Raw genomic sequence first — 576716 nt, forward strand, 5'->3', positions numbered from 1 at the left:
ACTTTTAATTCCCTCATCTAAATCATTAATATATATTGTAAACAGCTGCGGTTCCAGCACTAAACCCTGCGGTACCCCACTGGTCACCGCCTGCCATTCCGAAAGGGACCCATTAATCGCTACTCTTTGTTTTCTGTCAGCCAGCCAATTTTCAATCCATGTCAGTACTCTGCCCCCAATACCATGTGCCCTAATTTTGGCCACTAATCTCCTATGTGGGACTTTATCAAAGGCTTTCTGAAAGTCCAGGTACACCACATCCACTGGCTCTCCCTTGTCCATTTTCATAGTTACATCTTCAAAAAATTCTAGAAGATTAGTCAAGCATGATTTCCCCTTCGTAAATCCATGCTGACTCGGACCGATCCTGTTACTGCTATCCAGATGTGTCATAATTTTATCTTTTATAATTTACTCCAGCATCTTTCCCACCACCGATGTCAGGCTAACTGGTCTATAATTCCCTGTTCTCACTCTTCCTCCCTTCTTGAAGAGAGGGACCACATTAGCCACCCTTCAATCCACTGGAACTGATCCTGAATCTATAGAACATTGGAAAATGATTACCAATGCATCCACGATTTCTAAAGCCACCTCTTTAAGTACCCTGGGATGCAGACCATCAGGTCCCGGGGACTTATCAGCCTTCAGACCCAACAGTCTATCCAACACCATTTCCTGCCTAATATAAGTTTCCTTCAGTTCATCCATTACCCTAAGTCCTTTGGCCAATATTATATCTGGGAGATTGTTTGTGTCTTCCCTAGTGAAGACAGATCCAAAGTACCTGTTCAACTCGTCTGCCATTTCCTTTTTCCCCATAATAAATTCACCCGTTTCTGTCTTCAAGGGCCCAATTTTGGTCTTAACTATTTTTTTCCTTTTCACATACCTAAAGAAGTTTTTACTATTCTCCTTTATATTCTTAGCTAGTTTACCTTTGTACCTCATTTTTTCTCTGTGTATTGCCTTTTTAGTTGCCTTCTGTTGCTCTTTAAAAGTTTCCCAATCCTCCGGCTTCCCACTTGTCTTTGCTATGTTATACTTCTCTTTTATTTTTATACTGTCTATTACTTCCCTTGTCAGACACGGCCTCCCCTTACTCCCCTTAGGATCTTTCTTCCTCTTTGGAAGTTTTCAGATGGACGGACTCGGTGTCAGCTGCTTCCAAGGCGTCGGCAGTTGTCGGTGCCTTGGAGGTTTATGGCAGGGAATTTCTCCCTTTTGCTGCCTGCTATCAGGGACTCGGGAGTCGATCGGTACTTGAGATTTTTTTTTACCGTGCCCATGGTCTGCTCTTTATCAAATTATGGTATTGCTTTGGTACTGCTGTAACTATATGTTATAATTATGTGGTTCTATCAGCGTTAGTCTTTGGTTTGTCCTGTTTTCTGTGATATCACTCTGGAGGAACATTGTATCATTTCTTAATGCATGTATGCATTTCTAAATGACAACAGAAGAGGACTGAGTGTTCTCATAATCTAAAAAAAACTGCCTTTCCCCATAACGTTTGATGCCTTTACTAATTAAGAACCTATCAGCCTCTGCTTTAATACACCCAATGATTTGTGGTTGAGCCCACTAGGGGCTCAGCTATTCTGGATTGGGTGTTGTGTAATGAACCTCATTTGATTAGGGAGATTAAGGTAAAGGAACCCTTAGGAGGCAGTGATCATAATATGATAGAATTCACCTTACAATTTGAGAGGGAGAAGCTAAAGTCAGATGTATCAGTTTCCCAAGCATCTTCTCCCTAGTAGTGGCAACTTCACTCACTTCTGCTCCGACACTCTCAAATTTCAAGCATGCTGCTAGTGTCTTCCACAGTGGAGTAAAGGGAATTACAGAGACATAAGACAGGAGCTAGCCAAAGTTGATTGGAAGGGGATACTAGTAGGGATGACAGCAGAGCATCAATGGCTGGAGTTTTTGGGAACAATCTGGAAGTCACAGGTTAGATACAACCCAAAGATGAAGAGTATTCTAAAGGCAGGATAAAGCAACTGTGGCTGACAAGAGAAGTCAAAGCCAGCATGAAGCCAAAGAGAGGGCATACAATAGAGCAAAAATTAGTGGGATATTGGTGGATTGGAAAGCTTCTAAAAACCAACAGAAGGCAACTAAAAATGTCATAGAACCATAGAACATTACAGCACAGAAACAGGCCTTTTGGCCCCTCTTGGCTGTACCGAATCATTTTTCTGCCTAGTCCCACTGACCTGCACACGGACCATATCCCTCCATACACCTCTCATCTATGTACCTGTCCAAGTTTTTCTTAAATGTTAAAAGTGAACCCGCATTTACCACTTCATCTGGCAGCTCATTCCACACTTCCACCACTCCCTGTGTGAAGAAGCCCCCCACCCCCAATGTTCCCTTTAAACTTTTCCCCCTTCACCCTTAACCCATGTCCTCTGTTTTTTTCTCCCCAAGCCTCAATGAAAAAAGCCTGCTTGCATTCACTCTATCTATACCCATCATAATTTTATATACCTCTATCAAATCTCCCCTCATTCTTCTACCTCCAGGGAATAAAGTCCTAACCTATTCAACCTTTTTCTGTAAATTAGTTTCTCAAGTCCCGGCAACATCCTTGTAAACCTTCTCTGCACTCTTTCAACCTTATTAATATCCTTCCTGTAATTTGGTGACAAAAACTGAACACAATACTCCAGATTCGGCCTCACCAATGCCTTATACAACCTCTCCATAACATTCCAACTCTTATACTCAATACTTTGATTTATAAAGGCCAATGTACCAAAAGTTCTCTTTACGGTCCTATCTACCTGAGATGTCACTTTTAGGGAATTTTGTATCCGTATTCCCAAATCCCTCTGTTCCACTGCACTCCTCAGTGCCCTACCATTTACCTTGTATATTCTACCTTGGTTAGTCATTCCAAAGTACAATACCTCACACTTGTCTGTATTAAACTCCATCTGCCATTTTTCAGCCTATTTTTCCAGCTGGTCCAAATCTCCCCGCAAGCTTTGAAAACCTTCCTCACTGTCCACTACACTTCCAATCTTTGTATCATCAGCAAATTTGCTGATCCAGTTTACCACATTATCATCCATATTTTTGATATAGATGACAAATAACAATGGACCCAGCACTGATACCTGTGGCACACCACTAGTCACAGGCCTCCACTCAGAGAAGCAATCCTCCACTACCATTCTCTGGTTTCTTCCATTGAGCCAATGTCTAATCCAATTTACTACCTCTCCATGTATACCTAGTGACTGAATCTTCTTAACTAACCTCCCATGCAGGACCTTGTCAAAGGCCTTACTGAAGTCCATGTAGACAACATCCACTGCCTTCCCTTCATCCACTTTCCTGGTAAACTCCTCGAAAAACTCTAACAGATTGGTTAAACATGACCTCCCACGCACAAAGCCATGTTGACTCTCCCTAATAAGTCCCTGTCTATCCAAATACTTGTAGATCCTACCTCTTAGTACTCCTTCCAATAATTTACCTACTACCGACATCAAACTTACCAGCCTATAACTTCACGGATTACTTTTAGAGCCTTTTTTAAACAACAGAACAACATGAGCTATCCTCCAATCCTCCGGCACCTCACCTGTAGATACCGACATTTTAAGTATATCTGCCAGGGCCCCTGCAATTTCAACACTAGTCTCCTTCAAGGTCCGAGGGAATACCCTGTCAGGTCCTGGGGATTTATCTACTCTGATTTGCCTCAAGATAGCAAGCACATCCTCCTCTTCAATCTGTATATGTTCCATGACCACACTACTTGTTTCCCTTATTTCTGTAGACTCCATGCCAGTTTCCTTAGTAAATACAGACTTAGTAAATACATAATGAAGGAAAAGATGGAATACGAAGGTAAACTAGCCAATAATATTAAAGGGGATACCAAATGTTTCTTCAGATATATGAAGATTTAAAGAGAGGTGAGATAGATATTGGACCACTGGAAATTGATGCTGGAGAGGTAGTAATGAGGGGCAAGGAAATGGTGGAGGAACTGAATAAGTATCTTGCATCAATCTTCACTGTGGAAGACACTGGCAATATGCTTGAAATTTGAGAGTGTCAGTGCAGAAGTGAGATACGTTGCCACTAAAGAAGGAGAAGGTGCTGGGGAAACTGAAAGGGCTGAAGTTAGATAAATCACCTGGACCAGATGGCCATAGTAATGATCTTTCAAGAATCAATAGATTCTGGCATGGTTTTGGAAGATGAAAAGTTGCAAATATTACTCCACTCTTCAAGGGAAAGAGGCAGAAGAAAAGATATTATAAGCTAGTTACTCTGACCTCAATGGTTAGGAAGATGCTGGGGTTGATTGTTAAGTGTGTAGTTTTTTTTAAAGGAAAAATCTTGCCTGACAAATCTGTTGGAATTCTTTGAAGAAATAACAAGCAGAATAGACAAAGGAGAGTCTGTGATTTTCAGCAAACCTTTGACAAGGTGCCACACATGAGGTTGCTTAACAAGTCAAGAACCCAAGGTATTACAGGAAAGATACTAGTATGGATAGAACATTGGCTGATTGCTAGGAGGCAAAGAGCGGGAAAGGGAGCCTTTTCTGGTTGACTGCCGGTGATTAGTGGTGGTGTTCCACAGGGTCTGTGTTGGGACTGCTTCTTTTTGTGTTATACCTCAATGATTTGGATGAAGGAATTGATGGGTCTGTGGCCAAGTTTGTGGACAATATGAGGATAGCTGGAGGGGCAGGTAGTGTTGAGGAAGTAGAGAGGCTGCAGATGGACTTAGACAGATTAGGAGAATGGGCAAAGAAGTGGCAGATAGAATACAGTGTCGGGAAGTGTATGGTCATGCACTTTGGTAGAAGAAATAAAAGTGTAAACTATTTTCTAAATGGAGGAAAGTTCAAAACTCTGAGGTATTTTCAGCCACAATTCAGTGATGCCCACTGCGTCATACATTTGACAAAATCTAACTGTGCTACAAGTTCATCTGCCTTATTTCACATGCTGTGTGCATTTAAATATAACAGTTTCAGTCCTGTATTCATCACCCCTTACAGTTTTGTTCCCCTTTTACATAGCAACTCATCCCGTTAACTGAAATTTTGCCTTATCATCAGCCAATCCTTGCTAGCAGTCTCACTACACACTGTCTCTGTTTGGAGACCAACTGTCCAGTCTTCAGCCCTATCACTCTGGTTCCCATCCCTCTGTTTAATTGTTTTTAACCCTCCCAAACAGCACCAGCAAATCTATCCACAAGGATATTGCTTCTCCACAGGTTCAGATGTAACTATTCCCTTTTGTACATGTCGTACCTTCCCCAGAAGAGATCCCAATGATCCAGAAATCCGAATTCTTGTCCCCATCACCAGCTTCTCAGCCATGCATTATCTGCCAAATGCTCCTATTCTTACCCTCAGTGGGGTGTGGCACAGGCAGCAAGCCAGAGATTACTACCCTGATGGTCCTGCTTTTCAGCTTTCTACTTAACTCCCTAAAATCTCTCTTCAGGACCTCCCCACCTTTCCTACTAATGTCATTGGTGCCAATACGTACCCAGACTTCTGGCTGCTCCCCCACCCCCTTTGGAATGCCATGGACCAGATTTGAGACATCCCTGACCCTAGCATCTGAGGGCAACATATAATATCTGGATGTCTCTTTAACATCCAGATAATCTTGTCTCTATTCCTCTAACTATGGAATCTCCTCTCACTACTTGAGTCCTCATCATCTTTGTCTTTCTGAGCCATAGTGCCAGAGACCTGGTTGCTGTGGCTCCCACCCAGTAGGTCATCCTCTCAACAGTATCCAAAATGATATACTTACTATTGAGGGGAATGGCCATGTGGGTAGTCTGTACTGGCTGCTCATTCTCACTGCTCTAAATGTGCCCTAACAGATGAGGAATGAAGAATAAAGATGGAGAAGAAGAAACTTACCAGATATTTACCTCACTGAAGCCCGATGAGCAAAAGCTAAAGCCTCCCCATTCAAACACTGGTCCATTCACACAATGGCCATGCTGCTTGCCCCTGCCTTATTTTTATTTGCCCCTGCTAATGAAGGCTGTTCACCGATTGGGCACAGACCAAACTTCAAAAACTGCCATGAAACACTGCCTTTTTAATCTTCAATTGCGGACTTATGTGAAGTTATCTCTTCTTCTCACGCCTTCTCCATTCTACTCTCCCCATGTACCTTGCCTTCCTATGAACAGTTTATAACGATGAAAGTAACCTTCTGAAAACATCTGGTATAACCACCCCAATCGATATACCTCTGGTGCGAATCACTGCCTCACTCAATATTCACGTGAGTGTGATCCCACAGAACTGTAACCTTACCATGGCCATCATTACCTTAAGGGAGTTCAATAATTGGACCTAAAGACTGACTTATGATTATTCTCTTTGGATACTAGATAATGTCACCTTTAGAATCTTATTGCATAGGAACTGTACCTTTCCTGACCATGTTCATCCTCTACATACACCCTGCACTCAGTCCTTCTCTCACAGTCCTGTACTGATGAGGACCCATCTACAAAAGTGTTTGAATAGGATTCTTCCTTTGTTCCAAGGCTTTTTGGAAGTCAAGAATGAGGCATAAAACTTGTTTGCTTATGATCGTTTATTAAGTGTTATAAGAACAAAGAAGGTGAAGGAAAAGAAGCATGAGGAAAGAGGATGAAAGAAGAGAAAGAACTAATGTGCTCCTGATGCGGCCTCCTCTATTTTGGTAAAACCTGACGTAAGCTGGGGGCCTGCTTTGTTGAGCACCTCTGTTCCATCCACTAAAAGTGTAAATTACCAGTGGCCAACCATTTTATTTCTATCCCCATTCTTGTTCTGACATGCCAGCCCATAGCCTCTTCTTCTGTCACAATGAGAGCACTCTGAAGGCTGATTTATACTTGTACGTTAAATGTACGCCATAGGTATGGCGTAGCCATGAACCCTACGCTGTATCTACGCTGAACCCTACGCCGTAGCCTAACGCACACCTCTCCCAAAATGTAACTACATGTCGCAGCATCGCAGACCACAACAACTGTGATTGGTTCGCTTGGTAGCATCGCATTTCCTCCTACGCTGCGATAGCTTGCCATTGGGCGACTGAAGGGCAGGGAAGGAACTCTGGCTGCAATGCTTTCCATAAAGCCTTACAGACCTCCGAAATTATGGAGGACCCTGTGCTTGACGCCAGTTTGTAGCTAGCTGCTACAACCTGTTGACTTCCACCTGAAGTTAAAAGTCGAATGGTTATTGCCAGTCTCTGAGTATACTGTGCATACACTGATGCGAAATAAATGGTTGGAGACGATGAACCAAAACGTCAAATCTACCTGCCAACATCTGAAAATATTTGAAATGCATTTCCTCGTCCATGTCTCTCAGTGGCCAGACAAGCACAGAAAATTCACCCTCCTTCAGTTTCAGTCGCCATTGTTTGAAGTTTGAGTTTCTTCGTGTTGAGTTTCAACATGAAAAAACTCAACACAGTGGCATAGAAACCCCACTGCCAACTAGCCTTTTGGCGGTGAATTGCAAAGCAACGCAGACACACCAACGCACAAGTATAAATGCTCACAACGGCGTAGCCCACCGGCGTAGGCTGTGGCATAAGCTGGTATGCACAAGTATAAATCAGCCTTTAGGGTGGAGGAGCAACACCTTATATTCCGTCTAGGTAGTTTCCAACCTGATGGCATGAATATCTATTTCTCCAGTTTCTGGTAATCTTCTCCCCCTCCCTAGTGCACATGCGCCGGTCGTGCATGCAGCCTGGTACAGCCGTTCTGATCGGATTCTTACTTTCTTCTTCTTACTTTTAACTTACGTTATTTTTTGTATTTTTTTTTGACGGTAACACGTTGAAGCGGCGCCCTCACTAACATGCTGGTAGAGAGAGTTTTATTTGGTTTTTAGCGCTGGAAATGGTTACATACCGACACGCGGGACAGAAGCAAGGTCGCATTGTCTATTCCAGGGACCAGCTGTTTGCTCTTACGCCGGCTGGTTTAGCGAGCAGAGCGGCGGACACCCCTGCTGAAATCTGGAGGAAAACACACAGAGGATGCAGAGGGGGATCACAAAGTTGAGGAAAGAGGACCGGGTCGAGACAACAGAGACTTATAGAGAAGAGGAGTTCGGTGGGTAACAAAATGGACGAGTTCACGGCGCTAGCCAGGTGTCAGAGAACATTTCGGGAGTGCAGTGTTATGTGCTTCACTGGAACGGGGCTGCACGAGGACATTCCCGATCAAAACTTCTCCATGGACGGCTTCCAGACCATTCCGGCTGACCGGAAGTGCACTGAGAGTGGTAAGCATAAAGGAGTTGGATGCTTACTGTTCTGGCTAACAACAGATTGTGCAATCCGGGTCATATTACCATTGAGGAACGTGTTTGCAGACCGGATATTGAAATTTTTACTGTTGGACTTCGGCCACATTCCACTGAGATACAACACTGGGCGGCACGGGAGGTCGTTCCTGCCAGTGGCCATCGAACGTGCAGCTCCTCCCGTGGAGGGTCAGACACCCTGAGCCAATAGGCTGGTCCTGGACTTATTTTCCATCTGGCATAGTTTGCATTTTGTTGTTTGATTGTTTGTGGTTTTTGTATTGCTATATTTACACTCTATTCTTGGTTGGTGCAGCTGTAACGAAACCCAATTTCCCTTGGGATTAATAAAGTATATCTATCTATCTATCTATCAATCTCCCCTTTCCCTCTTCTTCTATTCCCCACTCTGGCCTCTTACCTCTTCTCTTCACCTGCCTGTCACCTCACCTTGGTGTGTGCTGCTACTCCTTCTTCCTCTTCTCCCATGGTCCACTTTCCTCTCCCATCAGATCCCTTCTTTTCCAGCTCTTTACCTTTCGCACGCACCTGTCTTCTTCTTCTATTGCTCTTTATTGACAGTTGACAGGCCAACTAAAGAGGTGCATTACTGCCACCTACTGAGATATGTGGAGGATTCATGAGAGTGATCCTAACACTTAACGCCACTACTCCCAAGAAGAAATAATGCTAATAATATGGATAATAATAATAAAATAATTAACTAAATATATATATAAGCACCCAACGTTATTGACTTAAATCGTATAAAACAAACCAACAAGTTGCAAAAATGTAAGTACTTGCTTATGCTTCTCTTGTGCTTGTTGACCATACTCCAGCACACTATCGAATGTAACAATATTGCTTCCCTGGGTTTGCTTTCTCTCCCGCTTGTATAGATCTATTTCTTCAGAGCAACGACTCCACTTAGCACTAGGTATGGACTGATAACTTATCTATGCGTATTGATCTGTTGTCAATGCATGCGTATTGATCTGCTCTCTCTCTCTCTCTCTCTCTCTCTCTCTCTCTTTCTTACTCGCTGCAATGTGAATACACCAGTTAAGGTTCATCTCCTGTCTGCATGCTTTTATTTAATTGATACATAGCTGCACAGACACAACAAGTTGGTGACGAGAATGGGATTCTGAATGTCATGGAATATCACCAGCTGCAGGACGATTACAGGATGAGACAGTGAGAGGAAAGGGTTAAACAGTACAGAGAAGGGTGTCACGGATGCTTACAAAGGGACAGGTGAATAACTGCATAGTACGAGGTGAAAGATGCATAACTAGTAATGTTAAAGTGAAAATAATGTGGCAATGTCTTTAGTCAGGAAAGTTGCTGAAGTTGATAGTGCTAATGAAGATTGAAAGTAGTATACCAAGAGGGTTGAACTGTATTGTGAGACAAACTATGTGGATGAGGAAAAGAAAGTCTCCACGCTTCTAAGCATAATGGGTACTAGAACGTACAGTCCCTTACACAACTTAGTAACTCCTGAAAAGCCAGCAAGTAAATTTGATGAAATTAGTACAATTTTACAAAATCACTTGAGTTCTAAACCGCTGGTAATAGCTGAGATATTTAGATTTTCCAAATGGAACAGTCAAAGGATGAAAGTATTTCTTTTAGAGCAATGACCACCGCCCACCAGCCCTACTCATGGTCTGATAACTTACCCATGTGCATTGATCTGTTGTCTATGCATGCGTATTGATCTGCCCTCTCTCTCTCTCTTTCTTACTGCAATGTGAATACACCAGTTAAAGCTCATCTTCCATGCGCATGCTTCTATTTAGTTGATATGTAGTTGCACAGACACAACATGATTCATGTGCCCTCTGTTCCAATAACATGCGTGAGACTGTCTCTCGAAATTGACACTGTCTAAATTCACCTGAAATATGTTTACCGAGACTAAAGAATGTGGAATTTAAAGCAATATGGCCAAGTCTAAGCCAAGTAATTATAACTTCCTCCCTTTTGGGCCCTCCTATCTTCCAAAGTGAAGTAACCTTTTTCTGAATTCCATATAAATATCTTTCCTTCAATTGTATGTTCCACAGTCATCGCCAGATTAAGAGAACATAGTCCTTAATTAAAACCTTTGCCTCCCACTTACTTTGCAGAATATCAATATCTATAGCACTGACCTTTGTAGATTGTTTAGTCAACCCCTACATGAGCTGGGTCTACAAAAAACAGGCATGCACTCATAAATACTGCAGTAGTAATAATGTTTGTCTAACTTCTAGCAAAACATCTGGGTGACCAGTGGACACACCCACCTTAAGACTACACAATACAGAGAAGGAATCAGAACAGACAACTCAGTTAGGCTGTACGTCCTTATTCCAATGCAATGCAAGAACAATTGCCACCATTTCAATAAAACTCAAAGTAAGTTTTATTATGGAAGTACATATTTGTCACCATATACAACCCCGAGTTTCATTTTCCTGTGGACATACTCAGCAAATCTATAGAAAGGTAACTGTAACAGGATCAATGAAAGATCAGCCTAGTGCAGAAGACAACAAGCTGCAAATGCAAATATAAATAAGTAACGAGAACATGAGATAATGAGATAAAAAGTCCTTAATGTGAGATCATGGTTGTAGGAACATCTCAATGATGGGGCAAGTGAGTGTAGTTATCCCTTTTATTCAAGAGCCTGATGTTTGAGGGGTAGTAGCTGTTCTTGAACCTGGTGGTGTGAGTCCTGAGGCTCTTGTACCTGCTGCCTGATGGCAGCCATGAAAAGAGAGCATGATCTGGGCGGTGAGGCTCCCTGGTGATTCATGCCACTTTACTATGACATGTGCTTAATGGTTGGGAGGGCTTTACCCATGATATACTGGGCCTAATCCACTACGTTTTATAGGATTTTCTGCTCAAAGGCGTTGGTGTTTGCATACCAGGCCAGCCATGATGCAGCCAGTCAATACACTCTTCACTACACATCTGTAGAAGTTGGTCAAAGTTTTAAATGTCATGCTGACTGCAAAAAAAGTAGAGGCACTGTCATGCTTTCTTCACAATTGAACTTGTGTGCTAGATCCAGGACATAGTAACATCCAGGGATTTAAAGTTGCTAACCCCGTCTACCTCTGATCCTCTGATCGAGACTGGCTCCTGGACCTTTGGTTTCTCTCTCCTGAAGTTGACAATCAGTTCCTTGGTCTTGCTGACTTTGAGTGAGAGGTTGTTATGACACCACTCAGCTAAATTTTCAATCTCTCTCCTGTATGCTGATTTATCACCACCTTTGAATCGGCCCACAGCAGACTTGAATATGTCATTGGAACTATGCTTAGCCACACAGTCATAGCTCTTATTGAGTAGAGCAGGGAGCTGAGCACACAACCCTGTGGTGCACCTGTGCTGATGGAAATTGTGGAGAAGATGTTGTTGCCAATCCAAACTGACTGGGGTCTACAAGTGATGAAGTCCAGAACCCAGATGCACAAAGAGGTATCGAGGATAAGAACTTGGAACTTATTAATTAATTTTGAGCGGATGATGGTGTTGAATACTGAGCTGTAGTCGATAAAGAGCATCCTGATGTATGCATCTTTGCTGTCCAGATGTTCCAGGATTGAGTGAAGAGCCAATGAGATGGCACCTGCTTGGACCTGTTGCTCCAGGAGGCAAGTTGGAGCAAATTCAAGTCACCTTTCAGTCAGCAGCTGATATGTTTCATTACCAGCCTCTCAAAACACTTGATCGCTGTGGATGTGAGTGGAACTGGGTGATAGTCTTTGCAGCAGGTCATCATGCTCTTCTTGGGCACTGGTATAATTGAAGCCTGCTTGAAGTAGGTGGGTACCACATACTGCTGAGCAAGAAGTTAAAGATCTCAGTGAACTGTAGTATAAACTGAAAGTTTATCAGATAACATATTTCTAATTGACTCTGCTGCACCGGTGTTATGAGACACTGGATCCATAGAGCCATTTATAAACCTGGAACCATTCCATAATATCAATGATGTTATGGAATGTTATGTTGATATATAATGTCACCACTACCTCTTTAAACAAAGGAAGTAATCAGGGAGGAGTAAACACCCATCTTCTAGCATATCCTCCTTCTACTCTCCTTATATTTTTATTCTGACATCTTCCCCTTCCTTGCCAGTTCTGAAGGGTCTCGGCCCCAAACTTCGACTCTACATTCTACAGAGTATGCTCTGTCTACAAATAGCAAGGCAATGCAACTATGTTGATCATTATCCCCGTTAGCTTACTCTCCATTATCACAAAAGTGATAAAATGTGTTATTTATCGTACGAGTAAATGGCATTTAACTTCTAATAACGTAATCATTCTAAGATCTCCCAAGACAATTTGCTACCTGCTCTCAATTTGATTTGAGTTTGTACATAAACAAAAGCTGGTTTCCAGGATTAAAATTGGAGGGAGATCTACAATGAGTAGGTTTTGTGCTGTGGCTAATTATCATAGAATCCTTAATGACTATCATCCAGTCACACTCACATCTACAGTGATGAACTGCTTTGAGAGGTTGGTCATGGCTAGAATCACACCTGTCTCAGGAAGGACCTGGACCCATTGCAATCTGATTTATCGCCAAAGTAGGTCGACAGCAGATGCAATCTCAATGGCTCTCCATTCAGCCTTGGATCACCTGGACAATGCAGGATACTATCTATCGAATACAGCTCAGCATTTAACAGCATCATTTCTACAGTCCTGAATGAAAAGCTACAGAACCAGGACTCTGTACCTCCCTCTGCAGCTGGATCCTCGATGTCCTAACCGGAAGACCAGAATCTGTGTGGATTGGAAATAACATTTCCTCCGTGCTGACAATCAGTACTGGTGCACCACAGTGATGTGTGCTTAGTCCACTGCTCTACTCTCTCTACGCCAATGACTGTGTGGCTAGGCACAGCTCAAATGCCATCTACAAATTCACTGATAATACAACCATTGTTGGCAGAATTTTGGATGTTGACAAAGGGGCGTACAGGAGCGAGATGTACCAGTTAGTTGAATGGTGTCGCAGCAACAGCCTTGTACTCAACATCAGCAAGACCAAAGAGCTGATTGTGGATTTCAGAAAAGGGTAAGATGAGGGAACACAAATCAAATCCTCATAGAGGGATCAGAAGTGGAGAGAATGTACAATTACAAGTTCCTGGGTGTCAGTATCTCTGAGGAGCTAACCTGGATGCAACATATTGATGCTGCAATAAAGAAAGCAAGACAGCAGCTATATTACAAGTTTAATGAGATTTGGTTTGTCAACTAAAACATCTAAAAACATTTGCAATTGTACTGTGGAGAGCACTCTGACGGTTTCATCACCATCTGCCTTGGGGTGGGGGGGGGGCGCGGCTACTGCACAAAATTGAAGTAAGTTGCAGAAACTTGTAAAATTAGTCAGGTCCATCATGGGTGCTAGCCTCTGTAGTATCCAAGACATCTTCAAGGAGCGGTGCCTTAGGAAGGTGGCGCCCATCATTAAGGATCCCCACCACCCAGGACATACCCTTTACTCATTGTTACCATCAGGAAGGAGGTACAGAAGCCTGGAGGTACACACTCAGTGATTCAGGAACAGCTTCTTCCCTTCTGCCATCCAATTTCTAAATGGATATTGAACCCATGAACACTACCTTACTACTTTTTATTTCTGTTTTTGTTTGTACCTCTTATTTTAACTTAACTATTTAATAGACGTGTATATACTCAATGTAATTCAATTTTTTCTCTCAGTTTATTTATTATGTATTTCATCGTACTACGGCCATAAATTTAACAAATTTCATGACACATGCTGGTGATATTAAACCTGATTCTGATTCTAACCCAGGCAAAGGAGATGTAGGGCAATCTGGATATGGGCTGAAATGAAGTAAGGAACCATTGGAGGCTTTTTTGGGTGTAATTATACAGATAGAGTGAAAATTGGGTGTAGACTCAACCATAGGAAGCCTTGTTCAAGTTTGGAGATAGATGGTTGGACGTATGGGGGAAATGATTGGCATCAGAGTCTGGAGTAGGTAGAGTGGGTGTTAGGGGAGCTTTGGAGGCTTTAGTGGGAGAGAATATTAGGACCTCCTTTGGAGGATTTGTGCTTTGAAGGTCAATTGCGCAGGGCAATCAGAATACTGGGGAATCAATGTAATAGAGTGTTTGTGGTGTTGGACAGGTGGACGAGGATCTAGGCTCATGCTGGTCCAAGGATAAAATCAAGGGAAGAAGCTATGTTGTATTGTAATGGTCTCCTGAAGAATGAAGTGGACTATGGTTAGCTTAGGTTTTGATAAAGATTTTAAGTACTTGAATTTGGGGTTTATTTCAGAAAGACCATGGTTAGATTACATTTCATCCTTATATAGAGGAGGCTGAGGGGAGATTTAATTGAAATGTGTTATGAGCTGCCTAGTTAAAGTAAGTGGGATGACTGCACATGTATTCCCTTACTAGAGGAGTCAAAAATCAGAGGGAATTGATTTTTAATGGATTGTCTAGAAAACAATGATAATTTTCATATCTATAGATTGTTTGGGAAATTGGAAACAAAAACACTAACCAAATTCAAAGTATACTTGGTTGTCTTCTAAAAGAGTTGTAAATTGCCAGAATACAGGTGATTCTGGAGGATGAGATTAGACTTAGTAGCTTCAACTTAACTGGTATAAGACCATATGATATCGGAGCAGAATCGGGCTATTTGGCCCATCAAGGCTGCTCCACCATTTGCCTTCCTCACCACAGACACAACCTTCAAATTAACTTTTAGGGAATCCTGCACAAGGACTCCCAAGTCCCTTTGCATCTCAGTTTTTTGTATTTTCTGTCCATTTAGAAAATAGTCATCCCTTTCATTTCTTCTACCAAAGTGCATTGCCATACACTTCCCATCACTGTATTCCATCTGCCACTTCTTTGCCTATTTTCCTAATCTGTCTCAGTCGTGTAGCCTCTATACTTCCTCAAAACTACCTGCCCCTCCACCTATGTTCATATCATCTGCAAACTTTGCAACAAAGCCATCAATTCCATCATCCAAATCATTGACCTATAACAAAAAGAATTGGTCCCAACACAGACCCATGTAGAACACCGCTAGTCACTGCAGCCTACCAGAAGAAGCTCCCTTTTTTCCCCACTCTTTGCCTCCTGCCAATCAGCCACTGCTTTATCCATGCTAATTCTTTCCTGTAATACCATGGGCTCGCAGTTTGTTAAGCAGCCTCATGTGTGGCATCTAGTCAAAGGCCTTATGAACATCCAAGTACACAAGATCAACCAATTCTCCTTTGTCTATCCTGCTTGTTATTTTTTCTAATAATTTTAACTGATTTGTCAGGCAAGATTTTCGTTTGAGGAAACCATGCTGACTACAGTCTATTTTATCATGCGCCTCCAAGTACCCTGAGACCTTATCCCTAATAATCGACTTCAACATCTTCCCAACCCTTGAAGTCAGACCAACTGGCCTATAGTTTCCTTTCTTTTGCCTCTCTCCTTTCTTGAAGAATGGAGTGACATTTGCAATTTTCCAGTCTTCCAGAACCATTCCACAATTTAGTTGTTCTTGAAAGATCATTACTAATGCCTCCACAATCTTTTCAGACACTCTTTCGGAACCCTGGGTAACTTCACACACTTCATGACCTCTGACATCTGGAACTTCAACCATACCACTAGTGTCTTCCACAGTGAACGTTGATGCAAATACTTATTTAGTTCGTCCGCCATAGAGACACAGTAGACTGATAGGTCACCTTTGGTGTTGTGTATCTTTTATGATTCTAAAATGCATTTCTCAGATGCACTTCTTAAAGGCCAATTATGAAGTTGACTTTACTGTTGCATTTATTGGAAAGCTCTTTTAAGACTTTAATTGAGCTGAACACTTCAGAGGGTTCCAGGACAGAGTTATGTGATGATGTCACCAATTTGGTGAAGGATCTTTGTCCTGAGCTCTTTCCCATTAACTCTTTCCTGTTCTACAGATGATGACTGACCTACTGAACATTTTCAGCATTCTCCCATTTTATTGCAGAATTCCAGCATTTTCGGCTTTTGATTTTCTATCTTTGATTATGATTAATCCACTTGGACCTGGAAGGAAAAAAAAAATGATTTCCAGAATTGGTAGTAACTACTGATGAATCGTGTGCTTATGACAGGAGGATTGTCCTTGCTTTTAATATTATAATTCACTGCACTAACAGCATTAGCCGTTAGTAGCTAAAATTTAAGCATATGTATAGTCACAGTGAGCTAGTAAGATCTCCTGAATAGAAATTCTGTATTAAGATCATGTGAACAAAGATTTTTTAAAAATCCAGAAAATAAATAAGGAATCAATGAATGAAAGCATTTTAAAATGAAATGAACAGAAACATTTTAAAACAAGATTTTATGAAATTGATTGAGTTGCAAAATACTTATTGGAAATGACAATACTACAATTATAGGTAACTACTTCTTCCATTCTGGCTTTACAAATTTTGTCTGTTTTCACAACAGCAATAGCTCCATCAAGTTTTCATGACATAGCAGCTGTCAGTATGAGGGCTGTCATTTCGAGGCTTGTTGCCTCCTTCATGACTGCTTGTGTGGCAGGTATGATTATCAAAATGCTATTATCCATAACCTGCTGTAGGAGAGGTAAGATTGACAACTGGTATTGTTTCTACTTACCTTCTCCAGATAATCTTAACAATATTTGTGGCTCGTGTTGCTGAAAGTATGAGCTGATAGTCTTGCAGTGAAGGAATTCAGCTGAGAGCTACTGCCAGTCTTCTTCATCAATCAGATAACAATTGGTGGATTGTGCAAGGACTGAGAAGAAAGTATAAATTAAAATGGTGAATTCAAAGCTCAGCCTGATGAAGAAAAAGAAATAAAGTGACTAACAGAAGATTTGAGCAAAGCAAGGACAAAAAAAATAAGAAAAAAAAATCAACAATTAAATATTGTAGAGACCAGTTCACAGATATACAGTTGTTCATTTTCAGATGCAAGAAAACAAAGTTCAGTTGTAGTGTTGAACCAAGGAAGGAGGATCCCTTCCTGTGCTATGATGGGGTGGCACAGCAATTTTAATATGCTCTCCTCACTCAAAGTGATGATTGCATTCATGCATAATTTGTCTGGTTATTACTTTAATAGCAAATTACAGACCATTCAAATACATATCTATTATAATTAGTTTAGTTTTATACTATTTTAAAATGATTACCACAAATTCAACTTGTCTGCAATTACTCTTTGGGTTGAGTGATATCAATTGATTCTGTAAGCTTTTTGTCCTTACATTTGCCTGTATTTATTTATTTTGAAGTACTGCACAGTAACAAGCCATTCCAGCCCAATGAGCCTACATCACCCAGTTATAAACATGACTAATTGACCTACCAACCCATATGTCTTTGGAATGTCGGACAAAGCAGGAAAGTAAAGGACTACGTTAACACATAAAAGAAGAAGAATGTTTAAATCATAATCTTTTTCTTAGAAAGATAAATTATGTATAGACTTGGCAGAATTTAATCTTTAAGAATAATTTCATTTGATAATATTAATTATTCTTAAGTATCTATGTTGAATTTTAGCTATTTGAATTTTAAGGATTATGAAAAATTAGTGGGCTTGGGGGACAAATAATTTATTAGTGATAGTACTAATAAAAGCTTTAATATAACCAGTAAATTTGCAAAGTAACATAAATCTTACCTGCTTAATCATTGACTTCTTTTAGACATACCGATACCCTACTCATTAATGCTGCTGTTTTCCAGTGACAATTCCTGATGTTGTAAACACAAAATATTCTGCAGATGCTGGGGTCAAAGCAACACGCACAAAACGCTGGAGGAACTCAGCAGGCCGGGCAGCATCTATGGAAACGAACAGTCAACGTTTTGGGCCAAGTCCTGACGAAGGGTCTCGGCCTGAAACGTTGACTGTTCATTTCCATGGATGTTGCCTGACCCGCTGAGTTCCTGATGTCATTCCTATCCCCTTTCTGATTGTAGAATCTATGCTCTTTCTCATAGATTTTTACATGCTACCAGCCAGAAGTATAGAATTGGATACTTCCAACAGGTCTGAGGCCACCTAAACCCATAGAGTCGAGTACAGCTCAATCTGTCTGTCTGTGAGGATGTCACTGAGCTGTTCTCCTGAAACTATGGATTGGCAATGTAAATCTACCTGGGACCAGGCTAGCCATCTGATCTTGATCAGTTAGTTTGCTGGCATACTCCACCTTCAGGGTTCCTGAATGGTTCTTTAACCATTTCCATCAAGAGGTGGACAAGCCCTTAAAGTCCAAAGCTGGTTAAAGTCGAAGCTGAGTTTATTGTCATATACAGAGGTACATATATGCATATACAGTTGCAAAAACTTGCTTAGAGCAGCATCACAGTTATATAGTATTAGAGACTTTGCATTCACAAGAAAAATATAAATTAAAATAAATTACGGAAAGTATGCAGAAAATAATTCAATTAGAATAAAAGTACAAGGTCCATTGTAGTGTGAAGTGGTCAGTATGTTGGGGGGAACGTCGACTCAGACCATGAGAGGCCTGTGTCGGGCATTTTCATGCCTTACAAGGCGCAGGTTGGAAGTCTGTGTGGGGCACAATTCCTCGCACAGACACTAGAGCAATGTGTGGTTAAGTGCCTTGCACAAGGACACAAACACGCTGCCACAGCTGAGGCTCGAACTAGCGACCTTCAGATCACTAGACAAACAGCTTAACTTGGCCACATGTCCAACACATATGTCAGTATTTTGCTATATTGAAATAATGGTTAGGGCTGTGCAAGTTGGTTCAAGAATGGAATGATTAAAGGGAAGTAGCTGTTACTGAAACTTATGATGTAGGACTTCAGGCTTCTGTATCTCCTGCCCAATGGTAGCAGTGAGAAGATGACATGGCCTGGATTTACAATAGATGTTGCCTTCTTGAGGCAGTACCTGCCATGTATTGGGTTCAGTCCATTCTTCTCTGCGGCTTCTTACATTCCTGAGCATTTGAATTACCGTACCAGCCCATAATTTATCCAGTTGGGATAATTTCAACAGTCCATCTATGGAGGTTTGGTGACATCCAAGAACTGCTAGATATGTCAAATCTTCCTCGACTGCAATAGCATTGCCTTCAGAAGGTGTAGCTGACTGCAGGACATATGTTAGGGCTTCTGCATTATTGTTAATTACTCATTTATCATATTTGGATATTACAAGTGACAGCAGCATTTATTGCCCATTCCTATCACCTTTGAATAAATGATAGTGAAACACCTTCAATCACTGCAGTTTTCTGATGGAAGTGCTCCCACAGTATCGTTTGGCAGGATTTAGAACCAGTAATTTTGAAGGGACAGTGAAATACTGTATTTCTAAGTCAGGCTGGTACAGGACTTGAAGAGGAAGCTTGAGGTGATAGAGTCCAAGTGCACTTGCTGTCTTTATCTTGGTAATAGAGGTTGTGGGTTTGGAAGGTGCTATCAATGAAAATTAGGTGAAAGACTGCATTGTATATTGTAGATGCTAGATTATGTCCTGTTCCGAGTGATGGGAGGAGAATGAACACCATTTTCTAGCTCTTCCGACACTCTTCCAGAAGGTGACATACATCAGGCTGACATGATCCAGGTTCCTTCCTAATACAGGGTTTAAAAGCAAGCAATAAAAGCAAGAAAGATTGGCGTATCATTGGAATAGAATTGTAATTAGATAATCAAATTGATATCATCTTATCATAACTGGTAAGAAAATAATATATTCTAATTTGCAGATAATGAGGTGGAGGTTGAGATCAAGAGAGATTACATAACACAAGTGGTGAAATCAGCTGAAATACCAGAGTAAAGTCTACAGTGAATAACCGAAGGTATGCCTGAGTGAGATGTGAAAGAAAGGAGTCAAACATATTGAGTCTGTCAGTGAGTTATGGGAGTGATATGAAGTCCTCTATTGGTTGAGGTTGACCATAGATGTTGTGCCCTAGCTGTCTACATGTACGTAAGCCAGAGCAGTGAGATATGGAGAGCAAGCTGTTGCTCATGCAGTAGGCTTCATCTCTCATGCAACCGATGAATCCAAAGGAATGGCAGAGACCCATACAGTTTGGCACCAGCGGTGCCGCAGGAGCTGCCAGTCAGTGTTGAACTCAACATAGGACTGTCTTAGGGACTGCAGCTCTGGACTTCACCCATGGTTTCTTCCCTAAGCCTTCCCCATGCGTGGGTATAGCCGCAAGGCAGCAGAGGTGATATGAGCCTGAAATGGCTAAAATTGCCAAATTTTTGATTCCAGAAGGTACTAAGCTGGATGATGAGGTAACGTTCCTTGAGCTTATGTTGAATTTCATTGGCACAGTGTCGCAGAACAAAGATAGAGAGCAAAAGTGAGATGGAAATTAAAAGTGACAGACATACCCATCTGCTCCCTGCATTCTTTCCATCCTTTCTCTGCAACTCAAAATTCATTTAATTTCTAACTGCTCCCAATTCTGTTGGAAGGTGAACATTCAATGTGATGAGGAGGAACAGTGGCATGGCATTTGCCAAAGGTCCTTCGCAGTTCTTCCTACTCAAGTTCAGTCCTGACCTCTGGTGCTGAATTTGCACTTTCTTTCTATAATTGTGTGCTCTAGTTTTTGCCCATATTCCAAAGATATATTTGTAAGTTAATTTGCTACTGTAATTGGCAATAGCAGTCAATTTTGGAATGCTTTGCCTCACAGAGTTGTGGAGGCCAACTCATTAGAAGTACTTAGTGAGGTAGATAATTGTTTGGAAGACTCAGGCGATTGAGAGCTATGGGGAACTGGCACAGTGTGACAGAGTAGTCGTCGAGGCCTTGTGTAGATCAGTCATGTTCATATTGAATGGCAGGCCAGGCTTGAGGGTCCTATTCCTGTTCCTAATTTCTTGTGTTCTTATGTAAATTAACCCTACTGAAAATGAAAGGGAAGTTGACAGGTTTGGAAGGAGAATAAGTTGCAGGTTTTCAGAAGAACGAGAGGGGGAATTAGGCTAATGAAGGCCACATAAACTCAATGAGCTGAATGGCATTCTACCCTTTAATTCTGTTTTTCCACAGATAGGTTATATGTTCTCGTGAGTACTTCCAGCACTTCTTATTTATTTTGCAATTTTGAGTGTCGGTAGTATTTGCTTTCTCTTCCTGGTGGCACCAGTCTGTTTTCTGATGGGAGCAATATGTAACTGATTGGCATTTCTGTGGTGCTCAAGGACAGCAGTTAGTCTGGGCAGCAGTCACTAACCAGTCCTCTCTTATCATGAATATTACTCTGACTGGTTTATTAAAGCACCTATCACCTCTTTGCCTTAAGAAAAGAGGTTGGAAAATTCCTCATCTTGTTGAGATCTCTTTAAATAATAATCAACCTCAGAATATTAAGTATATTTAAATATTTCTGTGGAAGATGTCAAAAAATTTCAAAGTGTTATACCACCCAGTTTTCAATTAAATGATTACATGTGATTGTAATAACTAAACCTTTCAGTATTTCACATGCTGCCATGCAGTTTTCCAATGACTGGAGAGTCACAGTGGAAATCAATATTAGCCCTCTGAATTTCATGGCCACAATTAGACTATCCCTGCTTAATTTCCAGCCCATGGGCTGAAATTGGAAGTGGTTACCAGTATCTGATGTCAACTATACCTGTTTCAAATGTGGATTTTTTGTTGAGTGAAACCACAATCATGTTCTTGACCTGCATGATAAAGGTCAAATATCAACAATGCATTTACAGAACATGATTTCAGTGACCCTCTTCATGTGATTGCTTATGAAACGGAGAGGACCAACTGCAAACTTGCAACTTTACTGCAGGTGCCTGTAGGAAATTCATAAGCAGAAACTCATCCCTCATTGTCATATCTCTGGATATTAGTTCTAATATTTCTGCACACGAGGGTTTTTTTCTTGCTGCCCTTGATAGTAGATACTAGGGATCTATACACTTAAAATGAAGGAATTCAATTATTCTTTCAAAGTTCCATGCCCTCATGCTGTGCCCAACTTCAAACTAGCTGCAGGACGAAATCATAGCATTTGTTAGAAAAGTCTATTGACCATTTATTGTGTAGACTCAATCCTCTAAACATGATTGTAGTACTTACTATAAAGGTGCCTGAATAGGGAAAACAATGGCTTTCGCAGCAGAGTAAATTCCTCCTCATCTCTGTTTCAAAAGGACGTCCCATGTAGAGCCCAAACAAGGAAGTTTTAGAACTTAATTTTAGCTTTTATTTGTGTATTGAAAGTAATGTTCTCCTGGATGTTGTGATAAAACTTTTGACCTTTGTTCTGCAGTTCCACTTTACAACGGCATTTTATACTTTTGTTTGAAAACTAATATAAAGATACTTTTTTTTTAGGCATCCATTAGTCTCGTGAGACCATGGATTTGCGCCTTGGAAGGTTTCCAGGGCGTAGGCCTGGGCAAGGTTGTATGGAAGGCCGGCAGTTGCCCATGCTGCAAGTTTCCCCTCTCCACGCCACCGATGTTGTCCGAGGGAAGGGCACTAGGGCCGTTACAACTTGGCACCGGTGTCGTAGCAGAGCAATGTGTGGTTAAGTACCTTGCTCAAGGACACAACAAGATACTACGGATAGTTTATCGTAGATCTCTTGCAAATGAGAGTTTTCCAAATAAAAAGAAGTGGCAAAATTCAAATTTAGAAATTGCATTTTAAGGCTATTTTTTAAAAATACCTGGGTTTTTGTTTGGAATATATTCTGTACCTCAGTATTACTTTGCATTGTATTAAACCACGAGAGTGGATATTGATTGCGGTTAGCAGTGCACTAGATCTTCCCAGGAGAGCAGAGCTATCTTTAAAATTAATCTGTGGGTCTCATTAACAAATCACACGATCTACTGAAATAAATATCTGGTCGTTTGTGAACATTTAAAGTCTGTTTTAACTTCAACATGCTTAATGAGGCAAGTTGCTTTTTTAGCTTGGAGTGATTGCTGAAGAATTCTAGATGGACTAGGACTTATTGTTGTTCCCCACATTAGACACGACAAAGAATCTTGGGTCTCGGAGATAAACTATTTCTCTTTTTATAGATGTTGCCTGACCTGCTGAGTATTTCTAGCATTTTTCTTTTCTTTTCAGGCGATATGCCTCCTTAACTGGGTTGCAATGCACACAAACTTTTATGTATTATGCCTTGATTAACATTAATATTTATTAATATTATTAATTGTATTTCGTATATTTGTATATAATGCCATAAGATATAGGAGTAGAATTAGGCCATTTGGCCCAGTGAGTCCGCTCCGCCATTTCACCATGGTTGATCCAATTTTCCTCTCAGCCTTAATCTCCGGTCTTCTCTCCATATCCCTTCATGCCCTGACCAGTCAAGAATCTATCAACTAGAAATATCAACTGAAATATACATAAAGACTTGGCCTCCACAGCTGCCTGTGGCAAAGAATTCCAGTGATTCACCACTTTCTGGCTAAAGAAATTCATCCCTATCTCTGTCTAAAAGGATACTTCTTTATTCTGAAGCTGTGTCCTCTGGTCTTAGACTCTCCCACCATAGGAAACATCCTCTCCATGAAGGCCTTTCACCATTCAATAGGTTTCATTGAGGTCACCCTTCATTAACCATATAACCACATAACAATTACAACACTGAAACAGGCCATCTCGGCCCTTCTAGTCCATGCTTACTCTCACCTAGTCCCACCGACCTGCACACAGCCCATAACCCTCCATTCCTTTCCTGTCCATATAGCTATCCAATTTTACTTTAAATGACAATATCGAACCTGCCTCTACTACTTCTGCTGGAAGCTCGTTCCACACAGCTACCACTCTCTGAGTAAAGAAGTTCCCCCTCATGTTACCCCCAAATTTTTGCCCTTTAACTCTCAACTCATGTCCTCTTGTTTGAATCTCCCCCACTCTCAATGGAAAAAGCCTATCCACGTCAACTCTATCTATTCCCCTCATAATTTTAAATACCTCTATTAAGTCCCCCCTCAACCTTCTACGCTCCAAAGAATAAAGACTCAACTTGTTCAACCTTTCTCTGTAACTTAGGTGCTGAAATCCAGGTAACGTTCCAGTAAATCTTCTCTGTACTCTCTCTATTTTGTTGACATCTTTCCTATAATTCAGTGACCAGAACTATACAAAATACTCCAAATTTGGCCTTACCAATGCCTTGTACAATTCTAACAATATTTCCCAACTCCTATACTCAATGCTCTGATTTATAAAGGCCAGCATACTAAAAGCTTTCTTCACCATCCTATCCACATGAGATTCCACCTTCAGGGAACTATGCACCATTATTCCTAGATCCCTCTGCTCTACTGCATTCTTCAATGCCCTACCATTTACCATGTATGTCCTATTTTGATTAGTCCTACCAAAATGTAGCACCTCACATTTATCAGCATTAAACTCCATCTGCCATCTTTCAACCGACTCTTCTAACTGGCCTAAATCTCTCTGCAAGCTTTGAAAACCTACTTCGTTATCCACAACGCCACTTCTCTTAGTATCATCTGAATACTTACTAATCCAATTTACCACCCCATCATCCAGTTCATTAATGTATATGACAAACAACATTGGACCCAGTCAGATCCCTGAGGCACACCACTAGTCTCCGGCCTCCAATCTGACAAACAGTTATCCACCACTACTCTCTGGCGTCTCCCATCCAGCCACTGCTGAATCCATTTTACTACTTCAATATTAATACCTAACGATTGAACCTTCCTAACTAACTTTCCATGTGGAACCTTGTCAAAGGCCTTACTGAAGTCCATATAGACAACATCCACCACTTTACCCCATCAACTTTCCTAGTAACCTCTTCAAAAAATTTAACAAGATTTGTCAAACATGACCTTCCACGCACAAATCCATATTGACTGTTTCTAATCAGATTCTGTCTATTGAGATGATTATATATACCATCTCTAAGAATACATTCCATCAATTTACCTACCACTGACGTCAAACCCACAGGCCGATATTTGCTAGGTTTACTCTTAGAACCCTTTTTAAACAATGGAACAACATGAGTAATATGCCAATCCTCCGGCACCATCCCCGTTTCTAATGACATTTGAAATATTTCTGTCAGAGTCCCTGTTATTTCTACACTAATTTCCCTCAAGCTCCTAGGGAATATCCTGTCAGGACCCAGAGACTTATCCACTTTTATATTCCTTAAATGCGCCAGTACCTCCTCTTCTTTAATCATCATAGTTTCCATAAATTCCCAACCTGTTTCCCTTACCTTACACAATTCAATATCCTTCTCCTTAGTGAATACCGAAGAAAAGAAATTGTTCAAAATCTCCCCCATCTCTTATGGTTCCATACATAGCTGTCCACTCTGATTCTCTAAGGGACCAATTTTATCCCTCACTATCCTTTTGTTATTAATATAACTGTAGAAACCCTTTGGATTTATTTTCACCTTACTTGCCAAAGCAACCTCGTATCTTCTTTTAGCTTTTCTAATTTCTTTCTTAAGATCCTTTTTACATTCTTTTTATTCCTTGAGCACCTCATTTACTCCATGCTGCCTATATTTATTGTAGATATCTCTCTTTTTCCAAACCAAGTTTCCAATATCCTTTGAAAACCATTCTTTTGAATTCTAGTGAATACAGGCCCAGAGCCATTAGACACTCTTCATATGACAAGCCATTCAATCCTGGAATAATTTTTGTGACCCTCCTTTGAACCCTCTCCAGTTTCAACATATCTTTTCTAAGATAATGTGCCCAAACCTGCTCACAATACCCCAAGTGAAGCCTCACCAGTGCTTTATAAAGTTTCAACATTACATCCTTATTCTAGTCCTCTTGAAATGAATACTTACATTCCTCACCTCAGACTCAACCTGCAAAGTAACCTATAGGAAATCCTACACAAAGACTCCCAAGTCCCCCATGCATCTCTGTTTTTTTGTATTTTCTGTCCATTTAGAAAATAGTCAACACTTTCACTTCTACCAAAGTGCATGAACATACACTTTCCGTCACTGTATTCCATTTACCATTTCTTTGCCCATTTTCCTCATCTGGCTAAATCCCTCTGTAGCCTCTCTACTTCTAATATTTGTATATCTGTGCATTTGCTACTGTGACACTGTAATTTCCTCTGGGATCAATAAAGTATCTATCTATCTACTTCCTCAAAACTACATGCCACTCCACCTAACTTCATATCGGCAGCAAACTTTGCAATGAAACCATCAATTCCATCATCCAAATCATTGATATATAATGTAAAAAGAAACGCTCCCAACACAGACCCCTGTGAAACACCACTAGTCACTGGCAGCCAGCTAGAGAAGGTTCCCTTTACTCCCATTCTTTGTCACCTGGCAATCATCCACTGCTTTATCCTTGCTAGAGTCTTTACTGTAATACCATGGCCTCCTGTGTGGCACCTTGTCAAAGGCCTTCTGATAACACAACATCAACCAATTCTTCTTTGTCTATCCTGCTTGTTACTTCTTCAAAGAATTCCAAGAGATTTGTCAGGCAAGGTTTTCCCTTGAAGAAACCATGCTGACTACGGCTTATTTTATCATGCGCTTCCAAGTACCATGTGACCTCATCCTTAATAATCAACTCCAACACCTTCCCAATCAGTGATGTCAGGCTAACTGGCCTATAGTTTCCTTTCTTCTGCCTCTCTCTCCCTTGAAGCGTGGAATGACATTTGCAAATTTCCAATCTTCTGGAACCATTCCAGAATCTAGTGATTCTTGAAAGATCATTACTAATGCCTCCACGATTTCTTCAGCCACCTCTTTCGGTAGTCTGGGGTGTACACTATCTGGTCCAGGTAACAGACCTTTCAGTTTCCCAAGAACTTTCTCTTAGATAGTCATATATATTATCATACAGATACTGTATATAACAAAATATCAATATAACATTGTATTATTATTTAATAATAATAATATTTTAAAAACATAAAATAATAATTAAAGGACCATGACTTACAAATTTTATTTATTTTAACAGAAATATTATACGATCCTCCTAAAAACCTTTTGTCGGTTTGCGCTGTATTTCTGGAGAATTCTTTCAATATATCAATGCTTCCAATGAAGACGATACTTCTCAAAGAATGCTGCTTGGATCTTTTCCTCAAGTATATGCTGTAAGCGACGTATTTATCGGTTCCTTCAAGCTGAAAGTCTGAATATATATATAAAACAATTTCTAATCAACCAGTTAATTGTGTAAATTTTTTCAGTTAACAACACTGGGAGATAGTTTATGTTTTGGAGAATCAAAATGAGGGAATATCAGTAGAGATACAGGAGGCAGCAAATGCTAGAAGTCTGTAACAACACACAAAAAGCTGGAGGAACTCAGCAGGTCAGGCAGCATCTGTAGACGTGTTGATGAGGGAACATCAGTGCTGGCAGATTCAGGTGCTTTAAAAGCCCTGCTCGGCTGGGTGCATGTATTGAGGAAATCTTAAGCAACAAACTGAGATTGTAGGACTTGGTCTCAAGCATGAGTAGAATGAATTTACAAGACTTCATAATTTTGGTTTTTTTCATGAAATAAGTGGATAAATGTTTGGGGCATCCAAAGTGACAGTCATATGTGTGCATTCAAACAGTCATCAGCAACTTGCATTCTCAGAATTCTGCTTTAAATACAGTGAATGATGGTATAGCCTTGGCTCTTTATTTCCCTGTTAACACTGTGTTCAGGGTAGTGCAGATGGATGAATGAGGCAGAGAATGATCAACATACTTGTGAAAGTGGGGGGTGGTGTATAACACATCTACTGTCTGCCTACTCAGATCCTACTTCAAATCACAATCGTCAAGTGTACTCCTAACAGATATGGGTAGAATATTCTTTGCTGGGGACTCAGGGCTCCAAAAACCAGAAGATGTTGGCCAAGGGCATCTAGGGCAACATAAATTGCAGAACATGAGAACCTATGATATGGGAGAAGCAGTAAGCCATATTGCTCCTTAAACCTCCTATTTATGCTTTTTTTAAATACAAGTACTTCGCTGTGAGTATATATGTCCCTTCTCCATCGGTATCCAATGGTACCCCTGGCACTGCCAGGCATACAGCTATGTCTATCCGGTTGTGTGCTTGCCAAAAAGTATATGCCCCCAACCTCCCCTTATGTCTCAAAAGTGAGTGACCGCAGCTCGTGCCCATAACCCACGCTATTCAGCATTGTCTAGTAGCTGGCTCCTTTATGCAATAACAAATTACATCTCCCTCTCCAGTTTTCTTTTCTCTGTGATTATCACTGAAACAGATCTAACTAAAGGTGGTGAATTTAAAATTCTCACCCACTTAGCTTGACCAGTCACTTAATAGGCTTTTGTCCAAATCCTGCTGGCTTATCCAATTATTGTGGTTGTAGAGCTACTCAAAGTCTGTAGTCATAGATATGACAAGCCTTTATTTTGTCATTCTCAAACAAGCAAGAGAGATCAGGCCATATTTTTGTCACAGATGGAAGTAATGTTGGGATGTTTCTGATAATGAGAGAATCTCGAATGAAGGGCATTAGTTACAGAATAACAGAGCAGTCATTTAAAACTGACATCTTCTTGCAAGAGGGTGGTGAGTCTCTGAAGGGTTGTAAAGGCTCCAGTATCGGTCTTTAAAGAAGAGGGTGATAAACATTTGAACAATCAAGAAATTACATGATATGAGCACTGGCACAAAAGAACACATAGGTCAGGACAGATCAGCTAAGGAAGATCCTATTAAATTGTGAGACAGGCCTAAGAGGTACATTGGCCTACACCTCCTCCCAATTTTTTATATCCTGAAGTCACACTGCTTGGAGAAATGCCTATTGGTTCACCAGGTCTGCATTAACTATTTATGGCCGTTTACACTAATCCTACCCCATTTTATTTTTTTCCTCATTCCCATCAACTCTCTCCTGAGACTACCACTCAACTAAGTCAGGGGTCAGTTTATAGAGTCCAATAATCTATCAACCCAGATGTGTCTAGGATGTGTGAGAAAACTGGAGAACCCAGAAGAATGAATCAGAGGAGCAGATTGATCCTGGGTCGCTGGGTCTGTGAGGCAGGGCTGCTATATTGTAACAAGACAAATTCTGCAGATGCTGGAAATCCAAAGCAACACATACAAAATGCTGGAGGAACTCAGCAGGCCGGGCATCATATATGGAAATGAATAAACAGTTGAGGTTTCGGGCTGAGACCCTTCTTCAGTAAAGGCATTGTGTTTCAGTGGTGCAAAAAAAAACAATTACAGTATATATATGCAGAAAATACAATCAGTACACATCTTTCCACTCACAAAATTTTCCCATATAAATAGATGGTGGTTGCTTCTTCTCTTTACAACATTTTGGCTTACAAGCCATTTCATTGGAACGCTCTACCTTCGGTTGGCGGGGGAAACCTGTATTTTAATTTTCAGAGTGCTAGGCAGCTGCTCAGAGGAGCCCATGGCTGCTGATTGTTGGGACAAGGTTTGAGGAGTCAGGGTATTTATAAAGCTTTGAAATTTGCATTGCTTGGCCGTTTCTTTTTATAATCTTCAGAAGATTGAGGGGGGATCTTATTGAAACATATAAAATTCTAAAGGGATTGGACAGGCTAGATGGAAGAAGATTGTTGCCGATGTTGGGGAAGTCCAGAACAAGGGGTCACAGTTTAAGGATAAAGGGGAAGCCTTTTAGGACCAAGATGAGGAAAAACTTCTTCACACAGAGAGTGGTGAATCTGTTGAATTCTCTGCCACAGGAAACAGTTGAGGCTAGTTCATTTGCTATATTTAAGAGGGAGTTAGATATGGCCATTGTGACTAAAGAGATCGGGGGTATGGAGAGAAAGCAGGTACAGGGTTCTGAGTTGGATAATCAGCCATGATCATACTGAATGGCGGTGCAGGCTCGAAGGGCCGAATGGCCTACTCCTGAACTAAGGGGGTAAGGTATTGGTGTGGGTGGAGAATTGGTTAGCAGACAGGAAGCAAAGAGTGGGAATAAATGGGACCTTTTCAGAATGGCAGGCAGTGACTAGTGGGGTACCGCAAGGCTCAGTGCTGGGACCCCAGTTGTTTACAATATATATTAATGACTTGGATGAGGGAATTAAATGCAGCATCTCCAAGTTTGCGGATGACACGAAGCTGGGTGGCAGTGTTAGCTGTGAGGAGGATGCTAAGGGGATGCAGGGTGACTTGGATAGGTTGGGTGAGTGGGCAAATTCATGGCAGATGCAATTTAATGTGGATAAATGTGAAGTTATCCACTTTGGTGGCAAGAACAGAAAAACAGATTATTATCTGAATGGTGGCCGATTAGGAAAAGGGGAGGTGCAACGAGACCTGGGTGTCATTATACACCAGTCATTGAAAGTGGGCATGCAGGTACAGCAGGCAGTGAAAAAGGCGAATGGTATGCTGGCATTTATAGCGAGAGGATTCAAGTACAGGAGCAGGGAGGTACTACTGCAGTTGTACAAGGCCTTGGTGAGACCACACCTGGAGTATTGTGTGCAGTTTTGGTCCCCTAATCTGAGGAAAGACATCCTTGCCATAGAGGGAGTACAAAGAAGGTTCACCAGATTGATTCCTGGGATGGCAGGACTTTCATATGAAGAAAGACTGGATGAACTGGGCTTGTACTCGTTGGAATTTAGAAGATTGAGGGGGGATCTGATTGAAACGTATAAGATCCTAAAGGGATTGGACAGGCTAGATGCAGGAAGATTGTTCCCGATGTTGGGGAAGTCCAGAACGAGGGGCCACAGTTTGAGGATAGAGGAGAAGCCTTTTAGGACCGAGATTAGGAAAAACTTCTTCACACAGAGAGTGGTGAATCTGTGGAATTCTCTGCCACAGGAAACAGTTGAGGCCAGTTCATTGGCTATATTTAAGAGGGAGTTACATATGGCCCTTGTGGCTACGGGGGTCAGGGGGTATGGAGGGAAGGCTGGGGCGGGGTTCTGAGTTGGAGGATCAGCCATGATCATAATAAATGGTGGTGCAGGCTCGAAGGGCCGAATGGCCTACTCCTGCACCTATTTTCTATGTTTCTATGTTTCTATGAACCCATTTTCTATGTTTCTATGTTTCTGCTCATTCATTGTAGCTTCAATTCAAAATACAGAGAATTCCTGTTCACTGGCCCACCAGTTAATCAGGGCAGCAGCTTATTTGGGACAACTCTTAAAGAACAAAAACTAATCAAGAAAATAGCTAGGATTCCCTTCATATATTTGTGACACTATGCTGCCTAGTTGGTGCAGGAGAGTGTGGCCAAATAGTACACTGTGCTTAGAACAAACAGTTTTTAAATAGTGTCACGTACCCTGTGACAGGGATAAAGAACCAGCAGAAATAGAAACCACTTTGGAATCTCGTATTGCTATAAACTACTAATATTTATTAGTAGCTATGCAATACAGTAATATAAATGTAGATAAATCAAACAGGTTAGCAATGAATATATATATATATAAGTACGTAAATCAGTAAGTGTGGAAATATATGTATGAAAACCAAGTTTCTTTGAGTCTAGGGGTAAAAAGATACAGTCTTACGATGTTGAGTAAAGTTCAGTTCAGTTTAGTTCGTGGTATTTAGTTGAGTAGTGATGGAGATAGAGAGAGGGTGAGTTGAGTCTTCAGGTGAGCTGATGCCGTTGATCTTCTCGTCGTCCTTCGAAATCCTTTACAAGTCAAGTGACTTTAACCAGGGGGACCGGTTTTCCTGTGGTGGAGCTATCACCCTGGCAAGGGTAGACACATAGACAACTCCTCACCATTCAACCCCTTCTTCAGCGGTCGAATGGCAATTTGGATCAATTCTCCAAAACCCACTTTCTCTGCGGGCACAACAATGCTCATTCAGTGTCCAGATCATGTGTCTGAGGTCTGTATCATCTGACCTCCCATTTATTTCACCAGGCTGAGCATCACCTGTCATTCAAAGAGTCCCTCCTTCCTTTGTCTGTGAAGAAATGCACAAGCAGGCAACAAGTCCTTGAAAGTAACATCAATAATGTCCTGTCGGTCACCATAGCAACTTTCAAGCTGCTCGGTGCTGTCTCCAACTCCAAACTCAGTAGAAATCCAAAGTTACTTCCAATGCCTTAAAGTGACAGTCCAACCATTAATCTTCACCTCTCTCTCTCTTTTTAAAACAAACCATCAATGATAAATAACTCTCTCTCTCTGTCTCTCTTCAAACAGTTAATAGGGGCACTCCTGGATCCCCTCAGAATAATGTCAGTTGTGTGTGCTCGTGTTAAAAAAGCAGTGATTTTTGTCACTGATAGTTGGTGAGAAATAAGCAGTAAGACAACTCAGAACTGTTTTGCTCACTGCAGTTTCAAGCATTCAGGCTTAGAAATACCAGTAACGTCCGGGAGTGAAAATGAAATTATTTCATTACTTCAACAAGTTAGAAACTATGAAGAAATTGAAAGTATCGGCAATCATCTTGAATGTTACAATGAAAATGAAGATTTGGAGGGTGCAATAGTCGAAAATTGTATGAAGGCAGTCAATTATCTATACTAGGAGTCTGCACTGATCTTGTTCATTTGCAATCAATCGAAATAACATTGCAGTGTAATTCCTCCATTGTTATCTATTGGGTACTAGTACACAATTTAAGAGTTCTGTAGTAGTATTGATAGTGTTCTAATTTGTTCTTTACTTCATTTAAATAATTTGTTACTCAGTTAAATAGTAGTTTGTCTCTTTTATACCTTTTTCATTACTTTCACAAAGCTTCGGCTAATTAGGCACCACGGTAGTGTAGTGGTTAGTGCGATGCTGTGACAGCACAAGGTGTCGGAGTTGAGAGCTCTATTCTGGCATCCTCTGTTAGGAGTCTCTGTACGTCCTCCCCAGTGGAATGCGTGGGTTTTCCCTGGTGCTCCAGTTTCCTCCCACAGTCCAAACTCATAGCGGGTCAGTTAATTGGTCTTTGTAAATTGCCGCGTGATTAGTTTAGGGTCAAATCAGGGTCGTCGGGGATTGCTGTGGTGGCACAGCTCAAAGGGACGGATGGGCCTACTTCATGCTGTATGCCTAAATAACAATAAGAAAATTATAAATAATTGAGGCAGCTGTTTAATTGGGCCGAAATGTACAGATCCTGATGTGTCCCAATTAACCAAAGTGTGCCATATTTACTTCCAGTGCAGCAACAGCTTTCATGTTTACTCCTTAAATAGTGTGTCTATGAAGTGTTAGAGAGAGTGTAATGCAGGGCCAATTCCACCAGTGTTAGTGGTGGCAGGACTCTGAACTGTGGCTCTCTCCCACAAAGTCTTTGAGGTGATTATGACAAGATTCAGAGTAACCCTACATTTTGGAATGTGCCAACTGGCAGTGCCTCCTTATGGATTCTCCTAACACTGAAAAGCTAACACATTTCTAGAAAGACGAAAGTCTGTCCCAAGTTGATACCCTCACCGCAGCAGCTGATGTTTGCCTTGGTATGCAGCCTTGGTATCAGAGTTCTGTCTTGTACACCTGCTCATGGAGAGCCTCCACAAAGCTCATTGAACCTTTTTCCAAACTTTCTTGGCAAACAGTTGTGACGCCAAACCAAGTTATCAGACGACTGATGCTAATGAGAGAGATAAGGGAGACAATGGAGAGACGTTCAAAATGTTAATGAGAGAGGAGAGAGAGATTAACAAAAAGAGACACAATTCAGAATATTGACAGACCGGTTGCTTTGAACCTGAATTGTTTGAAGTTTGACGGATAGGCGATACTCCAGCAGGGGGATAACAAGAACAGGTTCGCTAAGGCACGACACACTACGAGATCATGAGATAACGAGACCCTGGAAGAGAGGTGTGCCCCCACAAGTTGGTGGAAGTTTGGAGGTCCGGTTCGCGGGAACCGACCACAGACTCACAGGGTGAAAAGGTACGATTGGTGGGAACCTGGTGTGTGTGTCCGCCCTTGCCTGGGTGCCGGGTTCACCGTGGAAGAACAGTCGTATCTGGAACGGAGAAGGCACAGTCGGTGACCATAGTGGGATAGAAGACATAAAAGGGTCCGCCCGAAAGCGGATAGAAGACATAAAAGGGTCCACCTGAAAGCCAACTGCGAAGAACATCAAAGGTCTGCTTGAATCAAATTTGCATTCCCCCCCCCCCCCAACGGCACAACAGCGATTACTGCAAACTGCACTAAGCTGAACTGAACTCTGCGTCACTTAGGACTGATCATTTTACCCCTAGACTGCAACAGAGCTTGGTTGATTCCTATTACCCTAGTTCTGTGTACATGTGTGTTTTATCATTGCTAACTTGTTGCATTTATATCCTTACGATTAGAGTACTGTGTTACTTATTTCTTTAATAAAACTTTAATAGTTTCTAGTAATCCAGACTCCAACTAGTGGTCCATTTCTGCTGGTTTGGCAACCCAGTTACGGGATATGTAACACAGTCTACAAGGTTTTTGCTGGGTTGTCTTAACCACACCACAGCAATCATGAATGCAGCTTAAGGTGGCAATGTAACTCTGGCTGTGTAGGAAGCATCTGATGAGGAGGCCTCTCTCATTGTCAGCCATGGGAGGTCCTGGGGCTTGTGTTTTGATTTTTAGCAATGAGATGTTCTGCTAAATGACTTTAACAATCTACTCAGGAAACTATCCCTCAGAGTCCACCTTTCCGCATAGCATCCCGGTCACTCAGTGCTGACTATTGTTTGATGGTCCTGTGTTAAAGGTGTTATCCTGCAGAAATTCATCAGTGAAGGATGTTAGTTTACTTGGTAGAACGTGAGCTGCTTAATCTCAGGGTTATGCATTGAGCTCAATGTTGAGCGCCGAATTCAATGGAATCACATTTTATACCTTTCAATGGTACATTGTCCTCCTTTATCCTGATCTCATCAGTGTCTGTGGCTTGGGATTTTGACGTGTGTCTCACGGAATGCAGCTGAGGCAGCCCTTTATCTCATCAGTTTTGACCGGGCTCACCATGTCTCCAGCCAAAGCAGAATACCTATTTGTCATATTGTATTTGCTCTGTCTTAATATTGAACAAATGTATTTATATTTGTACATGTTGTGGAACCAATCATCATGTGTAAAAATACATTGGTCATTTCCAAACCATTTGTGTCACACATGCCTTTATTTATTCAAAGATTCAAAGCACATTTATTATCAAAACATGTACAAATTATACACCTTGAGATTTATGTAGCTGCACCTTATGATTTCAAACTTAATCGCTGCTTGTAAGTATCAGCACATCAATGGAAATAGCTTGAAAGCTAGGTCTAGCTGATGTCAGTGTTTCCTACGCTAACTGTCTACCCTCAAACTATCTCTTTACTCTTCAAAGGAGACTTGACAGCTTGAAGAATGTTTCTTTTTATGGGAGAGTCTAGGACAAAAGTGAAAAGCCTCCCAAAAGGGGGCAGCCAATTAAGGGTGGGAAGGTTGCTCTATTCCAAAAGATTATGAGCTTTGTGTCAAAATTTTGAAGCATCTTCATAAAGGTTTCAGTATGCACTGGGCATGCCATATGTTATTGTAGCATCATGTCAGGATTTTTGGCTGTGTGCATGTTTAGTACTGAACAGATGTAATTCTGTGCAGGTGAAAATGTACTGGCTGAGTCCAAGATGAGGAGTCGGGGAGAGAAACCTGGTGGTCATTGACCTGATTGGAGCTTAGGCTGGTGTCACTGGATTGGAATTTAGATAATGGAAGTGGGTGGTGCAGTCCAGGTCCCATTCAGAACTTTGGAGAAATCAGTGAATTGAGGGAAAGAAGGGAATTAAGGGTGGGGGGTCAATACCCATGGTGAAGTTTATGTCTGAAGGATAAAGGATGAAGGATTGTTGCTGTTATTTTTGGTAGGGAACGAGTTGGGGATCTTATGTTATTGTTGCTGTGTTTTTTGCAAGGTGAGGGTTGAGGGTTTGATGTTACCGTCACTGTGCAAGGGAGGGGCTGGCTGTCTTTTTCTTTTTCATGCTGGAGAGGGGGACTTGATGTCTTTTCTTTCAACAACTCCCATAGTTTTTCTGTATTTCATGGCTATCTGGAGAAGATGAATATCAGTAATATTGTGCATGCATACTTTGACAATAAAATGAACTCTTGGACAGTTGAACCTTTTGAAAAATGTAGGTATAGGATTGACTTCATGGGATCCAGCCTCAGCTGTGAAATGCCCAATGATGATTGGCTTCCTACAGCGTTCCTGAAGGAATTGTTGAAGGAAATGATATAATCTTTTGTGTATCTGATGAGCACTGATCCCAGCAGATAGTGCCTGGTTGGATTTTCATAGTGACACAAGAGAACAGTTGCTCATTTGGATTCAGTCCACTGTATGTGCATTTTAATCAAATTAACAACATAATGCCATCTAATTGATCCTCTGGTATCAATAAAGTATCTATCTATCTATCTATATAATTTCTAGACCCCAATAAGCAGAAAATGTTTTCACTAACGCAAACAAAATTTGTTGAAAAGAATCAAGGAAGAGATGAGAATTTTTTTACAAAGCAAATTTTATGATTTAAAATGCAATGCCAGAGGGCTGGCAAGAGCAAGATTCCCTGGTAACTTTGAGAAAGTAAAAGGAATAAAGTGGAAATCTAAGAGTAAACTGTGTACATACATCTATTGATGCTTCTGGACACATCTTCAGTGATGTTCCTGGAATCATCGGGTGTTTCGGGTCTTTCAACATCATACAACCTCCTCCAGGTGACCCAGCCGGGGCTGATCAGACCCCAGCTTGTGTCCAGATGGCTAGCTACTTATGACTCCATGGCTCCCCTCTTTTGAGCCACAGCCATCTTGAGGCGCTCTCTGCCGCATCGGTGGTACTGCGGATGGCTCTCCTCTTCCTCTCTCCCTCAATGCCCAAATTACTGGAAGATCTGGCTAAAGTATGGGCCACGAATCCCCTACAACCAACCTCCACTGGGAGACACCTCGCTCTCTATCCAGCCTGTTGACAGTTGCTGACCAGTACTGCGTACTTGGAAAAATAATAGTAAAATCTTTTTTTCATTATTCATTATTCTTTCATCTTTTCTTATTAGCACTGTTGTCCTAAAATCCATAGACTTCGCCTCAGGAGTACAATATAATACCTCATCCCTTGCCAACTGTTGTGAAATAATGAATTTGCCTACCTTCAATTGCCAGATATCTTTTTAATACAAAAAATACTTTCTGAGAGAAAATTAAGCCACCTTTTATTTACGACCGCATTACTAATTTGATTTGATTAATTGCAGTCACCTGAATAATCTGCCTCTAGCCAACTTATTGTCTATCACCATTCACCTACAAGATAAAACTTTAGGAGAGGCATCACACCCAAAAGTTTGTTCTATGTATTGAAACGTGCATTTTATATGCCTTGTGAAAAGCAACAGTGATGTTAATAATCTTGAAAAACAGACAAACACTACATGTAGCATATTTTCCCACTTTTTTAAAAGAGATTGTGCCATCTCTTCCAGGTTGAAAATGGAATTGTGCAAAAATGTGTTTAAAATGCTTAAATGGATTTTTCATTATCATCTTCTTTTCCATGATGTTTTTGATAGAAACCCTCTTCACATGTGTAAAGGTGCTTTCTGAAGAGTTTTTGCTAAAATTATTTTAATCTGAATGGGCAACCTTTTGATCTTTCCATCACGAAGAGCAGGATTAACAATGAGCAATTTTTCAAAAATATAATAAGTTTCTGAAGGTATTTTATTGACAATATTCTCACTATTTTTAGCACTACAAACAAAAACCTCTTTTATCAAGTTCGACGCAGCTGTAACCAAAACACTTGGAAGTTCTAATACATTTTCACTTTGGTAGGTTTATGATGAAAGAACTTGAAAATTAGTTGGAACTTAGAATGCGGAAGGTGAAATTCAGGTTAAAACACATTTACAGTTTGTTTTGCCCTGCCCATTTTTCACTCTTAGTGGAAAAGAGCATCTGGTAATAACATTAGACAGGCGGCTTATTGGCTTAATGCTGCGTGGCACGACAAAATTGATATCCACAAAGTCCCTGACCTAAAGTAAGCACACATGCTGGAGGACAGCTGAGTGTGCCAAAACTGTGGTACTTTCGGTGTCATTATATTGCTCCTCATTGACTCCAGAAATTCTATTACGCATACTTCCTGAATCAGTTGTGTTTACAACTCAGAGAGAGTAACTTCAGGGTGATGTAACTCCTGTGTTCCTTCCACATGGAGAATGAAAATTGGATATCCAGGGATTTTTTTCTCTTATTTTCTTGCAAAGTGTATCTTTTAGGTGAGCACTCTTGGCATGAAGTACTGAAAATCATAGGATATATGAGATACTTTACAGAGGTAGGTATCTATTCAGCTGCTCCTCCATCCTGCAAACATCCAAGGAAAAAAGTATTCCCAGAAGACAAGGGCCAGAAAAAAAGTCTGACTGTGTGAAAATTAATCAGATCTCCAGACCCTTCTAAAATTTATTTCCTTCTCTCCCAAAGATTCCCCTTTCATGCAAATGCATAAGGCAGATTTTCCATGTCTGCCTCATTCTGAGATATTTTCCAATCATAAATGCACATTGCAGAATTATTGGTTCAGTACCCAATTTTGTTTCAAAATTTTGAGTGTTGTGTAAAGTTTCTTTATGTAGGTGAGGATTCAGAATCCTGTAGTATACACTGATGATAAGAATTTTCAACTCAATTTATTTCAATATTTGATAACACTTTGAGCAATTCTGAATATATATTTATAATATTTTGAAATTTAAAATAGTGGAGAGGATGGTTTACAGAGCTGTACTATCACCTGTGTCCTTTAGTTTTCATATTAATAACACTTTCTTAATTTATCTGTTCTCACTTATTAGTTGCAATTTAGGGGAAGCACCATATAAACTAGGGAACAATTTTCAAAGCAACAATTATACAGACCAATCAGAATAGGGAACTGTTTTCCTTAACCATTTAAAAACAAAACAAGATAAGGGAGGAAGGTATAATGTATCCAGATTTACTGATGATACTAACCTAAGTGGTTGTGAGGACTCTCAGAATGATCTAAGGATGCTTAAGACAATTATGAATAAGCAAGATCATGGCAGATGGGATATAATGTTAAAAAATGTGACATCAGTAACTAGAAGAAAGATGTAGAGAATTGGTCTTTGGTTCACTATGAGCATGGGTTTTAAGATTCATTGAAAATCTGTTTTGCATGCCATCCACACAGGTCACAGCAAAAAGAGATAGCACAAAGGGAAAAGAAGTAACAGAATGCAGAATATAATATCACAATTACAGAGGAAGTACACTACAGGTAGATGATAATAAGGTGCAAGGGGCACGATGTGATGGAATGATCTATGTGGGAGGAGTCTTTGATCATGTTGACTGTTCTTCCAAGCAGCAGGAATTGTAGACTGAGTTTATGAAGGAGTTGCTGGTTTTTGTGGTGGACTGAACTGTGTCCACACCCCTCTGCAATTTTGTGGTCTTGGGCAAAGCAATTGACATACCGGACAGGCTGTTTTCTATTGTGCATCTATTAAAATTGGTGAAGGTTATAGGAACATAACCAATTTTTTTAGCCTTTGGGACTAGTAGAGTTGCCACTATGCTTTTTTGCCCAAACTGTCTATGTGGTTGGACTAGGAGGTTTATACCTAGAAACTCGGCTATTTCCACTACCATTCATACACACAAGGGGGTGTATGCTCTCCTGTGCTCTGAAGCCAATAACCAGCTCTTTTGTTTTGCTGATATTGAGGGAAAAGCTCTCTATCTCCATCCTGCACTCTGTGTCTTTGTACACTACAGTGGTGTTATCCATACACCTGTGGATGGAGTTAGAGTAGAATTTGGCCAGACAGTCGCGAGTGTATAGAGTGGAAGGTAAGAGGAGGCAGTCTTTCTGGGAACCAGTGTAGAGGATAATTGTAGCAGAGGTGTTGTGGCCTATCTGATTGCAATCTATTGGTCAGGAAGTCAAGGATCCACTTACAGGCAAAATACTGAGTCCTGTGTCGGGGAGTTTGGAGATGAGTTTGTTTGGAATTATGGTATTAGTGTTGGAGCTGTAGTCGATACATAGGAGTCTGACACAGGTATTTTGTTATCCAGGTATTTCAGAGACCAGTGCAGGGCCAGGGAGATGGGGGTTGCCATGGACCTATGTTGGCAGTAGGCAAATTGCAGTGGGTCAAGGTTGTCTGGGAAGCTGGGACTGATGTGAGTCATTACCAACCTCACAAAGCACTTCAGGGCCAGCCAGTTTATTGCTCATGGGTACATAAGAGAATCAAGACATTTGGCACTGATTCCAGATCTTACTGAATGTTAGAATAGGTGTGAGAGATTGAATGATCTATTTCTTCTTGTTCTTATGTTCTTTTTCTCAGTTGCTATTCATGTGACCACAGCTTGAATTTCATGAACTTTTAAGTACTTGGAGAATGAGATCGATTGAGTGGTGTCGCAACAATGGCCTCACTCTTAATGTCAGCAAGTAAGGAATTGATTGTGGACTTCAGGAAAGGAAAGTCAGGATCACACACACCAGTCCTGATTGAAGGGTCAACAGTGGCATCTTCAAGTTCCTGTGAGCCAACACCTCAGAGGATCTAACTTGAGCTCAACACGTTGATATGGTCACAAAGAAGACACACCAGTGGCTTTACTTTATGAGGAGCTTGAGGAGATTTGGTATGTCACAAAAGATGTACTATAGAGAGAGTTCTGACTGACTGAATCACAGCCTGGTATGGAGCCTCCAATGCACACGATCACAAGAGGCTGCAGAGGTTTGTAGACTCAGCGATTCCATCTCAGGCACAACCATCCCCACCATCGAGCACATCTTCAAGAGGCAGTGGGTCTGGAAGGCACCATCCATCATTAAAGGCCCTCACCATCCAACACATGCCCTTTTCACGTTACTATCATTGGGGAAGAGGTACAGGAGCCTAAAGACTCAAACTCAATGTCCACCATCAGATTTCGGAATGGTCTATGGACCCAGGAACACTACATCACTATTCATCTTTTGCACTATTCACTTTGTAACATAGTATTTTTTATGTATTGCACTGTTCTGATGCTGCAAAGCAACACATTTTGCAACGTATGTTTCTGATAATATACCTGATTCTGATTCTGACCAGGTTAAAGGCTGACTTATACTTGTGCATACGGGCTACGCTGTAGGCCTGATTTATACTTTTGCGTAGCCCTACTCCGTAGTGAGCATGTGTAGTTGTGTCTGCATCGCTCTGCAATTCACCGCCAAAACGCTAGTTGGCGGTGGGGTTTCTATGCCACTGTGTTGAGTTTCTTCGCGAGAGATATGGACAAGGAAATGCATTTCAAATAGTTTCAGATGACGGCACGTAGATTTGACAATTTGGTTCATCGTCTCCAACCATTTATTTCGCATCAGTGTACAGACATGGCGGAGAAAAGCAACCGGAAATGTGTGTGAGGAAATGCGATGCTACCAAGCGGACCAATCACAGTTGTTGCGGTCTGCGTCGCAGCGACGCGTGAGTTACATTTTTGGGGAGGTGCACGTCACCCTACAGCGTAGGGTACAGTGTAGGGTACACGGTAGCTACGGCGTACATTTGACGCACAAGTATAAATCAGCCTTAACAGTGGAACACCCACTCTCCTCCCTCCCCCACTCCACATGATTCTCTTCTGTTCCTCCCATTTTTCTTCCCTTTCCCTCAAGCATATTGCAGGGTTTTGTATCTCCTCTTAACTGCGGAAATGTGTTGATTCAGTTCGTTAGCTGTGCAGAAATGTACACTCAGTGGCCACTTTATTTTAGGTGTGTCATGTACCTAATAAAGTGTCCTCTGAGTGTATATTCATGGTCTTCTGCAGCTGTACCCATCCACTTCAAGGTTCGACTGGTGACAGGGATGCTGTACTGCACACCACTGTTGTAATGCATGGCTATTTGAGTTACTGTCGCCTTTCTGTTGCTTGAACTTGTCTGGCCATTCCAGTCTCCTTTGCCCACTCATTAACAAGGTGTTTTCACTCACAGAGATGCTGCTCATTGGATTTTCTATTGTTATTTCTTGCACCATTCTCTGTCGTTCATGAAAACCGCAGGAGATCAGCAGTTTCTGAGATGCACAAAGAGATATTAATAAGGTTGAAAGAGCACAGAAAAAAAATTACAAGGATGTTGCCAGGTCTGGAGGACCTCAGTTATAAGGAAAGTTTGAATGGATTAGAACTTTATTCCTTGGAAATTAGAAGACAGAGAAGAGAGTTGATAGAGCTATACAAAATTATGAGGGTTATAGATAGGGTAAAGGGTGAAAAGTTTAAGGGAAACGTGAGGCTTCTTCGCTCAGAGGGTTGTGTGAGTGTGAAGCAACATGCTGGTACAAGTAGTGCAGGCAAGCTCAATTTCAACATTTAACAGAAGTTTGGATAGGTAGATGGGTGGTAGGGGTATTGTCCTGGTGCAGGTCGAAGGGAGTAGACAGTTTAAATTGTTTGACATGGACTAGATGGGCTGAAGGGCCTGTTTCTGTTCTATGACTCTATGATTCTGTCTGAGACCAACAATCATTCCACAATAAAGTCATTTAGATCACGTTGCTTCCCCATTCTGGTGCTTGGTCTGAACAACAACTTAACCTCTTGACCATGTCCGCTTACTTTCATGTATTAAGTTGTTGCCTCATGATTGGCTGATTAGATATTTGCATTAACAAGCAGGTGTGCAGGCATACCTAATAAACTGGCCACTGAGTGTGAGGTGAGAGGTGCAACATATGTTATAATTTACCTCCATTAAGGATGACTACAACAAAGGCGGCATTTACTAGATAGTCTGGTGACCTCACCATCCTTTCTTCTATTTGTTCCCAACAAATAGAAGAAAACCACATTCCGTTCATATGCTACTGGTCTGCGACAATAGACAGAGGACTGTACAAACTCCTGCTGCTCTGTGTTTTGTGGCACAGTACGCTATTTATCCTACGACTGGGTGAACGCAGTCTGAAACGGGTACAATGGCTAATTTCCTTCTCCCTGACTTAAAAATCAGTTGCATGAAGCAATTCCACGGTAAACCTCATTCTGAAATCCGTCATTCAGTATAGTTCACGGTGACAGTCTAAGAGGAATTCAGTTGCCTGCTAAGAATCAAACCTGTCTTTTTCATATAAAACATGGATGGCTAGTCTCAGATCCAAATAAATGGGACTGCCTGTCCAATGAAGAAAAGATTAGTACAGTTAAGTTACTATTCATTTTACTTGATTATAATAATTTTATTATTTTCAAGCATTTTAAGTTTTTTAAAAAAATATTTTAAATACTTAAATGCAATTGCTTCTAGATGTCGCTTGGCTTTCAGTATTTGGTATCAGTTAGTGTGGGAGTGCAAGTTAAAATGAAAGATTGGGTCCACAGTGATCTTTGTTGGAGGTCAATAAAATTGCCATATTTTGGGGTGACATTTCAAGATGCTTGAAGTATGGGTCTCGGTTTTTAGATCAACCACATGGTTCCCCATTTAGAATTAGTGATGGCAGCTTTTTATTTTAATTAATGACATTTAAATTCTTCATAAGCATGGTGGTATTTGCATGCATATTATTTGTCCAGGCCTCTGGATTTTATACTTTAAAAATGTAGTTAAGCACACAGTATGGAGCAATGGAGGACCCCACTCTTTAGACATGTCTCCCTGCAATCCTACTCTTTCGCCACCTGGACCCAGATCAAGATCCTCTGGTTTTCCTTTCTATGCTTTAGTGTTAGGGTATGTGGTGGAAAGATATTGGTTTATTATTGTCACATGTACTGAGGTACAGTGAAAAACTTGTCTTCCATACAATGCATTACACAGTGCATTGAGATAGAATATGGTAAAACAATAACAATGCAGAATAACGCTACGGAAACAGTGCAATGGTGGTAAACAATAAAGTGCACTATCATAATGAAGTTATTGGTGAGGCCAAGGGTCTACCTTATTGTACAAGAGGTCGGTTCAAAAGTCTGATAACACAAACTGTCCTTGAGCCTGGTGGGACATGCTTTCAGGCTTTTGTATCTCCTGTGAGAGGGTGAGGGGAGAAGAGAGAACATCTTTGGTGTGGTGGGGTCCTTGATGATGCTGGCTGTTTAACTGAGGCAACAAGAAGTATAAGAAGGGTGCACAGAGGGAAAGTTAGTTCCTGTGATGTGCTGGGCTGTGTCCACAACTCTCTGCAGTTTCCTATGGTCATGTGCAGAGTAGTTGCCACACCAAGCCATATCCGGCCAGAATACTTTCAGTCATTGGGGACATTATAATTTCTTTAGCTTCCTGAGGAAGTAGAGGTGTTGGTGAGCTTTCTTGCCCACGACATCAATATGGTTGGTCAGGACAGGCTATTAGTGTTTTCACACATAGGGACTTGAGTTCTCAACCCTTTTAACACTATTGATGTAGGCAGGAGCATGTGCACTGCCCTCCTTTCTGAAGTCAACAACCAGCTCTTTTGTTGACATTGAGGGAAAGGTTGTTGACATAAAACCATGTCACTAAGTTCTCTATTTCCTTTCTGTACTGCGCCTTGTCATTATTTGAGATATAGCCCGCTACGACAGGATCATCTGCAATTCGTAGATGGAGTTAGAGCATAATCTGTTCATACAGTCATGAGTGCGCAGAGAGTGAAGTAGGGGTTGAGGACACAGCCTTGTGGAACACCAGTGTTTAGAATAATCGTAGCAGAAATATTGCTGTTTATCCTTACTGAGTTCAGTTTGTTGGTCAAAAAGTCAAGGGCTCTGTTGCAAAGGGATGCATTATCTCCCAGCATCTAGAGTTTGATGATGAGTTTGCTTGGTATAATAGTATTGAAGGCAGAACTATTGTCAATAAACCATAGTCTGATGTAGGTGTCTTTACTGTCCAGATGCTCCAGCGGTGTGTGTAGAGCCAGGGAGATTGCATCTACCACAGTCCTCTTTCAACAGTAATCAAATTACATCAGGTTGAGGTTACCTGGAAAGCTGGAGCTGATATGTGCTATGAACAGCCTCTCAAAGAATTTCAAGATGGTAGATGATAGTCAGTGGACAGTAGTCATTAAGGTACATTATCTTGTTTTTCTTGGATGCCGGGATGATAGTGGTCTTTTTAAAGTAGGAAGGAACCACAGCCTGAATCAGAGAGTGATTAAAAATGTCTGCAAATACCTCTGCCAGCTGATCTGCACAGGATCTGACGACATGGCCAAGAATACCATCTGTACCTGATGCTTCCGTGGATTCACCTACCAGAAGATTACTCTGACATCTAGGGTTGCCAACTTTCTTACTCCCAAATAAGGGACAAAAGTAGCAGTCACATATGGGCACTTGTGTTTACCCCGAGAAAGACTACCATGACCATGAAGCCTCGCGCGGGCACCTGTGTGCGCATGCGTATACGTGCCAATTTTTTTTCTACAAATCAGTTTTGGTGATTCTGTTCAGTGAAACTACACTGTACATACATTATTTCTACTTTATATAGGCTGTGTATTTATCATATCGTTCCTGCTTTTACTATATGTTAGTGTTATTTTAGGTTTTATGTGTTACTTGGTATGACTTGGTAGGTTATTTTTTGGGTCTGGGAACACTCAAAAATTTTTCCCATATAAATTAATGGTAATTGCTTCTTCGCTTTACGCCATTTGGGCGCAAAAGGTTTCATCGGAACGCTCTGCCTTAGCGGGGGAAGTACGGAACAAGGGCGGTCCCCTATGGGACAAACCAATTTAGCCCAATATACGGGATGTCCCATCTAATATGGGACAGCTGGCAACCCTACTTACATCCACGACAATGTCTGTGGATTCAAATGAACATATGAGGCCTACACAGTTTGTGTGAAGCATGGTAACATTTTCAACATATTTCCTTGAACAAAACATTCATAAGTATCATGTGCCGTATATTTACCATGATTTTGCTTTTATTTGTAATTTGTAGGTCAAATATTGTTTAGTTTTTACCACATACATTTCTTGTTATTTTGTACAATTTTTGCCACTTTGTGTTGCTATGGAGCTGCCTTAGGTTACAAGTTCCAAAGAGAGCCTTGCTTGTTGCAAGCAATTAAAATTAGCATGGTGAACTTTAAAAAAAGACACGAAGACCACGGTCCTCCCAACCCACATAGGCATCCTGCATCACTGGCGATACATATATTGCTTATTAAAATTATTCAAAGAATTCTGACCTGCAAAAAATGGCCAGAATCTGGGTTGAGGTGTGGATTGAAAATAAATTCTGTCTGATCAAATTTACACTGCCATTACAGCCATACAGGGAATCAAATTGTAAAGACAGAATTACTGTGCTTACTGTGTGTTATGACACTCATTTAAAATACCACTGGTTCAATAGGTGAACATTGCTACCATCAGGCATCGAGTAACATTGCAACAATTTATAATATTCACATTAAAATCCAAAGACTACAGATTTATTTTAAATTTAAAGTTAATTTTTATGATGCAAAATCTCAAAACAAATGCTTGTTGTTTTGTAATGTCATAGGTATGGTGGTGCAATTCTCTCCAATGACATGGCAGTTCACTTTGTGAAAAAGCAATATGTCTATATTGCAAGATTGTTTTCATCATTGGTTTGAGCAGATAATAAAACAAGTACATTACTGGCTTGTAAAAGACCAGAAAATAAAGCTTGTTGTGACATTGATAGGATGGAAATACCATGAATTTAATAGTCCCTCATTTTCCTTAAACCAAATACTTTGGCAATAGAAATTGAGCCAGATATATTGTACTTGTCCCTGAGACAGCAGGCCCTGACTCGGCCTCTTCCCAAGAACCAGTTCTTGAGATGTAGGACTATCTAAATAAATAAATAGCAGAAAAAGTAAAATTGTTAAAAGGGGTGGAACAATAGTGTAGCCATTAGCGTAACGCTATGACAAATGCCAGTGACCTGGTTTCAATTCCCACCGTTATTTGTGAGGGGTTTGTACATTCTCCCTGTGACTGTGTGTGTTTTCTCTGGTGCTCTGGATCTCTATCACATTCCAAAGACATTCAGGTTAGTAGGATATTCGGTCTCATGTGTGTTATTGCACAGCAGGCTCGTGGACTGACTGTTACTCTAAATAAATAAATAAAATCTATAAAGTCTTTTGCAGAGACCTGTCTAAACCCTCTGAACTTCATAAGGATACCTATTCAAAATTCTTTAGTGAACTTCCAACAGGTCTACCATAAGTATCACAACCCAAACGCTGCAAATATTATCAATAGATTACTGCAGAGAAATTTACCTATACCTTTACTGGTAAACTAAAGGCTGATTGCTGGGCATTAACAACCATTTTTGTTATGGGCACATCCCAGTCAAATCCAGAGGCTTATCTGAATCAATGTACTGTCGGCCCATTACACACATTGCTTCACAAGTTCTGCCACACACTGATGAGAATATGGTGCCTCTAGGATTAGTAAGGCTAATTTTTCTCCAGTCCTGCCAAAGGACCCAAAACATCGACTGTACTTTTTTCCACAGATGCTGCCTGGCCTGCTGGGTTCCTCCAGCATTTTGTGTGTGTTCCTCCAGGATTAGTGTTGTGTTTGACGGTTGTGGTAGGGTGAGGTGGAGGCAGCAGAGTAAAAATGTGAGCAACTAAGAGCTCAGTCCAGGCCGAGAAGGGATGTTTGTCAAGGATTGGGGTTGAGGAGGAATTCTGAAGATTTGAAGCCTTAAAATGGTGCAAGATGACAGATCGAGCTCTAAGATCAGGTTTGTGGACTGCGATTGTGAGATTCTGGGTGATGAGTGTTGGCTGAACAATGGAAGCTTAAGTAAAGCAGTTAAGTTTTAAAAAAACTTTAATGGGAGTATTCTGGGCCATGTTTATAGCAATGGGCTGGGGCCTACGCTAAAAGGATGCCTTTAAATAGTGCAACATAGTGTGGTGCAGCTATGAACTTGTAGTTTTTCCAAGACTGTACCTTGGAACTATTTGATCTATTTCCTAGAACACTGTAAAGGAACCTATCAGAGGGAAACATGCGAGTCTGAGGTGGATATCCTGTTAGATGTGCAATTTGTGGTCAGGAGTGCCAGTTGAATTTCCAGATAATTTCTGCATAATTTGATTCAGAATTTAATCAATTGCATTGATGAAATGTAATTGATGAAATTCTGAATCAAATTATTGCACAACTAAGCGATCCTCGGAGGCATTGGTGCTGAAATAAACAGCACTCGCTGAATAAATATCTGTGCCTACATTTTCTTGTGCATGTGCTTCTGTCTGCATATTGAATAGGCAGCCAACTGTTAACTGTTTCGTTCCTTGTTCCAGTTAATTTTGTAATTCTGTTTGATTTTATGGAACAGGGAGAGAGGAGGAAGTATTGGTGTGAGAAATTTAGAAGTTAGAGTTCCTTCCGTCTTCTGGTAGGAGTGACCATCTCCTGGAGACTTTGCTCACAGAGTGGAACTGGCAATCCTGATACCATAGTCTAATTATAGGATCACAGGGAAGAATATTTGGAAAGAAGGAAATAAACTGCCTGGGAAGCCCAGCTCTTCCATTAATAGGCAGGACTTTATATGAATGTTTCCTCACTTTCCACTACTTCCTATGGATTTGAAAATTAATTTTCTGCCACTTTCCTCACAGAGGTAGCACCCTCACTGATGTGTTCAGTTGTGATTCCTTTGGCACTAATTAAGTAGTATTTGATTTAATAAGGATAAAAACTGTTAAAATGACACTCTCAGGTATTACTGCAAAAAACAAAACAAGCAGCTGTTGAACCTCAATGGCACAGAAAGAACCTGTAGAGGCAAAGGGATGGTCAAAGTTTCAGGTCAAGGTACTGTATCAGAAGTGAGAGTAAAGAGGGGGAATGAGCAGTGTAAAGAGGTGACAAGGAGGACATGAAGCCGATGCTGGAAGGCAATACGTGGAAACTGGTGAAGAGTTGGATGATGGACAGAAGGAGACAGGTGGGTGGAGGAGAAGGAGTCGAGTTCAGAGACAGTGGGAGAGAGAATAGAAATAGATAAGAAGAGAAGAAAAAAGGGGTAGATGGAGACAAGACAGCTGGAGGAAGGTGAGAGTGCAGGTGGAAAGAGAGAGAGAGAGACTTGAAGGTGATGTGGAGACACAGAGGCTGCAGATGCTAGAATCTGATAAGTAAGTGAGGTGATCAGTGAGACTTCAGGGGGTGGAATCTGGAGCAACAAAATGCTAGAGAAGCTCAACAGCCCAAGCAGCAAATGCGGAAGAAAATGGACAATTGACGTTTGGGTCGAGATGTTTAATCTGAAGGTGATTATTGGAACTGGATAAGGGAGGGATGCTGGACAGGGTCACGTGCAGCACCTCCTTTGATTGCAGGAGAAAGTGTGAAGGGGGGAGCTGGGGAGGGATGATTGAACCAGGAAGTCTCAGAGAGAGTGGTCTCTATGGAAAGTGGAAGGGTTGGGGAGGAGATTGGACTGGTGGTGGGATCATGTTGCAGTTGGTGGAAATGAAGGATGATAGGCTGGGTGCGGTAGCTGTTAGGATGAAAGATAAGATTCACACGCACTTCCTCCGACCTCAATTATTGTATTTGGTGGTCTCAGTGACCTCCTCTACATCAGTGAGACCAAGAGTCGATGAGATGATCTTTAGTGGGTCAGCTGGGTTATGCCTTAGTTGAATGCTACTTCACCTTGCCTTTTCAATCACAAACTTAGAGAGCATTCTGACTGTTTGCATCACAGCCTGGTATGGAGGCTCCAATGCAAGGATTGAAAAGGCTTGTAGGGAGTTGTAAGTTCAGCCAGCTCCATCAAGGGCACAACCCTCTCCACCATCAATGTCATGTTCAAAGTGAGTGCCTCAAGCAGGTGGCATCCATCACTAAAAACCATCACCATCTGAGACATACCAACTTCGAAGGTTAATTTACTATCAAAGTATGTATCCATGTACAACTCTGAGAATTGTCTTCTCCAGATAGCCATGAAAAAAAGAAAAAAACAGAGAACTTGTGCAGCGAGAAACATCAAATCCCTCCTGCACAAAAAAAAACAACATCCCAATCATCAACAGCCAAACCCCTCTCCTCTTGCAAAGCGAAATGGAAAGGAACGGGCAAGAAACACAGAATATAAAACATATCTGAAAAAGTCCACAGTCCATATATAAATGCAATAGTCCAATCCATAAACATAGAACCACAATACCATCCGACGTCACTGAAATTCATCGAAAGAGAGGGTGCCACATGAACAGAGAGAGGCCTACCCGCCTGCCACAGCGATAGGCCGCTCACAGACTCCTTCTCCAGCAGTGATCAAAAGGAAGGCAGTCGACGCTGAACTCTCGCATTCCTTCTGCATTTGCCTCGATGTCTCTATCTTCCTCAATGATCTAATCTGCAATTAGTAGACGCTTTAATTGGTGCAATGGAGTCAAACATCTACTCGCACCCCATCTCCCAAGTTTCTCTGTATCGAGGCTGTTCGGGTACACGCTCGCTTCCTGGAGTCTTCTCTGAGACAGTGAAGTGCTGGATCATTCAATCAATCATGAAACTCTGAATCACAGGCTCAAACAGATCCAGAAACACATCTAAAACGAAAAACAGATGTAAAAGAAGTAAAATAGATATTTTCATGGGCGATCTGGAAGAGGTAGACTGAGGGAGCGTTGTACTCTGGTGCCAATGTCTCATTGTTAGCATCAGGGAGGTAGTACAGTAACCTGAAAATCCACATTCAATGATTCAAAAAAAGCTCTTCCCCTCTGCATCCTGTTTCTGACCAGTTCATGAATTCACAAACAATACCTCATTATTCCTTTATTTCTGCATTATTTTATTTTGTAATTTATAGTAAATTTATCTATTTGCACTGTACTGTTGCTGCAAAACAACAAATTTCACATCATGTAACACACATAAAAGTTGCTGGTGAACACAGCAGGCCAGGCAACATCTCTAGGAAGGGGTACAGTTGACGTTTCAGGCTGAGACCCTTCGTCAGGACTAACTGAAGGAAGAGCTAGTAAGAGATTTGAAAGTGAAAGGGGGAGGGGGAGATCCGAACTGATAGGAGAAGACAGGAGGGGGAGGGATGGAGCCAGGAGCTGGACAGGTGATTGGAAAAAGGGATATGAGAGGATCATGGGACAGGAGGCCCAGGGAGAAAGAAAAGGGGGAGGGGGGGAAGCCCAGAAGATGGGCAAGGGGTATAGTGAGAGGGACAGAGGGAGAAAAAGGAGAGAGAGAAAAAGAATGTGTGTATATTTTCTCTTCCCTTATATGCTTCTACCTATCACCCACCAGATGTCGTCTCTCCACTCCACCTCACACCGACTTTCCCCACCCACCTGGCTCCTTTTGCCCATTATACTACTCCTCACTTAGTTTCTCCTTTTGCCTCATTACTCCCTCTCACCTCTTTATACTGCTTATCTCCCCTCTACGTTGTAGAGCCTGATTCAGGCTCCTGATCTGAAACATCAAGCATCCCTCTGTCTCCACAGATTCTGCCTGATGCACTGAATTCCCCCCGCAGTTTAGTTTTTAATTGCTACAGATTACAACATCTGCAATCTCTTTTATCTCCTTACATGAGATAATCTCCTTATATCTCCTAATTTCCTTATATCTCCTTATCTCCTTATCTCCTTACATCTCCTTATCTCCTTAATGGCTTAACCATTACCATAGTTAAACCCCTAGATGGCAGTCCATTTTGTTAAAATCTGATAAAGATACTGACTCTAAGCACTTAGATTCAAAGTGCAGGACGTCCTATTTTGTAAATAACCATTTTTCAATTGTTAACTAGTTGGAAAAGGTGGTTTATTTTCTCTCAATGTGTTTGGTAGCCAAGGATTCTTTAGGCACAATGCACAAACAGGTATCTAATGTGAAAAGACAACAATACTGAAATAACATAGGAGCAAATAATCTGCTGGAGTGGGTTGAGAAGCATCTGTAGGAGGGAATGAATTGTCAAAAATCTGGACCATCAGGGTTGGGAGTGGCGAGGGACCACAGCCAGTATGAAAAGGAGAGGGGATGCAATGCAACAGGGCCAGATAGGTGACTGGCAGGCAGAGGAGGGGTGAAGGATGACAGGCAGGTGGAACTGGATAAGGGAGAAGACGGGGAGTCGGGAGACAGAGGCAGGTGGGTAACAGGCAACCAATTCTCGCACACTCAACACCAATGATGTAACAGCAAATATAGAACCTTAAGGTCAGCCACTCAGCCTGGTACAGTCCCTAAAGTTACAACATTTCTAACCAAGCTTGCATCATTAGATGTTAAATACAAAGCTGGGGAGTGAGGAAATACATCAGCAAAAGCTGTACAACCTGTGTAAGGAAGAACTCAATATGAAATCCTGTTTTGCGCATGACACCACTTGGTTGTACCCTAAGACTTGCTTGCAATGTGTGTAGCTATGAAGCTGGAGCAGTGATAGACTGCAGCATGATTGCTTGTTCATTTCACATGCTGACCGAAAGTAATAGAGACGAGAAGTAGGCGATTATTTTTGGTACAGCTGCTATCACCAATTCTTGTCAGGAAGACTTGTTTTCTGGGGAATATGGGTTTACTAGATTATGGAATATGTCCCACTGTAGTTTTTTAGGTAACCCCTCCTTGGGTATTATGGATGACTTTAGTTAATTTTAGGTTGCATGGTTTAATGAAGTCCAGGGACGCTGATATGCCTGAGAGTCTGCTATTTCATCAATATGTTAAGGAAAATCATTGTGGTGTGCTAACCATTTTTACTGATGAATCAAAAGATAATTTCACTGGGAATGGTGATGTGGCTGTTTTTGGACCACAGATTACAATGGGTAATAGAAAAGACGTATCAAAAGGGCAATGTTATGATAATCATGGAAGATTTTAATACGCAGTTTGATTGGGAAAATTAGGTTTGTAATGGTTCTCAAGAGAGTGAGTTTGTTGAATGCCTACGAGATGGCTTTTTAGAGCAGTTTGTCATTGGGTGTTATGTAATGAACTGGAGGTGATTAGGGAGCTTAAGGTAAAAGAACCCTCAGGAGGCAATGATCACAATATGATTGAGTTCAACTTGAAATATGATAGAGAGAAAGTCTGACATAGCAGTATTTCAGTGGAGTAAATGAAATTACAGTGGTCTAAAAGAGGAGTTAGCCAAAGTAAATTGGAAGGAGTTGCTGGCAAGGATGACAGCAGAGCAGCAATGGCATGAGTTTCTGGGAAAAATGAGGAACGTGCAGGATAGATGGATTCCAAAAACAAAGAAATACTCAAATGGCAAAATAGTGCAACCATGGCTGACAAGGAAAGTCAAAGCTAATATAAAAGCAAAAGAGAGGGCATGCAACAAAGCAAAAATTAGCAGGGAGATAGAGGATTGTGAAGCTTTTAAAACTACAGAGAGCAATTAAAAGAATCATTAGGAGGGAAAAGTTGAAATATGAAAGCAAGCTAGCAAACAATGTCGAAGTGGATGTAAAAAATATAAGAGAGATGACAATGTATATAGGACCACTAAAAATGAGGCCGAAGAAATAATAATGGGGAACAAGGAGATGGCAGATAAACTAAATGAGTATTTTGCATCAGTCTTCTCTGTGGAAGACATGAGCAGTGTGGCAGATGTTGAAGGGTGTGAGGGAAGAGAAGTGAGTGCAGTTACTATTACAAGGGAGAAGGTGCTCAAAAAGATGAAAGACCAAAGGGTACAATAGTCACCCGGACCAGATGAATGCACTCTAGGGTTCTGAAAGAGGTAGCAGTAGATGGTGGAGGAACTAGTAATGATCTTACAGAAATCCATGGGCTCTGGCATGGTGCCAGAGGACTGGAAAATTGCAAATGTCACTCCACTCTTTAAGAAAGGAGGAAGGCAGCAGAAAGGAAATTATAGACCAGTTAGCCTGACCTCAGTGGTTAGGAAAATTTTGGGGTCAATTGTTAAGGATGAGGCTATGGAGTACTTGGTGACACAGGATAAGATAGGAAACATCAGTGTGGTTTCATCTTGCCTGACAATCTTGTTGGAATTCTTTGAGGAGATTACAATCAGTATATGTTGTATATTTGGACTTTCAGAAGGCCTTTAACAAGCTGCCACACATGAGGCTGCTTACCAAGTTAAGAGCCCATGGTATTATAGAAAAGTTACTGGCATTGTTAGATATTCAGCTGATTGGTAGGAGGCAACGGGTGGGAATAAAAGGATCCTTTTCTGGTAGGCAGCCTCAGACTAGTGGAGATCCTTAGTGGTCAGTGTTGGGACCACTCCCCTTTATGCTGAATATTAATGCCAGGTGATGGAATAGATGGCTTTGTTGCCAAGTTTGCAGATGATATGAAGATTGATGGAGGGGCAGGTTCTGTTGAGGAAACAGGTAGGCTGCAGAAAGACTTAGACAGATTAGGAGAATAGGTAAGAAAGTGGCAAATTAAATACAATGTTGGAAAATGCATTTTGGTAGTAGGAATAAATGTGCAGATTATTTTCTAAACGGGGAGTAAATCCAAAAATCTGAAATGCAAGGGGACTTGGGAGTCCTTGTGCAGAACCCTCTAAAGGTTAACTTGCAGGTTGAGTCTGTGGTGGGGAAGGCAAATGCAATGTTAGCATTCATTCCAAGAGGTTTAGAATGCAAGAGTTGGGATGTGATGTTGAGACTTTATAAGGCACTGGTGAGGCTTTACCTTGAATATTGTGAACAGTTTTGAGATCCTCATCTAAGAAAAGATGTAGTGGCATTGGAGAGGGTCAGAGGAGGTTCAGAAGGATGATCTGGGAATGAAAGGGTTATCATATGAGGAACGTTTGATGGCTCTGGCTCTGTATACATTGGAATTTAAAAGGATATGAGGGGAGATCTCATTGAAATCTCTCTAATGTTGAAAGGCCTAGATAGCGTGGTTGTGGAAGGGATGTTTCACATGGGGGGGGCAGTCTAGGACATGAGGGCACAGTCTCATGATAGAGGGTGTCCATTTAAGACAGAGATACAGAGAAATTTCTTCAGCCAGTGAGTGGTGAGTTTGTTGAACTTGTTACCACAGGCAGCTGTGAAGACCAGGTCATTAGTGTACTTAGTGTTCCCGATATTGGGGAAGTCCAGAACGAGGGGTCACAGTTTGAGGATAAAGGGGAAGACTTTTAGGACCAAGATGAGGAAAAAACTTCTTCTCACAGAGAGTGGTGAATCTGTGGAATTCTCTGCCACAGGAAACAGTTGAGGCCAGTTCACTGGCTATATTTAAGAGGGAGTTAGATATGGCCCTTGTGGCTAAAGGGATCAGGGGGTATGGAGAGAAGGCAGGTACAGGGTTCTGAGTTGGATGATCAGCCATGATCGTACTGAATGGCGGTGCAGGCTTGAAGGGCCGAATGGCCTACTCCTGCCTATTTCCTCTGTTTCTATGTTTAAGGCAGAGATTGATAGGTTCTTGATTGGACATGGCATCAAAGGTTACAGTTTGAAGGCCATGGAGTGGGCCTGAAGAGTGGGAAAAAGGATCAGCCATGATTGAATGGCAGAGCAGACTAAAATGGGCCAAGTGGCCTAATTCTGCTCCTATGTCTATGGTCTTACTAACCATTTATCAGTAGATACAGCAGAATTGGTTGTCATCATTTTGGGCTTACAGTGGGTGGAGGAAATTTGTCCTTGCAAAGTTTGAATTTGTTCGGATTATTTTTCGGTTTTGACTAGCCTTAAAAGAAGTCATTCTCGTAGTAGGTCAGATTTATTGCTGGAAACTCTTCAAACTTTATCTCATATTCAGGTATTGGTTTACATGCCCTTCTCTCATGGGTCCCTGCACATGGAGAAGGAGAAGTATTTTCCTCAGTTATGCTAGCCATTCTGAGATGAGAGTCTCCTTTTCACAATAACAATGGCCTTCAAGAATATAAAGGTAGTCCATCTGATTGTCTTAATACACTACAACAATGCAAACAGAGCAGCTAAACTCAATTCTACACTGGATGCCTTACGGAGACTACATGGTAAAAGAGCCACAGTAAGTGTAGAAAATGTGCAGGCATTTGAGGATTATTCCTCTATCAATGGAAGTTGCAAGAACTGTACAAAAAAAAACAATTTTGAGTCAAGTATATGGATACACATTATATGGATGGATTGATTGGGACTTTGATCTGAATGAAGACATGAAGCTGCTTTGTGCTCTGTGAATGGACTCCTTCAAAATTGTGTATAGGGTATTATAAGAAAGCAAAGACCAAACAAGATTTTGGGAATAGCTCCATGCACAACCCTTGGGCATGGTGAATATGAAAGTGGTGGATAGACCATTTCTGCTTAGCCTGGCATAGGCAAAGGTATAGAAGACCCTGATAACAGATGTTCAGAATGTTAGTGCAAAACCTAAATCATCAGACTAGGTGAGAAAGTGGCCCACAAGACTACTCCATTCAGATCATATTATGCAACACCTTTTAGCAACAACTGACAGCAGGGAGTTTCTCCTTGAGAAATGGCAGGAAGGAAATCATGTGGATTCATGGACCTCTACAGAATGCATGATAAAGAAGTTAATAGCTAACTTTACCACACTCAGTCTTCTGGAAAAGTTTGACTCAAGTAATGACCCTCAGTATAAATGATTTAGTTTAAACAATTTATGAAGCATACTGCAATAAATCTTTCCCCATCAGCATCAAATGGTACGGTAGAAAGCTCAGATTGCATGGTAAAAACCATTGAAGGAACATGTTGCAAAAGGTTGATTGATCAGCACAATGAAATGAAAACTTACACAGTTTCTTTTATGTTATAGAATCATTCCACAACAGGATGTAATCCTGCAGAAATACAGATATACAGAAGATTTAGGATGTTGTTGAATCTAGTTCAGTCCCATTAGGAACAAAGTTGTGGAAAAGTTGAGCATTCATATAAACCACTTGATCCTCACTCCTAATACCAGGGAGAATGCTGGCAATTGATGTCCCTGATGTGAACCCTCTAATTGTTCATGAAGAATCAAGGCACAATATCTCTGAGAAAATTCATGATGACACAACACCATTGGTATGATGCACCAACTGCATTGGGTGGAGCTAGGACTTCAAAACAAGTAATATCAATGCTACTGAAAATTAGCATCAGTACTATTGCAAAGGTCACAGTGTCCAAAAAAAGCTGACTTAGTATGAAATGTGATCCTGGCGACTTTGACTGTGGAATAATGGTTGGTGCCAGCCTGGGTGGTTTGAGTATATCAGAAACTGCTGATCCCCTGGGATTTTCATGCACGACAGTTCCTAGAGTTAACAGAGAATGGTGCGAGAAACAAATAATGTCCAGTGAGCAGCAGTCGGGTGGGCAAAAACACCTTGTAAATGAGACGTCAGAAGGAGAATAGCCGTTTTGGTTCAAGCTGACAGAAAGGCAATAATAACTCAAATTACCACGTGTTACAACAATGATGTGCAGGAGAGCATCTCTGAATGCACAAAACAATTTGATCCTTGAAGTGGATGGGCTACAGCAGCAGAAAGCCACACCGGTGGCCACTTTAGTAGATACTGTCATGTACCTCAGAAAGCGGCCACTGAGTATATGTTAATGCAATTTTACTTTCCTTTTATTTAAAAAGGGTATCCATAGCATATGCAGTATTTACTATGCAAAAGTGTATGTGACATTATGCATTGCTCTGAGGTTATCACACATTTAAGGATTGTTCATTTGACTAACGACTTTCCGTCCTCCAACCGTAACAATGTGCATAGAAACCTCCAGAGGTGTTCTGTGGATAAACTACAAATATCTTGTTTGACCTCCTTGTATGTATCAGCCTGTGAATGTTGAAGCCTAAGAAGCTACTGTGCATTACATATGTTACAGGAGCTGTCCAGAAGTTTGGTTATTTCCTGATTGACTTGATGTCCTAATGCGTAGAAAGAATCATTACCATGTCAGAGGCAGTCAGAGTCAGAACCAGGTTTGAAATCACCCACATATGTTGTGAGATTGTTAACTCTGCGGCAGCAGTACAATGCACTACATGATAATAGAGAGGAAAAATCTGTGAATTACAGTAAGTACATATATATAAAATAGTTGAATTAAATAAGTACTGCAAAATATAGAAATAAAAAAGTAGTGAGGTAGCGTTCATGGGTTCAATGTCCATTCAGTAATCAGGTGGCAGAGGGGAAGAAGCTGTTTCTGAATTGTTGAGTGTGTGCCTTCAGGCTTCTGTACCTTCTTCCTGGTGGTGGCAATGAGAAGAGGGCATGTCCTGGGTGATGAGGGTCCTTAATGAAGAATGCTGCTTTTTTGAGGCACCGCTCCTTGAAAATGTCCTGGATACTACAGAGGATAGTGCCTATGATGGAGCTGACTAATTTAACAACTCTCTGCAGCATACTTCGATCCTGTGCAGTAGTACCTCCCTCCCCACCTCGCCACCCCATTACCAGATGATGATGCAGCCAGTTAGAATGCTCTCCACAGTACATCTCTAGAAGTTTTGAGCATTTTAGTGGACAAACCAAATCTCCTCAAACTCCTAATAAAATATAGCCGCTCTCTTGACTTGTTATAGCTCCATCAAAATGTTGGGTCCAGGTTAGATCTTCAGAGATATTGACACCTAGGAACTTGAAATTGCTCACTCTCTGCACTTTTGATCCCCCTATGAGAACTGGTGTGTATTCTTCGTCTAACTGTTTCTGAAGTCCTCAATCAGTTCCTCGGTCTTACTGACATTGAGTGCAAGGTGGTTGATGCGACACCACTCAACTAGTTGGTATATCTCGCTCCTGTACACCCTCTCAACAAAGCAATCCACATAGCCAGAATTTACAGAGCAGTTGTAACACTTGTGATTTGGGAAGTGAATATGGAATTGATGTGGGAAAAGGTGTGAGGGGCTGTGGGGAAGAGAATTGGAGCACAACAATGAGAACAGCCCTCCGTGCCCATATCCACTCTTCTCCACTACAATTGGTTTCTGTGTTACAGAATATGGTTCTACAGAGAATATACCATCTCCCTCAATGACATCATCCCACATAACTAATGAAGACCTTTATAAACTTAAAATGAGCAAAAGTCAAAATAGGTTCGGGGAGACAATGAGCTAAATGAGCTTAATGAGCTTAATGAGGTCATTTTAGCTTAATGAGCTAAAATCATGCAGGTAATCGGACATCTCTAGTCTCATGGAAGCTGCCATGACAGCAGTATTGCACTTGGGAAAAATTGGCAGTGATGGAGAAAGTATAAATGAATACTGAGGCTTGGGGTCTTGTCTGGAAGCAGCAGGGGAATCAAAGCTTGGAGAAAACATAAACACAAGAAGGGTCTGAGCCCGAAATTTTGACTCTTTATTCCTCACCATAGATGCTGCCTGATGCGCTCAATTCATCCAGCATTTTGTGTATACTACTTGAGAAAACAAAACAAAACCTATTGTCACAGAGAATAATGTAACTTCCTTTCACATCCTTCATTAAAGCTGTAATCTAAATTAAAGAACTTGAAGCATAATACTAATTGAAGTCCAGATGAAGGGTCTCACCTGTCCACTTTCCTCACGGATGCTGCCTGATCCACTGAGTTCCTCCAACGGCTGTTTTTTTTTTGGCTATGGCTGGAGAATTTTAATTGGGAGGACAAAACATTTATGTTGATACCATATTCTATGGAACAATGTTTTGCAAAGAAAAAGCATTTCAGGATGTATATTGTATACATCTCTCTGATATTATATAGGACCTTTGAACCTTTGAATTAAGAATGAAAAGTGAAATAAAACTGTAAGAGGCCTAAAGGATGGGCAGAAATGACCTCTGGCTCCTAGTAAAAAAGTCAATAAATAGGGATAATGGATTTCTGGAGCTCACTGCCTGGAAGAATGAACGAGCAGGAACTGTGAAGTGAACTTAGCCTAAAAAGGTCCTCATTGACACCAAGGATGTGATGATTTTGTGACTCACTATTTACACTTCTATTTCTGTGAGTGGGAGTAGTAATAGTCTACTTTCTATCTCTACTTGAAAAGTTTTTTTTAGATCTTGTTTTAGTCATTTTCTGATGAAACAAAGCAATAGTTCTTTGTGGCTTTCTTTGTTTCATTAATCATTTGCTCTTTGTATCCTTTTCTGTCATAAGAAGTTTCAAATTAAAGCCCTAGAAACATTATGTATTTATGGACATGCCATTTGTTTCTTAAAGGCCTAGGAGGCTGCCTTCAAGTCCGATGACAGAACAGCTCTCAGAGCAGCTTGGAGAAGCCGCATCTTAGGCATCAAAAGGCCTACGCACAAAAAATCGAGGAACACCTGTCTGAAATGATCCCCGGTATATGTGGCTGGGCATCGAGGGCATTACTGACTACACAAGCAAAAACAGCTCCCTCCTTGATGCTCTAAACAACTTTTATCCACGCCTCAAGGCATGTAACACAACACCAGGCACGGAAGCTAACCCCCTCCCAGGTGAACAGCCACTGTCTGTTGCAGCAACAGACATGAGAAGGACTCTGCAGAGGCTCCATCCCCATCATGCAGCCAGGTCAGATGACATCCCAGACCAAGTACTCACGGAGTGAGCACACCAGCTCGCTGATGTCTTCATGGACATCTTCAACACTTCACTCATCCAGACTGCTGTCTTCAACTGCTTCATATCAGCCACCAACAACCCTGTACCAGAGAACTCTACACATTCACGACTAAATTACGACTGCCACTGGCACAGATGGCAATCATCTGGAAATGCTTTGAATGGCTGATAATGGTATGAGAGGTAATTGATAAGTTCATGGCCTAAGGTAGAAGGAGTCAATTTTAGAAAACCTAGCACATTTATTTTTCAACATAGTCCCCTCCTACATGTACACACTTAGTCCAGCAGTTGTGGAGCATACGGATCCCTTCTTTGTAGAAGTGGTCCACAGCAGGGGTGATTGATAAGTTTGTGGCCTAACATAGAACAGTACGGCATATTACAGGCCCTTTGGCCCACAATGTTGCGCCGACCCTCAAACCCTGCCTCTCATATAGCCCCCCACCTTAAATTCCTCCATATACCTGTCTAGTAGCCTCTTAAACTTCACTAGTGTATCTGCCTCCACCACTGACTCAGGCAGTGCATTCCACGCACCAACCACTCTTTGAATGAAAAACCTTCCTCTAATATCCCCCTTGAACTTCCCACCCCTTACCTTAAAGCCACGTCCTCTTGTATTGAGCAGTGGTGCCCTGGGAAAGAGGCACTGGCTATCCACTCTATCTATTCCTCTTATTATCTTGTACGCCTCTATCATGTCTCCTCTCATCCTCCTTCTCTCCAAAGAGCAAAGCCCTAGCTCCCTTAATCTCTGATCATAATGCATACTCTCTAAACCAGGCAGCATCCTGGTAAATCTCCTCTATACCCTTTCCAATGCTTCCACATCCTTCCTACAGTGAGGTGACCAGAACTGGACACAGTACTCCAAGTGTGGCCTAACAAGAGTTTTATAGAGCTGCATCATTACCTCGCGATTCTTAAACTCTATCGCTCGACTTATGAACGCTGACGCCCCATAAGCTTTCTTAACTACCCTATCCACCTGTGAGGCAACTTTCTGGGATCTGTGGACATGTACCCCCAGATCCCTCTGCTCCTCCACACTACCAAGTATCCTGCCATTTACTTTGTACTCTGCCTTGGAGCTTGTCCTTCCAAAGTGTACCACCTCACACTTCTCCGGGTTAAACTCCATCTGTCACTTCTTAGCCCACTTCTGCATCCTATCAATGTCTCTCTGCAATCTTCAACAATCCTCTACACTATCTACAACACCATCAACCTTTGTGTCGTCTGCAAACTTGCCAACCTACCCTTCTACCCCCACATCCAGGTCGTTAATAAAAATCACTAAAAGTAGAGGTCCCAGAACAGATCCTTGTGGGACACCACTAGTCACAATCCTCCTATCTGAATGTACTCCCTCCACCACAACACTCTGCCTTCTGCAGGCAAGCCAATTCTGAATCCACCTGGCCAAACTTGCCTGGATCCCATGCCTTCTGACTTTCTGAATAAGCCTACCATGTGGAACCTTGTCAAATGCCTTACTAAAATCCATATAGATCACATCCACTGCACTACCATCATCTATATGCCTGGTCACCTCCTCAAGGAACTCTATCAGGCTTGTTAAACACGATCTGCCCTTCACAAAGCCATGCTGACTGTCCCTGATCAGACCATGATTCTCTAAATGCCCATAGATCCTATCTCTAAGAATCTTTTCCAACAGCTTTCCCACCACAGACGTAAGGCTCACTGGTCTATAATTACCCAGACTATCCCTACTACCTTTTTTGAACAAGGAGACAACATTCACCTCCTTTCAATCCTCCAGTACCATTCCCGTGGACAACAAGGACATAAAGATCCTAGCCAGAGGCTCAGCAATCTCTTCCCTCACCTCGTGGAGCAGCCTGGGGAATATTCTGTCAGGCCCCAGGGACTTATCCATCCTAATGTATTTTGACAACTCCAACACCTCCTCTCCCTTAATATCAACATGCTTCTGATCCTTGCTTCCTAAACCTCATGTATGCTGCCTTCTTCCACCTGACTAGATTTTCCACCTCACTTGTCACCCATGGTTCCTTCACCCTACCATTCTTTATCTTCCTCACGGGGACAAATTTATCCCTAACATCCTGCAAGAGATCTCTAAACATCGACCACATGTCCGTAGTACATTTCCCTGCAAAAACATCATCCCAATTCAAACCCGCAAGCTCTAGCCTTATAGCCTCATAATTTGCCCTTCCCCAATCAAAGATTTTCCTGTCCTCTCTGATTCTATCCTTTTCCATGATAATGCTAAAGGCCAGGGAGCGGTGGTCACTGTCCCCCAGATGCTCACCCACTGAGAGATCTGTGACCTGACCCGGTTCATTACCTAGTACTAGATCTAGTATGACATTCCCCCCAGTCGGCCTGTCCACATACTGTGACAGGAATCCGTCCTGGACACACTTAACAAACTCTGCCCCATCTGAACCCTTGGAACTAATCAGGTGCCAATCAATATTAGGGAAATTACAGTCACCCATGATAACAACCCTATTATTTTTGCACCTTTCCAAAATCTGCCTCCCAATCTGCTCCTCTGTATCTCTGCTGCTACCAGGGGGCCTATAGAATACCCCCAATAGAGTAACTGCTCTCTTCTTGCTCTTGACTTCCACCCATACTGACTCAAAAGAGGATCCTGCTACATTACCCACTCTTTCTGTAGCTGTAATAGTATCCCTGACCAGTAATGCCACCCCTCCTCCCCTTTCCCCCGCTCTCTATCCCCTTTAAAGCACTGAAATCCAGGAATATTGAGAATCCATTCCTGCCCTGATGCCAGCCAAGTCTCTGTAATGGCCACTACATCATAATTCCATGTATGTATATGTATCCAAGCTCTCAGTTCATCACCTTTGTTCCTGATGCTTCTTGCATTGAGGTACACACACTTCAGCCTTTCTACCTTACTAATTTTACATCGTTTTTTCTGCTTCTCTTTCCTCAAAGCCTCTTTATATGTTAGATCTGGCTTTACTCCATGCGCTTCTTTCACTGTTCTATCGCTCTGGGTCCCATCCCCCTCACAAATTAGTTGAAACCCTCTCGAATCATGCTAGCAAACCTACCTGCAAGGATATTGCTCCCCCTCGAGTTCAGGTGCAACCCATCCAATCTGTACAGGTCCCACCTTCCCCAGATGAGATCCCAATGATCCAAAAATCTAAAACCCTGCTCCCTGCACCAACTCCTCAGCCACGCATTCAACAGCCATCTCCTCCAATTCTTACCATCACTGTCACGTAACACTGGCAGCAATCCTGAGAACACCACCCTTGAGGTCCTGTTCTTCAGCCTTCTGCCTAGTTCCCGAAACTCACACTTCAGGACCTCATCCCTCTTCCTGCCTATGTCATTGGTGCCAACAGGTATCACAACTTCTGGTTGCTTTGCCTCTCGTACCAGGATATTGTGCACTTGGTCAGAGACATCCCGGACCCTGGCACCCGGGAGGCAACAAACCATGTGGGTGTCCTTCTCACGTCCACAAAATATCCTGTCTGCTCCCCTGACTATAGAGTCTCCAATGACAACAGCTCTTCTCTTCTCCGTCCCACCCTTCTGCACCACAGGGTCAGACTCAGTGCCGGAGGCCCTGCCACCGTGGCTCACATCTGGTCGGTCGTCCCCGCCAACAGTATCCAGGACAGTAAACTTATTATTCAGGGGGGTGGCTACAGGGGTGCTCTGCACTACCCGTCTACTCACCTTCACTTTCCCCCCCTGACTGTCACCCAACGACCTGCTTCCAACAGCCTAGGTGTGACTACCTCCCTGTAGCCCTCATCTATGACTGCCTCATTCTCCCTTATGAGTCGAAGGACATCCAGCTGCTGCTCCCGATTCCTTACACGGTCTTCCAGATCGCCCAGCCATATGCACTTCTGGCAGATGTGACTCTAAGGTAGAAGGAGATGAGTTATATCGCTCTCGTTACATGCACGTGCAGTTCAACTCTTTGAGTGAAAATGCAGAAAGTTTGAAGTTAATAACTCATCTTCTTCTACCTTAGGCTACGAACTTATTAATCACCCCTGTCGTAGACCACTTTCTGGAGGTCCAAGATGCCGACTTCTACAAAGAAGGGATCTGTTGTCACATATTGGATACTCACTAACACGCTTGCTGACAGAACTGCTCTACGATAGATGCTGTATCATCTCTCATGAACCTGGCCTGGACACAACAAGAAAACAAGGACCACTTATGTCTGGATGTTGTTTCTGGATTTCAGTTTGGCATTCAACACCTGTGCTGCAGAACTTGGTGAATAAATGTTTACTCCTTGGTCTAAATAGACCACTGTGCAACAGGGTGTCGGACTTCCTGATGAAAAGACCACAGGCAGTCAGGATGCACATCAGCTCTTCCCTCCTCATCGTCCTCAACACGGGTGCCCCTCCTCACCCCCGGGCTGTGATCTGAGTAATCACATGGTCAAGTTTGCTGTTGCCATGACAGTGCTGGGGTTCATCACCAACAATAATGAGATGGCCTACAGAGTGGAGATACCAGGCAAATAACCTCTTCCTTAATGCCAACAAGACAAAGGAGATGGTTATCAAATTCAGGAGAACTCACACCATTCACACCTCTCTTTAAATCAGGCACAGAAGTGGAAACCACAAGCAGTTTCAAACTCCTGGGAATGCGCATCACACACAACCTCTCGTGGTCCTGCACGGTCAGGAAAGCTCACTAACTCCTCCACTTTCTGGTGAGACTGAAGCGATCTGGACCTTGCACATCCTTATTCAAGTCATTCTACAGATGTGCTGTGGAGAGCATCCTAATATGCTGCCTCACTGCTTGGTACGGAAACTGCACTACAGCGAACAGGAAGGCTCTACAACGGGTAATCAAAACTGCCCAACACATCACTGGCACCAGCTTACCCACCTTCAAGGACATCTCTACAGAAACGTGCCAGAAAAGGCACAGGAACATCATGAAGGATCGCTAATGTCCCTGCTCATGGACTGTTTGTCCTATTACCATCAAGGAGGAGGCTATGTAGTATTCACACCAGGACCACCAGACTGAAAAACAATTACTTTTCTCAAACAATAAGGCTGATCAACACCTCCACTCACTAACTCCTCCATTAATTTATTATTTCCCATCAGTCACCGTATGTACAGCCTAGGGTCACTTTATGGACATATCATCAATCCATGTATTTTTATCTTATGTATTTACATTTAGATCTATCTTATGCATTTATATTTATTGTGGTTATTATGTTCTTTATCTTTTGTGTTCTTTTTGTGCTGCATCAGATCTGGAGTAAAAATTATTTAGTTTTCCTTACACTTGTATAGAGGAAATGACATTAAACAATCTTGAATCTTTGAATTGTGAATCAATGAATCATTGAATCATTGTACCTTAAAAACACAATGATAACTTCAGCTTTATTATTGAATATTTCATTTCTTACAGTATGTGTTTTTTCTGTGAGCTCAGTTATATTCCATATCATAATAAAGCTTATCCTGAATATCTTCTCTTTCGGCTCTTCTCACTACCTACAAATTAAATCAGAGGTGTAGCCACGAGCACTCAGATGGGCCTTAGCTATGCCTGTATTTTCATAGGTTATGTGGTTATGTTCCAAACCTTCTCTGGCACCACTCCCCAGATACATTGATAACTGCATTGGTGCTGCTTCCTGCACCTTCGTGGAACTTATCATTTTTATAACCTTGACTTCTACCTTCCGTTCTGCTCTCAAATTCAGGTGGACCATTTCTGATACCTCCCTCCCTTTTCCAGATCCCTGTCTCCATCTCAGAAGGTAAACTATAAACTGATATTTACAGTGAACTCACTGACTCCAGTCCATAGACTACATGTCTTCCCAAAATCTCTCCTGTGAAGATGTCTCCCGTTTCTCTGCAAGAACCATTCCCTTCATTACTTCCTGCTCCATTCATCACTCTCCACCCTCTGCCTCCTGACACTTTTCCCTGCAATTGCAGGAGATGCAACACAGGTTCATATACCTCCTTACAAACCACCATCTAGGGAACTAATCAGCCATTCCAGGCCAGATAATAATTCATGTGTATCTCCTCCAAGCTTCAGTGTGCTCAATGTGGTTTCCTCTACATCAACGACTAGGTGCAGGGCTCTGCGATTAATTTGTAGAGCACTTTCACTTTGTCCACTATGACCATCCTAACCTTCCAGTTGCATGCTTTTTCAAGTCCCCTTCACATCTCCCACCGACCTCTTCATGCATGGTATTATCCACTGCCAAGACAAAGCAGAAGAACACCTCATATTCTGCCCTGATAGTCAACAGTCCACTGGTATGAACATTGAATTTTTGATTTTCAGGAAACCATCACATCCTCTGTCAACCTCTCCCCCCCACACTGCTGTTCCCTTTTGTCCCTTTTTCCATTCTCCCCCCTCTAGCCATCCAATTAGCTTTTTTTATCCCTTTCCCCTCCTGCTTCCATCCACCTGCTACCCACCGGATTCTCACTTCCTCCCTCTCCCCACCTGGTTCTACCTATCCTTTACCTCTCCACTGGTGGTTCCGATTATCACCTTCCTTACTTATCAGACTCCAGCACTGGTTGACCTTATACTCCTGCTTTTCACCCTCCAAGCTGTCTCCACCTTCACACTTCCCTTCCCTACCTGGCTCCATCTGCCCTGCATCCTTCACTTTGCAATGGTCCACTAGTCTCCTGCTGCTCGAACACTGCCTGCCTTCTCTCTCTACCAGCTGCTTTCCCCTTCCACATTCAGTCCCGATGCGGAGTTTGACCTGAAACATTGACATTTCCTTTCTCACTACAGATGCTATTCAACCCACTGAGTTCTTCAAGCAGGTTGTATATTGTTCCAGAGTCCAACATTTACACTCTCTTCAGTCTCCATAATAAAGCAGCTGTTAGCAGAATATCCAGTATGTGCTGTTAGTGAAAACTGCTGATAATTGTTTCTGCCAGATTTCATTTTTATTTTCCACCATTTTACTGTTCAGATCTTTAAATCTCATACATCTAATAAATTAACTAGAGCCACCATATTAAAATACTCTTCATTTTATTTCTGTCATTTTCCCCCAACTTTCATTTTAGTTTGGATTTACATATTATCTTCTTTTCTTCAAGTCCATTTGAAATGATCTATTGGTATTTTTTCAGTGTAATGGTAGGGTGTGGTGGGATTGGGGAGGTGGACAGCTTAATTTTCCCTGGAAAATTTTCAGTGATAAAGGTGTCTGAGATGGCTGAGGTGACACTGACAGATTAGTTTGAGTTTAATGCTAGCCTCATTGAAGGTAAAGTGGTGAAGCTTGCATAAACAATGGTCATTCAGTAAATTCAGGACCTTTCCCAATTAAAATTTGCTAACAAGTGATGAATGAGTGAGTGGTGTGTTGTTTAACCTCCTCCCAACAACATCATTCAAGGCTGATCTAATCCTTTAAGAGGATTTTGAGCACTGTGTAACAGTATGTAACTCTTTGCTTTTGACATCCTACTGAAGGTTTGATGAGCATGTTTAAGGTAGCACAATAATGCAGCTAGTAGACTTCCAGACTCACGACTCCAGTGACCTGAGTTCAACTCTGACCTACTCGATGTCCATATGGAGTTTGCAAAATAGAAATTTTCTTAGGCATGCCCTTTACACAAAAGGAACAAGTCCACTGGCAGAACACGTCTGTATGTAAACGGTGTAGAAAGTGGTACCAAGGCTTCCATGAGAACATTTTCAAACCTTGACCTCTGCCATGTTGAAGGGCAGAGTCCCAGGTACACGGGAACTTCCGCCCCTCAGATCACACACACCATCCTAATCGGAAACATAGAAACATAGAAAACCTGGAGCACAATTCAGGCCCTCCAGCCCACAAAACTGTGCCGAACAAGTACTTACTTTAGAAGTAAATACATATGCCGAACAATTTCTCATTTTTTAAAATTGCTGCTATGTCAAAATCCCAATGCTCCCTCTCTGCGAGCTTATACCAGCCAGATTACAATTTATCAAGAATACACCAAGAATTTCTCAGAGGAAATTGACATATCAGATCTGTCTGATGGTGGTTTTCTGCTTGGACTGGGAGCCCAATGTCTGTGTTTGGTTTCTTTTTGACAAAGTTGATTGGTAAGATATCATGCATGAGATTTCCTTCTCCAGAAGGAACATGTGGAGGCTATTGTATTCTTCAGAAAGATAGGCAATAAATGATGAACTTGCTTGTGATGGCTACATGCCATTAATGATTAACTACAAAATATCAGCACATCCTGAACATTATCCAATCACAAGTCCTTGCACTTTTTCAAGAGAAGATGAATTGGTCACTACATTCTGAAGTAGGTAGTCCTACTAGAGAAGGTCACTTGGCATTCAGCATGAAGTAGTAATTGGATTGGAAATGGGCTTTATGAGAGAAGCCAGAGAGTGTAGTAGATGGTTGCCTGTCTGACTAGTGGTGTGCCGCAGGAATCGGTGCTAAATTCAGTGTTGTTTCTCATCTATATCAATGATCTGGATGGTAATGTGCTAACTGGATCAGCAAATTTGCAGATGACACCAAGATTAGTGGCATAGTGGACAGCGAGGAAGGATATCAAAGCTTGTAGCAGGATTTGGACCAGCTGGGAAAACGAGCTGAGAAATGGCAGATGGAATTTAATGCAGACAAGTGTGAGGTGTTGCACTTTGGGGGGGATAAACCAGGGTAGGACTTACATGGTGAGCAGTTGAGCACAGAGGGGTGTGGTCATCATCATAGCTTGTCACACCAGACAGCCAGCCACTCCAGTGTAGTTTGGTTGATGTTGAGCAGGTCAGTGTCAGCTAAATCAGGTGAGAGTGGGCAGTTGCGCACACCCACAGGATTTGCTGGTCTTTAAACCCCACTTCACCATATTGTCTCCCATCTACAAACTCCCGCTCTCGCTCTGTTGAGAGTGCACCACTTCCATCTGTCAAGCAGTGCCCCGTCTGGCAACGTTTCTATGGGGTCTTGCACTGTATTGTTTGGTGGGGTTCTGGCTTCTGTTTGTTGCCGGAGGTCAATCCTGTATGTTTGGGGGGATGTTCCGTGCGGTAGTTCCTCCACTGTAGCAAAGCTTTTCCTCGATTTTAGGCAGTTGGAAACTGGCACATGATGGTGTAGTGGGTGCTGTGGATCCGAGTTCTGTTTACTTCTTTTCAATTTTTGTTGTAGTGTGTCTTCAGATCTCTGGGGGAGCAATGCCAGCAAAATGTTAAAGAATGAAACCACAGTCAAAGTGATAAGAAGCCTCCTAGAAAATCACAGATTTTATGTAGAAATGAATGGAATTAAAAGTAGGCGGATCCACAAAAGAACGGACTACCACAAGGATCAATCCTGGCACCTCTACTATTTAATGTTTACGCAAATGACCAACCAACCTTTCCTAACACACGCAGGTTTATCTATGCAGATGACCTATGCATAGCAACACAAGTTAACTCCTTCCAAGAAGTTGAAGTACTACTAACAGCAGTCCTCAAAGCAATGAAGCAGTATTATGAAAAATGTCCTCTGAACCCAAATCCATCAAAAACTCAAGTGTGTGCATTCCACCCGAGGAATCGAGAAGCAGCTTGGAAACTCATGATCTTCTGGTGTGGGAAGGAGCTCGAACACCATCCAACTCCAATTTACCTGGGCGTAACACTGGATAGGACACTCTCATTTGCCACCCACATCCCAAAACTTTGAGGGAAAGTTGGCTCTCGCAATTCTCTCTTGAAAAAACTAGCAGGCACGAAATGGGGAGCTAATGCTCACACACTTAGATCAACTGCCCTAGCACTCTGCTATGCACCTGCAGAATACTGTGCACCTGTGTGGGGCAGATCAACCTATGCAAAGAAAATAGACCTATTGCTTAACAAAGCCTGCCGAATAATCATGGGCACACTGCGCCCCACACCCACTAAAATCATTTACAGACTTGCAGGAGTGTGGAAGAACAGGGGGATCTGGAAATATAAATCTATAATTCCTTTGAAGTAGCATCACAGGTAGATAGGGTCATAATGACAGCTTTTGGAACATTGGCCTTCATAAATCAGAGTATTGAGTACAGGACTTGGGATGTTATGTTGAAGTTATGTAAGTGATTGGTGAGGCCTAATTTGGAGTATTGCGTGCAGTTTTGGTCATCTTCCTACAGGAAAGATATCAATAAGACTGAAAGAGGCAGAGAAAATTTACAATGATGTTGCCAGGCCTTGAGGACCAGAGTTATAGAGAAAGGTTGAACATGTTAGGACTTTATTCCCTAGAGTGTTTGGATAGAGATATACAAAATTATGAGGAGTATAGAAGGGTAAATGTAAACAGGCTTTTCCCACTGAGTTTGGATGAGACTAGAACTAGAGGTCACGGGTTAAGGGTGAAAGGTGAAATTTTTAAGGGAACTTGAGGGGGAACTTCCTTGCTCAGAGGATGGTGAGAGTGTGGAACAAGCTGCCATTAAGTGATGGATGCAGGTTCAATTTTACCACTTAAGAGGAATTCAGATAGGTACGTGGACTGGAGGTGTATGGAGGGCTATGGTTCAGGTGCAGGTTGATGGGACTAGGCAGATTAATAGGCATGGACTAGATGGGCTGAAGGGCCTGTTTCTGTTCTGCAGTGTTCTGTGACTCTCTGAGTACAAGGTAGCTTAATCTGGTTTGAGCATCATGGGATGGTTGTATATATTACATTTAATATAGAGTGTTGCTAAACAGCATTATGATAATACAATGGTTCACATAATCCTGCTCTGTCTGTATATCAACAATGAACATATATTGCTTGTGCTTATGAGAGGAACATGAGCCTTGGTGACTGGGATCAAAGTAACATTCGGTTGCTGGGCAGGCCTCGGGCAGTATTAGCTGCATATTTTTAGCCTTCTGTGTTGCAAATGAAAGATTAGCAATGCAACTGATCTGAAAAGAGTTATAACAGGATCTTATTTTGACAGTGGCGTAGAATTGGCAGCTAGTGGTAATCCATCCCTGTGAATCTGCATGTACATGAAGTCAAAAGGTTACATACACCTTAGCCAAATACAATTAAACTCAGTTTTTCGCAATTCCTGACATTTAATCCCAGAAAACATACCCTGCCTTAGGTCAGTTAGGATCACTACTTTATTTTAAGAATGTGAAGTGTCAGAATAATAGTAGAGAGAATGATTTATTTCAGCTTTTATTTCTTTCATCACTTTCCCAGTGGGTCAGAAGTTTACATGCACTTTGTTAGTGTTTGGTAGCATTGCCTTTAAATTGTTTAACTTGGGTCAAACGCTTTGGGTATTCTTCCATAAGCTTCTCACAGTAAGTTCCTGGAATTTTGTTCCATTCCTCTGGACAGAACTGGTGCAACTGAGTCATGTTTGTAGGCCTCCTTGCTCGCACATGATTTTTCAGTTCTGCCCATAAATTTTCTATTGGATTGAGGTCAGAAAATGATGTCAAGTCTGGTTCATCCTTGGGAGCAATTTCCAAATGCCTGAAGGTACCACGTTCATCTGTACAAACAATAGTACGCAAGTATAAACAACATGGGACCACGCAGCCGTCATACCGCTCAGGAAGGAGACACATTTTGTCTCCTAGAGATGAACGTACTTTGGCGCAAAAAGTCCAAATCAATCCCAGAACAACAGCAAAGGACCTTGTGAAGATGCTGGAGGAAACAGGTAGACAAGTATCTGTATCCACAGTAAAACGAGTCCTATACCGACATAACCTGAAAGGTTGCTCAGCAAGGAAGAAGCCACTGCTCCAAAACCGCCATAAAAAAGCCAGACTACAGTTTGCAAGTGCACGTGGGGACAAAGATCTTACTTTTTGGAGAAATGTCCTCTGGTCTGATGAAACAAAAATTGAACTGTTTGGCCATAATGACCATCGTTATGTTTGGAGGAAAAAGGGTGAGGCTTGCAAGCCGAAGAACACCATCCCAACCGTGAAACATGAGGGTGGCAGCATGTATGTATTGACCAAATGACACTAAGAATGCAGAAAGTTTTTGTGTATGTTGATATATATATACACACACACACACACATACACACACAACAGATTTCATTTAATTGGGACACATCAGGACCAGTACATTTTGGCCCAACTAATTGGCTGTTCAATTAGCCATAGTTTCATGGAAATAGTTAAAAAGGTATAAAAAAAGATAAACTGAGTAACAGGTTCTGTATTTAAATGAAATACAGAACAAATTAGAACACTATCAATGCTACTACAGTACTGTAAAACTGGTATTAATTCCTCATAGCTACTGACAGAGGATTTCATCCAGTGTATGCTGCTATGAATGGGGTGTCCAGGGAGGGTAGCACCTTAGGTGAAGGGGCTTTTTGTGTCCACTTTGGGGCAGCTAGCTTACTTTTGGTTCCCAGCAGACACTCAGCTGTCACTTGTGGCTCCTAGTAGCTGTTTGCATGCAACAGCAGACACATCCTGGTATATCGTTTCGACAGGTGGGCCAAACCAGGTGAGGGTAGCTGGTGGGCCTCGTACCCCAGTGAAATAAGGACATGCCTGTCCTAGCATGTGAAGAATCTCTGTCAGATTGGGTGGATGAAATCAATAGTGAGATCCAACGGCCAAAAAAACACTTCATGGAGAGTGAAGGGCATGATACGGCATAGAAAGAGCCATGTTTATCCACTACAACCAAGGGAGACCCCAGTCCGTGACAACGGCTAATATCACCGGACCCAGACTTCCGTGGTTGAGGGAGTGGAACTGTCCCAGTGCAATGGCTTTTTCATTTTAAAAACTCTCCCGCACAGATTTCACGGTTAATGTCCAATACAATGGACAACCAACACGCTGCTGTGTTCTTTTGATTGACTATAAATTAACAAAATTTGTGCAGGCACCTAGAACAGATAATGAACTGCCTTCACATAATGCTTTTGATGATTGCAGCCTCCAAACCTTCATCTTCATTGTAACATTCAAGATGATTGTCGATACCTTCAAATTTTTTGTAGCCCTAACTTATTGAAGTAGTGAAATTATTTCATTTTCACTCCCAATCATTTCTGGCATCTCCAACCCTGAATTCTTGAAATTGCAGTGACCAAAACAATTCTAAATTGTCTTACTGCTTATTTCTCACCAACTATAAGTGAAAAAATTCACTGCTTTTCAAACACAAACATGCACAACTGATGCAATTTAAAAACTATTTGCCTTAAGCACAGTGTAGTATCTAATGATCACACACACGTTCACGCAACTGACACTAATTGGAAACAGTTCAGCAACAGTCTGCAGCCCCAGCTAAGCAGCCTAGTGTCCCAAGTAATTGAAGGGAACCCTGGCTATTTTCTCATTTTATTCTTTAAGAGTTGTCGCAAGTAAGCAGCTTCCCCAATTAACTGATGGTCTAATTAACCAGAATCCTTTATATTATAATATATATTTTATATTATATTATAATATTATATATAATAATAATGCATTATCCAACATTAACAGAACTATAGCAATGGATACATTTTGCATTCATTGTTGTAAACTGCCCTTTTATTCAGATGCTAAACACATTTTAATTATTTATGATTATCCTATCAGAGTGTTGTGAAACAGCCTTGTATTTAAAAGATGTAGACAATAGGCAATAGGCAATAGACAATAGGTGCAGAAGTAGACCATTCGGCCCTTCGAGCCATTACAAATCACAAATGTACAAAGGTACATTTGTGATATCACAGGCTTATTAAAATTAAGTGGTTTACAGCAAGTATTTAAATACCTTGCCACCCTTTTTGTTTATAAAGACAGATACTCATAGTAGGAGAAACAAATGGGAAGTACAGATCTTAGTCTATGAGAAGTGTGGTATAGATCTATTCATATTCATCTTTGACGGAGACAACCAGGAGCCAAGGAGAGGTGATGCCATTATTTCACGACTTAATTATTCATCAGACAAGCTGAAGCTTCATGGTTTAGCTGGAATGTTTTGTGCTTTAGTTCTTAGTAAAGATATTATTGCATGTGTTATGATTTTTGGTTGCTGGATTTCATTTTAATTTATTAATATAAGTAGTGTTGATGAAGAGCGAAAATGTGATATAAAGTCAGATAAAGCTGAAAATGCCTATCATTGCGTATTAACATTTGAAAGAAGAAAAGATAAAAAAAAGTATCTCCACAGTGTGTGTTTGTTTTTATGTAATGCAACTGCTAAATAAGATCCAAAGCATTGTTTAATACATACATGTATAGTACATTTATAATTAAGCTCATGATGGCCACCATACTAGTATGTGCATTGGCATATGCACACCTACCATAATGGGAGTAGGTAGATCACGATGCCAGTAAGTTAGAAATGCTGAATTGACTACAGCATTGCCATAAAGGAGTCCAGCTAACATCTCTTGTTCTTGCGCAGCTGAATTCAGCAGCAGGAAGGAATTCAAATAGCTTAAGGACTCATCCCATTTTCTAGGTTAGTCACTGCTTGATTTTTATGGGTATTGCTTTCCAGGGAGCTTTAAATTTATTTGGCCTTCAGTATTTAATATGCAAGGTGCTGAAGGATGTTGACTCGTCTTCAGGACTCCAACACAAACAGCTTGAATGCACATACAAGTGGAATTCAGCAGGACTAAGATGATGAGGAGAGATGACACTGTTTTGGATGAGCTACCAGAGGAAGGGGGAGGATGATAGTCTCACTGCAGAGGACCACATATACTCACATTATTCAAGGATTAAGTTTTCTACTTGAGGTCCATGAAGTACTTGCAGCATTTCATTTAAGGATGATGGTGTTCGACTCCTGCTTTGAAAGTTCTGATAAAGGACCTCCAGTCTGAACTGTTAGTTCTTGTTTTTCTTCTCACAAATGCTGCCCGAGCTGATAGTGTTTGCATCATTTTCTGCTTTTCGTTTCAGATGGGGACTTGCTTTGATTAAATCAGATGATTAAAGAGACTGCTGTGTTATACCTTGAATACCAGACATTGGTTGCGTGTGTACTGGATATAGTCACAAATCAGTCATTGATTGAGACAATGGAATCTCCTTTAGTTACAGTGTACCTGCATGTAGTCAATCATCCTCAATTATATGTTTTACATATTTTCAGAATAAATAGAGAACTGTAAAGCTAGGTGTAAGTGCTCTGTTTCATGCTTCTACTGTATCACTCACTGAGGCACCATCTTCTGTTCAAGGAGAATACATCAGAGCAAATGACATAAGATTGAATAAACAGGCTACTGAGACAATATCTTAGTCTGCATGTCTAATTAAACAGGGCTGTGGAAAATAGCTAAGACATAACAATGGGGAAGTGTCAATTCTTCCAAAATCACATCTTCACTTTGCTTGCTGCTCTCTAGTAGGGAGAACAAAATGTTGTCGGCTTGCTTTTATCAAGAGCGTTAGCAGACACACTTTTTGTTAGACAGTCCTGTGGAATGTGTTGATTTTCCTTCACTCTAGACTTGTGGGTTTTAAAGTGACTGCTGTGGCAATTCTATGCAAACTCTTCCATGGAATATACAGAAAATGGTTCTTTGGCAAATGAGTTCAGTTTGTGAGTTGGTGCACTCCTTCAGTCAGGTGGTTTCTCTGTGATCCCAGAGCAAGACCTTATGCTTCTCAATGCCATCCTAAATGCAATTTTTTCACTTTGAGTGGGTCATGAGTCTGTTGTCAGAATCAACTGGACTGTTACAGTTCTTCAAAGCACTTTGAGCACATCCTTAAGTCTTTTTCTCTGTCTGCTCAGTAAACTTCTCCCACAAAAGAGCTTGAAGCAAAGTTTCTGTATTGAAAGTTCAGTGTCAAGCATGCAGATGAAGAAGCTTCCTCAATGGCGCCAACTGTGTGTAACTAGCAACTCAGGGCATGAAATGTTTAGCCTAGGAGCAGGCAGTGATGTTGACTTGCCTTCAGTGAAGTTGGAAGATTTTACACGGACAGCTTCGGTCTACTTCTTCAGTGTTTTGGGGTGTTGCTTTAGAAGCATGAAGACTATAAGACTATAAGATTTAGGAGCAGAATTAGGCCATTTGGTCCATTGGGTCTGCTCCGCCATTTCATCATGGTTGATCCATTTCCCTCTTAGTCCCAATCTCATGCCTCCTCTCCATATCCCTTCACGCCCTGATTAATCAAGTATCTATCAACCTCTTCCTTAAATATACCCAATGACTTGGACTCCACATCTACCTGTGGCAACGAATTCCACAGATTCATCACTTTCTGGCTAAAGAAATTCTCCTCATCTCTGTTCTAAATGGACATCCCTTGATTCTGAGGATGTGTCCTCAGGTCTTAGATTCCCCCACCATAAGAAACATCCTCTCCATATCCACTCTATTGAGGCCTTCCAACATTCGATAGGTTTCAATGAGATCCCCCCCCCCATTCTTTTGAGTTCCAATGAGTACGGACTCAGAGCCATCAGACACTCTTCATATGATAAGCCTTTCAATCCCAGAATCATTTTTGTGAACATGCTTTGGGCTTTCTCCAATTTCAGCACATCCTTTCTTAGATAAGGGACCCAAAACTCCAAGTGAGGCCTCACCAGAGTTTTATAAAGCCTCAGCATTATATCCTTGCTTTTATATTCTAGTCCTCTCAAAATGAATGCTAACATTGCAATTGTCTTCCTTACTACTGATTTAACTTGTAAATTAACATTTAGGGAATCCTGCACAAGGACTCCCAAGACACTTTGCACCTCAGACTTCTGAATTTTCTCTCCATTTAGAAAATAGTCCACACTTCTATTTTTTCTGCCGAAGTGCATGGCCATATGCTTCCTGACATTATTCCATCTGCCGCTTCTTTGCCCATCTCCTAATCTGTCTAAGTCCTTCTGTAGCCTCTCTGCTTCCTCAATATTACCTGCCCCTCCATCTATCTTTGTGTTGTCCACAAACTTGGCTACAAAGCCATCAATTCTGCCATTTAAATCATTGACATATAACATAAAAAGGAATTGCGTCAACAGAGACTCCTGTGGAACACCACTAGCCACTGTCAGCGAACCAGAAAAGACTCCCTTTATTCCCATTCTTTGCCTCCTGCCAATCAGCCAATGCTCTATACATGCTAGTATCTTTCCTGTAATACTATGGGCTTCTAACTTGTTAAGCAGTCTCGTGTGTGGCACCTGGTCAAAGTCCTTCAGAAAATCCAAACACAACATCCACTGATTCTCCTTTATATATCCTGCTTCTTATTTTATTCAAAGAATTTGAGTAGATTTGTCAGGAAAGATTTTCCCTTGAGAAAAACAGCTGACTTTGACCTAGTTTATCATCTCCCTCCAAATACCCTGAAACCACACCCATAACAATCAATTCCAACATCTTCCCAACCACTGAGTTCAGACTAACTGTAGCACAGTTATTCTTTTCCCTTTCTTTACTTTCTTCTGCCTTTCTGCCTTCTTGAAGAGTGGAGTGACATTTTCAATCTTCTGGTCCTCCAGAACCTTGCCAGGATCTACTTATTCTTGAAAGATTGTTACTAGTTTCTTCACAATCTCTTCAGCCACCTCTGTCAGAACGCTGGGGTATAGACCATCTGATCCGGGTGACTTATCTACCATCTGACCTTTCAATTTCCCAAGCACATTTTTCATGGTAATGACAACTTCACTCACTTCTGACTCTGACACTCCTGAACTTCTGACATACTGCTAGTGTCTTCCACAGCTATTTCTTTGTCCCCTATTACTACTTCTCCAGCATCATTTTCCAGTGGACAGATATCTACTCTAGCCTCTCTTTTACAATTTATACTGTATATCTGAAGAAATGTTTGGTATCCTCTTTAATATTATTGGCTAGCTTACCTTCAAATTCCATCTGTTCCTTCTTTATCACTTTTTTAGTTGCCTTCTGTTGGTTTTTAAAAGCTTCCCAATGCTCTAACTTCCCTCTAAATTTTGCTCTATTATATTCCCTCTCTGGCTTTTATGTTGGCATTGACTTCTTTTGTCAGCCATGATTGTGTCATCCTGCCTTTAGAATACTTCTTCTTTGGTACGTATCTATCTTGCACCTTCCACATTTCTCCCAGAAACTCCAGCCATTGATGGCTTTTAGAGTAGCTCATGGTTGAGCCCACTAGGGAATCAGCTATTTGTAGCAATGCCTAGGGAATCAGCTATTCTGGATTGGGTGTTGTGCATTGATAAGAGAGCTTAAGGTGCAGAGGTTATTATCCGGAAGGCTGGAGATTTCCCAAAATTCCCACATTTCACACTCAGAACAAAACACTGCCCCTGCATTCTCACTGCACTAACGGTGCCCTAAGGCCCCTGAGGAATGAAGGATAAGGAAGAAACTTACCAGATACTTCCCTCACCCAAGCCTGATCTTGCTGAAGCCTGATGAGGCAAAGACACTCCAATGCTGGCCCACTCACACAATGGCTGCTCTGCTTGCCCCTGCCTTATTTTTATTTACTCTTTCTAATGAATCCTGTTCACTGATTGGGTGCAGTCCAACTCCAAAAGCTGCTGCAAAGTGCTTCCTTTTTTAATCTTCAACCACAAACCTAAGTGAGATCTTCTCACACTCTTGTTCACTGATTGTGTGCCGTCCAACTCCAAAGAAGAGCAGAGGTCATTCTTGTGTAGCAAACATTTTATGTATTGTAAGACAGTAAGACACAGGAGCATCAGCCAGTTGAGTTTGCTGCACCATTCGAATATGGCTGATTTATTTCCCATCTCAAATCCATACACCTGCCTTCTCCCTGTAACCTTTGCTGCCTTTACCCTCACTTTAAATATACTCAAATGACTTGTCCTCCACAGACATCTAAGGCAATGAATTCCACAGATTCACCACCCTCTGGTCCAAGACTCCACCACTATTGGAAACATCCTCTCAACAATATTAGTGCTGCTGAATCTGAGGCCTTGATCTTCAAGCAGCACTTTTCTCAACTGACCAAAGATTGTGCTGCTGCATTGAAAATGTCTACCTTAGTCGAGGGATAACTCCTGAGATTTGTCTAAGGTGTCCATATTTTCCTGAGCATTGTCATAAACCTTTATTTCTGCAGGGAACTATTGTTCAGTGGGGCAGGTAAGTGGAGTGCACTTATCTTGTCATGGTTGAGTTTCAGATGTTCAGGGATTACATCATGCAGTGAAATCTTGAATACAACTCCGGAGGTCAAACCAAGAGATGCATAAAGCCCTTTGTTGAAAGAAGAACCATGGTATTGGTGCATTCTGAGAAAACCTCTTAAACTGATGGTACAATAAACGTAGAAAAAGAAGAGTCTCAATTGTACTTATTGTGTATATTATGCATAAAGTATGTTTTTGGGAAAGGATGTTGCAAATCGCTCTGGATCATTCCTAGAAGCAATTTCAGGGTCAAATTAGCAATGATTTGTATTTATAGAGCGTAAAGAGTGAAACTGATGAAGGGTCTTGGCCTGAAATGTTGACTGTTTATTCCTTTCCCTAGATGCTGCCTGACTGCTGAGTTCCTCCAGCATTTTGTGCGTTGCTCTGAAAATCCAGCGTCTGCAGTACCTCTTGTGTTGAAAAGTGAAACTACTTAGCCTTGTGGTGTAACAAGATTAGAGTGAAATAAGAAAGCATTTTTACACACACATCCCCCAAAAGCTGATATTGACACCAACCCTACCATTTGGAGCTCCCTTCTCCAGATATCACATTGGCTTAACCTCACAAGGCTAAACAGACATTCAGCAGCAAGAAAGACCACCCACCAGTGTTACTTACATGACTCATCAGCGCTTATAGTTTAGCTGCTGATTGATTTACAATAGCTGTTGCCAGCACCCAGCATGAGTTCTGTGCTTTCTTGAGTTCTGGAAAATTGCTAAGGTCAGCTTTATTCTAACCAGGGCAAGCTAATTGTTCATGGCAATAGAGCTTGTTTTGGGGAATGAGAAGATAATGGACAGAGCAGAACAGAGTATAGGATACAACAGGTGGAAGGATGAGGAAAGGAAAAGCTTCCAGCATTAGGCAATATCCAGAGCAACTGCCCACCCTCACCTTAGCAAAGAATGATATGTGAAAGTTCTGACTTCAGGAAGGATATCTTTGCTGCATCTGCCATTGGCTACAACCAAGGTGAAAACTAACTGTCCATTAATTTTTAGGGTCAGTGTGGTGTTTACTTTAAGCATGTCCAATCTCCCTCCTGTATGCTGATTCATCACCAACTTTGATACGGCCCACAGCAGTAGTGTCACCAGCAAACTTGAATATGGTGTTGGAGCTGTGCTTGGCCATACAGTCATAGGTGTAACGCGAGTAGAGAAGGGAATAAGCACACATCCCTGTGGTGTACCTGTGCTGATGGAGATTGTGGAGGAGATGTTTTTGCCAATGCAAACTGACTGGGATCTACAGGTCATTGTAAACTAGTGCACTAAACTAAGTTATTGGATGGCTTTTATCTCAAAAGGTTAGAATAATAAAATGAGAAAGAGAAGCTTTAGAGGTATATTTCTGAACTCAGACTCATTTACAGCATTCAGTTTCAGGAACTGGTCCTTGAGGAAAGTATATTTGTTTTGGGTCAGTCGTAGACCAGATTCAGAAAAATTATATCAAGATATTAAAGGACCACATTTGGTGAAAACATAAGAGGAATAATTCCTGCAATATTCATCTCCGTGTTTAAGGAAGGAAGTAAATACTTTGGAAGCAGCTCAGATAAGGTTTACTACTCCAACAACTAGAAAGGGTGGGTTGTTTTATGAGTTCCTGGATGTTACTATTTCAGAGGACCTGTCCCGGACCCAGCATGTAAGTGCAATTGCGAAGAAAGCACGGCAGCATCTCTACTTCCTTAGGAGTCTGCGGAGATTTGGCACAACATCAAAAACTTTGACAAACTTCTATAGATGTGCTTGTTTTTACTGGAGTTTTGAAGAGTGAGAAGGGATTTGATTGAAACATGTATGATCCTGAGGGGTCTTGACAGAACAGATGTGGACAAGATGTGCCCTCTCCTATCAGTCAAAAGATACAAAAGCCTGGAAGTATGTACTATCAGGCTCAAGGACAGCTTCTATCCTTCGGACTCTTGTACAATAAGGTGGATGCGTGATCTCACAATCTACCTCGTTATGATCTTGCACTTTTATTGTTTACCTGCACTGCCCTTTCTCTGAAGCTTTTACACACTGTTTTGCATTGTTGATGTTACACCTTGTTCCACTGCAGAACACTATGCAATGACTACATCAGTGTCAACACTATACAAGACAAGATTTTCACTGTACTTTGGTACATGTGCCAATAATAAACCAAAGCCAACACCGATACTAATACCAATACCAGTAGAAAATTTAGAATTTGTTTAGAAGTAAAAGAGTCATCCATTTAGGACAAGAATTGAGCGAATACTTTCTCTCAAAAGGCTGTGAGTGTTTGGAATTCTCTTTCTCAAAGGGCAATGGAATCAGACTCCTTGGATATTTTTAAGGCAGAGTTAAATAAATTCTTGATAAACAAAGGTTGGGAAGATTACCAGGAATGCACAATTGAGGTTATAATTAGCTCAGGCATGACTGTATTGAACAGCAGCTCGAACTTGAAGTGAAGAGTGATCTACTCCTGCTCCGATTTTGCATGTGTAATTTTAAGTTATGACTACTGATTACATAAATCTCATTTGTATTTCCTTGACTTGACATTTGGCTAAGTGGTGTCATAACAACAACCTCTCTCTCAATGTCAGCAAGACCATGGAACTGATTACATACTTCAGGAGAGGGAATCCAGAGGTACATGAGCCAGTCCTCATCAGAAGATCCGAAATGGAGAGGGTCAGCAACTTTAAGGTCCTGGATGTTACTATTTCAGAGGACCTGTCCCGGACCCAGCATGTAAGGGCAATTGCGAAGAAAGCACGGCAGCATCTCCATTTCCTTAGGCGTCTGCGGAGATCTGGCACAACATCAAAAACTTTGACAAACTTCTATAGATGTGCAGTGAAGGGAGTATTGACTGGCTGTATTATGGCCTGGTATGGAAACACCAATGCCTTTGAATGGAAAATTCAGCAAAAGGTAGTGATTTTGGCCCAGTACATCTTGGGTAAAGCTCTCCCAACCATCAAGCACATCTACATGAAACGCAGTTGCAGGAAATTGGCATCCATAATCAGAGATTATCATTATCCATGCCATGCTCTTTTCTCGCTCCCGACATCAGATAGATGGTCAAGAGCCTCAGGACTGGCACCACCAGGTTCAAGAAGAGTTACTACCCCTCAACCATCAGGCTCTTGAACTAAAGAGGACAACTACACTCACTTGCCCATCCATTGAGATGTTCCCACAGCCAATGATCTCACCTTAAGCACTCACTATCTTGTTATTTCATGTTCTCTTTATTTATATTTGCATTTGCACAGTTTGTTGTCTTCTACATGCTACTTGTTTATTCATTATCCAGTTATAGTTATAATTCTATAGATTTGCTGAGTATGCCTGCAGGAAAATAAACCTCAGGATTGTGAGTGGTGACATATATGTATTCTGATAATAAAACTTACCTTGAACTTTGAACTTGAACATATGGGTACCTAAATTCCCTTGTTTCTCTCTAATTCCTAATCTTTTATCCTTAAGAAAGTATTATGATTTGTCACTTTTGCCTTTTTCTTTACTAAAGTGGTTGACTCTGTTCTCCAACAAAATGGTATGCATTTTTTGTGTATTTTGCTTAAGATAATTCTGCTCCTAATTCAACACCACACTGTACCTTCTACTCTTATATCATCTGAAAATTTGCAAAGGCAAATCTCTATCCTTTCAACCAAGCAATTAATAGAGTGAAAATGTAAGGATTCAGGAAAGAACCCTGACTGCACCATTAGATAATTTCTGCTAATCAGAGAACACTATTCTTTATCCTTATACTCCGTCTCCTTTCCTCCGTCCAATTAATAATGTGCATCATAAGTGTCCATCGAGCTCTGATTACTTTTGTTCTTCATTTTAATCTCTTATGTGACACATTATCAGCAGCTTTTTGAAGACTAAACAGACAATGTCCATGATGAACAGGTCACCGTCCTAGCGACCTATTCAAGGATTTCAACTTGATTGGACATCCACGCTGATTCCCTTTGATGAGCTCAGAATTGCCCTACTCAGCTGTTCTAGCTCTGTAGATAGATCTCCAGTTTTTCTCCCGGCCAAAGGTAAATTGATAAATGTGTTCGTTCTCACTCTACCCCTTCCTACATAATGGAGTGATCTATGGAAGTTACAGATCTGAAGGATTAATTTCTAAATTTGGAGAGATTGATAATGTTTTGACAAATAACTTCCCCACTTGGAAATGTAGTAAATAATGATGAAAATAGTGACAGACTGTAAAAGCATGGACTGGCATAATAGATGAGGAGCTTAAATTCAATTCATAAATGTGTGGTATATATTTTGAAGAAGATTTTAGGAGAATTGCTGGGTGTAGAAATGTGTTCTTATTATAAGTGCTGAATGTGTGATATAATAGCAATCATGAGTTATGTTCATCCCCTGAACTTTGCTTCTATTAAACATAACATACAAGGGTGTCAGCCTAAGCCTGAGAGGGGCTAATTAATCTCCTTCTACATTCAATTACTTAATAATATTTTATGATAATGACAATTCATAATACTTACTGGTATTACTAGTAAAGCAAATTGTTTGGAGTGGAAAGGTAACAAAAACTCACTAGAAAAGGATGAGGAAGAAAAGTGCTAACACACGTGTATGAATACAATACTTAAACAAAGCAAGAAATACTCACCCAGAACTCTGCCTTTGAAAGTCTGTTTAAATCCACTTTAAATATAAAGATATGATGAAAGGAAACTAAAGATATAGTGAGCTTATTTGTTAAGAAGTGATAGAAAGCCCTATCATTTGGCTCTTTGGTTGCTATTCATCCTATGGGCATGAAAAACTGTAAATTCGGATAGGATGGAAAGCTACCCAGGAGGATGTACAACCTGAGTCAAGCCAACTTTATGGGGATACTGTTCATTTGTAATTCTCAAAACCACAAAATCAAGAGTCCTTCCTGGAAGAGTTATAATTCTAAAAATGAAAAAAGGAGTCAGATCATTTATATTCTGTTCAAATCGCCTACAGTTTTTGCTATCATACAGTTCAAACTCATTTGGTAGTAATTGTTTTGGATAAATATGAAATCAGGAAAGAAGCTACACAAATAGCTTTTCCTGTTTTAATTGGAAATCCTACAAGTTTAGACCCTTACAAGACAAAAGTGAATGATTGCCCTCTCAAAAGCAATTGCCTTCTCTTATTCCTTCTAAGGTAAAAACAAAGATTGGGAAAATCAGATTGGTGCTGGATCCCAAGAGAAGGAATTTGTAGAATGCTGGGTTCTGGAAGAAGATTGTGCCAGTGAACAATGCGACCAAGGGCGACATCCCCAGATGGTTCACAAAACGATTTCTTTCATGTTTTTCTTTTTCTTTCAAATATGGTTCCCACCACACAAGGCATGCCCTCTTCTCACTGTTACCGTCAGGAAGGAGGTACAGCTGTCTGAAGGAACTTACTCAGCGATTCAGGAACAGCTTCTTCCCCTCTGCCATCCAATTTCTAAATGGATATTGAGCCCAGAAACACTATCTCAATACTTTATTTCAGTTTTTACACTACTTATTTTAATTTAACTATTTAATATTACTGTAATTTTTTTTTCTATATTTATTATGTGTTGCATTGTACTACTGCCACAATGTTAACAAATTTCACACATATGCTGGTGATATTAAACCTGATTCTGCTACAGTTGGAGCCTGTGATCTACATTTTGGTGGTATGTATTCAGGCCAACTGAGTGATCCAGCACTTTGCTGTCTCCGACTGAATTCGGTGAGGTATCGAGTGAAGTGTGGGGCCCGGAGACAGGGCACGAGCCCATGATTTCTTGCCAATCTCACTGATTAAAGCATTGAGGAAGATTGAAACCAATGAGAATGAGAGCAGAAGGCAGGCAGGTGCTTAGTGCCATCTGCCTTTGGGTGACTGGTCTCTCTCTCCTTCGCAGATTTAGATCTGGACAGACTGGACCTGCAGATATCGAAGACACAGTGCTGGGTTAGGTTGCCCAGTTTCCAACATGATAATTCCACTCCGTGGGAGTGAGGCAGTGAGAGAAGGCGGTGCAGGGGTGTACCTTCTCATCCTTGGCCGAGCGCTGAGAGAGAACAAACAGTTACTACACCAATGTCGGACGCATCGACCTCCACAATGAACTGCCGGTCGGTGTCGGGTTGAAGCAGGATGGGGGCAGAGGTGAAAAGTTCCTTCAGGTCAGGGAATGCTTTTTCAGCAGCAGGGGACCAGGAGAATCTGACAGCCGATGAGATAAGAGCAGTGAGTGGTGCAGCCAGTGTACTGTAATTTCTGATGAAGCGGCGATAGAAGTTAGCGAAGTCCAAAAAGCGTTGTAACTCTCGACAAGTCAAAGGTTGGGGCCATTTGACCACTGCCTTGACCTTCTGTTGGTCCATCTGAATGGAACCACCTGAAATTACACTCCCCAGGAATGAGACTGCTTTGTGATGAAACTCACATCTCTCAGCCTTCACAAAGAGCCGGTTCTCCAGAAGGCGCTGGAGAACTCTGCGGACGTGACCTGTGTGTTCAGCAAGGGACTTAGAAAAAGAAAAATCAAAATGTTTTCGAGATAAACTAAAACAAAATTGGTTCACCATGTCCGAGTACGTCATTTACCAGGGCTTGGAAGATGGCGGGGGCATTGATGAGACTGAATGGTATGACCAGATACTCGTAATGGTCTGAGGTGGTGTTGAAGGCCGTCTTCCACTCGTCCCCTTCACGGATGCAGACAAAATGGTAGCCGTTATGGAGATCAAGCTTGGTGAAAACTGAGGCTCCTTGTAGGAGTTCAAATGCCGAGGTCATGAGCAGAAGAGGGTAACGGTTCTTAACAGTGACTTCATTCAGTCCCCGGTAATCAATGCATGGATGCAAGGAGCTGTCCTTCATTTTCAACAAAGAAAAAAACAGCACCAGCATGGGAGGAAGACGGCCAGATGATGCCTGCAGCCAGAGACTCTTGAATGTACTTATTCATGGATTCTGTTTCAGGTACAGATAGGGAATACAGGCAGCCCCTTGGGGGGAGATGTGCCAGGCAAGAGGTCAATGACGCAATCATATGGACAATGAGGCAGTAGGGAAGTGGCCCGGGACTTGTTGAACACAGCCTTGAGGTCCATGTATTCAGGAGGGATAGCACTAAGGTCCAGAAATTCCTCGGGGGGAATCTGAGCCTGGCGGAGGCAGTGGGAGTGACAGTATGGGCTCCAGCCTATAACCTTGCAACTGAGCCAGTCAATGTGGGGGTTGTGTATAACTAACCGGGGATGGCCCGGGATAATGGGAGCTTGAGGAGAGTCAGTAACATAAAGGGTTACCTGTTCGTGATGGTTGCCAGATAAACTGAGACTCACTGGGACCGTGACATGGGTGATATTAGCCAGCCTCTGACCATTCAAGGCATTGGCCATCAATGGTGACTGGAGAGCAGACGTGAGTAATCTCCACTGGGCAGCCAAGCTGGAATCAATAAAACACCTCTCTGCACCAGAATCGACCAAGACGGAGACTGCTTGGCGTTGAATGTCCTACTCCAGAGAAACAGGTATGGAAGTAAGTGGTGTCGAGGAGGGCAGGACAGGGATCACGCTCACCAGTACTCCTCATCTTACTGGTGAGCGCTGGCTTTTACTGGGCAGGTGGAGATGAAATGGCCTGGTTGGCCACAGTACAGACAGGAATGGGTGCTGATTCTCCTTTGTCTTTCAGTCATCATCAGGCGGGTACAGTCAACATGCATAGCCTCAGGCTCTGGAACAAGAATTGTAGATGGAGGCAAACAGCAGCGCAATATAGACTGCCAAGGAGCTTGGAACTCACCCAGTGCCCCCAGGACCCTCTGGAACCCCTCCCTCCGCAGTGCTGCTGAAGGTGAACATCAATCCGGATGGCCAAATCCACCAGGGCTTCAAGGGTGGCAGGAAGGTCCTGGGTGACCAGCTCATCTTTGACGTCTTCAGAGAGGCCATTCAGGAAGGTGCCATACTGGGCCTCTGAGTTCCAGCCACTGGAGGTGGCTATGGTCTGGAACTCTATGGCGTAATCCGACACAGATCTGTGCCCCTGGTGCTTGTGCAGCATTTCACGGGCAGCCTCTCTCCCATGTTTGGAGCAATCAAACACTTTTCTCACCTCCTCCCAAAATAACTGAAAACTACTGCAGAAAGGCAGCCTGCCTCCCACACGGCTGTTTCCCATTCTCTCGCCCAACCAGACAGTCAGGTGATAGACAACAGACAATAGGTGCAGGAGTAGGCCATTTGGCCCTTCGAGCCAGCACCACCATTCACTGTGATCATGGCTGATCATCCACTATCAGTATCCAGTTCCTGCCCTATCCCCATAACCTTTGATTCCACTATCTTTAAGAGCTCTATCCATGACGTAGACTACCTTGGCTAGTCAGAGATGCTGTTGGTTGTTCTGGGAAAGCTGGAGTGACTGAGTCTGGGCCACAAGATCAGCTACATTGACAGAAAGCATCTCCACTGCCCTGAACACAGAGTCCAGCTGGTTCTGATGTCTCCCCAGCATCACTCCTTGTTGTCCCAGGGTAGCTCTCAGACAACCGGGGTCTGCTGGGTCCATTCTGGCCAGATTGTACTGTCAGGACACTGGAGCAGGGATCCAATCGCAGACCCAGTACAGTACACACAGTGATATTAATGGAGTAACAAATCCCAAAGTGCAAACAAAGTCAGCGTCAAAGTTCAGGCAGAGAACAAAGCATCCAGAGAAATCCAAAAACCAGAATCAGGAAACAGGCAGAGTTGATATTCAGACATACGGAGTACAGATACAAATGCTGGAAAGACTCAGGAAAATTTACTGGCACAATCTGGCAACAAACAGGTGAAAACACAGGATTGAAATACACTGAGCAAAAAAACAGAGAGGCAGATGATAGGTGGAGCACAATGAGACACAGGTGGCAGCAATACAGGTAATAATGAGAAACAGGTGAGAGACGGAGTACTCAGTAATACAGGGGCCGGAGTAGAGTAGGAGCGGGGATAGGAGCACATGACAATACAAAACCACAGACTGACAGCTAGGGGGAAAACACACAAAAAGACAGAGTTCAACTGGAGGTGCTGACAGAAGGCAAAGAAGCAAACGACATGAAATTGTAGGTCAGTTTGCCTGACTTCAGTTGTTGGGAAGAAGTTTGAGTCTATTTGCAAGGATGAGGTTTTGGGTGTTTGGAGGCAGGTGGTAAAATAGGCTGTAATCAGCATGATTTCCTTAATGGGAAATCTTGCCTGAAAAATATATTGAAATTCTTTGAGGAAATAACAGGCAGGATTGACAAAGGAGCATCGATGGATGTTGTTTACTGGATTTTCATAAGGCCTTTGACAAGGTGTCACACATTAAGCTGCCAAACAAAAACCCATAATATTAGAGGAAAGATATTAATATGGATTGAAGATTGACTGACTGGCAAGAGGCAAAGAGTAGGAATGAAGGGGGCTTTTTCTGATGGATTTCTAGTGACTAGTGGCATTCCACAGGGGTCGGTGTTGGGACTGCTTCTCTTCATGACATATGTCAATAATCTGGACCATGGAATTGATGGCTTTGTGGCCAAATTGGCAGATGATAAAAAGATAGGTGGAGGGGTAGGTGGTGCTGAGGAAGCAGGGAGTCTGCAGAAGGGCTTAGACTGGTTAGGAGAATGGGCAAAGAAGTAGCAAATGGAATGCAGTGTGGCGAAGTGTATAGTCATGCACTTTGGTAGAAGGAATAATGGTGTAGATTATTTTCGAAATCGGGAACAAATTCTGAAATGAGAGCTGCAAAGGGACTTGAGAGTCCTTGTGCAGGAGTCCCTAAAGGTTAACTTGCAGGTTGAGTTGGTATAAGAAAGACAAATGCAATGTTATCATTCAGTTTGAGAAGCCTAGAATATAAAAGCAAAGACTTAATGCTGAGGCGTCTTAAGAAATATGGTGAGGATGTGGTGAGCAGTTTTGAGTCCCTTATCTAAGAAAGGATGTGCTAGCTATTGGAGAGGGTCCAGAGAAGGTTCAGGAGAATGATTCTGGAATTAGAGGATTAATGTATGAGGGGTGTTTGATGAGCCTAGGCATGTACAATTGGAGTTTAGGAGAATGAAGGGGGATTTCTATCAAAAATTGAGGTCTAGATAGAATGGATGTGGAGAGGATGTTTCCTATGATGGAGGAGTATAGCACCAGAAGTCACAGCCTCAGAATGCAAGGACATGCCTTTAGAACAGCGATATTAAGAAATCTCTTTCGCCTGGGGTTGGTGAATCTGTGGAATTCCTTGCCATGGACAGCTGTGAATGCCAAGTTATTGGGTATGTTTAAAGTGGAGGTTCATATGTTCTTGATTAGTAGGGGTGTCAAGGGTTACGGGAAGAAGGTAAGCAAATGTGGCTGAGGGGTATAATAAATCAGCTATGATAAGATGGGGGAACAGACTCGATGGGCCAAATGGCCTAATTTTGCTCATTTGTCTTATGGTCTTTTGGAAGATTTGATCTTGTCCTTCTGTCTAGAGATACAGGATGGGAGTCATCCTGCTTCACCAAAAATTATCAGAAATGAAAATGCTGCAGGTATTCAGATAGTGCTTTAAAAAGATCCTTATTTGTAAATATTATCAAATTGTACATTGTATGATTTTACTGTTGTCTGCACCTTTATTAGAAATAAGTATTATGTTTCAGACTGACTCATAAAAAGAATACTAAAAAGTTCCAGTTAGCTTACTGGAAGCAATTTGAATATTACTGCATCATGGCGAGAAACTGCAATGCCAACATTAATTTAGATGAATCATAATTTTATTGGGATGTCCTTGTTTTAAGCCTTTGCATCTTTTTAATTTGGTAAGTGTTCTCTTACCTCAGCTATAAGTCAGATTTTTGGCTGTGTTCCATTCTCTCCATTCCCATGAACAGAATGAGCTTGAAGTTCAAAACTGTAAGACTGAATATGACAAGCTGTAGATGTGGTAGTGAAATTACTACAGCCTTTTACACTAACATTGCTATTAGTCAGTGAATACTTTCCCTCTCTGGGATTTATTTGCTCGATCTTAACTTGATCAAAACAAATAGACAAATTATTAAAGTAGTGAAACGCACATTCATACCATACAAAGCATAGTTCTGGTGTTTATTTCTAATGGATGGAACTGACAACCAGAAAGGCTATGTTAAACTTGAATATAATCTCAGTTAAATCTGAAAAGGATTAATCTTTGGCAGTAACTGTTGTGTTAGTTTGTAAAGACATCCAAAATTATTAATTAGCATTGTTTTTTTCAGTACTGTGAACAGTTCTGGTCTCCATATTAGACAAAAAAACATAACTTTATTGGAGAAGGTGAAAATGAAACTGTTTACCAGAGCTATACAAGATCAGGAAAGGCTAGCTTTAAGATAAGTAGAGAAGTTAGCTCCACTTCTTGCTTGAGTGTGATTAGTACTGCTATTAAATTTCGCCACTGTCATGTTGTGATTTGAAACTCTGCCTCTGGATCCATTAACCACCACTATATAATGTCTTCATATTATGGTAGTCATTAGGGACTTTTTATTTAGGAGTTTGTCTTAAATTTGGTATATGATACCTGTGAGTAACTTCATCACAGAATCCTGACAGTACATGACAACTTTAAGTGGAACAATGAAGTCAGTCCCAAACCCTTGCTCCTCCCCCGGAGCCCCGCAAATTGCTTTCCCACAAATGCCTGTCTAATTCCCATCTGAAAGCCCTGATTTTGCTGTGATTCACTTGCAGGTGATGAGTTCCAGATCTTAATAACTTTCTGACAGTGAAGCATGGCATCACTAAGAGCCTCAGCACCATCTGACTTGTCAAGGACAAAATTACCTGACGGTTAGAGATGCCACAGATATTGTGGTGGGACTGGAGTTGTCCTTCTGTGCTCACCAGTAAGGGTCTGCAGAATCATGGAAATGTCAAGTCTGTACACACTAAGAAGCCAGAAAGGATTGTTTGTGGAAGAGGATTTAGGAGCACTTGACTCTTTTTATGAGAAGAGCATGAAAGTGCAAAAAGAGGAGGAGGAAAAGAGGAAAATAAAGATCTGCATCCATTATTAGAAAAAGCAGCAGCCATTATTGTCAGGATACAAAGATTGTAGCCACTTTGGAAAGATTTTTTTCAGTACAAAACATACAAATTAAAGTTCTACAGTTGACTCCAATTATTGGAACAACTTCCTTTCCTTTGCTTTGTTTGTTTAACCATTCAGACATTCATTACATATCCACTTCATGGCTCCTTTGCCAAACTTGCCACAGAACAAGTAAAAGAATGAGTTGGTTTTTTAGGCAGTAATGGGAAAAGAAGCTCTAATGAATAAAATTTTATAAACACATGATATTCTGCATGTGCTGGAAATCCAGAGTAACACACATAAATAATACTGGAGGAACTCAGCAGAACAGGCAGCATCAATGGGGAGGAATAGAGTTATCATTTCAGGCTGACATCCTTCATCAATGAATCTTTAGGTGGTATAGCAATTACTTGGGGCCATAATGTTATTTTAATGAAGAGTGACACCAATAAATTCTTTGGATGTGTTGCTTCATGTAAATTAGATTAGACTCCCCCACCATAGGAAGCATCGTCTCCACATCCACTCTATCAAAGCCTTTCAACATTCGATAGGTTTCAATGAGGTCAACGCTCCTTCTTCTGAATTCCAGTGAGCAGAAGCCCAGAACTATCGAATGCTCTTCATATATGACAAGCCTTTGAGTCCCAGAATGATTATCATCAACCTCCTTTGAACCCTGTCCAACATCAGCACGTCCTTTCTTAGATAAGGGGCCCAAAACTGCTCACAATACCCTGTGTACTTTCCTTTGTACACTCTGCTAAAAAAAACATACATTTTCATGTAGTTCTGAGGCCAGTGCTTGAACAGGGTCTTGGGGCCATGGAATAAAGTGCCTCAGGAGTGGACGGTGGATTATAGATTAGAACAAAGAAGGTCAGGACAACGGTTGACTGCTGGTTATTGGTAGGAATGGAGTCTATGATATCTGGTGGTTGTGGCTGAGTTGACTTGTCAATGAAGTGCTAATCATTACCTTGATGAAGTGAGTAGAGGGTTCAGATAATCAGCAAGATCTGATAGTTGAGGCAGCAATAAGTTACTGGGGAATTGTACAGGTTTAGACAATGACTGTATTAGGAATTGACTGAAACGATTGATGCTGAACATGTCAGATGACCTGAAACTAAACGGGGGAACAGACTGTTTCTCCCAATCTCCCTCTCCATTATCTCTGCCTTGCCCCCTTCCCTGCCCTTCTCCTTTATAATATCTTTCCCCTCTCTCCCTCCCTCACCCTCTCCTTCCTCTCCATTTCCTTTTTCCTCTTCCTTTTCTTCTCTCTCGTTCTAACCTCCCCCCTCTCTCTCTCTCCCCCCGCATTGAGTCCACAGCTCTGCCCGGGTTTGAATCTATAGCTGACCATGTGGTTAGTCACATCCTTATCATTCCTCTGGAACCAACCATACTGGCCTTGGACCTACCACCTGGCCCCCAGCTCTCCTTGGACGCGCTATTCCTCTCCCCTTGCAATATTTCATCCAAAACAATAATATTCCTGTTGTGTAAACTTAGCAGTGAATGCAACCAAGCTGTCACAGCATCACTATTGGTGGGGGCGGGGTGGGGGGAGAGGTGAAAGAAATCGAGGGCATTCATGAAGCAAGAATTAGAAGAATTTAGAGGTATGGGATGAGGTTACAGAAGAAATCTTTATGTTGCTGCTCTGTCTTGCAATAGTGTCAGGTAAACTGCTTAAAATGTCAGATACATGACAGATAAAAAAAAAGTTGACAAGAATTATATTGGCATAAATACAGAGTAGACTCTAAATGGGACTTAGAGAATGTAAAGAATTGTTGCACCATGAAATGTATAGCCCCACTGTTACATTCACTTGGCTTACTTTAACATCAATATCAAAACAGATGTTATCTGCATTTTCTTGGTCATTGAAGGTTGTTAATCTAATAAAACGTCGTGTTTTTTTACACTCCAAGTTTTTGAAAAGATGGGAAGATTGCATAGCAGCTTTTGTTTCATAAATGAGTGGGATAGCAGATATGGGGTAGCATTCTAAGAGAGACTGTGAAATGAAGGAAGGAATTTGTGTTTATAACTGACAATAGCTCACACTTAAACAGTTTCTCAACCAATACTTTCAAGATCTGATTTGGATATATGGTCAATGTATTCAGTGAGTTCAATTAAATTAACCTTTCTTTGTAAGGAAAGAGCTGCTAAGCCTTCAGTATACAAACAAGGTACAGAGTATTGCCCAAACTTTCTCTTTGGTGTTGGTGTATTATCCAATGCAATGCAGTTTTTATTCCTGATAGTATTGTTCACGGAGGATATTGGAATGTCAGTTCTGGAAGTTAAAGCTGTGATAATGGAGCATTTGTCATCACAGTGCAAACGATGTAAGATGAAGAGATAGAAAATGGTAAAGAAGGGACATAAAAATATAGAATTTTTGCAGATGCTTTAATTCTTAAACAAAACTAGTAATAGTCTGTCAGCATATGGACCATCCATGGAGATTGGACAGGACCACTTCGATTATAAACTTTTCTCCAAAATTGTGAAACATCTGCAAACTGAAATTACTCATCTGTTCTTCCACTGATTCTTATGATTGTTTCCAGTTTTTACAGTGTTTTTCATTAAAGTTGCTAGAAGATGATAGTGGGTAAACAAGACCTTAGGCTTTAGGTTCTGGAGAATGCCAGCCATTTGGCTAGCCCATTATTGTAAATGAGGTTGTAAATAGTTAAGCCATGTTTTGAATTGCCTAGAGTGTGAAATGTTTAAACATTTTTCTCTTCTGGCAACCACCAGAAGAACACATCTGGAAATTGCTTCATGGTGAATGTACACATGTAAACACAGCTTAACCTCATCTTGGCAAATTTTCTGAAATGAACAATGAATCTGGTCTTTCTTGCAGCTAATTGCAGTTCATGTTATTCAGTAGTTCAATTGGTAGCACCTTGCTCAGAAGCCTTTCAGCTTAAAGCACATTACAAAACAAAGAGGCCATGAGAGGGATGCCAAGACACTTAAGAAGATATGGATAGACATAATGAATGGGAAAGAATATGAGGGTAATAATTAAATGTGGAAGTACTTGAGGTTATCACTTTGAGGTGGAGTTATTTTTAAGTGCTAAGATATTGAACGAAGGACCTGGCTGTCCTTGTACATGAGTCACTGAAAGTTAATGAGCAAACACAGCATGCAGCTAGAAAGAAATGGTTTGCTAAAATGTTTTGGCTCAGAATTTGAAGATAAGAATAGAGTCTTGAATATAAAAATATAAGACCCATTTATATAGGGTTTTGATGAGATTGTGTCTGGAATATTATGTACAGGTCTGGTCATCCTAACCAAAGAAGAATTTACTTGCAATAGAGAGTGTGCAGCAAAGATTCACCAGTTAATTCCAGGACTGTAGATATTAAACAGGCCTACACTCTTCTGATATTAAAAGAACAAGAGGTGATCTCACTCAAATCAACAAAATTCTTCAGGGGCTTAAGAGGGTGACTGAGGATTCGTGTAGAACCATGGATCCCTGTAAGATAATGCAGATAGGGGTACGTCCATTCGGAACAGAAACGGTAAGACATTTCTAAACATAGGGGTTGTGAAACTCTACAATTCAATTCCTTTGAGGGCAATGGAGGCTCTGATGCTGAGTATTTTTAAGATGTACGGCTATAGAGTTTTAGATGTGAAGAGAAAATTATAATTACAGCAGGAAAGTGTTGTTGAGTAAAAGATAAATTATAATCTTATTGGTTGGTGGGCCATGAATAAGGGGCTGAAATCCTCTATTTGCTTCTATTTTTCATATACTTGTGTTTTGATAAGAACTACACTGCCATTTCAATGCATTGCTGAGACTTTTGGATGAGACATTCAAATGAACGCAGAGTCTAGAGAGGGTGCACACAGACAGATGTGACTTCCCATATCTGTCTGTAAATATTGAATGTATTAGGCAGAAATATGAAATTATTGCAGTTCAATGGCTTACCGGATTTGGCTCAGGATCTCTGCTACATGGAGCTGCTGTATTTTCTTTGCATGAATCTTTCTGAATTCTTCACTGACTCATTTGAGATAAATTCTGGAACCAAATATGTCTTGTTCCTCATTTCTCTTCTACAACCTGCCTGTTGGCCTCAGCACATAAACTTTATCATGTAATGTTAACTTTTTCCCTTTCACCCTACCCTCAAGTTTACCTGGTCCATTTCCGACACCTCCCTCCCCTTTCTAGATCTTTCTGTCTCTATCTCCGGAGACAGCTTATCTACTGATGTCTACTATAAGCCTTTCACCCTGCCCTCAAGTTTACCTGGTCTATTTCAGACACCTCCCTCCCCTTTCTAGATCTTTCTGTCTCTATCTCCGGAGACAGCTTATCTATTGATGTCTACTATAAGTCTACTGACTCTCACAGCTATCTGGACTATTCCTCTTCTCACCCTGTCTCTTGCAAAAATGCCTTCCCCTTCTCGCAATTCCTCCGTCTCCGCCGCATCTGCTCTCAGGGTGAGGCTTTTCATTCCGGGACGAGGGAGATGTCCTCCTTTTTTTAAAGAAAGGGGCTTCCCTTCCTCCACCATCAACTCTGCTCTCAAACACATCTCCCCCATTTCACGCACGTCTGCTCTCACTCCATCCTTCCGGCACCCCACTTGGAATAGGGTTCCCCTTGTCCTCACCTACCACCCCACCAGCCTCTGGGTCCAACATATTATTCTCCGCAACTTCCACCACCTCCAATGGGTTCCCACCACTAAGCACATCTTTCCCTCCCCCACTTTCTCTGCTTTCCGCAGGGATCGCTCCCTACGTGACTCCCTTGTCCATTTGTACCCCCTATCCCTCCCTACCGATCTCCCTCCTGGCACTTATTCTTGTAAGTGGAACAAATGCTACACATGCCCTTACACTTTCTCCCTTACTACGATTCAGGGCCCCAGACAGTTCTTCTGGGTGAGGCGACACTTCATCTGTGAGTCGGCTGGGGTGATATACTGCATCCGGTGCTCCCGATGTGGCCTTCTATATATATGGCGAGACCCGATGCAGGCTGGGAGACCGTTTCACTGAACACTTACGCTCTGTCTGCCAGCGAAAGCAGGATCTCCCAGTGGCCGCACATTTTAATTCCACGTCCCATTCCCATTCTGATATGTCTATCCACGGCCTCCTCTACTGTAAAGATGAAGCCACACTTAAGTTGCAGGAACAACCCCTTATATTCCGTCTGGGTAGCCTCCAACCTGCTGGCATGAACATTGACTTCTCAAACTTCTGCTAATGCCCCACTTCCCCCTCATACCCCACCCATTATTTATTTATATACACACATTCTTTTTTTCTCTCTCCTTTTTCTCCCTCTGTCCCTCTCACTATACCCCTTGCCCATCCTCTGGGCTTTCCCCCTCCCCATTCTTTCTCCCTAGGCCTCCTGTCCCATGATCCTCTCATATCCCTTTTGCCTATCACCTGTCCAGCTCTTGGCTCCATCCCTCCCCTTCCTGTCTTCTCCTATCATTCTGGATCTCCCCCTCCCCCTCCCACTTTCAAATCTCTTACTATCTCTTCTTTCAGTTAGTCCTGATGAAGGGTCTTGGCCCAAAACGTCGACTGTACATCTTCCTAGAGATGCTGCATTCACCAGCAACTTTGATGTGTGTTGCTTGAATTTCCAGCATCTGCAGATTTCCTCGTGTTTGCGTTTTTCCCTTTATATTGTGTCTGGTGATGATTGCTTAGTTTTTGACTGTTGCCTTCCACTTTCCTTTCTAGGTTTGGCTGAACCAGAATGAGATGCATCTTGTTCATCAGAGTTTCTGCAGGAATGTATCCTGTTGCAGTGTGGCAGTGACCCATAGCTCAGAAGAAAATCTGCAAGTCAATGTTTGATGGTGTGATCTGATCTGCCTTGCATTCTTGTTTGATTACTGCCTCATCCACAGATCTCTTAACTTTTCCATTTGAGATGATAAGGAGAGTTGAAGTGTTTTGATACCATTTTACTTTATAAACATTTTACATCAAATTGACGTCAATTGTACACCTGTATCCAATATAATCTTCTCAGGAAGGCGATGTGGATCTAAAACTCTTCTATGATGCATTTGGTGATGGTATAAGAACTTGTATGCATTTTAAATAACTGACTCCCAACCAAAGTTTTTGGTACCTTCTTCCAGAAACCAATGTGGATGTGCGGAATGTGCTATGTAGCTTGTAAGGAAAGCATATGTGAGCCTCAGTTTCATATAAATCCCTCAAATTCGTCACAATACACAATACCAGTTTATTGGTGTAACACCCTGGTGAAGGTTTTACTGCTAATGCTGTAGGGTATTTCATGTAATGGTTTTTCTGTAGAAGCAGTGTATTCTGCTGCCAGTGTTTGGGTTACCATTAAAAATAAGGAATGCTTAGGAATATGCGTGTCATTCAATCAGGGAGAAGGTTCTTGAGAACACTGGGACAGTGGCTTTTGTGATGGACACTGAGGTGGGTAGAGGTCTTTTTCAGTGGGAGATGGAGAGAGAAGGAACTCGAAAGAACCAACCATATGATTCAATCCAGCAGGAATGCATGATCCGATAGAGCCCAAGAGGGGAACACTTACTAGCGAGTGGTGAATAGGAGTTGCTGCAATTAGTACATCAGAAACAACGGCTCTTGGAAGATTTGAGCTCCACCTGTGCACATTTGACTGTTAAATTATAATGGGCCCTTTTTGTTTTTTCTCTCTTTTCTTTAATAATTCTTTTGTTAAGTTAACATTCAAAAATATACATTCTTTATAACTGTATGCAGTGTACAATCTGTTATTTCTTGCTGACGTGTTGTTGCAGGGGTCAGTAAATCACACAGCATTCACACAAACCGGGGTTTGGGTGGCAAGAATCCCAACCTCACAGTTTTGGTGGCACCAAAGTCACCCTAGATATACTGAGACTGAGAAAGGTAGTTTCTTCGTCGCGGAGTCCAGTGGCTGTTAGCGAGGGGCAAACAAGCTGTACTTCCAGAGGCATGAAGTAAAAAGGGTACAGCCTGCACACCTGCCAATATCCAATCAGTCAACCATAACACAGAAAAGCAAGCTGACATGATCAAGATGTTCATTTTTTGTTCAGACCAAACATCAGAATGGGGAAGAAATGTGATCTGAGTGACTTTGATTGTGTCATGATTGTTAAGGCCAAACGGGGTGGTTTGAGTATCTCAGAAACTGCTGATCTCCTGACATTTTCATGCACAACAGTCTCTAGAGTTTACAGAGAATGGTGTGAAAACCAAAAGAAAACAGCCAATAAGTGGCCGTTCTATTGATGAAAATGCCTTGTTAATAAGATGGATTTCAGAGGAGAATGGCCAGACTGGTTCAAGCCGACAGGAAGACGACAGTAACTCAAATAACTATGCCTTACAACAATGGTGTGCAGAGGAGTGTCTCTGAATGCACAACCCATCAAACCTTGAAGTGGCTGGGCTACAGCAGCGGACGACTATGAGCATACACTCAGTGGCCACTTTATTAGGTACAGGAGGTAACTAATTAAGTGGCTATTGAGTGCATACGTGCACATAAATTTAAATTTATTCTTCACTGCGCTATTGAAGGCCAGTGAGAGTGAAGGAGGAGGGTTTCATATTGGCTCTAGTGCCACAAACCAGAAAAGAGATCCCCACCGAAGGTAGATTCAAGTCTCTTTTAAATCCATTTTGAGTATGTAAGGTAGTCCTGGGATTGCAGTTTATTTTGATGTGTCCATCTTTCAGATGAGTTGAGACATTAGTCACCAGTTCCTGCAAAATATAGAAGACCCTTATGAATCATCTGATGAAAACAGGAAGGGCTATTTGTTTTCTAGCATAATCGATTAAGCAACTAACATTACTAACATGGATTGTCTAGTTGTCTCTTCCTTTGCTCTACACTGATTGGTTGCAGTGTTCATAGGAGCTGCAATAAATTCTTCATCAGCTGGCAGATGAGATGGGATATATAATGCTGTATACTAAATTAGAAAAGTACAAGATAATTGTTGCTTAATCTGAAAGGAGCGCTTTGGTCCCTGGATGACAGAAAGGAAGTAAGTAAAAGTGCAGATGTTCCATCCTCATCCGTGAGAATCAGTTCTATCAGAATGTTATCAGACTCTTAGATGGATCTCTTGTATGATAAGATAGACACCTGACAGCACGATTGACTTTGTTATGATATTGCACTCCATTATTCATCTGCACATCACTTTTTTCGGTAGCTTTTACGCTTTGTTCTGCATTGTTGTCATTTTACACCAATGCACTGTGTAAAGATTTAATCCGTGTGAACGGTATGCAAGACAAGCTTTTCATTGTATTTTGGTACATGTGACAATAATAAACCAAAACCAATACCAATACAGAAATTGAACAGTTCCAAGTAATTTAACCATTCTGGTCTTGTTTTTTTTATGTTTTTGTGTTCAGTTTTCTTTTATGCTCTCTTGGTATTTCAGGTTGTATTTGTCTCCTCCTATTTACAGCACTCCATACATTTACTGCCGCACCTCCTATCTCTCTTTGTCTCCATTTTTTCATTGATATATCGTTATAACAACAATCTTTCCCTCAATGTCAACAAAACAAAAGAGCTGGTTATTGATTTCAGGAACTGAGGTCATGCACATGATCCTGTTTACATCAATGGTGCCGAGGTCAAGAGGGTTGGGGCGTCAGGTACCTAGGTGTGAACATCACCATTAGGCCTGTTCTGGTTCACATTGACACCACCGCCAAAAAAAGCCCACCGATGCCTCTAATTTCTCAGCAGGCTGAAGATATTTGCACGTCCCTTTTGATCTGGATTAAAACCAGGATATAATTTCAGGTTTAACAAGGAATATAAAAAGATAAGTCAGGCTCAGAATTGGTGGACCATAGACTGAATCACCACCCCAGAAGGCTACTACATGATACCAAAATGCCAAATTTAGGCAGGGAGAAGTTTCATAAACAGTAGATTGAGTGGAGTTATGAAGATTCACCACATCCAGTCAAACACAGCACTGAGCAACCAGGCAGACAGCAGGAACAGTCAACACAAAATATTTTGGTTCAGAATCAGACTCAGATTTATCATCACTGACCTAATTGATGTGAAGTTTGTTGTCTTGTAACAGGTCATGTCCTGGATGGTGAAGGTCTGTAGTGATGGATGCTGCCTTCTCGAGGCACCACTTCTTGAAGATGTTCTCGATGCTGGGGAGGGCATTGCCCATGATGGAACTGACAGAGTCTACAAGATGAAACTGGACTGCAAAGACCAGATTTAGTTGGCTTATTGCCTTAAGCTGTGTAGAGGCTGGATGAAAAGTCACCATCAATGTCAAGTGGATGATCTTCTACTCCGTCCATGGGTATTTTCCATTTTCCAACACATAACCCAGGATATCCTGCTAAGCTTATGAAATCCTTCCATGGTATTTGATTTGTACTAAATGGGTCAGTAACCAAAGTACATAGCTGCAGTGGCAAGATCAAGAAACAATTATTTGAGGCAATAGTAAGTGCACCCAATTTATGACATAAATTGACACCTAGTTAGCAATTTGACGACATTTTAGAAAGTCCACAAAGAGGGCCAGTGTAGGAGAAAGGTTTGCACATGTTGGCAAAAGATGTTCTAAGGACTGAGATGTGTTGTTGAATCAGACAAGAGAAGTGAGACAGACATCTGCACATTTATCACCATTGGTTTTGTGATAAACCAGCACTGGGCATTTGTAGAGTAGAGATGAAGAGAAAAGACTGCTGGAAGTCCAAAATTTGAAATAAAATAGAAACAAAAAACAATTGCAAGAGAACAAAGATTGGTTAATGTTTTACACCACCATCCTTCAATCTACATGCTGATGAGAGTTAGAAACATAGAAAACCTACAGCACAATACAGGCCCTTCAGCCCACAAAGCTGTGCCAAACGTGTCCTTACCTTAGAAACTCCTTAGGGTTACCCATAGCCCTCTATTTTTCTGAGCTCCATGTACCTGTCCAGGACTCTCTTAAAAGACCGTATCGTATCTGCCTCCACTATCGTTGCTGGCAGCCCATTCCACGCACTCACCACTCTCTGCGTAAAAAAACTTACCCCTGACATCTCCTCTGTACCTACTTCCAAGCACCTTAAAACTCTGCCCTCTTGTGCTAGCCATTTCATTCCTGGGAAAAAGGTCAATGCTTCTCATCATCTTATACACCTCTATCAGGTCACCTCTCATCCTCCATCACTCCAAGGAAAAAAGGCCAATTTCACTCAACCTATTCTCATAAAGCATGCTCCACAATCCAGGCAACATCCTTGTAAATCTCCTCTGCACCCTTTCTATGGTTTCCACTTTCTTCCTATAGTGAGGCAAACAGAACTGAGCACAGCACTCCAAGCAGGGTCTGACCAGGGTCCTATATAGCTGCAACATTACCTCTCGGCTCCTAAACTCAATCCCACAATTGTTGAAGGCCAATGTAATGTATGCTTTCTTAACCATAGAGTCAACCTGCACAGCAGCTTTGAGTGTACTATGGACTCAGACCCCAAGATCCCTCTGATCCTCCATACTGCCAAGAGTCTTACAATTAATGCTATATTCTGTCAACATATTTGACCTACCAAAATGAACCACCTCACACTTATCTGGGTTGAACCTCATCTGCCACTTCTCAGCCCAGTTTTGCATCCTATCAATGTCCCACTGTAACCTCCAATAGCCCCCCCACACTATCCACAACACCTCCAACCTTTGTGTCATCAGCAAATTTACTAACCCATCCCTCCACTTCTTCATCCAGGTCATTTATAAAAATCACGAAGAGTAAGAGTCCCAGAACAGATCCCTGAGGCACACCACTGGTGACTGACCTCCGTGTAGAATTTGACCTGTCTTCAACCACACTTTGCCTTCTCTAGGCAAGCCAATTCTGGATCCACAAAGCAATGTCCCATTGTATCCCATGCCTCCTTACTTTCTCAATAAGCCTTGCGTGGTGTACCTTGTTAAATGCCTTGCTGGAATCCATATACACTACATCTACTGCTCTACCTTCATCAATGTGTTTAGTCACATCCTTAAAATATTCAATCAGGCTTATAAGGCACGCCTTGCCTTTGACAAAGCTATGCTGACTATTCCTAATCATATTATACCTCTTCAAATGTTCATAAATCCTGCCTCTCAGGATCTTCTCCATCAGCTTACAAACCACTGAAGTAAGACTCACTAGTCTATAATTTCCTGGGCTATCTCTACTCCCTTTCTTGAATAAGGGAACAACATCCTCAACCCTCCAATCCCCTGGAACTTCTCCCGTCCCCATTGATGATGCAAAGTTCATCGCCAGAGGCTCAGCAATCTCCTCCCTCCCCTCCCACAGTAGCCTGGGGTACATCTCCTCCAGTCCCGGTGACTTATCCAACTTGATGCTTTCCAAAAGTTATCAAGAGAGTCATCCTATTTCAATAGCTCTGCCATGTATTTGTAACATTTTCTGTTTTCAAGTGATACTTAATTTTTCCCTCATCCATCCCTTTATTAATAGGAAATAACCAAATCATCTGGCATGCCAAATCCTGACCAAAACAGTAGCATTGTGGTTAGCATGATGCTATTACAGCCCAGGGCATTCCGAAGTTGGGAGTTCAGTTTTGTCACTGTTCTGTAAGGAGACTCTGTACATCCCCCCCATGGAATTCATGTGCTTTCTCAGAGCTCTGGTTTCCTCCCACAGTCCAAAGTTGTACTGGGTAGGTTAATTCATCATTGTAAATTGTCCCGTGACTAGTGTAGGGTAAAATTGGAGTTGTGGGATTGCTGGGACGGTGTGGCTCCTGGAAGGGATTATGCCACACTGCATCACTAAATAAATAAATAAATAAAATTTATATAAGTGTTTTCAAAGATGAGAGAAAAATAGAACTTTTATATCAGATGCTAACAATCTCATCGATCCCTAGGTATTTTAAGCATGTGGTCTCCCTGTTAAACCAGTTCCTTAATGATAATAAACTATTTCCAGTTCTTTCCAGTTCTGTTTCCTTTCATTTTCTCTTTTCCAGTGTCTTATCAAAATCACTTCAAACATCATCAGAGGGATACAAATATCCACTGGGATACATTTGTTGACAAACGAAAGAAAGATGAAACACAGGAACATGATGTTACTGCAGTCTGGAATGCTGATGATTGACAACATTAACTTCCTGTCATCTCTTTCCTGGTGGCCTGTTTCAGAAGCTCTCATCAGCTGTTTATGTCTTTAGGGCTATCAGAAACAAGGTGAACCAGTTTAAGAAAACAACATGGCAGAAATGGATGAATTATATACGAATTAGGCATGTAACATTTTGACCTTGAAGCATTAGTTTCATTTCATCTCACTTGGCACTATTTCAATGCCAGCTAAAAGTGTGTACTGTAGAGACTGTCTTATCCACCAGTCAAATGCAAATGCTACTTGAAAGGACATTATACCCATACACGAGATTTTCTTTGTTCCATTTACATTGCATTAAATTTTGATCAGGTGCAATCAGGTTTTCCATGGGGTAACTTCATTATTTCCAGCTCAGTGACTTGATATGAATTTCTAACATGTCTCTATTACACCTATTTCCACTAACCACAATCAATGACTCATGGTTATATCAAAATAAAATCTTATTGGCCAAAAGTACATTTACTGCTATGGCACAGTTTCTCAGAGTGAAAAAAGAGACAAGAAGTTCCTAATGTGGTAAAAGTTCTGGGATATTCTTACTGGGAATATTCATTGCTAGTTGTCTCTACCGTCCAAGGAAAGTTCTCAAATCAATACTTTCCAGTGAATATCTGAACCACTACGTGTACACTTTGGACACCTATATACTTGCTTTTAACACAGAACGGGACCAATAAAAGATCAAATGACCCATAATTTCTATGGTGGCTCATAGCAAACTTATTTCTCTACTAATTACCAATATATGTTAAAGGACAAGGTTACTGCTTCAGCATTTACTATGGACAGAAGTTCCTGCCAGAAGGCTAATAATTTTGGAATTGAAAAACCTGGATAAAGACCTTTTCTGGGTTGAGAACCCAATCTTCCAGGACTGTGACATTAATTATTGACTCCATCCTGCTCCACCCCCACCCTGGTTCCTCCTATACCTTCCACTCTATTAACTCACACTGCTGTCAAACATAAAAAAAATGACATAACCCCATCTTCTCCCAGCACCAATTTCACCCTCCTCCATTAACTCACACTGCTGTCGAACATTTAAGAGAATGACATAACACATCTCCTCCCAGTTCAACCTCCACCCTCCGTCCACCCTGTCAACTCGCACTGCCGTCAAACACAAAAAAATGACATCAGTAGACCTAATGTTGTAGTTGTTCCCATTAGTTCCTCCCTCCCATTAATATCTCCCCCAACCCTTTCATAGAGATAGCAATATAATGATGTATGATCTGAACATCACAGCAAATGATTAAACTACTTAACAAGCTGTATGAAGTTCTGGGTTGTATCCTTTTTAACTTAATGCAATGATTTTTCATTAGGGTTGTAGTATACGTAGGTCAGTGTGACATAGATTCATAACAGTTGTGATCATTACTGGGTTATTTTATCTATCTGTGTAGCTTGAGAGAAACCTCAGATGACAGGTGGCACATCTGGAGGAGTCACCGACTCAGAGCACCAGAGACCGAGGTTCAAACCTGACCTCCAGCACTGTATATTATCCAGGGGTTCCTCCAGAAGCTCCAGTTTCCTTCCACATCCCAAAGACACACTGGTACATTGGTTAAAAGCCCACTGCATGCTAGAAGTTAGGGAGAGTTGATAATAAGATGTGGAGAATAAAAGGTGAAGTCTATATTGGATCATTGTAGGTTGGCTGGTTGACATGGGTGTAATAGAGTGGTGGCTGGAAATGGACCCAAATGCAAGACACAGACACTGAAGTACCAGGGTAGTTCCAAGTCTCAGTTCAGCCAGCAACCTCAGCTGGCTACAGAAACAGCTGGATCCCTACCTAGCTTGGAGTGGCTGGCAGCCACTCAGCTGGCCCAGGAAACAGCCAAATCCATACCACAAAGACTACTCCAAGTGTCAACAAGGCTCCATGAAGCAGTGGTCCTCCAACCAGGCCTAGAGATCACAAATGGTTTCACTAGCCTTCCATCAGCAGGTTGATCCAAGGGGGACTGATTAAAAAAAAACAAACCAGCCACCCACAGTCAATCCCAAGGCTACTTATATTGCAAGCCCAAAGATGGGAATCAGGTGCCTATGATTAACTCAAACAAGGGACAGCTGGAAAACCCAGAGTCCTGAGTCCATGGACCGGACCGTGAACCGGAATGCGGACTACACGGACCGGACCATCACAGTGGGTTTGGTTAGTTGTAGGGCCTATTCCCCTGATGCATGTCTCATTGAGTCTAACTTATACATAGATTTCAGAGCTCTGTTTTTCTCACAAACTTACCTTACACATTCTGTATGCAACCTAACTGGAGGCAGCGGATTACACACTACCTTGATGATGAGGATGGGAGGGCAGGGAATACAAGCTGTCCAAAGCAATAATGTCATTGACATTTACAAACAAAGGTAAACCCAAGGTGGTTGGGCGAACCTGAAGCATGTGGTTATACCCAGTAGTTCCAATGTGCAGATAGGAAAGGATTGTCGTTTGACCTGAACATGGAGAAACTAAAGGCAGTAAGTAATGATTATCAAGTGGAAATTGTGCATTATCAATTGGAAATTTGACTATATTGTGGTGTGAGTGAAAAAATGAGTGAACACATTATCTTTTATGTAGAATGGATGGAGATGCACTTTATTCCAAACAACAAGTTGAAATTAAGCAGAAAGGCAGAAGTGTGCCTCCACAATTAAGCCATTTGAGAGCGTAAGAACCCAACATTACCAGAAGACCTAGTTTTAGAGATTTATCAGACCTCCTGGCACTATGCAAGGCAAAGGAAGTTCCTTTCAGAGGCGAGAGAGAGTGTACAATCACTCTCCGCCAGCACATTAACCTGATACTGAGATTTGTCCTTTATGAAGTTTATTTATTGTCTTCAATCTGCTGAGTGTACCTGTCTGCAAATACAGCCTCTGTGCAAATGAACCAAAAATCAAAAGTGACACTAGATAATCCCCAAAAGCACCATTATTGCTGTTAGTGGAGGAGAACGACTGCCAACTTAGATTGAATTTGTTTATCTGGTATTCCACACACATACTTGGCCTACAGCTCTCAACCCAGAAAGGATAAACATTATAGTTCACTATTTTAAGATTAAGATAAGAATTAATGATCAGTAAATAAATATCAGTATTGATACGACTGCTGATGTTTTGATTACGGACAGAGTTACGCACATTAAGGAGTTCAGTGAAATGCCAATAGCAAAGAGCACAATGACCCTGATGACATATTCTGGCCAGGCAACAAAAACTCACCAAAGACTCTGGCAAATTTCTATAGCTGTACCCTGGGGAGCAATCTGACTGGCTGCGCACCATCTGGTATGGAGGGGCCATTGCACAGGGCCGGAAAAAGCTGCAGAGGGTTGTAAACCCAGCCAGTTCCATCAAGGGTACTCGCCTCCCCAGCATCCAGGGCACCTTCAAAAGGAGATGCCTCAATAAGTAGGCATCTGTCATTAAGGACCCTTTCCAGCCAGGGCATGCCCTTTTCTCACTGTTAGCATAAGCGAGGAGGTACAGAAGCCTGAAAACACACAGTCAATATTTTAGGAACAGCTTCTTCCCCTCTGTCATCAGATTTCTAAATGGACAATGAATCTGTGAACACATCCTCTCCTTTTGATCTCTTTTTGCACTACTTTTTTAAATATTTCTTAATTTTTTGATACATTGTACTGTACTGCTACCACTAATCAACAAATATCATGACATATGTAAATGACAATAGGCCTGATTCCGATTCTAAGTAATACTTGGTTCCTCATAAAGGTCAAGAGGTGAAGCTACCAATGTTAGTAGCTAACCATACTAATATTGAATTTACATATGGGAAGAGTGTCTCAATGAATTAAATGTGGATTGGAAGTCAGAGAATTTCACAATAAATTTCAAGAGCAATGTGCTGACATGATTGAAGATTTGAATGCCAGTATTAAAGATACAAATGCAATATTTGTATTAAGCTGAACAAAGGAGCTCTTACAAGTTTGGAGCAGTGCCATTAAAGCTCAAGGTTCAGGTTGAGCAGGAGATTAGCAAACTGAAACAACATGGGTATGTTAGACAAAGCCACAAAAAGTGATTGGACGAGTTCACTGTTGCGTTGCTGAAAGCATGTGAGACCTAGACAGACACGGAGAATGCAATGTACAGCAGACAGGCAGACATTAGGGACTATAAGGTAATGCTTGATCAAACCATGGGAAAAGAACAAAATCCACTACCTACAACACAAGATAGGGGCCAAGGTCTTACCAAGTTGTCCCGTGAAGCTTAAATGCACAATTAAATATAACTAAAGAAAGATGGTACTAGCAATTAATAAGGAACATTATTCATATACTAAGCAGCTTTATAGATATGATGTCATCACCCAAAGTACTTCAGGAAATATGAACAAGATGTTAAAGGGAGCCCAACACTCTCACTGTCAAAGTGATAGTATGATCACATCAGCTACAGAGGAAAGAAACGGAACACTTGGGGAGTTGTTCAGGAAGATCCATGAATATAACAATCATATCCAGAAGAGGAAATGTGGTTTTGTGCAGAAACAAGTGATTTATTTTGGGTAAGGGTGGATGCATATGGCCTATACCTCCTAAGAAGACAGGATGTTGGCTGGGGTAGAAAACCTGAGAAAATCACGTAACTTCTATCTTACTGAAGTTAAATTTAAAACTTAGAAGTTTAATCACATCAGTCTTGACTTTAAAAGATGATAAAGGGATGTAGTAAAGGTAGCAATATCAATACTATAGAAATTCTATCTGGTCCTCAATTACTCTAGGTATCTTATATAACTTTTTAAAAGTTTTTAAAATACCACCTGGTTTGACTAGTTCATGGAAATGTTATTTAGTTTAAAATTTCCCAGTCTTTTGGTTGACTAGGTGAATTATGTGGGTACTATCAGTACAATTTCTGACATTCCAGGGCGTTGTTTCTTTTTCTCTGCTAATTTATATTTTAACCTCAGGGAAATCGGTAAGATTAGGATTGTTTGGCATAGAATTAGAATGTCTGTGAGGCACCGTCTGGCTGCACTGAGAAATAATAAATTAAACTTCTCAATAAACACTTTGGATTAACCTCACCACAGACATTCTGACCTTTGTACAGACTCTCCACGCTAATTGTCATTTCTTAATACTTTCCCACACTGGGATATTTACATTACCACAGCTACTTAAAACCTTTTTTTTACATAGTGGACTAGGACAATGATAAATAAAGTACCCTCAGCATTATCATGCTTCAGAAGACAAAGCTGAAAAGAACAGAAATAATTAACAATGTGACTGTTCTGTGATGAAAACTTGGGAAAAGGAGGAGTTGAGAAATTATGATCTTGAAATCAAGCTGTAGAATATTGGAATGTGGATGCTTTCTGTAGTTCTCTGAGATTTCTCTCTTCACAGTGGTGTAATCAAAGGTGTTACATTAACAGCCAATTAGTAATCAACAGCCTAATTTGAGGCTAAGGGAATTAGCAGATTGATTGAAGGAAAATTAGTTTTTTGACAGGATTACCACAATTATGCCTTTTCCTTGGTGTACGAGTTGCTGAAACAACTCGTGTGCAGACAGTACAAAATCATTTTCTGATTCTTTTTCTACATTTAGTTATTTTTTCCTGACTAGTTTTCCCATCATTTTATGAAAGTTTTGATCTTTTAAGTGAATCAGTTGTAGGAGAGTCACATACTGATCTGGTTCTTGGCTTAATTTTTAATGAGGAAGGAAAATTAGGTGAATTGGTCTATTTTCCCTCCAGGCTACCTTTAGATTAGTGGGTACCAGGATTCAGGATGTAAGCGGGAGTGGATTTAAATATTCACTGTTTGTTTGGGTTTCCATGTGGCTGATCCTACTACGTTAGATAAGTGAATGATCGTTGTAATTAATTCACCCCTAAAAATGCAGATGTTGAATAAAATGACCGGCAGTATTGTGGGTTCCAGATAATCTAAAGTGGAACAAAACTGAGAAGTATTCGTCATTCTGATCAACAGTTACTGCTATCAATCACGGTAGCGTAGTCGTTAGCAAAACACTTTACAGTACCAACGACCTGGGTTCATTGACTGACGCTGTCTGTAAGGAGTTGTATGTTATCGCCGTGACCGTATGGGTTTCCTCTGGGTCCTCTGGTTTCCTCCCACAATCCAAAGACATACCGCCTGGTAGGTTAATTGATCATTGTAAATTGTCCTGTGATAGGCTAGCATTGAACTGATGGGTTGATGTGTGGCAGGGCTCGAAGGGCCAGAAGGATCCACTCTGTGTTCTATCTCCATAATTAGATAAATAAATAATTGTTTCCTTTTCACCATGTGGGGCTGGACCTGCTGAGTGCAGTTTTTGTTTCAGTATTAGGTGTTGCTTTGTGTTTCTAACATTTTGATAATTTCAGGGGTTTAACAGCCTGAAGATTTAAATCTTACAAGAAATCACAACTGTGTATAACATGTTTCAGAACGCTATTTGGGCTGCCATGCCATAAGAGCAAAACCAGATTCTCCAAAACATCTAGTTGGAGAACAGAACTCTGACTTTTGCAAATAGTGGAAATCTGCAATAGTGCTAAGTATGGAAAATGGTTTTTTTTGCTATTAATAAATGGGGAGATTACAAGTCAATCCGTACTAAAACACAGCGATCTGAACTGCATCCTTTCCAATGATGTATGTTGATGTCAGAAGATGTTCAGGACTGAAGCTGGCGAATCCAGAAGTTGAGGCCTGATATCGATGTGTCTGGAAGTCGGTGGCCCAATATCTGTGGGCCCATGAGTGATGACCAGGGACAACCCCCCCACCCCAAGGCTGGTGAGTCCTGGGACTGGAAGCCTTTGAGAGTCTGGAGTTCAAAGCTAAACCGTGATTGGCGAGTCCTGGGGTTGATACTGAAGGTCGAAGCTCAAGGTCAAAGACCAAAGTTAGTGAATCCAAAAGTCGAGGCTCAATGGCTGAGGCCCATGGTTGGGTGGGGTTGGAAACCAAAGGCCCGATGTCTGGAAGTTTGCAATGGAGGTTGGAACCCCAGAGGCAGAGTGTTTTGAGGTTGGAGATCTGTCTATGTATATGTGAGTGGGTGGGTGGATACTTACTTTATTTATTTTCTATTACACTGATGGTGTTTAGGTCCACACTGAAGGTCCTCCATCTCTGGTGGTGCTCAGGGCTTCCTTCATCATGTCAGTAACTTCCTTCCGGTTTTCACTACTATCAGTTATGCAAGTCCCAGGTGGAGACTCAGGAAAACTGTCACACTCAGATGTAGAAGAATTCTTCATTGCTGCTTCCATAACAATTTTGATTTACCAGTCAGGGTCGTTAACCCTGAGCTGAACCCCTGACCCTAGAGGACCAGTGGACCACGCTTAGTCTGGCCTCTACCCTTTGACCTGTTTAGCATGGGTGACCCTACCAAGAGCCAAAGCACAAAGTCCTGACTCCAGCTAACAATGTCTCCAGGTTGTTGAAGCATGCAAGCCATGACAAGGTTGTGATCCTCTTGGAGCGGGTGGGTGGATGAGAGGGAGAAATGGGGCTTATTTTGCTGTTGTTATTTTGTTTAGTTGCTATTTGTGTACTGCTGTTTTTATTGCTTGCGTTGTCCTTCTGAGCACTGGGGGCATGCTAGATTGATGCCAGAATGTGTGATGATATTTGCAGGCTGCCCCTAGCGCATCCTTAGGTTGTGCTGGTTGTTAATTCAAACAATATATTTCACTGTATGCTTCGATGTACATGTGTTAATTAAATTAATCTGAATCTTAGAAATTCTGCCTATTTTTGTCAGTTGCTGTTGTAAGTTTTTTGAATATCACCTCCTTTAGCGAAAATGGTTTAGTCTCCATAAATAAGGAGTTAAATTTGCACGTTCTTCCTCGTTTCAGTTATTCCACATTGTAGTAGGTTATGATGTGGAAAAATAGCAGGTAACAAAAAAGCAATTGTTTAGGTAAAATCCCAAGACACGTTACAACTGAAGCTGAGCAATTAAGGTTGTAGAAGCTCAAGGGGTTAACCGTCTGCGGACAGGGTTCGAGGGGGGCATGGGAGAATGGGTAGAGATGACCAAAATAAAGGAAAATTTGTTTTCGCATAGCATCTTGCAATTTTCCAACTTAGGGACACTGTCAAACTCACACAACTAAAGCAAGTCAAACAGGACTAAATGAAGCAAAGATTCTGGAGAAGATGACACAATCCAGGATTTTGGAGTGGAAGTGAAGTTGGGAGATGTGGCAGGAACTTGAAGGAGAAATGCATCTTCTTTTGAGAAGCAAGGTGTTGGCTATAGATTAAAAGGAGAAGATGCAGTGCTTCTGAAGAAGGAAACCATCAGCTGACATTGGGTCTTTGTCCTTACTTAAGTAATATATTTACTTTCTACCTGTAAAGGTGGAATTATTGTGATCACTTTAACAGACATTTTTCACCAAGCTCCTGTCTAGGCTTTCATCTATCTCCGTTCCCTGCTAAAGGTACATTGCAAGTCAAAATAATCCCTTTCTTCCATGGTGCACTGTCCTCTCCTATTGAATTCCTACTTCTTCAGCCCATTACCTCTTCTATCTATCACTTCTCAGCTTCTTATTTCATCTTCCCTCTCCCACCCACCTTCCCCCCCTCACCTGGTTTCATCTATCACCTTCCAGCTTGCAGTCCTTCCCTCCCCCTCAACCACCCCCCCCCCCACCAACTTTCTTATTCTGGCTTCCTCCCTATTCCTTTCCAGTCCTGATAAAGTGTCTCGGTCGGAGACATCAGCTATTTATTCCCCTCCGCAGATGCTGCCTGACCTGCTGTTCTTTCAGCATGTTATGCGTAATGCTCTGCGTTTCCAGTATCTGCATTTGTGTTTAAGTCAGAGTCAACATCTGCCATTGACAAAATGGGCTGTAGCAAAACAATAACTCTTGCTAATTTTCTTCTCCAGTGAAAAATGCAATATTAAATCACTTCATCAGAAGTAAACTTCAAGAGATGTTCTAATATCTATTTAATTTCACGTCAAATTTGAGTTTGACATTCACTTTGGTGAAGCACATTGGGATATTTCACAGCAGTAAAAATATTACAGATTATACATACTAGTGTTTACACTCCATACAAACGTTTGGAGGTGTATAATGTACTGCATTCACCACACTTCAAATGTCACACTTGATACATTTGCAAATTTATCACATATGCAGCTAACTGGCTCAAATTTGAAATTCTCAAATTTCAAATAGCAAAAATCTCAGTGGAACAGACGGAAATGAATCAGCCAAAAGAAGGCAGGGGAGGAAGTGCAAGGCAGTGCAAGCACATGAAAGCTATTAGTTTATAAACAGGATATTGCTAATAATACAACTAGAGTGCAAAAGGGAGAAGCAATGAATTTGGTAACAATATTTATTAAAATATTTAAATCTGAAACTATATTTTCTTGATAAGACCATAAGACATAGGAGCAGAATTAGGCCATTCGGCGCATCAAGTCTGCTCTGCGAAGTCATATGTATATTTGCAAATAAACAATAAAGTTCTCAAGTCTTGTTTTTCTCCTGTTGAAGGACCCTGAATATTCCTGGAGAAAATAAATGAAAGTTTAAAAAATTTAATCCACAAATACCATTGCCTTGTTTGTGATGAAAAAATACTATTGAAATTTAATTTGTTGGTTTCTGATAAAAAATGTAATAGAAGTTTTAACTTCGAGAATGTTAAATAAACAAAAACTTAGAACATATCTGTATGATTGTCTTGTCACTATGTAAAAATTCTCTAAAAATGCTTCTTTTGGACCTGCCTCTCTGTGGCGCAGTTGGATCATCAGATCTTTTGTCTTCTGACATCCATCAGACTGTCAAATAGATGAACACACTCAGCAAGGAAACAGGCTACAACTTGCAGAAAGCAGCACAATGCAGAATTGCATAAAACCCTTGCAGACAAATTTTTCTGACTTCAGTCAAACTCTGTCTTCTCTCTGAATTTATCAGTTACCTCCACAGTCCTCCACAGAGAACACATAAAACAGTGCCATGTTTTGATGGCTGACGATAACAGCATGTGGCAATGCTGTCTGTACTACATAGCTCCCTTACAATCTTGGCTAAATTTTGTTCCCTTGGTGATGTTGGAAGTCTGTAAAACAGTACCAGTATAGAACAAGAAGCCATTAATACCAAGGACTAGTGGTCTTATAGTAAGAATGACTTGGACTTTCTGCAGAGTTTCTTTTATTCCAATGCACTAATTTTAGCAGAAGTTCAGATCAATGGCTACATAGGATTTCCCACAATGTTATATTGGTGCAACAAGAAACCCCTGAGGAAATTCATCCCCTGAGATGTATCTTGGAATAAAGACCTCAACACATGTGATCTTATAAGCATTGTCTGAGGTGACTCTGATAGGAAAAATGAAGTGTTGGCTGTTTTCACTAATGAGGTTCTTGCATAATTTCTCTTTTTTAAGCTGCCCCTTGGGCTTGAGTTTGATATACGTCCATTGCTGTTGTGCGTGTTGTGAGATGGTTCAATGTGGGAACTGCAGTCTCTTCCACAGATAAGTCTGGATGTGGATAATGGGGTGGGTGCAGGGGGCTAGTCCTCTTCTTCTGCTGTTTGCACAGGGCTTCTGTGTGTCGCTATCATACTCTGTTTTGATCTGACATGGGGTCAGAAGTTCCAAGGATTCTTCAGGGAAGCTTGGAGCACATCCTTGAATCAATTCCACTGCCCACATGGTAAAAAAGAGAGAGCTCAAAACAGAATGTTTCAGAAGTCTGGTATCAGGGATTCAAATAACAGGACCTTCCCTAAGTAGTCGACTGATTTTCACAAAGGCATAACAGGAGGATGAAAAGCACAGTGATGTTGGTTTCCCTCTCTTTCCAGCAAATTTGGAGGATTTCGCAAAGGCAGCAGTGGATATATTTTTCCAGTGCTTTGAATTTCCAGCTTTAGGTCTCAGAAGCATACAGAAGGCAAGAGATGACTGCTGAGTTTGCCAATCTAAATAATTATTAGGTTGGTAATATATACTTCAAAGATCTGGACTTCCTACCTAATAAGTACTTCGGAAGGCTTTCAAAGGTGACGACAACTAGAGGAGTGAAACTTACCTGCTGTGTGAAGAGGACAGAAGGAACGCTGCCAAAATTGATCAAAGAATTGTAAATAATAATGAAGTTATTATTAATATATTTTGAGCTTTTTTAAATGAATCGGAATCATGGTAAACATGGTGCTTATTACTGTAACAGTGGATTTACTTATTTCATTAGTAGAACTGATATTCAGTAAAACTCTGATAATCCATCATCTAAATGTTCAGAAATTCCAACGGTTTAGTATTTGGCTCAGTGGGTGATGCTTCTTTTGCTGCCTTTAAATTCACCTTGGCCCCGATCCCACACTCTGTTTAAGCATCCTACTTTCTGAGATCCCTTTGAATCTATCGGATCACTTTTTCTTAAATATACTGGGATCTGTTTAAACAGACCGAGACCCCATTTCTCACCTTCTCTTTAAGCACCTGGAACTGGAGATCATTTTCTACACTCCCTTTAAACTTAATTTGTTCTCTGGAAATGCTCATGGTCCTATTGTGAATTAAAAGATTGCCAGCATGCTAGATTACCAGAGTTGTAACGCTATTTAAGATTTCCCTCCTTGATTTATAGGACAAAGGTGTAATGGTTCTGCAACACCACCTGTCAACTCCTCCTGTCCTTACAAAACACTGGGACCCACCAATTGCTATAATAGGAAGAGCAGTAGCTGCTCCAATCACATATTTTAATTACTTGTGATAAACTTTCCCACCTCCCTAGATTACCCAGGTGTCTCCCCGGGATGCAAATTGAATTTCCTGGGCAGTGCTGCAAGCCAACCAAATTTTAAAAGAATGATAGGTAATCTCATTAAATCTTACAGGTTTGGAGAGGGATTAACGGGTTACTGATTCTTTCTGCACTTCCAGTGAAAGGTAGGATATACAGATTCAGATATGGGAGTTCATAGAACTATTTGTGGATATTGATTTGTACCTGGTTGAGTACCTATTAATTGTTTTCCCCCTTCTGAAGTTATTTTCCTTGTTGTTTTGTAATTCTCAAACATTCACAGTATGGACAATGTTCCAAATTTAGTCAAATGCATTTCATCAATACTGGTTATGAAGGCAGAGTCAATCACTGTCTGCTTTCCAATCCGAGTGATGGCCATTTTTATCTTAATCTGTGTTATCTATCGGTCAACCAACATGCAATTCATGTTGCCACATTTCCTGTTATGGCTTGATTCAAGTCTTCACCACCAAACACCCTGTGTTCTTCCTTTCTATATCCAGGGGCCAGGTAAACACTCTGACGTGATCCTTGGCCTACGTGTTTCACTATAAAGTTGACACTACAGTATCAGCCAATTTGCAAATAACTTCCATAAATACAATGTGTGCATTTAACAAAATTTACGCTCAATTGTTTACCAAATGAATCCACAGATTAAATAATATTATTATGAATAAAAGTATAAAACCATGCAGTGCTATTCTGTAAAAAAAAACTTACCCCTGACATCTCCTCTGCACCTTAAAACTGTGCCCTCTCATGTTAGACATTTCGGCCCTGGGAAAAAGCCTCTGGGAAAGAGCTTAATTTGTAGGAATAAGGAATATTTGACACTTAAACAAAGATCATATTCAGCATCTAGAGTTATGTACTAGTGCCTTGGAAAGAGATACCTTTGTAATTAATGTTCTTCATTGTTTTGGTTAACTCAGGAGAGAGAAAAAAATCAAGAAATGTCTTGTTTCTTTGACAATGCATTTGATCCCTTGCTTTTCTTGATGGCTGGTGATAAGGACTATTTTTGACTGTGCAAAACTTCACCCTAAGGGGATAAAGACATTAACAGATGGCCATGATAGGCAGGAATATCATCTTGTAACCAAAGCAGATGGTAAATAATTAACTAGACAAGAAAGGACCGATTGTAATGTGAGGTGTAAGGTTTCTAAATAAACATACAAGGAGCCTTGATCAGTCATAAGCCTTGAAGGTAAGAGCTTATTTTGTCATTATTTTAGACTGGGCAATAATTGCAATATTACCTTGTGCAAACATTACTGTGAGTGTTCCTTTGGTTTGATGCAAGTTGTGGCATTTGGTGTAGTAAATCTAATTTGTGTAAGGGCGCAAGGGGTGGGGGTATTTCTTCACAATATCCATAATGTGATAATAAAACATTAATCACCTGTCTCTTGAAATAAGCACCATATAAACTTACTCCATATCAAGCATACAATGAAACTTTTATTGCACTTCCAGCACATTCCCCTGATTTTACCACAAGGTATTTGGCACAATGTCAGAGAAGGCTTTCTTGGGTTACGCAGAGGTTGAGTTTGCCCCAAAACCTGTTTTGGAAGCAGCCTAAGACCTGTAACATACAGCAAACTGTGAGTAAATACTGAGATTAATTTGGAATCATCACCACCATAGAAGCTTCTGAATTAGGGGCAGGAACAAGCCTCTTGAGTCTGCTCTACCATATAATAAGAGCCTATTGTGACTTCAAATCGGTATTCCCATCTATCATGATCATCTATCTATTGTGTGGCACGTGGCCAAGTGGTTAAGGCATCGGTCTAGTGATCTGAAGGTCGCTAGTTCAAGCCTCAGCTGAGGCAGCGTGTTGTGTCCTTGAGCAAGGCACTTAACTACACATTGCTCTGCGATGACACCGGTGCCAAGCTGTATGGGTCCTAATGCCCTTCCCTTGGACAACATCGGTGGCGTGGAGAGGGGAGACTTACAGCATGGGCAATTGCTGGTCTTCCATACAACCTTGCCCAGGCCTCAGTCAACATCGAAAATCGATGGACAGCCAAAGAAGAAGATTCCCATCTATCCATGGTAAATTTTCACCTACCTGCTTTTCAAAAATCTATTTCCATCTATTGCCTACCGGGGAAGAGAGTTCCAAAGATTCACAACCTCCTGTCTCCTATTTTTAAGAAAGAACTCCGAGCTCCACAGGGAGTCAATGTCAACTGTGTCAGAATCTCAAATGTTTTAAACAAATCCCCTCATATTTTCTAAACACCAGTGGAGACAAACCTGCCCAATCTTTCTTAATAAGAAAATTTGCCCAAACTAGGTCCTGGCTCAGTAATCCTTCCCAAAACCCTTTTTCATGCACTGACATTCTACCCGAAATAAAGAATCCAGAAGTGAAGGAACTATTTCTTGTGTCACTCATTGGATTTGGTTGGAGCATCCCTCATGTGGGGTAACTGGTAGTTCACACAAATGCTGAAACATTGGTATGAAACTTGAGGTGTGTGATGATATCCTGAGTCAAATGTATACTGGGGTGCCAATCCTTATTGATATGAATTCATAGATGGAGCGTGTGATGTAGATGGTATGTTATTCAAGGGTCGTGATGGTGAGATATGGCTATTGTAAGTGCTTTCTCTGACTGTACATGCATGTGGGACCATCAGCAGTACAACCATATCCTTGGGACGGACTCCAGCCACTTCAACCAGCTGCTCTAATTTGTGCCCTTACACAAATTAGATTTGCTACACGAAATGCCACAGTTAGCATCAAATTCAAAGCAGCACACAAAGTGACTTTTGCACAAGGTAATATTATGATTATTAACCAATCTAAAAAAAAGACAAAATAACTGTCACTAACTGGAAGTTCCCCTGATCTGCTGTGAATATAGAATGCCATTCCTCTCTACCTCCTCTATCAAAGCTCCCCACATGGTCTTAAGTTAACTATAAAGCCCAATTTTCTGTTCTGTGAATTTGGAGACAGTGATCACAACTCCTTGATATTTCTATAGCCTTTGAGACAGATAAGAGCAGATGGCATGGGAAAGTATTTGACTAGGGGAGGGAGAATTATGATGCTGTTAGGCAGGAACATCTGAGCATAAGTGGTGACCGGATGCACCCAGGGTAAGGACACAACAGAAATGTGGAGGTTGTTTAGGAAGCACTTGCATGGCATTCTAGATAGTTTTGTCCCACTGAGGAAGGGAAAGAATGGTACGGTGAAAGAACCGTTGACAAGAGATGTGGAACATCTAGTCGAGAGGAAGAGAGAAGCATACTTGAGGTTTAGGAAACAAGGATCAGTCAGGGCTCTAGAGAGTTAGAAGGAAGCCAACAAGGAGCTGAAGAGTGGATGTAGGAGAGCCTGATAGATAGACAGATTGTTTATTAATCCCAAAGGAAATTGCAGAGTCTCAGTAGCATTACAAGTGCACAGATATAAAAATTAGAAGTGAAGTAGAAAGAATAAAAAAATAAATTGCCTCAAATAGTGTAACTTTCCCTGCTATCGGTTGACTCATTATAGAGCCTAATGGCCGAGGGTAAGAATGACCTCTTATAGCACTCTTTGTGGCAGTGCAACTGTATTAGACTATTACTAAAAGTGCTCCTACGTTCATCCAAGGTGGCATGCGGAGGGTGAGAAACATTATCCAGAATTGCCAGGGATTTTTCATAGGGTCCTTTGTTCTGCCACATCTTCCAGTGTGTCCAGTTTGACTCCTATAACAGAGCTAGAAGGAGGCATGAGAAAATCTTGGTGAGTAGGATTAATGAAAACCACAAGGCATATGAAAGGAAAAGGAGGATGGCTAGAGTGAGGGCAGGACCGATTGATCTAGAATAGCAGAGGAAACAGGTCTTGAGACAGAAGAGGTCGGGGAAGTCCTCAATGAACACTTTGCTTCAGTATTCACCACTGTGCAGGACCTTGGTGTTAGTGAGGACAAAGTAAAACAGGCTGATATGCTCAGAACATGTTTACATTAAGAAAGAGAATGTGCTGGAGCTTCTGAAAAAAATTAGAGTAAATAAGTATCTGGACAGGAGGTACCTCAGTTTACTACAGGAAGCAAGGAAAGAGGTTTCTGCACCTTTGGCAATCATCTTTGCATCCTCACTGGCCACAGGAATAGCACCTGATGATTGGAAGGTGGTAAATGTTATTTCTTTGTATAAGAAGGGGAGTAGGGATAACTCTGGGAATTATAGACCTGCGAATCTTACTTCAGTGGTGAGCAAGTTATTGGAGAAGATTCTTAGGGTGGGACTTATGTGCATTTGGAAAAATGTAGTCTGATTAGGGATAGCCAGTATGGCTTTGTGAAGGATAAGTCATGCCTCAGGAGCCTGATTAAATTATTAGAGTATGTTACAAAGCGCAGTGATGAAGTAGAGAAGGGGATGTGGTGTATTTGGATTTTAGTAAGATGTTTGATAAGATTCCCCATGCTAGGCTCATTCAGAAGCTTGAGCGAGCTAGGACTTTTCTCTTTGGAGTGGATGAGGATGAGAGGTGACTAGATAGATGTGTACAAGATGATATAAGGCATAGATTCAGTAGGAGTAGACATCTCACACAACCTCTCACGGTCCCTGAACACATTCTACACAATCAGGAAAGCTCACCAATGCCTCTAACTTCTGAGGAGGCTGACATCATTCTACAGATGCACAGTGGAGAGAATCCTAACATACTGCATCGCTGCATGGTATGGAAACGGCACTAGAGCGAACAGGAAGGCTCTACAATGGGTAGTCAAAACTGCCCAACACATCACTGGCACCAGCCTATCTGACATCAAGAACATAGTTACACAAAGGTTCCAGAGAAGGGCCAGTAACATTATGAAGGATCCCACCCACCCAGCTCGTAGACTGTTTGTCCGACTCCCATCAGGGAAGAGGCTACGTAACATCTACGCCAGAACCACCAGACTCAAAAACAGTTACTTTCCCGAAGCAGTAAGGCTGATCAACACCTCTATCCACTAACACCGCCCCCCCACTACCTTATCATTGCCTGACGTCACTTTATGGCGATACAGTTAGTCAATGTATATAATCTATCTTAAGTATTTATATTTATTGTTTATTTTGTTATTATGCTCTTTATCATATTGTGTGTTTGTGTTGCATCCGATCCGGAGAGATGATTTTCCGCTTCTCCTTTACACTTGTGTACTGGAAGTGATATTAAACAATCCTGATAGCCAGAGACTTTTTCCCAGGCAGAAATGGCTCATATAAAGTGCCATACTTTGAAGGTGATTAGTGGAAAGTATGGGGGTATATCAGAGATATGATCTTTACACAGAGAGTGGTTGGTGCATGGAACACCCGTCCAGGGATGGTGATGAGTCAGATAAAACAAGGGCATTTCAAAAATTCTTAGATAAGCACCTAGATGATAGAAAAATAGATGGCTAATTTGGAGGAAAGTGTTAGATTGATCTCAGAGTAGGTTAAAAGATCAGCACAACATCATGGGCCAAAGGGCCTGTATGGTGCTGTAATGTTCTATGTTCTAATGAAAGATTTAGACAGTTCCATAATGGTTTCTAAAATCTGCTGCAGCCATAATACAAATTGTCTTTGAAGGGTGTAGGCTGTGTTTAGTACAGTGTTTGAAATGGTCAAAGGGATCCCGCTAACTTTGCTTTGCAAACTCTGTACCCACATGCAAGCGTGTACTCTTGACATCTTTGACATCCCTTTGCTTTGCCACTGTGTCAAAAATATGGACTACTTCAGAAGTACAGTACTGACCTCTTTTTAAACCACAATGCTACATTGCGAGTTTGATTTGATGCTTTTGCCATCTGTGTATATCTGAAAGAAAAGAATTTCAACCAATGAAATAACTATTTTTTACAATGAACAAAGAAGATTCTGAGTTCTGGCCAATTCCATACAGTGGATTAAAGTCAGTTATTGACATTACTCATTTTGCAGACTTGGACGAAGCAAATATGTTAATTGGTGTTTACTGCCACTAAGTTGAACTTTTAAATAGTTGTCACTTAACTTCAACTTCAGAGGACTGGAATTAGCTGAATTTGTTAGTATGATATGGGTCTTTCATGAATAGATCTTACGCTTTTATGTAATACAAGCCAATGGACAATTTATATGTGGTAGAGCAATGAAGGGGGTTAGCCAGTTTGCTGTCATGAAAGGAAGACAGGGTTATTCTTGTATTCCAGTAAGATCTTGAAATTGCAAGTAGTTTTGGCAGATGAGAGGAAATCCTGGTAGTACTATATGAGGTTAAAATTTGTTAATTCTATGTGAGGTTTGAGGATCCATTAGTCAGTGTTCTGTGGTCACTGGTCAGTTGTAAGCATTTGGGATGCACAGAGGTCGATGGTAGTCCATCAGGAGTGGTGGCTGGTGGGGGTCTGACCAAATGTACATAGTATGGGTGGTGGATCCTCAATCACAGTGTGAGGCAGTGGGATTTGGTGCAGTAATGGGGGCAGTGAGGAGGCCCAAAGCAGAATTGTAACCAATGTAGGTTGGGTCCCTGGAACTGAGGTGGGACACATTCAGGAAGACCCATTACTATTGCACATTGGCAGAACTAAGTGCAATGTGAAACCCATCTTTAATTGTGAGTGGCTAATGACAGAAGAACTTTGGGACAAAATGATCAGATTTCTCCCGGCGACGTTGTAACTGAACTTTGTGCTGGGAATGACATCATCACGTGTGAGTCCAATGGAGAAAATAAGCAATCTGCATGATTTGAAACAAGAAATATCCATTTAACTTTGTGGAGAAACATTGACAGAAACCAAAGTAAACATGTTTCACTCTAGGAAGCTGACTTTCACACAGGTGGCATTAAAAATCTACGAAATAGAGAAAAATTATGAATAATAAGCTGACATCAACCCCAGGTACAAGTTTCAGAAATAAGAAAGGCATTACAAGTTGGAGAGATTTCTAAATTGGAAGAGTCATCCAACAAACTAGTCAACCAACAGCCAAGCAGAGTCATCTATACAGAACCGTACATAAAGTCAACGTCCTGGACTCTTCAATTACTATTCTGCAGAGTGCTATTGTGAGATGAGGACACAGCAATGTGCAGCTGAAAGGAAGCAGCTTGTGAAGTTCTCAATACTGACTCCAGTCATTGCAATGTCAAGGAAAAGCAATGGATAAGGAGACCTTCCACCTGCTACATTGATCAGCTGATGAATTAATTCACCTCCATGTGGAATTCTCATTGAAAAAAAAGAAGAAAGGGCAGTAAAAAGGCAAAGAATATGCCCTGAAAGGGAGACTTCAATGTCCATCACTAAGAGTAGCTCAGTAGGACCCCCACTGACTGAGCTATCTGAGTCCTAAAGGACATGGCTGCCAATTTAGATCTCCACTGAATGATTAATGGTTCACTAAAGGGAAAATTGCCCCTGGCCAACCTCTTCACACTACCTATTATAAATGCATGAGAGGACTGGTCCATCATTAAACTAGGTAAAGCCTCCATCAAAAATTCAGGTGTGGAGATTATTCCTTATGACTGTTTAATGTTCGGTCCTACTTGTAACTCTTCCAATAATGGAGAAGTACACCCAGACCTGTAATAGGCAGTCACTGTGACTTGTTTCCTGGTTGTTAAAAGCTTTATACCCTAGAATTCCTTGTGGGTCTGTCAGAGATAGTACTTAAGTCAAGGCTTTGAACCTTATTCCTTCTCTCAAGGGACAATTTAATAAGAGAGCTGAAGATGCTTCCTTGCTGGCTTATTTTCATGTTTTCTAGTCTTCAAGTTCCCTGATTCTCATTGTCAAGATTAGCATTCTAAAACATTTCACAAAATATTAATCATTGTTACCAAGGAAATTTGCACCATATTCTTATCTGTTATCTGAAGTTCCTTCACAGTATCAGTCATATGTTCCAGATTTTCCAAATAGCTATTTGCAGAGAATAATGGATAATAAATCTTTTTGGACAAGTTTTCTGTCACTTGCACCCTGATAGTTTAAATACCATCAACTATTAAAATTGTGGCTAATTCACATTTGAACATAAGGCAGCGGTGCATAATTAGGCCATTTGGCCCATTGAGTCTGCTCCAACATTCCTTCATGACTGCTTTATTATCCCTCTCAACCCCATTCCCCTGTCTTCTTCCCATAACCATTGATGCCCTTACTAATCAAGAAACTATCAACCTCAGCTTTAAATATACCCAATGACTTGACCTTCCACAGAATTCCACAGATTTACCAACTTATATAAACAAACAAACAATCAGACAAATAAATAAGCCACTGTGACTAAAGGCAAATATTATATTTTGAGAACTGCCAGCTGGTGAGATTTTGGGGTCTTCTGTAGGATCTCCCAGATTTTCAGCATAACCGATGTTTACTTATTATTCAAATAAGATATGCCAGTTCAGGATACCTTTCCTTGAGTGAAATATCTGGAAACACCATGCAGGAAGGGTAAGAGTCAAAAATTTGATACTCTCTGGTTAAAAAATATCAGGACAGATGGGCGATGATTTGGTCAATAAATAGGCTTTTTGGAGCATCTTCAAAAGAGTTGGTGAAATAGAGAGGATGAGAGAGGGAATTCCAAATACTCTAATATTGCCAGCTGGCGAGGCATACCCACCAGTGATGAGGCAACTAGAAACAGGATTGTGTAAGAGACCAACCTTCGGAGGAGTATAAAGATATTCAGAGTCTTGCATAGCTAGAGGAAGTTATAGAGATAATGAAGAATACTATGTACAGATGTCCCAACCAACATTAAATTTTTACAATTAAACTGTTGATAAGCCTGGGGACAGACAAAAGAACATAAGTACCAGAACTCGGAGCATGTCACTTGGTCCTCAAGTTTTTTGTCTTACTCAGTTACATTATGGTTAGTGCATTATTATTATTACTCAAACTTGGCTCAATACCCAAGACCTTTCTTTTAAATCTTTAACATTTTTGCCCTCCCTCAGTTCAGAGCCACCCTTTCCCCCTCACCTCACTCTTATTAGCTTAACGGACTTGGCTGTCTGATTTGCAAAGTTGCTGGTCTCAACCAGGTATAGCTGGAGACTATTCCAATGAGTGGGTCTCTCTTTCCTAAGTGCTGATGAAAGGATTCCATGAATTGCAAACTTTTTCTCTCATATCATTCTTCAATCCTACATTTAGCAAACGGAACCTAACAAACCAATTTGCATGTGGCTTAGGATCTCAGCATTATTCTTTTTGATGTTCTGTGTTTTAAGTTGTTCCATAACATCTGAATCTTTTAGTACAACTATGTAATCAGTTCCAATTTGGACTTTGACAATTGGATTTTCCCCTAATATGCTTGCTTTCCTGCAATGACAATTACCCAGTGGTGTGAGGTTGAATAGAATGGACTAGCAAAGAATTCAATATAACGTTCAACTTAAAATTTGTAGTGGATTTCATAAATTAAACACTGGCATGCTGACTCTTAGAACATAGAATAGTACAGCACAGTACAGGCCCTTCGGCCCACAATGTTGTGCCGACCCTCAAACCCTGCCTTCCATATAAGCCCCCACCTTAATTTCCTCCATATACCTGTCTAGTAGTCTCTTAAACTTCACAACTTTGGCTGCAGTTCCGAACCTAGTATCACAGCTTCACGTTTCACATGGAGGGTGGTGACCTTTGACATTCTTCTTACTGCAGAGAGCTGTGGGTGGTTAGTTAGTGAAGATATGGGAGCAATCAAATAATAATGAATTTGGGGATTAGACGGGGGAGAGTAGTTTGCTTTAAAACCATCTATGATCTCATTAGAGAATGCACTAGATGCAAAGAGCCATAAAACCTGCTCCCATTCCTATCTCTTGTGTTCATGCTGTATGCTGCCTTCATAAGTTATATTTAATATCTATCTTTGATTCTACACATTTTCTGATATAGTCCCTATATTCAACTGTAGTCTCATGAAAGGCTAATTTTCTTCTGTAGAATTTTGAAGTGTTTTTTTTTGCAGATTTAGCATAGCCCTTCGGTTGAAAGACTCTTGTGTTTCAGCCAAGGATCACAATGCACTTAATCACCTTCTAACCATGCTCATTTCCACAGCTAGTTTTAACAGGGTTGCTATTGTGGAAAATAGATCATGTATTGTTTTGGTGCTAATTGATGTCTTGGGCTCACTTTGGTGGCATCATATCTCAACTTCATCTGTTTTTGTTCAGTGTTTATAGAATTTGGATTCTGCAATCCTAACATCAGTTTGGCCAAATCCAGATTTGAAGGTCTTAAAGCATTTCTTATTTGTATCTGTGATTCTTTCATTTGTATTTGGGGTTACATTTATTTCTTCCACCATTTGTAGTAAAATCTTCGTGCAGTATATTTCTAACATTATGTTTAATGGCTATTTTATTGTCTAAATGTGCAATTAATGTTTTACCATTAATTATTCTACATTTTTCATATTTAATTGATGCATGTTTCAAATGGGTTTATAAGTTTCCCCCTTGAACTATTGTCTCAGGAGAACGACAACAGAGGAAAGGATGGTTGAGGTGGAGATGCAGAAAGCGCAGAAAGACATGTGCTTTTGCAGACAGTTGCGAGTCGGGGTCCGTGAAGAGTTTATTTTTTTCTCTCTCTCAAGTTGCAGTTATTCTGTTATCCGGCAGATGTCAGAGCAGCTCGTGAGACAACAGGGACGGCGAAGGATTTATCAGATTGCTGCAAAGTGTGAAATCACTGCGGGAAAATTCGCTGGTAGTTGCGTGGGCAGGGTCGGGGGTGTGTGGCGGGGTGACTGGAGAAGGAAACAAACAGGTATTTGGAGACAGCAAAGGATGACACAGTTCGTGATCGTAAGATTGTCCAGCATTTACTCGTAATAGAAATCGGCGGATTTTGTGCACACAATCATACTGCATTTCCTATTTGGAAAGATCAATATTGTTAAGCTACTGTTGCAAAGGTGTAGTGCAAGGACAGGAGCTCTTTGCGAAATACATCTCTGTATTGTCCGCATCTACCTGGAGAAAGAATAGTATGTTTTGCAATAAAGCAAATCTCTCTCAGACACGATCTTTTATTAGAGACCATTTAAAAGCCAATGAGCTAAATGCGGGAATTCGATCACGTCTATGCGAAGTCATGGAGCATTTTTGACTGATGCTGTAACTCAATACTTGCGCGTAACATTAGTCGCTTTAGCAATCTGATTGCCGGGTATCTAAAATTGAATATAGCGATGCCTGTGTTAGTCTGAAGTGCTGCAGTACAAATTTTAACACGGATATAAACATTAGTACGCGGCGCATACAAACACTCGCACGAAAGACGCGCACAGACACACATAGACAGACAGTCACACACACACGTGCACGCGCGCACAGGTACACAATACTTATGTATTATAGTATACGCGCACATACACGCATCCGCGTAAATACTTTTAAGGGAAGTGCCGTTCAAATTAGGGGAAACCCAATGGAACCGCGCGTTTCTTCGACCCTCCGACAACTCATTTTTTTATTACCACCCCAGCTGGCACCTGTGGATTGATTACAACAGGGACACGGTGATCGATTATCGTGTGAGTGAATTAACATGCTGCCCCTGATTATTTAATAGATGGTGTTTTGATGGAAAGCAATGATTGACAGGCTGAGGTACAGGTAGCTAGGTGTCGTGTGCCGATGCTCCCGTTATTCCAGTATGGACTAGAGCTGGGGGGATTGGCGGCTCCTGCAGTAGTCTGGTGGGCGGGACATTTCCAGCCTCATTGCCAACAAGCTCACGTCCCGCACCTTTAACCGCTTCTCCGCGTCTTTACTTTTTCCCCTCTCTTTTATAGTTTTCATTTTTAGCCGAAAAAACACCCGCTTCATCCCCTTTCGTGCGTCAGCCTCACGTCATGCTCAGCAGCTCTCCGAATTGGACGCTAAAAACCTAATAGTTTGGTGGGAAGGTGGAGGACTTGGGGGGGGGGGGTTGATGAGAGCTTGAATTAAAGCAGCTCGCCCAGAGCCCACGGCAGCCGGAGGCAGTGAGTTGGTGGTGGCGCTGGGTGAGAGGGAGCGAGAGACCACTCCGCTGCGGCGGGAGCGATGCTCCGGACCCGGGTGACTGCATCTCTCTCCCGGAGCCGCCAGTAGTGGCTGCAGATGCACTGGCAGTGGCATTTACAGCATTTGGACCGCCCCCTCTGGGACTAGATACAAACAGTGAGACAGAGAGAGCTCTTTGACAGGGATTTACAAACTGGAGACATCGCTTCCATTTCGCTTATCTATATATGCGGTTGGCAAAGTAGGCGAGCACAGTTTATAGAAATCTGTTTACGGATTATCCCCTTCTCCCAGAGTAATAATAAAAGGAATAACCCGCTGCTATAGGGTCGGGAGAGACACGGATTTGCACCGGCTTTATTTTCCTTTTCATTTTTGTTTGGGAAAACGTTTCCGATCTGGAGTGTGGGGGAGAGGCGAGGCGAGGATGGACTCCTCGTTGACGGGATGTTGGTGTCACGGGCTGAGGGAATCGCTGCTGTGCTTTCTGGGCATCCTGCTGGGATTTGGCAGCTTGGCGCTCGGCTGTCCTTCGTCCTGCAGATGCAGCGTCAGTAGGATCACCTGCACCGAGCCGGGCATCGTGGCTTTTCCAGCCCTGGCGTCCGCAGCAGAGATGGAGAACATCACCGAAATGTGAGTACCGCAGGCGGCAGGCTGCCCCGAGACTACCAGGGCACGGCTGAGGACAATTCACCCACAGATGTGGGTTCATGCAATGTGGACCATTGGGCTGGTTTTACATCGAAAACCATGCATGTTATCACAGTCTTTGCAGTCGGAAACCTCTTTCGACCCAAATATTTCATTAGTTTCTCCGCGTCACGTCCTTAGTCTGAGATATAGCGCAGGCGGAGGGAACCTCCTCCCCTTTAGTAATGTAACCCGCAAATGAATCCACCCACTCCCCCAGTGAGGAGAATACCGTTCACATTTAGATTAAAACAAAAAAAGGGGAAGGGTGTTGAGAAACAAAATAATTTTCCTCTAAGAGTGAAATCTTTGGTTTATCCAGACTATAGGTTTCAACAACGGTAGTTGGGAATCTTTAATTTCGCTAGTTCTTTTCGACCGGCATGAGTACGATGGACCGAACGGCATGTTTACATCTCTGTTATTGTCTAATTTATACGTTCATCTGGAGGTACAGATGTTCGGATAAATACCGGAGGCTGCGAGCAGAGGTCGTCGACTCGTAATTTTAGTGTTCACTTTCTCGTTGGACTCGCATTAATACATTCAGTTAAATTTGTGAATTATCGACTGTATTTACAGCTCATTAATTTTGACCTCTAAGCCAAGAACATTTAATACCAGAACATTAAAGAGGTACAGTACTCGGCGGGCTAGTACCCCTGTGTGCCTTGCGGTATGTGTATGACCGCGGAGATCACCGGCTGGTGGGTTACTGCACTTTAAGTGGATATAGATTTTCGTATTACTTAGTACTCACTGACTCCAGATTGGACATGGTTCGTGAGTTTTCATATATCTTTCACAGCTCGCGTTAATCCTGCCGAATCCTCCCTTTAACTCGGCCAGTGAATGCTTCTAATTGCTAATCTGCAGGATTGAGATGGCAGTCTCCAAACTGCATTAATTACATATTTTAGAGATTTTCTCTTGTATCTTGTTTTACATTGTACGAAAGGGAGAGAAATCGTTTGGACAGCCGAGTTGATTTTTGGATTGCGTTCACAGCGAGTTGAACACTCGGCAGGTTGCTGAGTTTTGAACAACTTGTCTTTCGGTGGAGGGGCGGCCTTGTTTATTTATTTTCATTGTTTTTTCTTTATTCTCCTCAGCGAGGCCGCCAGTCGTTATGTTTTATATTTTTCAAAAATTATCGTCGTTCATTCTAGGTATATGTGCAACGTGTACAAAGTGTATCAACATCTACGCAAACGACCAAGCCCCCCCGTCTCCAAAACGGGAGAGCATTTTGCCTACAACAGAATTGTTAACTGCACGGGAGACAAGACTGTTGCACCACCTGCGGAAATTGGTCAAGTTAGTCTCTCGCAGAGCAATCAGGTTTATTGTTGTTACCCCACTCCTCCCCCCGCCCCCAGGACAATCGTCCCTATTCCCGCTGTCACTCCCCCCTTTCCAATGCTGTCTACCCCATCTCTTTCCTTCACACCCTCAATCCACATTTAACCCCTCTCGCATTCTATCGCTTCACCCCGTGTTACCTGTCCTAACCCCTCGCCTTTTCTCTGCCACGCTGTGCTCCCGGTTTCCCCGGTCCCCCCCCCCCGCTCTATTTTCAATCCTGACATTCTCACTTCTTGGGACCAGTAACATCACAATTAAAGCGGCTCCACAACAATGGAGAGCTAATCGGATTATTTCCTATTAAGCAAACATTAGCTCAGATGAAGCGCCTCGACCCCAAACGTCTCCATCGATACTGCCTGACTCCCTGTGCTCCTCTGGTGTTTTTCCTCGTTACGCTCTGACATTCTCGACGAGCTGCGGACTCGCGGCGATCGGCAATCGGGACAATAAACGTGCCTGTGTTAACAATTTTTTTTATCCAGTGTTGGGCGGAGTTAAGGAACTATGGTGACATTTCGGGGGCTGTTTTATCTGCAGCGCGGAAGAGCGAGGCGGATGCTGTGTTCTTATGGATGTGCTTTACCAGCGGCAGTCATCCTGACTGACCGGGAGCGTCTAGCTCTCATTCAGCGCGGAGCTAGGCGCTGCTACACTGAGCTGCCGCCTGCGAATCCCACTGCATTTCTGCATTCCAATTTGCAGCGTGGGAAGAGCCGAGCATATTGTTATTGTCTTTTCAGGCGAAATACATAACATTGATGTATTATATTTATACGTTAATGCCTCTGTGAGGTGTATAATGCCAGGTTGCAGGTGTAAATCTGAGACTATTCGTATTTGGTGACGACAGATCCCAGAAATAGAGAGAAGCCGATGGCTCCTCATAATCATACTTAGCCTAATTTTACCGACTGGACTTCAGCATTCCTAACATTACTATTCCGTTCCCGCATCTCACTGGTGTCATTGGATCTATACCACAGGGACAGAGCAGATGAACAAACCATAGGCCAATAAATACAGCGAACGGGCACGTCGAATAAAACACCTTGTTCGGAGCTGTCGGCTCGTTCAAAGTCAACCTGTGACGTTAATGAAGTAGACTCCACCCCAAGATCCTTCGCTGAAGTTATTAAACAAAGTTTGACACCCAGTCACATTGGGGACTATCAGAACATACGACCAAAATATTAGTGCTGGAATGTCATGAAGGAGGAAAGAGAGATTGGGAGATGTAGGAGGAAAGAGAGATTGGAAGACTTAAGAAGGGATTTGCCTGAAGCCTATGCTTTTGCTGGAGAAAGGCATTGATTGATAGTAATAGTGGACTAGTAAACTATAGAGGGTATGAATGGAGGTCTGCACATGAGTTCAGGGGATGGTAGCAATGTTTTGTTTAATCAGGTGAGCAAAGTGAAGTCCAGGGATACAAGTTAGAGCAGCAACTGAAGAAGCTGAATTGATAGAAGGCTGTAATTGGAAGTCAGCTAGAATGCTTTGGAACCATCTCCAGGGAGGAAGGGACTGGGCAAAGTACTCAGTTAGCAAGTTAGGAAGTATTATGCAGTTGGCTGTAGATGATAATTTAAGGATGTGTGTAACTCCAACATAGGATTGAGAACAGTTTGCTTCAGTTTATGACAATTGCCAGGGGAAGGGATGGAGTTAGTAGCTGGTTTCAGAGTTTATGGCCAAAGGCAGTGGTGAGAGTTAGTTCATCTGAAATCCCTGGGCAGCACTTTACATTCCACAAGGAGCAGATGAAATTAGAATGGAATGCATATCAAACTGTTGCCTTCACATCTTAATTTTATGGATAAGCATTTATGCAAGTACTATTAACAATGAAGGACACTTCTAGAGATTGAGATGACATTTAAAAAGGTTTGCACTTGTACTCTTAGTCTGCAAATAATATTACTGCTCAATTTGGAGTAGGAATTAGTGTCACAGTAATTCAAAATTATACATGGTTCTTCTAAATGAGTGTCAGAGACTGGGAAATCTTTGACCCATGGAGTTTATTCTCTCTATTGCCTAGTTTTACTACATGCTGAGAGTGAATCTACTTGTCCCATTTAATCTGCAGAGGGAAGGTTAGCACTAACTGATTCCCGAAGGCAATCAAAAGGATTCCAGGATATTTATCCATCCTTAAAGCCTAACTATTCAATCTTGCTTAACATCCACTAGCCAGCATTCCCTCTTCTCCTCTCTGGCAGTGCACTGATCAATGTACACAGTGGAGAATTTTATCAGTTAAATTACATGCAACTTCCGGTCCTATTCCATTTAGTTCCTCTCAGAAAGAGCAGAATTAAATTGGAAAATCCAATTTTAAGGCCTCAAATCTTCAAGATATCAATGAAAAATTGTTTAGGACTCTATGAGGTGATGACGTAAATCATGTTTAAGTGAATCAATGTCCCATATTGCTATGTGATATTGTCATGTGGAAGATGGGGGTTTTGAATGTTCCTTATTTGCAAACAATTTTTTTAATGGTGACTTGTTAATAATTTTAAATAATTAAGTTATTAAAACATTGAAAATTAAAACTAAGATTGCATGATGAGCAGCCTACTGTGGGATCCCAAAATATGTTCCATACCTAAAAAAATGGACCCATGACCAAATTAGAAACAAATTAGACCAATAAAATGTTATTTTCACAGAATTCTCAAGACTGTCCATGCACTTAGGTTTACAAATAAGCCAAATAGATTGTGCATAGCAAACTAAATAGAAATCAATACTATACTGGGTTATGATATCATGTATAAAAATAGCCCATAACTTTGAAAATAATATCATAGTGTACTTAAAGTCCTGTTATAATTAGTATTTGGGAGATGTAAATGCTGCACTGATTGATTGTGTCACATCTCAAGTAGGTGTTGAAACACTTCTGGTGGACCGAGAGTATTCTACTAAAATTACACAGTAATCAATGCTGAATGTGGTGTCCATGGTGAATGTCTCTTCGATGAAAAACAGAGTTTTCTTAGAAAAGGGCTGGCATTTAGCCAATGGCAGAAAATGGATTGGTATTATTTGAAAGCTGAATGATGAACAATAGCAATCTTAATTTCTGAACTACTGATAAAATGGCTGAATAATTTCAATATATGTTCATCCAAATGTTTAAGTGAATCAATGGCTTTATAACTGAATACATAGTAATTATTTCTCACTTTACTTTTGGTTTTCCAGACTTTATTTTTTGTCTGAAGAAAACTATCATTTGTTTTATGTGTGCAGCATTAGATCAGTGAGAATTGAAGTTAAGATCAGTACTTCTTACATGTTCCAAGCCTGTCAAATTCCAGATTTTTCTACAAATGCCCAGTTTTAACATTGGAAGCATCAAGCAATCAAATAAAAATGTAAGTTTTATGAGGATTTCCCCCAAAAAAATGCAGACCAGAATTTTGTAAAAATGCACCAATTTCTCATGATCTAATTCTATGCTTTTTGGAATTTTAGCGGATGGTTTAAGCAGACAAAAATTCCATGATGCTGCTTTATTTGTTGTTTTAGCTGTTTGTGTGCTTGGGCATCTGGTTTTAAATTATTGAAAAGGTAATGGATGATGTTTTCTGGTTTAGGTTTCCTCAAGTCTCTCTCTAGGGCACAGTGAGCTTATTTAGCCTTTCTCCAGCTCGGCTTTGCAAACTGACAGGGGATAGACTAGCAGGGATAGGACATTTTGAAGGAATGAGTGCACTGTATTGAGAGATTCAAAAATGCTCATGAAAGAATTCAGGAATGCAAAACAAAAGGACTGTATTCTTGTGAGAAATAAATCTGGAGAGATTACATTATTGTGAGAAAATGCTGGGAAAGATAATGACTGAAAAACTCCGCAAAAAGGACAAGTCAAAAATGCAGTTAACAAACCATATAATGGTTTCTAACAGCAGACATAAAAAACAGTATGGAGAATGATAGAAAGCAGAAACTGTGCAGTGCAGGGAGAGACAAAGGAAGAAAAACTAAAGAAAGGAAAAGGCCAGAGACATATTTACATTAATTGAAAGTACATTTATTTTCAAAGAAACATGATATTGAAGATTATGAAATGTAAAAGATTTAACATAAAAACTAGACCAAGCTTAAATTCTAGAGCAAGCGCTTAAGAGATTGTTTCAGAGATGGCTGTTTATTAATAGATTATTCCAATTCAATTAATTTGTCTTCGTTGACTGCTATACATTTACACCGAAGTTGCTTTAGTTGTTGTGGGATGCTCCATGTACAGATTTATGCCCAGCTGACAAGTTTAATTCTTTGCTACAGAGAAAAAGATGGGTAAAGAATAAGAAACACTATTGGAAAGAAGCTGAGTGACTAAGAACTATCTGTTTGGATAGATTCAGATGTAGTAATGAAATTAACGAATTAAGGTAACAAGTCAGAAGTGGAGTAAGACTTCAAAATAATTATTTAAGTAATCTCCATATGGAATGTGAATATCCAGGCAGGATATAATCATGAAAAAAAGCAAAAGTGAGAAAGGGAATTAATGAAGACATCTAAATATTATTACTAGTATTATAAACTAATTGTCCCTAGACTTTCCTGGACTTTCATTAGATAAATAAGAAATACATTTGTAAACAACACACACAAAATGCTGGAGGAACTCAGCAGCCTAGGAAAAGCGTGCAGTCAATGTTTTAGGCTGAGACCCTTCATCAATACTTGGGTAAAATATTGTTTGTCAATACTATGTCTTGCAGCTGCTGTATTTTAAACCTAACACAGTTAAATTATTTTCATGCAATTCTGCTAATACAGCTTAAATTAATAGCAATGACCACAAGGTGCAGAAAAGATCAAATCTACTTATATTTATTTGTCACCTAAATGGATGAGTTTCTTAAATAACCATAGTCCCTGAGTTTTGACTGATACAATTTCCTATTTCATGGCAATAAGTTATTGAAACATAAAATATTGCACTAATCTTGTTATCTTCTGATTTGAAACATGTGGAAGGAGCTCCCTCTTTAAAACATTTCATGACTAGTAAAATTACAGTGTTCCTAATTACAGGATATTTTATAATTCACTTGAGGCTATTCAAAAATTGACTACTCTAATAGATAATGTTATTAACATTGTTCTAATCTATCACTGTTACAAGTATAATAGGCAGGGACCATATTCAGCCATTTGTCACATTACAATAAATAAAAGCAAAACACACATGCAACTTATCTGACTGACTGTAGACAGGGATACACTGCTCTTCCTGTGGTGAGACCTCTTAACAAGAGTTTACAATGAAGAACTTAAGTGAGAGTGAAGGAACTAGAAAGAAATTCCTTAAATGCCACTTGGGGATGCTAATTGAATCAAATTTGTGACAGTGTGGAAGTAAAGTATCAGGTGACCTTCTGGAGGTGGAATGGAGGGGGTGGGGGAGTTGAGTGGTGTTGCTCGTTTAGGATGGAGGTTATGGTTTAGTGATGAAAATAAGGAAACAGAGTGAGGTGAGAAAACAAAAGGTTAGAAATTAACCAGAGCAGAAACATTTCATGCATGGATACAGAATTAAGTCTAATCTGATTGCTCAGAATTTCCATAGTGGAGCTCATTGCTTATGGTCTGCTGCCTCTCTGGTAGACACTAGAGCAGTTCTGACTACACAAATTTCCTTAGTAAAACCAGCTCTGAGCGGATCAGAATGTGGAGTATAATGTGGGAAAATATGAGGTCAATCACTTGGAAGGAAGAATGTAAAAGTAAATTATTATTTAAAATAGTATGAGACTACAAATGCAAAGAGATCTAGATGCCTTAGTGCATCAAATCCAAAAAGCTAGCCTGTGGACACAGCATGTAATTGAGGAGGCCAATGGTATGTTGGCCTTTACTGCAAGAGGTCTCGAATATAAAGATGTTGATGCACTTTGCAAGGCGTGGGATACTGGGAACAGTTTTGTTCTTTCTATAGTATTTAAGGGAGGATGTGTTGTTCATTGGAGGCAGTGTTGAGAAAGTTCAGTATGTTGAGTGCTGAGATGAATAGGTTAGGAAATACTTGGAGTTTAGAAGGGTGAAGCATAATATTATTGAAAGATAATAGATTCTGATGGTGATATGACAGGGTGGGTGCTGAGATTCATGCTTCGCTTTGTGGGGATACCTAGAATTCAGGGACAGAGTGTTGGAATAAGAGATGACCTATTTCAGATGAAGATGAGGAGGAATTTCATCTGTTACAGGGTTGTGTTCCTTTGGAGTCCTGATGCAGGGTCTCGGTGTGCAACGTCGACTGTTTACTCTTTTCCATAGATGCTGCCTGGCCTGCTAAGTTCCTCCAGTAGTTAGAATTTCCAGTATCTGCAGATTTTCTCATGTTTATGAGTCTTTGGAGCTATGGAGGTGGGGTTGTTAAATGTGTTCAAGGTTGAGACTGGCAGACAGTTAAAGAACAAGGGAGTCAGAGGTTAAGGGAGAGAGCAGAAAGTGGTGTTGATGTCAAGACTCGATTAACTATGATGTTATTGAATAACAGAGTAGGCTCCTGCTCTTGCTTCTTATGTTCCATGTATCAGTAGCACCCAGAGCCACCCAGAGTCATGCTGGTCTATGGCTGCATTGCTTAGAAACACCACAGAGATGTTTCCATAGTCAAGGAAATCTGTTCAAGTTGTTAAAGATTAAAATACTATTGAAGTATTTAAAAAGCTACCTTAAAAATTAAAGAACTATTGGTAAAATTAACTCAGTTAAGCCGATTACCTGGCACTCTCTTTTCTCCATTTCAGTTCTTTCTCCCCATTGAAGTGAAAGGTGTCCCTGTCTCTGCATCAGCTCTAACTTGGTATAGGCACAACAGGCATGTTTCTGACATCAGTTCTTGGTCTACGGCTGGACTAATCCAGCATCAGAATGCAAACAGAATGACAGCAACAATAATCCACAAGGAAGTTTGGAACTTCTCACTTTATGCATTGCCTACACGATAACTCTACACAAATGTGAATGCAAATGAAGGCTTTTCCAAATGAAACTGCTGGCTTTATTGTTGAAGATCCTGGCCAACAGCACTCCTTTGAATCATTAACAGAGATATGGACCTTTTAGGCTGGAAATAATTATATTTTCTTATTTCTTGTAGATAATTTCATTCTGCTAATGATTAAAGCAGCTGTATTGAACACTACACAGATAGAATTATGAAGAAGAATTTTGTTTCTGGATTTTTCTAGTTCCACACCATATTATTATTTTAATTTACATTGCATGATTTTAACGCTGCTTTAAAGTTGATATTAAATTGCTGTGCACATTTTTGCCATTTCTTTCTTTTGCTTTAAGATTCCTTCCTGCTCTTGTCTTGTAAGGTTGTGAAATCAACAGTCTAACTTAATAGCATTTTGTTATATCAAGGGAAGAAGCACCAAAATAGATAGCGAAGAGAACATTATTTAAATAATTGTTACTTACAGTATATCTTTAAGTGATATAGATAATTAGCATCTGTAACTGTGGTACTAGTTGCTGTCAAGGTGAGGCTGGACTGTACCCATAAAAGATGTAGTCATATTCTTCATCAGAAATCATTGGCACTATATATGACACAGAACTTACTGTAGCAGACAATGTGACAAACCTGATGTGTGAGTCAGGGCACAGCTCACCTCACGAATCAGTTGGCAGGTTCTGTTGCTTCTTTGTCATGATGAGATTAGCTGAACAATGTCACCGAATTCATGGAATTTGCAACATGGATGGGATCCACATAACAGGTTGTATGGGTTCAGTTAATGCAGAATCAGTACTAATGCGTAAGGAGATTAAAAGTAAGTTTATTTCCATTTTACAGACAAGATTAAAAATTAATGAGTGATTGGCTGGAGGACTTAGCTATCAAGTATGCTTTTATTAGCATACTACATATTTTATTTAAATATCTAGGAATGTGGGAACTGGGCTCATATTAAAAAAAACAGTTTATAACATGAAATCAAGATATTTTAGGGGGAGATGAGAAAAATATATCTCAACATGCTGATGGATTTCCCCAGTGTTTCCATTCTTTGAGGAAGTGATGCATATCAGTCAAAATGACATTAACACGGAGAGAATGTGAATCCAGTGGCTTGTTTGATATCATGGTTATCCTGCTTTAACTAACTTGAAAGTTGTGGCATTACTGACATCTGCCATTTGGAAGTTCCTAGGTCCTATAATTTCAGATATGTAAAATGATTGAGAACTGTGACTGCAAAATATTACTCAGAGGATAAATTTTTGGAAATATCCATATTCCAGATTACAACTGTTTTTGGGTGTAAATTATATGATTTAGTGAGTGTCAAAAATTAATTATCTGCATTACAGTCAAAACATTATGATTGAGATTTAATTATTCTGAGTAATAACTTTTAAGCAGAAGTAGTCGTGAAAATCGGAAGTATTATATTTTGATTTTGCTAATTGGCTACATAAGTTCTTGCTAGCTCTAGCAATATAATTGTTGAAACTTTTGACTTGCGAGCTGCCCCAGCACATCCCTAGGCCATGTTGGTTGTTAACAGAAATGGCACATTTCACTGTATGTTTTGATGTACGTGATAAATAAATCTGAGGCTGAATGTGCAAATTGAGTTGCAAAGTGGTTAGATTGAGGAATTTGAGCATATATCCAAAAGTTCCGATTACTTCATAAATCAAAGTAATAACATCTGAGTGAAATATTACATTCATTTGAACTGGGATTGCTGTTTAATCAGTCTCTATTTTCCCCTGTTATCTCTCTGAAGGAGTTGATTGAAGTGGGTTGAAGTTCTGCCACTCAGCAACAAGTATACACTTTATATTAATGATCTTCCTTTATGTCTGGAGAAGCAGTGCCCCTCACGTGCTTTTATTTCCTTCTCTGGTCTGTTCCAGTCCTATCCTCATTAACCTTCTTGGATTGAGCTGACCCTCCACCAGTGTCAGCTCAATCCAAGCATTTTCCACACAGCCAGTGCCAAGATACCTACCTCACTGTTTCTGTTTGGCTTGCTGGCTGATAACGGCTTCTGCTGCCTCAGTCTCTTAAATTTAGTTTTCGTTGAACCTCCCGTTGACTTTTGTGACCTTCTCAACCTATAATCTGTGTTTCTCTAATTTTATTATGTTGCATATTCCTTGCATATCCATTCGCCCCCACATCAGCCAATTCATCTCCAGCAACTGTCCACCTTTGGCAGTCATGAGCTGCCCAAGCCTTCTGTGTCTCAGAGAGTCACTGCATTGGAGTTTTTTTTCAGATTCTTCTCTGGTTCAATCTTCCCTTTACTTTGCTACAATTCCTATTATCCCTGGTTATACAGCATGTCTTTGGATGCTTTTTTACATGAAATATGCCTTAATGCAAATTGTTATTAGTTGACACTGAACTGTCCCCTTGTCAATGAATTTCTGCAGGAAGCTTCTTTAATTGGAGTGATGGAGGTGGTGTGGGTTGTGGGGAGGATGTGCGGAGTCTGCAAGTTGATATCATCCAGTTGATTTTTCATTCTCGAGTTCAGAGATGGTGAATCCACTTAAGTAGCTTTTAATTCTCTCATTGTTGAGATCTGATAACTCAACATAGATTGTGAATTAAACTAAAAGTCTCTCAGTTTATGTGGCTAAATGGCAAAGGAGGCAGTGCCTTTGGTTACCCTGAACTTAAAAGCACGAGGAGTTATTTTTGAATGCCATTTCATCTCATATCGTGCAACCTCTCAACATCACTTAAAAAAAGAAATTGAATTTGAGCATTCCTTGCATCTGAATGAATTTACCCGTAAACAGAATTGAAGATTGACTTGGAAATTTAATGGCCTGAACTCAGCTGAAATTTCACAGACTGGGGCTTGAATATTTAAAGTCAAATTATTTGGTAACTTACAGCTGCAAGTTCAAGTTTGTTACTTCAGCTTACCATCTTTTGTACGTGAATTTATGTTTTATCATAGCAGATAACTGTCAAAACTAACAACTTGTTCTCATTAACCAAGTGACCTGCTGAAATCACAGTATGCACCAATTAGAACAGAGAGCATAGAATACGCAGCACAGTACAGGCCCTTCGGCCCAGAGTGTTGTGCCGACCTTATAACCTACTATAAGATGATAGAGCGGAGGAAGCGGAAAACAGAAATAAATCTAAGATAGTGAGCAGTAAAGATGTCAGGAAAGACAGGCAGGTGATGGGGAAAATTTGTAGCCATTAGGATGAGTTGCAGTGCAATCAAAGCAAAAAGTACCAAATACTGGTCTTAAGGTGTTATACTTAAATGCACGCAGCATAAGGAATAAGGTGGATGTTCTTGTCATACAGCTACAGATTGGCAGGTATGATATTGTGGCTATCACTGAGACATGGCTAAAGGATGCATGTCTCTGGGAGCTGAACGTCCAAGGATACACGGTGTATCAGAAGGATAGGAAGGTAGGCAGACGAGGGAGGCGAGGCTTTATTGGTAAGAAATGATATCAAATTATTAGAAAGAGGTGACATAGGATCGGAAGGCGCAGAATCTTTATGGGTTGAGCTAAGAAATCGCAGAGGTAAAAGGACCCTGATGACCTCCAAACAGCTGCAGTGATGTGGACTACAAATTACAACAGGCAATAGAAAAGGCTTGTCAGAAGGGCAGTGTTATGATAATTGTGGGGGATTTTAACATGCGAGTGGATTGGGAAAATCAGGTTGGCACTGGATCTCAAGAGAGAGAATTTGTACGATGTCTGCGAGATGGCTTTTTAGAACAGCTTGTTGTTGAGCCCACTAGGGGATCAGCTGTACTGGATTGGATATTGTGTAATGAACCGGAGGTGATTAGAGAGATTGAGGTGAAGGAACCCTTAGGAGGCAGTGATCATAACATGTTTGAGTTCACTGTGAAATTTGAAAAAGAGAAGCCGAAATCTGATGTGTCAGTATTTCAGTGGAGTAAAGGAAATTATAGTGGCATGAGAGGAGAACTGGCCAAAGTTGACTGGAAAGGGACACAGGCGGGAAGGACGGCAGAGCAGCAGTGGCTGGAGTTTATGCGAGAAGTGAGGAAGGTGCAAGACAGGTATATTTCAACAAAGAAGAAATTTTCGAATGGAAAAAGGCTGCAACCGTGGCTGACAAGAGAAGTCAAAGCCAAAGTTAAAACAAAGGAGAGGGCATACAAGGAAGCAAAAATTAGTGGGAAGACAGAGGATTGGGAAGTTTTTAAAAGGTTACAAAAGGAAACTAAGAAGGTCATTAAGAGAGAAAAGATGAACTATGAAAGGAAGCTAGCAAATAATATCAAAGAGGATACTAAAAGCTTTTTCAAGTATATAAAGAGTTGTTCGTCCATCGTTGACGTTGATGAGGACCTCGACACCATTATGATGGTGTCGAGACTAGCGCGTGATTTGGATTTAAGTGAGGGAGAGTTGCGCAGCGTCAGCCTCACTCTCTCTTCCCAATTCCCAAATGGATCCAGTGGCAAGACAGAGTCTAGACGGCTGGAGATGGGACTAGGCGCAGTGGATGACCAGGACGTCTTCTGTGTCTTGTCCTGCTCTACACATTCCACCGACACTTGCAGAGACCGCCTTCGTGACCGTTGGACTTTCCATAGGTCTCGTCTGCTCAATCCACCGGAGTCTGTCTTCACATGCTGGGATAGACAACTCCCTATCTCACCGAGGGTTTGAGACCCGTCGGCTACCCTCACCTGGTTTAGTCGGCCTGTCGAAGCCGTTGCCCGGGGTGTGGCCGCTGTCTCATGCAAACAGCTATGGGGAGCCACAGGTGAGAGCTGAGGGCCAGGTGGGGACCAAAGGTGGACTAACCGCCCTGAAAAGGACGCGACATGTTCCTCCACCAGAGGTGCTACCCCTCCCTGACACCCCATACACCACATCCCTAGAGGAGTAGAATATAGGAGCAGGGATGTGATGTTGAGGCTCTATAAGGCGCTGTATAAAGAGTAAAAGACAGGTGAGAGTAGTTATAGGACCGATTGAAAATAATGCTGGAGAAATTGTAATGGGAGATAAGGAGATAGCGGAGGAACTGAACGAGTATTTTGCAACAGTCTTCACTGAGGAAGACATCAGCAGTATACCGGACACTCAAGGGTGGCAGGGAAGAGAAGTGTGCACAGTCACAATTACGACAGAGAAAGTACTCAGGATGCTGAATAGTCTAAAGGTAGATAAATCTCCTGGACCAGATGGAATGCACCCTTGTGTTCTGAAGGAAGTAGCTGTGGAGATTGCGGAGGCATTAGCGATGATCTTTCAAAAGTCGATAGATTCTGGCATGGTTCCGGAAGACTGGAAGATTGCAAATGTCACTCTGCTATTTAAGAAGGGGGCAAGGAAGCAAAAAGGAAATTATAGACCTGTTAGCTTGACATCGGTGGTTGGGAAGTTGTTGGAGTCGATTGTCAAGGATGAGGTTACGGAGTACCTGGAGGCATATAACAAGACAGGCAGAACTCAGCATGGTTTCCTTAAAGGAAAATCCTGCCTGACAAACCTATTACAATTTTTTGAGGAAATTACAGGTAGACTAGACAAGGGAGATGCAGTGGATTTTGTATATTTAGATTTTCAGAAGGCCTTTGACAAGGTGCCACACATGAGGCTGCTTAACAAGATAAGAGCCCATGGAATTATGGGAAAGTTACATACGTGGATAGATCATTGGCTGATTGGCAGGAAGCAGAGAGCGGGAATAAAGGGATCCTATTCTGGTTGGCTGCCGGTTACCAGTGGTGTTCCACAGGGGTCCGCCTTGGGGCCGCTTCTTTTTACGTTATACATCAACGATTTAGATTATGGAATAGATGGCTTTGTGGCTAAGTTTGCTGATGATATGAAGATAGGTGGAGGGGCTGGTAGTGCTGAGCAAACAGAGTCTGCAGAGAGACTTGGATAGATTGGAAGAATGGGCAAAGAAGTGGCAAATGAAATACAATGTTGGAAAGTGTATGGTTATGCACTTTGGCAGGAGAAATATACGGGCAATCTATTATTTAAATGGGGAGAAAATTCAAAGTTCTGAGATGCAACGGGACTTGGGAGTCCTCGTGCAGGATACCCTTAAGGTTAACTTCCAGGTTGAGTCAATGGTGAAGAAAGCGAATGCAATGTTGGCATTCATTTCTAGAGGAGTAGAATATAGGAGCAGGAATGTGATGTTGAGGCTCTATAAGGCGCTGGTAAGACCTCACTTGGAGTACTGTGGGCAGTTTTGGTCTCCTTATTTAAGAAGGGATGTGCTGACGTTGGAGAGGGTACAGAGAAGATTCACTAGAATGATTCCGGGAATGAGAGGGGTAACATATGAGGAACGTTTGTCTGCTCTTGGACTGTATTCCTTGGAGTTTAGAAGAATGAGGGGAGACCTCATAGAAACATTTCGAATGTTGAAAGGCATGGATAGAGTGGATGTTGCAAAGTTGTTTCCCATGATGGGGGAGTCTAGTACGGGAGGGCATGACTTAAGGATTGAAGGGCGCCCATTCAGAACAGAGATGCGAAGAAATTTTTTTAGCCAGAGGGTGGTAAATCTACGGAAATTGTTGCCATGGGCGGCAGTGGAGGCCAAGTCATTGGGTGTATTTAAGGTAGAGATTAATAGGTATCTGAGTAGCCAGGGCATCAAAGGTTATGGTGAGAAGGTGGAGGAGTGGAACTAAATGGGAGAATGGATCAGCTCATGATAAAATGGCGGCGCAGACTCGATGGGCCGGATGGCTGACTTCTGCTCCTTTGTCTTATGGGTATAAGATCAATCTAATGATATGCCTCCCACATAGCCAATCATTTTTTTAAATCATCCATGTGTGTATCTAAGAGTTTCTTAAATGTCCCTAATGTCCTCTACCACCACCCCTGGTAAGGCATTCCATGCACTCATCATTCTCTGTAAAATGCCTGTCTCTGATATGCCCTCTATATTTTCCTCGAACCAACTTAAAATTATGCCCCTCATAATAGCCATTTCTGCCCTGGGAAGAAGTCTCTGGCTATCCATTCGTTCTATATCTCTTTTCATCTTGAACATCTCTATAAAGTTACCTTTTATCCTCCTTTATTCAAAAGAAAAAGAGCCCTGGCTCACTCAACGTATCCTCATAAGACATGCTCTCTAATCCAGGAAGCATCAAGGCAAATCTCCTCTGCTCCGATTAGAAAGTGATGTATAATAGTATACTCATCAGTCATCCAGTTGTACAGAGGACTGAGGAACTGCTATGTAGATTGTTGTGTATTTAATATTTTAGTAATCTGGTATATATTAGTTGATTATGAATTCTTGTTTGCTTAAATAATTAATTATGGGTTATATGTAAAAATACATTACAGTATTTGCATATAGCATCATGCTGCCACATGATATGTATGTGCCTTGCTAAAGTAAAGACAAAGTCAGTCCTGTATTCCTGGACTCTCACATCTTCCTTTGAATTAGTTTAATGTTTTAAAGTTACATCACATAACAGAGATGTAGATGTAGATGTACAGTAGATGTACTGATAAATAAATTGGTACCTAAAACCTAATTTACACCGTGCTAACAGAGATGAAGAGCAGGTGTGAATTGACATTGATTGACGAATGAAGATACTATCATCTAAAACAGATTCATAGGGAATTAAGATGCAAATGATATTGCAACAATTGCATTGCCACCAAGTAATTTAATCATCATGAGGGCCTGATGGATCATAGCAAAGCTGTGTTAAATCCTGGAGAAGTATCAAATCACTTACACCACAAGGAGTGCATATCCACTTGGTGACAGGATTAACGCTGATTTAAATGATGTTCAGGAAGCCCTGCAGATTTGTTTTTGATGTAGACGTATGACACTAGAGTAAGTATGGCACAGCACTATAGGGAATGCAGCTGCAATGTAAATATAGCAACAAAAATTCTAAGCTACATAATATGGCAGATATTAAACTCAATCAATTAAACTCCCAAAGCTCCATATTGCATATATACAGTGGATCCCAGTTAATTGGGCCATCAGTTAATCGGGGCAGCTGCTTATTTGGACAAATCTTAAAGAACAAAAGCAAATTTAGAAAATAGTCAGGACTCCCTTCATTTATTTGGGACACTAGGCCACTTAATTTGACAAGAGACTCTTGCCAAAGTTTCTAACTAGTGTCAGTTACATGCATTTGTGTGACCATTAAACACTACATGAGCAAACAGTTTTTAAATATTCTTTGTTGTTTACATAATGCAATGTGGGTTATATATAAAAGTACGTGAATGTCATGCATCCTCGTGCCATCAAATCATATGTGTGCATCTCACTTAAAGTAAAAATGAAATTAGGACACCTATTCCCTATTCCATGTTTTTTTAAATTTTGATTAGTTTTCTGCTTTGGAGTTACAAAACATAAGATGGCAACAAGGTATTTTTAAAATGAACCTAAGACACCTAGCTACCTGGTGAAGTGCAGCAAGACATTTGAGTTTTAAAAAAACACAGTGAGATGTTTAAGTTAAAACAAAAGCAGTTCAGCACGTGTTTCTTCCGAAGGAAGAAAGAGAACAGTCAAGTTAAAAAAACTACAGCAAATGGACAAATTCATGGGTTCATAAAAGTGAGTAATAAATAATAATTATTTAAAATAAAAATGCGGAAATGCTGGCTACATCAGAAAGATGGATGCATTCAGTTGCATAAAGGATAACTGGATATTGTATACTGAGCAAATTGAGCAGTATTTTATATTAAATGGAATAGTCCATGAGAAGCAAGGGCTAGTTTTGCTGAGTGCATTGGATTTAAAGGCATGCAGTTTGCTTTGAGGTTTAACTGCTCCAGCCAAAATGAGCCTTGCTGATATCCTGAAAGTAATGTAGGAACATTTCGAAACAAAACTATTGATGATTGCATAACACTTTAGGTTTCATAAGCGGAATCAAAAGAAAGGAGAGTCCATTTCAGCATATGTGGCTGATCTGAAGGAATTGTCTGAGCATTGTCTCTACAATATTGGGATTAATTATTCACTGAGAGATTTTTAGTCTGTGGAATCTCACAAGGAAGCATTGAAAAACAGCTAACTAAAGCACAACTTACATTTAAAAGAGCAGTTGAAATAGCTATATCAATAGAAACAGCAGACCGAAATGCAATTGAATTGCAATCAGGAATGTAAGTGAGCGTGTTTAGACTACAACATCTAAACAGAAACCAGCCTGGCCAAACAAATTGTGTTCATGTTGCAGCAGAGGCACACATACACCAGACCAATGCATCTTACAGAAAATGCAACAATATAGGACACATACAAAGGGCATGTCAGGTAGACAAAATAAGTGGACTGAATAGGGAAGAGAAAAAGACAAAAAAATCAAGTTACAGTTTCAAAAAAAAATCATTAATCTGCATGCTGTTGATGAGAAATTGGTTAAGGATGAGAGTGACACAAGACTGAGTAGCCTTGAGATTTACAATGTGAACGCAAACATGTGACAAGTAGCATGGCTTACACCAGAAGTTAACAACAAATTAATTAAAATGGAATTGGAACTGGCTTGGTTGTTTCAGTCATTCCACAAAATGAGTTTGAATGGCATTTCAAAGATAGTGAACTGAAGCCTGCAGATATCCAACTAAGAGCTTATATTGGAGAAAAGATAACTCCCGTGGTAATGACATTCATAAAAGTGAAATGCAACAACTAACAAGCCACATTTTGCTTCTGTGTGGTATAAACAGGAGGGCCAGCAATATGGGTGCATGATTGGCTGAGTCATTTACAACTTGGTTGGAGATCCATCCACAACTTACATGTCACATCCCCTGTAATAGAGTCATATGAAAGCAAGTTAAGAAAAGCAGTGGATGATTCCACAGCAGTGTTCAAGGATGGCATGGAAAATCTCACATGTATCAAGGGCAAAGTAGAGTTGAATGAAAATGCTACACTCAAGTTTGACAAAGTCCGTCTGGTTCCCTATACCATCCGTGATAAAACAGCCAGTGAGCTAGATCACATGGAGGCTGAAGGAATTCTTTCGAAGGTTGAGTGGAGCACAAGAAGAATGGGTCCGTCAGGATCTATGGTGATTTTAAGTTTACCATCAACCCAGTACCGAAATTTTGTCAGTACCCTCTTCCCAGGATAGACTTTGCCAACCTTTCTGGAGGAAAACACTTCTACAAAGTGGACTTAGCTGAGGCCTATCTATCAATGAAGATGGAAGAAGAGCCCACAGTGATTCTCACCATAAACACTCATGAAGGGCTTTATCACAAAGTAGACTTATTTTTGGAGTAGCATCTGTACCTGCACTCTAGCAGAAAGCCATGGACCAAGTGTTGCAAGGCTACTCAGGCACTCAGTGTTACCTCGATGACAAGGAACATCTCCAAAATCTCAAGACAGTGTTAAAAAGATTAGAAGATTATGGCTGAGAGCACAACACAACAAATGTGATGCACAAGGATTACACAAGTGTGCTGAGAAAATTTAAGCAGTGGTGGATGTACCAAGGTCAAAGGATGCGTCAGAGTTTTGGTACTTTTTAGGATTTGTCAATTACTATAACAGGTTCCTGCCAAACCTGGCTACTGTGCCCCACCCCTTGAACTCATTACTACAGATCAGGAAGAAATGGCAATGAACAAAGCAGTGTGAGTTGGCTTTCCAAACGGTAAAGGAAATGGTGACGTCAGACACTGTAGTCATACACATAATTGTCCATATTGCCTGGTGAAACTTGCCTCTGCTTGGTGCAGTCATGTCACATGTTATGAATGGTGAAAGTGATCACCCCATAACCTTTGCATCGCATTCCCTTTCCGCTGCAGAGAAAAAATATGCACAAATTGACAGAGAGGCTTTGGGTGTAAGACGTTTCAGCTGCTACTTGTATGGGAGAGAGTTAATCTTCATTAATGATCAGCAACTACTAGTGTCCATTTGCAATCCAGAGAAGGGTGTTCCACAAACTGCAGCAGCATAAATGCAGAGATGGGCTCGGAATACAATTACACGATGGGATTCAAGAAATGCTGATGGAGCATATTGGAGAAAAGGGAAGAAAGGTGTCTAGTGCTATCAGGACCGCTTCCTGCAGGCCCAGAGTCAACTCCTACAACCACCACGGAGGGGGACCCAGAACCTGAGATTGTTTCACAGCCACAAGTCTCACCTGCCAAGCAGAGTGACCCCCACCTTGTCTGGAAAGCCGTTATCTCACAAGAGTAAGAAATCCTCCACGGTGATTAAACCTTTAGGTCTGAATGGGACAATTTAAAAAATTTACTATGCTGTGGATGTCCATAATATACAGTATATTGTGTATATACTTGAGATGCACTCTATATTGAGTTGGAGTTTGTAGGTAAGCAGGGAGGAGTGTTGTGTATTTAATATTTCAGTAATATTTGAGTGATCTTGTATATATGTTGGTTGATTAAGCATTCTTTTTACTTTAAATAGTTCATTATCATAATATGTACAAAACACATGAATGACTTATGTCTTCATGCCACCATGTCATGTGCATGTTTCGCTTAAAGAAAACACAAAACTATGACACATTCCTGACCCTGTTTTTTTTTTAATTTCGATGAGTTTTATGCTTTGGAGTTATAAAACGTAACAGAAAACATTGCATGAAGGCAGTCCATTATCTGCAAAGGTGTCTGTGCTGATTTTTTTTCATTTACAGCCAATCAAAAAAACATGTCCGAGTACCATGCATGAATTCCTGTGTTGATAACAATTAGGAATTGGTGCTTTATACTGCTGTAAATAGTATTTTTAGTGTACTAACTTGTTCTGCATTTTGTTTAAATACATAATTTGTTACTCAGTTAAGTGGTAGTTTAAACAACACACACAACATGCTGGTAGAACACAGCAGGCCAGGCAGCATCTCTAGAAAGAGGTACAGTCGACGTTTCGGGCCAAGACCCTTCGTCAGGACTAATTGAAAGAAGAGATAGTAAGAGATTTGAAAGAGGGAGGGTGAGGGGGAGATCCGAAATGATAGGAGAAGACAGGAGGGGGAGGGATGAAGCTAAGAGTGAGGAAGTTGATTGGCTAAAGGGAAACAAAGCTGGAGACACGGGAGAAAGAAAGGGGGAGGGGAGCACCAGAGGAAGATGGAGAGCAGGGAAGGAGTGATTGTGAGAAGGAAAGAGGGAGAGAAAAAAAAGGGGGGGAATAATAAATGAATAAATAAATAAAATAGGGAATGGGTTAAGAAGGGGAGGAGGGACATTAGTGGAAGTTAGGGAAATCAATGTTCTTGCCATCAGGTTGGAGGCTATCCAGACGGAATATAAGGTGTTGTTCCTCCAACCTGAGTGTGGCCTCATCTCGACAGTAGAGGAGACCATGAATTGACATATCAGAATGGGAATGGGACGTGGAATTAAAATGTGTAGCCACTGGGAGATCCTGCTTCCTCTGGTGGACAGAGCGTAGGTGTTTGGTGAAACGGTCTTCCAGTCTGCATCGGGTCTCACCAATATATAGAAGGCCGCATCGGGAGCACCGGACACAGTATATCACCCCAGCCGACTCACAGGTGAAGTGTTGCCTCACCTGGAAGGACTGTCTGGGGCCCTGAGTGGTAGTGAGGGAGGAAGTGTAAGGGCATGTGTAGCACTTGTTCTGCTTACAAGGATAAGTGCTGGGAGGGAGATCGTTGGGGAGGGTTGGCGGGGGGGGTGATGAATGGACAAGGGAGTCGCGTAGGGAGCGATCCCTGTGGAAAGCGGGGGGGGTGGGGGGAGAGGGAAAGATGTGCATGGTGGTGGGACACTGTTGGAGGTGGCAGTAGTTACGGAGAATTATATGTTGGACCCGGAGGCTGGTGGGGTGGTAGGTGAGGACAAAGGGAACCCTATTCCTAGTGAGGTGGTGGGAAGATGGGGTGAGAGCAGATGTGCATGAAATGGGAGGGATGCATTTGAGGGCAGAGTTGATGGTGGAGGAAGGGAAGCCCCTTTCTCAAAAATGGTATTTCTTTAAAATGGTAGTTTGTCTAGTTCATATGCTTTTAACTATTTCCATAAAATTTCAGCTAATTGGAGCAGCCACTTAATTGGGCCAAAATGCACTGGTCCCAATGTGTCCCAACTAACCAGCATCTGCTGTACTGTTTTTTAAGTAAAGCTTTACCTAAAGAGTTAAAATACTAGTATCAAAATGTTGTGAACAGTGATTGGGCTGCTGGAAGAACTGGGCTTAGGCAATGTCTGTCTTCCTGCTTTCTCCCAGCCACCTACCATCTGCAGTGCCAAAGGAAAGTTGAGATAAAAATCCCACTGAGACTCCACACTGCATAGCAAATGAGCCTGATGAGGTTCAAACTACATCAGAGTCAGATGACATGGCACAGGAATGCTATGTTCAACTGTTTGTGAAGTTTTCAGTCATTTGCAGGCAGATGAAAGGTGGGCTATTTAAGGGGAATTTGAGGGGGAATTTCTTCACTCAGAGGATGGTGCGGATGTTAATCAGGCTGCCTGTGGAAGTGGGAGACGTGGGCTCAAATTTAACATTTGCAAGAAGTTTGGATCAGTACATAGATATGGGGTATGGAGGGTTATAGTCCAGGTTGAGGCAGATGGGAACCAGGCAGGCACAGACTTTTTGGTCCGAAGGGCCTGTTTCTGTGCTGTAGTATCTATAGCCCCATAACTCTGGATTTCCACTGCAGCATCAAGTAATAGTTTAGTTCCTTTTGGTCATTTTGTAATGAAGTTTATCTTTCCATTTAAAAATATATTTGGAATTATGTGAACGTTAGGAAAAATATCTGATGAAAATCATCTTGAGTAGCATCTTCTGTCTAATGCCTTCTATAATATTGATCATTATATTTTAGTATTAACAACACCTAAGTAGTTAAGTTTCAATGTTGTTATAATTCATATGAATTTTTCACAAATATAGAAAGAACTCAGATTCTCATAAGTTGAAAACTGGCAAAAGAAAATCCAGCATAGCTCCCATTAAGTTATATAGCCCAAGAATAATGTATAATAACAACAATAATAATAGTTAGTATATTGTATGACATATTCAACTGATAGTTCAGTTTCCTGCCACTGTTTAAGGAGCTTGTATGTTTTCCTTGTGACCATGTGATTTTCCTCTGGGTGTTCCAGTTTCCTCCCACACTCCAAAGATGTACTGGTTAGTAGGTTAATTGGTCACTGTAAACTGTCCCATGATTAGGCTGGGGTTAAACAGGGAGATTACTGGGTGGTGTGGCTCAAAAGGCTGGAATAGTCCATTCCACACTGTATCTCAACAAATAAATAAATAAATAAATCTGCACTGAAACTTTATTTAGTATTAAGGTTCTGTCGAAGGGTTTCGGCCTGAAACGTTGACTGTATCCTTGTTTCCAGAGATGCTGCTGGGCCTGCTGAGTTCCTCCAGCATTTTGTATGTGTTCCTTGGATTTCCAGCACCTCTGCATCTTCTCTTGTCTGCATTAAACCTTTGTGTGTTAGAACTTTGTAGAGTGTATGTCGCGAATGTCTCCATGTTTCTCACCTAGTGTATTTATCCTCTGCCACTTCTTTGGCAATCCACTCAATTTGTTCAAGTGCTTTGGAATTCAATCATTCTAACTTTGTTTGTCGCATGATCAGTAAATGTAATTATAATTAAAAATAATCAATATTTTAAGATGGAAGTTTCTCCACATAAATGTACCACTCGCTTGAATTTTGAAACAAAATGAACGGTGTTAACACAACAGCGTGAAGTTCCATGCTGTATTTCACCTTAAACCAGCTTTGCACTTTTCTAAATAAGATGCAGATGTCCTAGGTTGCACATTATGCAGTGAGCAAGGTTTCCAGTCCCCGCAAGGTTCCTCAGCTCTTCTTGAGTATGTCCAGAATTTCTGGCATGTTTACCACCTGTGTTACAGTGTTTGATCAAGAGAACTCCTGAAAATTTCTGGCAGGGTCATTTTATGTGGAAGTGCGAACTTAATGTGCGTCTTTCAGCAGTGAGCACATCACAGAGCAACTTTGTTCCGCAGTTTGGAGTAGCAAGCGTGAAATTGATGTTGTTAACCTCCCATCAACTGGGATCCCCATTTTAAGTAACTTTATAATATTAAGTCATACATTTTTCAGAGAGGCACAAGCTATACTGAAATTATATCTAGAAAGTTTCCCTGAATATTGATTTATGTTATAACTCTTAATACATGGAATGCCTGCTGGTCATTTGCAAGATATTGTACACAGTCATCTCATGCTCACACATCCCATTATTTATTTATTATTTATATATTGCTGTCTGTTGTATGAAATAATGCAGGCAGCAGAGGGTGGGGTCTTTAACTTTCTGTTTCCTATTAGTGCTTCAACCTTCTGATTTTGACTTTTGTTCTACAAGACTTTTTTTTGCTACAAAAGCTTGAATTTTGCACAGCAATAATCAAAACGATTTCAACATTCAGTATCATTATGAACAGCAAAACCGATAGCAGGATCAGCTGGATTTCTGGCCTGCCGGAAGTCGGCAACTGCCCATTATGAATTTTGCTGCAATCCAGTGCTAAGCAACGAAATGGAACTTTAGGATTTTGCCCAATACAATTTCAGAATCAGGTTTATTATCACCGGCATGTGTCATGAAATTTATTAACTTAGCAGCAGCAGTTCAATGCAATACATAATATAGCAAGAATAAATAAATAAATTACTGTAGATATATATATATAGAATAGTTTAAAATAGTGCAAAAACGGAAGTAATATATATTAAATATAAAGTGACATAGTGTTAATGAGTTCAATGTCCATTTAGAAATTGTATGACAGTGGGGAAGAAGCTGTTCCTGTAGTGCTAACTCTGTGCCTTCTATCTGACCACGCTCCTTGAAGTTGTCTTGAGTACTAGGAAGGGTAGTACCCAAGATGGAGCTGACTAATTTTACAACCTTCTGTAGCTTCTTTCGGTCCTTTGCAGTCGCCCCACCCCCACCCCCGCCCCCATACAAGGCAGTGATGCAGCCTGTCAGAATGCTCCCTACGGTACCTCTATAGAAGTGTTCATTAGAATGAGGAGGTACTCTTTAGAACGTAGAAGGCTTTACTTCTGGGGAGCCTTGGGAACCGCGATCTTGCACAACACAGCCCGATGGATATGTTTAAATATTCCCGCTTCAGCAAGATACAGCTGAGTATCACAACTACAAGATATGTACTTACTAGAAATTTTTATGCCCAGTTTTAGGAAGCACCATGTGTATTCTGCTTTGACTTGAATGGAATTGCGGAGAGAGATTCAGTAATAATTTTCAATTTTGTAAGATTATTAGATGACATATTAGTTTAAAATGCTCTTTTAAATCCTGCCATTTTTAATGTATTTCCAATGACTTATTAACTAGCTTCAACATGGACCATGGAACAGTACAGCACAATGTCTTAGCGACCTTTTAACCTACTTCGAGATCAATCTAACAGTTGCCTCAATTTTTCTTTAATCCATGTGCCTATCTAAGGGTCTCTTAAATGTGTCTAATATATCTGCCTCCTGCATGCACCACCACTCTCTGTGTACAAAAAAAGATACTTCTAGCATCCCCTACAATACTTTATTCCAATCATCTTAAAATTATCCTCTCTCATGTTACCCATTTCCACCCTGGGGATAACGGTTCTAGCTGTCCACTCTATCAATGCTTCTTATCATCTTACACCACTATCGTCACCTCTCGAAAAAGTAAAACCCTAGCTCTTTCAAACTTTTCTCTTGACCCATGCTGTCCAATCCCAGCAGCATCCTGGTAAATCTCCTCTGCACCCTCTCTAATTCTTCCTATGAGTTGACCAGAACCGAACATAATACTCCAAGTGTGGTCTAAACAAGGCTTTATAGAGCTGCAACATGGCTCTTAAACTCAATCCCCCAACAAATGAAGGCCAGGACAGTATACTCCTTCTTAACCCCAAGATCCCTCTGTTCCCTCACACTGCTAAGAATCTTGTACTCTGCTTTCAAGTTTGACTTTCCAAAGTATATTACTTGACACTTTCTGGATTGAACTCCATCCTGTTAATGTCCTGTTGTAACCTACGACAACCTTCTACACTATCCACAACATCAACCTTCATGTCATCTTCAAATTTACTAACTTACCCATCCACTCCTGCATCCAAGTCATTTATAAAAATCCTGAAGAGCAGTGGTCACAGTACAGATCCTTGCAGAATACCACTGGCCATCAGCCTCCAGATAGGATGTACTCCATATACTACCACCGCTGTCTTCTGTGGGCCAGCCAATTCTGAATCCATGCAGACAATTTTCCCTGTATACCATGTCCCCTGAATTCCTGTATGGACCTACCATGGGGAACCTTGTCAGACTGAAATCCATGTATACCACATCCACTGCTCTACCTTCTTCAATTTGTTTCGTCACTTGCTCGTAGAATTCAATCAGACTCATGAGGCACGGCCGGCCCCTCACAAAGCCATGCTGACTAACCCCAATCAGCCTGTGCTCCACTAATCCACTAAACACTGTAAGTCTTGTTTCTAAGAATTCTCACTGATAGTTTGGCCACCACTGGTGTAAAACTCGCTGGTCTATAATTTCCAGGAATATTGCTATATTACCTTTCTTGAACAAAGGAACAACATTTGCCACCCTCCAATCTTCTGGTACCCATGGCCCTTGGCCAGTGAGCATGCAAGGACCATTGCCAAAGGTGAAGCAATCTCTTCTCTCACTTCCCGTAGTAACCTGGGGTATATCCCTTCTGGCCCCGGGAAGTTATCTATCTTAATGTTCTTCAAAAGTTAAAAAAGACAATTTTTTTAACATCAATGTGTTCCAGCAGATCAGACTATTGTATGCTTCTACGCTTCATGAGGGCTCTTGGCCCGAAATGTCGACCATGAGATGCTGGACCTGCTGAGTTCCTCCAGAGTGCGTGTCACTCTGTATTTCTAGCGTCTGCAGAATCTCTTGTATTTCTAATAAACACGTCAATGTTTGGGCCTCCAAACTGATGTGAAATTCATCAACATCCAGCAACAAAATTATGTGCTGAATGAGTGAAGCATTTTGACAGAGCTGCTCCTCGAGGGTTGCTATGGCATCATAAAGTGAAAGCGAGGCTTTTTAAAATATTTAACCAGAGCCTTCCACAGGTAGAGTTCTTGTTAAATGTTCTCTGAGTGTTTTATTTACACCCACCATATTTTACACAACAATAATTGTGATAAAAAGCTTATAACTGGATAAGCAAGTTGTTATGCTAGTTATAATGACAATGTGGATGTTGCATGAAATAAATGGTTTGTCTCCCATTCTGCACTTTTTTATGCTATTATTCAGCTTACAGTCAGCAGGAATAAGTTTTACTTTGGCCAGTCGTGTGAGTTAGGTGTATGATTGTGGAAATAAAATCCGGGGAAAGCTATATTAGGCAGCTGAATCAGTATCATACAATTTACACATCCATTCAAATCCAAGGATAGTTTCCCTATTGTCAGACAGCGGAGTGGATCAAGGTTCATTACAAGGTACATTTCTGGCTAAATATAACATATTTGAGATACCAACAACACTTTCCGGTGATCTGATATTGATTTAAGTTCTTGATACGTTATTCCAAATTTCACAGTCGTAAGTCAGCAAAACTTTTAGTGTTTACTGAAGTCACTTCGTAAAGGCATATAATGATTTCTCTATCCACGTTTGTGCAATTTTAAGAGGAAATCCTGAATTTGCAGTTGGTGATACACTTCTCTTCCACTAGGTGCACTGTTGCAATTTTCATCTTGGCAAATGGACATAATCATTATCTTCTAATATGTCATTCTCTACTGAATATGATAACTGTTGTTGAATGAGGTGGAGCTGAATTCTTTAAGATATTATGACAATTTTTGCTGACTAATCTTTCTGGCACTGGAACACTGACTAGCTCTGTGTGACACCATTCATGCTATTTCATTTTTAAAGTTTCCATAGATTTTGAATTATTTTATTTGTTTGTGAAATGTTAATTTGGATCATAATCTGTTATACATGCCTCATATATGATAGATACTTTATGGCTTCTTCTTAATATCAGCAATCTGCTGACTAAGTTAAATAACGTGAGTGTTTAGTATTTCCTATTTCGGTAATTCTACAATTTGATTGGATATTACAAATTCTCAATGCTTGGTGCCCAATTGCAAATCGATTAAGGACACTTTCACAGTGCATACAATGTCAATTGGGAGTGCTGTTCCTTCTTTGCTGACTTAAAATCCAGACACATCGCTGAATCTCCCATCTCTTTAATATCCATATTTTTCAGTTGAATTTTTATTGATAATGCTTCATACTTTGTCAGAATATTTCCAAATAATTTTAGATCTGTAAATTGTATGCAGTGTATGCAGAGATTAAAAGCAGAGAACTTGGTCTATGGCCAGTAAAGACATGTTTCTAATGTTGGAAACGGTATTCTGTAAATATTAACAGTCTGATAAGAAAAGTCGGTGGCTGCTATTTTAATAGAAGGAATAATCTGCTTTATTTTTGTTTTGGGGAGGGTAAAGGGGGTGAGTGTGAAAAGATAATTGAATGCTAATTCTGCCTGAGGACCAAAAGGTTTTCATTTATTTCAGTACTGGCTATTGATAAATATTTATTGCTATTACTGTTACTGATGACTCATTGCTGTTTCGTGGGGAGCTTCCAGGTGTCATCAGCTTTATAACATTAAATAGAATCTGAGCAGTGTAGGTAGTTTCTATTTTGTGTAATTTTTCCCCCTGAGGTAAATGGAGCTACAGAAATAATACTGAATTTAGTCCTGATATGTGACACAAATGGGCCTTTTCATTTTTTTTTCATTCTATTAATTTATGAACCAGCATGGACTAGCTAATGCCAAAGGTTTTGAATGGAACTGTTGGCATTTAGTTGTCTCAATAACATTAAGCCCAGGGATTCTAGCATGTGCTGATAGATGAGAAGACCCCAGATTTTCTGACACATATGGAGCACTAAATCTGTCAGTTTGCTTTGTAACATAACTCCAACTTACTCAGCTTCCCCAGTATTCATTAGATCTGATGCAGAATCCTGCAGCTCATCAGTCATAACAGGAATTATATGATTGTGGTTTGGAAAACAAAAATGAAGGCAAATTAAATTGATAAATTGGTTTATTATTGTCACATATACTAAGGTACTGTGAAAAAAGTGTCTTGCATACGCCCATACAGTTCAATTCATTAAAGTGATGCATTGAGGTAGGACAAGGCAAAATAATAACAGAATGCAGAATAAAGTGTTATGGTTAGAGAGAAAAGTGCATGCAGGTAGGGAATAAGGTGAAAGGTCACAAGGTAGATTGTGAAGTCAAAGGTCAATCTTATCACACGAGGGAGACATTCACTAGTTATTTAACACCAGGATATCTAACTGCAGTTACATTTGTTTAACAATTGTGCTTTTATTCAATATTTTTAATTTGACTTTTTTAAATTAATAATTTCCATTTTAGTGATTTTAAATTATAAATTTAAATTTTCACATATCAGAGGCATTAAGAAACTCACAAAAAAATTAGTTTTTGGAAGGCTGACCCCGAGCTTTATTGGTCATCAAATATTTATCCTGTGTCCCTAGACCCCCTAACTTTGTTTAGAGCACATTGCTATGAGCACAATAAACTTGGCCAGGGAAATTGACCCAATATTGTACATCCCAACTAATTACAATCATGCAGGATCCTTGAATGACCTTTGCTGTTGTAGGTATTGGGTCATCAAGTTCTAGTTCAATATAATTTTTCCCTCTTTCCTCCATTTACGTCAAACCATTGTTGGGAGTGGAAGTGGGGTAATATGTGCGGTGAGTGAGGAAGATCAGTTTTGCTTCCTACGGTACATACATTCAGTGGCCACTTTGTTAGGTACACCTGTACACCTCGATAATGCAAGTATCCAGCCAGCCAATCACGAGGCAGCAACTCCCTGCGTAGAAGGATGAAGACATGGTCAGGAGGTTCAGTTATTACATAGAACAAACATCAGAATGGGGAAGAAATGTGATCCAAGTGACTTTGACTGTGAATGACCGTTGATGGTGTTTCTCTGCTGATCTCCTGGGATTTTCACTCACAATAGTCTCTGGAGTTTACAGAAAACAAAAGAAAAAAAAATCTCGTGAGTGTCAGTTCTGTGGGTGAAAATGCCTAGTTAATGAGAGAGGTCAGAGGAGAATGGCCAGACTGGTTCAAGCTGACAGGAAAGTGACAGTAACTCAAATAACTACACATTACAACAGTAGTGTGCAGAAGAACATCCCTGAATACACAACACGTTGATCCTTGAAGTGGATGGGCTTTAGCAGCAGACCTGAACATGCACTCAGTGGCCACTTTATTGAATTGAATTGACTTTATTACTTACATCCTTCATATACATTACACCTCCGTTTAAATGTACAATGTGCAATTATAGTAATTTATAATAAATAATATGTCTAACAGGATAGTCACTATAACATAGAAATACAGCTGCGTCAGTATGAATTGATCAGTCTGATGGCCTGGTGGAAGAAGCTGTCCTGGAGCCTATTGGTCCTCGCTTTTCTGCTGCGGTACTGTTTCCCGGATGGTAGCAGCTGGAACAGTTTGTGGTTGGGGTGACTTGGTCCCTAATGATCCTTCGGGCCCTTTTTACACACCTGCCTTTGTAAATGTCCTGAACAGTGAGAAGTGCACATCTACAGATGCGCTGGGCTGTCTGCACCACTCTCTGCAGGGTCCTATGATTGAGAGAAGTACAGTTCCCATACCAGGCAGTGATGCAGTCAATCAGAATGGTCTCAATCATGCCCCTATAGAAAGTTCTTAGAATTTGGGGGGCCATATCAAACTTCTTCAACCATCTGAGGTGAAAGAGGCGCTGTTGTGCTTTTTTCACCACACAGCCGGTATGTACAGACCATGTGAGATCCTCGGTGATGTTTATGCCGAGGAACTTAAAGCTATTCACCTTCTCAAACCCAGATCCATTGATGTCTATAGGGGCTAGCCTGTCTCCATTCTTCCTGTAGTCCACAAACAGCTCCTTTGTTTTTGCGACGTTGAGGGAGAGGTTGTTTTCTTGACACCACTGTGTCAGGGTGATGACTTCCTCTCTGTAGGCTGCCTCATTATTATTTGAGATTAGGCCAATCAGTGTTTTAGTTACAGAAGGTACCTAATAAAGTGGCCACTGAGTGTAAATACTGCACTTAACACTAACTTGCAGGCCACTGATTCATTATTGTTCCTTCAGCCCTTCACAAGTATGTAACTCCCCGTATCCTATAAAGGGCACCTGCTTTACACAATGCTCCACAGTGCTGTCAACCTGAGCAGCAAGAATCCAGCAATGCTCTGGCTGCGTGTGAAGAGGCTTCATATCATGGCTGGTGCTAGGGTTGGCCAGAATGAGTGCTGCCGTTGCTTGTGATCGAACAGGGCCTCAGCTGGTCAGCGCAGTGAATGGTATGGACTGGGAGTACCAGCCCTCTGCGCTGATAAGCTGCCAGATCCGACAGCCTTTCTTGCCAGCTACTGATGATGCAATTCAATCCAAGCCGCTGTCTCCCCTTCTCAATGGCAAAACTGTTCTCCCAGCAAACACCGCTCAGCTTGTCACTATAGGGAATGTTCTGAACTGGGCCGAGTCATGCAGCCAAACAGGAGAGAGGAAGAGCAGCTTTCCTAATGCATCTCCATATGTATGGTGCTATAATGTGCAGATTCCACTTGTGCTCTCTGTCCTGGAAGGCATCCCAAGGGCTAAGCAAGGAGCCAGTGTTTGGCACCAGGACATGCCCAGCAATACAAGTGATTCCCAGCTGGAAGTATTCAATTAGTTTCTGCATTAAATGTATATTTAGTTGATGTTGAGCAATTTTTAAGGATACTTGCTTTCTTGTTAAAATATCACCTTGTACTATGTTTGTAAAAAGCTTTTTAACCACTGGAAATGTGTCTATGGACCAATTCACTTTAAAACTTGTTTTTTGTTCCTAAACTGTTTAGATTAACATGTCATCAAGTTAAAAAGAAGTCACGTTTCTATCAATCTGATAAGACCCTCCAGTACTTGGTGCAGTAGTTAATCCCAGGTTATTACTTGTTTATTTCTTGTTTAACAGCTACATTGCAAACCAACCAAGCCTGTCGGGCATCAACGATCACGACATGGAACCATACATCAGCCTGAGAAATCTGTGAGTATTTCAACAGTGTTAGATTATTGCATTAGAAATCTATTTATCTAGTGAGGTATTACTGTCATGAAATGTAATCTATCTACTTTATTTTTCAGAACTTTGGTTAATTGTGGACTGACATTTATTTCACGAGAAGGATTTCTAAATAATCTTCGGCTTCAGTATATGTAAGTCTTTTACATGCAGTATTCTTTTCTGCCAGCTTTCAATCTGTCTTTCCCAATGCCATATCCATGATAATATTCACTCTGCAAATGAGTAGAGTCTCACAACCACCAAATACCCCGTTTTCTTGCCTAATGGAATGTAATTCATGACCCTTCTAAATCTACTTGATGCTCAGCAGTGATTAATAAATGTCGATCAGAGAGTCTCAATCTTGGTGTAATAGCCCTGCAGGTTTTTTTTTGCAGATTATCTAAACTACTTCACTAGTATTATTATGAAAATTTTCACAAAATTATTGCAATGCAAGGATGGCTGTGCCTTCTTAATCTCATTTGCAGTTCCAGTCAGTATGTTTGAACTCTCGTGCTTTCTCCTCTATTTGGCTCAGTCATTTGAAAAAGGATTTTTCAACTTCACCATGTCAGTTTGGTAAAGGATTCCATTTCCGCGTCAGTCACTCAATAAGTATTAACTCATCACTTCCTATCAGATACTGATTCACTCTCTGCTGTTTTATCAATTTCCAGAAAATACACTTGTTAAAAATTCTCATATCTAATCCTCAGTTTAAATAGCCTGCTGATTCAATTGATTATGCCAAAGGCATAAGGGAAAATAATGGTTTTCCACCAACACTTCTTGCTCTGCATAAAGCTGGCTGTAGTTCACGATCCGTGCTTTCAAACCGGATGAAAAAAAGTCTTTTTTTCTGACGCAAGCAATAAACTACAAACTACTGGGGGAACTCAGCAGGTCGAGCAGCATCTGTGGGGTGAAAGGAACTGTCAATATTTCAGGCTACAGCTTCTATGATCTGCAGTCTCTTGTGTCTCCAGGCTTTTTCTGGTCACACATAATTCTCTAGTGAAAATCACTGTCACAGAAAGAGGCCATTCATTCCGTTTTATCAGTTGGGAAAGAACTTTCCCATAGGTTTCAGATATCGACCATTCTCTAAATGATTATTTTTCTTCCCTCTAATCCAACTACCAATTTCGTTACGTGTGCCCCTGGTCCCTGACCCCTCAGCTGAGATAAGTAGATCCTTTCCATTGACACTGCTTGTCCCTAATAATTTTACATGCTTTTCTACCTTCCAATGAGTTTGCTCCAAAGTAAAGAAAGAAATCCTGGCTTATCCAGTCTTTGTTTACATTTCTAATTTTCCAGTGCTGCAAAATCTTCCTAAGTCTGCCCCAACCTTCTATAGGACTATAACGTAGAAAAGTGGAGACCATAGAACTGAAACACACTACTCAGGTTGTGGCCCTGCTACTTTTACAGTTGCAGTATAACCTCAGAGAGAATGCTTAAAATATTCAACAGATCAGGCAGCATCTAGGCAAATTAATGTTTCAAGTGAATTTTACACAGAATATATCCAATAATCTGCCCTCATTAAAAATCCTTGTCAGCTGCTCAAAGAATTCAATTAAGTCTGTCAGACATGGTATTCCTTCAGCAAATCTATTCAGGTTGCCTCTGGTTACCCTGTGCCTTTATAAACAAAGGTTTATATTGCTCCTTAGTAGATATTATGGTTATTTATTCACCACTGAAGTTAAACCAATCGGCTTTAAATTATACAGCTTAGTCCCTTTCTGCTTTTTAAAGCAACAGTAAAGAGTTCTCAATCTTAAATTCTGTGGTATCGTTATCTAGCCAGAAAGGACTATAAAATTGTGGTTGGAGAACTAGCAATTTCTCCTCTTGCTGCTTGGGATATATTTCAACTGGTTTTGGTGTTCTATCAATTTTCCAAATGATAATCCTCTTACAACGACTTCTTTAATAATGTTTACCCCATCCAATGTTTTAGACTCATTTGTCGTACAGCATGGAGACAGGCTCTTTGGCTCGACTGGTTCATGCTGACCAAGATTCTTGTCTATGCCAGACCTATTTGCCCATATTTAGCCCATATCCCTTTAACTCTTTCCTATCCATGTACCTGTCCAAGTACCTTGTAAATGTTGTTATTTTATCTGCCTCAACCACTTCCTGTGGCAGCTGATTCCATGTAGTGACCATTCTCAGTTTCCTATTATATCTCCCCCCTCACCTTAAATGTAGGCCCTCTGGTTCTTGATTTCCAAACCCTGAGAAACAGGCTGTGTGCATTCATTCTTATTACATCATTTTATATCAAGTTATTTTTCAGAGACAGAGAGAGCTTCGACACATAGTGGTTTTCATTGCCCATAGAGATTTAATAGGTTCCAAATAATCAAAAACTATTGAGTCAGGAGCAGTTGAAATATCCCTCAAAAAGATTACTTGCTCACAAACAAAACCATATTGTGTTATTGAAGTAGTGTGTGTGAACAGACAGCAGGCACCAGAAGGCTTTTAAAGTTTTAATATCGAACTTACAATAGAGCCACAGTGTGCTTCCATTGAAATTTTTAAAATCCTGTTTTAATTACTGAAATCATCTTTGACCACCTAAACTTTAATTCAGATTATTACTGTGTGACATGAAAGGTTCAATGTGGGTCACATCTTGACAGAATTACTCTGATGCACGTGGTGGCATTTTCTTTACTGGCTTTAGTGGTTTCATAATTCGGTTTCTTGGGATTCGAAAAGTTAAAAGCAGTAATTTTGAAATACTTTTCAGGTAGTCGAAGTCAATTTCCGTAATTACCCAAAGGCATGAATTCCAATATCAGGGGAAGGGAAAGAGAGCTGAAGCCCTGTTTGCTTAGGCCCAGTGGGGTGGGGGAGTGTAAAACTTAGACTGAGAACAAAGAAGAGGCTACGCTTCTCATTCTTATGGCTAGTGAGCTCTCAGCCATACAGTCAGGGATGGTGACCCATTCGGTTACCAGCAGGTTTAATGAGTGCACTATTGAGCGAGGAACTGAGCTTGGGGAAGGATAACCCAGTCACTCACTGGGAGTTGTGCCTCATTTAATCATTAGCGTACTGTCCTCCACAAAATGAGTAAATGTGGGGTTCGGCTCATAGTATAGAGGGATAGGGAGAAAGGGAAAATTATTTCTATGTCAGCTATTATGGTAAGATTGCTCTCAACCTCAAGGGAAGATCAGAAAAAGAAATTCTAATCTCTTATCATTTTTACTAAAAATGCTTTTTTTGGGATTTCTGCACAGACAATGATAATTCGAGTACTGGCCCGTTGTGAATGTGGGTGGGCAGGGGAAGACACCAATCTAATACGTATGCATGTAGGTAACTTGGCTTCATGCATCTTAAGTTCCTGTCAGTGTAATAAATTATGTGTCACAGCAATACTCTGTGTAATATCCGCTTAAGTGGCTAATTAGATGCATTTGCTCCTCAGCTTGTGGAGACTGAGATGCCGTTCTCCTATGCAGGAAACTAACTTCTTTTTCCTGGTTTTAACTGTGCGGAAAGATGTGAGTGAGATGAATTAGGTGCAAGGAAGCTTTCATACAAAATGTGTACAGAGCCGGCAGTTTGGAATTCAGTAGCCTGGCCCTCCAATAGAAAAAAATATTTTCAAAGTATCAACGTTTAAGTCAGTATTACTGAAACTAAGCAATTCTGTGATCAGGCATTTCTGAGGAGACATCAATTCTTGCCCAGACTTTCCTGGCAGAAGTCACCCACCTATGTTTGTTGCTAAATACTTGTCAGTTTTGCGGGGATACAGAATTGCAGAGCGTTTAGAAGCCATCCAGTACCCAAGACTGGACACAAATCACATCATATGCTGTCAACTAGGAGTTAAGCAATGTATTTGATTATCCTTGACATCTAGAAACATTCAGGACAGTTAAAAAACTGAGTCAACTATGAAACAGTGAGGAGTTTTGAGGCAGAGCTCGGTTATCGAAATTCCACTGAATAGCAAGTTTGAGATCTGCAACAATCAGGATCACCTGCTGGCCACCTATTTTAATTCCCATTCCCATTCCCATTCCCATTCCCACTCCCACTCCAACATGTTGGTCCATGGCCTCTCCTACTGCCACTCCCAGGTTGGAGGAACAAACACCTCATATTCCGTCTGGGTAGCTTCCAACCTGTTGGCTTGGACATCAATTTCCCCACCTTCTGGTAATTTCTCCCCGCCCCTCCCCTTCTTTCTTCTTCCATTCCCCCTTCTGGCTCCCCTCTCACATCTTCTCTTCTCCTCATCTGCCCATTAGCTCCCTCTGTTATGTTCTGTAACTCCAGAAACTAATCGAAAGAAAAATATAGAAATTGGGATAGCTGGTCTACATAGTTTCTGTTTTCCTTTTTTTTTAGTGAGGCACTCACATATGACATGATGCTGTAATGACATATGCCATTCATGTACTTACATATAACTCAATATATAAGTTTGCTGATGACACAATTGTAGGCCATATCTCGGGTAATGATGAGTTTGAGTACAGAGAGGAAATTAAGAACCTGGTGGCATGGTGCGAAGACAATAACTTATCCCTCAACATCAGCAAGATGAAGAAATTGGTTGTTGACTTCAGAAGGAGTAGCAGACTGCACGACTCAATTTACATCAGTGGTGCGCAAGTGGAACAGGTCAAAAGCTTTAAGTTCCTCGGGGTCAATATCACAAATGACCTGACTTGGTCCAACCAAGCAGAGTCCACTGCCAAGAAGGCCCATTAGCGCCTTTACTTCCTGAGAAAACTAAAGAAATTTGGCCTGTCCCCTAAAACCCTCACTAATTTTTATAGATGCACAATAGAAAGCATTCTTCTAGGGTGCATCCAAGACCAGAAGAAGCTGCAGAAGATCGTGAACATGGCGCAGCACATCACACAAACCAATCTTCCGTTGTTGGACTCACTTCACACTGCACGCTGTCGGAGCAGTGCTGCCAGGATAATCAAGGACACGACCCACCCAGCCAACATACTTTTCGTCCCTCTTCCATCTGGGAGAAGGCTCAGGAGCTTGAAGATTCATACGGCCAGATTCGGGAACAGCTTTTTTCCACCTGTGATAAGACTGCTGAACCGGTCCTGACCCGGATCTGAGCTGTACCCTCCAAATATCCGGACCTGCATCTCTGTTTTTTTTGTACTACTTTACCTTCCATTTTTCTAATTTTTCTATTTATGATTTATAATTTAAATTTTGAATATTTACTATCGATTTGTAATCCAGGAAGCGGGAAGGGCAGAATCAAATATCGCTATGATAATTGAACGTTCTAGTATCAATTGTTTGGCGACAATAAAGTATAAAGTATATAACCCACACTGACTTATGTAAACAACAAAAAATGCTTAATCAAGCACATACTTATAATATTATTCAAATATTACTGAAATATTAAATACACTGCCTCCTCCTCCTTCCCTTTTTCCCATGGTCCAATTTCTGCTCCTGTCAGATTCCTTGTACCTTAGCCCTTTTCCTTTTCCACCTAGAATTTCCTGCTTCTCACTTCAACCCCTCCACATCCTCCTGTCTTCCTCCTCATATGGCTTCACTTACTGTATCTACCTTCGAGCTTGTACTCCTTCCTGTCTTCTTATTCTGGCTTCTTCCACTTTCTTTCTAGAACTGATGAAGGGTCTTGGCCCGAAACTTAGACTCATTTTTTTTCCTTTCCGTAGATGCTGTTTGAACTGCTGAGTTCCCCTGGCATGTTGTGCATGTTAGTTTGGGTGCAGATGTCCCAGACATTCTGACAGCTCCATTGGGGTGTTAGTGGTGGGTGGTCCCGCCATCTGTTCCATGCTGAACTTCCAGAATTTGTCTGAGTAATTTGGGCCATTATATTTAAGCAGATACATAAATGTAATGGTCCAAGTTAGTCAGACAAATTCTATCTAATCTCCCAAGCTGAGAAGAGAAGCCTCTGTGTACCCATCTCTCTGGCAAATAGGTATCACTATCTTCAGAAGCAGATAAAGGAGCTGTGACAGGTGGGTATGCAATTCATTGGGTGCAGTCTGCTCTGCCTGGTACATATGCATTGACCTTCATATTTACAGTTTATTTAACTTATAAAACTCTGCCTTTGAGGGGATTTGGGTAATCACCCTGTAAAAACAGCAAGCTAAAGTCAAGGCTCACCACTCTCTCAGGAAAGTGCCAGTAACCCCGGCAAAATATAGAAATGTCAATGTCACACGAGCACATATACTAAGAGTAGGCCTCTTGGCTCTTTAAGTCTTTCCACCATTCAGAATCAGAATCAGGTTTAACATCACCGACATATGCCGTGAAATTTGTTAACTTAGCGGCAACGTACAATGCAATACATGATAATATAGGAAAATAAATAAATATATAAGTTACAGTAAGATTACATGTGTGTATTAAATAGTTAAATTAAATTAGTGCAAAAATAGAAACAGTAAAAATGAGGTAGTATTCATGGGTTCAATGTCCATTTAGGAGTTGGATGGCATTCAATAACTGTATGGCTCAAAAGACCATAGGATATAGGAGCAGAATTAGGCCATTTCATCATGGCTGACTCAATATTCCTCTCAGCCCACATCTCTTGTCTTCCCCCCCATCCCTTCATATCTTGACCAATCAATCATCTTTCAACTTTTGTCTTAAATATACATAAAGACTAGGCTTCCTCAGCTGACTGTGGTAGGAAACATCCTCTCCACATCCACTTTATCAAGGCCTTTCACCATTCAAAAGGTTTCAATGAGGTCAGCCCTCATTCTTCTGAATTCCAGTGAATGCAGGCCCAGAGCCATCACACGCTCTTCATATGACAAGCCATTCAATCCTGGGTTCAGATTCTTGAACCTCTTTTAAACTGTCTCCAGTTTCAGCACATCCTTTCTACGATATAGTGTGACCTCCTGTGTATGGGTGAGACCCGACATAGATTGGGAGACTGCTTCGCTGAGCACCTACGTTTCATCTGCCAGAAAAAGCAAGATCTCCTAGTGGCCACCCATTTTAATTCCACTTCCCATTTCCATTCCAACATGCCAGTCCATGGCCTCCTCTGCTGTCACGATGAGGCCACTCTCAGGTTGGAGGAGCAACACCTTATATACCATCTAGGTAGCCTTCAACCTGATGGCATGAACATCCATTTCTTGAACTTCCAGTAATGCCCCCCCATCTCTCCTTCACTATTCCCCTTTCCCCTTTCCCATTTCCCATTTCTCATTTGTCTCTCACCCTATCTCCTTACCTGCCCATCACCATCTCTCCCTTTTCTTTCCTCCATAGTTTTCTGTCCTCTCCTATCAGATTCCCCCTTCTCTAGCCCTGTATCTCTTTCACCAATCAACTTTCCAACTCTCTATTTCACCCCTTACCCCCCGCTCCCAGTTTCACCTATCACCTTGTGTTTCTTCCACCTCTCTCTGGAATTTTCGCTGAAATTCAGACAAAGGAGAGATCTTATAGAAGCATATAAAATTATGAAAGGGATAAGATAGAGGCAGGAAAGTTGTTTCCATTAGTAGGTGAGACTAGAACTAGGTGATATAGCCTCAAGATTCAGGGGAAGTAGATTTAGGATGGAGATGAGGAGGAACTGCTTTTCCCAGAGGGTGGTGAATCTGTGGAATTCTCTGCCCAGTGAAGCAGTGGAGACTACCTCAGTAAACATATTTAACACAAGGTTGGATAGATTTTTGCATAGCAGGGGAATTAAGGGTTATGGGGGAAAAGCAGGTAGGTGGAAATGAGTCCGTGTCTAGATCAGCCATGATCTTATTGAATGGCAGAGCAGGCTCGATGGGCCAGATGGCCTACTCCTGCTCCAATTTCCCATGCTTCCCGCCCCCCACCTTCGTACTCTGACTCCTCATCTAATCTTCTCCAGTCCTGATGAAGGTTCTCGGCCCAAAACTCTCTTCCATAGATGCCACTTGGCCTGTTGAGTTCCTGCAGCATTTTACGTGTGTTGCTTTGATTTCCAGCACCTGCAGATTCTCTCTTGTTTGTGATTGCCCTTCTGAAACACCTTCTTGTTAGCATTAAGCAGTTGTGCCAGTGTCTGGTTAGTGCTGCTATTTGAGCTGCCGTTGTCTATTGATGTCACACTGAGAGCTTTGATTGAGTGTCAGTCTACTTGGACTTTTCTTAACCATTCATGTCCGAAAAGTGCTGGCTCTCCAGTTTTCAATACATAAGGCTCTAACTGTTGTGCTTGGCCTCCATATGTCATGTGTACTTTCAGTTTGCCTTTGGGAGGCACTTTTTGACATGTGTAAGTCTTTAGCATCATTGAGGTCTTCTCTAATGGTATCTTAGAAAGCAGTCTGTTGTAGTCAGCCTCTGGAATTATGGACAAAGTTGACCCTGTATCTAGCTTCATTTTCAGTTTTACACCAGACTCATCTATTGTGATCCAGATGATTTTGTGATCTGCTTCAGTTATACTATGCAGTTCTAGGTATGACAGTTCACCTTTGTCAGACTCTATGTTGTCTGATTCTATTTTACATTCAATAATTTTATGCATTTGTTTAGTTTTGTGTTTAAGACTTTTCACTCAGTTGTGCTTTTTGTCTGCCTTGCACATTCTCTCTATGTGACCTTATCTGTGACATCTTTCTGCAGACTCTTTCTTTAGACCAACGGTCATTTGCATCATAGGACGATTTGCCACATCGATAACATCTTTGGCTTTTTGCACCATTCAAGGACACTTTGTGTATTTCACACTTTAACCTCCTCTTCTGTAGTTCTGCTGCATCCCTTGCTGCAGTCTCTAATTATATTGCAATGGTAATGCCCATTCTAAGGTTAGTTCTCTTTCAGACAGTAGCCTCTTCTGAGTGCTTTGAGTATGCATGCCACATAGAAGCCTGTCCCTTAATGCAGGGGTCCCCAACCTTTTTTGCACCGCGGACCAGTTTAATATTGACAATATTCTTGCGGACCGGCTGACTGGGGAGGGGGTGTTCAAGTAGAGTTAAACTCACCTAAACATGTCTTTTACAGTTAGGGTTGCCAACTTTCTCACTCCCAAATAAGGGACAAAAGTAGCAGTCAAATACAGGACAGTGTTTACTCTGAGAAAGACTACCATGACCATGAAGCTTTGCATGGGCACCTGTGTGCGCATGCGTGACGTGCACATATGTGACGTGCGCATGCGCGTACGTACCGATTTTTTTTCCACAGATCAGTTTTGACAATCTTCCCGACTACGATGCACATACATTATTTCTACTTTATATAGGCTGTGTATTTATCATATCATTCCTGCTTTTACTATATGTTAGTGTTATTTTAGGTTTTATGTGTTATTTGGTAGGTTATTTTTTGGGTTTGGGAACACTCAAAAAATTTCCCATATAGATTAATGGTAATTGCTTCTTTGCTTTACGCCATTTCGGCACGAAATGTTTCATAGGAACGCTTTACCTTAGCAGGGGAAATACGGGACAAGGGCGGTCCTGTATGGGACAAACCAATTTAGCCCAATATACGGGATGTCCCGACAATACGGAACAGTTGGCAACCCTATGTTCAAGTTTAACAGTGCGTGACAGCGAATGAGGAAAGGTGCAGCTGACTCATATCATTTCCTTGCGGCCCGGTAGCACATGCTTTGCAGCCTGGTGGTTGGGGACCGCTGCTTTAATGCATCAGAAAGCCTATTTTTAAAGTCACAGTACTAGGAAAGTTTGAACAGTTCTGCAATGTACTCAGAAATGCTTTCATCTTTTGACTGGTTCCTTTTGTAAAATCTAAATCTCTCAGCTATTATCAGCAGTTTATGGCTCAAGTGATTTTGTAAAATTGTAATAATTTTGTTGAATATGTTGCTTACTGGCTCTTCAGGGGTTAGTAGGTTACACAAGACTCTACATTCTTGGGCCCATTGAAGTGTACTCTAGGAAGTCTAGGAGCTTTCTTCAGCTCCTCCACATTGTTTGCATTACAATACAGTTCAACCCTCTCGATATATGACTCCCAACTTCATTAGCGCTATCAAATTTGTCAACTTTCCCGACTGAAGCCATCACCATGTTATTTTCACTTTAAATTTAGTGTGTCTTTCATTGTTACTCATGCGTTCCTTTGTTAGTGTCCTTGACGGCATTCTTGTGCTGTTTTGTCCCATAAATGTTGGTATAAATATTGTGATACTTTCTGACATTCGGGTTCGTACTTGTTGCCAATTTGTTGTCAGTGCACAACCACATATCAATTAAATAAAAACATGCAGGCAGGTGATGGCTTTAACTGGTGTACTCATATTGGAGAGAAAGAGAGAGGACAGTGCGCATGCGTAGATAACAGTGCATGTACAGGACACAGATCAATACGTAGTGCTAAGGGGGAGCGAGTCATTTCTCTTAAAAGAAACAATCTATACATTAACAAAACCATGTTGACCATGGTCTATTTTACCATGTGCCTCCAAGTACTTTGAGACCTCCTCCTTAATAATTGACTCATCTGATAGGAGTCTCAAACGTGCATTCCCTCCTACTTAAGTTAAACTTCCACACTTCTTCAGTCTTCAGAATATTCAAAGACTTTCACATCACCTTTGAGGCAGAGAGCTCTCATGGCTCACGATCAATAGACAGAAAAGAGTTTGCTTCGTCTCTTGCTTAAATGGTTGGACCCTTATTTTTTGACTGTGATCCCAGATTCTAATTTCTCCGACACGTGAGACATCCCTCTCTACCCTATCAACACTTCTTAGGATCTTACGTACTTCAGTCAAGTGCTCTCCCATTATTCCAAGCTCAAGTTAATTCAATTTTGCCCATTTTTGCAAAATCTGAGTGTTACCAATGACTAAATTCAAGGACATTCAACTTTATATAACATCTCGCTCATAAGATTACATTGAAGACATCATTCTCATATCATGTCGAATTTCAAGACTTTATCACATACAATTTCAACTTATATTGTTAATAAAACTACTCAAATGTTCTGCTCTTCACTTCTCACAATTGAAATCATGTATTAACTTACTGGTACAATTTACTTATTAATACCTACACAAGATATATTGTGTTTAATTCCTTTTCTACAATTTCTATTAGCTTGGAAACTTAATTGGCATTATCACTGAACTTATTTTGAACTTTCTTCTGTCCATTATTTTAACAAAACTTGAAAGTTTAAAATAATTTTACATTTTGGATTTTCAGGGACAGCCTATTTAGTCCAAAATAATATCCCTGTGTGCATTCTGTACATAGGCTTCCTTGCACCTAATTCATCTCACACTATCCATCTTTCCACACTGATGAAACTAGAAAATAGTTGGCTTTCTTGCAGAGCTGATGCCTCCTCAGAAATGCCCGATCACAGAATATATTAAACAGCGGTCAAATTAATATCATAAACACATCAAGTATTGGTGTTATATACAAAGATTCAAAGTATATTTATTATCTAAGTATGTATGTAATATACAATCCTGAGAATTGTCTTCCCACAGACAGCCATGAAAGAAAGAAAATCTTGGAACCCATTCAAAGAAAAACATCAACCCCCTCCCATGTGCAAATAAAAGCCAAATTGCACAAACGGTGAAGAAGAAAAAAAAGCGAAAAGCACAGAACATAAAACACAAAATCGAAAGGGTCCAGGCATATTCAGTTGTGCTCAGTTCTCTTCATTCTAGCTCTGTTATCAGCAATAGTAATTTCTGCCTTACCGTTTCCAATGCACGTATCCATTACAGTTAACTCATATGTTTTTTTTTATTTCAGCAACCTTGCCAACAACAGATTTTCAAGTTTGTCATGGAAACCCTTTCGTTATCTGGAACTAACTCATTTGTAAGTACTGTTGCATAAATATTTAGAAAAAAGTGAGAGCTTCTAAACACCAAAACTTTATCTGGGCTCCAACACTTTGAACTGATTGTGTCATCATATTGGTGACAAGACTGATATTACATTGGAAAATTGAATTTTTGCTACTTTATCCAGTATCTTAATAAGTTTGGTGCTTCAATTCAAATAATGAATAGAAGCAATTTTTCCAAATTATGAGGTGTTTCTGTAGCATTTTAATTTTTGGCCTTTTGCATTGATGTAGGCATTGTAACTATTGTTTTATGTGTTATATTATGGTGTAGTTTTCATATTTTAATTGGAAATGTTAACATTGAAGATCTGAATTTCTCTGCTCAAGTTTCAACAAAAAAAAGGAACGATTCCTGGGTTAAGTACTCGACTATTCCTAGTTTCCCTATTACTAACCTTTTGTATTATTCCTTTACCTTGGTCCCAAAGGCAATTTCAAATCAAACAGACTAGCAATGCGATACTTCCAATGTTAATCCTTTTCATATATTCTCAAATTCCTTTCTAAGTTTGATGCAATTATTTTCTAACTATGTAATTTGTCTTGTATATTGTCAAACCAAAATATGTAGTTGCCAGTTTGAATATGCAAGAATATATATTTAAAATAGTCAGCTTTAGGAAATGAATCACCATTGGAATATCTGATATGGTTGGAAAATATTAATGGATGATGTGACATTAGCTTTATCTGGATGAGCTGTTATGTTTCTGTTTTGCTTAACTAAAATTGATTTAAATTACATTTAAACAGACTTGAAGAAGCTTTTTAATTTGATATCAAAGCACTTATTTATTATAAATTTAAATAAAAGATAATGCATTTGATTAAATTTATTTTTCAAATATTTTAGTCATTTTGTTGCTGAGATCATTTTTACATCATATTCATCTTAGCTGAAATACAACTGTAGCAAATATTTAGTTACAGATCCTATTTAGCACTTTTAAATTTTTGAAGATGTATAGGAGCAATTTAAATGAATGTGGCTAGAAATTTAACTGTTGTTGCTAGCACTATGGTTTGGCTGGTTACTTCAGGGTCATTTTTTTTTCTAATATTTATTTCTCCGAAGACCATTTTCTACCCTGTATACCATTTGGTTGATTTATAAAAGCTATACAGTTAAATACATTATTTCATTCATTCTTTAAATTCCTCCAATCTTTCTTCTTCCTTAACTCCATTCTGATTAGACTGTAGAATTTAATTACTCCATGATAAGTGTCGAGGTTTATGTGATGTGTAGCCTTTACTCATTTAGTTTAAGTACTAAGAAGAGATGTGCATCCATGTAGCCTCTGCTAGGCCAAAATAGTCGCAGTAGAGTCCATTAGTGACATTAGATTATGAATTTTTACTATGTGATTTTCTAATCAAAAAGTAGCTTCCATAGTTTTAGTCTTGCTGATTCTATCTGATATGACAAAGGTCTTTGATAATAAACGGAATCATTTGATGTTCCAGCAGAAGCGTTTGTGCTAAACTGTGAAAGATCCCAAGACTGAGTGCAGCTGGACATCCATTGTGGGTTTTACATTGGCTGTTGGCTCGTTCAAACCCTTTATAATGCCTGCCCATAATCTAATAAAAATATTTGATTTTTCTCTATATGGAATTTAAAAGCTAATCAATTGAACATCTTTACACTCAATCCATTTTTCAAATACACCAAATATTACATGTAATGAAATAGACACCAAGATGAATCAGCATTTGTTTTTAATAAAATGATGTGAATATGCTGGCGACCCAACCTTAAGGGATTTAAGTAGTAATAAAGGGTTGCAGGGTCACTGTAAGGTCAAATTGAAGAGTAGAGCTACTACCTTCATGTTGAATTTTTTATTTGTAACTTTCAGGGCCAACTTTTGACCTTAATGTTTGATGAAAATCAAGTTTGGGCTTTAAAAAATGTTGCAATTATCCTAAAGACAGTCACACTTCCTATATGTCAGAGCAAGATCTGATGGAGCAAGATCTGATGATATCCCTGGGGGCTGTCTAATTTTAATCTGAGGTCCATGGAAATAGTATTCCTGCATCATTAAGAAACCTTGAGTTTCCTTGCATTGGGATCTCCATTGCCTGACTATACTGGTTTCTCAGCTCCCTCGTCAATCACTTGTGTAACAGGATATGGCAGACGTGTCCTGTGAGCCAGCATTCCACACTGATCCAAGAACAAACAATTACCACTAGGATTCCGAATAGGATTGATTGGGCTGGTCTCAGTGGAAATTAAAGTTAAGTCTTAAAAGTGGATTGTAAGATTTTATATTTTTATTTTTTTTATGTATTTATGTATTTGATAGCTTTCTTTTTGTCTCCTGAGGGCATGTGGGGGAACTGGTCAATAGCCAAATGAGCAAGAACAAAGGCTGAACACAGCATAATTCATCTTTATTTTTCTCTAAGCCTCCTCCAAATTCATATTCTTCAATTTATATTCCCACTTCTACTTTTTCCAAAGAAAACAACCCAACCTGGACAGCCTTATGTAGCAATAATAATTCTCCAAACCTCCTGGTAACATTCATCAAAATCTCCTCTTTGCCCTCTGGCAATATGGAATTATGCTTGTAGTGTGGTTGTCAAAGCTTTACATTATACCCTGACTGACTTAACAAATGTTCTGTACAGTTCCAGCACAACCACCTTGCTTTTGTATTTCCTGCCTCAGCCACTAAAGATGAATTTTCTAGTTTAACTCCCCAAATCCATTGTCTCAGATTTTACAAAATCAAATTTAACTCACTATTTTTGTGTCCAATTAACCAGTCCATTGATACCTTTCTCCATCCCAGAAGTTACTTTCTCATTGTTAATTTTGCTATCTTCAACAAATTTCTCAACTATTCTAGTCATTATCTTTGTCCAAAACACTTATATATACCAAGGCACCTATTGATGAGCAACCCTAATGCATATGAAAAAGGTTATGCCTACAAGTCATTGAATTTTGACAGGATAAACCATTATCCTCAGTAGTAAATAGGATAATTTAATTGATAGACAGACTAGACTGGAGTTATAACAAAGATATTTCTCTCGGTGGTGGATGCATGGAACTCACTGCCTGAAAGCAAAATCCCTAACATATCTAAAAGTGCCTGGATGATTACTTGAAGAGCCCCAACCCAGAAGGTTATGAACCAAGAAATTAGAAGTGGGATTCAAGTCAATTTTTATCTGAGTTGGATATGATTTACTGCATGGCCTCATTTATGGCATAAATTTCTATGATACCGATGTAGAATAACTGGGGCTAGGCTAAAGACATTATTACTTCTTACACTGGTGAGTGATCCTGAAGTTGGTGTCAATTTTTTTTCCTCCTTTAGGATCTTAACTGACAACCCATTCCTGTGCTCCTGTGGGATTGCGTGGATCCAGATATGGCAGCAGAAGAACCTGGCCACACTAGATGGTCAAAATCTGACGTGTCGGGAGGAGAACGATTTGAGGATAACACTGTCACAAATGAAGATCCCAGACTGCGGTACTGGCAATTTCTCAGTAACCCTTCTAACCATTTTACATTGGTTTTCCCTTTACATGTATAACATCTGATAAGAGCTGAAAAAGAAAGGAAGAAAATAGAACAAAGTAGATCCAAGGAATGGGAAGGTTAATAAAACAAAGCTGCTAAAAGAGTTTTATGTATAGACTATAAATCTGACATATCTTGGGAATCATTAGAGATTTTGGCATCTCCTAAAGATTCTGTTGCCTTGTTAATTATTTGTAATGGCCTCTAGTACTACAGCATTATTGATTGATAACTAGTAATTATGTTTTATATCACTTCTTTAAGTGCCACATCAAAGACTTACATTTGTTTACTCTCAGTACTCAAATGCTATGAGATGGAGAATTCTTTATTCTTGAGTTCAGGACCATGTGTTCTCAGAAACAGATCATCTTAGTGATGGTTCCTCACTAAAATGTCACAGACTCCCCACACCCTCCAACCCCAACACATCCAATAACTAGTTTAAACTAGAGTTGCAGGGGGATGGGAAACAAAGTTAGAACAGTTAGTGGAAAGGTTCTGGAGACAGATGTTAAGACCTCAGACAAAGTCAGGAATCAAAAGGTCGAGCATGCAACTAATGTTCTGAGCTGCGTAAAAGTCAGTGAAGAAGTATTGCAGGAAAGGCAGATGAGCTCAATTTATAGATCAACACATGGAATTATGATAGTGTAGCTATTACTGAGACTTGGTTGCAGGAGGGGTAGGACTGGCAGCTCAGTATTGCAGGGTCGTAAAGAAAGCTTTTGGCACATTGGCCTTCATAAATCAAAGAATTGAGCACAGAAGAGGGGATGTTATGTTGAAATTGTATAAGCCTCATTTGGAGTATTGTGTGTAGTTTTGGTCAGCTACCTACATGAAAGATGTAAATAAGGTTGAGACAGTGTAGAGAAAATTCACAAAGGGTATTGCTGGGACTAGAGCACCTGAGTTATAAGGAAAGATTCAATAGTTTAGGACTTTATTCCTTGGAATTTAGGAGATTTGATAGAAGTATACATAATTATGAGGAATATAGACAGGGTAAATGCAAGCAGGCTTTTTCCACTGAGGTTGGGTGGGCTATAACTAGAAGTCATGGGTTAAGGGTTAAAGGTGAAAAGTTTTAGGGGGACATGAGGGGAAATTCCTTCACTCAGAGGGTTGTGAGAGTGTGGAACAAGCCACCAGCGCAAGTGGTGAATGCGAGCTCCATTACAACGCTTAAGAGAAGTTTGGATAGGTTCATGGATGGCAGGGTATGGAGGGCTATGGTGTGGGTGCTGGTCGATCATTCTAGGCAGATTAAATGGTTTAGCATGGATTGGGTGGGCCAAAAGGCCTCCTTCTGACTGTACTTTTCTCTGACTCTATGCGTCTGTAACTGTACACTCCGACAGCTTCACCAGCATTTGTTTGGCCAGTGTTTAGGTCTGGAAACTGTGCAGCATTCCTTCATACGGGTCAAAAGGCAAATATATAAACCTGGACAGGAAAGAAGTGGTTTTGGTGACACCCATTGCTTTACCCGCTCTGCTCCCCCAGCACCTGCTGCCCTTCTGATGGGAGCATTTAAAATCAGAACTTTGCTTACTGAGACCCTGAACCTGACAGTAGGTCAATGTAAAGTCACCCATTAGCTACAAATGTTTGCTGCCTTTCGTGATTTGAACTTAATCAAAGTGTGGCTAGTAAATAAACGTAGAGGTTTCTAGTAGTTTGGGAGTTTAAAAATGGTGTGCCTAGTGATGGATGCCAGATGCTCTGGAATGAATTATTTACAGTAAGATCAATTGCACATTAAAAATGGACCAGTGGACTTGTATTTAGTTTAGAGTGCAGAGAATGTAAGTCCTGGCTTCTTGCCTGCTGTCCTTTAAACAGGTATCACAGCACAGAGCTAACACGCATTTGATGCTCACGCATTTCTCTACAGACAATTGCAGGGACAGAAATAAACCACTTACCACACCTTTGTTTTATCATGGTCAACAGGAACAATAACTCTATTTGCACAGCCGATCCCTGAAAAATTAACTCAATGAAAACATGCATGAAACTAGATGACATGCATTTGTAGTAAATCCCAGAGTGTTATGGGTTATTTTAATTAATTCCTTTTCTCAAGGAATTATTACTCATTGTATTCCATATTCAATGAAATGCATCTCTGCTACTGGATCTATATGTACATATAGCTATGTATCTGGATCTATGCCACACTAGGAACTGAAAATAATCACTATAAGATAAACTAAACTGTTACTGATCCACTCATTTTATCCAGATTCTTTTAATTTCATTATTAGCATGTATTTGAAGGCAAAAAGCAGTCAATGGTTTGCCATATTATCTCAATACCTCCTGAAGTAGCCACGTAATAATGCTTGCTGTCTTGGCATGAAGGGGTATATATCGATGGCTCTGCAATGCAGCACTCTCCATTGCCCTCATGTTTATGAAGCTCCCTGACACAATACAGAATAACGGCAATCAGAATACCAACTGTGTTATCACCTCTGATGCCCCGCCCTAGAATAATCTGCAACAGGCCCTAATTTCTTATCGTGTGGAAAATGTTTTTGAGGAAGAAATAGATTTTAAGGAGCATCAGAAAGGATGAGAGGGAGATACAGACTCCCCAGTGGAGACTGTAAGATCACTGGATATTATCCTTGTGTTGAAGTCAGAAAGCCCAGTGGTAGTGGTTAACACATTTTCCGAAACCGCGTAGAACATCAGCAGAAGTAATTGGCTATTTTTCTGCCACTTCCAGGAAGAAATCGCGTGCTCTAAGAACTGATTTGATTTATTCATGAAAGGTTCAACATGAACAAATCAGAAACAGAATTCAGGCTAACCTTCACCAGCTAAAATGAAGTTAAATTGTTGTAAAAAGTTACTTCTGTCTGCCATCCATATCATGATTGTGAGATGCCTTGTTGAGATCTTGTTGACCAACAATGGGGTAGAAATCTTGCAGTTTGATATAGGTAGCAAAGGACGCTTCCTTTCAATGTTGTTAAACTTCAGTTTAAGTGATCAGCAGGAATGTTGGAGCCATGAAAAATTCACATTCTCTTTGTAAGCATTTTTCCGTTTAGATTTAATTATTTTCTTCCCATTCACTAAAAATATAAAATAAAAATAAATTTTACAGAAGAAAATATTCCTGATATAGCCAGCAGGACATTTTAACAAACACCCACTGTTTATCAGTTATAAAAAATTGCTGTATAAAAATGATAAAATTAGGCTATTGAGAATTGAGCACTGAATATGTTTAAGGCAGTCTCTTGGGTTTGACATTGACTTGTTTCACTTTGATTTTATGAGTTCTGTGGTGACTGATGAAGCCAGTGCAGGAACTTCAGACTTTTACATATATGGGCAGGAGGAACCTGAGTGGGCACATGGGTGGATAGCTTGTGAGGTGATTTGCTCCATCAGCTGTTTACATAGGGCTTCTGAGCCCCCCTGATGCAAGGACACAATATTAGCCCAAATTTTCCCTTAGCACTTTGATCACTCATAAGCTGGAGGTTCCTGAGAATCAATGGGGATGCTGCAATATTTCTAGGAGGCATTAAGCAATCCTTAAATTGCCTGGTTATCTCTTCATGACCGAGTTCGGGATAGTGTATCTGTTTCGACACTGATGTTCATTTGCTTGTGCTTCCCGTGAATTTGGAAGTTTCTATGGGGATAAGCTCAGTGATAAATATCAAACACTTTGAAGTACTGCAGTAGGTAATCTCAGTCTCAAAAGAGTATAGAAGGTTAAGTCCCACTGTTGCCCAGTAGACCATGAGTTTTATGCCGAGTCCAAGGTCTTGATCCTCAGGGTTCTTATCCTCAGCCAGCTTAAGGCTGTGAAGGCACACTGACGGCAGTGAAGAACTTTATCACTGGTGTATACCTTTGCTGAGGGTGTCTCCTGAAATTAGGAAAGTGTTTGCATTTTCCAGGGTCTTAATTGAGCCTTTATGATCAGAGGGCAGTATTGTACAGCAGAGGTACAATGGTAATGGATTTTGTCTTGTGTAATTCCCCCTCTTTGTATGTTGATGTTGGCTCAAGCTCAGGAGCAAATGTCATCTGCATACTGAGGTTAACTACTGAGGCTCTGGAGTGTAGTCATTATAGATAAAGCTGAATTTAACTCCTCTTCCTTAGGAAGTGTGTTAGAGGTAGGGTGCAACATTGCAGTGAGAAAAATTAAGTTGCGTTAATGATGCAGCTTTGTTCAATACTCATTTTGAGTGAGATTGCCTTTGTTGTAGACCTGCTGGCTAGCATCAAGTCTTGCTTGCCATCAAACATCAAAAAGTAAGTCATACGCACAGGAGATTTTACAGATGCTGGAAATATTGAACAACACACACAAAATGCAGGAGGAACTCAGCACGTCAGGCAGCATCTACGGAGGGAATAAACAGTCATGGTTTTGGCCGAGACTCTTCATCAGGACTGGTAAATGTAAGACGTACAACTCTGAGCAGCCAAATTTGCAGGGAATCCATAGCACCTTCCAGTTGAAGATGCTGACGGATTTAGTGAAGTCAAAAGATTATGGAAACAAAAGAGAGACTGCAAATGCTGGAAATCTGGAGCAATATACAAAATGTTCAGCAGGTCAGGCAGCATCGATGGAAGGAAGTGAGCGCTCAACATTTTGGGTCGAGGTTCTTCACCAGGACAAAAAGAGAGGGGGGATAGCCAGTATAAAAAGTCGGGAGGAAGGAGTGGAGGAATACCTGGTGGGTGATGGGTGGATCCTGGTGAAAGAGAGGAGATAGGCAGGTGAGGGAGGGAGAGTGAAAATGATGTGAGAAGCTGGGAGGTGAGAGGTGGCGGTTTCAAAGGCCTGAAGAAGATTGAATAAAATAGGAAATGAAGTGGACTGTAGAACAGAGGGAAGAAGGTAAACAAGACAACCAAAAAGGAGGATTGTGTGGTGATGGACAGAATGAGAGGGAAATAGAAAGATGATGGGGCTGGTGAGAAAAGGGAAAAAGCACGGGGATTGGGGGAGGGAAACAGAAGGAAGTGGTTGCTGGAAGTGAGAGAAATCATTGTTCAGGCTGTCAGGCTGGAGATGCTGTTCCTCTAAACTGTGTCTGGCCTCAACTTGGCAGTAGAAGAATTGTGAGTCTATTTTTTATAAATTGGGCTGTAGCCTTTTTGACTACTTGTTGCTCAGCAGCAGCAGCAAGTAGCTCACTGTGGGATGGCATCAAGGGCAGAGCTGTAGCCGAACAGATCTTCAGAAGTTGCTTCCAGCGAGCATGATCTGCCGGTCTGGCTGGTGATTTCACCTGCACTCTTGGCTGTCAGTGGGTGGAGCCTTCGAGTGTCTGTGTCGTAAATAACATTGACACCACTGTAGAAACCATGCATATTGTGACTGTCATTGAGTTGCAGTGTCCATGTTAATTCCAAGCACGTCTGTAGATCTCTTCTTGATGAAATGTATTAGAAGCACATGTGCTTTCCATAGTAGAAGACAAGTCACTATTTTCTAAATAAAAATTTGGCTTATCATCACCTGCTTGAGGATGGGTTTGTGTCAATGGTATAGAAATTTTCTCAGGTCAGAAAATTATCAGCACAGTGCGCATAATTCCCTATTGTACATTTCTGCTAGCTGCATTCATTTCCATGCCTACAAACATAAGAATTAGGAGTATAAGCAGGCCACCGTACCTCTCCATTCTGTTTCACCATTCAATGCAGTTATGGCTGATCTAGTTGTAACTTCAACAATGGACTTCAGTCTTCCTGTGGTAATATTCCACTCCCCTGCTTATTAAATATCTAGAATATTACCCATTGAACTAAGTTCAAAATTACTGAACATCTCTGAATTCACAAGAGGTGCTGCTGATGACATGCATTCAACCTGGACATGCATCAATATGTGGAACTTTGAATTCAACAGCCACAAGGGCAGAGGCTTGTGGTACCTGAAATTATTTCCGATTTGTCCATCTATTGTCAAACCAAATCCAGTTCCCTCAAATTGCTTAATGATAAATGAATAACGAATCAGACTAACCCCCACTAGTACTTACTTTGGTTTCATTCTCTCTCAGTTCTTGATTGACACAGATGATTTTTCTGCAAGTAACGTTGCTAAACATGAGGCTGATTTAAGGAGCCCTCTGTTGTAATTCCAGTTTGGAGATATTTAATTAAATTGTGTACCAGAGATGACAAAATAATAGTATGAATTCAGTATATGGTTCCTATATTGGTTGTTTATCATTATACTATTATTTAAGAGACTTTAGTTAGGAAGATGATTGTTACCTAATTCCATTCTTGACAAAAAAAATGTACAGTGCCATAAATCTGGAAAAAAAATGCCTTTTTTTTGCTTTTCAGAGAGCTGAAAATTGGGGAAAAAGCTGGTTAATGCACAGAATTTCATTATAACGTTATATTTAATTACAGTAATTATGATAGATGTAAAAAGCATCAGCACTTTTCCAGGCAATATCTAGAATAAATTTATCTTTTATTGAAAAAGGCCTAAATGTCTTTTTATGATTGTTACTTTGCACCTAACAACCATATGGCAGCAGTGTGCAATTTTGAAAAGTGCATTTTCATTTAATGCTATCCTATTAATGGGAAAATAAGTAGATTCACTGACCTTAAAAGAACATTAATGTAAGGCAGGGTAACTCTTGCAGTCTCCATTCATCATTGTGAAGGAAATAACTAACCAAATGATTAAAAGTAAAGTTCACATGCAATAGTACATGAATAAAGCATGGAAGAAGGTGAATAAAGCAAATAGCAGTTTTTCTACATCAACCTGGTATTATCAAGACAAAGGCACAGAATGGCTTGGTCAATCTACAAAATCCTCCTCACTAAAATCTGCTAACTTGTGTCAGAATTGGGAGAGCTTCCCCAAAGATTGGTAGAGTGAACATTCACCTCCTGTTCCTCTCATGGTCTTTGGACCTAAGATGTGGCTATGGGATTTAACAAGGGCCAAGTCTTTTTGTGGGATACAGGGATTAGTCCTTGTTTCAGCCCCACTCAGGTCCTCTTCTTTAAATGTGTTTCCAGTACATCGTGACTATATTGGCACTCATACAAAAAATGAGACTTCATCGCTCTTTCTGCAAGTTCCACCTTGCTCTTTTACTCCTATGTTTCATTCATTACTATATGATATCACTATAATTTCTTTGCTTGAATTGAGCATTTCAGTTATGAGGAGAGATTGGAGAAGCTAGTCTATTCTCCCTGAAGCAGAGCAGGTTTCGAGGGACATGACTGAGATGCATCGAATTATAAGGGGTATAGATAGTGTAGAATGCAGGAAACTTTTCCCCATTGATAAAACTAGAGGTTAATTAAAGGGAGAAGAGATTTAGAGGCGATATGAAGAAGTCCTTCTTCATCTAGACAGTGGTAAATACTAGAATGCACAGCCTGTGGGAGTGGTTGAAACTGGATCATTGACAGCATTTAAGAAATGTCTAGATGAGCACTTGAATAGTTTAGGCATATAAGGCTATAGGTAGCAAATGGGATTTTTATGGAAGGGTTGCCTACTTATATATCTATTCTCATGCTGTATGATTCTCTGACACAGTTTTACAGCCTACATTGTAAGGGATAGGTTGGTGATCAATATCTATTTCAAGGCCACTGAGGTCCACAGCTATCCTGATTCCTGTAAGGACTCTATTCCATTTTCAGTGTTCGCAAGCTGTGAGACAACTGCCTCAGTTTTGACCCAAGTTCCCAGATGTTAGTGAGTTCTTCAGAAAGACCTGGTTTTATGTTGAAGGCCACTCACTGCGTAGGGCGAGGCTGACACCGTGCTAAATCTCAGGTAGATTTAGAACAGATTTTAAAAACATAAACACAAGGAAATCTGCAGATGCTGGAATTTCAAGCAACACACACAAAAGTTGCTGGTGAACGCAGCAGGCCAGGCAGCATCTCCAGGAAGAGGTACAGTCGACGTTTCGGGCCGAGACCCTCCGTCAGGACTAACTGAAAGAAGAGCTAGTAAGAGATTTGAAAGTGGGAGGGGGAGGGGGAGATCCAAAATGATAGGAGAAGACAGGAGGGGGAGGGATGGAGCCAAGAGCTGGACAGGTGATTGGCAAAAGGGATATGAGAGGATCATGGGATGGGAGGCCTAGGGAGAAAGAAAGTGGGGGGAAGCCCAGAGGATGGGCAAGGGGTTTAGTGAGAGGGACAGAGGGAGAAAAAGGACAGAGAGAGGAAAAGAAAAAAGAAGAAAAATATACACATTCTTTTTCTCTCTCACCCTTTTCTCCCTCTGTCCCTCTCACTATACTCCTTGCCCATCCTCTGGGTTTTTCCCCCCTCCCCCTTTTCTTTCTCCCGAGGCCTCCTGTCTCATGATCCTCCCATATCCCTTTTGCCAATCACCTGTCCAGCTCTTGGCTCCATCCCTCCCCCTCCTGTCTTCTCCTATCATTTGGATCTCCCGCTCCCCCTCCCACTTTCAAATCTCTTACTAGCTCTTCCTTCAGTTAGTCCTGACGAAGGGTCTCGGCCCGAAACGTCGACTGTACCTCTTCCTAGAGATGCTGCTTGGCCTGCTGCGTTCACCAGCAACTTTGATGTGTGTTCAGAACAGATTCACCACTGGGAATCTTTGAAGGGCTGCGAGCCACCAGCCGTGCCCAGGTTATAGTGCACCAAGTCCTGTCACGTTCTGACCCAGGATCTCGCTCAATTTACCACTGCTGGTTCAGTGTGGAGTGTGGATGATCACGGCAACAGCAACACCAGAGGCACCGAATAACTAAGTGACATCCTGGCAAATCTACAATTCCGGACCACATAGCCACTAAGTAACAGAAGGAACATGCTTTAGACTGCTAAGTGATACCACAATCAACAGATTGTATTATAGATCCACTTTCTGGTCAGGAACTGTGGTGTACAATTAATTAAGACGAAGGGGAGGACCTTTTTGAACAATCTACTCAACATCTGTACTTAAGGAAAGACTGATTGCGTTTGTGCAACATACACAAAATGCTGGAGGAACTCAGCAGGCTAGGCAGCATCTATGGAAAAAAGTACAGTTAACGTTTCTGCCAAAGTGTTTTGGCCCAAAACTTCGACTGTGCTTTTTTCCCATAGATGCTGCCTGGCCTGCTGAGTTCCTCCAGCATTGTGTGTGTGCTGCTTGGATTTCCAGCACCTGCAGATTTTCTCTTGTTTGTGATTTGATTGTAATTGTCCCATTTTTATTGGACAAGAACATCCAATGTTGTAATTTCTTGTCAGAAGTGTCAAGTGGATGATGTTCGCCTTCTTGCGAGGCTTCCCCTTAAGGAAAATAAGTTTTTGCACAATTGTTTCACCCCAAGTACTGTCAAGGAGCAGATGAGGTGATTAGATACTGCATTGGTAATGGGGTCGCTCAACATTCCAAATGAAGGTTGAAATTATTAGTCGGGGAAGATGCTCTCCAGTACAGCCACATCTCTAGACAAATTATTGCAACATTGATGTTGGTCTTACACAGTACAAAATGATCAGGTACATTATTTTCAGAAGAAATGAAATCAATCAGCTGACCATTCATTGCTTCATTATCAGCAAAGTGATTGACACTCTCCATCACCTCCCTACTGGATTGCCCACTGACAGACTGCCCACTGATGGTTAGTTAGAGTCCACAAAGACCACTCAGCTTCCAAACTCTTTATAGGTTCTGTTGAAAATTAATTGCCGTGGAGAAGTAGGAGACATTATCTTTCCAGAGCATACCTGATGAAGCGTGTTATCAAGGAGCTTGAGTAAAATTAAGATGAATGAGAACTGAGGAGAGAACTCACAAGTAGCTTGATGCTACACCTTGCACAGTGGAAGATGGTGTGGTCCTGGACATCAATCATCTCACTATGGATTTACTCTGTGTCCTAATGCAATCATCTTCAGCTAAGTCAGAAGTAAGGATGTTCACTGATTACACAATGTTCATTCCATTCCCATTTCTTCAGAAAATGAAGCAATTCCTTCTTGCATGCAGCAAGACTTGGACCACATTCAGGGATGGACTGATGTGGCAAATACATTGTACCAGCCAATGAGAGTCATCACTGCCATTTCACCTAATATTCTCTTAATTCTTACTTTCCATTGCTGAGTCATCAACAACCTAGAGTGGTCTCCATTGTCTGGAAACACTGCTGGACCAACCACATTAATATTGTGACTATAAGCTCAGAGGCTGGTAATTCTGTGGCGTGTGACTCATCATTCTTGTTCTTGAGATATAATTTTATGTTAAGTCATAAGATCACAGTTTGAGGCTCCTTGATTATCTTCCAGTTTTTCATAATCTGGTAGTTCACTCCCCATAAACCTGTCTTTCTACGCAGTAAATTGTCAATGGGGGAAGGTACTTTTGACTTCAGTTTCCTGTAGTTGCTCAAATCCAAGTTCACAGTGAAATTTCTGCCCTGTTTTCAATAAGCTGCTATAAGTGCTCACATATTTCATACATTGTCTCTCCTCCCCCACACTCCCCCTCCCCATTTGGTTCTGGTTTCATCTGCCATTCACCCCTCTCCTACTTGTTCCCATTAGCCTCCCTTATCAGATATTGGTTGTCTTTGTGTTCCTGTTTATTACCCAGTCAACTAGTTCCATCTTCACCCTTCCCTCCCCCACCTGACTTCACCTGCGTCTTTTGTTTTTTCTTCATCTGCTTCCCGCCTCCATCTCCTAATTCACCCTCTCCCCTACCTGGTTTTATCTGCCTCTTGATCCTTCCTCAATTCAACAATCACCTCTGGCAACTGTGTTGTCACTCCCCACTCTCCTCTTTACTCTGGCTATCTCCCAGTCCCAGTGCAGCATTTCCAGTTCTTTTTCCATCACAGACGCTGCTTGACCTGCTGAGTTCCTCCAGCAGATTGTTTGTTGGTTTAGGTTCCAGCGTCTGCAGTGTCACCATTTTATGCATCTTTGCCCTGATCAACTCACTGATTTCTAGCGTCTTCCTACTATAACGCTGTATCCATGTATTTGTTTGGTAGCACAGTACAGTAGAAGCTGGTGGCATCAGTTAGATTTGCAGACTGCAGTTTCTGAGGAACTAACCGTCTCACTCACACCCATCTTATGCTTGATTCCCCCACAGCATGAAAGCATGGGAACTGGGTTTGTTGTGGTTGCAGGCTATCTGTCTACACTGTATATCATACGTTAGGGTGAAAATTGTTGGTTGATTGATTGATTGATTAATGACTGCATTGATTTGCCTTATCTTTGAGCAGCCAGTAATTTATTTATACTTTATCAGCGTCTCTGGCCGCTGGTTGATGCTACTTTTTTGTAGAGCTTCAGTTATCTCATGAAATAGCCAATCAGATGACTGGTCTAACCCCTTTTACTGGTGCCACGTGAATGTTATATTTTTAATCTCATTATTTCTGAGGATTTAATGTGGATTCCAGGCAGGTCCTGTGGGGCCTTTTCCCTTTAGTCACAGGCACAGCCAGTGAGTGGTGACACCATTACAATGCTGAAAATGGCTGACACAGGTTCAATGTATTATCACTGAAACTGGTCCGTGTCCTAAAATAATCTTTATTCTGCATTAATTAAAACAAACTGTTATTTTTTTTTCAAAGTAAAATCTGTTCAGTAGCAAATATCGTAAAAACAAATTGCTCAAGTACTTTTTTCAGACAACCTGCAAATACAGGTGTCCCCCACATTAGGCAGATTATGTTCCCAGAAATCAGGCCTTAACCTCTATTTTCCAATATGCAAAACCATGTCACTTGTGTGTGTGTCCCATGAAATGTGAATTGAAAAAAAAATGTTGAGTTATTTTATTCATATAAATTCTGTGACAGCAAATTTTATTCAGCATCTCAAACCTTTGGGTAGTGATTTGTCAATTCTGTGGGGAGACATTCCCATAACCTAAATGGCCATAATGCAGGGGTCACCTGTACCAGATGTCATCTTTATTCATCAGAAATAATGCAGCAAGGAATTGGATAAATATTTAATGTAGAAGGATTAGCAGGGGAGTGGAACTAATCTCTTTCAAAGAGGCTGAATAGTCTTCTGTGCTTTGTTCTAGGATTCTAATCAAAACTATTATGTAGATGCTACAGTTTTATTTAAATTCTGCTGAGTTTTGCTCCATTTTTGCTTCACAGAGATGCCTAAAGCTGCTGTGAATGTTACTAATGTAACTGTGAATGAAGGTGGTGAATTTGCAGTTAAATGCAGTGCCACGGGAAGGCCGTCTCCCACGGTGGACTGGCAAAAACATTCCCTCTACTCGTCTTTCCAGGTATGTACCCGACGTTGTCGGCGATGTAGTATGTGTCGCATGACTCAGCGTTTTAAACTTTGGCCCAAAATTACTGCACGTTCATTGCAGAACTGCCTCCAAAACTGTAACTCTATGACTATAAACTGTGTGGAGGTCAAGACTATTGTGCAGGTGTTAATGAATGTGAGGTCCTGAGCCCCCAGTGGCTGCCAGTGCTGTACCAAAGCCTAACAGTGGTGCATAGACTTCCACAGTTGCTCAGCGTTTACGCTGGAAAATCTACCTGCTGAACTCACATAAGGTTAGTCTGAGCCCAGGATGTGTGACTCCATTCATTTTAATAGAGAGGAACAAGTACATCTGAAAGGGGGTAAGTTATATTTTTAAAAATTAATTCAGTTAATTTTGGTTTAATTGTTTTAAATCTTCTATTCTTTTAACTCTTAAATCATATTTTTTAAACGAGTAACCGTATGTTTAGTTTTAAATGTCTCAGTTTGATCATAGTGCCTCTGATCAAACCAAGGCCTATTTTCTCGAGGAAATTCTCACTGGGAAATCAGGTTCAGAGGGCAGGAAGTGACGAACATGGGCAGCAAGTCATATCAAGGATATTCTGGGTCTGAATTTCATTTGAGATTTTCCATTGACATATTGATATCCCGCATCTCTCCTACAGGTGGAGCCACTTGCTGGGGTCTAGTCCCCAGGCGTGGGCTTGGAGTGCTACTCAGCTAACTTCCCTTAAAGCCAGTAAAATGTTGATGTTGTGCTGTTTCCTTCTTCATTGGAAGGTGTTAGCAGTCGGAACGTTGCTCACCAGGTGGAAAGCTACTTGTTAATATGTTAATCATAATTTGGAGAGTAACATTTTGTCAATTTCTTCAGCCTACAGAAGCTTCCAGACCGTTAGTAACATTAAAGCTGAATAACATTTCTCGTGGTGACAATGGACAGCAGCTTATGTGCATAGCTGAGAATATAGTGGGAGAATCGAAGGCTGTTGTCAATCTGACTGTTTTCTGTAAGTATAGACCACTCCTATCTTATCCTATCCTAAACTCATTTAACTTTTTATGCAGAATCACATGCTATGAAGTAATTAAAATTTGATACTTTGCAATTTAAAAATCTGGATTTAAGTTTCAAGATGAAATCTAGACCAATTATTTTTGAGTCACCAGTGACTGCGGACGCTGGGATCTGGAGCAACAAACAAGATATTCGAGGAACTTGGTGGGTCTGCTCCAGTTCAAGGTTCTCGACCCAAAATGTTGACTGTCCATTTCCTCCACAAATGCTGCTTTGACCTGCTGAGTACCCCCAGCATCTTCATTCTTGTGGCAATTACTCAAGTAATTTCTATACGGAGAAATTTTATACAGTGTTTATCAACCATTGGGATATATTACATTACTAATGATACAAGGCAAAGATGATTTTTCTGTCTCAAGTGACTGAAATAGTAAATATCTTCTTCACAGCTACAGAAGTACTCAGAATAAAATCTGAAGTCTTTATGTTACATGTGTCCTTATAATGATCACATGTGATCAACATAACACACACAAAATGCTGGGCCCGAAATGTTGACTGTTTACTCTTTTCCATAGATGAGGCCTGGCCTACTTGAGTCCTCCAGCATTTTGTGTGTGTTGCTCGGATTTTCTCATCTTTGATCACGTGATGTTCTTTGCTGATCGAAGGAGATTGGGATACAGTGAAATCCAAAGCAAAGATGATGGCATGAAATATTTAATCTTGCTCAGGCCTGAAGCTCCTTGAGTAGAGTTTGTTGCTGCCAGCTTTGTCATTCTTCAAGACATTCTTATGTTACACTCTGAACTACATGTGTTTAGATCATGTATTCATTTTAAGGAATAGTTTTGCCAAACAATTCTCAGATGAAGGTGGGTAAAAGCATGATATGGGTCATGAAGGGAGAGGTTAGGAGGCATGGTGAAATGTTGATAAGGATTTGAAAGGGATTTTGAAGGTTGATTGAAGATGGGTGATGCAAATATTTAGTGAGCAATTGCCAAATAGCAAGGTAAAAGAGCAGTGGTGAAATGTAGTGACAAGGGCCCCTCACAGTATATTTTTCATTCTCACTTGTGAAGTGAAGTTATAATGTAACCTTCAACACATTCTGTGTATCACCAAGTTTAATTAATATCATTCTTTCTTTTTTTTTTAACTTATAGTTCCTCCCAAGGTAATATTATTGGGCGAGGCCATCCCAGATCATCGTTGGTGTATTCCTTTCAGTATAACTGGCAATCCTCCACCCCGAATTCAGTGGTACCACAACAATTATCCCCTGAATGAGACCGCTTTTATACTCACTCAGATTCACGAGGACAATATTAGTGAGCAACATGGTTGCCTGCAGCTTGATAATCCAACCCATCTGAACAATGGGAACTACACTCTCTATGTGTTCAATGATTTGGGAGAGGACAAAGGCACAATCTATGCTCATTTCATGCACCATCCTCCTGGTTCAGGTGGGTATTCTGGAATTGTTTGTTGTTGTTGCTGTCTATCTGTGAAGATTCAGTTGTGCAAAGTGTTGTTAACTAGATATTATATCTTCTGAAAACCAAGTAATATCATAGAAAGTCAATAGTAGTGATAGGAAGGAGGGCCCCACATCAGAACAAAATCCGTGTCTTAAATACTAATAACCAAGCAACTGGTTGAGAAACTTTATGCATCATGCAAAAGTGATGGGTTTTACTCAGTCTCAGAAAATATGAAGGCATATAAGAATGTATAAATAATGCCAAGTTAACTTGGTGAGTCTGGTGTGTTAAATTATAAAGGTAATGAGGTAAAATATGATAGGATCAGCAGTTTCTTTCTTTTTTGGTTGAAGTTTGTCATGGAATTTTAATGACTACAGCCTGGATTAGAGAGCATGTCCTATGAGGAAAGGTTGAGCAAACTGGGGCTTTTCTCTCTGGAGCAAAGAAAGTCAAGAGGTGATTTGATAGGGGTCTGTTTATAAGATGATAAGAGGCATAGATAGAGTGGACAGCCAGTGTCTTTTCCCCAGAGTGGCAATGACTAATACAAAAGGGAGTAATTTTAAGGTGATTGGAGGAAAATATAGGGCAGGTTTTTATACAGACTGGTAAGTGTGTGGATAGCGCTACCAAGGTTGGTGGTGGAGGCAGATACATTAGGAACATTTAATAGACTCTTGGATAGGCAAATGGACGAATGAAAGATAGAGAGCTCTGTAGGAGGGAAGGGTTAGATTGATCTTGGAGTAAGTTAAAAGGTCAACATAACATCACAGGCCGAAGGGCCTGTACTGTCCTGCACTGTGCTATCTTCTGTGTTCTCTATAACCAATCTAAACTAACATTTGGAACTTGCCTCAAGAATTAAATATTTCCATTCTTTGGTAAGTGTAGTATTTTAAACAAGCAATTCATTAAAATGATTATATATCAAACTTTACAGTGATAATAGCATGTTTCTCTTGCTGAATGAAACAGATATTTGTGTAATGAGTTAATGCCACACACTTAATACCCTTTAAAACTCTTAGAAGTTTGGCAGTTGTCTAGGCTGAAGTTTGCAATGAGACTAATTCCTGGATCCTACATTTTTTTTTACTACTGGAAAGGAGATGCAGTAGATCTCAAAGACAACATCATCCCTTTGCACTGGAAAGAAAATAATTTGGATTGAAAGTTTTTCTTTGCATGTCTCCTTTTTACATAACTTTTGTGCACTTTTCAGAAATGGATTGGCCTTTTCTTGAGGCTTTATTTACTTTGCATTATAGCTCATCAACTTCCTTTATCATCTACTTATTTCATCATCTCATATTGGCCATTATTAATTGAATTAATTAATTTAATTTCATACAAACCTGTTATTCCCTTATTCTCTCATTAACCTTCATCTTCTCTACTGCTTCGATTCAAACGAGCTACTAATTACATAAATAAGAAGCTGACACAAACATGGGTTGGTTTTATAGCTGAGGGAGATTGTGTGAGTGCGAGTTTATGTGTATGTGTATATAAAAATATGAGTATACATGTAAATGGGCAATACTCCCCAGAGTGAATTGAGGCCCAAGGACAATTGCTTTCCCTTGTTCCTTTCCAACATCCCTATCAATGGACTACAAAATGAGCCAATTCCAGATGGGACACTTAGTTTGCAGAATCTCAGACTGGTGTTCCCTCCCAGGTGCAAAATCAAAAATGGTGAATGAGTCTCGGTTCCCATTCCAGAAGACTTGTACATTGGGATTGAATCCCCATCGAGCTTATCGCACTGGACAAGTGACCAGGATTGACCAGCACCTGAATGGCCTCCTGCTGTGTGAAATGTGTGCATAGTCCTCTCAATGGTCATCCTGTGGTGTGGAAGAGTGTCACGAGATCGGCACACTTTGCAATTTGTGATGTGATTCCTTATCACTTGAATATTATCCTTTATTTTTACCAGATCTTTCACTTTCTGACAGATAATGACATTTGTACAGCCCTTCCATAATGTTCTGAGTTTGAGTTTTCTCCGCTGGTTATCCTGAGCAACGTTGTGTATATACATAGCACCTAGAACATGACTGAACATCCACAAACGCAGCACTACCATGAAACCTGACTTCAGTTTTAGTGTTGAGTTGTCACATGGGGAAAGCCAGTGAAGAAGTATCGGGCTCAGGCTGCTGAAGCTGCAGCGGCCAATGGTAAAGCAATAGCAGTCGGCATGAATACAAAACCAGAGCTCGAAATGAGGAGATATTGTGATCCTTCAGGGTCTGGAAGAGATTGAAGGAGAGGGAGGAATGAGGTCAAGGAAGGATTTAAACTTTTGCTTCTTAACTGGGAGCAAGTGCAGCTGAGGTATTGCCAAGTGGACTATGCACGCATTTTGCATAGCAGGTGCCCACTCAGGTGCTAGTCAATTCCGGTCCTATAAGATGGGACAATGTAGAAGGAGCTTCATTCCACCTAACCTCCATCACCCTACCCTGGGAGAGCATGGTGGGACACAGGAATGGGGATTTCTTTATTCCTCGCACCAGCATCCTCGCTTTGATCAACAGATACTGCATTGCTTTTGTCGATTGTTAATAAAGCAATGTTTTGATATTTAATTGGACAGCAAAAGTTTAGGACAAACGCAGGCAGATGGGACTAGTTCAGGTAGGCAACTTGGTCAGCATGAACAAGTTAGGTTGAAAGACCTGGTTACATATTGTATACTATGGCTCATAATATTTGCACCTTAGTTTCTGAGTCCTTTGTTATTGTTCTTTATGGTGTCACATCACCATGATGATACCATGATATGGCAGTAACAAATGGAATACTCAGAAACTATATAATCATTCTCCTCATTTAACATGTTTCTTTGTTTTGATCTCATCTCTGTCATAATTAATTTTCCCGGCTTGAGCAATGACCTAATGATTATAAGTAATGGATTACTATTTCTTACAAACTATATTATTTTAATATCCAATAAGAAGATATCACAAAGTTCTGTCAAAATGAATGAGTAATGAAGTTGCAGACTAAGATATTGCATTAGCAATAAAGCATCTTAAGATCTAGAGTGTGTTATATGTTAATTACACTACCTTAAAGCTAAAAAGGGACACCTCAAAGGATAGATTTCATTAGTTGGAAAGCAGATAAAGTTAAATTGAATCTTACAGGGAAAGCATGTTGCAAAATTAAAGTAAATGCTGCTAAAAGCAGAACAAAGTAAGTTTCACCTTGTACTCTGACTCTGAATTCATTCCCACTAACTGGGAAGACATTTCTAGAAAAAAACAAACAAAAGATGGCTGATAATATAAGAGGAAATACAGGACATAAATATTCAGAATTAAAGAGAGGTAGGAGTAATAAGAAATTAAATATAGATATTGCAAAATTTGGTTATGCACATACAGTATTTGTGAGATGAATTGAACTGGGCTCTATTCTATTGAAGATGGAGCATGTGTGGATATGGCATTCAGCTAAAGCATACACCTAGTGGCCACTTCATTAGGTACACCGATACACCTGCTTGTTAATGCAAATATCTAATCAGCCAATCATATGGCAGCAACTCAACGCATAAATACAGGCAGACATGGTCAAGAGGTTAAGCTGCTGTTCGGACCAAAAATCAAGATGGGGAAGAAGTGTGATCTAAGTGACTTTGACCATGGAATATTTGTTGGTGCCAGATGGGGTGGTTTGAGTATCTCAGAAATGGCTGATCTCCTGGGATTTTCATGTACAACATTCTCTAGAGTTTACAGAGAATGGTGCAAAAAACAAAGTAGCATCCAGTGGGCACAAACACCTTGATAATGAGAGAGGTCAGGGGACAATGGTCAGACTGGTTCAGGCTGACAGGAAGGTGACGGTAACTCAAATAACCATATGTTACAATAGTGGTGTGCAGAAGAAGCATCTCTGAATGCACAACACGTTGAGCATCCTGTACCTAATAAATTTACCACTGAGTGTATAAAGCAAACAGATTTGGATGGGAATCAATGTGGCTTATGCTTTGTGCTACTACTAGACTTGGACTGAACATATTTCCAATAGCTCCCAGTATTCTGACCAGTCTTACGTAAAGGAAATACAACTGACTGCACTTCACTCCCTCTTCCTGAGGCCGGCAGCTGGAATGGCTTTGCCTGAATTGCTGGTTTCTACTTTGCACAATGCCACTGTCTGCAAACATATCGCATGTCACCTTGGTGAGGTATCACAGAGAAATTTATTTTCCTCAATCTCTAACTAGTGTACATACACAGTGCACCATGCCCAGTCTCCCTGCTACATGCCTCAGCTTTGCCACTACAGCAGCAAAAATGTGACTGCTGTGCAACAAAGGCTCTCTGTTTTCCTTAAATGGAGTTTTTGGAGGATGTTACCGGGAAAGTTGATGAAGGCAAGGCAGTGGATGTTGTCTAAGCAAAGGCACTTGGCAAGGCCCCACGTGGGGCGTTGGTCAAGAAGGTTCAGTGGCTTGGCATTCAAGATGAGGTAGTAAATTGGATGAGATATTGGCTTAGCAGGAGAAGCCAGACAAAGGTAGAAGATGATTGCCTCTCTGACTGGAGGCCTGTGACTAATGAATGACACAGTGATTGATGCTGTTTGTCATCTATATCAATGATCTGGATGATAATGTGATTAAGTGGATCAGCAAATTTGCTGATGACACCAAGATTGCAGGTGTAATGAATAGCGAGGAAGACTATCAAAGCTTGCAGCAGGAACCAGCTGGAAAAATGGGCTGAAAAATGGCAGATGGAATTTAATGCAGACAGTATGAGGTGTTGTACTTTGGGAGGACTAGCCAGGGTAGGTCTTACACAGTGAACAGTAGGGCAGTAAGGAGTGTGGTAGAACAAAGGGATCTGGGAATACAGGTCCATAATTCATTGAAAGTGGTGTCACAGGTTGATAACGTGGTAAGGAAAACCTTTGGCACATTGGCCTTCATAGATCAAAGTTTTGAGTACAGGAGTTGTGATGTTAAATTGAAGATGTGGCCTAATTTGGAGTATTGTGTGCAGTTTTGGTCACCAACCTCCAGAAAAGAGTACAGATTAAATTTACAAGGATGGTGCTGGGACTGGAGGACATGAGTTATAAGAAAAGACTGACTAGGTGAGAACTTTATTCCCTAGAATGTAGAAAATTAAGGGGAGACTTAACTGAGTATACAAAATTTTGAGGGGTATAGATAGGGTAAATGCAAGCAGGCTTTTTCCGCTGCGGTTGGGCGAGACTACAACTAGAGGTCATGGGTTAAGGGTGAAACGTGTGAAGTTTAAGGGGAACATGAGTGGAAACTTCTTCACTCAGAGGATGGTGAGAGTGTGGAATGAGGTACCGGTGCAAGTGGTGGGTGTGGGTTCAATTTCAATATTTAACAGAGGTTTGGTTAGGTACATGGAAGGGAGGGGTCTCGAGGGCGATGGCCCAGGTACGGGTTGATGGGACTTGGTAGATTAAATGGTTCAACATGGACTGGATGGGTTGAAGGGTCAGGTTTGGTGCTGTAATTTTCTGTGACTCTATGATTCTAAGAAAATATTGTCATTGATTCTAGTGGTGATCAGTATTGGCTTCAATTTTGAAATATGCTTCTCCTGTAAGATTGAATTTAGCTTTATTTGCTTTCCAACTAATTCAATTCACTAGACTCATGCTGACTCCCTCTTATTAATGTATAGCCTGGTACCTATCTCTCTCTCTCATGTCCATCATTTTCCCTTTAATTGTTTTGCCACGTCCCAACACTGGGAGTAATTTCTACTGGCCAGTAAACATATAGAGCATGGAAGGAAACTGGATCACTTAGAAGAAACCAGTTTGATCTCAAGGAAGACATGCAAATGCATGATAGACCAGAGCACCAGCATGCTTACGTTACTCTGTAGAGCCCCACACTCTTCTGCGCTCTCATTTGGTGCACACTGCCCAAACTCACTGCGGTAAGCATACATTACCTCCCAGCAGCTGCAGAGCAAACAGCAGGTGAATGGGAAGAAGGAAGGAAATGAAAAGGAGGGAATAGTTCCCTTTAAGCCAGAACTTCTTTGCACTACATTTCCAAATGTGAAGCTGGTAAGCACAACCCCAATTTCCTATTCAGCAACTGTCCTGGACCTTGCTTTTTCTCTGATCCTGTTAATAGAAGACAACAGAACATAAATAGTCCCAAATATATACATATATAGTCCCAAACATTTATAATAGTGGGTGGAAATTACTGAAGAGGACAATGAGTTAAGAGGATACTGTCATTTTCTATGGCTTCATCCCTGTCAGTGACCACGTGTTCAGTAATCGCTGCAGCTGTGAAGAGCAGTACATTCATTGTGGTGGTAATGTGGTGTTGTAGCTGTACCTGTTTCACAGTTAATGGCTGCAGTTATTCATTGTATTATTCTGCAGAACACAGGGAGATAGATGTTCTTGTGGAGGATGAATTTGTCACAGTTGAATAGTTGGCAGTGTATGCAAACTGAGACATGGTTGTGAAGTTTGCTACACTGCTTTCGTGGAGTGCATGAATGTTAGGTACAGGTGCTGATTGATAGAATTTATTGTTAGATGAGGAATGGCGCTGCATTTGATTGGGCAACGTCTGAAGCTCGTTTTGCATATCCTGTGTTACGGTGTTTGAAGATTGACTTTGATCACTCATGTGACTGTTGAACAATACCCTTACTCAAATGGGAAAATGTCATGGCAGTTCTCAGAGGGGATGTACCGGTGAGCTAGTCAGCTGGATTTAAATGAGCAAATTTGTGAGAAATAGCAGACAATTACAAGAAATGCAAGGTTGTGCTAATAGGTGATTTTAACTTTTCACATACTGTAAAAGAACTGAATGAGATAGAGTTTGTCATATTTGTTCAGAAAAGTTTCCTTAATCAATATATAGAGGTCCCAACTAGTGAAGGCATGACACTGGATCTCCTGTTAGGGAATGAGACAAGGCAGGTGACAGAAGTATGTGTAGGGGAACATTTTGGATCTAGTAATCATAATTCCATTCCTTTCAAGATAATTAAGAAGAAGGATAGGACTGGTCTTTGAGTTGAAATTCTGAACTGGAGAAAGGCTAATTTTGATGGCATCAGAGGGGATCTGGCAGGAGTGGATTAGTTTGGGCAAGGGATGCTTGGTAGCGGGAGGCCTTGAAAATGAAATATTGAGAGGACAGAGTTTGTTAGAATGAAAGGCAAGGCTAACAGGTTCAGGGAACTTTGACTTTCGAGGGATATTGAGGCCCTGGTTAAGAAAAAGCAGGAGACACTTATCAGGTATCAAATGAGGCATTGAGGAGTATAAGAAATGCAAAAAAACTTATAAGCAAGAAATCAGGATGGTGAAAAGAGTAGAAGAAGTTGCTCTGGCAGACAAGGGGAAAGAGAATCCCAAGAGTTTCTACAGATATATTAAGTGCAAAAGCAAGGAACAAAATTAGTTATGTCAAAAATCAGTGTGGTTATCTATGCATAGGGTCAAAAAATTTGGGGGAGAATGTGATATTTTTGCATATGTATTTACTTCGAAGACAGGCATAGGGCTTACTGAATTGAAGCAAAAGAGTAGTGAGCTTATGGGTTGTATCCGGATTACAGAAGAGGAGGTGCTTGCTGTCTTGAGGCAGATTAGGGTGAATAAATTCCCAGGGCCTGACAAGGTGCTCCTTCAAACCTGGTGAAAAGCTACTGTAGAAATTTCAGGGGCCCTGGGCAGAGATATTTTAAAAATTCCTTAGCCACAGGTGAGATATCAGGATAACAAAAGTTGTTTCATTGTTTAAGAAAGGATTTAAGAATAAGCTGGGAAATTATAGGCTGGTGACCTGATGTCAGTTGTGGGTAAACTCATGGTAGTTATTTTAAGGGACATATAAGTATTTAAACGATATTCTGTGCTGTTGTGCCTGATTAGGGATAGTCAATATGGCTTTGTGCATGCTAGGTCATGTCTTTCCAGATTATAGAGTTGGTTGAGGAGGTTATGAAGAAAGTTGATGAAGGAAAAGTGGTAGATGTTGTCTACATGGACTTTAGCAAGGCCTCCATGGGAGACTGGTCCAGAAGGTTAAGTCGCTTGGCATTCTGAATGAAGTAGTAAACTGTATTCAGCATTGGCTTAGTGGGAGAAGAGGGAGAGTGGTAGTAGTTGGTTGCCTCTCTGACTGGAGACCTGTGACCAATAATATGCCACAAGGATTCATGCTGGTTCTGTTTCTGTAAGTCAATTATATCAATAATCTGAATGATAATGTGGTAAACTGTACCAGCAGCTTTGTAGATAACACCAAGATTGGGGGTACAATGGACAGTGAGGAAGGCTATCCAAGCCTGCAGCATGACCTGGACCATGAGGAAAATGGGCTGAAAAACAGCAGATGGAATTTAATGCAGACAAGTGTGAGGTGTTGCACTTTGGGGTGACAAACCAAGGTAGAAGTTACGTAGCGAATGTTAGGTCATGGAGGTGTGCCATAGAACAAAGGCATTTGGGAATACAGATCCATGGATCCTCAAAAGTGGTGTCACAGGTAGATAGGGTTGCGAAGAAAGCTTCTGGCGTATTGGCCTTCATAAACCAGAGCATTGTTGACAGGAGATGGGATGCTATGTTGATGATGTATGAGACGTTGTTAAGGCCATATTTAGAGTATCGTGTGCAGTTCTGATCACCTACCTACAGGAAAGATATTAATAAGCTTGAAGGAGTGCAGAGAAAATTTACAAAGATGCTACCAGAACTTGAGGACCTGAGTTGTAAAGGAAGACTAAATAGCACAGGATATTATTCCCTGGATAATAGGAGAATGAGGAGAGATCTTATAAATGCATGCAACATTATGAGGGGTATAGATAAACGAAAGAGATGCAGGCGTTCCCCCCTGTAGTCGGGTTAAACTGAAACTAGAGGTCACAGGTTTAGGGTGAGAAGTGAAATATCTAAGGGGAACCTGAGGAGGAATTCCGAGGTGGTGTGAGTTCAGAATGAACTCTCGGTGGAAGTGGTGTATGCAGGTTCAATTGCAACATTTAAAAGAAGTTTAGATAGGTACGTGGATGAGAGGAATATGAAGGGCTATGGACCGAGTGAGTGTAGATGGGATTAGGGGGAGAAGCAGGTTTAGAACATAAGAACATAAGAAATAGGAGCAGGAGTAGGCTATCTGGCCCATCGAGCCTGCCCCGTCATACAGTAAGATCATGGTTGATCTGTCCGTCAACTCAGCTCCATCTACCTGCCTTTTCCCCATAACCCTTAATGCCCTTACTATGTAAAAAACCTATCTAACTGTATCTTAAATATATTTAGTGAGGAAGCCTCAACTGCTCCCCTGGGCAGAGAATTCCACAGATTCACCACTCTCTGGGAAGAACAGTTTCTCCTCATCTCCCCCCCTGAATCTTGAGGCATGGACCAGATGGGCCAAAGCACCTAAATTTCTGTGCTGTAGTACTCTATGAACACTAGGTATTTGAACTTGACTCACACATTGTGTTTCAGGAGGGCTTGCTGTCTTCTGCAGATAGATTTCTATGGTGCATCTTCTCTCCGAAGGTCTGTGGTAGAGCATTGGAAAACCACGGTGTCACTCTCTGCTGCCTAATCGCAGTCTAATTTTCCTCCGTCACAATCAGTTGTTGAACTCCTAACAGCATCTGCTCTGGCTGTAATCCCCTCTTTTAAGAGGAACAGGCTGACTTTTACGTTGTACAGACCAGCCTTGAATGGTGCCAGACACTCAATATTAGGTCCCCTGTTGAGGCTTGCAGCCAATAAATAGTATGGTTAGTGCTGGCTGCATGCAGCAGTTATACAGTCTACTTAAACAACTTCCAAACAGCAGCCTATGTAAATTTGCCTTGCTATGGGCATAGCAATCAACTGACATAGGTTAATCACAAATTGCAATGCCTGCCCTCACTGAGTTTCAAATCAAGGAGGTATTAAGTGTTTTGCCTTGTTTTTGCAAATGGTTCCAGAAGTAGAATGCAGGTGTACCAGAGGAAATAGATATAGTCATAATCATAGTCATACTTTATGGATCCCGGGGGAAATTGGTTTTCGTTACAGTTGCACCATAAATAATAAATAGTAATAAAACCATAAATAGTTAAATAGTAAAATGTAAATTATGCCAGTAAATTATGAAATAAGTCCAGGACCAGCCTATCGGCTCAGGGTGTCTGACCCTCCAAGGGAGGAGTTGTAAAGTTTGATGGCCACAGGCAGGAATGACTTCCTATGACGCTCTGTGCTGCATCTCGGAGGAATGAGTCTCTGGCTGAATGTACTCCTGTGCCCACCCAGTACATTATGTAGTGGATGGGAGACATTGACCAAGATGGCAGGCAACTTGGACAGCATCCTCTTTTCAGACACCACCGTGAGAGAGTCCAGTTCCATCCCCACAACATCACTGGCCTTACGAATGAGTTTGTTGATTCTGTTGGTGTCTGCTACCCTCAGCCTGCTGCCCCAGCACACAACAGCAAACATGATAGCACTGGCCACCACAGACTCGTAGAACATCCTCAGCATCGTCCGGCAGATGTTAAAGGACCTCAGTCTCCTCAGGAAATAGAGACAGCTCTGACCCTTCTTGTAGACAGCCTCAGTGTTCTTTGACCAGTCCAGTTTATTGTCAATTCGTATCCCCAGGTATTTGTAATCCTCCACCATGTCCACACTGACCCCCTGGATGCAAACAGGGGTCACCAGTACCTTAGCTCTCCTCGGGTCTACCACCAGCTCCTTAGTCTTTTTCACATTAAGCTGCAGATAATTCTGCTCACACCATGTGACAAAGTTTCCTACTGTAGCCCTGTACTCAACCTCATCTCCCTTGCTGATGCATCCAACTATGGCAGAGTCATCCGAAAACTTCTGAAGATGACAAGACTCTGTGCAGTAGTTGAAGTCCGAAGTGTAAATGGTGAAGAGAAAGGGAGACAAGACAGTCCCCTGTAGAGCCCCAGTGCTGCTGATCACTCTGTCGGACACACAGTGTTGCAAGCACACGTACTGTGGTCTGCCAGTCAGGTAATCAAGAATCCATGATACCAGGGAAGCATCCACCTGCATCGCTGTCAGCTTCTCCCCCAGCAGAGCAGGGTGGATGGTGTTGAACGCATTGGAGGAGTCAAAAAACATGACCCTCACAGTGCACGCTGGCTTGTCCAGGTGGGCGTAGACACGGTTCAGCAGGTAGACGATGGCATCCTCAACTCCTAGTCGGGGCTGGTAGGCGAACTGGAGGGGATCTAAGTGTGGCCTAACCATAGGCCGGAGCAGCTCCAGAACAAGTCCCTCCAGGGTCTTCATGATGTGGGAGGTCTTTTGGGACAGAAATTTTGGGACAGTTGCTCGACTATAGTTCTCAAGTAAGTTCATTGAAAGCATGCTGTATCAGTCTCCTGGAATTGCTGATGAAGTCCTAATATTTTTAAAAAGTTAGAAAGGGGGCTGCAGAGACTCTGACTACAATTTCCAACTTTCATTCAAGATTCATTTTGTGCTGACAAGTTATAAGCTTTGGAACTAAGAGACACCAGGGAAAAAGATTCCTTTACACAACTGTTGCTGGAGCATTCAATACCTTCTACAGTTTAATTCTATGAGGATCGAATGGCAGTGCATATTAATGCTCCTGAGACAGTGAAGCTGCCCACTTATTTTCATCTCCTTGACTATTTACAGCCTGGGCAAATTGCAGGCACCAGCCAATCCCCTTTCTGGTCAATATATCTGGAAAAGAACAGCAGGAAATTGGAGTGAAAATCACATTAATCTGCGACCAGTGGCAGAAAGACTTCCAATAATCCAAGAAGAGGTTTCCAAAATAATTTGCTGCCCTATGTCGTGACCACAGTCTGGCATCATGCCCTTCATTATATAGGCGATCTCCAAGCTAACTCCAATGCCAGATTTTTTAGGAGTACTGTAGCCCAAGGATATTGGCTGTCAAACCCGAATGAGAATTATGTTATCTCTTTTCAGGCAATTCCAGTGCCTATCACTCATGCAGGCCCACTTTTGCCTCCATTCCAGGGCATTTCTTTGGAGCCAATGTTGAATTTGATACAAATACTCCAGGCATGAGGCAGAAAAAATTCATTCGATTTTTTTTTGTGGAAAAACTTTGTATTAATTGAAAACGATATACAGTTATGTGTTCTTGAAAAGCATTTAGCTCAATGTGATTTTTCTTTAAATATAGGCAATGAACCTATTACAGACCCTGGATATTATGGTAAGTGGAAGGAAAAGGGTATTATAAGATATAAATTGGTGAATCTTTATGTAATCTTTCTACTTGACAAAATGTTGGCAATGCTCAGTGGCGCAGAATTCAAAGTTACTTTGAATTTGACCACATTAGGAAAATAAATGAGTAAGTTCACCCAAAATTATCAGAGAATGATATCTGTGGAAATCTTTAAAGACTAAAGCAAAGTAAATTTATTTACATCTGACCATGGTCTGGCTGTTCTGGTGCTGACGGTGAACTCCTGTATAAACCATTTTCCTATTCCTCTACAGTAATCATTCTTGTTTGACAACCACTAAAAAATCTGATCAGAACCAGAAACAGCTGTAATATTCTTTGAAGGTGTTCCAGTAGGTGTGTGTAAATGGTATGTTATATTATTCCAGACAATATATTCAAAACAATTATCAAGTTCTCAAGAATTGTTCAGAATTCTCTGGCCAGACTGAAAATCTATAGGATGAAATTCTAACTTCAGCGAGGAACATTGGAAGTTTCTTACATGAGATGTACATTTATTGCGGTGGTGATGTCTATGTTCAATTTCTGAAATTTGTCTTTAAAAGTCAGTTTCAGAATGTAGCCAATATATGAATATTTAATGTAAGTCCTCTCCGTTCTCAAGAATGAGCATTTACCCTACTGAAATACTATTAGATCTAATCCTTTTTGTGTGGTGTCTTATTCTGGTTTGGAAGATAATGAACTTGTTCATACACATTATGACTGCTGGTGATTGTGAGCATTGTAATAAACAACAAGAAATGGTAGTAAGCAATGCCTTTTGTGAGCTGTTGTGATCTGGGTATTATTAAAGTCCAATTCTTTACTAATGGAGATAATTGAATTGTATGAGTGATGTAAACTTTTTATGATAGATAAAGCAATAATTGCATAAAGGTTTGCTCCTGAAATTGAAATATTTTCTTTTTACTTTCCACTTAAGTAGTTCAATAACCAAGATGCATGATGTCCAATCTAATACTGAAATGCTGGACAATTTTGCTATTAGATTTTCTTCAAGCTTCCAGTTCTATTTATTTCTGTACTATGCCATTGACAGCATTGAAAGCAATTACAGGAGCAGAATCTTATCGGGGTTAATTTTGAAGTTAGAGAAATTTAAAAGAGAGTAGAACGGGAGTTGCTGATGAGTTTAAGGAAGGTGGGAGTGGTGCTTCTTGGAATACATGAACACCTGTGCGGGCTAGTTATGAAAAGCAGTTAGTCCCTACACCGCCCTTTAAAATCCATTGTCTACAGTGCAATATGTGCAGTTAATTTAGGAAATAATGATGTTTCTTTTAACGTTTTACACCTAAGATTGTTCTAAAAACAGCTTGCATGCAGTTATAAGCCAGGTTGTGGATAGATCTGGTGGGTATAGCTTCCTGACAATACTCTGGGTAGTACTGTGGGGAGGGAAAGCTACATACAAGTGATGAAAAGGGTCTATTAGGCTACAATGGACAAGAGAACACTGAATTTTTAAAGGTACCATTAGTGCACCATCAAAGAAGATTAACTTTGGATATTGATCCATATTCTGGAGGTTGCTGTAGCTTTATAATGGTTTTACATACATAGTTATAAGCCTCCTGTTTGTCATTGCTATTATAAGATGTGAAATATTTTATATCTTTCACTTACAGATGAATATGACCAGATTATCTTTGGTGTGAACTCAGATAATTCAACTGCAATTGGTCCACCTAATGTTACAGAAAAGACAATGGAAGATGGAATTGCTGTAAGTATCGTTGGAAACGATTAGTTAATGACAGAACAGACTTAATCAAGCAGATGTGAGAAATAAGAAAGAGAAAAATATTTGTAGCATCTTTCAAAACGTCAAGGAATTTGACATGAAATAATTACTTTTGAACTGTAGTCTCTTAGAATCATAGCAAGCTTTAGTAACAGTCAGACTACATTTTCTTGTCGGTATTGGTGGTTGAGGGATATATATTTGCCAGGAGAGCAGTGAGAACTCATATGTGATCTACCATGGGATCTTTTGCATCCATTTGAGCAGACAGGCAAGGCCTCTATTTTTCCTCTTATCTGGAAGCATCTCTGAGTGCAGCACTAAGTTATCAGCTTAATGTAGATTTAACTCTCCAAGGTGGAACTTGAACCTTCAATCATCTGACTCCTATGTCTTATGGTCTTATAGGTGTGTAGGGTTGAGTGGAATCTGGGATCAGCCATGATGGAATAGCAGAGCTGACTCAGTGGTCTGAATGGCCTTGTTCTGCTCCTATGTGTTATGATCTTATGGACTCAGAGTCAAGTGTCATCACTGGATGACAAATGGGTATTTAATAACCGTTGAAACAACATCTCCAAATATATTACAGGCAGAGGAAGACCATTAGGGAAGATCTAGCTAAAAATCTGCAGTCTTTATGCAAGCAAAGAAAACCATTGGTAAAGTGACCATTTGCCATAGTGACTCACCATTGGTCAAGTATTAATTATTCAACAGATCATCACCTTCATGATTTAAAGATATTTTATGAAGTTGTGTTAATAACATGATAAGTAGAGTTCTGGGTTTTAGCATGTACATATGCAGTGGATTCTGGTTAATTGGAACACATTGGGATCAGTACACTTTGGCCCAATTAAGTGGCTGCCCCAATTAGCTGAAGCTTCACGGAAATAATTAGAGATATAGAAAAGATAAAATGAGAGACAAATTATGTAGTTAAATGAAATTTAGAACAAATTATAACACCATCAGTGGCACTACAGTATTATAAAACTGTATATTAGTTCCTAATCATTATCAACGGAGGAATTCATCCAGTGTTCACCATGATCAAAATCTGCACAGACACCTAGTGCAGATAATAGACTGCCTTCATAGAGCGTTATCGATGATTGCATACTCCAAATCTTCGTTTTCATTGTAACATTCAAGATGATCATTAATACCTTCAAATTCTTCATAGTTCCTAACGTTGAAGTAGTGAAATTGTTTCATTTTCACTCCTTGTTGTTTCTGCCATCTCCAAGCCTGAATGCTTGAAACTGCAATGAGTTAAACAGTTTTGAATTTTTACTGTTTATTTCTCATCGACTATCAGTGACAAAAATGACTGCTTTTTGAACACAAACACACGCAACTGACCTATTTAAAAACTGTTCGCTCTGAGCACGCTGTAGTGTCTAACAGCTGCACAAGTGTGCTAGTTAGAATTTGTTCGGCAGCAGTCTCCCGCCCTAATTAAGCAGCATGTGTCCCGAATAAATGAAGGGAATCCTGGCAATTTTCTTCATTAGTTTTTGTTCTTTAAGAGTTGTCCCAAGTAAGTGGCTGCCCCAATTAATTGGAATGCACTGTACTTAAAATTGAAAATGCATATGTTATTTAATTTCAATTTCCTCAGTGAACTGGAATTGTTTTGTTAATATTCCCACTGGAAACATTTTGTAATAAGTAATTGAAATACTTTTATTGAGTACTATGATATCTTTGTGGGTTCTTGGCAATATCCAAAGCATGTTTTCTATCTGGACTGAGTAATAAATAGCCAAATTTGGAATTTTGCCTTAAAAATACATTAACAAAAACAACCTGCATCTGTATAACATTTCTAATGTAATTAGATTAGAGTCTCAAGGCTAATAGGAATTAAAAAGATTGCATCTTCTATGTACATGATTAGCAGAAGTAAATGCAAAGTTTGATATGAAGCAATAATTCATCTCCATATTTTCTCTTGGCAACATTGGTGAAAGTGTCAGCATAAGAACTGTCAGTAATACATCTGCTTAGTACAGAGCAGAAATCTAGGAGGTCACCCCAACGTTCCCTTTGAGAAGTTCTTGATTCTGATTGAGCTTTAGAGTTGTACAATATGGAAATAAGCCCTGTGGTCCATTGAGTCCATGCTAACCACCAACAACCCACGTACCATTCTTACATTAATCCTGCATTTTGTCCTCCATGCCTTCAACCTACCTATAATTTATGAACCTGCACATCTTTCAGATGTGGGAGGTAACCAGATCATCCATATGAATATCATGCATTCACAGGGAGAACATGCAGACTCCATTAAGATAGCGCCTGAAGTCAGATGCTGTGAGGCAGAGGTTCTGCCAGCTGTTCCACTCTATCAAATCTGGCAATCAGATGTAATTATTGGGTGAATATGTGCTTTAATCTCATGAGGATAGTTGGAAAGACATGTTGCAATAGAATTCTGTGAATTTGCAATGGGATTATAGGTAGACAGTGATTAGATTAGGTTAGATTAGATTCAACTTTATTATCATTGTGCCGAGTACAGATACAAAGCCAATGAAATGCAGTTAGCATCTAACCAGAAATGCAAAGAATAGTGTTATTTACAAAATAACTGCGAATAAAAAGTAAGTTCTACAGCATACAAATATAAAAGTACTGAGACAGTCCAATATGGGTGCAATACTGCTTAGCGCTGTGATGTGAGGTTCAGCAGGGTCACAGCCTCAGGGAAGAAGCTCTTCCGGAGCCTGCTGGTGCGGGAGCCGAGGCTCCTGTAACGCCTACTGGATGGGAGGAGAGTTAAAAAGTCCATGGTTAGGGTGAGATGCATCCCTGATAATGCTTTTCACCCTGCCCAGGCAGCGTTTATGGTAGATGTTCTCAATGGTGGGCAATTGGGTGTCGATAATTTGCTGGGCAGTTTTCACCACACGCTGGAGTGCTTTGCGGACTGATACGGGACAATTGCCATACCACACTGAGATGCAGTTGGTGAGTATGCTCTCAGTGGTACAGCAGTAAAAGTCCGTCAGTATCCTGGGACAGGGGTGAGCTTTCTTGATGCTCCGCAGGAAATAAAGGCGCTGTTGCACCTTTTTGATCAGGATGGAGGAGTTCAGGGACCAGGTGAGATCATCAGAAAAGTGGACACCAAGGAATTTGAAGCTTGATACACGCTCCAGTACAGCTCCATTGATGTAGATGGGGACATGAATGTGGCTCCTAGCATGCCTGGGAAGTCCACAATAATCTCCTTGGTCTTCTGGGTGTTAACGGCCAGGTTGTTATTGGCACACCACGCAGCCAGCTGCTGGACAAAAGACTAGCAAATGGTGTTTAATATGGGAAAGAGTGAGCTCTTATATTTCAATAAGAGAAACAAATGGCAGGTAATTGTCCAACTGGAGAGAGGTGCAAGTGAGTAAAGAACAATCTAGGTGTTCTAGTCTATGAATCACAAAAGGCTAGTAGGCAAGTCCAACAAGTTAAAACACAACGGCTTTCAATGTAAAGGGGTTGGAGTTTATAAAAAGGTTTTTGCATTCGGACGAGGAGATGGTGAGTCCACACCAGAATACTGTTTATGGTATTGGTCCCCTTAAAAAAAATTAAATACAAGATTAGAGGCAATGTAGTAATGAGATTCACCAAGCTGATTCCTTCGATGAGAGTGTTGTCCTAGAAGAGAAGCCCATATTCCTTGTAGTTTACAAGAATGAGCAGTGAGCTTATTCATACATATAAGATCTTAAGGGTGCTTGGCAAGGTAATGTTGGGATTTTTGTTTACTCGTGACAGAATCTTGAACAAAGGGACATAACTACAAGATAAGGGGGCAGTCATTTAAAACTGGGGAGGTAGAACTTTCTTCTCCTAGAGGATTTCTTCTCCTTGAAATTTTCTGGTATTTTCTATCTTAGTTGTATGGAAGTTAGATTATTAGAAGTTCTTAAAGTGGAGGTGGATAAATAATTAAAAGATTGGGGAATAGTGGGGTATAGAGAAATGGCATGCAAGAAGAGTTGATCAGCCATGATTATACTTAGTGGTATGGCAGGCTCGAAGGAACTGGTGACATCCTCCTGCTCCTATTTTCTTGTGCTCTCATGGATTTCCTTCTTCATATACTGGGAGGATAAAATTGTATCGTCAACTAGCCTTTGCATCTTTAGTACATACTCCAAACAATCAGAAGCAGATCAGCACTTAATTTGTCACTTGATACCAAGAGATGTAGAATCCTAGTAAAAGATAGTAAACTTAAAAGATTGAAGCAAAGACCTTACATTAGTTACTTTGTCATCTGCCTCCCAGTTATCACTTACTAAGACACAAAGAAAGTGCAAGGTTATAACGAGGTAGATTCCACGCACTTCCATCTTACGGTGTCCTTGAAGCCTCGTGATACATGTTTTCAGACTTTTGTATCTTCTGCCTGAGAGGAAGAGGAAGAAAAGGGAATGAATTCATTTCAATGGAGAGCACTGAATACTACTGAGATCTGCAATCTATTCTTGCATCTTGCTTCCATTTAATATTTACCATATGTTGTAAAGAAGTTTAGTTCATTACAATTTATTTTGGTTGCAAAGATTTAAATCATTATGTAGTTGCAAAGACTTAAAATGATTAAAAGCTGGTAGTGGGAATAATATTTAAGATTAGGATAATTTTTTAAAAATGGCCTAGGTAAAAGTTTAAAGCTTGGAATAGCATAGATAAACAACAATTAATGGTTTTTTTTTATTTTCCCAGTTTAATTACAGCTGCCCAATGTTACCAGCTAGGCTGATGAACCTAATGGTCAGAGCTCAGTTTTACTGAACAGGAAAAGTACTAGTAAATAAAACAGGTAGAAAATTTGTTGGGTTATCCATGTGCAGTGAGGGATCTCGGAGGTGGTTGAGATAAAAGAGGTAGATGAAAATGGACATGATAATTTAAAGAGGGAAAATTAATAACAAGATGAAAGGGGGGTAGTTATAATCAAGCTGCAGCCCATAAGTGAAAAATAAATTATTTTTAATTATAACTGATTTAATTCTTTTTATTTTTTTAGACAAGTTGCTTTTAGTTGTTTGCTGTTCTGGAGAGTGGAACATTGGGATAACATAGAAACATTAGGAACAGGGAATTGCACGTGGAACCTCAGTTATTTACTGTTATAGGCTTGACAGACATATGACTCCCATCTGTGAAACTAATTTTTATGATAACATTTTCTGTGATTAACCATTCAATTAAATATTGGCTGATTTGCAACACAACTTTATTGGCTGCCTTTGATCATATTCCTTGATGATATCTATCTTAATCTTGAAATGGTCCCAGCATTCACAGGCTTTTGAAGGACTAGGAGTCCTTTCAATATTAAAGCATCATAGAAGCTGTATTAAAAATAAGGTTATTATCTAGGAATTCTGGCCACTGAATTAAATCTGACTCAATAAATGGGATCAGGTGGGAATGATATTATGTTGGATCCAGATAACAGACTATATCATTTTATTGTTGAATCAACAACTTGACTGGCCTCAGCAGGAAGCAGAGCGATTTATATTATTAATGTCACAATGAAAGTAACATGGGTACGTGCCATAAGGAGTGTGAGTGGTGGGGTTGGAGGAGTGGACTCAGGAGTCATGAAGGATATGGTCTTCTTGAAACTGAGGGGAGGGGACGATATGTCTACTGGTGGATCCTTGTTGGAGACCTGGTAAAAGCAAAGGAAGTGGATAGCTCTCAGGTCAATCTGATATGGGATTGAAGCATAGAGCGATCGAATGCCCATTGTAAAGATATGATTGCTGGGATCAGAGAATTAGGAATTATTAAAGTGATCAAAGGTATGATGGATGTGAGTGAGAAAGGATTCCAGTGGTGCAAAAGGAGTTAAGATTGGAAGAAATGAATTTGGTGGAGCAAAAGCAAGCCAAAATAACATGCCTGCCTGGATAGTTTTACTTAAAATTAACACCTTTTTCCCTCTTTCCCAGTCTGATGAGGACTGAAATGTCAGCCTTGTTCCTCTTTCCAAAAGTGCTGCCTGACTAGTATTTTCTGTTGTTTTATTTCTGTTGTTTTATTTCTGTTTGATTTCTAGCATCTGCGGTTTTGCTTTTTCCTTTCTCTCTAGGTACTCACAAAATGGAAAAAAAGGTTTCCTTTTCAAATCATCATTCAATTACAATATTTTGATAATAAATAAAACTGCTTTGGAATTGGTTTGATTGAAACAAAAATCTTCACCATTTATGGTATTGGTTCTGTCAGCTCTGCCCAAGCAGGAGGTAAAGCTAAAGCTGGACTAGTCCGTCTTTAATATTCTGGTTAGGTTTGATGGCATTCCTATGACAAAGTACCTGAAGTCTTAAGTTTTAAATCTGGGCTGAGCAAGACCAACTGTGGTTTTCCAACCAGGCCAACCTGAGATAGAAAGTAATCAGCTTTAGAGGAGTATTAAACATTTTCTTTCCTCTGTAAATGCTACTTTTCACTCCCTTCATCTCAGCTTAATTCCATAGAGAACAGATATAATCCAGGAAAACATTACAGCAGAACTGACTGTTTACATTCTTTCTCCCAAGATAGTATAATTTCAGAATATTGTATGAAATATTTTAAACAAAAAACATTTTGTGTCTCCTAATATCAAAGGGTTTTATTTGTTTTAGGTATATGTTGTTGTTGGGATTGCTGCACTGGCATGCACTGGACTGATACTAATGTTAATTATTCTGAAGTTTGGAAAACATTCCAAGTTTGGAATGAAAGGTAAGAAAGTTACAGTTTTTTTTCTCCATTCTTCTGAATAAAGCTTTATTCTAACCGGGTGGGTAAAGGGTGGCTGATGGCATTACTTTATCCTGCATATAATCATCACTTAATTGATAAGATGGTTAAAATCTGAAAAAAAAAGCTGCAAAAATACTGAGTGCTGATTCTCATTGGTGTTTTGAATTTCATGAAATATTAGCTGTGGGCTGAATAGTCTACTTTGATGTCATAAGAAAATATGAGATGTAACCATGGGTGACTTTGCCTGTGTCATTTAATTTAAAGGCAGTGAGTAGAATGGTATGTAATATTTCAAGTGGAGTTTTAGTCAGATATCATAACCCTTTCTCTCCAATTCTAAATTAAGAAATTAAGTTGGGGGCACACACCTGTCAATTTAAAATGACGACTGAATTCAGTTGGACTTTGTAGCATTATCAGATTAATCTAGGATTGTTGTGAGGAACGTTGGCTTATTAAAGTAACAGAATCAATATATTTTCTATTCCGCGTCAGGTAGCACAGACTGTTTTCCTCTGCTCCTGCTCCTAGGACTGTACTTGCCATTTTAATTGTTTTTTTTCCCCACAATATATCAAATCATACTCTTCATTTGTCTTCACAAGTTGCACCATGACATTGCCACAGCCAACTTCTCTTCACAAATTTCAACAATCTCAATCCTGGTGTCTGGATATTCCTTCTTTGAATCTTCGCTCCTTCTGCTCGATTTTTCTTTCTTTTTATTATTACTTTGAAGGAGAACTGCTTTGCAAGAGGAGTATATTCAGTCTAAAATACCCCAGGAAGAAACATGATGTAAGCATTAATTAATATTAGGTAAGCTAGCTTTGTTTCAGAAGACGCCTCACCAGGCTTCCTAGCATCCAACAGCTAGTTCAATTGAGGTACCTTTGAGAGATTCCTCACTCTTCCTAAGTATTTGGCATTCATTCCCATCCTGGATGCCATCCTGAGCAAACAGATGTGTAAACCCAAACATAACCATGACTCACAGGTGAGATGGGATTATAATGAAAGCAATTAGCTCTCACTAAACATGGTGACTTTTAAATTGTGCATTTAGAGTCAGCTAATTTCCATCTGATTGCTACTTGGGAGATAAGCAATGTGCAAAAGTAGCCAATAATTTAACCGCAACTGTGTGGTGTAGAAATGTAAATTTTCTTTGGTTATTTGTACCCCATATTCATTGCCAATGTGATTAAATTGATGTATGACTTGATTTCTGATACAGGTGATTTCTGACACATATATAGTTATGGTGCCTATGACCTTTGCACAGTACTGTGGTAATTAATGTATTGCACTGTACTGCTGCTGCACAAGAAAACAAATTTCATGACACACGAGTGATGATAAACATGATTCTGATTCTGATATGGGTCCCTATTGTGGACTGAGAGTGTGAAGGGGGCAGGGAAAGAAGAGTCACGGTTGGGAAAAGGGAAAAGGAGAGGGGAGGGAGCAGGAAGCATCTAGAGACATTCTATAATGATCAGTATACCAAGTGTTTGGAATCTAATGATCTTGCCTGGTGCCTGAGGGCTGTGTGTGTCTGCACCTGCACCACCCTCCCTCCCCCGGCCCTGGCTCTCCTTCTCTTCCACCTGTCCCACATTCCTCCTGCAGTGCTCCATCGTCACTATTCCCAGCATCCTTTGCTTCCACCAGATTTACAAACTTGCTCTCCGGTCCACGTCAACAAATACAGTACTGTGCAAAAGTCTTAGGCACCCTAGCTATGTATATGTGTCCAAGACTTTCTGCAGTTCTGTAGGTCACACGTAGCAATGATTTTGGTAAGTCATACAACACTGCGACTCTCCAAGTTTTAGAATGCTCCAGAGTGGGCATTTGAACTTGGCTCATGCACTTTTTCTTCTCATTCTATAGGCTTAAGTTGGTTGGAATGAGTGCTGATGAAAATGTAGATAAAACTGATTTCATGACAAGTAAATGACAACATAATTAACATACCTCTCAAGCTTACCTCAGCTGGGCCATAAATTATGACAGAGAGATCATCATCTTGGATGAAGTCATAATGCCCAATAACGTATACTCCTGGATTGGGGAAGGGTTATCCCCTTTTCATGTTGCTTCCTTCTGCCATGGACATTTCTTTGTGGGTGCACAAGTCGCTTGCAAGTCTTTATCTTAAGAAGTTTAAGATCATAACAAAAGGGTTGGTGTAAATTATTCTATATGGAGGGTAGTCAAGATCTCATAACTAGCAATGTTACAATGAAATGATCTTTCATAACTAGCAATGTTACAATGAGATGATCTTTTATTATGCTATAAAACTGTGATTTTGTACGTGTTAGTGAAGGTTCTTGGAAAGACAGCAGATGACAATTTTCCATCCAATTTTTACCTCTTCCTCAAGCATCTGAATTAAATTCTGCTTCCTCCAATTGTTGTGCCAATCATCAACTCATCTTCCAATCACAGCTTTATACAAGTTTCTATCAGCTGCTTAATGCTATTTTTGCATGGCTTCAATTGAGTAACACTTTCTGTGGTAATGGCAGTTCCACTAATGCATTAAAGATACTGACTGCATCAGATTTTATTAAATAATGATCTAAGATTGCAGCTCCATCAACACTGCTGATTTAATCATTACTTTATTGACTTAGCGCTATTGAGCATCACCCAAAAAGGAAGGGAGAGACAGTTCTTTTTCTCTTCCTAATATTTTTTGAATCCTCAAAATAATCATGAAAAGTTGATATATTGTGAAAAAATATAAAGATATTGAGCTAGTCAGTGAGAAATAATGGACTAAAGTACAAATAAATAAGTATGGTTATCAATACAGTTACCTGATTATCAAATCTAACAATGGCAATGTAATTACCCAATGATTATAAATTATAAGTTACAAAAATTCAAGGGCCCTTTGGTTTATTCATTAGAAAAACCTCGATGCTTTGTGAGTGCTGGGTGTTTTATCATTTCAATCCCCATCAGTACAAAACAAGATCGTTCCATCTTTTAAAATCCATTTCTGTGCAGTCTGTGTAAAATATACCATAGGTCGGACTATGTTACTGCTATAAAGGGTAAGATCTATAAAAGTTCATTTGGTCTAGCTGGAAACTGTAGAGCTCTAAAAGATGAATGAAAATGCAGATAATCTTGTAGTTTCTTTGGACCACTTTTAAGGCTCTTTTTTTTCAACTGTTGGCTATTGGCAGTGCTAAATATAGGCTTGTAATATGAGATTATTATGTTGCATGGAACTCTATTTTTAAATGACCACCCAGACATAGCAATTGCTTCAGAAGTAAACCACAATCTTATTACACTGAAACTCTTTTTTTTCCATCGTAGCTATATAAAGAAGTCTCAGTGTATTGATTTCAGCAGAAAGCATGTTGCATTCACCTTGAATGTACAGATGAACTCTTAATAATTTGAAGCAAAAGGACTTGACTTAATGTGTTAGGAATGGGTCAAAAATAAACAATTCAGCAAATAATAACTATTTAATGCTCTTGGGAAAGATAAGCCATCAAATAGCTATTTGAGTGAATGGTTCATGCACTGAAAATGTGAAGGCAATGGCTACCTTCATCATGGTCACTGCATAGCTGACAGCTAGAGGATTGCTGTGGTAATTTGCTGAAATATAATGCATATAGGTAAGATTATTGCCATGATAGAATCTAGAATGATGCAGTCCAGAAGACCATTCAGCCTGCATTCCAGTCCTGGCCTTTAATGGAGAGTTACCCCTAAGGGCAGTCAATTTAAAAAAATGTCCAAGGACGTTTACTTAATTATTTATGTTTGCTTTCATGATGCTTCTTAAGCTCATCAATGTGAATGGGTTTCTGTGCTGGGAAATGCATTTCGGACACTAACATCAGCATGATGCACTTGGGCTTGGCTACTTTGTTACTCAGTTACGCTATTTTCCGATTCCTCGAATAATCGGGTAGTGGCTTTATGCATCGAACTAACTTCCTAGTTCACTAATGGTCCAAATACAACAATGTCCCATCTTTTGTGCGAGTTGCCACAAAATGTATTTGTATTAACTTTGTCCCTTATACTGTATATATTCGCTTCTCCCTTACATTATTTTAAAATATGGCTTGAAACAGGAACTAGTTTGGAGAGTTAACTTTTCTTAAGAAGTAAGAAAAATGCTTCTGTTAAAAAAAATCATTAGAGTGAATGCAGACCTGAGGAAAAGAGAGAGAAGCAATATTTGGCATTTTCGCTAAACTATGCTTTTGATTCTTATTGGAAGATAAGACCTGTGAGTGCAGTTGCTGAATGTGTAGTGTCATGATAAAGGCTGCAAGTGCCTTCATTAATAATTCAGCATCACTGGTTTCAGTTTTCTCTCTGTCAAGAGGAGTGCCAGATAATCAATAAATCAGCTTCAAGGTCAGAAATGTCTTTGCTTATGTATGTCTGTCCACTTGCATCACGGTAGCAATACAGCATCTTTAGGCTATGCATTTCTTCATTGATTAGTCATAGCAGCTGGAAGAAATCGTACTTATGCACTTTTTTGAGTTACTACCATGTATCACACAGAGATATACAGCTTTTAAGTTAGCTGTTACATCTTTTAGTAATATTTCAATATAATAAATAGAGGCAGGGTCTCCTCATATTCAAGTTGTCTTTGAGCTATACAATAGAATATAAAAAATACTGCTGCAGTTCCAGTTGTTAGGCTCTTCCTATGTGTTCTTACAGATGGCTCGAGAGATAAAATCACCTTTCGACAATCAAAATCTAATCTTTGGTTCGGGAACATCATATATTCCCACCACCTCGATACCTTGAATTCAGTCTGATCAGTGTGGCCCAGTAGTTCTGCCGAATGATCGGGGCACATTGTTCACGCCGTGTGTGGACCCATGGCAACAAGGCCATGTACCACTCTGTTCAGTGCTCTCTTTCGCAACCACTGGGCAATTATATGATGCCAGAAGAAAATCTGGATCCATATTAATCTTTAAAAGAAATCAGTCACAAAGCAGAGTGTGACTAATAGTACTGCCTGTTTAATTTTATTTATTGTTGCTGATTGTTTTGCTTAAATTATGATTAATACCAATGTCATATTTGGGACCATGTGCTTAAACAATTTTTTTGTGGCTGCCATTGTGAGAGCTGAGACAAGAAATAGTCATTAATCTAATTGGATTTTAGCATTAAGTATGCATATTAATTGTGCTCAAGAGGTTTTCCCAGCTTTACTCCCAATAGGATGTACAGTACACTCTATGTCCATATACAGTAAATGTTCACCAAACTCTCTGTCCAGGCACCCTGCCTGCAGAGGAGGCAGGATTTAATGGTTGGGTGTCACTGGCATACTGTGCCACCAGACAGTTGTGCACCTGAACAGGACACAGGTAGGCACCATAGACGCCACCCGCTGGAGTTCGAGCAGCTCAGTTCGATCTCGTGGGTTTGCATGTGAAATCCAGAACGGTCCTGCAGCTTTTCCAGAATTCACAAAGAAAGATTAAAGCTGCTGCTTCTGGTCCCCTCTCTTCTTTCTGAACTGAGCATCACAGCGGCTGGGGCGGCCAAAGATGGTGTCCCACTCATTTAGTGATTAAAGTGCGGTGACCATGCATATTATTCATTAATTATGAACAGTTATTAAGGTGGGTCAGAATAAAATGGAGAATGCTGGAAATTCTCAGCAGATCAGCCATCAGCTGTGGAGAGAGTAACAAACAATATTTCAGGTTGAAATAGGTCACTCTGATTGCAGCATTATGGTGGCAGCTCGCCTCTTTCTGGGGATGGAGATGCCTGTTCTATCTGTTTAACACAGGTTTAAGTACTACTCAGGTTTACTTCCATTGTATTAAATTAATAATTAATATTAAGTCAGGTGTTAAAGTATTCCATCATAATGGCAGTGCACACTACTTCCTGTGAGTGGCAACACCAGGTCCCAGTTTAGAAGCCTGGCCATCTCTTAAAATAGCCAATGATTTGACTAAAGGAGCACCCTGAGTTTGTTAGTGCACCATTGATAGAGGAGAATCCATCAAGAAGCACTGAGCTAAACCTTGGTCTTACAAACAGCCACATTGCAACTGCAGCACATCAGAAAAAAATTAACAGACATTCAAGCCCCCGTAACAGTTGACTAATGATGATCAAAACCTGAAATCATATTTGAGAGCTAACTGATTGTGCTAGCCACATCTCTTCACAAGATCGGCTGTGTGTCAGCAATACCGTTTAAGAGCTAGAGTATTTGTTTCAGTCATATGTTACATTTCTGGGCCAGATGAATGATTTTCATGCATCGCCCAGCCTCATTTGGCACTGCACGAATTCCAATGTTACAAGATTTTGCCCTTCAGTTTATCCTAGGGTGTGAGGACATGGTCCATGCTGAGATTGAGAGGCGAATGAGATGTTAAACCAATGTTCAAATAATACTACGGTATTGTTTATAGGAATGCATGGGAGCCGTTTGGAATTTTGATTGACATCTTTACCTCAACCAGTATCAAAGTTGATAGTTATTTAGATCTTGTTGTTTGTGGCGTGTTGTTGGCACAGATTGACCGACACATCTGTCCACATAACAGTCCATACGTTTTAAAATAACACATTGCACACAAATTATTTTGTTATACTTTTAATTTACAAGATTTTAAATCCAGGTAATAATAGTAATCAGTAATGATATCTTAATAAAGAGTAGACGATATCCATGACTGTACAACATATAAACAGGGCAATAGGGTCAAGCAATCACGTCTCTTGTGATTGATGGCAGGAGGGAAGTCTGTCTAATTAAAGCGCTACAAATAACAATTTATCCACTAGGTGGAGCATTAATTAGATGGACTTTCTGTTTCATGTATATCATTTAATAGCTTGCAGATTACATTTAATATTTTTGATTCAGTGTTCTTTATTTGATTTTGCACTGATGTAAAGATAAGTTCTTGTTTTCTGCGGAGTGGGACAGTGCAGTGGTTACTGCGGCTGCCTCAGAGTTCCAATGAGTGGGTTTGACCTTGACCTTCAGTGCTGACTGTTTGGAGTTAGCATGTTCTCTTTAAGATCATGTAGGTTTCCCTCCACATTCCAAAGGTATTTCCAAAGATATGCTCACTAATGAGTTACTGTAAATTGTAGGTGAGTGGCAGGAGAATGAGGGAGATGAGTTGATTGGGATTCCAAAAAGTAAATAGTAAAATCAGGGTAGACTGGTGTTGACGATCTCTGTGAGATGAATTTCTGTGTCCTATAAACTTATGACTTTCTAAGATTTTATTTGCTCTAGGGTAGTTTTACTGATAGTGAAGGACTGTATTAGCAGTTTTGTTCCTGTTAACTTCATCAGAATAACGGCTAACTACTCAGATATATGAGTGAAAAAATCTTAGCTGGAGCATGTACAATATATTTTCATTATAGAAAATGTGATTCATGGACTTAAGCTCAGAGACATTCTGTATTTCAAAACACATTCGAGTTCCATTTCACTTAAGTTTCTGATTGCCGTATCACTTCAGATCAGCTGTGAAACTGTATCACTCATTGACCTCATTGAAATGAGCAGTGATGGTTTTGAGTTTATTTGGCCAAGGGGGAGAGATGTATGAAAACAGATAAAGCTAGCCTGTTCCCCATACCTGTGGAGCCCCACCCTTATTCTGGTTCAGAAAGTCTTCCTCTTAAGCAGACCCTTGGAATCAATGGTGACTGAGTACCACTCCAGTTCTGTGGGATCCTGGGTAATTGTGAAACTGTAATTGCAATGTGAGACCCACTGACTCTACTTCAGAAGAGGTTGAAGGTGCTTGATGTGGTGGGCAAGTGGGTAGCTTGGAAGATGGTGCCCTCCTCCATGGAATCCTCAGTGTCATGTTGAATCAGTGCCTTATCCAATTTGAGTGGCTAGGTATCAGTAGGAAGGTTGCACGTTTTTAAAACATTTGAAGAACATTCTGAAGCTCTCCGGTAAACATTCTCCATATCAGAGCTTTGAACAGAACATCTGTTTATCAACATTGGTATTGGATGTGGAAGCAATATGACTTGCCCAGTGGAGCTAACTGAGTACAATTAAAGCTTTGATGTTGGGGGTAAGAGAGGATACTGACATTGATTAACCGATAGTTCAAAAGATCAAAGCAAATTTATTATCAAAGTACATACATGTCCCCATATACAACCCTGAGATTAATTATCTTCCGGGCATACTCAATAAATCCACAATAGAATATCAACCATAGCAGAGTCAATGAAACACTGCACTAACTTAGGCATTCAACTAATGTGCAAAAGACAGAAAACTGCAAATACAAAAAGAAATAAGTAATAATTATCAATAGATAAGCAATAAATCTCAAGAACATGAAATGAAGAGTCCTTGAAAGTGATATTAAATTTAGAAGATGGTATAACTTCAGTGTTTTTTGACTGTAGATCGTCCAAGTTTCAGAAGCATATTGATTGTCAGGGATTGTTGTGCCAGGTTTCACATCTTGATTGTCAAACAGTATTCTTCAGATGACCAAGGGTGTGCTGGTGCACTGAACATAATGGAACTTATCATAACCGTTTGCCTTCACTGAAAGGTGGCTCTTGAGATAGAGGGAGAGATCCATCATTGCAGGGTCTTGTGAAATAATTATTGTTGAAGCACAGTGTTAAGAGAGAACCATTGTTTTACAGAAGATGGGTGTAAAGTTATTGATGACTTAGGACCTAGCCTCAGAATATTTATACATGTTTAATGACTGAAATTGGATAACCATGATTCTGGAGCAGGGCACCATATATCAAAGAGGTTCCAATTATCTGTTACATTAGCTCCAATTCAACAGGAGCCATGTTAGAGGAGAGGTAATTAATGTGATACAGCCTCCATTGACATCAGAGATAATTCTGGTTGGAACTGTTATGGATCCTCTGGTTAAGGTTACAGTTTGTATGTAATCATGAGACGGGGATGAATTTCAGTTGACAGCCAAATTTGGGGAGGATGTTTCCCCTAAGTAGCCAGTTCTCCAACATCTTCACAAAGTTGTAATTGTTAGTTGCTCCTCTACTTTCTGAGGAAGCTAGAGAGAGCTGGACCAAGCGCATCTCTACTCACGTCATTCTATAGATGCACAGTAGAGAACATCCGAACAAGCTGCATCACTGCATTGTATGGACACTCCACTGCGGTGGACAGGAAGCTCTTCATCAGGTAGCTAAAACTGCCCATCGCATCACTGGAACCAGCCTATTACCATCAAGGACATACAGAAAGGTGCCAGAAAAGGGCCTGTAACATCATGAAGGATCCCACCCACCCTGCTCGTGGACTGTTTGTCACTCCCATCAGGGAGGAGGTTAAATAGCATCCATGTCAGGACCACTAGACTGAAAACAGTTGCTTTCCCCAAGCAGTAAGGCTGATTGACACTTCCACCCACTAATGCCACCCCTTCACAACTCCAGCCACTGCTACTTTATCATTTCCTGTTAGTCACTTATGTACAAACACTTCTGTGCCTAGCATCACTTTATGGACATACAATCACTCTGATAATACATAAAAACACAATAAATAGAAATACATAAGATAGCTGATATATTTATTTATTTTTTAAAATACATTATAATTGTGTTGCTTTTGGGCTGCGTCGGATCTGGAGTAACAATTGTTTCATTCTCCTTTACACCTGTGTACTTGAAATGATGTTAAGCACCGTGGTATCTTGATATCAGCAGCATTGGACTAACATACAGTAGTTGTTCCTGTCTCATTATTTCCATTAATTTTTTTTTATAAATGGAGAGGGTTTGGAGACGGTTGTGATCGACAGTAGACAATGCAATCTAGGACAATCTTGCATTGTATCATAGTAAGGTGATATAGTATTCTGTATTAAGGGTTGGGATTACTGAGTAATCATAAAGAGTTCCACTGAAATTTGGGAAAAGAGTAAATTGGAGCAGGAGACAATCCGTGATGTCCGTATATTGAGGACATTCAGAGAAGGCATTTAAGAAGACTATATTTGCAGTTTTGAATGCATAACAAAGAAAAGCTCGAAAAGGAACTAACCAGTATTGATAAGTAATCAAAATAATGCAAAACAAATAAGACCACAGAAGAGAAAATAATCTATTTATTGCTGACACTGGGTAGCCAGGTAACACAATTTAGGAAGCTGGATCCTAAGATTCACTGCCCTGGGAGTGCCAGGATACTTCAATTAACAAAGACTGCATCTGTTTTCTTGGAGAACTTTTTTATGCCTAGATATTATTATATCCCATTAATCAGTTTAAAAGCACTATTAACCTGAAGTGATCAGGTAAGTTGAAAAAGCTTGTCCCATTTTGGGTCATTTAAATCTACAGCTTAGAAATTCTAAGCAACACACACAAAATGCTGGAGGAACTCAGCAGACCAGGCAACATATATGGGAAAAGAGTAAACAGTTGACGTATTGGGCTGTGGCCCTTCATCAGAACTGGAGAGGAAGGGGAGGAGTCAGAATAAGAAGGTGGGGGGGAGGGGAGGAAGAAGTACAAGGCGGCAGGTGATAGGTGAAACCAGGAGAGGGGGAGGGGATGAAGTAAAGAGCTGGGAATATTGATTGGTTAGAAGGATAAAGAGCTGAAGAAGGGGGAATCTGATAGGAGGGAATAGAAGAAGGGGTAGGGTTCCCAAGAAGGATACATGGCTGTGGTAGTGGGTCTGGGAGAGCACATGGTTGAAGAGTTGGAGGGCAGCAGAGATCACAGAGGGGGAGCAATGAGAGAGGGTTTCACTAACTCTGGTCAAAGGGAAGATTGAAACTTCTTCAGTCCCTCGAAGAAACTTTGCAGTGGTAGAAATATCACAAACACAGATGCAACGTACAATGTCCAGAGCAATGTACACAAAATCCTAGAGGAACTCAGCAGGCCAGGCAGCAGCTCTCTGCTGCCCTTCGACTCGTCAACCATGTGCTCACCCAGACCCGCTACCACAACCTCATATCTTTCCTGGGAACCCTCTGGTGCTCCTCCCCATTCACTTTCTCCCATGGCCTTTTGTTCTCCCCTTTCAGATTCTCCCTTCTCCAGCCCTTTGTCTCTTTCACCAATCAAATTCCCACTTCACCCCCTTCGCCTTCCCCTTTCCTGGTTTCCCCTATTGCCTGCCACCTTGTATTTCTTCTCTCCTCCCCCCCCCCTCACCATCTTACTCTGACTTCTCCCCTTCCTTTTCAGTCCTGGTGAAGAGTCTCGGCCCAAAATGTTGACTGTTTACTCTTTTCCATAGATGCTGCCTGACCTGCTGAGTTCTTCCAGCATTTTGTTTGTGTGTTGCTTTGGATTTCCAGCATCTGCAGATTTTCTCTTGCTTAGACGTCCTACTGTGTAGTACAACATTCATGTTCTCTACAGAATAGAATTGTTTTGGGATCAAATCTCAGGAAAAGGTTATGTGTATGCTCTGTCCTGTGTGAAACTCAGTAAATTATTTCTCGGCGTTAAGTGCATCTGAACTGATCATTTGGCTGCAAAATTTACCCATTAGTGCTTGATGGTGTCAGCCAGTTGTGGAGAATGCACTTCTTAATGGATATGAGATCTGCTTCAGTAAAACCCTGTGCAGGCGTTGGAGTTGTGGATTTTCGCACTATCTGCGGCTAGGTCACCTGCAAACCTGTAGGCTACTTGCCTACCCTCGCTCTGCAGCTCCACTTTGTAACCCTTCCGACCTGTTTGGGCATCCCCCTGTCATGGGGTCAATATTCCAACACCCCCTGCCAGTGGCCGACTGCAACCCCAGAAACTCGCTGCTGCGACCCGACACTCTGAATCCCGCCCTGCGTCCCCAGCACACCCCCTTCCCACCTCCCCAGCTGAGCCTTCCATGCATCCACTGTGTTAGGCCTCCTTCGTCCCCAACGTATCTCACCATAAACCTTCACGCCCTCAGGCAGCGGAGAGATACCCTGCTGTTGAAGCTCAAGCAATTAGCTCATTTTGGAGTTGAGTATTCCTCGTTTCTCGGTAGTACAACAAATTTCATATCCAATTATATTGTTACGCTGCCGCGGACTAAACCTCAGGTGCAAAGGTTGTGGGATGCAAAATCTGGCTATTTTGCTTTGCCACGTCAAATAAAAACCCGGCAGTGTGTGGTAGAAAATGAAGCATTTTGCTGCCTCACTTTTCCAATCGTCAAGCAAATTGCAGCGGTCTTGCAGCTCTGGGCTCCTGCTGAATAGACTACACATCCAGCATAAGCACCACCCCGTCTTGTTGGGTCAGGTAGTGCTGCACCATCAAGAGTCTGGATATCCACAAGGCGCTCACTTTGCTACCTTCAGGATTAAAGTTGAAAAGTGAAATGTTTAAGGAGCACATGAGGGGAAATGTCTTCGCTCAGAGGGTGCTACGTGTGTGGAATGAGCTGCCAGCAGGAGAGGTGGATGCAGGTTCACTTTCAACATCTAAGAGAAATTTCAGCAGGTACATGGATGGAGGGGTGGGGTGGTGTATGGACGGCCATGGTCTGGGTGCAGGTCGATGGGACTAGGCAGATTAATATTTTAACATGGACTAGATGGGCTGAAGGGCCAGTTTCTCTCCTGTAGTGTTCTATAACTCCAGGTAATCTATGTTCAATGATAGCATTCTTGCTTCAGTCTCAAGAGATGTTAAGTTTCATTTTAGGGGTTAGAACTGAAAATCCAAGTGAACTCTTCACTGCAGTACTCTGAGACATCTGCACTGTTAGAGATCACACTTTTCTTATCAGCTTTAAATCAGGGCGAAAAAGTGTCTTGGATGACCTGTGTTGGTAAAAGACTGATGCCAATCTTTCTACTTAGTGCTTTTTAATTGTATATACAATTTGGGAGCAAACTTCAGAGAGTAATTTGTTGGATAGTTTACAAAAGAGTTCAAAACTCAATCAATATTACTGTGTTAATCAATTGTTACGGCTAAGTCATGTGGCTATTAAAATTATTGGTGAGTCATTCGGCATTAATCCTTGCTACAAACCTTGTTTCAAAGTGATTAATGATATCATGTTTGGTCTTAAAAATGGCAAAATGGCTAGAATTAAATAAAAGAATATAGAGATTCCAGTTAGCCATGAAGATACAGTGCTGATTCAATCATATTCAAGTTGTTATCCATTTTATTTTGGCTGGTCTTTCACACTAATGAACATTTGTCCACCTATACTTCAGACTGATGCATCTATAGAATATTTCTAGGGATCCACATTTTGATTTCTATTTGTTTTATTTCTGGGAAAGAAATGTGTGTGCTTTTGGAGGGAGGTTACGGGAATAAAAGACTAAACCTTTTCACTAACCCAGTGAATATTAGATGTTTTGCAGCCTACCTTCATTTTTCTTTTATTAAATTTTATAGGAAGACAACGGCATATTGTGGAATGGTGAGACAAGTGGAGAAGGCTGTCATGCAGATTTGATTTTAAGGAAATGTACCAAAAGGGATACTGCCTCTTTAATTGCATGACAAAAGTGAGCTCTAAGTGCTAAAATGAATTACACATTTGACTTCATTATTGCTGCTCCCCTGCACTTCCTTTTGATGGGTCAACTCAATCCTACATGAAAGGGTTATAAATAACGTAATGGCCATAAGACTTGCTGGATGTATTTCTTCAATATGTTTCATTCAGAGCAGAGTTCTGGTTGTAAAATAACTTCTAAGCTTCCTGTTCTTAGGTTTTAATTGTTTTTTTTTCATTTTCTTATTTTAATTGAAATGCTACCAATAAAACCCGATGGTACCTTTTTTTGTTTTGGTTGTGTTTTATTCTGTTACATTACTTCCACTTCATGGAATAAGATTATGATTTTATCATTTGACGTTGTATTGTTTTTGTTGTTCATGTGAACTTGTTATTGTTTATGTAATTGGTTTGAATTGCTCTGTTTTAAAAAAAATATTTTTCATTTATGACTTTCAAATATACAGGGCAACAAAAATAGAAGGAAGTAGATGTTACACCATATTTCCTGTCTACATTTGCAGTTAAATGGGATATCAGACTGCAATCTAATTTTAAAAAAGACTTCAACTCAAGGATCATTTGAATATCAAATATTACTTAATATCATCAAGCCAAACAGTTGTACTCCAATCCTGTTGCTCGTGTCCTCTTGACAGCAGGACCAACACTGTTGTTGGGAATTTCAAAATGAGGATAACCCTCCTGCTTAACACCGCAAAGTTAAATCCAGTTTATTATTTGAGGCAGGAATTTGGCATCTGTGACATACACGTTTTACTTTTTAAGAAAAGGCGGGGTTTAACATGCTTCCTATCCTCTTCCTTTCACAATCAATAGCTCTACAGTTACTACCTGTTGTAGAAAGAGCTGGCTACAGAATTTGCTCCTGGAAGCCATGCAAATAGTAATTCTCACTGAGCTGAATGAAATTCTCCTTTTCTTTCTCGTGGCGCATTTCATTAAATGCTATGTCACAGTGCACTCACTTATCCTATGTCAACACTGCACAGGATACAAAGGGAATTTGACATTCCCAGCAAGGTAATAGGGGAAAGGACGTTGTTTTACAATTATTTTAAAATGTCTGTTGTAGCATGTGCTAAGTCATTTTGCTCCATTCGTTTTTTAAAGTTGCATTCACGCATGCTTATGTATCATATCTTTGTGTACATAGAATTAAACTACCAGATTGTTGGGAACCACTTATTTTTACACATAATTATAATAACAATAACAATAATAATAATAATATTCTGGTCATATTTGTTTCTGCTGCAATAAGTTGATTGAAATCAAATGCAACAAAATTATTTTGATTGCCTTTTCAAATTGATAAAGAAATGGCTTTGTAGAAAGGGAATTTTTTAACCTCTGAGAAACCTTATACAGGATGTGTAAAGGAAGAGCAATTGTTTAGTTATCATGGCAAAATAATGGATGTGTTTTATTTGAAACAAAGACAGACATAATTTTTAGGGAAGTCTGGAAATTTAACTTGGCATTTCCAGATAAAATTATTTCTATCCCTATGTTTTAGCAGCCTCTTAGCTAAGAAGAAATTGTCAGAATCAATGTTTCCTTCTCATGTTACATTCACTTTTTCTTCTGCTTGAAAATTCATGGATGAAGCATCTGCACAGTATCTGTGCCTTGATGCGGGGGGCAAATTTTGGGAAAGTGTGAGTTTGAGTCTAGTATTCCCTTTCACTTAGCTTTTTATTTTCCTTGTAATATTCTTGATGGCTTTTTCTTGGGAAAGTAGACAGCCTGACCAATCTTATGTTTCTTTTGGACAGGAATTGAATAGCTATGATGGGGGGGGGGGATGGGTAACTGGCTGCTAAAGTGAGGGCGAGAGGCTTGGTGCAGGCTATCAGTGAGATTATGAACTAGCCATGGAAAGGACGATTTTTGTAATTAATTTGGGGACTGTCAGCACCAACATTGGTCACCTCTTAAAGTGAAATTAAAGAGTATTAATCCCATTCACTCTTTCTCTTCTGGGAATAGTTCTGAATTAATTTATATTTTGGAATAAAATGTGCTTTAATAGGGAAAATAATCAAGCCAGGAGAAGAGTTTCTTCATATTCTATGTTTGGCTCAAAGCTTTTATTCCTTTCTGGAGATTATGACGTACAGTGGCATGCAAAAGTTTGGGCACCCCTGGTCAAAATTTCTGTTACTGTGTATAGTTAAGTGAGTAGAAAATGAACTGATCTCCAAAAGTCATAAAGTTAAAGATGAAACATTCTTTTCAACATTTTAAGCAAGATTAGTGTATTATTTTTGTTTTGTACAATTTTAGAGTGAAAAAAAGGAAAGGAGCACCATGCAAAAGTTTGGGCACACCAAGAGGTTTGAGCTGTCAGATAATTTTTACTAAGGTCTCAGACCTTAATTAGCTTGTTAGGGCTATGGCTTGTTCACAGTCATTGTTAGGAAAGGCCAGATGATGCAAATTTCAAAGCTTTATAAATACCCTGACTCCTCAAACCTTGTCCCAACAATCAGCAGCCTTGGGCTCCTCTAAGCAGCTGCCTAGCACTCAGAAAATTAAAATAAAGGATGCCCACAAAGCAGAAGAAGGCTATAAGAAGATAGCAAAGCATTTTCAGGTAGCTGTTTCCTCAGTTCGTAATGTAATTAAGAAATGGCAGTTAACAGGAATAGTGGAGGTCAAGTTGAGGTCTGGAGGACCAAGAAAACTTTCTGAGAGAACTGCTCATAGGATTGCTAGAAAGGCAAATCAAAACCCCCGTTTGACTACAAAAGACCTTCAGGAAGATTTAGCAGACTCTGGAGTGGTGGTGCACTGTTCTACTGTGCAGCAACACCTGCACAAATATGACCTTCATGGAAGAGTCATCAGAAGAAAACCTTTTCTGCATCCTCACCACAAAATTCAGTGTCAGAAGTTTGCAAAGGAACATCTAAACAAGCCTGGTGCATTTTGGAAACAAGTCCTGTGGACTGATGAAGTTAAAATAGAACTTTTTGGCCGCAATGAGCAAAGGTATGTTTGGAGAGAAAAGGGTGCAGAATTTCATGAAAAAAACACTTCTCCAACTGTTAAGCACGGGGGTGGATCGATCATGCTTTGGGCTTGTGTTGCAGCCAATGGCACGGGGGACATTTCATTGGTAGAGGGAAGAATAAATTCAATTAAATACCAGCAAATTCTGGAAGCAAACATCACACCATCTGTAAAAAAGCTGAAGATAAAAAGAGGATGGCTTCTACAACACGATAATGATCCTAAGCACACCTCAAAATCCACAATGGTCTACCTCAAGAGGCACAAGCCCTGAAGGTTTTGCCATGGCCTTCACAGTTCCCCAACCTAAACATCATTAAAAATCTGTGGGTAGACCTCAAAAGAGCAGTGCATGCAAGACGGCCCAAGAATCTCACTGAACTAGAAGACTTTTGCAAGGAACAATGGTTGAAAATCTCCCAAACAAGAATTGAAAGACTCTTAGTTGGCTACAGAAAGAATTTACAAGCTGTGATACTTCCCAAGGGGGGTGTTACTAAGTACTGACCATGCAGGGTGCCCAAACTTTTGCTTCAGGCCCTTTTCCTTTTTTGTTATTTTGAAACTGTAAAAGATGGAAATAAAAGAAGTAATCTTGCTTGAAATTTTAAAGAAATGTGCCATCTTTAACTTTATAACTTTTGGAAATCAGGTCATCTTTTACTTGTTAAGCTATTCACAGTAACAGAAATTTTGACCGGGGGTGCCCAAACTTTTGCTTGCCACTGTATGCCTGGAAATAATGACTGAGTGGGGGAATCTAATGATGCAAAGTCCTTTTTCACCAAGCGCTCCTAAATTAGTTAAGCCTTGCTTTGACTGGCCAGGAAGGTTATTCATGCCATTTGTGCTTAAAAATATGCTTAAAGGGTAGCTGAGAAGGAAGAAAATGAATAGAACTGACAATGGATACTGTCAGTCTGGCATAGTAAAACATTCTGCAAATAATGGGCATACACTAAAGTTACTGTCGCAGGGTGTAGAGGATTTGTGGAGCGGCAGAGGGAGGAAACAGCTTTAAATGAAGTGGTGAAATGTAGCAATGATGGTTTGCATTCTGAGCAATCCATTTTCTTGTGCCTCTTTATTTTTCCTCTCAGGTTTCTAATCCAATGCTGGTTGCATTTCATTTCTCTTTTCTGGAATAAGTGCATTCCAGTTGGAGAAATGCAGAAAGACTCTCTCAAATCTGCCTAGAAGGCACAAGGGACTCAAACAGAAACTGTGAAGAGACATATTGCAAAAGCAGATCAATGGGTGCCCAATAGAAAAGATATTTAATCTGTCTGAAACTAGTGTGCAGTCACTGTATATCACCTCCAAAATGCTGTACAGTTACTCGCCTAGGCTACCCCCTGAGGAGGAGAAAGAATTTTATGTGGATTAGAATTATCTGGTCTACCTGAAAGCCAGAGTGTAATTTTTTTTTGTTGGTATTCATTTTTTTTTGTGGTGATTTGGGTATCATTGACAAAATCAGCATCTGTTGCCTATCCCTAGTTGCTTTTCAGGTGGTGTTAGTGGTCTATTGCCTTCTTTGAACTGCTGCAGTGTTTTCATAGTGCTATTAGGAAGTGAGTTCACCTAGCAATGAGGAAGGAATGGCAGTATACTGTATTTCAAAGTCATCATCATGCTGGCATTGGTCCCAGAGGAGGCCTCGAGAATGTTCCCAGGATCGGAAGAGTTACTGTATAAGAAGCATTTGATGGCTCTGGGCCTGTGCTCATTAAGAGTTCAGAAGAAGCAGGAGGAATCTCATTGGAACCTCTCAAATATTAAAAGGCTTAGATAGAGTGGCCATGGAGAGGATATTTCCTATAGTGGAGGTGTCTTGGAATGTTGCTGGATTCACAGTCAGGCTGGTGGAGACAATTCCATCACATTGCTGATTGTGCCTTGGAGATGGTGTAAAAGGTAGATGTGATAGGAGGTAGGATACTCGCTGCGGATTACTCAGTCTCGAAAACCTGAATGCTTATATTGTGGTTGCAAGTCCAGCTGTAAGCTCCCACAAGGCTTAACAAAGAGCCTGAAGCTTGCCTTCTCAATCTGGACATGGTAGTCAGTTCCATTTCCGGAGCTCGAACATTAATCACTGTCCAGCAGACGATATCTCATTTCCCATTGCAACTCAAATAGGAACCAGCCTTCAACTATTGTCGGATGATATAATGGGTTGGATTATTCAAACAGCTGTCTGCATGTCACCTCATGATAGTTTGCTGCTCACTCTCCACTCTTTAATATACCAAACCCCTGTTGGACTGGGGATCCAATGAACGTTGATCATCCATGCATGGAACAGGGCACACAGCAGCCTCCGAGCACACTGATGGCCTTCCTAGGAATTTAACAGGGAGAGCCTTGGAGACTCTTTGTGGCTGTGTACTCTAGTCAGGAAAGCAGTGGCCCCCTACCCATTGCCACCCAAACCAGGACATGGTTGAGATTTTCCATGGCTGTCTCCTAGGAGCAAGAACATATTTAAAAATTACCAAAACACAAAGCTTCCAGCTTGCTATATCCTCCTTTAAAATGCATCAATACCCTCTCTACAATCAGACTAAAGTTCAGAACTATATTGAAAACAAAACAAAAGCAACCATAGATAATGTAAATATGAAATGAAACCAAAATGCTGGAAGGGTTTTCTACTTGAAATCATAAAAGTTTCTCCTTTCACAGATGCAGATGATTGGATATTTCCAGAAATTTCCATTTTTATTTCTGACTGCCAGCCTAGCCTCCCCCACATCCATACTGCCTTTAGACATCCAAAGACCCATCTCCCATTCAGGACCACCAGTTCTCCTGGATTTCATCCTGCCCCACGCATATTTCAGTGGAGAGGTTGAGTCCAGGACCCCATCCTTCTTGGGCCTCACAATATTCAGTGATGCTTGATCAATGAAGGGGGAAGACATATCTGTTACACTGGTCACGAAATATACCATTACAGTGAGGGTCAGGGATCAGATTCAGCGGTAGGCTGGAGGTCAGAAGATCAGTGGTTTGGCGATCACTGAGATGCTCACGTGAGTGGATCACCTTCCAGTGAGCAGCAAGGTAAGTACTGTCAACTACTGTATGTGCAGTGTACAATCCGACCCTGGTTCCATTCAGTACCAGCACTGAAGACCACACACACACACACACACACACACACACACACACGCGCGCGCCACCGCCAGGCCAGAGCGAGGCAATGCAGCCAAGTAATGCTCTCTTTTTAAACATTTCTGCATCTTGCATTTCAATTCAATGACCTTTCATCAGTGAACCATAGGTACTCAGGGAGCATTGTGTATAGAATCTTCTGGGTTTATTTTTCACACTTATTATCTGCTCACATCTAGTGAAAGCTTTTGATTTATTAGTATAAAGCCCAAAGAAACTCGTTGGTAGTGCAGGAAGAAGTGGTTATGCATATGTGTTTGCTAAACAGGCACTTCTACAGTACAAGGACCAAGCTGGAGGATCAAGGGTTTGTTGGTTAAGTGCTGGGACACTTTCTGTCTCCCACCCTGCCACTGAGTAACATCAGGGTGAGCACCAACTGTGGCTGCCCTTTGTGTATTTCCCAAAGCAAAATGGACGCCTCAGCTCCTCCAAGCTACTGAGTGGTCCATCAGTGTTAGAAGCTGTATCAGCTGCCTCTGCTCAGCTCGACTTGACTTCCCCTCCATGCTGTCCCTGACTCCCCGCCACTCACTTTCCTTCGAAATCAACTGATTAGGCAGCCAACTGGCACTGATGTGAGGAAGGCACAGAGGTTGTTAGATGCTATTCCTTGACTGGCGTGGTGAAACAAACCTCAAGGATCCAGTGGACAACCTAAGGATTAAGAAACCATGGTTCTTCTCCAGGAATTCTAAATTAAAATTCAAGAACCTTGAGTGAGATCACAGATCAAATGAACATTGAGTGATTTGGATTTGTTGCAGTTGATGTGTGTGCAAGCACCAGAAAGATACCTCAGAGCAATGGGTGAAGTACATTGCTCCTTAGTTCACGAGGAGCCCCTTCCTCACTCTCTGTACCTCTCTGTAAAAGAGAGGGAGGTGAACTTGTTCTCATCCCGTGGAGACCTTCTACAATATCCCTGGCTATTCAGTGCACTGGAAATTGTGTGATATTGCACGTGTCCATTGCCCGAAAGAATCTTGTGACAAAAATAAATGGAATTACCATGACCTCAACTTCAACTGGCAAGTCACTTTTAAGTCTGATGTACCGTAAATGCAACACACAACAAATATTTGAGGACATCTCATCAGTAGGGCATTATATCCTGGAGCACTAATGCTCAATAAAGTGTATATCAGAATATTAACAATACATCCTCTGTGCTAAATCTCTTCACACCATCCCTCTCTCATCTAGCTGGTTGCTGGCCAAAGTTTTATTGCAGAGATGTCAGAAGTCCCAATGCCTAGTTAAAAGTTAGTTCTAGTTGCATGGTTGCCATTATCCACATTGTTCAGACTACAGTAAGCAGTTTTACATTTGTCAGTGACCAAGAGGTACACCTCTCCACAGCTAAAACAACTCTCATTCACTTTCCAGTGAATTTGCAAAGAATGGACGGGCCCTTCAAATAATGAAAACTGGTGGGACTATTCCCACAGCTCAGTGGCAGGTTTAGCACAATGCTTGATTTTAACTCTTCACTTACTGGATGGATGCAGCTCTATTTGTCAGGGGCTGGCATCAAGGCAGAGGTGAATAAGGTTTGACACAACTGACTGTCCAGACTGCATACTCCAGAAAGCAAAACACAAACCACTATATTATTGAAGTTGTTGGATGTTGCAAAATACATTAAAATAGGTACTAAATGAATCCTGCTGGAGGCTGGATGCATTTTACTTCCAGGAATGTTGAAAAAAAAGGCTCAATGATGCCCATTTTTTATATCCTGTCTTTATGGCAATTTCTTTTTCAATGTTGAAAAACCAAAGTCAATTTTCATTTCCTGCTACTATTTTTTTTAGACCTAATGTGAAGAATGAGGATAGAATACAGAGACCAGTACAGCACAGAAACAGGCCCTTTGGCCCACAATGTTGTACTGAACCAATTAAATTAGTCATCAAAAGAATATCTGCTATTGTAAGCTGACCTGGAGTTAGTGAGAAAGTTAGCTGTTGTATGAAAATTTATTTACAATGCATTGGCCCAAATTTTAGTTGAATATGGATTAAAAAAAAGTCCAATGTGGTCTTGTACTAGTATGACTATGAACCTACATTCATTGCCAATAAATAGTGGTGAGTCACAGAGTGCTTGGCATGGCTTTGCAAGTTGCTAACACAGGTGTTTCTTGCTGACTGCTCTTACTGTTATTGCCTGAGTTTAATGACAACATGTTACATTTCTTTGAAGAATCTCAAATTGTTGTCCTTTGGGCATCTTCTCCTTCTCCTGTCCACCTTTCTAAGTTGTAGCATCTTCCACAGACAGACATTATGACACTCTTTACTGAGCGAGAGTGACGAACAGCCAGAGAGATACCCAGAGCCATGACAGAGAACTTTGCTGTGCCCCCACTCTCTGGGCAAAAGTAAAAGCTTAAATTTCTGCAGTTAGTGCTAAAGCATTACAAATAAAATTCCCCCTTGTCCCAAACATGCCAGCAGCTTATGAGCCTGTACATTATAATAATTCAAATTGGGCCAAGTAAAACATTTCAAGTTCAAATTAACTTTCAAGTATGTGACGTTAGACTCCATTTTGTCAGATAGTGGAAATAGTTACTTGTCTGTCTGAATCTTTACTCACAGCACAAACCAGGATCACTATTACTTTGGGAACAAAATGACTGTAATTCCGAAAGTATGTTGGTAGTGCTATTTGTCCAATAGTTAGAGGTTAATATGTATAGACAGGCAGCTGGATGATGATTAACTCATTATGATGTTTTTAAACATTCATTATATTTTGGAACGTGCAGAATTAACAAAAGTAAAGAAAGTAACACAACCTGAAGCTAGTGATAAAATCAGAGCTGAATAATGTGCAATAATATTTCTTTAAAGAAGTAACAAGGACCCCTGTTTTTATATCTGTTGTTGGCAGGAAGTGGTAAATTCCTAGAAAGTGGGTCTCACTCTCCTTTACACTGTCACCCAGATTTCAAGCTCTTCCCAAAGAAGTGACTTCATACTAATGGTTGACATTAGTCAACCTTCTTGAGGTAATCTATAAGAAACGAAGGCCCAACCGTGCCTTCATGAATGTTGTCCTGAACAGCCACTGTTTATGAGTTAACCTATCTACAGGTGGTCTGAGCCTTTTTGATTTTCTCAAAGGAACACATGCTGTTGGTGTTAGTTCCTGGCTTTAATAGGACATTAGTTCTTGTTTAAATTTAGCAGATGTTTGAGTTATTGCTTCTACAGTCTGCAATCAATCAACATTCAGATTACAATAATAATCACGTAACCCTTTGAGTTATGTGATTTACACACACACTTCTAATTCTGCCTCTTGCCTTCGAAATATGTAGTATATGTTTGCACCACATCATCTACAACTTCACCATTCCACAGTGAATGTCGGTTTGGGTGGAAGGTGTTAGGACATGAATGCTGACATGTTATTTAGAAAGTTTCTCTCCATCCTTGTGTCCCAATTTATTTCTGTCTCACCTGTTTCTCTTTTATCGACTCCACAAGATTTGGACGAACGAGGCTCAATGGTTTTCTAAGCCTTCAACACTTTATTAACCCAGCATGTGTGTAACTTGTGGAATGTGAGCTTCTGCAGTTTAGCAAAATGTTTTCTAATTGATACCTCAGTGTTAAATTCAAACACCTTCAAAATATGAGTTCCATTACTTCTTCAAGTCATAGAGCAATACAGCATAGATACAGGTCTCAAGAGTCTGCGCTACAATGTTGACCACCCAGCTAGATCCAGTTTCTTGTATTGGTCCATATCTCTCCAGGCCCCACACCTCCATAGAGCCATAAAGTGCTACAGCACAGAAATGGGTCCATCGGCCCATCTAGTTCATGCTAAGCTGTTATTCTGCCTAGTCCCGTTGACCTGCACCTGGACTTACCCAAACTTCTTTGACCAAACATCCACCGCTTTTGCTGGCAGCCCTTTCCACACTCTCATCACCTCTGAGTGAAGAAGTACCCTCACCCAGGTTTCCCTTAAATATTTCACCCTTCACCCTTAACCTATGACGTCTAGTGTCACGCACCCTCAGTGGAAAAAGCCTGCTTGCTTTTACCCTATCTATACCTCTCATAATTTTAAATACCTCTATCAAAGCTCCTCTCACTCTCCTATGCTTCAGGGGATAAAGTTCTAACCTATTCAACCTTTCTCTAAAACTGAGGTCCTCAAGGCCCAGATACATCGCTGTACTCTTTCAATCTTATTGATATCTTTTCTGTCAGTAGGTGACCAAAACTACACACAATACTCCAAATTTGGCCTTACCTATATCTTATACAAACAACCCAACTTCTGTACTCAATACACTCATTTATGATAGCGTCTTTACAACCCTATCTGCTTGTGATGTCACTTTCAAGGAATTATGGATCTTTTCCCCCAGGTCCCTTTCTTCTAATGCATTCTTCAGTGGCTTGCCATTCACTGTGTAAGGCCTACACTGGTTCGTCCTCCCAAAGTGCAACACCTCACACTTTTCTGCATTTAATTCCATCTGACATTTTTTTTAGCCCATTTTTCCTGTTGATCCAGATCCTGTGCAAGCTTTGATAGCCTTCCTCGCTGTCCTACAAAGGGTGAGCAAAATTGTAAACATATTACGCCAGGTGTGGCTTCATCAAATGATCATGCAATAATACGTCCCAAATCTTATAGTTAATGCTCCTTGAGCAACTGGAAACAAACCAGTACTCAACATCTTGTAATGGGTTCCCAGAGAACCATCTCATCCTCGATGACATAAAGATATTCTTAATGCCATTTAAAACATTCAGAAAGAAATGAATGAAACTGAGAATTATTATCTAAGATTACTTCTTCTGGTAAGTCATGAATGAAGGAATGACAAGTTGTATTGTAGTATAGGAATCAGAGCATATCATGCCATTTTGAGGGATCAATGAGATTCCATTCTCTCACTATAATCAATGTGTACTCTTTGAAAAGGTAGCAGTGACCACTTCCGACTCTATACAGTGTCTTTGTTGGTGCAGTTTTGCAAGTACACTAATTCTTCAAGATTTTTATTTAATCCTGATCAATAACTAGGACTTCTGGAAATTAGCTTCTTGATGCTGAAAGCTCAGTGTGGAGTTTTACTAAATTCTGTTTCCTAATACACTTGAATCAACCACTCTGTCCTCCTTTAATGTGATCTTGTTCTATAGTTCATGTTGTTAGTTACAGTACAGACTCATCCAGATAGTTGTCTAACTTCATGCCTCCTTCTACATTCTTTATTTGGGAACAAATTTTTGTTATGTTTTCTCTGCTATCTAATATCTCTATATGGGGTACAGTACTGGTGTGGATGAGTCTGTCACTGTTTCTGACTGATATGGGGTTGGGCTTGTCGAACTATAACAAGGGGACAGTATTAGTGCGGATGAACCTATCATTAATTCTGGGGACAGTACTAGTGTGGAAGAACCTGTCATTAATACTGGGGACAGTTCTAGTGGTGGCTGTCTCCATTGCTATAATGAGAAAATCAAGCAACACACACAAAAGTTGCTGGTGAATGCAGCAGGCCAGGCAGCATCTATAAGAGGAGTTACAGTCGACGTTTTGGGCTGGGACACTTCATCAGGACTCACTTCCTATCGATCTGCCTGGCCTGCTGTGTTCACCAACATTTTTTGTGTGTGTTGCTTGAATTTCCAGCATCTGCAGATTTCCTCGTGTCTGCGATGAGAAAATTGTTTTATTTTTATTGGGGATTTTTTGTCTCCCTTAACTATGCCTGAATTTTCACATCTTCTTCCATAATCCATATGCCTTTTCGTTTCCTAGCTCCAATTCTATTTTCCCTCAGTAATGATGTAAGGGCATCAAACTGTTGTAAGGTTTGGCAAACGTTTAGCATAGTAATGTCAAAGAACATAAATTCTAAAATATTTTCAGATTTCTTTTCCCTCTCTATGGTTTTATCTTTCATTTGAATATTTGCAATCAATTTGAATTTACATTTAAACCAATATAAACTGCTTCTTTCTGTATGAATGTATACTTGATTATTTTGGTCTTTATATTATATTTCTTGTCTAATATTCAGACTTTAGAAAGTGGCTGTTGGTATACCACCTTGTAATACCTTGTCCATGGTAGCCTGAAGATCATCGGAGGTGACTTCATGCTAGAAGATATACATCTGCATAAATATAGGCATTTTGTATATTAATTAACAGATATAACTGACTCTTATTTTACCCCTATTTAATTCAGGGTGTGAATATGAAAGGTCTAGTTTGCTGAAAACTTTGATTACTGTGGAGGAGAGAAAGAGTGATTCAGTTTTACCATGCATCGCTAGATGGTCAAACAGTTTTGTCTGTTTTATGTAGTACATCTCCAAACACCTGCATGCCACTGGTGATTTAAATGCTGCAAGAACACAATTTTCCAATGTTCTCACTAGTTTCGGTAGTGAATTGCCTTGCTTTTTTTTAAGTAAAGCTTCTCTTTTGTGAAGGAGTAAGATGAAAGTACGTGCGTTGGTTACCACCTTGACTTTACACTTGTATGCTGAAGATATGTGACCTTTTTCTCTGACCAGAAACCCACTTATCACTTTAAAGAGGCACATGAACAATGGTAGACTTTCAGTACATCTGCAGCACCTCTTCGTGCCAGTGTCACCCTCAGACTTTTGAACGTGGAACATAAAACTGTGTAGCACAGGAACTGGCCTTTTGGCCCACTGGTGCATTAGTAATCAAATGGCTAACTAAACTAATCTCTTCACCACAATGTCCATATCCTTCTATTTTCCTCACATTCATGTGCCTGTCTAAATGTCTGTAATGTTTCTGCCTCTACCACCACCCCAGGCAGCGCTTTCTAGTCACCCTTCATTCAGCGTAAAAAAATAGTTGCCCCTCACATCTCCTTTGAAGTTACCCCCTCTCACCTTACATGCATGCCCTGGGGTATTAGACATTTCCACCCTTGGAAAAAGATATTGTCTGTCTCTCTATGCCTCTCATAATCCCTATCAGAACCCAACCCCACCCCCCCTCCCCAGCCTCCACCGCTCTAGGGAAAACAACTCGAGTTTGTCCTACCTCCTGTTACAGCACATGCCTTCTAATCCAGGCAGCATCCTGGTAAACCTCTTCTGCACCCTCTCTAAAGCCTCGATATCCTTCCTATAATGCAGTGACCAGAACTATGTGCAATACTCCAGATGCAGCCTAACTAGAGTTCCATAACGCTACAACATAACTTCCTGATTTTTGAACTCAATACTTTGACTAATAAGGGCAAGCATGCCATATGCTTTCTTAACCACCCTGTCAACCTTTATAGCCACTTTCAGTGAGCTATGAAATTGGATCCCAAGATCCCTCCACTCATCAAAACTGTAAAGGTCCTTGCTCTTAAAAGTATGTTGTCTCTTTGCATTTGATTCAAGATTCAAGTACATTTATTATCATAGAATGTATAAATTATACAACCTTGAGATTTGTTTGCTCACAGGTAGCCACAAAGAAAGAAACCCAAAAGAATTCAATTAAAGAAAAATATAAAAGGCCAACACCTGATGCGCAAGGGAAAGAAAAAAAAACATGCAAACAATTGAGGTGAATAACAGCATTCTGAACCAAAGTAGAGTAATTAGATCCAAACCCCAGAGTAGGCCCAAAGCCTCACTTATCAGTTCATCATAATAGTGGATATAGAGCACAGCAGGCAGGACAGTCTTCATAGCCTCAGTGCCTTGGAGAAAGGAGTGACCATTGCGGAGAGTGAGTGAAATCGGATCTTGCCTCTAACTGGGTCGGCATTTAAATTGTCTAAACAGTTTACCTTGCACTAGGATCCAGAGAGTGCTGCAGCAACAGAATCTGGGCCTAGTCTATGCCATCCAGCAACTCGCTCCAGGCCCAGATTTCACTCCCCAGCCCAAAGTCGCTCTCAACTCCTCAAAACAGCTCGGCACCCAGAGCAATCTAACCTCACACCCGGGCCAGTTGTACGGGCACCGAAGTTCCTTTGCCTAGGCCCCAACTTATCCTTCCAGTGCCCAATCTTGCTCCCGGGCCTGTTGTATGGGCATCGGAGCTCCAACTGCGACAATTCTGCAACATTGTCTCAGCTCATCTCCCAAACTCGCCATGCCACCGCTCACCCTCTCACTGTTTGCAGTGATAATTTGACACAAATTTCCTCAGAAAAGGTATTTTTGTGATGTTTTTAGTCAGATATCTTACCCTTTTAACTACCAGGGAGCTGTCATGCGCATCTGTAACGTCATCTTAACCAGAAGTCAGATTGACCTAAAAAGAAGGAACACTTCACACGTAGTCATGTTAAGCTCCATCTGCCATTTCTCTGTTCACATCAGCAACTGATCTATTTCCCATTATATTCTTTGCCAGTCTTCTATACTATCTACAACACCACCAATCTGCATAACATCTGCAAACTTACCAACCTACCAATCTACATTCTCATCCAGGTCATTTATATACATGACAAACAGCAAAGTTGCCACACACAAAGCCATGCTAGTACTCCCTAATTAGGCCGTTGTCTTCCTAATGCTCAGAAACCCTATCCCTAAGAATTCTCTCCAGTAACTTTTCCACCACTGATGTAAGATTCACTGGTCAATAGTTTCCAGGATTATCCCTGGTTCCCTTCTTGTATAATGGAACGACATTAGCTACTTGCCTTTTCTCCGGGACTTCTCCTGTGGTTAGTGAGGACACAAGTATATTGGTCAAGGCCACAGCCATCTCTTGTCTTGTCTCTTTCAATAAATTGGGGTATATCCCATCGGACCCTGGGGACTTAATGCTGTTTAAGAGTCCCAACACTACCTCCTCCTTTACCTCAAGATATCCTAGCCTATCAGTACACTCAGCACTGATCTCCCTGTCCTCCACATCCTTCTCCTTGATAAATATTAATGTAAAGGACATATTAAGAACCATCAAGGACCCACATCCTCTGCATCAAAGCAAATGATCCCCCTTTTATTTTTGTGGTCCTATCCTCTCTCTGGTTGTCCTCTTGCTCTTGATATATATAGAATGCCTTGAGATTCTCTTCCATGTAACTTGCCAAGCACTTTTCATGCCCCCTCCTGACGTTCCTAATTCCCTTCTTGAGTTCTTTTCTGGCTTCTTTATAATCCTCAGGGGCTCTGTTTGATTCTAACTCCCTGAGATTTACATACTGTACTTTTCCTTTTGCTTTTTGACACTATTCATCACCTCTCTTGATATCCCAGGTTCTCTCACCTTGCCATCTTTGTCCTTCCTCTTGACTGGTCCATACCTGTCCTGTACTCTGTCCATTTGGCCTTTAAACACTCTCCACATTTCAGATGTGGAATTGCCCTAAAACAGCCGAACTGGCTCTCCCTAGTTCTACCGAATGCTATTGTAGTTTGTCCTGCTCCAATTTAATACTCTCCAGCAAGGTCCATACTTATCCTTATGTTTCGCTATCTTAAAACTTAAGGAGTTTTGGTCATTGTTCCCTAACTGTTCACACACTGAAAAGTCAGTCACCTGACCAGGCTCATTATTCAATACCAGGTTCAGTTCAGCCCCTCCTCTTGTTGGACTATCTACATACTGATTTGAAAAACCCTCCTCCTGTGTGCACCTAATAAATACTGCTCTGACTAAAGCACTTGCACTCAGAAGGTCCCAGTTTATATTAGGGAAGTTGAAGTCCCCCAAGACTACAACTCTATTGTTTTTACAGCTATCCTTAATCTGCCTGTATAACTGTACCTAGATGTCCAAGTGAGTATTAGAGGTTCTGTTGTACAACCTCATCAGAGTAATTGCACTCTTCCTATTTTTGAGTTCTACCCACGTAGGCACAGTGAGCAAGCCCTCCATTATGCCTTCTCTGAGTGTAGCTGTGATATTGTCCCTGATAAGTGGAGCAGTCCCCCTCCTCTTTTACCTCCCTCTCTATCTTTTCTAAAACACTAAAACCAGGGGACGTTAAGCACTCATTCCCCTCCCCCTCTCACCCAAGTCTCTGTAATGGCTACATCATAGTTTGATGCATTGATACATCGTCTAAGTTCATCACCCTTATCCGTAATACTCCGAGCACTAAAATACACACACTTCAGACTATCCATCCATCATATTTATTACTTTCCTCCTGCCTGTTTTTATTGGCCCTGTATATACCTTCCCTTCCATCCTACCACTTTCTGACCTGGTACTCTGGTTCCAATCCCCCTGCCAAACTAGTTTAAACCCTCCTGAGTAACACTCACAAACTTCCCAGCCAGGATATTGGTTCCCCTCCAGTTTAGGTGTAATGGGTTCCTCTTGTACAATTCACCCGGCCCCTGAAAAGGTTCCAATTATCCAAGCACCTGAAATCCTGCCCCTTGCACCAGCTCCTCAGCCACTCATTCATCTGTACCATCATCCTATTCCTGCCCTGACTGGCACATGGCACTGGGAGTAATCCAGAGATCACTACCTTGGAGGTCCTGCTCCAGCATCTTTCCTGATTTCATGTACTCACTGCACAGGACCTCTCCTCCCTTTCTACCTATGACATTGGTGCCAATATGCACCATGACCCCTGGCTGCTTGCCCGTCCGCTTGAGAATATTCTACAGCTGCTCTGAGACATCCTGGACCCTAGCAACTGGGAGGCAACTCAACATCGTGGTATTTGTTTTGCAGCCATAGAATCTCCTGACAGTTCACCCAACTATCAAGTCTCCTATCACTATAGCTCTGCCTGACTTTACCCTGCACTAACCACTTACTCCCCCTACTTCTCCTGGTGGTCACCCATCCACTATCTGAAGCCTGCACTCTTGGTGTAACCACCTCAGTAAAAATTTCATCTATGAGTTTTTCAGCCTTTTGGATGGTTCTGAGTGCATCCATCTCCAGCTGCAGTTCCTGGATCTTGTCAGTCAGGAGCTGAAGTTGGGTGAACCTCCTGCAGATGTAGTGATCAGGGAGACCATTAGGTTCCATGAAATCCTACATCTCACAAAAGGAGCTTTCCACCGCCTTAACTACCATCCTGCCTACACTTGTTATACCTTTGACTCTAACTTCTGAAGCTTAAGTTCAACAATCAACTAAATGATTTCAGAAGACTCAGGACCTTTAGCATCCACCTGTTCTCTTTGAAGCCTATTGAGCCAAAGCCACTCACTCCATCCCTGCCCACAACCTCCGCTGACTTGCCGCTGTATCCACTCATGGGGAAGGCTTCAGGAGTAAACTCTGAGGAAAAGTCCAGAGCTGGAATCCCAAAAGCAGTCTTACGTTGAGTTCAATGCTGACTGCCAACTCCTGCGACACTGCGAGCACCAAACTACGTTTGTATATTGGTCTCTGTTGTTCCTTAGGATTCATCAGCTGTGTGGAAAAGGGAAGCCAGCTGCATGGGCAACAGCTTGCTCCCCATATCACTCGACTTATGACTTGTGTACTGACATGTGTAGACAGCTAGGATGCATCATCCATAGTCAACCCCGATCAACGGAGGGCCTACTACATTCTAAAACAGTGTTGAGATGGGTTCTTAATGAGACAATATGCTGCTAATAGTCTTGCCTGACTTCTGATTCTTGGTGCCAAACATGTAACTCAATTTTGTGGGTTTAGGATTAAAATTTACCTGTTATTTTTATACTACTTTCCTGTACAAAACATCTCTCGCTTTCCATCATGTTAAAATATTAGTTGTATATTTCGGAACCCACTTCAGATAGGATAATGATTTTCCTACCTCATTTTGTACAGACAAATTCTCACCATCAGCATCAACTGTTAGATATTTCCAAAAATTCTGTGGATGAACTGAAAGGCTCATGAGCTGCCTGTACAATCTAGTGTTTCCAATATATCCAGTTGGGGAGTGCACAGGCTCCTCTCCCAATGATACCACAGGCTCTTCCTGACCAGAATTATCCAGTTCCTTTGCATGCTTCCCTAATACAGTGCACATGTACCTGAAATTGATCCACTGGCCACGCCCTTACCTGTGTGGCCTCAATCTTCTCTGTAAGAATTGCGCCAACCCTTGCTTAGACCATTTCCTGTCAATCTACATTATTTCCCAGTCTTATGCAGAGTTATGGTCATTATTCCTTTCTGTGCTAACACTTCCCAGCACTCACTCAAGGTTAGCTGCTTAGCAATGCAGCCAGTGAGTTGAACTGCTTCTGTGTGCACCTATACCTGCTGGTTAAAGGTAGGTTTTCCAGCTTATCCAGGCCTGGTTTTCCTTTCATGCAAAGTCTGTTCCTTGCTTTTTTCTTTGACAATTTACAATGTGTGTTCAAGTTCTTAATTTCTCTGCACATGGTGCCAGAAGTACAATGAATCACTGAGAGAGATGGAGAGTTGCGAAAACACAAGGAGTTTGTTTATACCACTTTCTCTAACCACACCGTTCATGTGAACATTAGTCACATACAGTATATAGGTTACACATTTACATACACTACATTACTTGCCAAAGTTACCCTGAACAGCACCTCTTAGGCCTGCAACCTTTGCTACCAATCAGGCAAAAGCTAGCATCTCCTGTAAGTTCCCCGCCAGGTCACACATCAGTCTGGTTTGGAAATATTTAGCTATTCCTCACTGGATTTTAATCCCATCCAGTACTTTGGGAGCACCTTCACCGGGAGGATTGCAGTGGCTCACCACTGCTGTCTCGTGGGACTTCTGGAATGTGCATGAAATACCCACTTTGACAGGAGCACTCTGTCCAGCTGCTGTATAAATCCATGCCCGTTTGACGTTTAGTCAATTGAAGAGGGGAAGGAGCTTGGTGGGGTGGCATTGAAAGAGGCTGGACAGCAACATGGGCTTACTGAAACACTCAGGATTAAATGTTTCTGCTACAATAATATGTCTTGAATGATGTTCCAAATGCATTTGACGACACAATGGTGAACTAACAATGTCGAGCTGGCAGTGAACCCATTAACCAATTAATTCCTGTGCATACTAATTAAAAAGGAGTTATAGATCACTTAAGATTAGAGCATGCGATTAAAGAGCAAGAGAGACTGGCTCTTTCTTAGATGGCTCCTATACAGCCATCTCCTGCGCCAAGTACTAAGACATTTTTGTTTGCACAGTTATTGACAGCTAATAAAATGCAATAGTTTGGAATATAAGTATTGCCGTCAAGTTCTTGCCACCTACGAATTAGGTAGAAAAGATAGAACGTATTTCAGAGTTCCTTCTTAAGGTACTTAAGTCTTTGGTTTGAAATGACACAGCACTTGCAGTTGCAGTTTGGTACCACCATCAGGGTTCAGGCATCGTTGTGGTAGCCTAGCCTGACTATTCTTTAACTTTCACTTTCAATTATTCCTGACTGTTCAGAACCTGCATTACAAACAGGCAGCTGAGGCTCCAAGATGAGCTATCCCCCCTTAATATCTCTTGTTCCCATGGGGCCAGTCATTTGGTCCATTTAGTATTTAACCTGATGAAGAGCAATTGACTTGCACATTCTGACTACTTGACTTTGGCTTATTCCCTAACAGCCGTTGCAATGGATTTCTGTATGACTCTTACACTTCATTTTACTGCTGTTAGAGACAATACCATGATTTGCTTTTGGTTTTCAGCTGCAGGTTTCCCTGTTGCTGCTCCAAAATCGGGTGCTTGCATTTACTGTTCAAGTTCTGTGTCCTAGGACTGTTTTTTTTGGGGGGGGGATAATTAAGACTTTGGCTTGCTTTAAGAGGGAGTCAACCTTAGATGGGCAAATTGAGTCTTGTAACAAAAGTAGGGCAGCATTATATTTGCAAGGTACCTGTGGTCATATCTGGAGGAGGGCTGGCTCATTGGCAGTCCAGTACTCGAAAACTGAGTCTTTTTTGCAAGATCAGGAGAAGTGTGAATACCTTCTGTTCGGTCTAAAATAAATCATACTACTTTGGGTCCATACTTCACTCCTGCTCACTTCCACTTCTTCCAGGTAATTCTATTTCAACTAAAAGACCCATCATTTCGCCCCATCCACCTTTGGCAACCTGCCTGCTGCATCACTGAAATGAAAATGAGATGCGCCCATAGTTCCTTGCCCAGCACCCAGCGGAGAAAAGGCTCTTTTAAATGGTGACAGGTCTGAACAACTCTCCTCATCTCAGTGAGGTGTGGTGTGCACTGGAGCAGCAGGCACTGGCAGTTCCCCAATTACAGAAAGCAGCAACCCTGCCCGCGTCACTGTGCAGCCGAGCCAAATGTTGGATGTTAAGTGTTGCATTGAAGGGAAGGGATCAAGGCAACCTGGCAGTGTCTAGTAAGGCTTCAGTGGAGTCAGTAGGACTGAGCTTCTCCTGGCTACACCGCTGTGAACATAATTGATTGGCTTTGGACCATAACTAGAAGCAGGAGTAGGCCACCTAGGCTTTCGCACCTGCTACAACATCCAGTAATGTTGTGCTGATCTTTTTCCTCTCCATCACTTTTCTGCACTAACCTCATTTCCTTTAATATCCAAAGATCTCTCTGTCCTTGTCTTGAATAAACATAGGTACTGTTACTAGATATACTCAGGATGTACTATGGAGTACTTGGACAGGTATATGGATAGGAAAGGTTTAGAGGGATATGGGCCAAGCACAGGCAAATAGACTGGCTTAGATGGGAATCTCAGTCAGCGTGAACTAGTTAGGCTGGAATGCCCATTTTTTGTACTGTGTGACTCTATTCAAAGAAATAGTTCCTTCACAGTCCTCTTGGATAGGGATTTCCGAAGGTTCCTTTTCTGAAGGAACAGGCATTTCTTTCTCATTCTATCCTGAATAGCAAATCTGTTACTTTGAAATTGTGGCTTTTAAACTAGACTAGAGGAAACATCATCTCCACATCCACCACTCGAATCTGGTTGGAATTTTACTTATTTAGACCATAAGACATAGGAGCAGAATTAGGCCATTTGGCCCATCAAGTTTGCTCTGCCGTTCAATCATAGCTGATCCTTTCTTTCTCCTTCCCAACCCCATTTCCTGGCCCTCTCCCCGTAACCTTCGATGCAGTGTCCAATCAAGAACCTATCAATCCCTGCCTTAAATACACCCAACGACCCGGCCTCCACAGCAAATTCCACAAATTCATCGCTCTCTGGCTAAAGAAATTTCTCTTCATCTCTGCTTTGAATGGACGCCTTTCAATCCTGAGGCTGTGCCCTCTTGTCCTGGATTCTCCCACCATGGGAAACATCCTTACAACATCCACTCTGTCTAGGCCTTTCAACAGTCAAAAGCTTTCAATGAGACCGCCCCCCCCCCCCATCCTTCTGAATTCCAGCAAGTACAGACCCAGAGCCGTCAAACGTTCCTCGTATGTAACACTTTCATTCCTGGAATCATCCTTGTGAACTTCCTCTGGACCCTCCCCAATGCCAGCACATCTCTTCTAAGATGAGGAGCCCAAAACTGTTCACAATAGTCAAGGTGAGGCCCTACCAGTGCCTATAAAGCTTCAGCATCACATTCCTGCTCTTGTATTCTGGACCTCAGGAAATGAATGCTAACTTGGCACTTTAAGAAGATCACTTTCATTTTTCTATACACAAGAGAATACCCACCTGGTTATTTCTCCTCATAAGACAATCCTGCCACCCCAGGATTCAATTAGGTGTGACCCTTTTCTATTAAAAGATTGGATTAGCTCAGATGGACATTCGGGTCAGCATGGATGAGTTGGGCTGAAGGTCCTGCTTCCATGTTGAATTACTCTATGACTGTATCTAAGAATATTTTTCCTTGGGGAGGAAGACTAGACCTATGTGTAGTTTCCCAGGTGTTATCTCATTTGGGCAGCAATTGTAGTAAGACATCTGTACTCTTAAATTCAAATCCTTTTCCAATGGAGATCCAATGATCAGTTATTTTATTAGTTACCTGATTAACCTGCCTGTAAATTTCCAGTAATTTGTGTACAAGGACACCCAGGTCTCCTCACACACTAACGTCCCTAAAGTTCTCACCATTTAAAAATACTTTACCTTTATATTTTCACTGATGATGTCACATTTTCCCACATATTCTATCTGCTTTGTCCTTGCCCCTTCCCTTAACCTGTCTAAATTCCCCAAAGCCTCTCTGCATCCTCCTTATATCCTGCATGGCCAGGTACTTTAGTCTTATTAGCAAACAGGGCCACATTATACTGTATGCATTTTCCACCTAACCCTCAGTCCAAATCATAGATATAAACTGTGGACAGCTGGGATCCCAGCTCCAAACCCTGTGCCAGCCCACTAATCGCAGTCTCCCCACCTGAAAATAATCCATTTATTCCTACTCTCTGTCCAGTAACCAGTGCTCAGTCCATGCCAGCACGTTACACTCCAGCTGTTTTAAGTATTGTGATAAGGCTGCAGCATCTTTAGCTCTAAAAGCTAGAGCCTCACCTGAAAGCAAGTCATCTAGAGAGTTATCAATGGTAATCAGCTGGTAGGAAGTTGCTGTTGTGGGAATTGCACTGAAATTGCCTGAAACGTTCTTAGGTTCATGGTGAAGGAGATGTTGAAGTTGGGAAGTTTGCAAATAGAGCGTAGAACATTGAACGGTATATCATAATACAGGTCCTTTGGCCCAAGAAGTTGTGCCAGCCTTTTAACCAATTCCAAGATTGATCTAGCCCTTCCTTCTCATATAGCCCTCTATTTTTCTCTTATCCGTGTGCCTATCTAAAAGACTATTAAATATCCCGAGTATACCTACCTCTACCACCACTCCTGGCAGTGTGTTCCATGCACTTACCTCTCCTTATGTAAAAAAAAACCTACCACTGACATCCCCCCTATACTTTCCTCCAATCACCTTACAGGTATGTCCACTCACTGTTGCCACCTGGGAAAAAGCACTGGCTGTCTGATCATCATCTACACTTCTATCAAATTACCTCTCATCCCCTTTCACTCCAGGGAGAAAAGTGCCAGCTTGCTCAACCGTTCCTCATAAGACATGTTCTCTAATCCAAGCAGCAGCCTGAAAAGTCTTCTCTGCACCCTCTCTAAAGCTTCCACATCCTTCCTATGAAACGGATCTCAGAAACTTAAAGATCTAGCTGAATTTAATGGCTGGGCCTTGTCTGAATGCTGCAGCCAGTCACTGAAATGAAGGCAGGGAAAGTTTGCCTCTGAGGTTGGACTTTGTGTTGGTGAATTGAGGTGAAGCATGATCCTAGCTGATCCCCCAGCTTTGAAATTATATCACTTTGTGCCCCCATTCATCTCCTAGCTTAAATGCATTTGAAATCTGAGCCACTAACCTCAATAACATCTTTACATTACCGACCACCTCTCCAGAGTGGGTTCTTTGCCTTCACCTTAACCATCAGAACTCACAGTGAGAATTTTAGAATTTTATAATTTAACCTCCACTGACCCTCTTCCAACCAACCAGAGGATTAAATTTCTCCCCTTGCGAGATATTTAATGCATGTGTGAGTTATTAAGCCGTCAGTAATGTCACTGTAGAATCTTTATAAAAGTATCCTGACAAACACAAGGAAACCAGCCTCCCCACCCGCCCCACTCCCATAATGGAGAGCGACATGGTTGCAACACATGTCCGGCATGTTCATCACAGACAAAATCTTTTAGTCATTCACTGATAAGAGTAATTTAACAGAATGCACAGGGCTGTAATTAACATCACCTACTACATTAATTTTAAAACCCCACTGTCCAACAATTCTTATGGATTTTCTCCACCTGATCTTTTGATACTTTATAAGCCTTATTTCTTCAACTAGGTAAAATATTCCTCTGGTATCTGATCTCTAGTTTTTCTCCTATCTCCCTCTCTTGCCATTATTGGCACTGATTCATAAGTATGAATAATTCTCTCCTGCTGAGCCCGCCTTCCATAACTACTTACCCAGTGTTCTGCACAATGGCTCTGCTCTTTGACACCTGAGAACTGGAAGCAAGATCCAAAAGTATGAACTATTGAAGGAAAGTTGGCAGACTGTTTTACAAATTTTATCATTACTGTATTTGCACAGTTTGTCTTCTTTTCTCCATTGGTTGTTGGTTGATTTTCAGTCCTTGCCTGTGTGTAGTTTTTCATTGGATCTATTGTATTTCTTTGTTCTACTATGAAAGCTTGCAAGAAAACGAATCTCAAGGTAGTATATGGTGACATACGAGGGGTGATTGATAAGTTCGTGGTCTAAGGTAGAAGGAGTCAATTTTAGAAAACGTAGCACATGTATTTTTCAACATAGTCCCCTCCTACATGTACACACTTAGTCCAGCGGTCGTGGAGCATACGGATCCCGTCTTTGTAGAAGTGGTCCACAGCAGGGGTGATTGATAAGTTCGTGGCCTAAGGTAAAAGGACATAAGTTATTAACTTCAAACTTTCTGCATTATCACTCAAAAAGCTGAACTGCACGTGCATGTAACGAGAGCGTCTTGGACCTCCAGGTAGTCAACAGCAGGGGTGATTGATAAGTTCGTGGCCTAAGGTAGAAAGAGATGAGATATACATTTCTCATTACATGCACATACAGTTCAACGCTTTGAGTGACAATGCAGAAAGTTTGAAGTTAATAGCTAATTTCCTTCTACCTTAGGCCACGAACTTATCAATCACCCCTGCTGTTGACTACCTACTGGAGGTCCAAGACGCCGACATCTACAAAGAAGGGGTCCGTATGCTCCACGACCGCTGGACTAAGTGTGTAAATGTAGGAAAAATAAATATGCTAGGTTTTCTAAAATTGACTCCTTCTACCTTAGGCCACAAACTTATCAATCACCCCTCGTATATATACTTTGATAATAAATTTACTTAAAGATTTAAGGTATATAGTACTACTTGATTGAAATTCCAGGCCAATTTATTTCTGTCTAAATGTTCTCCATGCCTCGTTTCAACTTCAGTATTCCACTGTAATTTTTCCTTAACAAATTTTCTGTCTGAAATAATTGCGTAAGTATTATCACCGTGATCATTTTTCATATAATTATAGAATATTTTAGGTTAATAAGAAAATCAACATGCTTGCAATAGAAAAATATCCTTTCTCTTCCAGTCTAATATTTCAGTGAAGTGAGGACAGGATAAGGGTTGAGCGTGTATCCTATTGCCTCCTGATTTCACCCAGCAATTATTCATCTTGTGAGTGGGACAGCAGCTGCCTGTTGATGTGCCGGTCCATTCGCGTACAACTAGTTAGCCAGGTTTCGGCATGTCTGCTGATTAACTCCAAGTCTGTACCGTTGTATTTTGAGCATGTGCAACTTTTCCATCTATTATTCTGTGATAACAAATGAGAGTTGTGACCTGTGATTGCTTTTAGCACAAATGCCAATCAAACCCTGTCAATTGTCAGTTTTACAGCTTGTACTTACACCTGCCTGTACAGGTTTTCATAAGCTTGAGCATATTTTAAGAGCATTGCACATTAGAATGGAAAGTGGATAATTATCCTATTTTTGACAGCTTACCCGATTATACTTTAAAGATCTAGTAGTGTTTTGGTATTTAAATAATTTTAGCAAGAAAATTGCAGATGGATTTGGGCTCAAAGAAATGTCTTTTTTTTAATTACTAAGCTAATTTTTTGGATGGTTCATTTCTGAAGTTTCATTCAGATGTGGTTCTGCGGTTCAGTTACAAGGTGAATGAATGTTAATTTCTTTTAGTTAAATCTCACATGATATTTACTCCAGCAAACTAGTACGATGTCATCAGTATTATTTGATAGTCCTATTGCGTCGACAATACTGAAACTGTGGGCTGAATTTTATGCAAGTGCACAGTTTTGTGAATGTCGAGCTGGGGCAGTTGTTTAAACATGTTTAAGGTTTCAGTGCTCAGGAGGCCAGCTCTATCATGTCCAACTCCACATTTAATAAACGCATTTCAGGCTGTGCATAATAGACCACCAATCACAGGTGAGTTACTGATTTGAACCTGTTAATTGCTCCAGTACAGTGATAGTAACATGAACTACTAAGTTTAATTTACACTCATGGGCTCAATGACCTTCCTGGAGATGGCCAGTGAAAGTCAAGCAAGAGCACATCGACAGTGGAAGAGTTGAACAGTTAACAGCCATTATCAGTACTGCTTTCTTTGATGCTTTTATGAATGACACCAAGACAGAATTGTGGAAAGAGTCTTTCAGCCCATTAGGTCCATGTCAAGTGCTAGTGTGAGAGCAATCCAGTCGGAAACTCCCTTTTCTTCATCGTTCCTATAAATTCTCCCCTTTGAGATATTTAATTGGCTTGTTTTGAATAAAGGAATTTAAACTGCCTCCATTATTACCTGTGACTGAGTATACATCATAACCACTCTGAAAAATATTTCCATCATGTTATTTTTGATTCTTTCACCGAATACCTTCATTCTGAGTCCTTCATTTCTTTGACTCTTCTGATAATAGGAGAACTTCTCGCTCTCTCTATACCCATGATAGTAAATACCTCTATAAGGTTCCATTGTAACTTCCTCTGTTCTAAGAATAACAACCCAAGCTGCTCCAGTGATTTCACTTACCTAAAGTCCCTCATTCCTAAAATTATTTTAGTTACTTTCAACCACATTCTCTGTAAAGTTTTTACCTCATTTCTAATAGTGTGGCACTATTGGATCAGGCTCTGCAACTGTGCCAAACCAATGTTTGTAAAGGCAACCTGTGACTTCTTTGCTCTTGTACTCTGTGTCTTAGAAACAAGAGCAGGGATGTGATGTTGAGGCTCTATAACGCACTCGTGAGACCACACTTGGAGTATTGTGTGCAGTTTTGTGCTCCATATTTGAGAAAGGATATACTGACATTGGAGAGGGTTCAGAGAAGATTCACGAGAATGATTCCAGGAATGAAAGGGTTACTGTATGAGGAACGTCTGGCAGCTCTTGGACTGTATTCTCTGGAGTTCAGGAGAACAAGGGGGGATCTCATAGAAACATTCCAAATGTTAAAAGGTCTGCAACACACACAAAATGCTGGTGGAACACAGCAAGCCAGGCAGCATCTACAGGAAGAAGTACAGTCGACATTTCGGGCCGAGACCCTTTGTCAGGACTAAGATGCTGCCTATAGATGCTGCCTGGCCTGCTGCGTTCCACCAGCATTTTGTGTGTGTTGCTTGAATTTCCAGCATCTGCAGATTTCCTCGTGCTTGTGTTAAAAAGCCTGAACAGGTTAGATATGGCAAAGTTATTTCCCATTGTAAGGGAGTCTAGGACAAGAGGGCATGACTTCAGAATTGAAGGACGTCCACTTAGAACAGAGATGCAGAGAAATTACTTTAGTCAGAGGGTGGTAAATCGGTGGAATCTGTTGCCACGAGCAGCTGTGGAGGCCAAGTCACTGGGCGTATTTAAGGCAGAGACAGATAGGTTCTTGATTAGCCAGGGCATCAAAGGTTATGGGGAGAAGGCAGGGGAGTGGGGATGAGTGGAAGAATTGATCAGCCCATGATTGAATGACGGAGCAAACTCAATGGTGAATGGCCTACTTCTGTTCCTATATTTTATGGTCTTACGGTCTTTTATTTTAAGGCTATAAGGAGATGGAAATACTGAATATTTTTAAATGGTAAAGGATTGGTAGGTGTTGATGCTCAAAGGGACCTAGGTGTCCTTGTAAACAATTCACTGAAGGCCACTGGTGAGGCAAAGTTGGTATTTATTACAAAAAGAATTGAGTATTGGGATAAAGTTGTGTCATTGCAGTTATGTTTGAGCCTTGGCAAGACCACAATATTGTGTACAATTTTGGCCTTCTTACCTAGAAAATAAAGGATATTTTGCTATTGAGAGCAAGAGATTCGTCTGTCTGGTTCCTGGGATGGCATGTCTATGATTCATCTGTCTGGTTCCTGGGATGGCGTGTCTATGATTCGTCTGTCTGGTTCCTGGGATGGCGTGTCTATGATTCGTCTGTCTGGTTCCTGGGATGACGTGTCTATGATTCGTCTGTCTAGTTCCTGGGATGGCGTGTCGATGATTCGTCTGTCTGGTTCCTGGGATGGCGTGTCCATGATTAGTCTGTCTGGTTCCTGGGATAGCGTGTCTATGATTCATCTGTCTGGTTCCCGGGATGGCGTGTCAATGATTTGTCTGTCTGGTTCCTGGGATGGCGTGTCAATGTGGAGAGGTGTGCTGGGCTTGACCTCTGTCCATCCCATTGAGACTGGCCCTTGTCCAATTGATCTTTTGCACCTTGAAATATTTTGTATCTTTTGCCTTTACTAGTCTAGACTTTGGCAAGTTATGTGTGCTGTTTCCTAGTTGTTCACCCACTGATATTTTCATTGTTCACAGATTTTTATTAGGACTTGTAATCTTTAAAGATAAAGAGGTGGAAAGGGTTCTGCTACAATTAGAATAATGGTCCTGCCATGCCAATGGCTGTAATAATCCTTACTATCCTCAACCTTGAGATTCTTCTTGCCATTAATTTTTTTTTTACTTATCAATGTAATTGATGTACTATCAAAGAATGCAAAATAGATAGTGTGGAAACAAATTAATGTGGACTAAGATTAGCACTGAAACTTAATAGTTTATTATTGTGAAAAATGCCCAGGTGCAGCCTTTACACTTACTTCACCTGCTGCTCTTGTTCAGTTTCTTGACTGTAGCAGAGGTGGAGCCGGGTATTGTAGTACTGTTATCTGACTGTATATAATTGAATCAACATACCTCCAGACCACGGTGCACCCACAAAGCATAAATCACACACAGTACATTTGTTATGTTGCTTGGCAATGTTTGAATTCTGGAACCCATGGCATCTCGACTGTAAACTGCTCAATCTGCTCCCATGCAGAGGTATGCTTTGTCAGTTGAACACTGGGCAGAATGTAGGGTATGATTGACAGGAGGGAGCAAAAAATGAGATGGAGTATTACTGTGAGCAGAGCTTAAACTTCCATATCTTCTTTCACACCTTTTATGTAATGAATGCTCACAGTTAGGATTTCACATATTGTGTTTAAAGTAATATTCATAGTGCGAAAACCTGGACAGCAAGCCATTACACTTTTTTTAATGTTCACAAGTGGTGGTCACACTTTCATTAAATGAAGATATTATAAATACCTGCCGCACTAAACCAGTCATACTTGTAACAGAATCCTCTGATCTTTATACAGGGTTGCCTGGATGCGGGCTGGCACATAGTACATACTTCTCTGTTATACTCGAAAACACGTACACTTACATCTGCATTCATCAAAGGAGAGTTTAGAGAGGGTTTGTACCTCTGAAATAAGTTGACCCCTAGACAGCTCAATAATATTGAAACTGTCTAGATCGTAACAACTTTATACCATGCCTAGATCAAGGTACTGCCAGACGGTACTTGTCCTGAGTTTTTAACATCTGTTATCTGGTAACCTGTTGTCACAAAGTATTGTAAAAGTTTGTGTGTGGTTTACAGCACAATAAAAAGCTGAGCCAGATAGTTATACTCAGAATTGAATCATTTTTCGAGAAAGGTCAAACATCTTTGAGTAACATGGGATCTGTTGTAAAATTTAACTCATCCTTTTTCAACAAAATTTTCTCTCTCACCCTTGCTTTATTTCTAATGTAAATTCCTCTGAATGTTATTAATGGGGCAAATTGCTACCTTATTGCTTTGAAATTGGATAGTTTTTATGTAACTATAGCCTTACCTCACTTCCCTTGAAAACATTCCACTTAACACAAGTGTCCAATTCAATTTGACAAAACCAGTTGATCAATTCTTTTAAAGGAGAACCACATTTTGAAAGTTATATACCTGTACATTGTTAATACTTGTACACATTACCACAAAGTAATTTTCCCATTTCGTGTTACAGACCTCTGCACAGTGCAATGTTAAAGCTTACAACCAAATGCTAGCTTAGCTTTACAGGGCCTGCAAATTGGAGTGGTATATCTCTTACTCAATTTGCATTTTTGTGGCTGTTTTTTTTTTGCACTAAGTGTTTCTGTAATCATCTCACATTCTTTGTATCAAAGCGGCCTGAAGCTTGTTATTCCAATGTACTGGTCCATCTGTAGGGCAGTGGAAAGGTCACTTTTTTATGACATACTCCAATACATTTTAGAAAGTGCAATATTCAATTCTTTAATGTGAGGTGACAAGTTAATATTTAAATAATATTTGAGAAACATTGTAAATATATTGTTTGATTAAGCATTTTGTTGTTTGCCTAATTCATTACGGATTATATATAAAAGTATGTGAATGGCATACATCATTACACTACTGCGTCATAAGTGCGTCCCTTACTAAAGTAAAACTGAACTAAGACTCATGTTTCCCTGCTCTGTGTTTTTCTTTTGATTAATTTTATGTTTTGGATTTCCAAAACATAACAGCAAGTAACAGTAAGATCAAATGTTCTTGCACTTTTAGAGGAAAATTGCCCTTGTCACTCAATAAGGCTAAATTAGGATTTCTAATAGAATATTTATTTTATGTTTTTTCTGTCAGTTTGAAATTATGAATGTACAAGCTCATCTTGAAATATACAAAGTGCGAAATATTTATATTTCTAGTGGGAAGTGCGGATTTGGCATGTCCAATACCTTAGCTGTCACATTATTAAAAATATTAAGCTGTGCAGATTGGAGAGGTTTACTGTTGCCTCTCTTGAACATTCCTGGGCTAAAAGCAGAATTGATTTATAGGAGGGCACCAGTTCTTACTGTAGTCAAATACCATGTTGACATTCCATCAAGCCACGTATTTAATGGAGAACACGGTGTGGAATTTACAAGAAAACTTTTGAACCATAAAACTTTATAGAAGAGGGTAGGGCAAACATCGGACAGAGAGAAGCAAGAAAGGAGAAGGAACAGAAGGTGATATTGGAATCTGCTTTTTGGGAAAGAAAATCAATACTGGGTGACAATAAATTACCTCATTATTCATTCTGATCAGAACAAACAATTAAGTGATCCAATTTAATTAGAGCTTACATACTCTTTCAGCAGTTATCACTCAGCTTATTTTAGACAGCTTCTGATAGTCAACCTAATACATTTTGGTAATCTAAATGCATTTTCTGAATTGCTTTTTTGCTAAGAGCCATTAAGGTCTTTGAAATCAGATTTTTGCAAAGCAGCAACTTTTATAACCATCAGAAATTAAAATTGAACCTTGTTTAACTGTTTAAACAATATTTTCCGGGTTAAATGTCTCAGGGCTGCTATGCCACTGAGATTCAAAGGTTCAAAATTCAAAGCACATTTATTATCAAAGAATGTATAAATTATACAGCCTTGAGTTTTGCTTGCTCACAGGTAGCCACAAAGCACGAAACCTAAAAGAATCCAATTAAAGAAAATAATAAAAATAAAAATAAAAGACCAACAGCCGATGTGCAAGAGAAAAAAAAACACGAGTCAGGCAAACAATTGAAGCGAACAACATTCCAAACCAAAATTGAGTCCTGAGATCCGAACCCTGAAGCAGCCCGGAGTAGGCCCAAAGCCTCACTTGTCAGTTCATCATATTAGTGGGCACGGAGCACAGAGCCGGGAGAGTCTTCATAGTCTCAGTTCCATAGAGAGAGGAATGACCATCGCGGAGGATGAACGAAATCGGCTTTCACCTCAGATCCCGACCCCCTGTCTTTTCAGTCTGTCTGGTCCAGTATTTAAACTGACCAAACAACAGAACAGCAATAGGCTCCAGTGCCTCAGGAGATGCACGTCACACAGTTCATGACAGTTTTCAGTGGCAAACAACCTTGATTTTAGGCATTTACAAATGGTGGCAACATCACGGTATCTGTATGATTGATTTGGAGTTTGTAAGAATGACAATAGCTGGATCTCTAGGAGTCTTTTGCATTCTATCAGAATACTAGAAAAATAGCCATCCAACATTCCTTCCAAAAATACTTTTTAAAACATGAGTAGATATGGTTCAGTAGATCAGCACACTGACAGAACATAGGATGTAACCTTGAAAGTGAAAGTGAAATATTAAATGTTTTGGAAAACCAGACGTGACATTTGTGGAGATGCTTGAACCAGTCTCACTGGATTACAGCAAAAATCTACCCTGCTGGGCTAGCATTATCAGAGCAATTGGCTGCCCATTTCCAACTGTTACAGCGACTGCAGGATACAATAGATAGATAAAAAATTTGGAAAAAGAAGCAGTGCTAATATTGCAAGGCTGTTTCTCTAAATTTCCCCAGCCAAGCACAGAAGTGAATCGTGTAATCAGTACATCACAGAAGGAGGCCAGGTAATCCTTTTACTCTGTACTGACTTCTTCCAACACAATCCTGGACTTCATTGTGCCACTTTTTGCCCCCTGGAAATATTTAACCTTTATATATGAGATTATAAACACATACAGTGTGATGAACTTCTTTCTTATGTCACTCTTGGTCTTTTGCCAGTCATTTTGGAACACTTTCTCCATCCTTATCCTTTGTTGTTCTTAGTTGTTCATTTCTTGTGCATCACTGGCAAAGCATTTATTTCTCATCCCTCAATGTCCTCAGGAAGGTGATGGTAACCTACGTTCCTGAATCACTGCAGACTTTCTAGTGAATGTGCTCCAGCATCACTGTTTAACAGGGAATAAGAGGTTTCAGATCCAGTGACAGTGACGATTTGACAATACATTTTTGATGCAGACAAAGTCTGGGGAACATTTTAGGTGGTTGAGATAGATAGATAGATATATAGATATACTTTATTGATCCCGAGGGAAATTGGGTTTCGTTACAGCCGCACCAACCAAGAATGGAGCATAAATATAGCAATATAAAAACTACAAACAATCAAACAACAAAATGCAAACTATGCCAGATGGAAAAAAGTCCAGGACCAGTCTGTGGCTCAGGGTGTCTGACCCTGCACAGGAGGAGCTGCAAGTTCGATGGCCACAGGCAGGAACGACCTCCCGTGCCGCCCAGTGTTGAGTCTTGGTGGAATGTGGCCGAAGTTCAACAGTAAAAAGTTCAATATCCGGTCTACAAACACGTTCCTCGATCGTAATATGACCCGGATTGCACCATCTGTTGTTAACCAGAACAGTAAGCACCCAACTCCTTTACGCTTACCACTCTCAGTGCACTTCCGGTCAGCCTGAACGGTCTGGAAGCCCTCCATGGAAAAGACTTGATCGGGTATGTCCTCGTGCAGACCCATTCCAGTAACACACATAACACTGCACTCCCGAAATGTTCTCTGACACCTGGCTAGCGCCGCGAACTCGTCCATTTTATTACCCACCGAACTGCTCTTCTCCATAAGTCTCTGTTGTCTCGACCCGGTCCTCTTTCCTCGACTTTGTGATCCCCCTCTGCATCCTCTGTGTGTTTTCCTCCAGATTTCAGCAGGGGTGTCCGCCGCTCTGCTCGCTAAACCGGCCGGCATTAGCGCAAGCAGCTGGTCCCTGGAATGAACAATGCGAGCACGCTTCTGTCCCGCGTGTCGGGATGTAACTATTTCTAGCGCTAAAAACCCAAATAAAACTCTCTCCACCAGCATGTTAGAGAGGGTGCAGCTTCGATGTGTTACCATGAAAAAAAAATGCAAAAAATAACGTAAGTTAAAAGTAAGAAGAAAAAAGTAAGAATCCGATCGGAACGGCTGTAACAGGCTGCATGCACGACCGGCGCATGCACACTAATGTGTGTTCGTAAGTTCGTGTGCATATGAAGCCTTTCTATTTCTAGTGCCAGGGGATGTTGCCTGGGAGACTTAGGTACATTATATGTAAAGAAGTTATGTGCATATAACATACTTCAGCCAAACCTGCGCTGGTGTGTAGATAATGAACAACGTACCTTTCAGGTGGGCTGTTTGTTAGTGATTGATGCAGAGTTTCTTATTAATTGTTGCCACTGCTCTCATCGAGGCAAGGCAGAAGCATTCCATCATGCTGCTGTTTTATGCCAAGTAAATGATGGAAAACCTTGGAGGTGTTAGGAGGTGAGTCACCCGTTTCAGGGTTCCCAGTCTCTGGGCTCATCTTCTAGCCTGCTTCAATTAATCAGGATTTTGGAACAGTGAACATATCTCCTCTCAACCGTCTCTGCTCCAGGAAGACAACTCTAGGTTCTTCAGTTCGAACCCATTCTCTGAGCTCACTCCTCTAAGCATTCTCTGCCTATTTTTTTCCTAACGCACAGTGACCACAATTGTAGCTCAAACAAGCATTTATTGTAGGTTCACCATTTTTTGTTTTTGTTCTTGCATTCTGCTTTGATTTATGAAGCTGTTTGCTTGATTAACTGTTTCTTTAACCTACCTGGCTTTCTGCAAAGATTTTGCACAACCACCAAGATCTCTTTGTTTCTGCATCCATATTTTAGAATTTTACATGGTGTCTGCCCTTGTCAAAATATACTGCTTTCCCCTTCTCTGAATTAAATATATTTAACTTGAAATTATGAAAATCACATCATAGGCCCATAAAAGCTCTGAGAATGCAATACTGTTCAGTATTGAACCTTTCAGTTGTGGCCTGTCAAACAAGATATTGTTGACACAAAGCACATTAATTACTGAATTTAACCCTTACATGCTGTTCGGGTCAACTTTGACCTGTTCTGACATTTGACAACAGTAAAAACACCCTAAATGCAATTTTTTTTAGCCGAAATTTGATGACTTTTCCCAAAGTGACCCAAATTGCACAAAAATGAAAATATTTTAAAATGTTATACTTTTGTACAGGTGCTACAAATTTTTGTACATTGAGGCTGTTCCGGGTCAAATTTGACCTGTATCTATTGAAATGGATACTAAATCTCTGAAACATTAATTAAGGATTAATTATCCATTTATTAATGTCAGATAGGCTATTTATACATTCTAAATAGATCTGTGGTTCAAAATTTGGTATAAACACTTGTTATGAGGGGATTCTTGGGCCGGATCAAAATTGACCCAGGCCATAATATTAAGGTATAGAATATGAACTGTATGTAATGGTTAAGCACATTTACATATGCTGAACAATTTCTAAGCTGGTAAGTATGAACTTTTGAAGTTCATTGAATGTTTAGTACTTAATGTGCACAGTGTATACAGAGCTAGATATACTATAAATATAAAATATGGGGAGGTGTTGATAAATTAGTTTGTCTTTTCCAGCCCATCAATATTCTCTGGTATAATTCTGATCTCAGTAAAGGCACGTTAAACGCTCTGTGTGTGGTGGGACAAAATGTTTCTCTCAAGGGAACACCCCTTCAGGATTCTACAATGCACATATCCGAAGCAGAGACCCTGAGTGTTTGGTATGCTCAGTTTGCCATCAGGAATAAGGGATTGAGATGGGGTTTGATTGTGTAAAGGTCAGTACTTTGAGAGTCACGTTGATTCATTGGGGTGGGCTGATTGACTGCTGTTAATCTTGGGTGACGTGGTGGAGAAGGTGAGGTTGAGTCTGTGGTGTTAATTGTTGTTATGCTTAAAGGATAATGACAGCAAGAGGTAACTTTGAAGTTAAAGAGGGTGTGCAGCCATTTCCAGCCTCCCCGCTTTCCATTCACAGGCGGGTGCATTCCTATTGGCATATTGTTGGTGTGATTTTGCAAGTATGGCCTGCATAAGCAAAACATGCATGAAGGAACATTATGGAAGATGCACACCACTAGATATCACTGTACATGCCTGAGTACCACTGCGAGTTGCACTCCAGACACACAGAGAACTTGAAGCGCTACTGAAATGTAATCCGGTGGTCTGAAGTAACATTGCAGCAAGCCAAAGAACCTCCATGCATTTATTCATTAAATGAAGATACGTCTCACTTTGGATTATGATTTAGAAGATTTCTTTTAATTTCTAATTCCAGCTAAGGCAATTAATGTTATGCCCCTGAACTTCTTTACCAGGAGAGTGAATGGGATTAATAGTTTGCAGAGACTGGAAACAACAAAATAACTCAACTGACCCAGTAAATCCTTGCTTTATAGGCTTTGTATTGGTGAAGGATAAATATATTAAACAATTATCCTCAATATGTAAACTCCCACTCGAGTTTTTCTGTACCGATAAGAAGTTCTGAAATAATATGAAACACAATTCTCTACAGAGTAACATGGGTGTCAGGTTGCAAGTTTGTATATAGCTGGTCAAAGGTGAATAGTTTGACTGTAAAGTTAGACCCAAGTTACTTTGGTGTTCTGCTTGATTAGTTTTTGTGAGAGTGAATAATTCTGGCAGAATTGTCATAAAGATTTATCTTTTTTGGTGCTTAATCTGGAATTGATTTCCTTTTTCAAAAGACTGAGAAAAAGAGAATGCTGGAGAGTGGGTGTAGCTGAAAATGGTTTAAGAATCAGGCAAGGCTGAGGATATAGGTGTCTGCTAAATGTAATGGTGGGGTTATGCATATCTTTATTTATTCTAGTTTCTATATCAACAGGCTAGTTTACAGTAGGGACAAAAACCCCATGTTCAGGGGCTACATCTGGCAGCACTTGAAGTTGACCTCTCCCCCCACTCCAAAATTAGGTGGCAGAACCAAGGATCAGAGCTTTTATTTGAAAGAGAAGTATGCTGTAAGGCAGAGAACAAGAAGCACTGTCAAGCCATTGGAGCCGTCATGTAATGTGGTAATCTATTACAGCATGCAAGAGAGAGAGAGGCCACGATCAGGTTGTTGGAAGGGAATCAAAAGGCTTCTTTGGGACAATGCGTCAGGAAATGTAGAGGAGGCTTGACTGAAAAGCAGAGCAGCGGAGACAATTTAGAAGTTAACAATATTTTACTAGTAACAAGTCACGAGGGGCCACAAGACAAGAGAGAACAGGTCCTTGACACAACAAGGTAAGCAAGTAAGTGAAGGCTAGGAGCACCTGGTTAATGAGTGAACAAGAATTGTGGATGCAAGCTATGTTTAAAGAGGCTGCAGGAGATGAGTTGGAATCGAGTGGCAGCTGTCTTCCGTTAGCTGGGAGGTGCCTGCATGTTTTCATAATGTTACCCTCAGGTCATCGGTACATATACAAATAAAAATGCAAATTATTTGTTTAATACTTCACATCAAGATATATGTAGAGATTTTTATTAGCCCATTGTTTTTGGAAGAGCCAAATAGTCTCCTTCTCTCCTGTAATTTACATTCGCTGTATGATATGTCCCCACCTAATCCCTTACTCCTGCAATCATTTCTGGATCTGTCCTCGCATCTCTAAATGAGTCCCCTGTAGACGTTAGCGTCCAGCATGCACACTGGCACTACTAGATACTGGAAAGTCACAATGGAAGTCAGTGTGCAATGTTGATTTGATGGCAACTCTGCCATATTGAAGCTCAAGTCTCCAATCTTCATATTAAAGACCAGGAGGGACATCCTGTGCATGCTTTTAAAAAGATACCAACCATCTACAAGATGTTGTTTATTTCCAATTTATACTTTTTTCTGTAGCTGTAGTTTGGTCAGGGCCATAGGGAATAGGGTGACAAGTGCTGAAAGCATATTTCTGATTCAGATCTTCTCTATACGCCACTTGCAGCAACGGATGAAAATATTAGCAGATGTTCCCTTGAGACTGGACCCAGAGAATGAATAGAGCAGGGCACAATCCTGGAAGAGAATGGAAGAGCAGTGGGAGAAGTGTCTCAGCAAGAGGCACTCGGTGAACAATTCACATTCCTGAATCTCAGGAAAGCACAGTGTATAGGATGCTTGCAATTTGCACGTTCCCTTCAGGGTACTAATTTTTGCATCGCTACCTGTGCCATGCACCACTGAGGGTAGAAACAGGATGATTTGGCAGGTAAATGTGTGGCTGAGAAAATGGTGCAGGGGGAAGAGCTTCAGGTTCTTGGATCGTTGGGATCTCTTCTGGGGGAGGTTTGACCTGTATAAAAGGTATGGGTTGCAGCTTAACCCAGGGGGGAACCAATGTTCTCATGCGTAGGTTTGTTGGAGATGTTGGGGAGGGTTTAATCTAATTTGGCAGTGGGGAGGGAAGCGGAATGAAGGGACTCAGGATAGGACAAATAGTAAAAAAGCAAAGATAGCTTGCAGTCAGGCTGTTAGAAAGGGCAGGCAGATGATAGGACAAAATTGCAGCCAGTAGGGTGAGTATCTGTGCATTAGGGATACAGAATCAAAAAGGGTAGCAACCTCAAAGTGTTATATCTCAATGCACAGAGTGTAAGAAATAAGGTGGATGATCTTGTTGCACTTTTACGAATTGTTATGTATAATGTTATGGCCATCATTGAATCGTGGCTGAAGGATGGTTGTAGTTGAAGCTGAATGTCCAAGGATACACATTGTATTGGAGGGATAGGAGGGTGGGCAGAAAGGGTGGTGGGGCTCTGCTAGTAAAGAATGGCATCAAGTCATTAGAAAGATGTGACATAGGATCAAGAGATGTTGAATCCTTGTGGATTGAGTTAAGAAACTGCAAGGGTAAAGTGACCCTGATGGCAGTTATACACAGGCTATGTTATGTCAAAAGGGCAATGTTATGATAGTCATGGAAGATTTTAACATGCAGGTCGATTGGCAAAATCAAGTTTGTAATGGATCTCAAGAGAGTGAATTTGTTGAATGCCTACAAGATGGCTTTTTAGAGCAATTTGTCATTGAGCCCACTAGGGGATCAGCTATTCTGGATTGGGTGTTACGTAATGAACCGGGGGCAGTTAGGAAGCTTAAAGTAAAGGAACCCTTAGGATGCTGTGATTGCAATATGATTGAGTTCAACTTGAAATTCGATAGGAAGAAAGTAAAGTCTGACATAGCAGTATTTCAGTGGAGTAAAAGAAATTACAGTGGTATGAGAGAGGAGTTGGCCAAAGTCAGTTGGAAGGAGATGCTGGCAGGGATGACAGCAGAACAGCAATGGGTCGAGTTTCTGGAAAAAAAATGAGGAACGTGCAGGATGGATGTATTCCAAACAAAGAAATACTCAAATGACAAAATAGTGCGACTGTGGCTGACAAGTGAAATCAAAGCTAATGTATAAGCAAAAGAGGGGTCTTACAACCAAACAGAAATGAGAGGGAAGACAAAGGATTGAAAAGCTTTTAAAAACCTACAGAAAGCAACTAAAAGAATCATAAGGAGGGAAAAGATGACATATAAAAGCAAACTAGCAAACAATATCAAGATGGATAGAAAAAGCTTTTTCTAGTACATAAAGAATAAAAGAGAGATGGGAGTGGATATAGGACTGCTAGAAAATGAGGCCGGAGAAATAACAATGGGGGACAAGGAGGTGGCAGATGAACTAAGTGATCATTTTGTATCAGTCTTCATCGTGGAAGACACTTTCAATGTGGCAGATGTTGTAGCGTGTGAGGGAAGAGAAGTGAGTGCAGTTATTATTACAAGGGAGAAAGGTGCTCAAAAAGCTGTAGACTTAAAGGTACATAAGTTACCCAGACCAAATGATCTGTACTTTAGGGTTCTGAAAGAGGTATTGGTAGAGATTGTGAAGGCATTTGTAATGGTCTTTCAAGAAGCATTGGACTCTGGCATGGTTCAGTGGGACTGGGAAATTGCAAATGTCATTTCAATCTTTAAGAAATGTGGGAGGCAACAGAAAGGAAATTATAAAACCAATTAGCCTGACCTCAGTGTTGGGAAGATGTTGGAGTCAATTGTTAAGGATAAGGTTATGGACCAAACTTGGTGACGCAGGACCAAACTCGGTGACGCAGGACCAAACTCAGCATGGTTTCTTTAAGGGAAACTCTTGCCTGACAAACCTGTTGGAATTCTTTGAGGAGATTACAAGTAGGATAGATAAAGACGATGCAGTGGATTTTGTATATTTGGACTTTCAGAAGGCCTTTGACAAGGAGCCACACATGAGGTTGCTTATCAAGTTTAGAGCCCATGTCTTTTACAAGAAAGTTACTAGCATGGTCAGATCATTGGCTAATTGGTAGTAAGCAGTGGGTTGAAATAAAAGCATCCTTTTCTGGTTGGCTGCCAGTGACTAGTGGTGTTCTGCAGAGATTGGTGTTGGGACTGCTTCTTTTTAAGCTGTATAGCAATGATTTAGATGATGGAATAGATGGTTTTGTTGCCAAGTTTGCAGACGGTACAAAGATTGGTGGAGGGGCAGGTAGTGTTGAGGAAACAGGTAGGCTGCAGAAGGACTTGGACAGATTAGGAGAATGGGCAAGAAATTGGCAAATGAAATATAATGTTGAAAAATGAACGGACATGGACTTTGGTAGAAGAATAAATGTGCAGACTGTTTTCTAAATGGGGAGAAAATCCAAAAATCTGAGATGCACAGGGACTTGGGAGTCCTTGTGCAGAATACTCCGGAGGTTAACTTGCAGGTTGGGTCAGTGGTGAGGGAGGGAAATGCAATGTTTGTATTCATTTCAAGAGGTCTAGAATATAAGAGCAGGGGTATGATGCAGAGGCTTTATAAGGAACTGGTGAACCCTCACCTTGATTATTGTGAACAGTTTTGGGTTCCTTATCTAAGAAAAGATGTGCTGTCATTGGAGAGGGTTCAAAGGTGGTTCACAAGGATGGTTCCAGGAATGAAAGTGTTATTATATGAGGAACATTTGATGGCTCTGGGCCTGTACTCGCTGGAATTTAGAACGATGAAGGGTGATCTCATTGAAACCTTTTTGAATGTTGAAAGACCTAGACTGAGTAGATGTGGAAAGGATGTTTCCCATGGTGAGGGAGTCTTGGACAAGAGGGCACAGCCTCAGGATAGGGGGGCGTCCATTTAAAACAGAGATGCAGAGAAATTTCTTTAGCCAGAGGGTGTTGAATTTGTGGTAATCATGAGGAATTCTGCAGATGTTCCTGGCCTGCAGCGTTCACCAGCAACTTTGATGTGTGTTGCTTGAATTTGCGGTATTTGTTACTACAGGCAGCTGTGGAGGCCAGGTCGCTGGGTGTTACTTGAGGTTGGGATTGATAGGTTCTGCACTGGGTACAGCATCAAAGGCTGTAGGGAGAAGGCTGGAGATTGGAGATGAGGAGAGAAAAGAAAGGATCCACCATGACTGGTAGGCAGAGAAAATTCAAAGGACCAAATGGCCTAATTCTGCTCCTATGGCTTATGGTCTTATGGTCATATATTCAATGCAAACTGAGATCCGCCTTCTGCAGCAGCCACAAATTTAAAAATAGAGCAGGGAGTAAATTGCAATGGCTATAAAGGTAACTATGGTAACAAACTTTTATTTGCCCTGTCTCCTTCTAGACTGGGACTGAAATGTTTGTTTCTGTTCCACTATTGCATATGAGACATTATTGGGGCTGTACTAAACAAGGCTAACTATGTTTTTTTAAGTACAGTAATATATTTGCAAGGAGAGTGAGGATACTGGAACTTTTATTGTTGCTATACCCGATGTTCTTGATGGTAGAGGTCATGGATTTGTGAAATACTATTGAGCAGCCAAAGTGAGTTACCCCTCAACTATCAGGCTCTTGAACCAGTGGGGATGACTTCACTCAACTTCTCTTGTCCCATCAGTGAACTGTTCCCACAGTCTGTTTACTCACTTCTAAGCACTCTTCATCTCATGTTCTTGATATTTATTGCTTATTTATTTATTTATTGTTATTGTTTCTTTTTTCTTCTTTTGTGTTTGCACAGTTTATTGTTTTTTGGATGTTGGTTGCTTGTCTGTCTTGTCGAGTGCGGTCTTTCATTGATTCTATTATGGTTCTTGGATTTACTAACCATGCCCTCGAGAAAACACATCCCAGGGTTGTATATGGTGACATAAATGTATGTAATTTGATAATATATTTACTATTGCTTTGAAGTTTGAACAGTGCATTGGGTGGATGGAATATTCTGAATGCTTAATTTTTTTTTTGGTGGCACGGAGAGTGCATTTGCCCGTTGTACCAATTAGATAGGCTGTTTTGTTCTCCATATTGTTAAAGTTCTCAAGTGTCATGGGGGCTATTCTCATCCAGGGAAATAGAGAGATGAATCCTGGTCGGTCCTGATGAAGGATCTCGGCTCAAAACATTAACTGTTTATTCATTTCCATATACGCTGCCTAGTCAGCTGATCGGCTGATGTCTGCCAGCATTTTGTGTGAGTTACTCTGGATTTCCAGAATCTGCAGGATCTCTTTGTATTTATTAAATGGGGAGACATTGCTGCACTGTACAAAAGTCTTAGTCACGTATATATTTGCTAGAGTGCTTAAGACTTTGTCAGTATTTGTCAATGTGGAGTGGCGAGCGAGTTTGTAAATCTGGTGGAGCAAAGGATGTTGGGAATGGTGAGGGTGGAGCACGAGAGGAGGGGTGTGGGACGTATGACAGAGAAGGAGTGCCAGGAGAATGGTGGTCGCGCAGGTGCAGACACACCCAGCCCTGCACACTAGGCAAGGTCATTCGAATCCAAACAGTCAATTTATTGTTCATTACAGATTGTCTTTCTCGTGCTTCCTACTCTCTCCCCTCTCCTTTTCCATTTTCCAAACCATGATTCCCTCTCCCTGCCTCCTTCCATTTTCGGTTCAGAATCAGGTTTCTCATCACTTGCATATGTCATGAAATTTGTTATTTTTTTGCAGCAGTGCAATACATAAAATTACTACTGTACTGTGCAAAATTCTTAGGTATCCAAGCCATATATTATATACTGTATATATAAATGTGTGTGCCTAAGACTTTTGCATGGTACTGTAGATGGTAGAAAGGCTCTGGGAGGTCAGAGGTTGAATAACTTGCTGCAAGATGACCAGTTTCTGACCTTGTGTAGATGACTGATGTAGTTAGATATTGGTAGTTAAGGGGATTTAGTGATGATTATACCAGCCTCCGTTCGATATTCAGCCCAAGCCTATGTTGTCTAGGTCATGCTAGACATCGATTGATTCAAGCTGATTGAGAAAAGTCAGCAATGGGGATCTTGGATACTTTTCTGGCACAGCCTCAGAATACAAGGATATCCCTTTGGAATAGAGATGAAGGGGAATTTCTTTTGCTGGAGGGTGGTGAGTCTATGGAATTTATTGCCACAGATGGCTGTGGAGACCAAGTCAAGGGATATATTTAAAGCAGAGTTTGATGGGTTCTTGAGTAATTAGGGTGTCAAAGAAGGCAGGAGAATGGGGTTGTGAGGAATAATAAATCAGGCATGATCGAATGCTGGAGCAGATCCAAAGGGCCAAATGCTCTAATTCTTCTCCTGTGTCTTATGGTCTTATGGGATAAAATATGTTCTGAACCTGAGAACGTCCTGGCTTGTATGTGTCATATACAGTTTAAGTAGCCACTTAGCCACCAGCAATTCAATAGGTACATTTAATGTCAGAGAAATGTATGCAATATACATCCCGAAATTCATACCTTGTTATTTAAAAAAGTTATTTATAACATAAATGAAACAAAACAATTAGTTATAACATTGTACCCTCATCTGATTATAAACTGGATGACATCAATCGTTCTACTTTTTGTAATGGAAGTAAAATATAGCAAAAAAAAACTATTAATCAACAGTTTGTCTGTCTGGATGAGTAAAATTCTCTCATTCCTACCTATTATGGCTCTAGGTGAAGTCAACCCTTCTATAAACGGCAAATGATATTTGACTAGGAGGTGAAGATATGTGTACAGACTTAAATCAACTACAAATCGACAATCATCTCATTTAATGTTGAAGGGTTTCGAGTGACTTGATAGTTAGGCTAAATGGCCAATCTTGTCCCTATCTTCCCAGGTTCCTATGTCCTTCTAATGTACCATTAGTCGTAATGTAACTATATTTTACCCATGCCTGTCTCTTCAGATATAATTAAATCTACTTCAAAGAATCTGTTGCTGCTGTCCTTGTATTCTGAATCCATGTCATGTGTGCCTGTATCTTTGATCAACATAAGCCAATATTCAAACAGTGTCATTTGTGTTATATGCAACGTACTTAGTTTTCGCAAAAAAAAGATTCTGATATGAAATCCAAAACACGAAATGTAAGTGAATAAAAAATATTATGTTTATTTAACCAGCATAAGGCTCTGACCACGTTGATGGGCTTTGCTCAGATCTGTGTTTTGAGTTTCCAATTTTTTGGGTCAGTTGCCATTTCTGCAGAACAGTTTCAGAATTTTTTTAGTTTACACGTATGGGATTTAAGAACATGCTGTAGAAAATTAACAATACACATGGGAATGCATTTATTACTAATTACACAAAGGATTCTTTCAAGTGTTTTGGTGGGGAAAATGTGCAGTTTAACTTTTAAAACACTCTTGTTATGTTGCTCTTGGAAGTTAATGAATATCTCATAAACTAGTATTTACATTTTAACTAGTAAAGATATCCTCTAAATTAAATCCATAGTTTAACTTTCCAAAATTTACAGATGGATGGGTTAATTGATGTATGTTCTTCATATTAATGTGCAGGGAGGGTGTGGTTTTTGAAAAGTTTGCATTATGTATTTAACTCTAATACATGTAAAATATTTTTAGGTCCTTCTTCAGTAATTAGCACTGATGATGATTCAGCTAGTCCTTTGCATCATGTAACTAATGGCAGCAACACTCCGTCCTCTTCAGAAGGCGGACCTGATGCAGTTGTCATTGGAATGACAAAGATCCCTGTGATCGAAAATCCACAGTACTTCAGGAATTCTCACGGTTTACTCAAACCCGATACATGTGAGTACCAACATTCTGCAAAATGTAAATGGATGCATGCGTCTCTGCTGAATGGGAATTTTTGCCAGGCTGTGATGATTTTTTTCAGTGCAATTTACCTGAGATTAGTGAAATATAAGCGAAATAAAGGAAGATTTTTAACTACTATATCCACTAGAGATTCTAGTTTCAAAAGTATACAGTATCTTAGAAATGCGTAACCAATGGTAGGACCTTTAAAAGCATTGGTGTGCAGTGGGATCTTGGAGTCCAAGTCCATATTTTCCTATGCCAGAGATAAGCTGGTAAAGGAGGCATATGGCATGCTTGCCTTCACTGGCCAACATGTTGAGCATAAGAGGCGGTAAGTCACGTTGCAACTATATAAAATGTTGGTTAGACTGCATCTGGAGTATTGTGTGCTGTTCTGGTCACTCCATTACAGAAGTACTGTGTGCTCTTTGGAAATGGTACAGATTCATGGGGATACTGCCTGGGTTAGAGGATATGAGCTCCAGGGAGAGGTTGGACAAACTTGGGTTGTTTTCTCTGGAGCATTGGAGGCTGAGGGGAGATCTGAAGGAAGTTTCTAAAATTATGAATGGCAGAGACAAGGCAGGCAGTCTCTTTCTCTCTGGGTAGCAATGTCAAGTGCTAGAGGACATGCCTTTTAGGTGCATGGGATAAAACTTAAAGGAGATATACAAGGCAAGTTTTTTACACAGATTGGTAGGTGCTTGAAATAGACTGCAAGGGCAGTGGTGGAAGCAGATATGATTGTGATGCAAAGAGGCTTTCAGATTGACACAAGAGGATGCATGGAATGGAAAGATATGAATCATGAACAGGCAAAAGATACTTAATTTAGGTTAGTATTGTGCTCGGTGCTGATACAATGAAGTGAAGGACCTGGCCCATATTGTACCATTCTCTTTTGCCTGTTCCAAACTTCTGTTCCGTCCACTAAACTGGCCACTTCCATAATTGAAATAATCACCATTCTGATGTTTCACTAGTTGTACACAATGGTATGTCATCAAGGAGACATTTAAAAACTAACCTAGTATTAGTGCAGAGAACAGCTCCAGCAGGACTGCAGAAATTTTGCTAGGTTGTAGACACACCAGCTTCTGAGCTTTTCTGAGAGTTAATCCATTTCTCATCCTAACCTGAAGGAGATTCTGGAATCTGCTAGTATTTTTACCGGCTAATTTTTGGTATATTAAAAATGGTAAAACAAGACTTGTGGCTCTATAAAACAAGAAGTCTGGTAGTAAACATGGTAGTTCACAAATTTGGTACAATATGAAAAGGGCAGGGATAAGTAAATATGGACATTTTAGCATTTTTATTGTGCTGTAACATTCTTTTATTATAAAATGAGCCATGCAATCTAATTTGTCAATTTACTTTAATGCTCTGTTTTGAATACATTCAAATAAGCAAATGTGATACCAGACATGTTAGGAAATTCTGACATTGATGAAAAGACAGTTGTTGTTATCCTCTGATGCGTGCAAAACTGTCAGTGGAAGGCCGATTCAGTCTAAATTTTACTTCATGCTGCAGAATCAATCAACATTTATTTTGCTGGTATGTTACCATATATATTGTTATCCTTTTAGGCAACAACTTAACTTTTTTGTGTCATACCTATTTCTTTAATTTCTTTTGCTTTACTACTTGAAAGGTTTTCTCCCACAGTGGAATAATTCAAGAAACTGAACAGGATGTTGTGCAACACCTGGTCTTAATTACCAAGGCAACAAAAGGATAGATTACTCCTTTTTAAAGGGGTAGCAGTATGTTGAATGTGTTTTTTTAATTTCTGATACAATGCTATTAAAAATAAACTCAAATATTTAGCATGGACCTAACTACTCTTGAACAGTTCAATAGCTTTAGTAGTTTGACATTGTTGTTTCTGTGTTTGTATCTATCTATTCTGTTACACTACTGTTGACATTAATATTGGGATAACCATGCTAGGGAAAATAAAAATCAGGCCAGAGAACAAGAACAAGAAAAAAATTCTCAGCAGGCTGAGACATCCAGAAATGTGCATAAAATTTCCTTACTCTGGGAAAATCAATTTCCATTAGCATTTTTTTTCAGAGGTGTGTGAGAAAACACTGGACTACAACCATTAGCATTCCCCATGAACATTTCCTATTCACATGTTTAAACGATGTACTTTCCTGACAACTAGTATCAAGCTAACTGGATCAGAGTTCCCTATGTTTTTCTCCCTCTCCTATTGTGATTTTACATCTACTCTCTGAATTTCTGCCAGAATCTAGGGAACTTTAGAAAATATCACTAGACATAGACAACATCAGCACTTGATGCAAGCTGAAAGGTCCAGTAGATTAGTCATTTTAAAAATTTTATTCACTACTTCTGTCTTTACTATTATGAATTGCTTTAAGTGCCTTACTGACATTGGCTCTCACTACCTCTGATGTTTATTTTGGCAGATATGAGATATTTGTTAATGACTTAGCTATTCCTATATTCATATTTATAAATTATCCCTGCTCAGCTGCTGATGGACTTACATTGGCTCCTGCTACAGATTTTTTTTTGCACAGCTGAGGAAGCTCTAATGAAAATGTTTTTTTAAGAATATATTTTATCTGGTTTTCTCTGGTTTTCTTTTAGTTTTCTTTATTACTTCGGGTTGGCTTATAATATTTTACCAATCCTCGGATTTACTTCCTTTCTTCTCTATATTAGTCTCTTATTAATCTACTGTGAATGATATCTTTACCTACTCAAAAATGTATAAATTATGCAATGAAGTTTTTCTTCCTCAATTGAACATGCAATCATTGAAAGTTACACAATATTTCTATAAATGTCTGCTTTTCCTTATTTGTTGGCAAATGCTTCATTCTGATTTTCCACTTTCCACTTTCCATATCTATGTTGGTGGCTTCATTTAAATTGCAAATCAGGTATCTGATTGAATTGAATCTCTCTCGAACACAACGTAAAAATGTAATCATATTGTGATTACTCTTCCCTTTGAACCCAGTAACTTCTAACTCAGAGAAAAGAGTGCAGAATGCCCAGTCACAGTTAAATAAGCATGCTGAAACATTTTGACCTTTGACCTCTCCAAGTCTCTAAAGCTTTTGTTAACTTTCAACTCCCAACAAGGACATGGCACCTTCTCTGTTCCATTTCAAACAATGATGATTCACTTTCTAACTCTTGCTCGCCAATTCACCTATGCTCTGATCAGCATGAGCAGCCCCTCTCAAACTGCCCATGATGCCCACTGTTTGAAATGGTGGGAGATTGCAGACAAAATTCTACTGCACATGGTAGCTTGAACTCCATATGTTCTTCAATAGGTCAAGCTAAGATCTACCAAAGTTTGGATATCCTAGGTATTGTGCATTCATACTTTCTCAGTCATCTGCACAATTTATCTTGGAGAAGAGTCATCACAAGCTTGTCATCCAGATAATGGATACTTTTGGTTTCATGAACTACAGGAACAAATATCAAACAGTACTTGATTGTTGATTTGAAGCTCTGTGATCACATCAACTTTAATCTCAGCCATAGTTATGACTTGCATTGTATCAGTTAGATGAACTTTGCATTCAATTAGTTTTCCACTGTTATGTCACTCTGTCACTTTAATGTGGCGAGTCTTTGGAGTTTCTGTGAAGAAAGTATTCAAGGCAGCATAGCGGTTACCATGACACCATTACAGCTCAGAGTTTGGAGTTAAATCATGGCATCTTCTGCAAAGAGGTTGGGTGACTTCCCCGTGGAATGCATGGGTTTTCCTGGGTATTCCATTTTCCACCCACAGTCCAAAGAGGCACTGGGTGGGTTAATTGGTCTGTGATTGGGATAAAGTTAAATCAGGGTTGTCAGGAGTTGTGCCTCGAAAGGCCAGGAAGGCTTATTCCACGCTGTATCTTTAGATAACTAAATTAATACGACATAGCTTCCTATTAGATTTTTTTTCCAGAAACAACACTTTTTTTGTGGTTTTGCCATGCTAAACAGCACGAAGAGCTTCAAACACTGGTACTTTTGAAGTGTAGTGACCATTATGAGGGTAAACACAATGACTATTTTGCAGCCCCACCACCCACAGCGGCCTACCTCTAAAATTAGAAACATGCTCCAAAGTACTCTTATAAATAAGTAGCTGTAACAATGAAAAACAAAATAAAGCACAAGGTAATAGGTTGGGCGACTAATATCCTGGTGAGAGAATTTGAATTTTAAGCTGTGTTTCAAAGGAGGAGAAGGAGATGGAAGAATTTAATCAAGTGGCCAGACTTTTGTGAGAAATCGCAGGCAATTCAGGACCAGATATCAGGCAAGTTGTCAGTTAAGACAGAGGCAGTGGACACATTAAGAGTGGAGAAATGGAACTGCAGCTCAGTGAACATCCTGAGGTACATGTCATTTCGGTGGGCAAGACCACAAAGCGGCACGATGTAGATGAGAGGTGAAGAAGTTCAGAGGTGAGCTGAAAAGTACTTTCTGGTCTCTTAAATGGGCTGTGCTGTCAGTGTGGGAGTGGGAAGAGAAATTATTTCTGTAGATGTGGCCTGGGAAGTGTCAAAATGTACTCACTTAACTGCTGACAACTGTGTAACTTGTCAGTTTTCTTCACTGGGGTCCAGCAGGGGAATGTGAACTTGCAGGTTTTCTTCACAACTCACCACAAGAAAACCATAAAAATAATTTGGGCCATATTATACCTGTTGCAGGAATGTTACCCAATCATTTTCAGTGGAAGAAAACATTTGTTACTTTGATCCATTAAAAAGTGTATTTAAACATGTTTACATTTGCTTTTACAAGTTTTGAGTTTCTTAAAAATGCAATATTTTTCATTCATAATTTAAACTGCCTTTGAATCTTTAAGGTCAGGGTCATTCAGAAACTGTCGCCAGCTAAAATAAGGGCTGTGGTTTTTCTGATTGCTAATTTATTTGCCTGTTCTCACTCCATCCTACCCATTCATCTTCCCAACCCACCCCCTTACTTTTCTATTGTGTCTCAGAGGGATTGGGTAGTTCAGGGCATTGGCAGCTGTTTGAAGAACTCTATTATAGCTAAAAGAGAGATAGAGGAAAGATAATACAGTGTATTCACAGTCACAAGGAACATTGGTGATAAAGTTAATCAGTCATTTAAATGTTGCAAGTGGGATAATCCTTAACAGGAAATGTTGAGTTGTTTTATTCAAGACTGAAATTGTTGGAATGTTTCAGTGTTTAAAACTGAGATGACCAGAGTCTTGGATACAAGGAAAATCAGGGAATGGTGGTAGGGATGAGAATGAATGGGGCAGAAGATTAGTCATGTTCTTACTAAGAGACAGAGTAGCTCACAATGCTGTATGCATTATGCCTACTTCTTTCTTTCAAGAGTTTGTTAGAAAAAGGCACAGTTTAGAGAGGCAACTGTTGTCAAGTAAACTAAGTCATTGGAGAGAAGTACTGGTAGATCTGAAGTAGTCTCTTTGTTCAACAAAATGAGACACAGTAGGCTTCATGTTGAGACTCTTTTTGGAGGAAATAGGCCTGCCTGACCCAACACTACATAACACTTTATATTGCTAAAGATGAAAGAAAAATTCAGGACAATTCCATATTTACAATGCTTTCTTTGAGCTACACATCACACCCACATCTTCTCTTTCGCACCACTACTACAGACACCCAAATTCATAAAAAATAACAGATTTCAATCAGAATTATTGGTCTTCCAGTTAACTGTGGTGTCTTCCAATTAACTTTGTTCACAGTTCTTAGGAACCTATTGCTCAGAGTTGCGAGTTAGATTTAGTCCACAGTTCATATTCAAATCTGAAGAGTGGTGACTGAAGTCAGTTGATGAAGTTATTTGCTATATGTACTAACCCCAAAAAACACTGTAACAGCAACAACAGATTTAAGGAGTCACAACAAGTAGACATCTAAGCACAATGAAAGACACACTGCAATGTAAGCTATCCAGGAATAGGAATAAAGCTGTCCCTCCCTCCCCAATTTTGATATTGTTATTCTCCCTTTTATAATCAAAATTCTCAGCTGTTTCTTGCTGAAAATTTCTATTGCTTTTGTAAGCAGTGGTAAGAGTAGTGCCTATCACATGGTTTTGAGACAGTAGAGAGTGTAGAATAGGAAGCTGTTCACTCAACATCACGACCACTCCTGGACTAAGGACAGACCTACCGAAGCAATTGAGGTGCGCTATGCAGATAACACTTTCACGTATATGCAACTGACAGCCAAGCTCCAAATCTTCATTGACTTGTTCATGGAAGTATTTGAAAATCACTGGACTTCCACTGACCTAGACAATGCATCCTAACATTAAATGTCCACAACGAGACCTTAGAAAAGGAGACTTTCTGGAGTCTCCTCTCTGCTAAGACGGACATCGGTGATGAAATTTACCTTTACCTTTGGAGCTCCAGCATGGCTTTTGCTGCTTGAGGGAAATAATTTTTAAGACTAACACTTCAAACTCTTCACATGGCTCACAGTCTACTGAACAGAAGTGATTCTTACTTCCCTTTACGCTTCTGAAATGCGGACAACCTAAAAAAAGGCAGGTGAGCTCTGGTGTCTCCATTAAACCATTCGTGTTCATTGTTAGGGTCGGTGTCCTCTCTTTGGGAAGGATCTCCAGCATTGTGGCTTTAATCACTCTCAATCAGTCTTGTTGAGGAGGCTGGGGCTTTTGCATGCCCTACACTGAAACAGACACTAATCCCGGCAAACTACAACTGTTAGCATAATCCTTTATAGCACCAGTGAATCAGTTTCAATTCCAGCCACTATCTGTAAGACATTTGCATGTTCCAATAAAATAATTGTTTTAATTATTGGGACAGAACGGTAGTGCAACGGTTAGTGTTAATGCTATTACAGCATCAGCAATCAGGGTTTGATTCTCACTACTGCCTGCAAATAGTTTGTACGTTTTCCCCAGGACCATTTGGTTGCCTCCAGTGTCTTCCCACATTCCAACGACTTATGGGCTAGTAGGCTAACTGGTCACATGGGTGTAATTGGGTGGTGTGGGTTTGTTAGGCTGGACGAGCATGTTACTGTGCCGTGTTTCTAGATCAATGGATAAAACACAAACAAACAAACAAACAAATGAAGGAAACAAATCAAAGATATTCTCAAAGCCACCTGGAAAAAATGTAACATCTTCACTGACTCATGGGAATCACTGATCCCTAACCACTCGAATTAGAGAAAGAGCATTGAGATGACACAGAAGTCCAACTTACATGGTGGAAGGAGAGTACCAGACGTATCCTTGCACAACTCTGATTGCTTCAACACAATTATAACGGCAGTGTAAGCTTTCTATGAACACACTGCGTCTTCAGACTGTGGCAAGGCTAGGGTAAAAATCTGCATTATCCAGAGTCTGAAGGCTATCTAATTATTCCCTGTTTTAATATGCCAATAAGAGTGAGCTTGGCTTGATAAATTTGTCTGTAAAACATGTGGAGACAGTGGTATATAGAGCTGTTATTGATGATGAGAAGATAAAAGGAATTTCACTAACGTTGTGACTGCACAGCAGAAAGAATCAGTGCAAAGGCAATATTTTACACAAAATCAATTTATTACATTATTTCAAAAAAGTCCTCAGTTGCTTTTTAGAATACTCTGTTTTATTACTTTTGCTAGGAAAGTTCCAACTAAACTAAGGACTACTGCAGATTAATGAATTTTGAGAGAATAAAGTTGACTGTAGGGAACAGTTTTGATCAATATCACCCTAATGTTCTTTAAACCCATTGTCAACAAATCAAAGGCAAAATATTCAAATTTTAGTTTCCTTCAAGTCATTGACTTATTTCTTATTGATGTACAGTTTTTCATAAACTCAGCTGTATTTCTTTATTTTCCTATAAATGCCTGCAAGAAAATGAATCTCAAGGTGGTATATGGTAACAAATATGCACTTTAATATTAAAGTTATTTTGACTTTGACTTTGAATGCACAACTCAAAAAATAATTGATTAAAAGCAGGCGTCTGTAATCGTCTTCTTGTTATGTGCTGCATTTTATTCTTGCAGCCACAGTTCTCCTGATCAGAAACATATGGTCCTGACTTTACACAGTGCAGAGGTCATGGTATTCACTGCCTCAGTGTGACTTTATTTTGAGGCTTATGATTGTAAGAGAGAGTAAATGCAGAAAGGAACTGTCAGCGATTTGGTACCCACATGAAATTGGACACCACGATTTTTCATCCATTGAAGAGTGAGTAGAGTCACAAAATTGACATTGACCTAGGTTCTATATCAAAGCATATCCACCCTCCCCCCAACGTTATTTCTCAACGGTCCAGCTGCCATTTCTTGTCCTTGAAGGTTGAATTCTTCATGTGTCCTGACTCATGTATTCAATGCTCTTGACTTCAATTTCTCCTCTGACTTCCATTCGATCTGCTCTTTCTCTTCCACATGGTGTTCATCTTCCTAACATCTTTGGACTAGGCATAAAATTGCTCCCTTATCTAGGTGAGCAGCTGCCATTTAGGTGGATTAGTTTGACCTGGATGACATTATCAGTACAAGGAAATGGTGAATGCTTTTCAGTTAAACCTTCTTGACTCTAAAGAACTAGGTGTTGAGTCCATAGGCATATGTTACCTTTCATGTGTCCTGCTTTTGTAACAAAACCCTCTTTGGGTGAGTCCTGCTGACAAGTGCCAACAATTTGAATCAGAGTCACTGGCTTTCACATCTTTAATTAGGACAAAGCTTAGAATTTAGAGATTATGAGGAAGAAAATAAGTTACTTAGCTTTTTAGTTCTTTCTACTGTTAGAACATAGACCAGGTCTGCATATGCAGGCCCTTTAGTCCACTATCTAATTTATTTATTTAGAAATGCATTGAGAAACAAGATCTTCCAGCCCACTGAGCCACAACACCCATCAACCCACCTAGTCAACCCTAACCTAATCACAGGGCAATTTAATTGACCAATTAACCTACTAACAGGTACATCTTTGGACTGTAGGAGGAAACCAAGCACCTGGAGGAAAGCTATACAGTCATGGGGAGAATGTACAAACTCCTTACAGAAGCACTCCAGGCTGTAATAGGGTCCTGCTGACCACTACGCTACCATGCGCTCCCATGTCCAACATTTCAACCTGCTCCAATATCAGTCTAACCCTTTCCTGCCACTCAGCCCTCCATTTTTCTTTCATCCCTGTGCCTATCTAAGAGTCTCCTAAAACGTCCCGAATGTGTCTACCTCTACCACCATCCCCGCCAGTGCATTCCTTGCAAATTTCATTACCTGTGTAATAAACCACCTGTATTTTCCTCCAATCACCTTAAAAGTATGGCCTCTCATAATAGACATTGCTGCCCCAGGGAAAAAAATTATGGCTGTCCACTCTGTCTATGCCTCTTATCATCTTTTATATCTTTAGCAAGTTGCCTCTTATCCTCCTTTGCTCCAAGGAGTAAAGCCCTAGTTTGCTCAACCTTTCCTCATAGACATGATCTTTAATCTGTGCAGCATCCTGGCAAATCTCCTCTGCTCCCTCCCTAAAGCCTCCTTTCTATAATGAGGTGACCATAACTGAACACAAATCTCCAAGTATGGTCTAACCAGAGTTGTATAGAGCTGCAACTTTACGTCACTCTTGAACTCAAACCCTCTGCCAATGAAGACCAATACACTATGTGCCTTATTAACCATCCTATGAACTTGTGTGGCAACTTAGAGTGACTTGTGGATGTGGACCCCAGGATCCCTTTGTTCTTCCACTCTGCAAAGAATCCTGCTATTAACCCCCTATTCTGCCTTTAAATTTAACCATCCAAAATTAATTACTTCACACTTTTCCAGGTTGAGCTCCATCTGCCACTCTCAGCCCAGCTTTGCATCCCATTAACATCACGTAGTCCACAACAACCTTCTTCACTATTCACAACACCACCAGCATTTATGTCATCTTCAAACTTATTAACCCACCCTTCTAGTTGCTCATTCACATGATTTGTTAAAATCACAAAGAGCAGAGGTGCCCAGTCAAATCCCTGTGGAACATCACTGGTCACTAACCTCCAGGCAGGATGCTCTCCATGTACTACCATCCTCTGCCTTCCATGGGCAAGCCAATACTGTACCCACACAGCCTAGATCCAATGCCTGCCACGAGGAACCTTATCAAATGGCTTACCAAAACCCACATCCGCTATACTACCTTCTTCAATGTGCTTTGTCACATCTTCAAAGAATTCAATCTGGCTCGTGAGGCATGGCCTGCCCCTCACAAAGCTTTAATGACTACCCCTAATCAGACTGGTTCAAATGCTTGTAAATCCTGTTTCTAAGAATCCTCTCCAATAGTTTTCTCACCATTGAGTAAAGCCTCACTGGTCTATAATTCCTAGGGTTATCCCTTCTACCTTTCCTGAACAAAGGAATAACATTTGCCACCCTCCAATCTTCTGCGACTAGTCCTGTGGTCAGTGAGGACACAAAGATTATTGCCAGCAGCACAGCAACCTCTTCCCTCACTTCCTGTAGTAACCTGTCTGCCCCAGGGACTTATCTATCCCAATATTCTTCAAACGTTCCAATACTGCCTCTTCTTAATCTTGACATTTTCCAGCATGTTATGCTGTTCTACACTGTCCTCCCGTTCATCAAGATCCCTCTCACTAGTGAATACTGAAGCACGGTATTTATTAAGGACTTCCCCTTACTCCTTATTCTCCAGGCACATATTTCTTCTTTTTTCCACGATTGATGCTACCCATACTTTAGTCATCCCCCTATTCTTCACGGATGCGTAGAACACCCTTGTGGTTTTCCCTAATCCAACTCAGCAATGCTTTCTCATGTCCCCTTCTAGCTCTCCTAGCTCCCTTCTGAAACTCCTTCTGACAACCATTTAAGTCTCGAGAGCCCTGTCTGATCTTTGCTTCCTTGGTCTTAAAAGTGCTTCCTTTTCCCTCGACCAGATGTTTCCTATCTCTTGTCAATCATGGTTCCTTCACCCTTCCATCCTTTCCCTGCCTCAATGGTACAAACCCATCCAGAATCCCATGCAAATTTTCCTGAAACAAACCACATTTAGAAACATAGAAAATAGGTGCAGGAGTAGGCCATTCGGCCCTTCGAGCCTGCACCGCCATTCAGTACGATCATGGCTGATCATTCAACTCAGAACCCTGTACCTGCCTTCTCTCCATACCCCCTGATCCCTTTAGCCACAAGGGCCATATCTAACTCCCTCTTAAATATAGCCAATGAACTGGCAACTGTTTCCTGTGGCAGAGAATTCCACAGATTTGCCACTCTCTGTGTGAAGAAGTTTTTCCTCATCTTGGTCCTAAAAGGCTTCCCCTTTATCTTTAAACTGTGACCCCTCATTCTGGAGGATATTTCCCTGAAACCACCTGTTCCAAATTTACGCTCTCAAGTTCCAGCTTAATAGCATCATAATTATTCCTCCCACAATTAAATGCTTTTCTATCCTTGTCCAAGGCTATGCTAGGAGCAGGGAGTTGTAGTCACAGTCTTTGAAATTCTCACCCACCATGAGATCTGACACCTGACTTGGTTCATTGTCTAGTACTAGATCCAGCATGGCCCCTCCTCTCGACAGCTTGTCCACATACCATGTTAGGAATCCTTCCTGTACACACCTACAAATTCTGCCCAACTAAACCTCTTGAACTAAGGAGGTGCCAATTAATTTGAGGGAATTTGCAGACAATGACAACAACACTTGTTTTTGCACCTTTCTAAAATCTGCCCGCTGATCTGCTCCTCAGGGTCTGTATTGCTATTGAGGGGCCTGTAGATTACTGCCAGAAGAGTTTGAATTACAATTGCCTCAGGGGCTCAGGGTCTTTATTGTTATTTGGAGATCTGTAGAATACTGCCAGGAGAGTCTGTATTACTGTTGCCTCAGGGTCTCCGGGTCTGTATTGCTATTGAGGGGCCTGTGGAATACTGCCAATGGATTTATTGCTCCCTTCCTGTTTCTGACTTCCACCCACACTGACTCAATCGATGATTCCGACACAACGCTCTTCCTTTCTGTAACTGTGATGCTATTCCTGATTAGCAATGCCATTTCCCCACCTCTCCTTTAGCCTTTCTCCTTATCCCCTTTGAAACATCAAAATCCCGGAACATCCAACATCTATTCTTGTCCTTGTTCCAGACAATTCTCCGTAATGGCCACAACATCATAGTTCCAGGTACTGATCTATGCACTGTTCATCACTCTTGTTTCTGATACTTCTTGCATTAAAATAAACACATCTTAACCTTTCTAACTGACTGCTTTTATGCCTTGTCTACTGCCTATCTTTCCTTACAGTCTCTGCACAAATTGAATCTTTACACCAACTGCTCCATCATCTGACCTATCACTCTGGTCCCCATTTCCCTCCCAACCTTGACAAACCCGACCCAACAGCTCTAGCAAACCTGCCCACAAAGACATTGGCCCCTCTTGAGTTCAGGAATAAACCTTCCCTTTTGTACAGGTCGTACCTTTCCCAGAAGATATCGCAGTGATGCACATATCTGGAACCCCTGCCCCTTGGACCAGTTTGTAACCACATAATCATCTACCACACCATTCACATTCTTACTCCCACTGGTGTGTGGCACAGGCAGCAATCCGGAGATTACCACCCTGGAGGTCCTGCTTTTTAGCTTCCCTTTATGTTTGGTCTTCAGGACCTCATCCCCTTTCCTAGCAATAGTGCTGGTACCGATATATACCATGACTTCTGACTTCTCTCCCTCCTCTTCAGAATGCTGTGGATGTATCTGGGGTTTATTTATTTAGAGATACAGTGTGGAGCAGGCCCTTCCTGCTAAATGGTCCACACTGCCCAGAGACCTACCTTTTTAACCCTAGATGAATCACAGGACGATTTACAATGACCAATTAACCGACTAACCGGAACATCTTTGGAATGTGGGAGGAAACCGGAGCACCCGGGGAAATCCATGCACTCACAGGAAGGACGGACAAACTTCTTACAATGGACGCTGGAACTGAACTCCAAACTCCAATGTCCTGTGCTGCGGTAGCGTCACGCTAACCACTATGCTCCCATTGCACCCCATGATGTCCCTGAGCCTGGCACCTGGGAGGCCACATACCATCCAGGAGTCTCTTTCATGCCCATGTGATCTCCTGTCTGTTCCTCTAACTGTTGAATCTCCTAGCAACACCACTTTTCTTCCCCTTCCGCTTCTGAGCCATACTGTCAGTGACCTGGTTGTTGGTAGGTCATTTCTCCCTACTCCTGCCAACAGCATCCAAAGTGCTATACTTGGTTTTGAGGGGGACAACCACAAGGATACTGTGCACTTTCTGCTTATTTCCTTTCCCTCCCCTGACAGTCACCCAGCTACCTGTCACCTGCAACTTAGGTGTGACTACCACTCTGTAGCTCCTACCTATCAACTCCTCATCCTTCCAGGTGATCTGTAGCTCATCCAGCTCCAGTCTAGTTCCCTAATATTGTCAGTGAGGAGCTGAAGGCAGTTGCATTTCTCATTGGTACAGTTATCAATGACACTGGAGATCACCCTGACTTTCCACATCATGCAAGAGGAGCATACCACTGCCTGGGGTTCCATTCTCGCGACTCCTCCTGCAGATCTTGCTATTTAATTAACTTTAGTTTTCAATATATTTATTTTGCTTGTCAATTAAATCCATCGTAGGTTTTTAAGTGGCCCCATACAGAAGAGATACATTAAAGCTAAAAAAAAGTCTTCCAGGTTCTGATAAACGACAAAGCTCTACCACTGGTCTTGCCTCCCCCAAAAGCCTACCAAACTGTTCGGGGAGAAGGGGGACAGAGCTTTAGAACTGACCCACTCAAGGTGCATTCATTGCTGAAGCTTTGGTCTGCTTTGCTACCTATCCTTGGTACATAGGTCATAGAATCATATAGGTATAGAGTCATAAAGGAAAAAGAAACAGACCTTTGTGTCTCTGCCAACCTTCAACATTAATCTCTATTACAAACACTGATCCATAATTTTCAATGCCTTAGTGTTTCAAGCCCTCATGCAGATGCTTCTTAAAAGGCTGTGAGGTTGACTTTCTGTATACACTTCAGCTGATTGCTGAATGATGACTTGGGGCAGTAAGCTGGGTCCAACCAGATGGAGACAGAAGAGATAGCAGATGCTGGAAATTGGAGCAACACACAAAGAATTGGAGGAACTCAGGCAGTGTCTATTGAGTGAGATGGACGGTTGATGTTTTGGATTAAGATCCTGCTTCTGGACTGTCCATCTCCGTCCAAAGATGCTGCTGGGTCCGTTGAGTTCTTCCAGCTGTCTAGGTGTTGAGTAACGCAGGATTTGGATTAATAATGTTGATAGCATTCAGCTTTCCAATTCTCTGAAATATTGATGCTAGCAGAACTCAGTATCAATGTTGTGTTTCGATCTAGGAAGGAAGTGCTTGTGTATTAATATTACCAGACAGTTGTGATGTAATCATAGAACATAAGAATATAAATAGATGCAATCGTAGATAACTCAGCTCTTCATGCCTAATCCATTAGTTCAAAGATCTTTTAACTCAGCATCACTTTCCTGCACTGGCCCAATAAATTCTTAATAGATAAACACCTATCAATCTCTGTCTTGAATACACTTTAGTGCATGAACATCCATGAATCTCTTCTATAGCATATTCCAAAAAATTACCATCCTCCTTTTGCCTCTGTCCTGAATGGGTAACCTTTATTCTGAGATTGTCACCTTCTGATTCTGTATCACCAGCTTGACAAACGTCAACATTTTACGCCTCTTATTAATTCTGTGTCACATCTTAGTTCACTAAACTCAAGAGAATGTAGGCACAACCAACTTAATTTCTTCCTGAAGATTCACCAGGTGAAACTTTGTTGCACTTCCTTAATTGAAAGTAAATCCTTTCCTTTGTAAGGAGACCAGACTTATAAACAATATGGCAGATATGGTCTTACGTTGGCTGTGCATAATTGGTCCAAAGCAATGCTACTCTTATTCTTAAATCATCTTTCAATAAAGGCATTATGCCATTTTCTTTTCTAATTATTAGCTGCAGCTGCATACTAAATTTGCAGGATTCATGAACAGGGATTTGCAGATCCCACTGAACACTAACCTTTTTCAATTTCCTATCATTCACCTTTCTACTTTCTCAATCAAAGTGGATGACCTTACATTTTTCCGTGCTGTATTCAGACTACCACTCACTTAGCTGGTCCACAACCCTCTGAGGCCTCTCAACATCTTCCCCACATCTCACACTGTCATCTGGCCTTGTAATGGGATCTGAACCCATAGTCATCCGAGAGAAATCATACCAATGGAACAACTCAGAAAGGTATATTTTAAGAGATAGATGGTTGAGCATCATTGATCATAAATTTCAAGAAGTTTGTAAATATGTTTAAGATATACTTGCATGTCATTATTCAATATGACTAATTATACAGATGCGTACACGATGGCCCAAAGCAGTAAGTTCTTTAAAACCATATCAAATGGTTCAGCTTTATATATGCTGCTACTTGCTTCCTCCAAAAACTCTGACAGATTTGATTTCCCTTTCATATATCACGTTGATTCTGCCTGACCTTATCATTATTTCCCAAGTGCCTTGCTACCACTTCCTCTCTAATAGGTTCCAGCATTTTCCCTTCTAGTGACATCAGGCTAACTGCCTACAGTTATCTGTTTTCTCTGTCCTTTTTTAAATTATAGGCTTATTTTGCTGCCTTTATTCCTTGGGAACTGTTCCAGAATAGCGCATCCACTTCTATATAAACTCCTCCTTTCCCTTGGATGAAGATTCTCAGGTTGTGGGGATTTACTAACCCAGTATGCCCATTAAATCTTCCCATACTAGTTTTTCACAAATATTAATTTCTTCAAGCTCCTCAATTAGTCTGATCTGGTAGATCTTTTTCTGTGACTTCATCTGTGAATGCAGACATTCAGTAAAATGTTATTTAAATTGGTTCTGCTATGGAAACATGGAAAGGAAATTGCCTTTTAAATGCACGAGAGCGCATAGGCCATCAACTTTTTGTTGTTGATGTTTCTGTAGCTGGCAATTTCCTTTTTACGAGGTCGAGTTGCTAGCTCGGCGCTCAACCCAGCACGGATGGAAAGCGTGCCAGGGGAGCCAGCTGGATTCGAACTTGGGAGCCTTTGCACAGAAGTCCGGCACTGATGCCACTACGCCACCAGCTGGCTTATGGAAACATGTATCCAAGGTTTTAATGCAGCCCGGCAGAGGCTAATATAGTATTGTGTTCTTATAACAGTAAGTCATTTATATCATCACTGAAGATAGAAACATAGAAACATAGAAAATAGGTGTAGGAGTAGGCCATTCGGCCCTTCGAGCCTGCACCGCCATTTATTATGATCATGGCTGATCATCCAACACAGAACCCCACCCCAGCCTTCCCTCCATACCCCCTGACCCCCGTAGCCACAAGGGCCATATCTAACTCCCTCTTAAATATAGCCAATGAACTGGCCTCAACTGTTTCCTGTGACAGAGAATTCCACAGATTCACCACTCTCTGTGTGAAGAAGTTTTTCCTAATCTCGGTCCTAAAAGGCTTCCCCTCTATCCTCAAACTGTGGCCCCTCGTTCTGGACTTCCCCAACATCGGGAACAATCTTCCTGCATCTAGCCTGTCCAATCCCTTTAGGATTTTATACGTTTCAATCAGATCCCCCCTCAATCTTCTAAATTCCAAAAGATGGTTCGCAAAGGATGATTTCTAGAGAAGCTCTTGCAGTAATGTCCCAAGATACAACGGGTCTCCAGTAAACACTTCCAGATTCCTAATTCCAGTCAGTGATAGGTTGTTCATTTGACTTTCATTGACTGAAGTTCTGATTGCGTTCCTTAATATTACTGTGTTGAATGGTACTTTGATGTCAAGGGCACTTGCAATCAATCTGGCATTTACTGGCATTGTCTCAGTGAGACAATTTATTACAAGGACATCTGTATTGAATCAGCTAGTCTGATGGGATGGTGATACCAGTAATATTTAAAGTACTATTTTCCTTGGAATATAATCCTACCCTTCCATCTTCTTTGTTTTAAATTCTGTAAGTGGAAACCTTTTTTTTGGTACAAAAGGAAACCTCTTTTTTTCTTAGAACCAACAAAAATCAAGGGTAGGTGCTTGTTCTAAAATACGTAACAAAAATAAAAATGAAAAGATCAACTTGAAAACCAAACCTCAAGCATACTTTTAGCAAATAGGAAACATTGTGTGTGTGTGTGTGTGTGTGTGTGTTTGTGTGTGTGTGTGTGTGTGTGTGTGTGTGTGTGTGTGTGTGTGTGTGTGTGTGTGTTGAGGAGGGGGAACTCCTCTGCTGTATGTTTAAGCCTATTCAATATCTGGACACATGAAAGGAAATATGATAAACGGCCCTTGGTAATGGGTGAGGCAGTGTCTACAGCTCGTTACCCAACGGGAAGTTGGAGCAGAATCTCGGTGATGTGGGCTCACTTTTGTTCTTTGTGGTAACTACACCACCCTTGATTCACCTTATCTGAACTGCTTGCCTGTGGACAAGTTTTCTAAGTCATCAGTGGGAATGCTGAATTCCTTGCTAACCCTAATGCTACATGAGAATTTTGTCCTTCTCGAATTGTGTTTATGACACATGAATTCCAATTTCCAAAGGTGGAGTCTCTGCCCATTCTCATATCAAATACCCCTATCAAGGTGAAACGATCTGTTGATTTGAGGTAGCATTGTCTTAGGCTTCATTATTGACATATAGTTTAAAGAGAAAAATATGTTTGTTTTTTGAGAAGACCCTTTAAATTCTCAAAAGCTAGGCAAATTATTTCATTTTTATGTTGAGACTTGCTGGTATGTCACTCCACTTTGAAATTCAAAATTAAAAATGTTGAGAAAAATATTTACTAGTAGTGGTGGGAATATTCAGACTGAAAATATCAAACAAGTTTTCATTGAAAGTTGTTCACATTTTTTTCAGTCTTTCCTAAAAATTTAATTAGGAAGTTGATATTTTTATTCAAGAGTAACCTATCTTCTTCAACCTGTAGGACAGCTGAGGGGAAAGGCCAGTTGCTGAACAGGTTAAAAAGCAAATGCTGCAAATAAAAAAAGTTGGTAGAGTTAGTCTGCATTCCATTCTTGCTCATACAGGTAGTGAGATGATTAGTATAATAGGATATGTATCCATTAACTAGGACATTCTTGAATCTCCTGGCACTTATATTTAAAAAGAAAATATAATCTATAATCAGATCGTTCCATAATAGCTGCCTTTGGTTATAATTCTGCATAACATGCACTGATCTATTTACTGGGACTTTCATGCTAATTCTGGGCCATCCCATTCCTCTATGGTCTAAATGGTTGTGGCGATGGCAATGTCATTATTTCTGAGGTCTTCCACTTGGTCTTAATTGGAACAGCACAATGGTAATGAACTGCCTCGGAAACATAACTAATTGATTCAGTATGAGAGGGTTAAATTAAAGTTGTTCAATCAGTTTATTATTGTCACATGTATCAAAATACTGTGAAATATTCTTTATACGAGCCATCCATATAAATCATTTCATTCTAATAGTGCATTGAGGTAGTAAAAGGGAAAGCAATAACAAAATGCAGAATATAGTGTACAGACAAGGTGTAATAGGTGAACAGTAAGGTGCAAGGCCATTTTAGAGACATAGAATTTGGATTTAAAAGAGTAGAACGATTATCATTGAAGTAATGAGGAGATCTCCAGAGAGCAGCTCGCTACAAGTCACCATGTTCCAGCACAATTAATCCCCTGTTAATGTTAATTAACATTACAGAAAGCAAACCATTTGTCACCACTTTGACTGGGGTTTGCTGCTTTCGATGCAGCAGCTGTGGTTGTCATAAAGCTGAGGTATCATGTGAGAAATGCATCCAGCTCTGACCTCAGATCGTCACTGAATCAGAATCAGGTATTTTACCACAGAGATGTTTCATGAAATTTGTTGTTTTGTGGCAGCATTACAGCCTAATACATAAAGTAACTAATAGTGCAAAAGGGGAATAGCAAGGTAATGTTCATGGGTTCATGGACCATTCAGAAATCTGATGACAGAAGGGAAGAAGCTGTTTCTAAAATGGGCTTCTTGACTCAAGACACCACCAGCTAGCCATTAGCATGATCTTTTTTATTTTCTATAGTATCTCTCAATCATGGAAGGAAGAACATTGTTCTTTCTGATTTTTGCAGCTAAATCCTCCTATTTAAAAAAAAGTAATGATACATATTATAGTAACATTTAATATGTATACATTTTCCATTATATTTTGTCTTCCTATTTTAATACACATTTTGAATTTTGAAGCAATAAGCTATAAACTATTTCATAACCAACCTAGTTAAGAATATAATAAACATAAAATGTTATTTAAAAGAAATTTGCTGGACTGAAATGACATATCGCAGTGAATGAAAGAGCTAGCTAGTAATCCCAGCATGGAAAAGGCCATAGCTGTGGCTGATTTAGTAACTTGTCAGGTATTTTTATCACGTTTTGTGATGTCTATTAAAACATTTTCAGTCACTTTAAAATGAAGATTTTATTCATTCGGACCCTGCAATTTCAGAGCTGCAGAACAGATCACCACTCAGTGTAACACTTTGGTCAAGATTTGAGCTGTAGTCTACCCTGTTTTCTGCTGGTCCCTGGCTCTCATTAAGAATAGCGGGTCAGGGCCGGGGAGGAATGTACTTGCTGCTTCAACTGCTTGTTGACATATTTTTACTGCCTGTTTATAGACTATGTAAATATGAAATATTGAAGACCCTGAACCCTGCAGTGCTCAATTAATGCTATAATTATGAAATTGTTTAGGTCTTTAGGGAAGGAGAAATGCATAATATTGATGGAAACATACTCCAGCTTCATCAGAGCTGCAGACTAGCTATCTGAGCTATTTGCTTCTACTTTGTAAGATTGAAGCTTGAGGCCTGATTCTGGGATTGTGAGGACTGCAAATGGACCATACAAATCCCTCAGCCACAGAACTTAGGCTAAGGTTAGAACTGAGGTTTCAAACAAGCAAGAGTAAATTGTTGTTTAACTTACTTATAAAAACATTGAAAGAAACCATTGTTTGATTCGTATTGTCTCTAAAGAGTAATTTATAGAAGCCGAATAACCAACTAAAATGCAGCAGGATATCTAAAGTTAAGGTGAAATCTAGATATTCATCTTTCCTACAAATTATTTTAGTAATATTCTGGTGAATCTAAAACTAAAGGGAATAATTAATGATTCAATCAATTATTTTTCCTCATCTTTCCTTTTTTGCTAGGAAACTGTGACTTCTTGGCTGTCTGCTGTATTAGTAGCAAATTGCCAAAGTGGTTATGTTGGAAATATCTTTTTAAAAAAGTTAGAAAGCTTTAAAGATATTCAGCAGTTCATGCAGCATCTGTGGAAAGTGTCACACGGTTGATATTGCAAGTCGGTAACCCTTCATTAGAACTGGCCGTGCTTCACGTTTGGTTCACAAACAAATCCAGTCCTCTCATATGTTAAACATACATGCATAACTTCCAGAAGGCATCTGTGGGCAGTGGTCAAGGCAGAATCCAGACTTAATATTCTTGCTTTTGTATAACACAGACATAATAAAGATTTTTCCTGTTATTTTTGCTGAAATCAAGAAATTTGGCAATGTTAGCTGATTGAAGCTGGGACTAAATAATTTGATCTCATTTTGTGCTGACTGAGCTGATCTGTAATTGTTGACTGTATCGGTGAGTTAGAATTCCTGGCTCCAATTACTAATTGCTTGTCTTTGCTGGAAAGGTACATTTATGATGTTGCTGGAGAGCAGAATTAGGCTCAGTTGTGACGTGTCTGCAGTCAAACAGCTTGTTGACTTTCTCGAGGCTCACTAATGAGCAATGGGCTTTGGGCAAAGCCCAGAAGAGTGCTTAGTACCTTGCATTTGCATGAAAAAAATTGATTAAAGCCTTTAGGAATGGAGAGAATGGGAAAAGAAATAAGAAATAGGAGAAGTCGATGTATCGTTATTCAATGCTAGGATGGGCATTAAACCAACTTTCCAATAGTAAGTAACTCTCAAAATGTTGATTACCCATCTGTGCTTAATTAACCTCCTTAAACTTGGCAATAGTTTGGGGAAAACACAGAGAGGTGTACAGATTCCCAGTGAAATTCTTACCAAAGGAAGTGTCTCATGAAGTTTGAGTAGTCATGTTGACTCTCAAAACAGCATTCACACAGTTCTGGTATAATGACTTTGAAAAAAGACGAACGATTTTGAAGGCAAAGTTGAGGCTATAAGGTAGAGGATAAATGTGAGTGGAACTCTTTCGTGGCATGTCAACATCACTGGCAAGATCAGCATTTAATGTCTGTTCCTGATTTCCCTTGAGAAAGTGGCAGTGAGCTCTCATCTTGAGCCTCTGCTACGTATCTGGTGAAACTACTCCCCCAGTTCTGTTGGGAAGGATTCTCCAAGACTTTGATCCACCAATGATAAAGAAATGGATAAATATTAGTGTGGTTCTGTTGAAGACATATGAGGAAGACGGCACCTACTTAAGCAGGTGCAGTGATTGTGTAGGAAGTAAATATTTCTGCTAATTGGTGGGACGAAGGTTGCTTTGCTCTGGAAGGTACTGAGCTCTTTATTTGTTGCTGGGGCTGAATTCATCTTGGCAAGTGAGACCGTTGAACATAGAACACTTACCACTTTATGTGTAAAAAAAAATTGCCCTGCACGTTTTTAAACTTTTTCTTTTCATTTTAAATATATGTCCTCCTGTATTTGACATTTCTTCTATGCTGGGAAAAAAGATTCTGACATTCTATCCTATCTATGCCTCCCATAATTTTAAAACTACCTCCCTAAGGCCCTCTCAGCCTTCAACACTCCAGGATAATCCACCCTTTCCTTATACTCCTTGTCTTTTAATGGCAAATCTCTTCTGTATCTTTTCCAAATCCTCCATATCCTTCCTTTAATGGAGTGACCAGAAGGGAAAACAATACTCAAAGTGTAGCCTAACCAAAGTTAGATTTTGAGAGACTCGTGCCTTTTAGTTGATGGAAAAGGTTTTGGAAAGTGTGCTGCTTGCCACAGAATATCTAGTCTCTGAGCAGACCTTATTACCTGTGGTAAACCATGTATATAGGTTGTAACTGGGTTACCTGTCTGGACACGCCCCTCTGCTGACTGCTCCTGTGGCTCCTCCCCCAGACCCCTGAATAAAGGCGATTGTGCCACTGCTGCTCCCTCAGTCCAGGACAGACACAGTATGGACGAGGACCCATTTTACTGTTAATAAAAGCCTTTCAGTATTTACTCTACTTCCAGTCTTTTGCAGTAATTGATAGTGCATCATTACCATTGTACCTATGTGATTAATTCCGATAGATTTCTGATCAATGAAAACACCTGGGTCAATGAAGGTGAATGAATTTGACTAAGATGATGTTTTTGAATGTCAAGAGGAAGTAATCAAATTATCTCTTGTTGAATATGATCTATATGGAAGCTAAGTTTACTCACACTGAACCCCAGCACTAGTTCACCAGCATCAGTGAAGGAACCAGCTTCAAGCTTGCTAGTACAAGTATCTAGCTTCGTTGTACCTGGCTCTATCTCATTCAGAACCATGTCTCCCCTCTTGGCTGAGTAATTTCCCTATTCATTGTGTTGGATCCAGCCTAGTAGCAGCTCCGGTCCCCAATTTTCCATCCCAGTAATAATGGTTACAATTCTTGACCTCAGCAGCACCAATTTTGGCCATTGTTCTACATCCTGTGTGACAGAAAAAACACTGTAGCCAGAACAAATCTCTAATTTCTTTTTCTATATATTCTTTTTGTTAAAGGTCTAGGTACTTTCCTCCTTCTTTCTCTCTTTCTTCCTTTCTCACACAGCCTTTTTTTCTTGCTTTCATATTCTCTGTCTGTTTGCATCTCTCTCTGTGTCTCTGTCTGCCTGTCTGTCTTTTTATTTCTTGATTGTACCCCTTCCTGAATAATCATGGATGGATGAGATGTGGTTACAGGGGCTAACATCTGTGGCTGTCAATGGATATAACTCCCGATTCTGCCTCCGGTTGTCTGTGAGTGATGAGTGGAAAAGGAGAGAAACGAGAGACATGAGTAAATAAATAACGGAGATATTTGGAGATGTAAAAAGTGGGACTGATTTAAACAATGGTCCTATTGATTTGGGAACGAGCAAAGAAAAAGGTGAATACTGTGGGACCAAAGTAACAACAAGATATAATAGCAATCAAGATCCATGAAAAAGAGATAGACACCACGGAAAGAGGAGACAGAAAAGGGAAAAAATGGAAAACCAGAGATTGTGAAAGAAACAAGTGAACAGCTATGGAAAGAGTACAACAATTTCAAAGGAACATTTTCTGAGTAATGCTGCAGGTGGTTAATTAGTTGGTTTGCAAGAAATTATTTGGTGGAGACTATTTATAAACTAAATTGTAACCTTGTCTGAATGGCATGGAAACCATTGTTGTAGGACAGATACTTGTGTTTTACATGTTGGTTTCCTTAGCAACATAAAGAATATTTTGGAGGTATTCACAGGCGAAAGACTTGGTGCTGCAGAATGTGTTGTTGCTGTTATTCAGGAAAGGATTCACGTCTTTGTGTATAGTGTTAGATATACCTGATTGAGTTAACGGACTATTTAAAGAGCTATATCAAATTTTGTCAAGATTGCAAAGAGTGATAGGATGCCATTGTGTGGTTGGTTGATAACCAGACCAATAGGGCTATTCTCAAGCTGTGAGTGATGCAATCCTTTGTGGCTCTTTAGTATGCGAAAGACAATGACTGCGCAGCATGCTGGAATAATACAATCATTCTTCAGCTGTAGATGTAGTGCCTTTTAAAGGTCTGGGGCTTTTCTCTTATTTTAGCTCAATGCATTAACATTTTTCTAATTTTAGTTTTGTAAAAGAGACAAACAAGTCTTAAAATAAAATTGTCTTTATGAAGCATGACCATGGGTTTACTGGACACAATTAAAACAACCTACGATCCTGTCTGACTGAGGTGTCTTCATTACTGCTATGAGATAGCATGTGAGCATATTGCAGATGATGGAAACCTGGTGGAAAACTACTAGGCATGATCCTGCAGCAGAACTAACAATTTTTTTAAGCTGATGGGAATGTGCGTGTGTGTGTGAGGGTGAGAGTGAGGAGAGAGAGTGAGAGAGAGGGTAGTTGAGGGAGGGGTGGGGGTGGGGATGGTGTGGAGGGGGAAGAAAAAATCCAAGAAAGTTTGTGATAGGAAAATATTTAATGACAAAAGGGATAAGAGTACAAGTGGAAGAGGATGTGAGAGAGATTTTTGAGACAAAAGATTGCTCCAGAGGAGGTGTGATCAAAGAAATTTACTCAGCCAGATCACATGATTATTGTTGTAGAAACCAGAAAAATTTTAGGAAAATTTCCCAGAACATGGATTTGGTGTACATGGTTGGGCTGATGATCTTGTATTTAACCATTCTTAGCCTGGTACTGACATCAAAGATCCACTGTAATACCGTTCACCTTTCCACTCCAAGACATTTGAGATGTCCACCTTTTACAGAAAATAGGTACCCTATCACCAAACTGCAATTGTTGCAGCCCTCACCTGCATCTCTCCTATTTCCCATACCCTTGGCTCCCCACATCCCCCACCCACCCCCCAGGCACTGCAGGGGTCAAGTTCCCCTTGTCCTCACCCACCACCCCACTGGCCCACAAATCTGATATAACATTCACCACAATTTCTGCCACCTCAGATGGGATCCCATCACCAGGTACATCTTCCCCCACCCTCTCTGCTTTCCACAGGAATCGCTCCATCTATGACACCCTTATGCACTTGGCCCTCCCCACCCATTCCCCCCTCCAGGCAATTATTGCTACAGCCACGTGTTACACCTGCTCCTACACTTCCTCCCTCAGCACAATTCAAAGCCTTCCATGTGAGCCAGTCCTTCATATGTGAAGCTGTTGATGTTAATTATTGCATCTGGTGTTCACAATACAGAGACCAGAACCAGACTACGTTGTGCACTTTCACTCTAGCCAGGATCCTCCAGGGGAAGCCATTTTAACATCACTTCCCATTCCCACACTAACATGAGTGTCCAAGACATCCACTACTACCAAGTTGAGGTTAAACACAGATTAGAGGAATAGCATCTCAAATTCTGCCTAGGTCACCTCCAACCTGACATATTTAAATACAGGCATCCGTTAGTTTTGTGAGACCATGGATTTGCGCCTTGGAAGGTTTCCAGGGCACCGGGCTGGACAAGGTTGTATGGAAGACTGGCAATTGCCCATGCTGCAAGTCTCCCCTTTCCATGCCACTGATGTTGTCCAAGGGAAGGGCATTATGACCCATACAGTTTGGCACCGGTGTCATCGCAAAGCAATGTGTGGTTAAGTGCCTTGCTCAAGGACACAACATGCTGCCTCAGCCAAGGCTCAAACTAGCGACCTTCAGATCACTAGACGAACGCTTTAACCACTTGGCCACGCGCCAACAACCTGACACATTACTCTGACTTATACCATAAGACCATAAGACATAGAAGCAGAATTACATCATTTGGCCCATCAAGCTTGCTCTGCTTTTTCATCATGGCCAATCCATTTCCCTCTCAACCCCATTCTCCTGCCTTCTCCCCTTAATGTTCCACGCCCTGACTTAACAAGAACCTATCAACTTCAAATGAACCCAATGACCTGGCCTCCATAGCCACCTGTGGCAACAAATTGCACAGATTTACCACCCTCTGGCTAAAGGAATTCTTCCTCATCTCCATTCTAAATGGATGTCCCTCTATTCTGAGGATGTCTTAGAACCCCACCCCCCCACCCTCCACTCTAGGAAACATCCTCTCCACATCCACTGTATCTGGGGCTTTCAACTTTTAATAGTTTTCAATGAGATACCCCCTCATTCTTCTAAATTCCAGGGAGTACAGGCCCTAGAGCCATCAAACACTCCTTATACGATAAGCCTTTCCTTCCCGGAATAATTTTTGTGAACCTCCTTTAGACTGTCTTTTATGTCAGCACATCCTTTCCTAGAATAGATGTCAAAACTGCTCACAATTCTTCAAGCGAGACCTGATAATGTCTTATAAATCGTCAGCAGTACATACTTGTCTTTTTCTATTCTAGTCCTCTTGAAATGTATGCTAACATTTCATTTGCCTTCCTCACCATCAATTCAACCTGCAAGTTAACCTTTAGAGAATCCTCCACTAATTCCCTTGAATTTTGAATTTTTTCCCCATTTTAAAAAAGTCTACAGATTTATTCCTTCTTCCAAAGTGCATGACTATACACTTCCCAACACCGTATTCCATCTGCCACTCTTTGCCCATTCTCTTAATCTGTCTAAATTATTCTGCAGCCTTCCTGCTTCCTTAACGCTACCTGCCCCTCCACCTATTTTCATATTTTCTGCAAACTTGGCCACAAATCCATCAATTTCATCATCCAAAATTATTGATATACAACATGAAAAGAAGTGGTCCCAACACCGACCCTGCAGAACACCACTAGTCACTGGCAGACAATCAAAAAAGGCTCCCTTTATTTTCACTCTTTGCCTCCTGCCAATCAGCCAATGTTCTGTCCATGTTAGTAATTTCCCTGTAATACTATCGGCTTTTATCTCGCTAAGCTGCCTCATTTCTGGCATCTTGTCAAAGACCTTCTGATAATCCAAGTACACAATATCCTTTGTCTATCCTGCTTGTTATAAAAGAATTCTAACAGATACGTCAGGTAAGGTTTTCCCTTGAAAAAACCATGCTGATTTTGGCCTATTTCATCATGTGTCTCCCAGTACTCTGAAACCTCATCTTTATCAATTGAATCCAACATCTTCCTAACCACTGAAGTTAGGCTAACTGGCCTATAATTTCCTTTCTTCTGCCTCCCACCCTTCATGAATAGTGGAGTAGCATTTGCAATTTTCCAGTCCTCTGGAACCATGCCCCAATCTAGTAATGCTTGAAAGATAATTACAATCTTTTCAGTCACCTCTTTCAAAACCTTGGGGTATAGTCCATCTAGTCCAGGGGACTTATCTACCTTCAGACATTTCATCTTCCCATGCACTTAATCCGTAGTAATAGTAACTGCACTCACTTCTGCTGCATGCTACTCATGAACTTACAGCATACTGCTAGTGTCTTCCACAGTAAAGACTGATGCAAAATGTTTATTACGTTCATCTGCCATTTCTTTGTCTCCCATTACTACCTCTCCAGTGTTATTTCCCAGTGGTCCAATATCTGCTCTCGCCTCTCTTTTACTCTTCATATATCCGAATATACCTTTGGTATCTTCTTTGATATTATTGGCTAATTGATATTTCATCTTTTCTGTCCTAATGGATTTTTTACTTGCTCTCCGTTGGTTTTCAAAAGCTTCCCAGTCCTCCAACTTCTCACCAATTTCTGCTCTATTGTATGCCCTTTCTTTTGCTTTTGAATTCCCTTGTCAGTCACAGTTGTGTCATCCTGCCTTTAAAATACAACTTCACTTTTGGGATATATCTATCATGTGTGTTCCAAATTGCTCCTAGAATCTCCAGCCATTCTTGTCCTGCCGTCATCCCTGTCAGTGACACCGTTACAATCAACTTTGGCTCCTCTCCAGCTCCTCTCTCAATTTACACTACTCCAGTATAATACTGATACATTTGCATTTAGATTCACCCTCTCAAATTGCAGGGTGAATTCTGTCATTTTTTATGATCACCAACTCCTTTGGGTTCCTTTACCTTAAGCTCCCCAATCAAATCTGGTTTGTTACACAACACCCAATCCAGAATTGCCTTTCTTCTCATGGGCTCAGCCACAAGCTGCTCTAAAAAAAAGGCATCTCATAGGCATTCTACAATTTCTCTCCCTTTGAATCCAAAATCAGCATCAACCTAATTTTTCCAATCTATCTGCACACTGAAATCCACCATGACTATTGTAACATTGCCCTTTTGACATGCATTTTCTACCTCTCGCGTAATTTTAAGCACACATCCTGGCTGCTGTTCGGAGGCCTGTATATAACTCCCATTAGGGTCTTTTTACCCTTGTATTTCCTTAACTCTACCCACAATGATTCTTCATCTTCTGATCCTATGTTACTTCTCTCTAAGGATTCGATTTCAATTTTGCCAACAGAGCCACACTACCCCCTCTGCCTCCCTGCCTGCCCTTTTGCTATAATGTGTATCTTTCAATGTTGTTCCAATAAATAATCTATTTTCAGCCATGACTAGGAGATGCCCACACTATCATACCTGCCAGTCTCTAACTGCCTTACAGGATCATCTACCTTATTCTGTATACTCTGTGTACATTCAAATATAACATTTTCTGTCCCGGTATTCATTTCCTATTTTGATTTTGTCCCCTTTACACTGCAACTCATCACACTGACTGTAGTTTTGCCCTATAATCTGCCTGTCCTTCCTGACAGTCTCACGACACATTGCCTCTGCTTGTACACCAACTCCCCCATCCTCAGCCCTATCACTGCTTGCTGACCCTGCCAAATTAATTTAAAACCACTAGAACAGTTCTAGCAAACCTGCCCACAAGGATATTGGTTTCCCTCGAGTTCAAGTGTAACCCATCCCTTTTATACAGGTTTTATTTTCCCCAGAAGAAATCCCAGTGATCCACAAATTTGAACCCCTGCCCTCTGCACCTGTTCCTCAGCCACACATTCACCTACCAGATCATTCTATTCTTACCCTCACTGGCATGCAGCACAGGCAGAGACTGTAACTCTGGAGGTCCTGCTTCTCAACATTCTAACTAGCTCCCTAAATCCTCTCTTCAGGACCTCCTCCCTTTCCCTACCGATGTCATAGGTGTCCATATCTATCAAGACTTCTGACTGCTCACCCTTCTCTTTTAGAATGCTGTGGATACGATCCGAGATGTCCCTGATCCTGGCACCTGGGAGGCAACATACAATCCGAGTGTCTCTATCATGCCCACATAATCTCCTGTCTGATAACTAATTCATCTGTCCCCTTCTTTCCTTATCCCACCTGCCCCATTATCCCACTGACCCCATTACCCCATCTCTTTACACTCTTGATCTGCTCATCACCCACATATTTTTCCTTCCAGTTCCCCTCCTCACTTCGTTCCCTTTATTCCTCAGTCCTCTGTCCTCCCTAGTCAGATTCCAACTTCAGCCCTTTGTCATTTTTTACTTGTTCCTTCTTAGCTTCTTATATTATTCCCAATCTCCTCCTCTTTCACCTGCCTATCTACCTGCTCTGAATTGCATTTACATAATCAGCTGCCAGCCCCTGTTCCATCCACCTTCACCACCTTTTTATACTGGCTATCTCTTCTCTTCCTTTTCCTGCCCTGATGAAGGGTCTTACCCAAAACATAGATGCTGCCTGACCCACTGATTTCCTCCAGCTTTTTGTGTGTTGCTCCAGACTTCCAATATCTGCAGCCTCCTATTGTTCCCACCAAGTATAAACGGGAGAGGTGGGTTGTTCAAGCAGAACTGAATATGAAGATTGCACATGCCAGGGATGCAATTTGTCTTGGATCTCTCTCCATATAATCCACAGGAATATGCAGTCAGTAGTATAACTCTTCTCTGCTGTCACACTCCACAGATGCTGCAGTATGATTATATTTTGAAATTTGTAAAGCTGTAATTTTCAGAATGGAAGCAATTTACTGCATGATTACATATGTATGAATCCACCTGGCAATGTTATGTATGTTAAATGGATATTCCTTTTGTGTCACACATAAGCAGCTCAGTTTTAGTATTAAATCTGATAACTCTTTCACTTCTCATTTCAAGCACTGGGTTCACAACTAAACTGCAGCTTGCAAATCTACAATTGATCAGAAATCAAGAGTTGGTGACAGAAAGTAGGGGAGGAAACTAATTACGGGCTTGAAATTGAAGCTGTATAATTATATGTGGTACATAATTATTATTACTTAGAAAAGTGTGGTTGAAATTGTGATCTGGATCAAATAATATATTGTGATCTCAAAATGGAATAAGGTGATAAACTGACAGACCATTAATTGACTTCGAGAATCAGAAAGAAGATATTGAATCTCTAATATCTATGGACTAATTTACCAACTCCAAATTGAATTATCAATCTTTATTTATGATGTTCTTGTTTTAATATATTAGTTGTGTTGTCCCTATTTGTACCTGAAGATAATTGAAATGCTTTGTGATTCCAGTATTAACAGATACATTAAACTGACTGATGAATGTTTTTATGATACACTAACCTAATGAACTTGTAACCAGTACATTGATGCATTTTGAAATTCCTGCAGTTTTTAATATATGGAGAATGATGCTGATGATTTTGCATCACCAAGTTCAAGAATAGTTACTACCCCACAACCATCAGGCTCTTGAATCAAAGGGTTAACTAGACTCACTTGCCCATCCATTGAGATGTTCCCACAACTAATGATCTCACTTTAAAGACTCTTTATCTTGTTACTTATGTTCTTGTTATTTATTGCTATTTATTTATATTTGTATTTGCACAGTTTGTTGTTCTATGCACTGTTTCATATTTCATTGATCCTGTTATAACAGATTCACTGAGTGTGCTTGCAGGGAAATGAATCTCAGGGTTGTACAGTATATGGTGACGTATGTGTGCTTTGATAATAACATTTACTTTGAACTTTGAGGAGGTCTTCAGAGAGGTCACAGAAATAGGGGATTACAGAGTTGAAATGGTACATGAGATGGTCAGCTCTGAGCACGAGTCTGTGTTGTGGAAAGAAAAGGAGGAATCAAATCTCCAAGCCAGTTGGCTTCTCATGAAGATAGAACTGACAGAGATAGGGGCATATTCCTTCTGTACCTTTGTGGATTTTGTTTGCTGTTCACTGGTTCCTCTAGATGTGGGTGGATCACTCTGACTTAGGTGAAAAGCAAGAATGAGTACAGAGAGTGGAAAAAGTGCAAATTGATTACATACTGTATGTAGCAAGATTAAGCCAAGGGTTCTTATTATAATTAAAATGTATTAATTACTTTATGGGTATAATATAATTACATTTTACCATCAGTATTTGCAGAGATAACATTTGAGAGAACTCTTCCAGAAGATAATGGTTGCTGATTTATCTCACTGAAAGTCAGCTTCCATGTACATTTAATCAGATGTTTTGATGGAATGTGTCAGATTAATACAAGATAAACCATAATGGCATTCTGCACCTCTTATAATATTGCATAGAAATTTCAAGATTGAAAAATGAATAGAGAAGAGATCACGGATTGAACAGCAGTATTGTCAGTGACATTGTGTAATCTGTATGTCAAGTTTTAGTTTGGGGTGAATCAGTTCAGCTGAAAAGAATATTATACAAACGTTGTAGAAATGTAATTTAGTTCATGCCACCTTAGGACCTTCGGAAGATTCTTATTTATCAGCCCAAGGGTAATTGTATCTTTTTGACTGAATTGATTGAAGCAGCAGGGGAACAAATGGTAGTTCCCTTCCATTCAATACCGCTGCTTGGTAACCGATTCTGAGCTTCAAAGCTCACACACTTACACATGTAGTATGTGTATGTGCATATGCACAACCCCCACATATATGATTGTGTGTATGTGTGTGCAAGACTGACATAGATGGAGAGAGAGAAAGAGAGAGAGTGTGTGACAGAGAGGTGCCTGAGAGAGAGAGAGAGAGAGTTGCCAATTAGAACCTGAAAGGAAATCTGAGATGAATGGATTATATTTATTGGAATTAAATGCAGTCATTTTAATCTACTAATTTGTTCATCTTCTTCCAGTATCTGTCAGCAGTTGCTTCACTCAATTGGATGCACATGGAAACAAATTACTTTTGAAATTGGTCCTTAAGGTCATTCTCAATAATAAACTGGGTTATATTTATTTAGGAAGAATGAGAATCCACTTATTTATTCAGCTGGGACTAAATGGGGATTTAATAACATACCCAAAATATTGAAGCAAGTTCTCATTACAAATAGGGAGTCAAACAGTAACTGCCTTGAAATGATGTAGGTTAAAACTAAATATAATCCCAGAAAATAAATAAAAACACATTGTGTGTATTTTAAAGCCCCATTAAACAGTATTTATTTATTGTGCTGCATAAACTGAAGAGGTTTCGTTTTTATGGAGATTTTGTTTCGGATCATTCCAGCTATACTAGATAACACAGCAAACATTGAGCTGGATTCTGTGGTCACCAACTAAGTTTGCCAGGGTCACAGACCTTGATGAAGGCTAATCATATTTTGTGACAACTGTGGCTGTTCAAGAGATTCCCTTGCACACAGCAATAGAAATCTCACTGAACTGTCTGAGAAGCCAATCCCGTTGGCTCACATTTTCCTTAAAATGCCAGCTGTTCCTCGTGGAATTGTTAGTATATCACTATAAATCTGTCAGAAGTTTTGGAATAACCATACAGACTTGTACAAGAGTGGAAAACCCAAACTTTGTGAGGGGTCTCTACCACAATCATTCCAATTGTTATTCCACCTGTTGAGGCCAGTTCATTGGCTATGTTTAAGAGGGAGTTAGATATGGCCCTTGTGGCTACAGGGGTCAGGGGGTATGGAGGGAAGGCTGGGGCGGGGTTCTGAGTTGGATGATCAGCCATGATCATAATAAATGGCGGTGCAGGCTCGAAGGGCCGAATGGCCTACTCCTGCACCTATTTTCTATGTTTCTATGTTTCTATAGAGTTCAACAGTGAGAAGCCAATCTCTTGCCAGTTCTCAGCAGTTAGGCCATAAAGTCTGTATTGGGTTAAGTTTACCACAAGTCAGAGACTCCACTCGTTTCCCAGGACATGGCATTGAGGGCAAGAGCTATATTTTATGTACTTGGCATTCTTTTAGTACATGTACTTAATGGTTTAAAGTCCTTTCTAACATGGGTATGTGTTTTAATGATATGGAACAATATGATCAATTTTTTATTGAATTTGGAAGCTTGTGTATGTCAGCCGCTCACAAGTATTCAAAGGCTTTGACAGTTTAAGTTGGGAAATCTGAGGCATAACCAAGCTGTCAACACATTCCTGAGGGTGTGGCTTGCTAATTATAGCCAGAAAGGCTTGGAGATGAGGCTGAATCCAATTATGTTGACAAAATTGCAGCTAGAAGATCTGGTTCAGGTAACTTCAGCTTCCTTCCACAGAATTACTTCTATTCAAGAATTTCCATGGACAGCAAACCAAGACAGAATTGTTCGCTGATATTTTAAACATTTTAAGTGTGAAAAAGGGTTGAAACATGAGAACAAGGAAGAAGTAGAAACATTAAAAATCAACAGTTAAAAATTTTAAAAAAAACAATTATAATCTCCTGACAGAGAAATTATCATTGGCCACCATTTCTAAACATGCATGAATGATCAGTTAATCTCACTTCCACATATTGGCGCAATTTCAGTCAGAGGAAGTAATTGTCCAAATGAGTGGAAAACTAGCAGCAGATACTGTAATTGTACATATGTTTAGTGCCAGATGAATTTAATCCTTATTAAAATTGAATGTATTTATCTGAATAGGAACCTACATGTGAAAGCAGTGTCCAGGGCAAGATAAGGTGTTAAGTAGTGAATATGGCTTTTTATACCATTAAAATCTTACTTGTATTACATGCGGAGAAAGCTAAATATTTTCAGAATATTTTGCAGCAAGATCAGTTCATGGAAAGCTGCAATGGTTGACAATTCACTGATCGCTTTTGATTACTGTGGGAATTTTGGGGAAGGCACAATGAATCACTGGCAGCAATTAATGGAATTAAAGTCTGGAGTCCAAAGTTGCTACAAACTTCACCTTGTAGTCATAGCAAATAGCGATCATTTCCCCAACATCACAAGCATAAAACTTTTGCCTTTTGGTATAAAGGTAAATGCGTAATATTGCTTCGCGGCCTCATTGATTCAATTTCCCCTATGTGTGCACTCAGTGCATTAACAGGAGGGGTGGAGGAGAAAACCTTTATTTTAATTCATTTAGTTTCAAAGTGATGGGGAAATGATGAGACATAAGGACCAAAATTTTGTGAAATTTGTGGCTAATTTTAAAAGAAAGTAGGTAACTTTGCACAAGGTATTTCATGACACAAATGAGACCTAAGAAATGAAGAAATGCGTTGGGTATAAAATTATAACATTGACATAGAAGTACAACATTGTTTGGAAGCAGAAAGAGGGAGTACTGAAAATGGAACAGGATGAAATTTCTGTTGGGACACTTGTATATTAAAATACTTAATCTATTCCACAAAGTGACAGTCAAATGACTCCAGTGGTCTGTGTTATATGTAGATTTATCTAATTTCCTTATGTTATAACACCTCTCTTTGTTCTATACCCTCCAATTAAGATACTGGAATCAACAACTTGTCTATACCTGACTATATTAGAAGACATTTTCCAAGGAATTCAAATTGATTATAGCAATATTAATAGTAATTTTCTTATTTTAACAGTTGTTCGAAATATCAAACGGCACAATATTGTACTGAAGAGGGAGCTGGGTGAAGGCGCCTTTGGGAAAGTTTTTCTAGCTGAATGTTATAACCTTTGCCCAGAAGAAGATAAGACCCTGGTGGCAGTGAAGGTATATCACTATAGAATTTCAATTATTAATTTATGTTTTAGTCTGCAGCTCCTAGTGATAAATGATTGTCTATCTTTCGGCCTTAGTTGTCTTGTAGGTTAGTCTGTATAGGACTAATGCAATGTCAAAAGATCATGATACATGATCTCGCCCTTGGTTTAAAAGTATGGCCTGGTTTCATAATAGCTCTGCAAAACCAACCAGAGACAATATAGGAATCTGATAATAGAGTGATGGAAGCACGGTCAATTCTATTGAGTTGACTACTTCTTATGTGAAGATTTATCTATAGAATGGAAATTGAAAACCTGCCCACTTACTTGCTATATTTCTGCTCATTTTTTTGTATACAGTACTAAATTAATAATTCACCACCAAAGCATCAATTTTAATTTGACATACAATTGTAATGTCTTGGTTGTTTCCAACACAAATTACTTGTCCTAAGGCACTTCTGACTTCATACCAAGGTACATCTGAATTGCTTTAGGAACCCTTCTTATAAAGATACCTTATAATATTTTATGTAAATTTCTGTGTGATATGCAAATACATTTTTGCAGCAAACTAAATTATTGATAGAACCGGAATCTCTTGTGGTGTACCATATGGTGACAATATAATGTTGGAGATGTACTGCAGACTGTCAACAGTATTCCTCACTGAAACAAAGAGAGGCACTAGGGATTATCTTGATGTAGAGACTTATGCTGTGTGATCTATGCATTTGTGATACCGCTGTTGTAACCAAGTTTTAAAAACTGATGCTTTAAAAATAAGGCAATAGGATGTCTGGTGTAAACAAAACATACTGTATATTGGCACTATAATAAGCTATGAAACAAACCAGATGTGGATCAATAATTACTCCTGAAAAATTTTATGACTCCATTGGCAGTAACCTTGTCAGAGTCAGAAAGTTGTACATTTGGGTCATGCTTTGATTTGAGCACATGCTCTAGGCTGCTGGAGGAGTTGCTCGTCATATGAAGTGTTATATTGGCATTCTGTAAGCCCAAACCGGAGTTGGACTTCCCCAGAAGTTAAACATGCCATAGTAATATCTGAAGGAAAACAAGAAGTTCTGCCCACTCTTATTAACTCAACAGTTATCATTCATTAATTGGTTCTACATACCATTAATGCTTAAGGAAAATTGTTTGCAAGTCAACCAACAGACTGATAAGTGGCCAGTTGTTGGTGAAATGTTTCTGAAGTTTGTGGTATTGCTTATCTCTAATCATCCATTTCAATGTTCTCTGGTGCTTATCTTGTATATTGTTTGTGGCTGATGTTTAGAGATATACTGTGCTTCAAGAATTAATTTTAAGATACCCACACGTCAAGGCAGTAGTCATTAAAGATAAGTTCGCTCATTGCTTTCAAAGTGCTGACAGTTAGCTATTATAATATTCCTGCACAATAATGATGTGTTTTATTCTTGTGTTAAATATAATTGAGTTCATTTGTATTGACTAGTTCTCAGTCCTGATAGTCATCAGTGGCATGCACCAAACCAGACGATTCCTTTTTATCATTTTCCTGTTATGACGAACTTAATAAACATCAAAGAGAAGGTAAATGAAACCATGTATTCTCTCAAGTGGAATGAGATCTGTAGCACTCAAAGAACCACGAGAGCTATCGTGTATACCGAGAGCTAAGATATATCTGACCTCCCAGTTAAAGCTGTAAAACAAAGTTGACAAATGTTTCTGTATGTCAAGCAGCTATTAGTGCTGAATTCAAAAGAATGCATCTTTCATTTGGTTGACTTCAGCTGCATCCTGTCAGTATGTTACTTTAAATACAAAAGCAGACTGCAAAGCTCATTGTAGTAAATCCTACCATTATTTCAAATAACACAGACCTTGAAAGAAGCCAGTGACAATGCACGAAAGGACTTCCATCGTGAAGCAGAACTCTTGACCAACTTGCAGCATGAGCATATCGTGACATTCTATGGCGTATGTGTGGAGGGTGACCCACTCATTATGGTATTCGAGTACATGAAGCACGGAGATCTCAACAAATTTCTCAGGTTGGTTTGGAACACTGCAAGACTTTTTGCACTGTTATTGCCGTATTAACATTTTACTGATCTAAAATTAATCCCATTAGGTTTAGCAGTACACTAGATATAAGCATACAAATAAGCAGCTGGGTAAGGCCAGTCAGTCCCTCAAGCCTGTTTTCCATTAATAAGATAATGGCCGAGCTGAGATTCAAGATCTATTCTCCAGTCCCACAAATTGGCAAAATATTTCTTCCCTTTGCTTATGAAGAATCTATCAATCTCAAAACCACTCCTTCCACAGTTGTAAGAAAGAAAAGAGTTCCAAAGGTTCATGACTTTCTTTCAGAGAGACAATAACATGTCTTAGCTTTGTCTTCAATCGGCACTCAGTTTTAGTGATGTGCTTGAAAAAGCTTGTGGGATTATTGCATAACAATGTGTAATTCCAGCCAAGATAATATTTACAAGCAAGGTTAATTCAAATATTTTTCATGTTTCTTTTTGGCATAAAAAGATTCCATTTGGCCCACTAAGTCTATATCAGTTGCTTTCCTTGCTTATTGTTCTGTATATAACCCGTGTCCCTCCCATGCCAAATTTCACTATTAAATTCTACTTATTCTGATAACTAATATGAAACATAAAAAGTGAAATTGGTCTTTAGTGATAGTGAATCGATGTCCTATTGGATTTAATAACTAGTTCTCATTTCTACTGAAGAATGGGAAGGCAGGTTGCTAATTCATCACTGTCCATTTTTGAGTAATTATCAGAAAATAAAATTATTCCTTTGGTTTCTATCATCATAATCAATACACTGATATCTAATTCCTGTTGGTGTAAAAAGTGCTATTTGTGGGAGTTTGATTAAAAGCTAGATTGTTAAAACTGTTCTTACAGAAGGGACTATTCTATTTCTTAACTCAGATAATTTTCACCAAAAAATAGTTGGGGGTGGCCCAAAGGAATGTCTCAGAATTTAAAATGTATCAGCGCTGGAGAGACGATATTCCCATGGACTGAGGGATTAGAGGAACACTCTTGATCCTTCTTTTGAAAAAAAATGCTATTGAAAAATCATTATGTTTTTGCAATGGTTGAAGAATTCTAATGAGCAGGCCCAGTTTGTTTCTGTCTAGTTTCTGCAAGGGGGCACGAACCAGGAACAAGAACACACTAAAGGGCAAAATATCAAACCAGACATCTCGCAGACATATTTAATGCTCCGATTATTGATTGTCTGTATAAAGTGTTTTGCACTTGTTTTACACCTGTAAATAGGAACAATCAAATTTGATTTCTAACCCAGCAAATAACTATTTTAATTATACTAATCAAAGTAATTTCAATGAAATAGACAAAAGTATCACATTACTTTTAATCTGCATCTTGAGATTTTTCAGAAACAATGCCTTATACTTTCTCATAAAGCAAAGCAGCCACTTGCTCTTATAATTAGTATAATGTATTGCAATCCTAGTTGTGAGTCTACAAATGAAAAAAATGTATTTAATACAAGCTAATAATTTCAATGTATCAAAATGTTTTTTAAAAACAATGCATAAATTTGTCACTGAATGTGTACATTCAGTTAGAAAGTTCTAAAAGACCACCATTATGTAGTGTTTAAAAACCAAAGTTAAATTACGATTGGATTCCAGGGACCTACAGGTCTTGGTCTGAAACTACATCAGCCACTGTCCACACTTGTATTGTGTGTGGTACAAAATTTGTAAGCATTTTCTGTTCCTATGCTGAATAAAGTGTTGCATCATCATTTTAAAATCCAGTTAATTGAAAATATAACCCAAGCCAATTGGTGTCTTGAAATAATATTTATCTTAAACTTTGGTAAGTTTTAATAAGTTTGAGCGCAGTTTCTTAAAACTTCAAAAAATGTAAATCTAAAGAGTTTAAAATCTAGACCAGCACACACAGATTTCTGGAGGAATTCAGCACCTCAGGAGAGGAAAAAAATCTATCAGACCAAGTCCCTTCATCGGGACTGGAAAGGAAGGGGGAAGAAGACAGAATAGGAAGGAGTACTATTGTCCAGTAGCACTTAATGTGATGAATTGCTTTGAGAGGTTGGTGATTCAACATATCAACTCCTGCCTAAGAAGCAACTGGGATCCACTCCAATTTGCCTCCTGTCACATCAGGTCAAAAGCAGCCATTTTATTGGCTCTTCACTCAACCCTGGGCTATCTAGACAGCGAAGATACATACATCAGGATGCTCTTAATCGACTACAGCTAGGCATTCAGTACTATCATTTACTCAAAACTAATCAATAAGCTTCAAGACCTAGGCTTCAAAAACTCCTTCTGCAACTGGATCCTCAATTTCCTCACTTGCAGACCCAGTCAGTTCAGATTGGCAAAAACATCTCCTCTACAATCACCATCAGACAGGTGGGCGCTTAGCCCTCTGCTTTATACTTATGACTGTGAGGCTAAGCACAGCTCCAATGCAATATTTAAGTTTACTGATGACGCCCGCTGCCATTGGCCAAAACAAAGGTGATGACACAACAGCATATAGGAGGAAGATTGACCTCAGTGGCTGGGAAGATGTTGGAGTCAATTTTCCTTAATGGAAAATCTTACCTGATGAACCTGTCGTAATTCTTTGAGGAGATTACACATAGGATATTTAAAGGGGATGCAGTGGATGTTGTATATTTGGATTTTCAGAAGGCCTTTGACAAGGTGCCACACATGAGGCTGCTTACCAAGTTAAGACCCCATGGTATTATAGAAAGTTACTGGCATGGTTAGAGCTTTGGCTGATATGTAGGAAGCAGCGAGTGGGAATAAAAGGATCTTTTCTGGTTGGCTATCAGTGACTAGTGGTGTTCTGCTGAGTCGGTGTTGGGACTGCTTCTGTTTATGCTGTATATCAATGATTTACATGATGGAATCGATGGTTTTGTTGCCAAGTTTGCAGGTAATACGGAAATTGGTAGAGGGGCAGGTAGTGTTGAGGAAACAAGTAGGCTGCAGAAGGATTTAGACATATTAGGAGAATGGGCAAGAGAGTAGCAAATGAAATACAATGTTGGAAAATGCATGGTCATGCACTTTGGTAGTAGAAATAAATGTGCAGACTATTTTCTAAATGGGGAGAAAATCCAAAAATCTGAGAAGCAAAGGGACTTGGAAGTCCTTGTGCAGAACATCCTAAAGGTCAACTTGCAGGTAGAGTTGGTGGTGAGGAAGGCAAATGCAATGTTAGCATTCATTTCATGAGATCTAGAATGCAAGAGCACAGATGAGATGCTGAGGCTTTAGAAGGCACTGGTGAGGCCTCATCTTGAGTATCGTGAACAGTTTTAGGCTCCTCATCTCAGAAAAGATGTGCTGGCATTGGAGAGAGTCCAGAGGAGGTTCACAAGGATGATTCTGGGAATGAAAGGGCTATTACATAAGGAATATTTGATGGCTCTGGGTCTATATTTGTTGGAATTTAGAAGGATGAAGGATGTTCTCATTGAAACCTTTCGAATGTTGAAAGGCCTAGACAGAGTGGATGTGGAAAGGGTACTTCTCATTGTGGGGAGTTTAGGACAAGAGGGCACAGCCTCGGGATAGAGTGGTGTCCATTTAAAACAGAGAAATGGAGAAAATCTTTAGCTGGGGGGGATGAAATTGTGGAATGTTTTACCACAGGCAGCTCTGGAGTCCAGGTTGTTGGGTGTATTTAAGGCAGAGCTTGATAGGTTCTTGATCAGATACAGCATCAAAGGTTATGGGAGAAGGTCGGGGATTGGGGCTGAGGCGGGGAGAAAGGATCAGCCATGATTGAATGGCAGAGCAGACTCGATGGGCTAAATGGCCTAATTCTACTCCCATGTCTTATGGTCTTATGATTGAAAATCTGGCTGAATGGTGACACAACAACAATCTCTCACTCAGTGTCAGCAAAACCAAAGGGCTGATTATTGACTTCAGAAAGAGGAAACTCAAGGTCCATGAGGCAGTTCTCATCAGTGGATCAGAGGTGGAGAGGGTCAGCAACTTGAAATACCTCGGTTATCATTTCAGAGGATCTGTCCTGAGCCCAGCAGGTAAATGCTAATATGAAGAAAACGTGGCAATGCCTCTACTTTTTAGAAGTTTGCGAAGATTCAGTATGTCATCTAGAACTTTGACAAACGTCTATAGATATATAGTGGAATGTTTATTGACTGGCTGCATCACAGTTTAGAATGGAAACACTAATGCCCTTGAACAGAAAAGCCCACACTAAGATATGGATATGGGCCAGTCCATCATGAACAAAGCCCTCCCCACCATTGAGCATATCTATATGAAGCATTGTCGCAGAAAAGTACCATCCAAACCATGCTTTCTTCTTGCCACTGCCATCAGGAAGAAAGTACAGGAGCCTCAGGACCCACATCACCAGGTTCAGGAACAGTTATAACCTTTCAACCAATAGGCTGTTGAAGTAGAGGTGATGGACTCACTTTCAAGGATTCTTCCTTTCATGTTCTTGTTATCTATCTATTTATTATTTCTTTTTTTCTAAAGTGAGAAGCTGGGAGGTGTAGTGGAAGAGGCAAAGAGCTGAAGAAGAAGGAATCTGATCAGAGGAGACAGTGGACCATGGGGTAAAGGGAAGGAGGAGGCACACTAGAGAGAGGTGATAGGCCAATGAGTAAAAGGAAAGGGGTAAGAGGGGAGCCAGAATGGGGAATGAAAAAAGGGAGAAGGGAGAGGAGGAAAAAATTATAGAAATTTGGATAAATTGATGGTCATATTGATGGTCAGGTTGGAGCCCACACAGACCAAATACAAGATGTTGCTCCTCCAGCCTGTGAGAGGCTGTGGAGGAACCCATGGACTGTCATGTTGAAACAAGAATAAGGTGTAGAATTGAAATAGCTGGCCTCTGGGAAAACCTGCCTTTTGTGGCGGATGGAGCAAACGTGCTTGATGAAGTGGTCTCCATTCTTAATTGGGTCTCCTCGATGTAGAGGAGGCCATAAGGGGAGCAATGGATACAATAGATGACCCCGATAGACTTACTGTTAATGTTACAATGCTTTGGGTATCCTTAGAATTTGAATGTTATTATGTAAATACAAAGGGAACCAGATGAGATTTAAAATAAGCACTGGTAATGAGAGGAGAAACCATTGAGGGAAGACTGCAGTGACGTTATTTCTTTTGAATCAAAAACCTGAATCAAGATTTGATTAAAGTGTAGAAAACTATAAATAGTCTAGAGCCAATAAACAGAATTATATATTTCCCTTAACAGAATTAAAGTAACCAATGGATATAGATTTAAAGAAAAACTGCAAATTCTGGAAATCTGAAATCAAAAAAAAAAGAAATTGAGGAAGCATCTGTGGAAAAAGAAACAGTAAACATTTATTGCTTTCCTTTATACGTATGCTTTTTGACTACAGAGTGTATTCTGGGTTTTCTGATTTTATTATGGGACTTGATCTTGGTAGAAGAATTAGTAGAGAGTTGAGCTGAGAGTTGTTTCATTCCATAAAACAAGTGGGAAGGATGGGAAATTTATTGCCTGAAAGCATTGTGGAAGCAGAGATCCTCATCATATTTATGAAGACCTGGACAACTATAGCCTCTGTGCAACACACACAAAATGCTGGAGGAACTCAGCAGGCCAGGCAGCTTCTATGGAAAGAAGTACAGTCGATGTTTTGGGCCGAAACCCTTCGGCAGGACTGATAGCCTATGTGGCCATGAACAAAGAGCTAGGAGGTTGGATTTGGTGGGCATAGGTGCTCTCAATGGATTGAATGACTTTTTTCTTTTTCAATTTAAAAAAATTTTTATATCTATGTTATCGATCACTTTTACCAAGCTCCTTCACATCCTCAGCCACTGAAACGTAAAATGGGAAGACCATTTTTATTAGGCTTCATTCAAACCATGAAAAAAATTGTTTCCTTGGAATATTCCACATATCATGTCTCTGAGGGCTTCTGTCGGTCAAAATTGGCCACGGATATTGTGTCCTACCTATCTACGTAGATATGCAAGCTTGGGCAGTACAATTTGGAGGGCAAGCTGTTGTCCATGTAGCAAGCTCCCCCTCTCCATGCATCTGATGAACCCAAAGGAGTGGCAGAGACTGATATAACTTGGTACCAGCAGCATTGCTGGAGTTGCCAGTCAGCATTGAACTCGATGTGGGGACTCACTGAGGGACTCCAGCTCTGTATTTTTCCCTTGGGGTTTACTCCTGAGGCCTTCCCCATGAGCGGGTTTAGTCACAAGGCAGTGGAGATTTGAGATCAGAGTATTCCTTCTCTTAGATAAGCTGCCAACCATGGCTGACAAACCCCATCTGCCCCATCATGTCTCTAATTCATAGGAAAATGTTGGACGCTATTTTCAACAGATGTTGCTCATCAATATTAAGACATGTTTCTTGACAATGACATAATGTGAGCCAGTAGTTTCCAAAGAACCAGCTTGCTCTTCATCTGTTCTGAGTCAATCAGGGGCAAAAGAGTTGACCAGCACAAAAGGATTGCACAGATTCTTGAAGGCTCAAACCTTTAGATTAAGAGAGAGGCTAGGTTTGCGATGCATTGTATTTAACATTCAAGGATTTTGACATCGCTTTTTTGTCGCTAGACCAATCAGTGGGTTTTAGTTTGAGCTGTGGGTGGGCTGTTGAGGCAATAAGAGGAGACATGAAATATTTCTTCATCAACTAGTAGAAGCACAGAATTCAGATCTGCTGAAAGCAACTGACAATTGTAAATATGAGATTAACTACCAAAGATCTATTATTGTCATAAGAGATATCCTTATGAAGATATGGATGGAGGAAATTAAATGGGAGAATGAGCATCATGGAAGCAGCAGCCTTTGCAATAGTCAGTTCACTAGTTCAGTCTCCTGAAGTTTCCAGGCAACCACCAGGATGGGAGCACATCAGTAACAAGACTGATAGCTTAAGGCATATATTAGGGTCAAAACAGCAAAAGGCAGTGAAAATTAGCATGTCAAAATTAGTTTGAAATTGATGAGGATAACACAGTGGAGGAGTGCAGATATTTTGAAGAGTCATCAATTTATGGTCTATGGAGTAATAAACAACCAAGATTGAGGAATAACTTGAAAACAAAAATAATGCAAAAAGAAATGATTATTGGGAATCAGTATAAGAGAGTAAGCAGAGATAATCAGTTAATTGTAAAATGTGCACAGCAGAACGATGAATGATAAAATTTCTGATATAGAGCAAAGAGCTCAACCAAGAGTAAATTGAAATCATCGTGTCTTGGAGTAACAAAATTTACCAGTACATGTACTAAAGCTGGGATAGAGTCAGAGGTGGACACAAGTGATTTGAGGCTCACAACTCGTCTTGATTAAAACACAAGTTTAGCTTCCTACAGCTGTCTTGGAGAGCAATGGATCCAATGGTTGGTGAATATATTTGTTCAGTGGTTTGAGATGATGATTATTGCTTTCTCGGTGTTTAGTTAGAAGGAAATTTCTTCCTGCAGTACTGGACATCAGGCAAACTCTCCATCAATTTATAAACAATGGAAGGGTCAGGAAAAGAACTGAGAAGTGAAGAAACTGTAATTTTAATATATATTCAGTGACAGAGCAGGTTCAATGGGCTTACTGATATGCAGTTGTGTAACATTAACAGTGACTGTCATAACTTAATGTTGAGTATTTTATAAAATACTGGACTCAGTGGATATAGAAATAATATTTTGTCCTTGATAATAGCCATGAAGCCGGAATTGAACAGGGGTGAGAGGATCCAGGATATTGGATGTTCTGGTTTCCTGGTAAACTTTGCAGATATCAGAGAGGATTGGATAAATGGAGGTATGGAGAATGTTGGATACTGGAAACTATTTAAAATAGGTTCTGGATTCAGGAGAGGACAATTTTTGAGAAAAGTTCTACTGAAGGGATAAGATCAAACATTGTGGAATGATTCAACGTTTCGAGGGAGTATGTCATTTTGAGGGGCTTATCAGGAGGACAGTAGACAGAATAATAAGGGTGGATATCAGGATGCAAATAGATTACAGGGCATGTTCTATTCCAGGAGAGCATAGGATATTGCGAAAGAATGGACATTGGAGAGAAGAACAAGAAGTGGATGCAAAAACTCCGATATTGTAGATTTTTTATTGTAGAATGATGAATTGTTCAGTCTGATTGTGAGGTAGTTTGCAGGTAAAGCTCAAGGGACATGGAGTGTTGAGATGGGAAATTCTGAAGAGCTCCCACTCCTTCTGGCATTCAAGCTGTACTGGTAAAAGATCTTCCATTTATCTCTCCTTCCTCTGAGCAACTTCCCAGTTTGCTGAGACCCAAACAGCCAGGCAGGCTAATAATTTATGTTGAGACAAAATATGGTTTTTGACTCCAGGACTCTAAGAAATTGAAAAAATAATATTGTTCTTTGTTGCCTAGTGACATCTTGTCTATAAAGTCAAAAGAATACTGAAGCAAAGTATTCATTAAGGACCTCCCTTAGCTGGAGTCAGAGGAGGTGGGGAAAATCCGCAATAGTCCTTCAGTATTCACCAGAGAGTGGGACCTTGACGAATATGAGGACAGCGTCAACCAGACTGGGATGCTGGAACATATCAACAATAAGAAAATGGATGTACTAGAGCTCTTGAAAAAACATTGGGATAGATAAGTCCCGGGCTGGACAGGATATATCCCTGGTTACTATGGGAGTCAAAGGAAGAGATTGTTGTGCCTTTGGTGATGATCTTCATGTCCTCACTGGGGACAGGAGTAATACCAGATGTTCAAGGGTGACAAATGTAATTCCTTTGTTCAAGAAAGGTAATTGGGATAACCCTGGGAATTACAGACCAGTGTGTATTAGGTCAAAGTGGGCAAACTATTGGAGAGGATTCTTAGAGACAATACTTATGAACATCTGGAGAAGCTTAGTCTGATTAGGAATAGTCAGCACGACTTTGTGAGGAGCAGATTGTGCGTCATGATCCTGACTGAATTCTTTGAGGAAGAGACAAAGCAAATACGATGAAAAGAAAGCAGTGGATGTGGTTTATATAGATTTTAGTAAGGTGTTTGATGAGATTCCTCATGGTAGGCTCATTTAGAAAGTCAGGAGGCACGGGATCCAGGGAAACGTGGCTGTGTTGATTCAGAATTCACTTGCCCACAGAAAGCAGAGGCCAGTTGTTGATGGAACTTATTCTACCTGATGGTCTGTTACAAGTGACATTCAGCAAATATCTTTTCTGCAACCCCTGCTCTTTGTGATTTTTTTTTATAAATAACTTGGATGAGGAAGTTAGTAAGTTCACAGATGACAATAAAGTTTGTGGTGTTGTGGATAGTGTAGAAGATTGTCGTAGGTTACAACAGGACATTGACAGGACGCAGAGCTAGGCTGAGAAGTGGCAGATGGAGTTCTATCTGGAAAATCGTGAAGTGAAACACTTTTTAAGTTTGAACTTGAAAGCAGATTACAGTGTTAAAGAGAGGATTCTCAGCAGTGTAGAGGAACAGGCAGATCTTGGTGTCCACATCCATAGCACCCTCAAAGTTGTCACACAAATTGATAGGGTGGTTAAGAGAGTGCATGGTGTGTTGGCCTTCCTTAGTTGGAAGACTGAGTTCAAGAGCCACGAGCCACTAGGCTACACTTAGAATATTGTGCTTGGTTCTGGTTGCCTCATCAGACAACAAATGTGGAAGCTTCAGAAGGATGCAGAGGAGGTTTAGCAGGATTCTGCCTAGATTGGAGAATATGTTTTATGAGGATAGACTGAGCAACCTGGGGGTTTTCCTTTGGAGTGAAGGAGAATGAGAGGCAACTTGATAGAAATGTGTAGGATGATAAGAGACATAGATAGAGTGGTTAGCTAAAGACTTTTTTGCAGGGCAGAAATGGCTAATATGAGGGGGCCTAATTTTAAGGTGATAGGAGGAAAGTATAGGGGCAATATCAGAGGTAATTTTTTTTACATGGAGACTAGTAGGTGCCTGGAGTGTGGTAGTAGACACAGATAATCAGGGACATTCATGCGACTCTTAGGTAGGCAGGTGGACAAAAGGAACATGGATGGTTATGTGGGAGGGAAGGGTTAGATTGATCCTGAAGTAGATTAGAAGGCTGGCACAACATCATGGAACAAAGGACCTGTACTGTGCTGACTTTTCTATGTTGTATGTTTATTTTCTGAGTTACAGCACAGAGTAGACCTTTCCAGTTCTACCACCCAGCAGTCCCCGACTTAATCCCAGCCTAATCTCATGCTCTAAGTCTAAACGTTAGGTAGCAAAGGTGCCATTTGACTAGCTTTACTGTTGTTTGCTGATAGGATGTAATTCATAGAGCTTTTTTGACTTAGTAGCTTACACCAAGGTATTCTGCATGTGAATGGCCAGAACGATCCTGAGCGTGATGCTGCCTGTGGTGCTAGCACAATCTCTAGCACCAATGCTGATGCTGAAACTGGCACTGGAACTGGAGGTGTCATCCACATTGATATTGACTCAGGCTTTTAGAAATGTGCAGGCCATTAGACACAATTTGCTGCAGGGAGGATGAAATATAAGAAAGCAAGTCAGAAAATTAGCTTTATCAACCAAGTCGACCCAGTAAAGCTGTACAGCACTATACATTGTATACATTTGTACTATAAGCTGAAGATTGCCTTCACGGAAATCAATTATTCTCAACATTTATTTGTTTGCTTGGTTTACTGTGAAACTGGTACCAAGCTATGATTCAGTTGTGTTTCCAGAGAACTGAAGAAAAATACAAGACGAAAGAATGGATCACCTGAGAATGTTACCTCATACAGTAGATAAAGGGTAATTTGTGTCGACACCAAAAAAGTAAGATGCACAGAGTGGTCAGGAGAATGACTGACTTCACAGAAGTAGAAGATGTAACAGAGGGTTTTACTATTTCATCTTTTTCCTTTGTTGCTTATTCTTTTGTTTGTTACTCTTTAGCTACACCATAGTCTATGGGGATCAGTACACCCTAGCCAAATTTGGATGGATTCCCAAATGAAGTAGAAGAAGCAACTCTTTGAGGCAGCGGTTAACTCTGTATACCTGACGCTTCTTTACAAGGCTTTCCCTTATCTTGGTTGCAGTTTCTCCTCAAAGGAAAATTGAGTTAATTTCACTGATGCTCGTTGAAGAAATATTTAACAAGTGTGGTAGTTTCTTGTCAATGTTACTTTTTAATTCATCTGATATCAATTTGTATTGCAGTTTCCAGTACAATGAATTGCGTTTAGATGTTAGTCACGGTTGCAAACACAGCTGATAGTTTGTGCATGGCTAAATCTCACTCAAGTCATCAAATTAATCTAAAAAATGTTGGTTAAGGATAATTATTAGACAAGATATTAGGATAACTTCCATGCCCTTCTTTGAATAGTGCCCTCAAAATTTATTGACCAATTGAAGGACATATAGAGCTTCAGTTTAGAATCCCCCCCCCCCACAAAAAAAACCTCTCATTTAGCACTTTGATTTTGCTTAGAGTTGTTTACTTCTAGCTATCAGACTTTATATTTATCCTCAAGTTGATAGTAAAAGATCTGTTCTGCATCATGGAGCCGGTGCAAGAAACAAAAGAATTCTAAGTAATTTTCTCGTGAGCATAGATACGAAGAACCTACTTGGTGAGTCAAAGAAACTTTATGTGTGATTCTTTTCCTCACTTAAGAAAGAAAAAGATTGGCTAGAAATCATTAATGCTAAGTAAAATATGCAAAATATGGTGCAGGGCAGGTATTTCCAAAATAACTGCTCATCCTCTTTGTTTCATTCTTCTATAATTTGAAATTTCATGCTATCTACTGAGCTATGTACAAAAAACTTGATGCTTACTTCTTGGCATCATCCAGTTTGTAGATAAGATAGTACTCATCTACATATTTACATTTCATTCTCAATGTGAACTTGACGAGTTCTTCAATCATATGCAATCACAAATTTTCAAATCAGGAATTCTTGTGTCAGCGCATCACGGAGCTGCGTTTCAAATTGTCAGGATTAAATAGGAAATTTTAATTATTATATTGTAATTACAATTAATTTCAATTACTGTATTTCCAAAAAGACAGTATTTTCTATGACTTTAACCATACTGTAGGGTTAATTCTTGTCTTGAAGAATCAACAGAAAGAAGTTACATAGATATGAGGGAAGGTGGTATATTGTTGAGCAAAAGAATATAGGTTAACAATTTTGTTTAAAAGTTACCATCCATCCTACATGTTATTTCATAAATACTAATTTAGCTTTCTTGGACCTCTAGGTCCCATGGACCTGATGCTGTGTTCCTTAGTGATGGCCAGTGCAACAGAATGGCAGAGTTGACCCAGTCACGGATGCTACATATTGCCATGCAGATAGCTGCAGGGATGGTGTACCTCGCATCGCAACACTTTGTTCACCGTGACTTGGCAACTAGGAATTGCCTGGTGGGGGAAAACTTGCTGGTGAAGATCGGAGATTTTGGCATGTCTCGGGACGTGTACAGCACAGACTACTATAGGGTAAGTGAAAATTGTTTCACATCTACAATAGTTCAATTATTCTTTAATCTGTGAAATTATATCAACAATATAAATAGATTATTTAACAGGAGGTATTCCAGCGCAGTGAATCACTACTGTAGTTCATATAAACTCTTCTCGGACTTCCAGCCGGGTACGTGTCAGTTTTAAACAATGAATTATAATTACAACGGTAATTCATTAGCATCATTCTTACTGTAGTAAGAACAATGTATGTGATATGCTGTGAAGACCAGAACATGGAGGTAGGTTGCCAAGCTAGCGTAGTGGTTAGCGTGATGCTGTTACAGTTCTTGGCATTCCGGAATTCAGAGTTCAATTCCGGCGCCATTCTGTAAGGAATCTCTGTACATCCTCCCCATGGAATGCATAGATTTTCCTTGGGTGCTCCAGATTCCTCCCACAGTCCAAAGATGTACTGAGTAGGTTAATTGGTCATTGTAAGTTGCCCCATGATTAGGTTAGGATTAATCAGGTTTGTCAGGGGTTGCTGGGGCGATGTCGCTCGAAGGGCTTCAAGGGCCTACTCAATGCTGTATCGCTAAATAAATGAATAATTTAAATCTAGTGCCAGGCCATTCAGAGATGCCATTGGGAAGCTCTACTATACACAAAGGGTTGTGGAAATCTGGAATTCTCAATACATTTTTGATGAAAGCTTAACAGAAATAAATGTCCAAGTATTGTAGAACCAGACAGGAGACAGCTATGATACATTTCAGTTTGATTTTCTCTTGTCTGTTCATATAGCAGAACATTCATTATAACTAACTTACCATGCTGGAGCTTGTTATACAAGTCAAAGGTGAATGCCGCGTGAATGGCTATGGTAGCTTGTGTGACTTCACCACACCTGGCCTGAAATAACTGATAGGTCATCTACGAATTAATTTCTTCTTGTAATTCCTCTAGATCAGTGACAGATAACCAATCTGACTTTTTTGGATGGAAATTCAGAACTGTGTTTCTAGATCATAGCTACTATAAAGTTTTTTTTTAAAATGTATCTATTAACCAGTCAGATAATTCATCTGGATATATATTGTTTAATGTAGAGTGCACTGAAATACTCAAGCTAAATCCTTAATGTTCACCTGAGATATTTTCAAATTCCAAGTTCAAAGTTCAAAATAAAATTTATTATCAGAGTACATACATGTCACCAATACAACTCTGAGATTCTTTTTCTTGCTCGCATACTTAGCAAATCTACAGAACAGTAACTGTAAACAGGATCTATGGAAAACAAATTGTGCAAATGTAGATATAAATAAATAGCATTAAATAACAAGAGCATGAAATAAAAGTCCTTAAAGTGAGATCATCGGTTATGGGAACTCCAGAAATAGAATGAGTGTAGCTAAACCCTTTTGTTCAAGAGCCTGATGGTTGAGGGACAGTAACAGTTCTTGAAGCTGGTGGTGTGAGTCCTGAAGCACTTGTTCCTTCTACCTGATGGCAGTGGTGAGAAAAGAACATGGCCTAGGTGGTGAGGATCTTTGATGATGGATGCAGCGCTTCTATGGCAACATTTCACGTTGGATGTACTCAATGGTTGGGATGGCTTTATCTGTGATATACTGGGCTGAATGCACTACCTTTTGTAGAATTTTCTGCTCAAAGAACTTGATATTCCCATATCAGGCCATAATGCAGCCAGTCAGCACACTTTCCACTACATATTTATAAAGGTTTGTCGAGGTTTTTGATGTCATGCCGAATCTCCACAGACTGAGGAAGATGAGGTGCTGTTGTGCTTTTTTTGCAATTACATTCTTATGATGTGTCCAGGACAGGTCCTCTGTGACTGTGACACCCAGGAATTTAAAGTTACTGACCCTCTCCGCCTCTGATGATCACTGGCTCATGGACCTCTGGTTACCCTCTCTTGAAGTCTATCATCAGCTCCTTGGCCTTGTTGACATTGAATGAGAGGTTGTTGTTATGACACCACTCAGCTAAATTTTCAATTTCCCTCTTTGATATGGCCCACAAAGTGGCTGCTGCATTCAATTCCTCATTATTCTAGTTTAGTGGGATATAGTTTTTCTAGATTAGTAGGAGTCTTCCCATACAGAACAAAAAATACAAATATTCTTCTCTCTTTACCCAAATGATGACTGTGAGATTCCTGTTTCTGGGAGTTAATTTCTGCACTTTGCTGGTCGTGTGAGATGGCCAAACCTAGCATTGCAAATAAAAAATGCCGCCAGTGCTGGAAATTTGAACTGGAAACAAAAGTGCTGGATAAACCCAAGAGATTCTGCAGAAGCTGGAAATTCAGAGCAACACACAAAAAAGCGCAGGAGGAGCTCAGCAAGTCGGGCAGCATCTATAGAGCAGAATAAAGAGTTGATGTTTCAGTCTGAGACCCTTCATCATCAGGACTGGAAAGGAAGGGGGAAGAAGCCAGATAAGAAGGTGTGGTGAGGGGATAGAGTACAAGCTGGCAGGTGATAGGTGAAACCAGGTGAAGGGGAAGGTAGGTGGGTGGAGGAGGGGGGTGAATTGAAAAGATAGAAGTAAGAGGTGGAAGAGGTAAAGGTGAAGAAGAAGGAATCTGATAGGGAAGTATAGAGGACCATGGGAAAAAGGGAAGGAGAGAAGGAACCAGACAGATTTGGTAGGCAGATGAGGAGAAAAGAAGTGGCAAGAGTGGGGAATGGATAAAGAGAGAAGGAGGAGGGGGAGAAATGATCAGAAATTAGAGGAATCAATGTTCATGCCATCAAGTTGAAGGCTACCCAGATGGAACATGCGGTACTGCTCCTTCAATCTGATGGTCGCCTCATCATGGTCACAGATGAGGCCATGGACCGACATGTCAGAATAGTAACGGTAAGCAGAATTAGAATGGTTGAAATCCCTTCTTTTGCAGTGGATGGAGCGAAGGTGTTTGATGAAGTGGTCCACCCAGTATACGCTCTGTCTCCCCAATCTAGAGGAGGCCGCACCAGGAGAACTGGATAAAGTAGATTGTCACAACAGAAAAGTGCTGGAAATAGGTGGTATCTGGGCAGAGAGAACAAGAGTTGACACTTCAACTTGACGTTCAACCAGTTTCAACATTTCTCACTTCAATTAATGCATGAAAAATCATTAAACAGATTGAAAAGAAAGATAAAAATTGAAAACAGAATGAAATTGCCAGGTATAAACAGTATCAGAATAGAAATCAGCAAGATTAATATTTTGGAATAAATCCATAATCATAACACAATCATCAATCAGAATTGGCCACATCCTTGCCTTCTATGTATCCAGTAAGATCCATAAAAATCATAAACAAAATGTCGTAGATGCTAGAAATTGGAAATTAAAAAGGGAATGTTCTCCTGCCTCAGCAAGGGCCTGAACCCACTCCAATTTGCCTATCGCCACAATAGGTCAACGGCAGACACAATCTCAATGGCTCTTCACACGGCCTTAGACCTGCTGGACAATACAAACACCTATGTCAGGATGCTGTTCACCAACTATAGCACCATCATTCCCACAATCTTGATTGATAAGTTATAGAACCTGGGCCTCTGTACCTCCCTCCGCAATTGGATCCCCGACTTCCTAATCGAAAGACCTCAATCTGTGCGGATTGAGATAATATCTCCTCCTTACTGACGATCAACACTGGTGCACCTCAGGGTTGTGTGTTTAGCCCACTGCTCTACTCTCTCTATACCCATGACTGTGTAGCTAGGCATAGCTCAAACACCATCTATAAATTTGCTGATGATACAACCATTGTTGGTAGAACCTTGGAGGTCAGTGATTCAGGAACAGCTTCTTACCCTCTGCCATCCGATTCCTAAATGGACATTGAACTCATGAATGCTACCTCACTTTTTAATATATATTATTTTTTCTTTTCACGATTTTAATCTATTCAATATACATACACTGTAATTGATTGACTTATTTATTTATTTTTCTTTGCTTCCATATTATGCATTGCATTGAACTGTTGCTAAGTAAAGTTAACAAATTTCAGGACACATGCCGGTGATAATGAACCTGATTCTGATTCCAAGAAGTATGTCGGAGCTGGAGATCTTTGTGATGGCAATGCAAAAGTAAAAAGTCAAGGCTTCACCTAACCAGAAGGGAGATTGTCAATGAAGGTGAAATGAAATCAGTGAGGTGTGAGACTGGAGAGGGGAAGGGTGATGGGAGTCAGATAAATACTTAGCTTCCTCTATTTTTTATTTAAGATGCACAATAAGTTTCATCAATAACCAAGACTGACTAAGCCAAAGTGTAAACTTTAAAGAGGAAAGATCCCATAGCTAAAGGGAAATATTTTGTGCCTCACCATGGATGATGTCGCTTCTCCTCTCGTAAAAGCTGTGTTGAATACATCTTCATAGCCGTGATTGTCATCTACTTGAAGAACATGTCACATAGTTCTTGTTTCCTTTTTTCTTGCAAATAGAACTGTACATTTACAAAAGAGCCAATGCGTCCCAAACTTGAATGTTGATGGAGTCTGCCTGTGTTTATTAATTCCTGTATAGTGTAGATTCTGACAGCAGGGGTCTTGTGGTATTGATTGTGTCAGAATACTTTCACCAAGAAAATGCAGATGAAGTATTGGTCTTTGACCTTCTGTATGCAACAGATAGAACTCAAGCATCAGGATAGAGTATTATTATTTTGTGGGATATATTAGGTCTTGATTTTTAGATTCCCTAAAAGCTCAGGATTCCTGGAACACATTCTACTTCTGAAACATGGTAAACTGACAATGCATAGACAAAGTAGCTCACTTGATAGGCACCCCATCTGCCAGTTACTCATTTGCTGCACCATGGAAGCAGCAGTTTGTACCATTTATTGCAAAAATTCGGCAAGATTCTTTAGACAGCACCTTGCAGATCCATGATTTCTACTAGCTAAAAGGACAACAGCTGCAAAAGTAAGGGAACACAATGACCTGAAAGTTGCCCCCAAACCACACATCATTCTAATTTGGAAATATATCATAAGAACATAAGAAATAAACAGGAATAGGTCATCTGGCCCATCAAGCCTACTCTGCCTTTCAATAAGATCTTGGCCATAGACTCAGCTCCACCTACCTGCTTTTCCCCATAACCTTTAGTTCCCCTATGATACAAATATCTTTCTAGCAATGCCTTAAATATATTTAATGAAGTATCCTTTACCACCTCCCTAGGCAGATAATTCCACAGATTCACTACCCTCGAGAGAGAACAGTTCTTCCTAATCTCTGTCCTAAATCCACTCCCCTGAATATTGAGGTTATGGCCAATAGACAATAAGTGCAGGAGTAGGCCATTCAGCCCTTCGAGCCAGCACTGCCATTCACTGTGATCATGGCTGATCATCCACAATCCATACCCTTTTCCAGCCTTCTCCACATATCCCTTCACTCTGCTATCTTTAAGAGCTCTATCTAACTCTTTCTTGAAAGAATCCAGAGAACTGGCCTCCACTGCCTTCTGAGGCAGAGCATTCCACAGAACCACAACCCTCTGTGTGAAAACGTTTTTTCTCAACTCCGTTGTAAATGGTCTACACCTTATTCTTAAACTATGGTCTCTGGTTCTGGATTCCCCAACATTGGGAACGTTTCCTGCCTCTAGACCCCTACTTCTAGTCTCACCAACCAGTGGAAAAAACTTCCCTGCCTCTAGCTTATCTGTCCCTTTAATAACCTTATATGTTTGTATAAGATCCCCTATCACTCTTTTAAATTCCTGTCAGTATAGTCCCAGGCGACTCAATCTCTCCTCATAAGCTAATCCCCTTATCCTCAGAATCAGCCTGGCAAAAATTGTTGCTGGGTCAAAGTTCTGGAACTCCCTCCATTTGGGGATAATATGTGTTCACAAACTTCATGAACTACAGCAGTTCACAAAGGCAGTTCACCACCATCTTCTCAAAGGAAAGTAGGGATGGGCTTTGTGCAAAATAATCAATTTCTTGGATTCAGTTCCAAATCTCTGGGTCAAATGGTATTTATGATGGGATTAGCAAGACATGAATTTTAGTGCAATGGTAACTGACTCACTGTTCCAGTTGAGGTAGGACGATAAGATAATTTCTTTTGGAGAATAGTATTTTATATGATGGTGGAAAATTTAATTTTGTTGGTAAAATTTGGGGATTTTCTAATCCATTACTGACACCTGCAAGACTGGGGCAGAAACAGAAACTACTACAGCTTCTTCTGACGAATATTGTAGTTAGAAAGGGAAATTGAATTGTTGAAAGAACCTCATGTGGTAGACTTCTACTGCCATACCACTTTTATGTAGAGTGTCTCCTGTTCATTTGCCTCAGCAGAAGAACCGGATAAACACTGGAAATTTAACTGAAATTGGAAAATGATGTATCATTACAAAATCCAGAATCTTTCATAAAAGTACCTCAACAATTTGGCTTTAATGGCGATGTTTTTAGAGACTGCTTGTTTCTAAAACTAGCAGTTTACCACCACTGCTATTTAAGACTGCGTGTCCAATGTCTAAGACCAAAGGGCACAGCCTCAGAATACAAGGGTATCCCTTTAGAACAGAGATAAGGAGGAATTTCTTTCACCAGAGGATGATGAATCTGTGGAATTCATTGCCACAGATGGCTATTGGGGGCCAAGTCTTTGGGTATATTTAAAGCAGAGATTGATAGGTTCTTGATTAGTAAGGGCACTAAAGCTTGTTGGGAGAAGGCAGGTTGAGAGGGATAATAAATCAGCCATGGTGGAATGAGAGAACAGATTTCATGTGCCAAATGGCCTAATTGTCCACTCCTGTCTTATGGTAGCCTTTAATATTAGAATGACTATAAGTCATTTTTCTCTGTAAATGTTGACATATAACACAGTTTGTAAGTGAAAAGAGGTAAGGTGATGCAGTCCATAACTAGATACTAGAACTGTCATAGCTTTCATTACCATGAATTTCATCAATGCAGAGATTTGTACCTGTACTTTTCCTAATATTACCAATATGGAAGAAATTATGATCTCTTCAGCTACGATGGCATCATTAACATTATCTACTTGACTGCAAAGAGGAATACATCAAAGTTAAAAGTTCAAAGTAAATTTATTATCGAAGTGCAGTTATGTCACCATATACAACCCTGAGAATCATTTTCTTGCAGACATACTCAATAAGTTCATAATAGAATAATAACCATAATAAAATCAGTTAAAGACTGCACTACCTTAACCATTAAACCAGTGTGCAAAAGACAACAAACTTCGCAAATACAAAAAGAAAGAAATAATAATAATAAATAAATAAATAAGCAAACAACAAATATCAAAAACATGAGATGCAGAGTCCTTGAAAGTGAGTCCATAGGTTCTGAGATATTTCAGTGAGAGGACAAGTGAAGTTCAAGAGCCTGACGGTTGAGGGCTAATAACTGTTTCTGAACCTGGTGGTGTGAATCCTGAGGCTCCAGGACCATCTTCCTGACGGCAGCAGTGAGAAGAGAGAATGTCCTGGGTGGTGTGATCCATGATAATGGATGTTGCTTTCCTATGACGTTGTGTAGATGTACTCAATGGTGGAGAGGGCTTGATGGATATGGCCATGATGGATTGGGCCATATCCGATACTTTTTGTAAGATTTCTGTTCAAAGACACTGGTGTTTCCATACCAGTCAATATATCCTCCACCACACATCTATAGAATTTTGTCAAAGTTTTAGATGTCATGTCTAATCTTCGCAAACCTCTAAGGAAGTAGAGGCACTGCAATGCTCTCTTCCTAATTGCACTTACCTGCTGGACCCAGGACAGGGTCTTCAAAATGATAACACCGAAGAATTTAAAGTTGCTGACCCTCTCCACCTCCGATCCTTTGATGAGGACTGGCTCATGGACCTCTGGTTTCCTCCTCCTGAAGTTAATAATGAGCTCCTTGGTCGTGGTGACATTGAGTAAGAGGTTATTGTTGTGGCACCACTCACCCAGATTTTCAATCTCCCTCTTATTTGCTGATTCGTCACCACCTTTGACTCGGCCTACATCAGCAAACTTGAATTTGGCATTAGAGCCACACAGTCATAAGTGTAAAGTGAGTAGAGCAGAGGGCTAAGCACACAGTTTTATGGTGCACCTGTGCTGATGGAGATTGTGAAAGAGATGTCATTACCAATCTGAACTGACTGGTAGGCCGGTATGCTGAAATGCCAAAATTACTGGAACAATTTCAGCTTAGATACCTGGTCTTGCATGGCAGGCTGGCTCAGAAGGTTAAATCACATGGAATCTAAGATGAACTAATTGACTGGATCCAAAATTGACTTGGTGATGGGAGGGAGAGGGTAATTGTAGAACGATGTTTCTCTGATTGGAAGTCTGTGACTAGTGAATTACTGTGAGAATTGCTGCTGGGACCTATGTTGTTTGTAATATATATTAACAACTTGGATGTGAATATAGGGAGGTATAAATAGTATGTTTGCAGATGACATGAAAATTGGTGGTGTTGTGGATAATGGGGAAGGTTGTCCACCACTACAGCAGGGAATTGATCAGATGGAAGGTTGGGCAGAACATTGACAGATAGAATTTAATCTGCAAGGTGATGCATTTTGGGAGGATGGGTAGGAGGAGGACATACCCAGTAAATAGCAGGGCACTAAGGAATGCTGATAAACAGAAAGCCCAAGGGGTACAAATCCTTATTTCTATTAAAGTAGCCACGCTGGTCTATAGTATGGTGAAGAAGGCACATGGTGTGCCTGCTTCAGAGGTTGGTATATAGAATATAAGAGTTAGGATATTAAGTTGCAGTTTTATAAAACGTTTTCACTTGAAGTATTGTGTGCAGTTCTGATCGCCACATTGTAGAAAATATGTGATTGCACTGGAGAGAGTGCTGAGGAGATTCATAGGTATGTTGCTTGGATTTGAGATATTGGATAGAATGGGCTTGTTTTTCCTGGAGCCAAGGGGGCTGAGAGTGACTTGACAGAAGTAGTTAAGAATATGAAAGGCATAGGTAGGGTAGATAGTCAAGCAGGAGGGCATAGTTGTAAGGTGAAAGGAAGGTGTTTTAAGGGGTAAAAGTTTTACACTGAGATTGGTTGATATCTGGAGCACACTGCCAGAGAAGGCAATGCAGTCTGATACAATTGGTGCATTTAAGAGGTACTCAGAGACTTAAATAGGCAAGGCATAGAAGTATCCAGTTGTAATAGGGGCATTTGGGATTAAAGTAGATAGGCAATAAGTTCAACATAGATGCGATGAGCCAAGGGGCTTATTTCTATGCTGTACACTCTATGATTGTACATACAGTACATGCAGTAGATATCAATCAGACAGTGGTCAATCATTCACCACCTGATGGTGTTTATTGTAGTTATTGTATGAGTCATAAGTTTAAAAAGAATGGGACTAAACATCGTCCACCTTACTTTACCAGCAGAAGTTGGGTGAAGTGAGCTCTGCTCATGTGGACTCTTGGCCAAAGAAGGAAATAATTTGTCAAACTTATGATTAAGTCTACAAAACTAATAGCAAATTTTATTATTCCACAAGAGCTTCCATGCATTTATGAAATGTTGATGTTATGTTGTCCATCTCCCTAATCCATGCCTTCAGAAATCAGTTGAGCCTCTAATTAACGGTCTTTAGAAGATCTGTAATTTATTTGTTCAGTCAGAGGTTTCATACCAAGGCAATTACAAAATTACAGATGTTTTTAATATACTACTTGATTTTTTTTTCCCCTAATGCAATCTTATTGTCTTAATTTCCTCATCAAACTCATAAGGTTTTTGTCAAGGACACAATGTGGTTTGTAGTTCCCATGCTCCTTGAATTTTGTTTTATCGGCAGAATAGATCCTGGAGATCCCGGAGACAAGATTAAGGTCATGGTGATTTGTACTTTAGTTTAAAAAAACATGCACACTTGCAAGTGGTTCTGAAGCAGCTGAGCATGGACGTACAGTTTATTAGATATAGCTTGAGAGAAAATTAAACAGAAGTTTGAAATGACAGTAAAGCGAGGGAGAAGGGATTTTAGGAAACCTGAAATGTAGGGATCTGATTGGTCTAGTGGGTAGAATATACAGGATAATGTACATTGTGATACAGCACAAATGTAGCAAAAAATGGGAAATAAATATCAGAAATGAAAGCTGAATTGTTGAAGTAAATACAGAACAGAAGAGAGGTATGAGAATAATGGCAAACAACAAATGAAAAGAAATAGCACATTAAATATTGTTTTTCCTGTATTCACACTTTGAAATTCTCAGGTAGCTGGCAGAAAATTCTTGATGTATTAAGTAGTTTAATAACATATTTGTAGCCATAAATTTGAATTTGGCATGATGGGTTTCGATGCAATTTTGTTCATGCACCGTCTCCCTTCACCCCACAGTCCATCAGGTGGCAATTGGTTCCAATTGTGTTTTATAAATTGCAATGTGTTTCCCCCATACATCCACCTTATCAGATAAGAATATTATTGGCAAAGGTAGGGAGTGAAAACATGGTATTTGGAACAGAAAATTAAGCATGTAGAAGTCTAGAAAAGGACCAAAATCATACAGTTCTTATGAAAGAATTCAACAATTTCTCGCATTAAATCTCAAAGTACAAAGTCTTAAAAAGTTCATGAACTCAGATAATGATCAAAAATATAGTTTGACAATTTATTTAAAGGATTTGTGCATAGAATACTTGCATGTGATGTACAGTAATGTTTTCAAGTACTTTCCATCCCCAGGATACTGGGTAACTGAGACTATACTGTACATGGTGTAGCAACAAAACAAAAGACCAATGTACTTGAGAAGAACTACTTTCATTTGTTTCATACCTTCACATAAGTTACCAATCTGAAGACTCACTGGAATACTTACAAAATTTAACTTTAAAATGTGTAATTTTATGTAATGCCTTAAATGAGAAGACAAGATAGAAAAGCAAAGAGGTTCAGGTTGTGAATTCCTGAACTAGGCCTAGGTAAGTAAAGACATGGTTGCTAATGGCTAAGTGTCTGAACTAGGAAGAGTAAAGAAGTAGAAGATTGCAGAGATCTCAGAGGGTTGTGGGGTCAGGGAAGATGAACAGAGATTTTGAAGGATGAGGCATGGAGTGATTCAAAAGTGAGAGTTTTGAAAATAAGGTATTTCCAGAGTGAAAGTCATTGTTGATCAGCGAGCACAGGTACTGTAGGTTGGCCAATTGGGATTTCGTGCAAGCTAGCATATGAATAGTAATGCTTTGAGGTGGTTTATATACCTGTACACTGGAATGCAGGGGAGCAGGTTGTTGGAATATTCAATGCAGGTCTTGTGTAACAAATCCTAATTAAGGAGGAATTACACAAAAAATGCTGGAGGAACTCAGCAGGTCAGGCAGCATCAATGGAAACAAATAAACAGTTGATATTTCGGGCGAAGCATTTTGTGTGTATTGCTTTGGATTTCCAGCATCTGCAGATTTTGTCCTGTGTGTATAAGGAGGAATTTTTAAAAATTTATCTTTAGTTAGAGATAGAGCATGGAACAGGCTCTGCTGGCCTAATTATGTGATCTCAACATCAGTTAGGGATCAAATGTACCAACAAAAGTCATCAACAGTTTGGTTTAGCCTCGGGCAGCTGACCGAGCAGTGGAATTGAGACTTATGAAAGGAGTTGGCAACAGGTATTGATAATAATGGCTTTGACTTCCCTAAAATTTTCTTAGAGGAGATATCAGTTCATCCAGTTCAGAATGACAGTCAAACATTGTGACAGGTTGGAGATAAAGTGAGAATTAATAAACGTCTTGATGAAATAGACCTCAGTGCCCATCAATGTGTGCTTAGAACTTGGCGTTTTACTTTTGCAAGATTTTGATGAGGAAGAGCAGGCAAAGAAAGATGGTTGGGAGCTTCAACGGTAACAAAGCAGAGTGAGAAGAGTAAAGCGATCCTTCGGCTGTGGTAAAAATAGAGGACCAGACTAAAGACAGTAGGCTGATAAAGAAGAATCAGGAGTGGGAGCTTATCATGGTCATTACCATACATACCTTCATGATAAGCACAGTGCCTTTACTTGGTAAGTACAGACATCTGCAGAGGCTCCACCAAGAAGTAGTAGCAGAGACTTGAGGGGTATACTGGAGCACAGATTTAGGGGGTGAAAATGAATCGGTATAAGGCACTCATACAGTCACAGCTGGAGTAAATTTCACAACTCTGATTGTTGTTCAATGGCAGAAGATAAGAAGAGAAGCAGGTGGTTTAAAAAGGACAACTATATGACTGATGCAATATGAGCTGGCACTTATCAGGTGCTAATATTCCTTACAGGGGACCTGGGGAATTTACTGTTGGCTATGTGGAAGGGTATCAGCGTGGTTAGAGTCACTGTGTTTGCCAAATCCAGACTGCCGTAGTTAGAACCTGTGTTGCGCTGTGAGATCTCACGGCCAACAGCCTCAACTTACTGTAGAAAGAAGGCTTTCACTTCCTGAGCTTACATAATACAAGGCCCCACATATTAATGTGAAATTAACCGCAATTGCTGTGAAGCTCTTAGAATTTTCATAAGAGTCTTCCTGAGAAGATGAGCAACATCTTGTTTTATTGTGCATCTCTCCAGCTGAAGCCTCAGTCTGCAGCCTTCTCTCTCAAAATCACAAGTCTACCCACAGAGCCTACCCTGTTAGGGATTCCTTTGGTTATGTCCCTTAAGTATGATGACCCGGATGTTTGAACACCGTAGTTTTTTTTCCTAGTGAAACATAATTACAATTGTCAGAGTGTCACGGCAGCATAGTGGATAGCGCAATGCTTTGCAATACAGGTGACCAGGGTTCAATTCCCGCCACTGCCTGTAAGGACTTTGTACATTCTCCATGCGTGGGTTTCCTCCGGGTGCTCCGGTTTCCTCCCACTGTCCAAAGACGTACCAGCTGGTAAGTTAGTTGGCCATTGTAAATCGGTTGGTAGGTTAGTTGGCCATTGTAAATCACTTGGTAAGTTAGTTGGCCATTGTAAATCGGTTGATAGGTTAGTTGGCCATTGCAAATCGGTTAGTAGGTTAGTTGGCCGTTGTAAATCGGTTGGTAGGTTAGTTGGCCATTGTAAATTGTCCCGTGATTAGGCTCAGCTTAAATTGATGGATTGCTGGCTGGTGTGGCTTGAAGGGCCGGAAGGGCTATTCCACACTGTATCTCAATAAGTTAAAAAAACGACTTCTGCCACTCTAGAATTTCAACCAGGAATCTCTCTTGCACCAGTGTGCATGAAATGTGCATGAAATGACAAAGTTGTTTCACTGCCCAGAAAATTAAGTTACGTAGTTCCATTATGCATCAGTTATTGGGCACTCTGTTTGCATTTGTTAATGAATACATATTTTAATAGCACAAATGCTGGAAAACAAAATGAGGTAGTTTTTCTGACTCGCCTCCTCTCCTGCGTAAGGACCTTTCAGTTGTGCCAGTGCCTTGGGCAACAGGTGATGCTGAATTTTCCCAAAATAGCCGTAGGAGTGGAGGTAAACTCCCCTTTAGTGTGCCTCCCCCAGTGTCAATGATAATGAAACTGAGATAAAATATCAGATCCAGTGCTGTGCTGAGGAAATCACAGTGGCTTGAAGTTTCTGCAATGACAGCGGCAGGTCTGTAGGAGCTTCTCATATTTTACCTTCATTACTCCAAAGTTCAGAACTCATGCAGAATAGATAGACAGATACTTTATTGATCCCAAAGGAAATTACAGTGTCACGGTAGCATTACAAGAGCACAGATATAAATATTAGAAGAGAAGTAGAAAGAATAAAAAATAAGTTATCACAAAACAGTCTAACAGGAGAGGGTTATCACTTCCCCGGCTATAGATTGGCTCATTATAGAGCCTAATGGCCGGGGGTAAGAATGACCTCGTATAGCACTCTTTAAAGCAGCACAGTTGTCTTAGTCTATTACTAAAAGTGCTCCTCTGTTCAGCCAAGGTGGCATGCAGCCGGTGAGAAACTTTGTCCAGAATTGCCAGGATTTTCCATGCGGTCCTTTTCCATAGAGAGCACAATTCCCAAACTTCTTTACAGCTGATTGTCCCTTTCATTCTGACTGTGTTCCAGTGTTGGACTCCTCATAGTTTGGTATGAGCTTCCTGAAGCTTTCCATCCATTATGCACCCAGCATCTACATCCATTTCAATGGGGAGGAACTTTAGCAAGGCAGAGAGACAAGTGCCTGGTTGTTTCTGACTTGGCTTAATTGAGTTAGGTTAAATATTTTTAAAAAGTTATTATTGTGTTTAGTTTTTAGTCAGTTTTGAATATTTTGTATGCTTGTGAATGATATTTGACAGCTATGACAGTTGGTGCTGCCTGGGTTACCAGCTGCTTAACCATGTTAGCTGGATTTACAAATGGAGGGTCCTGAAACTTCTAAAGTATTTCACCAATCCTGCTTTAGGGACTACGGTAATTGGTAACTGCAGAATAAACTGCTCAGGTAAGAGTGGGTTTAGCAGATAGGAAATGACGAATATGGATGGTTCACTGCTCCAAGCGAACAGGTTAATTTCTCAAATACCAACAATTGCTGAATATCATGTTTCACTATTATAACCAAAACTCGGTAATGGTTCGAAGTTTATGTATGAAAGTTATGCGAGTATTAGTTATCAGCAGGGTTAATTCTGAATTGTTAGTTTTTTTTGGATAAATGTTAACTAAATATTGCTTCATGAATTATTGCAAAATATTACTCATTCAGCATATTAAATAGTTTTCTACTTCTCTGCATATTTTATGAACTAATTCTTATCATAATGGTGAGTGTGAAGCTGGTACTGCAGTAATCCTGTTCAGTATACAAACAAGCAGAGCATGATATGTGCATTTTAAACCTGCCTCATCTAAAGTAACCAAGTGGTGTTATTTGTAGCATCATTAATCTTAATTAGAGACAAATTCAATTCTTGTTGTTGTGTTATTGGCTGTTTTATCTTAAAATAGCAGCACTGTCAGACCAAAGCCAACCATTTTCTTTGAAACTCACTTGTGGAACATGATGGAGATGCTAATATCAGGCTTTACGCATTTAGAGACCTTGTTTCCATGGTAGCGAACCTCAGCAGCGAGAAGGATATATGAATGAATTCAGAGAAAAGTTGTTCCGTCTTTTCTACTAGTACGCAGTGCCACTGATCCTATTTAGCATCACCTATCAGATTTATCTGCATGTATTCTGAATAGTGCACAGATACATCTAGATTTATTTTTATTCTCTTAACTAGTATATATAATTCTAGACCAGAAAACATAAGGCACAGACAACACAACCATTTTGTGAAGCACCAGTGCTCCATCCACCATGGCCATCTGGAGCTCCCAGTTGCAAGCCATTTTAATTCACCTCTCCATACCCACACTGATCTGCATGTCCCCAGCCTCCTCCATGGCCAGGCTAATGCCAAATGCAAATTACAGGAGCAGCATGTCATATTCCGCCTGTTTGGTCTACAACCTGATGGCACGAAATTTGAATTCTCCAATTTCAGGTGGCCTACTGCTCCTCTCTCCCTTGCTGTCTCCTCTTGACCTAACCACTTCCTCCTACACACATACAACCACCTCTCCCCCCCCCTTACCCATCACCCAGTTTCTTTCCCTTCCTCCACCCATTCCATCTGCCCATAATCCACACACTCCTCCCACTAGGTCCTCTCCCCCCGTGTCCCCTTTTGCCCACTCTACCCTGCTCCACCTTCTTTTCCTATCAGGTTCCACTATCTGTAGCCTTTTACTGTCTCCACCTATCACCACCCAGCTTCCATCACTATTTCCACCCTTCCTTTCTGTAGCTGCCATTCACACCTCCTGACCTGATATTGCTCGCTATCTTTTCCCTTCACTTCTTTATACTGGCTATTTCTTTCAGTCTTGAGGAAGGGTCTCAACACAAAATGTCAGCTGTCTGTTTCCCCTACAGATGCTGTTTGATCCACTGAGTTCCTCTAGTAGTGTTTTTATCTAGCATTTGCAGGCTTTCGTGTCTCCCTCTAGACCAGGGGTGGCCAACCTTTTACATTCCATGCGTCAATTTTTTCACTCACAAGTTCAGATACACCATACAACTCTTGTACCCCCATTCAATTCTTGTTAAAATATGTTAATATACAACTTGTGCGTGAAAAAATTGCATCTGACCTCATGTGTGAAAAAATTGACGCACGTAATGTAAAAGGTTGGCCACCCCTGCTCTAGGCCATGGTTGGTTTTAAGGAAAACAAATCTAGTTTCAGAAAGCACTTCGCATTTTGATTTTTGCCAATGTTATCTTTCATGGGGAAATACTTCTGCATTTTCTGTATTTGAATTAGGATTAGTACCTTCCAGAGGGTGCATTATTTCTTGAAGCTTCTCTTGTCTAGTGTTATTCTAAGCTATAGATGGACTTTTGTTCACACCGATGACCTCAAGTACATTCAGAGACATTAACACACATACATGCCCCATTGAAAGTTAGTTTCTAATTATATGAAATAAAAAGTGAAAATTCAGGAAATTTCTGTAGGCAGCATCTATGGAAAGAGAAACTGTTTACATTTCAAGTCCCTGGTCTTTCTTCAGAACTTAGAGTCATTGAACACCACAGCACAGAAACACGCCCTTTGGCCCATCTAGTCCGTGCCAAAGTATTGATCTGCCTATCCCATTGATCTGCACCCACATCATAGCCCTCCATACCCCTCCCATTCATGTACTTATCCAAATTTCTCTTAAATGTTGAAATTCACCCCGCATCCACCACTTCTGCTGGCAGCTTGCTTCACACTTTCATCACCCTCAGAGTTCTCCCTCATGTTTTCCTTAAATATTTCACTTTTCACTTTTGACCCATGTCTTCTAGTTCTAATCTCACCCAATCTCAGTGGAAAAAGCCTGCTTGTATTTACCCTTTCTATACCCCTCATAATTTTTGTATGCCTCGATTACGTATCTCCTCATTCTCCTTTGCTCTAGGGAATAAAGACCTAACCTATTCAATCTTTCCCTATAACTGGCATTATCCTTGTAAATTTTCTCTGCACTCTTTGAATCTTTTGATATCTTTCTTGTAGTTAGGTGCACAAAATACTCCAAATTAGGCCTCACCAATGTCTTATATAACTTCAACATAACACCTCAACTCCTGTACTCTATACTTTGATTTATGATTTTATGATAGCCAAAGTGTCAAAAGCTTTCTTTACAATCCTGTCTAACTTTAGACAACACTTTCAAGGACTTTTAGATATGTGTTCCCAGATCCCTGTGTTATACCACACTCCTCAGTGCTCTGTTGCTTACTGTGTAGGTCCTGTTCTGGTTTTTCCTCCCAAAGTGCAACACCTCACGTTTGTCTGCATTAAATTTCACTTGCCATTTTTCAGCCCAATTTTCCACCTGGTCCAGTTCCTGCTGCAAGATTTGGTAGGCTTCCTCACCATCCACTACACACTCAATCTTGGTGTCATCCACAAATTTGCTGATCCAGTTAACCACATTATCATTCAGATCATTGATATAGATGACAAACAACAATGGACCCAGCACCAATCCCTGCAGCACTCCACTAATCACAGGCCTCCAGTCAGAGAGACAACCATCTACCACCATGCTCTGGCTTCTCCCACAAAGCCATCACCTTAAACGATTTACTGCCTCATCTTGAATGCGGAACAACTGAACCTTTTTGACCCGCCTCCCCTGGAGGACCTTGTCAAAGGCCTTGCTGAAGTCCATGTAGACAACATCCACTGCTTTGCCTTCATCACCTTTCCTGGTAACTTCCTTGAAAAACTCTTTAAGAGTTTTCTGTGAAACTTTCTCTATAACTTTCCACAGAACTGGACTGGGTACATTTGGAAAGTCAGAAGAAGATTGCAAGAATGATCCCAAGAATGAAAGGGTTAATATATGAGGAGCATTTGAATGCTCTGGGCCTGTAGTTGCTGGAATTTAGAAGAGTGAAGGGAAATGTAATTGAAACCTACCAAATATTAAAAGGCTTAGACAGAGTGGATATGGAAGGGATGTCTTCAATAGTCTGAGAGTCTAGGACCAGGGGGCACAGTCTCAGAATAGAAGGACATTCCATTAGAACAGTGACGTGGAGGAATTTCTTTAGCCAGAGTCATTAGCAGGAATTCATTGCCACACATAGCTGTGAAGGCTATGTCATTGGGTATATTTAAAGCAGAGGTTTGTAGGCTCGTGATTAGCAAGGGTGTCAAAGGTTACAGGAGAAGACAGGAGAATGGGATAGAGAGGGAAAATAAATCAGCAACAATCAAATGGCTGAGCAGACTTAATGGTCCAAATGGATTAATTCTGCTCCTACATCTTATGGTCTTAAATAAAGCAACTTTTAACAAATTTCAGAGAAAGCGACCTTTAGAGAAAACTATAGGATTTGTGATACAGCACAACCAGGAGAAATTGAATGATACCATTCAGCTAAATGAGGGTGATACATGATTGTGTGTAAGACAGGTAATGCCATTGGAAGGTATAAATAAGGGGAGATGAGTGAAATTTGATACACCAGAAGCAAAGACAGTAGAAGGCAAACTGAATGTAGAATTATGAGAAACAAAGTTGGCTGATTATCTAAAAGCAACACACTTCAAAGTTGCTGGTGAACGCAGCAGGCCAGGCAGCATCTCTAGGAAGAGGTACGGTCGACGTTTCGGGCCGAGACCCTTCGTCAGGACTAACTGAAGGAAGAGGTAGTAAGAGATTTGAAAGTGGGAGGGGGAGGGGGAGATCCAAAATGATTGGAGAAGACAGGAGGGGGAGGGATGGAGCCAAGAGCTGGACAGGTGATTGGCAAAAGGGATATGAGAGGATCATGGGACAGGAGGCCCAGGGAGAAGGAAAAGGGGGAGGGGGGGAGAAAAAAACCCAGAGGATGGGCAAGAGGTATAGTCCCTCTGTCCCTCTGACTTACCCCTTGCCCATCCTCTGGGTTTTTTCCCCCCTCCCCCTTTTCCTTCTCCCTGGGCCTCCTGTCCCATGATCCTCTCATATCCCTTTTGCCAATCACCTGTCCAGCTCTTGGCTCCATCCCTCCCCCTCCTGTCTTCTCCTATCATTTTGGATCTCCCCCTCCCCCTCCCACTTTCAAATCTCTTACTACCTCTTCCTTCAGTTAGTCCTGACGAAGGGTCTCGGCCCGAAACGTCGACCGTACCTCTTCCTAGAGATGCTGCCTGGCCTGCTGCGTTCACCAGCCACTTTGATGTGTGTTGCTTGAATTTCCAGCATCTGCAGAATTCCTCATGTTTATGCTTATCTAAAACATTGAATTCAAGAGCATAATGTATATACTTAGACGATGAGGTGTTGTTGCTCAAACAGACATTGGTCTTTCTTGGCCAAAAAGGCCAAAGGAGGAGAAATAAATTGGCCGTGGTACAGATAATAAATCTATTTACGTGATTGCTCCAAGCTGTTTTGCTACTTTCTTACCTGATTATTGAAAAATCAGGAGGAATCCTATCCACTTACTGCAAGAAAATCAGAAAATGTAATCAGTTAATTAAAGCGTCTTGAGGAAAGAGTATGTGCCCATAATATATATTGAACTGCACTTCTTTAATGAAAAATTAAGCAATGTAACAAAATTTCCAAGGTGATGAAATATAGAGAGAGCACAGGGAAGGGAGCAAAGTCAGCAGCAAGATATTGGCCATTTGTCATACCTCCCTCCTGAATGTCCTCTCCAATAAGGTCAATGGTAGAAACTTGAGCAGGGTGAATATAGCATACCACCTGTTGCCTGGTCCTCTGAAGTTGAACATCGTATTTTTAATGTCAAATTCATTCTTAAATACAAGGGGAGAATAGTTTCATCAAACAGCTACTAACTCTCAAAGCAGCAGTTTAACTAACTCAATTATGTTTGATATTATCGACGTAGTTCTGAGGTGTTTTTTGCCTATAATTTCACTGCTTTGCAAAGGTGTAAATAGTTCATTTTCTCCTTTTGAAAAATGAGTAAAGTTACTGCATATATGCATATTTATATGCATATAAGTATTTATATGCATATAACTTGTACCATGGAAATGCCTTGGAACTAACTAATGAAATTCTGTATATGGTAGCAAAATACGATTGTTTTTATATGTTCCGGCTGAAAATGTATGCATACTTATGGTCTCCAACAATCTCATAAAATTTCCAGGGGTTTTTCGCAGACCATTGAAAGCTCAGTTGATAAGGCAGCCTCATAGAAAGCCCAGTACGGCTAACAATGCAGTAACTACCTCTGAGAAATGATTGCTTACCAGTTGATACCCTCAGGGTCTCCCCTTGTAGAGACTCACTACAGCTTTGTTTGAACACGTTTTCAATCATTATTATTCAGGTCCAGTTTTGCATTCTTGTTAAGCTTTAACCACTTAGTAAGCCTTATTCTGTTTGCTAATCAGCATGTAACTCCTGGCTTCATTGAACTGATCTCAGCTGAACTCTCCCTGGGTCCTTCTCAGGACCAAGAAAGAGAATTGGATATTTAAATGGGCCAACTATTGAAACATGGACATGATGGACTAGCTTTTAAACATATGCACTTTTAAAATCTAGATGTAAATGGTGAAAGAATTAAATAAGTCATAGGACTCAAAACTTCTCTATGGCTCTTTTGGAGTTATGAGAGCATTGCCCTAAGGTTGGTTATGAAAGTTTCTAAATGATCAATAACTTCAGTTGTGGGGTTCACAGCAAACACTACTGGGTACCCTGGTTGTAATGCCATGTTGAAACTGACATTGTTGGTTTCAGCGTGATGCTCCCTATTGCAGTTTTCAAGATACTTCACAGCAAAAGTGATCTTTGCAGTATACCTCCTTAATAGGACATACCACAATACAAACAACACTCTTCCCTCAGCTAGAAATTGTTACTACAGAATGAACAAGTGTTAAAGAGAGCTCCAAGGGTCAATAAAGTACACTGCCTCCAGGAGGTATGTTCTGAGTACAAACAAACCAAGAGATCTTGAGAAGTACAGCAAAGTTCTGCTTTCAGAGAGTTACCATGGAGGTTTCTGTAAAGTTATGAGTGCATTTCTTGTGTGCATACATTCAGATGCTTTTTCCAACTAATTCTGCTCAAGTGGCAGTCACTTCTCTTTTGATTTGGATTTAGGGTGATTTCACTAATTCTGCTTTTATTATCAAACAGCCTAAAATGATTCTCAATCTAGGAAACTGAGAGTAATCGTGACCCTAATTGTCACAGACAAAGCAATTAAGAGGAGGTAGGAAATCATAGATCTTAGCAAGAACAAACAGTTTATGTTTTGGCTTTTTAAATTAGCGCAATGTCAGGGGATGTTGAGTTAGTAAAACCTAGCTGATCTGTGTGTGAATGACAGCAGTCATTTTTCAGACCTGTGGCATTGGTAGTCATTGTAAACATAAACTTTACAATGCTCATTCGTCAGTGGAGTTTTATGCTAGAAAATGTGTGGAGAGAATAGAAATCCTAGCAAAATAATGAGCAGACGATTTCCCAATTGGCACTAAGATTCACAGAAATACACAAAGCTGCTGCACTCTGGATTAAGCCACTTTTCAATAATCTTCTTTTTCTAAGGTGTATAAAGGAGTTATTGGTGTGAATCAATATCAGAGAAATGTGGAAAATATGACTGTGTACTGAATCAGACCAAATATGAAGTGTAGTAAAATATTCAACCAGGCAATAGCACAAATAAAGAAACAGGCATTAAAACATGACAGATGCAAAAGATAATGTAGTTTGATGGAAAGAAGGGTTGAATAAGAGAAAATTGAATTCAGTTATTTAATTATAGCTTATAGACTTTGATTGTTGTCTGTAGATAAGCCTAAAGAGAAATGTTATTTAACAATAAACACAAACTAAAGTTACATAATTTACATTAAAACAGGGGTAGTCATGGGACTATTTGAAGACTATGAAAGGCTGGCAAACGAAAATGGATTCAGCAAAGAAGTAAAGGAGCCAGCCAAATTCCCAGGCTAGCAAAATGAACAAGAAGATTTCATTCTTGTGAAATCTCTGAGTGGTTTCTAGGCCCACTTGTGTTTGGTCTTTTGCATAATGCGGAATCTGTCCTTCATTGTCACTTACTTTTAATTCTTGGGAAACTTGTAATTAGTTTCTTTACTGAACAGCAAATGACAGAGGCATAATTAAATTGGAAGCTCCACAAAACTGAAATAAAGAACAAAAAAAAACTCAAAATGAAAAGGAAAAGCTCTCTGATGTTCAAACATCTTTACGATTCGGTAAATTTGATACAAAAGTCACAATGCAAACAAGAAAAGAATACAAAAGGTGGTTTAAATATATAATAAAATGCAGGAACAGGCTATTTCATCATTTAGATCAGAAAAAAATAATAATTGGTGAAATAATCTTTCTCCTTTAAAATTTTCTTAGTTGTGTAATTCTAAGCCCAACAACCCCATACATTTAGAAATTAAACTAAGAACTAAAGATGCTGGAAACCTGAAGCAATTTTGGTGTAAGGGAGCAGTGGTGGAGGGAGGGGAATGGGTTTTGAGGTTGTTACAATTGAGGTATTGAGGCAGAAGAGGGGAGGGCATTATTAGGGAGAGTCTGAGGCAATGTGGTAATGTGGAGGGCTAAAGGTGGCCATAGGATTCTCAGGAGATAAACCTTTTTGAAAATGCTGCATTTGAAAATCAAAGCAAAAAATATCCTGACAATTCTTTGAACGAGATACAGATCAAAGCACTAATCTACTGTGGATCCTAAGTATGGAACTCAATAAAGTTATTTTATGGAATTTGTTATTTAAATTACATCAGTTTGTTAATTGAGAAAGTAGTAGGGAAGTTTAAAATTCGGCTAAATTAAACTTTTGCTAAAATTGGATAGAGCATTAATTATACCTTTGCTTTGTACATGTTTTTAACAAACAAAATGCAGGAAATTTGTGATGGTGCAGGAGACTTAGTCGATATCACAAGGCAAAGGGAATTATTGATATATGAAATAACTGGCTTGGCTAGGATTGTCTTCCTTCAAACAAAAGAGACTGAGGGGAGATTTAATTGTGGGTATAAAATAATGAGTACTAGACAGAGTGAAAGGGAAGGGCTTACTTTGCCTGCCAGACGGATCAATAATCAGGGGACTTTGGTCTAAGTGAATTGTTGAAAGGAATAGAGTGGTGTTAAAGAAAAAAAAATGTACCAGTAGTGTGGACTTGGAACTCAAAAAGATAATGGAGTAGGCTTACTCCCACCGTCACATTTAAACTAAGTCTGGATGAGCATGCAAGTGTTGTGGCTTAGCTAGATAGGAAAGCAATGACTCAAATAGCAGCATCTTTGTCAATATGAAAATGATATGTTGAATGGCCTCTTGCTCTTCCATAAATTTCTATGATCTTAGCATCTCTGCTAATAGGTTTTCTTCATTGGCAGCAAAGAGCATATTACATGTCCAAGTACCAGTCTTAACTCTTTAGATTTCTATTTCCTTTAAGTCTGCAACATGTCAGAAGTAGGATTTTTCCCATCCAGGCCATCATACTCAAAACAAAATATTTTGTTGCAGAAGCTTGCTTTCAATTGGTAGATTAATAAACTAAATGATTTGCTTGAGGCTATTTTGGTTTGCTAGAGCCAAAATACCTGCTCCCCCCTTGAAACAATCTTATTTATTGAGCATTATCATAGGTGAAAATCTGATGAGATTTTTACTTAGCAATTTATAGGGACTGATTGTGGGTTACATAAGAAATTACTAAACTTATTTCTGTTAAGATAATATGCAATGATAATAGTTTTTGAAGCATTAAGCATTTTTTTTCTAAAGCATAACTCACATGAGGTGCTTCTAATGAATATTCTTTATTCACCCAGTTCTGAGGCAGATGAGTTAATTATACTGTGCTAAGCCATCGTAGTCAAAGTCAATCTTCTGTCATTTGCTTCAGCTGCTTGCCTTAAAGAGGCAAATGATTCTGATCCCAGAAAACAGGAATTTTCTGGGGCTTCAGCCACATGAAATGTAATACTCAAGTTCTTCCAAAGGTATTCCCGGTTTCTATTACTCCCAAGTGCCCTTCAGTGTACTGTACCTACTGTTTTAAACAAAAAACTGTTTATACATCTTAGTCTAGAGTTAGATTTTGAAAGGCTTCACTCCTCACTACATTTCTTTTTAGGGTAGAGTTAAACTCAATCCTCTTCTCTCATGCGATGCCTTGTCAATGTTGTTGAAGGAGCATGGATCGTCATTCGGGAGAATCTTAGAGTTTGAGCATAGAAATCGGAGATCAGAAATCCTGGACCACAATGTGGCTCATTTCCTGCTCCATTCAGTAATCTATCATATGTTCAGTTCTGCTTATAGGAAGCATGTGGAAGCTTAAGAGAAATTGCAGAGATGCGCCTGGATTAGAGAAAATACTTTATGAGGAAATATTGTGTGAACTAGGCCTTTCGTTGTTGGAGCAACGGAGTATGAGAGGCAACATGATAGACAATAGACAATAGGTGTAGGAGTAGGCCATTCGGCCCTTCAAACCAGCACCGCCATTCACTGTGATCATGGCTGATCATCCACAATCAGTATCCAATTCCTGCCTTATCCCCATAACCTTTGATTCCAATATCTTTAAGAGCTCTATCCATCTCTTTCTTGAAAGCATCCAGAGACTTGGCCTCCACAGCCTTCTGGGGCAGAGCATTCCATTATTTCCACCACTCTCTGGGTGAAAAAGTTTTTCCTCAGAGGGGTGTAAGATTATAATAGAGCCGCTCAGGAAGCAAAGTAACAAGAAGGCTGTTGACCTTAGCTCTGTTCTCCCCTGCCATCCTTAAACACTGCGCCGGCCAATTGTCTGCTGCCTTTACAGACATTTTCTATCAGTCTTGTAATCTATGCACTGTTCCAGCACTGTTCAAGAAATCTGTTATTATTCCAGTCCTCAACAAGCCAAAGGTAACAGAACTCAGTGACTACAGGCCCAGTTGCCCTTACATCAGTTATAATGATGACTTTTCAGAAGCTGGTCATGTTATTTCTGAAATCCATAACTCTAAATTTTCTAGATCCAGTGCAGTTCACTTACAGAGCGGACACACCTATAGATGATACAGTTAACATTGGCCTGGACTTCATGCTGCTGCACCTTGACTCCTGGATTCGTTGTTGATTTAGTTCCGCCTTCAATACCATCATCCCTGAGCTTCTGCAAGAGAAGTTCTCCAACCTTAATGTACCAAGTCCCATTTGCAGGTGGATTACAACTTCCTGTCTAACAGGAAGTATTATGTGAGACTAGGCAAGCACATCTTCACATCCCACTCAGTCAGCACTGGTGCAGCACAGGGGCGTGTTGTCACCCTTCTCTTAATTTCTCTAAACACCAATGACTCCATCTCCAGTGATCGATTAGTCAAACTGATAAAGGTTTGCAGATGACACCACTGTCATTGGACTAACCACCGGTGGCAATAAATCCAAGTACCATCAAGAAGTAAGTGAACTGGTGTCCAGGTGCAATCACAACAACTTGGAGCTGGATGCTCGAAACCATGGAGATGCATATCAGCCTCATATCAACCTCAGGAGAAACGTGCCTCCTTTCCAGCCACTCATTATCAACAACTCTACAGTTAGCACTGCTTCAACATTATGGTTCCTGGGCATCATTGTTTTGCAGGACCACATGTGGAAGAACCATATCTCCTCCATTAACAAAAAGGCTCGGCAGAGGATGTACTTCTTGTGGCAGTGGGTGAAATTCCATCTTCCCCAGAACATACTGGTGCAGTTCTACACTAAGATCACAGAGAACTCATGCACGACACTCACTACTGAATGGTTTGGTGCAGCATCCTCTCACAATATACAAAACCTACAGCGAACTGTTCGGTCAGCAGAAAAGGCCATTGGCTGCGGTCTACCATCACTGCAGGACTTGTATGTGTCTAGGACAAAGAAATGGGTAGGAAGAATCGGTGCACACACGACCCATCCAGCAAACTGCATTTTCCAAAACAACACATGCAAAATGCTGGAGGAACTCAGCAGGTCAGGCAGCAACTATGGAAATGAATATCCAGTCAATGTTTCGGTCCTAGACCCTTCTTCAGGACTGGAAAGGAAGGGGAAGACAGCAGAATGAAAAGGTGGAGGGAGAGGAAGGAGGATAGCTAGAAAGTGATAGATGAAGCCAGGTGGGTAGGAAAGGTAAAGGGTTGGGGAGGAAGGAACCTGATAACAGCCAAGTTCCCAGGAAGGATACATGGCTGTGGAAGTGCGTCCAGGTGAGTACATGCTTGAAGAGTTGGAGGACAACAGAAATCACAAAGAGGAGTCAGTGAGAAGGGGTCTCACTGAACTCCTGTCGAAGGGAAGATTTAAACTTCTTCAGGGTAGGCATTCCTCAAAGAGACTTTGCAGTGGAGTAGAAAATGATAAACATGAGAAAGTCTGCAGATGCTGGAAATGCAAAGCAACACACACAACATGCTGGAGGAAATGAACAGCACGCTCCCTTCTGGAAAGCACTTAAGAGTTTTAGAACAGAAACCTCACACCATCTTGAAAGTTTCTTCCACCAGGCAGTTAATCTGTGCAACCATTCCAGTTAGCCCCCTCGCCCCCCTTACCCCACCCCCACCCAGCCCCCTCCATCTATTACCTCAGTCACTCAGTCTCTGCACAGTAAGCACTTTAAACCATTTTTTATAATACTGTTTATATTTCAAATACATGCTGGTAGTTATGTATTTATGCACATTTTATTCCATACTTTAACCAACTTTATTTTTAATATTACATTCTTTTTATTGCTGAATGTTGTTTTCTTTGTTGCATGTCATGCCAACACACCACAGCAAATGCCCAATACATGCAAAGATACTGTACTGTGCAAAAGTCTTAGGCACATTGAGTATATATAGCTAGGGTGTACAAGACTTTTGCACTGTACTGTATTTGGTAAAATGGATCAGAGAGCAAGTTGGTAAATCTGGCGTAAGGACATTGGGAAGTGGCAAGAGTGGAGCATCGTGGGAGGGATGTGGCAGAGAAGGGGTGCCAAAGGGAGGGGAGAGTGGTGCAGGTGCTGAAAACCCCAGCTCTGAGACACCAGGCAAGCCTATTTGAATTCCAAACAAATGGTTTATTGTTCATTGCAGAATACCTCTCTGGTGCTTCAGTTCCCTCCCCGCTCCCTTCCCCTTCTCCATGAATCCCTTCACCCTGCCCCCTTCTCCATGAATCCCTTCACCCTGCCCCCTTCTCCATGAAGCCCCTCTCCCTTCCCCATCTCCATGAATCCCTTCACCCTGCCCCCTTCTCCATGAATCCCTTTACCCTCCCCCTTTTCCATGAATCCCCTCTCCCTTCCCCTTCTCCATGAATCCCCTCTCCCTACCCCTTCTCCATGGATCCCTTCACCCTGCCCCCTTCTCCATGAATCCCCTCTCCCTTCCCCTTCTCCATGAATCCCCTCTCCCTTCCACTTCTCCATGAATCCCCTCTCCCTTCCCCTTCTCCATGAATCACTTCACCCTGCCCCCTTCAACATGAATCCCCTCTCCCTTCCCCTTCTCCATGAATCCCCTCTCCCTTCCTCTTCTCCAAGAATCCCTTCACCCTGCCCCCTTCTCCATGAATCCGCTCTCCCTTCCCCTTCTCCATGCATCCCCTCTCCCTTCCCCTTCTCCATGAATACCTTCACCCTGCCCCCTCCATGAATCTCCTCTCCCTTCCGCTTCTCCATGAATCCCTTCACCCTGCCCCCTTCTCCATGAATCCCTTCACCCTGCCCCCTTCTGCATGAAGCCCCTCACCCTTCCCCTTCTCCATGAATCCCTTCACCCTGCCCCCTTCTCCATGAATCCCTTCACCCGCCCCCTTTTCCATGAATCCCATCTCCCATCCCCTTCTCCATGAATCCCCTCTCACTTCCCCTTCTCCATGAATCCCCTCTCCCTTCCCCTTCTCCATTAATCCCTTCACCCTGCCCCCTTCTCCATGAATACCTTCACCCTCCCCCTTCTCCATGAATCCCCTCTCCCTTCCCCTTCTCCATGAATTCCCTCTCCCTTCCCCTTCTCCATGAATCCCCTCTCCCTTCCACTACTCCATGAATCCCATCACCCTGCCCCTTCTCCATGAATCCCCTCTCCCTTCCCCTTCTCCATCAATCCCCTCTCCCTTCCCCTTCTCCATGAATCCCTTCACCCTGCCCCCTTCTCCATGAATCCCCTCTCCATTCCCCTTCTCCATGCATCCCCTCTCCATTCCCCTTCTCCATGAATCCCTTCACCCTGCCCCCTTCTCCATGTATCCCCTCTCCCCTCCCCTTCTCCATGAAACCCCTCTCCCTTCCCCTGCTCCATGAATCCCTTCACCCTGCCCCCTTCTCCATGAACCCCATCTCCCTTCCCCTTCTCCATGCATCCCCTCTCCCTTCCCCTTCTCCATGAATCCCTTCACCCTGCCCCTTCTCCATGTATCCCCTCTCCCTTCCCCTTCTCCATGAATCCCCTCTCCCTTCCCCTTCTCCATGAATCCCCTCTCCCTTCCCCTTCTCCATGAATTCCTTCACCCTGCCCCCTTCTCCATGAATCCCCTCTCCCTTCCCCTTCTCCATGCATCCCCTCTCCCTTCCCCTTCTCCATGAATACCTTCACCCTGCCCCCTCCATGAATCCCCTCTCCCTTCCCCTTCTCCATGAATCCCTTCACCCTGCCCCTTCTCCATGAATCCCCTCTCCCTTCCCCTTCTCCATGAATCCCCTCTCCCTTCCCCTTCTCCATGAAGCCCCTCTCCCTTCCCCTTCTCCATGAATCCCTTCACCCTGCCCATTCTCCATGAATCCCTTCACCCTGTCCGCTTCTCCATGAATCCCCTCTCCCTTCCCCTTCTCCATGAATCCACTCTCCCTTCCCCTTCTCCATGAATCCCTTCACCATGCCCCTTCTGCATGTATCCCCTCTCCCTTCCCCTTCTCCATGAATCCCCTCTCCCTTCCCCTTCTCCATGAATCCCCTCTCCCTTCCCCTCTCCATGAATTCCTTCACCCTGCCCCCTTCTCCATGAATCCCCTCTCCCTTCCCCTTCTCCATGCATCCCCTCTCCCTTCCCCTTCTCCATGAATACCTTCACCCTGCCCCCTCCATGAATCCCCTCTCCCTTCCCCTTCTCCATGAATCCCTTCACCCTGCCCCTTCTCCATTAATCTCCTCTCCCTTCCCCTTCTCCATGAATCCCTTCACCCTGCCCCCTTCTCCAGGAATCCCCACTCCCTTCCCCTTCTCCATGCATCCCCTCTCCCTTCCCCTTCTCCATGAATACCTTCACCCTGCCCCCTCCATGAATCCCCTCTCCCTTCCCCTTCTCCATGAATCCCTTCACCCTGCCCCTTCTCCATGAATCCCCTCTCCCTTCCCCTTCTCCATGAATCCCCTCTCCCTTCCCCTTCTCCATGAATCCCCTCTCCCTTCCCCTTCTCCATGAATCCCTTCACCCTGCCCATTCTCCATAAATCCCTTCACCCTGTCCGCTTCTCCATGAATCCCCTCTCCCTTCCCCTTCTCCATGAATTCACTCTCCCTTCCCCTTCTCCATGAATCCCTTCACCCTGCCCCTTCTCCATGTATCCCCTCTCCCTTCCCCTTCTCCATGAATCCCCTCTCCCTTCCCCTTCTCCATGAATCCCCTCTCCCTTCCCCTTCTCCATGAATTCCTTCACACTGCCCCCTTCTCCATGAATCCCCTCTCCCTTCCCCTACTCCATGCATCCCCTCTCCCTTCCCCTTCTCCATGAATACCTTCACACTGCCCCCTCCATGAATCCCCTCTCCCTTCCCCTTCTCCATGAATCCCTTCACCCTGCCCCTTCTCCATGAATCCCTTCACCCTGCCCCCTTCTCCATGAATCCCATCTCCCTTCCCCTTCTCCATTAATCCCTTAACCCTGACCCCTTCTCCATGAATCCCCTCTTCCTTCCCCTTCTCCATGAGTCCCTTCACCCTGCCCCCTTCTCCATGAATCCCCTCTCCCTTCCCCTTCTCCATTAATCCCTTCACCCTGCCCCCTTCTCCATGAATCCGCTCTCCCTTCCCCTTCTCCATTAATCCCCTCTCCCTTCCCCTTCTCCATGCATCCCCTCTCCCTTCTCCTTCTCCATGAGTCCCTTCACCCTGCCCCCTTCTCCATGAATCCCCTCTCCCTTCCCCTTCTCCATTAATCCCTTCACCCTGCCCCCTTCTCCATGAATCCGCTCTCCCTTCCCCTTCTCCATGAATCCCCTCTCCCTTCCCCTTCTCCATGAATCCCTTCACCCTGCCTGCTTCTCCATGAATCCCCTCTCCCTTCCCCTTCTCCATGAATCCCCTCTCCCTTCCCCTTCTTCATGAGTCCCTTCACCCTGCCCCCTTCTCCATGAATCCCCTCTCCCTTCCCCTTCTCCATTAATCCCTTCACCCTGCCCCCTTCGACATGAATCCGCTCTCCCTTCCCCTTCTCCATGAATCCCCTCTCCCTTCCCCTTCTCCATGAATCCCCTCTCCCTTCCCCTTCTCCATGAATCCCTTCACCCTGCCCCCTTCTCCATGAATCCCCTCTCCCTTCCCCTTCTCGATGAATCGGTTCACCTTGCCCCCTTCTCCATGAATCCCCTCTCCCTTCACCTTCTCCATGAATCCCCTCTCCCTTCCCCTTCTCCATGAATCCCTTCACCTTGCCCCCTTCTCCATGAATCCCGTCTTTCTTCCCCTTCTCCATGAATCCCCTCTCCCTTCTCCTTCTCCATGAATCCCTTCACCCTGCCTGCTTCTCCATGAATCCCCTCTCCCTTCCCCTTCTCCATGCATCCCCTCTCCCTTCCCCTTCTCCATGAATACCTTCACCCTGCCCCTTCCATGAATCCCCTCTCCCTTCCCCTTCTCCATGAATCCCCTCTCCCTTCCCCTTCTCCATGAATCCCTTCACCCTGCCCCTTCTCAATGAATCCCCTCTCCCTTCCCCTTCTCCATGAATCCCCTCTCCCTTCCCCTTCTCCATGAATCCCTTCACCCCGCCCCCTTCTCCATGAATCGCCTCTCCATTCCCCTTCTCCATGCAACCCTCTCCCTTCCCCTTCTCCATCAATCCCTTCACCCTGCCCCCTTCTCCATGAATCCCCTCTCCCTTCCCCTTCTCCATGAATCCCTTCACCTTGCCCCTTCTCCATTAATCCCCTCTCCCTTCCCCTTCTCCGTAAATCCCCTCTCCCTTCCCCATCTCCATGAATCCCTTCACCCTGCCCCCTTCTCCATGAATCCCCTCTCCCCTACCCTTCTCCATGAATCCCCTCTCCCTTCCTTTTCTCCATGAATCCCCTCTCCCTTCCCCTTCTCCATGAATCCCTTCACCCTGCCCCCTTCTCCATGAATCCCCTCTCCCCTCCCCTTCTCCATGAATCCCCTCTCCCTTCCCCTGCTCCATGAATCCCTTCACCCTGCCCCCTTCTCCATGAACCCCATCTCCCTTCCCCTTCTCCATGCATCCCCTCTCCCTTCACCTTCTCCATGAATACCTTCACCCCGCCCCCTCCATGAATCCCCTCTCCCTTCCCCTTCTCCATGAATCCCCTCTCCCTTCCCCTTCTCCATGAATCCCTTCACCCTGCCCCTTCTCCATGTATCCCCTCTCCCTTCCCCTTCTCCATGAATCCCCTCTCCCTTCCCCTTCTCCATGAATCCCTTCACCCTGCCCCTTCTCCATGTATCCCCTCTCCCTTCCCCTTCTCCATGAATCCCCTCTCCCTTCCCCTTCTCCATGAATCCCCTCTCCCTTCCCCTTCTCCATGAATTCCTTCACCCTGCCCCCTTCTCCATGAATCCCCTCTCCCTTCCCCTTCTCCATGAATCCCCTCTCCCTTCCCCTTCTCCATAAATCCCTTCAACTTGCCCCCTTCTCCATGAATCCCGTCTCCCTTCCCCTTCTCCATGAATCCCCTCTCCTTTCCCCTTCTCCATGCATTCCCTCTCACTTCCACTTCTCCATGAATCACCTCTCCCTTCCCCTTCTCCATGAATCCCCTCTCCCTTCCTCTTCTCCATGAATCCCTTCACCCTGCCCCCTTCTCCAGGCATCCCCTCTCCATTCCCCTTCTCCATGCATACCTTCACCCTGACCCCTACATGAATCTCCTCTCCCTTCCCCTTCTCCATGAATCCCTTCACCCTGCCCCCTTCTCCAGGAATCCCCTCTCCCTTCCCCTTCTCCATGAATCCCTTCACCCTGCCCCTTCTCCATGAATCCCCTCTCCCTTCCCCTTCTCCATGAATCCCCTTTCCCTTCCCCTTCTCCGTGAATCCCCTCTCCCTTCCCCATCTCCATGAATCCCTTCACCTTGCCCCCTTCTCCATGAATCCCCTCTCTCCTCCCCTTCTCCATGAATCCCCTCTCCCTTCCCTTTTTCCATGAATCCCCTCTCCCTTCCCCTTCTCCATGAATCCCTTCACCCTGCCCCCTTCTCCATGAATCCCCTCTCCCCTACCCTTCTCCATGAATCCCCTCTCCCTTCCCCTGCTCCATGAATCCCTTCACCCTGCCCCCTTCTCCATGAACTCCATCTCCCTTCCCCTTCTCCATGCATCCCCTCTCCCTTCCCCTTCTCCATGAATACCTTCACCCCGCCCCCTCCATGAATCCACTCTCCCTTCCCCTTCTCCATGAATCCCCTCTCCCTTCCCCTTCCCCATGAATCCCTTCACCCTGCCCCTTCTCCATGTATCCCCTCTCCCTTCCCCGTCTCCATGAATCCCCTCTCCCTTCCGCTTCTCCATGAATACCTTCACCCCGCCCCCTCCATGAATCCCCTCTCCCTTCCCCTTCTCCATGAATCCCCTCTCCCTTCCCCTTCTCCATGAATCCCTTCACCCTGCCCCTTCACCATGTATCCCCTCTCCCTTCCCCTTCTCCATGAATCCCCTCTCCCTTCCCCTTCTCCATGAATCCCCTCTCCCTTCCCCTTCTCCATGAATTCCTTCACCCTGCCCCCTTCTCCATGAATCCCCTCTCCCTTCCCCTACTCCATGCATCCCCTCTCCCTTCCCCTTCTCCATGAATACCTTCACACTGCCCCCTCCATGAATCCCCTCTCCCTTCCCCTTCTCCATGAATCCCTTCACCCTGCCCCTTCTCCATGAATCCCCTCTCCCTTCCCCTTCTCCATGAATCCCCTCTCCCTTGCCCTTCTCCATGAATCCCCTCTCCCTGCCCCTTCTCCATGAATCCCTTCACCCTGCCCATTCTCCATGAATCCCTTCACCCTGCCCCCTTCTCCATGAATCCATTCACCCTGCCCATTCTCCATGAATCCCTTCACCCTGTCCCCTTCTCCATGAATCCCCTCTCCCTTCCCCTTCTCCATGAATCCCCTCTCCTTTCCCCTTCTCCATGCATTCCCTCTTCCTTCCCCTTCTCCATGAATACCTTCACCCTGCCTCTTCCATGAATCCCCTCTCCCTTCCCCTTCTCCATGAATCCCTTCACCCTGCCACCTTCTCCATGAATCCCCTCTCCCTTCCCCTTCTCCATGAATCCCTTCACCCTGCCCCCTTCTCCATGAATCCCCTCTCCATTCCCCTTCTCCATGCATCCCCTCTCCCTTCCCCTTCTCCATGAATCCCTTCACCCTTCCCCTTCTCCATGAATCCCCTCTCCCTTACCCTTCTCCATGAATCCCCTCTCCCTTCCACTTCTCCATGAATCCCCACTCCCTTCCCCTTCTCCATGAATCCCCTCTCCCTTCCCCTTCTCCATGAATCCCTTTACCCTGCCCCCTTCTCCATTAATCCCTTCCCCCTTCCCCTTTTCCATGCATCCCCTCTCCCTTCCCCTTCTCCATGAATCCCCTCTCCCTTACCCTTCTCCATGAATCCCTTCTCCCTTCCCCTTCTCCATGAATCCCCTCTCCCTTCCCCTTCTCCGATAATCCCTTCACCCTGCCCCCTTCTCCATTAATCCCCTCTCCCTTCCCCTTCTCCATGCATCCCCTCTCCCTTCCCCTTCTCCATGAATACCTTCACCCTGCCCCCTCCATGAATCCCCTCCCCCTTCCCCTTCTCCATGAATCCCTTCACCCTTCCTCCTTCTCCATGAATATCCTCTCCCTTCCCCTTCTCCATGAATCCCTTCACCCTTCCCCTTCTCCATGAATCCCCTCTCCCTTACCCTTCTCCATTCCCCTTCTCCATGAATGCCCTCTCCCTTCCCCTTCACCATGCACCCCTCTCCCTTCCCCTTCTCCATGAATACCTTCACCCTGCCCACTCCATGAATCCCCTCTCCCTTCCCCTTCTCCATGAATCCCTTCACCCTGCCGCCTTCTCCATGAATATCCTCTCCCTTCCCCTTCTCCATGAATCCCTTCACCCTGCCCCTTCTCCATGGATCCCCTCTCCCTTACCCTTCTCCATGAATCCCCTCTCCCTTCCCCTTCTCCATGAATCCCCTCTCCCTTCCCCTTCTCCGATAATCCCTTCACCCTGCCCCCTTCTCCATTAATCCCCTCTCCCTTCCCCTTCTCCATGAATACCTTCACCCTGCCCCCTCCATGAATCCCCTCTCCCTTCCCCTTCTCCATGAATCCCTTCACCCTTCCTCCTTCTCCATGAATATCCTCTCCCTTCCCCTTCTCCAAGAATCCCTTCACCCTTCCCCTTCTCCATGAATCCCCTCTCCCTTACCCTTCTCCATGAATCCCCTCTCCATTCCCCTTCTCCATGAATCCCCTCTCCATTCCCCTTCTCCATGATTCCCCTTTCCCTCCCCCTTCTCCATGAATCCCTTCACCCTGCCCCCTTCTCCATTAATCCCTTCTCCCTTCCCCTTTTCCATGCATCCCCTCTCTCTTCCCCTTCTCCATGAATCCCTTCACCCTGCCTCCTTCTCCATGAATCCCCTCTCCCTTCCCCGTCTCCATGAATCCCATCACCCTGCCCCTTCTCCATGAATCCCCTCTCCCTTCCCCTTCTCCATGAATCCCCTCTCCTTCCCCTTCTCAATGAATTCCTTCACCCTGCCCCCTTCTCCATGAATCCCCTCTCCCTTCCCCTTCTCCATGAATCCCTTTCCCTTCCCCTTCTCCATGAATCCCTTCACCCTGCCCCCTTCTACATGAATCCCCTCTCCCTTCCCCTTCTCCATGAATCCCTTCACCCTGCCTCCTTCTACATGAATCCCCTCTCCCTTCCCCTTCTCCATGAATCCCTTCACCCTGCCCCTTCTCCATGAATCCCCTCTCCCTTCCCCTTCTCCATGAATCCCCTCTCCCTTCCCCTTTCTTCATGAATCCCCTCTCCCTTCCCCTTCTCCATGAATCCCTTCACCCTGCTCCCTTTTCCATGAATCCCCTGTACCTTCCCCTTCTCCATGAATCCCCTTTCCCTTCCCCTTCTCCATGAATACGTTCACCCTGCCCCCTCCATGAATCCCCTCTCCCTTCCCCTTCTCCATGAATCCCTTCACCCTGCCCCCTTCTCCATGAATCCCCTCTCCCTTCCCCTTCTCCATGAATACCTTCACCCCGCCCCCTCCATGAATCCCCTCTCCCTTCCCCTTCTCCATGAATCCCTTCACCCTGCCCCCTTCTCCATGAATCCCCTCTCCCTTCCCCTTCTGCATGAATCCCTTCACCCAGCCCCTTCTCCATGTATCCCCTCTCCCTTCCCCTTCTCCATGAATCCCCTCTCCCTTCCCCTTCTCCATGAATCCCCTCTCCCTTACCCTTCACCATGAATCCCTTCACCCTGCACCCTTCTCCATGAATCCCCTCTCCCTTCCCCTTCTCCATGAATCCCCTCTCCCTTCCCCTTCTCCATGAATCCCTTCACCCTGACCCTTCTCCATTAATCCCCTCTCCCTTCTCCTGCTCCATGCATCCCTCCTCCCTTCCCCTTCTCCATGTATCCCCTCTCCCTTCCACTTCTCCATGAATCCCCTCACCCTGCCCCCTTCTCCATGAATCCCCTCTCCCTTCCCCTTCTGCATGAATCCCCTCTCCCTTCCCCTTCTTCATGAATCCCTTCTCCCTGCCCCCTTCTCCATGAATCACCTCTCCCTTCCACTTTTCCATGAACCCCTTCACCTTGCCCCCTTCTCCATGAATCCCCTCTCCCTTCCCCATCTCCATGAATCCCCTCTCCCTTCCCCTTCTCCATGAATCCCTTCACCCTGCCCCAGTCTCCATGAAACCCCTCTCCCTTCCCCTTCTCCATGCATCCCCTCTCCCTTCCCCTTCTCCATGAATACCTTCACCCCACCCCCTCCATGAATCTCCTCTCCCTTCCCCTTCTCCATGAATCCCTTCACCCTGCCCCCTCTCCATGAATCCCCTCTCCCTTCCCCTTCTCCATGAATCCCTTCACCCTGCCTCCTTCTCCATGAATATCCTCTCCCTTCCCCTTCTCCATGAATCCCTTCACCCTTCCCCTTCTCCATGAATCCCCTCTCCCTTACCCTTCTCCATGAATCCCCTCTCCCTTCCCCTTCTCTATGAATCCCCTCTCCCTTCCCCTTCCCCATGAATCCCCTCTCCCTTCCCCTTCTCCATGAATCCCTTCACCCTGCCCCCTTCTCCATTAATCCCTTCTCCCTTCCCCTTTTCCCTGCATCCCCTCTCCCATCCCCTTCTCCATGAATCCCTTCACCCTGCCTCCTTCTCCATGAATCCCCTCTCCCTTCCTCTTCTCCATGAATCCCTTCACCCTTCCCCTTCTCCATGAATCCCCTCTCCCTTCCCCTTCTCCATGAATCCCCTCTCCTTCCCCTTCTCCATGCATTCCTTCACCCTGCCCCCTTCTCCATGAATGCCCTCTCCCTTCCCCTTCTCCATGAATCCCCACTCCCTTCCTCTTCTCCATGAATACCTTCACCCTGCCCCTTCCATGAATTCCCTCTCCCTTCCCCTTCTCCATGAATCTCTTCACCCTGCCTCCTTCTCCATGAATCCCCTGTCCCTTCCGCTTCTCCATGAATCCCTTCACCCTGCCCCTTCTCCATGAATCCCCTCTCCCTTCCCCTTCTCCATGAATCCCCTCTCCCTTCCCCTTTCTTCATGAATCCCCTCTCCCTTCCCCTTCTCCATAAATCCCTTCACCCTGCTTCCTTTTCCATGAATCCCCTGTCCCTTCCCCTTCTCCATGAATCCCCTTTCCCTTCCCCTTCTCCATGAATACCTTCACCCTGCCCCCTCCATGAATCCCCTCTCCCTTCCCCTTCTCCATGAATCTCCTCTCCCTTCCCCTTCTCCATGAATCCCCTCTCCTTCTCCTTCTCCATGAATTCCTTCACCCTGCCCCCTTCTCCATGAATCCCCTCTCCCTTCCCCTTCTCCATGAATACCTTCACCCTGCCCCCTTCTCCATGAATCCCCTCTCCCTTCCCCTTCTCCATGAATCCCTTCACCCAGCCCCTTCTCCATGTATCCCCTCTCCCCTCCCCTTCTCCATGAATCCCCTCTCCCTTCCCCTTCTCCATGAATCCCCTCTCCCTTACCCTTCACCATGAATCCCTTCACCCTGCACCCTTCTCCATGAATCCCCTCTCCCTTCCCCTTCTCCATGAATCCCCTCTCCCTTCCCCTTCTCCATGAATCCCTTCACCCTGCCCCCTTCTCCATGAATCCCCTCTCCCTTCCCCTTCTCCATGAATCCCTTCACCCAGCCCCTTCTCCATGTATCCCCTCTCCCTTCCCCTTCTCCATGAATCCCCTCTCCCTTCCCCTTCTCCATGAATCCCCTCACCCTTACCCTTCACCATGAATCCCTTCACCCTGCACCCTTCTCCATGAATCCACTCTCCCTTCCCCTTCTCCATGAATCCCCTCTCCCTTCCCCTTCTCCATGAATCCCTTCACCCTGCCCCCTTCTCCATTAATCCCCTCTCCCTTCTCCTGCTCCATGCATCCCTCCTCCCTTCCCCTTCTCCATGTATCCCCTCTCCCTTCCACTTCTCCATGAATCCCCTCACCCTGCCCCCTTCTCCATGAATCCCCTCTCCCGTCCCCTTCTGCATGAATCCCCTCTCCCTTCCCCTTCTTCATGAATCCCTTCTCCCTGCCCCCTTCTCCATGAATCACCTCTCCCTTCCACTTTTCCATGAACCCCTTCACCTTGCCCCCTTCTCCATGAATCCCCTCTCCCTTCCCCATCTCCATGAATCCCCTCTCCCTTCCCCTTCTCCATGAATCCCTTCACCCTGCCCCCGTCTCCATGAAACCCCTCTCCCTTCCCCTTCTCCATGCATCCCCTCTCCCTTCCCTTTCTCCATGAATACCTTCACCCCACCCCCTCCATGAATCTCCTCTCCCTTCCCCTTCTCCATGAATCCCTTCACCCTGCCCCCTCTCCATGAATCCCCTCTCCCTTCCCCTTCTCCATGAATCCCTTCACCCTGCCTCCTTCTCCATGAATATCCTCTCCCTTCCCCTTCTCCATGAATCCCTTCACCCTTCCCCTTCTCCATGAATCCCCTCTCCCTTACCCTTCTCCATGAATCCCCTCTCCCTTCCCCTTCTCCATGAATCCCCTCTCCCTTCCCCTTCTCCATGAATCCCCTCTCCCTTCGCCTTCTCCATGAATCCCTTCACCCTGCCCCCTTCTCCATTAATCCCTTCTCCCTTCCCCTTTTCCATGCATTCCCTCTCCCATCCCCTTCTCCATGAATCCCTTCACCCTGCCTCCTTCTCCATGAATCCCCTCTCCCTTCCTCGTCTCCATGAATCCCTTCACCCTGCCCCTTCTCCATGAATCCCCTCTCCCTTCCCCTTCTCCATGAATCCCCTCTCCTTCCCCTTCTCCATGAATTCCTTCACCCTGCCCCCTTCTCCATGAATCCCCTCTCCCTTCCCCTTCTCCATGAATCCCCACTCCCTTCCTCTTCTCCATGAATACCTTCACCCAGCCCCTTCCATGAATCCCCCCTCCCTTCCCCTTCTCCATGAATCTCTTCACCCTGCCTCCTTTTCCATGAATCCCCTGTCCCTTCCCCTTCTCCATGAATCCCTTCACCCTGCCCCTTCTCCATGAATCCCCTCTCCCTTCCCCTTCTCCATGAATCCCCTCTCCCTTCCCCTTTCTTCATGAATCCCCTCTCCCTTCCCCTTCTCCATAAATCCCTTCACCCTGCTTCCTTTTCCATGAATCCCCTGTCCCTTCCCCTTCTCCATGAATCCCCTTTCCCTTCCCCTTCTCCATGAATACCTTCACCCTGCCCCCTCCATGAATCCCCTCTCCCTTCCCCTTCTCCATGAATCTCCTCTCCCTTCCCCTTCTCCATGAATCCCCTCTCCTTCCCCTTCTCCATGAATTCCTTCACCCTGCCCCCTTCTCCATGAATCCCCTCTCCCTTCCCCTTCTCCATGAATCCCCTCTCCCTTCCCCTTCTACATGAATCCCCTCTCCCTTCCCCTTCTCCATGAATCCCCTCTCCCTTACCCTTCTCCATGAATCCCTTCACCCTGCACCCTTCTCCATGAATCCCCTCTCCCTTCCCCTTCTCCATGAATCCCCTCTCCCTTCCCCTTCTCCATGAATCACTTCACCCTGCCCCCTTCTCCATTAATCCCCTCTCCCTTCTCCTGCTCCATGCATCCCTCCTCCCTTCCCCTTCTCCATGTATCCCCTCTCCCTTCCCCTTCTCCATGAGTCCCTTCACCCTGCCCCCTTCTCCATGAATCCCCTCTCCCTTCCCCTGCTACATGAATCCCTTCACCCTGCCCCTTCTCCATGAATCCCCTCTGCCTTCCCCTTCTCCATGAATCCCCTTTCCCTTCCCCTTCTCCATGAATCCCCTCTCCTTTCCCCTTCTCCATGAATCCCCTCTCGCTTCCCATTCTCCATGAATCCCTTCACCCTGCCCCCTTCTCCATGAATCCCCTCTTCCTTCCCCTTCTCCACGCATCCCCTCTCCCTTCCCCTTTTCCATGAATCCTCTCACCCTGCCCCCTTCTCATTGAATCCCCTCTCCCTTCCCCTTTGCATGAATCCCCTCTCCCTTCCCCTTCTCCATGAATCCCTTCTCCCTGCCCCCTTCTCCATGAATCCCCTCTCCCTTCCCCTTTTCCATGAATCCCTTCAACTTGCCCCCTTCTCCATGAATCCCCTCTCCCTACCCCATCTCCATGAATCCCCACTCCCTTCCCCTTCTCCATGAATCCCTTCACCCTGCCCCTGTCTCCATGAAACCCCTCTCCCTTCCCCTTCTCCATGCATCCCCTCTCCCTTCCCCTTCTCCATGAATACCTTCACCCCGCCCCCTCCATCAATCTCCTCTCCCTTCCCCTTCTCCATGAATCCATTCACCCTGCCCCTTCTCCATGAATCCCCTCTCCCTTCCCCTCTCCATGAATCCCTTCACCTTGCCCCTTCTCCATGAATCACCTCTCCCTTCCCCCTTTCCATGAATCCCCTCTCCCTTCCCCTTCTCCATGAATCCCCTCTCCCTTCCCCTTCTCCATGAATCCCTTCACCCTGCACCCTTCTCCATGAATCCCCTCTCCCTTCCCTTTCTCCATGAATCCCCTCTCCCTTCCCCTTCTCCATGAATCCCTTCACCCTGCCCCCTTCTCCATTAATCCCCTCTCCCTTCTCCTGCTCCATGCATCCCTCCTCCCTTCCCCTTCTCCATGTATCCCCTCTCCCTTCCCCTTCTCCATGAGTCCCTTCACCCTGCCCCCCTATCCATGAATCCCCTCTCCCTTCCCCTGCTACATGAATCCCTTCACCCTGCCCCTTCTCCATGTATCTCCTCTGCCATCTCCTTCTCCATGAATCCCCTTTCCCTTCCCCTTCTCCATGAATCCCCTCTCCTTTCCCCATCTCCATGAATCCCCTCTGGCTTCCCCTTCTCCATGAATCCCTTCACCCTCCCCCCTTCTCCATGAATCCCCTCTTCATTCCCCTTCTCAACGCATCCCCTCTCCCTTCCCCTTCTCCATGAATCCCCTCACCCTGCCCCGTTCTCCATGAATCCCCTCTCCCTTCCCCTTCTGCATGAATCCCCTCTCCCATCCCCTTCTCCATGAATCCCTTCTCCCTGCCCCCTTCTCCATGAATCCCCTCTCCCTTCCCCATCTCCATGAATCTCCTCTCCCTTCCCCTTCTCCATGAATCCCTTCACCCTGCCCCCGTCTCCATGAAACCCCTCTCCCTTCCCCTTCTCCATGCATCCCCTCTCCCTTCCCCTTCTCCATGAATACCTTCACCCCGCCCCCTCTATGAATCTCCTCTCCCTTCCCCTTCTCCATGAATCCCTTCACCCTGCCCCTTCTCCATGAATCCCCTCTCCCTTCCCCTTCTCCATGAATCCCTTCACCCTGCCTCCTTCTCCATGAATATCCTCTCCCTTCCCCTTCTCCATGAATCCCTTCACCCTTCCCCTTCTCCATGAATCCCCTCTCCCTTACCCTTCTCCATGAATCCCCTCTCCCTTCCCCTTCTCCATGAATCCCCTATCCCTTCCCCTACTCCATGAATCCCCTCTCCCTTCCCCTTCTCCATGAATACCTTCACCCTGCCCCCTTCTCCATTAATCCCTTCTCCCTTCCCCTTTTCCATGCATCCCCTCTCCGTTCCCCTTCTCCATGAATCCCCTCTCCCTTACCCTTCTCCATGAATCCTTTCTCCCTTCCCCTTCTCCATGAATCCCCTCTCCCTTGCCCTTCTCCGATAATCCCTTCACCCTGCCCCCTTCTCCATTAATCCCCTCTCCCTTCCCCTTCTCCATGCATCCCCTCCCCCTTCCCCTTCTCCATGAATACCTTCACCCTGCCCCCTCCATGAATACCCTCTCCCTTCCCCTTCTCCATGAATCGCTTCACCCTTCCTCCTTCACCATGAATCCCCTCTCCCTTCCCTTTCTCCATGAATCCCCTCTCCTTCCCCTTCTCCATGAATTCCTTCACCCTGCCCCCTTCTCCATGAATCCCCTCTCCCTTCCTCGTCTCCATGAATCCCTTCACCCTGCCCCTTCTCCATGAATCCCCTCTCCCTTCCCCTTCTCCATGAATCCCCTCTCCTTCCCCTTCTCCATGAATTCCTTCACCCTGCCCCCTTCTCCATGAATCCCCTCTCGCTTCCCCTTCTCCATGAATCCCCACTCCCTTCCTCTTCTCCATGAATACCTTCACCCTGCCCCTTCCATGAATCCCCTCTCCCTTCCCCTTCTCCATGAATCCCCTTTCCCTTCCCCTGCTCCATGAATACCTTCACCCTGCCCCCTCCATGAATCCCCTCTCCCTTCCCCTTCTCCATGAATTTCCTCTCCCTTCCCCTTCTCCATGAATCCCCTCTCCTTCCCCTTCTCCATGAATTGCTTCACCCTGCCCCCTTCTCCATGAATCCCCTCTCCCTTCCCCTTCTCCATGAATCCCCTGTCCCTTCCCCTTCTACATGAATCCCCTCTCCCTTCCCCTTCTCCATGAATCCCCTCTCCCTTACCCTTCTCCATGAATCCCTTCACCCTGCACCCTTCTCCATGAATCCCCTCTCCTTTCCCCTTCTCCATGAATCCCCTCTCCCTTCCCCTTCTCCATGAATCACTTCACCCTGCCCCCTTCTCCATTAATCCCCTCTCCCTTCTCCTGCTCCATGCATCCCTCCTCCCTTCCCCTTCTCCATGTATCCCCTCTCCCTTCCCCTTCTCCATGAGTCCCTTCACCCTGCCCCCTTCTCCATGAATCCCCTCTCCCTTCCCCTGCTACATGAATCCCTTCACCCTGCCCCTTCTCCATGAATCCCCTCTGCCTTCCCCTTCTCCATGAATCCCCTTTCCCTTCCCCTTCTCCATGAATCCCCTCTCCTTTCCCCTTCTCCATGAATCCCCTCTCGCTTCCCATTCTCCATGAATCCCTTCACCCTGCCCCCTTCTCCATGAATCCCCTCTTCCTTCCCCTTCTCCACGCATCCCCTCTCCCTTCCCCTTTTCCATGAATCCCCTCACCCTGCCCCCTTCTCATTGAATCCCCTCTCCCTTCCCCTTTGCATTAATCCCCTCTCCCTTCCCCTTCTCCATGAATCCCTTCTCCCTGCCCCCTTCTCCATGAATCCCCTCTCCCTTCCCCTTTTCCATGAATCCCTTCACCTTGCCCCCTTCTCCATGAATCCCCTCTCCCTACCCCATCTCCATGAATCCCCTCTCCCTTCCCCTTCTCCATGAATCCCTTCACCCTGCCCCCGTCTCCATGAAACCCCTCTCCCTTCCCCTTCTCAACGCATCCCCTCTCCCTTCCCCTTCTCCATGAATCCCCTCACCCTGCCCCCTTCTCCATGAATCCCCTCTCCCTTCCCCTTCTGCATGAATCCCCTCTCCCTTCCCCTTTTCCATGAATCCTCTCACCCTGCCCCCTTCTCATTGAATCCCCTCTCCCTTCCCCTTTGCATGAATCCCCTCTCCCTTCCCCTTCTCCATGAATCCCTTCTCCCTGCCCCCTTCTCCATGAATCCCCTCTCCCTTCCCCTTTTCCATGAATCCCTTCACCTTGCCCCCTTCTCCATGAATCCCCTCTCCCTACCCCATCTCCATGAATCCCCTCTCCCTTCCCCTTCTCCATGAATCCCTTCACCCTGCCCCCGTCTCCATGAAAACCCTCTCCCTTCCCCTTCTCCATGCATCCCCTCTCCCTTCCCCTTCTCCATGAATACCTTCACCCCGCCCCCTCCATCAATCTCCTCTCCCTTCCCCTTCTCCATGAATCCATTCACCCTGCCCCTTCTCCATGAATCCCCTCTCCCTTCCCCTCTCCATGAATCCCTTCACCTTGCCCCTTCTCCATGAATCACCTCTCCCTTCCCCCTCTCCATGAATCCCCTCTCCCTTCCCCTTCTCCATGAATCCCCTCTCCCTTCCCCTTCTCCATGAATCCCTTCACCCTGCACCCTTCTCCATGAATCCCCTCTCCCTTCCCTTTCTCCATGAATCCCCTCTCCCTTCCCCTTCTCCATGAATCCCTTCACCCTGCCCCCTTCTCCATTAATCCCCTCTCCCTTCTCCTGCTCCATGCATCCCTCCTCCCTTCCCCTTCTCCATGTATCCCCTCTCCCTTCCCCTTCTCCATGAGTCCCTTCACCCTGCCCCCCATCCATGAATCCCATCTCCCTTCCCCTGCTACATGAATCCCTTCACCCTGCCCCTTCTCCATGTATCTCCTCTGCCATCTCCTTCTCCATGAATCCCCTTTCCCTTCCCCTTCTCCATGAATCCCCTCTCCTTTCCCCTTCTCCATGAATCCCCTCTGGCTTCCCCTTCTCCATGAATCCCTTCACCCTCCCCCCTTCTCCATGAATCCCCTCTTCATTCCCCTTCTCAACGCATCCCCTCTCCCTTCCCCTTCTCCATGAATCCCCTCACCCTGCCCCGTTCTCCATGAATCCCCTCTCCCTTCCCCTTCTGCATGAATCCCCTCTCCCTTCCCCTTCTCCATGAATCCCTTCTCCCTGCCCCCTTCTCCATGAATCCCCTCTCCCTTCCCCATCTCCATAAATCCCCTCTCCCTTACCCTTCTCCATGAATCCCCTCTCCCTTCCCCTTCTCCATGAATCCCCTATCCCTTCCCCTACTCCATGAATCCCCTCTCCCTTCCCCTTCTCCATAAATACCTTCACCCTGCCCCCTTCTCCATTAATCCCTTCTCCCTTCCCCTTTTCCATGCATCCCCTCTCCCTTCCCCTTCTCCATGAATACCTTCACCCCGCCCCCTCTATGAATTTCCTCTCCCTTCCCCTTCTCCATGAATCCCTTCACCCTGCCCCTTCTCCATGAATCCCCTCTCCCTTCCCCTTCTCCATGAATCCCTTCACCCTGCCTCCTTCTCCATGAATATCCTCTCCCTTCCCCTTCTCCATGAATCCCTTCACCCTTCCCCTTCTCCATAAATCCCCTCTCCCTTTCCCTTCTCCATGAATCCCCTCTCCCTTCCCCTTCTCCATGAATCCCCTATCCCTTCCCCTACTCCATGAATCCCCTCTCCCTTCCCCTTCTCCATAAATACCTTCACCCTGCCCCCTTCTCCATTAATCCCTTCTCCCTTCCCCTTTTCCATGCATCCCCTCTCCGTTCCCCTTCTCCATGAATCCCCTCTCCCTTACCCTTCTCCATGAATCCTTTCTCCCTTCCCCTTCTCCATGAATCCCCTCTCCCTTGCCCTTCTCCGATAATCCCTTCACCCTGCCCCCTTCTCCATTAATCCCCTCTCCCTTCCCCTTCTCCATGCATCCCCTCCCCCTTCCCCTTCTCCATGAATACCTTCACCCTGCCCCCTCCATGAATACCCTCTCCCTTCCCCTTCTCCATGAATCGCTTCACCCTTCCTCCTTCACCATGAATCCCCTCTCCCTTCCCTTTCTCCATGAATCCCCTCTCCTTCCCCTTCTCCATGAATTCCTTCACCCTGCCCCCTTCTCCATGAATCCCCTCTCCCTTCCTCGTCTCCATGAATCCCTTCACCCTGCCCCTTCTCCATGAATCCCCTCTCCCTTCCCCTTCTCCATGAATCCCCTCTCCTTCCCCTTCTCCATGAATTCCTTCACCCTGCCCCCTTCTCCATGAATCCCCTCTCCCTTCCCCATCTCCATGAATCCCCACTCCCTTCCTCTTCTCCATGAATACCTTCACCCTGCCCCTTCCATGAATCCCCTCTCCCTTCCCCTTCTCCATGAATCCCCTTTCCCTTCCCCTTCTCCATGAATACCTTCACCCTGCCCCCTCCATGAATCCCCTCTCCCTTCCCCTTCTCCATGAATTTCCTCTCCCTTCCCCTTCTCCATGAATCCCCTCTCCTTCCCCTTCTCCATGAATTCCTTCACCCTGCCCCCTTCTCCATGAATCCCCTCTCCCTTCCCCTTCTCCATGAATCCCCTCTCCCTTCCCCTTCTACATGAATCCCCTCTCCCTTCCCCTTCTCCATGAATCCCCTCTCCCTTACCCTTCTCCATGAATCCCTTCACCCTGCACCCTTCTCCATGAATCCCCTCTCCCTTCCCCTTCTCCATGAATCCCCTCTCCCTTCCCCTTCTCCATGAATCACTTCACCCTGCCCCCTTCTCCATTAATCCCCTCTCCCTTCTCCTGCTCCATGCATCCCTCCTCCCTTCCCCTTCTCCATGTATCCCCTCTCCCTTCCCCTTCTCCATGAGTCCCTTCACCCTGCCCCCTTCTCCATGAATCCCCTCTCCCTTCCCCTGCTACATGAATCCCTTCACCCTGCCCCTTCTCCATGAATCCCCTCTGCCTTCCCCTTCTCCATGAATCCCCTTTCCCTTCCCCTTCTCCATGAATCCCCTCTCCTTTCCCCTTCTCCATGAATCCCCTCTCGCTTCCCATTCTCCATGAATCCCTTCACCCTGCCCCCTTCTCCATGAATCCCCTCTTCCTTCCCCTTCTCCACGCATCCCCTCTCCCTTCCCCTTTTCCATGAATCCCCTCACCCTGCCCCCTTCTCATTGAATCCCCTCTCCCTTCCCCTTTGCATTAATCCCCTCTCCCTTTCCCTTCTCCATGAATCCCTTCTCCCTGCCCCCTTCTCCATGAATCCCCTCTCCCTTCCCCTTTTCCATGAATCCCTTCACCTTGCCCCCTTCTCCATGAATCCCCTCTCCCTACCCCATCTCCATGAATCCCCTCTCCCTTCCCCTTCTCCATGAATCCCTTCACCCTGCCCCCGTCTCCATGAAACCCCTCTCCCTTCCCCTTCTCCATGCATCCCCTCTCCCTTCCCCTTCTCCATGAATACCTTCACCCCGCCCCCTCCATCAATCTCCTCTCCCTTCCCCTTCTCCTTGAATCCATTCACCCTGCCCCTTCTCCATGAATCCCCTCTCCCTTCCCCTCTCCATGAATCCCTTCACCTTGCCCCTTCTCCATGAATCACCTCTCCCTTCCCCCTCTCCATGAATCCCCTCTCCCTTCCCCTTCTCCATGAATCCCCTCTCCCTTCCCCTTCTCCATTAATCCCTTCACCCTGCACCCTTCTCCATGAATCCCCTCTCCCTTCCCTTTCTCCATGAATCCCCTCTCCCTTCCCCTTCTCCATGAATCCCTTCACCCTGCCCCCTTCTCCATTAATCCCCTCTCCCTTCTCCTGCTCCATGCATCCCTCCTCCCTTCCCCTTCTCCATGTATCCCCTCTCCCTTCCCCTTCTCCATGAGTCCCTTCACCTTGCCCCCCTATCCATGAATCCCCTCTCCCTTCCCCTGCTACATGAATCCCTTCACCCTGCCCCTTCTCCATGTATCTCCTCTGCCATCTCCTTCTCCATGAATCCCCTTTCCCTTCCCCTTCTCCATGAATCCCCTCTCCTTTCCCCTTCTCCATGAATCCCCTCTGGCTTCCCCTTCTCCATGAATCCCTTCACCCTGCCCCCTTCTCCATGAATCCCCTCTTCATTCCCCTTCTCAACGCATCCCCTCTCCCTTCCCCTTCTCCATGAATCCCCTCACCCTGCCCCCTTCTCCATGAATCCCCTCTCCCTTCCCCTTATGCATGAATCCCCTCTCCCTTCCCCTTTTCCATGAATCCTCTCAACCTGCTCCCTTCTCATTGAATCCCCTCTCCCTTCCCCTTTGCATGAATCCCCTCTCCCTTCCCCTTCTCCATGAATCCCTTCTCCCTGCCCCCTTCTCCATGAATCCCCTCTCCCTTCCCCTTTTCCATGAATCCCTTCACCTTGCCCCCTTCTCCATGAATCCCCTCTCCCTACCCCATCTCCATGAATCCCCTCTCCCTTCCCCTTCTCCATGAATCCCTTCACCCTGCCCCCGTCTCCATGAAACCCCTCTCCCTTCCCCTTCTCCATGCATCCCCTCTCCCTTCCCCTTCTCCATGAATACCTTCACCCCGCCCCCTCCATCAATCTCCTCTCCCTTCCCCTTCTCCATGAATCCATTCACCCTGCCCCTTCTCCATGAATCCCCTCTCCCTTCCCCTCTCCATGAATCCCTTCACCTTGACCCTTCTCCATGAATCACCTCTCCCTTCCCCCTCTCCATGAATCCCCTCTCCCTTCCCCTTCTCCATGAATCCCCTCTCCCTTCCCCTTCTCCATGAATCCCTTCACCCTGCACCCTTCTCCATGAATCCCCTCTCCCTTCCCTTTCTCCATGAATCCCCTCTCCCTTCCCCTTCTCCATGAATCCCTTCACCCTGCCCCCTTCTCCATTAATCCCCTCTCCCTTCTCCTTCTCCATGCATCCCTCCTCCCTTCCCCTTCTCCATGTATCCCCTCTCCCTTCCCCTTCTCCATGAGTCCCTTCACCCTGCCCCCCTATCCATGAATCCCATCTCCCTTCCCCTGCTACATGAATCCCTTCACCCTGCCCCTTCTCCATGTATCTCCTCTGCCATCTCCTTCTCCATGAATCCCCTTTCCCTTCCCCTTCTCCATGAATCCCCTCTCCTTTCCCCTTCTCCATGAATCCCCTCTGGCTTCCCGTTCTCCATGAATCCCTTCACCCTCCCCCCTTCTCCATGAATCCCCTCTTCATTCCCCTTCTCAACGCATCCCCTCTCCCTTCCCCTTCTCCATGAATCCCCTCACCCTGCCCCGTTCTCCATGAATCCCCTCTCCCTTCCCCTTCTGCATGAATCCCCTCTCCCTTCCCCTTCTCCATGAATCCCTTCTCCCTGCCCCCTTCTCCATGAATCCCCTCTCCCTTCCCCATCTCCATGAATCTCCTCTCCCTTCCCCTTCTCCATGAATCCCTTCACCCTGCCCCCGTCTCCATGAAACCCCTCTCCCTTCCCCTTCTCCATGCATCCCCTCTCCGTTCCCCTTCTCCATGAATCCCCTCTCCCTTACCCTTCTCCATGAATCCTTTCTCCCTTCCCCTTCTCCATGAATCCCCTCTCCCTTGCCCTTCTCCGATAATCCCTTCACCCTGCCCCCTTCTACATTAATCCCCTCTCCCCTTCCCCTTCTCCATGCATCCCCTCCCCCTTCCCCTTCTCCATGAATCCCTTCACCCTGCCCCCTTCTCCATGAATCCCCTCTCCCTTCCCCTTCTCCATGAATCCCCTCTCCCTTCCTCCTTCTCCATGAATCCCCTCTCCCTTCCCTTTCTCCATGAATCCCCTCTCCTTCCCCTTCTCCATGAATTCCTTCACCCTGCCCCCTTCTCCATGAATCCCCTCTCCCTTCCCCTCTCCATGAATCCCTTCACCCTGCCCCTTCTCCATGAATCCCCTCTCCCTTCCCCTTCTCCATGAATCCCCTCTCCTTCCCCTTCTCCATGAATTCCTTCACCCTGACCCCTTCTCCATGAATCCCCTCTCCCTTCCCCTTCTCCATGAATCCCCACTCCCTTCCTCTTCTCCATGAATACCTTCACCCTGCCCCTTCCATGAATCCCCTCTCCCTTCCCCTTCTCCATGAATCCCCTTTCCCTTCCCCTTCTCCATGAATACCTTCACCCTGCCCCCTCCATGAATCCCCTCTCCCTTCCCCTTCTCCATGAATTTCCTCTCCCTACCCCTTCTCCATGAATCCCCTCTCCTTCCCGTTCTCCATGAATTCCTTCACCCTGCCCCCTTCTCCATGAATCCCCTCTCCCTTCCCCTTCTCCATGAATCCCCTCTCCCTTCCCCTTCTCCATGAATCCCCTCTCCCTTCCCCTTCTCCATGAATCCCCTCTCCCTTCCCCTTCTCCATGAATCCCTTCACCCTGCACCCTTCTCCATGAATCCCCTCTCCCTTCCCCTTCTCCATGAATCCCCTCTCCCTTCCCCTTCTCCATGAATCACTTCACCCTGCCCCCTTCTCCATTAATCCCCTCTCCCTTCTCCTGCTCCATGCATCCCTCCTCCCTTCCCCTTCTCCATGTATCCCCTCTCCCTTCCCCTTCTCCATGAGTCCCTTCACCCTGCCCCCTTCGCCATGAATCCCCTCTCCCTTCCCCTGCTACATGAATTCCTTCACCCTGCCCCCTTCTCCATGAATCCCCTCTGCCTTCCCCTTCTCCATGAATCCCCTTTCCCTTCCCCTTCTCCATGAATCCCCTCTCCTTTCCCCTTCTCCATGAATCCCCTCTCCCTTCCCCTTCTCCATGAATCCCTTCACCCTGCCCCCTTCTCCATGAATCCCCTCTTCCTTCCCCTTCTCCACGCATCCCCTCTCCCTTCCCCTTTTCCATGAATCCCCTCACCCTGCCCCCTTCTCATTGAATCCCCTCTCCCTTCCCCTTTGCATTAATCCCCTCTCCCTTCCCCTTCTCCATGAATCCCTTCTCCCTGCCCCCTTCTCCATGAATCCCCTCTCCCTTCCCCTTTTCCATGAATCCCTTCACCTTGCCCCCTTCTCCATGAATCCCCTCTCCCTACCCCATCTCCATGAATCCCCTCTCCCTTCCCCTTCTCCATGAATCCCTTCACCCTGCCCCCTTCTCCATGAATCCCCTCTCCCTTCCCCTTCTCCATGCATCCCCTCTCCCTTCCCCTTCTCCATGAATACCTTCACCCCGCCCCCTCCATCAATCTCCTCTCCCTTCCCCTTCTCCATGAATCCATTCACCCTGCCCCTTCTCCATGAATCCCCTATCCCTTCCCCTCTCCATGAATCCCTTCACCTTGCCCCTTCTCCATGAATCACCTCTCCCTTCCCCTTCTCCATGAATCCCCTCTCCCTTCCCCCTTCTCCATGAATCCCCTCTCCCTTCCCCTTCTCCATGAATCCCTTCACCCTGCCCCCTTCTCCATGAATCCCCTCTCCCTTCCCTTTCTCCATGAATCCCCTCTCCCTTTCCCCTTCTCCATGAATCCCTTCACCCTGCCCCCTTCTCCATTAATCCCCTCTCCCTTCTCCTGCTCCATGCATCCCTCCTCCCTTCCCCTTCTCCATGTATCCCCTCTCCCTTCCCCTTCTCCATGAGTCCCTTCACCCTGCCCCCCTATCCATGAATCCCCTCTCCCTTCCCCTGCTACATGAATCCCTTCACCCTGCCCCTTCTCCATGTATCTCCTCTGCCATCTCCTTCTCCATGAATCCCCTTTCCCTTCCCCTTCTCCATGAATCCCCTCTCCCTTCCCCATCTCCATGAATCCCCTCTCCCTTCCCCTTCTCCATGAATCCCTTCACCCTGCCCCCTTCTCCATGAATCCCCTCTTCATTCCCCTTCTCAACGCATCCCCTCTCCCTTCCCCTTCTCCATGAATCCCTTCACCCTGCCCCCTTCTCCATGAATCCCCTCTCCCTTCCCCTTCTGCATGAATCCGCTCTCCCTTCCCCTTCTCCATGAATCCCTTCTCCCTTCCCCCTTCTCCATGAATCCCCTCTCCCTTCCCCATCTCCATGAATCCCCTCTCCCTTCCCCTTCTCCATGAATCCCTTCACCCTACCCCCTTCTCCATGAATCCCCTCTCTCTTCCCCTTCTCCATGCATCCCCTCTCCCTTCCCCTTCTCCATGAATACATTCACCCCGCCCCCTCTATGAATCTCCTCTCCCTTCCCCTTCTCCATGAATCCCTTCACCCTGCCCCCTTCTCCATGAATCCCCTCTCCCTTCCCCTTCTCCATGAATCCCCTCTCCCTTCCCCTTCTCCATGAATCCCTTCACCCTGCCCCCTTCTCCATGAATCCCCTCTCCCTTCCCCTTCTGCATGAATCCCCTCTCCCTTCCCCTTCTCCATGAATCCCTTCTCCCTGCCCCCTTCTCCATGAATCCCCTCTCCCTTCCCCATCTCCATGAATCCCCTCTCCCTTCCCCTTCTCCATGAATCCCTTCACCCTGCCCCCGTCTCCATGAAACCCCTCTCTCTTCCCCTTCTCCATGCATCCCCTCTCCCTTCCCCTTCTCCATGAATACCTTCACCCCGCCCCCTCTATGAATCTCCTCTCCCTTCCCCTTCTCCATGAATCCCTTCACCCTGCCCCTTCTCCATGAATCCCCTCTCCCTTCCTCTTCTCCATGAATCCCTTCACCCTTCCCCTTCTCCATGAATCCCCTCTCCCTTACCCTTCTCCATGAATCCCCTCTCCCTTCCCCTTCTCCATGAATCCCCTATCCCTTCCCCTACTCCATGAATCCCTTCTCCCTGCCCCCTTCTCCATGAATCCCCTCTCCCTTCCCCTTCTCCATGAATCCCCTCTCCCTTCCCCTTCTCCATGAATCCCTTCACCCTTCCCCTTCTCCATGAATCCCCTCTCCCTTACCCTTCTCCATGAATCCCCTCTCCCTTCCCCTTCTCCATGAATCCCCTCTCCCTTCCCTTTCTCCATGAATCCCCTCTCCCTTCCCCTTCTCCATGAATCCCTTCACCCTGCCCCCTTCTCCATTAATCCCCTCTCCCTTCTCCTGCTCCATGCATCCCTCCTCCCTTCCCCTTCTCCATGTATCCCCTCTCCCTTCCCCTTCTCCATGAATCCCTTCACCCTGCCCCTTCTCCATGAATCCCCTCTCCCTTCCCCTGCTCCATGAATCCCTTCACCCTGCCCCTTCTCCATGTATCTCCTCTGCCATCTCCTTCTCCATGAATCCCCTTTCCCTTCCCCTTCTCCATGAATCCCCTCTCCTTTCCCCTTCTCCATGAATCCCCTCTGGCTTCCCCTTCTCCATGAATCCCTTCACCCTGCCCCTTCTCCATGTATCTCCTCTGCCTTCTCCTTCTCCATGAATCGCCTCTCCCTTCCCCCTCTCCATGAATCCCTTCACCCTGCCCCCTTCTCCATGAATCCCCTCTCCCTTCCCCTTCTCCATGAATCCCTTCACCCTGCCCCCGTCTCCATGAATCCCCTCTCCCTTCCCCTTCTCCATGAATCCCTTCACCCTGCCCCCATCTCCATGAATCCCCTCTCCCTTCCCCTTCTCCAGGAATCTCCTCTCCCTTCCCCTTCTCCATGTATCCCTTCTCCCTGCCCCCTTCTCCATGAATCCCCTCTCCCTTCCCCATCTCCATGAATCCCCTCTCCTTTCCCCTTCTCCATGAATCCCTTCACCCTGCCCCCGTCTCCATGAAACCCCTCTCTCTTCCCCTTCTGCATGAATCCCCTCACCCTTCCCCTTCTCCATGAATCCCTTCTCCCTGCCCCCTTCTCCATGAATCCCCTCTCCCTTCCCCATCTCCATGAATCCCCTCTCCCTTCCCCTTCTCCATGAATCCCTTCACCCTGCCCCCGTCTCCATGAAACCCCTCTCTCTTCCCCTTCTCCATGCATCCCCTCTCCCTTCCCCTTCTCCATGAATACCTTCACCCCGCCCCCTCTATGAATCTCCTCTCCCTTCCCCTTCTCCATGAATCCCTTCACCCTGCCCCTTCTCCATGAATCCCCTCTCCCTTCCTCTTCTCCATGAATCCCTTCAACCTTCCCCTTCTCCATGAATCCCCTCTCCCTTACCCTTCTCCATGAATCCCCTCTCCCTTCCCCTTCTCCATGAATCCCCTATCCCTTCCCCTACTCCATGAATCCCCTCTCCCTTCCCCTTCTCCATGAATACCTTCACCCTGCCCCCTTCTCCATTAATCCCTTCTCCCTTCCCCTTTTCCATGCATCCCCTCTCCGTTCCCCTTCTCCATGAATCCCCTCTCCCTTACCCTTCTCCATGAATCCTTTCTCCCTTCCCCTTCTCCATGAATCCCCTCTCCCTTGCCCTTCTCCGATAATCCCTTCACCCTGCCCCCTTCTCCATTAATCCCCTCTCCCTTCCCCTTCTCCATGCATCCCCTCCCCCTTCCCCATCTCCATGAATACCTTAACCCTGCCCCCTCCATGAATACCCTCTCACTTCCCCTTCTCCATGAATCGCTTCACCCTTCCTCCTTCACCATGAATCCCCTCTCCCTTCCCTTTCTCCATGAATCCCCTCTCCTTCCCCTTCTCCATGAATTCCTTCACCCTGCCCCCTCCTCCATGAATCCCCTCTCCCTTCCCCTTCTACATGAATCCCCTCTCCCTTCCCCTTCTCCATGAATCCCCTCACCCTGCCCCCTTCTCAATGAATCCCCTCTCCCTTCCCCTTTGCATGAATCCCCTCTCCCTTCCCCTTCTCCATGAATCCCTTCACCCTGCCCCCTTCTCCATGAATCCCCTCTCCCTTCCCCTTTTCCATGAATGCCTTCACCTTGCCCCCTTCTCCATGAATCCCCTCTCCCTACCCCATCTCCATGAATCCCCTCTCCCTTCCCATTCTCCATGAATCCCTTCACCCTGCCCCCGTCTCCATGAAACCCCTCTCCCTTCCCCTTCTCCATGCATCCCCTCTCCCTTCCCCTTCTCCATGAATACCTTCACCCCGCCCCCTCCATCAATCTCCTCTCCCTTCCCCTTCTCCATGAATCCCCTCTCCTTCCCCTTCTCCATGAATTCCTTCACCCTGCCCCCTTCTCCATGAATCCCCTCTCCCTTCCCCTTCTCCATGAATCCCCTACCCCTTCGCCTTCTACATGAATCCCCTCTCCCTTCCCCTTCTCCATGAATCCCCTCTCCCTTACCCTTCTCCATGAATCCCTTCACCCTGCACCCTTCTCCATGAATCCCCTCTCCCTTCCCCTTCTCCATGAATCCCCTCTCCCTTCCCCTTCTCCATGAATCACTTCACCCTGCCCCCTTCTCCATTAATCCCCTCTCCCTTCTCCTGCTCCATGCATCCCTCCTCCCTTCCCCTTCTCCATGTATCCCCTCTCCCTTCCCCTTCTCCATGAGTCCCTTCACCGTGCCCCCTTCTCCATGAATCCCCTCTCCCTTCCCCTGCTACATGAATCCCTTCACCCTGCCCCTTCTCCATGAATCCCCTCTGCCTTCCCCTTCTCCATGAATCGCCTTTCCCTTCCCCTTCTCCATGAATCCCCTCTCCTTTCCCCTTCTCCATGAATCCCCTCTCGCTTCCCATTCTCCATGAATCCCTTCACCCTGCCCCCTTCTCCATGAATCCCCTCTTCCTTCCCCTTCTCCACGCATCCCCTCTCCCTTCCCCTTTTCCATGAATCCCCTCACCCTGCCCCCATCTCATTGAATCCCCTCTCCCTTCCCCTTTGCATGAATCCCCTCTCCCTTCCCCTTCTCCATGAATCCCTTCTCCCTGCCCCCTTCTCCATGAATCCCCTCTCCCTTCCCCTTTTCCATGAATCCCTTCACCTTGCCCCCTTCTCCATGAATCCCCTCTCCCTACCCCATCTCCATGAATCCCCTCTCCCTTCCCCTTCTCCATGAATCCCTTCACCCTGCCCCCGTCTCCATGAAACCCCTCTCCCTTCCCCTTCTCCATGCATCCCCTCTCCCTTCCCCTTCTCCATGAATACCTTGACCCCGCCCCCTCCATCAATCTCCTCTCCCTTCCCCTTCTCCATGAATCCCTTCACCCTGCCCCCTTCTCCATGAATCCCCTCTCCCTTCCCCTTCTCCATGAATCCCCTCACCCTGCCCCTTCTCCATGAATCCCCTCTCCCTTCCCCTTCTCCATGAATCCCCTTCTCCCTGCCCCTTCTCCATGAATCCCCTCTCCCTTCCCCTCTCCATGATTCCCTTCACCTTGCCCCTTCTCCATGAATCACCTCTCCCTTCCCCCTCTCCATGAATCCCCTCTCCCTTCCACTTCTCCATGAATCCCCTCTCCCTTCCCCTTCTCCATGAATCCCTTCACCCTGCACCCTTCTCCATGAATCCCCTCTCCCTTCCCTTTCTCCATGAATCCCCTCTCCCTTCCCCTTCTCCATGAATCCCTTCACCCTGCCCCCTTCTCCATTAATCCCCTCTCCCTTCTCCTGCTCCATGCATCCCTCCTCCCTTCCCCTTCTCCATGTATCCCCTCTCCCTTCCCCTTCTCCATGAGTCCCTTCACCCTGCCCCCCTATCCATGAATCCCCTCTCCCTTCCCCTGCTACATGAATCCCTTCACCCTGCCCCTTCTCCATGTATCTCCTCTGCCATCTCCTTCTCCATGAATCCCCTTTCCCTTCCCCTTCTCCATGAATCCCCTCTCCTTTCCCCTTCTCCATGAATCCCCTCTGGCTTCCCCTTCTCCATGAATCCCTTCACCCTGCCCCCTTCTCCATGAATCCCCTCTTCATTCCCCTTCTCAACGCATCCCCTCTCCCTTCCCCTTCTCCATGAATCCCCTCACCCTGCCCCCTTCTCCATGAATCCCCTCTCCCTTCCCCTTCTGCATGAATCCCCTCTCCCTTCCCCTTCTCCATGAATCCCTTCTCCCTGCCCCCTTCTCCATGAATCCCCTCTCCCTTCCCCATCTCCATGAATCCCCTCTCCCTTCCCCTTCTCCATGAATCCCTTCACCCTGCCCCCGTCTCCATGAAAACCCTCTCTCTTCCCCTTCTCCATGCATCCCCTCTCCCTTTCCCTTCTCCATGAATACCTTCACCCCGCCCCCTCTATGAATCTCCTCTCCCTTCCCCTTCTCCATGAATCCCCTCTCCCTTCCCCATCTCCATGAATCCCCTCTCCCTTCCCCTTCTCCATGAATCCCTTCACCCTGCCCCCGTCTCCATGAAACCCCTCTCTCTTCCACTTCTCCATGCATCCCCTCTCCCTTCCCCTTCTCCATGAATACCTTCACCCCGCCCCCTCTATGAATCTCCTCTCCCTTCCCCTTCTCCATGAATCCCTTCACCCTGCCCCTTCTCCCTTCCCCTTCTCCATGAATCCCCTCTCCCTTCCCCTTCTCCATGAATCCCTTCACCCTGCCCCTTCTCCATGAATCCCCTCTCCCTTCCTCTTCTCCATGAATCCCTTCACCCTTCCCCTTCTCCATGAATCCCCTCTCCCTTACCCTTCTCCATGAATCCCCTCTCCCTTCCCCTTCTCCATGAATCCCCTATCCCTTCCCCTACTCCATGAATCCCCTCTCCCTTCCCCTTCTCCATGAATACCTTCAGCCTGCCCCCTTCTCCATTAATCCCTTCTCCCTTCCCCTTTTCCATGCATCCCCTCTCCGTTCCCCTTCTCCATGAATCCCCTCTCCCTTACCCTTCTCCATGAATCCTTTCTCCCTTCCCCTTCTCCATGAATCCCCTCTCCCTTGCCCTTCTCCGATAATCCCTTCACCCTGCCCCCTTCTCCATTAATCCCCTCTCCCTTCCCCTTCTCCATGCATCCCCTCCCCCTTCCCCATCTCCATGAATACCTTAACCCTGCCCCCTCCATGAAAACCCTCTCACTTCCCCTTCTCCATGAATCGCTTCACCCTTCCTCCTTCACCATGAATCCCCTCTCCCTTCCCTTTCTCCATGAATCCCCTCTCCTTCCCCTTCTCCATGAATTCCTTCACCCTGCCCCCTTCTCCATGAATCCCCTCTCCCTTCCTCGTCTCCATGAATCCCTTCACCCTGCCCCTTCTCCATGAATCCCCTCTCCCTTCCCCTTCTCCATGAATCCCCTCTCCTTCCCCTTCTCCATGAATTCCTTCACCCTGCCCCCTCCTCCATGAATCCCCTCTCCCTTCCCCTTCTACATGAATCCCCTCTCCCTTCCCCTTCTCCATGAATCCCCTCACCCTGCCCCCTTCTCAATGAATCCCCTCTCCCTTCCCCTTTGCATGAATCCCCTCTCCCTTCCCCTTCTCCATGAATCCCTTCTCCCTGCCCCCTTCTCCATGAATCCCCTCTCCCTTCCCCTTTTCCATGAACGCCTTCACCTTGCCCCCTTCTCCATGAATCCCCTCTCCCTACCCCATCTCCATGAATCCCCTCTCCCTTCCCATTCTCCATGAATCCCTTCACCCTGCCCCCGTCTCCATGAAACCCCTCTGCCTTCCCCTTCTCCATGCATCCCCTCTCCCTTCCCCTTCTCCATGAATACCTTCACCCCGCCCCCTCCATCAATCTCCTCTCCCTTCCCCTTCTCCATGAATCCCCTCTCCTTTCCCTTCTCCATGAATTCCTTCACCCTGCCCCCTTCTCCATGAATCCCCTCTCCCTTCCCCTTCTCCATGAATCCCCTACCCCTTCGCCTTCTACATGAATCCCCTCTCCCTTCCCCTTCTCCATGAATCCCCTCTCCCTTACCCTTCTCCATGAATCCCTTCACCCTGCACCCTTCTCCATGAATCCCCTCTCCCTTCCCCTTCTCCATGAATCCCCTCTCCCTTCCCCTTCTCCATGAATCACTTCACCCTGCCCCCTTCTCCATTAATCCCCTCTCCCTTCTCCTGCTCCATGCATCCCTCCTCCCTTCCCCTTCTCCATGTATCCCCTCTCCCTTCCCCTTCTCCATGAGTCCCTTCACCCTGCCCCCTTCTCCATGAATCCCCTCTCCCTTCCCCTGCTACATGAATCCCTTCACCCTGCCCCTTCTCCCTGAATCCCCTCTGCCTTCCCCTTCTCCATGAATCCCCTTTCCCTTCCCCTTCTCCATGAATCCCCTCTCCTTTCCCCCTTCTCCATGAATCCCCTCTCGCTTCCCATTCTCCATGAATCCCTTCACCCTGCTCCCTTCTCCATGAATCCCCTCTTCCTTCCCCTTCTCCACGCATCCCCTCTCCCTTCCCCTTTTCCATGAATCCCCTCACCCTGCACCCTTCTCATTGAATCCCCTCTCCCTTCCCCTTTGCATGAATCCCCTCTCCCTTCCCCTTCTCCATGAATCCCTTCTCCCTGCCCCCTTCTCCATGAATCCCCTCTCCCTTCCCCTTTTCCATGAATCCCTTCACCTTGCCCCCTTCTCCATGAATCCCCTCTCCCTACCCCATCTCCATGAATCCCCTCTCCCTTCCCCTTCTCCATGAATCCCTTCACCCTGCCCCCGTCTCCATGAATCACCTCTCCCTTCCCCCTCTCCATGAATCCCCTCTCCCTTCCACTTCTCCATGAATCCCCTCTCCCTTCCCCTTCTCCATGAATCCCTTCACCCTGCACCCTTCTCCATGAATCCCCTCTCCCTTCCCTTTCTCCATGAATCCCCTCTCCCTTCCCCTTCTCCATGAATCCCTTCACCCTGCCCCCTTCTCCATTAATCCCCTCTCCCTTCTCCTGCTCCATGCATCCCTCCTCCCTTCCCCTTCTCCATGTATCCCCTCTCCCTTCCCCTTCTCCATGAGTCCCTTCACCCTGCCCCCCTATCCATGAATCCCCTCTCCCTTCCCCTGCTACATGAATCCCTTCACCCTGCCCCTTCTCCATGTATCTCCTCTGCCATCTCCTTCTCCATGAATCCCCTTTCCCTTCCCCTTCTCCATGAATCCCCTCTCCTTCCCCCTTCTCCATGAATCCCCTCTGGCTTTCCCTTCACCCTGCCCCCTTCTCCATGAATCCCCTCTTCATTCCCCTTCTCAACGCATCCCCTCTCCCTTCCCCTTCTCCATGAATCCCCTCACCCTGCCCCCTTTCTCCATGTATCCCCTCCCCCTTCCCCTTCTGCATGAATCCCCTCTCCCTTCCCCTTCTCCATGAATCCCTTCTCCCTGCCCCCTTCTCCATGAATCCCCTCTCCCTTCCCCATCTCCATGAATCCCCTCTCCCTTCCCCTTCTCCATGAATCCCTTCACCCTGCCCCCGTCTCCATGAAACCCCTCTCCCTTCCCCTTCTCCATGCATCCCCTCTCCCTTCCCCTTCTCCATGAATACCTTCACCCTGCCCCTTCTCCATGAATCCCCTCTCCCTTCCCCTTCTCCATGAATCCCGTCACCCTGCCCCTTCTCCATGAATCCCCTCTCCCTTCCCCTTCTCCATGAATCCCTTCACCCTGCCTCCTTCTCCATGAATATCCTCTCCCTTCCCCTTCTCCATGAATCCCTTCACCCTTCCCCTTCTCCGTGAATCCCCTCTCCCTTACCCTTCTCCATGAATCCCCTCTCCCTTCCCCTTCTCCATGAATCCCCTATCCCTTCCCCTACTCCATGAATCCCCTCTCCCTTCCCCTTCTCCATGAATGCCTTCACCCTGCCCCCTTCTCCATTAATCCCTTCTCCCTTCCCCTTTTCCATGCATCCCCTCTCCGTTCCCCTTCTCCATGAATCCCTTCACCCTGCCCCCGTCTCCATGAAACCCCTCTCTCTTCCCCTTCTCCATGCATCCCCTCTCCCTTCCCCTTCTCCATGAATACCTTCACCCCGCCCCCTCTATGAATCTCCTCTCCCTTCCCCTTCTCCATGAATCCCTTCTCCCTGCCCCCTTCTCCATGAATCCCCTCTCCCTTCCCCATCTCCATGAATCCCCTCTCCTTTCCCCTTCTCCATGAATCCCTTCACCCTGCCCCCGTCTCCATGAAACCCCTCTCTCTTCCCCTTCTGCATGAATCCCCTATCCCTTCCCCTACTCCATGAATCCCCTCTCCCTTCCCCTTCTCCATGAATACCTTCACCCTGCCCCCTTCTCCATTAATCCCTTCTCCCTTCCCCTTTTCCATGCATCCCCTCTCCGTTCCCCTTCTCCATGAATCCCTTCACCCTGCCCCCGTCTCCATGAAACCCCTCTCTCTTCCCCTTCTCCATGCATCCCCTCTCCCTTCCCCTTCTCCATGAATACCTTCACCCCGCCCCCTCTATGAATCTCCTCTCCCTTCCCCTTCTCCATGAATCCCTTCACCCTGCCCCTTCTCCATGAATCCCCTCTCCCTTCCTCTTCTCCATGAATCCCTTCACCCTTCCCCTTCTCCATGAATCCCCTCTCCCTTACCCTTCTCCATGAATCCCCTCTCCCTTCCCCTTCTCCATGAATCCCCTATCCCTTCCCCTACTCCATGAATCCCCTCTCCCTTCCCCTTCTCCATGAATACCTTCACCCTGCCCCCTTCTCCATTAATCCCTTCTCCCTTCCCCTTTTCCATGCATCCCCTCTCCGTTCCCCTTCTCCATGAATCCCCTCTCATTACCCTTCTCCATGAATCCTTTCTCCCTTCCCCTTCTCCATGAATCCCCTCTCCCTTGCCCTTCTCCGATAATCCCTTCACCCTGCCCCCTTCTCCATTAATCCCCTCTCCCTTCCCCTTCTCCATGCATCCCCTCCCCCTTCCCCATCTCCATGAATACCTTAACCCTGCCCCCTCCATGAAAACCCTCTCACTTCCCCTTCTCCATGAATCGCTTCACCCTTCCTCCTTCACCATGAATCCTCTCTCCCTTCCCTTTCTCCATGAATCCCCTCTCCTTCCCCTTCTCCATGAATTCCTTCACCCTGCCCCCTTCTCCATGAATCCCCTCTCCCTTCCTCGTCTCCATGAATCCCTTCACCCTGCCCCTTCTCCATGAATCCCCTCTCCCTTCCCCTTCTCCATGAATCCCCTCTCCTTCCCCTTCTCCATGAATTCCTTCACCCTGCCCCCTCCTCCATGAATCCCCTCTCCCTTCCCCTTCTACATGAATCCCCTCTCCCTTCCCCTTCTCCATGAATCCCCTCACCCTGCCCCCTTCTCAATGAATCCCCTCTCCCTTCCCCTTTGCATGAATCCCCTCTCCCTTCCCCTTCTCCATGAATCCCTTCTCCCTGCCCCCTTCTCCATGAATCCCCTCTCCCTTCCCCTTTTCCATGAATGCCTTCACCTTGCCCCCTTCTCCATGAATCCCCTCTCCCTACCCCATCTCCATGAATCCCCTCTCCCTTCCCATTCTCCATGAATCCCTTCACCCTGCCCCCGTCTCCATGAAACCCCTCTCCCTTCCCCTTCTCCATGCATCCCCTCTCCCTTCCCCTTCTCCATGAATACCTTCACCCCGCCCCCTCCATCAATCTCCTCTCCCTTCCCCTTCTCCATGAATCCCCTCTCCTTCCCCTTCTCCATGAATTCCTTCACCCTGCCCCCTTCTCCATGAATCCCCTCTCCCTTCCCCTTCTCCATGAATCCCCTACCCCTTCGCCTTCTACATGAATCCCCTCTCCCTTCCCCTTCTCCATGAATCCCCTCTCCCTTACCCTTCTCCATGAATCCCTTCACCCTGCACCCTTCTCCATGAATCCCCTCTCCCTTCCCCTTCTCCATGAATCCCCTCTCCCTTCCCCTTCTCCATGAATGACTTCACCCTGCCCACTTCTCCATTAATCCCCTCTCCCTTCTCCTGCTCCATGCATCCCTCCTCCCTTCCCCTTCTCCATGTATCCCCTCTCCCTTCCCCTTCTCCATGAGTCCCTTCACCCTGCCCCCTTCTCCATGAATCCCCTCTCCCTTCCCCTGCTACATGAATCCCTTCACCCTGCCCCTTCTCCATGAATCCCCTCTGCCTTCCCCTTCTCCATGAATCCCCTTTCCCTTCCCCTTCTCCATGAATCCCCTCTCCTTTCCCCTTCTCCATGAATCCCCTCTCGCTTCCCATTCTCCATGAATCCCTTCACCCTGCCCCCTTCTCCATGAATCCCCTCTTCCTTCCCCTTCTCCACGCATCCCCTCTCCCTTCCCCTTTTCCATGAATCCCCTCACCCTGCCCCCTTCTCATTGAATCCCCTCTCCCTTCCCCTTTGCATGAATCCCCTCTCCCTTCCCCTTCTCCATGAATCCCTTCTCCCTGCCCCCTTCTCCATGAATCCCGTCTCCCTTCCCCTTTTCCATGAATCCCTTCACCTTGCCCCCTTCTCCATGAATCCCCTCTCCCTACCCCATCTCCATGAATCCCCTCTCCCTTCCCCTTCTCCATGAATCCCTTCACCCTGCCCCCGTCTCCATGAAACCCCTCTCCCTTCCCCTTCTCCATGCATCCCCTCTCCCTTCCCCTTCTCCATGAATACCTTGACCCCGCCCCCTCCATCAATCTCCTCTCCCTTCCCCTTCTCCATGAATCCATTCACCCTGCCCCTTCTCCATGAATCCCCTCTCCCTTCCCCTCTCCATGAATCCCTTCACCTTGCCCCTTCTCCATGAATCACCTCTCCCTTCCCCCTCTCCATGAATCCCCTCTCCCTTCCACTTCTCCATGAATCCCCTCTCCCTTCCCCTTCTCCATGAATCCCTTCACCCTGCACCCTTCTCCATGAATCCCCTCTCCCTTCCCTTTCTCCATGAATCCCCTCTCCCTTCCCCTTCTCCATGAATCCCTTCACCCTGCCCCCTTCTCCATTAATCCCCTCTCCCTTCTCCTGCTCCATGCATCCCTCCTCCCTTCCCCTTCTCCATGTATCCCCTCTCCCTTCCCCTTCTCCATGAGTCCCATCACCCGGCCCCCCTATCCATGAAACCCCTCTCCCTTCCCCTTCTACATGAATCCCTTCACCCTGCCCCTTCTCCATGTATCTCCTCTGCCATCTCCTTCTCCATGAATCCCCTTTCCCTTCCCCTTCTCCATGAATCCCCTCTCCTTTCCCCTTCTCCATGAATCCCCTCTGGCTTCCCCTTCTCCATTAATCCCATCACCCTGCCCCCTTCTCCATGAATCCCCTCTTCATTCCCCTTCTCAACGCATCCCCTCTCCCTTCCCCTTCTCCATGAATCCCCTCACCCTGCCCCCTTCTCCATGTATCCCCTCCCCCTTCCCCTTCTGCATGAATCCCCTCTCCCTTCCCCTTCTCCATGAATCCCTTCTCCCTGCCCCCTTCTCCATGAATCCCCTCTCCCTTCCCCATCTCCATGAATCCCCTCTTCCTTCCCCTTCTCCATGAATCCCTTCACCCTGCCCCCGTCTCCATGAAACCCCTCTCCCTTCCCCTTCTCCATGCATCCCCTCTCCCTTCCCCTTCTCCATGAATACCTTCACCCTGCCCCTTCTCCATGAATCCCCTCTCCCTTCCCCTTCTCCATGAATCCCTTCACCCTGCCCCTTCTCCATGAATCCCCTCTCCCTTCCCCTTCTCCATGAATCCCTTCACCCTGCCTCCTTCTCCATGAATATCCTCTCCCTTCCCCTTCTCCATGAATCCCTTCACCCTTCCCCTTCTCCATGAATCCCCTCTCCCTTCCCCTTCTCCATGAATCCCCTCTCCCTTCCCCTTCTCCATGAATCCCCTATCCCTTCCCCTACTCCATGAATCCCCTCTCCCTTCCCCTTCTCCATGAATACCTTCACCCTGCCCCCTTCTCCATTAATCCCGTCTCCCTTCCCCTTTTCCATGCATCCCCTCTCCGTTCCCCTTCTCCATGAATCCCCTCTCCCTTATCCTTCTCCATGAATCCTTTCTCCCTTCCCCTTCTCCATGAATCCCCTCTCCCTTGCCCTTCTCCGATAATCCCTTCACCCTGCCCCCTTCTCCATTAATCCCCTCTCCCTTCCCCTTCTCCATGCATCCCCTCCCCCTTCCCCTTCTCCATGAATACCTTCACCCTGCCCCCTCCATGAATACCCACTCCCTTCCCCTTCTCCATGAATCGCTTCACCCTTCCTCCTTCACCATGAATCCCCTCTCCCTTCCCTTTCTCCATGAATCCCCTCTCCCTTGCCCTTCTCCGATGAATTCCCTTCACCCTGCCCCCTTCTCCATGAATCCCCTCTCCCTTCCTCGTCTCCATGAATCCCTTCACCCTGCCCCTTCTCCATGAATCCCCTCTCCCTTCCCCTTCTCCATGAATCCCCTCTCCTTCCCCTTCTCCATGAATTCCTTCACCCTGCCCCCTTCTCCATGAATCCCCTCTCCCTTCCCCTTCTCCATGAATCCCCACTCCCTTCCTCTTCTCCATGAATACCTTCACCCTGCCCCTTCCATGAATCCCCTCTCCCTTCCCCTTCTCCATGAATCTCTTCACCCTGCCTCCTTCTCCATGAATCCCCTGTCCCTTCCCCTTCTCCGTGAATCCCTTCACCCTGCCCCTTCTCCATGAATCCCCTCTCCCTTACCCTTCTCCATGAATCCCCTCTCCCTTCCCCTTTCTTCATGAATCCCTTCCCCTTCTCCATAAATCCCTTCACCCTGCTTCCTTTTCCATGAATCCCCTGTCCCTTCCCCTTCTCCATGAATCCCCTTTCCCTTCCCCATCTCCATGAATACCTTCACCCTGCCCCCTCCATGAATCCCCTCTCCCTTCCCCTTCTCCATGAATCTCCTCTCCCTTCCCCTTCTCCATGAATCGCCTCTCCTTCCCCTTCTCCATGAATTCCTTCACCCTGCCCCCTTCTCCATGAATCCCCTCTCCCTTCCCCTTCTACATGAATCCCCTCTCCCTTCCCCTTCTCCATGAATCCCCTCACCCTGCCCCCTTCTCAATGAATCCCCTCTCCCTTCCCCTTTGCATGAATCCCCTCTCCCTTCCCCTTCTCCATGAATCCCTTCTCCCTGCCCCCTTCTCCATGAATCCCCTCTCCCTTCCCCTTTTCCATGAATGCCTTCATCTTGCCCCCTTCTCCATGAATCCCCTCTCCCTACCCCATCTCCATGAATCCCCTCTCCCTTCCCATTCTCCATGAATCCCTTCACCCTGCCCCCGTCTCCATGAAACCCCTCTCCCTTCCCCTTCTCCATGCATCCCCTCTCCCTTCCCCTTCTCCATGAATACCTTCACCCCGCCCCCTCCATCAATCTCCTCTCCCTTCCCCTTCTCCATGAATCCATTCACCCTGCCCCTTCTCCATGAATCCCCTCTCCCTTCCCCTCTCCCTGAATCCCTTCACCTTGCCCCTTCTCCATGAATCACCTCTCCCTTCCCCCTCTCCATGAATCCCCTCTCCCTTCCCCTTCTCCATGAATCCCCTCTCCCTTCCCCTTCTCCATGAATCCCCTCTCCCTTCCCCTTCTCCATGAATCCCCTCTCCCTTCCCCTTTCTTCATGAATCCCCTCTCCCTTCCCCTTCTCCATAAATCCCTTCACCCTGCTTCCTTTTCCATGAATCCCCTGTCCCTTCCCCTTCTCCATGAATCCCCTTTCCCTTCCCCTTCTCCATGAATACCTTCACCCTGCCCCCTCCATGAATCCCCTCTCCCTTCCCCTTCTCCATGAATCTCCTCTCCCTTCCCCTTCTCCATGAATCGCCTCTCCTTCCCCTTCTCCATGAATTCCTTCACCCTGCCCCCTTCTCCATGAATCCCCTCTCCCTTCCCCTTCTCCATGAATCCCCTCTCCCTTCCCCTTCTACATGAATCCCCTCTCCCTTCCCCTTCTCCATGAATCCCCTCACCCTTCCCCCTTCTCAATGAATCCCCTCTCCCTTCCCCTTTGCATGAATCCCCTCTCCCTTCCCCTTCTCCATGAATCCCTTCTCCCTGCCCCCTTCTCCATGAATCCCCTCTCCCTTCCCCTTTTCCATGAATGCCTTCACCTTGCCCCCTTCTCCATGAATCCCCTCTCCCTACCCCATCTCCATGAATCCCCTCTCCCTTCCCATTCTCCATGAATCCCTTCACCCTGCCCCCGTCTCCATGAAACCCCTCTCCCTTCCCCTTCTCAATGCATCCCCTCTCCCTTCCCCTTCTCCATGAATACCTTCACCCCGCCCCCTCCATCAATCTCCTCTCCCTTCCCCTTCTCCATGAATCCATTCACCCTGCCCCTTCTCCATGAATCCCCTCTCCCTTCCCCTCTCCATGAATCCCTTCACCTTGCCCCTTCTCCATGAATCACCTCTCCCTTCCCCCTCTCCATGAATCCCCTCTCCCTTCCCCTTCTCCATGAATCCCCTCTCCCTTCCCCTTCTCCATGAATCCCTTCACCCAGCCCCTTCTCCATGTATCCCCTCTCCCTTCCCCTTCTCCATGAATCTCCTCTCCCTTCCCCTTCTCCATGAATCCCCTCTCCCTTACCCTTCTCCATGAATCCCTTCACCCTGCACCCTTCTCCATGAATCCCCTCTCCCTTCCCTTTCTCCATGAATCCCCTCTCCCTTCCCCTTCTCCAAGAATCCCTTCACTCTGCCCCCTTCTCCATGAATCCCCTCTCCCTTCTCCTGCTCCATGCATCCCTCCTCCCTTCCCCTTCTCCATGTATCCCCTCTCCCTTCCCCTTCTCCATGAGTCCCTTCACTCTGCCCCCCTATCCATGAATCCCCTCTCCCTTCCCCTGCTACATGAATCCCTTCACCCTGCCCCTTCTCCATGTATCCCCTCTGCCATCTCCTTCTCCATGAATCCCCTTTCCCTTCCCCTTCTCCATGAATCCCCTCTCCCTTCCCCTTCTCCATGAATCCCTTCACCCAGCCCCTTCTCCATGTATCCCCTCTCCCTTCCCCTTCTCCATGAATCCCCTCTCCCTTCCCCTTCTCCATGAATCCCCTCTCCCTTACCCTTCTCCATGAATCCCTTCAGCCTGCACCCTTCTCCATGAATCCCCTCTCCCTTCCCTTTCTCCATGAATCCCCTCTCCCTTCCCCTTCTCCATGAATCCCTTCACCCTGCCCCCTTCTCCATTAATCCCCTCTCCCTTCTCCTGCTCCATGCATCCCTCCTCCCTTCCCCTTCTCCATGTATCCCCTCTCCCTTCCCCTTCTCCATGAGTCCCTTCACCCTGCCCCCTATCCATGAATCCCCCCTCCCTTCCCCTGCTACATGAATCCCTTCACCCTGCCCCTTCTCCATGTATCCCCTCTGCCATCTCCTTCTCCATGTATCCCCTTTCCCTTCCCCTTCTCCATGAATCCCCTCTCCTTTCCCCTTCTCCATGAATCCCCTCTCGCTTCCCCTTCTCCATGAATCCCTTCACCCTGCCTCCTTCTCCATGAATATCCTCTCCCTTCCCCTTCTCCATGAATCCCTTCACCCTTCCCCTTCTCCATGAATCCCCTCTCCCTTCCCCTTCTCCATGAATCCCTTCACCCTGCCCCCTTCTCCATTAATCCCCTCTCCCTTCTCCTGCTCCATGCATCCCTCCTCCCTTCCCCTTCTCCATGTATCCCCTCTCCCTTCCCCTTCTCCATGAGTCCCTTCACACTGCCCCCTATCCATGAATCCCCTCTCCCTTCCCCTGCTACATGAATCCCTTCACCCTGCCCCTTCTCCATGTATCCCCTCTGCCATCTCCTTCTCCATGTATCCCCTTTCCCTTCCCCTTCTCCATGAATCCCCTCTCCTTTCCCCTTCTCCATGAATCCCCTCTCGCTTCCCCTTCTCCATGAATCCCTTCACCCTGCCTCCTTCTCCATGAATATCCTCTCCCTTCCCATTCTCCATGAATCCCTTCACCCTTCCCCTTCTCCATGAATCCCCTCTCCCTTACCCTTCTCCATGAATCCCCTCTCCCTTCCCCTTCTCCATGAATCCCCTATCCCTTCCCCTACTCCATGAATCCCCTCTCCCTTCCCCTTCTCCATGAATACCTTCACCCTGCCCCCTTCTCCATTAATCCCTTCTCCCTTCCCCTTTTCCATGCATCCCCTCTCCGTTCCCCTTCTCCATGAATCCCCTCTCCCTTACCCTTCTCCATGAATCCTTTCTCCCTTCCCCTTCTCCATGAATCCCCTCTCGCTTCCCCTTCTGCATGAATCCCTTCACCCTGCCCCCTTCTCCATGAATCCCCTCTTAATTCCCCTTCTCCACGCATCCCCTCTCCCTTCCCCTTCTCCATGAATCCCTTCACCCTGCCCGCTTCTCCATGAATCCCCTCTCCCTTCCCCTTCTCCATCCATCCCCTCTCCCTTCCCCTTCTCCATGAATTCCTTCACCCCGCCCCCTCCATGATTCCCTCTCCCTTCCCCTTCTCCATGAATCCCTTCACCCTGTCCCTTCTCCATGAATCCCCTCTCCCTTACCCTTCTCCATGAATCCCTTCACCCTGCCCCTTCTCCATGAATCCCCTCTCCCTTCCCCTTCTCCATGAATCCCCTCTCCCTTCCCCTTCTACATGAATCCCCTCTCCCTTCCCCTTCTCCATGAATCCCCTCTCCCTTACCCTTCTCCATGAATCCCTTCACCCTGCACCCTTCTCCATGAATCCCCTCTCCCTTCCCTTTCTCCATGAATCCCCTCTCCCTTCCCCTTCTCCATGAATCACTTCACCCTGCCCCCTTCTCCATTAATCCCCTCTCCCTTCTCCTGCTCCATGCATCCCTCCTCCCTTCCCCTTCTCCATGTATCCCCTCTCCCTTCCCCTTCTCCATGAGTCCCTTCACCCTGCCCCCTTCTCCATGAATCCCCTCTCCCTTCCCCTGCTACATGAATCCCTTCACCCTGCCCCTTCTCCATGAATCCCCTCTGCCTTCCCCTTCTCCATGAATCCCCTTTCCCTTCCCCTTCTCCATGAATCCCCTCTCCTTTCCCCTTCTCCATGAATCCCCTCTCGCTTCCCATTCTCCATGAATCCCTTCACCCTGCCCCTTCTCCATGAATCCCCTCTCCCTTCCCCTTCTCCATGAATCCCTTCACCTTGCCCCTTCTCCATGAATCACCTCTCCCTTCCCCCTCTCCATGAATCCCCTCTCCCTTCCCCTTCTCGATGAATCCCCTCTCCCTTCCCCTTCTCCATGAATCCCCTCTCCCTTCCCCTTTCTTCATGAATCCCCTCTCCCTTCCCCTTCTCCATAAATCCCTTCACCCTGCTTCCTTTTCCATGAATCCCCTGTCCCTTCCCCTTCTCCATGAATCCCCTTTCCCTTCCCCTTCTCCATGAATACCTTCACCCTGCCCCCTCCATGAATCCCCTCTCCCTTCCCCTTCTCCATGAATCTCCTCTCCCTTCCCCTTCTCCATGAATCGCCTCTCCTTCCCCTTCTCCATGAATTCCTTCACCCTGCCCCCTTCTCCATGAATCCCCTCTCCCTTCCCCTTCTCCATGAATCCCCTCTCCCTTCCCCTTCTACATGAATCCCCTCTCCCTTCCCCTTCTCCATGAATCCCCTCACCCTGCCCCCTTCTCAATGAATCCCCTCTCCCTTCCCCTTTGCATGAATCCCCTCTCCCTTCCCCTTCTCCATGAATCCCTTCTCCCTGCCCCCTTCTCCATGAATCCCCTCTCCCTTCCCCTTTTCCATGAATGCCTTCACCTTGCCCCCTTCTCCATGAATCCCCTCTCCCTACCCCATCTCCATGAATCCCCTCTCCCTTCCCATTCTCCATGAATCCCTTCACCCTGCCCCCGTCTCCATGAAACCCCTCTCCCTTCCCCTTCTCCATGCATCCCCTCTCCCTTCCCCTTCTCCATGAATACCTTCACCCCGCCCCCTCCATCAATCTCCTCTCCCTTCCCCTTCTCCATGAATCCATTCACCCTGCCCCTTCTCCATGAATCCCCTCTCCCTTCCCCTCTCCATGAATCCCTTCACCTTGCCCCTTCTCCATGAATCACCTCTCCCTTCCCCTTCTCCATGAATCCCCTCTCCCTTCCCCTTCTCCATGAATCCCCTCTCCCTTCCCCTTCTCCATGAATCCCTTCACCCAGCCCCTTCTCCATGTATCCCCTCTCCCTTCCCCTTCTCCATGAATCTCCTCTCCCTTCCCCTTCTCCATGAATCCCCTCTCCCTTACCCTTCTCCATGAATCCCTTCACCCTGCACCCTTCTCCATGAATCCCCTCTCCCTTCCCTTTCTCCATGAATCCCCTCTCCCTTCCCCTTCTCCAAGAATCCCTTCACTCTGCCCCCTTCTCCATGAATCCCCTCTCCCTTCTCCTGCTCCATGCATCCCTCCTCCCTTCCCCTTCTCCATGTATCCCCTCTCCCTTCCCCTTCTCCATGAGTCCCTTCACTCTGCCCCCCTATCCATGAATCCCCTCTCCCTTCCCCTGCTACATGAATCCCTTCACCCTGCCCCTTCTCCATGTATCCCCTCTGCCATCTCCTTCTCCATGAATCCCCTTTCCCTTCCCCTTCTCCATGAATCCCCTCTCCCTTCCCCTTCTCCATGAATCCCTTCACCCAGCCCCTTCTCCATGTATCCCCTCTCCCTTCCCCTTCTCCATGAATCCCCTCTCCCTTCCCCTTCTCCATGAATCCCCTCTCCCTTACCCTTCTCCATGAATCCCTTCAGCCTGCACCCTTCTCCATGAATCCCCTCTCCCTTCCCTTTCTCCATGAATCCCCTCTCCCTTCCCCTTCTCCATGAATCCCTTCACCCTGCCCCCTTCTCCATTAATCCCCTCTCCCTTCTCCTGCTCCATGCATCCCTCCTCCCTTCCCCTTCTCCATGTATCCCCTCTCCCTTCCCTTTCTCCATGAGTCCCTTCACCCTGCCCCCCTATCCATGAATCCCCCCTCCCTTCCCCTGCTACATGAATCCCTTCACCCTGCCCCTTCTCCATGTATCCCCTCTGCCATCTCCTTCTCCATGTATCCCCTTTCCCTTCCCCTTCTCCATGAATCCCCTCTCCTTTCCCCTTCTCCATGAATCCCCTCTCCCTTCCCCTTCTCCATGAATCCCTTCACCCTGCCCCCTTCTCCATTAATCCCCTCTCCCTTCTCCTGCTCCATGCATCCCTCCTCCCTTCCCCTTCTCCATGTATCCCCTCTCCCTTCCCCTTCTCCATGAATCCCTTCACCCTTCCCCTTCTCCATGAATCCCCTCTCCCTTACCCTTCTCCATGAATCCCCTCTCCCTTCCCCTTCTCCATGAATCCCCTATCCCTTCCCCTACTCCATGAATCCCCTCTCCCTTCCCCTTCTCCATGAATACCTTCACCCTGCCCCCTTCTCCATTAATCCCTTCTCCCTTCCCCTTTTCCATGCATCCCCTCTCCGTTCCCCTTCTCCATGAATCCCCTCTCCCTTACCCTTCTCCATGAATCCTTTCTCCCTTCCCCTTCTCCATGAATCCCCTCTCGCTTCCCCTTCTGCATGAATCCCTTCACCCTGCCCCCTTCTCCATGAATCCCCTCTTCATTCCCCTTCTCCACGCATCCCCTCTCCCTTCCCCTTCTCCATGAATCCCTTCACCTTGCCCCTTCTCCATGAATCACCTCTCCCTTCCCCCTCTCCATGAATCCCCTCTCCCTTCCCCTTCTCCATGAATCCCCTCTCCCTTCCCCTTCTCCATGAATCCCCTCTCCCTTCCCCTTTCTTCATGAATCCCCTCTCCCTTCCCCTTCTCCATAAATCCCTTCACCCTGCTTCCTTTTCCATGAATCCCCTGTCCCTTCCCCTTCTCCATGAATCCCCTTTCCCTTCTCCTTCTCCATGAATACCTTCACCCTGCCCCCTCCATGAATCCCCTCTCCCTTCCCCTTCTCCATGAATCTCCTCTCCCTTCCCCTTCTCCATGAATCGCCTCTCCTTCCCCTTCTCCATGAATTCCTTCACCCTGCCCCCTTCTCCATGAATCCCCTCTCCCTTCCCCTTCTCCATGAATCCCCTCTCCCTTCCCCTTCTCCATGAATCCCCTCTCCCTTCCCCTTCTCCATGAATCCCCTCACCCTGCCCCCTTCTCAATGAATCCCCTCTCCCTTCCCCTTTGCATGAATCCCCTCTCCCTTCCCCTTCTCCATGAATCCCTTCTCCCTGCCCCCTTCTCCATGAATCCCCTCTCCCTTCCCCTTTTCCATGAATGCCTTCACCTTGCCCCCTTCTCCATGAATCCCCTCTCCCTACCCCATCTCCATGAATCCCCTCTCCCTTCCCATTCTCCATGAATCCCTTCACCCTGCCCCCGTCTCCATGAAACCCCTCTCCCTTCCCCTTCTCCATGCATCCCCTCTCCCTTCCCCTTCTCCATGAATCCCCTCTCCTTTCCCCTTCTCCATGAATCCCCTCTCGCTTCCCATTCTCCATGAATCCCTTCACCCTGCCCCCTTCTACATGAATCCCCTCTTCCTTCCCCTTCTCCACGCATCCCCTCTCCCTTCCCCTTTTCCATGAATTCCCTCACCCTGCCCCCTTCTCAAATAATCCCCTCTCCCTTCCCCTTTGCATGAATCCCCTCTCCCTTCCCCTTCTCCATGAATCCCTTCTCCCTGCCCCCTTCTCCATGAATCCCCTCTCCCTTCCCCTTTTCCATGAATCCCTTCACCTTGCCCCCTTCTCCATGAATCCCCTCTCCCTACCCCATCTCCATGAATCCCCTCTCCCTTCCCCTTCTCCATGAATCACCTCTCCCTTCCCCCTCTCCATGAATCCCCTCTCCCTTCCCCTTCTCCATGAATCCCCTCTCCCTTCCCCTTCTCCATGAATCCCTTCACCCAGCCCCTTCTCCATGAATCCCCTCTCCCTTCCCCTTCTCCATGAATCCCCTCTCCCTTCCCCTTCTCCATGAATCCCCTCTCCCTTACCCTTCTCCATGAATCCCTTCAGCCTGCACCCTTCTCCATGAATCCCCTCTCCCTTCCCTTTCTCCATGAATCCCCTCTCCCTTCCCCTTCTCCATGAATCCCTTCACCCTGCCCCCTTCTCCATTAATCCCCTCTCCCTTCTCCTGCTCCATGCATCCCTCCTCCCTTCCCCTTCTCCATGTATCCCCTCTCCCTTCCCCTTCTCCATGAGTCCCTTCACCCTGCCCCCCTATCCATGAATCCCCTCTCCCTTCCCCTGCTACATGAATCCCTTCACCCTGCCCCTTCTCCATGTATCCCCTCTGCCATCTCTTTCTCCATGAATCCCCTTTCCCTTCCCCTTCTCCATGAATCCCCTCTCCTTTCCCCTTCTCCATGAATCCCCTCTCGCTTCCCCTTCTCCATGAATCCCTTCACCCTGCCCCCTTCTCCATGAATCCCCTCTTCATTCCCCTTCTCCACGCATCCCCTCTCCCTTCCCCTTCTCCATGAATCCCCTCACCCTGCCCCCTTCTCCATGAATCCCCTCTCCCTTCCCCTTCTCCATGAATCCCCTCTCCCTTCCCCTTCTCCATGAATCCCTTCTCCCTGCCCCCTTCTCCATGAATCCCCTCTCCCTTCCCCATCTCCATGAATCCCCTCTCCCTTCCCCTTCTCCATGAATCCCTTCACCCTGCCCCCTTCTCCATGAAACCCCTCTCCCTTCCCCTTCTCCATGCATCCCCTCTCCCTTCCCCTTCTCCATGAATACCTTCACCCCGCCCCCTCCATGAATCTCCTCTCCCTTCCCCTTCTCCATGAATCCCTTCACCCTGCCCCTTCTCCATGAATCCCCTCTCCCTTCCCCTTCTCCATGAATCCCTTCACCCTGCCTCCTTCTCCATGAATATCCTCTCCCTTCCCCTTCTCCATGAATCCCTTCACCCTTCCCCTTCTCCATGAATCCCCTCTCCCTTCCCCTTCTCCATGAATCCCCTCTCCCTTCCCCTTCTCCATGAATCCCCTATCCCTTCCCCTTCTCCATGAATCCCCTCTCCCTTCCCCTTCTCCATGAATCCCTTCACCCTGCCCCCTTCTCCATTAATCCCTTCTCCCTTCCCCTTTTCCATGCATCCCCTCTCCGTTCCCCTTCTCCATGAATCCCCTCTCCCTTACCCTTCTCCATGAATCCTTTCTCCCTTCCCCTTCTCCATGAATCCCCTCTCCCTTGCCCTTCTCCGATAATCTCTTCACCCTGCCCCCTTCTCCATTAATCCCCTCTCCATTTCCCTTCTCCATGCATCCCCTCCCCCTTCCCCTTCTCCATGAATACCTTCACCCTGCCCCCTCCATGAATACCCTCTCCCTTCCCCTTCTCCATGAATCGCTTCACCCTTCCTCCTTCACCATGAATATCCTCTCCCTTCCCCTTCTCCATGAATCCCTTCACCCTTCCCCTTCTCCATGAATCCCCTCTCCCTTACCCTTCTCCATGAATCCCCTCTCCCTTCCCCTTCTCCATGAATCCCCTCTCCCTTCCCCTTCTCCATGAATCCCTTCACCCTGCCCCCTTCCCCATTAATCCCTTCTCCCTTCCCCTTTTCCATGCATCCCCTCTCCCTTCCCCTTCTTTATGAATCCCTTCACCCTGCCTCCTTCTCCATGAATCCCCTCTCCCTTCCTCGTCTCCATGAAACCCTTCACCCTGCCCCTTCTCCATGTATCCACTCTCCCTTCCCTTTCTCCATGAATCCCCTCTCCTTCCCCTTCTCCATGAATTCCTTCACCCTGCCCCCTTCTCCATGAATCCCCTCTCCCTTCCCCTTCTCCATGAAACCCCTCACCCTTCCCCTTCTCCATGAATCCCTTCACCCTGCCCCCTTCTACATGAATCCCCTCTCCCTTCCCCTTTTCCATGAATCCCCTCTCCCTTCCTCTTCTCCATGAATACCTTCACCCTGCCCCTTCCATGAATCCCCTCTCCCTTCCCCTTCTCCATGAATCCCTTCACCCTGCCTCCTTCTCCATGAATCCCCTCTCCCTTTCCCTTCTCCATGAATCCCTTCACCCTGCCCCTTCTCCATGAATCCCCTCTCCCTTCCCCTTCTCCATGAATCCCCTCTCCCTTCCCCTTGCTTCATGAATTCCCTCTCCCTTCCCCTTCTCCATGAATCCCTTCACCCTGCTCCCTTTTCCATGAATCCCCTGTCCCTTCCCCTTCTCCATGAATCTCCTTTCCCTTCCCCTTCTCCATGAATACCTATACCCTGCCCCCTCCATGAATCCCCTCTCCCTTTCCCTTCTCCATGAATCCCTTCACCCTGCCCCCTTCTCCATGAATCCCCTCTCCCTTCCCCTTCTCCATGAATACCTTCACCCCGCCCCCTCCATGAATCCCCTCTCCCTTCCCCTTCTCCATGAATCCCTTCACCCTGCCCCCTTCTCCATGAATCCCTTCTCCATGAATCCCTTCACGCAGCCCCTTCTCCATGAATCCCCTCTCCCTTCCCCTTCTGCATGAATCCCCTCTCCCTTCCCCTTACTTCATGAATCCCCTCTCCCTTCCCCTTCTCCATGAATCCCCTCACCCTGCTCCCTTCTCCTAGAATCCCCTCTCCCTTACCCTTCTCCAGGAATACCTTCACCCTGCCCCCTCCATGAATCCACTCTCCCTTCCCCTTCTCCATGAATTCCTTCACCCTGCCCCCTTCTCTATGAATCCCCTCTCCCTTCCCCTTCTCCATGAATACCTTCACCCAGCCCCCTCCATGAATCCGCTCTCTCTTCCCCTTCTCCATGAATCCCTTCACCCTGCCCCCTTCTCCATGAATCCCCTCTCCCTTCCCCTTCCCCATGAATCCCTTCGCCCAGCCCCTTCTCCATGTATCCCCTCTCCCTTCCCCTTCTCCATGAATCCCCTCTCCCTTCCCTTTCTCCATCAATCCCCTCTCCCTTCCCCTTCTCCATGAATCCCTTCACCCTGCCCCCTTCTCCATGAATCCCCTCTCCCTTCCCCTTCTCCATGAATCCCCTCTCCCTTCCCCTTCTCCATGAATCCCTTCACCCTGCCCCCTTCTCCATTAGTTCCCTCTCCCTTCTCCTTCTCCATGCATCCCTCCTCCCTTCCCCTTCTCCATGAATCCCCTCTCCCTTCCCCTTCTCCATGAATCCCTTCACCCTGCCCCCTTTTCCATGAATCCCCTCTCCCTTCCCCTTCTACATGAATCCCTTCACCCTGCCCCTTCTCCATGAATCCCCTCTCCCTTCCCCTTCTCCATGAATCCCCTTTCCCTTCCCCTTTTCCATGAATCCCCTCTCCTTTCCCCTTCTCCGTGAATCCCCTCTCGCTTCCCCTTCTCCATGAACCCCTTCACCCTGCCCCCTTCTCCGTGAATCCCCTCTCCTTTCCCCTTCTCCATGAATTCCCTCTCCCTTCCCCTTCTCCATGCATCCCCTCTCCCTTCCCCTTCTCCATGAATCCCTTCACCCTGCCCCTTCTCCATGAATCCCCTCTCCCTTCCCCTTCTCCATGAATCCCTTCACCCTGCCCCTTCTCCATGAATCCCCTCTCCCTTCCCCTTCTCCATGAATCCCTTCACCTTGCCCATTCTCCATGAATCCTCTCTCCCTTCCCCCTCTCCATGAATCCCCTCTCCCTTCCCCTTCTCCATGAATCCCCTCTCCCTTCCCCTTCTCCGATAATCCCTTCACCGTGCCCCCTTCTCCATTAATCCCCTCTCCCTTCCCCTTCTCCATGCATCCCCTCTCCCTTCCCCTTCTCCATGAATACCTTCACTCTGCCCCCTCCATGAATCCCCTCTCCCTTCCCCTTCTCCATGAATCCCTTCACCCTGCCTCCTTCTCCATGAATATCCTCTTCCTTCTCCTTCTCCATGAATCCCTTCACCCTGCCCCTTCTCCATGAATCCCCTCTCCCTTACCCTTCTCCATGAATCCCCTCTCCCTTCCCCTTCTCCATGAATCCCCTCACCCTGCCCCCTTCTCCATGAATCCCCTCTCCCTTCCCCTTCTCCATGAATCCCCTCTCCCTTCCCCTTCTCCATGAATCCCTTCTCCCTTCCCCTTCTCCATGAATCCCCTCTCTCCTCCCCTTCTCCATGAATCCCTTTACCCTGCCCCCTTCTCCATTAATCCCCTCTCCCTTCTCCTTCTCCATGCATCCCTCCTCCCTTTCCTTTCTCCATGAATCCCTTCACCCTGCCCCCTTCTCCATTAATCCCCTCTCCCTTCCACTTCTCCATGAATCCCCTCTCCATTCCCCTTCTCCATGAATCCCTTCACCCTGCCCCCTTCTCCATGAATCCCCTCTCCCTTCCCCTTCTACATGAATTCCTTCACCCTGCCCCTTCTCCATGAATCCCCTCTCCCTTCCCCTTCTCCATAAATCCCCTCTCCCTTCCCCTTCTCCATGAATCCCCTCTCCTTTCCCCTTCTCCAAGAATCCCCTCTCGCTTCCCCTTCTCCATAAATCCCTTCACCCTGCCCCCTTCTCCATGAATCCCCTCTCCCTTCCCCTTCTCCATGAATCCCTTCACCCTACCCCCTTCTCCATGAATCCCCTCTCCATTCCCCTTCTCCATGAATCCCCTCTCCCTTCCCCTTCTCCATGAATCCCTTCACCTTGCCCCCTTCTCCATGAATCCCCTCACCCTTCCCCTTCTCCATGAATCCCCTCTCCGTTCCCCTTCTCCATGAATCCCTTCACCCTGCCCCCTTCTCCATGAATCCCCTCTCCCTTCCCCTTCTCCATCCATCCCCTCTCCCTTCCCCTTCTCCATGAATCCCTTCACCCTGCCCCTTCTCCATGAATCCCCTCTCCCTTCCCCCTCTCCATGAATCCCCTCTGCCTTCCCCTTCTCCATGAAGCCCCTCTCCCTTCCCCTTCTCCGATAATCCCTTCACCCTGCCCCCTTCTCCTTGAATCCCCTCTCCCTTCCCCTTCTCCATGCATCCCCTCTCCCTTCCGCTTCTCCATGAATCCCTTCACCCTGCCTCCTTCTCCATGAATATCCTGTCCCTTCCCCTTCTCCATGAATCCCTTCACCCTGCCCCTTCTCCGTGAATCCCCTCTCCCATCCCCTTCTCCATGAATCCCCTCTCCCTTCCCCTTCTCCATGAATCCCCTCTCCCTTCCCCTTCTCCATGAATCCCTTCACCCTGCCCCCTTCTCCATGAATCCCCTCTCCCTTCCCCTTCTCCATGAATCCCCTTTCCCTTCCCCTTCTCCATGAATACCTTTTCCCGCGCCTTCTCCATGAATCCCCTCTCCCTTCCCCTTCTCCATGAATCCCTTCACCCTGCCCCCTTCTCCATGAATCCTCTCTCCCTTCCCCTTCTCCATGAATACCTTCACCCCCCTTCTCCATGCCCTCTCCCTTCCCCTTCTCCATGAATCCCTTCACCCTGCCCCCTTCTCCATGAATCCCCTCTCCCTTCCCCTTCTCCATGAATCCCTTCACCCAGCACCTTCTCCATGTATCCGCTCTCCCTTCCCCTTCTCCATAAATCCCCTCTACCTTCCCCTTCTCCATGAATCCCCTCTCCCTTCCCCTTCTCCATGAATCCCTTCACCCTGCCCCCTTCTCCATGAATCCCCTCTCCCTTCCCCTTCTCCATGAATCCCCTCTCCCTTCCCCTTCTCCATGAATCCCTCTCTCCCTTCCCCTTCTCCATGAATTCCCTCTCCTTTCCCCTTCTCCATGAATCCCCTCTCGCTTGCCCTTCTCCATGAATCCCTTCACCCTGCCCCCTTCTCCATGAATCCCCTCTCCCTTCCCCTTTTTCATGCATCCCCTCTCCCTTCCCCTTCTCCATGAATCCCTTCACTCAGCCCCCTTCTCCATGAATCCCCTCTCCCTTCCCCTTCTCCATGAATCCCTTCACCCTGCCCCCTTCTCCATGAATCCCGTCTCCCTTCCCCTTCTCCATGAATCCCCTCTCCCTTCCCCTTCTCCATGAATCCCTTCACCCTGCCCCTTCTCCATGAATCCCCTCTCCCTTCCCCTTCTCCATGAATCCCTTCACCCTGCCCCTTCTCCATGAATCCCCTCTCCCTTCCCCCCTCCATGAATCCCTTCACCTTGCCCCCTTCTCCTTCTCCATGAATCCCCTCTCCCTTCCCCTTCTCCATGAATCCCTTCACCCTGCCCCCTTCTCCATGAATCCCCTCTCCCTTCCCCTTCTCCATGAATCCCCTCTCCATTCCCCTTCTCCATGAATCCCTTCACCCTGCCCCCTTCTCCATGAATCCCCTCTCCCTTCCCCTTCTACATGAATTCCTTCACCCTGCCTCTTCTCCATGAATCCCCTCTCCCTTCCCCTTCTCCATAAATCCCCTCTCCCTTCCCCTTCTCCATGAATCCCCTCTCCTTTCCCCTTCTCCATGAATCCCCTCTCGCTTCCCCTTCTCCATGAATCCCTTCACCCTGCCCCCTTCTCCATGAATCCCCTCTCCCTTCCCCTTCTCCATGAATCCCCTCTCCCTTCCCCTTCTCCATGAATCCCTCTCTCCCTTCCCCTTCTCCATGAATTCCCTCTCCTTTCCCCTTCTCCATGAATCCCCTCTCGCTTGCCCTTCTCCATGAATCCCTTCACCCTGCCCCCTTCTCCATGAATCCCCTCTCCCTTCCCCTTCTCCATGCATCCCCTCTCCCTTCCCCTTCTCCATGAATCCCTTCACCCTGCCCCCTTCTCCATGAATCCCCTCTCCCTTCCCCTTCTCCATGAATCCCTTCACCCTGCCCCCTTCTCCATGAATCCCGTCTCCCTTCCCCTTCTCCATGAATCCCCTCTCCCTTCCCCTTCTCCATGAATCCCTTCACCCTGCCCCTTCTCCATGAATCCCCTCTCCCTTCCCCTTCTCCATGAATCCCTTCACCCTGCCCCTTCTCCATGAATCCCCTCTCCCTTCCCCCTCTCCATGAATCCCTTCACCTTGCCCCCTTCTCCTTCTCCATGAATCCCCTCTCCCTTCCCCTTCTCCATGAATCCCTTCACCCTGCCCCCTTCTCCATGAATCCCCTCTCCCTTCCACTTCTCCATGAATCCCCTCTCCCTTCCCCTTCTCCATGAATCCCTTCACCCTGCCCCCTTCTCCATGAATCCCCTCTCCCTTCCCCTTCTACATGAATTCCTTCACCCTGCCTCTTCTCCATGAATCCCCTCTCCCTTCCCCTTCTCCATAAATCCCCTCTCCCTTCCCCTTCTCCATGAATCCCCTCTCCTTTCCCCTTCTCCATGAATCCCCTCTCGCTTCCCCTTCTCCATGAATCCCTTCACCCTGCCCCCTTCTCCATGAATCCCCTCTCCCTTCCCCTTCTCCATGAATCCCCTCACCCTGCCCCCTTCTCCATGAATCCCCTCTCCATTCCCCTTCTCCATGAATCCCCTCTCCCTTCCCCTTCTCCATGAATCCCTTCACCTTGCCCCCTTCTCCATGAATCCCCTCTTCCTTCCCGTTCTCCATGAATCCCCTCTCCCTTCCCCTTCTCCATGAATTCCTTCACCCCGCCCCCTCCATGAATCCCCTCTCCCTTCCCCTTCTCCATGAATCCCCTCTCCCTTACCCTTCTCCATGAATCCCTTCACCCTGCCCCTTCTCCATGAATCCCCTCTCCCTTCCCCCTCTCCATGAATCCCCTCTGCCTTCCCCTTCTCCATGAAGCCCCTCTCCCTTCCCCTTCTCCGATAATCCCTTCACCCTGCCCCCTTCTCCTTGAATCCCCTCTCCCTTCCCCTTCTCCATGCATCCCCTCTCCCTTCCCCTTCTCCATGAATCCCTTCACCCTGCCCCCTTCTCCATGAATCCCCTCTCCCTTCCCCTTCTCCATGAATCCCTTCACCCTGACCCTTCTCCGTGAATCCCCTCTCCCATCCCCTTCTCCATGAATCCCCTCTCCCTTCCCCTTCTCCATGAATTCCCTCTCCCTTCCCCTTCTCCATGAATCCCTTCACCCTGCCCCCTTCTCCATGAATCCCCTCTCCCTTCTCCTTCTCCATGCATCCCTCCTCCCTTTCCTTTCTCCATGAATCCCTTCACCCTGCCCCCTTCTCCATTAATCCCCTCTCCCTTCCACTTCTCCATGAATCCCCTCTCCATTCCCCTTCTCCATGAATCCCCTCTCCCTTCCCCTTCTCCATGAATTCCCTCTCGCTTCCCCTTCTCCATGAATCCCTTCACCCTGCCCCCTTCTCCATTAATCCCCTCTCCCTTCCCCTTCTCCATGCATCCCCTCTCCCTTCCCCTTCTCCATGAATCCCTTCACCCTGCCCCCTTCTCCATTAATCCCCTCTTCCTTCCACTTCTCCATGAATCCCCTCTCCCTTCCCCTTCTCCATGAATCCCTTCACCCTGCCCCCTTCTCCATGAATCCCCTCTCCCTTCCCCTTCTACATGAATTCCTTCACCCTGCCCCTTCTCCATGAATCCCCTCTCCCTTCCCCTTCTCCATAAATCCCCTCTCCCTTCCCCTTCTCCATGAATCCCCTCTCCCTGCCCCCTTCTCCATGAATCCCCTCTCCCTTCCCCTTCTCCATGAATCCCTTCACCCTGCCCCCTTCTCCATGAATCCCCTCTCCCTTCCCCTTCTCCATGAATCCCTTCACCCTGCCCCCTTCTCCATGAATCCCCTCTCCATTCCCCTTCTCCATGAATCCCCTCTCCCTTCCCCTTCTCCATGAATCCCTTCACCTTGCCCCCTTCTCCATGAATCCCCTCACCCTTCCCCTTCTCCATGAATCCCCTCTCCCTTCCCCTTCTCCATGAATCCCTTCACCCTGCCCCCTTCTCCATGAATCCCCTCTCCCTTCCCCTTCTCCATCCATCCCCTCTCCCTTCCCCTTCTCCATGAATCCCTTCACCCTGCCCCTTCTCCATGAATCCCCTCTCCCTTCCCCTTCTCCATGAATCCCCTCTCCCTTCCCCTTCTCCATGAATCCCCTCTCCCTTCCCCTTCTCCGATAATCCCTTCACCCTGCCCCCTTCTTCTTGAATCCCCTCTCCCTTCCCCTTCTCCATGCATCCCCTCTCCCTTCCCCTTCTCCATGAATCCCTTCACCCTGCCCCCTTCTCCATGAATCCCCTCTCCCTTCCCCTTCTCCATGAATCCCTTCACCCTGCCCCTTCTCCGTGAATCCCCTCTCCCATCCCCTTCTCCATGAATCCCCTCTCCCTTCCCCTTCTCCATGAATTCCCTCTCCCTTCCACTTCTCCATGAATCCCTTCACCCTGCTCCCTTCTCCATGAATCCGCTCTCCCTTCTCCTTCTCCATGAATCGCCTTTCCCTTCCCCTTCTCCATGAATACCTTCACCCTGCCCCCTTCTCCATGAATCCGCTCTCCCTTCCCCTTCTCCATGAATCCCTTCACCCTGCCCCCTTCTCCATGAATCCTCTCTCCCTTCCCCTTCTCCAAGAATACCTTCACCCCGCCCCCTCCATGAATCCCTTCTTCCTTCCCCTTCTCCATGAATCCCTTCACCCTGCCCCCTTCTCCATGAATCCCCTCTCCTTTCCCCTTCTCCATGAATCCCTTCACCCAGCACCTTCTCCATGTATCCGCTCTCCCTTCCCCTTCTCCATAAATCCCCTCTACCTTCCCCTTCTCCATGAATCCCCTCTCCCTTCCCCTTCTCCATGAATCCCTTCACCCTGCCCCCTTCTCCATGAATCCCCTTTCCCTTCCCCTTCTCCATGAATCCCCTCTCCCTTCCCCTTCTCCATGAATCCCTCTCTCCCTTCCCCTTCTCCATGAATTCCCTCTCCTTTCCCCTTCTCCATGAATCCCCTCTCGCTTGCCCTTCTCCATGAATCCCTTCACCCTGCCCCCTTCTCCATGAATCCCCTCTCCCTTCCCCTTCTCCATGCATCCCCTCTCCCTTCCCCTTCTCCATGAATCCCTTCACTCTGCCCCCTTCTCCATGAATCCCCTCTCCCTTCCCCTTCTCCATGAATCCCTTCACCCTGCCCCCTTCTCCATGAATCCCGTCTCCCTTCCCCTTCTCCATGAATCCCCTCTCCCTTCCCCTTCTCCATGAATCCCTTCACCCTGCCCCTTCTCCATGAATCCCCTCTCCCTTCCCCTTCTCCATGAATCCCTTCACCCTGCCCCTTCTCCATGAATCCCCTCTCCCTTCCCCCTCCATGAATCCCTTCACCCTGCCCCCTTCTCCTTCTCCATGAATCCCCTCTCCCTTCCCCTTCTCCATGAATCCCTTCACCCTGCCCCCTTCTCCATGAATCCCCTCTCCCTTCCACTTCTCCATGAATCCCCTCTCCATTCCCCTTCTACATGAATTCCTTCACCCTGCCTCTTCTCCATGAATCCCCTCTCCCTTCCCCTTCTCCATGAATCCCCTCTCCCTTCCCCTTCTCCATGAATCCCCTCTCCTTTCCCCTTCTCCATGAATCCCCTCTCCCTTCCCCTTCTCCATGAATCCCTTCACCCTGCCCCCTTCTCCATGAATCCCCTCTCCCTTCCCCTTCTCCATGAATCCCCTCACCCTGCCCCCTTCTCCATGAATCCCCTCTCCCTTCCCCTTCTCCATGAATCCCCTCTCCCTTCCCCTTCTCCATGAATCCCTTCACCCTGCCCCCTTCTCCATGAATCCCCTCTCCCTTCCCCTTCTCCATGAATCCCCTCTCCCTTCCCCTTCTCCATGAATCCCTTCACCCTGCCCCTTCTCCATGAATCCCCTCTCCCTTCCCCTTCTCCATGAATCCCTTCACCCTGCCCCTTCTCCATGAATCCCCTCTCCCTTCCCCTTCTCCATGAATCCCTTCACCCTGCCCCTTCTCCATGAATCCCCTCTCCCTTCCCCTTCTCCATGAATCCCCTCTCCCTTCCCCTTCTCCATGAATCCCCTCTCCCTTCCCCTTCTCCGATAATCCCTTCACCCTGCCCCCTTCTCCTTGAATCCCCTCTCCCTTCCCCTTCTCCATGCATCCCCTCTCCCTTCCGCTTCTCCATGAATCCCTTCACCCTGCCTCCTTCTCCATGAATATCCTCTCCCTTCCCCTTCTCCATGAATCCCTTCACCCTGCCCCCTTCTCCATGAATCCCCTCTCCCTTCCCCTTCTCCATGAATCCCCTCTCCCTTCCCCTTCTCCATGAATTCCCTCTCCCTTCCCCTTCTCCATGAATCCCTTCACCCTGCTCCCTTCTCCATGAATCCCCTCTCCCTTCTCCTTCTCCATGAATCGCCTTTCCCTTCCCCTTCTCCATGAATACCTTTACCCCGCCCCCTCCATGAATCCGCTCTCCCTTCCCCTTCTCCATGAATCCCTTCACCCTGCCCCCTTCTCCATGAATCCCCTCTCCCTTCCCCTTCTCCATGAATACCTTCACCCTGCCCCCTTCTCCATGAATCCCCTCTCCCTTCCCCTTCTCCATGAATCCCTTCACCCTGCCCCCTTCTCCATGAATCCCCTCTCCCTTCCCCTTCTCCATGAATCCCCTCTCCCTTCCCCTTCTCCATGAATCCCTTCACCCTGCCCCCTTCTCCATGAATCCCCTCTCCCTTCCCCTTCTCCATGAATCCCTTCACCCTGCCCCTTCTCCATGAATCCCCTCTCCCTTCCCCTTCTCCATGAATCCCTTCACCTTGCCCCCTTCTCCTTCTCCATGAATCCCCTCTCCCTTCCCCTTCTCCATGAATCCCTTCACCCTGCCCCCTTCTCCATGAATCCCCTCTCCCTTCCCCTTCTCCATGAATCCCCTCTCCCTTCCCCTTCTCCATGAATCCCTTCACCCTGCCCCCTTCTCCATGAATCCCCTCTCCCTTCCCCTTCTCCATGAATTCCTTCACCCTGCCTCTTCTCCATGAATCCCCTCTCCCTTCCCCTTCTCCATGAATCCCCTCTCCCTTCCCCTTCTCCATGAATCCCCTCTCCTTTCCCCTTCTCCATGAATCCCCTCTCGCTTCCCCTTCTCCATGAATCCCTTCACCCTGCCCCCTTCTCCATGAATCCCCTCTCCCTTCCCCTTCTCCATGAATCCCCTCACCCTGCCCCCTTCTCCATGAATCCCCTCTCCATTCCCCTTCTCCATGAATCCCCTCTCCCTTCCCCTTCTCCATGAATCCCTTCACCTTGCCCCCTTCTCCATGAATCCCCTCTCCCTTCCCCTTCTCCATGAATCCCCTCTCCCTTCCCCTTCTCCATGAATCCCTTCACCCTGCCCCTTCTCCATGAATCCCCTCTCCCTTCCCCTTCTCCATGAATCCCTTCACCCTTTCCCTTCTCCATGAATCCCCTCTCCCTTACCCTTCTCCATGAATCCCTTCACCCTGCCCCTTCTCCATGAATCCCCTCTCCCTTCCCCCTCTCCATGAATCCCCTCTCCCTTCCCCTTCTCCATGAATCCCCTCTCCCTTCCCCTTCTCCGATAATCCCTTCACCCTGCCCCCTTCTCCATGAATCCCCTCTCCCTTCCCCTTCTCCATGAATCCCCTCTCCCTTCCCCTTCTCCATGAATCCCTTCACCCTGCCTCCTTCTCCATGAATATCCTCTCCCTTCCCCTTCTCCATGAATCCCTTCACCCTGACCCTTCTCCGTGAATCCCCTCTCCCATCCCCTTCTCCATGAATCCCCTCTCCCTTCCCCTTCTCCATGAATCCCCTCTCCCTTCCCCTTCTCCATGAATCCCTTCACCCTGCCCCCTTCTCCATGAATCCCCTCTCCCTTCTCCTTCTCCATGAATCCCCTCTCCCTTCCCCTTCTCCATGAATACCTTCACCCTGCCCCCTTCTCCATGAATCCCCTCTCCCTTCCCCTTCTCCATGAATCCCTTCACCCTGCCCCCTTCTCCATGAATCCCCTCTCCCTTCCCCTTCTCCATGAATACCTTCACCCCGCCCCCTCCATGAACCCCTTCTTCCTTCCCCTTCTCCATGAATCCCTTCACCCTGCCCCCTTCTCCATGAATCCCCTCTCCCTTCCCCTTCTCCATGAATCCCTTCACCCTGCCCCTTCTCCATGAATCCCCTCTCCCTTCCCCTTCTCCATGAATCCCCTCTCCCTTCCCCTTCTCCATGAATCCCCTCTCCCTTCCCCTTCTCCATGAATCCCTTCACCCTGCCCCCTTCTCCATGAATCCCCTCTCCCTTCCCCTTCTCCATGAATCCCCTCTCCCTTCCCCTTCTCCATGAATCCCTCTCTCCCTTCCTCTTCTCCATGAATTCCCTCTCCTTTCCCCTTCTCCATGAATCCCCTCTCCCTTCCCCTTCTCCATGAATCCCTTCACCCTGCCCCCTTCTCCATGAATCCCCTCTCCCTTCCCCTTCTCCATGCATCCCCTCTCCCTTCCCCTTCTCCATGAATCCCTTCACCCTGCCCCCTTCTCCATGAATCCCCTCTCCCTTCCCCTTCTCCATGAATCCCTTCACCCTGCCCCCTTCTCCATGAATCCCGTCTCCCTTCCCCTTCTCCATGAATCCCCTCTCCCTTCCCCTTCTCCATGAATCCCTTCACCCTGCCCCTTCTCCATGAATCCCCTCTCCCTTCCCCTTCTCCATGAATCCCTTCACCCTGCCCCTTCTCCATGAATCCCCTCTCCCTTCCCCCTCTCCATGAATCCCTTCACCCTGCCCCCTTCTCCATGAATCCCCTCTCCCTTCCCCTTCTCCATGAATCCCCTCTCCCTTCCCCTTCTCCATGAATCCCCTCACCCTGCCCCCTTCTCCATGAATCCCCTCTCCCTTCCCCTTCTCCATGCATCCCCTCTCCCTTCCCCTTCTCCATGAATCCCCTCTCCCTTCCCCTTCTCCATGAATCCCCTCTCCCTTCCCCTTCTCCATGAATCCCTTCACCCTGCCCCCTTCTCCATGAATCCCCTCTCCCTTCCCCTTCTCCATGAATCCCCTCTCCCTTCCCCTTCTCCATGAATCCCTTCACCCTGCCCCCTTCTCCATGAATCCCCTCTCCCTTCCCCTTCTCCATGAATCCCTTCACCCTGCCCCCTTCTCCATGAATCCCCTCTCCCTTCCCCTTCTCCATGAATCCCCTCTCCCTTCCCCTTCTCCATGAATCCCTTCACCCTGCCCCTTCTCCATGAATCCCCTCTCCCTTCCCCTTCTCCATGAATCCCTTCACCCTGCCCCTTCTCCATGAATCCCCTCTCCCTTCCCCCCTCCATGAATCCCTTCAGCTTGCCCCCTTCTCCATGAATCCCCTCTCCCTTCTCCTTCTCCATGAATCCCCTCTCCCTTCCCCTTCTCCATGAATCCCCTCACCCTGCCCCCTTCTCCATGAATCCCCTCTCCCTTCCCCTTCTCCATGAATCCCCTCTCCCTTCCCCTTCTCCATGAATCCCCTCTCCCTTCCCCTTCTCCATGAATCCCTTCACCCTGCCCCTTCTCCATGAATCCCCTCTCCCTTCCCCTTCTCCATGAATCCCCTCTCCCTTCCCCTTCTCCATGAATCCCTTCACCCTGCCCCCTTCTCCATGAATCCCCTCTCCCTTCCCCTTCTCCATGAATCCCTTCACCCTGCCCCCTTCTCCATGAATCCCCTCTCCCTTCCCCTTCTCCATGAATCCCTTCACCCTGCCCCCTTCTCCATGAATCCCCTCTCCCTTCCCCTTCTCCATGAATCCTCTCTCCCTTCCCCTTCTCCATGAATCCCTTCACCCGGCCTCCTTCTCCATGAATCCCCTTCCGCTTCTCCATGAATCCCCTCTCCCTTCCCCCTTCTCCATTAATCCCCTCTCCCTTCCCCTTCTCCATGCATCCCTGCTCCCTTCCCCTTCTCCATACATCCCTTCACCCTGCCCCCTTCTCCATGAATCCCCTCTCCCTTCCCCTTCTTCATGAATCCGCTCTCCCTTCCCATTCTCCATGAATCCCTTCACCCTGCCCCCTTCTCCATGAATCCCCTCTCCCTTCCCCTTCTCCATGAATCCCCTCTCCCTTCCCCTTCTCCATGAATCCCTTCACCCTGCCCCCTTCTCCATGAATCCCCTCTCCCTTCCCCTTCTCCATGAATCCCTTCACCCTGCCCCCTTCTCCATGAATCCCCTCTCCCTTCCCCTTCTCCATGAATCCCTTCACCTTGCCCCCTTCTCCATGAATCCCCTCTCCCTTCCCCTTCTCCATGAATCCCCTCTCCCTTCCCCTTCTCCATGAATCCCTTCACCCTGCCCCCTTCTCCATGAATCCCCTCTCCCTTCCCCTTCTCCATGAATACCCTTCACCCTGCCCCCTTCTCCATGAATCCCCTCTCCCTTCCCCTTCTCCATGAATCCCTTCACCCTGCCCCTTCTCCATGAATCCCCTCTCCCTTCCCCTTCTCCATGAATCCCTTCACCCTGCCCCTTCTCCATGAATCCCCTCTCCCTTCCCCCTCTCCATGAATCCCTTCACCCTGCCCCCTTCTCCATGAATCCCCTCTCCCTTCCCCTTCTCCATGAATCCCCTCTCCCTTCCCCTTCTCCATGAATCCCTTCACCCTGCCCCCTTCTCCATGAATCCCCTCTCCCTTCCCCTTCTCCATGAATCTCTTCACCTTGCCCCCTTCTCCATGAATCCCCTCTCCCTTCCCCTTCTCCATGAATCCTCTCTCCCTTCCCCTTCTCCATGAATCCCTTCACCCTGCCCCCTTCTCCATGAATCCCCTCTCCCTTCCCCTTCTCCATGCATCCCCTCTCCCTTCCCCTTCTCCATGAATACCTTCACCCTGCCCCCTTCTCCATGAATCCCCTCTCCCTTCCCCTTCTCCATGAATCCCTTCACCCTGCCCCTTCTCCATGAATCCCCTCTCCCTTCCCCCTTCTCCATTAATCCCCTCTCCCTTCCCCTTCTCCAAGCATCCCCGCTCCCTTCCCCTTCTCCATGCATCCCTTCACCCTGCCCCCTTCTCCATGAATCCCCTCTCCCTTCCCCTTCTCCATGAATCCCCTCTCCCTTCCCATTCTCCATGAATCCCTTCACCCTGCCCCCTTCTCCATGAATCCCCTCTCCCTTCCCCTTCTCCATGAATCCCCTCTCCCTTCCCCTTCTCCATTTTTCCCTTCACCCTGCCCCCTTCTCCATGCATCCCTGCTCCCTTCCCCTTCTCCATGAATCCCTTCACCCTGCCCCCTTCTCCATGAATCCCCTCTCCCTTCCCCTTCTCCATGAATCCGCTCTCCCTTCCCCTTCTCCATGAATCCCTTCACCCTGCCCCCTTCTCCATGAATCCCCTCTCCCTTCCCCTTCTCCATGAATCCCCTCTCCCTTCCCCTTCTCCATTTTTCCCTTCACCCTGCACCCTTCTCCATGAATCCCCTCTCCCTTCCCCTTCTCCATGAATCCCTTCACCCTGCCCCCTTCTCCATGAATCCCCTCTCCCTTCCCCCTCTCCATGAATCCCTTCACCTTGCCCCCTTCTCCATGAATCCCCTCTCCCTTCCCCTTCTCCATGAATCCCCTCTCCCTTCCCCTTCTCCATGAATCCCTTCACCCTGCCCCCTTCTCCATGAATCCCCTCTCCCTTCCCCTTCTCCATGAATACCTTCACCCCGCCACCTCCATGAATCCCCTCTCCCTTCCCCTTCTCCATGAATCCCTTCACCCTGCCCCTTCTCCATGAATCCCCTCTCCCTTCCCCTTCTCCATGAATCCCTTCACCCTGCCCCTTCTCCATGAATCCCCTCTCCCTTCCCCCTCTCCATGAATCCCTTCACCCTGCCCCCTTCTCCATGAATCCCCTCTCCCTTCCCCTTCTCCATGAATCCCCTCTCCCTTCCCCTTCTCCATGAATCCCTTCACCCTGCCCCCTTCTCCATGAATCCCCTCTCCCTTCCCCTTCTCCATGAATCTCTTCACCTTGCCCCCTTCTCCATGAATCCCCTCTCCCTTCCCCTTCGCCATGAATCCTCTCTCCCTTCCCCTTCTCCATGAATCCCTTCACCCTGCCCCCTTCTCCATGAATCCCCTCTCCCTTCCCCTTCTCCATGCATCCCCTCTCCCTTCCCCTTCTCCATGAATACCTTCACCCCGCCCCCTCCATGAATCCCCTCTCCCTTCCCCTTCTCCATGAATCCCTTCACCCTGCCCCTTCTCCATGAATCCCCTCTCCCTTCCCCCTTCTCCATTAATCCCTTCTCCCTTCCCCTTCTCCATGCATCCCCTCTCTCTTCCCCTTCTCCATGCATCCCTTCACCCTGCCCCCTTCTCCATGAATCCCCTCTCCCTTCCCCTTCTCCATGAATCCCCTCTCCCTTCCCATTCTCCATGAATCCCTTCACCCTGCCCCCTTCTCCATGAATCCCCTCTCCCTTCCCCTTCTCCATGAATCCCCTCTCCCTTCCCCTTCTCCATTTTTCCCTTCACCCTGCCCCCTTCTCCATGAATCCCCTCTCCCTTCCCCTTCTCCATGAATCCCCTCACCCTGCCCCCTTCTCCATGAATCCCCTCTCCCTTCCCCTTCTCCATGAATCCCTTCACCCTGCCCCCTTCTCCATGAATCCCCTTTCCCTTCCCCTTCTCCATGAATCCCTTCACCCTGCCCCCATCTCCATGAATCCGCTCTCCCTTCCCCTTCTCCATGAATCCCTTCACCCTGCCCCCTTCTCCATGAATCCCCTCTCCCTTCCCCTTCTCCATGAATCCCTTCACCCTGCCCCCTTCTCCATGAATCTCCTCTCCCTTCCCCTTCTCCATGAATACCTTCCCCCTGCCCCCTTCTCCATGAATCCCCTCTCCCTGCCCCCTTCTCCATGAATCCCCTCTCCCTTCCCCTTTTCCATGAATTCCTTCACCCTGCCCGCTTCTCCATGAATCCCCTCTCCCTTCCCCTTTTCCATGAATCCCCTCTCCCTTCCCCTTCTCCATGAATACCCTCTCCCTTTCCCTTCTCCATGAATCCTTTCACCCTGCCCCCTTCTCCATGAATCCCCTCTCCCTTCCCCTTCTCCATGGATCCCTTCACCCTGCCCCCATCTCCATGAATCCCCTCTCCCTTCCCCTTCTCCATGAATCCCTTCACCCTGCCCCTTCTCCATGAATCCCCTCTCCCTTCCCCTTCTCCATGAATCCCTTCACCCTGCCCCCTTCTCCATGAATCCCCTCTCCCTTCCCCTTCTCCATGAATCCCCTCTCCCTTCCCCTTCTCCATGAATCCCTTCACCCTGCCCCCTTCTCCATGAATCCCCTCTCCCTTCCCCTTCTCCATGAATCTCTTCACCTTGCCCCCTTCTCCATGAATCCCCTCTCCCTTCCCCTTCTCCATGAATCCTCTCTCCCTTCCCCTTCTCCATGAATCCCTTCACCCTGCCCCCTTCTCCATGAATCCCCTCTCCCTTCCCCTTCTCCATGCATCCCCTCTCCCTTCCCCTTCTCCATGAATACCTTCACCCCGCCCCCTCCATGAATCCCCTCTCCCTTCCCCTTCTCCATGAATCCCTTCACCCTGCCCCCTTCTCTATGAATCCCCTCTCCCTTCCCCTTCTCCATGAATCTCTTCACCCTGCCCCTTCTCCATGAATCCCCTCTCCCTTCCCCTTCTCCATGAATCCCCTTCCCCTTCTCCATGAATCCCCTCTCCCTTCCCCCTTCTCCATTAATCCCCTCTCCCTTCCCCTTCTCCATGCATCCCTGCTCCCTTCCCCTTCTCCATGCATCCCTTCACCCTGCCCCCTTCTCCATGAATCCCCTCTCCCTTCCCCTTCTTCATGAATCCGCTCTCCCTTCCCATTCTCCATGAATCCCTTCACCCTGCCCCCTTCTCCATGAATCCCCTCTCCCTTCCCCTTCTCCATGAATCCCCTCTCCCTTCCCCTTCTCCATTTTTCCCTTCACCCTGCCCCCTTCTCCATGAATCCCCTCTCCCTTCCCCTTCTCCATGAATCCCTTCACCCTGCCCCTTCTCCATGAATCCCCTCTCCCTTCCCCCTCTCCATGAATCCCTTCACCTTGCCCCCTTCTCCATGAATCCCCTCTCCCTTCCCCTTCTCCATGAATCCCCTCTCCCTTCCCCTTCTCCATGAATCCCTTCACCCTGCCCCCTTCTCCATGAATCCCCTCTCCCTTCCCCTTCTCCATGAATACCTTCACCCCGCCACCTCCATGAATCCCCTCTCCCTTCCCCTTCTCCATGAATCCCTTCACCCTGCCCCTTCTCCATGAATCCCCTCTCCCTTCCCCTTCTCCATGAATCCCTTCACCCTGCCCCTTCTCCATGAATCCCCTCTCCCTTCCCCTTCTCCATGAATCCCTTCACCCTGCCCCCTTCTCCATGAATCCCCTCTCCCTTCCCCTTCTCCATGAATCCCCTCTCCCTTCCCCTTCTCCATGAATCCCTTCACCCTGCCCCCTTCTCCATGAATCCCCTCTCCCTTCCCCTTCTCCATGAATCTCTTCACCTTGCCCCCTTCTCCATGAATCCCCTCTCCCTTCCCCTTCTCCATGAATCCTCTCTCCCTTCCCCTTCTCCATGAATCCCTTCACCCTGCCCCCTTCTCCATGAATCCCCTCTCCCTTCCCCTTCTCCATGCATCCCCTCTCCCTTCCCCTTCTCCATGACTCCCCTTTCCCTTCCACTTCTCCATGAATCCCTTCACCCTGCCCCCTTCTCCATGAATCCCCTCTCCCTTCCCCTTCTCCATGAATCCCTTCACCCTGCCCCCTTCTCCATGAATCCCCTCTCCCTTCCCCTTCTCCATGAATCCCTTCACCCTGCCCCCTTCTCCATGAATCCCCTCTCCCTTCCCCTTCTCCATGAATCCCGTCACCCTGCCCCCTTCTCCATGAATCCCCTCTCCCTTCCCCTTCTCCATGAATCCCCTCTCCCTGCCCCCTTCTCCATGAATCCCCTCTCCCTTCCCCTTTTCCATGAATTCCTTCACCCTGCCCGCTTCTCCATGAATCCCCTCTCCCTTCCCCTTTTCCATGAATCCCCTCTCCCTTCCCCTTCTCCATGAATCCCCTCTCCCTTCCCCTTCTCCATGAATCCTTTCACCCTGCCCCCTTCTCCATGAATCCCCTCTCCCTTCCCCTTCTCCATGGATCCCTTCACCCTGCCCCCATCTCCATGAATCCCCTCTCCCTTCCCCTTCTCCATGAATCCCTTCACCCTGCCCCTTCTCCATGAATCCCCTCTCCCTTCCCCTTCTCCATGAATCCCTTCACCCTGCCCCCTTCTCCATGAATCCCCTCTCCCTTCCCCTTCTCCATGAATCCCCTCTCCCTTCCCCTTCTCCATGAATCCCTTCACCCTGCCCCCTTCTCCATGAATCCCCTCTCCCTTCCCCTTCTCCATGAATCCCTTCACCCTGCCCCCTTCTCCATGAATCCCCTCTCCCTTCCCCTTCTCCATGAATCCCTTCACCCTGCCCCCTTCTCCATGAATCCCCTCTCCCTTCCCCTTCTCCATGAATCTCTTCACCCTGCCCCTTCTCCATGAATCCCCTCTCCCTTCCCCTTCTCCATGAATCCCCTTCCGCTTCTCCATGAATCCCCTCTCCCTTCCCCCTTCTCCATTAATCCCCTCTCCCTTCCCCTTCTCCATGCATCCCTGCTCCCTTCCCCTTCTCCATGCATCCCTTCACCCTGCCCCCTTCTCCATGAATCCCCTCTCCCTTCCCCTTCTCCATGAATCCGCTCTCCCTTCCCATTCTCCATGAATCCCTTCACCCTGCCCCCTTCTCCATGAATCCCCTCTCCCTTCCCCTTCTCCATGAATCCCCTCTCCCTTCCCCTTCTCCATGAATCCCTTCACCCTGCCCCCTTCTCCATGAATCCCCTCTCCCTTCCCCTTCTCCATGAATCCCTTCACCCTGCCCCCTTCTCCATGAATCCCCTCTCCCTTCCCCTTCTCCATGAATCCCTTCACCTTGCCCCCTTCTCCATGAATCCCCTCTCCCTTCCCCTTCTCCATGAATCCCCTCTCCCTTCCCCTTCTCCATGAATCCCTTCACCCTGCCCCCTTCTCCATGAATCCCCTCTCCCTTCCCCTTCTCCATGAATACCTTCACCCCGCCACCTCCATGAATCCCCTCTCCCTTCCCCTTCTCCATGAATCCCTTCACCCTGCCCCTTCTCCATGAATCCCCTCTCCCTTCCCCTTCTCCATGAATCCCTTCACCCTGCCCCTTCTCCATGAATCCCCTCTCCCTTCCCCTTCTCCATGAATCCCTTCACCCTGCCCCCATCTCCATGAATCCCCTCTCCCTTCCCCTTCTCCATGAATCCCCTCTCCCTTCCCCTTCTCCATGAATCCCTTCACCCTGCCCCCTTCTCCATGAATCCCCTCTCCCTTCCCCTTCTCCATGAATCCCCTCTCCCTTCCCCTTCTCCATGAATCCCTTCACCCTGCCCCCTTCTCCATGAATCCCCTCTCCCTTCCCCTTCTCCATGAATCCCCTCTCCCTTCCCCTTCTCCATGAATCCCCTCTCCCTTCCCCTTCTCCATGAATCCCTTCACCCTGCCCCCTTCTCCATGAATCCCCTCTCCCTTCCCCTTCTCCATGAATCCCTTCACCCTGCCCCCTTCTCCATGAATCCCCTCTCCCTTCCCCTTCTCCATGAATCCCTTCACCCTGCCCCCTTCTCCATGAATCCCCTCTCCCTTCCCCTTCTCCATGAATTCCTTCCCCCTGCCCCCTTCTCCATGAATCTCCTCTCCCTTCCCCTTCTCCATGAATCCCCTCTCCCTGCCCCCTTCTCCATGAATCCCCTCTCCCTTCCCCTTCTCCATGAATCCCTTCACCCTGCCCCTTCTCCATGAATCCCCTCTCCCTTCCCCTTCTCCATGAATCCCCTCTCCCTTCCCCTTCTCCATGAATCCCCTCTCCCTTCCCCTTCTCCATGAATCCCTTCACCCTGCCCCCTTCTCCATGAATCCCCTCTCCCTTCCCCTTCTCCATGAATCCCTTCACCCTGCCCCCATCTCCATGAATCCCCTCTCCCTTCCCCTTCTCCATGAATCCCTTCACCCTGCCCCCTTCTCCATGAATCCCCTCTCCCTTCCCCTTCTCCATGAATCCCTTCACCCTGCCCCCTTCTCCATGAATCCCCTCTCCCTTCCCCTTCTCCATGAATCCCCTCTCCCTTCCCCTTCTCCATGAATACCTTCACCCTGCCCCCTTCTCCATGAATCCCCTCTCCCTTCCCCTTCTCCATGAATCCCTTCACCCTGCCCCTTCTCCATGAATCCCCTCTCCCTTCCCCCTTCTCCATTAATCCCCTCTCCCTTCCCCTTCTCCATGAATCCCCTCTCCCTTCCCCTTCTCCATGAATCCCTTCACCCTGCCCCCTTCTCCATGAATCCCCTCTCCCTTCCCCTTCTCCATGAATCCCCTCTCCCTTCCCATTCTCCATGAATCCCTTCACCCTGCCCCCTTCTCCATGAATCCCCTCTCCCTTCCCCTTCTCCATGAATCCCCTCTCCCTTCCCCTTCTCCATGAATCCCTTCACCCTGCCCCCTTCTCCATGAATCCCCTCTCCCTTCCCCTTCTCCATGAATCCCCTCTCCCTGCCCCCTTCTCCATGAATCCCCTCTCCCTTCCCCTTCTCCATGAATCCCTTCACCCTGCCCCCTTCTCCATGAATCCCCTCTCCCTTCCCCTTCTCCATGAATCCCTTCACCCTGCCCCCATCTCCATGAATCCGCTCTCCCTTCCCCTTCTCCATGAATCCCTTCACCCTGCCCCCTTCTCCATGAATCCCCTCTCCCTTCCCCTTCTCCATGAATCCCTTCACCCTGCCCCCTTCTCCATGAATCCCCTCTCCCTTCCCCTTCTCCATGAATCCCTTCACCCTGCCCCCTTCTCCATGAATCCCCTCTCCCTTCCCCTTCTCCATGAATCCCCTCTCCCTGCCCCCTTCTCCATGAATCCCCTCTCCCTTCCCCTTCTCCATGAATCCCTTCACCCTGCCCCCTTCTCCATGAATCCCCTCTCCCTTCCCCTTCTCCATGAATCCCCTCTCCCTTCCCCTTCTCCATGAATCCCCTCTCCCTTCCCCTTCTCCATGAATCCCTTCACCCTGCCCGCTTCTCCATGAATCCCCTCTCCCTTCCCCTTCTCCATGAATCCCTTCACCCTGCCCCTTCTCCATGAATCCCCTCTCCCTTCCCCTTCTCCATGAATCCCTTCACCCTGCCCCCATCTCCATGAATCCCCTCTCCCTTCCCCTTCTCCATGAATCCCCTCTCCCTTCCCCTTCTCCATGAATCCCTTCACCCTGCCCCCTTCTCCATGAATCCCCTCTCCCTTCCCCTTCTCCATGAATCTCTTCACCCTGCCCCCTTCTCCATGAATCCCCTCTCCCTTCCCCTTCTCCATGAATCCTCTCTCCCTTCCCCTTCTCCATGAATCCCTTCACCCTGCCCCCTTCTCCATGAATCCCCTCTCCCTTCCCCTTCTCCATGAATCCCCTCTCCCTTCCCCTTCTCCATGAATCCCTTCACCCTGCCCCCTTCTCCATGAATCCCCTCTCCCTTCCCCTTCTCCATGAATCCCTTCACCCTGCCCCCTTCTCCATGAATCCCCTCTCCCTTCCCCCTTCTCCATGAATCCCCTCTCCCTTCCCCTTCTCCATGAATCCCTTCACCCTGCCCCCTTCTCCATGAATCCCCTCTCCCTTCCCCTTCTCCATGAATCCTTTCACCCTGCCCCCTTCTCCATGAATCCCCTCTCCCTTCCCCTTCTCCATGTATCCCTTCACTCTGCCCCCTTCTCCATGAATCTCCTTTCCATTCCCCTTCTCCATGAATCCCCTCTCCCTTCCCCTTCTCCATGAATCCCTTCTCCCTTCCCCTTCTCGATGAATCCCTTCACCCTGCCCCCTTCTCCATGAATCCCTTCACCCTGCACCCTTCTTCATGAATCCCCTCTCCCTTCCCCTTCTCCATGAATCCCCTCTCCCTGCCCCCTTCTCCATGAATCCCCTCTCCCTTCCCCTTCTCCATGAATCCCTTCACCCTGCCCCCTTCTCCATGAATCCCCTCTCCCTTCCTTTTCTCCATGGATCTCTTCACCCTTTCCCCATCTCCATGAATCCCCTCTCCCTTCCCCTTCTCCATGAATCCCCTCTCCCTTCCCCTTCTCCATGATTTCCTTCACCCTGCTCCCTACTCCATGAATCTCCTCTCCCTTCCCCTTCTCCATGAATCCCCTCTCCCTGCCCCCTTCTCCATGAATCCCCTCTCCCTTCCCCTTCTCCATGAATCCCTTCACCCTGCCCCTTCTCCATGAATCCACTCTCCCTTCCCCTTCTCCATGAATCCCTTCACCCTGCCCCTTCTCCATGAATCCCCTCTCCCTTCCCCCTCTCCATGAATCCCTTCACCCTGCCCCCTTCTCCATGAATCCCCTCTCCCTTCCCCTTCTCCATGAATCCCCTTTCCCTTCCCCTTCTCCATGAATCCCCTCACCCTGCCCCTTCTCCATTAATCCCCTCTCCCTTCCCCTTCTCCATGCATCCCCCCTCCCTTCCCCTTCTCCATGAATCCCTTCACCCTGCCCCCTTGTCCATGAATCCCCTCTCCCTTCCCCTTCTCCATGAATCCCTTCACCCTGCCCCTTCTCCATGAATCCCCTCTCCCTTCCCCTTCTCCATGAATCCCTTCACCCTGCCCCCTTCTCCATGAATCCCCTCTCCCTTCCCCTTCTCCATGAATACCTTCACCCCACCCCCTCCATGAATCTCTTCTCCCTTCCCCTTCTCCATGAATCCCTTCACCCTGCCCCTTCTCCATGAATCCCCTCTCCCTTCCCCTTCTCCATGAATCCCTCTCCTTGCCCCTTCTCCATGCATTCCCTCTCCCTTCCCCTTCTCCATGAATCCCTTCACCCTGCCCCCTTCTCCATGAATCCCCTCTCCCTTCCCCTTCTCCATGAATCCCCTCTCCCTTCCCCTTCTCCATGAATCCTCTCTCCCTTCCCCTTCTCCATGAATCCCTTGACCCTGCCCCCTTCTTCTTGAATCCCCTCTCCCTTCCCCTTCTCCATGAATCCCCTCTCCCTTCCCCTTCTCCATGAATCCCTTCACCCTGCCCCCTTCTCCATGAATCCCCTCTCCCTTCCCCTTCTCCATGAATCCCCTTCCGCTTCTCCATGAATCCCCTCTCCCTTCCCCCTTCTCCATTAATCCCCTCTCCCTTCCCCTTCTCCATGCATCCCCGCTCCCTTCCCCTTCTCCATGCATCCCTTCACCCTGCCCCCTTCTCCATGAATCCCCTCTCCCTTCCCCTTCTCCATGAATCCCTTCACCCTGCCCCTTCTCCATGAACTCCTCTCCCTTCCCCCTCTCCATGAATCCCTTCACCTTGCCCCCTTCTCCATGAATCCCCTCTCCCTTCCCCTTCTCCATTAATCCCCTCTCCCTTCTCCTTCTCCATGAATCCCTTCACCCTGCCCCCTTCTCCATGAATCCCCTCTCCCTTCCCCTTCTCCATGAATACCTTCACCCCGCCACCTCCATGAATCCCCTCTCCCTTCCCCTTCTCCATGAATCCCTTCACCCTGCCCCTTCTCCATGAATCCCCTCTCCCTTCCCCTTCTCCATGAATCCCTTCACCCTGCCCCTTCTCCATGAATCCCCTCTCCCTTCCCCCTCTCCATGAATCCCTTCACCCTGCCCCTTCTCCATGAATCCCCTCTCCCTTCCCCTTCTCCATGAATCCCTTCACCCTGCCCCTTCTCCATGAATCCCCTCTCCCTTCCCCTTCTCCATGAATCCCCTCTCCCTTCCCCTTCTCCATTAATCCCTTCACCCTGCCCCCTTCTCCATGAATCCCCTCTCCCTTCCCCTTCTCCATGAATCTCTTCACCCTGCCCCCTTCTCCATGAATCCCCTCTCCTTTCCCCTTCTCCATGCATCCCCTCTCCCTTCCCCTTCTCCATGAATACCTTCACCCCGCCCCCTCCATGAATCCCCTCTCCCTTCCCCTTCTCCATGAATCCCTTCACCCTGCCCCTTCTCCATGAATCCCCTCTCCCTTACCCTTCTCCATGAATCCCTTCACCCTGCCCCTTCTCCATGAATCCCCTCTCCCTTCCCCTTCTCCATGAATACCTTCACCCCACCCCCTCCATGAATCTCTTCTCCCTTCCCCTTCTCCATGAATCCCTTCACCCTGCCCCCTTCTCCATGAATCCCCTCTCCCTTCCCCTTCTCCATGAATCCCCTCTCCCTTCCCCTTCTCCATGAATCCCTTCACCCTGCCCCCTTCTCCATGAATCCCCTCTCCCTTCCCCTTCTCCATGAATCTCTTCACCTTGCCCCCTTCTCCATGAATCCCCTCTCCCTTCCCCTTCGCCATGAATCCTCTCTCCCTTCCCCTTCTCCATGAATCCCTTCACCCTGCCCCCTTCTCCATGAATCCCCTCTCCTGTCCCCTTCTCCATGCATCCCCTCTCCCTTCCCCTTCTCCATGAATCCCTTCACCCTGCCCCCTTCTCCATGAATCCCCTCTCCCTTCCCCTTCTCCATGAATCCCTTCACCCTGCCCCCTTCTCCATGAATCCCCTCTCCCTTCCACTTCTCCATGAATCCCCTCTCCCTTCCCATTCTCCATGAATCCCTTCACCCTGCCCCCTTCTCCATGAATCCCCTCTCCCTTCCCCTTCTCCATGAATCCCCTCTCCCTTCCCCTTCTCCATGAATCCCCTCACCCTGCCCCCTTCTCCATGAATCCCCTCTCCCTTCCCCTTCTCCATGAATCCCTTCCCCCTGCCCCCTTCTCCATGAATCCCCTCTCCCTTCCCCTTCTCCATGAATCCCTTCACCCTGCCCCCATCTCCATGAATCCCCTCTCCCTTCCCCTTCTCCATGAATCCCTTCACCCTGCCCCCTTCTCCATGAATCCCCTCTCCCTTCCCCTTCTCCATGAATTCCTTCCCCTGCCCCCTTCTCCATGAATCTCCTCTCCCTTCCCCTTCTCCATGAATCCCCTCTCCCTTCCCCTTCTCCATGAATCCCTTCACCCTGCCCCCTTCTCCATAAATCCCCTCTCCCTTCCCCTTCTCCATGAATCCTTTCACCCTGCCCCCTTCTCCATGAATCCCCTCTCCCTTCCCCTTCTCCATGGATCCCTTCACCCTGCCCCCTTCTCCATGAATCCCCTCTCCCTTCCCCTTCTCCATGAATCCCCTCTCCCTTCCCCTTCTCCATTTTTCCCTTCACCCTGCCCCCTTCTCCATGAATCCCCTCTCCCTTCCCCTTCTCCATGAATCCCCTCTCCCTGCCCCCTTCTCCATGAATCCCCTCTCCCTTCCCCTTCTCCATGAATCCCTTCACCCTGCCCCCTTCTCCATGAATCCCCTCTCCCTTCCCCTTCTCCATGGATCCCTTCACCCTGCCCCCATCTCCATGAATCCCCTCTCCCTTCCCCTTCTCCATGAATCCCTTCACCCTGCCCCCTTCTCCATGAATCCCCTCTCCCTTCCCCTTCTCCATGAATCCCTTCACCCTGCCCCCTTCTCCATGAATCCCCTCTCCCTTCCCCTTCTCCATGAATCCCCTCTCCCTTCCCCTTCTCCATGAATCCCTTCACCCTGCCCCCTTCTCCATGAATCCCCTCTCCCTTCCCCTTCTCCATGAATCCCTTTCACCCTGCCCCCTTCTCCATGAATCCCCTCTCCCTTCCCCTTCTCCATATATCCCTTCACTCTGCCCCCTTCTCCATGAATCTCCTTTCCATTCCCCTTCTCCATGAATCCCCTCTCCCTTCCCCTTCTCCATGAATCCCTTCTCCCTTCCCCTTCTCCATGAATCCCTTCACCCTGCCCCCTTCTCCATGAATCCCTTCACCCTGCCCCCTTCTCCATGAATCCCCTCTCCCTTCCCCTTCTCCATGAATCCCCTCTCCCTGCCCCCTTCTCCATGAATCCCCTCTCCCTTCCCCTTCTCCATGAATCCCTTCACCCTGCCCCCTTCTCCATGAATCCCCTCTCCCTTCCTTTTCTCCATGGATCTCTTCACCCTTTCCCCATCTCCATGAATCCCCTCTCCCTTCCCCTTCTCCATGAATCCCCTCTCCCTTCCCCTTCTCCATGATTTCCTTCACCCTGCTCCCTTCTCCATGAATCTCCTCTCCCTTCCCCTTCTCCATGAATCCCCTCTCCCTGCCCCCTTCTCCATGAATCCCCTCTCCCTTCCCCTTCTCCATGAATCCCTTCACCCTTCCCCTTCTCCATGAATCCCTTCACCCTGCCCCTTCTCCATGAATCCCCTCTCCCTTCCCCTTCTCCATGAATCCCTTCACCCTGCCCCCTTCTCCATGAATCCCCTCTCCCTTCCCCTTCTCCATGAATCCCCTCTCCCTTCCCCTTCTCCATGAATCCCCTCACCCTGCCCCTTCTCCATGAATCCCCTCTCCCTTCCCCTTCTCCATGCATCCCCTCTCCCTTCCCCTTCTCCATGAATCCCTTCACCCTGCCCCCTTCTCCATGAATCCCCTCTCCCTTCCCCTTCTCCATGAATCCCTTCACCCTGCCCCTTCTCCATGAATCCCCTCTCCCTTCCCCTTCTCCATGAATCCCTTCACCCTGCCCCTTCTCCATGAATCCCCTCTCCCTTCCCCTTCTCCATGAATACCTTCACCCCACCCCCTCCATGAATCTCTTCTCCCTTCCCCTTCTCCATGAATCCCTTCACCCTGCCCCCTTCTCCATGAATCCCCTCTCCCTTCCCCTTCTCCATGAATCCCTCTCCTTGCCCCTTGTCCATGAATCCCCTCTCCCTTCCCCTTCTCCATGAATCCCTTCACCCTGCCCCCTTCTCCATGAATCCCCTCTCCCTTCCCCTTCTCCATGAATCCCCTCTCCCTTCCCCTTCTCCATGAATCCTCTCTCCCTTCCCCTTCTCCATGAATCCCTTGACCCTGCCCCCTTCTTCTTGAATCCCCTCTCCCTTCCCCTTCTCCATGAATCCCCTCTCCCTTCCCCTTCTCCATGAATCCCTTCACCCTGCCCCCTTCTCCATGAATCCCCTCTCCCTTCCCCTTCTCCATGAATCCCTTCACCCTGCCCCTTCTCCATGAATCCCCTCTCCCTTCCCCCTTCTCCATTAATCCCTTCTCCCTTCCCCTTCTCCATGCATCCCCGCTCTCTTCCCCTTCTCCATGCATCCCTTCACCCTGCCCCCTTCTCCATGAATCCCCTCTCCCTTCCCCTTCTCCATGAATCCCTTCACCCTGCCCCTTCTCCATGAACTCCTCTCCCTTCCCCCTCTCCATGAATCCCTTCACCTTGCCCCCTTCTCCATGAATCCCCTCTCCCTTCCCCTTCTCCATTAATCCCCTCTCCCTTCTCCTTCTCCATGAATCCCTTCACCCTGCCCCCTTCTCCATGAATCCCCTCTCCCTTCCCCTTCTCCATGAATACCTTCACCCCACCACCTCCATGAATCCCCTCTCCCTTCCCCTTCTCCATGAATCCCTTCACCCTGCCCCTTCTCCATGAATCCCCTCTCCCTTCCCCTTCTCCATGAATCCCTTCACCCTGCCCCTTCTCCATGAATCCCCTCTCCCTTCCCCCTTCTCCATGAATCCCTTCACCCTGCCCCTTCTCCATGAATCCCCTCTCCCTTCCCCTTCTCCATGAATCCCTTCACCCTGCCCCTTCTCCATGAATCCCCTCTCCCTTCCCCTTCTCCATGAATCCCCTCTCCCTTCCCCTTCTCCATTAATCCCTTCACCCTGCCCCCTTCTCCATGAATCCCCTCTCCCTTCCCCTTCTCCATGAATCTCTTCACCCTGCCCCCTTCTCCATGAATCCCCTCTCCTTTCCCCTTCTCCATGCATCCCCTCTCCCTTCCCCTTCTCCATGAATACCTTCACCCCGCCCCCTTCTCCATGAATCCCCTCTCCCTTCCCCTTCTCCATGAATCCCTTCACCCTGCCCCTTCTCCATGAATCCCCTCTCCCTTACCCTTCTCCATGAATCCCTTCACCCTGCCCCTTCTCCATGAATCCCCTCTCCCTTCCCCTTCTCCATGAATACCTTCACCCCACCCCCTCCATGAATCTCTTCTCCCTTCCCCTTCTCCATGAATCCCTTCACCCTGCCCCTTCTCCATGAATCCCCTCTCCCTTCCCCTTCTCCATGAATCCCCTCTCCCTTCCCCTTCTCCATGAATCCCTTCACCCTGCCCCCTTCTCCATGAATCCCCTCTCCCTTCCCCTTCTCCATGAATCTCTTCACCTTGCCCCCTTCTCCATGAATCCCCTCTCCCTTCCCCTTCGCCATGAATCCTCTCTCCCTTCCCCTTCTCCATGAATCCCTTCACCCTGCCCCCTTCTCCATGAATCCCCTCTCCTGTCCCCTTCTCCATGCATCCCCTCTCCCTTCCCCTTCTCCATGAATACCTTCACCCCGCCCCCTCCATGAATCCCCTCTCTCTTCCCCTTCTCCATGAATCCCTTCACCCTGCCCCTTCTCCATGAATCCCCTCTCCCTTCCACTTCTCCATGAATCCCCTCTCCCTTCCCATTCTCCATGAATCCCTTCACCCTGCCCCCTTCTCCATGAATCCCCTCTCCCTTCCCCTTCTCCATGAATCCCCTCTCCCTTCCCCTTCTCCATTTTTCCCTTCACCCTGCCCCCTTCTCCATGAATCCCCTCTCCCTTCCCCTTCTCCATGAATCCCCTCTGCCTGCCCCCTTCTCCATGAATCCCCTCTCCCTTCCCCTTCTCCATGAATCCCTTCCCCCTGCCCCCTTCTCCATGAATCCCCTTTCCCTTCCCCTTCTCCATGAATCCCTTCACCCTGCCCCCATCTCCATGAATCCGCTCTCCCTTCCCCTTCTCCATGAATCCCTTCACCCTGCCCCCTTCTCCATGAATCCCCTCTCCCTTCCCCTTCTCCATGAATTCCTTCCCCTGCCCCCTTCTCCATGAATCTCCTCTCCCTTCCCCTTCTCCATGAATCCCCTCTCCCTTCCCCTTCTCCATGAATCCCTTCACCCTGCCCCCTTCTCCATAAATCCCCTCTCCCTTCCCCTTCTCCATGAATCCTTTCACCCTGCCCCCTTCTCCATGAATCCCCTCTCCCTTCCCCTTCTCCATGGATCCCTTCACTCTGCCCCCTTCTCCATGAATCTCCTTTCCATTCCCCTTCTCCATGAATCCCCTCTCCCTTCCCCTTCTCCATGAATCCCTTCTCCCTTCCCCTTCTCGATGAATCCCTTCACCCTGCCCCCTTCTCCATGAATCCCTTCACCCTGCCCCCTTCTCCATGAATCCCCTCTCCCTTCCCCTTCTCCATGAATCCCCTCTCCCTGCCCCCTTCTCCATGAATCCCCTCTCCCTTCCCCTTCTCCATGAATCCCTTCACCCTGCCCCCTTCTCCATGAATCCCCTCTCCCTTCCTTTTCTCCATGGATCTCTTCACCCTTTCCCCATCTCCATGAATCCCCTCTCCCTTCCCCTTCTCCATGAATCCCCTCTCCCTTCCCCTTCTCCATGATTTCCTTCACCCTGCTCCCTACTCCATGAATCTCCTCTCCCTTCCCCTTCTCCATGAATCCCCTCTCCCTGCCCCCTTCTCCATGAATCCCCTCTCCCTTCCCCTTCTCCATGAATCCCTTCACCCTGCCCCTTCTCCATGAATCCACTCTCCCTTCCCCTTCTCCATGAATCCCTTCACCCTGCCCCTTCTCCATGAATCCCCTCTCCCTTCCCCCTCTCCATGAATCCCTTCACCCTGCCCCCTTCTCCATGAATCCCCTCTCCCTTCCCCTTCTCCATGAATCCCCTTTCCCTTCCCCTTCTCCATGAATCCCCTCACCCTGCCCCTTCTCCATTAATCCCCTCTCCCTTCCCCTTCTCCATGCATCCCCCCTCCCTTCCCCTTCTCCATGAATCCCTTCACCCTGCCCCCTTGTCCATGAATCCCCTCTCCCTTCCCCTTCTCCATGAATCCCTTCACCCTGCCCCCTTCTCCATGAATCCCCTCTCCCTTACCCTTCTCCATGAATCCCTTCACCCTGCCCCTTCTCCATGAATCCCCTCTCCCTTCCCCTTCTCCATGAATACCTTCACCCTGCCCCCTTCTCCATGAATCTCTTCTCCCTTCCCCTTCTCCATGAATCCCTTCACCCTGCCCCCTTCTCCATGAATCCCCTCTCCCTTCCACTTCTCCATGAATCCCTTCTCCTTGCCCCTTCTCCATGAATCCCCTCTCCCTTCCCCTTCTCCATGAATCCCCTCTCCCTTCCCCTTCTCCATGAATCCCTTCACCCTGCCCCCTTCTCCATGAATCCCCTCTCCCTTCCCCTTCTCCATGAATCCCTTCACCCTGCCCCCTTCTAGATGAATCCTCTCTCCCTTCCCCTTCTCCATGAATCCCTTCACCCTGCCCCTTCTCCATGAATCCCCTCTCCCTTCCCCTTCTCCATGAATCCCCTCTCCCTTCCCCTTCTCCATGAATCCCTTCACCCTGCCCCCTTCTCCATGAATCCCCTCTCCCTTCCCCTTCTCCATGAATCCCCTCTCCCTTCCCCTTCTCCATGAATCCCCTCACCCTGCCCCCTTCTCCATGAATCCCCTCTCCCTTCCCCTTCTCCATGAATCCCCTCTCCCTTCCCCTTCTCCATTTTTCCCTTCACCCTGCCACCTTCTCCATGAATCCCCTCTCCCTTCCCCTTCTCCATGAATCCCCTCTCCCTGCCCCCTTCTCCATGAATCCCCTCTCCCTTCCCGTTCTCCATGAATCCCCTCTCCTTTCCCCTTCTCCATGAATCCCCTCTCCCTTCCCCTTCTCCATGAATCCCTTCGCCCTACCCCCTTCCCTCTCTCAGTCCACTATAGAGTCCCATATCAGAATCAGGTTTATCATCATTCACATATGTCAGGATTTTTTTTTCATGGCAGCAGTACAGTACAATACATAAAATTACTACAGTACAGTGCAAACATGTTAGGCACCCTAAATATATGTACGTGCCTAAGAGTTTTGCACAGTACTGTATATGGCAAATAAAGTTTATCCTTGATTTTATTTTTGGAACTGCTGGCGAACTCTTTCCATTTCACATCTCGAAATAACAGCAATATTACTTAAAAGAAATTACAAGTGTTAATGTATTACATGGCTATAGTCTTGCAATTTGCAATCGTTTTTACTAACTAACTTATTAAGTACTGTTAACTGATTACCTATGTGCTAGTTTACATACTATGTTCGGGTTTATAATCTCTGGAAGTTCATTCTTATTCAGCAGGACTACGTACACTGCATAAAAGCTACTATTTATCACATTTACCATCACCGACCAGGGAAACATGTGCTCAATTCCATCAATTTAGAAACTGAAGTCTGAATTGAAGTGTCTGGATTGTAAGATATTGCAGCTGAGTAATGAAAAGAGAAACCTGCAATGTTTGTGCTTATGATACAGTGTCATTGACTTTCCAATTCAGATGCCATTAGAATTTCCTCAGATTTAATTCCAGTTATCCTACATATGTAGATTGTGCCGAGCTTTTTAAGGAGCAGAATCCTTCTGGCAGCTTCACAAATCACACCTTCCTGATAGCTTTATGTTGAGGTGACATTGCCTCTTTAAGACTAAATCCTGCTGAGACTCATAAAGCAGAGAAGAAGGGAAATGCAGAACACAAACGTTTCCTGTAAAATGTATCTTACATTGAGTTTTATGGCTAATTGTTTTTACTGGCAAGGTGTGGAAATACTACCTCCATGTGGGTTGACTGTACATATATTATTGGGAGAAATAAGTTTTTTTTAAAAAAACAGACGCCCTAACTAATGATTTCAGCACAAAATGGTTTTCTGCCCGTAAATGCTAACTGACACTGCAGCAGATAGGCAGACAATTCTTTCCATTCCTGAGCTCCTCAGTTTTAATAATGTGTATTAAATACAGGCCAAGTATATTATTGATAAATTAAGAGTAATTTTCCATGGATCTTACAGATGTGCCATTTGCAAAAAAAGTCAGGCCAAAAGGTCAATTAATGTCTGGAGAACAGGGACTTGTCAAATTTTTTTCAATATTCTTTTGAGGTTAATTCTGATCAGAAGTGGGACAGTATGTCATTAATTAATTCTGTGATTAGTAAAAAGAAAACAAAAAGGATCATTTATAAAGGCAAATTAATACATATATATTATTTCCTATCATATTATTAGGAATTAAATTCAATAGATTCAATTTCATTGAAAAACAGAAGACTTAATTGTGATAATTCAAAATTGCCAAGTAAGATACAAATGATAAGCTAACTAAATAATTGATTGCTGGGAGAAGGATTTGCACTGTAAGGAAAGATTGAGTAGAATGCCCAGTACTGAAGTTTAGATATTTTGATGCCGTTTCTCTTGGCCGGAGATTCCAGAATTATGTAGCAAAATCTCTTCATTATTCGAAAGATCTACAATCAGCAAACAGAAGAAACCTTTTCCCATCTCAGTCTTATGTAGCCATATAGGACAGTGACGAGGAGAAATTTCTTCTGTTTGTCAATTGAGGATATTTCAGATACAGTGGATTCCAGTTAACTGAGCCATCAGTTAATCGGGGCAGCTGCTTATTCGGTTCAACTCTTAAAGAGCAAAAACTAATCAATAAAATAACTGGGCTTCCTTCTATTTATTTGGGATACAATGTCACTTAACTGGGATAAGAGACTGTTGCCAAACAGATATAACATTTGTCGCATGCACCTGTATGGCCATTAGACACTACACCATGCTTAGAGTGAACAGTTTTTAAATAGCATCAGTTGCGTGCGCTTGTGTTCAAAAAGCAATAATTTTCGTTACTTGTAGTTGGGAAGAAATAAGCTGTAAGACAATTCAGAAATAGTTTGCTCATCATGGATTCAAACACTCAGGCTTAGGGATGCCAGAAACAGCTGGGAGTGAAAATGAAACGATTTCACTACTTCACCAAGTTAGGAACGACAAAGAATTTGAAGGTATCGACAATCATTTTGAATGTTACAATGAAAATGAAGATTTAGAGGATGCATTGTATGAAGGCAGTCCATTATCTACAGTATGTGTCTGCACTGATTCTGTTCATTTGTCATCAATCAAAAGAACACAGGAACCTACACTGGATGAATGCCTCCATTGATAAATATCAGGAACTAATACACAGTTTTATAGTACTGTAGTGGTATTGGTGGTGTTCTAATTTCTCTGTATTTAATTAAAAAATATAATTTATTACTCAGTTATAAACAGTAGCTTTTTTAATATTTTTTTAACAATTTCCATGAAATTGGCTAATTGAGGCAGCCGCTTAATTGAGCCAAAATGTACTATGTACCATTTAAACGGAGTTCACTGTATTGTATTCAAGAAGGGTATAGGTGATCACTAGTTGTTAATATTCAAACCAAAAATCAATAGACCTTTGGAATGAATCAAAGGATTTGTAGATGAAACATGAGAGCGCTCGCCTCTTATCGAGTGGTGGAACCAGTATGATGGATGATGTGCAGTTAAATGTGTGGAAATATATGCCATCTCCTGTTGCACAGGCAGCCTCATCCCACTTGCACTGCAGTACTTCTGAACTGAAGAAAATCACTGAGCGCGCCAAAGATTCACAAGTGCACTTCCACAACAAACAAAGCTAAGGCAGCAATGACATTGTGCCTGCTTTGTACTGCATTCGTATTAGGACCGGTATCAAGCCAAATTACAAATATAAACAGATTAAAATTCATATACTTCTTGGCTTGTTAATTGTTTGAATGTATGAACAGTTTGAATTTAGATATGTTCACCTCCTTAGAAAATGTGCCACTCCTTTCCAGAAAGACACCTGTGGTATCTTCACTGCATTATCGTCAACATAGTCAAGGGACAATTTATATTTTTGTGGAAGCAATTAGAACAATAAGCTAGAAATCTCCCTAAAATTAGGGAGCAATGACTATCTGTCATTTGTCACAAGAACCAGAAGACTTATCCTTTTCATTTCCAAGTATTTAATTAATACAATGACTTCGAGGACTGTATTAGATGGGCAGTCATCATGATCTTTACATATGTCACACCTCCCTCATGTTGCAGATGGATATACCTAGTCTCTGTCGTCATTGTGATACAGATGAATTTGTGTGCTCGAATACATGAATTTGCTATTTTGCTGTCATTATCCTTTGCATATTACTACTTTTGCTCATCCAACAGAATAAGATAAGAGAACAAACAGTTGAATGAATGAACTTTCCTGATCCACTATAGCTCACTAATGGTGAAGGAAGGGGTGTTTGCAAATTTGCTTTGATTAGAAGGCCTCTGTATTGCTGGAATTAGTATTTGCTTTTCCGAATGTCCAGATCTTGTAATCTTTGTGCCGAGCATTCGCCTCTTTTTTCAAAGTTGAATGTCACTTTTCATTACTGAGTGTCAAAATATTATCTCTCTGAGAAATTCTCATCCTGATGATGCGATCCTGAAACGCGTTTCCTCTCGGGCCAGAATTGCCATACTGTTGAAGCCAGAATAGGAACTGTGTGCGATTTGGAACCGATACTGTAGCTTATTCCCAAGGCACTACATTAGTAACCTGACATTGAGCTGATTCGAACAATAAAGTATTTAAACACCCACATCATCACCATCTGACACTCATTCTGAATGGCACCAGAGTAATTTTCAGCATTTGCAGTCATTACGAGTATAGCCAGTTACTGGTAACAGAGAGAAATTAGACTGGAAATGCTACATTTCCTTAACTGTAAATTAATTTTCCCAACTCAATTAAATTGCTGCAAATAAGAAATTTGGTGATTTCCTGATACTGTTTACAATGATACTTAGTACATAACATGTGCTTCACTTCCATTAAAACGGTGATTTATTTGATGTTATCAGTAAAGATGTGGTCACTCAGCAGCAGGCAAACTCAGATATGCTTGATAAAAGTCAGATTGCTTCCTGGCACTGATTCAAAGTGTAACTGCGGTCATTTACAGCTGAACAATCAAAAGTCCAATCTACTTCCAGTTTTGGATGGCAGAAAAGAGCAAAAGAAAAACACGGAGTGGCTGAGTAAAACCCAATAAATCCATGATTTCTACAAACCTTAATAAAACCAATGATTCTCCCTGGGCTGAAAACTTCATCTCCAAGACAGGAAGAGAAAAAGGGACAAAGGCAGCAATTTTTGGTCAACTGAGAAAACAGCACTGGGGCAAAGATAGTTTAGATGATGGAAGTTAGGTTGGTAGTCAGAAGATGGTGTGGCAATGAAGATAATTGATACACTGATACCAAAAAAGCAGCTTTCATGGGATTTAAGGACAGACATTAATATTTAAGCAACAAAAACTGCTGAAACCAGGCTGGTTTATGAATAACAAACAGTGCTGAGACAAGACTTTAATTTTTAATGAATCTTGAGCCATTTGACAATTAATCACTCTCTGAAGGCTTAAGGGTCCTGTATAGATACGAGCTCTTGTTGTATTTACATATAGATACATTCAACAGGATAAAAGACAATGCTGTTAGTTAGCTTAGTGACTATCAATAAGAATCAATTTTGATTGTCATGAAATAACTGAGTTTAAAAGATGATTTCTGTTTAGCTGGAATGAAGTGGCATTTACTTGCTTGTATAATGTTGGAATTATTAAGGGTTAAGGGGCTAGCCCCTGAAGATTGGCTTGGAGATGGTGATGTGTGATTAATCTCTGTTGTTGAATGGAATATGAATGGCATGCTAACTTTATGCTGCCTACTAATTATACTGGTTTCTGCATGTAGCTCGCATACCTATGCTGGTTATTGGCTCAGTGCATCAGCAGGACGCCAATGCTATTAGCAACTCGCATGGTTAAAGCTACTTAAAACTACGTTGCACCTCTTGAAGGGGGAATGCATTAAAGATGGAGCAGGTACATGCAGTGGAAAGGAAGTGCAATGTCCTCACTTACAGCTCTCCAGATGTACAATGAAAAGGCAGAAGGAACAGTTTGACTTACAGACTTACTATTCTTGCAGAAAGATGTAGTAGAGAATCAACTAGGACCCGATGAAGGGTCTTGGCCCAAAGTAGTGACTTCTTCCTCTTTTCCACAGGTGCTACCTGAGCTGCTCAGTTCCTCCAACATTTTGTGTGTGTTGCTTGGATATCCAGCGTTTGCAGATTCTCTTGTATTCAGGGCATAAGTGATTTACAGACAGGGAAAGAGGAAACAACCAGCCAGTTCTACACCCCAGATAACTTGCTTAAGAATTATGTGTCTTATCTAAGTCATCTGGAGTAGAACGAGCTGGTTCTGTGATCAAGTGATTAAAAAAGATTCCTAGCCTCCTTTTATGGTCAGTCTCTGACAGTAAGTTCACATAAGGATCAGAGGAGCAAGGGAGAAGGTGGTTCTGATATGGTGGGGTTTATGCAGAGCTTAGTATCTATGGAACAAAATGCAACATTTAATGTTTGATGTCCCTCTTCCAACGTAGCAACGGCCCCTCAACATCCGAATGCAGAAATGAAAGCTCGACCTGTTGCTTTGATCATTCTGACAACTGATTTTCGAAGGATTACGTGGATTGTTGGGTCAATGACCCAGTAGAGGGCCAATGGTTATCCATTCTCTGAGTGACGCTGTTCACTCTCCCACTATCGCCATTACATCAATGTCCTTCCCATTGTTGGACAAAAAATCAGTCCAGTTGCAAACTGAAAGTCAGCAGCCCACTGGCAGCCAAGTCAGAGCCATACTGACTTTGGGTAGCAATTGTTTAGTACAATGTAAGAAACAGCCATAGATGGATGACCGACATTATTAATTATAATCGTTAACTTTTTTGTGCTTTAGGGCAAGATTCAATTTAAGAATTTTCTCCACTGATCAGTGTTGATGAGATAAATATTCACAGAACACAAAGCTGAAAAAATTTGTCCATCTATATTTCATTACAACACGTTAATTAAAGTAGAAGCACTTCAATATTTCTCCTTGATTCTGGTTGGTAATGAATTACACTTTGGAGTGCAGTTTCTCAACATTATCTCATTTATATTTTGTAATCACTTGTCAATGAAGTTATCCTCGCATTTAATTAACTACAATCTATTGGCAACGTATTTCTGCGGACAGCCGAACATTGCATTTGTGGCCACAGAGATTGTTTCTTGTGTTTAGAACCAATGATGAGATTCATTTGGGAAGGCTTATGTCAAATGGCAATGCTGTTGTGTATCTAAATTTCACCACTGATTTAATTGAATGTTCTAAATTTATGACACTTCAAACATAATGTTTTGAATACCAAAAGAGAAGCTTAGTCAAAATCTGAGTTCTAACTGTTCATTTATTAAATGGGAAGACAGACTAAATTTCCCTCCTCATCACTCCATCCTCTCAATGCTTAAGAAGTAGCAGCAGCTATGACTACATTGAGGGCAGAAGGCCAATAATTCACAGCTAACAATGGAAACAGCACTATGAGTAATAGAAGTGAGGAAATACCTGTATGGAAAACTATAAAAAGCAAGTATCTGCAATATATCTATACATGGTCACTAATGCATAAAAATGATTGCTTATTTATTTACAACCATATCTAAGCAAGCTGAATGATTGCTGTCTTCTCCACATTTTGCAAGTTCTGCTTCCAATAAAATGCTATTATTGTAACCTGTCTATTGAACAAGACAGGACCGGTATGTGCAGAGCAATGTTCTGATACTAATCCAAGTTTGTCATATGGTCATTATATTCAGAGCAATGACAAATATATTTGTCTCAGATAATGGGAGAGATACATAAAAATTCATCATTTTTGAAGTATTTCACTTGCCTCGGTAAAAAAAGTGGTCAGTCTAGCTATCCCTATTTTTCTATAAATGGCAAATCTGAACTTACTGTGATATTGTTTCACTGTTTGGACTTCAACCCATTTCTTTGCCATTGTATTGAGAATTTAGTACTTCCAGCCATGTGTAAGTTTTATCCTGCTGCATAAAGAGTAAAATGTTAATAAAATAGTTGCCCTCCAGTTAGTAACCTTTTGGAACTGTTATTACTCAGAACTATTAGAATTAGAAGAAGTTTCAGTCATGAGATTTGTAAAATTGAGAAAGGTCAGAAAACCCATTTAACCATCATCAATGGGCACAGAGGAAGAGTTGAGCCCAGAGGCAGCGGTGATCACGTTGAATAGTGGGGCAGGTTTGAGAGGCTAAGTGGCCTATCCCTGCTCCTATTTTTTATGTTCTTATGTTAAGGTGCTGTATATCAGTACAGGCCATTTTTTTTTAAACTATAGCCCAAAACTACCAAAAATAGTCCCAATTAAGTATAAATTTCAGTTGTAGTTCAATTCTAAATGAACGCTCCCATATTTCTAAGCCTTTGTTTTGGATGCACTGATTTCCGTGTTATTCATTCATTCAAGCATGTTGACATTTAATTTCCCTCCTCTTCAGGTTGGTGGCCACACAATGCTCCCGATTCGTTGGATGCCTCCAGAAAGCATTATGTACAGGAAATTCACCACTGAGAGTGACGTGTGGAGTTTGGGTGTGGTGTTATGGGAGATATTTACCTATGGAAAACAACCCTGGTACCAGCTGTCAAATAATGAGGTTTGTACAAAGCTACAGTCAAAAGTAGCTGTTGTCATCTAATTTAACTTTCCAAGTTTCTACCATAGCATTTCTGCTAACTTATATACCTGAAACATGCTGGATTTCATTGCTTGTGGTATATGATCCAGAATATTTACTTCTGGTTTTGAATCTACCTGCAATTTGCCCTTTGGACAACGGTGAACTATGTAAATCAGGAAAGCTATGTCATAGTCTTATTCTGACTATAAAATGTACTGAAGAAATAGAAGTAGAAATAGGGCATTAGCTTCCTCAGCTCACCCGCTCCCAGTAATCTGGTGCCACCTCCCTGCATTAATCTCACATCCTTTCTTTCCTTTTAATATCTAAAGATCTATTAATCTCTTTCTTGAATATACCGAGCAACCAAGCTTCCAAATCATTCTAGGGTAGAAAATACCAAAGATTTACCACCTACCAATTGAAGAAATTACTTCCCGTATCTGCCCAAATGGCAGACTTTTTTTTCCCCAGATGGTAATTTATGATTCCAGACACAATAGCAAGTGGAAATATAAACTTTACATCTACCCCGCAAAGTGAAAGCTGCTGCTTATACTAATGTTCTCTGACGCTGCCAACAGGTTATCGAATGTATCACGCAAGGCCGTGTTCTGCAACGCCCTCGGACCTGCCCCAAAGAGGTGTACGACCTGATGCTTGGATGCTGGCAGCGTGAACCACACATGAGGCTCAACATCAAGGAAATTCACAGTCTCCTCCAGACTTTGACAAAGGCCTCTCCAGTATATCTGGATATTCTTGGTTAAGCCTCACTTTGACAATTGTAGGCGTGCTTGTGTGTGTGCGAAATTGTTGCTGCATTTCGAAGAAACGTGCTCAGATCCCTGACAGTATTAATAGCAATGAGAAGAAGTTTTAAAGAGCAAAATGTCAAAACTTCTCCCTTTGTAGTCAAACTATTGACTTTGACTTTTATCATATTCTCTCTCAAATTGATCTGGCTTTTGCTCATTTATAACTCTGCCTAGATGCAGGCCTTAATCTAACCGATTATTTTGCTGAAGACAGTCAAAATTCCTCACTGCAATTAACAATGACTCCTAATGATTTGCCTTTGATTCGGATGAAAAAAAGGGAAGAAAAGATGACTATGAATCATAAACTTTCAGCTGCAAAACAAAGAAAGGAAATGTTCATTCAACTACACCAATGCTGCAGTCCATGAGTAAATATTATCTGAAATAGAGGAAGTATAGAGGTTTACGAGAAACATTTTTAATTCAGGAAAGGAAGGCATAATATCATGTTTTACTGCATACTGGTAATGTAATAGACTTCAACTTTACCAATGTACTTCTTAAACCTGTCCTTGAAACATGGCGACATCTAGCCACCCCATTATACAGAATATCTTTCCTGGCTCTTTGCTTTTTTTGTTCTTTTATTTGCATTGGATGACATGTCTCGCAAAGAAGCAAGTGCAATACAACAGTTTGCTCTGAACTGGGCGTTTAGAACAATGTGTGACTATAATTATGTGATAGCTTTATGAGTTTCAGGCTGGAGCTCACTGTAATATTAATTTCAAGGTCAAATACTAAAAGGTGATTGACTTTAATAATACAGCACTTGTAGTTGTCTAGGCAAAACATCAGAAAATATACTTATCCTAAAACATTTTGAGCGAAATATAATTGTGCATGATGCGAATATCATACTGTATGTACAAATGATCGCTCATATCTTGTACACATTTTAGATGTAGGACGTTATCCATAATGGTGTTACATATATTTAATTATAAACCCTGTTGGAGGTCATTAGCTGCTGGACATGGCCTTATGCTTTTGCAGTATGGTGAGATGTTAGAAATGCAGAAAAACTGAGAAACTTATAAAGGTCATATAATCCGAAAGGAGACAGTGAAATTAAGACCTTAAGGTAGACAGAAGAGAAACTCTAATTAACAAATGATAGCCGCCACATAAAACCTAATACTAGATTCATTGTGTTGTTGCTATGGCATTTCCATTCTCAGCATTCGTTGCTTGCTTCATTTTTGTTTGCTCTGACAATATTCTGACAGGAGTGCACTATAATCTTGAGTGCATTACAGTCAAGATGCATGGTTGATGGCTCATGCCTAGCTTGTTGGCATATAAATCTCAGTTATCAGATGATGTTGGGGAACCATGGGGTAGATTTCATATCTGTTTGACAAGTTCATGCTAAAGTAAGCACCTGATCTGTCAAAACCTAATGTTTTCTCCTTTTTAAAACATACTCCCTCCGTGAGGGATCATGGTTGTAACTTGTAACTGCATTTGGCAACAAAGCACGGACTGCTCTTAAGAGATGTATGTTCTCCTGTTTTCTCTAAACCTGAGGAGATCAGTACAGGATACTATTAATGTTTTTATTTAATAATTTTATGGCCAAATATTTAATAATTTAATGCTTTTTGCTTCATTTTATATATTTTATTTTTCTAAATAATTTAATTGCATCATCATATTATTTTGCTATTTGCTTCATTACATGTAATCACCAAAAGTATTTTGTTGTATATTTTGTGCCCTAAATTGAATTCTTATCTGCCAGAGTTAAAGTACTTCAGAGAGATATAAATATGATTTAAACAGCACTTGGATGTGAAGAGTAACTTAATAGAAAATGTTGCAGATGTTATTGAGATGATCCAATGAATGATGGGACATCTGCGTACTTTCATTAGCAAAGGCATTAAAGGAAATGGGACAAAAGAGGACAAAGGGAATTGAGAGAAAGATAGACCATTGGATGATGGAACAGTCTGAGGGATTAAATGAACTATTCTTGCTTCTATATTCCAATATTCCTTTGTTTCTATGATCTGGAAGATGAACCTTTCATGGACTTTTAGATTGATTGACAATTATACTATTTAGTACAGATGAACCAAGAACTCAGTGAGTTTTGTTGTGAGTTTCAGCTGAATGTATTATAATCTTGAATACAGCAAGAAGGATTCTTTTTAAGAAGGTCAAAACTGGCTATTTGAAGTGTTGATGCCAATCAAGTCTATATTAGCTGTTAAGCTGATAAAATTCCAACTTTTTCTTATACAATGCTGAATGTTACTTTTAGATATTTTTCTTTTAAGTAATAATCCATGTGAACATGAACGACAGATGGAATGTCCTTAATGCAAATATTTACTATTGAAGTCTCAAAATACTTGTGGGCATAAACTCTGACAAACGTTTGTTATGCCACTTAAATGAATGAAGTAGATAATTTCAATGAATCATTTCTCTGAATTCCATAATTAAAGAAGTGTAAGATGATGTAGCACTGCTATAGATTCATTACTGGCAGGTGCCATGCTTTACAGTAAATGTTTTAAACATTTTAGAAAGGTTAATATACTGGGTAGCAAGAGTAGGACCAAGGTAACAATAGAAGGTGTTTTTCTTTGAATGGCCGTTAGTTCCACCAGCGAGCATGGAAAAACTTAAGCAATGATCACAATCCTTGTGATCTTACGTTTTGCTTTGCATATTGAATTGGATTTGGGAGGGGGAAAGAAAGCAGGAGACAGGCACATGAAAGAGCATGGTGAATAAGTAAAGATCTCACTTATGTTAAAGTGAGGGGCATGGCTTTTGTTCACGCCAAATAGAGGCCCAGTGTGAATCAGCTTTGTCTTTCTTTAACATGATTTTCCAAAACTGATGGTCAGTGGATATTGCAAATTGACTCTGTGGCGGTAAAGCATCTCTTACAGGTGGTGACAAATCCACCCTTCATTTTAAATTACTTGTCATTTCAATAACATTCAGAAGTTAGAGATTTTTGTCCCCATCTAGTTTACAAAGACAACATGTACCTATCTCCTATTCCTAGAAATGAAACTGTGACCTTACGCTTCTTGATTTAAATTCAGCTTGATCTTCAATATTTTTTCCTCCTTTCAGTTTGGTCCATATACCTTTTTTTCAATTTCTCCTTTAAAAAAAACTCTGATGACATTCTTGTCGTCTATATCTTTCCAAAAATTGCACAGACGTTGGGATTCGGAAACTGGGGTAGGAATGAGAGGCTGGGAGTTGGTAGTGGACAGTCCGTTCCCATGGTACAGAAGCTGGGCAGTGCCTAGCCAGTGGAATAGCTCTGAGGATCATCCACTTCTTACAATCAGCCTCATCCTTGTTATTGTTGGTAAGGATTGGAAATTCAGCATAATGTGAGCTAGTACATTATGTTAATGGGCAAGGTGATTCCACAAGAATTATGCAGCAACATTTGGAACTCTGTGGAGCTGGGAACGTCACTCATTCCACAGAAATCACCCTACAAGGTGAACATGTCTGGTTCTAAACAGCCTGTTACACAAACAGACCCATGGCATCTATTGCTGGAGCCTTAGCTTTTACTTTCTGTTGCAGTCTGTTGTACACTTTTATTTCTTGAATGGTCTGTGTAGCACTTGGCTGATTTTTAGATGATGCCTAAGTACCTGTGTTATATATTTGTATGTTGAAATGTGACCAGTTTCTCAAATTGAAATGGAAAGTTACTTGTGATACAACAAATTCAATGGAAAAATTCTGTCTTACAATAAACATTGTCATCAGAAAAGTATTGTATTTGATGATTTGTTAATAATAAATTTAGTTCAGATCTTAACTTGGTTACGTGGTTGACACCCGGTGGCCAGTATTTGTTTGCTACAGCTACAAATTGATCAAACTAGCATTGTATATGAGCGGCCATGTCTTGCATGCTACTGGTTTTGTTTGAACTCCAGGATCACTTTGAAAATGGTGGATTGAAAGCTGAGTGCCCTAAGTACATCGGCTGTGTCACAGCTTTCGAAGTTGTTATCACACAAAGTATGCCTTAGAGTAGTACGCTCAAGTATGCCAAGGCATCATACTGAAAGGTTAATCAGAGGCTCTTCCAACTGTTGGGTCAAATAATCTGCAAAACCTCTGCTCATATGGGCTCAGGCGAGATTTCTGCTCAAGTCACAAGTCACAAGGCTAATGAGGAAATTCTAGAAAGTGAAAGTAATTGGGTTCAACAAATCAATTATCTATTATCAATACAATGCTGTGTAAGAATCAACAATGTCAAATGTAGAATATAGTTACTGCCTCAATCACTATCCCCGGCAACGCTTTCCAGGCATCCACTATTCTCTAGCTGCCACCGACCCCTCTGAGCTTTTCCCCTCTCACCTTAAATATATGCCCCCTTATATTAGACATTTCAGCCCTGAGGTAAAAATAGCAGTTGTCCATGCCCCTCATAATTTTATAAAGTTCTGCGATACCTCCCGCTACCCTCTGCCGCTCTAGTGAAAGCAACCATAGCTTATCCAAACTTTCCTTTTACCTCCTGCCCTCTAATCCAGGAAGTGCCCTGGCAAGTCATTTCTGCACCCTCTTCAAAACATCCATATCCTTCTGATGATCGGGTGACCAGAACTTAATATAATAATTCAGAGTTTTACACAGCTGAAAAATAACCTCATGACTTTTGAACTCAGTGCCTTTACTAATAAAGACAAGCATGCTAAACACCGTTTTTTAACCACCCTATCAAATTGTGTGGCTGTTACCAGGCAGCTATGGACTTGGAGCACAGGGTTCCTCGGTACATCCATGCTATTAACACTCCTGCCATCGTGTGCTTTCCCTTTACATTTGATGTCTGAAGTGCAATCCCTCAAACTTGCCTGGATTGAAGAAACGCCCTGCCGTGTGGCAGCAGTATTTCATTTCAGTCAGATGTACTCCAGAACCTGAGGCGAGAGTTTACACTGATATCAAAATGCACCATGGACAGAAAGCTGCATTCTGGTATCAAAGTTATTCCTCTTTTGAGTTCATCTGGGGCTGACCCGCCTGTTCTTCAGTTCATTTCAGGGATATATGCGCACCAGCATTTATTCTGCACCTTTAATTGCCAATAAACTGGGGAGGCAGTAGCAAATTGCCCACAATACAAGCAAGTAACAGATGTGTCATATCTTGATTTTCAAAAGAATAAATAAAAACAATATATTGCTTACATTAAAAATTGATTGGTTTGGGGCCAATATAGAGGGCAAATATAAGCTGGCAGGCTGTTATTAGCAGTTCACTGATTATGCTGTGGTAGGTTAGGTGGAGGGTAACAGGCTGCTGGGATTTCCTTTTCCCTTTTCTATAAGGCTTAGAGAAAATGGCCAGTCGAGTTTGAGGAATAAACATTTATAGCTCTTCCAGAAAGAGGCAAAAGAGCATGGGAGTTTTATGTGACATGCAAAGATATAAATGCAATCTGATGTGTGCAATCGACTGTGTACAGATATAAAATCCCAAGAAAAAGTCCACTCTGGCCTGGCCAGCAAGACAAGAGGAAGCATCTGCACCTAAACCAGATTCCAAATTATAGGTCTTTATATACCTAAGTAATTAGGCTTGATAAACATACACCAGCTGCTGCAAATAATAGCTCCACGAAAAATATCTGTGGGAATAACTTTGAGGTAACATACAGTTCAATGGGAAATTGCTGCACAATGATTAATTTCACCTGGCTATTTGAGTGGTTTGCTCAGCCACATTATTTGCCTCCTTTGTGGCTACCTCCTTTGCTAGGTAAGTCTGAGGCCTACTGCTGCTGGTGGGTAGCTGAATGATTTGAAGGTGTCAACAACACCGAGAACAATATCTTGATTTGAGTAGTTTCATTCTTGAATAAAGTTTGTTGTGTGTTGTGGCCTAAATGGGTTACTTTACAGGTAAGTTAAAATAACCAAAATAGACCACAATCCCATAAGGTATAGGAACAGAATTAGGCCCATAGTCTACTCCACTATTTCATTATGGCTGATCCACTTTTCCTTCCAGCCCCAATCTCCTGCTTTCTTCCTGTATCCATTCATCCCCTGACTAATCAAGAATCTATCAACTCCTGCCTTAAATATACCCGATGACTTGGCTTCCACAGCCACCTGTGGCATCGAATTCCACAGATTCACCACTCTCTGGCTTAAGAAATTCCTCCTCATATCCATTCTAAAAGGACACCCCTCTATTCAGAGGCTATATTTTGTGGTCTTCGGTTCCCCAATCATACGAAACATCCACTCCACTTTCCCTCTATCAAGGCCTTTCAACATTTGACAGGTTTCAATGTGGTCACCCCTTATTCTTCTGAATTCCAGTGAGTATAGGCCCAGGCCATCGAACTCTCTTCAATTACAGGTCTTTTCAATCCCAGAATCATTTTTATGAGCCTCCTTTGAACCCTTTTCAATGTCAGCACATCCTTTCTTAGATAAAGGGTACAAACCTGCTCACAATACTCCAACTGAGGCCTTATCATTATTACATTCTGGCTTTTATATTCTAGTCCTCTTGAAATGAATGCTGCCATTACATTTGCCTTACACTTGCCACTGACACAACCTGCAAATTAACACTTCGGGAATCCTGCAAAAGGACTCTGAAATCCCTTTGCACCTCATAGTTTTGAATGTTCTCTCCATTTAGAAAATATTCTACCCTTTTATTTCTTCTACCAAAATGCATGACAACGCACTTCCTGAAACAGTATTCCATCTGTCACTTCTTTGCCTATTCTCCAAATCTGTCCTTCTGTAGCCTCTCTACTTCCTCAAAACTACCTGCCCCTCCACCTATCTTCATATTGTCTGAAAGTTTTGCCACAAAGCTATCAAAGCTATCAATGGAGAAGGAGAAGATGGCGGCACGATGCAGTGCATGCAGCCGCTCTGAAATGATATTGTATTTGTTAAGTAGGGGAAGTGCACAATCCTGATTTGATGGAGACAGACGTGAGAAGCACAGAGGAACATCTGGAGAAACTTCTGAAATGCCCGCTTCGCTGCCACTGCTACTGTGCAATCGAGAATCTCCGGAGGGGAAGGCCCCAAATCCTCGGCTTTTCCTATTGCCTGTTTCCGGGGCCAGGGTCGAAGCGCTCGGCAAAGATGGTCCTCATTGCTCAGTGTTGGAGGGCTGGTTGGAGGCTCGAAGTTTTCGGACGGACTCAAGAGTCGGCTGTGGTTGGTGCTTCCAGGGTGCTCCATCGGCAAGTTTGCGGCGCTAGAAGCTCATGGCAGGGAGAGTATTTCTTCCTTCTACCATCTGCGTGAGATGATGGGACTTTTGAGAGACTTTGAGACTTTTTTTTACCGTGCCCATGGTCTGTTCTTTATCAAATTACGGTATTGCTTTGCACTGTTGTAACTATATGTTATAATTATGTGTTTTTTGTCATTTTGTTTTAGTCTTGGTTTGTCTTGTGTTTCTGTGATATCATTCTGGAGGAACAATGTATCATTTCTTAATGCATACATTACTAAATGACAATAAAAGAGGACTGCGTGTCCTCATAATCTAATTCCATCATACAATTCATTGACATATAATGTAAAAGAAGAAGTTCCAATGCAGACCCTTGTGGTGCACCACTAGTCACTGGCAGCCATCCAGAAAAGGCTCCCTTTATTCCCACTCTTTGCCTTCTGCCAATTAACCACTGCTTTATTCATTCAAGTGTCTTTCCTGTAATACCATGGGCTCTTAACTTGTTAAGCAGCCTCATGTGTGGCATCTTGTCAAAGGCCATCTGAAAATCCAAATTCAAAACATATACTGATTCTCCTTTGTCTATCCTGCTTCTTCTTTCTTCAAAGAATTTCAGCAGATTTGTCAGGCAAGATTTTCCCTTGAGAAAACCATGCTGACTATGGCCTATTTTGTCATGTGCCCCCAAGAATCCCCAAATCACATCCTTAACAAATCAACTCTAACATCTTCCTTACGTCTGAAGTCAGACTAGTTGGCCCATAATTTAATTTCTTTAGCCTCTCTCCCTTTTTTGAAGAGTGGAGTGACATTTGTAATTTTCCATTCCTCCAGGGCGATGTCATAAGCAATTGATTCTTGAAAGATCATCACTATTGCCTCCACATTCTCTTCAGCCACCTCTTTCAGAACCCTGGGGTGTAGACTATCTGGTCCAGATGACATCTCTACCTTCAGACCTTTCAGTGTCCTAAGAACCTTCTCCCTAGTAATGTCAACTTCACACACTTCTATCCCCTGACAATATTGAACATCTGGCACACTGCTAGTGTCTTCCACAGTGAAGAATGATGCAAAATATTTATTCAGTTCATCTGCCATTTCCTTCTCCCGCATTATTACCTCTCCAGCATAATTTTTCAGGGGGTCTGATATCCACTTATGCCTCTCCTTCACACTTCATGTATCTGAAGAAACTTTTACTCTCCTCTTTAATATTATTGACTAGCTTACTTTTGCTTTCCATCTTTATCTTAATGACTTTTTTTTAGTTGCCCTCTGTTGGTTTTTAAAATCTTCCTAATCCTCAAACTTTCCATTAATTTTTCCTTTATCATATGTCCTCTCTTTGGCTTTTATGTTGGCTTTGATTTCTCTTGTTAACCATGGTTGTGTTATCTTGCCTTTAGAACACTTCTTCCTCTTTGGGATGTATATATTCTGTGCCTTCCGAATTGCTTCCAGAAATTCCAGCCATTGTTTCTCTGCCATCATCCCTGCCAGTGTTCTTTTCCAATCAATTTTGGCCAGCTCCTCTCTCATGCCTCTGTAATTCCCCTTACTCCACTATAATACTGATACATCTGACTTTAGCTTCTCCTTCTCAAATTGTAGGGTGAATTCTATTATGATCATCTGTCCCTAAGTGATCCTTTACTTTAAGCTCTCTAATCAATTCTGGTTCATTGCACAACACCCAATCCAGAATAGCTCATCCCCTAATGGGCTCAACCACAAGATTCTGTAAAAAGCTATCTCATAGACATTCTAGAAATCCCTCTTGGAATCTACCCCAACTTGATTTTCTCAATCTACCTATGTACTGAAATCCTCCATGACTATTGTAACATTGCCCTTTTCGCGTGAGTTTTCTAGCTCCCATTGTAATTTGGAGATCATCTCATTACTACTGTTTGGGATCTGTAAATAAGGTGTTGATAAATGGTGCTGTGGTATGTTGCTGTATGGAGAGAAATGATTAGATTAGATTATGAGGACACACAGTCCTCTTTTATTGTCATTTAGTAATGCATGTATTAAGAAATGATACAATGTTCCTCCAGAATGATATCACAGAAACACAAGACAAATCAAGACTGAAAAACTGACAAAAAACACATAATTATAACATATAGTTACAATGGTGCAAAGCAATACCGTAATTTGATAAAGAACAGACCATGAGCATGGTAAAAAAAAGTCTCAAAGTCTCTCGAAAGTCCCATCATCTCACGCAGACGGTAGAAGGAAGAGAAACTCTCTACCTGCCATGAACCTCCAGCGCTGCAAACTTGCCGATGCAGCTCCCTGGAAGCACCAACCACAGCCGACTCTTGAGTCCGTCCGAAAACTTCGAGCCTCCAACCAGCCCTCCAACACCAAGCACCGAGCACCATCTCTGCCGAGCGCTTCCACACCAGCCCTGGCAACAGGCAATAGGCAAAGCCAGGGATTTGGGGCCTTCCTCTCTGGAGATTCTCGATCGCACAGTAGCAGCGGCAGTGAAACGGGCATTTCAGAAGTTTCTCCAGATGTTCCTCCATGCTCCTCACGTCTGTCTCCATCAAATCAGGATTGTGCACGGCCCCTACTTATCAAATACGATATCATTTCGGAGCGGCTGCGTGCTGCATCGCACTGCCATCTTCTCCTCCCCTCCTATGATGTGGCTCCTTCTGTTTATAATGGAATTATTAACAAATCATTTATTAACAAATTATTATTAACAGATTAATTAGTAACAAAGCAACAATTTACAAATCATTTGTTAGCCTTTGACTAGAAAGATTATTAACAGGTTTTTTTTTAATATGTTAGGTGGTAATGCTCAGCAGGCCAAGCAGCATCAGTGGAGAGAGAAACAATTAACACTTTGGTTGATAAGTTTGATCAGAAGTTTCTGCCTCACTAACTATTCCACACTATTTCTGTGTTTATTCCAGTTTTCCAGAAGCAGCAATATTTTAGCATTAACAGAGATATTGGCTGCATGAGAAATTTGCTAAGCTCTGTTAAAATATTCACATTCTATCAATATAGCACGCTGTGTATTTGTACCAACTGGGACAACCCTTGCTCGAAATCAGACCATCAATGAGGGAGTCACTTGGCAGGAATGTTAACTGACTGCTGCCAAGGATCTTCGTGATCACTTTCAATAAATGTAGAACTTCTTGTGCGTTGTTAAATGCAGCTATAAGATTAAAGGTTCTTTCTGTCAATAGGATGAAGTGAAAGTTACATAAATGATCAACCTTTCTAAACTCGGGCAGCCACATCTGGACTTGATGCTGGACAGTACCACACCAGAATGTACACTGCCAGAAGCAATGTGAGTTACTTCCCAATCAGCAGTACCGAGTCAAGAAACTGCATCTATAATTATCCATAGAACCTAAATGAGAAAATGCAGCAATTAAGCAAATGGTCCTTTCTGCTATGGTTCATATGGTTTTGCAAACCTTTTCCTCAATTTATGAGGTTTTCGATTAGAATCCAGAATAACTGCAAAGCTGTTCCAGCATTTATTTTATTTAAGCCTTCAGGCATAATTGCAAGGAATAGGACTGGACGTTCAGACACTTGTGCCCATTCTATCATTTAATTAAATCACAGCTTACTTTTTACTTCATTAACTCCACATTCCTTAATTCCCTTAATATCTAAATGTTCGTGAGCTTCATTTTTCACAGGACATCAACATCATTGTCAATGCCAGCATTTATTGGCCATCCCCAAATGCTGCAAATTGCAGTTAGGAGTTAACCACTCAAGGTCAACTGGGAGTGGACAAAAAATGTTAGGAAACATAATCAGTTTTAACGGCAATTGTGTAGTTTCATGGTTACTATTCCTGAAGTTCTGTAATTATTCCAGTTATATTGAATGAGTTGATATTAGTTTCTTCAACCACAGTGATGGGATTTAAACTTAAATCTTCAAAGTTAACTTCCTGTTGCACAGTTTAAAACACATCCACATCATATAATCTTCATGTAGAACTTTGCAAAATGTGTCCAAGAAACTGATTCTCTATTGTTTAATAAAATCATGGAATTATCAAATGACAGACTATAAGAAAGCTGAACACTAATAGTAGGCATTTTCTACAGCTGTGCAAATAATACTGCTCCTCTGTTTGCTCCATAAAGCTGTTAAGACTTTTCCTTTTAACAATCCATCTCTCTTTTTCAACCCGGCTATGGAATTTGTTCCACCCATCAAAAAAACAACATGCGAAAGAGGACAAATGTGTAAGCAAATACATAAATTAATTATACCAAGAACATGAGTTGGAGAGCCCTTGAAAGTGGATAGGTTCAGATTTGAAGTTGTCAATCTAGGTACAACCTTGCAACTCAGGATGTTGTAACAAACATTAATTAAATATTTTATATATTTTTACATCTCGTATTATCCCTAACAACAAGAGAGTTGATTGATTAATCTAATGGTGTAAAGAAGTAAGATTACGTGTATAGAGACCAGTTTACCATCATGCCACCTTGCTTTATTTTATCCTGAAACAAAAATTAGTACAGAAAAACCTGATATACAAATATGTTGCTCTTCATGATCATCCAATTCCATTTTGAGGAGGCCAATTATAACTGTTTGAGACTTTTGTAAGACCCACAATGATCTCATAGTTTTATTCAGAACCTCTAATTATTTTGCATGAAACTCGAATACTTTCATATTAACAGATTTATGAATCGCCATTGTTAAAGAAAACTATGCCAAAGAGTATCCCTGTTCACAGTATAACAATAACATTAGTCTGACGCAGCTTTGTGGTTTAAATCAGGGGTCCCCAACCTTTTTTGCACTGCGGACCGGTTTATTATTGACAATATTCTTGCGGACCGGCCGACCCTGGGGGTGGGGGGGTAGGGTTGCCAACGGACAAGAGTAGCAGTCAAATACGTTGTGTTTACCCCGAGAAAGACTACTATGACCGCGAAGCCTTGCGTGGGGACCTGTGTGCACATGCGTGTACGTGCCAATTTTTTTCTACAAATCGTTCTTGGCGATTCTGTTTGGGGGTGGGGGAGGTGATGTTAATCACGACCGGAATATAGGTGATAAGTGGCTAATACACTCAATTTCGTTTCTAAAGGGGTTTATCTAATAAATTTAATATTAAACACACAGCGCATATTTTCCTCGCATGAATATAGTGATAAGTCAATTATCAGGGGAGGACAGGGGAGCTTGAAGTAAGTGTTGAATGAACTTCCAGTAGAAGTGGTAGAAGCAGGTTCAATATTATCATTAGAAGAAAAATTGGATAGGTATATAGACAGGAAAGGAATGGAGGGTTATGGGCTGAGTGCAGGTCGGTGGGACTAGGTGAGAGTAGCGTTCGGCACGGACTAGAAGGGCAGAGACGGCCTGTTTCCGTGCTGTAATTGTTATAAGGTTATATATGTCACTTATAAGTCAATAGCATCGTAACATTTTAAGTAACATAGAAACATAGAAACATAGAAAATAGGTGCTGGAGTAGGCCATTTGGCCCTTCGAGCCTGCACCGCCCTTCAGTATGATCATGGCTGATCATCCAACTCAGAACGCTGAACTAGCCTTCCCTCCATACCCCCTGATCCCTTTAGCCACAAGGGCCATAGCTAACTCCCTCTTAAACACAGCCAATGACATGGCCTCAACTGTTTCCTGTGGCAGAGAATTCCACACATTCACCACTCTCTGTGTGAAGAAGTTTTTCCTAATCTCGGTCCTTTATCCTCAAACTGTGATCCCTTGTTCTGGACTTCCCCAACATCGGGAACAATCTTCCTGCATCTAGCCTGTCCAATCTCTTTAGGATTTTATATGTTTCAATAAGATCCCCCCTCAATCTTCTAAATTACAACGAGTATAAGCCTAGTCGATCCAGTCTTTCATCATATGAAAGTCCTGCCATCCCAGGAATCAATCTGGTGAACCTTCTTTGTACTCCCTCTTTGGCAAGGATGTCTTTCCTCAGATTAGGGGACCAAAACTGCACACAATACTCCAGGTGTGGTCTCAACAAGGCCTTGTACAACTGCAGTAGTACCTCCCTGCTCCTGTACTCGAATCCTCTTGCTATGAATGCCAGCATACCATTTGCCTTTTTCACCGCCTGCTGTACCTGCATGCCCACTTTCAAAGACTGGTGTATAATGACACCCAGGTCTCATTGCACCTCCCTTTTCCTCATTGCACCATTCAGATAATAATCTGTTTTCCTGTTCTTGCCACCAAAGTGGATAACCTCACATTTATCCACATTAAGTTGCATCTGCCATGAATTTGCCGACTCACCTAACCTATTCAAGTCACCCTGCATCCTCTTAGCATCCTCCTCACAGCTAACACTGCCGCCCAGCTTCGTGTCATCCGCAAACTTGGAGATGCTGCATTTAATTCCCTCATCTAAGTCATCAATATATATTGTAAACAACTGGGGTCCCAGCACTGAGCCTTGCGGTACCCCACTAGTCACTGCCTGCCATTCTGAAAAGGTCGTGTTTATTCCCACTCTTTGCTTTCTGTCTGCCAACCAATTCTCAATCCACATCAATACCTTACCCCCAATACCGTGTGCTTTAAGTTTGCACACTAATCTCCTGTGTGGGACTTTGTCAAAAGCCTTTTGAAAATCCAAATATACCACATCCACTGGTTCTCCCCTATCCACTCTACTAGTTACATCCTCAAAAAATTCTGTGAGATTCATCAGACATGATTTTCCTTTCACAAATCCATGCTGACTTTGTCCAATGATTTCACTGCTTTTCAAATGTGCTGTTATCACATCTTTGATAACTGACTCTAGCATTTTCCCCACCACCGATGTTAGGCTAACCGGTCTATAATTCCCCGGTTTCTCTCTCCCTCCTTTTTTAAAAAGTGAGGTTACATTAGCCACCCTCCAATCCTCAGGAACTAGTCCAGAATCTAAAGAGTTTTGAAAAATTATCACTAATGCATCCACTATTTCTTGGGCTACTTCCTTAAGCACTCTGGGATGCAGACCATCTGGCCCTGGGGATTTATCTGCCTTTAATCCCTTCAATTTACCTAACACCACTTCCCTACTAACATGTATTTCCCTCAGTTCCTCCATCTCACTGGACCCTCTGTCCCCTACTATTTCCGGAAGATTATTTATGTCCTCCTTAGTGAAGACAGAACCAAAGTAGTTATTCAATTGGTCTGCCATGTCCTTGCTCCCCATAATCAATTCACCTGTTTCTGTCTGTAGGGGACATTTGGATATTAAACACACAGCACATATTTTCCCCATATGAACATATAAAATCATTGTAACACCAATATCGCTGAATCTGTGGGAGACCTGGGCTTGTTTCCCTGCAACAAGACGGTGCCATCGAGGGGTGATGGGAGACAGCGATACTTGAAGGTGGTTCCTCATGTTCAGTCTATTCCGTAATTTAGTTCTCGTTGCATTCTTTTCAGAGATATATTGGAAATAGAAACAACGTTTTCAGTGCTTTCTTGGCTATCTCAGGATATTTAGCCTTGACTTTGATCCAGAATGCCAGCAGAGAAGTTATGTCAAACAGACCTTTCAGCCCGCCGTCACTTGCAAGCTCGAGGAGTTGATCTTCTTCCCGTGCTGACATGGATGACGCATGCGTAATGACCTCGCGTGCGTTCAAGCTCAACAGTGGGTGTGACAGGGAATGAGGAAAGGTGCAGCTGATTCATATCACCAAATTGTATCGTTTCCTCGCAGCCCGGTAGCACATGCTTTGCGGCCCGGTGATTGGGGACCACTGGTTTAAATAGTTAAGCATGTGAGTTTTTGCAAGTAAAACAAAGTGAAGTATTTTATATTTAAGAAAAACCATAACATATTTTATTGAACTCCAAAATCTGAACACAAGTAGAGCTTAAAACCCTTTACATAATTATGTTACCACATCAGACCAGCTTCTTAAAGTGAAACCCAACTCAATGTTGTGGTTGTGAATTATGTACATTTCCACCGATTACATTGCCCTGCAAGTAATATAGGAACTTCTGATACATTTAAGGGGCATTTAAGAGACTCTTAGATAGGGACATGGATGATAGAAAATGGAGGACTATGAGGTGGGGGAGAGAGGGGTGATGGGAAGGGTTAGATTGGATTAGAATAGATTAAAAGGTCAGCACATCATTGTGGTCCAAAGTTCTTGTACTGTGCTCTAATGTTCTATGTTCTATGTTTTATGTTCTATGATCTTAACTCTTCCTTCATCAGGCAGAACAAGCGGGCTCTCTTTCTTGCACTCTAGTGTTAGATTTGAACAGCATGTGCTGTTTTTTTTTGCATTTGACAATTATACTCTAATGGCATATTGTCCTACATTCTCAATAGATAGGAAGCCCACTGAATGTAATTTCTTAGATGAAATGACCATTATTACTGAGACAAAATTGCTTAGATTCATTTGGAATAAGTAAACATAACAATTGCAATACTGCTGTGTAGTTTAGCTGACAGCACGGTTATTTACTGGCATGTTGCAAAATTCCAGTAAAGTTGGTACAGGTATAACCAAAAGTTTCAGCAGCAAAATTTACCTTTTCTTTTTAAAAATGATTCCATAATGTTTGCAATTATCTCACTTTCAGCACAATAGCCACAAATAGGTCGGATAGTTTGGAGTGTGTGTACTTTAGTCCTCTGAGTACTATGGGTAAAGGTGATGAACTTAGAGCATGGATCAGTACAGAGAACTACGATGTTGTGGCCATTACAGAATCTTGGTTGAGAGAAGGGTGCGAATGGGTGATTAATGTACAAGGTTTTCGAAGTTTTAGAAATGATAGAAAAGGAGGTAAAAGCGCTGGGGTGTGGAGGGTTGCACATATCAGAGACAACATCGCAGCTTCACTCAGGGGAGACAAAACAGAGAGATCAGACACTGAATACATTTGGGTAGAACTGAGGAACAGGAGAGTGCAATCACATTACTGGGATTGTGCTACAGAGCCCCTGCTAGCCACTGGGACATTGAGGAACGAATATGTAAACAGATTAAGGAAATGTGTAAAAACAATAGGGTTGTTGTCATGGGGGATTTTTTCTTCCTTATTATAAACTGGGACTTTCTTAGTGCAAATGATGTGGATGGGGCGGAATTTGTTAGGTGCATCCTGGAGGGTTTCTTAAATCAATACATAGATGGTCTTTTAAGAGACTCACAGATAGGTACAGGGAGCTTAGAAAAATAGAGGGCTATGTGGTAGGGAAATTCTAGGCAGCTTCTAGAGTAGGTTATATGGTCAGCACAACATTGTGGGCCAAAGGGCCTGTAATGTGCTGTAGATTTTCTATGTGCTATGGTCCATTGAGAGGAGAGTCCATACAAGACCTGGTGTCGGGTAAGGAGCCTGACCAGGTGACTGATCTTTCAGTGGGTGAGCAATTAGGGAACAGTAACCACAAGTCCTTAACTTTCAGGACAGCTATAGATAAGGCTAGGTATGGTCTTTGCGGGAGTGTTTAAAATTGGCGTAGGGCACATTATGACGGCACTAAGAAGAGTTAATTGGGAGAATCATTTTTTTTCTGGTAAGTCCACGCCAGACACGTGGAGGGGGTTTAAAGATCAATTGCACAGAGTACAGGGAAAAGTATGTTCCTATTCGAAGAAGGACAGGGATGGAAAGAGAAGAGAACCTTGGATGTCCAGAGAGATGGTGAATTTAGTCAAGAAGGAAAAGGAAAAGCATGCAAAGCTTCAAGAATTAGGATCAAGCAAAGCATGTGAGCAGTATGAAAAGAACTAAAGGAGGGAATTAGGAAAGCCAGGAGGGGCCAAGAAAAGTCTTTGGCAAATAGGATTAAGGTGAATCCCAAGGCATTCTACACATACATTAAGAGCAAGAAGGAGAGGGTGGGACCACTCAAGGATAAAGGGGGGAAACATCTGCTTGGATGCAGAGAATGTGAGTGAGGTATTTAATGAGCACTTTGCTTCAGTATTTACCAAGGAAAAGGATATGGAGGACCAAGAGATCAGTAGTTAAGTGCATAAATACATTAAGGCATTTAGAGGTCAAGGAGGGGGAAGTGTTGGGTCTCCTAATGAGTATTATGGTAGATACGTCCCCAGGGTCTGATGGGATTTACCCCAGGTTATTGAAAGAGGCAAGAGACGAGATTGCTGGGGCCTTGACTAGTATCTTTGTGTCCACTCTAAGCATAGGTGAGGTCCCAGAGGACTGAAGAGTGGCTAATATTTTACCTCTATTTAAGAAGAAAACAAGGGGAAAATCCTGGGAACTATTGACCAGTGAGTCTCAAGTTGGTTGTAGGGAAATTGCTGGAGAAAAATCTTATTGATAGGATATATGAGCATTTGGAAACCCTGGCCTGATTAGGGAGAGCCAACATGGCTTTGTGCAGGGGACATCATGTCTTACCAACATGATTGAGTTTTTAGCCAAGATGACAAGACAGATTGATGAAGTTAGAGCAGTGGATGTGTCTACATAGATTTTAATAAGGCATTTGACAAAGTGCCTTGTGGGAGGCTGATCCAGGAGATTAGGATGCATGGGGTCTGCTGCAAATTGGCTGTTTAGATTCGGAACTGGCTTGCGCATAGAAGACAGAGGGTAATAGTTGAAGTAACTTATTCGAGTTGTAGGTCTGTATTTAGTGGTGTTCTACAGGGATCTGTGCTGGGACCTCTGTTGTTTGTAATGTATACAGTATAAATGACCTGGATGAAAATGTAGTTGGGTAGGTCAGTAAGTTTGAGGATGATACCAAGATCGGTGGAGTTGATGACTGGCAAAGAATACAGCACAATATAGATCAGTTGCAGATATGGGCTGAGAAATGGCAGATGGAGTTTAACCCAGCTAAATGTGAGGTGTTGCACCTTGGTAGTGCAAATGCAAGGAGACAGTAAACTGTTGAGGGCATGATCCTTAATAATGTTGCTGAGCGGAGAGATCTCGGGGTCCAAGTTCATAGTTCCATGAAAGTGCCTCTACAAGTCAGTAGGGAAGTCAAGAGGGCCTAAGGGATAGTTGCTTTTATTAGTCAAGGCATTGACTTCAAAAGTCAAGTGGTTTATGTTGCAACTTTATAAAAAAAACTGTTTAGGCCACATCTGCAGTTCTGGTCCCTCCACTATAGGAAGGATGCTGAGGCTTTGGAGAGGGTGCGTAAGAGATTTACCAGAAGGCTGCCTGGTTTAGAGGTCATGTGCTAGCTTGAGTGGCTGAACAAACTTGGAGTGGCGGAGGCAAAGGGGAGATCTGATAGAGGTTTATAAGATTAAAAGAGGCTCAGATAGAGTAGACAGGGAGTATCTTTTTCCCAGGGTAGAAATGTCTAATACCACAGGGTGAGATGGGTAGGTTTTTTTTTACTCAGAGAGTCATGGATGCTTGGAATGCATTGTCTATTCTGGTGGTAGAGACAAATACATTAGAGGCCTTTAAGAAATGTTTAGATGGGCACATGGATGTGAGGAAGATGGAGGGATATAGATATTGTGTAGGTAGGAGAAATTAGTTTTTTGATTTATTTTTTTAGCTGGTTCTGGACAACATTATGGGCCAAAGGGCCCATACCTGTGCTGGACTGTTCTATGTTCATTGTTTTTAAAAAGGCTTTTAATACCAATGGAACTGTAAATTCTGTCTGTCCCTTCACACTTGCATTTTTGCAATATAAATCTTTAATTTCTTACATTAAAAATGCAACACTGTTTCAAACTGATAAAAAAAATCTCATATTTAAAAAGACAAAGAACAAGATATTGTTCATGTTTTGTACTTGGAGCAAAAGACTGCAGATACTGGTAATCTGAAGCAAAAACAAATCTTGTGGGAAGCATTCAGCACTTCAAGCAGGCTGAGGAGGGCAGAGAAAAGTAGAGTTGATATTTCAGTGAAGGAGTCTTCATCAGAGTTGAAAAGGGGAGAAAGCAAGATTCCCATGGAGAGGAAAGAGAGAAGGAGGAGAGGAAAGCAGGAATAACTGTTTGTGTTTAAAGGTATATCAGAAAATACTGTTTTTAGGTTCTTTATGCTATGAATTACAAAAATAATCCAGAGTTATGTGTCAGGCATGGTTGTAATACACTGCATAATTCTTTCCTTTTCTTATGTTTCAACTTATCAGCACATAGACCAAAAGAATAAATTAGAATACAGATTCTTGGTAGAAAGTTGATACTGAAATAGCATGTTTTTTATTTGGCATCTATGGCTGAACTGAATTGCTATCATCAAAGCAAATGATTCAAGATCAAGATTCATGATTCAAGATTCTTTAATGTCATTTCCAGTACACAAGGCAGAATCAGAATCAAGCTTAATACTATTAGCATATGTCATGAAATTTGAAGATTTGCAGCAGCAGAACATTGCAATGCATAATGGTAACAAAAACAACTAAAAATACAATAAATATATATAACTAAATTACAATAAGTGGTGCAAAAAGAGAGAAAAAATGAGGCAGTGTTCATGGGTTTATTGTCTATTCAGAAATATGATGGCAGAGGAGAACAGGCTGTTCCTGAAATGTTCAGGCTTCTATAACTCCTCCTTGGTAAGAAGAGGAAATGTGCTAGAGGATGGGAGTCCTTAATGATGGATGCTATCATTCTGAGACATTGCTTTCTGAAGATTCAAGTTCAAGTTTAATTATTATTCAACCGTACATGAATACAGCCAAATGAAAGGGTGTTCCCCCAGGGCTAAGGTGCAAAACACATTGCCAACAGCACACAGCACACTGCACATGGCACAAATATCACATATGGTTAGAATTTCAGAAAACATACAGTCACAAAGAGAAAAAAATATATATATAGCCCCAGTCCCCGTATGGCATGACTAGACTGATGGGAAATTGTCCTGATCTAGCTTGTTCTTCCACCGAGTGAACACTGTGTCCTGGATGCTGGGGAGGGTAGTGCCCATGATGGAGCTGGCTGCGTTTACAAATTTCTGTGGCTTCTTCTGATCCTATGCTGTGACAGTGATGCAACCAGTTCGAAGGCTGTCCAGGATATATATGTAGAAATTTGAGAGAGTTTTTGATGACGTTCGTACCAAGTCTCCTCAGATTCCTAAGGAAATATAGTCACTGTCATGTCTTCTTTGTAATTGCATCAATATGTTGGACCCAGGGTAGATCTTCAGAGATGTTGACACCCGGGAACTTGAAACTACTCACCCTTTCCACTGCTGATCCCCGATGAGGATGGGTGTGTGTTCCCTCAGCTTCACTTCCTGACATCCACAATCAATTCCTTGATCTCACTGACACTGAGTGCAAGACTTTTGTCATGAAACCACTCAATCAACTGATCAATCTCGCTCCTGTACGCCTCGTCGTCACCATCTGATATTTCTGCCAACAATAGTTGATTTATAGATGGCGTTTGAACTGTGCCTAGCCACATAATTGTGGGTGCAGAGGGAGCAGAGCAGTGGGCTAAGCATGCATCCTTGAGGTGTGCTAGCGTTGATTGTCATCAAGGTGGAGATGTTATTTCCGAGTGTAAAGGAAAGCAAAATGATAGCTACTCTGAACCTGATGCAGCACAAAAACAAACACAGTGAGATAAAGAACACAATAATAAAAAAACACAATAAATATAAATACATAAAATAGCTTATATACATCAATGGACTGTATGTCCATAAAGTGATGGACTGTACATAAGGTGACTGGCAGGAAGTGACAAAGTAGTGGTGGTTGGGGTTGAGGAGGAGTGGGTTTGTTTTGATGATCCACTAAACTCCCTGCATATTTTTATAGGATGGATTGTACTGTGAATGAAAGATGTGTGGGGTCACAGGCAATAAAGTGTACATTATCTCAGTGTTTTGCAGCCAATGAAGTAAATACAAAGTGCTGTCACTGTTGTAATGCATGAAATATAACACAGCTAAGCCATTGCATCATGTGATTTCTGCCAACAGAACATAATCTGCTACAATTCTTAAAATGACAAACAAAAGAAAATCTGTAGTCGCTGGAAATCCGAGCAACATATACAAAATGCTGGAGGAACTCAGCAGACCCAGCAGCAACTATAGAAAAAAGTACAGTGGACGTTTTGGGCCAAGACCTTTCAGCAGGATCATTCTTAAATAATCCAGATAGCTCTCAATTTTGAGACTGAGATGCAAAAAAGTTGGAACCTGGAGCAAAACAAAGTGGAAGAAATTCAACAGGCCATGTGGGATGAAAGAAAATTTTGACATTTCGGGTCACAAAGACTGGAGGAACAGCACTTATATTCCGCCCAGGTATTCTGCAAAGCAATGGCATGAATACTGAGTTTTCTAATCTTAGGTAACCTCTCCCTGTTTTCCTATTTTGCTTACCACTCTCCCCCCCAACTCCCTCTCTTTTTAATACATGTTCTCTTATTTTTGCCCACTTTCCCATCCTCCCCCCCACACCCCACCGATCTTCCTCTTCCCCTTCCTGGTGCCAACCACCCACTTCACTACCGGTTTTTTCCCACTTCCCCCCATCTGCTTCCAACTGTTGTTCACCTCTCCCAGTCTCACATTCTTTATTTATCTGAATCCAGCACTGGTAGCCTTTCGTGTTCCTGCTTATCTCCTACTTTCGCACTCTGCTCTCCCCACATTCTTCATCAGTGTGTTCTCTCCCCCTCTCTCTCTCTCTCTCTCTCTGTCCCCTTTTCACCCTCCAACTATCATTCACCTGTCAAAGTTGTCTAACTCCAGCCCCTTTCACTTTCCCTGCCTGGCACTACCTGGCTGTCACCTCACATCTCTCCTCAGTCAGCAAATTGCCACCAAATCATTTTTTGCCACTCCCTCCCCTTCTCATCTTTATGCAACCCATCTTGCTTCTCCACTCTTAGTCCTGAAGCAAGGTTTTGACCCGAAATGTCGACATTTTTTTTTTCTTCCCACAGATGCACATTGTTGGTGCCTGGCAAGTACACAGTAATTAATCTTTGACTGGCTTTAGGATGATTGGTATCTTGCAGACACTTGAATTCATGAAAAGGATGACACATTATTTTCAAAGATTTTCTCAGGAACTCCAAAAATGGGAATTTAGACGGAGATTAAAGTCTCTTGGGTGGCGTACAAAGTGCAATTGGAAGTAAGAATCTGATCTCATTCATGCATGAGCAAGAATTGACCACAGGAGATCAAAGCACAGTGTTGTGCCCAAAGGCAGATGCAAGTCAAAAGGAAACATTACAGAGTAGATGACAAACAGTCAATTACAGCATCAAATCATTTCCCATTCCGCGGGTAGATAATTACTTAAATTGCTATTTAATTTACTGAGCCTTCAATGGAGTGGTGTCAGATTTTTCTGAACACTTTATTCTAGTAAAATGTTTAAAGAGTTATTGCATTGAGGAATACTAAGACAGCTGGAGCTGGAGCTAAAAATATCGAGCAACAAATTCAAAACAGGAACATCATGCAAAATTTGTAAGTAAATGAAAAATACTTGGCAACATAGCTGCAGACTTTTGGGTTAGTTGGATGCCATGACATAGGAATTAATTGACTAGATTGCAACAGTGGTTTGGAGTTGAATCACCCACCCTTTAGCCATTTAAACAGCAGAGGACTCTCAAATGTCAGACTTCTGAACGTATTGATATATTAAGAAGACCAAATCTTTCAGCTTACTGTCTTGGTGAGCTTTGTCGAGATTACTTAGATTGAAGAACAATGTAATTTATCCATCTCTCTGGTTTTGTAAATGAGCCATGAGGAGGACACAAGGAACCTGTAAAAGAAATCAGACATGTTAAAAGAATGGGCATTGGGAGACAACGTAAACAACAGGAATTCTGCAGATGCTGGAAATTCAAGCAACATACATCAAAGTTGCTGGTGAACGCAGCAGGCCAAGCAGCATCTATAGGAAGAGGCGCAGTCGACATTTCAGGCCGAGACCCTTCGTCAGGACATTGGGAGACAACGCTTATTTTGTAGAGATCTGAGTGCTGGTTCAGTGTTGCAGGAAGAAAGACACAAATTGTATGCTCACCTTTATTAGCAGAGTTTTAGAGTAGCAAAGCCTTATTGCATTTCTATGCAACTTTGGTGAAACCACAGCACAAGTACTCTATCTAGTTTACATTGCTCTGAGCTGGTTCAGTATATATTCACTAACTAGATTCCGTGACTAGGAGGACCGTACTAGAACAGTGAAGCCAGAGGACATTGAATAGAATGTAAGATAACGAGAAATGATCTCATCGAAATGTATAAGAATCTGAGAGATACTTGCAGAGGAGCCATTAAAAAGCTGTTATTGCTATACTCAAGAGGCTTGACACCATTTAGGACAAAGCAGCTCACTTATATGACAGCAGCAAAAATATTTACTTGCAAGCCATGCTGTATCTATATAACGTGCTTTTATAAAATGCATACAAGACAATAAAGACCACAAAATATAGGAGCAGAATTAGGCCATCTGGCCCATCGTGTTTACTCCGCCATTTCATCATGGCTGATCTGCTTTCCCTTACAACCCCATACCCCTGCCTTTTCCCTGTAACCTTTCATGCCCTGACTAATGCAGAATCTATCAACTTACGCCTTAAATACACCCAATGACTTGGCTTCCGCAACCACCTGTGGCAATGAATTTCACAGATTCACCACACTCTGGGTAAAGAAATTTCTCATTTTTGTTCTGAATGGGCATCCCTCCATTCTGATGCTATGCCCTCTGGTCCTGGACTCCCCCACTATAGGAAACATCCTCTCCACATCCACTCTATTTAGACATTTCAACATTTGATAGGTTTCAATGAGATTCCATCCCTCCCCCCCATTCTTCTAAATTGCAATGAGTACAGACTAAGAGCCATAAAACACTCCTCCTATGATAACCTTCATTCCCAGAATCATCTGCGTGAACTTCCTCTGAAGCCTTTCCAATGTCAGCACATCCTTTCTTAGATATGGAGCCCAAAACTGCTCACAATACTCCAAGTGAGGCCACATCAGTGCCTTATAAAACTACAGCATTACATCCTTGATTTTTATTCTAGTCCTCTTGAAATGAATGCAAACATTGTATTTGCCTTCCTCACCACCTGCTCAACCTTCAAGTTAAACTTTAGGAAATCCTGCACAGACTCCCAAGTCTCTTTGCACTTTGGATTTTTTGAATTTTTCTCTCCTTTTAGAAAATAGACTATGTTTTTGTTTCTTCTACCAAAGTGCATGACCATACACCTCCCTACACTATATTCTATCTGCCATTTCTTTGTCTGTTCTCCTCAACTGCCTACGATCTTTTGCAGCCACCCTGCTTCCTCAATTCTGCCTGCCTCTCCACCCATCCTCGTATCATCCACAAACATGGCCATAAAGCCATCAATTCCATCATCCAAATCATTAACATATAATGTAAAAAGAAGCGGTCCCAACATCAAACCCTGTACAACACTATTAGTCACCAGCTGCCAACCAGAAAAAGCTCCCTTTATTCCCAATCTTTGCCTCCTGCCAATCAGCCAATCCTCTATCACACAGCAGCAACTCAGCAAGGCTTCTTGAACAGAATCACCTAAAACCACAGCCACTGCTGCCTAACAGGATCACCTGCAGGTGTCTCTCAAAGTCATCTTGACGTGGAAGTAGATGACTGCTCCTTCTTCATTGTTGGGTCAAAATCCTAAAACTCCTTATTCAACAGGGGAAAAGGTACAATTGAAAAGAAAGAAATGTATAACATTTTTGATGCAAAGGGAGGAGGTGATGACATGGAAATGCTGATGGAGCGATGCAGAATGGAGCTATGGTGCCTGCTGGAATGCCCACACATTCCTGTGCAAAGTGGAGAGGAAACAGGGAATGAACAAGTGATAAAGGAATAATGGTAATAGAAGCATCATGAAATTTATTATGAGTGGAAGGAAGATCTGTTCTCAAAAGGTAGATCAAGGTAATGCAGTTCTTAGGTAATTTAGACTATTGTTCTGAATAACATCTTCATGGAGAGCAGGAAATGTGGAAAACCTAAACAAAAGCAACTGCAGAAAATTCTTCTGTTGCAAAGCACAGTCAGAGATCGAGATAGGCAAAAGTTTTGTGAGGGATAGGATATTGCAAAGAAAAGACCTCATTCGAGATTCTTTAACATCATTCCAGAACACAAGTGTAAAGGGGAGCAAAATAATTGTTACTCTGAAACCGATGCATCATGATGATGTAAGTAATGGTAGTAACATAAAGAGGAGGGTGGGAAAGCACATCTTCCGACCGGAAGCAATTCCTCATCCAAAGTGGTCTTTATCTATTGATTTGACAGTCGTTTAGATTACGTACGTACATATATCAAAGATAAAGTAGCAAAACACTTCATTGTAGATCTATACATTAACCTATCTGCACCAATGATTTCTAGATAAGATAGCATATCAAACTTACTTATTGCTTGCAGTCAGCTTGCCTAGTAAATCAGTGCTTGCCCCATGAATCTAATTGCATTTCATCTTGTGCCTTTTCTTGGATGTGTGATATATACTGTATATATATATCCGGTAAAAGGACTGGTTGCTGTAGCATTTCAGTAGAATCAGAAAAGCAACAAGTTAACTAAAAGTACATCAATGTCAACATAATAAAGTAGAATGAAATATGTGCTTTATTTACAGCATAATAACATTGAATCCATTTTGTGGTATTTGTTAAGGGCACAGCTGACATTTTGTCATTAAGTTATGTAGAAAACAATGTTTTAGATTATAAAGATAGAGCTCTGCATCTCAACTAGCATTGAAAACTAATCAGAAACAAATGACTGGTTATTCTTCATGTCATTTGAAAGCCTATTTGTTTTCTGAATCAGTACAAAATACACGATAGAAAAGATGCTTCAGGAATTGCCTATGAATGGATTGAAAATGTACCATTTATCATCCTTTGAAGATCAAGATTTGGTTTCCATAGCACCAAGAAATCTTTCCAACATCAGTATGAGATATTAACACTTCTGAGATATCGAAAGGACTAGAATTGTTTTGTTTTATTATTTCAAACATGAAACAATTAAAAATTCAGTTCCATGTTCAAGAAACTGGTCTGAAATTATTTAACATATACCCAAAATGGAAAACACATCTTACTCATATGTCTGCAGTATGTAGTGATAGTTTAACACACTAAACTTGCGAAAGATGCTGAAAGAAAATCAGAACCTTACCTTTGCAAGGCTGTTTTGTTAAATGAAATAATGTTTTTAAAAGCACTGAAGGAAAATGATTTAGTGTTGAACATTCTTATTCCGAAACTAATAAATGTCTTACTGTAGCTAATCTGATACCATAAAACAATTTCGTTCTCACTGGATTCTCTATGCTTGGTAACTACATTCTCGATAAATAAGGAATAAAAGCAATAAATCTAAGCCTCTTCTAATCCAGGTATTAGCACACTGTTGACATCTTTTATCTTTCTCACCGGACCCTCTGAATGCAGCATATGCCACCAATATCCTTTCATCTCCTCTCTACAAGAGATGGTAATATACCCACACTTCTTCAGATTAATATTTCATTTTGTTTACCCATCAAGGTATATCCTCTTCTTTATTGGAAAGAACTAAATTAGATTATGTGATGGCTTTTATGGACCATTTCCATTGGGTCTACAACCACAGTGCTGAACTTCCAATCACCTCAATGTTCTTTCCTTCTCAACCACTAACCTGACTGCTCTCAGACTCAATTATTGTTTTAAAACTCACAACTAATCTCATTTTGTTTAGTTAAACACTTCTCAGCAAAACTCCATTGAATTCAAAAGTTTTAAGCCCTAGTCAATATTCCAGATGGTAACGATATTCAATGATTCTGCTACTGGCATTTACATGTCTACTAGAGTCTACACTTGCTTACAAAGGTACAACTTAGGAGTAGGAGTAGACCACATGGTTCTTCAAGACCCCTCCACCATTTAATAAGATCAAGTCTGTAATGACTAACTTCACATCCACGTTCCCATCTGTCTGTGGAAACTTTCCAACACTTTGCTTGTCAAGAATCCGTCCATTGCTGCCTTAAATATATTCATTGACTGCTCCACCCTCCTTTTGTAGAAGGGAGTTCTAAAAACACTTGATCCTCAGAGAAAACAAAATATATCTCAACTTTGTGTTACATAGGTTATCCTGTATTTTTAAACAGTGACTCCTTCATTTTTCGATTCTCTCGCGAGGAAACGTCCCTTTCGCACTACATCCTGTAAAGATCCCTTAAGACCATTTCTGCTTTAATCATGCTCCCTCTCACTCGTCTAAACTCCTATCCTTGTGAGGCAACTCACCCATTCCAGGCAAACCTTCTCTGAGCTCCTCCCCAAGCATTGCAATATTTCCTCCAACAACAAGAAAAACACTCTGCTCTTTATTTTGGACGTGCTCTCCCCCAGTGTCTGTATAACCTCACTACTTTTATATTTAATAACCATAGCAATATAAGTGAATGTAACAAGAAAACTGTTATACCTGCATGCTGGCTGTTTGCAAATATACACTAGGACACATAAATCCTTTTGCATCTACTCCTTTGTAGCTTGATCCATTATAACCCATTTTTGCATCAGGCCATTATTATTGAATCATTTCTTCTTGTTTTTTTCTCTTCCAGCCTCTCCAAGTTTTATTTTCCTTGTCACACCTCCCATCCTTCCCTATCCTTATTTAAAACTCATCAGGACATATACCAGCACAATCCGGATCTCAGAGACTCACTTTGCAGGAATGAACTCAAAGCCAACTGGACAGATACAGAGACTCTAATCTTCCATCACCTTTCTCTTTCAGCAGCCCACCTTACTCCAAATGCTGAATCTCTGATCATTCTCCCCGCAATACTGGATTCTAGGGAAGAAACCTGTCCATTGCACAAATATCCAGCAGCAAGAGGTTGAAGAAAGAGTTTCACATCACCAACTTCAGAATCGAGCAATCTGAAAGAGCACCAGAATGCAACAAAATCACATCAATTAGTAATCGATCTGATGGTGATTGAAGTAATCTGCTTAGTGAATATCAATGGAAGACGCTGCTTCTTAATTAAATAGCTAGCCATGTGTACCAGCCAGCACCCTCTCGTTGATGCTGGCTGGAATATTGAGCTCTGAGATGGCAGCACTGGTGTCAAATCAGTACTGCACATGATTAATGTCAACGTCTACTTACTTTGCAATCTTCCCGAAGGATTATCTGTGCAACACATCAACGTGGCTTCAAACTCACAAATGTGCAAGCAAATACTGTTCACAATTTTGACACTGAAATAGCAAACATCAACACAAATGAGTGGTGCTGCCTGTCTGAGTTTTGCGTCTTTGATATCACAGAGTAGTTGAGAGCAACTGCAGGAACATTTACTGAAACTGTTTTCACGTGGAATATACAGAGTAACAACACGAATGATTGAGAAGTACAAAGGCAGTAGCCGGGTCCAGCATTATGCCAACAGATTAGAGTTTCCTTCTTTCTCTCTCTTCCTTCCTTAAGCACCAGTCCATGGGAACAATTCCAGCAAACATAGAATACTGGGAAATAAGAACCTAAGCATTCACTACCTCCCTAGCCACATCTTTCTAAACTCTGAGATGTAGGTCATCAGGTCTATAGTACTTACCAGCATTTAGCCTCACCAATTTTTCGAGTGTTTTTTTTAATATTAATACTTACCTCCCTCAACTACTAATTCTCACTGAATCATTAATTTTCTGGCATACCTGACAGGTGTTAAGAGTTTTTTTTTAAACCACAAAGATAAACATAGTGTCTGTGCATCAAATGTAGTAAACCAATCTGCCAAGAAGGAAAGGAATGGTAACGAATGGCAAGTGTTTTAAATTGTACGTTGGCCTCATTGGTCTCATTCAATGTAATCTTGAATGTGCTCCCCAGCGCCACATCTGATCCTAAGCTTTTGGGTGAGCTGATCAGATAAACAGCAGTATTGATTGAAAAATTCTGTTTTTGATGTTCAAATTATTTATGGATTTCACTTCACTAACTCAGTATTCTTCTCAGTCCCCAAAAAGCATCTGAAATCTCTGCACATCTCCATGGTGGCATCACTGAGAGAAAGATGTCTCTCATCTCTCTACCATTAGCAGATGTGATAATAGGCTGGTACAGGTCAGTACTGGTAAAAATAACGTGATTCTGGGAGTTAACAGATGTGTTTATTTTAACTGTATCACTTGTTCCACCCATTGGAAATGGGGACCGGTGGTCTTTTAAGTAATTCAGGTCTATTTCACATTCTGAGACCGTATTGTCCTGCTCAGCAACATTTTGGTTCTACTGACTTTGATGCAGGAAAGTGTGTGTCTGCCGATCACAGAGAAACCCCACCCAAAAAAAAAACCTCTTTCAAATACCAGGAAGAAATCTGTGGCATAGCCAAGAGGCAAATGTTAAATTTAAAAATAATTCTTTAGTGATAATTTTATGGACTAAAAAACGTAGGTGTGCTCATCCAAATTGTGATTCTCCTTCTCACAAACCAGCATCAACTGTGAAATCTCTCCCATTGTGTTCTTGCCTTTAAGCTGGTACCACTCCCTAGCATTCCTGCTGGTATTTCAATCATTCTTTCACTTCTGGTGCCACTCTTAACAGCTCCTATGAGTGCATTCTTTTATAAACTAAGTGAGGTTTGACCAATAAAACTACTTGGACTTCGCTTTCTTCACTGCTTCTGTGAATGCACTTGGTTTTGGAACCACCAACCACTGGGTCTCCTCCGAGTTAAACTCACACCTAGATGGTTGTGTTCTCAGGTGATTACAGCCTCTGTGCACAGTGTTCCTCAGTGATCTCGAGATTGCTGATATTGAACAGTATAGTTGCCAGTAAACTCTCAATGAATTTCCATACTACCTGCTAATTGTCACTTCAAAAAATATTTAACAAGTAGTTGAAGTTTTAATACTAATTCAAGTGTGTCACCATTCCTTTCCTCCAAGAATACTTAGAGAACCATCCTGGTCGTCCTGTCCCCAGTTATAATGAAGCAGAAAATCATTACAACATAAGCATGAAAGAAATAAGAACATGTTTTTGCTTCTTCTCCCAACATACAAGGGATATTTTAACAAAATTTACTTTTATTTTCTTCCCAGGTTTGACAAAAAATAAACTCTAAACCGCCTCAATACCGAATAGGTACTTTTTTCTCATTAACTGTGAAATGGAACAAATTTGGTTTGATACTGTGGTAACTATTTGAGGTAACAGTGAAGTAAAAGCTTACAACACTTTAGTGCTTGATGTTAAAAGTAAACCTGGCTTCATAGTTTTCTATCACTTAAATCACATGAAGACATATCTACACTTTGCTCAGATTGGGTGAAACCTGCAATACAATATTTTTATTTGGGTACCATTTTTGGGAAGTAGCTGGAATCTAAATGACTGAAATTATTAGGAAATTCCATTGCTGAAGTAAATGATTCCCTTGGCTGTTAATGGGCTGACCCACAATTTAAAATCCTAGAATGCTCGTTTTTTTTTCACCGTCCTATTTTATATCCTACTCCAAAAGTCTTAAAGTCTGCAGTGTATCTTCACTAATAATTAGTTTTAAAATTTTGCAGCATTACTGCCATCTTCTGATTTTCCTGATTCATTTAGATTCCTATAAAATGGAGGAGATGAGTAAGGAATGATTCTATATATCTCAGGTAAAACTGAATAAATAGCAATGAAAATGATTCTGCTGTTAAACCAAATAAAATGTTTTAATTGTTGCTTATTTTTATAACTGTTATAATGGTATCAAATGCTAATTTTACTGGATCCTGAATTATTTTACTTTAAATAGCAGGGTGGATGTTCATAGCATATATTTGCATTATGATTTAATAAATTAAAATGCTAAACTACAGATAAATTAAATACTAGAAACCACGTCCTAGTAATTCTATCAACCAATTCTACATACAATAGAATTTTCTTAGTAATCTAACCAGTACTCATTGTGTGGTTCCTCACCTATGCCAGATTAATTCTGTCCCTTCTATACATCAGATGTGTCATAGAGTCATAGACTTATGCAACACAGAAACAGGCCCTTCAGCCGAAGTGATCAATGCTGCCCAAGGTTCCCCTTCCAAGCTAATCCCATTTGCCCGTGTTTAGCCCACAACATTCTAAACTTTATACGAATCCATGTACCTGTCCAAATGCATTTTAAAAGCTGTTATTTTACCCATCTCAAACTTTTCCTCTGGCAGTTGATTCCACATAGATACCACCCTTTATGTAAAAACATTGGCTCTTATGTCCCTCTTAAGTCATTCCCCTCTCACCTTAAACCTATGCCCTCTAGTTCTTGATATTCTGACCCTACGAGTACATGCAACCTAACTTTGCCCCTTATGATCTTATACAGCTCTATAAGATCACATTTTAGTCTCCTGCACTCTACGGGATAAAGCCCGAACCTGTCCAATCTTTCCCTACAACTCAGCCTCTCGAGTCTTTGGAGCATCTTGGTAAATCTTTTCTGCATTCTTTCCAGTTTAATAATATCTTTCCTACAGCAGGGTGACCAAAACTGAAACTAATACTCCAAGTGGGACCTCACCAGTGCCCTGTGCAATTGAACTATGACCTCCTAACTTTACTACTCAAAGCTCTGACTTATGAAGACCAATGAGGCAGAACCTTTCTTCACCAACTTGTTTGTCTGTGACTCCACTTTCAGTGAACAATGTACGTGTACTCCAAGGACACTCTGTTCTACAACATTCCCCAGAGATCTGTCAATCACTATGAAAGTCCTACCTGGATGTGACTTTCCAAAATGCAACACCTCATAAGGATCTGAATTAAATTCCATTGCTATTCCTTGGCCCACTTACTCAGTCGATCAAGATCCTCCTGTACTTTCTGACAGCCTTCTGCACTGCAGACTTTACCACCTACTTTAGTACTATCTGCAAATTTAGTAACCATGCCTTATATCTTCTTACCCAAATCGTTGGTCTATACAACAAACAACAATGGGCCCAGCACTGACCCCTGAGGCACATCACGAGTATGGGCCTCCAGTCCAAGAAACAACCATTTACTGTCACCTCTGCTTTCTACCATCAAGTCATTTGTATCCAGTTAGCCAGCACTCCCTGGGTTCCATGTAAGCTAACCTTCCAGAGCAGTGATCATGGAGAACTTTATCAAAGTCCTTATTGAAGTCTGTATAAACCACATTTAACCCCCTGCCTTCAACAGTTTTATAGGTTACTCCAATTAAAACCTAAATCAAATTTGTAAGCCACGCTGACTACCTCTAACTAATCTCTGCCTTTCCAGATATACAGTATACACTCAGGCTACGTCCACACTACGCCAGATAACTTTGAATTCTCTTCGTTTTGACCCTCTATCCACACTGAAACAGCGTTTTCATCCCGCGAAAACGGAGATTTTCGAAAACACTCTCCAGAGTGTATAAATTTGAAAACGATTGTTTAGCGTTGTAGTGTGGACGGGATAAATGGAGAGATATTAAAATGTTGTCATGACAACACCACAACAACAAAGCTTTCTCTGTTTCTGCTTGGTACTGCGCAAGCAGTGCCGGACGCGGTTATAACGCGCAGTCGGTGTGAGCAGCGTGAGAGTTAAATTGTAAAGTAAGCTTTTTTGACTAGATCCCCTAATTTGATTTGATTGAGTCTATCTTTAAGAATATTAATGTCAGAAATACTGTGCAGGTCTGGCGGCAGAAGATTCCGCTCTTTTGTTGATCTTGGGTAGAGGACGGCTTCATGCGTGTGTTGTTTACTTTATTGTCTACGTTAATATTTTGTTTGGAATTAAACATCTCTCTCCACGTTCTCCACTGCTTTGCTGACTTTTGTAACTCGTAGTCATTTGTAACTCGCAGAAACAGCTCAACTTCATTGTTTGTCTCAACGAAGAAGTCCGGTCTGATTTATCCAGCGGAGGTTTTCTTTGTATTCCTCGAAGACATTGTTGAAAACGTTCTTTCGCTGTTGTTGTTGGCACTCTAGTTTTATTCTATGGAAATAGCACAACGCTGCCACGGAAACGTAAATATTATACCGTTTCCTCTTCGCTTGTTTTCTGTAGATGTGTCTGCACATGCCCAGTAGGAGTAGATTTGCCCAAATATCCATTTTGGTGTGGACAAAGATATTTTGAAAAATGCGTAGTGTGGATACCTGTCGTTTTTACTCGAAAACGGCGTTTTCAAAATAATCTGGTCTAGTGTGGAAGTAGCCTCAGGTGCCACTTTGTTAGGTATCTCTGAACATACTGAGTGTTTGTTCATGATCTTCTGCTGCTGCAGCCCAACCACTTCTAGGTTCAACATGTGAGTTCAGAGATGCTGTTGCATTCCTATCAGCTTGAACGAGTCTGGTCTTTCTCCTTTGATGTCTCTCATTAGCACAACGTTCGCACCCACAGAAATGCCACTCAGTATATGTTTTTTTTGTTTTTTGCACCATTCTCTGTAAACTCTACAGATTGTTGTGCATGTAAATCCCAGGTCGTCAGCAGTTTCTGAGATACTCAAACTACCTGTATGGCACCAACAATCATTCCACGGTCAAAGTCACTTAGATCCTATTTTTTCCCCATTCTGATATTTGATCTGAACAATAACTGAACCCCTTGACCATCTCTGCCAGCTTATATGCATTGAGTTGCTGCCACATGATTGGCTAATTAGATACGTATTAATGAGCAGGTGTACAGGTGTACCTAATAAAGTGGCCACTACGAGTATATCTTTTCTGTCAGAGTTCTTTCCAGTAACTTACCTAGCACAAGTGTTAGACTTGCTTAACAATAGATGCCAGCTGTCTCCTGCCACAGTTCTTAAGTAAAGTGTACAGTCTACTGGCATGGCACCCATGGTTAACGATGATGCAAATACCTCATCCAGAGCTCAGACAATTTCTTCTCTCACCTTCCACATTGTTTTTGGTAATACCTGGTCTGGTCCTGGTGATCTGTCTACCCTTGTAGCTTTTAATACGTCCCAACACCCCCTTTACGGTAATGCCGGCTATCCCCAAAACATATACACTTACTTTTCCTAGTTCCAAAGACTCCATGTCTGCCTCTATGGTAAAAGCAAAAGAGAAATGTTCATTAAGGATTTTCCCATCTCCTGCAGCTCCACACAAAGATGTCCCCTTTAGTCTTTGAAGGGCCCTATTTTCTCTCTAGTTAACCCTTTTCCCTTTAAATATATAAAATCTCTTTGGATTCCCCTTAATCCTCTCTGCCAATGTTTTTCATGCCCACTTTATTTCCTCCTGTGTACACTCTGCATCCCTTGTACTCCTCCAGGGATTCATTTGATCCCAGCTCTCTGTCCCTGACCCATGCTTCCCTTATTTACTTGGTCACTGGTTCCAAAATGCTGCCCCACTGTTACTTCAGTCATTTGTCCCACCCTATTACCCAAGAGTAGGTCAAAAAACTGTTTTTCTCCTCCCTAGTAGGCCCTCTATATATTGCTCAAGGAAACTTCCTGGAATGCATTTAATGAAATCCATCCTATCTAAGCCATATGGCAGTCCTAGTCTATATCAGGAAAATTAAAATCCCAACTATGACAACCCTATTATTCTTACAGCTCTGCACTATCTCCTTGCATAACTGTTCTTCTAATTTCTCTTCACTGTTTGGGACCTGGAGAACAATCCCAACAACGTGAACCACCTGTAAAGCTTTACTGGACGATCCTTCAAATAATTTCTCTCTAACTACTGCTGCTCCATTCCCCTTAATCAAAAATTCAACTCTCCCCTCCTTTCTTTCTAGCCCATGCCAGTCTTGTCCCTCCATTAGTCACACTTCTGTAATGGCTATGATATCCCAGTCCCATATAGCTACCCAAACTCCAAGTTTGCTTCTCTGTTGCTTGGAATCTCACCACTCCCTGTCAATCTTGTTTAAATCCATCCGAGTGGCACAAGCAAATTTGCTTGCAAGGATATCAGTCGTATTGCAATGCAAGAGTATACTACCTTTGTACAGGTCACCTCTGCCCCAGAAGGGATCATAATGGTCCAAAATTCCAAATCGCTACTCGCTGCACCAATATTTCTGCCACGAGTCATTTGCCATAGCCTCTTACTTTTACTCTCATTAACACATGGAACTGGAAACAATCCAAATATTACTGCCCTTGAGGTCCTGTTTTTATCCTCTTCTCTGTTTCTCTACATTCACTCCTCAGGACCTCATCCCTCTCTCTCCCTTTGTCGTTTGTGTCGACAAATACATGACTTCTGCCTGTTCAGCCTACTTCCTGAGGTTGTTCTGTTGCCACTCTGTGACGTTCTGGACTTGGTACTAGGAAGCAACACACCATTCCTTGCACAGCATCTGGTTACGGCTAATGATTTCAGCACGTTCACTGCACATTTGGACTTTGCACTTGAAATATCTCCTGTACATGTGGGTCTCATGCAGGAGAAGGTCTTCATAACGAATGTACGATCTTTAGCAGTATTAGTTAAAGGGGAACTGTCTAACCCAAATCCATCAGCTAGATGAGGGATGCTGGATCTCCTTAATAGTCCTGTCTAAAAATGTTGTTTTCCCATCCACACTGACTCCACCTCCATTAGCATGACTTTCTTTCAGACCCTTCATTACCTGATCCAGGACTGTTTTTATTCATTTTTTCCCCACTATATCCCAGCAACTATCAGCAGCCTAGACCTGAATCCTCATCCCAATTGATCTCTATCCATCCCGTAGCTCCCTTACTCAAGGTCCTTTTTGTTCACAACATAGTGAAGGATTGGCTCGCTGTCTCCATAACCAATCTTTTGGAGCTGTTTAACTCAAAACAACTGCAATTATAATTACTTAAGAACACAAGGGATCTGTGTATTTTATTGTCCATTAAAGTAATTGGAGAACAAAAACAACATTGTCCATCCTTCAGTTTCATTATTCTCAACTATTTTATTATTCTCAACAATATCATTATAAAAGACCATGTACTTAAAATGTCTCTTTGATATGTTTTGACATTGATTGAGGTCCTTGCTAAGGGTAGGTGACTGAACCTCTTATTATAGCCATGACAATTTGTGTTGTGCCCTATTGTCTTACTCTCACTTTCTGAAAATCAGACTGTAAGTCTAAAATCCTAAAGCAAAAATGTGCAAATTTTGAAAATCTGCATTAAAAGCAAAAAAAAGGAGAGAGTCAGATCAGTTGGCGCCTGTGATGGTCGATTACCCTTCATCACAACTGTGAACAGTAGAATACACATGCTTTAAGCTGCACAGAAGCCAAAGGCTGGAGGAAACAAAGGTAACCTCTATGTTGAAGTGGAGACCAAGAGACTGAATAACACATATTTTAACAATACTCGCTGAGAGAGGCTGGAAAGGCTTCCTAATTACAGCTACCTGTCTGGAGAAGGTTAAAAAAAAACTGGGGATGAATAATAATAGATGAGAAAAAATTAGCAAAACCAATGTTAGAACTATGAGACAATAGAATATAACAGCTGCTGGAAATCCAAAGTAAAAGACAAAGCTGGAAGCACACAATTTTAAAATCTTGTCCTTTGCATCAAAGGTCACAAGTGACATAGACGATAAACAGATTAAAATCTGCACCATCCATCTTGTACAATTGTATCAATTGCTTCTTTGTGGTTTCTTAAGAAAGGCTTCTCCCTCTGAGTTGTTATTGCAATCCAAACAGCTCTCCAATCTGTTGCCTTAGATTTGCAGGGTGCTGATATATTCCCTTTTTTCCTGGTTTGAGTAACACTTGGACTCTTTAAAATAATTACATAAGAAGTGGCAAACATTACTATAATAACGCAGATTCCCTCGTAGCCATTAGATGTTGCTGGACCAAACCGTTGCCTGTTGTCTTTTACTGAAGGCTACTATTACAATTTGTCTGGCAAACAATTGAATTCTTTGGCAGTTTTGACTGGCACTACCATTGAAGTTGCCAGCCTACATGCCAAATCAAATGTAAGGTCCTTCATGCTTAACAGCTCATCATGATTCTTTTGCTTTTTACGGCACACAAAATTCTGCTTCTCAGTGCGTGGCTAAGTACAATAAACCCTCAATAATCCACTGTCACAATGCACTGAAATTCCAAGGGGTTGGATGCTGGCTCACCTGTTTTTGTTTCCCTCGCTCTCTTTAAGCACACTGGGACCCTGTACTAATCTCACTTTACTCTCCTGACATTCCTGTCAATTCATCCATGATTCTATCACACACTTACCCGCATCGAACAAATTATCATGGCCAACTAACCAACTGACTCATGGGAGTATGGGAGGAGCCCAGATCACTTGGAGGAAGCACACATGATCACACTGATACATGCAGACTCTGAATCAATACTAGAGATGAGAATTGAACCCACATTACTGGAGCTGCAAGACAGATCTACCAACTTCACCACTAAGCTAAAGTCTGAGAACTTCCACTGAAACTAATGTTCAATTGTTTAAACTGTCATCATAATTGCATTATGTTCAGAGTATGACAACAACACCTCCTCATCTGTCAAGAAGTCACAGCAGCGTCTCCACTTTGAGGCGTGCAAGGCTCCCCACTCCCATCCCAACAACTTTTTTACAGGACCACCAACAAGTGTGTCCTGTGTGGCCGCATCCTTGTGTGGTTCAGAAGCTGCAAGACCCTACAGAGGATGGCAAAAAGTGCCATGGGAATCACAGGGATCTCCCTTCCCTCTATTTGTGACACCTACTGGGAGTGCTGTATATGAAGGGCCCAAAACATTGTTGAGGATCTTACCACCCATCCCACAATCTCTTTGACCCTCTACCATCAGAGGTACGGGAGCATCAGGACTAAGTAGCAGCTTCTTTCTCAGCTCTGAGATGAATGATTACCCCGCCATCACCAATGTCCCATCACTAGGAGAACAGGGAGTTTACTGTTTAATGTTTACTTGTGCTGTGCACTTCACATGCATTTTGAATTATGTTTTATTATTATATTTTGTTTTATGTGCTGTGTGTGATTTATGTATTGTGGGTGCACCATGGGTCTGGAGAAAAATTGTTTCATTTGGTTGTATATGTGTACATTCAGATGACAATATACTTGAACTTGATTACAAAGTAATTAATTCCTTTCTATTCCATCTATTTGTTTAAGCATCTAAAGAGGAAATATACATACCATGTGAAAATTGGAGAGGTATTCTTCTAATTTATCAGTTTCCTGCGTCAACAAGACCAACTATTTTCCAAAATTTGTTACAAATGTTACAAATGAATTACAAATGTGATACACCTTCCCTAGAGGAATTTCTCCTACCCAGTGACAAGCAGGAGACCATAAGGGGGTTTCCAGAATCTGCAGATTTTCTCTTGTTTGTGACTGGAAAGTACCAGTGCAGGTAAATTAGAGTTGGTGTTGGTGATTCAGTTGAATCTGGCTCATCCATTTCACATTGCACATCCAATATAACTATCATGTCTGCTTTAAATAAACAAGTTTATTTTGAAAGATTATTGTTATGTCTGTGCACAACTACGTATCAATTACATAAAAGCACACACAAAAGAGATGGCTTTAACTGATGTGTTCACATTGCAAAGAGAGAGAGAACAATGCACATTCATAGACAATAGTGCACGTGCAGACAATAGGTCAATATGTAGTGCTAAGGTGGGGGGGGTGGGGAGATGTCGCTGCTCTAAAAGAAATAGATCCATTCATTACACTTCCTCCCCCTTTAGATTAATGCAAAATTAAAACTGTACATGTACATAACATTCAATTTCTCTTTCATAAACTCACATTCTAAATAAACATGCTTTCACAAAAACAGCCCGTAACTAACTTCACACTTCTAAAGATTCAGTCTTTTGGGTGACGCTCTGTTTCTTTCAGGATGGCGCCTCTGGACCTGTGGAGTGGCTCTAGGTTTGGCAAGTGGCTTGTCAAAGGCAACGTTCTCGGTTGCTGGTGTCTCATTGCTGTTAGTGACATGACCATCACTGAGAAGCAAATAATGAGCCCGTCTTATTGGATGCAGTCGACACAGGTGTGTTCTTTGGTTGAGCATTCAGTATCTGGTCTACATGACGTCTCCATGTCTGACCTCCAACATCTACTGGGTACATCAGTGGTCCAGTTTTTGTAGTTATCTTACCGGGTGTCCATTTGCCTTCTGGGTAATCATGCACTAGGACTTCCTGTCCAATCTCGAAGCTCCTTGCTACTTCACTTGGCAACTGGCTGAACTGGTTATTCTGCACTTTCCTTCATAGATCTGATTTCAGGAGATCTATGCGAGATCCCAGATTCCTGTTCATGAACAGCATTGTAGAATGGGCTCCTAGAAACAGTGTAGTAACCGGCTAGCGGACATCACTGGAATTCCCTTCCTGGGATTGAAAATTGACACAAGGTGCTGGTGATTTGTCACTAGCATAAACTTTTGCCTGTAGAGGTATTGATGGAACTTCTTTGTACCCCATACTAGACTAAGAGCCTCTCGGTCGATCTGTGTGTAGTTGTGTTCTGCGCTTGTCAGTGATCTTGCAGCAAACACAATTGGGCATATTCAGACGTAAACAACAGGAATTCTGCAGATGCTGGAAATTCAAGCAACATACATCAAAGTTGCTGGTGAACGCAGCAGGCCAGGCAGCATCTATAGGAAGAGGCGCAGTCGACATTTCAGGCCGAGACCCTTCGTCAGGACTAAGTCTATGAATGTGCATTGTTCTCTCTCTCTTTGCAATGTGAACACATCAGTTAAAGCCATCTCTTTTGTGTGTGCTTTTATGTAATTGATACGTAGTTGTGCACAGACATAACAATAATCTTTCAAAATAAACTTGTTTATTTAAAGCAGACATGATAGTTATATTGGATGTGCAATGTGAAATGGATGAGCCAGATTCAACTGAATCACCAACACCAACTCTAATTTACCTGCACTGGTACTTTCCAGTCACAAACAAGAGAAAATCTGCAGATTCTGGAAACCCCCTTATGGTCTCCTGCTTGTCACTGGGTAGGAGAAATTCCTCTAGGGAAGGTGTATCACATTTGTAATTCATTTGTAACATTTGTAACAAATTTTGGAAAATAGTTGGTCTTGTTGACGCAGGAAACTGATAAATTAGAAGAATACCTCTCCAATTTTCACATGGTATGTATATTTCCTCTTTAGATGCTTAAACAAATAGATGGAATAGAAAGGAATTAAATACTTTGTAATCAAGTTCGTCCTGACGAAGGGTCTCGGCCTGAAACGTCGACTGCGCCTCTTCCTATAGATGCTGCCTGGCCTGCTGCGTTCACCAGCAACTTTGATGTATGTTGGGCATATTCAGATCCACCTTTCATAAATCAATCTTTGAAAACCTTACCCCACCTGCCAAAGATGCAAAAATGTCTTCTATTCACGGCAGGGTTTACTGCACTGTACACAGCACTGGGTTGATGCTCACTTTGAAGTCCCCACATATGTGAACAGCTCTGGCCTTCCCTTTCTTGATCACTGGGACAATGGGCATGACCTAATCACTCCACTCAGCCTTGGAGAGAATTCCATATGCCTCAAAACTCTGCAGTTCAGCATCCACTTTAGGACATAGCCCGTAAGGCACTGAACATGCCTTATGGAATTTTCTTGTTGCTGTTTCATCCAGTTCAATTCTGGCCTTTGTTCATTCAGTTTACCAATCTCCTTCTCAAACACGTTCTCATTAGCATTAAGCAGCTGTGTCAGTCTCTGGTTAATGCTACCATTTGGGCTGCTGTTGTCTGTTGATGTCACGCTGAGAGCTTTGATTGAGTGCCAGTCTAGTTGGATTTTTCTCAACCATTCACATCCGAAAAGTGCCAGCCCTCCACATTTCAATACATGAAGTTCTAACTGTTGTCTTTGACCTCCATATCAGAATCAGAATCAGAATCAGAATCTTTTATTATCGCCAAGTATGTGGACACATACAGGGAATTTGATGCCGATTTCCCTGTGCTCTCGCTGTACAGAATTCAAAAAGCAAACAAAACAATAGTGCAATTAATCATGAACTATATACAATGAGGTATACCTGTGTATTTACAGGTGGACTTGGTTTATAATAGACTAAAATTCAAGTTTTCATAAGACTGATTGCATACAGAAAGAAATTGTTCTTGTACCTATTTGTCCTGGCATACAGTGATCTAAACGCCTACCAGAAGGGAGGAGTTGGAACAGGTGATGTCCTGGGTGTGATGGGTCTACAATGATGCTGCTTGCTCGCTTCCTGACTCTAGATGCATATAAGTCCTGGATCGAGGGCAGCTTCACACCAATAATCCTTTCCATAGCCCTGACGGTTCTTTGGAGTCTATTCTTGTCTTGTTTGGTAGCTGATCCAAACCAAACAGTGATGGACGAACATAGAACAGACTGGATTATTCCTGAATAGAATAAATATGTCATATTTACTTTAAGTTTGCCTTTGGGAGACACTTTTTCACCTGTGTAAGTCTTTAGCGTCGCTTAGCTCTTTTCTAACGGTAATTTAGGAAACAGTCTGTTGTAGTCACCCTTTGGAATTATGGCCAAAGCTGAATCTGTGTCCAGTTGCATTTTCAGTTTTACACCAGACACATCTATTGTGATCCAGATGATTTTGTGATCAACTTCAATTATACAATGCAGTTCTAGGCATGACAGTTCACTTTTGTCAGACTCTATGTTGTCTAGTTCTGTTTTACATTTGGTAACTTTATGGATTTGCTTAGCTTTGTGTTTGAGACATTTCATTCAGTTTGCATATTGTCTCTGTGTGACCTTGTCTGTGACACTTTTTCACAGACTTTTTCTCAGCATCAACAGTTATTTGCATCATGGGAAGATTTGCCACATCGATAACATTTTTAGCTTTTTGCATCATTCAGGGACATTTTCTGCACTTCACTTTTAACCTCCTTTTCTGAAGTTCTGCTGCATCCTTTGCAGGAGTTTCTAACTGGCAATGGTCAATGTCCATTCTAAGATCAGGTCTCTTTTGGATAATAGCCTCTTTTGAGTGCTTTGACTATGCATGCCTCTTACAATCCTGTCCCTTCATGCATCAGAAAGTCTAGCTCTAAAGTCTGGAAAAGTTTGGGAAAGATTGCATGGTTCTGCAATTTACTCAGAAAGGCTTTCATCATTTGACTGGTTCCTTTTGTAAAATCTAAATCTCTTAGATATTGCTAGCCAGCTAGGACTCAACTGATTTTATAAAATTGTAACAATTTCATTGAATGTCTTGCTTGCTGGTTTTTCAGGAGTTTTTACATTGCGTAAGAGACTGTATATCCTTGTACCCATAAAGCTAAGAAGTCTGAGGGCTTTCTTTTGCACCTCCGTGTTGTTCACGTTACAATACAACTCAACTCTCTCAATATACAACTTCCAGCCTTCATTAACATTATCAAATTCATCAAAATTCACGACTGAAACCATCGCCAAGCTGTTTTCACTTTAAATTCAGAGCCTCCTTTCATTTTTGCTCATGCATCCATCGGCTTTCTCGTGTGCTTAGCTCTCATTGTTTCATCCCATAAGTATCAGTGCAGTTTGTGATATTCACTGACGTTCAAGTTTGTACTCATCGCCAATTTGTTGTATCTGTACACAGCTACATATTGATTAAATAAAAGTACGCATGCAAGTGATGGCTTTAACTGGTGTATTCACACTGCAGCGAAAGAGAGAGAACAATGCGCATGTGTAGACAACAATGCATGCTTAGACGACAGATCAATATGTAGTGCTAAGGGGGAAGGGTGTCATTGCTTTAAAAGAAACAGATCCATACAGTACAATTATTCCTTTCTAATTACAAACGTACATATATACTGTAGCATTTTGTACATTAGTTAAAGCAGTATTATTTCCCAAATTTAGTAAAGCATGCAGCTCTTTGAAATTCCTTTCCTATTTCAAACCTATTTTTCGTGCTACATGTCAATAGGCTATAGACAACTCCAGTGTGTCAACAGGATTATCTAACTATTGGAATCCAAAGCACTGTTTAACTTATTAATGGGGTTTTCCTCCCTCCACTATTGATGCTGCCCTCACCTGCATCCCCTCCATTTCCCAAACATCTGCACTCACCCCATCTTCCCAACACCTTAACAGTGATAAGAATTACTCTTGTCCTTACCTACCACCCCATCACCCTCCTCATCAAACACATCATCCTCCTCAACTTCCACCATCTCCAAAGAAATCCTGCCACTAAACATACGTATCTTTACCTCTCTGCTTTCCACAGGGATCACTCCCTCTGCAATTCCCTGGTCCATTCGTCCTTCTCCACTAATCTCCCTCCTGTCACTTATCCCTGCAAGCGGCCTAAGTGTTACACCTGCCCATAGACCTCCTCCCTCACCTCCAAGCAGGGCCCCAGAGCGTCCTTCCAGGTGACACACTTCACCTGTGAATCTGCTGCAATTGTCTATTTAAAGTCCAGTGCTCTTGATGCAGCCTTCTCTACATTTGTGAGACCCATCATAATTTGGGGGATCAATTAATTATACGTTTCTGCTCCATCCATCACAAGCAGAACTTCCTGGTGGCCAAGCATTTTAATTCCCATTCCCATTCTGGCATGTCGATCTAAGGCTTCCACGTGTCCACGCTTGGGGTGGAGCAGCAACACCTTATATTCCGTCTGGACAGCTTCAAGCCTGATGGCATGAATACCAATTTTTCCTCACAGTAAAAAAGTTTCCACCCCTCTCTTCCTCTATTCCCCACTCTGACCATTTACCTCTTCTCGTCTTCTTATCACTTCCCCCTGGATTGCCTCCTCCTCCCCTTTCTCCTTTTGGTCACTCTCCTCTCCGATCAGATTCCTACTTCTCCAGCCCTTGAGCTTTCCCAGCCACCTGGCTTCACCTGTCACCTTCCAGCTAGCTTCCTTCCCCTCCCCCCTCATCTTTTTATCCTGGCATCTTCCCTCTTCATTCTCAGTCTCGAAGAGTCTCAGCCCGAAACGTCGACTGTACTTTTTCCATAGATACTGCCTGGACTGCTGAGTTCCTCCAGCATTTCGTGTGCGTTGCTTGGATTTCCAGCTTCTGCAGATTTTCTCTTGTTTGTGATTAAATTATGCTTGTTGAGTTTTGCCATGTGTGGATATGTGGGTAGTCTTAAGTTGCACAAAATCTAGGTAATCTGCAATGGAAATAAATCAGCCTCATGTTTTATGTTCAACTCTGGTATGATTTGGAATAACTTGTGATACACAGCTGGAGGTAATTGCATTTAGTTACACGGAGTTACATTTTAAACCACTTACAAGAAGAAAATATGCTAAAAGGAACTTCTCCATATAACAAACAATGTCAGTCTCTGATCAGTCATTATTCTGTATTATAATAAAAGATTCAGCACTGCATCATTGCTTATTGTTGATGGTCATTCAAATATTATTTTCATAAGCTGAATTGGTTGGTTGGCATCCTGTTGTCCCAAAGGACAAGGGGTGATGATGATCATCAGAAGCCTGGGTGGAAGGTATGGAGATCCTGAGATGCCCAGTCATCAAGATCCCCCTCTTGGCCTCACCAGTGTAGTCGAAAGGAAAGCTAATGAAGCGATATGTTTGGCACCAGCTTGGCTGCAGGAGCTGCTGGGAGGGTGTTCAATGATGTCCAGCCACGTTAGGGGCTCCACGCTGGATCTACTGTCTGGGTTTACTCCTGTAGCCTTCATCTCTTCCAAGGCTGCCCACAAGGCAGAGGGGCTATTTATCCATAACTGGGGATCTGGTTCATGAGCACCAGGACATGTCCATGTGCTGGTGGGCCTGCATACTACGTGTGCAGGGGCCAGACCTCCTCCCCGTCCTCAGCAGTACAGTCTGAGTCCGAAAGGAGTTCAGTTTCCGTGAGTGGCCAGCAAGGAGGGATTACATGAGGCTTGCTGTTGGAGAGGCTGTGCGCTAGCAGGAAGAGGCTTACATGTTCAGCTGTCCTCTTCGCAAGACTATTAATCAATGGTGGAAGCTGCAAGTGAGAGTGACAAGCACCACCCACTGCACTACCACACTAGAAAGGTCTCAAAGACCATTTTGACACCAAGCTAAAGTACTTCATAGATATAATGGTAATTTAGCACAATGTCAAGATTGAAAACATTTAAACTGATTTCTTAGGAACAAAAATTATATTGTAGAATTGGAAATTGCTTAAGTTTTGTTTTTAATTTAACTGCATTAAATAAGCAACAATTATTTAATTAAATGCTCATATAAATCAACAGGAAATGCCACTTTAGCTATCCACTTTTATTCAATATTGCATACTTTGCAAATAAAAATACAAAAGTGCACTAAAAACATTTTGAACTGAAGAAAATAGATATTACCATAGAACTTAGATCAAGCAAAGTTAAAAGCATGACAAAATGGACAATAATATTGCAAGATATGTAGATGAAGGTAGATATCTACTTTGACTATAAACAAATACACAGATACACAATAATAACACAGTCACATAATCAAAAGAGTTCAGGTAGCATGATAATCTGTAAAAACAATGTTTCAACAGAATAATACATTGCCTCATACTTGTCTGGATCAAGTTCTATCTGCCATCAGTCCATCTAATTTTCCCACTGTTTCCAAGACAAACTTCTTTGTAATTTACATTTCTACCTGTTTTTTTTATCTGCATGCTTACTAATTTGATCACTTATATCCAAGTGATTTAAATATATCCCAAAACAACATAGGTCCCAGCACCAGGCCCTGTGGTACATTACTTGTTACAGACTTCCAGACAGATAACTATTGATCCAGCACCATCTTCAGCTTCCTCCCTCCAAGACAATTTTGGATCTAGTTTACCAATACATCTCTGATCCCTTGTTCCTTAATCTTCTGGAGCAGCCAACCAAACAGGACTTTGTCAAAACCCTCATGTTTCTGGTTCCATTTCCCCACCATGCCTCTGGTTCCATTTCCCCATCAGGCCTCTGGATCCATTTCCCCATCATGCCTTCCTTTATCACCTATCAGCCTCTCCCCTAAATCTCCCCCCACCTACTCCCCTTCCCACACCAGTCTCCAACCTGCCCATCAGCCCCTACTTCACCTGGTTCCACTTATCGTCTACCTGCTCCTGTCTCACCCCTTTAACCCTACAGTTCTCTCATTATTGACACTAGCTTTCTTCCTTCCACACTCTCTGGTCTGAAGTAGTGTCATGACTGAAACATTGATTATCCCTTTGCGTCCATAGATGCTACTTCACATGAGGTTCCTCCAGCAACTTGCTTCCTGCTTCAGGTCCCAGCTCCTGCAGTCTCTTCTGTCACCACAGAAGCTGTTGTCTTTAAACAAAAATATTGCATTGCGGTATGTAAAATGTGTTCAAAACTATGGAGAACAAAGTAAATCAAAAATGGGCTGCACCTAGCTGCCCTTCAAACTTCTGAGAAGTTACTGATGCACAGCAAGAGAGGCACTAGGGAGTTTTCAGGTGTTTAATTTCCTCCTTTTCAACTTCTCTGGAAATAAATTAGTCTTCTTGCAAAGGCAGGGTTGAGCCATCTTACTAAACATCCCTGAGAGAATCAAACTAACTGTGAACGTGGATTTTATGGTTGATATGGTGAATCATATAAGAATGAACAGATTCTAATCCTTGGATAAGAAGGTCTCTATGGACTTATAACAAATAGAACAAGGTCCACCAGAAAGAACAGCAGGCAATAAAATTTATTTATATTTATGGGCAATCCTGAAAGCAAACTTTCAACATTTTTTTTAAGTTTAGAAGAATATTTTACAGTATGCTTACATCATCATTATAAATAAATACACTTTTATTATAAATAAATACGCCACATTTGTTGGATTCTATTCTTGAATAATGACCAGAATCTAACTGTGTTTAGCTCATTTACATATATTAACCATTTGCAAACTGTTGTATATGTGGCCTGGTTACACAACAATGCTATTAATAAAAACACTGGAGACGGGAGCTAAGTTTCCATGGTTCTTTACTGGTAGAGTCCGAACTTTAACACACATGTACAGATCAATACGCGCCTAATAGTGCATGCTCAATATGTGCCTAATATCGCATTCAAAGATGTGTTACTAAACATAAAGTAGTCCCTCGTGTAGGCTATACGGTACACAAGCAAATATTACTCAATTTAGAAGTTTAAGATTTAGTATATGCAGTACATGACACCTAAAAATTTTAACTCTCTCTGCCTGGAGAGATTTTGGGCTGAAATGGAATGAAAATTAACTCTGTGTTTTTTGTTTTTCTGATATTGTCCCAATCAGTGGCAGGAGCAGTACAGGGAGGAGGTTTCTCACAGGTTGGCGGCTCTCGTTTAAAAGGAGAGCTTCGCGAGTGTTTGGTGTCATTCCAGCATCTCAATCAGCAGTGGGAGCAGTGCACAGAGGAAGTTTCTCACAGGTTGGCAGTGCTCATTTGAAAGGAGAGCTTCACGGGCAATTGGTATCATTCCAGTGGCCCAATCAGAGGCAGGAGCAGCGAAGAGAAGAATAAATAAAAGTACAGCGAGGACAGGCAGAGCAGCCATTGTTGGGAGTGGGTCAGTGGTGAGAGTGGGAGTGTCAGGTTTTGGCTTGGAAGAGGCACAGGCTCTGAGTAAGTTTCTGTTAAGTTTCCCTTTTCTCATACTGTGTCAGGGGTACTTAGTGTAGTTTAAATGGCCATTGTGTGTTCTTCATGCCGGATGTTGAAGTCCTGGGAGACCCAGAGTCTCCTGGGGAACTACATCTGTGTGAAGTACATCCGCCTGTAGCTCCTTGAAAACCATGTTAGGGATCTAGAGCAGCAGATGGATGACCTTCGGCTTGTACGGGAGAGTGAGGAGATCATCGATCAGAGTTACAGGGACGTAGTCACGCCAAAGTTACAGGATGTGAGTAGCTGGATGATTGTCAGGAGAAGGAATGGAAATGTGAATAGGCAGTTAGTGCAGAACAACCCTATGGCGATTCCCCTCAATAATAAATATACCATTTTGGATACTGTTGTGGGGCTTGACCTCCCAGGGGAATGCCACAGAGACCAGGTTTCTGGCACTGAGCATGGATCCATGGTGCAAAAGGAAAAGAGCTAGAAGAGGACTGTGGTAGTGATAGGGGACTCAATAGTCAGACAGGAGATTCTGTGGGCATGAACAGGGCACTTGGATGGTATATTTCCTCCCAGATGCCAGGGTCAGGGATGCCTTGGATCGCGTCACAGCATTTTGGAGAGGGAGGGAGATGAGCCAGATGTCTTGGTGCATATTGGTACCAATGACAGAGGAAGGAAAAGCAAAGAGGTCAGGAAAAGAGAATGTAGAAAGCTAGGCAGAAAGCTGAGAAGCAGGTCCTCAAGGGTAGTCATTTCTGGATTGCTACCTGATTCATGCACCAGTGAGGGTAGAAACAGGATGAACTGGCAGATAAATGTGTGGCTGAGAAGCTGGTGCAGGGGGCAGGGCTTCTAGTTCTTGGATAACTGGGATCTCTTCTGGGGAGATATGACCTGTACAAAAGGGATGGGTTGCACCTGAACCTGAAGGAGATCAAGATTCTCGCAGGTAGGTTGGTTAGAGCTGTTAGAGAGGGTTTAAACTAATTTGGCAGGGGTATGGGAACCGGAGTGAAGGGACTCAGAATAGGACAGATGGTAAAAAAGCAAAGATAGTGTTCTGTTAGACTGTTAGGAAGGGCAGGCAGGTGATAGGAGAAAATTGCAGCCAGCAAGATAAGTATCAGTGCATTAGGGATGTAGAATCAAAAAGAGAAGAAAATACAGTACTCAAAGTGTTATATCTCAATGCTCAGAGTATAAGAAATAAGGTGGATGATCTTGTTGCTCTTTTACGGGTATGATGTTGTGGCCATCACTAAATCGTGGCTGAAGGATGGTTATAGTTGGGAGCTGAATGTCCAAGGTTACCCATTGTATTGAAAAGATAGGAAGGCAGTCAGAGGGGGTGGTATGGCTCTGCTGGTAAAGAATGGCATCAAATCATGAGAAAGATGTGACATAGGATCGGAAGATGTTGAGTCCCTATAGGTTGAGTTAAGAAACTGCAAGGGTGAAAGGAACCTGATGGCAATTATATACAGGCCTCCCAACAACAGCTGAGATGTAGACCATAGATTACAATGGGAAATAGAAAAGGCGTATCAAAGCGGTAATGTTATGATAGTTATGGGAGATTTCAACATGCAGGTAGATTGGGAAAATCAGGTTGGTATTGAATCTCAAGAGAGTGCATTTGTTGAACGCCAATGGGATGGCTTTTTAGAGCAGCTTGTCATTGAGGGGATCAGCTATACTGAATTGGGTGTTAAGTAATGAACCGGAAGTGATTAGGGAGCTTAAGGTAAAGGAACCCTTAGGAGACAGTGATTGCAATATGATTGTGTTCAACTTGAAATTTGATAGGGAGAAAATAAAGTCTGACATAGCAATATTTCAATGGAGTAAGGAAATTGTAGTGGTATGAGAGAGGAGTGGTGGTGTCGGCTGGTGGCGCAGTAAGATCAGCGCCGGGTTCAAGAACGGAGGATCCCGAGATCGATCCAGTGACAGACCGCCCCCATGTGCGCTCTCCATCCGCGTCGGGTTGATATCAAGCTCGCATCTCGGTCTCGTAAAATAATACTGTAAAATAACTGTGCGAGGAGTGGCGCCCCACACAGCCTTTTGAACTGTGCCTTGTAAGGTATGAAAATGCCCAACACTGGCCTCTCAGGTCTGAGTCGACGTCATCATCATCATCAGAGAGGAGTTGGCCAAAGTAAATTGGGAGTAGATGCTGGCAGGGATCACAGAAAGCAAGTAAAAGAAGCATTAGGAGAAAAAAGATGAAATATGAAAGCATGCTAGCAAACAATATCAAGGTGGATAGAAAAAGCTTTTTCAAGTTTAAAAAGTAAATGAGAAATAAGAGTGGATATAAGATCGCTAGAAAATGAGGCTGGAGAAATAATAACGGGGGACAAGGAGACGGCAAATGAACTAAATGAGTATTTTGCATCAGTGCTCACTGTGGAAGACACTAGTAGTGTGCCAGATTTGGAAGGGTGTGAGGGAAGAGAAGTGAGTGTAGTTACTATTACAAGGGAGAAGGTGCTCCAAAAGCTGAAAGACCTAAGGGTACAAGTCACCTGGACCGCATATACTAAACCCTAGGACTCAGAAAGAGGTAGCGGTAGAGATTGCAGAGGATTGTAGAGATTGTAGAGGCAATGATCTTTCAAGAATCATTGGACTCTGGCATGATTCTGGAGGACTGGAAAATTGCAAATGTCACTCCACCTGTAAGAAAGGAGGGAGATAAGACCATAAGACCATAAGATACAAGAGGAGAAATAGGCCATTCAGCCCATCATGTCTGCTCCGCCATTCCTTCATGGCAGATCCAAGATTCCAGTCTACCCCATACACTTGCCTTTTCACCATAACATTTGATGGCCCGACCAATCAGGAAACTAACAATTTTCACTTTAAATATATCCATGGTCATGGCCTCCGCTGCAGTCTGTGGCTGAACATTTCACAGATTTACTACTCTCTGGCTAAAAACTTCCTCCTTACCTCTGTTCTAAAGGGTCGCCCCTCAATTTTGAGGCTATGCCCTCTAGTTGTGGACACCACCGTCAGAAACATCCTCTCCACATCTACCTTTGGTAGGTTTCAATGAGATCCCCACACAGTCCTCTAAATTCCAGACAGTACAGGCCCAAAGCTGCCAACGCTCCTCATATGTTAACCCCTTCATTCCCAGAATTATTCTCATAAATCCACATTGTACTGAAGTCCCCTATTACAATTGTGGCAATACCCTTATTACATGCCTTTTCCAGCTTTCTTTGCAATCACAATCCCACATCTAGACTACTATTTGGAGGCCTGTATATGATTCAGATAATGTTATCTTTACGCTTGCAGTTTCATAACTCCACCCACAAAGAAAAACAGGAGGCAACAGATAGGAAGTTATAGACCAGTTAGCCTGACCTCAGCAGTTGGGAAGATGTTGGAATCAATTGTTGACGATTATGGAGTACTTGGATAAAGTCAGCAGAGTTTCCTTACGGGAAAATCTTGCCTGACGAACCTATTGGAATTCTTTGAGGGAATTACAAGTCGGATAGATCAAAGGGATGTAGTGGATGTTATATTTTTGGATTTTCAGAAGGCCTTTGACAAGGTGCTACACATGAGGCTACTTACCAAGTTAAAAGCCCATGGTATTACAGGAAAATTACTAGCATGGTTAGAGCATTGGCTAATTTGTAGAAGAGAGCAAGTAGGAATAAAAGAATCCTTCTCTGTCTGGCTGCCAGTGACTAGTGGTGTTCCGCAGGGGTCGGGACTGCTTCTTTTTATGCTGAGTATTGATCCGGCTGGTGGCGTAGTGGAATCAGTGTCAGACTTCGGGACAAAAGGTCCCGGGTTTGAATCCAGCCGGCCGACTCCCCGCGATTCCCCACTACGTCAGAGAGGCGTAGAGTGAAATCATCCGCTAACCGGAGAAACTCCGGATGTGACGTACCTTTCCTTTATCAATGAATAGATGACTTTGTTGCCAAGTTTTCAAATGATACAAAAATATTTGGAGGGGCAGGTAGCATTGAGGAAACAGGTAGGCTGCAGAAGATTAGGAGAATGGGCAAGAAATTGGTAAATGAAATACAATGTTGGAAAATGCATGGTCATACACTTTGGTGGAAGAAATAAATGTGCAGACTATTTTCTAAATGGGGAGAAAATCCAAAAATCTGAGACGCAAAGGGACTTGGAAGTCCTTGTGCAGAACACTCTAAAGGCTAACTTGCAGGTTGAGTTGGTGGTGAGAAAGGTAAATGCCATGTTAGCATTCATTTCAACAGGTCTAGAGTCCAAGCGCAGGGATGTGCTGCTGAGGCTTTATAAGCCACTGGTGAGGCCTCTCCTCAGAAAAGATGTGCTGGCATTGGAGAGTGTTCAAAGGAGCTTCACAAGGATGATTCTGGGAATGAAAGGGTTATCATTTGAGGAACATTTGATGACTCTGGGCCTGTACCTGCTGGAATTTAGAAGGATGAGGGGGAATCTCATTGGAACCTTTCAAATGTTGAAAGGCCTAAACAGAGTAGATGTGGAAAAGATGTTTTGCATGGTGGGGGGAGTCCAGGACAAGAGGGCACAGCCTCAGGATAGAGGGGCGTCCATTTAAAACAGAGGTGTGGAGAAATTTCTTTAGCCAGATGGTGGTGAATTTATAGAATTTATTACCACATGCAGCTGTGGAGACCAGGTCATTGGATGTACTTAAGGCAGAGATTGATAGGTTTTTGATTGGGCACGGCATCAAAGGTTATTGGGAGAAGGCCATGGAATGGGCTGAGGAGGGGAAGAAGGGTCAGCCATGGTTGAATGGCAGAGTAGACTTGATGGGCCAAATGGCCTAATTCTGCTCCTATGTCTTATGGTCTTATAATGATAACAGGGATGTTCACTGTGAGTTTGAGTTAGGATTTGACTTGGTTTGCCATCCCAGTGCTGGGTGCTCTCTGAATCTTATTGCACTTTGCTGTGGTACCAAATAAAATGTCTGAACATGCAGTGATATCACCAAAAGGGTCAGAACTTACTTGCTGGGCAGCTACCTTGAAGTTCGGTAGTTGACATTTGGGAGAGTTGGAGGAGATGATTTCAATTATGCTTGGGAACCCAATTCACCCATCAATAACTTCAGCACAGACTCTTTATTACCATTTCATTCACACATACAAACATTTGTAATTTTGAACCCCAATATTTATATGGGTGCTCCAAAAATGGAAGTTTATTGAGTTTGCAGACAAATTCACAGGCTTTCACTGGCTTCCACTGACCTGGATTTGTTCCTATGGTCCACAGAAATGTTGATGCTCAGGTAGTTGTGAGGATGGATCCTATAATTAGCTCTTCAAAATAACATTATTGCCAGCAATCTATTCGTCTTCTAACTCCCCCCTCCCCATCTTTTACACCTATGATTGTGTGGCTACGCATAGTTCCTACACCATATGCAAGTTTGCTAATGACACCACTGCTGTGGGCCATATCAAAGGTGGTGATGAATCAGCATACAGGAGGGAGATTGAAAATTTGGCTGAGTGGTGTAACAACAACAACCTCTCATCCAATGTCAATAAGACCAAGGAACTGATAATAGACTTCAGGAGAGGGAAACCAGAGGTTCATGAGCCCATAATCATTGAGAATTAGAGATGGAGAGGGTCAATAACTTTAAGTTCCTGAGTGTCACTATCTCAGAGACCCTGTCCTGGATCCATCATATAAATATCATTGCAAAGAAAGCACAACAGCACTCTACTTCCTCAGGAGTCTGCGGAGATTCTGCATGTTATCAAAAACCTTGGCAAACTTCTTTAGATGTGTGGTGGAAAGTCTGCAGACTGGCTGCGTTACGGCCTGGTATGGGGACACCAATGCCTTTGAGAAGAAAATCCTACAAAAGGTACTGGATTCGGCCTTGACCCTCACAGGTAAGACCCTCCCAACCAGTGAGCACATCTATATGAAACATTACCGTAGAAAAGCAGCATCTATTATCAGTGATCCTCACCAGCCAGGCCATACTCTTTTCCTGCTGCTCCCATCAGATAGAAGGTACAGAAGCCTCAGGACTTGCACCACCAAGTTCAAGAACTGTTACTACTCCTCAACCACCAGGCTTATGAACAAAAGGGGATAACTACAGTCAATAAAGGACTCTTTTACCTTGTTATTTCATGCTCATTATTTATTGCTATTTATTCATTATCTGCAACTGCAGTTTGTTTACAGTTTACAGTTCTTGATGTTTACAGTTTACAGAGCCTGTAGTTATTGTTCTATAGATTTGCCAAGTATATCCACAGAAAAATAATCTCAGGGTTGCATGTATGTATTCTGATAATAAATTTTACTTTGAACTTTGAAGTTTTCCTCATTGGAATCATTTGAGCAGGGCCTATACTTCACCTGTTGTTACTATTCTGATTCCAAAATCTTGTCACAGTTTTTCTGCAGATTCCGGCCACTATAATATTCAAATCCATTAAGATACCCAAAGTGGGTCTTTAGTACATGAATATCTGGTGCTCAGGCACCATTCGATTCATTGCTTCTAGGCCTCATTCCTCTGGTTTGTGGGGAATGTCATTGGAAATTTTAAATAAAAATTCCTTGTCTTTGAGCAGCTGGGCAAGACCCCGCTGGTTGCACAGACATTGAAGAGAATTTACTGCTCTTAGCAGTCTCCAGGCATCATACTGACTCTTCCTGAAAAAGATATTTTCTGATTGTAGGCCCTGAAACCCTACCTTATCTCTCACCACGCAAACGCTCTTCTGTTCCTTCTGCCTCATGTCCGAATGTGACTTCTCTTTTGAGCATCTGTGACACTTGTCACAGTCAATCCATGTGGAAGCAAATGCTAAATTTACAAAAAAGATACTTAAAGTTAGAGCCAGCAGTTACGAAGGCAGACTGTAAGTAGCATTCCAAAATGGTACATAACTTTGGCTCGACCTCCATACTTAAAGAAAAATATAGTTGACTTGAGCTCAGTGCAGCACATTTCATGCAATTAATTCCTACAAAGAGAGATTGAGGAATATCACTCGAATTTAAACGATCTCTGAGCGATTTTATTAAACCATTTAAGATTCTGAGAGGGATTGAGAAGGTAAAGGCTGAGAGGCTATTTCCTCTATCTGGAGTATCTGGAACAGGGGGTGAGGGCAGAGCATTGTCTGCAGATTAAATATTGATAATGTTGAACTGATATAGGAAGAAATATATTTACAAAAGCATTAAGAACGTTTGGAATCTCTATCACAGAGGTTTGATCAATCAATGATTGAGACCGATAGATCTTTGACCACGTGGGAATCAGGCAATATGGGACTTAGGTGAGGAAGTGAACGAGCCATAGCTTTTTAGAGTGAGCAGGCAGAGATATTTAGTCAGCCAGTATAGTCAATAAGAACTATCGATAATAAGCAAGCTACAAATTTTGACCAGTTTAGACTGCATCTATATTGATACAGTGTCCTCAATCTTCTATTGGTATTATGAGCAGTAATCAATTATTGAAATCACAAGGCACCAATATTGATTAGAATGATTGGTCCAATATTTACACAAGCAATGGCTTCTTGTCATAATTGGTTTTTCAAACTAACCACTGTTTATACAGTCCCTGATTAACATTACACCAAAAGAAATTTTGACCTTTGATATATGTAATAAATAGATAGGATAAGTAGATAGATAGATAGATAGATGGTTGGATGGATAGATAAATAGGTAGATAGATAGATAGATAGATATTGGGACAGACAACAAATGTAGCATAACCAAGATGCATTTTGAGATACTTGAGCCAATATATAATCTATATATCCCTGTGGCCTCCTCTGGATTGCCCCCTGTCTAAAGACAAGACGAAATAATTCCACACCTTGCATGAAGAGAAGGTGGACGCCACTGGATGGATGTGAGCACGTCACCAAAGGGAACTACACTTGGCTCCATGATCTAATAATTTAAATTGGAAAGGAAAGTGCACAAATCCTGCAGTTCTAAAATGCCTGCAGGAACCAAACACAAAACACTGAGCAGTCCACAGACGTATGGGTTAGCAGATTCATTGATCACATGGGTACCATTGGGCAGCTTGGGCTCATTGGGCTGGAAGGGCCTGTTACCATTTGGTATCTCTAAATTAATTTAAAATTAAATTAAAATTTGAGACACATTTGGTGAGGCATCATAGCATGGTATTTTCATTATCCTGTGGTGAACTGCATTGTTGTTGGAATGGACTGACTTTCTCTAACAAGTTGTCTATATGAGAATGCTAGGTGATTCATGGTTATAGTGATGTGTGGCTATGTTGTGTTGGCTTTTATTTAGACATAGGGTTACTTCCTAACAGTGTTATGTGTAAGATTCCATATTTTAGAAGGAGATTGTGATCATCAATAATAAAAGGATTCAGAGGTCAAAATGCCATTCTATCTAGTCACAGACAGACTAATGACAATGCTCAGTGTCAGCAGCACTGGTAGTTACTATCACTTGCAAAATCTGAGCACTATTCCAACCCTGGGTGACAGTGACATTGAATCCTCCTTTGAGATTCAACTCAGTTCTGCATTATCTCTTTAAATGCGATTCCTGTTTTTAATCATGTTGTTACCTGGGAAGAATCACGAAGAATACAGTCAAAAGTATGTGACAAACTGCACATTGATAGCATGAAAATACTCTCCACTGATACTTGCTAGTACTCATATTTATAATAGATACTAATTCAACTGAAATTGTGTACTCCTGCTTAAAATGGTTTGTGGCAGACACTACAGTTCTTTAATTTTGAAAATTTATTCTCCATTGAGTTGTCACTAAATCAATGCTTCTCCACAGAAAGTAGACTCAGCTTTTTAAGCCTTTTTGAGTAACTAAACTCTTTAAGTTAGGAGTTAAACTTGCTGCACTCCTTTGAGCCTATTTCCAAGGCACATGGCCACAACAGTGTGACACCATTGCAGCACGGGGCATTGGAATCCGAAGTTCAATTCCGGTGTCCTCTGTAAGGAGTTTGTACGCCCTCCCCGTGAATGCGCGAGTTTCCTCTCTGGGTGCTCTGGTTTCCTCCTACAGTCTAAAGTTGTACAGGTTAGTAGGTTAATCTGTCTTTGTAAATGGTGCTGTGATGAATTAATATTAATATTAATGGCTCTGTCTGTCTAAGTAGACAATGGATGCGCCCGGTTTAGGACTCAATTGGGTGTGGAACAGCGTCGGCTGTGGCTGAATAAGCCGATTCCTGAGCGGCAGTCCTTGGCACAGCTGCTGCACACGAAGGCTGATGGCTGCGGCTGGGTAGTCACTGTCGCAGCTTTCCTTCTCTCTCTTCTGTCCGACCACAGTCGAGTTCGTTTTCCCTCTGCATTGGTAATGCCTGTACGTACAGCCTGTCGCTGGGTGCGGTGATTTGCAGCTGTCTCTTCCCAAGTGCCCACCCTGATAATCAGCAGACTTCAGGTCACGTTTACAAACGTCCCTGTAACGCAGCAGTGGGCGTCCTACGGGCCGGGATCCTGCGGCGAGTTCTCCGTATAGGATCTCATTGGGGAGGCAGCCATCCTGTATGCGGCGGATGTGGCCAAGCCAGCGCAGTCGTTGCTGTGTGAGAAGGACATACATGCTTGGCATGCTGGCCTGGTCCAGTACGTCCTTGTTTGGCATGCACTCTTCTCAGGATTAGGCTAGGGTTGAATAGGTGGGTGGCTGGACAGGGCAGCTCATTTGGCTTGTTCCGCACTGTAGCTCTAAATAAGTGCATAAACGTTTGAAGGGACCATTGCAGAGTAGCCAATGATAGATATAATGACAGATCGGAAATTAATGCAACCTAATGCTTCACCTGCTGATCCTCTGTACAAGACATGGAGATGTCTGAGCCATGTTTTTTGCTGCATAGCACCATCTGGTTTGCTATGGGAGTTTCAATATACAGTATTCGGTCTAGTAGACTATCATACACCTCTAACAATACAGCACATACCTATCAGCTTGAAGCAGTCTGGCCATTTTTCTCTGACTTCTCTCATGAGCAAGGCATTTTTGCCCACAGAACTGCCACTTACTGGATGTTTTTAGTTTTTCTCATCATTCTCTGTAAATTCTAGAGACCTGTTGTCCTTGAAAAATCCCAGGAGATCAGCAGATTCTAAGATACCCAAACCACCCCGTCTGGCACTAACAATTATTTCATGATCAGAATCACTTAGATCATATTTCTTCCTCATTCTGATGTCTGGTCTGAACCAGAAATGACCCTCTTGACCACGCCTGCATGCTTGTATGCATTGAGCTGCTGCCACATGATTGGCTGATTAGATACTTGCATTAACAAGCAGATGTATAGGTGAAAGAAATAAAGTAGCCACTAAGTGTATATTATTATGCACAGTTCAGAGAACTGGGCCAAGCAAATTAATAATATAATTTTGGAGAACAATTTGAGCACCTTTTTTCATCATACTGGTTCACAATCAAATGACTGCCCTGTTCACAATTATTAACACCTTTTGTCGGTAATATTCCCCTAAAGTTGAATATTGATTCAAGAGATAGATATTTATTAAAATGGACAAATTTAGCAAGGATAAAACTTTCTGTTCAGATGAATTGCAGCCTCACTGTTGCAAAGCTCAAAAGAGACAGCAGAGGAATTAATCTGTAAAAAATAGTGACTAGAAAAGAAACAGTGCCTGAAAATAGGTTGACAGCTAATCTTATTTCAATATTTTAAAGGCTTTAAACAAGTAATAACTATAGATGCATTATTGGCAGTTTTGACTGAAAACACTGTGAATTATCTAGAAAAAGAAAGCATAACAAACATAAAAATTAATGAATATTAAAGGAAAGATTATACTAGACCAGGCTGTTGAGAGGGGATCCTGTCAGGCCAGCACATGCAGGCACCTCCCAGTCCCCAGCCAGCTAACAGGAGTCTTTTACCACTTACTTCCAAATCAGCACCAGCAACCCATTTCAATCCAGCTCTCATCCAGTATCCTTGTTCACCCTTATTAACCAGCCAGGCTCAAGAAGTTTCTATGGGCCTTCAGTTACCTTGTTATGTTAACTATCTATTCTCTCTTGCTTTAAGGCACCTCATGTTGTTTTAGAGTTTATTAATAAAGTTGTTGCTCACTGTTTAATCTCCCCACTGCTCTTCATTTGGTTCAAGCCTCCTCTACCGGGAAGTTCCTGTCACCGGGACAAAGATGCAGGCAAATTAAGGAAAAGTTTAAAAAACAACAGGGTTGTTATCATGGGGAACTTCAAATTCCCCCGTATAAACTGGGAAGTGCTTTAGATGGGGCAGAATTTGTTTGGTGCAACCAGGAGGGTTTCTTAAATCAATATGTAGGTAGTCCAACAGGAGGAGGGGCTGTACTGGGCAGCTGACTGACCTTTCAGTGGGTGAGCAGTTAGCAAACAGTGGAACAACCCCTTAAGTTTTAAAATAGCTGTCGATGAGAATAAGTATGGACCTTGCAGGAGGATATTAAATTGGAGCTGGGCAAATTCTGAGAGCATTTGGCAGGAACTAGGAAGAGTTAATTGGAAACAGCTGTTTTTGGGCAAATCCACATTTGACACGGTGGAGAATGTTTAAAGACCAAATGCACAGAGTGCAGGACAGGTTTGGACCAGTCAGAATGAAGGAGAAGGATGAATGAAGAGAACCTTGAATGTCGAAAGAGGTGATGAATTTAGTCAAAAAGCAAAAGGAAAAGTATGTAAAAGCTTAGGAAGCTAGAATCAAATAGAACCCTTGAGGATTATAAAGAAGTCAGAAAAGAACTCAAGAAGGGAATTAGGAAAGCCAGGAAGGGCCATGAAAAGTCCTTGACAAGTTGGATTGAAGAGAATCTCAAAGCATGGTAATATATCAAGAGCAATAGGGTGCTAAGGAGAGGGTAGAATCATTCAAGGATAAAGGGAGGAACATTTGCTTGGATGCGGAGGATGTGGGTGAGGTTCTTAACGAATAGCTTACATCAATAATTACCAAGAGGAAGGACATGGAGGCCAGGGAGATCAGTGCTGAGCATATTGATATGCAAGGGCATTTCAAGATAGAGTTAGTGCTGGGTCCCTTAAAGAACATTAAAAAGTCCCCAGGGCCTGATGGGATATACACCAGGTTATTGAGAGAGGCGAGAGAAGAGATTGCCAGGGTGTTGAGCAATATCTTCATGTCTTCTCTAGCCACAGGCAAGGTCCTGGAGGAAATGCAAGTAGCTAATGTTGTTTCGTTATTCAAGAAGGGAACCAGGGATAATCCTGGAAACCATAGACCGGTGAGTCTGACATCAGTGGTAGAGATGTTATTGGAGAGCATTCTTCGGGATAGGATGTCTGAGCATTTGGAAAGCCATGGCCTAATTAGGGAGATCCAGCATAGCTTTGTGCAGAGCAAATCATTCCTTACTAACCTGATTGAGCTTTTTGACAAGGTGATGAGGGTGATTGATGAAGGTAGAGTTGTGGATGTTGTGTACATAGATTTTAGAAAGACGTTTGGCAAGGACTTTTGGCATCAGAACTGGCCTTCCCATAGAAGACAGAGGGTAGTGGTCTAAAGGACTTATTCTTTCTGGAGACCTGTGATTAGTGGTAGTCCGCAGGGATTTGTAATGGGACCTTTGCTGTTTGTCATGTATATAAATATCTTGGATGAAAATGTAGAGGGGTGGGTTAGTAAGTTTGCAGATGATATGAAGATTAGTGGTGTTGTGGATAGTGTAGATAACTGGCAAAGAATACAATGGGATATAGATCCGTGGCAGATTTGGGTGGAGAAATAGCAGATGGAGCTTAACCCAGACAAATGTGAAGTGTTGCAACTTGCTAGGTAGCTTCAAAGAGACACCGTGCTGCTAAAGGTAATATACTTAACAGTGTCGATGAATAGAGGGATCGTGAGGTCCAAGTTCATAACTCTCTGTAAGTGGCTACACGGGTTGATATGGTAGTAAAGAAGGCATATGGCACATTTGCCTTTATTAGTTGAGCCACTGAGTTCAAAAGTCAGGAGGTTATGTTGCAGCTTTATAAAACACTAGTTAGGCTGCATCTGGAGTATTGCATACAGCTCTGGTTGCTCCATTATAAGAAGGATGTCAAGACCTTGGAGAGGGTGCAGAAGAGGTTTACCAGGGTGCTGCCTGGATTAGAGGGCATGTGCTATAATGAGAGTTTGGATGAGCTTGGGTTGTGTTCTTTGGAATGCCAGAGCCTGATGGGAGATCTGATAAAGTGTTATAAGATTATGAGAGATACAGATAGAGTAGCTGACAGTATCTTTCTCCCAGTGTTGAAATATTTTATACCAGAGAGCGTGCATTTAAGGTGAGAGGAGGTAACTTCAAAGGAGATGTGAGGGTCAAGTTTTTTTACACAGAGTCTGGTGGATGCTTGGAATGCACTGCCTGGGGTGGTGGTAGAGGCAGAAACATTAGAGACTTTTAAGAGACATTTAAATATGCACATGAATGTTGCACCTATCTCCTCCAGTTTGTTTTAATAAACCAAGTGGTTTCAAAAATTAATGTAGACTAAAATATACTTTAGCTCCACGCAGTCAGGTCTCTCTATTTGAATGAACGGCAATGTCTGTCATACATTAGACTTACCTGACATAAGTTGTTCAAGCAGCTGTGATGAGGAATTTCCACAGCTTCATTCCTCCCTGTTGGACTACCTTTGGAAAATCCGCGATTCATTCCAAAAGTTCTGGAGCGTTGGCTTTGCATGTGCATGCACAGGAATCTTAACTTGTAAACACTTTTGTGGCAAGTTAGACCATATGACCATAGGACATAGAAGCACAAGTAGGCCATTCAGCCCATCGAGCCTGATCCATCATGGCTGATTTATTATCCCTCTCAAATCATTCTTCTGCTTCTCCCCGTAACTTTTGATGCCCTGACTAACCAAGAACTTGTCAACTTCTGCTTTAAATATACTCAGTGACTTGGCCCCCACAACCATACGAGGCAATGAATTCCACAGATTCATCACCATTCAGCTAAACAAATTCCTTCCCATCTCTGTTCTAAATAGATGTCCCTCTATACTGAGGCTGTGCCCTCTGGTCCTAGACTCACTCACAATAGAAAACACCCTCTCCCTTCCACTCTACCTAGGCCTTTCACTTATTGATAGGTTTCAATAAATTCCTCCCTCATTCTTCCAAACTCCGGGAAGTACAGGTCCAGAGCCATCAAACATACCCCATATGTTAACTCTTTCATTCCCAGAATCATTCTAGTGACCACTCCAATGCCAGCACATCTTTTCTTAGATAAGAGGCCCAGAACTGCTTACATACTCCAAATGCGGTCTGACCAATGCCTTATAAATCCTCAGCACTATAATCCTTGCTTTTGTATCCTAGTCCTCTCGAAATGAACGCTAACATTGTACTTGGCTTTCTTACCACCAACTCAACCTGCAAGTTAACCTTTAGGGAATCCTGCACAAGGATTCCCAAATCCCTTTGCACCTCTGATTTTTGAATTTGCTCCCCATTTAGAAAATAGTCTGCACCTCTATTCCTTCTGTTAAGGAGCTTGACCATTCACTTCCCTACACTATATTCCATCTGCCATTTTATTGCCCATTCTCAGAATCTGACTAAGTCCTTTTGCAGACTCCCTACTTCCTCAACGCTACCTGCCCCTCCACTTATCTTTGTATCATCTTCAAATTGGCTACAAAGCCATCAATTCTGTCATTCAAATCATTGACATGTAACATTAAAAAAAAGCAGTCCCAATCCTGACCCCTGTGGAACCCTACTAGTCACTGCCAGTCAACCAGAAAAGAACCCCTTTATTCCAACTCTTTGCTTTTGCAAGTCAGCCAATCTTCTATCCATGCTAGTATCTTTCCTGTAATATCAAGGGTTCTTATCTTGTTAAGCAGCCTCGTGTGTGACATCTTGTCAAAGGCCTTCTGGAAATTTATGTAAACAACATCTACTGAATCTCTGTTGTCTATCCTGCCTGTTAATTCTGACAGATTGGTCAGGCAAGATTTCCCCTTAAGGAAACCATGCGGACTTTGGTCTATTTTATCATGTGCCTCCAAGTACCCCGAAAGCTCATTCTTAATAATGGAGTCCAACATCTTCCTGACCACTGAAGCCAGGCTAACTGACCTGAAATTTTCTTTCCCATTCAGCTATGTCCATACATGGCCTCCTCTACTGCCATGATGAGGCTAAACTCAGGTTGGAGGAGCAACACCTCATATACCATCTAGGTAGTCTCCAGCCCCTTGGTATGAACATAGAATTCTCCAACTTCCGGTAATTCCCTCCCCCTCCCTTCCTCTATCTCTATTTTATATCACTTCTCTCATAGTTCCACCTCCTTCTACTACTTCGCATTGTTCTCCTGCCAGTCACCTCCCTGCTTCCCCTCCCCCACCCCTTTGTCTTTACAATTACTGTTTTTTTCAACTACCAGCATTCTTCAAACCCTCCCCAAAGTTCTTCCTTCAGTCCTGATGAAGAGTTTCGGCCCGAAACGTCGACTAATCTTTTCAACTGATGCTGACTGACCTGCTGAGTTCCTCCGACGCATTGTGAGTGTTCATTTGACAACAGCATCTGCAGATTATTTTGTGTTTACGATTTGCTACTCCGCTGCGAAGTCTCTTCAAGGTAGGATCCAGCTCCTACGGAGGCCCCGAAACTCTCCAAACCGGAACCGCTCTTACTGCCGCTGGGTCCCACCGCCTATCCTATTCCCCCACTACTCTCTTTCCTCCCATCGACTCCCAAACATCCCTCTACCCCTCATCATCCATCCATTCTTCTGATTCCTCATCCTCCCCTAACCCCGCTCTCCCTGAACACTCCAACTCCCCCTCTCCCTCCTGAGACCTCCCACTCTTCACCCTCCTCCAACCCCAGCCCCAACAATTGCCGTGTCTTCACCATCCCCTCTGACCTTCCCCTCTCTGAGGCAGAACGTTCTGTTCTTAGCAAGGGCCTCAGTTTTGTCCCCCTCCGTCCACACCTCAGTGAGTTCCGTGCCCGCCATGACGTTGAACTCTTCTTCCGTCGCCTGCGTCTCCGAGCCTACTTTGGCAAGGATTCCCCTCCCCCTACTGATGACCCCTTCTCCTGTCTTCAACCCTCCTCCTCCTCCTGGACACCCCGCCCAGGCCTTCTACCTGCACTTGATCTCTTCATCTCCAACTGTTGCTGAGACATCAAACGTCTCAACTTCACCACTCCTCTCTCCTGTTCCAACCTCACTCCCTCTGAACGCACTGCCCTCCACTCTCTCCGCACTAATCCCAACCTCACCATCAAACCCGCTGACAAAGGTGGTGCCGTAGTATTCTGGCGGACGGACCTCTACCTCACTGAGCCCAAACAGCAGCTCTCCGACACCGCCTCTTACTTACCCCTGGAACAGGACCTCACCAAAAAACATCAAGCCATTGTCTCCCACACAATCACCGCCCTTATCAAATCCAGAGACATTCCATCCTCAGCCGCTAAACTCATTATTCCCACACCCCGTACTGCTCGGTTTTAACTCCTCCCAGAGATACACAAGCCTGACTGTCCCGGTAGACCCATAGTTTCTGCCTGCTCCTGTCCAACCGAACCTGTATCTGCCTACCTGGACTCCATTTTGTCACCCATAGTTCAGTCCTTCCCCACCTACATCCACGATACATCCCATGCCCTCCACCTCTTCAATAACTTCCAGTTCCCTGGTCCCAACTGCTTCATTTTTACTATGGATGTCCAATCCTTATACACCTCCATTCCCCATCAAGAAGGCCTCAAAGTCCTCCGCTACTTTCTGGATAATAGACCTCACCAGTTCCCCACCACCACTACCCTCCTCCGGTTGGCGGAACCGGTTCTCACACTTAATAACTTGTCTTTTGGCTCTTCCCACTTTCTTTAGACTGAGGATGTAGCTATGGGAACTCGCATGGGACCCAGCTACGCCTGCCTCTTCACTGGTTATGTGGAACAGTCTGTGCTCCAAACCTATTCTGGTACTGCTCCCCAACTTTTCCTTCGATACGTTGACAACTATATTGGTGCTGCTTCCTGCACCCATGCTAAGCTCGTCAATTTCATCGACTTTACTTCAAACTTCCACCCAGCCCTCAGATTCACTTGGTCTATCTCTGACACTTCTCTCCCCTTTCTCAATGTCTCGGTCTCCATCTCCGGAGACAGTCTGTCCACTGACATCTTCTACAAGCCCACTGACTCTCATAACTACCTCGACTATACCTCTTCCCACACCTCCACATGCAAAAATGCCATTTCCTATTGCCAGTTCCTCTGCCTCCACCGCATCTGCTCCCAGGATGAGGCTTTCCGTTCCAGGACATCTCAAATGTCCTCTTTCTTTAAGGATCATGGTTTCCCTTCTACGGTGATCAATGATGCCCTCACCCGCATTTCCTCCAATTCCCGCACTTCGGTCCTCACCCCATCTTCCCGCCACCACAACAGGGACAGAGTTCCCCTTGTCCTCACCTACCACCCCACCAGCCTCCGGATCCAGCACATTATTGTCCGCAACTTCCGCCACCTTCAACAGGACCCCACCACTAAGCACATCTTTCCCTCTCCACCCCTCTCCGCTTTCCGCAGGGATCAATCCCTCCGCGACTCACTTATCCGCACATCCATCCCCACAGATCTCCCACCTGGCACTTATCCCTGTAAGCGTAAGTGCTACACCTGTCCCTACACCTCCTCTCTTGCCACCATTCAGGGCCCCAAACAGTCCTTCCAGCTGAGGCAACACTTCACTTGCGAATCTGTTGGGGTCATCTATTGCATCCGGTGCTCCCGGTGTGGCCTCCTCTACATCGGTGAAACCCGACGCAGATTGGGGGACCGCTTCGTCGAGCACCTCTACTCCATCCGCCACAACAGACAGGATCTCCCGGTAGCCACCCACTTCAACTCTGCTTCCCATTCTCATTCAGATATGTCCATATATGGCCTCCTCTACTGCCATGATGAGGCTAAACTCAGGTTGGAGGAGCAACACCTCATATACTGTCTAGGTAGTCTCCAGCCCCTTGGTATGAACATAGAATTCTCCAGCTTCAGTAATTCCCTCCCCCTCCCTTCCTCTATCCCTATTTTACATCACCTCCCTCATAGTTCTGCCTCCTTCTACTACTGCGCATTGTTCTCCTGCCAATCACCTCCCTGCTTCCCCTCCCCCACCCCTTTGTCTTTCAAATTACTGTTTTTTTCAACTACCAGCATTTTTCAAACCGTTCCCAAAGTTCTTCCTTCAGTCCTGACGAAGGGTTTCGGCCCGAAACGTCGACTAATCTTTTCAACTGATGCTGACTGACCTGCTGAGTTCCTCCGGCGCATTGTGAGTGTTCCTTTGACAACAGCATCTGCAGATTATTTTGTGTCTAAAATTTTCTTTCTTCTGCCTTCCTCCCTTGTTAAAGAGTGGAGTGACATTTGCAATTTTCAGTCCTCTGAAACTATTCAACAAAGATATTTACTAATGCCTCCACAATATCTTCAGCTACCTTCTTCAGAATCCTGGGATGCAGTCCATCCGTTCCAGGAGACTTGTCTACCTTCAGACTTTTTCAGCCTCCCAAGCACCATCTCCTCAGTAATAGTAACTACACTAACTTCTGCCCGCTGACACACTCAAATTTCTAGCATACTGCTAGTGGCTTCCACTGTGAAGACTGACAGAAATTACTTATTAAGTACGTCCGCTATTTCTTTGTATTCCATTACTACTTCTCCAGCATCATTTCCCAATGGTCCAGTATCTATTTTCATCTCTATTTCACTCTTTATATATCTGAAAACACTTTTGGTATCCACTTTGATATTATTGGCTGGTTTACCTTCATATTTCATTTTTTCTCCTTCTGGCTCTTTTTGTTGTCTTCTTTTGGTCTTTAAAAACTTCCCAATCGTCTAACATCCTGCAACGTATGGATCTATTTCTTTTAGCACGATGGCTTCCCTTAGTGCTAATTATTGACTGTTAACTTAAGCATGCACATTTGTTGCTCTCTCTGTAAAGTGAATATTAACTTCTTCTCCAAATGCATGCCATTATTTATTTGATATGTAGTTGAACAGACACAATAAATAGGTGACAAGTACAAACCTGAATTTCAGCGAATATCACTAACTGCACCGACAGAAATCAGAGGAAGGAAGAGAGACAGTGAGAGGAAAGAGTAAACCAGTATGGAGAAGGCAATCACAGATGATAGAAAAAGGCATGTGAGTAACGGTGCATGGTGCACAGAGAGAGAGATGCACAACTAGCAAAATCACTTGAGCCCAAAACTGCTAGTAATAACTGAGAATTTAGACTTCACAAAAGGAACCAGTCAAAGGATGAAAGCATTTCTGAATACATTGCAGAACATTCCATAATACTGTGACTTTAGAGATGGACTTTCTGATGCATCAAAGGACAGGCTTGTGTGTGGCATGCATAGTCAAAGCACTCAAAAGAAGCTGCTATCAGAAAGAGACCTAACCATAGAATGGACACTGACCATTGCAATATTATTGGAAGCTGCAGCAAACGATAAGTCAGAACTACAGAAAGAGCCTAGAATGTGAAGTGCACAAAATGTCCCTGAATGGTGCTAAAATCCAAAATTGTTATGGATGTGGTAAATCCTCCCATAATGCAAATGACCGTTGGTTCAAAGAAAAAGTGTGCAGAAAGTGTCACAGACAAGACCACGTCGAGAGAGTGTGCAAGTGAGACAAAAAAACACAACCAAAGGGAAAAAAAGACACATAAGGTGAAAAGTTTCAAACACAAAACTAAACAAATGCATAGGGTGACTGAATGTGAAACTGAATCAGACAACATAGAGTCTGCTAAAGGTGAGCTGTCATGCCTAGAGCTATACAGCATTACTGAAGGAGATCACAAAATCATATAGAACATAAGAGATGTGTCTGGTGTAAAAGTGAAAATGGAGCTGGATACAGGGTCAGCTTTGTCCGTAATTTCAGAGGCTGACTACAACAGACTGTTTTCTAAGCTACCTTTAGAAAAGACCTCAGGGATACTAATGACCTACACAGGCGAAAAAGTGTCTCCCAAAGGCAAACTGAAAGTGAATGTGATATACAGAGGCCAAACACAGCAGTTAGGGCTTTATGGGTTGAAAAGTGAAGGGCCAGCACTTATTGGATGTGAATGGTTGAGAAAAATCCATCTAGACTGGCACAAAATCAAAGCTCTCAATGTGGCATCACCAGGCAGCTGCAGCTCATATGATAGCACTAACCGAGAACGTCACAGCTACTTAATGCTAATGAGAAGGTGTTTGAGAAGGGTGTTGGTAAGCTCAAAGGCACGAAGGCTGGAATTGAACTGGGTGAAGCAGCAACAACAAGATTCCATAAAGCATGTCCAGTACTTTACGCACTATGTCCTAAAGTGGATGCTGAACTGCAGAGCTTGGAGGCGTCTAGAACTCTCTCCAAGGTTGAGTGGAGTGATTGGGCCACACCTATTGTCCCAGTGATCAAGAAAGGGAAGGCTAGAGCTGTTCGCATATGCAGGGACTTCAAAGTGAGCATCAACCCTGTGCTGTGCACAGTGCCGTAGGCACCCAAATCAGAAAATGTGTTACAATTCAGGTCATACTTGGGTCTTGTAAACTACTACCACTGGTTTTTCCCAAGCATTGGTACGGTGCTGCAAACATTGAACCCTCTGTTGTAAACAGGGGCAAAATGGGAATGGTCAGAAGGATGTGAAGGGCTATTTTTGAACTCCATGTTTCTGATTGCTGTGAATGCTCATTTGGTGGCCCGAGGTCATATCAATGAAGTCAAGCACATTGGAAAAGACTGTTCCCACTCTGGAGATTATCTCCTTCAGAAATAGCTTACCAGAACTAATTGTGGGTGACAACAGACAACAATACACGTCAGAAGAATTCAAATTATTCATGAATTAAAATGGCATCAAACATTTCATGAAACTTCCTCACCACCCAGCAACGAATCCGTTAGCTGAAAAGTTTATCCAAACCTTCAAGAATTCCTTTAAAGCTATGGACAAGGAAAACATTTCTCTCCAGCACGAGGAGGACAATTTCATTTTTGTGTATTGGAACTCTGTTCATGCAACGATAAATCAAAGACCTGCAATGCTGCTTATGAGCAGGAATCTGAGATCTCACATAGACCTCCTGAAACCAGATCTATGGAGGGAAGTGCAGAAAAAAAGCAGTTCAATGAGTTGCCTAGTAAATCAGCAAGGAGCTTCGAGATTGGACAGGAAATCCTAGCCCATGATTATCGAGATGACAAGTGGACACCCAGTAGGATAGCTACAAGAACTGGACCACTGATGCACACAGTGGATGTTGAAGATCAGACGTGGAGACATCATGTGGACCAGGTACTGCATGCTCAGCCAAAGAAAACACCTGAGTCGACTGCATCCAATAAGGTGGACACATTACAGCCACTGGAGCTACCTCTCAGTGATGATCATGTCACCAACAGGAACATGATACCTGCAACAGAGAAAGTTGTCTTTGACAAGACACCGGCCAAACCTGATGCCACTCAGCAGGGCCAGAGGCGCTATCCTGAAAGAAGCACAGTGCCACCCAAGAGACTGGATCTTTAGTATAGCACTGTACACAGCACAGGGTTGATGCTCACTTATGAAGCCTTAGTGGATGAGTTCTCCAGTCTGACTATACTAAGCACTGTCATGACATTTTCTCTGACTAATAATGCCATGACTCCACGCCACTCTCTGCATGGAGTGAAAATACAAAAAACTGAGTTGCAAAGGGACTTGGGAGTCCTTGTGCAGGATCCCCTAAAGGTTAATTTGCAGATTGAGTCTGTGGTGAGGAAGGTAAATGCAATATTAGCATTCATTTCAAGAGGATTAGAATATAAAAGACAGGATGTAATGCTGAGACTTTATAAAGCACAGATGAGGGCTCACTTGGAGTATTCTGAGCAGTTTTGTGCCTCTGATCTTAGAAAGGAAGTGCTGAAACCAGAGAGGATTCAAAGGAGGTTCTTGAAAATGATTCCAGGATTGAATGGCTTGTCATATGAAGAGTGTTTGATGTCTCTGGGCTTGTATTCACTAGAATTCAGAACAATGAGGTGCAACCTCATTGAAACTCATCGAATGGTGAAAGGACTTGATAGAATGGATGTGGAGAGGATGTTTCCTGTGGTGGGAGAGTCTAAGACCAGAGGACACAGTCTCAGAATACAGGGGCATCCTTTCAGAACGGAGATGACGAGGAATTTCTTTAGCCAGAGAATGGAGAATCTGTGGAATTCTTTGCCACAGGCAGTGGTGGAGGCCAAGTCTATATGTATATTTAAGGCAAAGGTTGATAGATTCTCGATTGATCAGGGTATGAAGGAATATGGGGAGAAGGCAGGATATTGGGGCTGAGAGGAAGATTGGATCAGCCATGATGAAATGGCAGAGCAGGTTCAATGAGCCATATGGCCTAATTCTGCTCCTTGATCTTATGGTCTAAGCTCATTCACCTTTCCGACAATACTTGCATTGAGATACGTTTATGCAGCTCAGAGCATCGATCCCACCATGCTCAACCTTTTGATTACTTTCCTTGTATGTAGGCTCAACAACAGCTTTCTCCACACCATTGCACTGTCTGCTCCAGCACTCTGGTTCCCATATCCCCGCAACTCTGCACCTCAGCACAACCCTGGAGGGTCTTGTCCTTTAACTTAGCACCTCACTCCCTGAACTCACTCTGCAGCACCTCACCAGCCGTCCCACCCATTTCATCGGTACCGACAAGGACCACAGCCTCCTGGCTGCTCACCCCCTCACTTAAGAATGTTGTGGACTCAATCTGTGATGCAACAAACCATCCGAGAGTCTCTTCTCGTCCGTAGAACCTTCTGTCTGTTCTCCTAACCCACAAATCCCCTATCACTACAGCTCAGCTCTTCTGTTCTGAGCCACAGAGCCAGACTCAGTGCCAGAGTCCTGCTTGCTGTGGCTTCTCCCTGGATGTTCAGTCCACTCCCCCCAAGGTATCCAAAGCAGTATCCTTATTACTGAGGGGAAACAGCCACAGGAGTGCTCTGCACTGGCTGCCTATTCCTTTTCCCTCTCCTGAAAGTCACCTGGAACCTGCCTCCTGCAACTTAGGGGTGACTACCTCCCTGTGGCTCCTATCTATCACCTTCTCATTCTCCCTGTGAGCCGAAGATCATCCAGCTGCAGCTCCAGTTCTTTTACACAGCCTCGTAAGGAGCTGCAGTGAAATGCACTTCATACGGATATAGTTATCAGGGCGCCTGGAGGTCTCCCAAGTTTCTCATATTGCACACAAGGGACATAACACTAACTCTGGATCATTTTTCAGTGCACTAACTAAATATTAACAGAAAAAAAAATGTACTGGAAACTTATTTAGAGCCTGTCTCTCTTCTTGCCCAAGCAAGCCTATTGATCCAAAGCTGGACCTGTCGGCCACTGTCCACTCCAACAATGTAATTTATGCCTCTGTAATTCCCTTTACTCCACTGTAGTACTGATACATCTGACTTTAGGTCCTCCTTCTCAAACTGCACGGTGAATTCTATCATATATCACATCCTCAAGCTGCTCTTAAAAGCAATCTACAAATTCCCTCACTTGGGATCCAGCTCCAACCTGATTTTCCCAATCTACCTGCATATTGAAATCGCCCATGACTATGGCAATATTGCCCTTATTACATACCTTTTATATTTCCTATTGTAATTCATATCCCACATGCTGGTTACTGTCCAGGGACCTGTAACAGGGTCGTTTTACCCTTGAAGTTTCTTAATCCTACAAAAAAGGACTCCATATCTTCCAAACCTATGTCACCTCTTTCTAAGGATTTGATTTAATATTTTAACAACAGAGCCACACAACCCCCTCTGCCTACCTACCAGTCCTTTCAATACAATGTGTATCATTGGATGTTAAGCTCCCAACTATGATCTTCATTCTGCCACAACTCAGTGATGCCTACAACGTTATACCCGCTAATCTCTAACTGTGCTACAAGAACATTTACTTTATTCCATATACTGTTTGCATTCAAATATTACACCTTATGTCCTGTATTCATCACCCTTTTCAATTTTGCCCTCATGTCACAGTTCAATTCGTCTCACTGACTGCAATTTCGTCCTATCATCTGCCTGTCCTTCCTTGTAGTCTCACTGCATTTACTTGTTAACCAGATGTCCTATCCTCAGCTCTATCACTCTGGTTCCCACCACCCTGTCAACTTAATTTAAACCCTCCTCAACAACTCTGGGAAAGTTATGTGCAGAACTACCAGTATTTCTCTACAACATATGAGCCAACATCCATATTTGTAGAACACACCAAATTGAAAGGTAAGTGCATATAATATTACTAAACAACATAAAAGAAGACATCACAAAAATTGTGCAATAACATATTTATACCAATGAAAATATGCAAAGTAATCCCTTCTTGGCACAAGAATCACAAATTATCTTTAGTTTGAGGAGTTACCCTCTACGGAGGATTGAGGCATAAAGCTACAGAGTGTGAAAATTCAAAGATCAGCAAGTGCATAGGTGCATGTTAAAAAGCCCACAAAATGTACAACCAAAATGTCAGTGTTCATTTCTATAATAATTAATTTCAATGCAGATAAGTTGTGTCTTAAAATTATATTTGACGTTAGCTGGACAATGTTCCAGTCATTGCGCATAATTGTGATCCCATTGTACAAAGAAATTACATGAAGCACTAGTAAAAATGCAAAATAAGGTTTCAAGAATTATAACAGAACTGAAAGGTATAATTGTCAGGACAGGATTGATGTATAACATTGTTGTGTTTAAGGTCAAGCATCGAATTAAATAAACTAGGAAGAGTATTGACAAACTGGGCTGTTTTTCATGTTCATTCTATTTTAAACAAGAGTTTGTCTAGACTCTAGAAGGAGACATAAAAGGTTGATGGAATATTAGTTGAGAATGTGAGAACAATGATTGAAAATGAATCACAGGAATGTGAAGAAAGGAAATAAATTATACAGATAACCCCTGTTGAGGTAACAGAAATTCGTCTTTATGGTATTCACAACTCACTGCCCAAAATTTTCAGAGAATTAAACTTGCTCTCACAAAATATATCTGAAAAAAGTAAATGAGTGAACAAAGCATTTATTTTTTTCAACTTGCATCTATTGATACATGCAAAGATGATGCAGCTTTGTACTATAGAAAACTGTGATGCAGACCATTTTGTAAGAACACAGTCTGTGTGAACCCCAGGCGCAAAGATGCAGAGAAATTTGAAATATTTTATTCATATTCAGAGAGGAAATCTATGTGGACTATAAGGAGCAGCACTGTCCAAATGGACTGTTGTAGGTTCAAGATCTACCAGATATATTTATGGTGTATATTTGGTAGTTCTTGAACCTGTGAGATATTTTATCTCCATGAAAGTAAAACAAGGTGAGATGTAAAAATTACTACTGACTCCCTGCCACTTGGCTTACAATATGGCATAACATTCATCTAACCTGTAGGGCTTATCTTACACTTACCTGTGATAGTTTCCCAGAGAGTACTCCACCTGACTCTAACTTGCTTGGAATGCAGAATTAAGCTATTTTCAATAGTTTATCAACTTTTCAAACATTACACTCATTTACATCCAGATCCAAAATAAAATCAGGTCATTCAGGAACGTTCAGCAGGTCAAGTAGCATTTGTGCAAGAAAAGTAAAGTCTATGAACATCTATCAGAACATCATTTTTCTTGCTTTCATCCATCTGTAATTTTGTACAATTTAATTGGAATCCTTCCTTCATACTTCATGTAACTTTTATGATTTATAGCTTTTACTTGTTTCTTGCTCCATAGTCCACAAGAATTAATTTATAAAATGTGTTGCATTTATTAAAAAACATAAACAATTTTACTCAAGGAGTTATAGGTCTTTGCTATGCCTATCAATCATCTAAATTTGGTGGCACATGGTGAACTGAGTCTGCTAATTCTGGATATAATTTTTCCTCAGCATTCTATTAATTTAGTTGGTTATTTGGTGACAACCTTTGTCCCACAGCTTCCCAGGATTGCTCCCATGCTGATCCATCTAATCCTGTGGTTTGTGTTTAACAATTATCTTGCCAGTTAATCTGTGCCCAGAGTTTACCAAATGGGTTTTGTGCTATTTGTTCTGGTTTGGTGGTTTCTCACTAATAATAACTTGTGGGTTGCGCATTATTGTGATTTCCCTTTTTCTGTGATTGAGTGCTCACACTGTAATCCATGACATAAGAATAATTATTCCTAGTTCTGATGAAGCTTGAAATACTAACATTGTTACTCCCTCTACCTCACCCATTGAGTATATACAACATTTCTATTTCTATTTTAGATTTCAGTTATATGCAGTTTTCTTTAGCTTACCAATTAGAAGTGAAAAAGGTGGGGCAGGATCAATCATTTTATCGTTCAAGTTCAGCTTTTTTTTGTCATTTAACCATACATATGTAAACTGCCAAATGAAATAATGTTCCTCCGGTCCAAGGTGAACAACACAGAACATATAACTCACACACAACACATAAAGTAATATTACCACAAATAAATTAACAAATAAAACGGTGCATTTATGACACAACTTAAAAGTAAGTACTGGCACTTCATATGTGATGAGACCTGGATGGTAGCAGGGAGTTGAATAGTCTTATGGCCTGAGGGAAGAAGCTGTTTCCCATCCTAACACTCCTTACCCTGTTGCAATGGTTCCTTTCGTCTGATGGCAGGCATTCAAAGAGGTTGTTGGATGGATGGGAGGGATCATTGTTAATGCCAAGGGGCCCTGCGTACACAGTGCTCCAGAAAAGTACCTCTGATGGCTGGAAGAAAGACCCCAGTGATCCTAGCAGCATTCCTTGTAATCCTTTTGAAGGGCTTGCAGTCAGATGCCTTGCAATTCCCATACCAGACAGTGATACAGCTGGTCAGGACACTCTCTCTGGTTCTCCTGTAAAAATTGGTTAGAATGGGGGTGGAGGGAGCCTCGCTCAGGTCAATCTCTTCAGGAAGTGGAGATGCTGCTGTGCTTTCTTGACCAAAGAGGTGGTGTTGAGGGACCACATGGGGTTGTCTATCACGTGCACTCCCAGAAACTTAGTTCTCCTAACTCTTTTCACAGAGGATCCATTTATGTGCAGTGAGGCATGATTAGCCTACACTTTCCTGAAGTCCACAATTATTTCATTGGTCTTGTATATGTAGAGACCCAAACTGAGCTCACATCATCCTACCAGCTGCTCTACCTCCTCTCGGTACACCGACTTTTCATCGTTGTTGATGAGGCCAGGCGCTGTTGTGTCATCAGTGAACCTGATTATTCGGTTTGAATTGGATCATGCATCAACAGGCAGAACAGCAGTGGGCTGAGCACACGGCCCTGTGGGCTACATCAAGATTGGAGAAAAAGTGGAAAAAAATAATCTTCTGCATTATTCCCAGTCACAACAGATTTAAGATACAGACTTAAGTTTGCTTTTTTAAAGTCACTTGTTTGCTATTCCTCATTGCCTTCAGTTGTGTCAATGGTGCTGCGGCAGAGATGGTTGAAAGGTTCAAGTTCCTAGTTGTAAGTGTCATCAACTATTTGCCTTGGTCTAGCTACATTGACCAAGAAAGCACACCAATGCCTCTAATTCCTCTAAAGCCTAAAGAAATTTGACATCTTCCTGATGATTCTTATCAATTTTTATACATGCACCACAGAACACTTCCTACCCAGAAGCATCTAAGCTTGGTGTGGCACCTGCTCTGCCCAAGCCTGCAAGAAATTGCAGCAAGTTGTGAATGTAACCCAGTACATCACTCAAATCAGCCTATCCTCCATTGACTCCATCTACACTCCGGCTGCTTCAGGAAAGCAGCTAACATAATCAAGGACTGCTCCCACCCCAGTCATTCATTCCTTTTCCTATCCTATAAGGCAGAAAATACAAAACTATGTACTATCAGTCTGAAGGATAACTCCTATCCTGATGATAGCAGACCATCGAATGGACCTCTTATATAAGATGAATTCTTAGTCTCCTAATCTACCTCATCATGCTTGTCGTGGTGGAGAAGCTTGTGTGGTCCTGAGATCCCGAGAGCGATGCCGTCTGGAGCTATGCTCCTGGTAGGGTCACCCATGGCGGTAAGGTCGAGGGTGAGGTCCCCGACAAAGAACAATCCAACCAAGACCTCAACGGTGGAACAGTTAGACAAAGTTACTTCAAACTCAACGGCTGTGAAGGCGGATGAAGGCTGCAACAAAGCCATCAGCTCCAATTGTCATGGTTACCATGCCATTGGAATCAATTGGGTGATTTGTGAAGTATCATGTGCTTCTTGGAGTGCAACATCAAGTACACGTTAAACAAATACACGCTCTGTGGATCACTTCTTCAGAACGAAGACCATCATCCTTGACCTCGAGGGGTAGCCAACACGCACACACCTCAGCATGGTCCTTGTACTTTATATTGTATGCTTCCACTGCACTTTCTCTGCAGCTGCTACACTATACTCTGTATTCTGCTTTCTTTTCCTGTCTCAGTGTACTTAATATATGGTCTCATCTGCCTGAATGGCATGCAAACAAATGTTTTCACCATATCTCAGTACACGTGATGATAACAGACTGATTTGATTCAATACCAACTTAATCCAGATCATACTGGAGCAATTAATGGTGATATTGTGTACGAATAGTTTCGCCATTAGATCATGTTACAGGGCCACATAATTCATTTAAGTTTTTTTTTTAGCTGAATAACTCCATGGTCTGTTTGGGTTACAGATTGTAGATAATGTACATGAATGGAAAATATAGGAGGGCATTAGTTACTCTCTAAAGTTTACCCATTCAGTACATTAACCCAAATCATGAATTTAATCTGTGTCACTACTTCAGGGAAGGGGAATATCTATGTAAATCTTAAATGATATTGAGTAGTATGACTGTGTGCACCTGAAACAAATGTCATTTAAACATTATAATGATTTCCACGTCCACTTCATTGTTATAGCTACTTATTTTCATTTCAATTTAAACAGGAACAATTTCTGTTTTATACCCCTTAATCGGTATATTGTCACCTGTCCAACGCACTTTTTGATTATGATCTGCCTTTAGTTATCTGCACATAACCGATGCAACGGTGTCTGATATATGTTACATGTGCTAACCTAATGTTACCTGTCTAACCCACTGTCAAATTGGAGCATTGACCAGGAGCATTATTCTGATTGAAAGTATAGATTCAATATGGATCAAGGAGCCATTTTTCGACAGCTCTGATATTATTCTAATGATTTATACATTTTTGTAATTCCTAGCCCCCCTATCAAATAATAAAGCATCTCATTTAAGGATAGATGGCAGTACTTGAAGTACAAGTCAAATATGCTTTTAAAACATTAATTATTAATTAAAGATTGAACCATTAAATATATATTGGTAGCCTAGGATTCTGTTGTAAATGATTAATAAATTGCAGAAATGTACTCGCAACTAGTTTAGTGAATAAGAGGAAAGATATAAAAACGCTTCAGCTTTTGTGTTAACCAGATTGTAAATCAAATCTCAGCACTTTCATTTAATTGTCATAGTTATGCTACAACATTTTATAGGAATTGTATAAGCATGCTGCAATCTTATGATTTATGTTGAAAAAACTTTACTTACATGCAGGGTTTTGTTTTGTCTGGAACATAGTCCAGTGTAGCTATAACTAAAACACTTGACACTGGAGAAGAAAGCAGGCCATTTCTACTTGCTCCTCCTAAGCCTGGCTGATATGAGAGGGCTATTAGACCATATGACCATAAGATATAGGAGCAGAATTGCACCACCTGCACCACCCTTTCATCAAGGCTGATCCAAATCTCCTCTCAGCCCCAGTCTCCTGCCACATATACCTTCATGCCCTGACCAATCAAGAATCTATCAACCTTTGCCTTAAATATACATAAAGACTTGGCCTCCACTGCTACCTGTGGGAAAGAATTGCACAGATTCCTCACTCTCTGGCTATACAAATTCCTCCTCATCTCCGTTCTGAAAGGATGCCCCAGTATTCTGAGGCTGTGTCCTCTGGTCTTAGACTCTCCCAGCATAGGAAACATCCTCTCCACATCCACTTGATCAAGGCCTTTCGATAGGTTTCAACTAGGTCACCCCTCATTCATCTGAATTCTAGTAAATACAGGCCTAGAGCCATTCATATGACAAGCCATTCAATCCTGGAATCATTTTCCTCAACCTCCTTTGAACCCCTCCAGTTTCAGCACATCCTTTCTGAGATAAGGGGCCCAAACCTGCTCACAATACTCCAGGTGGGGCCTCACCAGTGCTGTGTAAAATTTCAACATTACATTCTTGCTTTTATATTCTGGTCCTCTCGAGATGGATGCTAACTTTGCATTTGCCTTCCTCACTACAGACTCAACCTGCAAATTAACCTTTAGGAAAACCTGCACAAGGACTCCCAAGTTCCTTTGTACCTCAGATTTTTGTATTTTCTCTCCATTTGGAAAATAGTCAACCTTTTCATTTTCTTTCTGCCAAAGTGTATGACCATATATTTCCATCTTCCATTTCTTTGCCCATTCTCCTTAAACTACCTTCCCCTCTGCCTATCTTCATATTGTCTGCAAACTTTGCAACAAAGCCATCATCCAAAGCATTGACATATAACGTAAAAAGAATTGGTATTTCAGCAAATAAGAAACTCCCATTTAAGATAAACATATGGAGTTACATGCTTCAGTTACTCTGTTGATAAAATTTACATGCCCATACAAATTAGAATGTTTCAGGCCATTCTGGAGTAGCAAGAGTGAGATCTCTTTGAGAGCAGGAACCATTGAACAAAGCAAGTCTCATTTTATGTGAATTTCACTCGGGCCAATAAAATGAAGTGAAGTTTGAGTGGAGCGGCCATTATATGAGTGGCCACTGCGTGAGTGGGGCAGAGTTAGAGTGGAGATCTGAGGGTTTGGCTCAAGAAGAGGCAGAGGCCAAGGTTATGGAGGCCATTTTGGAGCATTGTGTAAAAGGTCTGAGGTTTTGGTAAGGAGGCACAGGTGAGTACTAGGTGAGATCACATATGGATTTTTTTAATATATAGTAATTAACTCAAATGATACCAATTTGTTATTATGAAAAGTGTGAGGATACTGGATCAGGCAATATGCTGTAAGTACAGGAATTTGGAGTAGGAGGGGAAAAAACTAGTTGTCATGGTCCATGTGGAATGTGTAAGACAGGTGAGTCTGAATTCATGGGCATTGGCACCAGAATTGGGGAAGGAAGGAGTTATCCATTGAGACGAGCTCCAGGGTCATGATCCTGATGAATCACATAACTAGGGTTGTGGATAGGGCTTTTAACTAAATAGAGGAGGTGGGAACAACAGCACGGAAAAGTATGTTTAAAGTAACAGGGAAGGAGAGTACAGGAGAGCTTAGTAAAGTCCCCAGAATAACGAATAAGATAAAAGGTTTAGAAAGGGATACGAATTTAACCTCAGGTAACAAAAGTTAAAACAATGTGGTGAATACGGACTGTAGGTGGTATATTTGAAGGCAAGCAGTATATGAAAAAGATAGATGATCGTGCAGTGCAGTTAGAAATTCACAGCTATGATGTTGTGGGCATCACTGAGTCGTGGTGGAAAGAAGATCATGGAGGACATCTGAAATAGCCTCCTTTTTCAGCAAATGTTGCTTCTTTCTACTGCAGTTGTTAGCACACTCCCTCATTTTTCCTTCATTTCTCAGACTTCAGTTCTCATCCCCCTCCTTCTAAATAAAACAGCCATGGGTTCCCTTGGCCCTTACTTTTCATCTTACCAACCTCTACGTCCAGCACAGAGTCTTCATCATTTATACCAGATGCAATATGATCCCATCACCAGTTGAGTGTTCTCCTCTCCACTTCTTTCTGCTTTCCATTCTCTCTATGACTCCCTGGTGCGGTCATACCTCCCCACTCATCTATCCCAGACTCTGACCCTCTCCCTTGTAACCATAAGAGGTGCAATATTTGTTCCCATGCCTCCTCCTTATCACATTCCATGGACTTAAATAGCCCTGCCAGGTGAGGCAACGTGTCATGGGCACCTTTTCCAACATCGTCTGCTGCATATGGTGCTCTCAATGTGATTTCTACATTACTAAGACCAAGTGCAGACAGAGTGACCAGTTGGCAAGTACCTTTCCTCTATCTACGTTGGCAGTGTTAAGCTCTAGGTTGAATGCCATTTCAAATCTCCTTCCATTTCCCACACCGTCCTTGGCCTTCTCTATTGCCAAGGAGAGGGCAAACACAAATGCTTAGGTAGTCTACAACCCAACAGCATGAGCAATGAACTTTCTAACTTCAAGTAACCCTTAGACATTATCTCTTCCTATCCTTCCAATCCACTTCGGTCTTCACAACTTTTTTTACAATCCATCTCCATTAGCCTATTATCCAACTGGCACCATCCACGTATCAGCCTCTCACTTTTCCCACAATATCTCCTATCCTCTTCCCCACAATATCCCCTATCCTCTTCCCCATCTATGTAGTTTCAGCCCTCTCCTATCTGGTTCCACTTATCTCCTTCCTACTAATCAGAGTCCAGCATTTGCATCTCTTGTGCCTCCACATTTCACCACCCAGCCCCTGTTGCTACCTTCATCGTGCCCTTCCTCCACCTTGCTCTTTTCCTTGTCTGTTTCAACCTATCACCCCAACTCTCTCTCCCCCTCCACCCTCACTCTACTGCTCCATATGCCCATTGTTCCTCACTCTGTCTAGATCCGCCTATCACCTGCTTCACCCCCACTCTCACCACTCTACATTAGCTATCTCCCCTCTGGTCTTTCAGTGTAAATGAAGGGTTTCGACCTGAAATGGCAACAGTTCTGGCTGTAGGTCTGTGCCTAAGGGACCTACACTGGGACCTCTGCTGTTTGTGATGCATCTGAAAGACCAGGATGAAAATGTAGATGCGTGGATTGGTAAGTTTGCAGATGATACAAAGATTGATGGTGTTATGGATAGTGTAGATAACTGGCAAAGAATACAATGGGATATAGATCAGTTGCAGATATGAGTGAAAAAATTGTAGCTGGAGTTTAACCCAGCCAAGTGTGAAGTTTGCACCTTGGTAGGTCCAATGTAAAGAGAGTACACTGTCACTGGCAAGACCCTTGACAGTGTTGATGAGGAGAGGGATTTTGGGATCCAAGCTCATAGCTCCCTGTAAGTGACTACACAGGCTGACAGGGTGATTAAGACAGCATTTGGCATGTTTGCCCTTACTAGTCGAGGCATTGATTTCAAAAGTCAGGAAGTTATGTTGCAGCTTTATAGAACTCTCGTTAGACCACATTTGGTTAGTGCACACAGCTCTGGTCGTCCCACTACAGGAAGGGTGTTAAGGCTTTGGAGAGAGTATAGAAGAGATTTACCAGGATGTTGCCTGGATTAGAGGGCACGTGCTATAACAAGAGTTTGGACAAACTTGGGGTTGTTTTTTCTGGAGCGGCGGAGGCTGAGGGAAGATCTGACAGAGGTTTATAAGAGTATGAGAGGCATAAAGAGAGTAGACAGACAGCATCTTTCTCCCAGGGTTGAAACATATAATACCAGACGGATGCATTTAAGGTGAGAGGGGGTAATTTTAAAGGAGATGTCAGAGGTTTTTTTTACAGAGAGACTAGCGGGTGCCTAGAATACGCTGCCTGGGGTGGTGTTAGGGGCAGATGCATTAGGGACTTTTGAGAGGCATTTAGACAGGCATGTGAATGTGAGGAAAATGGAGGCACCTGGACATCATGTAGGCATGTATAATTAGTTTAGTTGGCCATTAGATTACTAACTTATTTGGTTCAGTACAGCACTGTAGACCAAAGAGCCTGTTCCTGTCCTATGCTGTACTGTTCTGTGTTCTATGTAGTTAATTTTGCTCCACAGATGTGGCCTGACCCATTCCCTCTGGCAGTTTGTTTTATACTCAAATGCAGGGCCATTGCTAGCACTTTAGAAACTAAAACAATAAACAAAGAACCAATTGCCCCTTGCGTCCTAAATTCAGATATGCATGCAAACTGATAATTATTTTACACACTGAAATGATTTAACACCTATGATTGAGATGAATATTCAACCAAGATGTTCATCTGCATAGTCGAAGGGAGACTACTGCTGATGATGCAGGTAAACTTTCTGCTCTTTTTTTTGAAAACAGATAAAGCACTTTAGGAGTTCACGTGAGGCTTCAGTTTAACATCTCCTTTAAAGAAACTCTCAATATTATGCTGGACTGTTTGTCTTAGTTATGTACTGGGCATAGCTGATTACTAGATTAGCAACCCTAAAACCTGAATTATTGATCTAGAGACATTGATTTCAAACCCAAATATGCAATATGCTGAATTTAAATTAAAATAGATCTGGAATCTTAGAAGCAGATCTTAGCAACATTGAACATGCAGGTATTGCTTTATTATAACGTTCCATTTGGATCATTACATCCTTCAGGAAAGAAAATGCACTGTCCTTATCTGGACTGACTATGCCTTCAGACCTTTAATTGCCCTCCGAAATACCCTAATACAAGACTGAAGATGTTATATTTAAATGCACACAGTATGTGGAACGAGGTAGAAGATCTTTTAGCGCAGTTAGAGTTTGGCAGATATGATGGTGTGAGCATCACTAAGTTGTGACAGAAAGAAGATCATAGTTGGGAGCTTAGCATCCAAGGATTCATATTGTATTTAAAGAACAGGCAGGTGGCCAGAGGGAGTCCAGTTGCTTTGTCAGTGACAAAACACAATCAAATTCTTAGAAAGAGATGACATAGGATCAGAAGATGTGGAATCTTTGTGGATAGAGTTAAGAAACTGCAAGGGTAAAATGACCCTGATGGGAGTTATATACAGGCCACCAAAAGGTAGCCAGGATATTGGTTACAAATTACAATGGCAGATAGAAAAGGCATGTAAAAATGCAATGTTACGATAGTCATGGGGAATTTCAATACGCAGGTTTATTAGGAAAATCAAGTTGGTGTTGGATCCCAAGAGAATTTATTTGCAGAACACCTACAAAGTGACTTTTAGAGCAGCTTCTGGTTAAGTCCACTTGAGGAAAACTAATTCTGGATTGGGTGATGTGTAATGAACCTGATTTGATTAGGGAGCTTAAGGTAAAGGAACCCTTAGGATACAGTGATCATAATATGATAGAACTCACTATGCAGAGAAGTAAAGGGAATTATAGAGGTATGAGAGATGAGCTAGCCAAAGTTGATTGGAAGGGGACACTAGCAGGGATGATGTCAGAATAACAATGGCTGGAGTTTCTGGAAGCAATTCAGGAGGCACAGGACAGTTACACCCCAAAGATGAAGAAGTATTCTAAAAATGCAAACAACCTCCAACCTGATGGCATGAACATCGACGTCTCTAACTTCCGCTAATGCCCCACCTCCCCCTCGTACCCCATCTGTTATTTATTTTTATACACACATTCTTTCTCTCACTCTCCTTTTTCTCCCTCTGTCCCTCTGAATATACCCCTTGCCCATCCTCTGGGTCACCCCCTCCTTGTCTTTCTTCCCGGACCTCCTGTCCCATGATCCTCTCGTATCCCTTTTGCCTATCACCTGTCCAGCTCTTGGCTCCATCCCTCCCCCTCCTGTCTTCTCCTATCATTTTGGATCTCCCCCTCCCCCTCCAACTTTCAAATCCCTTACTCATTCTTCCTTCAGTTAGTCCTGACGAAGGGTCTTGGCCTGAAACGTCGACTGCACCTCTTCCTAGAGATGCTGCCTGGCCTGCTGCGTTCACCAGCAACTTTTATGTGTGTTGCTGGAAGTATTCTAAAGGGAGGATAAGGCAACCGTGGCTGACAAGGGAAGTCAAAGACAGCATAAAAGGAAAAGAGAGGGCATATAATATAGCAAAAATTAGTGGGGAATTGGAGGATTGGGAATTTTCAGACTTGCCTAACAAATCTGTTGGAATTCTTTGAAGAAATAACAAGCAGGCTAGACAAAGGAGAGTCAGTGGATGATATTTACTTGGATTTTCAGAAGACATTTGACAGAGTGCTGTACCTAAGGCTGCTTAACAAGCTAAGAGGCCATAGTATTACAGGAAAGATACTAACATGGATAGAAGATTGACTGACTGGCAGAAGGCAAAGAATGGGAATAAAGAGTCCCTTTTCTAGTTGTCTGCCCTAGTGACTAGTGATGTTCTGGAGAAGTTGGTGTTGGGGCTGCTTCTTTTCATATTATATGTCAGTGATTTGGATGGTGGAATTGATGATTTCATGACCAAGTTTGCAGATGAAAGGTGAAGAGGCAGTAGTGTTGAGGAAACAGGGAGTCCGCAGAAGGACATAGACATATTGGGAGAATGGACAAAGAAGTGGAATATAGTGCAGGGAAGTGTATGATCACACACTTTGCTAGAAGGAAGAAAGGCATAGACTATTTCCTAAACAGGAAGAAGATACAGAAATCAGTGGTGCAAAGGCACTTGGGTGTTCTCGTGCATGGTTCCCTAAAGGTTAACTCTCAGCTGTGTCAGTGGTAAGGAAGTCAAAGGCAATGTTCACCTTCATTTCGAGAGGACTAGAATATAAAATCAAATATGTAATGCTGAAGCTTTTTAAGCCATTTGTCAGGCTGCACTTGGGCTCTTTATGTAAGAGGAGATGTCCTGACATTGGAGAGGGTCCAGAGGAAGTTCATGAGAGTGATTTCAGGAATGAAAGAGTTAATATATGAGGAGCATTTGATGGCTCTGGGCCTGTACTAACTGGAGTTTAGTGAAATGAGAGGGGGTCTCATGGAAACCTATTGAATATGGAAAGACATAGGTAAAGTGGATGTGAAGAGGATATTTGCAATAGTGAGGTAGCCTAGGAACAGAGATCACAGCCTCAGAATAGAGGGATGTGCATTTAGAACAGAGATGAGGAGGAATTTCTTCAGCCAGATGGTAGTGAATCTCTGGAATTCATTGCTGTGAAGCCCAAGTCATTGGGCATATTTAAAGCGGTTCTTGATTTGTCAGGATGTCAACGGTTATGGAGAGTAGGCAGGTGAATGGGTTTGAGAGGGATAATAAATCAGCATGGTGGAATGGCAGAGCAGGCTCGATTGGCCAGAAAGCCTAATTCTGCTCCTACATCTTATTGTCTTGTGGTGTAATGGGGGGGGGGGGGAGTGCAGCACATGTCACCTACAGCCCCACCAGCTGCCACACCCAAGGCTATGCACGGCTGTACATAAGGAGTGCTTCAGAAACCGATGAGATGAGTGGGATGGATTTCCCACCTACAGGGCTGCAGGCATCTTCTGCCATGTGGGAGTGGGGCATTTTCCGCATACCTTCTTTTTCCACCCTCCCACCTCTGTGCTGCATCAATCTGGGGTTGGTCAGATCAAACGGAGCTGAGACCTCGGAGCAGACTCACTCCCTGACCCTCTCTCTGAGTCAATCGGGCTGCTGAGGGCCACTCCTCCTGAGCCTGATCACTCTCCCATCACAACTCTTTCTGTCATCTCCTCCCACAAACTGTCTTTGTTCATTTCTGACTTACGAATGGCTCAGCTTGCACATTTCTCAGGAATGGAACTTTATCATAATCTGGGGACTTCTTGCAATTTGTATGATTATATTTAGTGCAAAACAGCTCATTTGTGCCCAACAAGCTCTGAGGAGCAGCAATTGGAGCCCACTGAAATTTTCCAAATCCAGGAGAGGCACAATAAAAATGTTTCCTGAGACTACACAAATGCATGATTATGTTACACGCTGTGAGCCTCAGATCACAACGAGTTATTTGCTTCCCAATTGAACTCTATCAGTGTATTCCAATGATGCTATTTAAGGGATTGAATGCTGCCCAAGTCCTCACAATACTTCACTGGAGATCGCTGAACTCAGTCTTCAAGAATGGGACATGAATTCACAATCTGCAGACTCTGAAGCAAGATTGGTATCAACTAATCCAAAGATGATGATACTAATAATGGTGTGGAATTATGAGGAAAGGATGATGCAAATGGTGAAATAGTAAATATGATAATATAGCTAGAAATTATGGTATTAGACTAGTAAAGTTTTACTGATCATGACAAAAATTAATTAACATTTTAAAACCACAATTGACCTACTTAAGTTGAAAGTATAATAGTTTATGTAAGTAAGATAGGTTGCAGGCTAGCAAATTGTTAGTCAGGGTACTCAGCAGGTCAGGCAGCATCTATGGAGAAGAATAAACAGTAAATGTTTTGAGCATGTTGAAGGATCCGATGAAGGGTCTCAGCCCAAAACATTGATTATTTATTCCTCTCCATCAATGCTGTCTGACCTGTTGAGTTCCTCCAGCATTTTGTGTTTTGTCCAGCATTACTCTGGACTTCCAGCATCTGCAGAATCTCCTGTGTTTCTGTTAGTCAGAGGAGATCTTCAGAGTCCTGGAAAAATGTGAACACGCATTCCAACCTTTTTCTTTCAATGTAAGAAATTAACTAGACTAGACTATATATAACATTTCTTGTCAGCATTTGATCTGAATTAAAAGAAATTCAGCAGGAATCTTCATGAGCAATGTATTGTTAAGCTAGATAAAATTAAACCATTGCCGAACATAACAAAACTGTGCTACTTTGGTTTGGAAAAGTTTGAATCTCTGAGGAAATGGCAATTGAAAGTTAAGCCAAAGAAAAAACTCAGTGAAAAAATAAAATATTTTTAGACGATTTGAAGCATTGGAATATAAAACTACTGCTATAAGAAGTAATTTAATAAGGTTTATCTTACTTTTAATGACATGGCTAAATAAGAAAATAAAGCCTAGAAAGTACAGCTTGTGACATTACCATCAAAGGCTTAACATTATCAGAAGGAATCACTTATTTTTCAGAATAACAATAAGCATGTCATTGTAAATTAACGAATAGTAGTAGGCAGCCATCGATCCCAGGGGATCATGGGTTTGCGCCTCTGGTGGACTGTATCCTCTCCAGGGTGCAAGCCTGGGCGGGAAGATTTGAAGAACCGGCTGTTGCCCCTGCAGTGGGTCCCATCTCTCCACGTCACTGATGTAGTCCAAGGGAAAGACAAGCGCCGATACAGATCGGCACCAGTGTCGTCGCAGAGGTTGCCAGAGTGAAGTTAATAACAATATCAAACTGCCCTAGGGGCCCCCGCTCCGGATTTCTTCCTTGGGTTTACTCCCGAAACCTTTCCTATGAGTGGGTATAGCCGTAAGGCTGTGGAGGTCTAAAACCAGAGTCTTCCTTCTCCTGGGCACGCTGTCGTCCAAGGCTGACAAGATCCACCTCCCCGAAGCAACTGGTTTTGTGGCGCCAGTGGTCCACCTTTGCCCCTTCTCTTGTCAGCAGAAACAGTTCCGCTGGGCCTAGTAGCTAAGCCACACGTGAAGGCCAAGAGTTGGACTTGGTTGTCAGAGGCCGTTAGAGACGCATGCCATTCAGAGCACTTTATAGGTAGTGGGAGCTTATCTCCACTACCACCCTCGGCTATGACAACCTTAGGAACAATGAATAACTGCATTAATAAAATGATAAAGATGCATAAAACAAATGGATTTGTTACTAACATAGCTATTAATTACTCTTCAGCTTTGAAGAAATCACAATTCATCTGCCAAAAGGATGATTGAAATGAACGGCCACCCACTGATATTCCAGACCCAACTAGACATTCTCACACCTCACATTCCCATGACACCGAAACTCGTGACCCGGATGCAGACTTCAGATTACTAAGTTTCCTTTGTACATGCCATGATGTTGAAGCACATGAATGAAAATATTTTCAGTATGTAAATCTGTGTTTTGGGTTTTAGGGCTGCTAACTGATGCTGAATGAAGGCCCCAGTTAAGTTGTTCATTTTTTCTGCCAGACACCACTCCACTAATTGAACTCTAAAGGCCGGCAAACAGCTAGCTCCATCATAGGGAATAGCCTCCCCAGCACAGAGGACATCTTCAAAAGCTGGGAGCCTGAGGACACACACTCAATGTTTTAGGAACAGCTTCTTCCCCTCTGCATTCAGTTTTCTGAACGGGCGATGAACCAACCCATGAACACAACCTCACCATTTTCGCTTCTTTTTTGCTCTACCTATTTAATTTTCTTTTTATACATACTTCTTAATGTAATTTGTAGTTTTTTTATGTATTGCATTGTAATACACAAAACAACAAACTTCACAACATGTTAATGTTGTGAAACCAGATTCTGTTTCTGATTCTATTGAATTCCTGGGCCAGGTATTCTCTGTGCTGGATGTGATAGTAGAATGAAACTGGAATAAGGAAGTGTAAATCTTTCCTACTGGATGGATCACAGGCCATTAATATTGCAAATGATTCAGTGAATGACAAAAATAACTCCAGGACTTAAGGTTCCCTGTTGGGAAGGGGGATTGACAGAAACCAATCCTCATACCCTGAGAGAGGAAATAATCTATTCTACAAACTGCCACTATAAATGACACAATTGTGTCTAACTAGATTTCAGACTGAAAGAAATTTATTTCTAAACTAGGATTACATATAAAATTGAAAGAACAAGAACTAATGCAAAGACCTAATAAAAAGCTATATGGATATTGGATTTTGAAGAAGATTAAAAATTATGTAATAAATACATCAAAATCTGGTAAAAGGCAGCTTGAAGCTGAGAGCCTGAAAATCTCAAGCTATGACAGGAGCTGATCAAGAAAGGGTGATGCAAAACCTAAGGTTAGAACGTTTCTGCATTAATCATGAAGGGACAATGAGAACCTTTGCCAATCTTTATTTAGAAAATTCAGTGGATTGGCAAAGTATACAGTCTGTTTAACAAAAGGATTTTGGTTGCTAAATGGTGCTTTCTGTTGATATTTTTTGTGCTCTTATAAGTAAGTCTCAGTGTTCTGGACCAGCAATTCAATGGGTTCTGTTTGCAGATTTAAGTATGGAAATTGGGATGTTTAAAAGGAGCATGAAAAATAATAAGGAGGCAGATTCACATAACACATTAAGCCCTTTCATCCTTGCTCAACAGGGATGAGAATGACCAAATGTGTGCACACTGACCCATTTATAGGTGGTTCCATCAAACTAGCAGCAACAAGAATTTGCCACCTCGATGGAAACAGCTTAACCAACATGACGGTTGATTTTTTTCTTCATCCTAATCGGTAAAGTGCAGGCGCAGGTCTGGGAAATAACTTTGAGAACAAATAAACCTTATCCTGTACAGTTCTCGTCTTATTTAATAGTAGTGTGTGGTAGATCCCTCCTTTCTCAGCCTTCCTTTCAGAGGCCGTAAGCATCTAGAACCAAAAAAAGCCCACAAAAGTATTGAACAAATATCATCATTGTGTATTGAGCAATAAAGGTTGAGGTATCGTTCACAGGAGTTTGAACAACAGCACTGAACAATCATAGCCCTAGTACTTGTTCTGGAGCCTAGCCACAACAGATCTCTTAGAGCCTCACACATCAAAGTTGCTGGTGAACGCAGCAGGCCAGGCAGCATCTCTAGGAAGAGGTACAGTCGACATTTCAGGCCAAGACCCTTCGTCCTGACGAAGGGTCTCGGCCTGAAACGTCGACTGTACCTCTTCCTAGAGATGTTGCCTGGCCTGCTGCGTTCACCAGCAACTTTGATGCGTGTTGCTTGAATTTCCAGCATCTGCAGAATTCCTGTTGTTTGCGTCTCTTAGAGCCTCATTAGCCGCTAACCCACTTATGCCTGGAGTGTACTTGTTTTAAAATGGTTTATAATCTTCCAAACACTAAAATTGGTCCAATAAATCTTTTAAAATCTCAGCATGATAAAATGAGCAAAATCATCCATTTACCACAGAAACAAAATAGGTACTTTTAAATGACAAAACAGCATTTTTCAATACAATCCGAAAGCGTGAAAATTTAGTAAGATTAAAAGTAAACTGATAATTGATTGTAGCATTACTACAGCAAATAATGCATTGCATGTGCTGATTATTGGTAATCAATTATCAAATTAACCTCTTTAGCTTGCGGTTTAATGAGAAAACTAAAGAAATTTGGACTGTCCCCTAAAACCCTCACTAATTTTTATAGATGCACCGTAGAAAGCATTCTTCTAGGGTGCATCACAACCTGGTATGGAAGTTGTCCTGTCCAAGACTGAAAGAAGCCGCAGCACAGCGCAGCACATCACACAAACCAATCTTCCATCCATGGACTCACTTTACACCACACGCTATCGGAGCAGTTCTGCCAGGATAATCAAGGACACGACCCACCCAGCCAACTCACTTTTCGTCCCTCTTCCCTCCGGGACAACGCGCAGGAGCTTGAAGACTTGTACGGCCAGATTTGGGAACAGCTTCTTTCCAATTGTGATAAGACTGCTGAACAGATCCTGACCCGGATCTGGGCCGTACCCTCCAAGTATCCGGACCTGCCTCTCGGTTTTTTTTTTGCACTACCTTACTTTCCATTTTTCTATTTTCTATTTATGATTATAATTTAAATTTTTAATATTTACTAATTTTAACTATTTTTAATATTTAATATTTGTCATCCAGGGAGTGAGAAGCGCAGAATCAAATATCGCTGTGATGATTGTACGTTCTAGTACCAATTGTTTGGCGACAATAAAGTATAAAAGTATAATGTAAGTGGTCATTTTTTGGTTTAACCTGCAGGTACTATCTGCAGGCTCGACCAGCAATAAAGAAAGAGGAAGCATTGAAGTGCTAGAGCTTCCTTCTGCTGGTTTATAGTAATAAGACCTCGCAAACAAACAAGGAGCAAAATAGATTTCATTATCATAACTGTTAGATACACCTGCTTTCCTCTATCGTATCACATGTGCTATAAGTAGTAAACAACGACTGATTTAAATATAATAATCCAAGCAGCAGTATCTTGATAGCCTGTAATCTGGCCTCCATATCACCTCCTGCCTTCTCACTGACTATTAGGTCAATTTTACTGTGAACAAATTTTACACCCAGGCATCAGAATTGCCATTCCTACCAATATCAAAGACAGAGGCACTATTTAAATGATATGCAAATCTCCTATGATTGCTAGCAGGCTCACTTGTTCATGAAGAGTTAGCCTGGTTATATTGCAATTACCTTAGCTAATTAATCCTACCATTTAGGTGCTAGCATTGCGATTGCATTAGCAACCTCGGTTGGAAGTAGAAGATAGATGAAATTAACTCACTGAAGAGGTAACCTGAGCCATTGGGGATGAGTGAGCTTTATTCACATTCACCTACAAGGGAAGACTTCCAATACAGAAGCAAACTTAGACCCTGCTAAAGAAGGTGGAAAAAATTAACAGGCTAAAATGGAATGAATGCCAATTAAGGATTTAATACTGCGCCTGTTCCGTATAACAGAGATAATATAGGCATCGCAGTCAAGTCATTTAATCCTTCATGAGAGATGGTGAAAATATGGAAACAGGCCAACTGGGGAAAGAAATCTAGAAAGTGGACATGTTGGACCATTGTGGTGTGAAGAGTGAAGTTCTATTACATCCTAATACATTGCAAAGCCATTGATTTATGACCATTGTAACAAGGGTGCCTTTCAAAAGGGGAGGAGAAGATGGCGGCGCGACGTAGCGCACGCGGCAGTTCCGAATGAATATCGATATGTGTAACTAGGGGCCGTGCATCGATCCGGATTTGATGGGGACAGCCGTGAAGCGCAGAGGAACATCTGGAGAAACTTCTGAAATGCCTGCTTTGCTGCCGCTGCTGCTGTGCAATCCAGAATCTCCTGAGATGAAGGCCCCAAGTCCTTGGCTTTGCTAATCGCCTGTTGCCAGGGCCGGGGTCGAAACGTTCGGCAGAGATGGTGCTCGGTGCATCAGTGTCGGAGAGCTGGTCGGAGGCTCGGAGTTTTTTGGACGGACTCGGAGTCGGACTGTGGTCGGATGATTCCGGGATGCTGCAACGGCAAGTTGGCAGTGCTGAAGGTTTACCGTCTGCATGAGATGATGGGACTTTCGAGAGACTCTGAGATTTTTACTGTGCCATGATCTGTTCTTATCAAATTACGGTATTGCTTTGCATTGTTGTAACTATATGTTATAATTATGTGGTTTTTGTTAGTTTTTAAGTCGGTTTGTCATGTGTTTTCATGATATCATTCTGGAAAAACATTTTTATCATTTCTTAATGCATGCATTACTAAATGAAAATAAAAGGGGACTGCGTGTCCTCATAATCATAATCATAATCATGTGTTATGATTTTGCTTTCTGGTGACTTGATGGCACTTTAAATGGTTGAAAAGCACTATGATAATATTGAGCAGGAATTTCTTTAATTAGAGGGTGGTGAATCTGCGAAATTCTTCACCACAGGCCACTGTAGAGGCCAAGTCCTTAAGTATATTTAAGGCAGAGGTTGATAGATTCTTGATTGTTTAGGGCATGAAGGGATACGGGGAGAAGGCAGGAGACTGGGGCTGAGAGGAAAATTGGATCAGCCATGATGAAATGGCAGAACAGACTTGATGGGCCAAATGGCCTAATTCTGTTCCTATATCTTATGGTCTTAAGGTCATCTTCTGTTCATCTGTCACACTCAGAATTTGTTAGTGCTGAACTAGCAGATTTACAGGATTATTGGATGATTTTCTTATCAATACTCCTACATCCCAGTAATTTGCCTTTTTTAGAATTACAGAGTAGTAAAATACATTTTCCACTGAGCTCCTTGCATGTTTCAGAGGAGTGTGGTAAACAGAGCCAGCAGAGTTTCTAAGGAGCTTGAGGAACAGAACTCACAGAGTTCCAAGGGAGTGCAGAAACGACAACTGGGGGAGATTCAAGGGAGTGAGAGAAACAAAAGTATGCTTGTTTAAAGGAAGACCGGGAACTGAGGCCAGCTGAGTTTAAAGAGAGTACAGGGACCTAGGTCACAGCAAGTGAAAAGGAGTGTAGGAATCAGGACCTGATGTGTTGAATGGTGCGTGGGCAGTGGTGCCCTCATTTGTGAAAGGGAATATAATTCAGGGCCCCGGTATGCTATGGGAAATACAGAAAATGGGCCCCAGACTGTTAAAGAGAGCGTGGGCAGCTGATGAACCCTGGTGAGCCAGATGCCAAACCATCAGAATTCACAGAACAGGTTATTGGAGCTTTATTGTACTTGTTCTTCTCATAACTATATTGATAGAAATATCCCTGTTGTAGGCAGTGTGGACTGCATCTGTTTCTCTGAAATAGATTTCAGAAAACCATAACATGATTTTAGCAACTGATTCTGAGCTGCTGCATCTGTCTCAGCTGGATCATAAATATGATCCCCAAGGAATATGTTTAATTCCGTTGGCAGGTTTTCTACACTTTAATGTCATAGTGTGTGTGTTAGCTACATTTCTCAGGGCAATAAGTGCCGCAGGAGATTGGCTATGAAAACACTAAATGGTAATCATACCAAGAACAAGAGCCAATGAAAAATATTAAGTGTCTTTTTTTCTCTGTTTCAGAGTAGATTATCTGTAATTTTGATGACTCAATGGGAAAATGTTGACAGGCACTGAAGTAACTGTTCATGTGTGAAACAACGCACTGAGTAGAAGTTTAATAAAATCAGATGGAAAAATTTATTCATACCATTATGCAACACAATACAATTACAACCTTGTAATGCATAATTAAATAATAGTTTTTGGCAACAAGATCTATATCAGTGTGGTGGATATGTTGCTGGACTAGCAGTTAGAATTCTGGAACATTAAGTCAAAGATATGACTTCAAATCTTACTGTAACAACTGGGGAATTTGAATTCTAGTAATTAAATAAGACTTAAATAAATTTTGAATTTAAAATAGCTAAACACAGTTAACTATGAAACTACTAGAATTTTGTTGAAATCCTTTTGGTTCACAGATGTCTTTCTGTGAAAGAAACCTATCCCTACCTGATCTGGCTGTAACTCCAGACCCTCCAATATGGTTGGCTCTAAACTGTCTCCTCAGTTCGATTGGGGACAGACACTACTGCTGGAAGCTCCACATCCGGAGAACAAATAGAAACATTTCACCATTTCCTTGAGTGTGCCTGTGTTGATTTTTAGCAAGGAGGAGTTTATAAATCCAAGGTGACTCTGTCTAATCCATTTATACTTTTCTAAGTGCTGTACATTCCTACCACATCCTTAATAGATCCCAACATTTTCCTAAGAAGGAAACTATCAGGAAATTTTATTTTCTCAAAGGAAGTTTACTTATTTCCTGAAAGAAGCAACTTCTTATGTTCCTTTGAAACAGCAGGCTTAGATAAGGTGGACGGTAACGGGGTAGGAAAGCCCAGAACTAGAGGACATAGATTTAAGGTGAACGGGGAAAAGAGATGAGCCACAGATCACTAGGAGCCATTGGGCTGTGCGTAACGAGGGTGACATTTGAAGACAAGCAAGTGGGGGCAGTTGGGACATTCTGCATACCACAGATTGCGGGATAATTAGGCACTTTGTAAAGGCCAATGAAAAGAGGTTAGGCTTAAACAGAGCAGCAGTTGTGAGAGTGGCTATTGTGTGAGGGGGCCAGTGTTAGAGTGGGGGAGGGGTTGAGAGTTAAGCTCATAGAGGCTTCAGTGAGGAGAAACAAGGGCTGTAAGTAGATTTTGGGTAACTTCCCTTCATTGTCTCATTCTTAGTCCATTGTTAGAGCAGTGGAAATGCCAGGAGAGTGGAATGTTCCTCTTGTGGTATATGGCAAGTCAGTGATCCTGACGTCTGTACTTGCAAGATGTGCACCCAACAGCAGACCATGTTAAGAAATTGGAAATGAAGCTGGATGAGTTCCAGATCATTTGGGAGTCTGAGGAGTTGATTTACAGGCAATGTAGGGAGGTAGGCACACGTAACAAGCAGGACACAGCTAACTGGGTGACCATTAGGAAGAAGAAAAGTGATAGTCAGCCTGTGCAGGGTACTCCTCTAGCCTTTGTCCTCAATAATAGGTAAACTTTGGATAATGTTGAGGTGGTGGATCTGGGGAATAACCTAGCAGTGGAAACCAACAGCATTCAAGTCTCTGGCACTGAAGGGAAAGGGATGAGTTGTAGTGAAGGGGGATCCATTGGTTAGGGCAACAGATGGGAGGTTCTGTGGATGAGAATGAGTTTCCCAGATGGTATGTTACCTCCCAGGTGCCAGGATCAGGGACACCGTGGATCGAGTCCATAACATTCTTATGTGGGAGGGAGAGCGGGCTGAGGCTGGGGTCCACATCGCTATGATGGTTGTTGTGTAATGAACCAGATTTGATAAGGGAACTCAATGTAAAGGAGCCATTAGGAGGTAGTGACCATAATATGATAAGTTTTAATCTACAATTTGAGAGGGAGAAGGGAAAATTGAAAGTGTCAGTATTACAGTTGAACAAAGGGGACTATGGAGCCATGAGGGAGGAGCTGCCAAAGTTGACTGGAAAGATACCCTAACAGGGATGACAGTGGAACAACAATGGCAGGTATTTCTGGGAATAATACAGAAGGTGCAGGATCAGTTCATTCCAAAGAGGAATAAAGATTCTAAGGGGAGTAAGGGGTGACCATGGCTGACAAGAGAAGCCAAGGACAGTATAAAAATAAAAGAGAAGCATAACATAGCAGAGCAGGAAGCCAGAGGATTGGGAAACTTTTAAAGAGCAACAGAAGATAACTAAAAAGGCAATATGGGGAGAAAGATGAGGTACGAAGGTAAGCTAGCCAAGAATATAAAGGAGGATAGTAAAAGCTTCTTTAGGTATGTGAAGAGGAAAAAATTAATTAAGACCAAAGTTGGGCCCTTGAAGACAGAAACAGGTGAATTTATTATGGGGAACAAAGAAATGGCTGATGAGTTGAACAGGTACTTTGGATTTGTCTTCACTAAGGAAGACACAAACAATCTCCCAGATGTAATAGTGGCCAGAGGACCTAGGATAATGGAGGAACCGAAGAAAATTCACATTAGGCAGAAAATGGTGTTGGATAGACTGATGGGACTGAAGGCTGATAAATCCCCAGGGCCTGATGGTCTGCATCCCAGGGTACTTAAGGAGGTGGCTCTAGAAATTGTGGACGCATTGGTAATCATTTTCTAATGTTCTATAGATTCAGGATCAGTTCCTGTGGATTGGAGGGTAGCTAATGTTATTCCACTTTTTAACAAAGGAGGGAGAGAGAAAACAGGGAATTATAGACTAGTTAGCCTGACATCAGTGGTGGGGAAGATGCTGGAGTCAATCATAAAAGATGAAATAGCGGCACATTTGTATAGCAGTAACAGGATTGGTCCGAGTCAGCATGGATTTATGAAGGGAGAAATCATGCTTGACTAATCTTCTGGAATGTTTTGAGGATGTAACTATGAAAATGGACAAGGGAGAGCCAGTGGATGTAGTGTACCTGGACTTTCAGAAACCCTTTGATAGGATCCCACATAGGAGATTAGTGGGCAAAATTGGAGCACATGGTATTGGGGGCAGAGTACTGGCATGGATTGAAAATTGTCTGGCAGACAGGAAAAAAAGAGTAGGGATTATCTGGTCCCTTTCTGAATGGTAGGCAGTGACTAGTGGGGTACCACAAGGCTCGGTGCTGGGACCGCAGCTATTTACAATATACATTAATAATTTAGATGAAGGGATTAAAAGTAACATTAGCAAATTTTCAGATGACACAAAGCTGGGTGGCAGTGTGAAATGTGAGGAGTATGTTATGAGAATGCAGGGTGACTTAGACAGGTTGGGTGAGTGGGCAGATGCATGGCAGATGCAGGTTAACGTGGATAAGTGTGAGGTTATCCACTTTGATGACAAGAACAGAAAGGCAGATTACTATCTGAATGGTGTCAAGTTAGGAAAAAGGGAAGTACAACGAGATCGAGGTGTCCTTGTTCATCCGTCACTGAAAGTAAGCATGCAGGTACAGCAGGCAGTGAAGAAAGCTAATGGCATGTTGGCCTTCATAACAAGAGAAGTTGAGTATGGGAGCAAAGAGGTCCTTCTGCAGTTGTACAGGGACCCGGTGAGACCACACCTGGAGTATTGTGTGCAGATTTGGTCTCCAAATATGAGGAAGGACATTCTTGCTGTTGGGGGAGTGCAGCGTAGGTTCACGAGGTTAATTCCCAGGATGGCGGGAATGTCATATGTTGAAAGATTGGAGCGACTGGGCTTGTATACACTGGAATTTAGAAGGATGAGAAGGGGTCTGATTGAAACATATAAGATTATTAAGGGATTGGACATGTTAGAGGCAGGAAACATATTCCTGATGTTGGGGGAGTCCAGAACCAGAGGCCACAGTTTAAGAATAAGGGGTAGGCCATTTAGAACGGAGTTGAGGAAAAATTTTTTCACCCAGAGGGTTGTGGATCTGTGGAGTGCTCTGCCTCAGAAGGCAGTGGAGGTCAATTCACTGGATGCTTTCAAGAAAGAGTTAGATAGAGCTCTTAAAGATAGTGGAGTCAAGGGATACGGGGAGAAGGCAGGAACGGGGTACTGATTGTGGATGATTAGCAATGATCACAGTTAATGGCGGTGCTGGCTCGAAGGGCCGAATGGCCTACTCCTGCATCTATTGTCTATTGTCTATTGAATGATGTGGGTAGGAAGGACAATGAGGTTGTGCAAAGTGAATTGAGGGAGCTAGGTATGAAGTTAAAGGACAGGACATTCAGGGTTGTAATCTCAGAACTGTTACCATACCATGTTCCGGTGAGGCCAGAAAAAGGAAGATATGGCAGTTTAAGAGGTGGCTAAGGAGATGGTGTAGGAAGGAGGGCTTCAGATTTTTGGATCATTGGGCTCTCTTCCAGGGAAGGTAGGACCTGTACAGATGGAGAGGTTTGCAGCTCAAAGGGCCGGGGACTAATATCCTTGTGAGAAGGTTTTCTAGTGCTGCACCAGGAGTTTAAGCCATAGTTGCAGGAGGATGGGAACCACCGTCCCAGAACAGTGGAGTGGTTGTGGAACTAAATGTTGTTAAACCTATATTACAAAGACTGGAATCAAAAGCTTGAGTATGATGTGAACAATGTTCTGATTGCATCTATTTCAAATCAAGGAATATTGCAGGTTAGATGTTACTGTACTGTACTGTACTGGGTCCAATGTTGTTTGTAATATATATTAATGATCTAGATGATGCGGTAGTAAATTGGATTGGTAAGTATGCAGATGATACTAAGATAGGTGGTGTTGTGGATGATGAGGTAGGTTTTCAAAACTTGCAGAGAGATTTAGGACAGTTAGAAGAGTGGGCTGAAAGATGGCAGATGGAGTTTAATGCTGAAAAATGTGAGGTGCTACATTTTGGTAGAACTAATCAAAATAGGACATACATGGTAAATGGTAGGGCATTAAAGAATGCTTTAGAACAGAGGGATCTAGGAATAATGGTACATAGTTCCGTGAAGATGGAATGTCATGTGGATAGGGTGGTGAAGAAAGCTTTTGGTTTACTGGCCTTTATTAACCAGAGCATTGAGTATAGGAGTTGGGATGTAATGTTGAATTTGTATAAGGCATTGGTAAAGCCAAATCTGGAGTATTGTGTACAGTTCTGGTCACCGAATTATAGGAAGGATGTCAATAAAATTGAGAGAGTACAGAGGAGGTTTGCTGAAATGTTGCCTGGGTTTCATCTCCTAAGTTACAGAGAAAGGTTGAAAAAGTTAGGTCTTTATTCTTTGGAGCGTAGAAGGTTGAGGGGAGACTTGATAGAGGTGTTTAAAATTATGAGGGGGATTGATAGAGTTGACGTGGTTAGACTTTCTCCATTGGGAGTGGGGAAGATTCAAACAAGAGGGCATGGGTTGAGAATTAGAGGACGAAAGTTTAGGAGTAACATGAGCGGGAACTTCTTTACTCAGAGAGTGGTAGCTGTGTGGAATGAGCTTCCAGCAGAAGTGGTTGAGGCAGGTTCTATGTTGTTTAAAGTTAAATTGGATAGATATATGGACAGGAAAGGAACAGAGGGTTATGGGCTGAGTGCAGGTCGGTGGGAATAGGATAGGGTAAGAGTTCGGCACGGACTAGGAGGGCCGAGATGGCCTGTTTCCGTGCTGTAATTGTTATATGGTTATATGATGGATGAGCTTAGAGCATGGATCAGCACATAAAATTATAACATTGTAGCTTTGAGTGAGGCCTGATTGCAAGAGGGGCAGGAATATTAGCTCAGTGTTCTGGGGTTCTGTTGTTTTAGATATGATAGAGCAGGAGGGGTTAAAGGTGGAGGGGTGGCATTACTGGTCAGGGAAAATATCACGGGAATACCAAGACAGGACTGACTGGAGAACTCATCTACTGAGGCTATATGGGTGGAACAGGGGAATAAGAAAAGGATAACTAGTCCAGGGAGTTATATTATAGACCTATAGTCAACAGGATTTAGAGGAGCGAATTTGTTGAGAGATCGCAGACTGTTTCAAGAAACATAAAATTGTGAGAGCAGGTGTTTTAAACTTTTCATAGAATGCCTGGGACTCCCATACAGTAAGAGGGCTGGATAGGATGGAGTTTGTCAAATGTGTTCAGGAAAGTTTCCTTAAAAAATAAGTAGAGGTCCCAATGAGAGAGAATGCAATCCAAGATCTCCTATTGGGGAATGAGACAGAGCAGGTGACAGAAGTGTGTGTAGGGGAATATTTTGGATCTAGTGATCATAATGCCATCAGATTCAAGATAATTATGGAGAAGGATAGGTCTAGTACTTGGACTGAGATTCTAAATTGAAGAAAGGCTTATTTTTATGGTACGGGAAACGGTCTGTAATTGCGGATTGTGACAGGTTGTCTTCGGGCAAAGGATACATGGGAAGCATTCAAAAGTGAAATTTTGAGAGAACAGAGTTTGTGTGTTCCAGAATAAAAGGTAAGAATAAGAGATTTAGTGAAACTTGGCTTTCCAGAGGTATTTAGGCCCTTGTTAAAAAAGGAGGTGCATAGCAGGTACAGGCAGGCAGGAAAAAAAATGATACTTGAGTAGTAAAAGAAGTGTAAGAGAACACTTAAGAAGGAAATCAGGAGGGTACCTAATAAAGTGTTCTCAGAAGTCGAATCTTCAGCTCATATAGCCGGTCCACTTCAAGGTTCAACATGCTGTGCATTCAGAGAAACTCTTCTGCACACTACTGTTGTTACGTGTGTTTTTTTGAGTTAAAGTTGCCTTCTTGTCAGATTAAAGCAGTCTGGCCTTTTTCCTCTGACCTCTCTCATTAATACGGCATTTTTACCCACAGAACTGCCACTCACTGGACGTTTTTTTGTTTTTCACACCACTTTCTATAAACTCTAGAGATTATTGTGCATGAAAATCCCAGGAGATCAGCAGCTTATGAGATACTCAAGCCACCATGTCGAAAAGCAAAAATCGTTCCATGGTTAAAGTCACATTTCTTCCCCATCCCCATTCTAATGTTTGCCGATGTAGCGAAGGAAAAGTGGGGGACGGATACCAGTGTAGGCTCGGAACAGTATAGGATTCTTTCAGTTAGTCCTGACGAAGGGTCTCAGCCCGAAGCATCGACTGTACCTCTTCCTAGAGATGCTGCCTGGCCTGCCACATTCACCAGCAATTTTTATGTGTGTTGCTTGAAATTCCAGCATCTGCAGATTTCCTCGTGTTTGCCACATAATAGTTCAGCATGGACTGGATGGGCTGAAGACTCCGTTTCTGTGCTGTAGTGTCGTAAGACTCTTTGACTATTTATAAGGGACCCAGGGAGTAAGATTTTCACACAGAGGGCGGTGAGAATATAGAATAAGCTGCCAGAAGTGTTTGAAACAGCTGAGGTAGTATTATTTAAGGAACCCTTGGACAGGACAGTGGAGAGCTCGAGCTTAGAGGGTTCTGGGTTGAAGACAGCAAATTAGGGCTAGCTGGGTGGGCATCATGATCAGCACGAACTGGGTGGGCCGAGGGGTCTGTATCTGTGCTCTATTGCTCTCCGACTCTATTATTCTAAATTATGTCAGGTTAATTGTTCTGTGTATCCCTATATTCTCTCCATCTCTTCTCTTGAATAGGGTTGGTATATTTGCTACTGTTCAGCCTGAAGTGGCTTATCCAGTCAGCATACACAGGTACATGTTATCCTCTGGTAATATTTCCTAAGATAAGTGTCAGAGGTAATTCCCAACTGAGATTCAGGAGAGGAAGGAATTCACAGCTAAGGCCTACAACCTTATAATTAATGGTCTTGACGAGTTGTAAATGCTGTAAATGAGTTACTAATAATTCTGATTTGAAAGTAAAAGAACTGAGTTTTTAAGCAACCTTTATACTCATTATGGATTTGAGTGCAGCTGACTACAATACTCTTTCCATTTTGTTACTGTTGATTGGAATCATTCTCTCAACAGGTTCAAAGTTTCATTGTTAAACTGTAGCACAGATGTCTTTTCATTCCATTCTACTCTAAATATTTATTGCTGGCACTTCTACTCTAATCTCCCTACGCTCATGATTGTGTGTCTTGGCATAGCTCAAATGCCATTTATAAATTTATCGATGCTGTTGTTGTTTTGTTGTTGACAGGATCTCAGGTGACAACAAGGAGACATATAGGAGTGGGATTTTCAGCTAATTGAGTTATTCACAACAAGAACCTTGCACTCAATGTCAGCACAACTAAGCAATTGATTGTGGACTTCATGTAGGGGAAGTCGTGATACATGCACACTGTGTCCTCATTGAGGGGTTCAAGGTGGAAAGGATGAGCAGATTCAAGTTCCTGGGCTTCTACATCTCGGACGATCCAACCTGTGTCCAACACGTGATGCAATCGTGAAGAAGGCATGCCAGCGGCTCTACTTCAAGAGGAATTTAGGGAGATTTGATATGTCACCAAAGGCACTAGCAAATGTATAGTGGAGAGCATTCTGTCCAGTTGCATCACCACCAGGTGTGGAGGCTCCAGTGCACAGGATCAAACAGTACTGAAGAGGATTTTAGACTCAACCAGCTCCATAACAGGCACAAGCCTCCTCACCACCAAGCGCAACTTTAAGAGGCAGTATCTCATGTTGGCAGCATCCATCATCAGGGATCCTCACATCTGTAACATGTGCCTTTCTCATTACTACTACTGATCATGGAGGAGGTACAGGAGCCACAAGACCCCACACACACCATTTTAGAAACAGCTCCATCCCATCTGTCATCTGATTTCTGAATAGTCCACTTTTACTTAATTTTGTAACTTAATCTCTATGTCTTGCACTTCACTACTGAAAATCAACAAATATTCTGATACATAGAGTAAACCTGATTCTGAAATACACTCTCAACTTCTTTCTTCAACTTTCCTTTCGACTTTGCTGAATAGAAGTGTCAAATGTTGCTAAATGCTGTGCATATTTTCTATTTAACTTCTCTGGCATCATATTTGGTGTTAATATGAATATTTATTCTTCATTCGCATGGTATTATTTAAAAACATTTCCCAATTTGCATCAACTCATTTATGTTATCTAAGGAAGAAATTTAACATTTTTGCTTCAAAATAATGTTTGCAAGCAGGAGAACAATAGGACTGCTGTATTTTTATTTGAAATCTATGAGTCTATGTAACAATGTGTCACTATTTGTGTGCTTTCTCCTGATGCCTCTCTGTGGTTTCTGCCTTTCAAATCTAATCATATCCAACCACTGATAGTTCTTAAGTGACAATGAATCTTGGGGTATTGCCTACTAGAGTCAGATAAACCCTCATCATAGAGTTTCTCAGATTCAGATTTATTTATCACAGGTACATGGAAAAATACAGAGAATTGTCATTTGCATTAACAACCAACCTAAGGATGTGCAGGGAACAGCCCACAGGTGTCGGCACACATTCCAATGCCAACACAGCATGCCCACAAGTCTCAGGAGAACAATACAGAACACAACAAAGCAGATCGCATCAAGCAACAAAACAACAGCAGCAAAATATGCCTCTTTTCTCCCTCCCATTCACCCACACACACGGCCGGTCCTCTAAATCTAGAACAGGCCTCCAATCTCCAGTCTCCAGGCTTTGACTTCTGGATTTGTGAGCAAGCTTCAGACTTTGATCTTCAGTATTGAATGACCCAGCCAATGATGGAGCCCCAATCTTCAGGCTTGAACTCTCAGCTCACCGACTGACCAGACCTCACGCCTGCTGGTGGCTCCTGCTTGTACGGACATCCGATCCCATTGACATTGGACAGCCCAATGTCTGCGGATATCCTTCCCCACCTGTCCATGTCGTTAGCCTTCCAATGAGGAGCGGAGACACGGGCTCAGGATATTCTAAGTCCCCATGTCTATATCATCAGACATCAAGCCAGGGTAAAGGCCTACACTTTGGATGTCCTTCATCCCATGTCCACATTGCTGGAGCACCGAGCAGAGGCCTAAGTTTTAACTCCTCCACATCCCTGTCCTTAAACCCTAATCTGATCTCTAACTCCCCCACAGTCCAGTCCCTCAAACCTAACCTGACCCCTGACTCCCCTCTCTGTCCCCAAAATTGTCCCTATGAACTTAAAAAAACAACCAAATCTAAGCCATGATATCAACAGAGACCTCGGCTCAGGGCCATTCTATGACCTGAGATGAACCTGCATCATCATTCTGTAAATACTAACGTAAGAACGGCTTGGTGTATGTCTGTTCTGCAGATTATATTGGTAAAACCTTGCAGATGTTAGAAGACATCAAGATTGTACACAATCGCAATATTATGTTGGATAATGCGATTAGTATCAGTGAAGATGGTAGAAAGTCTCAATTGCTTGGAGATCCACAACGGATAAATAGAAGAGACTAAAATGGTTACATAAATATATAACCGATTGCATGAGATTCTGCTGTGAAATTTCAAATTGCTTCTTATGGATGCTTGATTAAGCATAAATAGTATTTACAAAATTTGTGTTTATAAGATGGTGATTCTATAAGGTGCATTGATCATTTTGCAGTTTTGTGTTGCATTGATCTTCCATGCTATGTGTAATATAGTCAATTTGCTCAGGTGTATGTAAAACCATTGCCTGAAGAAATGAGAGACAGAGCTCCTTGACCAGCTAACGTCAGCAAAAAGGTAAGTAGTAGCCATTTATTTTTCAATAAATATTTATGACATTAGGTATTTAACCTTGGCTTAATGTTAAAAAATATCAACAGTAAAAACAACTGCCAATATACATAAAACTTCCTTTCTGCTGTAATTACTTTAATTAACAGTTGGGGAACTCTGATATAACTATTACACAGAGTGAGTTGTAGTATTTAGCAATAGAATATTCTTGAAATAAATGCAATGCATTAACAAGGAATCTCTTGAGAATTATATCATTATAAATACATAAATGTGTGTGTGTGTGTGTGTGTGTGTGTGTGTGTTAACTTACTACAATCTCCCCACAGTCTTCGACTCCCTTATAGTTTAAATGTGTATCACCTCTACCTTCAGTATATTCAATAACTTTGCCTCCACAACATCTGAGATAGAAAATTTCATGATTCACAACCCTCTCAGAGAAGCAAAATATATTCAATATATAAAAAAAAACATAAGACACTGGGAATACTCAGCAGATCAGGCAGCGTGCCTGTAGGAAGAGAAACAGGGCTAGGGGTCCAGTTCGAGGACCATTTGTCAGAATTGGGAAGGAGACAAAAGGAAATTGTTAGGCTGCAGGGAAGTCAGTGCCTACTCCAGCAGAACAGGGATATACAATATATGAATGATCTTTCAGCTACATGACTTCATTCTCCTCTGCCGATTTTAAAATGAGATTAAATTCCATTGCCGTGCTATTGTCAGCTGAAACTTGTAGGGCTCTGCTTGATAGATTTGATTATTGGCAAACATGGCTGTATTAACCACTCTTTGAACCATGATATTTCCACCCTGTGATAGCAAAGTCCACTAAGCTATTCAATTTTATTCTGACTGCCCCATCCCTAGTATGCTCACCTAGCAAAAACTGAATTGGATGGTGCTTGGTTACAGTGGCTAGCAGATTAAGTCCTACAATAGAAGTGAATGGTTAACTACCCAAAAGAGCGCCATCGGATGTTTAAGCCCACAGTGAATCACTTTGATTCACTAGAAGGGTCTCAGCCCGAAACATTGACAGTTTGTTCATTTCCATGGCTGCTGCCTGGCCAGCTGAGTTCCTCCAGAATTTTGAGTATGTTGCATCTGCAGAATTTCTCGTGCTTATGAAGGGTCTTGACCTGAAATGCTGACTGTTTGTTAATTTCCATGGATGTTGCCTGACCTGCTGAGTTTTATTTAATTCACTTATTTAGTTATTTATTGAGAAACGGCACCAATTACACCTTCCCAGCCCTTCAAGACACATGTCCTAGCAACCTACAATTTAACCCCAACCTAATCATGGGACAATTTACAATAACCAATAAACCTACCAACCAGTACATCTGGAGCACCCGGAGGAAACCCACACAGTTACAGGGAGAACGTACAAACTCCTTATAATCAGCAGTAAATTGACACTCTTAAAATCCTCCAGCACGTCTTACATATAACAAGTTTTTATATGTAACTAATGTGTTCCATCAACCACTACTTCTGGCTGCTTATTCCAAGTATGCATCATTCTTTGCATAAAGAAGTTGCCTCTGAAGTCCCTTTTAAATCTCTTGCCTCTGATCTTAAACTTATTGTCTCCATGGGAAAAAGACTATGTGCTTTCACCTAGCTATACACTTATGATCTTGTATACCTCCATAAGGCATCCTTCAATCTGCTATATTCTGGAAAATAAAGTCCTAGTCTATGCAGACTCTCCTTGTTACTCAGTCTTGAATTTTCATCAGGATTCTGGACTGGCCGTATTGATGAATTATCCATAGATGTCACATACGTTTCACAGAAATTTTCCTGTGCTAACAGGTGCCGATCAACTCTCCCAAAAACAAACACAAGAAAATCTGCAGATGCTGGAAATCCAAAGCAACACACACAAAATGCTGGACGAACTCAGCAGGTCGGGCAGCATCTACAAAGAAGAGTAAACAGTTGGTGTTTCGGACTGAGACCCTTCTTCAGACCTGAGAGGGAAGGGATGCCTGAATTAAAGGGTGGGGAGAGGGGAAAGAGGCTGGCTGGAAAGTGATAGGTGAAGTCAGGTGGGTGGGAAAAGTCAAGGGCTAGAGAAGAAAGAATCTGATCGGAGACCAGAGGAGACAAAAGGAGAAAGAGAAAGAGGAGGAGATCCAGGGGGATATAATAGGCAGGTGAGAGGTCAAAGTGGAGAATATAGGAGGAGGGGGGAATTTTGTTCAGCAAAAGGAGAAATCGATATTCATACCATCAGGTTGGAGGCTACCCAGACGGAATATAAGGTGTTGCTCCTCCACCCTGAGGGTGGCCTCATCGTGGCACAAGAAGAGGTCAGGGATCAAAATGTCAGAATGGGAATGGGGTAGAATTAAAATGTTTGGCCACCAGGAATTTCCGCCTATAGCGGATGGTGTGGAGGTGTTCGACAAAATGATTCCCCTATTTATGACGGGTCTCACCAATGTAGAGGAGACCACATCGGGAGCACCAAACACAGTAGACAATCAGAGCAGATACACAGGTGAAGTGTTGCCTCACCGGGAAGGACTGTTTGGAGCCATGAATGGAGGTGAGGGAGGAGGTGTATGGGCAGCTGTGGCACATTGGTGGTTGCAGGGAGGGAGATTAGTGAGAGCAAGTGAATGCACAAGGGAATTGCGGAGGGAGCGATTCCTGTGGCAAGCGGAGTGGGGAGACAGATAAACGTGTGTTTGGTGGTAGGATCCTTTTGGAGATGGCGGACATTGTGAAAGATAATATGTTGGATGCTGAGGCTGATGGGGTGGTAGGTAAGGACAAGAGGGACTCTATCACTATTAAGACGGTGGGAAGATGGGGTGAGTGAAGATGTATGGGAAATGGAGGAGATGCAGATGAGGGCAGCATCATTAATATCAGAATCTGAATCTGAACCAGATTTAATAACACCAGCATATGTCGTGAAATTTGTTAACTTTATGGCAGCAGTACAATGGAACATATGATAAATAAATATGGAGAAAAAAACTGAGTTACATTAAGTATATAAAAATATGTCTATTAAATAGTTAAGTTAAAATAAGCAGTGCAAGAAAAACAGAAATAAAGAAGTAGTGAGGTAGTGTCCATGGCTTAATGCCTATTTAGGAATCATATGGCAGAGGGGAAGAAGCTGTTCCTGAATCGCTGAGTGTGCGCCTTCAGGCTTCTGTACCTCCTAGATGATGGTAACAATAAGAAAAGGGCATGTCATGGGTGACAGGTGTCTTTAATGATGAACTCTGCCTTTCTGAGGCACTGCTCCTTGAAGATGTCTTGGATACTAGGGAGGCTGACACCCAAAATGGAGCTGACTAAATTTACAACCCTCTGCAGCTTCTTTCAGTCCTGTGCGGTTCCCCCTTCCCCCCCCCACCCCCCACACACACTAGACGGTGATGCAGCCTGTCAGAATGCTCTCCACAGTACATCTGTAGAAGCTTTTGAGTGTTTTAGTTGAAACTACTCACTCTCTCCACTTCTGGACTGCTGGACAGCCCCAACTCTTACGTCAGAATGCTGTTCATTGACTTTAGTTTGGCATTCAATACTGTGATCCCCTCCAAGCTGATCGTCAAACTTCGCCAGCTTGGTATCAGCTCATCCCTCTGCAATTGGACCTTGGACTTTCTGACTAACAGACCCCAATCAGTTAAGTTAGACAACCTCTCCTCCTCCACTCTCACCCTGAACACCGGCGTGTCTCAAGGCTGTGTGCTGAGCCCTCTTCTGTACTCCCTTTTCACCTAAGACTGCGTTCCTGTACATGGTTCTAACTCCATAATCAAGCTCATAGACGACACCACGGTGGTTGGCCTGATCAGAGGGGATGACGTGACGGCCTACAGGGATGAGGTCCAGCACCTGGCCGCGTGGTGTACTGACAGCAACCTGGCCCTTAACACCCAGAAGACCAAGGAGATCATTGTGGACTTCAGGCATGCTAGGAGCCACACTCACGTCCCCATCTACATCAATGGAGCTGTAGTGGAGCGTGTATCAAGCTTCAACTTCCTTGGTGTCCACATTTCCGAGGATCTCACCTGGTCCCTGAACTCCTCCATCCTGATCAAAAAGGCACAACAGCGTCTTTATTTCCTGCGGAGCATCAAGAAAGATCACCTCTGTCCCAGGATACTGACGGACTTTTACCGCTGTACCATTGAGAGCATACTCACCAACTGCATCTCAGTGTGGTATGGCAATTGTCCCATATCGGATGGCAAAGCACTCCAGCATGTGGTGAAAACTGCCCAGCGGATTATCGGCACCCAATTGCCCACCATTGAGAACATTTACCATAAATGCTGCCTGGGCAGGGCGAAAAGCATTATCAAGGATGCATCTCACCCTAACCATCGACTTTTTACTCTCCTCCCATCTGGTAGGCATTATAGGAGCCTCCGCTCCCGCACCAGCAGGCACAGGAAGAGCTTCTTCCCTGAGGCTGTGACAGCACTAAGCAGTATTGCACCCATATTGTACTGTCTCAGTACTTTTATATTTGTGTGCTGTAGCGTTTACTTTTTATTTGCAGTTATTTTGTAAATACTATTCTTTGCATTTCTGGTCAGATGCTAATTGCATTTCATTGGCTTTGTATCTGTACTCGGCACAATGACAATAAAGTTGAATCTAATCTAACCTAATCTAATCTTCTGATCCCTCTATGAGGATTGGTTTGTGTTCTCTTGTCTTCCCCTTTCTGAAGTTCACAATCGGCTCTTTGGTCCTACTGACATTGTGTGCAAGGTTGTTGCTGCGACACCACTCCATTAGTTGGTGTATCTGTCTCCTGTACGACCTTTTGTCACCATCTGAAATTCTGCCAACAGTGGTTGTACCATCAGCGAATTTACAAATGCTATTTGAGCTATGCTTAGCCACATTGTCATGGATATAGAGAGAGTAGAGCAGTGGGCTAAGCACATACCCCTGAGGTACACCAGTGTTGATCGGCAACGAGGTAGAGATGTTATTTCTAATCCGCACAGATTGTGGTCTTATGGTTAGGAAGTCGAGGATCCAGTTGCAGATGGAGGTACAGAGGTCTAGGTTCTATAGCTTTTCAATCAGGACTGTAGGAATGATGATGTTAAATGCTGAGCTATGGTCAATAAATGATTTCCTGACATAAGTACTTGCATTGTCCAGGCGATCCAAGTCTGCATGGAGAGCCATTGAGATAGTTTCTGCTGTAGACCTACTGCTGTAGTGGGAGGGAAACCCCATTCTTTAAAGAAGGAGGACATCGCTGATGTCCTAGAAAGGAAAGCTGCATCCTGAGAACAGATGCAGCGGAGGTGAAGAAACTGAGAAAAGGGAATATCATTTTTACTGGAGATAGGGTGGGAAGAGGTATAGTCGAAATAACTATGGGAATCAAAGGTTTCAAAAGTTCAACAATACATTTAATGTCAGAGAAATGTTTACAATATACATCCTGAAATTCTTTTTCTTCGCAAACATCCACAAAAATAGAGGAGTGTCCCAAAGAATGAATGACAGTGAAATGTTAGAACCCCAAAGCTCCCCCCCAGCTCCCCCCTCCCACGCACAAGCAACGGCAAAGCAAGGAACCCCCTCCCCCACCAGCAAAAGAAGTATCAGTGCCTCCCCACCAAGCATCAGTAGGTTTTTAACAAATATTGATTGACAGTTTGTCTCCAGAGCTGGAGTCAGAGAGATCAGGAGAGGGGTGGGAGGTGTCAGAGATAACCCAAGTCATCTTAAGGGCAGGGGAAAGTTAGAGACAAAATTGATTAAATTGACGAGCTCAGCACGGGTGCCTGAAGCAGCGCCAATGCAGTCATCAATGTAGCAGAGGAAGAGTAGGGGAGTATAACTGGGGAAGGCTTCGAACATAGACTGTTCTACATAGCTTGGCCCATACAAATGCCCATGGCTACCCCTCTGGTTTGGAGAAAGTTGTAGAAGCCAAAGGAAAATTTGTTCTGAGTGAGGGCCAATTCCGCCGGATGGAGCAGTGTGGTAGTGGAGGGGGATTGGTTGGTTCTTCTGTCAAGAAAGAAGCGGAGGGCTTCTTTCTCCATATCTGCCTCTATCTTTTTTCGGAAATCCTTAATGCCCCTGTAATTTCAGATCGGGGTTCTGCACATACCATACACCTCTTCTAGCATTCTGCCACTGTCACTTTATGCTTATCAAATACTTCCTGGCAATCTGAAATAATTGATCTAGTCCATGAGAACTCTATCATGTCCTCTGCCTTCTCCACATCTCTGCAACCATACATAACCTCTCCTCATATTATCTTACCGGAATGTCTGTGGATAATCGCACTCCATTTATATTGCTATATCATGCAATTAAACAGATCTAAGCTCAAGCCCATTTTCCTAATGAACTTCCTCATATATGTTCTTGAATGACTGGTCGGTTGAATCGCATACCTGAGTGGGGTTCATGCTCTAACTGTATATTCAGTGATGTGGTTAACTTCCCTAAGAGTGAATGTCTGGTAAATCCAGTTAATAAAATTGTATCTTTTATTTCCTAACTCAGTACTTAAATATGGATGTGTTTAGGGTGGTTCGAGTGCCTCCTGCATCCTAAAAAAATCTTATAGGACGGCTTCCCACTCTATCTCTAACAAGGATCTACTTTTACCATGTCAGCTGTTGTTAAATGCCAACCATTCTGAACCTGTCTGAGTTGTGAGCAAGCCTTTGCAAAATGACATTCACTTCTACAACGAAGACATTCACTGGAGGGAAATTATAGGCATTCTGATTGCACCCTTAACTGTCCCCTCTAAGGAGCTCTGCTGGCAAATATAGGCACCCCATCTCCCTTCATCCTGTCTTGTTCTCTTGAAGGAACCATTTTAGATATTTATTTTCCTTTCTCCCATATTCAGATCATTTTTCTGAGGATCTATGATTCAGTGTGTGTAGGATCTGTGGGATCAAACATGTCATATGCTTACTGTGGGACACCAGGGTCCTAAGCCAATTGCTGGGTCAAATTCCACCTATCCAACATAGGACCATAAACACTCAAGAAAACCAGGCACAATCTCATCACAAATGCAGAGGGCTTCTCTCTTTCTGCTGAAAAACACTTATTCAGACCTTCTACCGGACACTCTGAATAATCTGTGCAACTTCTAATATACCCTCTTGTAAATCACCCGGAGACCCCTATCTTTCTACCAGCCCCTCAGGTAGGGCTGAACACAGAATGAAATTAGACCCGGAAAGTTTAAGAGGTGCCGCTCGGGTCGTGGTGGCTGAAGGCCTATCCCCTCAGAGGGAATTGGGCCATTTCCCCAATCATCCACCCAGTGCTGCATCTCTTTTTAATGAGTGCCAACTTCTGCACTACCTTCAAGACAGTCCAAAAGCCCTGACACTGCCTTTTCTATTTCTTTCCTTCCATAATCTGTTTTACACACTCCTCTTCTCCTTTCTCCTTCTCTCTTGTCACATGTCCATGATGAGTCTGAAATTGGCTCATGTGCGGCTAGTATGTCTGCCCTGCTCCTGGGGCATTTCGGCTTCTTTCCTCCTACTCTTTCCTGGTTTTGTGAAACTCTTTCCTGCAGTCACATATTCTTTGTATATGACTGTATAGGTAATTTCTCATTTTGATACCCTAACCTACGGGAAGGATCAACTGGAAACTGGGTCCTGAACCCTCTTCTTTCAAGCTCACCCAAGAGTTGACAAATATGTTGACCCTTACCCAGGCCAACTAACGAAGGTCATGACTACACAAATCCTAATTAATTCAAACTTGCAACTTCATGCTATCAACTTCATTGTATCAATGCAAATATCCATATGTTATATTGACACTCGGTCAACATCATAGCCATCCCTTGGTAAAAAGAAGACTTTGCACTTCAGTAATAAATTATGTGCCACCTCATCATAGGATCATCAACGTTCCTGTCTACCTTACTTAGGAAACAGCTGTTGGCAAAGAAATTTCTTTCCAATAGTAGAGCCATTTTTGTACATTGTATCTAAAATATTTTTTTGTGTACTCCTGATCCTCCATGTCTATGATCAGATGAAGGCTGCTGAGCATGTGTAGTGAGGTCAACTAGTGAGCAATGCACTTGCCTTTCAATATATATTTACTTACATAGTGGATTTAAATTGTGCAGCTGCTGGGTTGAGATAACAGCTCATGCCCCTGGGTTGTTAGGCCTACTTCCTGAGCTGTGAGTCAAGCAATGGAACAATCATGCCGCAGTACAATGCTCAAAATGATTTCCATCTTATCCCATACACTAAACTGCAGAAGTTCCTGAGTGAGCTTTCTACTGTGCTTAGTGGACAGTACAGAAAGTGCACACAGAAATAGGCCGTCCCATCACCTTCATCTTCCTCTAACAGCAAACTCTTTTCTCATATCATTTGCTCATCATCGAGGGCGTGGAGCATAAGAAAGTAAGATAATAGGAAGAAGGGTAGGCCGCCTTGCCATCAAGCCTGCCCTACCATTCAATATGATTATTGATTAATAGACCCCAGATGTCAGCTTTTCTTCAGGGTCAACTTCCCAAAACCTTTAATTCCCCAATCTTTCAAAAATGTATTTGCTTTCGCTTTAAATATTTTGAATGATCAAGTCCTCACAAACCTCTGGTATGGAGAATTACAGAGATTCTCTACCCTGCTACAAAAAGAAATTTCTACGCTCCTTGGTTTTAAATAACTTGCCCCTTTTCTTGTATGTACTGTACACCCCATTATTTGATAAATCTCAACACTTGACCAATCATGTCACCTTAGGATTTTATATATACATCAATAAGATCACCCATCATTCCTTATTAAGTGCCTTGGGGTGTATAAGACATGATCAACATAATTTCAATTTAATTCAACGCCATGGAATGAATAATTATCAATAAGACAGACTACTGCTTCAAAATGGACTGTATGCATTTTAGATTTCTAGTCAGGATTTTTCATTCTCTTCTGGTTTATATACTTCCACACTACATTTTGTTTCTGAATTAGTAAAGCTTAAACAGTATCAAACATTTAAGGACTAAAAACCTTGGGCTCTTGAGCTGGTCTACCATCCCAGAAGATGCTGTCTGATCCTATGGGATAGAGAATTCCAATGACTTACTACCCACAAAGTAAAGTAACTTCTCCCCAGCATAGCCCTGAATATCCAGCCACCTATCCAACCATTAGATTCAGCTTGCAGAAACGGCCATTTAACATGAATTCTTTCAAACCCTTTCAGACCCTTTTAATGGAATTAACTCTCCCAGAATTCAGTAAGTATAAAATAACATTAATCAACCTTTCTTCATATGAGAATACCCTAACTTGCGACATTAACTACTGAATGTACAGTACACTGTTTCCAAGGCAAATATATCTCCCCTTTGGTATAGAGTCCAAAATTGCACATTACATTCCAGGAAAGGTCTCGGCAAATTTATGAATGTTTCTCTAGAATTTCTTTACATTCCAACCTCCTCGCAATAAAGTCCAAAATTGTTATTTTCCTTTATAACTGGTTCTCAAACCTGCTTGTTGACTTTTTTTATATACTGTGCTCAATTCTGGTCACACTGTGCTCAGTTCTGGTCACCTCACTACAGGAGGGACGTGGAATCCATAGAAAGGGTGCAGAGGAGATTTGCAAGGATGATGCATGGATTGGGGAGCATGCCTTATGAGGATAAGTTGAGTAAACTCGGCCTTTTCTCCTTCGTGCGACAGAGGATGAGAGGTGACCTAATAGAGGTGTACAAGACAATGAGAGGCATTGATCATGTGGATAGTCAGAGGCTTTTTCCAGGGCTGAAATGGCTAGCACGAGAGGGCATAGTTTTAAGGTGCTTGGAAGTAGGTATAAAGGAGATGTCAGGTGTAAGTTTTTTACGCCGAGAGTGCTGAGTGTGTGGAATGGGCTGCCGACGGCGGTAGAGGGTCTTTTAAGAGATAGGGTCTTTTAAGAGACTCCTGGAGGATACATGGAGCTTAGATAAATAGAGGGCTATGGGTAAAGCCTAGGTAGTTTAAAGGTAGGGATATGTTCGACACAGCTTTGTGGGCTGAAGGGCCTGTATTGTGCTGTATGTTTTCTATGTTTCTATGTTTCCATCTACTGTCACATTGGGATCATCTGTACACCAACTGTTTCGATGAAAATAAAAGATATGCTGGAAATAATCAGCAAGTCAGCCAGCATTTCTGTTTTTATTCCAGATTTCCGGCATCATGAGATATATTCTGTTATCTTTTATTCCTTTGTCATATTTTATCATGTTAAAGTCTATCATCTTATGGTCACTCACATGTCAACCTCCTTACTTCTTTATATCTCTCTTTCTCCCACCAGAAAACTTGGATATGATACTTTACTTCTTTTCATTTAAGTCAGAATATAGATTACAAAATAGCTAAAGGCCCAACGTTAATCCAGTGGTGCCTCATAAGCAAAAATCCACAGACTAGAGAAAAAGGTTCATTCCTGCAGCATTGTCTATTCTTCAAGCAATCTCTTATTCATGTTAATATGTGATTTTCCCATTACGTGACAACCTACTCTGTGGTGCGTTTTGAAAGTCCAGTATTGCCTCATCATCTGTTTCCTGTTACTCTAAACTCAAATACAGTACGTTCACTTATTCTCTCCTTGTCTATTCTGCTGTTACAGCCCAATTAAAAAAAGCTGTTGGCTTTTGTCAAACATGATTTTGCTCTTAAAAAAAAATCATGTTGACTTTCTCTAATCCTGTTACAGCCTTCTATGTGCCCCAGTAGCATATCCTTAATAGATTTTAACGTTTTCCTGATAAGTAATGTCAGGCTAATTGCTATGTGCTTTCCTATTTTCTCCTCATCTCCTTTCTTGAATGGGGGTGTTAAATTTGCTTCCAGCCAATCTGATGTGGCTGTTCTAGCCAGCACACAGAGGCATATGTTATTCTTTGATAATATTTTGTTAGCTTTTTCATTAGGCAAGTGTCAGAGGTAATTCCCAGCTGTAAACGGTATGCTTCAGTATGCGGGAAGTGTATGGTGAATCAGAGGAAGCAATTCACAGACAAGCCTCACAAATATACATTAATGGTCTTGTTGTAAATATGCCTTCTGTGGTAGAATTAATAATAATTGCAAGAATTGAGTTTTCAAGCTATTTTTATGCTCAGCAAGATTTGAGTGCTGCTAAGTGCAGCTCTCTTTCCATTTTTGTACCTGTTATTTTGAATCATTCAATGGCTTTAATGTTTAATTATTAAACTGTAATATAGATGGATGCTCATCCTAATTAGAATATCTGTTGCTATGCCCATTTCACTCATCATATATGCTTCTGACTTTGGTGAGTGGGATAGCCAACTGTTGCCAAATATTTGGCAAATTTTCTCTGTGGGATTAAAATTGAAATCTGCCTGGAGTCTGTCCAAATGACAGCCCTTTGAAAAGCAACTAGGAATATCCACAGTTCCAGTTTCGACTTCACTCAAGCATTGGTTGGGGAAAGAAAAGAACACTGTATAGTAACAAAGAATGAAATCATAAAGGCAATTGATATTACAGCAGAATGTTCATTTAAAATCTAAATTCAGATCATTACAACTCTAAGTTATACTTCAGTTGAGAGCTGAGTATTGGCCAAGCCAATGTCACTAAAACAATTATCTGCATCAATATAAGGACAGCAGAGTCGTACAGCAGAGCAGGTCAGTCCTGCGGCTCCCTCAAGTGTGACCTCAGTAGCAATCTGTGTGAAATTTGCCCACTTTCCCTCTGGCCACCTGAGTTTGCTGTTGCGTTTTATAAAATCAAAACATTAAACTAATTCAAGGTAGGCACGGGAGTCTGAAATGTGAGTCTTTCTTTGTGCTTACTTGTGCGCACGTATCGCATATAACCCACGATAAATTATTTAAATGAAAAAGAATGCCTAATCAACCGATATATATACTTACATACATATGCACGATTATTGAAATATGACTGAAATATTAAATACACAATATTTACGCCTGATGCTCTGGTTTTCTCTCCTAAAAGAGGTGTTGGCAGGTTAATCGGCTACCATAAGTTATTCCTTCATGTGAATGAATGGCAATCAATAGCCTGTAACGGAGTAGTGCTTTTGAAACGCCCATATGACCCGGCATTTTTGCGGTCTTCTGGTGGACACGGTAACCTGGAGCTTGAAGGTGCAGTGCGTTGGCACGGCTGGTACGGGCCGAATTGAGGCTGTGCTGCCCAGGTCTGAGAGAGAGGAACAAGCCAATGTTTGGCCGCCGCTGGAGCTTGCATGAGGCCGAATCAAAGCAGCAGGGCCCGGACCCGAGAGCAAAGAATGAGACAATGACTGGCTGATTTGAGTGAGGAAAGGACAGGCTGCTGGGGCCAGAGGCGAGGGACGGGCCGCCATTCAGCTCGCTGCTCTGCAAGGTTTACTCGTCTGTGCTGAACTGGGGCTGTGGCCTGCGACTAACAGGCTCCTGGACCGGCTGCAGTGAGGACCTGGCTTTGTGGCTGTGGGCTCACTTTCGCGAACTTTAGTTCCGAGTGTTATTTATTTACTTTAAGACATCCTGAGGTGATGGGCTTTCTGTCTATGATACCTACATTAAAGAACGCCATTTTTAACTCGAAACATTGAGATCTTTAATTGTTAACTTGTTTCTGATTAAACTCGTCAGTTGTAGTTAATTTCATATATACCCTCAGAAGGAAAAGCTTGCAGCAGTTTTAATCGATGGGCATTATTAATGCCTGCCTCCAATCACTTCTTGTACTGAAAAGGCTAAACATGGATCCAAGCATCTTCTTTATCTCACTAATACTAAGTATGGGAGACACCATGACCTCCTAATGATTTTAAGGCACAGAAAGGAGCTAAGTCTCAGACAACAGAGGAAAGGAGACTTTCTTTGGTGTTCCAGTCTATTTCACTAAGCCATCCGCAAGGATAGCCCCAACAGCTCCCCCTAAAGGTGATAGCTATAAATTGCAGAGGGCACCAAGATGTAAATCCTGTGGTTTGTCCCATTTACATTAAAATAGAAGCAATATGTTGGAGAGAAATATAATGTATTATATCTGCAAGAACTATGCATTTTTGCTGTATAGAACAAATGGTACATTGTGCCCATAGCAATTTAAATCCCTATTCATTCTTGCAACTGTATAGCCTTTTCTCTTTAAAAATACATTCTATTTTACTAAAACATTTAAGTGGAATAATTTAATTTAAAACTTGAGTTCTATTACTAATTACGATTCTGGTCATTGTTTGCAATATTGCCAAATGCCAAGATCTTGCGGCCCCATTTCATGAATAGAAAGCAGTCGTCACCCCGTGCTCAGACGATGTATTGGTGATGTGGGGTGTTGCACTCATGACAGATCTGTGGATTACTAGCAACGAGATGTGTTTGTGAAGTGGTGTGCTGCACTGGTGACATGGTGTGTTATGCTGATGGAGTGGTGGGCTGTACTGGTACAATGGTGTGCCGTATGGCTGATATGATGTGTCATACTGGAGATGTGATGTGCTGTGCTGGTGATGTGGTACATTTGTTGTAAAATTTCTCTCAATGTTGCTGGTAATTCTGCTGATATTATTGGGGCAGTGGCTAATATTCTACCATTTTGTTTCTCCTATCAGTCTTAAGCCCCACAACCCAGAGCAACAATAAAGCAAGTCTGGGGTCTTACTTTATTTCTTCACATTTGGTAAGGGTCATTTTCATTATTTGGACTTTATGAAATTGCATCTTCTTGGAATGAGTTCCCAACAGCAAAAGCTCTACGCTGCAAACATCCAGTATTTTCTAAAAGTGAATTAGTTGCCAAACTCAAGAATCCCTTGTTCAGCATATGACTCAGACTGCCATTGTAATTGTTGTGACCCTCAGGGTTTTCATCCTTCTGGTGAATGGAAACTTGGAGGTCATTATGCCTCAACTATGATGTTTCACTCTTGGTTTGCATGAACCAATCAGCTTCCTTGGTATGTGATGTCTGGGTCTTATTTCAGCAACCATCATCTCTTCTGGCACATACACATTGACATAATTCTCTCCATCTATTTGTAGATGTCACTCCTGGTCCCCGTTCATCTAAATCTTAGTTGTCATTTATCCGAGTATCTTTTTTTGGCTCTGATCCTTTTGGATCCAGCCTGCAGAAAACTATCTTCTAAAGGATGTTACACATAAAATGCTGGAGCAACTCAGTGGGTCAGGCAGCATCAATGGATGTTTCAGGTCAAGACACTTCTTTAGCACTGAACAGCAAGTATAAAAGGGTTGTGGGACAGGATGAAGTGAGAACTTGCAGGTGATAGGTGGATTCATGTGTTAGAGGGGTGATGGGGAGCTGAGGGAGGGAGGAGTGAGACACAAGAAGCTGGGTAGTGATAGGTAGAAGTTACAAAGGGCTGAAGAAGATGGAACCTGGTAGAAGAGGACAGTGAACTATAGAACACAAGAAGCTGGGTAGTGATAGGTAGAAGTTACAAAGGGCTGAAGAAGATGGAACCTGGTAGAAGAGGACAGTGAACTATAGAACACAAGAAGCTGGGTAGTGATAGGTAGAAGTTACAAAGGGCTGAAGAAGATGGAACCTGGTAGAAGAGGACAGTGAACTATAGAACACAAGAAGCTGGGTAGTGATAGGTAGAAGTTACAAAGGGCTGAAGAAGATGGAACCTGGTAGAAGAGGACAGTGAACTATAGAATAAAGGGTAGGAAGTGAGGAGGAGAACCAGAAGGCAGAATATGTGGGTGATTGGAAGATCATAAGGGCAGTGGAGGAAAAAGAGAAGGGGTATTAGAGCCAGTGGGAGAAGGGAAGCAAGCTGCTACCATCCGGGAAATGGTACCGCAGCATAAAAGCCAGGACCAACAGGCTCCGGTACAGCTTCTTCCACCAGGCCATCAGACTGATTAATTCACGCTGATACAATTGTATTTCTCTGCTATATTGACAGTCCTGTTGTACACACTATTTATTACAAATTGCTGTAAATTACACATTGCACATTTAGACAGAAACGTAACGTAAAGATTTTTACTCCTTACGTATGTGAAGGATGTAAGCAATAAAGTCAATTCAATTCATAAGGGGATAAGGGGGAGGAAATAGGAGAGTGTGGTTACCAGCAACGAGAAAAGTTGATGTTCATGCCATCAGATTAGAGACCTATCAAGGCAGAATATGAAGTGCTGTTCTCTGATCTGCATCTGGGATCAACCTGGTAGTAAAGGAGGCCGTGGACAGACATGTCAGTGTGGCAATAGGAAGTGGCTGGCCACCAGGAGATCCTGGCTGTACAATGTGGACAGAACAAAGCAATGCCCCAATCTATGTAAGGTCTCACCAATGTAGGAGAGGCCACCCCAGAAGTATCGGATGTAGTAAATGACACCAGTGGAATCATAAGCCCCGAACGCATCCTTCTCAGTCGATAATGCTTACCAATGCTTCTTCCCTCTGAAGAGGCTGAAGAGGCTGGAGAGTTGGTCTGTACACACCAATGCTCACGACCCCCTATAAATATGTAATGGAGAGCATCCTAACATGCTGTATCTCTGTTTAGTATGGAAACGGCACTGTAGCAGACAGGAGGGCTGTACAACAAGTAGTTAAAGCCATCCAATGCATCTCAGGCACCAGTATCATTAAAGGACGTACATACAGAAAGTCGCAAGTAAAAGGCCAGCAATATCATGAAGCATCCCACCCACCCTGCTTATCGACTGTTTGTCCCACTCCCATCAGGGAGAAGGCATCCATGCCAGGACCACCAGACTCAGATGCAGTTACTTCCCAAAAGAAGTCAGGCCGATCAACACCTTCACCCAAGAACCCACCCACCAAACTACATGCACATCACATCACCTAGCATATTTATGTACATACAATCAACCTACGTACATAACAGTCACTTGTACATTATGTTTTATAGGGATTGTTTTTGCTTTTTTTTAATGTGTTCTTAATGCCTACTGTGTCTTTCCACGCTGCATTAGGTCTGGAAACTCAATTATTTCATTCTCCTTTACACTTACGTGCTGAAGAGTGACAGCAAACAATCTTGAACCTTGAAAGAGTTCGTATTAAACTGATTAAATTTCCCCTTTGGTCTACTTATCCTAATCAAGTACAGAAGGGGAGACTGCTCCATAGTTCTGACCTGCTCACATATACTCTGGTGTTACTGGCTTCAGCATTACTGAGCAGTGTTGAGCATGGTTCTCACAGCGACGGGACATGGCAAAGGTTCATAAACACTTCACTTGCTCCATCAAACAGAAATGTGTTGGCTTCGTGTCAGGTGGAGCACCACGCTTCCCTTACAACCCCTTTCCCACAACCCCTATCCCCCATAGAAAACTGGTATGTTCACTGGAGAAACACTAACAGAAGATTGCAACATAATGGGGTGTGAACTGCTCTCTAATTTCTGCTCATGCTGATTGATAATCTTATTGAGTTATAAGGCACTGGGGTGCAATTCACAATTATGGTAATAGCAGGTAGTTTTGATACTTGGCCTTTATCAACAACTGCACAAATTTTTATGTGAGCGATTTAACGATTTAAATTATGGGGAGTATTTCAAAACAGATTGCTAGGTTTACTCTAGACAAAAGAAGGGAAACCGGAAAACGACATAGTGATGTTTCCAATAGCAACAGTGAGGCAGATCTGGACGAACTGTTTTGGCAGAATAACAACTCCTTCAATCTGTTGGTTACAATGTTCTGTGGTTCTCAGGCACAGCAAGTTCTTCACAAGCTGGCATTGTCCTCCGACACTTCAACAGAACGGCCTCCTTAATGATGGCTTTTTCACATCTCTGCAGGTTCATTAGATGGACAAGATCAAAGGAAGGAAACGCTGCCATGGTCTAACTCACCCATCATTTATAATAAGTGCACTTATTGTGGCCAATAACAACGAGAGTCATTACACCAGCACAGTTATAAAGAGGCGCACAGCCTGGCTCGTATTCTCTTGAAAGAAATTTCATGAGTATGAAGGAATATGAAGTGCACTATAGGCATTAGCATTTTCCAAACTGAGCACGTGACTTGGAGTGAAAATTGTCTTGGATAGCAGGATGAATGAGTGTGAAGCCATTGGCCACCCATCTGCCTTATTATCAAAATAGTTTTCTTCTTGTTATCAGTTAATTTGCTAAAAACCCTGTGACCACATACATACCTTCTGAATCAGACTTCTGTCTCCCTGACACTCTCGCTTCTCTGTTACTGTCAGTCCTAAACGTAAGCCAGACCACCAGCTACTTCAACCTGATGAAATGGATGGAGTTATTAAACAAAAACAGGAACCGCTGGAAACACTCAGCTGGTCAGGCAGCACTTAGGTGAGAGAAAACAACTCAACATTTCAGGTCAATGATCTTTTGTCAGAACTAGAAGCTGGATGAACCAAGTGTGTCCTAAATTGAGTGGAGGTGGCAGGGTTTGGTGGGTGGGAGGAGGGATTAGGAAGATTATTTTAGGAGGAAAGATCTAACATCTCTTACTGAGTGTATACCAAGGGTATCCAGAAGACACGTCTTGGTGTTGTCTAACTTATGGATGCAAAAGTTTAGTTAAATTTACCTGCTGGAATTGTGGGGTTATTATTTAATTATTTATGGAGATACTGTGTGGAATACGCCCTTCTGGCCCCATGCGTCACGCTGCCCAGCAACCCCCAATTTAACCATAGCCTAATCATGGAAAAATTTACAACGACCATTAACCTACTAATCGGACTGTCTTGGCACTGTGGGAGGAAACTGGAGCATCTGGAGGAACTACACGCAACCACGGGAAGAACGTACAGTCTCCTTACAGGCAGTGGTGGGAAGTGAACCAGGTCACCAGTACTGTAATGCACTATGCCACCCAGAACAGCAGCTGCTAGAAATCTGAAGCAAAAAAAAAAATCCTGGAAACACGCAACAGACACAACAGATCAGGCAACGAGTGTGGAGAAAAAAAAACTGAGTTACATGTGAATAATTTCACATGCGAAATGACCAGTCCTGACAAAATCAGGAAATCCTAATTGTATGACAAGTGTTGAATTCATTACTGAGTCCTGAACGAAATCAGAGAATAAGGTATTGTTTCAGGGTGAAGATAGATAGATAGATAGATATATTTTATTGATCCCGAGGGAAATTGGGTTTCGTTACAGCCACACCAACCAAGAATAGAGCATAAATATAGCAATACAAAAACCACAAAGAATCAAACAACAAATTGCAACTATGCCAGATGGAAAATAAGTCCAGGACCAGTCTATTGGCTCTCCACGGGAGGAGCTGCAAGTTCAATGGCCACAGGCAGGAACGACCTCCCGTGCCGCCCAGTGTTGTATCTCGGTGGAATATGGCCGAAGTCCAACAGTAAGAAGTTCAATATCCGGTTTGCAAACACATTCCTCGATCATAATATGATCCGGATTGTACCATCTGTTGTTAACCAGAACAGTAAGCACTCAACTCCTTTATGCTTACTGCCCTCAGTGCACTTCCGGTCAGCCCGAACGGCCTGGAAGCCATCCTTGGAAAAGCTTTGATCGGGTCTGTCCTTATGCAGCACCGTTCCAGTGAAATACATAACATTGCACTCCCGAAATGTTCTCTGAACGTGGGGCTTTGTTGGAATAATGGAGGAAGACAAAGGCAGAGATGTCAACATGGTGATGGGATGGAGAATTAGAGAGGCAGGCGAATGATACTCTGAGGACATCCTTACAGTCTGAACACAAATGCTCCACAAGATGGTCACCCAATATGCATATGGTTTCCCCATTCTAGAGCTGACCACGTCATGGGCAATGAGTCGAAGACACTGGATTGGAAAGAGGGAAGGGAAATTGCTGCTTCACAGTGAAGGAGTGGTTGACACCCTGGATAGCGGAAAAGGGTGGGAGTTGCATTTCGAGCATGAGAAGGAGAACATTTGGTGCTGGTGGAAGAATAGACCAAGCATCCTAGCAGAAAACAAGATATGGCAAGTAATTCGGTGAGTAGTTGAATGTTCATGACTATCGCTATAGTCTCTGTACACAAAACTAGGGAGGTTATGATTCAACGATACAGGACATAGGTGCGACCACCCTGGAATTCTATGCATAATATTGTTCACTAACTAATGAAAGAAGTCAATGTTTTGAAAGCAGTTTGGAGAAAGCTTACTGAATGATTTGTTACTTAAATGAGGAATGGAAGTCACTAGAATTTAATAGAGGAGCCTTGATTGAAAGATATGGCATCCTTGGGGATCTCAACGGTGTAGGTGTAGAGAGGATATTTCATCCTTAGAGAGAATCTGGAACGGGTGTTACTATTTAAGAATAAGGAATTGTTCCTTTAAGACAAAGATGAGATGGGTTTTTTTTTTCTCTCAGAGTGTTGTGAATTTTTGAAAGTCTCTTTCCAAAATGCTGCTGGGAAAAGAGTCTGAATATTTTTAAGGCAGAGATTGATTAATACTGCTCAAGCAAGGAGTAAAAGGCGACTGCAAACGGATGGGAATGCTGGTTACTGTCAGCTCAGCCTTGATCATATTAAACAGCAGAGTCGATTTGAGGGGCAGGTTGACCTGCTCCTAATCCATGTGATCATGTGTTTTGTTTAGTGAAGTAGATATCAGTCAATGCGGCAGCAAAAGAAAGTGTGACAGAGGGATACAAGTCTGGAAGAACACTACATGGGTTTCCTCTGATTGACAAGTTGTTGGTGGAGGAGAATTTCTTGCTGTCTATATGACTCTAATACTATCTTCCTGAGTTTACAGGTTTAAAATGGTGGAGCAGCTGTGGATGAAAAGAAGGGAAAATAGATGCTCATAATAGATTAATAGCAGTTTATTGAAGGAGCATAAACATAGTGAGTTCCCAAACTTCTCACACGTAGTAGCAAGCAGAACATTGTGCTTGTCTGTTGCCTCACAACAAGGGAGACTTTCCCTCAATTTCTTGACACCAAAACGATGCACTTTAACTGTAGCATTGACCAAAGAGTTGCATAACCCTTTTTCCAGAGGTGAAAGTGGATTAATTGGAGATGCCTGACTGGCAGCCTGCCTGTAGAAAATATTGTACTCCAATTTACTCTGAAGGAAACAGGGCTGGAACTTGAGGGATATATGTATAAATGTTCAGGTACTGCTAAAATGAATGGAAAGATCTTTTAGAGCTGTGCATGTAAATAATTTTTGCACAATAGATGATCAACCACAATACAAGAGGTTTTATGTAGCCCATCAATGGAAAGTGAAGGGTTAACCGAGCAAATTCTGCTTCAAGAGAATGAGGAGTCTTTTGGTTACCAGGGAGAGGAAGGAAGAAAATGGAAAGGCATGCAGCGTGTTATTTAACTGAACTAACTTATCCAGCTTATCCAGATCTGTAATGCTGGGGCTCAGAGAATTGTTATTCGCTGTCAGTACCCTAGTGACTTGGTAGCCATCCCCTAAACCTACTGGAATTTTTGTTTAAAGAACTTGTGGTTGTTTGATGGAAACCTTAGACCCTGACTGTCACACGAGATGAACTCCATTACAATAACTGAAGACAAAGCCAGGCTTACTTACTTTTTAAAAGCATGTCAACATCAATAAAATGACTTATAATGATATTATATACTTATTAAAATATTTTTACTTTTATCTTAGCTATTATTTAATGTACCAGAAATCCTCTCTGCACTGACTTACTGAGAAAAATTTATACTCCCTTGTGCAATATTTACAAGTCTATCAAAATGACAGAATAGTGCTTCTGTGAGTACTGTGCAAACATTAACTATTTTTTCAGCTTCTTCCTAGACACAGCTGGGTAATTGGAATGGAGACGGGTCTTCATTTCTGTTCTTAAGTAGAACCAGCAATGCAGGATGACAAAAATCAGAGTTCAGCATGTAACTGTTATGCTCATCTAAAGTATGGCTGCTGCTTCTCACTGGCAGCTCCAAGGACTCACCGAAACAGGTGATTACCCAACAGCCAATGTAAACTACATCCAGTCTTGCAACTAATGCAAAATTGTTCCTGCAATCAGTGAGAACTACCAGCTACAAACAGTACTCATAAAATTACCTAACTGCTGGTGTGCAAAAGAAACCGAAAAGGTAGGTTTCTCGAACAATGCTGTACAGTTTTAACTGTTCCACAGCTCTACCTACCTCCATCTGTTCTACTTTCACCAGGGTCTGAGTTGGAGGAATATATCCTGAGCCCCTTTCAGTCCACTGACTTGTGTCCATACGTGCAGCACCTCCAATGCCACCTTAATAAGATTGTAGCATAAAATTCAATAGAGCTGGAACACTGTGTGTCAGTCATGCTTGTCCGATTCCCACCAACTGAAACAAAAGCCATTTGTACGTTCTACACTTGGAACAAGCAACCCAATGGATATGATAGCAATCTGGTGAAAGGAATTGAATAAAATAAAGTATTAGCTATGTGAAATGGTTCTACTCGGTTTAATTGTATTGTAGAAAACATCCAGTAGAACTGTTACAGCCTTTGTTGCTGCAAACCTGGCATGTCACTGTGAAAGCATTCTGCAAATCCATAGCACTGAGGGTGAAATAGCTCTGCCTAGAAGACTTTACTAGCAGGAAAGACAAAATGTATCATGAGTTAGAGCTGAATGATGATACTGGAATGATAAATAAGCATACTGATAAAAATGAGATCGTTTTTATATTTATGGATGAAAGAAAAATGGAAGGTTATGGGCTGAGCAGGAGGGAGGGGTTAGATTGATTGCAGAGAAGGTTAAAAGGTTGGCGCAAGATAGAGGACCGAAGAGTCCATACTGCGCCTTACTGTTCTATATCATGGGCAGTTCAATTGTACAAGAAAAATCAGTACTGTAATGTTAGCTTTGATCCTCAGGGAGCAACAAGATGAAAACTGCTCCTTTGTGATAGAATTGTTAGAGTTCAATCATCATTCCTTTCAACCTAACACCATGGAAGCCACAGACTATTACAGAATCATGGTTGCCTACAGAACTCTTGGCTTAAACTAGTTTGGCAGAGGGATGGAAACCAGGGCATCCCATCAGAAAGTGGAGGGATGGAGGGGAGGATAGATATCAGGGCCAGTAAAGACAGGCAGGAGCAAAGTTATAAATGTGGTGGGACCGATAGTTTGAAGTGTGTGTATCTTAATGCTAGGAGTATTATGAGTAAAGGTGACAAACTTAGAGCATGGATCAGAACATGCAACTATGATATTGTGGTCATTACAGAGGCTTGGTTGAGAGAGAGAGAGATGGGAATGAGTGCTTAGTTTCCCAAGGTTTAGATGTTTTAAAAAAGATAGAGAGGTAGGTAAAAGAGGTAGGGGAATTGCACTACTAATCAGGGAAAATATCACAGCTGCACTCAAAGAGACTGAGTCTGTATGGGTAGAATTCAAAACTAGGAAGGGTGCAATCACTCTGACGGAATTTTACTATGAAGCACCCCCGCAACAGTCACTGGATGTCAGGCCTGTATAGGGTGGCACCTTCCAGTCCCACCCAGCTAGCAGGAGTACTTATTTCCAAATCATCATCTGCAGCCCTTTTAAACCCACCTTTCATCCACAGTCCATGTTCCTTCGTATGAAGCAGCCAGCCTCAACCATTTGCTCCTGGCCTTCAGCTGTCTTGTTGCTTTGTTGTGTTAAGTACCCGTTCCCTCTTGCTTTAAGGCCCCTCGTGGCTTGTTATTATGCAGTTTACTATTACAGCACACTGCTTAATCATCTCTGCTGCTCTGCATTTGGGTCAAGCCTACGTTTCCTGACAGGATGAGTGAGCCAATGACTGACCCAGCAGAGTATTCTCCCCTGATGTAGGTTGTCTGTCAACAAGAGCACATGATCCCAAAGCAGCAGGAAACCATTGAGCATCTACTCGCCACTCTCAACCCACTCTGTGTCTCTCGCCACTCTCAACCGCGGTGAGATGAGGAACTTCTTGGCCTCATCAAACTCCCACAGGAGTACCACGACTTAGCCATCACCTTCAGCAAAATAGAAGCCAGCAAGCCGCCACCTCACAGACCACACGACTGCGCAACTGACCTCCTCCAAGGCACTACCCCTCCCCAAGGTCATCTGTTCTCCCTCTCCCCTCCTGAGACCTAAACCATGAATGACTATTAGATTAGAGTAGACTATGAAGACACACAGTCCTCTTTTATTGTCATTTAGTAATGCATGCATTAAGAAGTGATACAATATTGTATATAGTCCAACAAGAGGAGGTGCTGTACTGGGCAAGTGACCAACCTCTCAGTGGGTGTGCAGTGAGCAAACAGTAACCGCAGCTCCTTAAGTTTTAAGATGGCTATACTGTAGACAGGATAAGTATGGACCTTGTGGGAGAGTTTTAAATTGGAGCAGAGCAAATTACCAGAGTATTAAGCAGTAGAGAGTAGGGAGAGTTAATTAGAAGCAGCTGTTTTTCGGCAATTCCACGTCTGACGTGGAGGGTGTTTAAATTGCAACTGTACAAAGTACAGGACAAGCACAGTATGTTCCAGTCAGAAGGAAGGACAAGGATGGCAAGGTAAGAGAGCCTTCGATGTCGAGAGAGCTGATGAATTTAGTCTAGAAGAAAAAGGAAAAGTATGTAGAGATTCAGAAGCTACAATCGAACAGAGTGCTTGAGAATTATAAAGAAGCCAGGAAAGAACTCAAGAGGGAGTTAGGAATGCCAGAAGGGGGCATGAAAAGTCCTTGGCAAGTAGGATTAAAGAACATCCCAAGGCATTCTATACATACATCAAGAGCAAGAGGATAAAAAGGGAGAGGATGGAACTATTCAAGGATAAAAAGACAGAACATCTACTTGGATGTGGAGGATGTGGAGAATTAGGCCATTTGACCCATTGGGTCTGTTCCACCATTTTATCATGGTTGATCCAATTTTCCTCTCAGCCCCAATCTCCTGCCTCTTCCCCATTTCCCTTCATGCCTTGACCAATGAAGAATCTACCAACCTCTGCCTTAAATACACATAAAGACTGGGCCTCCACAACTGCCTGTGGCAAAGAGTTCCACAGATCCACCACTTAATGGGTAAAGAAATTCCTCCTCATCTCCATTCTAAAAGGATGCTCATATATTCTGAGGCTGTGTCCTCTGGTCTTAAACAATCCCACCGTAGGGAACATCCTCTCCACATTCACTCTTTCAAGTCCTTTCACCATTCAACAGGTTTCAATGTGGTCACCCCTCCTTCTTCTGAATTCTGGTGCATATAGTCCCAGAGCCATCAAACACTCTTTGTATGACATGTCATTTAATACTGGAATTATTTTAATGAGCCTCCGTTGATCCCTCTCTCAGTTTCAGCACATTCTTTCTAAGATAACAGGACCAAAACTGCTCACAATACTCCAAGTGAGACCTTACCAGTGTTTTATAAAGTCTCAACATTACATCCTTGCTTTTATATTCTAGTCCTCCTGAAATTAATGCGAACATTACACTTACCTTTCTCACTACAGACTCAATCTGAAAATTAATCTCAAGGACTCCCAAGACCCTTTGCACTTCAGATTTTTGAATTTTCTCTCCATTCAGATAATAGTCTACCCTTTCATTTCTTCTACCAAAGACCATGATCATACATTTCCTGACATTGTATTCCATCTGCAATTTATTTGTCCATTCTCCTAATCTGTAGCCTCCCTACTTCCTCAAAACTACCCGCCCCTCCACCAATCTTCATATCACCTACAAGCTTTACAACAAAGCTGTCTATTCCATCGTCCAAATCATTGACATATAATGTAATAGGAATCGGTCCCAAAACAGACCCCTGTGGAACACCACTGGTAGCCAACCAGAGAAGGCTTCCTTTACTCCCACTCTTTACCTCCTGCCAAGCACCCACTGCTTTATCCTCGCAAGAATCTTTCCTGTAATACCACAGGCTCATAGCTTGCTAAGCAGCCTCAAGTGTGGCACCTTGTCAAAGGCCTTCTGAAAATCCAAGTACACAACATTAACCGATTCTCCTTTGTCTATCCCGTCTGTTATTTCTTCAAATAATTCAAACAGATTTATCAAGCAAGATTTTCCTTTGAGGAAATCATGCTGACTATGGCCAATTTTATTATGTGCCTTCAAGTACCCTCAGACCTCATCCTTAATAATTGACTCCAACATCTTCCTAACCACTGAGGTTAAACTAATTAGCCTGTAGTTTCCTTTCTTCTGCCTCACTCCCTGTTTGAAGAGTGGAGCGGCATATGCAATTTTTCAGTCTTCTGGAACCATTCCAGAATCCAGTGATTCTTGAAAGATCATTACTAATGCCTCCACAATCTCTTCAACCACTACTTTCAAAACCCTGGAGTGTACACAATCTGGTCCAGATTACTTATATACCTTCAGAACTTTCAGTTTTCCAAGAACCTTCTCTCTAGTCATGGTGACTTCACACTCTTCATGACCCCTGGAACTTCCACCATCCTGCTAGTGTCTTCCACAGTGAAGACTGATGAAAAATATTTATTCATTTCATCTGCCATTTCCTTCTCCCACATTACTACCTCTCCAGGATCATTTTCCAGTAATTCAATATCCAGTCTTGCCTCTCTTTTACACTTTATGTATCTGAAGAAATTTTTGGTTTCCTCTTTAATATTATTGCCTAGCTTACTCTTGTATTCCATCTTTACCTTCAGAATGACTTTTTTTTAGTTGCCTTCTTTTGGTTTTTAAAAGCTTCCCAGTCCTCTAACCTCCCACTAATTTTTACTCTATTATATGCCCTCTCTTTGGCTTTTATGGTGGCTTTGTTTCCCTCGTTAGCCACAGTTGTATAATCTTGCTTTTAGAATACTTCTTCCTCTTTGGGATGTATATATCCTGTGCCTTCCAAATTGCTTCCAGAAATTCCAGCTGTTGCTGCTCGGCTGTCATCCCTGCCAGTGTTCTTTTCCAAACAATTCTGGCCAACTCCTCTCTCATGCCTCTGTAATTCCCTTTACTCCACTGTAATACTGATACATCTGACTTTAGCCTCTACTCAAATTTCAGGGTGAATTTGATCATACTATGATCACTTGCTCCTGTGCGTTCTTTTACCTTCTCTAATTAATTCCGGTTCATTGCACAGCACCCAATCCAGAATTGCTGATCCCCTAGTGGGCTCAACCATGAGCTGCTCTAAAAAGCCATCACGTAGGCATACTAGAAATTGCTTTAGAATCCAGCACCATCTTGATTTTTCCCAATCTACCTGCATATTAAAGTCCCCCATGACTATTGTATCATTGTCCTTTTGGTACGCATTTTCTATCTACCGTTGTAATTTGTAGACCACATCCTTACTACTGTTTGGGAGTATGTATACAGCTCCCATCAAGGTCTTTTTACCCTTGCTGTTCCTTAGCTCTATCCACACTGATTCAACATCTTCTAACCCTATGTCACCTCTTTCTAATGATTTGATTTCATTTTTTACCAACAGATCAATGCCGCCCCCTTTGCCTTCCTTCCTGTTCTTTCAATACAATGCATATCCTTGTACATTAAGCTCCCAGCTATAACCTTCTCTCAGCCATGTTTCAGTGATGCCTACGACATTATACACGCCAATTTGTAACTATGCCACAAGTTCATCTACCTTAATCCATATACTGCACAGATTCAAATATAACTCCTTCAGTCCTGTATTCACCCTTCTTGATTTTGACCGCCTTTTATGTTGTAGCTCATCCTGTTGATTGCAATTTTGCCCTATCAAAAGCCTCTCCTCGTTATACATTGCCTCTGATTATAAACCAGCTACTTCTTCCTCAGTCCCATCACTCTGGTTCCCATCTTCCTGCCAAATTAGTTTAAACTCTCCCGAACAAATCGAGCTGACTTGCCCACAAGAATATTGGATCCTCTCAGGTTCAGGTGTAACACGTCCCTTTTGTATTGGTTATACCTTGCCCAGTAGAGTTGTGGATGTTGTCTACATGGATTTTAGTAAGGCGTTTGACAAGGTCCGTCATGGGGGGGCTCATCCAGAAGATTAAGTTACATGGTAAACTAGCTATTTGGATTCAGAATTGAAATGGTGTGTCTTTCACCTCTGGCCCCAACACCCTAAACTTTTCAATCTGGACCGGCACTGAAATCATCCAAACCTCAAGCCGTTCCTCATTCTCAGACCCCAGGCCTGCTGCTTCAATACACTCTTGGGCCCAGGTCTGACCTTTCCAATTCAGCCCAGGCGTAAATCGATGAAACCTCATGTCTTTCTTTGCTCTCGGCCCAGGCGTAAATCGATGAAACCTCATGTCTTTCTTTGCTCTCGGCCCAGGCCCCAGAGTCCGCTGCCTTGATTCTGCACACCAAATCGCCTCCATGTCCACTCCAGCAATGGCCAAACATTGGCTCATTTCCCGCTCTCATGCCTGGGCCAAGCTGCCTTGATTTGGCCCATACTCGCCATGACGCAACTGCCCTACACATTCAAGAGGGAGCAAAGTAGGGGACCAGATTTCTGAATGGTCCGTGAACTCGTGTACAATACCTCACTATCCCTCTTTGAAACTATGCATTTAATTTTTTTTTATTGCAACTGTTCACGATATATATTAACAATGTGGAAGAGGGGATGGAGTGTTGTGTATCGAAACTTGCTGATGATACTAAATTGAGTGGAAAAGCAAATTGTGCAGAAGATACAGAGAGTCTGCAGAGAGATATAGATAAGTTCAGTGAGTGGGCAAGGGTCTGGCAGATGGAGTACAATGTCGGTAAATGCGAGGTCATCCACTTTGGAAGAAAAATGAAAGAGCAGGTTATTATTTAAATGGTAAAAAAATTGCAGCATGCTGCTGTGCAGAGGGACTTGGGAGTGCTTGCGTATGAATCACAAAAGTTTGGTTTGCAGGTGCAGCAGACTATCAAGAAGGCAAATGGACTGTTGGCCTTCATTGCCAGAGGGATTCAATTTAAGAGCAAGGAGGTTATGCTGCAACTGTATAGATGAGGCTGCATCTGGAGTACCATGTGCAGTTCTGGTCTACTTACTTGAGGAAGGATATACTGGCTTTGGAGGCAGTGCAGAGGAGGTTCACCAGGTTGATTCCAGAGATGAGGGGGTTAGACAATGGGGAGAGATTGAGTTTCCTGGGACTGTACTCACTGGAATTCAGAAGGATAAGAGGAAATCTTATACAAACATATAACATTATGAAAGAGCTAGATAAGATAGAAGCAGGAAAGTTGTTTCCACTGGTAGATGAGACTAGAACTAGGGGACATAGCCTCAAAATTCGGAGAACGGAGATGAGGAGGAAATGCTTTTCCCAAAGAGTGGTGAATCTGTGAAATACTCTGCCCAGTGAAGCAGTGGAGGCTACCTCAGTAGATATATTTAAGACAAGGTTAGATAGATTTTTGCATAGTAGAGGAATTAAGGATTATGGGGAAAAGGCAGGTAGGTGGAGATGAGTCCATGGCCAGAGCAGCCATGATCTTACTGAATGGCGGAGCAGGCTCAATAAATATTCTTACGTTAAAGTAATTCTTTAATGTTTTGTGCTCTACTACTGCCACAGAACAACATATTCCACAACACACTGTAGTCAACGATAATAACCCATATTCTGAGATTGTAGATAGACTCACAGGAAGGTAGGTGTAGCTGTAGCCACAATGTATTAGGCAGATACTGCTAAAGTTGCATCATGATGCATCAGAGAAGGCACAGTCTGATCATAATCCTCTGGCAGGACTTGTGGGGGCCAAGAATGGGAAAAGACATAGAGAAAATCTGGGAATGTGGGGAACCAGCCCCATGAGTTTAAAGTGAGCACAGGAAATGGGGTCCCAGTAAGTTTAAAGGCAGCACAGGAAACAGGGACCCAGTGTGTTTAAAGGGAATTCAGGAAACATAGCCTGATGTGAGAAGCAAAGCTCTGGTGAGTTTGAAGGGAGTGTGGGAATCAAATCCAGGTGAGTTAAGGTACCTCGGGAAATGGGACTGCAGTGAGTTTAAAGGAGATGTGGATAGAAATCACCAACAGGTACTAAAACCTCACTTGGCTGGCAGTGAGAGGGTCGTCCCCATTTGATCCTTTCTAGTCACAGGCTCACCCCAGATGCTAACTATTCTTTTAGAGGATTCTAAGGTGGCTGCAAAGACCAATCTGGGATCTGGGCAAGCGTAAGTGGTGGCTATAGTTCATGGTAGGGTCTATCACTGGTGCAGTGTTTCCTTTCACAGCAGAGGTTGTTCTCCTACAGCACAGCTCCTTCTTGAATAGATTTTCTCCAGGTACATCTACTGAGTGCAATGTCTTCCCAGTTTTTAGATGTACTGTTGAATTTCTTCAGGCCAATTTTGATGTTATCTTTGAAGTTTTCCCTTTGCCCTCCAGGGGTTCGCTGACCTTTCTTCAATTGGGAGTAAAGGATCTGTTTGGAGAGATGCAAGTTAGGCATCCGATGACATGCCTTACACGTTATAGTTGGGGTTGCTTTATCATGGTGGAAATGCTGTTCATGCTGCCCTCCTCCAGTACACCGGAGTGCAGCGTTTGTACTTCTTGTGTATTTTTTTGAATGAAGTTCAGTGTTGAAATAAATAAAACATCATTCAACATGTCAGCTACCAAAACATTACAATTTCTGGGGAATGGATTATTAGCATTTTACTGTTTAACTGCTAAAAATCATTTAATGTATAGAATAAATAACATTTTCCCAGATGTTTGTTTAATCTTCCACCCTATCTAAATCATAGCTATTGATTGATATTGCATTTAATTAATTTCCAATGAAGGTTATCAGAAACCTGTGAGCTAACAAAGCTTCGGGGGGTGATTGATAAGTTTGTGGCCTAAGGCAGAAGGAAACAATTTTAGAAAACCTAGCACATTTACTTTTCAACATAGTCCCTTTCAACATGGCCTAAGGTAGAAGAAGGTGAATTATTAACTTCAAACTTTCTGCATAATCACTCAAGGAGTTGAACTGCACGTGTATGTAACAAGAGCTGTATAACTCATCTCCTTCTACCTTAGGCCACGAACTTATCAATCACCCCTGCTGTGGACACTTTCTGGAGATCCAAGACGCCAACTTCTACAAAGAAGGGATCTGTATGCTCCACGACCGCTGGGCTAAGTGTGTAAATGTAGGAGGGGACTATACTGAAAAATAAATGTGCTAGGTTTTCTACAATTGACTCCTTCTACCCTAGGCCACAAACTTATCAATCACCCCTGGTATAAATGCTTTTCATTATTTCACACTCAGGTGTATGTTAACAATCTAAAATGCTCAAAAATGATGTCATTGGCACTATAAATGACCAAGAATGTCTCCCTGCCAATAGAACATGCCTGAATAACCAAAAATTAAGTGTGAGGTTTAAGTGATAAAATGAGAGAGGACGGGATGTTCATAGTATACAGAAGTTGGAGAAAGTACTCAGCGTCCTCATCATTCTTAACTTCATAAGGAAATTGGTGGTGGTGCTTCAACTGTGTATATGGGCTAGATTTTGTTGGACCCCGTGATGCATCATAACCAGCACTAACCTGTTGTCATCATGCAGCTCCCAACCATCTCAAGGCTACACTGGGGCAGCCATTCTGATTACAAGATGAGTATTGAGTAGCAACTAGATGTAAGGTTGCATTAGCTGATACCTTCCCCATATCTGCCATCACGCCTCACGTTGTCAGAGAGCGCTTTCACTGATGGCAAACTTCAGACACAACTGAACAAAAATCCTTCCTTATTGAAGTAGAAATTATTAATATTGGAAGATTTAAATAATAATAAATTCACCGAAAGCCAACTTTTTTGAACATTAATTAAGAAACCAAACAATCACTTTCAGTGAAGTTAATCATCTCCATTTCATCGAATAGGGTGGTAATGGATTATTGAGGTAAGGCTAAGGTATTGGACATGAAGTGTACTTGCAGCTCAGTGGCAAGATCAGGGATAGAACACAAAGTAAGATGTGTCTGCATTTGGCCTCCAGCAAGTTCTGTATTTCCACAGCAATGTCCGGGTTGCACTGACATGAACACTGCTGCACAACAGTAGTTAACTACAGGCCCATTGGCTTGATGACAACATGTTCTAATTGGAAGTCAAGTGTGCCTGCTCTTTGATTCTATTAATGTTCAACCAAGGGTGGTATAAATCATCAAAAAATAAAATTAAAAGTTGCAGAAATCTGAAACAAAAACAAGATGCAGAACGAATGTGATGAAAAGTTATTGACTCAACACATAATGAACTCTATTTCTCTCTCCTCAGGTGCTGCCTTTGCATATTGATAACATTTTCTGTTTTTATTTCTGAACTAATGCAGCTTAAAAAGTTTTTGAGTCATGGAGTCATAGAACACCACAGCACAGAAACAGGTCCATTGTAAGTATTTCTGCTGGGGTCCCTGCAATTTGTGCACTTGCCTCCCACAAGGTCCGAGGGAACACCTTGTCAGGCCCCGGGGTTTTATCCACCTTAATTAGCACCTTCTCCTCTGTATTCTGTAAACGGTCCATGACCTCACTGCTGTGTTGACTCACTTCTATAGAGGCTGTGTCCATCTCCTGAGTAAATACAGAAGCAAAAAATCCATTTAACATCTCCCCCATCTTTTTGGCTCAGTGCATAGACCACCACTCTCATCTTCAAGAGGACCAATTTTGTCCCTTGCTGTGCTTTTGCTCTTAATATATCTGTAGAAGCCCTTGGGATTCCCCTTCACTTTGTCTGCTAGAGCAACCTCATGCATTCTTTTAACCCTCCTGATTTCCTTCTTGTGCTTTGGTGCATTTTGTATGCTCCTCAAGTACCTCACTTGTCCCTTCTTACCTGCACCTGCTCTGCACCTCTTTCTTCTTCTTAACCAGGGCCCCAATATCTCTTGAAAACCAATGTTCCTAAAACTTGTTATCCCTGCCTTTTATTCTGACAGGTAGATCCAAACTCTGTATTCTCAAAAATTTACTTTTGAAGGCCCCCCATTTACCAAGAACATTTTTGCCAGTAAGCAACCTGTCCAAATGCACACTTGCCAGATCTTTTCTGACACCATCAAAACTGGCCATTCTCCAATTTAGAATCTCAACTTGAGGACCAGAACTGTCCTCCATAATTATCTTGAAACTAACCAAAGTTCAACGCACATATGTGTCACCATGCACTACCCCAAGATTCACTTTCTAGCAGACATTCAGAGTAAATACAAAGAAACTTGACCAAATTAATCAAAAAACACACACAACGAGGCGAAAAAACAACCAATGAGCAAGAGACAACAAACTGTGCAAAAAGACAAAAACAAAATAATACTAATAATAAATTAATAAGCAATAAATATCAAGAGTATGAGAAGAAGAGTCCTTGAAATGGGCTGGATGGTGGAGATTCTTGATGGATGCTGCTTTCCTGTGGCAGCACTCCTTGTAGATGTGCTCAATGGCAGGGAGAGTGTTATCCATGATGGACTGGACTGTATCCACTACATTTTTCGGAGGCTTTTCCTTTCAAAAGCATCGGTGTTTCCATACCAGGCCATGGTGCAACCGGTGAGTATACTCTCCACCACACATAGAAGTTTGTCTGAGTTTTAGGTGACATGCTGACTCTTTGCAAACTTCTAAGGAAGTAGAGGTGCTGCCATGCCTTCTTTGTGATGGCACTTATGTGCTGGTCCCAGGACAGATCCTCTGAAATGGTAATGCCAGGGAATTAAAAGTTACTGAGCCCTTCCACCTCTGATTCCCTGATGAGGATTGACTCATGGACCTCTGGCTTCCACCTCCTAAAGTCAATAATCAGCGCCTTGGTCTTGCCGACATTGTGAGAAAGGTTGTTGTTGTAGCACCACTCAGCCAGATTTTCAGTCTCCCTCTTATATACTGATTCGTCATCACCTTTGATTTGGCCACTGACAGTGGTGTTCTCACTCATTTAAATATGGCTTCAGAGCTGACCTTGGCCTCTCAGTTATAAGTAACAAAACGAGTAGAGCAGGGGACCAAGTACGCAGCCTTGTGGTGCACCGGTGCTTATGGTGAAATTAGACGAGATGTTATTGCCAATCTGAACTGTCTTGGAACTTAAGGCTTAGATCGTGGAGATTAATGGCATTTTGCTGGTGTATATTGCAATTCCTGGTTATGCAACCACTAATATCAGGAAGACAATCTCTGAAGCGTACTGATAATGGCTGGGGACACTAGTCTCATTAAAACACTGACCAGAAAAAGGCAATGGCAAGCTACTTCTATAGAAAAAATTTCCAAGAACAGTCATGGTCATGGAACAAATGATTAGCTCAGGAGTTGGACACAGTCTGTAGAACTGAGCCAAGACAGCAGTGATGTCGTGCATAGAAGAGGAGCTGCTTTCCATCTTAAGGCAAACAAGGGGGGGATAAGATCCCAGGACTTGACAAGTTATCCCTTTGGACCTTGTGGGATGCTAGTGTAGAAATTGCAGCGGCCCTGGTGGAGGTATTTAAAACTGCCTTAACCACCTTATAACTGCCAAAGGACTAGAGGATAGCTAATATTATTCCATTGTTCAAGAAAGGCTCTAAAAATCATGTGGGAAAATTATAGGCCAGAAATAAAATATCAGTAGTGGGTAAGATATTGGTGAGGAACAGAATATATAAGTATTGAGATAGACAGGGTCTGATTGGGGATAGTCAAAATAGTTTTGCACATGGTAGGTTGTGTCTAACTAATCTATTAGAATTTTTCCAGGAGGCTACTAGGAAAGTTGATGAAATCAAGGCAGAGGACATTGACTACATAGCCTTTAGCAAGGCCTTTGACATGGTCTCACATGGGAGGTTGGTCAAAAAGGTTAAGTCGCTTGGCATTCAGGATGAAACAGCAAATGGGATTCAACATTGGCTTAGCGAGAGAAGCCAAGGAGTGGTAGTAGATAGTTGCCTCTCTGACTGGAGACCCATGTCTAGTGGTGTGCTGCAGGGATCAATGCTGCATCCGTTGCTGTTTGTCATCTATATCAAAGACCTTGATGATAATATGGTAAACTGGATCAGCAAATTTATGGAAGATACCAAGATTGGGGGTGAAGTGGACAGTGGGGAGGGCTATAAAAGCTTGCAGGGGGATCTGGATTCGCTGGAAAAATTAGCTAATAAAATGGCAGATGGAATTTAAGGCAGACAAGCATGAAGTGATGCACTTTGGGAGGACAATCCAGAGTAAAGTTTATGCAATGAATGGTAGAGCACTGAGAATTGTGGTAGAATGGCTTTTATAAGTCAGAGAATTTAGCATAGGAGTTGGGTGTTAGGCTGAAGTCGTATCAGACTTCAGTGAGGCTAAATTTGGTGAGTTGTGAGCAGTTCTGGTCACCTATCTACAGGAAAGATATCACTAAGATTGAAAGAGTAAAGAGAAATTTTACAAGGATGTTACAGGACTTGAAGACCTGAGTTATGGGGAGAGGGTGAATAGTTTAGGAACATTTTTCCCTGGAGATTAGGAAAACAAGAAGAGATTTGATAAACATATACAAAATTATTAGGTTTATAAGATAAGATCATAAGATATAGGAGCAGAATTAGGCCGTTTGGCCCATGGAGTCTGCTCCAATATTTCATCATGGCTGATCCATTATTCTTCTCAACCCCAGTCTCCTGCCTTCTCCCTGTATTCCTTCATGCCTTGACCAGTCAAGAAACTAGCAACCTCTGACTTAAATATCTGTAAAGACTTGACCTACATAGCTGTCTGTGGCAACAAATTCCATAACTTCACCACCCCCTGACTAAAGAAATTCCTCCTCATCTCCGATCTTAAAGGACACTCTATTCTGAGGTTCTGTCTTCTGGTCCTAGACTTTCCCACCATAGGAAACATCCTCTCCAAAGCCCTGTATCAAGACCTTTCAGCATTCGATAAGTTTCAATTAGGTCACCTCTCAATTTAGTGAATACGTCCAGAACCATCAAACGCTCTTCATGTGACAAGCAGTTCAACCCTGGAATCATTTTTGAACCTCTCTTGAACCCTCTCAGTGTCAGCTCAAAAAAGGGGCCAAAACTGCTCACAATACTCCAAGTGAGGCCTCACCAGTGCTTTGGAAAGCCTCAACATTACATCCTTGCTTTTATATTCTAGTCCTCTTGAAATGAATGCTAACATCACATCTGGCTTCCCCACCACAGAGAAAAGGTAAATGTCAACAGGCTTTTTCCATTAAGGTTGGGTGAGACTAGAACTAGAATTCATAGCTTAAGGGTGAAAGGTGAAACATTTAAGGGAAACTGAGTGGATTAGGGTTAACCTCAACAAGGGGAAACGCCTTCACTCAGAAGGTGGCACAGTTGGTGGAAGTGATGGACGCAGGTTTGATTGCAACATTCAAAAGAAGTACGTGGATGGGAGGGATACGGGGAGCTACGGTCCAGATGCTGGTCAATGGGAGTAGGCAGAATAACAGTTTAACATGGACCAGGTGGTTCAATGGCCCTGCTTCTGTGCTGTAATGCTCTACAATAGGCTCTTGATAAACGCTCAGTGGTGCTCCGATGTGGCAGTTTTGTTGAACTCATGTAACTGTGAACACTTGACAGTCAAATGCCACCCGCTTTATTTACCTGGGGAGTTCTCCTCCATATTCCTGACTGCAATATACATCCCAGCAGCGGCCGACTATAATCAAGTGCTTGAGATACTGAATGATGTCATCTCTAAACAAGAAACAGTCCGTCCCAATGCATTTCAAATCATAGTCAGGGACTTCAGCCAGGCTCTTTCAAAGAAAGCCATCTCCAATTACCATCAGCATATAACCTGTAGCATCAGCCCTACACATTAGACTGCTGCTATACTAAGATAAGGAATGCCATCTGTTCCATGTCTAGACCACATTGCTGGAAATCCGAAGACTTGGCTGTCTTTCTCCTACCTGCATACAGAGAGAAGCTAAAGAGCAAAGCTCCAGTGATTTTGACAACAAAGAGGTGGTCGTGGAAGGCAGTGGAGCGGCTAAGGGATTGCTTCAATGCAGGGTACTGGACCATGCTCTGGGACTCATCTGCGGATCTGAATGAATGCACCATGGTTGTCACAAACTTTATTAAAACAGTTGTAAATGAGTGTGTTCCCACAAATCATTCAGAACCTTCCCCAACCAGAAGCCCTGGATGAAACATGAGATCCGCAAGCTGCTGAGGGCCAGATCAGAGGCATTCAAGTCTGGTGACCAAGAAATTTACAAGAAGTTCAGGTATGCTCTCCGGAAAACCATCTCACAGGCGAAGTGGCAATTCTGGACTAAACTTGAATCAATGAAGGATGCTGTGGTAGTGCTTGAATACTATCTCAGACAGCAACAGTGCTTTGCTTCCAAATGAGTTTAATACCTTTTATGCTCGCTTTGACTATCAAAACATGGAGGAACCGTCACCAACCTCCACAGCCCCGATGACCATGTGACTTCAGTTTCTTAGGCCAAGACGTGAACAATCTTCAGGAGGGTACACCCACAAAAGGTATCTGGCCTTCGATAGTCGAGTGATCGAGTTCAAGATCCGTGAGCTATGAGGTAATGCTACAACTCTGTAAAACTCTGGTTAGTACATTGTGTTCAGTTCTTGTTGCCTCATTATAGGAAAGATGTGGAAGTTTTAGAGAGGGCGTAGAGGAGATTTACCAGGAAGCTACCTAGATTAGAGAGCATGTCTTATGAGGATAGCTTGAGCAAGCTGGGGCTTTTCTCTTCTGAATGTAGGAGGATGACAGGTGATCTGACAGAGGTGTATCAGAATCAGATGATAAGAGGCATAGATATAGTGGACAGCCAGGGACTTTTTCTCAAGACAGAAAGGGGTAATATGAGAGGGCATAATTGAAGGCAATTGCAGGAAAGTATACCTGCTACAGGTGGTAGTAGAGGGAAATACATTAAGGACATTTAAGAGACTCTTAGACAGGCTCATAGATGAACGAAGATGGAGGACTATGTGGGAGGGAAAGGTTAGATTGATCTTAGAGCAGGTTAAAAGGTTAAAGAGCTTGTACTGTGCTGCTCTGTTCTACGTTCTCCTCTGGCCCCTGACAACACAGGGAGAAAAGCCAACAGCTCTTGTATGCTGCCATGCTCAATGAATGTGCCACTTCTCCGTTCTTTACACCAGATACAAGCTATCTACAGGTGAAAAATAGAGCTCATGCATACTAGCTTTTCATCAGCAACATATGATTAATTGTGGAGTGGGTTAATTGTACAAGTGAATACGTCACCTGGGGATTGGGAATGAAAAGTCTGTAATTGTAAAGGTTATTCGGATGACCTGTAACAGTGAAATCACATCTGTACATCTGGAACTGGTGGACACTCACTCACCCATTTTAGTTTCTGTATAAAATAAGTAACCTACATACGATGCACTGTGTGTAATTTGTACAAGTAGCTCAGAGTCACAAGGTCAGTTTTCTAACAATTTAAAAGAGCAAGAGTTAAAAATTCAATAAAGGAGAAGAATGCTATATTAGACCAATCGGGTTGATTTAAAATGATGATGGGTTACATTATCCCTATCAATAATAGTGCATGGGGAGAAGTGATCGAATGGTATGAGCAATGCAACAGCCAGTTCATGATTTGTTTCTGGCAATAATTAATTTCATGGGCTTGAGATTTCCTAAGTGTCCCAGTCGGGATTACTACTGCCCCTTTAAAAGCTGCATCTCTTCAAAATCTATTAAGCTGTGGGACCTTGTTTAAAAGTAAATTGATAAAACCTCAGGGTCATTTCATACCTCACTTATGGTCTGCAGAATGCATTATGAGGCTTGCCACTTATGTCAGGAAGGCCAAATGAACAGTCTGGGGATGAGGTGGTTATTTTATTGACAGGTTGGGTTCCTTAGAGATGCCACAAAATATGGCTTTGTCCAGGCCCTATGATTTGTTTGCAATTAAATTTAGTGGGAGTGAAAAAAAAAAATCAATAGCAAGGAAGGGAAGCATTAGGAATAACTAATTGTAAGCTGCTGTGGAAAAATGGACTGAGTACCTTGCCCTCCAATTTTTCAGATATTCCCGAAACGCTCTTCTGTTCAGTGGCAACATCAATGTCAGTATGTGAAGTGTTGAAATGATTATGGGCAAAGGTGAGCAATTCAGGCCTCATGTACAATCCTTGGAAATTTATTTCCACATCACACGTGTTGCTTCTAATGGGTAATTAGAGTGCGTGCTATGTTGCACACATTGCCAGTGAGTGGATTATCTCGTTTTTAAAAGAAAGAGAACCTAACAAATGGAGCTAACCATTCTGCTCCTTTAGGCCCCTCTCCTTTCTCTTAGATAATAACTGATATTTCATTCTGTCTGCGGTCGGGAATGATCACAATGAAAATGCTGCGGGATGCTGCTGTAAAAGCCATTACACTTCATGAAGACCGAATTTCAGAAGCAGAGTAAAACAAAGAACCATTTCTATATTGCGCATCACGTGACACCAACTAAAAGCAAGTTTCTAACCCCTCGGTTTCCAGTGAGGAAAGAAAAATGGAAAGGTGCTTGATTAAGCTCATTGCTGGTTAGAGAGGAGATTAACGCAATAGAAAGGAAGGACATTAGCCGGGAGGATGTGGAATCGATATAGGTAGAGCTGCATAACACTAAGGGGCAGAAAACGCTGGTGGGAGTTGTGTACAGGCCACTTAACAGTAGTAGTGAGGTTGGGAATGGCATTAAACAGGAAATTAGAAATGCGTGCAATAAAGGAACAGCAGTTACA

At 42.9% G+C, this 576716-nt stretch overlaps 1 protein-coding gene across 1 annotated transcript; it reads left to right on the plus strand.

Annotated features, from left to right (window-relative positions):
* The first annotated feature begins 128428 nt into the window (after positions 1–128428).
* Positions 128429–437285, plus strand: ntrk2a (neurotrophic tyrosine kinase, receptor, type 2a). The gene is made up of 17 exons (XM_063068820.1): positions 128429–129127; positions 160736–160810; positions 160909–160980; positions 172606–172674; positions 176050–176207; positions 188417–188553; positions 189424–189559; positions 190740–191042; positions 203302–203334; positions 205005–205102; positions 211786–211885; positions 270025–270213; positions 304823–304953; positions 306822–306994; positions 319265–319505; positions 432801–432959; positions 433568–437285. Exons 1-17 carry the CDS (start codon positions 128919–128921, stop codon positions 433751–433753), a joined length of 2469 nt encoding a protein of 822 aa, XP_062924890.1. The 5' UTR covers positions 128429–128918; the 3' UTR covers positions 433754–437285.
* Positions 437286–576716: the final 139431 nt, after the last annotated feature.

The sequence above is a fragment of the Mobula hypostoma genome, chromosome 16, assembly GCF_963921235.1.
Source record: "Mobula hypostoma chromosome 16, sMobHyp1.1, whole genome shotgun sequence".
NCBI classification, from domain to species: Eukaryota; Metazoa; Chordata; class Chondrichthyes; order Myliobatiformes; family Myliobatidae; genus Mobula; species Mobula hypostoma.

What these genes read in the sequence shown, in the direction of transcription:
- ntrk2a (XM_063068820.1), top strand. Translation starts at nt 128,919, where the DNA reads ATGGACTCCTCGTTGACGGGATGTTGGTGTCACGGGCTGAGGGAATCG. An exon ending in CCCTCTACTCGTCTTTCCAG is followed by an intron (nt 188,554 to 189,423) that starts GTATGTACCCGA and finishes CAATTTCTTCAG; the next exon opens with CCTACAGAAGCTTCCAGACC. An exon ending in CAATGGAAGATGGAATTGCT is followed by an intron (nt 205,103 to 211,785) that starts GTAAGTATCGTT and finishes TATTTGTTTTAG; the next exon opens with GTATATGTTGTTGTTGGGAT.